At 44.3% G+C, this 532,668-nt stretch overlaps 5 protein-coding genes, 1 long non-coding RNA gene and 9 pseudogenes across 85 annotated transcripts, besides 35 other annotated features; 8 read left to right on the plus strand and 7 right to left on the minus strand.

Annotated features, from left to right (window-relative positions):
- Window positions 40,631-40,720: a silencer, noted in NCBI's record as "silent region_6257". NCBI's record gives its function as "represses an Ori minimal core promoter by ATAC-STARR-seq in GM12878 lymphoblastoid cells {active_cell/tissue: GM12878}" and the evidence as "EXISTENCE:reporter gene assay evidence [ECO:0000049][PMID:35858748]".
- On the plus strand, window positions 40,779-61,408 carry WHAMMP3 (WHAMM pseudogene 3; annotated as a pseudogene). Its single transcript, NR_003521.1, has 11 exons — window positions 40,779-41,374; window positions 43,938-44,094; window positions 47,497-47,647; window positions 48,347-48,505; window positions 48,730-48,899; window positions 50,461-50,626; window positions 52,845-52,974; window positions 54,237-54,423; window positions 57,216-57,302; window positions 57,557-57,645; window positions 59,712-61,408. The product of NR_003521.1 is annotated as a WHAMM pseudogene 3 (transcript).
- On the minus strand, window positions 65,854-67,191 carry LOC101269108 (zinc finger FYVE-type containing 9 pseudogene; annotated as a pseudogene).
- LOC100133165 (Dexi homolog (mouse) pseudogene) lies at window positions 90,509-92,081 on the plus strand (annotated as a pseudogene).
- PDCD6IPP1 (PDCD6IP pseudogene 1) lies at window positions 103,144-120,739 on the plus strand (annotated as a pseudogene).
- Window positions 132,553-132,769, minus strand: LOC100132817 (C-X9-C motif containing 2 pseudogene; annotated as a pseudogene).
- Window positions 133,897-154,777, plus strand: LOC283683 (uncharacterized). Its single transcript, NR_040057.1, has 5 exons — window positions 133,897-134,034; window positions 134,859-134,961; window positions 140,264-140,398; window positions 150,256-150,353; window positions 153,807-154,777. It is a non-coding gene; the product is annotated as an uncharacterized LOC283683 (long non-coding RNA).
- Window positions 133,919-134,148: a silencer, noted in NCBI's record as "silent region_6258". NCBI's record gives its function as "represses an Ori minimal core promoter by ATAC-STARR-seq in GM12878 lymphoblastoid cells {active_cell/tissue: GM12878}" and the evidence as "EXISTENCE:reporter gene assay evidence [ECO:0000049][PMID:35858748]".
- Window positions 141,940-142,440: an enhancer, noted in NCBI's record as "H3K4me1 hESC enhancer chr15:23106710-23107210 (GRCh37/hg19 assembly coordinates)". NCBI's record gives its function as "activates a minimal SCP1, AML or CMV promoter by ChIP-STARR-seq in primed H9 embryonic stem cells {active_cell/tissue: H9 hESC(primed)}" and the evidence as "EXISTENCE:reporter gene assay evidence [ECO:0000049][PMID:30033119]".
- On the minus strand, window positions 143,674-152,065 carry LOC729900 (golgin subfamily A member 6-like protein 7; annotated as a pseudogene).
- Window positions 152,065-152,359: an enhancer, noted in NCBI's record as "tiled region #3977; HepG2 Activating non-DNase unmatched - State 10:DNaseD, and K562 Activating DNase matched - State 1:Tss". NCBI's record gives its function as "activates a minimal TATA promoter and a strong SV40 promoter by Sharpr-MPRA in HepG2 and K562 cells {active_cell/tissue: HepG2 | K562}" and the evidence as "EXISTENCE:reporter gene assay evidence [ECO:0000049][PMID:27701403]".
- On the plus strand, window positions 162,265-205,829 carry NIPA1 (NIPA magnesium transporter 1). Of its 2 annotated transcripts, none has more exons than NM_001142275.1 (5): window positions 162,265-162,288; window positions 186,789-186,836; window positions 188,203-188,293; window positions 196,353-196,513; window positions 199,768-205,829. In NM_001142275.1, coding segments are annotated over exons 2-5 (765 nt in total). In that variant the 5' UTR covers window positions 162,265-162,288; window positions 186,789-186,835; the 3' UTR covers window positions 200,280-205,829. The 2 variants fall into 2 exon arrangements, with proteins under 2 accessions (NP_001135747.1, NP_653200.2); NM_144599.5 differs by lacking the exon at window positions 162,265-162,288 and adding an exon at window positions 162,684-162,874.
- Window positions 162,356-162,589: a silencer, noted in NCBI's record as "fragment chr15:23086519-23086752 (GRCh37/hg19 assembly coordinates)". NCBI's record gives its function as "represses an EF-1alpha promoter that drives an FKBP-Casp9 reporter gene in an ReSE screen in K562 erythroleukemia cells {active_cell/tissue: K562}" and the evidence as "EXISTENCE:reporter gene assay evidence [ECO:0000049][PMID:32094911]".
- Window positions 162,552-162,911: a silencer, noted in NCBI's record as "silent region_6259". NCBI's record gives its function as "represses an Ori minimal core promoter by ATAC-STARR-seq in GM12878 lymphoblastoid cells {active_cell/tissue: GM12878}" and the evidence as "EXISTENCE:reporter gene assay evidence [ECO:0000049][PMID:35858748]".
- Window positions 162,982-163,131: a silencer, noted in NCBI's record as "silent region_6260". NCBI's record gives its function as "represses an Ori minimal core promoter by ATAC-STARR-seq in GM12878 lymphoblastoid cells {active_cell/tissue: GM12878}" and the evidence as "EXISTENCE:reporter gene assay evidence [ECO:0000049][PMID:35858748]".
- Window positions 163,142-163,271: a silencer, noted in NCBI's record as "silent region_6261". NCBI's record gives its function as "represses an Ori minimal core promoter by ATAC-STARR-seq in GM12878 lymphoblastoid cells {active_cell/tissue: GM12878}" and the evidence as "EXISTENCE:reporter gene assay evidence [ECO:0000049][PMID:35858748]".
- Window positions 163,622-163,731: an enhancer, noted in NCBI's record as "active region_9154". NCBI's record gives its function as "activates an Ori minimal core promoter by ATAC-STARR-seq in GM12878 lymphoblastoid cells {active_cell/tissue: GM12878}" and the evidence as "EXISTENCE:reporter gene assay evidence [ECO:0000049][PMID:35858748]".
- Window positions 168,465-168,965: an enhancer, noted in NCBI's record as "H3K4me1 hESC enhancer chr15:23080143-23080643 (GRCh37/hg19 assembly coordinates)". NCBI's record gives its function as "activates a minimal SCP1, AML or CMV promoter by ChIP-STARR-seq in primed H9 embryonic stem cells {active_cell/tissue: H9 hESC(primed)}" and the evidence as "EXISTENCE:reporter gene assay evidence [ECO:0000049][PMID:30033119]".
- Window positions 172,825-173,104: an enhancer, noted in NCBI's record as "active region_9155". NCBI's record gives its function as "activates an Ori minimal core promoter by ATAC-STARR-seq in GM12878 lymphoblastoid cells {active_cell/tissue: GM12878}" and the evidence as "EXISTENCE:reporter gene assay evidence [ECO:0000049][PMID:35858748]".
- Window positions 202,929-203,681: an enhancer, noted in NCBI's record as "OCT4-NANOG-H3K27ac-H3K4me1 hESC enhancer chr15:23045427-23046179 (GRCh37/hg19 assembly coordinates)". NCBI's record gives its function as "activates a minimal SCP1, AML or CMV promoter by ChIP-STARR-seq in naive H9 embryonic stem cells {active_cell/tissue: H9 hESC(naive)}" and the evidence as "EXISTENCE:reporter gene assay evidence [ECO:0000049][PMID:30033119]".
- Window positions 214,603-214,832: an enhancer, noted in NCBI's record as "active region_9156". NCBI's record gives its function as "activates an Ori minimal core promoter by ATAC-STARR-seq in GM12878 lymphoblastoid cells {active_cell/tissue: GM12878}" and the evidence as "EXISTENCE:reporter gene assay evidence [ECO:0000049][PMID:35858748]".
- Window positions 214,706-244,424, plus strand: NIPA2 (NIPA magnesium transporter 2). Of its 51 annotated transcripts, none has more exons than XM_017022651.3 (10): window positions 214,706-215,214; window positions 215,695-215,830; window positions 219,142-219,329; window positions 221,186-221,307; window positions 226,980-227,273; window positions 227,679-227,910; window positions 229,252-229,308; window positions 234,580-234,670; window positions 236,669-236,829; window positions 242,253-244,424. In XM_017022651.3, exons 6-10 carry the CDS (start codon window positions 227,772-227,774, stop codon window positions 242,885-242,887), a joined length of 1,083 nt encoding a protein of 360 aa, XP_016878140.1. In that variant the 5' UTR covers window positions 214,706-215,214; window positions 215,695-215,830; window positions 219,142-219,329; window positions 221,186-221,307; window positions 226,980-227,273; window positions 227,679-227,771; the 3' UTR covers window positions 242,888-244,424. The 51 variants fall into 51 exon arrangements, with proteins under 51 accessions (XP_016878140.1, XP_047289106.1, XP_047289108.1 ...); XM_047433150.1 differs by lacking the exon at window positions 226,980-227,273 and adding an exon at window positions 222,989-223,086 and having other exon boundaries at window positions 219,142-219,268; XM_047433152.1 differs by having other exon boundaries at window positions 219,142-219,268.
- Window positions 220,702-220,811: an enhancer, noted in NCBI's record as "active region_9157". NCBI's record gives its function as "activates an Ori minimal core promoter by ATAC-STARR-seq in GM12878 lymphoblastoid cells {active_cell/tissue: GM12878}" and the evidence as "EXISTENCE:reporter gene assay evidence [ECO:0000049][PMID:35858748]".
- Window positions 221,366-221,475: an enhancer, noted in NCBI's record as "active region_9158". NCBI's record gives its function as "activates an Ori minimal core promoter by ATAC-STARR-seq in GM12878 lymphoblastoid cells {active_cell/tissue: GM12878}" and the evidence as "EXISTENCE:reporter gene assay evidence [ECO:0000049][PMID:35858748]".
- On the minus strand, window positions 243,092-356,938 carry CYFIP1 (cytoplasmic FMR1 interacting protein 1). Of its 10 annotated transcripts, none has more exons than NM_001324122.3 (32): window positions 356,327-356,408; window positions 323,209-323,331; window positions 323,043-323,132; window positions 320,902-320,979; window positions 320,598-320,699; window positions 319,213-319,394; window positions 315,451-315,547; window positions 315,232-315,360; window positions 313,144-313,248; window positions 309,842-309,933; window positions 308,263-308,380; window positions 303,946-304,068; window positions 302,022-302,147; window positions 294,732-294,898; window positions 293,828-293,975; window positions 292,922-293,069; window positions 292,517-292,670; window positions 290,766-290,922; window positions 288,219-288,315; window positions 286,777-286,853; window positions 286,560-286,668; window positions 285,234-285,353; window positions 279,746-279,945; window positions 268,930-269,017; window positions 258,908-259,051; window positions 257,886-257,976; window positions 255,953-256,083; window positions 251,239-251,311; window positions 250,590-250,684; window positions 249,531-249,769; window positions 248,865-249,012; window positions 243,092-246,232 (listed from the first exon to the last, which is right to left on the minus strand). In NM_001324122.3, the coding sequence occupies exons 17-32, from the start codon at window positions 292,662-292,664 to the stop codon at window positions 246,068-246,070; spliced, it is 2,082 nt and encodes a 693-aa protein (NP_001311051.1). In that variant the 5' UTR covers window positions 292,665-292,670; window positions 292,922-293,069; window positions 293,828-293,975; window positions 294,732-294,898; window positions 302,022-302,147; window positions 303,946-304,068; window positions 308,263-308,380; window positions 309,842-309,933; window positions 313,144-313,248; window positions 315,232-315,360; window positions 315,451-315,547; window positions 319,213-319,394; window positions 320,598-320,699; window positions 320,902-320,979; window positions 323,043-323,132; window positions 323,209-323,331; window positions 356,327-356,408; the 3' UTR covers window positions 243,092-246,067. The 10 variants fall into 10 exon arrangements, with proteins under 10 accessions (NP_001311051.1, NP_001274739.1, NP_001311048.1 ...); NM_001287810.4 differs by lacking the exon at window positions 292,922-293,069 and adding an exon at window positions 323,951-324,069; NM_001324119.2 differs by lacking the exons at window positions 292,922-293,069; window positions 356,327-356,408 and adding an exon at window positions 356,836-356,938.
- Window positions 249,284-249,959: an enhancer, noted in NCBI's record as "H3K27ac-H3K4me1 hESC enhancer chr15:22999149-22999824 (GRCh37/hg19 assembly coordinates)". NCBI's record gives its function as "activates a minimal SCP1, AML or CMV promoter by ChIP-STARR-seq in primed H9 embryonic stem cells {active_cell/tissue: H9 hESC(primed)}" and the evidence as "EXISTENCE:reporter gene assay evidence [ECO:0000049][PMID:30033119]".
- Window positions 249,285-249,579: an enhancer, noted in NCBI's record as "tiled region #8478; K562 Activating non-DNase unmatched - State 17:Gen3', and HepG2 Activating non-DNase unmatched - State 15:Elon". NCBI's record gives its function as "activates a minimal TATA promoter and a strong SV40 promoter by Sharpr-MPRA in K562 cells, with weaker activation in HepG2 cells {active_cell/tissue: HepG2 | K562}" and the evidence as "EXISTENCE:reporter gene assay evidence [ECO:0000049][PMID:27701403]".
- Window positions 257,707-258,906: an enhancer, noted in NCBI's record as "CDK7 strongly-dependent group 2 enhancer chr15:22990202-22991401 (GRCh37/hg19 assembly coordinates)". NCBI's record gives its function as "activates an origin of replication core promoter dependent on BRD2, BRD4, P300/CBP, MED14 and CDK7 cofactors, with strong dependence on CDK7, by STARR-seq in HCT116 cells {active_cell/tissue: HCT116}" and the evidence as "EXISTENCE:reporter gene assay evidence [ECO:0000049][PMID:35650434]".
- Window positions 267,446-267,945: an enhancer, noted in NCBI's record as "H3K4me1 hESC enhancer chr15:22981163-22981662 (GRCh37/hg19 assembly coordinates)". NCBI's record gives its function as "activates a minimal SCP1, AML or CMV promoter by ChIP-STARR-seq in primed H9 embryonic stem cells {active_cell/tissue: H9 hESC(primed)}" and the evidence as "EXISTENCE:reporter gene assay evidence [ECO:0000049][PMID:30033119]".
- Window positions 267,946-268,447: an enhancer, noted in NCBI's record as "H3K4me1 hESC enhancer chr15:22980661-22981162 (GRCh37/hg19 assembly coordinates)". NCBI's record gives its function as "activates a minimal SCP1, AML or CMV promoter by ChIP-STARR-seq in primed H9 embryonic stem cells {active_cell/tissue: H9 hESC(primed)}" and the evidence as "EXISTENCE:reporter gene assay evidence [ECO:0000049][PMID:30033119]".
- Window positions 271,512-271,601: an enhancer, noted in NCBI's record as "active region_9159". NCBI's record gives its function as "activates an Ori minimal core promoter by ATAC-STARR-seq in GM12878 lymphoblastoid cells {active_cell/tissue: GM12878}" and the evidence as "EXISTENCE:reporter gene assay evidence [ECO:0000049][PMID:35858748]".
- Window positions 271,792-271,901: an enhancer, noted in NCBI's record as "active region_9160". NCBI's record gives its function as "activates an Ori minimal core promoter by ATAC-STARR-seq in GM12878 lymphoblastoid cells {active_cell/tissue: GM12878}" and the evidence as "EXISTENCE:reporter gene assay evidence [ECO:0000049][PMID:35858748]".
- Window positions 323,168-323,852: an enhancer, noted in NCBI's record as "H3K4me1 hESC enhancer chr15:22925256-22925940 (GRCh37/hg19 assembly coordinates)". NCBI's record gives its function as "activates a minimal SCP1, AML or CMV promoter by ChIP-STARR-seq in naive H9 embryonic stem cells {active_cell/tissue: H9 hESC(naive)}" and the evidence as "EXISTENCE:reporter gene assay evidence [ECO:0000049][PMID:30033119]".
- Window positions 343,060-343,226: a silencer, noted in NCBI's record as "fragment chr15:22905882-22906048 (GRCh37/hg19 assembly coordinates)". NCBI's record gives its function as "represses an EF-1alpha promoter that drives an FKBP-Casp9 reporter gene in an ReSE screen in HepG2 liver carcinoma cells {active_cell/tissue: HepG2}" and the evidence as "EXISTENCE:reporter gene assay evidence [ECO:0000049][PMID:32094911]".
- Window positions 343,060-343,577: a biological region, named in NCBI's record as "H3K4me1 hESC enhancer GRCh37_chr15:22905531-22906030".
- Window positions 343,078-343,577: an enhancer, noted in NCBI's record as "H3K4me1 hESC enhancer chr15:22905531-22906030 (GRCh37/hg19 assembly coordinates)". NCBI's record gives its function as "activates a minimal SCP1, AML or CMV promoter by ChIP-STARR-seq in naive H9 embryonic stem cells {active_cell/tissue: H9 hESC(naive)}" and the evidence as "EXISTENCE:reporter gene assay evidence [ECO:0000049][PMID:30033119]".
- Window positions 352,606-353,105: an enhancer, noted in NCBI's record as "H3K4me1 hESC enhancer chr15:22896003-22896502 (GRCh37/hg19 assembly coordinates)". NCBI's record gives its function as "activates a minimal SCP1, AML or CMV promoter by ChIP-STARR-seq in primed H9 embryonic stem cells {active_cell/tissue: H9 hESC(primed)}" and the evidence as "EXISTENCE:reporter gene assay evidence [ECO:0000049][PMID:30033119]".
- Window positions 353,106-353,607: an enhancer, noted in NCBI's record as "H3K4me1 hESC enhancer chr15:22895501-22896002 (GRCh37/hg19 assembly coordinates)". NCBI's record gives its function as "activates a minimal SCP1, AML or CMV promoter by ChIP-STARR-seq in primed H9 embryonic stem cells {active_cell/tissue: H9 hESC(primed)}" and the evidence as "EXISTENCE:reporter gene assay evidence [ECO:0000049][PMID:30033119]".
- Window positions 354,737-355,704: an enhancer, noted in NCBI's record as "H3K27ac-H3K4me1 hESC enhancer chr15:22893404-22894371 (GRCh37/hg19 assembly coordinates)". NCBI's record gives its function as "activates a minimal SCP1, AML or CMV promoter by ChIP-STARR-seq in primed H9 embryonic stem cells {active_cell/tissue: H9 hESC(primed)}" and the evidence as "EXISTENCE:reporter gene assay evidence [ECO:0000049][PMID:30033119]".
- Window positions 355,705-356,673: an enhancer, noted in NCBI's record as "H3K27ac-H3K4me1 hESC enhancer chr15:22892435-22893403 (GRCh37/hg19 assembly coordinates)". NCBI's record gives its function as "activates a minimal SCP1, AML or CMV promoter by ChIP-STARR-seq in primed H9 embryonic stem cells {active_cell/tissue: H9 hESC(primed)}" and the evidence as "EXISTENCE:reporter gene assay evidence [ECO:0000049][PMID:30033119]".
- On the minus strand, window positions 359,065-415,609 carry TUBGCP5 (tubulin gamma complex component 5). Of its 19 annotated transcripts, none has more exons than NR_148875.2 (24): window positions 415,438-415,609; window positions 413,139-413,192; window positions 412,937-413,045; window positions 408,768-408,864; window positions 407,990-408,069; window positions 406,925-407,060; window positions 403,232-403,346; window positions 402,156-402,245; window positions 400,777-400,870; window positions 399,987-400,233; window positions 397,999-398,201; window positions 395,259-395,374; window positions 393,813-394,081; window positions 387,173-387,371; window positions 385,985-386,173; window positions 384,739-384,921; window positions 382,308-382,392; window positions 382,092-382,212; window positions 381,472-381,650; window positions 380,142-380,267; window positions 379,105-379,193; window positions 376,609-376,709; window positions 371,139-371,280; window positions 367,717-368,422 (listed from the first exon to the last, which is right to left on the minus strand). NR_148875.2 is itself a non-coding variant. In NM_001354374.2 (23 exons), the coding sequence occupies exons 1-23, from the start codon at window positions 415,581-415,583 to the stop codon at window positions 359,497-359,499; spliced, it is 3,141 nt and encodes a 1,046-aa protein (NP_001341303.1). In that variant the 5' UTR covers window positions 415,584-415,609; the 3' UTR covers window positions 359,065-359,496. The 19 variants fall into 19 exon arrangements, 17 of the variants coding, with proteins under 17 accessions (NP_001341303.1, NP_001341302.1, NP_001341301.1 ...); XR_007064420.1 differs by having other exon boundaries at window positions 403,232-403,349; NM_001354374.2 differs by lacking the exons at window positions 367,717-368,422; window positions 371,139-371,280 and adding an exon at window positions 359,065-359,651 and having other exon boundaries at window positions 400,819-400,870.
- Window positions 389,103-390,013: an enhancer, noted in NCBI's record as "H3K4me1 hESC enhancer chr15:22859095-22860005 (GRCh37/hg19 assembly coordinates)". NCBI's record gives its function as "activates a minimal SCP1, AML or CMV promoter by ChIP-STARR-seq in primed H9 embryonic stem cells {active_cell/tissue: H9 hESC(primed)}" and the evidence as "EXISTENCE:reporter gene assay evidence [ECO:0000049][PMID:30033119]".
- Window positions 445,465-445,966: an enhancer, noted in NCBI's record as "NANOG hESC enhancer chr15:22803142-22803643 (GRCh37/hg19 assembly coordinates)". NCBI's record gives its function as "activates a minimal SCP1, AML or CMV promoter by ChIP-STARR-seq in primed H9 embryonic stem cells {active_cell/tissue: H9 hESC(primed)}" and the evidence as "EXISTENCE:reporter gene assay evidence [ECO:0000049][PMID:30033119]".
- Window positions 450,163-450,673: an enhancer, noted in NCBI's record as "H3K4me1 hESC enhancer chr15:22798435-22798945 (GRCh37/hg19 assembly coordinates)". NCBI's record gives its function as "activates a minimal SCP1, AML or CMV promoter by ChIP-STARR-seq in primed H9 embryonic stem cells {active_cell/tissue: H9 hESC(primed)}" and the evidence as "EXISTENCE:reporter gene assay evidence [ECO:0000049][PMID:30033119]".
- Window positions 459,053-471,425, plus strand: ELMO2P1 (engulfment and cell motility 2 pseudogene 1; annotated as a pseudogene).
- On the plus strand, window positions 499,783-500,935 carry LOC101060118 (WAS/WASL-interacting protein family member 3-like; annotated as a pseudogene).
- Window positions 500,936-503,105: 2,170 nt separating this feature from the next.
- On the minus strand, window positions 503,106-512,862 carry GOLGA6L1 (golgin A6 family like 1). The gene is made up of 9 exons (NM_001001413.3): window positions 512,574-512,862; window positions 510,799-510,927; window positions 509,663-509,713; window positions 509,481-509,574; window positions 509,279-509,385; window positions 507,842-507,900; window positions 507,370-507,511; window positions 505,510-506,712; window positions 503,106-504,853 (listed from the first exon to the last, which is right to left on the minus strand). Exons 1-9 carry the CDS (start codon window positions 512,769-512,771, stop codon window positions 504,830-504,832), a joined length of 2,007 nt encoding a protein of 668 aa, NP_001001413.3. The 5' UTR covers window positions 512,772-512,862; the 3' UTR covers window positions 503,106-504,829.
- Window positions 504,601-505,101: an enhancer, noted in NCBI's record as "H3K4me1 hESC enhancer chr15:22744007-22744507 (GRCh37/hg19 assembly coordinates)". NCBI's record gives its function as "activates a minimal SCP1, AML or CMV promoter by ChIP-STARR-seq in primed H9 embryonic stem cells {active_cell/tissue: H9 hESC(primed)}" and the evidence as "EXISTENCE:reporter gene assay evidence [ECO:0000049][PMID:30033119]".
- Window positions 508,255-508,775: an enhancer, noted in NCBI's record as "NANOG hESC enhancer chr15:22740333-22740853 (GRCh37/hg19 assembly coordinates)". NCBI's record gives its function as "activates a minimal SCP1, AML or CMV promoter by ChIP-STARR-seq in naive H9 embryonic stem cells {active_cell/tissue: H9 hESC(naive)}" and the evidence as "EXISTENCE:reporter gene assay evidence [ECO:0000049][PMID:30033119]".
- On the minus strand, window positions 517,518-518,706 carry MPHOSPH10P5 (MPHOSPH10 pseudogene 5; annotated as a pseudogene).

The following is a 532,668-nucleotide window of genomic DNA, read 5'->3' on the forward strand; positions in this document are numbered from 1 at the left end:
TTTATTCACAGATAGACAGACAATACTTGACTCCCTGCTAATCTGAAATACTTCGTGGGGAGGGCCAGGGAAATCAAAACAAAATTTCAGAAGTAGAATGAGCTATTTGGTGTATGTCTCCAAGGCCAATAAATAACAAGAAGGAAAAATAAATTTCTTTGCTAACAACAAGAAGGAGAAATAAACTTTTTTGCTCTAAAACATTTTCCAATTATCTCCATGACACTGGAGGGAAGGACTAACAAAAAAAAAAAAAGAAAGAAAGAAAGAAAAAAGAAAGAAAAGGAAAAAAAAAGGTGGGGCATGGTAGCTCATGCCTGTAATCCCAGCACTTTGGGAGGCCAAGGCGGGTGGATCACAAGGTCAGGAGATCGAGACCATCCTGGCCAACATGGTGAAACCTGGCTCTACTAAAAAATACACAAAATTAGCCGCAGGCACCTGTACTCCCAGCTACTTGGGAGGCTGAGGCAGGAGAATGGCATGAACCCGGGAGGCAGAGCTTGCAGTGAGCCGAGATGGCGCCACTGCACTCCAGCCTGGGGGACAGAGCGAGACTCCATCTCAAAAAAAAAAAAAAAAAAAAAAAAAAATTAACCATCACAGAGGAGCAGAGAAAAACCTTCTCAAAGACAGAAGTCATTGATTTATTTCCATCCCGGCACAAGCTCCTTAATTCTGTAACTTGTCCAGAACGGTTTCCTGTCACTGTAGATTCTGCATCAGAACATCCTCTTATGCAAAGCTAAAAAACTCCAAACCACCTCTGTTAACTGTGCAGTGCTCCATGGTTTCACACAGTCCAGAGCTGCTTGTGTTTATCAAAAATGAAGCTGAAAACAAAATTCTTCCTTCACACAACCACTACATTCCATTGCACGTTTACCAAAGACATTTACCACGTTGGCATTATTTGTGCATCCATCAAGAAGTGCTGAAAAGCATTCCCCTCACACGCTGCATGTGTCCTGTGAGTGGATCTTCCATTTTACTTGCCAGCTCTGGAAAACTTTGAATTTGTGTGTCGATGGAAAATTAAAGTTTAGTGGCATCTTTGCCCCACATTCACCCAACTTTTCTACGGAACTATTTCAATGCTATTTTTCACTAGTGTCACTTTTCAGTCTTAGCCTCCTGGAGTACAACTTTATTAGAAGCCCGCAAAGCACTAGTGTTAAAATGAGAAATAGTAAACATCTGATTCTGTTGTGTTTTAACTCCATGCTTTTCTCTAATGTTTCATTGTTTTGAATTTAATTCTTTGTGCTTCCCACGTGAATGCAACTTACAGTTTGAATGTCTTCTTTCTTCACTAGCCGATGCACCTGTGCCAGTAACACACGGTGATTCTGTCCTTTCACCTTCAGTTATGCCTGTAAAACCAAATTCAAGACAGATGATCCTCAACTCACAAAGGAGTTATAGCTCATCATCAGTTGAAAATACAAGCCAAAAATGCATTTAAGGCCGGATGCAGTGGCTCAGCCTGTAATCCCAACTCTGGGAGGCTGAGGCGGGTGGATCACCTGAGGTCGGGAGTTCGAGACCAGCCTGGCCAACATGGTGAAACCCTGTCTCTACTAAAAATACAAAAATTAGCCAGGCATGTTGGTGCGCACCTGTAATCCCAGCTACTGGGAAGGCTGAGGCAAGAAAATCGCTTGAACCCAAGAGGCAGAGGTTGCAGTGAGCCGAGATCATGCCATTGCACTCCAGCCTGGGTGACAAGAACAAAACACACTGTCTCAAAACATAAAATTAAATTAAATTAAATTAAAATGCATTTAATACACCTAAACTAACATCATAGCTTAGCCTAGCTTACCTTAAACATTCTCAGAAAATTTACATTCACCTTCCATTGGGCAAAAATTATCTCTCACAAACCCACTTTAAAGTGTTGAATATCTCATGTAATTTATTGAATACTGAAGTATGGTTTCTGCTGAATGCATATCACTTTCACACCATCATAAAGTCAAAAAATTATAAGTCAAACCATTGTATGTCAGGGATCATCTGTCCATTAGAAATAGTACTTCTGAGTAAAACGAGGACAAACTCCTTTGGTCTTCATGTCCTCAGAATCACTTTCATAATCATCTCTTGGTTTACAAGGTGCATCTTTTATTGGTTAAAAAAATTAATACAATTTATTTCACTCTCAAATTAGGTTTAATAATAAATAATACAACTTTCTTTTGTTTTCACTAATAATGCTAACATTGGCTTGATTTAAAATTAAAATTATTGCAAATATAAGACTTTATAGAATAGATGTTCCTATTTTTCAGATGTGTGAGATTATACTATAGTTGATAAACTAACCTTAAAGAACGCAGCTTGCAATGTGGTCCTTGTGCATGTGACTCGTTTGCAGCTCACAGCCTCTGCATCTTTCCATTGAGTCTGACAAAACCTCAGTTGGTCTGTAACTGCTCATTGAGACAAGTCCCCTGATGTCACATACAGATGCTGGGAGAATGTCAAGTTTCTATAGAAATTTCTAAACATTTACCCTGAATTTCTATGTTTCTATCATTACGTAGAGATGACAGAGTGTTGACAGACTTTGAGTGGTCTTTAGTAACCAATTGTTGAAAGTCTGGTTTAGCTAAACTAGTTTGTAAATACCTCGGCAGGTGCCTTTGCTGTAGGAATTCTCAGAGTCTCTATAAACTAATGAGCATTGGAAATCTGCAGGGGGGAAACAGAGTATGCAGTATCCCCCATGATGATTCAACCCCAGATTTTATTTTTCACTGAGGATCTCACACTTAGTAGTGTATCTTTTCTATGCATTGGGCACTGGGAGACGACGTGTAGTCATCTCAACAGAGACCTGGCCTTCAGATGCCACCACTCACTGCCGCTCTGTCCAGGCGAGCATCAACTTGCACTGTTTCAGAAGCAAAAGGAAAATGAACCGCAGCCACTGAAGTCCCTCAGAACTGAGGAAAAGTTACTGACTTTCCTGATTTGTGTTCAATCTGGCTGGCCATGGGTACAGACACAGCTGGTTTCCCCATTTGTGAGTTGGACGGATTTAATTCCTGGCTGTTTGAATGATGTATCCCCTCATCAGTGAAACCAACAGAGTAGCTCAACTTAATTTTCTCTTTCTATGGCATGCCATTTATACCCATTCAATTATGCCTGTGTCAATTAAGTCAAACATTCTTACTGTCTCTATTTCTAATAAAAAGTGGTAAACACTCAAAAACCCCTTTCATAAATAGGCATGTATAAAAGCAATGATCTTAATAAAAATGTTGGACTTAATAAAAGTATTTTAAAAAACAGTAGGAACCGTAATATAATAAAGGCCTTGGCCGGGCGTGATGGCTCACACCTGTAATCCTAGCACTTTGGGAGGCTGAGGCGGGCAGATCACGAGATCAGGAGATCGAGACCATCCTGGCTAACACGGTGAAACCCCATCTCTACTAAAAACACAAAAAATTAGCTGGGCGTGGTGGCAGGTGCCTGTGGTCCCAGCTACTCGGGAGGCTGAGGCAGGAGAATGGTGTGAACCCAGGAGGGGGAGTTTGCAGTGAACAGAGATTGTACCACTGAACTCCAGCCTGGGCGACAGAGCGAGACTCCGTCTCAAAAAAAAAAAAAAAAAAAAAAAAAAAAAAAAATATATATATATATATATATATATATATATATATATATATATATATAAAGGCCTCATTTTGCAGGTGAGGACACTGAAGATTATAGAAGAAAGAAGGGCTTCATGCAAAACCACGTTCCTGATTGTTGGCGGAACCAAGCCCACAACCTGGAACTCAAGTTTCTCTACTTATAGTAGACGCTCAAAGAATTATAATACTTTATAACAACGTCATAATCATTTGACGTTTCTAAGCTGGTCATGTTTTTTTCCTGTGTACTTCTCCCCTCTCAACAATTACCGTGCCCTTGGCAATTTAATAAAGCAGGCTAATATTCAACTCAGTGACCTACAGCTTGACAAGCATCTCCTGCTCCCAGAAAACAGAAGGTGTTGCTGTCAAACTAATACTAAATAATAATTTTCTGTAGTCCTAGAACCTCTGGACTTCCCAATTACATGACCAATAAACCCCCTCATTGTCTGAGCCAGTCTGAGCTGGGCAGCCTGACTAAAGTCTGGAACATCCTAACTGGCACAAAGGCCCTTAAGATGACCCCAAGCCACCTGTCTGGCTTTCTCTCGTCACTTCCTTCTACATCCTCTCTGCAACAACCAAATTAGATTACTCACCATTCCCCACACTGCCTTGTGATTTTCTTTCTTTCTTTTTTTTTTTTTTGATGAAGTTTTACTCTTGTTGCCCAGGCTGGAGTGCAGTGGTGTGATCTCAGCTCACTGCAATCTCTGCCTCCTGGGTTCAAGTGATTCTCCTGCCTCAGCCTCCCGAGTAGCTGGAATTACAGGTGCCCACCATCATGCCCAGCTAATTTTTGTATTTTTATGAGAGACAGGGTTTCACCATGTGGGCCAGGCTAGTCTCCAACTCCTGCCTCGGCCTCCCAAAGTGGATTTTCTTTTTTTACCCATGCACTTGCCCAAGCCGACTTTCTGGCTCAAACCTTTCCCCTGGCCTTGCATCCTCTCTATCCATCTGCCCAAACCTCCCTCACTCTCCAAAGTCTCATTTCAAGTGTTGCTTTTCCCTGAAGCTTCTCCTGGAATGACCCATCTCTCCCTCCTCATTCTGATCATTTCCTCTTTGAATTCCCATAGCATTAGGTATGCCCTCCTCTTCCAGCACTGAATCCAGCCTTGCCTCGCATTAGAGTCATTTGTACACCTGACCTTAATCCCCCTGAGGGCAGGGATAGTTTGTGTTTATCCCAAAGTCCTGAAACAACTAGTACAGAACCTGAGACACAGGAAGGCCCCAGAATTGCCTGCTGAATAGAACAGTGATAGTGCTGAATTTGGTTCCTCCTTTAACCTGTGTGACCCCAGACGTTTGTTTTCTATGAAGCCTCAAAACATGGTTATGTTTCCTAATTTACAACTAACACATGGAAACCCATGTTTTGAAAATGGGGGTGGGGAGGATGAACTGAAGGCAGCCTCTTCAGCCAAGTTCCAAAGGCCAGGTGGCCCACTGTGAACCTTGTTTAACCACACAGAACATATGAATAGCTACAACAAGGGATCTAACAGTTACCAGAATGTTTTCAGAAAGGTGACTTCAGAAGTGCCAAGCTTCAGGAAGACCTGGACTGAGAAGGGATCAGACAACTTTAGGAAAGCAGGTACCAAACAGCCCTTTTACAGTTTACACACAGGCCTTGGTGTCAGAAAAATACTGGTTTGAGTACTGGTTATGCATCAGAGATGCCACTCTGGACAAGCTCCTTATGCTCTCTGGGACTCTGCTTTCTCATCTAAAAAATGGGGATCACCTGAGGTCAGGAGTTTGAGACCAGCCTGGCCAACATGGCAAAACCCCACCCCTGCTAAAAATACAAAATTAGATGGGTGTGGTGGCTCGCACCTGTACTTGCAGCTACTTGGGAAGCGGAGGCAGGAGAATTGCTTGAACCTGGGAGGCAGAGGTTGCAGTGAGCTGAGATCGCACCACTGCACTCCAGCCTGGGCAACAGAGTGAGACTCTGTCTCAAAAAACGGGGCGGGGTGGGGTGGATAATAATAGTGCCTACCTCAAGAGGTTGCTGTGAACACCAGAAGAAGCAATACACACCAAGTGCCTACAGATAGTAAGCACTTGGTAAAAATGTAACTGCCATTAACAATAAATATGATGCTCACAGGGTCAGTGGAAAAAGTAGTGGAAAGTAGGAGTGGTGGGAACAGAATAGGAGGGAACAAAGCACCTCTGAGTAGACCTTTCTGTATAGCTCCGACCCTTATTATGTTTCACACTAATAATTCATTAAAACTAGGATAGGAAGGCTGAGGGTGTTTTTGGAATACAAACACTAATGAACCAAACTGCATTATAAATAGTGGCCACACTGAAAGGGATGAAGAAGAAAATAACTACTTTTTTTTTTTTTTTAGACAGAGTCTCCCTTTGTTGCCCAGGCTGGAGTGCAGCGGGGCTATCTCAGCTCACTGCAATCTCTGCCTCCTGGGTTCACGCCATTCTCCTGCCTCAGCCTCCCGCAGTAACTGGGACTACAGGCGCCCGCCACCACACCCAGCTAATTTTTTGTATTTTTAGTAGAGACGGGGTTTTACCATGTTAGCCAGGATGGTCTCGATTTCCTGACCTCGTGATCTGCCTGCTTCGGCCTCCCAAAGTGCTGGGATTACAGGCGTGAGCCACCGCGCCCGGCCCCCCCAGCTCCATTTTTTTTTTTTTTTGAGACGGAGTCCCGCTCTGTTCCCCAGGCTGGAGTGCAGTGGCACAATCTCAGCTCACTGCAAGCTCCGCCTCCCTGGTTCAAGCCATTCTCCTGCCTCAGCCTCCCAAGTTGCTGGGACTACAGGCACCCGCCACCACGCCCTGCTAATATTTTTTGTATTTTTAGTAGAAACGGGGTTTCACCGTGTAAGCCAAGATGGTCTCGGTCTCCTGACCTTGTGATCCACCCACTTTGGCCTCCCAAAGTGCTGGGATTACAGGCGTGAGCCACCGCGCCTGGCCTCCCCCTGCTTTACTTGTATTAACCAAATATTTATGAGTCTATCTATCAAGCGTTCAAATTATTTTACATGTAATCGCCAATCTCCAGAAAATAAATGGGACCACAACAAATTTACCCTAATTTCTGCAGCGAGCATAAATAATTGCTTTCAAGGGATGCTTGAATGAAATTACTATCCTGACTGTAGGGGCAGGGGCTTGGTGAAGATTTGTCCTTTGTGAGTAATGAGAAGAGTATACTTGGATATAAAAATAGTGAAGAAATAAGTAGTTTTTAAAAAAACCCTAAATTCCATGTTTAGCAAAGTTAATGAGCCCTAAATTCCTAAAGCTGAGTATTAGTGTGTAAATGAGTACTCCAAACCAACAGAGAATAACCTTGTAATTCATGGATATTTAGCTAAAACTTCATATGTTCTTATCATTCTGTGTCTCCTAGTTTTAGTTCAAACAGATGTTTTCACTCTTAAAAGACTCAAAATTTCTGACAATGCCCTTTATTAATGTTACTTTTTGAGAAATCACTTATTAAGTAAAAATTAAATTTACATTTTTCAAAATTGCATGTTGGGTTAATTTACCAAATCTTTTATCTGTTTTGTGTTTCCAGTTAGCCATTTTTGTTTCTGATTTGTAAATATTCAAAAATATTTGTTGAAATTACAAATTTTATTAATTGATTTTTGAGGGGAGTAGGGTGCGTTAGTTACTTTTCATTTAAATTCTGTGGTGTTTTTGCATATTCAAATTATTGTATTGTGAATAACCTGAAAGACAGTAGCTGTATGATCGTTTGAGGTAATGGTAACAATACTCAAGGGTTGAAAAGATATGATTTTAAGTATGAGCTAAGGAGACTGCCCTTTATGTAACTACGGGATGATGTGAAAATCTGTTTTAACAGCATGATTAAATTTGGAATTCTTTTTTTTTGAAGTTTTGTAAAAGGGAGGCAGAAGTTTAAGGGAAAAAGTTGGCCAGGTAAACTTGGATAGTTTTAGATCTGTTAGTGACAGAATACTCAAGCTCTTGAAAATAGGAAAAGTTGTTCTTGCCATGTTAAAGGACAAGGGCTGCCATATGCTAATCACTGTATCTTTACTCAGATCCTATAAAATGATTTGTACAGAGAAGGGATTTAGTAAATCTTTACTAAATTAATGTTAGATGATGGAATGGATCATTGCGGCTGAAGGAGAGAGTAGTGAAAATGAGGATATTAGGAAAGGAAGGGGATGATTTGCTCAGATGTTGTTAAATTAGGTTTTGATAGAAAAAACCTGGAAGAAAAAAACCGACAACAGCCTGCATGACTTCTTAAAGCCCCCACCTCTTAATACTGTTTCAATGGCAATTACATTTCACATGAGTTTGAAGGGGACCTTAAAACCATAGCAAAGAGCACATTATATTCGTTGTTTCTGTGTAGTGCTGCTTCTTTACCAGGCTAATAAATCCTGGTAGACATGCAAGAGCTTGCTCCTAATCCAAAATAAACAAAATGTGTTTTACTGAGAAAATTGCAGACATATCAAAGGGTAGTTTGACAGCACGGGTACAGAATACTATCAAGACATTTTCTTCTGTTTTACATACATGGGTAATTCTTGCTTGAATGCAAGAGGGCTGAATACCAGCCTTATTTAATATATTTTGTGTCAACTTCTGTATACAGATTTTTTTTTCTTGAGGTGAGAGAAGAGGAAAGAGGAGAACGTTAATTCCAGATAGCTTTAAGCAAATGTTAGAAAGGCGAACATTTATAGGTTTCCAAATATCTTTTGGCTAGCTGACATTTACAAACACGGAGCTAGGTAAGCTTTTCCCCCTAGCAATATTAAGGCTCTAGCAGCAAGTAAAGGATATGTGAAGTGAAATATGCCATTCAAACATAGTAAAGAAGAAGACTGTTTGTAACCACCGTTGGTGAAAATCACGAGAACCAAGTCTTTCTTGTTATTTTAAACATCCTATAAAAGCATTGCAAAAGTTTATATTGCTGGTTAAAATATTTGGGACTATTTTGTCCATTTCCACACCTTACTTTAAGGTCCAGGCATTTGTTGAGAGGGAAATTGCCTATTTAACTGAAGGAACAATATGTTTTAAATTACTGAGAGTACTCTGTTGAAACTTAATGAGAACAGAAAGCAGCGTTAATAAGAAAAATAGTATTTACAAAGATTGCTTAAGGATGCAAGCTGGGTACCAACTAATTGTAATTCTTTAATTTCGGTATGCATGCAACATCTCATGTGTATGAAAACAAAATGTGTATTTCCAAGCAGTATGTTTTAGGATCAGAGAATTTCAACCAAATATTAAATTCTCAAATAGTATGCAAACAAGTGTCAATCATGGCTTTAACATGACAGCTGGAGGAAAAAATTTAAGCAACATGTGTAGATAATTGTGGTTAATGTTTATCTGTACATAGGAAGATACTTCAGATGTGTAAGTATGCAAATAACTCTCGGATTTCTAATTACTGTATTTATCAAGTTCTATATGCTGTCTAAATTCAGAAATGAAAGCAATTTTAAAATAGCATGCATATTATAATTACAATATTAAATTGAGCTCAACTTTCCTAGCTATTCTCTGCCTTTCTGTCTGCCTCTGCCTATGTCTCTATCTCACACATGTATGTGTGTATGTGTATATATACCCTCACTTGTGAACATATATTCATAACCACATGTATAAACACACAGTATAAAAGGATATTAGGAAAGGAAGTGGATGATTTGCTCAGATTTTGTTAAATTAGGTTTTGATAGAACAAACCTGAAAAAATACACTAAAACATATGAGGACATATACCAAAATATTATCAGTAGTTAATTTTAAGACAAGCCTGATGGGTCATTTTAATTTTCTACTTTTTACCTGTCTGTTTTGATTGCAACTTTAAAAATAAGCCTGTGTTACTTTTTAAAGAGAAAGAGAGAGGGAGAGAGCAAGATTTGCCTGTTTTGGAAAATTGTTTTAAAGGAACACCACAGGAAATTAAGTCATTCTTAGGTGCCTGCCATTTATATCTAAAAATGGTTTTCAATAATGGGATAGCTCTAATATCAGTAGAGAGATCCATTATCACATGCAGATTTAACCTTGTTGTTGCAGGCCAGAAATATTTAAAACCATTTAACTGACTTGAAGAATTCTTCAATTTTTGAAAATATATTTAAAAAGAAAAACTTTCCAGTTAATTTTATGAAGTTAACAAAATATTGATTCTAAATGATATATTTATAAAATTTTATTTTGTAATTGGTTATTGGTAGTGTAAGGAAATAAAATAGACTTTTATGTGCTCATATTGTAACCAGTGATCCTGATAGCTATATTTAGTTATTCGTTCTAATATTTTATTTTAGATATTCTACATATACAATAATGTCCTTAGCAAATAATGACCTGTGTATTTCTTTCTTGCTAATTCTTACTTTTTTTTTCTTATTGAACTGACTAGGGAATTTTTTTTCTGATCCCATAAGGAAAGCTTTCCATATTTCCTTATTAATTATAATATTTTTGTAAGATTTTATGATTATCTTTCACCAGATTAAATACATTCCATTCTATTGTTTGCAATATTAAAAAATATATTCTGCATCCATTGAGATGAGATTTTCTTCCATATTGTTAATATAGTGATATTAAAATAATATTTTATTATTGAAACACAATTGGTTTTTACTTTACTGTACTTTTTAAAATTAAGATATAATTCATACACCATAATATTTGTCCTTAACAAGGATGCAGCTCAGTGATTAGTATATTCAGAAGGTTATGGTATAATCATTGCAAATTCCAGAATAATTTCATCACTGAACAACAACAAAAAAATCCTGTGTCTCTTATTAGCCAGTCCTTGTTTGCTCTTCTCTCTAGCCCCTGGCAATCACTGATCTACCTTCTGTCTCTATAGATTTGCTTTTTCTGGGCATTTCATATAAGTAGGATTATAGAATATGTGACATTTTGTGTCTGGCATTTTTCACTTAATGTTTTCATGATTCATACCTGTATCATGTATCAGTAGTTCATTCCTTTTATGGCTAAATTATATTCCATTGTATGGATATACCACTTTTTGATTATCCATTCATCAATTGATGGACATTTGCATTGTCTTTATGGCCATTACAAATAATGTTGCTATAAACATTTGTGTCCAGGTTCTTTGTAGACATGTTTTTCATTCTTTGGGAGATATTCCTAAGGAGTAGAATTGTCCAGTCATTTGATAACACTGTTTAACTTTTTTTTCTTTTCTTTCTTTCTTTTTCTTTTTTTTTCTGAGACAGAGTCTCACTCTGTCGCCCAGGCTGGAGTGCAGTGGCGTGGTCTCAGCTCACTGCAACCTCCGCCTCCTAGGTTCGAGCAATTCTCCTGCCTCAGCCTCATGAGTAGCTGGAATTACAGGTGCCTGCCACCACGCCTGGGTAATTTTTGTGTTTTTAGTAGAGATGGGTTTTCACTGTGTTGGCCAGGCTGGACTCAAACTCTTGACCTCAGGTGATCCTCCCACCTTGGCCTCCCAAAGTGCAACTGCAAAATTGTTCCTACCATGGCTGCATCGTTTTGCGTTCCCACCAGCAATTTATGTGGGATTGTTTCCACATTCTCAAACATATTTGTTATTTTCTTTTTGATCATAGTATGAAATGGTATCTCCTGGTGGTTTTGATTCACATTTCTCAAATGACCAATAATGTTGAGTATCTTTTCATGTGCTTCTTGCCTATTGTGTATCTTTTTTGGAGAATTTTCTACTCAAATCATTTCTCCATTTTAAAAATAGGTTATATGTTTTTTTATTATTGAGTTGTAAGATACATATTCTGAATACAAGTCTTTTAGAAGATGTATGATTTGCAAAATTGTTCTCCCATTCTGTAGGTTGTCTTTTCACTTCCTTGGCTTTTTCTTTTGAAGAAAAAATTTAGTTTTAATTAAGCATAATATAGCCCCCTTTTTTTTCTTTTGTTGCTTGTAATTTGGTGCTATATCTAAGAAACCATTGTTTAATCTAAGGTCATGAAGATTTTGCTTATGTTTTCTTCTATGAGTTTTTTACTTCTAGGTCTTACATTTAGGTTTTGATCAACTTTGTGTGTAAGGTAAGGTCAGAATCCAACTTCGTTTGTTTGCATGCATATGTACAGTTGTCCCAACACTATTTGTTGACAAGACTACTATTTCCCCTTTGAATTTTCTTGGCATCCTTTTAAAAATCAATTGCTCATAAATATAAGGTTTATTGATTAATGCTCAATATTATTTCATTAAATTTATATGTCTATCTTTATGCTAATGCAACACCGAATTAATACAGTTTGGTAGAAAATTTTCTGTTTCAAGACTATTTAGACCATTCTGGGTGCTTTGCTATAGTAGTTTCCTGTTCCTGATGTAACATCTTACTACAAAGTTATGCCTAAAAATATCACAGCTTTATCATCTTAATGTGTGCATGTGTGCGTGCGTGTGTGCGTGCGTGTGTGGATTCCTTAGGATTTCCTGTATGCATAAATATTTTTCCATGTATATCTATATACAAATTCTTTATACCTCATGGCATCTCCATATAGAGATAGTTATATTTCTTTCTTTTTAATCTTCACCCCAGGCTACTATCCAATTGAATAAAAGGTGGTGCTACTATTGAACGTGCCATAGAATATTAACTTTGTAAACTGACTTGAAGTCTCCCTGGGTGAATGCTAACCCTCTCATATATAATAATGGCTTCATTTACAAAATGTATAACATGATGACTACCAAATTATTTCTTCAGCCTTGACTTTTATCAAGAACTGCCAAATCTGAATCTAATTCCCATTTAGGATTGCCACAGGTATGTTCAAAATAGTACTTTCTTTTTCTCATAAGATTCTGCCTTATGTCTTGAATTTATACTCTAGGTAAATGTTGTAAGCAGAATAAAAACCCCCAAAGATGCTCACACTTTAATCCTTGAGACCTGAATATTCTGTATTACCTGACAAAAGAGACTTTGCAGTTAGAATTATGAATATTAAAATGAGGACCGTATATGAGTCCAATCTAATCACTATGAGCCCTTAAAAGCTGAGACCATGTGCAGTTGATTTCTGAGAGACGGGGCAGGAGGGAAAGGCAGAGATATTTGAAATGTTCGTGCTGCTGGAAAGGCCCATGAAAAAAGCATAAGAAGGAACAGGGACAGTCTCTAGGAGGAAAGGCTGGTCCCAGCTGACGGCCAGCAAGGAAATGGGGACTGCAATAATACCCACTCAAGGAACTAAGTGTGTATAACAATCTGAACACACGTGGAAGCAGACCTTTCCTCAGAGCCTACAATAAAAAATGCAAGAGTGTGGCCGGGCGCGGGGGCTCACGCCTGTAATCCCAGCACTTTGGGAGGCCGAGGCGGGCAGATCACGAAGTCAGGAGATCAAGACCATCCTGGCTAACACGGTGAAACCCCGTCTCTACTAAGAAAAATACAAAAAAATTAGCCAGGCGTGGTGGCGGGCGCCTGTAGTCCCAGCTACTCTGGAGGCTGAGGCAGGAGAATGGCGTGAACCCGGGAGGCGGAGCTTGCAGTGAGCCGAGATCGCGCCACTGCACTCCAGTCTGGGCGACAGGGCGAGACTCCGCCTCAAAACAAACAAACAAAATGCAAGAGTGATGGAGTCAGTGCATTACTACCTGAATACAACACACTTTTCAAGCTATATAAACTTCATGCTTTCCTCGTTTTATAAAAGTCATCTCCTCTGCCTTGAAAACTCTCCCCATTGTTATTAATCTGCCTGAAAATTTATCTTCATCCTCAAGTGTCTACGCAAATGGTCTGTTAAATGAGTTCTTCCCAGATGATCCCAGATAATGAGTACCACTTTTTAAAATTAGATTTCTAGATACTTTCATTATTGTAATCCACTTTTATAGGAAATTTTTGTTGTTGTGTATCTCCTTACTAAAGGAACTTTTTTTTGTTTTTGAATCTGCATCAATTGTTGAACACATATAGAATATATTAAATACATACAAGCTAATGAAGTAACACATGAATGCATCTCAGACCACTGATCCTAAAACAACCATTTTTTTCTTTCATTCTGTCAAATACTTTTTCTCTAATATCCTATACTTTTGTTACTATTCATGGATTTTATCTATTTATAGTTATTTTCTTACTGATATGCAAGAATTTTCTATGTATAGTGTATCACATATCTTGCAAAATTTTGTTTGGTTTGCATAATATCTTTTTATTTTATTGTGAATGACATTATAGAACTTTACAGATGAAATAAAGTCTGTCGGCCGGCTGCGGTGGCTCGTGCCTGTAATCCCAGCACTTTGAGAGGCAGAGGCGGGCAGATGACGAAGTCAGATCAAGACCATCCTAGGCCAACATGGTGAAACCCTGTCTCTATTAAAAATACAAAAATTAGACAGGCGTAGTGGTGCGTGCCTGTAGTCCCAGCTACTTAGGAGGCCGAGGCAGGAGAATTGCTTGAACCCGGGAGGCGGAGGCTGCAGTGAGCCGAGATCGCGCCACTACACTCCAGCTTGGGCTACAGAGGGAGCCTCTGAAAAAAAAAAAAAATCTGGCTAGGCGCGGTGGCTCACGCCTGTAATCCCAGCAATTTTGGAGGCCGACGCGGGCGGATCACGAGGTCAGGAGATTAAGACCATCCTGGGTAACACTGTGAAATCCCATCTCTACTAAAAAAATACAAAAAATCAGCCGGTGGGCACCTGTAGTACCAGCCAGTCCGGAGGCTGAGGCAGAAGAATGAGGTGAACCCGGGAGGCGGAGCTTACAGTGAGCATAGATAGCACCTCTGCACTCCAGCCTGGGCGACACAGCGAAGACTCCGTCTCAAAAAAAAAAAAAAAAGGCATTTATATGTCCATTCTTCCACTTATGCAGCCCTACTTAATTATTGTCATTACAAAATGATGCTTATCCTTCTGCTAAATTTCTCTGAGTATTTCTAATATTTATGCTGACAGATAAAATTGAATTATTTTTAATCAAAGTCCAAAAATACATCATTAAATTTATATTTTTTTCAAAAGAAAAGACAAAAAAAATTTTTAATTTATCCAATGCTCCTTTTAAATCCCTAATGGAAAAATACGTTTTATTCATTCATTATATATAATGAATTCATTTTATTGAATGATTAATAAAGTGATTTTATTAATGAATGAATAAAATGTATATAAAATGAATGAATAAAATGTATATATAAATATATTTATATTTATTTTTAAAGAATTTTTGGCTAATTTTTTGCTAATTTTATTTTTATTATTATTATTTTTTTTGTAACGGACTCTCTGTCTGTGCCCAGGCTGGAGTGCAGTGGTGCGATCTCGGCTCACTGCAACCTCCGTCTCCTGGGTTCGAGCGAGTCTTCTGCCTCAGTTTCCCAAGTATCTGGGACTACAGGCATTCACCACCATGCCCAGCTAATTTTTGTATTTTTAGTAGTGATGGGGTTTCACCATATTGGCCAGGCTGGTCTTGAACTCCTGACCTTGTGATCCACCCATTTCAGCCTCCCAGAGTGCTGAGATTACAGACATAAGCCACCATGCTCGGCCACTAATTTTTTTTTTTTTTGAGACAGTCTCCCCCTGTTGCCCAGGCTGTGGTGATGTCATTGCAACCCCCACCTCCCACGCTTAAGTGATTCTCGTGCCTCAGCCTCCTGAGTAGTTGGGATTACAGGCATGTGCCACCATAGCCGACTAATTTTTTTTATTTTGTAGTAGACAGGGTTCCTCTATGTTGGCCAGACTGGTCTTGAATTCCTGGCCTCAAGCGATCTGCCCACCTCGGCCTCCCAAAGTGCTGGGATTACAGGCATGAACCACTATGCCCAACCAAGAGTTAATGTTACTTTTAAAATAAATCAAAAGAGCAAAACTTATCTGACAGCAATTGACAAAAGAAAACAGCAGTCTACTATTAAACATAATAAAATTTAAGGCAAAATTATTTTATTTGGGATTTTGGATTTCCTTGTGTTTTCTCTTCTTACTTAAACCTGCTTCCTTTCTATGCCTGCATTTCTCACCATCACTTTTCCCACTACAAGCTTACTGCTCCAGTTTTTTAAAAAGTCATGGCTCTTCTGTCTTTTTTAGTGTAAAAAGGGGAAATTTTCTAATTTTCAGATTTCTTGTGTTACATTCTTTTCATAAGTACATTCTTTTTGAATCCTAAATATTTCGTTGTTAGATGATTGTTCAACATCAGTTTGCTCATTCATGACTATAGAAAGATGTAGATTTAAGCCCTGGTTTTTGCAACAGAAAAGCCAGATGGCCCACAGCTTATCCCAGTTTCTACTTGAACACAATAAGCTTTCTTTTTCTCTCAACTTTATCCAGGAAGAACCATTTTATATACAGATTTCTGATCCAGTCTCCAGGGTTTCCAAGGCATTAATCAAGCATGGCTTTACTGGACAAATGTAGGGCCTTCTGTGTCTTTAATACTGGACTTTCTATGCCAGACAGTATCTTTGTTCTAGTTCTTCTTTGCACTGTTCATATCTCACTGGTTTAGATATAATTGCCTGCTGCAGGGTGGTGACTTCCCTCCGTGAATCTTCCTCAGTTTCATTATTGATGGTATACCATGTACGTGAGACAAAGATTTCTTTACTCTTCTTGAGGTCTCTCTATGCTGTTTGGTTCAGATAATATGGAGTTACCCATTGTAAACTCATTTACAGTGAAGTCAGTTGCAGCACTGATCTAGTTTGGCTGTGTCCCCACCCTAATCACATCTTGAATTGTAGTTACCGTAATCCCCATGTGTCGTGGGAGGGACCCAGTGGGAGGTAACTGAATCATGGGGGCTGTTACCCCCATGCTGCTGCTCTCGTGATAGTGAGTTCTCGTGAGATCTGATGGTTTTATATGGGTCTTTTCTCTCTTTGCTCTGTATTTCTCCTTCTGCCATCATGTGAAGAAGGATGTTGTTTGCTTCCCCTTCTGTTCCCCTTTTTTCCTGTATTTATTGATTCGAGTGTCATTCAGTTCAACATAAATTTTGTGAACAGCTGGTGTATGGTCAGCCCAAGGCTAAAACATTGTAAATGAATACATGGAGGACAGAAGTTTTGTGAACAGTGGGAGCAGAAGGCAAATCGCTGTAGACAGAGGAGAGAGCAAGAATGGACAACTTGCAAGAAGTTGAGCTATGTAGACAATGGGGTAAGAAAGCCAGGGGTGTTAGAGGAAGAGAAGTGAAAGTCGGATACCATAGCTTATAATGAGAACAGGAATTGGTAAAAATGTCAAGACAGGAGAAATCATATATGTTTAGAGGTTTAGTAGAGGAGCCATTTGACTTCTCTGTTCTTTTTGAGAAAGACGTGAATTGACAGAGATATAGGGAAAGTGTATTTGAAGTACAAGCAACAGCATGTATCTGGAAAACCAAAACACGGAGGGCATAAGTATGGGGGAACTGTGAATATTCCAACTTTGGCCACAACATTGGGTAGATATCATAGTTGCCCAGTAATGAAAACTTGTCTGAAAATGTATGTTTATGTCACACTGTGATAAAGAAGTATGTAATTAATTGGTTTATTTTAATCCCAATTATTGATTTTCCTGAATTATTGAGTATCACGAGACAATGGCCCATCTTAAGAAGTTCTAAGGAAGGTAGACTAATATGCAGGAAGGTATTTGTAACCCTCGAAACCCATTGGAGACACCTCACTAATGTATGGTAACCAGAATAATAGGAGGGTAGGAACTACGCCAATAATCAAAGTGATCCCTCCGCACGCCACTACCTAACTTCTTCAGCTTTGCTTAAACTCTGCCATCTGCTTGTGTGGCAGCAACGTCCTCCTAATAGTGTATGTTTACACTGAGTATTGGCACATAGTTTCTGCATCGTATAGAATTAAATTTCCTGTTTATTTTTTATTTTTGCTTTGTATTGTGTTGTACTTCGGTTCACTTATTTGTGTTTAGTCCAGATCATGATTCTAACAGGTTATAAAAATTTTGTGCATATGCCTCTTTTGAAATTTGTTTCTTGTTTGTATATCCACAGAATCCTTGAAAGATTCCTTTACCCAATGCCAAAAGAAATCCACTTAATACATTCCGCTGAGGCCTTTATATTAGTACACGTTAACTTTAAGTGGGAATATGCCACCGTGTGACATACTTTATGTGACAAGAAAAATGTTCTTAGATAAGATTCTCATCTCAAGCAAACTTTATACTGGAGACATTGCTTGCAATATCAGACTTCACTATTTTCAGCTCACAGTTTACTAAAGAGGATAATTGGAGAGGCATTCTAACATTAGTGGAGAAAAAGGCACTTGATGTTCATGACACTTGATAACAGAACCTCTGTATTTCTTAGTCTCTAGCACCATTTCATAGAATGAACTAAGTTATCAGAGGAGAGGAGATACACATTCGACCCAATTCTAAAAATTTAATATAATCAATATTTACTTATAAGGTACATTAATTATATTAATACATGTCAAGTCTCAAGATAAATTCTGAATAAAAATTTTTCAGTTAAATGTTGCAAATAATTTTTATCATTCAATTTTAAATACACAGATTATCTGTGTAACATATTAAAATGTATGTCATATAATGACAAAGGATTTCTCTATTGGAACATCTTTTATTTCACTGGCTTATTATTTCTGGTTGGTAAGTTTAAAAGACTACAATCTTTAATTTTATTTAGTTAAATGATTTGTTGTATTTTAAAATCAGTAGATAGTATATGTATCATCTTAGTCTTAATTTATAAATATATGACATTTCAATAAAATTCTTGAAGCCAATCAATAAAATTGATTAAGCTTTAAATTCTAGGCTATCTGAGTCTAATTGATTATATTTCTTTATGATTCTTTAAGGGGAAAGCAGACACTTTCTTTTGTTTCAAGATGCCAATTTTCTTTTCTTCTTTTTTTTTTTTTTGAGACAGAATCTCGCTCTGTTGCCCAGGCTGGAGTGCAGTAGCACGATCTCCGCTCACTGCAAGCTCCGCCTCCTGGGTTCACGCCATTCTCCTGCCTCAGCCTCCCTAGTAGCTGGGACTACAGGCGCCCACCACCACGCCTGGCTAATTTTTTGTATTTTTAGTAGAGATAGGGTTTCACCGCGTTAGCCAGGATGGTCTTGATCTCCTGATCTCGTGATCCGCCTGCCTTGGCCTCCCATAGTGCTGGGATTACAGGTGTGAGCCACTGCGCCCGGCCTCAAGATGCCAATTTTCTAAAGTGAGAAAAATTAATTTTAAAAATTAAATCGTATGTCCAATATCTATGTGAGATCAGATAAACCCTGTGTCTTAGATAGGGAAAGGTTTGAAAGTATAATTTTTATAGTTTCTTATTTATCTATCTTTTCCTATATGATTGTTGTTGAAATATCTTAAATTTATTTCACATTAAAATTGTCAAATATGTGAATTCATGAGCCACCTGTTGAAGACCACTGAAAGAATATAAATAAATAAAATTGGTAACTCATTGTTTTTCAATAACTTGTGAAGACTAAGCTCTGATTTTTTTATTTTGCCCAAATTCCTATCTAAGGGGTCTGGGGAGTCATCCCCTACTAACCATAAATTCTCATCAGATGGATTTTATTTAACCCTATATATCATGGCTTACTTTGCAATCTGACTCTGGCATAACATTATGTGACAAAGAAGAAAGTAAAAAAAATTTTATCCCAAAAGCAAGTTTCTTTGCCATATTTTGAAATGGTCCTGCAAAACTGCCCTTTGTTGGGGGACATATGCATCTGTAAAGAATCTCTATTGACATAACTAGATCTTTTCCTTCCAAGCCCTCCCAATCCTGAAGAAATTAGTAAAAGTCAAGCACCTTTTAAAGGTCTGAATAGGAAATATTTGTCATCTATTATCTCTAAGGGCAGCCACTATAAGACTTCAGAAGAACCTTGGTATCCACAATCTTTTAGCTTAACCTGAACATATCCTTTCCTTTGATCCCAGGTTTTTAGACAAACTAAACCAATTGTCAATTGGAAAATACTAAACCAATTGTCAATTGGAAAATGTTTAAATTTACCTATAGCCTGAAAGCCCCCCCCAATCCCTGCTTTAAATTGTTCCGCCTTTCTGAACCAAACCAATGTGTTTCTTAAATGTATTTGATTGATGTCTCATGTCTCCCTAAAATGTATAAAACTAACCTGCACCCTGACCACCTTGGGCACGTGTTCTCAGGATCTCCTTAGGGCTGTGTCATGTGCCATGGTCACTCATATTTGGCTCAGAATAAGTCTCTTAAAATATTTTACCGAGTTTGACTCTTCATCGACACTTGTTTTATTGAACAAACTGGATTTCCATTGTTAATATTACCCTAATAATGTAAAGAGCAGTGAAGTAACAGACTTTTTGTCAGCCTTTTACTTACAGAATAGATGACCCCATGATCTGAGCCCTAATTCCTAAGAGGGGATGCTTTGGAATGAGCAAATCAAGAGGTGCCTTGAACTGGAGATTGGTCCTGCTTCATGGTAGCATTTTCCCAGAAAACATGTCTCCATAATAAAAAAGAGTGACTGAATGGCAGATGAAGATATCCAGTTATAAAGCCAAGAGATAAGCCACCCATTCCAGAATTGCTACTTCCTCCTTTATCTGCAATGATCAAGTGGCAACTGTGACAGTGTCAACAGGTTGTACAGTGCACAAAAGGGATGTTCTGGCTGAGAACAGAAAGTGTGCAAATGATAAGAGAGCAAAAGGAAGAAGTCCTAAATTGAGGAGAAACTGTCCTTTAGGGACAGGAAAAGGAAAATGAGCAAGAAGAATAAAAGATTTTAAAAAGAAATGAAGCTGGAAATCTATCATCATCGCCTAATCCCTAAATACCCCGCAGAGGTTAGAAGAATGCCAAGCATTCCTGAAGTTGATAGACACAGATATAGATAGGTAGGTAGATACATAGAGATAGATTAATAGATAGGCAGATACATACATACATTCATGCATACATAGGTAGCTACATAGACACATAGATGTATTGAATTGTACACATACACGTGTATATATCATATATACCTATGTATGAGAGAGACAAATGAGATATTAAATTATAATTAGCTAAAGACCATTTACAATACCCTATACAAAGAGAAATATCTAAAGTGTTTTTGGATAATTAATTCCATATTCTTTAGCAACTCATCCAATTTCCCACTGGCAGAGATTCAGGGCAAAGACATTTCAAGCCATTTTACAATGAGTCTCAAAAAGCAGTAAAATACCTTTATTCTGAGCACCATTTTAAACTTTTTAGCAAGTTGATGCTACTGCGACTCTTATTCCTGTCACCAGAGAAGCAATTCAGAAGAATTGTTAATATTTCAGAAGTTGCTTAAACTTCCTGTAAAGTGATAGGCCTGACCTCCTGGGGTTAATGTGAGCATCATAACAGTTAACACACGTAAATGCTTGACATAAGATAAATGCTATGTAAGTGTTAGCCATGATTAGTATTTTCATCACTCAAAAATGCGTCTTTTCCGTCTCATACCATATTTCCCTAAAGTGCCCTGCCGTTTCTTTATCTTTAACCATACTTCCCACTCTTGCTCCAATATTTCTCTCTTTTATATTTTTATTCCTTCATATACTGCTTCCAATACCTTCCTACTCAAACAGAAAGCTGCCTCTGTCCTTTAAGAATACCCACTAGTAGTCCCTAGAAAGATTATTCTTCAGACACTTACCATAAGGTGGGGTGGGGTTAGCATTCACCTTTTTTCATGCTGCCATTTTTAAAACTACACTATCTTAGTCTCCTTATGTTCAGGATAACACCATTCATAATCTACCCCTTCTTCATTGGGCCTCATGCCATCATGTCCACATTTTTGGAATACACAAACACCTGTCATTTTCCTTGAGACCTCAGAGCCCTGTGCAGGTGTCATCCAGTTACCCGGCCTCACTCTTTCGTAACTGGTGCACCAATGACTACCATCATCATTTATGCATTTCTCACCTTAATTAATGGGGAGGGGCCGGGCACGGTGGCTCACGCCTGTAATCCCAGCACTCTGGGAGGCCAAGGCGGGCGGATCACGAGGTCAGGAGATCGAGACCATCCTGGCTTACACGGTGAAACCCTGTCTCTACTAAAAATACAAAAAATTAGCCGGGCGTGGTGGCGGGCGCCTGTAGTCCCAGCTACTCAGGAGACTGAGGCAGGACAATGGCGTGAACCCAGGTGGTGGAGCTTGCAGTGAGCCAGGATGGTGCCACTGCACTCCAGCCTGGGCAATAGAGCAAGACTCCGTCTCAAAAAAAAAAAAAAAAAATTAAGGGGGAGCTTGCCTGAAGGAAATCATTTCCTAGTACTGAATTATGACATAAGTGCATTTGCTGAGACATTTTATATATATGGGCCATTGAATTATGATACTCTTCAACAATATTTTTGTATTAGGCAACAAAATGGATTTCATATGACTATTTGTTGTATTGTTCTTTTATTAAAAGGAGTAGAGCATGGCCCGAAAACTTAATTCAAGGAAAGAAACTGTTGGAGACTAAGGCAGTGTAGTTCAAGTTTGTAGCCTCCTGGTGATTTGATTTGACCAAGGCTAAAATTTATAATACCCAGAGGAGTGACAGCCTTCAAATGATTTTCTGTAAGTATTAAAGTTGAGGTGTTTATTAAATGTCCACTTCTGTTTGGTAACACTTTAAGATTTTCTAGTTATTTTGAAGACTCATAAAATTCTAAAAAAAAAACAAAATCCTTAGTAAAAAATAGTTTCCTCAAAATAAATACATTGCTCACAATTTTAATGATTCAGCATTAAAGCTAACAAGGAAAGGGGTATTATCTGTCTTAAACTATTTGTAATTGATAAATAAGAGGTTAAATTTTTCCCTACAGAGTTTTACTATTGAGCCATTATTCAATTATGAGAAAGAGTAAACTGAAATATTTGCCAAGTACTTATGATATAACAGATATAGTGCCAGGTTGTTTTACATATTGTATATCACTAAATGTCAGAATTAAACTTCTGAAAATCAAAGCTGGCTAAAAGTAGGTATTTAACTTTTGTGGACTTGTTGAAACCCAATACAGAGATGTGTCTACTTGGGATCATGAAATCAAATATTCAGAAGAAATATATTTTTCATGCATATTCTGAAATCAGTGGCTGAAACCACAAGACATAAGTGAACAGAGCTTATAAATATTGATTTATTGAGTTTATTCCCTTAGGTTCATATCACGGAGATGCTTAAAATACTTAAGCTAGAGTTATATTTAAAGTACTGCTATGTACAGATGTAATACAACTTATTTTACAGAGCTTCCCTTTGCGGGGCAAGAATTATTAATGTATGTGGTTATCCTGAGCTCCCTCTTTCTGTTTGCTAATGGGGATTCTGGCTTTGTCTGCTCAATTTCTTCCCCATTGCTCTTCTCTGAAAAGGCACTGCTGGTGGCTGACAGTGATATTCTCTTTCGTATCTCCACATCAGTACAATGATAAGAGGAAACTGGAACAAAAAGGCAGGAGGGGTGGTAGGTAAAGATTGAGAACATGCATTTGAGTAAGGCCTAGGTGAGCTTTCTTCCAGAAAAGAAAAAATATATACATAGTCAGGAGGCAATGACAAATTTTAACCAGAAGGATTTAAAGAAAGAGAGATATGGATAAAACGATATAAAGATGTGTGCATTATATTTTATGTCTTATTCAGATATTACCAAAATACAAATACACTCGAGGTATTTTTACATTATGTTTCATTATAATAGAATGATTTATATTCCTATGAGTATATACCCAGAAATGAGATTGCTGGGTGAAATGGCAATTCTGGTTCTAGGTCTTTTAGGAATTGCCACACTGTCTTCCACAATGGTTGAACTAATTTACATTCCCACCAACAGTGTAAAAGCATTCCTATTGCATCTGTTTTTTGCTTCACTATTCACAATAGCACAGACATGGAATCAACCCAAATGCCCATCAATGATAGACTAGAAAAAGAAAATGTGGTACCTATACACCATGGAATACTATGCAGTCATAGAAAGGAGCAAGATCATATCCTTTGCAGGGACATAGATGGAGCTGGAAGCCATTGTCCTTAGCAAACTAACACAGGAACAGAAAACCAAACACCGCATGTTCTCACTTCTAAGTGGAAGCTGAATAATGAGAACACAAGCACACAGGGAGGGGAACAAAACACACTGGGACCTACTGGGGGGCTGGGGGGAAGGAGAGCATCAGGATAAATAGCTAGTGCATGGGGGCCTTAAAACCTAGGTGATAGGTTGATAGGGGTAGCAAACCACCATGACACACGTTTACCTATGTAACAAACCTGCACGTCCTGCACATGTATCCCAGAACTTAAAATTAAAAAAAAAAATTACATTTCACCTTTTTTAAACCAGAGTGTTGTCATGCTATATCATTTGGATCCCATCATTATAGGCATTATGTATTCTAATAAGATGGCAAGAGAAAAAATGTTTAAGCTGTTCAGGCTGGAGGTAAAATGGAAGAGTTGAGGCTGGTCTTGGCTGAGAGTCAGTTGAGTCTGGACTCTGGCCCTACCTGGCCATGTCTATGGATAAGTTTCTGAACTTCTTTTCTTCAAAATATAACCAGGCTAAGAGCAGCCTGATGGGAGTCCGACTGAGCAGGGTTTGAATCCCAGCTTTGCCATTTAGCATGATGAGATGTGAGGTAAGTTACTTAATTCAAGCCCCACGTCCTCATCTTTAAATGCAGACAACAGTATCTACCTTCAGGTTGTTTTCAGGATTAATATAATTTATGTAAAGTATTTTACCCAACATTTGGCATATATTTGTATACAGTAATTGGCATATCTTTGGTATAAAATAAATGTTACAAAACATGAGTATTTTCCTTGTTATTGGTGTGGTACCTTGCATTTTCAAGTTGTCTTAGTCCATTCACATTACTATAAAAAAACACCTTAGACAGGATAATTTAGACAACTATAAAACAGAAATTTATTGCTCACAGTTCTGGAGGGTGGGAGTTTAAGACTGAAGTGTCAGCAGATTTGGTATCTGGCGAGAGCTTGCTCTCTACTTCATAGATGGTGACTTCTGTGCGTCCTTACTTGGTGGAAGGGGCTAGGGAGATTTTGGAGGCCTCTTTTATGAAGGCACCAATCCCATTCATGAGGGCTCTGCCAGTCACATTCCAAAGCCTTCATCTCTTAATACTATTGCATTGGAGATTAAGTTTCAACACATGAATTTTAGAGACACAAACATTTAGACCATAGCACAAGTCAATATGTTTCTCTTTTGTTTAGATTTGCTGAGAGAGAGAAATTGAGAGACAGATTGAGATTCAGTAAAGGGTAAAGTTACTGAAGTTGTAAAAGTATATTCAAGAGCATTATATGGGAAATGTATAGGGCATTGCAGCAAATAAAATATAATATGGATACTGTGAATGATTTCTAAAAACTCAAGTTTACAAAAAACATATTTTGAAGACTTGAACTGTTTGAAACATTTAATCCTTGTAGATCATGAGTGGAAGAACAGATTCTCTAAGCAGTGAAGAGAAATAGAGCAGTGGTCCCCAACCTTTTTGGCATCAAGGACTGGTTTTGTGGAAGACAATTTTTTTCACAGAGCTGGTGGTGGTGGGGATGGTTTCAGAATGATTCAAGCCCATTACATTTATTGTGCACTTTATTTCTATTAGTATTACTTTGTAACATATAATGAAATAGTTATACGACTGACCATAATGTAGAATCCCTGGGAGCCCTGAGCTTGTTTTCCTGCAACTAGATGTTCCCAGCTGGGGGCAATGGGAGACAGTGACAGATCATCAGTCATTAGATTCTCATAAGGAGCACACAACCTAGATCCCTTGCATGCTTAGTTCACAATAGGGTTCATGCTCCTGTGAGAATCTAACGCTGCTGCTGATCTGACAGGAGGAGGAGCTCAGGGGGTAACATGAGCCATGAGGAGCAGCTGTAAATACAGATGAAGCTTCGCTCACTCAGCCGCCACTCACCTCCTGCTGTGGAGCCCAGTTCCTAACAGCCATGGACTAGTATGGGTTTGGAGAGCCCTGAAATAGAGGATATCCAGCAAGCCTTTCAAATGAGTGAATTATTCCATTCCAACCTCTGGAATATAAAAGATAGTCTCTCACGAATTCACACTGTGTGGCCTTTTGCATTAAAGCAATCACCTAAGTTATCTGGAGCTTCATGTACATGGGTCAGATGTTGCTGGCATTGTCCTAACTCTGCGTGGCTGCTCTCAAATCAGTCCTTCACCATCTCCATGAGAGTCATGCTGTGAGACCCTAATTTCCTTCATTTTTTCAAAGATGTCTGTTTTCCAGGAGGACACGTCTGCGTTTTTAAGGAAAACTCTGGCTACAGGCCATCAGATGTTTTTCCCCCTGCCAACATTCTGGGTAACGTTAGCGCATTTGTGCAAAATACATTCAACACCCTGGCCTTACACCTTTTGATCTCCTTATCTTCAATAACATGTATTTCTACTCTAATTTAGGCACCCACATTCATTGCCTCATCAGGAATGATGACATCTTCTGTAGTTATTCACATTGTATTTTTGAATTTCAGTGGCCCTCTCACCTTTGACTTCAATACCTGATTCTTTTAGTTCTTTAAAATTTTTATTTTCTCTTCACACATTATTTCACCTCCTGTAGAACACTATTTTCTTCCACCTTTGCCTCAGTTATTTACCAAATATCTCTCCTTCTTTTTTTTTTTCTTTTGAGACGGAGTCTTGCTCTGTTCCCTAGGCTGGAGTGCAGTGGTGCAATCTTGGCTCACTGCAACCTCTGCCTCCCAGGTTCAAACAATTATCCCGCCTCAGCCTCCCAAGTAGCTGGGATTACAGGCACCTGCCAACATGCCCAGCTAAGTTTTGTATTTTAAGTAGAGACAGAGTTTCACCATGTTGGCCAGGCTGGTCTCGAACTCCTGACCTCAGGTGATCCAACCACCTCGGCCACTGCACCCGGCCAACCAAATATCTCTTAAGCACCTCAAGTGCTTTACAACATGGAATGCCAGAATATACCAATTCCAAGCAAAATCCACACAGGAGTGAAAAATTCTGTTTAGATAAATGCAACTATTCAAAAACATGCTTTCAAATAACACTTCTTCCTTAGTGCTGAGGGCCATCTTGATACTTTGTTAAAAGGATTCCATGGAAAGACAGAATAGAGAGATTGAGGGAGAGTGTGATGCTTTCTTAAATGCCCTGATCCTGAGTTAGATGTGTCAGCAATGTGTCCTGGAGCTTTTTCTAAACCTCCTGTTTCCACATCTACCACCTTCTATCACACTGGATTCTTTACATAGTTTCCACCACGACACTGTAAATGTTAAGGATGTCAAATCAAGACTGAATCTTGGTTTTTCCATTGCCTTTATATTATAGCAAAGTACCTGGTACACAGTTTATAGTTAATAAGTATTTATCATCTAAGTGGATTAGTTACCCTACATTATCTTCCCAAATAAATGCCGATTTCAAATAAATACCAAATTTTGCCAACTCTCTATTCACACCCACATCTTTCATTTTCAGGAAATGACATATTCTCTTTAATGAAAATAAGGACATAAAGTATCATCTACCTTTATGTAGCCAGTCCCACCCTCCTATAAACTTACCTATAATTGGGTGATGAGTCATCCTTCCTCTCACCTTGTAATTTTTTCACTTGCATAATTTTTCACTTGTAGAATTGATCTAGCTCATGCCTTTCATTGTATCTTGTATCTTTCCCCATTTGTTATTGTGTCTCGTATCTCTGCCTTCAGCCCTTTCCACTTCTCTATCTCTTATTTTGCCTGTAAACATGATTGAGGCAAAATGATTGAGGTAGAATGACATAACCAAAAAGAGGGTAATTTCAGAATTTCACTCCAATGTGAGAGAGCTCCAGTGGGCCCTTTTGTCTTCTAAAATCACCCTCTTTTTTGTTATGCTATTCTCTAGCTTCCAACTACATTTTTTTAAAGAGATGGGGTCTCGCTACATTGACCAGGCTGGTCTTGAAATCCTGACCTCAAGTGATCCTCCCATCTTAGCCTCCCAAAGTGCTGGGATTACAGGCGTGATCCATCACAGCCAGGCCCCAATTACTATCTTGCTGACCCTTTTCTAACTCTCTTCTTTCGAAAGGAGTTTTCAATTTGCTACTTTACTTCCTAATATCCCATTCATGCATCAACCCAATGTAGAGTAGCTTCTATTCTAACTACTCTACCAAAGCTGTTCTTCTATACCGTTCCACTCCTTTCACTCAAAGTACCCCATATTTTTGAAGAATGGTATCATTCATGATACAATGTTCTCTAGTAAGCAGACTTGGACATGGAGATATATACTAGGGAGTGCCCTTGAATCCAAGGCACTGTGAAAAGGAGAAGAAGGAAGCTGGATTGAGGGAAAGGGAAAAAGCTGGGCTGAAAAGAAGTCCTGGACCACAGCTTTGGCTCATCTCACAGGGGACTTTGAAGATAAAATGGCCCACTGGCATCCTTTCACATTGCAATGACATGACTGAGTCTTTATAGGCCCCAAGTCCCCTCCCCACCTCTTTCACCTGCCTCCTTGCCTCACCTCAATCAGTCATTGCATATGCACCACAACTGGGAACCTCAGGACCTTAGGCAGGGGGAAGCTCTGCAGCTGAGGTGACGTCTGAAGGGGCTCACAGCTGAGTCCTGTCTACTGACACAGCTCTCAGGGAGGACCTAGGTGATGCATCTCTGTGTATATCATATATATGAGTAATGATATTAGAGGTTTTATAATTTAACCTTTTTTCTCCTTTTTATCTTTAATCTTCACTGTATTTCAGTCATGGTCTTGAGGTTTCAAAGTGACCTTTAAGATTCAGCAAAGAATATACAGCTTTTTAAACATGGGGAATAAAACAAGAACAATGTGATAGCATAGTGTAATGGTGCCATAGAAATAAACAATAAAAAGAATTTAAAGAGAGAACCAGGAGTCAATTTCATAAATGCCACCATTACATTACTTAGGTTAAGCTTTTGAATTTATCTAGAAAAATGTCATTGGCTAAGACATTAACATTTATAGAGGAATGCAAAAGTGCAAAATTAAAGTTCCTAAGAATCAAGTCCAGAAAAATAGAAAATGTGTAAAGGCTGTTGTTCTCAGTTTGGCAAATAAAATAAAAAAAAAAAATAAGCAAACCCAGAATTGGTTAATTTCAAATAACATTTCTAGTATTTCCCACACATTTTTTTTACATATTTTAAAATCACTAATACAGCATTACATTTTAAAAAGGCATATTTGAATACCTTACCTTGAAATCATAAGATGCATTTGTTCAATGAAATCTTACAGTAAAGCAGCATAAAAAATATAAATTGTACAGTGTGATATAAATGCAAACTATTTGATGTTCAATTTAACCATTTTTTTCAGGAACCTAAATGTTAGTTATTTATTATTACTTTAACGACTTAATATTAATTACAATGAAAAGAATATTGCCTTTGAGATCTTTCATTAATGATTCAGTTCCCAGGCCCTGATTTCTTTATAAACTTATAAATTCTTAAGAGAGAAATGTACTTGGCTCAAATTTAATCATGTTAGAATACAGGTTCTGTATCAACTTAGTTTTTGTAGACACTATATGGTATAAGGAGACAATGTTTAATTTTATGTCAATTTCTTGCATAAACTTGTTCAAGTAATTCATTCAATAAATAGTCATTGAGTTCATATCATGTCCCAGGTACTTTTTTTTTTTTTTTTTTTTTTTTTTTTTGAGATGGAGTCTTGCTCTGTCGCCCTGGCTGGAGTGCAGTGGCACGATGTCCGCTCACTGCAAGCTCCGCCTCCCGGGTTCACGCCTTTCTCCGGCCTCAGCCTCCGGAGTAGCTGGGACTACAGGCGCCCGCCACCACGCCCGGCTAATTTTTTTGTTATTTTTAGTAGAGACGGAGTTTCACCGTATTAGGCAGGATGGTTTCGATCTCCTGACCTCGTGATCCTCCCTCCTCGGCCTTCCAAAGTGCTGGGATTACGGCGTAAGCCACCACGCCCAGCCATCCCAGGTACTATTAAAAACACTGATATTATATGGTGAAAAAGACTGACGGGGTCCCAGTACATGCTTTATATGGAACATACTGATGTCTTTTCTAAAACCTCAAGTATAGTCTCTGATTTGCCTATATAAAGAGTGACAAGTTTTATTTTTACTTTCTGCAAAAATTCAGTTTCTTGTTGTTTTATCATCATACATACAACTTTTATTCAAATATTCATCTAGGGGCCAGGTGCGGTGATCTCTACTAAAAATACAAAAAATATTAGCCGGGCGTGGTAGCGGGCGCCTGTAGTCCCAGCTACTCCAGAGGCTGAGGCAGGAGAATGGCGTGAACCCGGGAGGCGGAGCTTGCAGTGAGCCGAGATCACACAACTGCACTCCAGCCTGGGTGAGAGAGCGAGACTCCATCTCAAAAATAAAATAAAATAAAAAGAAAACCCGATATTAGGGATTTCACAGTGCTGTACGCTGAATGATGGTGCCCCCCACAATTCAGCTGTTGAAAAGTAACACCCATATGATGATATTTGCAGGTGGGGCCTTAGAGGGAGGGGATTAGATCATGACGGTAGAGCCCTCATGAATGGGATTAGTGCACTTATAAAAGAGTCCCGAGAGACTCCTGCCCCTTTCACCAAGTGAGGATGCAGGGAAGAGATGGCAATTCATGAATCAAGAAGCAGGTCCTCACCAAATCTTACGGCACTTTGATCTAGGACTTCCCGCCCTCCAGAACTGTGAACAACAAATTTCTATTACCTATAATCTACCAATTTATGGTATTTTGTTATAGCTGTTCAAATAGATTAAGACACCTAGGATGGGAAACCCGTTATACTGTAATACAGAGATGAGCTTTCTCTTCCTCTAACTACTTTTAAAGTCTAAGATAATTAGGAAATGGTGTTTTGTGTAGCTATATTTTGATTTAAAATTATCTGCCTCAATTACTGATGAACTAACTTGATTTTGTGCCTGAGTTTTAATAACTGTGATATTTTGAATCAATGTGAGTTATTTGATCAGTTCAAAATATCCAAAAAAAATTTATCTGGTTAAGATCATGTGCATCTCCATGATGGGATTAGTGTTCTTATAGGAAGAGAAACTGAGACCACAGCTCTCTGTCTTTCTCTATTTTGTGCCATGTGAAGACATTGTCAGAAGGCAGGAGCCTGTAGTCTAGGAAGGGGGCTTTCACCAGGGACTGAATCTGCCGGCACCTTGTGGAGGATTTCCCAGCCTCCAAAACTGTGAGAAATAAATGTCTGCTTAAGACACCAGTCTCTGGTATTCTGTTACGGCAGCTTGAGCTGCCTAAGACACCATGACAATATAAAAATATTAACAAGATTAGCCTGGGCACCATAAGAAGACCCCATCTTTAAAAATAATACAAATAATAATAATAATAACAACAAACTAAAACATTTTGAATTTTTAAGTGATAATTTTCTCATTAGATACTGAATCACCTACTTAGAAAGATACAGATCCCAGGGCAGGGCGCGGTGGCTCAGCCTGTAATCCCAGCACTCTGGGAAGCCGAGGCGGGCAGATCACAAGGTCAGGACATTGAGACCATCCTGGCTAACACGGTGAAACCCCGTCTCTACTAAAAATACGAAAAATTAGCCGGGCGTGGTGGCGGGCGCCTGTAGTCCCTCCCACCTACCCGGGAGGCTGAGGCAGGAGAATGGCGTGAACCCGGCAGGCGGAGCTTGCAGTGAGCTGACATCGTGCCACTGCACTCCAGCCTGGGCGACAGAGCGAGACTCCGTCTCAAAAAAACAGAAAAAGAGAGCATGATACAGATCCCAAACTCATTATTCTTAGTATTTCTTCTAAAATGTTCATCATTTTGAAGATTAAGATTTCTTAATGCATCTGTACACACATGCATATATTCATACAAATAACTACAGTCATTTTATCAGTTTTATTTTGACTTTTATTTATTTAAAAATATTAAATGTATTTTATAAATGAAGAATGCATGTGTGTATTTATTTATTTATATTTTTATTTTGAGACGGAGTCTTGCTCTTTCGCCCAGGATGGAGTGCAGTGGCGGGATCTCCACTCACTGCAGGCTCCGCCTCCGGGGTTCATGCCATTATCCTGCCTCAGCCTCCCGAGTAGCTGGGACTACAGGCGCCTGCCACCAAGCCCGGCTAATTTTTTTGTATTTTTAGTAGAGACGGGGTTTCACTGTGTTAGCCAGGATGATCTCGATCTCCTGACCTCCTGATCCGCCCGCCTCGGCCTCCAAAAGTGCTGGGATTACAGGCGTGAGCCACTGCTCTGGGCCTCATTCAAGTATATTTATATAGGAATGTCTGAAATACTGCCACCTAATGTTCAGCAATTATTTTCATTTCTGAGCAGTAGAATTTGAGTGATTTTTATTACTTTTGATTCTGCAATGTGATGTATTCTTTAATTTTTTCATAATGTCTTTCGTATTTATTAAAAGGTTAATTAAATCATCCTAAGAATATTTTATGCATATTTTTGTTAAAATGGGATGTTTAATAGTCAAAATTCTCCATTTACTAAATCTTTCTCAGTCAATGCTTCAGACTTTCCTTTTCTACATTTACTAAAAATTTAATTTCAATGTTATATACTAGAATAACATAAAGTATCTATTTTAAATTTTACCTTCACAAACATCTTTAACCAGAAAATGAAATAAGCATTTAAAATATCAAATAAAATACTAGTTTTCAGGTCTGTTGCTTTGAAAATGTGCTTCCTCGTTGAGCAGTATCTGAATTTTTATTACTATACCAGGGTATAGATGAAATATCTAACTAGTATACTTTTAAATTGAAACTGCAAAAAATATATACAGAATTCAGTAGTGCATATTCAGCATGTAAAACATTTTGCCTATTACATTCTTCATGTTGATGGTAGCTATGGCTAAAGTTTGTAGATACTTGGTTTCGTTAGCTTTTAGAGTTGCTTAGGTTAAATATGCTATAATATACCAGTCCCTGCTGGCTTTGAACTACTTGGAATTCTAAGAAGTGGAGCAACATAGTACAAACCTATAGAAAATATGATAAATGTACCACGAATGACACAAAATATTTTCTGCATGTCACATAAGGAGTCATTCTCTATCCAGGCACAGTGGCTCAGGCAGGCGCACACCTGTAATCCCAGCACTTTGGAAGGCCAAGGCAGGTGGATCACAGGGTCAGGAGGTTGAGACCATCCTGGCCATCCTGGCTAACACGGTGAAACCCCGTCTCTACTAAAAATACAAAAAATTTGCCAGGCGTGGTGGCGCCCGCTTGTAGTCCCAGCTACTTGGGAGGCTGAGGCAGGAGGATGGTGTGAACCCAGAAGGTGGAGTTTGCAGTGAGCCGAGATCCCGCCACTGCACTCCAGCCTTGGCTACAAAGCGAGACTCTGTCTCCAAAAAAAAAAAAAAAGTTCCCAATGCACAAATCAATCAAGAATTTCACCCCCAACAGTGAAAAAAAAATGTGAAAGCAGTCAGGTTTTAGTCACTGTAAATCACAATTTCAATTCCACCCCGTCCAAAGAAAGCTATGTACGTCCTTCTCATTCCAAACACATACAGGCCATGAGTTAATAATCTTTCATTCTTCTAAAATACCAACAGGTTTGCTTTTTTACTTTCATTTGTAGTTTATAGCACTCACAATTAAATTGATCCAAATGTATTTGAGGTATATTTTATATATATATATATATGGATCAAAGGTCAATGCTATTGTCTATGCATTAGCCACTCCCATTTATGAGAATTTTCTGAACTTGTTGCTATATATCTCTTAAATGGTGTCCGTTGGCCACATTTCTTTCCTGAGAAACAACTGAGCAGCTGACAATGAAAATGAAGCTCTCTGCATTCCTGTTAGGCATACTGCATACATCTTAGGCTCTCTGCATGCCTCTTAGGCACTTACATTTACATATATTTGTATCTCATTACATAGTGATACAGTCCTAAAATAAAGTAAATAATGAGTTATTTTCTAGACAAATTTGATGAGGCTTTTATTTGATAACAAATTAAAATTATGCCACCAGATGCCTATACCTTGACTTATAAAATGTGTTATGTTCTGCATGGGCAAATAGAAAGTGCAGAAATTGAACGGCTGCCTGGTAAAATTACCTAAATCCACAATGCCACTGGACAACATTGAACTAGATATTTAAATAAGTGAAAGTAATCAAGTAGTTGAGTTCACTGATAAAATTATACTTGGAACCTTACATCATTCCCAGATTAATATATACAATGTATATCAAATGTCATTGCTATGGGAATGGAAACTGTTACACATGAGGTTAAATTTTTATAAGGAATTTTTTTTCCTCTAGAACTGACATTGAGAAACTTGATATCCTCTGTTTATGGCATGTCTTAAGAAAATGTCAACCCAATGTCAAAGGATAATTAATTTTTTTAAAGAAAAGAAAAATAATGGTTCTCATACAAATGTAAAATGAATATATGTTCATGATTTTATTTAACTGATTAATAAATAAGAGTGCCACAGGATGTTTTAACGGGTTCAAAGGAGAATACAAAGAGCAGAGAATATATAGGCAGACATTCAGGCTGAAATGAATTTGCTTAATAAAGGCAAAACTAGCCAATATCCATAGGGTGATGGTCAAATATATCTACACTGGATAATTTGCATTTTCATGGACAGGAATTATTGGCAATTTACACAGTTGTGAAATAGGTAAAACAAACAAAAAGTGAAAGGTTCAGAAACCCCATACAATCAGCTAAACTAACATTTAGTTTTCCATTGAAAATATTTAGCAATTTTTTGAGACCATTTCAAAGTTTTTCTTAATTTTTCTCTGCTCTAAACAAGTATATAAATTATTTCCAATGAAAATTAGAGCTTTTTCTTTGTTGAATTAGTATTTTGAAAAATTTATGGAAGGAGACAGAACATAAAAGCAGTTGCCAAGTTTATCAATTAAGTTGGTACGATTACAAATCCCAATTAAGAAATATTTTTAAGTATATTTTTCTTTCCAAGACAAATAGACATTAAACAGTCCTAATGTTCATATCCTTTATGTTACATATATATGTATAGATGTGTAAGTATATGTATATCTACATGTATATAAAAAGACACAAACTCACATAGTTATTTCAGAGAATTATTTATGGAAATGTGTTGGGTTTTCTTTTTGTAAAGCTACGTTATCAAGAAGTTATTCTTAGTTTTACAGAAAATAAAACAGCTCTAGCTCTTTGTATCATAAGATAAATATCTGTTTATAAATATCAGTATTTTCTAATACTTCTGATGTACTCTTTTGGAGGTAATGGTATATGAAACCCTATAAGAGCAATTCTACTTCATTAATTAATTCGGAAGAAACACAAGTTTTTAAGACCCAGTGTATGCCAACAATTGACAAAGTCATTAAGGTAGACAAAGATGGGTAGAGCCTGGGCTTTGGCTATGAATGTTAGAAAATGAATCACTGAAAGTAAAACATGTTTAAAAGATTAAAATAACAAAAAATGGTTTGAAATTAATTTCAGTTATTGGCCATCAATTGGTTAGAAAGAGTAATTAAGAATGAGTCAAAGCTTTTTTCTCTTCATTTAGGTCAAATATGTCATAAAAATAGTCAATTTTAGATTATTATAAGTCAATTATGTCAAAATGGTTGAATGACATGTCATTGAAATTAATCTTTAGCTTGTAATGCTATCATTTCAGTTTTAATTAATATTGGGGCCAAAATGTTCATTAGATACTGTTTTTAATGATCAGTTTTTATGCAAATGATTTATATAAGTCAGAACTTCAATTCAATGTTTGGTAGCTGTTTGATTTTTAGGACATTATATATTGAAATGTACACTGATTATCCTAAAGTTGTAAATATTTAAGAAACTTTACAGCAAAAAGTCTAAAATAAAGATATATTTATATTATTTCCAAAACAGAAAATTTAAATTGATTCCCTAGTCAAAGAAACTGTTTGTAAATAAAATGTAACAAACTATATATTCCTTGGCCCCCAGACATTTTAAAGTCACTTTTCCTTTTTATATACATGTTCTAATATTATAAACAGTGAGCTCAGGAATACCCTAATTTGTCTTTTGTATATTTTCAGCAGATTGTGCTGTTTCAAATTCTATTATTTTACTCCAATTCTTTTGTTTACATATTGCTTTTTTTGCTAGCGTTTTTTGTATTTTAAAATATATTACTATATTGTATATAGTAATATTGTGTTTCTATTTCTCTTTCTTCATGTTTTATTTTGTTCCATAACCTTTGGCTTGTCCTTTTTATTCCATATTCCCATTTGTAGATGTAGTTTTCAAAGGTGCTTATTTACACAAACTTAAGACTCTTGGGCCAGGCGTGGTGGCTCACACCTGTAACCCCAGCACTGTGGGAGGCCGAGACGGGCGGATCACAAGATCAGGAGATTTGAGACCATCCTGGCTAACATGGTGGAACCCTGTCTCTACTAAAAATACAAAAAAAAATTAGCCGGGCGTGGTGGCAGACGCCTGCAGTCCCAGCTACTAGGGAGGCTGATGCAGGAGAATGGCGTGAACCCGGGAGGCGGAGCTTGCAGTGAGCCGAGATCGCGCCATTGCACTCCAGCCTGGGCGACAAAGCGAGACTCCGTCTCAAAAAAAACAAAAAAACAAAAAACTTTTGAACCAAAATATTCTGAATGAGATCAAAGTCAAAGCTCAAACGTTTCTTAAAAATGAGGTTTTTCTGAGTTGGGAACCAGAGTCATCTATTGCCCAATGCAATAGGCATTGAGAATAGAACTTGCGACAACTCTCTGTTAACAATAGAAAAAATGGGATAAGATAGAGGCAAGGAACATACATTCACGGAGCAAGAGGAAACACTGAAGAACTAATAGAAATTGGGCTTATTAAAATAAACTTACCAAGGTATGGTACCAATTCTCCTTTTTTTGTTCAGTCCATAATAGAGTTCTTAATGCTTTCAATTTTTTTCTTATAATAGTTTTCCTAAATATATTTCATTTATTGGTTTGTTTGTTTTTTACATGGTGTCTCGCTTCATCGCCCAGGCTGGAGTGCAGTGGCGTGATCTCGGCCTACTGCAACCTCCGCCTTGTGGGTTCAAGCAATTCTCCTGTCTCACCCTCCTGAGTAGCTGGGACTACAGGTGCCCGCCACCACACCTGGCTAATTTTTGTATTTTTAGTAGAGACGGTATTTCACCTTGTTGGTCAGGCTGGTCTTAAACTCCTGACCTCAGGTGATCCACCCGCTTCGGCCTCCCAAAGTGATGGTATTACAGGTGTGAGTCACTGCGCCCGGCCCTAAATCTATTATTTAAAAATCCACCTGTACAATTGGTATTCACAGAAATTGCCCATATATGTTATTATTTTATTCTCATAACTCTCTATGCCAAGTATAGATACATTATTGATGTGGAAAATTAGATCACAGAGATAAAGTGACTTTCCCAAGGTCAGTGCAGAAAGGGAAAGGTGAAAATTTGAAATTGTACCTGAAGAGTAAGAGCAAAGGGGTTAAGGAGTTACTCATAGATCTTTGTGCCTCAGAGGTCCTTACTGAGAGTTTTAATCCAAATGGTTTGGTAAATTTGGGGCGACAGCTATAACATGGCTTATGTGATGCTTAGTGTTTTGGAACCATCAAGATCTTTGCAATGGCATCACAGATAACAACCCCATCATCTTGTACAACATGGACATGTTGGGAAATAATGTTTTAGTTCAGTCATTGAACTGACCCAAACTTCTGTGTTCATATTTTTATAGACCTCATGATTGTTAAGATATAAAGAAGCATCAGAAGTTTTGTTTTTTTTTTTTTAATTACAAAGGAGTTAGGATATTCCTAACATCCAAAGTGAATTAAAATAATTCACTTTGATGTGAGAAAGAGCTTCTTGTCTTAGGGACACTGGTGAGGTGAATTCACAACTATGGGTTGTTTTAATTGAATTACATCCTCAGAGGGTTAGTTTTGAGCTCTGAATCTACAATCTGTATTTTGCAAGTAATCAATGGTATTTATTTAAGTGCTCTTGGTAAAGATAATGTGAATAGGGAAATCTGCTTATTTCTAGCATAAAATTGTTTATTAAGCAAAATAATAGAGCACTGCAAATTAACTAGTAAAAAATTGAAATCTTTAACTTTCACACCTTCATTTGATATTTACTGAATATTCTGGGGACTAGCTTATATGTAATTTAGCTCAACTTTTGTTTAAAATAGGAAACTGAACTTTGAAAATAAGTACTTTTAAAAATATTTTAGAATGCAAGATAGTTTTCATGGAAACTTTCATGGAATAATATTCTTTATATTTTAGAATCAAGGTATGTTCCTACTTGGTATTTAATCAAGGAAATACCTAAATCAAGAACAATTCCAAATGGCTGTTTATTAAGTGTGATGGTTTACTAATGTCAACAAAAGTGAAAAAAATTATATTGAAGTATAAATAGTAATCTTGTTTAACATATTTATAAATACATTTTTGTACATATTTGTGTTTTGTACCTATTTATATAAAAAAATTATTATCTTTTGTACAAATATTTTTAAGATCTGGCACTTTTTTAGCACCCCAGAAAAATATTTTTCAGGCTCTCAGCTGATGCTGAGAAAAAGAAGTCAGTCTCATATGTTACCATAGATTAATATTGCCTATCTTTGTCTTCATATAAATGGAAGCATACGGTATTTATTTTTTTCTGGCTTATTTCACTCAAAATTACATTTGTGAAATCTGTTTATGTTATGGACCAGTGATTCATTCCTTTTTGTTTTGTGTAGCACCCTGTTGAATGAATATGGAGCTTTCCAATCCGTTCTATCCTGATGAATATCCAGGTGTTTCTGTTGAAACTGCTGGTCATATATTATGTGTTTAAATGTAGTAGATAATGATAATTATTTTTCCAAAATGGTTGTATCAACTTAATAACTCATTCAAATACGTGAAGACCTTCTAACAATCTAAAAAGATGGACCTCCAATTTCAAATAATAAATAAAAAGATTAAGTACTTGAACAGGCAGTATATGCACATTTTTTAAAATAAAAGATTGAGTTAAATTTTGTAAAATGTAGGCCGGGCGTGGTGGCTCACGCCTGTAATCCCAGCACTTTGGGAGGCAGAGACAAGCGGATCACGAGGTCAGGAGATCGAGACCATCCTGGCTAACACTGTGAAACCCCGTCTCTACTAAAAATACAAAAAATTAGCCGGGCGTGGTGGCGGGCACCTGTAGTCCCAGCTACTTGGGAGGCTGAAACAGGAGAATGGCATGAACCCAGGAGGCAGAGCTTGCAGTGAGCTGAGATTGCGCCACTGCACTCCAGCCTGGGCAACAGAGCGAGACTCCATCTCAAAAAAAAAAAAAAAAAGAGAGAGAAATGTTAAGTAAGAATCTCATTTGAGCTACATGTGTGAAAATATGTCTTTTACATTATTATATAACACAGATTTTGGATATGACGAGTGCTGAACTGAGGCTTTTCACTTGATATGCATTACAAATTAGAATTTTTCACTCACAAAACATGCTTATGACAATTTTATATGTGAATAGAATTGTAAAAATTGCCTTAAGAGTTATTGAATAAAATGTTTAAAGTGCCTCATAGGATGAGGAAAAAATGGAAGAGTTAATTAACAAGGATACAAAGCGTAAAAGATAGAGAAGAATAAGAGTTCAAATAAAATCGAATGAAAAGACACCATCTTGTGTAACTCTGTAGTTAATTGTGCATGTGTGCTATTTTTCATGACTTGGAGCACGTTATTTTTTGGCGAAGAGCTTCCATTCTATCTATGGATATGCCAAAATTTTCCTATTTTAGATCTTCTAGTCTCCAACTCTCAAGATAAAAAACAAAAATCATTAAAACCTCTGACTGATATTGAATGCCTGCAAAAATATCTCCTCCCATCACCTTGCAACAGATGACTTGCTCGTACACCTTTTTGACTACCACTCCCCATCAAGGGTTCTCTCCTTCGAGACGGCAGTAATTCTCTATGTATTTCATGTTATGTGCAAACTTTACTTTCAAAGAGTTGTTACCTATATTAATGTATTTACATCATTCACTTAATATATTTTCTCTATCAGTAAAATTGGTTTAGATATATTGGATTAGGATAGAACACGTCACAATTTTTCTCACCTTTATGATTTTTTTTTTAGTTGGACCGTTTTTCAGTTGGTGACAGTGTCAGAAATGAATTAAAGTTGTTAAGAATAGGTAAGGGTAAAGAGAAGGGTGTCCTTATGTATCAATTTTGCTTATTTAGTTTTTTCAAGTTCAATAAGACCCTCCTCTCCCTTCAAGGAAGATGATTCCTAGGCACGTCTGTTATTTCTATCAAAACACCTGAGGTTTTTTTTTTCATTCATATTGTTAAAATACCAATTGTGGAGCGAAAAATGCTTCACCTGGGACTGTCCCCTGACAGGCGGTGCGACGAGGTCAGGCCCGCGCCCGCCAAGCCCTAGGGCCGCTGCCGCCGACGGCCATGGAGGACGAGCAGCCCGACAGCCTGGAGGGCTGGGCGCCGCTCCGGGAGGGCCTCTTCGCCGATCCCCAGGGGCACCGGTTGCGCTTCCTGGTGGCTTGGAACGGCGCGGAGGGCAAGTTTGCTGTGACTTGTCACGACCGCACCGCGCAGCAGCCGCAGCGGCGCGAGGGGCCCGGCTGGGGCTGGAGCACAAGCCCGAGGCCGCCGTGTCCCCGCCCAGCTGGGCCGGCCGGCTCTCGGCCGCGGGGTTCCGCGGCGCGCGCCGGCAGCTAGCGGCGCTGTGGCCGCCTCTGGAACACTGCTTCCCACGGCTGCCGCCGGAGCTGGACGTGGGCGGCGGCGGGGCCTGAGGTCTGGGGCTCGGGCGGTGGGCGCTGCTGTGGCCGGCGCGCGTGGGCCCCGGCGAGGCGGCACTGCAGGAGCTTTGCGGGCAGCTGGAGCGCTACCTGGGCGCGGCGGCCCACGGCTGTGGCTGCGCCACCGTGCGCGACGCTCTCTTCGCGGCTAACGGCCGCGCGGCCGACTGCGAGAGCCCGCGCGAGTTTCGGGAGCGGGCCCTGCGCGCCTGATGGGTCGAGGCGGACGCGCGGCTGCGTCAGGTAAGCGAGGCCGGGCCGCCGGCGTTTGACCGCGCTTGGGTGGCCTGGGACCCGGTGGGAGGCTTCCCCGGCGCCGAGAGCCCTGGCTGACGGCTGATGGGGAGGAGCCGGCGGGCGGAGAAGGCCACGGGCTCCCCAGTACCCTCACCTGCGCGGGATCGCTGCGGGAAACCAGCGGGAGCTTCGGCAGGGCCTGCAGAGAGGACAAGCGAAGTTAGAGCCTAGTGTACTTGCCGCTGGGAGCTGGGCTAGGCCCCCAACCTTTGCCCTGAAGATGCTGGCAGAGCAGGATGTTGTAACGGGAAATGCCAGAAATACTGCAAGCAAAACTGAAAACAACCCATCCATGTAGGAAAGAATAACACGGACTACACGTAAGCAATTCCAAGTCTGTGTCTGCGGGGACGTCGCAAGTGGGATAAAATGGTTTAAAGGAAGAAATGGCTTTTAGGAGTTAGGGTGTTTTGTTTTAAGTAATACAGACTTGGTCAAATGGAAAGCCGGTAGAAAGTGAGCTTTATTCATCAGTTTAGAATAACCGCATTAGTGCCCTTTTAAGCTTGAAAGAGGTAGTTTGAGAGAGTAATTATTTGAGTGGTAAACTTACTGAACTTAAGGGGACGGGGAAGTACATGTTCATAGAAGGGTTTAGGAGAAAGTATGCCTTCTAAATCCACACCTACAGTTTACTAAGCAGAGCCAGGCTGGAGTCTCGGCTCACTGCTCTTATTAACCTGAATGATATTTTTCTGTGCATTCTTTTGAGGAAGGGGAGGTGAAGAGAAGAATTCAGCCTAAGCTAAATATAGAATAAGCTTTCTAAATTAAAATGGTTTTATAAAAGGAGCTTGTTAGTGGGGTCATTTTTGTACTGTGAGCTTTATGTGTAAATGTCTACACACCCACTTAACGTGTTGATTTCACTTTAGAATATGAGGAAACCACAGGGGAGTTTCAGGCCAGTCAGCTTTTCATCTTCAACTTTATAACTTTCACCTTAGGATATGAGGAACCCACAGGGGAGTTTCAAAAATGGTATCATTTTGTATCAGACTTGTTTTTTAAACACTTGGTTTCTCACAGAGATAGGTGGTTTCTCCTTAAAATCGAACATTTATATGGTGTATTTTACTGTAGTTGCTATCAGAAAAGTTAGTTTTCCCAAATTTAAGTTCACTCTGGGGTACTATAGCATGAATGTAGTTCATTCTGTTGAGCTAGCTGTTCACGTTAGTGTAGTTCACATATTTATCTGGAACTCAAAAATGAGGGGTTGAGAGGGGAAGCTAAAATTCACAACATGTCCAAATATATAATTTTAATATTTACTTTATATTTAGAATAGAAAAGCAATTGATTCTAGAATTAGACCAATTGCTAGCATTGCTAGGATATATAAAATGAAGCTGAATGTTTTAACTCTGGAATTTTTCTGAATAGTCTAAGAAAGAAGGCTGAAATGTACCACTTGCCTTTTGACTTTTGCTTGTGTGTTTTAATTTTGTTCAGTGAGGCTTTCACTTAAAAAAAATGATAATATTATTACCTGGATAAAAAATACAGCTGAAAGTAGATCACTTTAGCCTTAAGCAGAAGGATGGAAATAGAAGACTTTAAGAATGTATTGGTTGAAAAAAATCTATATTATTTGATTTTATTTCTCTTCTTGTGGGAGTAAAATAATTTCCAACCAAATCAGTCCACCTAGATTATACACTGTTCAGTTTGTTTTCTGCCCTGCAGCACAAGCAATAACCAGCAGAGACCGGAACCACAGCTGAGGCTCTGTAAATGAGTTGACTGCTAAGGACTTCATGGGAATATTAACCTGGGGCATTAAGAGAATCAACATGCTAAAGTACTTGGAGACAGCTCTGTAATGTTTTATGAGATTTTGTTTAGTTGAGTTTTGTTTTGTTTTTTGAGAGAGTCTTGTACTGTCGCCCAGGCTGGAGTGCAGTGGTGCCATCTTGGCTCACTGCAAGCTCTGCCTCCCGGGTTCACGCCATTTTCCTGCCTCAGCCTCCCCAGTAGCTGGGAGTGCAGGCGCCCGCCACCACGCCCGGCTAATTTTTTGTATTGTTAGTATAGACAGGTTTCACCGTGTTAGCCAGGATGGTCTCGTTCTCCTGACCTCGTGATGCGCCTGCTGTGGCCTCCCAAAGTGCTGGGGTTACAGGCGTGAGCCACCACGCCTGGCCCTTATGAGCTTTTAAAAAGGAATACAGCCTCACAAAACCTTTACAGTCAGAAAAGTCAAATGAAAAAATATCCACAACCTCAAACCTTCTTTTGGGTCCTTTTCGCTGCATACTTAGTGCACAGTTGAGATTAAATTTTATACTCTGCCTCTCCATTTAATTATAAAAGTCTCTTTTTTTTTTTGAAACGGAGTTTCATTCTTGTTGCCCAGGCTGGAATGCAATGGCACTGTCTCGGCTCACCGCAACCTCCGCCTCCCGGGTTCAAGCGATTCTCCTGCCTCAGCCTCCCCAGTAGCTGGGATTACAGGCGTGCGCCACCACGCCCAACTAATTTTGTATTTTTAGTACAGACAGTGTTTCTCTATGTTGGTCAGGCTGGTCTCGAAGTCCTGACCTCAAGTGATCCACCCGCCTTGGCCTCCCAAAGTGCTGGAATTACCGGCATGAGCCACCGTGCCTGGCCAAAAGTCTCCATATTATTAAACAATCTTCAGAAGCACAGTGCTGAATGACTACACTAATAATATTCTGCCATGGATATATCATAATTTTCTTAACAATTCTTGTTTTATTGGGCATTTTTGATGGAGGATGATAACATTTTCGTATTTAATCAATATTTTAAATTGATGTATTGAAAGTTGAGAACATGAAGGTTTCTTTTGTTTAGCTTTGTTTGTTGGGTATGTATTACACTGTCCTGACTTGAGCTTTATTCACATTTGCTCTCTAGGTTATTCAAGGACACCGAAAAGCCAACACCATGGTAGCATTAATGAAAGTTTACCAAGAGGAAGATGAAGCCTACCAGGAATTAGTTACCGTGGCAACCACGTTCTTCCAGTACTTACTGCAGCCATTTAGGGCTATGCGAGAAGTTGCAACTTTATGTAAGCTTGATATTTTGGTATTTTTTTAAAATTTTTATTTTATCACATTTACTATTTGTCATATATTATTTCTTTATTTACACTTAATCTTCAATCTCTGTACTTTGTTTGGGTTTGTTTGGGTTTACTCTTATGTTTATTTACTTATTTATTGATAGAGATGAGGTTTTGCCATGTTGCTCAAGCTCGTTTCTAACTCCTGAGCTCAAGCAGTCTGCCCACCTCGGCCTCCCAAAGCGTAGCATTACAGGCGTAAGCCACTATGCCTAGTTCACCCTCGTGTTTAAATATTGAATTTATATTTAAAATTGATAGAAAATGAAGACATTTATGTTGGTCATCTTAATAGCTTAAGATTCCTACAGATTTTAAAGAGTTAAATGTTTTTTCTGGCGATGAATTTTTTTTTTGTTTTTTGAGATAGGGTCTCTCTTTGTCAGCTAGGCTAGAGTGCAGTGGCACAATCTTGGCTCACTGCAACCTCCTCCAGGTTCAAGTGACTCTTCTGCCTCAGCCTCCTGAGTAGCTGGGATTACAGGTGTGCACTACCATGCCCAGCTAACTTTTTTTGTATTTTTAGTAGAGACGGGGTTTCACCATGTTGGCCAGACTGGTCTCGAACTCCTGGCCTCAAGTGAGCCACCCGTCTCAGCCTCCCAAAGTGCTGGGATTACAAGCGTGAGCCACTGCGCCCAGCCTGATGAATTGTTTTTGATGTGATGTTTATTTGCTTCAGTTGTTTTCCTCTAAGGACTCATGCAGATTTCTTAAAATAGGATGAAAATTTAAATAGCAGGACCCTAGATTGTAATTCAGTAACTTAAATTTTAGTAAATACAGTTATCGCTCTTGCTTCATTGAGCCATCAAACATCCTTGTGACACCATTCAGGAAAGGCATTCTTATTCCAGTGTTACAAATGAATCTAGAGTCCAGAGTTGTTAAATAGCTTGCCTTGGGTCTCAACAACGGGAATCAGAAGACACCTAAGAGATCTCTTGATTTCTGCCCCCTGCACTGGGCCATCTTTCCACATATAATCTCATGCCCCTGCCAGATGATTGTACTATAAAAATAGTATCACATTTAGATGAAACTCATGCCACTCTAACCTGTGGATAAAGTTGTTCTGTTCATTATTTTGAAAGTCTATTATTTGGAGAGTCTACTTCTTGCATATATTTTGCTTTCTTCTTTTTTTTTTTTTTTTTTTGAGATGGAGTTTCGCTCTTGTTGCCCAGGCTGGAGTGCAATGGCGTGATCTTGGCTCACGGCAACCTCCACCTCCTGGATTCAAGCGATTCTTCTGCCTCAGCCTCCCGAGTAGCTGGGATTACAGGCATGTGCCACCATGTCCAGCCCGGCTAATTTTGTATTTTTTTAGTAGAGACGGGGTTTCTTCATGTTGGTCAGGCTGGTCTCGAACTCCTGACCTCAGGTGATCTGCCTGCCTCAGGCTCCCATTGTGCTGGGATTACAGGCATGAGCCACCGCACCCAGTCTATAATTTTCCTTTCTTTAAGTAACAGCTGTTTTAAAATACCATTCACAGACTATATATATATATATATAATCTGTATATATATATGTATACATATATATGTATGTATGTATGCATGTATATGTACATACATATATGTATATATGTATGTGTATATATGTATACATATATATAATCTGTATAATATATGTATATATGTATATGTGTATATGTGTATATATACGTATATATATATGTATATATGTGTATATGTATATGTACACATATATACATATATATATACGTATATACGTATATATATGCATATATATATATAAAATATATCTACATATATAAAAAGATGTACAATTCAGTGATTTTTAGTATATTGAAAGTTGCACAATGATCATTACTATGTAATTTCAGGACATTTTCACCCCCAAAAGAAACCCTGTACCCATTAGTCACTGCCAGCCCTGGGCAACCACCAATCTACTTTCTGTCTCTGTGGATTTCCCTACTCTGGACATAGCAACAGCATTATTGAATATGTGGTCCTTTCACTCAGCACAATGTTTGCAAGGCTAATCCATGTTGTAGCAAATACCAGGATTTCATTTCTTTTTATTGCTCAGTGATATTCATTGTATGGATATATTGCATTTTTTTCATCAGTTGATGGACATTTGGGTTGTTTCCACTTTTTGGCTATCATGAATAATTCTGCTATGAATGCTTGTGTGTGAGTTTTTGTGTAGACATATCTTTTCATTGCTCTTGTGTACGTACTGAGGAGTAGGATTGCTGGGTCCTGTGATTACCCAGTGTTTAACCTTTTGAAAGACGCCAGATGGTTTTCCAAAGTGGGTGCATCATTTATATTCCCAGAAGAAGTAAATGAGGGTTCCAATTTGTCCACATTATCACCAACACTTGTAATTGTGTGTCTCTTTGGTTACAGCCATCCTAGTGGGTGTGAAGTGGTATCTCGTTATGGTTTTGATTTGTAATTCCTTGTCGGCTAACTTGTACATATTTCTTATGCTTTGTAGAAGAAAAATTGCATATTGGATGACATAGCTGTACATGTCTTAGTTCAGGCTGTTGTAACAAAGTACTGTAGATTAGTGGCTTATAAACAACAAAACTTTTTTTCTCACAGTTCTGGAGGCTGGGTAGTCTAAGATCAAGGTGCTGGCAGATCCAGTGTCTTGTGAGGGCCAGTTTCTTAATTTGTAGATGACTGTCTTGCTGTGTCTTCACATGGTGAAGAGCAGAGAGAGAGATCCTGTGTCTCCTCTTCTTTTTATAAGGGCATTAATCCCAATTTTCTTGAGGTCTCCACCCTCATGACCTAATTACCTCCCAAAGGCCCCATCTTCAAATCCCATCACACTGGGGATTTAGGCTTCAACATATGCATTTTGGGGGGACCCAAACATTCAGTCCAATACCAGTACATGTTATAAGCATGAATATACAGATACTGTCTTTTAGGTGATAATATTACATATCCCTAAAAGAAATGATAACAACAGCTAACACTTAAGTGCTGTTTTCCAGGCCCTGTGCTGAGTGTTTGACAACACAGATCACTCATTTAAACAATTGTGTATTATTATTAATAGAGAGAAGCATAAGTTGACAACATTCCTCTCTAGAAAAAGTTATTCTAGGCATGTGAAGTGAAAGTAGTTTTTTTTCCCCCCACTTTATGCCCCAGAGGGTCCTTTTGTCTTCCAGGTGGTGCTCAGCTTAGAGCCTTATTCATGTGCAGTAAGGGACTGCTGAATGAATGAAAATTTAACTGACTGAGTAGTAGTGTAGTTAAATTAATCCATGTGACCAATTTCCTTTCAATTTCCTAATGGTTCTACATAACTATTAGCTCTTACTAAGATAATTTTCCCTTCTGTCTGTAGAAGTCCTTGGATGAGGATGACCTAGGTCCTAGAAGGGTAGTTGCCCTGGAGAAAGAAGCTGAAGAATGGACCAGACGGGCTGGAGAAGCTGTCGTCTCTATTCAAGATATCACAGTGAATTATTTTAAGGAGACAGTAAAAGCATTAGCAGGTGATAATCTAAAAAATGCTATACGCAGATACGTGTAATTGATTGTCATTTTATTCAAATACCATTTGAGTCCCTCTTACGCACTAGGCACTGTGTTTTCTAGGTGGCGAGAATTCAGTGTCAAACATTAAGAGACATTGTACAGTCTGGTGAAGGGAGAGAAATCTTAATTATCTATTCACTGAAGCACACAGAAAATGGCAGTGACAATAAATGGCACAAAGAAGAGAGACATGGGGCTCTGAGGGTCTGTGAGAGAGAAATTGGGCTTGATCAGGGTGGTCACTGAAGGCCTCTGAGAAGTGGCGCTTGCCCCAATATCTGAAGGGTAAATGGAAATTGAGAGAATAGAAAAAGTGAGGAGTGTTCTGGGCGGAAGGAATAGCACTGGCGAAGGTCCCCTGGCTTGAGGGAAGTTGGCAAATAGGAGCTTACAGAAAACCTGCGGGGCTGGATCGCAGAGAGTGCAGGACAATGTGGTATGAGGGAGAATGCTGGCAAGACAGGCAGGGATCAGACCGTGCAGGGGCTTGCGGGCTGGGTGAAGGACTTTTTTTCAGTCTTAAATAATTGTTGATAAAAACACCAAATAGGAAACAACTTAATGTCTGTCAGTTTGTTAAGTTATGGTACATTCATAAAAGAGAAAACTACATAGCTATTAAGCATGATTCTTGATTTTTTTTTTATAAATGGCAGGAGTTTCTGATATATTGCACAGAATCAACAAGATATAAAGCAGAATGATGATCCTGGTTTTTTGGTCAAACTATCCATATGAGCCTGTCTGTCTAGCTAGTCATAGAAACAATATGGAAGCAAGTGTGCCAAAATATAAGAAGCACTTGCCTCAACTAGGTGAGATCATGACTTATTATTGTCCTTTTAAAAATTGAATACCTAAAATTGTATATTAATGACCATGTATTATTTTTATAATAATAAAAAATTAATAAAACAAAATTTCTTTTAAAAAAGATGTTCTGCAGGTAGTATGGAGGCAATAAAAAAAGAATTAGCTCATGATCAATGTTTCCCTTTTTAATGAGGTGTAATTATATTTTATTTTTATAATCTAACAGGAATGCAGAAAGAAATGGAACAGGATGTGAAGAGATTTGGCCAGGCTGCCTGGGCCACAGCAATTCCCAGGTTGGAAAAACTTAAGCTAATGCTAGCTCAAGAGACTCTGCAACTCATGAGAGCGAAAGAGTTATGTTTAAATCACAAAAGAGCTGAAATTCAGGGAAAGGTAAGACAAAGATAAACATAACTTTGTTTTAAAAATACACTTGTATTTATTTTTTATTTTATTTTATTTTTTTTGAGACAGAGTCTCGCTCTTTTGCCTAGGCCGGACTGCAGTGGCACGATCTCGGCTCATTGCAAGCTCCGCCTCCTGGGTTCATGCCATTCTCCTGCCTCAGCCTCCCAAGTAGCTGGGGCTACAGGTGCCCGCCACCGCGCCCAGCTAATTTTTTGTATTTTTAGTAGAGACGGGGTTTCACCGTGTTAGCCAGGATGGTCTCGATCTCCTGACCTCGTGATCCGCCCACCTTGGCCTCCGAAAGTGCTGGGATTACAGGCGTGAGCCACCGTGCCCCGCGCCACTTTTATTTTTTAAAAATTTTGTATAAATAAAGGATACAAGTGCAGTTTTGTTCCATGGATATATTGTGTAGTGGTGAAGTTTGGGCTTTTAGCGTAATCATCACCTACATAATGTAATTGTACCCATTAAATATTTCTCATCCCCCCTCCCACCCTCTTACTCTTCTGAGTCTCCAGTGTCTGTTATTCCACACTGTCTGTGTATACACTACTTAGCTCCCACTTATAAGTGAGACCATGTGGTAAAGCACACTTGTATTTTTAGATAGCACTTTTCTTTCCAGGCATTGTTAAAGAGCTGCTTTTCTTCACTTATTCCAACACCATCTCCTATGGAAGGTTAGACATAAAGTTTTCCTTTGGTTAAGATGTTTCAAAATACCACACTGTAGGATTCACTTTATAGTAACACCAAGCCCAGTATTGAAGTGGGTACTGTACTTGAAAATCAATCCAGCAATGTTTTCAGTACAGCTTTAAAATAATCAAAGAGATACTTCCCTGAAGGATCTTAGACACTTAAGTTTTTTCCTATAATCTTATGACTTTAAAGCAGAAAACACTGTAAACACCTGTCTTAGTTGGCTAAGGCTGCTGTAACAATATTAAATGTCACAGATTGGGTGGCTTCAACAATGGACATGTATTTCTCACAGTTCTGGAGGCTGGGAAGTCCAAGATCAAGGTGCCTGCAGATTCACTGTCTGGTGCGGATCCTCTTCCTGTCTAGTAGACAGCTGCCTTCTTAACTGAGTGCTCACATAGCCTTTCTTCTGTGTGTATGTTTGGAGAGAAAGAAAGTGATCCCTGTCTTTCTCTTCTAATAAGGGCACTAATCCCATGATGGGGGTGCTATCCTTTTGACATAATCTGAACCTAATTACTTCCAAAGGACCCACCTCCAAATAACATCACATTGGGAGTTACAGTGTCAACATATGAATTTTGGGGGGACACCGATATGCAATACATAATAATACCTCATTGCCATTTATGTTTCTCAAAACCTAAATGTTTTTCTCTGTTTCAAGGATGGGATAAAGTATTAGCATCACTAGATGAAATGAAAAAGTGTTTCTTTCCTATTTGCTCTTTTATATTTAGTACGGAACAAGGAATAGAAAATAGCTAGAATGCTTCTAAAGTTTGTTTTTAATATACTATTTGTTTTAACTTATTTTTCTTTTTTCTATGAAAATAAGATGGAAGATCTTCCAGAACAAGAAAAAAATATAAATGTTGTAGATGAATTAGCAATACAATTTTATGAAATTCAGTTAGAACTATATGAAGTTAAATTTGAGATATTAAAAAACAAAGAAATACTGCTTACTACACAGTTGGACTCTCTTGAAAGACTTATAAAAGGTAAAGTTTTTATTTAAGTATATAGATTACAATGTTTATAAATTTAAGGAAATACAGACCATATTATCAATTACTTTTTGTAAACTGTAACATCTGAAAATTTCCTAAAGTTTTCCTTCAGTGGTTTATTATTCAAATAATATATTCATTGTTAGCACATAGCAAAACAAAGAAAGAAAAATGATTATTACCCCAATCCCATCATCTAGAGATGCTCAATGGTTGGCTGGGCACAGTGGCTCAGGCCTATAATCCCAGCACTTTGGGAGGCTGAGGCGGGCAGATCACTTGAGGTCAGGAGTTCCAGACCAGTCTGACCAACATGGTGAAACCCCGTCTCTACTAAAAATACAAAAATACTAAACCCTGTTTCTACTAAAAATACAAAGTCCAATGTGGTGGCACGTGCCTGTAATCCCAGCTACTTGGGAGGCTGAGGCAGGAGAATGGCTTGAACCCATGAGGTGGAAGTTTCAGTGAGCCAAGATCGTGCCACTGCACTCCAGCCTAGAAGACAGAGCGAGACTCCATCTAAAAAAGAAAAAAAAAAAGACAGATACTTAGTGGTAACAATTTGCTGTATAACTTTGTAGATTTCAAAATATGCTGATATGTAAAAATATAAATTTTTAACCAAAACTACATAACCAGTTCAGTAACATCTTTTTTAAAATTTTTTAATGTTTAGGGGTGCATAGCAGATATATATATTTATGGGTTACATGAGATATTTTGACACAGGCATACAATGCATAATAGTCTCTTTTTCATTTAATACATAATAATTGTCTTTCTGTTTCAGAAATAATAAAAGTATCAAAATTTTAATGGCTGCATAGTATTCCATTATATGGATATACCGTGATTTCCAAATTTCCGCTGTTTTGAACAGTAGTGTAGTGAACTTTCCTTTACACATGTCTTTGAGTATAGGACAGATTATCTCCTTGGAATAAATATCTAAGGATGGAATTATTGGGTCAAGGGCAATGTATATTTTACATTTTGCTATGTAACAATACAGCAGTCATCTGAGATACATTTTTCCTCACCTCTGTATTATTTTCTGATTTCTAAATTTCATACTATGTAGTGGCCCTCTAGATAGGTCGTACATTTAAAATGACGCTCCCAGGCTGGGCGTGGTGGCTCACGCCTGTAATCTCAGCACTTTGGGAGGCTGAGTGGGGGCAGATCACTTGAGGTCAGGAGTTCAAGACCAGCTTGGCCAACGTGGTGAAACCCTGTCTCTACTAAAAATACAAAAATTAGCCGGGCGTGGTGGTGGGTGCCTGCAATCCCAGCTACCTGGGAGACTGAGGCGGGAGAATCGCTTGAACCTGGGAGGTTGAGATTGCAGTGAGCTGAGATGGCACCACTGCACTCCAGCCTGGGCGACAGAGTAAGACTCTGTCTCAAAAAAAAAAGAAAAGAAAAAAGACGCTCCCATCAGCAGAATATGAGTGTGTATGTTTCCCAGACTCATGCCATTCTTTTGCATTTTTGCTTACTTGACAGAGAAAATGGCAGTCTTCCAATTTTCATTTATTTAATTATGAGTGATTATTGAACAAAATTTTGTATGTTTACAAGCCATTTGTACTTATTTTATGAAATGCCTATTCATAGTCTTTGTCCATTTTTCTTTGGAATATTTCCTTTCAACATTAAGAATAATGTCCTCTATTGTCTGTCATATGTTGCAAATAATCTCTCCTTGTCATTTGCGTTTTCTTGCCTTTCAGAAATATTTAAGTTTTATGAAGTCGTGTTTATCGATTTTTTTCCCCTATGGCTTCTGCTTTTAGTATTATGTCTGGCAATAGTCTCCTATCCCAAAATTATGTCAATATATACTTATGTTTTCTTTCAGTATGTTTATGATGTTATTTTTTAAAACATTTAATTCTTTAGTCCAGGTGGAATTTATTTTGATTGTGGTAGGAATTGAACCTTTCCCTCAAATTGTTAAACAGTCCCAATCACTGATTTTAAAAACATTTTCCCTAAATGTTTAACATTTCTCCAGTTAAACATTAGATTGACTTTGGTCTGTTTCTGAGTTGTTCTCCTCCATTGGTTCGTGAGTGGCTTCTGCTACTGGCTCCATACTGTTCCCACAACTGTCTTGGAGGCACATTTTAGGGTCTGGTAAGGCAAGTACCCCCCACATTACTTCACAAGTTTTCTGACTATTTTCACTCCTTTATTCTTTCAGATGAAATTTAGAATCAAGTTCAAAACAAAAAACTCTTTGGAATTTTGATTGTGATTTTGCTTAAAATTAGAGATTACTTTGGGGAGAATAGTGGTCTTTGCAATTTTGAATCTTCCTACCCAAGAACATGGTATGTCTCTCTCCATTTATTTAAATCTTTTTTCCTAAAGTTCCTCCAAGTTTAATAAATTTCTTCACATAGATCCTGAACTTTTAGTTTAATCCTGAGTATTCAGAATTTTTTTCAGTAGTTTCAGGTTATAAGCATTTTACATATTTAGGAAAAAAATTACATTAAAAAAGAAGTTAATCTGGAAGGATGCATGCCAAATTGTTCATAATGTTTTTCCTCTGAGAATGACTCAGAAGGTTTGGGGAAGGAGCAATAGAATTTCACTGTTTATTTGATGTACTTCGGGTGGGTTTGAATTTGTTACAGTAAGCATGACTTTTAAAAAATCAATATGTAATCAAGATTAAATATCACTAAGGCATCTTAATAATATATTGCTGGTAGAATATAAGTTGCCTTTCTGGAGGGCAGTGTGGCAATGGGTATCAAGATCCTTAAACACTTATCTGCTAAGGAAGTGATAAAAAGCATACACAAAGATTTATACAGAGATGTTCATCACAGTGAAATGAATAATAATGGAACATTGGAACAGCCTAACAACATGGATTGCTTAAATTAGAGAATACTATGCTGCCATTAAAATTTATCTTTTTTAAATTTTTTTTTGTTTTTGGAGATGGAGTCTTGCTCTGTTGCCCAGGCTGGAGTGCAGTGGCACGATCTCGGCTCACTGCAACTTCTGCCTCCCAGGTTCATGCTGTTCTCCTGCCTCAGCCTCCTGAGTAGCTGGGATTACAGGCACACGCCACTGTGCCCAACTAGTTTTGTATTTTTAGTAGAGATGGGGTTTTGCCATGTTGGCCAGGCTGGTCTTGAACTCCTGACCTCAGGTGTGCAGCCTGCCTTGGCCTCCCAAAGTGCTGGGATTACAGGCGTGAGCCACCGCACCTGGCCTAAAAATTTATTTCCATCCCATGGAAAGTGTTCTTTTAGAACTCCATTGATACGTGTAGCTATGTAAGTAGTATGTGTGTGTGTGTGCATGTGTATATATACATATGTCTATACAGGTATATATACATGCATATACTACTTACATGTATATACACACATGCTACTTACATACATGTGTATAGTCATGTATATATACACATGTGTATATGTATATTACATTTATACACAGATTTTTTATATGTTAATAGTGATTCTCAGTGGTGGGATTACAAGTGATCTTTATTTTCCTTACATTTAAAAAAATTCAATGTATTTTTACAAATAATAAAATATGTTTTAAACAATCATTAATACCTTTTTAGAAAAACAGGATGAAGTTGTCTATTACGATCCATGTGAAAGTCCAGAGGAACTTAGTCATTGACTGTGGTGGGGCTGCAGGACGATAAGAATTCGGAAGTGAAAGAACTCAGAAGGCAGTGCCAGCAGCTGGAGTCTATTAAACGGGGCAGGATCTGTGTCAAAAGAGCTTCTCTCCAGAGTAGAAAGGTGGGTACGCTCAGAGCGGCTTTCTTTTCTTTTCTCTTCCAGAGATTTATTCTTGTATGAAGGATAAAGAGGTATTGAAATAAGGTTTTTACCAACACAGTGATTAATTTTTTGTGTGCTTATGAACTTATCCATGGCTATAGTTAAAATGATTTTTAATATTTTTCTTAAAAATATTATTTTTTTCTTTTGGGTTTTAAGCATTTAGCAAATCTCAAGGTTTTAATTTATTCATTCAACAACTATTTGTTGAATTCCCACTGCATACACAGGCACTTTATTTTTATTTTTTTTGAGACAGAGTCTTGCTCTGTCACCCAGGCTGGAGTGCGGAGGCATGATCTTGGCTCACTACAACTTCTGCCTCCTAGGTTCAAGCAATTCTCGTGCCTTAGCCTGCCAAGTAGCTGGGTTTACAGGCACGTGCCACCACGCCCAGCTAATTTTTGTATATTTTGTAGAGACGGGGTTTCGCCATGTCGGCTAGGCTCGTCTTGAACTCCTGACCTCAAGTGATCCGCCCACCTTGGCCTCCCAAAGTCCTGGGATTACAGGTGTGAGCCACCACCCCCGGACCACAGGTACTTTAAAAACCACAATAGGTAGAAACTCTATTTCTAATAACCAGCTATAATAATTCTAAATATATTTTAGTACACAAAACAATTACAGATAACAATATTCAGCTCACCTCAGACCTTGTATTTGGTGATTTTTTTCTTAATTTTTAAAAATCCATGAATACATAAAAAGATAACACTAAGAAATTTAATTTTTTCTGACAGAAAAGGAAGCTTCTATATATCATTTTTATACAGACTTTTATGTGTATTTACTCATATTTACTATACTTTTCTCCCTTTTTTTTTTTTGATGCGCAGTCTTGCTCTGTCTCCCAGGCTGGAGTGCAGTGGCGTGATCTCGGTTCACTGCAACCTCCACCTCCCAGGTTCAAGTGAATCTGCTGCCTCAGCCTCCTGCGTAGCTGGGATTACAGGTGCCTGCCACCAAGCCTGGCTAATTTTTGTATTTTTAGTAGAGATGGGGTTTCACCATGTTGGTCAGACTAGCCTTGAATTCCTGACCTCGAGCAATCCACCTGCCTCAGCCTCCCAAAGTGCTGGGATTACAGGCGTGAGCCACTGTGCCGAGCCTACTATACTTTTCTTGTTAGAATTAAGAAAACATGAAAATTGTGACTTTCGTAGCTTACAAAAATGTTAATTACTCTTCCATGTAAATACAAATACTTAAAAAAAACTTGGCTAGGTGCTGTGGCTTATGCCTGTAATCCCAGCACTTTGGGAGGTTGAGGTGGGAGAATCACTTAAGGCCAGAAGTTCGAGACCAGGGACAACACAGGGAGACCTCATCTCTGTGGTGCGCATGTATAGTCCCAGCTACTCAAGAGGCTGAGGCAGGAGGATTGCTTGAGGCCAGGAGGTTGAGGCCTCAGTGAGCTGTGATTGTACCACTGCACTCCAGCTAGGGTGATAGAACAAAACCCTGTCTCTAATAAAAATTAAAAATAAAAAAATTTGTTAGAAGAGTATATTCTTTGCATGTTCATGTTTAAGAATTGTACTTCTGGATTTAGGAACTGTTATTCAGAGGATTTGAAGATCTACAGGCATTTGCCCTTTGCTCCACATTTCAGAAAACCCATGAGCCCCAAGAGGAGTCTCCTTTGGCACTCCCATGGTGCTGTGGATGAACAGATGCCTCCACCTCCTTGGCAGTGTTATATGTATATGTATATAAAATGCTCCTGTGCCTTCTCTTATCCAGACTTGGAGCATTAACCTTCACTCTCAAGATATAATCACTCCCCCTACCCCATTTAGAGGAGCTCTTTCCACTGATTCTGGAAATGTTGGAATTTGGAAGGCACTCGGTTAATAGAATGGTAGTTGAGGTGAGCTCTCAACTTGGGTTCAGATCGCAGTCTGGCCACTTAGGTAGTAGTCATGTGACATTAGGCAAATTACTTAAATCTCTTTTGGGCTCACAGTTTTCTCCTCTGTTAAAAGAGGATGATAGATCAGGCACGGCACCCGTAATCCCAGCTACTTGGGAGGCTGAGGCAGGAGAATCGCTTGAACCCAGGAGGCGGAAGTTGCAGTGAGCCGAGATCATGCCATTACACTCCTCCAGCCTGGGCAACAAGAGCAAAACTCAGTCTCAAAAAAAAAAGATAGTGGTAATAATACAAATTTCATGTGACGATAGAGTAGCATAAGGCATGAAAAGTACTTATCATTGAAGCTAAAACCTACTCAATAAATGTTAGTATTATCTGTGAGTATTACTGTATTATTTTTTACATAGATTAAGGATTTTATGTACATATAGCATATTATATATTGGTATAGTGAGTGGTTAAGCACAGGTGAAACACAGTTATAACAATTTTTCAGTTGCTCTGCGTTTGTAGGTATGCTTGGAAATGTAATTAGTATTTATAATGTTATGGGGAAATGTGTTTAAAACAATCACATTAAAACATTGTTGGGACACATCCCATTTAAGAATGGGGGCTGCCTGTGTGTCCTCTCATGGTTGGCGGATTGTTTTCACCTCTTAAAGCACTCTGCTGGGAATAAATTATTTCCATAAGCAGCCAGGCAACTCTCATCATAGACTGTGGAGGAGAGTACCATTGGGCCGCACCAGAACTAATATTAATGAATGCCTTACACTACGCCCAAATGCAGTGCTTTCTTCTTTTAACCTTTTATGCTATACCAGGGTAACACTAAAAACCATGTAGGTGATTTGTATTATTCCACCAGGATCAGTGCGAAGAAAATCATTGGCTCAGATTGCAACAGGCTGAAGAAAGCATAAGATATTCTCGTCAGCATCACAGTATTCAGATGGTGAGTGTCCTCCGAAGGAAAATGTTCTATGTTTGTGTAGCGTGACATGCAGGCCTAGACTTGTGGAAACTGGAGTTGCGCTGCCCTGGACCTGCAGCTGTCAGCCAATTCACCTCCAGGCCTGCAGTCTGGTTGCAGTCTTGGGGTGGTAATGTTGGGGTACAGCCTCTTTCTTTGTCAAGACATTTTTATTGTATGCCACGACATTTTTGTAATGTTGAGCAATTTACAAATATACATCTGCTTAAATATAGAAAAGAGACAAGATAAAAAGGAGCAAAAGAAAAAAGAATGGATCAACCAAGAACGTCAAACACTCCAACAATTGAGAGCATTTAAAGATGTAAGTTTTATAAACAATCACCTCATCTACACTTCTGGGGAAATAAATGAAGACCGCTCTAAAGAGGAAAGTATTAAGAACAGGTCATTCAGAACATGTAACATTTAAAAAATAACATTATTTCTGGTATATCAATAAAAAGCAACAACAAAAATAGAATATCAGTGATTCAAAACCCATGATATAAAATAACTGCTGTTTTTGACATCACAACACGCTTGGGTTCCTGCTCTGCACTCTTCACTGAGTAGTCCTTACTGGCACTGGTGGTTTAGATTGGCAGGGAAAACTGAAAACTGTTCAACTCCCTTGACTTTAGCTGGCATTTCCTCTCATTTGTAATAAACAATTCTTTAAAATGTTATCCAGGCAGCATTGTGATATAAGTGTAGTGAAAGTGCCCAGTTAAAAGTAAAATGTGTTGTTTTTTTTTTTGATATCTACAACTTTCTTTTTTCTTTTAAAGTATATACTTAAGAGGATGATGTTATTTTTTTATGCCCTCTGTTCCAGGCCTACATTTGTATTTCCTCCACAAAATGATCCTCAGTCTGTAATTTTTGTTCTATTTGACTTTATTATTAGAGATAAATTCCTTTAATTAAAAAAAAGCTACTATGAAGGTTGAAAAAATAATTTTTTGGTTTTTTTTAATTGACACATAATTGTACATATTTATGAGGTATAGTGTGATATTTTGAGGTGTATAATATGGAATGATCAAATCAGGGTAATTAGCGTATCTATCACCTCAAACATTTATCTAAAGGTAAATAGGTTTTTTAAAATAATGTAAATAGGGAGTCCGGCACAGTGGCTCATGCCTATAATCCCAGCACTTTGGGAGGCTGAGGCGGGTGGATTGCTTGAGACCATGAATTTGAGACCAGGCTGGGCAACATGGTGAAACCCCAGCTCTCCTAAAAATACAAAAATTAGCTGGACATGGTGGTGCATGCCTGTAGTCCCAGCTACTTGGGAGGAAAAATACCAATTGTGCACATATTTTTGTAAAATTATACATAAACGCTTTATTTTTTATGTCATTCTAAATAATTTTTTGTATGTTTCTATTTCCAAACGTTGTTTGGTAATATATAGAAATATGATTGATTTTGTTTATTGAGTTTGCATATAACCACATTACTAAACTCGCATATTGAGAATTTTAATAGGTTATTTTGAATACTTTTACATAGACTGTTGTCTGAAAATAGAAACAGGTTTATTTCTTCCTTTCTGATGTGGATGTCACTGATTTTTTTCCCTACATTACTGATCTGGCTAGGACTATCAGTATAAAGTTGAATATAAGTGGTAAAAGAGCTGACTTCTTGCCTTGGACCCAGTTTTTAAATCAGTTGGAGAGTCACCATTAAGTGTAATTTAGTGGTAGTTTTGTTTGTTTTTTTTTTTGTTTGTTTTGTAGATGCCCTCTATCAGGATAAGTTCCCTTTTCTCATTTTGTTGAGAGTTTTTATAAAGAATAGCTATTGAATTTTGTCAAATGCTTTTTTTTTTTTTTTTTTTTTTTTTTTTTGAGACGGAGTCTCGTTCTGTCGCCCAGGCGGGAGTGCTGTGGCGCGATCTCCGCTCACTGCAAGCTCCGCCTTCCGGGTTCACGCCATTCTCCTGCCTCAGCCTCCCGAGTAGCTGGGACTACAGGCGCCCGCCACTGCGCCCGGCTAATTTTTTGTATTTTTAGTAGAGATGGGGTTTCACCGTGGTCTCGATCTCCTGACCTCGTGATCCGCCCGCCTCGGCCTCCCAAAGTGCTGGGATTACAGGCGTGAGCCACCGCGCCCGGCCGAATTTTGTCAAATGCTTTTGCTGCATCTGCTGAAATGACACGTTTATTCTTCATCTACCTAATAATGTTGCAATTTATATCTGTTGAGCTTTGAATGTTGAACCAGCCTTGCATTCATGGTATAAATCACTTGTTTGTAAAGTATTGTTTTTAAATATTGCCAGATTTGATATCTTAGTATTGTATTTTTATATTTGTCTTCATGTGTTTTTGTTTTCTCATAAGTGTCTGTACCCCCCTTTTTTTTTCTTTAAAGAGAAATAATGAGAGAGATTGTCTGTCTTGAAGTTCTCAGTGCCTGTGCATTGCTGCCACTACACAGCTAGTATCATGACAGCAGCTTCAGAACCAGAGCTGGCTTCCAGGCAAGGCTGGGTGGGGAAGAAAGAGAAAAACAAAAGAATTATTTCTCTATGCCGAGACCAGCTCGGTCAGGGAGACCCTAACCTAGCGGTGCTAGAGGAATTAAAGACATAGACACAGAAATATAGAGGTGTGAAGTGGGAAATCAGGGGTCTCACAGCCTTCAGAGCTCAGCCACGAACAGAGATTTACCCACGTATTTATTAACAGCAAGCCAGTCATTAGCATTGTTTCTATAGATATTAAATTAACTAAACGTATCCCTTATGGGAAACGAAGGGAGGGGCCGAATTAAAGGAATAGGTTGGGCTAGTTAACTGCAGCAGGAGCATGTCCTTAAGGCACAGATCGCTCATGCTATTGTTTGTGGCTTAAGAATGCCTTTAAGCGGTTTTCCACCCCGGGCAGGCCAGGTGTTCCTTGCCCTCATTCCAGTAAACCCACAACCTTCCAGCATGGGTGTTAGGGCCATTATGAACATGTTACAGTGCTGCAGAGATTTTATTTATGGCCAGTTTATGGCCAGATTTTGGGGGGCCTGCTCCCAACACTCTACATATGCTCCATCTTGCAGAGGCTTCATTCTTGGTTCTCTAGCTAAAAACAGTAGAAATTTTGCACACCTGGGTTAGAAAAAAAAATAGCCATTAAACCCACCCCTGTTACAGGTCACTATTGGTATTTTGATTTTGCCTTCAATCCATCTGTTATTGTTTACTTTTAAGAGTCCTTGATAGTTGCTTTTTATGTCCAGAGTTTTAATTTCAGTCAGAAAGAGAAATAGGCCTTGGTGAGCATGCTTTGTCTTGGCTGGTGCCAGAAGTCTGTACTCAAATATTTTTAAAATAATTTTTAGTTGAATAACAAGTTAGACCTGTGTTTAGCTTTCTCATTGTTTTCCTAAAAATAGAAGAAAAGGTTTTAAATACTTTAACCACGAAATACTTTAAAGCAGGTTTAAAATAAACTCCTTCATTTTGCCTGTTCTATTACTCTGTTCTCACACTGCTAATAAAGACATACCCAAGACTGGTAATTTATAAAGTAAAGAGGTTTAATTGACTCACAGTTCCACATGGCTGGGGAGGCCTCCCAATCATGGCAGAAGGTGAATGAGGAGCAAAGTCACATCTTTGTGGCAGGCAAGAGAGAGAGCATGTGTGCAGGGGAATTCCCCTTTATAAAACCGTCCAATCTCATGAGACTTATGCACTCTCATGGGAGCAGCATGAGAAAGACTCACCTCCGTGATTCAGTTACCTCCCACTGTGTCCCTGCCACAACATGTGGGAATTGTGGGAGCTAAAAATCAAGATGAGATTTGGGTAGGAACACAGTCAAACCATATCTCCTGTATACATTCACACTAGCATTTTAGTTTTAGAACTAGTTCTATGTTACTATCTGAATTAATTTTTCCACAATTTTGTAAGGAAAAATAATGCGTTCTTTGAATTTCATGTGTAAATGATATTTTTAGTTTTGTGTCATTTTGTCCAATAAATTCTGAAAATCTTTGTATTGACAGTGTGTTATCTCTGCATAACCATATATGTATAAGAGCGCTCAATAAAAAGAATAAAGAGGAAAAAGCACTGGATCTATACCTATACAAAACAAGCTACCAGCAGAGCCCACTGGGAGTGGTCATGATATAATCAGGAATGTTATATTCACACGTTGTAGATCTGCATATGAGAGGAGGGTTTGCAGATAGCAGATTCTAGAAAAGTTGTCTAATCAGACAGTAAATGAAGGTGTTGAAGCACTGAACAAAAATAAGTTGCTTTAATTACTCATAAGAGGGAAGTACAAGTCATTATTCCATCTGCCAATTTACAGACTGTAAGATACCCTTTAAAAGTAGCAGTAAGTAAACTCTTCATAAAAGTTAGACTGTATGACAAATCCACTGCCTTTCTTCTTTTGCAGCAGGGCCTTTCTTTTTAATTACTATTTTTTGTTTTTGGAGATGAAGTCTCTGTCACCCAGGCTGGAGTTCAGTGGCCTGATTGATCACTGCAGCCTCGACCTCCAGCTCACATAATCCTCCTGCTTCAGCCTCCTGAGTAGCTGGGACTACGGGTGTGTGCCACCATGCCTGGCTTTTTTAAAAAAAAATTTTGTGGAGTTGGTGTCTCGCTATGTTGCCCAAGCTGATGTCAAACTTCTGGATTCAAGCACTTCTGCCCAAAGTGCTAGGATTATAGGTGTGAGCCACTGTGCCCAAGCTAGTGACTATTTTTGAAAAAAAAAGCACATTACCCTCCCTTGTTAATCACTTATGTACAAAAATGCATGTTTTGCTGTTGATCTGTTTTAACTCTTTCTACATAAATAACACATTTGTACATGTATATGTGCAGATATATTTATAATGTTAAAATTGTGTTTAAGTGATGTTTACTAAACAGGATAAAATTTTGTTTGGAAAATTGCGATGTGAAATTTTATCTAGTTAATCTATAGTCCTTTCCCTTATGGTGTCCAGCTCTATGCAGGCTCTGCCTCACTCCAGATTATGTAAATATCAATTCATATTCAAATGAATTTGAAATTTAGCTTTCAACATTTGCCTTTTTAATTCATCTTGAAATCATTGTGGTAATATTATTTCCTGTCCACTAGCATACTTTTTAATCCCAACAGTAAAGTTTCTGAAAAGACCACTAGTTCTTCTATTGAGCAGTTACTGATACCTTGCCATTGAAGGGGAGGATAGATGCCCACAGCCCCTCTCCTTCAACCACATATGTCCAAGTAAAACTAGTATTTCTTCTTTTTAAAAAGATAGACATAATTATTTTCCGTATTATTGAATACATTTCTGTTGTAACCTCAGTTCTACTCTTCAGAATCCTTTGTTCGATTTTCTTGTAGTTGATTTGATGATCCCACTCACACTTTCCTACCAGTTGTTCCAGAGACGATGGGCTTAGTCACACAGTGGGGAGACACGTTTGTGGGGGTTGGGTGGAAGTTCTGGTTCAGGTCTGCATCTGTTCACCATCATTTATGATGATGCTGTAACTCACATCTGCTCTTTGATGAGAAGTCACACAAGTAATTGCTAAATTAACCCGTCAAATCTAACTATCATTCAGCTATGTCTCACTGAGCCTTTTCTGGACAAATCGTGTTGTTCTCAAGAATGTTTATGTGACTTTATCCTTTGTGCAAAGGCTATAGGCAACGGAAGCGATAGGGGAAGTATGTGGAAGGTTGACCCACATAGCTGTTGCCATATGCAACTTTTCAATCTTCTTGAATTCTGCTTCTCTTCCCAGTTCTTATCATCCATAGTGATTTTTGGAAAAACTGCCACTACATTGGCATTGTGAGTACTCAGAGTGGTGTGTCTCTTCTCCTTAGCTAGACTGTCAGGACAATTCTATTCGCTTTCAGACTTCCAAATGTCATCACATCTTATTCGTGCCTGACCTCCTTTTCTCTCATTCGCAAGATATTCATGGCTCCTTTTAAATAGGATAGTGGCCAAATGGAAAGTGTGTTATTTTCTGAAAAAATTGCTGAAAGGTCAGGAAAGTGGCAAATGTATTTGCTTATAAAATTTTTAAGGAAAAAATTAAGGTTGAAATGAAAGTAAGGATATTTTCATCCAATTACCTCATTCAATTATCATAATCAAGGTCAGAGAAGAAAGAAACTTCAGTTCAGCCTTTGCTAGAAGTAACTTGCAACAAATCACACATCTACGGACTCTGACATTCGCCCAGTGATAGCAGCAATGTTCCACATGTCACATGCTATACTGAAATATAGCAATTAAAATAGTTTTCAATGCAGATCAAGCAGTAATTACTTTTGCCCAGAAATCTTAAAAAATAAATTGTATGTGGAGAACAGGAAGCTTAGGAAATGAGGGTGCCTTTTATCTTTGCAGTGACAATTTACCTTGCGCTCGCAGTGACATTTTCTAGATTTTAAAAATCAACGTTTTTTATTTTTATTTATTTATTTATTTATTTAAATCTGCTGGCCCTTTTGCTTTTAGCAGCCACAGACTTCTTGGCCTCTCAAATGCCCGGATGCCTGAAACTTCTGAAGAGATACCGCCTTCAACTTCTTCTCAGTCACAGCACGGTGTGAACACATAGCTCCAATGATGCCTCTGCTTGCTTCAGCCTGCTGGTGCTTAATTAGGTGCTTATCCTAACACATTAGAACATACTTTCTGTAGATGGTTTAATTCCAACCATCATATATGCTTTTTCTCAGATTTTCTCCAGCTTCTCAAAACTTCCCTGTAAATGAGGCCTTGTAGGCAGCTTTCTTGCTATGACCTCACCTTCCATTCAGCACAGAAACAGCATCCATTGCTGTTATGCAATGGATAAAATTGTATAACAAAGGTTATGGTTTCATATCTTTAATGTTACTGGCAGACTTTACTCCTGGCCTTCTCCTAATCAATAGGCCAGTCTTCCCCTCCCCAATCCCCCATTTTTAGCCATCTAATTTTATTCCTTACATTCGTTCTTACAAAGGCAAAAACCTGGCCGGGCACGGTGGCTAATTCCTGTAAGCCCAGCGCTTTGGGAGGCCAAGGAGGGTGGATCATGAGGTCAGGAGATCGAGACCATCCTGGCTAACACAGTGAAACCCCGCCTCTACTAAAAATATAAAAAAATTAGCGTGGCAGCGGGCACCTGTAGTCCCAGCTACTCGGGAGGCTGAGGCAGGAGAATGGCGTGAACCCGGGAGGCAGAGCTTGCAGTGATCCAAGATCGCGCCACTGCACTCCATCCTGGGTGACAGAGCGAGACTCAATCTCAAAAAAAAACGCAAAAATCTTTTTTAGCCTTCTCTTCAGAATGGTTAAAATATATTGGCAACAAAAAAAATTTTTACAAATGATTTAAAACACAAATTATTTGCTTATTATTTTTCACAGTAATAACAAAGAATATAGACACTATATATGTTCCAATCACATTGATCATGCAGAAAATAAATATTCTTTGGTACTGGTTTTCCTTTGATCACAAACAGATATGAGGGCAAAATGTCTTATCACTTATTTACAAATAACTGATGGCCAAAATGGATAATTGTCATGATAGAAGTTATTGACACTGGCTGGGTGGGGTGGCTCATGCTTGTAATCCTAGCACTTTGGGAGACCGAGAAAGGTGGGATCACCTGAGGTCAGGAGTTTGAGACCAGCCTGGTCAACATGTAGAAACCCTGTCTCTACATAAAAAAAAATAAAAAATAAATAAACACTCTTTGGTTTTGGTGGTGGGCACCTGTAATTCCAGTTACTTTGGGAGGCTGAGGCAGGAAAGAAGTTATTGATACAAATATTTGCAAAAATAAAAAGTTATTTGATACCCACAAACAATTCCAAAGTATGTCCATGTGCTAATTTGTAAATAGGAAGGAAGTTCTTATTTTGAAACTTGCAGCCTGGAAAATATTTATAAGGTTGTTATGACATTGATAACTGGAGTACTTCCTATATCAACTTACTGGAATTTTGGAGACTGACTTTAAAATATAATAAAAAGGGAAAGACAGGGAATTGAACTTCCTTCTCATGTTTTTTACAAATTTTACAGGGAGCCAGAGTCTCATTTATGTAATCACAGATTTATTTTACAAGTTTGGACTTGCAAAAATACGCCAAAATTTGAATGTCTTACCCATTTTTTTGGGAAGCAGCTAAAATATGTAATGCACTGACCTTTTAATGTTCACTTTGATTGGTTAATGGTTACACCTTTACAGCTCAGTCAGATTGTAAACAAGGGGACAAAACTGAATATATAAGGTCAGAGAAGTATACTGACAACATTTATGAACCCCTATACATTTCCTATGAATAAAAAATGATTAAAATTCATACGTTTGCTTTTTAAATATATACATAAGAAACATCAAAAATTAATTCAAAGCATATATTAGCAAATATATTCTTAATTTTGTCTTGAATAACCTTCTTTAGGTGTGCCTTTTTCTACAAAGTTATGTCTTCATTAAACATTTTTCAAATTATTAGTATTATTATTTTTAACTGATGCTTCATATTTTATTTCCCCTCTGCTCTCCCATCCCACCCTTGGTGATGGTTGTGCCCATCTGAGCATTTCGGGGCACATGACCGTAAGTAAATCTTGAGAGAGGAGCGGAATTATTGTCTAAACAGTAACAGAAGGGGATTACCTGTAAGGATAGCATAACTGTTGTGCAGGAACAGAAGCTGCCCAGATCTTCTTGGTGGAGAGTGCATAGAAAAAAGACTTAGAATTATGGAACATCTGTCCCCCCAACCACCCTTTCCCACCCATCCCCCAAACCCCCACTCCAACCCTATTCCCCGCCCAATTAATAGTGTTAACAAAAGGTTAATCTAACTTTTTTTTTTTTTTTTTTGACGGAGTCTTGCTCAGTCGCCCAGGCTGGAGTGCAGTGGCGCGATCTCAGCTCACTGCAAGCTCCACCTCCCGGGTTCACGCCATTCTCCTGCCTCAGCCTCCCAAGTAGCTGAGACTGCAGGCGCCCGCCACGACGCCCAACTAATTTTTTGTATTTTTTAGTACAGACGGGGTTTCACCGTGTTAGCCAGGATGGTCTCCATCTCCTGACCTTGTGATCCGCCCGCCTCGGCCTCCCAAAGTGCTGGGATTACAGGCGTGAGCCACCGCGCCCGGCTTCCAGAATATAAAAAATGAGTTCCATGACGACAGGGCTGAGCTGGCAGGCCCCTCCATGGATCACCGGCACCAAGGCGCTGTCCAAATCATTCATGGACTGCGAGGGAAGGGGCTGGCCGCTGCTCCCTGCTTGATAGCCAGCCTGATCTGAGTCAAGTGTTACACGTAGTCCCAGTTTGGTCATTCCATCCTCCTTCAGAAGCTTCAGGAGCAAGGCAAAAAGCCTTGGCAACATGCTCAGTCAATCTACTGTGATCTGTAGGATCACTGAGGCAATTGTGCCGGTCATCGTTTCCTTGTAATCCCAGCACTAGGATTTCTAGGAAATCCTGGGAATCGTTTTCTAGAAAAAACGCCTCTGTCCATATGATGACTTTTCCATTTGCTTTGTATTCTGATCCGTGGAATATCTTCACATTTGTTATAGTCTCCATGGACTTCCCGTCTATAGGACTTACGACACCCTTGCTAACGTTCTTGTCATCATCCACTCACTGGATGTGCATGCGCTCCTGGGGATCCTCCGCGTCTGCCTTCCCACAGGTGATGCTGAAGTCCCTCGTCTCTAGCAGTGCCTGCCTCAAGGAATCCATGTTCTCTGCAGTGATCTGGACCATAACGCCATCTTCCACAATACTGGACTTGGCAAGATATCCAGAAGAGGATTTCAGAGCGCCACCGAACACAAAAAAACTGCTTTGAGTTTGCATATAGTTACAGTAGTACTGAAAAATCCTCGCAATTTAGGTTTTTGTTTTCAGTTTTGTTTCTCTGTTTTCTAGTGCATAATGACTTAATAAATATTCATTTAACAAAAATTGAAATCTCAAAGGTACATATAAATAAACAATATAAATAACCATCCTTATTACAGTTAACTTTGTGCTTTAAAAAAAAAAAGGCATCCAAAGAAAGACAGACGTATTCATGCAATAAAATCTTAGCAATCCCTGCAATAGTTTTCCAGAATTATCAGCCCTCCCATCTTAGTCTGGACAGAATGAAAAAAAAATTAGTTCTCTCGTGTTATTCTTTGAGCTCCAACTAGGAAAAATTACTGAAAACAGCTGGACGTTACAACTGTTTTGGGCAGAGAAGTCACACTGTTCAGGAGGACCCCACGGTAGAAACTGTTTTAAAAAAGTTCTTTTTACTTGAAATTACACAAGAAAGCAGAAAATGACATTGCAAAAAGGAAAAAAGTATAGGCAGGAACATTGTTACAGAAGCCAGGTGACAATGAGAAGTAGAGAGTAGAAAGCAATCAACCCTTTTGACCACTGAGAATGAGGATAGTAGAAATTCAATGGCTCATGGATAGCAACAGTCACTCACATGTCAATAACAGGGATTCTGAAGAGTCAGACTTATGCATACACAGAGCATCTCTACCACATGCATGAATTGTGTGTGAGTTTGGTGATAATGAAGAGAGACAAACTGCTGCATCAACTAATATACTCTGGGAGTGAAGAGCAGGATAAAAAAAAAACTGTAGAGACCACTACTCTAGGTCATTTAAGTATTTTAAGGGGAAAAAAATAACATAATAGAAGAAAGTGATAACTATCTGGAGTGGTGGGATGGGTGGCTTCTGACACAGCTCCCATGTTTCTGATTCCACCTCCCGATATCTTGTATTATCTCCCCTTCTTGAGTATGAGCTGGACCTGGTGCCTTGCTGCTAAGAAACAGAATTCAACAAAAGTAATGCGGTGTTACTTCCTTGGTTAGCTAACAAGGAACTATGTCTTGCCCCTTGCTAGCCACCCCCAACTCTTGCTGGCATTTCCTCTTGCCCTCTCGCTTGCTTGCTTTGATAAAGAGAGTTGCCATGTTGTGTGATGCTTTGTGGAGAGACCCACGTGACAAGGAACCAAGGGAGTTTACAGCACAACACCTGGCACAAAACTAAAGCCAACAACTATGTGAGTGAGTCTGCAAATAAATCATTCCCTGTCCAGCCTTAAGATGACTGCAGACTTTTAAAAGAGTGAGAGTCAGAGGCCACAGCTAATCCACATGTGGATTCCCACCAACAAAAATTGAAATAATGTGTATTTTAAAATGCTAAGTTTGGGGGTGATATGTTACATATAAATAGATAAATAATAAAGATGGTTTGGCATGGAGATAATGACAGAAAGGAATTCGACTATTTTAATAGTCCAATGAAGAGGTATGAAAGATCTGAATTTGGATGGTAGCAGTGTGAATGATGTAAAAGAATGTGAGATTCTATAAGGTAAGATTTTATAGGACCTACCAATAATAGGGGTGAGAGGAGGATAGAGAGATGGGAGAGAGAAAGGGAGGGGGAAAGAGAGAAAAGGAGAGGGAGAAGTGGTAAATGAACAAGATTTTTAGTTCAAGTCAGTAGGAAAACCACTGGCAGAGTTGTTTTATTTAAGCATTAACAATTACTTTCCGAGCAACTGTGATGTGTAAGACATTATGTTATCTGTACTAGACACTGAGATGAACCCTCAAAATGGTGACGCCCTCAAAATGGTATAGTGCAAAGTAGAATGTTGTGAAATTTTTCCTAATGGAGAAATTCATCCAATTAGCATTTGAGGAAAGGTATATGTGAGTTGGACTTTGGATAGTAACATACAGAGATTAGCATTAGAAAGGAAGCAAAATATTTCATTAGACATATAAAGAAGTCAATAGTTTATTTTCACTAGATTGCAAGCATATGAAAAAGACAACGGGAAAATGTGTCTCAATGTCAGCCTAAATTTAACATCTTATTCTGTAGTGAAATCACAGGACAAGTAAATAGATGTCTTGCACTTAGGACAAATTATTTAAGTTTGTTGAAGAAATGAGATGATTGATTTTATTTTTAAGTAATAAGTAATGTGAGAAAATCTGCAATCAGTAAGATTTATGTAGATCCAGGCTCAACAAACTACTGCCGATGGGCCAAATCTAGTCTGCAGCTCATTCATGTAAACAAAGTTTCATTGGAATATAGCCGTCCTCATTCATTACGTAATGTCTATGGCTTTGACAGAGACTGTGCCACCTGCAAAGTCAAAAATATTTACTATCTGTCCCTGGACAGGAAACGCTTCTCAATCCCTGGTCTACATCATAAAATGGATTTGAGTAGAGAGAAAGAAAAAAAACTCATTAAAACATATGGGGTGTTACTGCCTTAAACAAGTAGTATACTAACAATAGAAATGGAAAGGAAAAGTTGGAGTGTGCATGTGGGTATGCATCTGTGTGCATTTGTGTGTATGTGATGAAAACTGTTTAAATGCAGGGTACAATATAGAAGAGGAGGCCATCGTGGTGCTTAGATGGCTCTGAATTGACAGTCTCCTCCGTTAATATTTAAGTGCAATTTTGGAGAAATAAGTCTTTCCACTCAACTCTTAAGTGGTTTAATCAACTGGCCATAATTTTTTCCTAATGGTTAGAAAGGATAAGTTACTCAGAAGGAAAAGTAGTATTGATTGAGAAAGAATTATAATGGAAGGGGGGGGTGATTGCATACTTCTAGGAAAGCTGGAGGGAACAGCTAAAAAACAGTATGATACTGAACACTTGGATGAAAGCATGAGTGAAAGCAGGTGAGAGCAGCCCTAAAAGGAAGCCAGTTTGCACCAAAAGTAAACACTGGTTTTCATGCTGCCTCTTGTATATATGTATCAAAAGATACTGGTACTTAACGTATAAATTAGAATATTAACTTTTAAAATATGAATTGAACTTATATGGGGTTTAAAAAAATCAATTATTTAAAAACATCACCAGGTTCCTTTTGTTGTTTAAATTCTCTCCTGATAGAACTAAATAGGGGTCTCTTAAACAGGGTTCAAGAAGCAGAAACATACATAATGGTACTCAGGATTCAATGCATTAAAGATTAATATTCCTTGAATTAGAAGAGCCGAACTAAGCATCCAAACACCAGATATAGGTCTAGAATAGCAGATACATCTAAGTAGGTTTCAACTGTCTAAGGGCACATGCCTGGTGCAGGGACATGAACAAATTGTGAGTAAACAGGGATAAAAGCCCTATGAGGGATGTTTAACATTGAAATGTATAAAGTTTTTATTTAATCACAAAGTTTTCTATATTGGCTAAAATTTTATAATGATAATGAATTATTCATGTGGAAATTAAAAACTGTTTTTTTGTATTTTTAAAGAAAAAAGCACAAATACACCCATAGAACACTGTGAAATATTATCTTTCACAATGTACACCAGGCCAGGAAATTATTGGGCTAATTTGAGTCTTCAACAAAATTTTACTTTGTGAAGAAAGAAATAAGACAATGCTGGAGGGACCAAGGTTTTCATTTGCCTGTGCTCCTTCTGATGCCATCTTTACTCTCCAGGTGAAAGGATGTTTCTGAGATCAATATTCCTCTCCTTTGATAGTTACCTTCTTTTAAAACCTACTGAACACTGACTTACTCAGCTCTTCTCTATTCTTCCCCGTTTCCTCTGGGTCCTTTGATAATAGATGCTGGTATCCCTGTCTGTCATTCACTCCTATATGGTTCTCAGGATTTGTTTGCTGTTCCTCCCTCTGTTAACCTGAACCTTATGGGCCAAAGTAAATTACTCTCCCAGCACCTTTTATACAGAGTGGTCCATAGTAGTTTTCCTGACACCTATGTTATTACACATTTCTCTCCAAGAACATCTCTAAAGCTTTATGATTTATACATTTGAGTTACCTTAGACCAATTGACCTAAACACAAGATATGCTGTCACATTTTAAGCTGCTTCCTCAGAATATGTTGGTTGAAATCTACTGCCTCTCCCTTGTCCAGGGTTTCTAAATACCCGTAGGGTAGCTTCTCAATAATATATATTACTAATAGCTCAGAATGATTATTATACTAACAAGAACTTTTTACTTTCATTACTGTGTCAGAGGACTCGGAATATCATTAGCAAAACCTGTTTAGAACAGCCATCTTAAATCCTTGTTGAACCAATTCCAGCATGCTTTTAATCTAAGTAATCCTGGCGCCGTGGCTCATGCCTGTAATCCAATCACTTTGGGAGGCCGAGGCAGGCAGATCACGAGGTCAGGAGATCCAGACCTTCCTGGCCAACATGGTGAAACCCCATCTCTACTAAAAATACAAAAATAGTTGGGCGTGGTGGCATGTGCCTGTAATCCCAGCTACTCAAGAGGCTGAGGCAGGTGAATCTCTTGAACCCAGGAGGCAGAGGTTGCAGTGAGCTGAGATCGCGCCACTGCACTCCAGCCTGGTGACAGAGTGAGACCCCATCTCAAAAAAAAAAAAAAAAAAAAAGAAATCTTGAGTAGTACATTCCTTCCCAAGATGAGCATGCAAACAAAGATAACATGACTTTTTATTCTATATGTACGTTTGAAAGATCTCTTTAGTCCTTTAAAAACTTCATGAGATGTATAATTTTATAAATATTGAGATGCTTTGGGAAAAATATTGAAGAAAGGCCATTTGATTAGGCATAAAGCACTTAAAGTGAATGACAAGAAAGTTGCATAGGTCAAAATAGGTCCACAAAAATGTATAGATTAATGAACCTTCCAATGTGAACTGACTGTTTCTCTGAGTGTCTTTTATAATTATGGGTGAAGGCTGAGGATTGGGCCTGGCCCAGATATGGATTAGGGGTAAAATAAGCAGTGGCACACAAAAGATATTTTCCCTGAGGCATATTGACTGAATTATTGTGATATATGCAAGAATGAGGAGTTATTCCAGAAGATTTCAAGAGACAGAATAAAATCTTCAAGAGTATCACAGCAACTGGGAGACAAACTCATTGCAAAGAAGAGAGCCTGCCCCAAAAGCATGGCCAACTCCCTTGTTCAACACATTTCTAAGATTTTGAAGCTGAATAGGGTGAAATGCTAAAGAGCTAAGCCCAATACCCCTGAAATTAAAATTTAATCTCCAACAACATTTTTTGAGACTAATGAGAAGTAGTTCCAACCAGCTCTCAATCAAAAGCTCAAAAGGAACAAACTTCAGAAACAGAGATAAGCCAAAGATGCCAGTCTTACTGAAACTAAAACTGAATCCTGACTGCTCCAATATCTGATTGTATTGGTAATGACTTTCTCCCAACACTATCTGCTTAATAGAGAAAAGTGGGAATACATTCTAAAACTACTATTATCAGAATACTTTATTATTCTTTTATACACAATGTCCAGCATGATACAAAAAACGTCTAGATATGTGAAGTGGCAAAAATTGTATTAATCAAAACACATGTGCACAATAAGCACAGCTCACTGATTCACAGTTCAGAATTTAGCAGACAAATTTAGAATGACCGTTGCTAATATAATAAAAGTAGGCAAACTGGATGAAATGATGGAGAGTGCAGCGAAGATTTAAATATCTGTAAAAAGTCACACAGATATTCTAAAACAGAAACATAATAATTGAACTTATGTCACTGAATAGGTTTGCTTTAGAATAAATGTAGTAAAACAAGTTAACCTGAAAAGAGATTCATAGAAATAATATAAATTGATCTATAGAAATAATCTCAACTGAAGAGATTTAATAAAGCAGAACAAAAAAGACATAAGGCACTGTCACAACATCTACTATAACTAAACTGGACATAAAGACAAGTGAGAGAGAATGGAGAAGCAGCAATATCGGAAGAGCCGTTGGTCAAAAATTTTGTAAAATTGATAAAGAATATCAACCTACTTGCAAGAAACTTAACAAAACCTAAGGAATATAATACAAATAAAACTTTACCTATCCAGATTATAAGCTGCTGAACCAAAACAAAACTCTCAAAAGTAAGTAAAAGAGCACAAATAAGTATTCCAACAAAAACAATAGAAGCTGGAGACAATGAAATGGCATTTTAACATGCTGAGGGGCAAATTTGCCAGTCTAAAATTTAATAACCAGTGAAAAAACACATAAAAGTGAAGCGCAGTAAAATATATTCAGACAAGTAATTGTTGAGAGAATGTTTGCCTAGGAGAACTGAACTACAGAAATACTAAGGAAAGTTCTTCAGACTAAGAAAAAATTATCCCAGAGAGAAGCATACAATTAGAGGAAGCAATGAAATTAACTGAAATAAAAGCCTTAAAATATTGGCACAAGAAGTTCTAAAGATCTGAGTAAGTTCTGTATGTATTATAGAAACTATATTTATGATTAACACATTTTACACACACACACACACACACACACACACAATTCCAACCACATGTGGATTACCTGGTGAATCCTTACCAAAACTTAAGGAACTAATTGAACTAGTCTTACACAAGCATTTTCAGGAAATAATACAAAAGAAAGAACACTTTAATTTTTTTGTGGGAAGCCAGTAATCATTGACACAAAAATCCGAAAGATATTAAAGAAAAGTAATTTATAAAGAATATTCACCATGAAAATAAACCTGAGAAGTAAGGATAAATATAATTAACTTGTCTTTTACAAAGTTTAAATGTTGAATAAAATATATGACAAAGAGTGGGAGTAGCTAAATAGTGTTCAACTGCTCTAAGGTCCTTACATTGTTGGAGAAGTGGAAAAAGTACGAACATACTTCAGAAATAGTAGTCCACAATAGTTGAGAATAAATATTATATCCTCTAGGATAACTAAGGTACTTAAGGTAGTCCACAATAGTCTAGAATAAATATTCTGTAGGATAACTAAAAGTACTAAAAAGGAATTACAAGTATTTTAATAAAATGAAAAATAAATAATTATTCTAAAAATGGAAAAAAGGCCGGGCGAAGTGGCTCCTGCCTGTAATCCCAGCACTTTGGGAGTCCGAGGCGGGTGGATCACAAGGTCAGGAGTTCCAGACCAGCCTGACCAACATGGTGAAACCCCATCTCTACTAAAAAATACAAAAATTAGCCAGGCGTGGTGGCGCATGCCTGTAATCTCAGCTACTCAGGAGGCTGAGGCAGGAGAATCACTTGAACCCAAGAGGCGGAGGCTGCAGTGAGCTGAGATGGCACCACTGCACTCCAGCAGGGGCAACAGAGCGATTAAAAAAAAAAAGCCAAAAAAGGAAATAAGAATAAAAAAAGATAGTACAAATATAAAAATATTAAATCCAGAATTTTAAAGATTAAATCCAGAATTTTAATACAGAAGATTGTTTCAGAAGATTGTTTCAGAAGATGTGGAATAACTACCACTCTTATAGACTGTTGTGTGAATGTGAATCTGAACAACCATCTTGAAAATTCTTTTGGCGAGATCTACTGAAGTTAAATGTTTGCATACCCTTTGACCCAGCAATTCCACTCCTGGGTATATATACTCAAGATCAATGAGTACTTCAGTCTAACAAAAGATATATATAACATATTCAATTAGCATTATTTATAGTAGCCCAAAATTAGAAACAGATGAATCATCCAATAGCACAGTTATATATTCATAAAATGGAATACCCCTATTAAAATTATAAAGTATGAACTATAGGTATATACAAGAATCTCATAAATTTTGAAAACCTAATATTGAATAAAATCAGCCATATGCAGGAGCATATATACTGCATGATACTATTTTTATGAAGCTCATTAACAGCCTATTAACATTAATTCATTAATGGAATGAATCTATATAAATAGAGGTCAGTATAGGAGTTATCTTTTTTTGGGTTGTAGTTGACTGAGATGGCAAGAAGAAGGTTTATGGGGTATTTGTAAGATTTTTTTTTTTTTTTGGAGGTGGAGTCTCTCTCTTGTCACCCAGGCTGGAGTGCAGTGGCACAATCTGGGTTCACTGCAACCTCCGTCTCCTGGGTTCAAGCAATTCTTCTATCTCAGCCTCCCGAGTAGCTGGGATTACAGGTGCCTGCCACCACACCCAGCTAATTTTTGCATTTTTAGTAGAGACGGGGTTTCATCAGGCTGGCCAGGCTGCTCTTGAACTCCTAAACTCAGGTGATCCACCCGCCTCGGCCTCCCAAAGTGCTGGAATTACAGGCATGAGCCACCGCGCCCGGCCTGTAAGATATTTTTTATCTGAGTTGTTCCATGTATGAAGCTATGTGAAAATTCAATGAGGTGTATACTTAAGATCTGTACACTCTGTTATGTGTAAATTATACATTAATATTTAAAAGAAAAATGAGTAGATTAATAAAACACAGTTTGGTTTTACAGATACCTATCTATGACCCAACCATTCTACATTTAAGTATATACCCAACAGATAAGACTGGGAATTTTTTACACCAAAAGACTTTCATTATAATATTATTTTTATATGCAGACACTCAAAACAGTTCAATTGTCCACCAACAGCAGAATGTAAAAATATTTTATGGATCATTGATAGAGTGGAATAAAATACAGCAATTAAAGAACTGCTGCTACATCTGTGGTGTCACAAATATGCCTGCATTCATAGAAATTTCCTCAGGAAAAATGAATCTATTGTAGAGGAAGTCAGAAAAGTGTTCTATTCGGTAGAAGAAAATCAATGAGGCATGAAAGAGGCTTCTGAGGTGCTCTTGTTTATGGTGGTCACATGACTGAGTCCATATTGAAAGATTATAAAAATTGTACACTTATGATTGATGCACTTTTTAGTCTATAACAATGTATTCATTTGTAGGAGCTGCTCTCCAAGGTACCACAAACCGGGTGGCTTAAAACAACTCACATTTATTGTGTCACGGTTTGGGAAGCTAGAAGTCTGAAAACAAGATGTAGTCAAGGTAGTTTCCTCCAGAAGGATATGAGGGAGGCTGTCTGTGTCTCTTGCATCTCTCCCAGGATCTGGTGGTTTGTTGGAAATCACTGGTGTTTCTGAGTTTACAGATGTGTCAGCCCAGTCTTCCATATAGTGTCTGCATATAGTCTTCCCTCTGTGCATGTTCCCCTTGTGTTCAATTTTCCCCTTTTTATAAGAACACTAGTAATATTGGATTAGTACCCACCCTAATGACCCCATTTTAACTAGACAACCTCTGTAAAGACTCTGTTTCTATATAAGGTCACATTCTAAAGTATTGGGGGTTAGGGCATTAGCATATATTTTCGGGAAAAACACAGTTCAACCCATAACAACATATAATTCCATTTTTAAAATCCCAAAATTACATCTAGCCTAAAAAGGAATGAAATTGAAATAAAGATCGCAGAGGCCTGCAGTAAGCCTTGATGATGTAATACCTGTTTATAAACCAAATGTTAGAATGGCTTGAAACAGAATTGAACATTTTTGCGCTATAAGACACATAGGAGAAATTTTAAGTACTTTTTTTGGATGAGACATTAGTCTCAACAAGACTGAATGATTTTCTTTTAAGGTCACACATTTAAATAGTTATCAGGAGAAATAGCGACCAGAATCATAGTCAAATACCCACCTACCCCCTTTCCAAGACAACTAAGGTCTCAAATTGTGCCCATTTTTCTCAAATTATTTCTAGAATGTTTAGCAAAAGAGGCTTTTAATTTGGCATATCTTTGTCTACAATTTTGTAGTTTATGTAAAGAAAGGTAGACTAAGGGAATTTCATTTTAAAGGTGAGAATCAGAATGACATTTGTGAAGCTATGATGCCTGTGCCATCTGGCATACACGAGGGTGTAGTACTAAATGGGATCAGAATGAGCTCCTTTTGGAAGGAAACCTTTAATAGACTGGGAAACATTAAGGGAATCTTCCCTTTTTTATTTTTATTTTATTTTCTTTCTTTCTTTTTCTTTTCTTTTTTTTTTTGAGATGGAGTCTCGCTCTGTCACCCAGGCTGGAGTGCAGTGGCGTGATCTCGACTCACTGCAAGCTCCGCCTCCTGGGTTCACGCCTTTCTCCTGTCTCAGCCTCCAGAGTAGCTGGGGCTACAGGCGCCCACCACCACGCCCGGCTAATTTTTTGTATTTTTAGTAGAGACGGGGTTTTACAGTGTTAGCCAGGATGGTCTCGATCTCCTGACCTTGTGATCCGCCCGCCTCAGCCTCCCAAAGTGCTGGGATTACAAGCGAGAGCCACCATGCCCGGCCTTTTATTTTTAATAGAGCATTGGAAAATGAATTCTGCATAGCTGGCTAATGAAGGAAATCCAGAGTCATTGCCAAAACCAAGTTTTAAAGGAATTTGCAATCCTTCACAGTTCATTCAAGGAGGCAATGGAAATTTTGAAGAAGAAATTTTTTAAAATCTTTCTTAAAAGGAGCCCTTACATTGGCATTGTATCATGACTAAAGTCTTGCTCCCTCCCTCTCTCCCTTCTATGCTTTTTGTTTCTCTTTTCTATCTTTCAATGACATCAGTTTCATGGAGATAAATGGTTAAAAGATAATGATTACAACACATACAGTTGAGTGACACAAATCTTGTTGTAGTGTTAGAAATACATCAATACATTGGGATCATAAAGAGAAATGGCAAGAAAAAAATCTAAGTTAATAACAGAAAATGCTGATTCCCACAGTCCGTGTGGAAAATACACGTTTTTTTTTATGTCAGTGGAGATAACTGAGACCAGTTAATATTGTCAATTCTGTTCCTTCTGACTGAGCCAGGTGAGGCAAAATTTAGCAGATGACTTGAGGGACAAAACTATGACCTTGGCAACATAAAAATTAATACTGTCTACATTGTTTACTAGGAAATGCATGCAAAATTAATACACTCTTGGTAGTACAGGTTGGTTTCACTTCTATAGTGTGTGGTTACTAGAAAGCTGATTCAACAGATGATAGATTCAACAGACGACATAGAATTGTCTAAAATCCAGCCGGGCGCAGGGCCTCACGCCTGTACTCCCAGCACTTTGGGAGGCTGAGGAGGGCAGATCACAATGTTAGGAGATCGAGACCATCCTGGCTAACATGGTGAAACCCCGTCTCTACTAAAAATACGAAAAAATTAGCCGGGAGTGGTGGTGGGTGCCTGTAGCCCCAGCCACTCGGAAGGCTGAGGCAGAAGAATGGCGTGAACCCGGGAGGCGGAGCTTGCAGTGAGCGGAGATCGCGCCACTGCACTCCCGCCTGGGCGACAGTGCGAGACTCCATCTAAAAAAAAAAAAAAAAGAATTGTCTGAAATTCATCTTCAATTAGTCCATGGCATGTTTTGGAATTTATTCACTTGTTTGCCTCAGGAACAGTAGCCGTTCAGATTTGTTCTTTGATTTTGGAAATGAGGTTACCGTGCTCTGTAGTGTCAGGAAGATGACGTGGCATAATCAGGCAAACGGCTAGGCATTTTCTCAGCAGTAAATTACCAGTGCCCTTGCTTGCCATAATACCCACAAAAGGCAGAGGCAGTTTCCTGAGGCAATCCAGGCCACAAAGAACTGTACATTTGGGGAAAACGTATCTTCAAATATATATGTTAAAATCTAAAAAATTGGTTAGTATGTATTACTTTTGTGGATATTTAAACATTCCCTATGCATAAAGACCTAGTTAAAGAGGTGCAGGCATTTGGCATGTTAAATAACTCCTTGATGAGAAACCACACTACGAATAATAAATATGACTTCATAAAAATGAAAAATAATGAGATTAGTTTCTATTGAACTATTCTTGCTTAGAATGCCCCTGAATTTCAGTCATAGAAATTCACTTGTACCTGGGTAAGTTACAAGTTCTTATTTGTGCTGGTTTCTGTGTCATTGGCAATTAAAATTTTGGTAAGTTGAATAAAAGATCTTTCTAAAAAGGGAGTTCTTTTTTTTTCTTTTTTGAGGGGGACGGAGTCTCGCTCTGTCGCCCAGGCTGGAGTGCAGTGGCGCGATCTCGGCTCACCGCAAACTCCACCTCCCGGGTCCATGCCATTCTCCTGCCTCAGCCTCCCGAGTAGCTGGGACTACCGGCGCCCGCCACCACGCCCGGCTAATTTTTTTTGTATTTTTAGTAGAGACTGGGTTTCACCGTGTTAGCCAGGATGGTCTCCATCTCCTGACCTCGTGATCCGCCCTCCTCCGCCTCCCAACGTGCTGGGATTACAGGTGTGAGCCACCGCGCCCGGCCAAAAGGGAGTTCTTACACTGGCAATGTATCATGATTAACGTTTTCCTCCCTCTTTCTCTCCCTCCCACATATGTATTTTCGTGTCAGTATATGTATATGTGATTTGTGCCATTTGTGTGTGTGTAGGTAAATGAAAGTGGCATCAAGAAAATCTCACATTAAAAAAATTTGAGATAGTACAATTCTTATGCATCATATGTTGCATAATGTTTGACTATTAAGAAGTTTGCATCACACGTCTACTTATTTCATTAAACATGTTACAGGCAATTAATTTACTTACACCCTCCGTTTCTTTTTTCCCCCTCTCTGGGTCTCCTGCTACAGGGTCATTATATGTTCCACTCACAAAATGTCCTTGTTTTTCCCTTACTCCTGTCATTGATCTTCTGAATCTTTCCGGTGAATTTAGCATGGATGTTTTGATAGAAAGCTCTGGCATTAACTCTGGAGTTGTTTTGCAAGGAAGATTGTTCGCTTTTTCACCATTTTTTTTTTTAGGTCCTTGAAGTGTTTTCACATAGATATTTCACAAGAGCCATTTCAGAACTGAGAACATTCGGCGTGCACTTTTCCTCTTTTGGTCCCACAGTTTTTATGAGTCCTACTTGAAATTATGTTTGCTCCCGTTTCAATTGTAATATTGCACTTACTCATTAGTTTTTAGTTTGAACTCTCCTGGGAGGTCTAATGTAGAGTTTGGACAAGGACACAGATTCATAATAAACCTACCCAGTCAATTTGGTATAAAGGCTTAGAAGGTGGAACTGGCCACATTTTGAATTGGAGGTAAGGATCAGGAATGGTAATGGAGAGACATACAGGATTTTCTTATGGGAACAAGAAACAACCTCTGGGCAGTATTAGAGCCCAGAGAGTGAAAAGCCTCTTCTAACTTCAATATTCTATGTACAAATTTACAAGACTTTTTTTTTTTTCTTTTTTTTTGAGACGGAGTCTCACTCAGTATCCCAGGCCGGAGTGCAATGGTGCGATCTCAGCTCACTGCAAGCTCCGCCTCCCGGGTTCACGCCATTCTCCTGCCTCAGCCTCGCGAGTAGCTGGGACTACAGGCGCCTGCCACACCCGGCTAATTTTTGTATTTTTAGTAGAGACTGGGTTTCACCGTGTTAGCCAGGATGGTCTCCATCTCCTGACCTCGTGATCCGGCCGCCTCGGCCTCCCAAAGTGCTGGGATTACAGGCGTGAGCCACCGCGCCCGGCTGAGACTTTTAATTGACAGACTGCATTGCATAAGCCAAAGGCCAACAGAGAGGTGACCTTTCAAATTACTGGCACAACAGGAGCCGAGATCAGAAAGCTCCAACTTAATGCAAACATCGACAAGAAATCCGACAGAAATGACTTCTGTGTCTGGTCAACTTAACATAACATGACATATTGTCAAGCGCATTTTGCTTTTTAGGTAGAATTGTCTATAACGATTTAACTGCTTTAGAAAATATAAATGTGAAGATTTGTGGTATTCGGGTTTATATATAAGATATTTCTACATTTAAAAGAGACAGAGTGGAAAAGCTTGATATAAGATTTGTAAAATATGTTTGTAATAATGCTAATGGAAGAGGTGAGAGTTGGGTGGGGTGCGGTGTAGATGGGAACATGGTTTGGGGATTGGGGAAAGGGAAGTCATGCTGTAAATAAAATAGTGAGGCATGTTGTATAAAGTGTGTTTTATGTCTCAATTGAAATGTTATAGGGAGAAATTTAAAATAGATCATGATTGGTTTTGAATCTGATTTCTAATTTTAAAATGTTATGAGCTTTTGTTGCTTTCCTATTTCATACACATTTCTTTATGGGTTTCACTTAGACTGCATGAAATTGCAGATGCCAATTACCTTTCAATAAAATTAAATTCACATATATGTATAATTTGCATGTATATATTCACGGAATTTTTTATTCTATACGTGACATTATTTTTAAATGGTTTATCAATGACATAACGTATAATTTTTCTATACTTTCAGTTTTCTGGTTTGGATTTTTTCTGGCAACACTAATTTTCACCTACCTATACTCATTGATAGTATAAAGTTGTACAAGTGCATATTTTACCATGATTACAGTTGAATAGATGACTGGAGGTACATCTATGATGACTAATACTTTCTAAACACATATTTACCTCTCATATATCTGTGTAAATGATTGTAAGAGGAAGGGGAAAATAGAGATGTATCATTAGGTATACTGTCTTAAAGCACATTCAGCTGCTCTCATGTTTGGAGAATTTTGAATGTGATGAATGTTTCTCTTTCACCACTAACAGATTGTGTGTGTGAGCCAGATTTTATTGCAAGTGTTTGAAAGACTATTGCAAATATCGGATATTGCCAGACAGTTGGTAAAAAGCAAATTGAGTCTATTGAGAAATTAATTCACCAGCTGAAGGAAGTACATTTGCCTTACAGTCATCAGATATTCTACCCACCAGACTCATCTCCGAGATAGCATCCTAATGAGCTTCCTAAACCAACTAAACATAAGCAGGAAGCATCAGTCGTCAAAACTGACTCTTTTCAGCCAATCAGCTGACTGCACAAACTGCATGGCATTGAGGAAAGGAAGAACATTCTGGAAGTTTTTTTTTTCATTCTGCCCTCACTTTGTTGGTTTCTGTTTTACAGATGCAGTGTCATGCGCAGAACCCTGTAAATGAGCATAGTTCATTCAAGTATATAAAGTGCTTTCGTGTATTATTATTCAGTGGAATAAAATGAATGTTAACAGGCTTAAGTGATTTTCCTAAAGGCACACAATTAATGTATGGCTGGAATTCAAAATCGGGTCTTTTCCTCTGTTCTGATTGTTCTATAAATAGGGGTGTAGTGATTGATTTTCTACCCACCATGACAGGGAATAGGTTCAAAACTTAAAACCCTGTTCATTTTATAATTAGGTAGACTCAAATGACAGGTCAAGGCAGGGAGGGGAGCCGGTCATTTTTATTTCCATATGGGTTTGCTCCTTCAAAGACAGGATTGGGGTAGCAGGGTCAGTTCCTACAGGTTATAACGATCTTAATGATAAAGTTAACTAACCATAACTGAATACTCATAATGTGCTAGCACTTTTCATAATGTATCCCAAATAATACTCACAAAACCTTCCAAATAAATATTACCTTTTTGTTATCTTTGTTTTATTTTGTTTTGTTTTGTTTGAGACAGGGTTTCAGTCTGCTGCCCAGGCTTTAGTGCAGTGATGCAATCATGGTTCACTGCAGCGTCAAACTCCTGGGCTCAAGCAATCCTCCCACCTCAGCCTCCCAAGAAGCTGAGACTACAGGCATGCACCACCACTCCCAGCTCCAAATAAATATTCTTATCCCATTTTACTGATGCAGAAAAACGTATGGCCCAGAGAAGTAATGTTAAGTTTATTGGGGGATTTAAGTTGTAAAAAATTATTTTATCGAACCCTAATGTAAACTATGGACTCTAGGTGATAGTGATGCGTCAGTGTAGGTTCATCGATTATAACAAATGCATCATTCTGGTGCAGGATGTTGACAGTGGGGGAAGCTGTGTGTGTATGGGAGTAGGGAGTCTATGGGAACTCTTCTACTTTCCACTCAGTTTTGCTGTGAGTCTAAAACTACTCTAAAAAATGAAGTTTATTAATCAAGAAAAAAATTCTTATATTTTATGAATATATGGGACAGCTATTCATGTATGTGGTAAAAATGAAGAGATTTGTTACAGTACTCGGCAGGAGTGTGTCTAATATGACTGATATTCATGTGTCACATAAAAACTGGCTTCATAACCAATCTGTAGATTCATTTCATTTGTGTATGTTCACTTAAGGGCGCACACATGGAAACCCTTTGGTGTTATTAGAGGTCTGTTGGGAGGGCTCCTCTTTGGTGGAAGCTATGTCTATTTCTTAAAAGTGATTTAAGAGTAAGATGTGAAATAGCACTCGCCCCCGAGGATGGAGCCAACAGAGGATAGGGGAGTTATTTGATGCTGTCTCTGAGAGACTGGAGAGAGGAATATAAAAAGTTTATTCCTTAAGAAAGAATAGGGGAGGACTTCCTTACCTGATATCTCAGATTATGAAGCTACAGTTCTCTCCCTGCTTTAGGGAAAAATAATAATAACAGACTTTTGCAAAAATCAATTACTGAACATATTCCTATATTCTAGATTTATAATGAAGCATTTTTGTACATATTCATTAAAAAGAGTAATTAAAATATTTTTCTCTGGTTTATAGTAACTAGGATGGCAACACAGATATATCTTGGAAGTATTTCGTGGTATGATTCTTCAACATAAAACTATTCTTAAAAACTTCTTAGAAGTCTCCAGGTACTCAGGAATAAGGTCATTATAAATTATTCCTTATTGACCATAAGAAAAATAATTAGGCAAGACCACAAAACTAAATGTTTAGACTGTTTCTCCTGTTTCCTGATTTTCAGGTTATTTTTTATCCCAATTTTATTTTGCTGTATGGTCATACATTTCATCTTTGAAATAAAGTATATAATAATCACTTTTTTTTTTTTTGAGACAGAGTCTCGCTCTGTCGCCCAGGCTGGAGTGCAGTGGCACGATCTCCGCTCACTGCAAGCTCCGCCTCCTGGGTTCACGCCATTCTCCTGCCTCAGCCTCTCCAGTAGCTGGGACTACAGGCGCCTGCCACCATGTCCGGCTAATTTTTTGTATTTTTTTTTTTTTTTTTAGTAGAGACGGGGTTTCACCGTGTTAGCCAGGATGGCCTCGATCTCCTGACCTCGTGATTTTCAAAGCTGTTTGAGGGCATTTATCAGGCTTTTAACTCTAGGTACTCTTTCCCGCAGTGTGAAGGCCAAGAGAAGGGATCCTGGGCTCTCTTCCCTGGCCCGAGGACGGGAATTCAGGGGGAAAATTCTTATCTACTCTTATCCCACAAAAGAAAACTTATTCATCAGTTGTCAAGCTAAGGAGCTTCAGAGTCCATAAAGAAGGAAATTGCTAAGAGGTTATCAGTAGTGTCCACCCCCCATCCCCACCTGGGGTCACGTGGAGAATGATGGTGGGGGCGCCGATCTTGTCCTACTTCAGGTGAAAAGCAGGGGTGTGGGGGGGTTTCATTGTGAAGGGCTCCTTTGTTAAAATTCCTTCCAATTCCAGGAAAAACATGCACTCCAAAACCATTATCTCTTTTACTTTGTACTAGGGGACTTCCAGGAAAGAGAGAGAGGAGAAAGAAGAGGGCAAAACAACTGCAGTGAATGTAGTCACCTCTCCAATTGCCTTTCTTGTTGCAGAATATTTCACATTCCAGGAGTTTCCTTCTTGACCTCTGGACTGTTGATACACCCAAGATCTTAATATGCTTTCAATCACAGGTTAAAGACATCAAGCGCCAGATCGCTTGGGCCTAGGAGTTCCAGACCGGCCTGGACAGAATAGTGAAACCCAGTCACATTTTTTTTTTTTAAGGGGGAGATTTGCTCTTGTTGCCCAGGCTGGAGTGCAGTGGCGAGGTCTCGGCTTGCGGGACCTCCGTCTCCCGGGTTTGGATGGTTCTCCTGCCACAGCCTCCCGAGTGGCTGGGATTGCGGTGTGAGCCACCATGCCCGACTAATTCCCTAACTGTGCAACTGCAAGGTCACTAAATAAACTCAAGTCACAAAACATATTTTTCCTTAAATAGTAAAAAATAATATAATGTATGTTTCAATTAAATAAGTATCTTTGTTTCTCGCTTCTATAATATGCTTCTCCCTGCACAGATCTCCCCCTTCGCCCCACATAATGCTTGAAAGGTAACTCTTGGTTCAGTACTCAATCCTTTAAATGTTAATCCGACTGGGCGGGTGCACCTAAATAATTAATAAATGTTCTCCTAAATCCCATGAGTCTATCTAATTCCTTAAAAATCCCGCTACAGGATTGCAGGTGTGAGCCACCGCAGCCCAGGCCAATTTATTAATCAGAGAGGAATAGATGGGCCTGGCTTGGTGGCTCGCGCTTGTGATCCAAGGACTTTGGATGGCAGAGCACTGGGGATCATTTGAGCCTAGGAGATCCAGACAGGCCTGGGCAACATGGTGAAACTCGGTCTCTCTCGTTTTTTTTGTTTTTTTTGTTTTTGAGGCGCAGTTTCGCTCTTGTTGCCCAGGCTGGAGTGCAGTTGTGCAGTCTCGGCTCCCCGCCGCCTCCGCCTCTTGGGTTTGGATGGTTCTTCTGCCTCAACCTCCCTAATGGCTGAGATTGCAGGTGTGAGCCACCATGCCTGGCTAATTTTCTTTTTTCTTTTTTTTTTTGGTACACACAGGGTTTCCACCTGTTGGTCAGGCTGGTCTCAAACTCAGGACCTCAGGTTATCCGCCCGCCTTGGCTTCCGGGGGTGCTGGGATTGCAGGCGTGAGCCAGCACACAAAGCCCAACTGATTAATCAGAAAGGAATAGATCGGCCTGGCGTGGTGGCTCACGCTTGTGGTCCCAGGACGTCGGACGGCCGAGCGCGGGGGATCGATCACTTGAGCCTAGGAGTTCCACACCGGCCTGGGCAACATGGTGAAACCCGGTCTCTCTTCTCTTTTTTTTTTTGGTACAGACAGGGTTTCTCCATGTTCATCAGGCTGGTCTCAAACTCCCGACCTCAGGTTATCCACCCGCCTCCTCGGCCTCTGGGGGTGCTGGGATTGCAGGCGTGAGCCAGCGCGCCCAGCCCAGTTTATTAATCAGAAAGGAATAGATCGGCCTTGCATGGTGGCTCACGCTTATGATCCCAGGAATTTGGACGGCTGAGCGCGGCGGATCGCTTGAGCCTAGGAGTTCGTTCCATACTTGCCTGGGCAACATGGTGAAACCCGATCACTTTTTGTTTTGAGGCGGAGATTGGCTCTTGTTGCCCAGGCTGGAGTGCAGTGGTGAGGTCTTGGCTCAACGGGCCTCCGCCTCCCGGGTTTGGGTGGTTCTCCTGCCACAGCCTCCCGAGTGGCTGGGATTGCAGCGTGAGCCACCATGCCCAGCTCATTTTGTTTTTTGTTTGTTTGTTTTTGTTGTTGGAGATGGGGTTTCTCCATGTTCATAAGGCTGGTCTCAAACTCCAACCTCAGGTTATCCGACCGCCTTGGCCTCCCTGGGTGTTAGGATCGCAGGCGTTAACCACCACGCCCGGCCCAATTTTTAATCAGACAGGAATAGATCGGCCTGGTGTCATGGCTCACGCTTGTGATCCCAGGACTTTGGACGGCTGAGCGCGGTGAATTGCTTGAGCCTAGGAGATCCAGACCCGCCTGGGCAACATGGTGAAACCTGTTTTTTTGTTTTGTTTTGTTTTCGAGGCGGAGTTTCCCTCTTGTTGCCCAGGCTGGAGTGCAGTGGCGTGGTCTCGGCTCCCCGGGCCTCCGCCTCCCGGGTTTGGGTGATTCTCCTGCTTCAGCCTCTTGAGTGGCTGGGATTGCAGGTGTGAGCCACCATGCCCGGCTACTTATTTATTTATTTATTTATTTTGGTTGAGATGGGGTTTCTCCATGTTGGTCGGGCTGGTCTCCAGCTCCTAACCTCGGGTGACCCGCCGGCCTCGGCCTTCCGGGGTGCTGCGATTGCAGGCCTGAGTCACCGCGCCTGGCCCGAAACCCAGTCCCTTAACTGAAAAACAAAACAAAAACCACAAAGATTAGCGGGGCCTGGTGGGCCCGGCGGGTAGTCCCAGCTACTCTGAAGGCTGATGTAGGAGGATTGCTTGAGCCGGAGAGGGGTGGGGGTGAGGTGGCAGTGAGCCATCATGGCGCTGCTGCAGTCCAAACTGGGCGATAGAGCGGGACTATGTCTCAGGAAAACAGAAAGGAAAAAAAAAATAAAAGTACATAAAATTGCTAAATCAAGGAACAGAGCTTGACAGTATATTATTGAGAGAAATAGAGGCAAAGGTGAGCAGACACCAATGTTCACTTAGTGGAACTGCAGGTGTCCCCAGACAGGAGGCTGCTACTTTTCGAAAAGAAATCTATTATTGACAACAACAACAACAAAAAAGGTGGTTTGTTAAAATATACAAATAGCTAAACTTTATATAGCCACGACCCTCTTCTAGCACTGCTCTAAGCCTTTTCCTGCTCTGGAATAGCTACTATTGTTACCTCCATTGTAGAGAAAACAGATGCCAGAGGTTGTTGTGGAAGGACCAGGGAAACTGACTAGGAAATCGACTTGTAAGTTTAGGACTTAAAGGTTCTTCCTGTTTTGCTCCTTACATTGCCACATTTTAGTTAACATACCTCTTAAAATACTGGTCCTTTCTATATTTGGAGGGATTCGTGTTGCAGTTTGAAGTTTTTTCTTGCACTAAGCATTTGGTCAGAAGATCCTGTGCGTTTTATGTCAGTTTTAAGTTAAACATTGTTCAGTAAGGAATGTAAATATGAGCAAACAGTTACCTGATTAAATAGAAAACCTAGAAGAAAAATCACCTATGAGAAAGTCAAGAAAATGTGAACTCTGGATTTGTGGCTATTTTCAGAATATTAATTTTTTGGTATTTAATGGCATTGTGAATATATTTATTTTTAAAAATTCCTTGTCTTCTACAGATACATATACGGTAATTAAAAAATGATATGATGTGTAGATTTTACTTCAAAATAATTCAGAGGAAGAAGGAATGTATATAAATGAAGTGGGAGTATAAGTGAAACAAAACTGGCTGTGGCCAGGTGTGGTGGCTCATGCCTGTAATCCCAGCACTTTGGGAGACGGAGGCAGGTGGATCACCTGAGGTCAGGAGTTCAAGACCAGCCTGGCCAACGTGGTGAAACATCATCTCTACTAAAAATACAACAGTTAGCCGGATGTGGTGCTGGGTGCCTGTAATCCCAGCTACTTGGGAGGCTGAGGCAGGAGAATCGCTTGAACCTGAGAGGCAGAATTTGCAGTGAGCCAAGATCATGCCACTGCACTCCAGCCTGGGCGACCACAGCAAAATCCCACCTTTAAAAACAAACAACAACAAAAAAACAACAAAAACCAAAAAACTGTCCATGCCATGAATGAAAAATTGTTGATGATGTGTATATGTAGGGCAATTATAATTTTTCTCAACTTTTTTTACATCTGAAACTTTTTATTGAACTCATGCACACGTCCCTTGATAAGTGGGGCTGCTTCCCCATTACTCTCTCAAAAGAAAACCTTAATTTACTATGTGACCTCTAAGTATCTCAGCTGAAAATTGTGAAGATAGAAAGGTAAATCAAAAGATGCAGATAATCATGCACTTAATGAAGCGCTAAATCAAAGTATTTTTGGCACATGTGAAAGAGTTTCATTTTATCACATTTTTTACTGGTACTATAGCTATTTGCAAGTACATATAAAACTACAGTGTTACATATAAACTACCAAAAAGCAACTTTTTTTAAAAATTTTATTATTATTATACTTTAAGTTTTAGGGTACATGTGCACAAAGTGCAGGTTAGTTACATATGTATACATGTGCCATGTTGGTGTGCTGCACCCATTCACTAGTCATTTAGCATTAGGTATATCTCCTAATGCTATCCCTCCCCCTCCCCCCCACCCCACAACAGGCCCCGGTGTGTGATGTTCCCCTTCCTGTGTCCATGTGTTCTCATTCTTCAATTCCCACCTATGAGTGAGAACATGCGGTGTTTGTTTTTTTGTCCTTGTGATAGTTTGCTGAGAATGATGGTTTCCAGTTTCATCCATGTCCCTACAAAGGACATGAACTCATCATTTTTTATGGCTGCATAGTATTCCCTGGTGTATATGTGCCACATTTTCTTAATCCAGTCTATCATTGTTAGACATTTGAGTTGGTTCCAAGTCTTTGCTATTGTGAATAGTGCTACAATAAACATATGTGTGCATGTGTCTTTATAGCAGCATGATTTATAGTCCTTTGGGTATATACCCAGTAATGGGATGGCTGGGTCAAATGGTATTTCTAGTTCTAGATCCCTGAGGATTTAGACACACTGACTTCCACAATGGTTGAACTAGTTTACAGTCCCACCAACAGTGTAAAAGTGTTCCTCTTTCTCCACATCCTCTCCAGCACCTGTTGTTTCCTGACTTTTTAATGATCGCCATTCTAACTGGTGTGAGATGGTATCTCATTGTGGTTTTGATTTGCATTTCTCTGATGGCCAGTGATGAGCATTTTTTCATGTGCTTTTTGGCTGCATAAATGTCTTCTTTTGAGAAGTGTCTGTTCATATCCTTTGCCCACTTTTTGATGGGGTTGCTTGTATTTTTCTTGTAAATTTGTTGGAGTTCATTGTAGATTCTGGATATTAGCCCTTTGTGAGATGAGTAGGTTGCGAAAATTTTCTCCCATTTTGTCAAAAAACAGCTTTTTAAGAAATGAGACTAATCTAGCAACTTTATTGAGAGGACGTGAAGTGTTTGCTTAGGAATGGTGCAATTGGTGGTGGTTGTGGACATGTGAGATGTAAGATGCCTCAACTTCCAATGTTGTTCAGAAGCAATCCAGCTTTCTGAATTATTCTTATGAATTCTGGATTTGAAACAGTAACTTCCCAAATGGCAGGGGCTTTCAGCAGAGAGGAACCTGGAGGGACCCTGTCCCTGACACCTTCTGGGTTGTCAGCTCCAGATCAAAAGAACTCCTGATTTGGAAAAAAGCTTCTTGAAAAGAAGAGGGGAGGTGACCTTGGTGAAGCCTCTGGGGACATGAGCTATTTTTAGGGCTTTTGGCAGGAAAAGAGCTTTTGAAAACGGAGATAAGGCATGGTATTAAAAAGGCTTACATTGGAGAAAGAAGTCATAAAACTCCATACAGTTAGGGCAATAGTTTTGTTTTTTACTAGGACAGCATCAGTTTATTGGAGTATTTATATAACATAAGCAAGGTCTCTTGATACTTTAACAATTAACAACTGGATTTTATTTTCTACTATAGGTGCAGTTTATCATTCTGAATCCAAAGCCAAGGAATATAAACATGTATGCAAACGAGCTTGTCAGAGGGTATCAACGCAATGTGTATGATCTATGCGTTTCAGTTTTGAACATAAAGCAGTGGCTCTGAGCGCGACCCGGAGGACGACGCCGCGGCCGCAGCCATGGGTGCTGGGCCTGCAGGGGCGCGGGGGGGAGGGGGACGCTAGGACCTGCGGAGCCGGGCGGGAGAGAGGGCTGCCGGGACCGGCCCTAGACACTGAGCCGCGGTGGGATCCCCGCCGGCTCTGCGAGGCCCCTGCGAGCGCCAGGGAGGCGCCTCGAGGGAGCCGGGCAGCCGCCGGCCACTTCAAGGGGGCCCGCCACTTCACGGCGGTCGAAAGAGCCTTGGGGGCACATCTCGGGGTGCGGTGACCCGCCCGGCGCATTTCGGGGGTCGGGGCGCATTTGCCAGGAGACATCTGGAGCCCGGCCCTGCTTCTGTCGGGCTCCAGGGTACCCCTGGATGGCTGCGCTGTGCCCTCGCCGGCCGCCCGGGCGCCACAGCGGCTGAGTTCGCCGGGATCGCCGGGCCGCCGCCGCCCTTGCCACCGGCTGCATGCTCGGCGCCCGGGTCGCGGCCCACCTGGACGCACTGGGCCCCCTGGTCCCCTACGTGCCGCCGCCGCTGCTGCCCTCTATGTTCTACGTGGGCCTGTTCTTCGTCAATGTGCTGATCCTGTACTACGCCTTCCTCATGGAGTACATCGTCCTCAACGTGGGCCTCGTCTTCCTGTTCGAGGACATGGACCAGGCGCTCGTGGACCTCGGCGTGCTCTCCGACCCCGGCTCGGGCCTTTACGATGCTGACTCGGAGCTCGACGTCTTTGATGGGTACTTGGAGTAGGGTCTCGACTGCCGTTCCCCTCTTCCCTCCACGATCCGCAACCCACGCCCTGGACCAGCCGCCCAGATCATGGCGCCACAGCTGGTTGGGGGCACCATCTGGACGGGGATGGTTCCCCAGGAGGAGACCCTCCCCTGCCTCCGAGGCCTGCCTGCTCCCCTCAAAAGCTTCGTGCCAACAGAGAGGTTCCTGTTTGGACCCAGGAGAGTGGAAGAGAGATTGGGACTGAGTGCTGAGGTTGGGAAGGCACCTGCTCCCACAGAAGGGGGAACGCAAGGGGCGTCCCAAGACCTCATCTGCCTGCAGCGTCACACCGATGGCCTGGCCTTGTCTTCTGATTATTTGCAACTGCCATGGATGTTTACAGGAACCCAGCCAGAGTTTGCCTCCCTGCACTTCATCCCAGAGCGCACCTGCTTCCCCCACTTCACCTTCGGAGAGGACACTTCAAACTGCGGACACACGCAAAAGTAACTCCCAGCTCTGTTTGATGTGAGTTGAGCCTTCAGGCCAGCTGGGTTTAGCCCGAGGCTGGTCTTAGATGCAGCGACTGTTTCAGAGTGACTCAGAAGAAAAAGAAGCTGAGGAAGCTGTTGGGGGGCTGAGGATGGGATTCTCGCTTCTTCATTTCAGGTTACTCGTTCCTCAGCAAGTTGGCAAAACAGATATCATGCTGGTGAGTGCCACGTTACTCCCCTGGCTGGAAATGCTTTTCTGAAAGTATGAGTGTCGTGCCTACTTAATTCTGATAAACCTGTTTAAGCAATACTTAGGAGGCTGACTTCTTTGGATTAAAAAAATGTATGCAACTCCAAAAAAAAAAAGAAATTCAACATTTAAAAGTTTCATTTCTAGGGCAGTCTTCCGGTTTGGACTACAAAATTATTTTGCTTGTTTTTGTAGGGGATCGTTTTGTGTTGTTTTGTGTCTTTCTCCACATGATGCTTAGCTCTTTCCCCACTTCCCAGATTAAAGTCTGTATTTTTGTAATTGTGGGCACACAATCATATCTCTTTTAATCTTTGCAACGATGTTGAACTTCTGTAGACAGAAGGATAGAGAAAACAGCTTGAAGGCAGTCAGTGTGTTTTTCCATGAAAGGAAAAAAATAAATAAAAAAATTAAAATGGGTGCTTTTTTAAGAGAGATTGTCCTATACTTTTTCATTCTGTTTTTCATCACGTAGTTTGTATCATAGCAAGTTCATTGTCATTGCAGAGTTCAGCTTTGCCCTTGTACTCAGTTGTGCTTTTTTCCCATTGGTTTTTGAGGTTTTGCTAAATTGTTGAATATTTAATGTGGGGACAGGAATGGACTCAGAAGAAATGTTTTTTATTTTGATTCTTACTAGTCTTGTAGGCAAACCTTCCATTACTTTTTATGCAAATAGAATCTAGTTGAATATTGTATATCAAGTAAATATGCGTTTCTCTCTGCTCTTTTCATTGATATTTACATAACATTAAAAAGATTATACTTTATCAGAGATTCAAGCTTTTTCTTATGAATGAAGCCCTATAAATAAGAATATTTTGTTACAGGGATTTTGTTCTTTTGAAATTTATAATAATAAAGCTAAAAGTTCTCTAAGCTGTTTTATATTTTTTCTTATTTTTCAAAGTGTGAAATTTTTCTGTCATCTGAAAATAAATTTTATATAACTATAGTCCTAGAAATCTAATACATTTGAATTGTGTATTTAGCCTCTTTAATATTTCCAATGAATACACTTCTTAAAAGTTTAATTAGGAATACAGTTCTTAGTTTTTGAGCTTTCTCTTTGTTGACTAAATTGAAATGTTAATAATTCATTTATAAATGACTTTTCCTTCTCTCTCTTTTCCTCTCCTAATTTATGCTCAAGGCCAGGTGATTTTATAGACCTTTATTCTGTGTAGTTTATATTACAAAATAATATGTTACATCTTGATTTAGAATTTACATTATAGTATCCAAAATGTTTTTGTCAAATGTGTGCTTTTATCCTCAGATTCTGGCGCCCCGTGACTCAGAGTCACTTCTTTTTAGGTATGGAGAGTACTAACGGGGAGGAGAAATGATTCGTTTGAGATTTAGTTATCTATATAAAATACGAATTCTCAGGATATTTGAACCAAACTGGGTCATACGATTTCTGTGGCTATTTTGAATAGCCTTACAATGAATTAAGCTAACTAAATTCCTTGTACTTTTCATTTAATAGCTAGATGTTATTGTTTTAATTTGAAGAATATTAAGTGAGCCATATTACCAATTAACCTGAATATAAACACTTGCTTGTTTTTACTCTGAGTAGTTTATGTCTTAAAGTATGGAATGGAACTAGTGGTCAATTTTTATTAATCTAAGCGTCTCCCATACTTCTTTAAGCTTTTGGAAAGTTTGAGAAGTTGTGATTTTGCAATGAATAATCTCTCCCCTTGGTTTCATAGGCAATTGAAAAGCTGCAGGCCGGTGCTCTTGCAACTGACGCAGTCACTGCAGCACTGGTGGAACTTGAGGTATTTCTTTTCTCTGTTTTATTGAAAATATTAGTGAGTTTATCTTTGTTGTTCTTAAATGACATGAAACTGTTGAGTTAGTCAACCATAAATTATATGACCAGTGTTGCCCACCAGTATTAGCACAGTTATGAAGAAGCCTATGATATTGTTATTTTCATTGGTGACTTTTCTGAGTAATATAAAAGTTGGTTAAATTCCTTTCTTTTCTTGATTTTTTTTTTTGTGAGATTCGTGAATACAAAAGTTAGTGATTGGATACTGAAGTTTCTCATTTTCAGTAGGAAAATCCTTGAAGTTAACCCCCAAAAAATGATGTATGTTCTGTTGTTTAAAAATAAATTCCAACTGTCCAAAGTGCCTAAAGTAGAAGGGGAAGATTCTTCACGAACCTAACGGTTAGATGTATGTCCTGAAATTGTGTGCTGTGAAGTGTGCCTTGTCCCAGTGTTACGGTTAGGTTTGTCCCCAGTTTACTGTGGACATCGAATAATTGAGTGGGGAGGCTCTCACGTTTGCTATAATTTTTTATACTCTAGAGTGAGGTCCTCTTAGTTCTCTTGATTTGGACCCTTGATGAATTCGTGCAGGGGATGTTGAGGTCTTCAGAAGATTGACTTGCTGCTCAAACTTGGAGAAGATAGGTTTGTATCTATCAGTTGAGAGGATTATCGTGAAAAATATTTTTCTGGTTGAGAATACTCCTTAGGGAATCAAGTAAGACATGATGACGAAACAATGATGAGTTTGAGGGAGGAGATGATAGTTAAAGGCGACATTTCCAGGTTGACTGGGTTGTGGCCCTTGTATTCAGGCTCTCATACCAGGGCACGCACCCTTTCATGCCTTTCCTTGTGAAAATTGCCCAGGTGTTTACCAAAAGTCCTAGCTGTGTTTTCTGTATATTCTCATGCTTAATTGTGGACCTGAGCTTTTGATCATGCTTTGTAGATTTTAATTTCTCTTGGTAATGTCAGATTGGTCCTAATGTAGTCAAGGAAGGTGAAAGTATATGGTGGGCACCTAGTTCTATTGAATCTTACATGGGGATGTGTGATGCCCTCCTAATATGACTGATACATTTCATGCCAGCTCTACCAGTCATTAGCCATGTGTCCATGGGTGTGGCACAGTCTGTCCTTGACTCAGTTTCCCTATTTATGAGGATAATAATTCCCACTTCACAGAGTTGTGAAGATTAACTGAGTTCATATATGACTAATACAGGACAGTCTCTTAGAACAGTGTGTGGTACGTAGTAAGCACCCATAACTGTTAGCAATTATTACAGTTATGAGGTGCTTTGGAAGTGGTATGTATGAGATGAATATTTATGGTAACTATTAATGACAAGTTTTACAGCATCAAAGAAAGGTTAATTATATGTTGAGGATCAGAGGAGAAAAATGACATAAGAAAGAAGATAGATGTATTTACCACCAAATGTTACCTTTACTCCAAACAGACACACAAAGAGGGCTTCATCTAACTTAACTAATTCAATTGTTAGTTGAAAATTACTTGCATGGAGTCAGCATAGGTTTGGGAAAGAAGGTTATTGAGTAGCTGGAGAATATACTAGAATGGCAACCATGAATGCAAAACTGAATAAAATTAAGTTTCTCTTTTTATCTTAGAATAACTTTAATTTTCCTAAGTCATACTTATATATCATGTTTAATATTTCATTCTATTTTCCCCTAGTGTTGAATCTGACTTTTAAGGGGTTTACTTATTTATACTTAAAGATGATAAGAATACATTTTGAAATAATGAGTTTCTCCTGAGTAAGTGGACTTATAGTTTTGGATAACTTGTGTTTTTTTAAGAGTGTGGATATGAATTTAAAGGAAAACAATTTCTTGTTCTATTATTTTTGATTGGAATAAGTCATAAGGATAATGGTAGCATAGAATTCTTCCCCAAGTGACTTTAGTGCATCCCACACCTCAACTTTCAATTATTTTATTTTACATATATGTATATTTTTGAGATGGATTCTCACTCTGTAGCCCAAGCTGGAGTGCAGTGGTGCGATCTTGGCTCACTGCAACCTCTGCCTCCCAGGCTGAAGTGATTCTTGTGCCTCAGCTTCCCGTGTAGCTGGGACTACAGGCATGCACCACCACACCCAGCTAATTTTTGTATTTTTTTTTTTTTTTAGTAGAGATGGGGTTTCACCATGTTGACCAGGGTGGTCTTGAACTCCTGAGCTCAGGTGATCCACCTACCTCGGCCTCCCAAAGTGCTGCAATTACAGGTGTGAGCCACTGTGCCTGGCCTCAACTTTTGATTATTAAATCTGTGGAAGAATTTCAATTATCTTTAACAATTAACTTTTCTATGGACTCTTTGATTGAAATATATGTTAATAGTTTAAGGTTAAGCTTACACTAACAGGAAGAATTTTCCTAAATCTTAAGAATTATGTTGCAAATCATGCTTATACTGCCCCCTGCAGTTTCTCTCACCTTGAATAATTGTGATTCATTACCTTAAAACAGGATAGGTTTTCAGATGGACTTCAGTTGGGGAAGTATTGTAATAGCTTGGGTCAATGGAAAGATGTAAGAAGATTGGATTCTAATATTTGCCGTACTTAGAGAAATATAAGTAGCAGTATTGAGTCCTTTCAGAATACTGAAAAGTGCTGAGAAAAATTCTGGAGAGCCTTATTAATAATGCATTATGTTTAATTTGAGAATAAACACTTATCTTAGTTTTGGTCAGTCTATTCAGTTAAGTCATGTCTGGATTATTGAACAGATGCAAACAGTCATTGTTCTTTTCTCTTTAGACTTTGGGATATACTTTTTGATTTAAAAAATGATGTTCTTGCCACTGAGCTTAAGGAAACAATACATAAACATATTTTTAAAACTTGCCCGTTATATTATTACTTAGGCAGATATTGAAATTGATATGAATTCCTTAAATAGTAATTGTGGATTGAAATGACTGAAATGTTTTAATGGTCTTTATTGCCTAGAAAGAGTATCTGGCCGTATATTTTAAAAATGTGATAATTTGTATTTTCCCAAATATTGAAAAGTATACTGATCTTAACTCCATGCAGTGGAGGAGGAAGAGACAAGGCAAAAGAAATGTGTGTGTGTGTGTGTGTGTGTGTGTGTGTGTATAGTAGTGTGTTCCACACACACTAAAGGGAACTATGCAGACATATCATTTTTTAGCTTTTCTTAGAGACTGATAATTTTGTGTGGTTTTATTTTTCTTTACCACCACTACAGACAAGTGATGTCATCTTAAGACTGTCACTTCTGGACAACAGAATGAGGTGTTTTCTTCATTTAAGTAAAGGAGGGGCAGGTGCAAAAGTTCCTATCTATTAAATTGACCACCTTCTCCCTTTAGAATTTTGGGAGGGAAGGTGGCTGCTTCTGTATGAGAGGTTTTCTGCAGTGTGGAAATGCAAATGATATTACTCCAAAGTATATTTTGTTTATCTTCAAAATGTAGGGAAGGAAATGGAAAGGTCAGTTTATAGATCATATTTTAATGATTTATTGGTAAGTTGATTCATTCCTGTTGTTTCATATAGCTTTTTTGAGATTATCTTAATAACTGATGAGAAAGTGAATTCTGTTCACTGGATGGTACAACTCTGGTTTCACTCACAGCAGAGAAGATTAATATTGTGAAAGAATTTGGTCTTCATATTTGGGACTATACATTTGAATGCCAGTTGCTTTTTTGGCTGCTTTTGAAATAGTTTTGGATCAAGTAGTGACAGTGGATTTAAGATTCCAGACCATAATTTTGCATATTTCACATGGTAAAACTTCTAATGTGAATTTCTTTTTTGAGAAAATTGGATATAGAACTGGGTGAGTCATGATGCTACCATTTTCTTAGGATTGTTTCTGAAGTAGAAAGTGTTTCATGGATTCTGATAGAAAATGAACTATTTATAAAATACTGCCTGAAGCTCCTTTTGCACAATGGTGTTTTTCTTAAAAAGTACAAAGACCTGGTTTAAAAAAGTCTAATGAGTAATAATAGGTGAAATATGAATGACAGACTTTTGGAAGGTAATTTATAATCTTTTGTGAGAAAACTGATGAATTTCGCAGAGGTTTTGAAGATCTTGTTGTAACCTTTGAGAAATTTTGGTTAATTCATTCTGAAAACTGATTATTTTGGTAGGTAGAATACCGTGTATTAAGAATAGTGATGGGGCCGGGCACAGTGGCTCACGCCTGTAATCCCAGCACTTTGGGAGGCCGAAGTGGACGCATCACGAGGTCAGGAGATCAAGACCAGCCTGGCCAATATGGTGAAACCCCATCTCTAATAAAAATACAAAAATTAGCTGGGCGTGGTGGCGTGTTCCTGTAATCCCAGCTAGTTGGGAGGCTGAGGCAGAAGAATTGCTTGAACTGGGACCCAGGAGGCAGAGGTTGCAGTGAGCTGAGACTGCACTGAGACTGCGCCACTGCACTCCAGCCTGGGCTACGGACTGAGACTCCGTCTAAAAGAAAAAAAAAAAAGAATAGTGATAGGAATAGCTTTTACGTTTTATGTAGTAAAAGGCAAATTATACAGGTTCCTTTGTTAAAAATCTTTTGTTGAACTTCTGTTATTAAAAATGGACTGTGAAGTTTTTTACTCACTTAATTCATGCTTTAAAGCTCCCTATGGTCAGGGGAGATGCTAATTCATGGTTAAAACTCGTTTCTTGTCCAAATGCTTTAGCGTTTATAGGGCAGATTATATTGGGCCAAGTTTTTAGTCATTCTGTTAAAAACAGTTCATCGTCTTTGGATCTCTGTGTAATACAAATATTGCTTGCTTGTAAACTCTAGGGAAGTCCTTTAAGAATAACTTGTTCAGATGACTGATATTTTGGTATGTAAGAGAAAGAAAGTAGGTATTTTCATTATATATTTATATTATTATATATAATACTGTTATACATTTGTCTGTATCTTTGTTGTTGTTGTTGAGACAGATTCTCGCTCTGTCGCCCAGGCTGGAGTGCAGTGGTATGATCTCGGCTCACTGCAATCTCTACCTCCCAGGTTCAAACGATTTTCATGCCTCAGCCTCCTGAGTAGTTGGGACTACAGGTGTGCGCCACCACACCTGGCTAATTTTTTTGTGTTTTTAGTAGAGACGGGGTTTTGCCACGTTGCCCAGGCTGTCCTCAAGCTCCTGGCCTCAAGTGATCCATCTGCCTTGGCCTCCCAAAGTGCTGGGATGACAGGTGTGAGCCACCGTGCCCAGCCAGGTCTGCATTTCTTTAAGTCAGGGATCTCCAGAATGGGAATGTTGGTCACACTTGAGTAGTTTATTGTGAGGGGACCCCAGCGCAGGCCTCTTGCGCAGCTGCAGGAATAGGCCATATTCTCTTCCCTGGGCTTTATACTTCTGGCTGGAATTGTCTGTGTGCCTCAGGGGGATAGAAGAAACTTCTAAGGCCTGCCAGTCCTTGAAATGCCTAGTGGTCATGGAGATGGTGTGGCTTCCTGATGGCATATGGGCATACCTAGGATGGAAGGGGACATTGGAAAGAGCTGATACATTTCCCTTTTCCCTCACCAAACTTATAACAAGTTTTCTTGTGAGCAGATGCTTAACCACACCCTGCTCCCTACCCTACTTCAGTCATTTGGTTTTTATTGCAAAAAAGGAGGGGCATCTACTTTAAGGTCGTTTCTGTGATTTGGGAAGTTTAAAATTATTTAAATAAACGAGCATCTCGTTTCCTGTACATTTTTATTTTTGTAGAAATTATGTTTTCATAAGCAGAGTGGTCCCTTGCTCTTTCCCCAGCACCCCCTGCCCCCCAGTACAGCTGACCACACTGGAAAGACAGCTTGATGCATTTAGCTCACATTTATGTAAGTGCTCATTAACTATAATGTGGCTGGTGAGTCTAATTTTAGACCTACCACCCTTGAAAATCTCATTTTTCTCTTCCATTGATAATATATTTTATTCTCTGTAAGGGGAGTGGGATGTGTTTCTACGTATGTAAAGTAGAAGATTTACCTTTTTTCTTTTGTAGTACTTACAATGTTTTCATTGCATGAAATTTGAGTTTTGACCTTAGGTGCTCTTTTTTCCTTTTTTTTTTCTTAACTTGGTATTATTGATGATTTCAAAGACCCTATTTTGCCTGTCTGTTTAGCAGTATTCCCAGCGGTGCTTCAGTATTTCTGTGTATTCCAGCTGTTTATGGAGTCTTTATGTTTCTCTGCATTTTTTATTTTTTGAGGTGTACACACACAGTTATGCTTCATGGAGTTGCATCCAACCAAGTATCCATGTTCTTCTTGTGAAGAGGCAGAGAAAATCACCTCTCCCAAGAATTTCCACCTTCTGAACAAGGGAAATGTATCCTGAAGAGCTGTACGTAGATGGGAGGCAACTTGTTTGCTTGTTCTGCTGCTGGAGCATTGATTTAATTAGAAGACAGGCTGTGGGTGGCCATGTGCAGACAAAGAAGCACCAGACAGAGCCCGTTTAGCCTGGGTCAGTAAGAGTAAGTTACACTCTTTTTAAAACACTTTTTTGAGTACTGATGCTGATTCTTGCCTTCAGTACTAAGGGGCAACTTGTAACTTACTGTTTGTGTTTACACATAGATACATCTGTTCTTTTTCTGAGACCCTGGAAATGACACATGCTCTCTAGCACAAAGTACCTGCGCAATGGAAAAGCAGTGATTTCTTCCCCAACCACCTTTTTTTTTTTAAGAATAAAAAGAAAATGGAATCAATGATTACATTCTAGATTAATTTTACACTGTAGCAAACCCGGTGTTAGCGTTTGACCAAGTCAAAACACTTAAGTATAGAGCTTGTCATGCTTTTACTTTGTAGTAATGGGAACATGAGAAACGATTTTAGCCTTTTCCAGCCATTTCTTGATAAGGTATGTGGGTCTCATCAGATATATTCATCCTGGCCGAACCTAGTAGAAGAGAGGGTCCAAGATCAGACCTAGCAGTTCCTGAGGAGCATGGAACTCTATATGTGTGCCCTTGTTTTTCTCTGGGAGTTGTTACTCTCAAAAATATACTTCATTTTGGAAATCAGTTTTGAGCTACCTAAAGCCACATATGGTAGTGTGGTGGAGTTAGTGGAAATCCTGTGTTGTTGACTATGTGGAAGCCATTTAGACTTTTGGATTTTTGAGTATAAAATGTCTTCTAGTCCTATATTAATAGGGATATTACACAAAAGGGATTTAATTAGATTCATTGGTCCTAGGATTTATAGTGTTGTGATTTTTGAATCTGTGTGTGTGTGTGTATATATTTGTGTTTGTTTGGATCTGTATCATTTGTGGCATCAGGTTTATACCTTAGCATCTACTGTTTTGGTTTGTTTTGCTCTTGGTAATGAAGGAAGTAGGCTAAAAAGATTTTTCTATGTTTGGAAAATCACAGGCTGGTATGATGGTGTTTAATTTCAAAGACTACCTTTTGATTTTAAGTTTTTTTCCATCTCTCAAACCCACCCCTTTATTCAGAATCTGGAAAAGAATGAGGAAGAAACTTAAGTTACATAATTTTTAAGATTCTCGGCCTGGCACGGTGGCTCACACCTGTAATCCTAGCACTTCGGGAGGCCGAGACGGGCAGATCACGAGGTCAGGAGATCGAGACCATCCTGGCTAACACGGTGAAACCCCGTCTCTACTAAAAATACAAAAAATTAGCCAGGTGTGGTGGTGGGTGCCTGTAGTCCCAGCTACTTGGGAGGCTGAGGCAGGAGAATGGCGTGAACCCGGGAGGTGGAGCTTGCAGTGAGCCGAGATAGCGCCACTGCATTCCAGCCTGGGTAACAGAGCGAGACTCCTTCTCAAAACAAAACAAAACAAAACAAACAAAAAACCAGATTCTCATCAAGATTCTAAATCTTGCTCTCCTCTCTCTCTCTTTCATGTGTTCATTACCTAAGTGTTAGAATAATGAAGGATTGTACCTCACTATAGAAATCAGCTTAAAGTTGAATCTTAGACATACCAATTGACAAAAGTTCTTTGGCCATTCCCATTGCCAGGCAGTTTTTACAGGCAGTCATTCTCACTCAGGGTCCAGCCTCCTGCATGGTGTACACATTTCCTGACAGCTCATGACACGCATGTACTGTAACACAGGACATCAACACTATAACACATTCATAGTGGGGAATTTATTTTAATGTTTCCTTTTTCTGGAGTATGTGCAAATGTAAGCATATTTTCTAGTGGGTTGGAAGTCTTTTTATTAAAAAAACCTTAGTAGAGGACTTAAAAGTTACTAGTATCCCTCTTTCCTCTCCAGTTCTGACCATGTCATTTGATAAAAGGATGGTTTAAATTATTATAATTCCATGGTCTGTTAGGTTCTTCTTGAGTGATATTTCCATATTATTGTCAATATGGTTAAAAGGTATAATTATTTAGGTTGAAGGGAAGTAGAAGTAGATGTATACAACAGATGGTAGCCTCTAGCTGAGATCCCAAGGAGAATATTCTGTTACTGGGAAAGGGTGATTATGTGTTTATTTAGCAAACACAAAGTGTTTACCATGTGCCAGGCACTCTTTAAGCACTTTACAAATATTGCCTCATTAGTTTTCACAAGTGCCCTGAGATGGGTACTGTTGTTAGCCCTATTTGATGAGGATACTGATGCACAGAGTGGTTAAGTAATTTCCTCAAGGTCACATAGCTAGGAAGTGTTGGAGCCAGAAATGGAATCCTGCTGCCGTGACCCACTCAGTCAATTTTTTTTTTTTTTTGAGACCGAGTCTTGCTCTGTTGCCCAGGCTGCAGTGCAGTGGTGCAATCTCGGCTCACTGCAACCTCCGCCTCCTGGGTTCAGACGATTCTTCTGCCTCAGCCTCCCCAGTAGCTGGGACTACAGGCTCCTACCATTACACTGGCTAATTTTTGTATTTTTAGTAGGGATGGGGTTTCTCCAAGTTGGCCAGACTGGTCTTGAACTCCTGACCTCAGGTGAGCCGCCTGCCTCGGCCTCCCAAAGTGCTGGGATTACAGGCCTTAGCCACTGCTCCCGGCCCCTCATTCAGTTTAATCAACAAATGAACAGCGTCACTGAAGATCCCTCAAACTCAGTGATGAACACATCTGAAAAAGTTAAAGAAAATTAAGTTCAAAGTAGAAACTTTTCATTGTCACCATTGTCCGTGAATGTAGTGATCTAAAAATTCTCTTTATCATTGTGCTTTAAATAGTGATTTAGTTTTGATCTTTAAATGTCAATAGACTATTGATACTTTGATCTTTAAATATCAAATATGTATAGATGTGTGAATATTGGAAAGAAAACATGAATAGTCACTTTTACAGTTCGGGTTTTTGTCTTAAAATTTTGTTGTAATTTCTCTTCCTAATCTTAGATCTGCTTGAGAAGATGGTGCCTGTGTCAGTGCGGCAGTCTTTGGCTGCCTGTGATCAGAGGAAAGCCGATTTGTTAACAGATCAATTGCTCAGATGAGAGAAGCCACCACTTTGGCAAATGGGTAGGTAGAGCTTAATTTTAGAGCCTAAAGTTTTCCGTTTGGTTGTTCTTTAGTTTATGAACATTTTAGTTTCTGAGCTTAGAGCTAAATGCCAAGAGTATATAAAATGGAAAATGTAGACACACACTTACAACTATTTTTGGTGGACACTGTATTTATGAAGCTCTAGCAAATATAGTTGGAAGAAATTATAGAAACAAGGTGAGGATATTTGACTAAAAATTTGTATTTTAAGAGATATTTATTTGGGGGAAATGAGAAGTAGAAATGAACTCAGATACATGGTACGTTTAGTGTTCTGAACCAATTTTTGTTTCTGATGGATTGAATACTAAGAAAATAATTCATTGGTTTAAAAAAATTTTAGGTATATTTTGCACACACGAAATACACCTATTCTAAGTACACAGTTCAATTATTATATGTATATATGTGTGTATGTGTGTGTATATATATATTTTTTTGTTTGTTTTGTTTTGTTTTTTGGGACAGGGTCTTACTGTCACCAGGCTGGAGTGCAGTGGTGTAAACATTAAACATGGCTCACTGCAGTCTCAACCTTCTGGGCTCAGGTGATCCTCCTGCCTCAGCCTCCTGTGTAGCTGAGGCCACAGGTGCAAGCCACCGCACCTGGCTAATTTTTTCATTTTTTTATAGAGATGAGATCTCGCTTTGTTGCCCAGGCTGGTCTTGAACTCCTGGGCTCCTGGTCTTGAACTCCTGGGCTCAAGTGATCCTCTTGCCTTGACCTCCCAAAGTGCTGGGATTACAGGCATGAGCCACCATGCCTGGCTATTTAGTTAGTTTTGATAAATGTATGTACCCATGTAACCGGCACTATGATTAAGATAGAGAACATTACTGTTACCCTAAAAAAATTCTCTCATGCCCCTTTCCCAGTCCTTCTTCTCCTGGCCCCTGGCCACTATTGATCTACTCCCTGTCTTAAGTTTAGTTTTACTTTTTATACAATTTAAAATACATGTAATCATTCTAGCATATACATATACAGTACTTACAGTATGTACAATATATACTTAGAATGTGTTTTGCTTTTTTTCACTTAGTTACTGTTTTTGAGATTCATCTATATTATGTGTATCAGTTTGAGTCTTTTCTATGGCTGAGCAGTATTCCATTTTATGGTTATGGAGTAGTATTCCATTTTATGGTTATAGAGCAGTTTGTTAACTCTTTCACCTGTTAATGGACATTTCAGTTTCTATGAACATTTGTGTATAAATCTTCATGTGGACATATTTTAGTTCTCTTGGGTAAATACTTAGGAGTGGAATTGTTAGGTTGTGTGGTTAGCATATTTAATTTTACATGAAATTGCCAGGTTGTTTTCCAAAGTGGTTGTTCCATTTTATATCCTATCTGCACTGTTTGAGAAATACAGTTGTTTGGCATCCTCACCAATACTTGGTGCCGTCAGTCTTTTTAGTTTTAGCTGCTTTAGTGTGTGTGTAGCAGAATCTCACTGTGATTTAATTTACATTCTCCTAATTACTAATGATACTGAACAGCTTTTCATGTGCTTACTAGCCATTCATATCTTTTCTGTAAAGTGTCTATTGAAATCTTTTTCTCAGTTTTTAAAACTGAGTTTTCTTAATATTTAAAGAGTTCTTTACATATTTTGGAGGCAAGTCCTTTGTCAGATACATACAATTGAGAATATAGTTGACCCTGAACAACATAGGGGTAATGGGTGCTGACCCCCCTGCACAGTCAAATCTGCATATAACTTCTGAGTCCCCAAAACTTAACTACTAATAGCCTGCTGTTGACCAGAAGCCTTACCGATAACATAAACAGTCAATTAACACATATTTTGTATATGTATTATATAGTATATTCTTATAATAAATAAGCTAGAGAAAAAATGCTATTAAGAAAATCATAAGGAAGAGAAAATATATTTACTATGATTAAATGGAAGTGGATCATCATAAAGGTCTTCGTCCTTGTCTATTTCATGTTTGAGTAGGCTGAGGAAGAGGAGGAAGGAGGGTTGGTCTTGCTGTCTTAGAGGTGGCAAAGGTGAAAGAGGTGGAAGTCCACATATACATGGACTCACGTAGTTCAAATCTGTGTTGTTCAGGGGCCAGCTGTATTTCTCTCGTAGTTGGCTTGCCTTTTCATGTGTTTAGTTTTGATTAATGCATGGATTTTACCATCATTTTTCTTGAACAAGAAAGGAATGTAAGTTTACTCTAGCATATGATAAACAGGCAGTCTGAGATTTTACAGAGCTTCTTTTCTGAGGAGTTCATTGTATTCCATCATTTCATTTGCCTTTTTTCTTTACATAGTAGGTAGGGATATGTACCTCCCTTCCCCATCATGTAAATGAAATAACTGAGGAATTGTTAGTGTGCTACAAAACCGAGAACAGATGAAGATTCTGTAATGAAGACTTAGATCATCTATCTTCTGTTGACATTTTGCCTAGATGATGTGAAATTATAATTATTGATTCTGTTGAAAGAGAGCAAAAAAGAAAAAAATAACTATTTTGTGTATTGTTTCTGACTCGTTACAGATGCTGTAACAATCAAAAGTATAAAAGACTGCTTTTTTAGGATAGAATTTTTGACTTTTAATTACTTAGACTGAAAGAAGTTTGAACTGTAAGCCAACGATACCTAATATATTTTAATGCGGTCATAATTTTTCGGCTTTTTTTTTTTTTTTCCAGACGGAGTCTTACTCTGTCGCCCAGGCTGGAGTGCAGTGGTGAGATCTCGGCTCACTGCAACCTTCGTCTCCTGGCTTCAGGTGATTCTTGTGCCTCAGCCTCCCAAGTAGCTGGGATTATAGGTGCTCACCACTACGCCTGACTAATTTTTGTATTTTTAGTAGAGATGGGGTTTCACCATGTTGGCCAGGCTGGTCTCGAATTCCTGACCTCAGGTGATCCGCCCGCCTTGGCCTCCCAAGTGCTGGGATTACAGGTGTGAGCCACTGCACCAGCCTATTTTTTGGCTTTTAATTCTGAATTGTGAACTTAATTTTTTAATGATTTTGGTTTAATTGTATCAATCACTGATTTTTTTGTTTTTCTGTTAATCTTTGCTTTGTTTTTCATTGATAGGGCTTATCCAGTTTTTCTGGGTGCTAACTCCATTGCTGTTGATTTGGTTATAGAAGATTAAATTAAATAAAATAAATATTGATGAGTTAAATTGTTTTAGACTTCAATATAACATAGTATCTCATTTTTTCAGGGTGCTAGCTTCCCTTAATCTTCCAGCAGCAATTGAAGATGTGTCTGGAGACACTGTACCTCAGTCTATATTGACTAAATCCAGATCTGTGATTGAACAGGGAGGCATCCAGACTGTTGATCAGTTGATTAAAGAACTGCCTGAATTGCTGCAATGAAATAGAGAAATCCTAGATGAGGTATGTTTTATAAGATTTGCTTTTCAAGTATAAACACTGTGATCCCTTGATGTCCAGCAGGGATTGGGACTGGAGACTTCCTCATGCTAGTGCTCACAGTGTAGTTAGTATTCATCACTTTGGTGAATTTACTGTGGCCCAGAGCCTTCTCTTTAGCATAAGAGAAATTCTGGTTGAGTGAGAATGGGTTTCATTTTTATCTTAAGGGTAAGTAAGTACACATTAATGAAACTCAAATGACCACTGTGTAAAACTAGTATACTGTGAGAAATCAACTATCATACAAACTGTTCAGTCTTTGTAATTATTGATTTATTTTATACATAGCGTGTAGCAAGATTTTTCTTTTTAGTTTGTCTTAACCTGGAAGGTTAAACCCTTTAATTTATCCCTAATTTCTTGAAATATATTAAATATATTTATTTTATATTATTTATCTTATAATTCCAATGTCTGTAGTTTCTGTGGGTTTGATTCTATGATTTGTGATTTTTGCTGATTCTTGCTTATGGTGGCTTGTTTTCTCTTGTGTTCAGTTTTTTTGTTACTGTTTTTTAAAACTTTAAAAAATAGTTTCAGATTTACAGAGACTTTGCAAATTTAGTGTAGAAAGTTCCTGTATATTTTTCACCTAGCTTCCCTGAAAGTTAAAATCTTACGTGGTCATGGCACATTTGTTAAAACTAGGAAATTGACATTGGTACAGTATTATTACTCCGATTTTACCAGTTATTCCACCAATGTTCCTCCTTCTGTTCCAAGATCCAGTACAGAATACTGAATTGCATTTAGTGTTCAGTGAGTTTTGATTGTGCATTCATATTTCCTGTAATTTATTTGTGGGAATTCATTGAGATCTGGGTTTAAGGTGAATTCTAGAAAGAATTTGTGTTTGCTTCTGCCATAAAAAGGCATTATATACCTGGCACCTCCTCAAACTTAAGAGGTTTTTTCTTTTCTTTTATAATCTTTTAATTATAGTAGTAATTTATCTTAGGACTTTGTGTCACACAAATAGTGTGGTTTCTAGTCCCAAGTTCAGGCTTTTGATCAGGAATCTCAGATAATACTTCTTTTTTTTTTTCTTTTTTCTTTAGAGCCAAGGTCCAGACAGGCATGTTTTCTTCTGTAGGGCAGTTTTCTGTTTTAAAAATTCATCCACTGAGAATCATCTATTTGGAAGTATACCAGTTTGAGTGTGGAGAGTGCTTTTGATCTGACCTCTCACCTTTTATTGTCCCTACCTATGTTTCTTGTTGACTTTTCATGTTCTAAATTCACAATGCAAGTCAATGGTGAACTACACAGCTGGTGAACTATGGATGGTGGGCCAGTGCAGGCTTGTGGCCTACTTTTGTGTGGTTCACTAGTTAAGGATAATTTTTATCTTTTTTAGAGCATTGTCAAAAAAGAAGAATTCTATGTGCCATAGACTGTGGCCCACAAAGCCTAAAATATTTACTCTGTGGTGTTTGACAGAAGTTTGCTATTCTTTGTCCTAAGCTATCGGGGATTGTCATAAATTGTTGGTGCTAGCACTGTGTCTACTGGTAGATTAGTATTTTCTTGTGTTTCTGGCCCCCTACTATCCTGTCATCTTATCTACACATTAAAAGGCATTTAAAAATATATTAAACATAATTTTCTGTTTGTTGTATTGGAATGAAAGTCTAAATCTTTTATTTTTTAATGTAATTGATCAGTTTTTCCCCTTTGTTTATGGCTTCTATTTATCTATTTTAATCTTAAAACTTTCTTTAAATTGATATATGGATGTAAATAGTCTCTTATGTATTCTTCCTTTTTTTTTTTTACTGAGAAAGGTGATAGCTAATTCAGCCTTAAATTTATAAGACTTTTTGTTAAATGCATTATAACTTAGATGTCTGCAAGAAAAAAGTCGATTTATATTCTAACCTAGTATTCCCATCTCACCAAATTCTCCCTTATATTGTGTATGAACAATTTATTAAATGCATTAAATTTTTTAATCCAGAAATGACATTTCAGGGTTCTTTTTGCTTCCTTTTAAAGTCATTAAGGTTGTTGGATGAAGAAGAAGCAACCGATAATGATTTATGAGCAAAATTTAAGGAACGCTGGCAAAGGACATCATCCAATGAACCGTATAAGCCTTTAAGAGCAGGTAAAAATGTGTATAAATGACCTTCATTTGAATAAATTCCCAATTTGGACCCACATTTTTACTTGATTAAATTAGGCTCAGTTGTAAATTTGTTTTTACCGAAACTGTTTTTCCTCAGTTTTAGTATAAAGATTAAAAAAGTTCACAAAAGTGATCTGCCAATTGTCAGAAGTACAGATTCTTAAGAACGGTATAAAGGGAAAAGTTAAAATGGTCCTCCAACTTTCATTTTCTGTTCCAAGCTCTGTGCATATTTTATTTTATTTTATTTTATTTTTTGAGACAAGGTCTCGCTCTGTCACTTAGGCTGGAGTGCAGTGGCAGGATCACAGCTCGCTGCAGCCCCAACCTCCAGGGCTCAGGCAATCCTTCTACTTCAGCCTCCTGAGTAGCTGACACCGTAGACATGTGCTACCACGCCTGGCTAATTTTTGTATTTTTTGCAGAGACGAGGTTTTACCGTGTTGCCCTGGCTTGTCTTGAACTCCTGGGCTCAAGTGATCCACCTGCCTCCACTTCCCAAAGTGATGAGATTACAGGCTTGAATCACCATGCCTGGCCCCTGCGCATATTTTAAAAACATAAATGAGAGCATATTACATTTATGGCTTTGTAATTTTTTTTTCATTTAGTAGTGAATCCTGGGTGGTAAAAAAAAATGAGCTTTAAGTTATTTTGAGGCCAAATTTATGCTTCTTAAGACTTTGATTATGAAGATTTTGTGCTTGCTGAGATAAATGCTGTCTTCGTGGTGGCTGGAGATTAGTTTTATTTGTCTTTGTAAAAAGTTTGTATATTATTGAGATTTTTCTAAAAATCTTTTTTTTTTAAGTCACATTGCTCTTTTGAGAGAGGAATACTTTTAAAATAAATGGACCAATTTTTGGAGAGAATGATTTCTTCCTACATTCATGAGTTGTAGGAAAAGATTAATATTAATTAGGTTTTATTTGGCAGATAGTAACCTCCAAATGTATTTTAAGGTATAGCTATGCTTTTGATTTTATAAGTGATTTTGTCATCTTTCCAAAAACGAGAACGCAAAGACTGTTAGGAGGTGTTTTTATGATTAAGTGAATTGGGGTCTAGAGAAGGGGAAGATAAGTAAAGTTGGAGACTAGAACTCAACATATAACCAGGCCATATACGTTGCTGTTAGAATCACTTCTGTGCTCTGCAAACCTATTTTCTCCCAGAGGGAACCAGCTTCAGAACAGTTTTAGATAAAGCTGTGCAAGCAGATGGACACGTGAAAGAATGTTACCCGTCTCATCATGACCCCATCGTGCTTTTGTGTAAGCCAGAGCCTGAGCTGAATGCTGCCATCCCTTCTGCTAATCCAGCAAAGACCATGCAGGGCAGTGAGGTGAGAAGGGCACTTTGATGTGGGTTGTCATCTGCTTAAGAAAACCACATTCAAGCCATTTTATATAATGCACTGCCAATTCCTTATTGTCATCTTTAAAAAAATGCAGAAATAAATTGGGGTTGTTATATTTCAAGTAGTATATGGACTGTGTAATAGGAAATTATACTAATACTAACTATCCTGTAATAGTCACTTCCATTTATTGAATGCCCCTTTTTGAACTAAATTTTAGATACTTCATAGGTCAACAGTATTTAATTTGGGTTTTATAAAAGAGAGAAGCTTGGAAGTATAGAAATTTCCTGAAATGAAAGGACTGGGTATGGCCAGATACACAAATTCTTTATTTCTTCCATTGTTCTCTACTCCCTTCCACCTTGTTTCCCCGGGACTACCTTTGAAGGGAAGATTGGCAAGGTGTGCGTGTTAATAAATGGATAGCTCCGTCATGGTGTTTCTACTGATGACAGGAAAGAGAGAATTGAATAGTAGGGCATCTGATTTGGAAAGTCCTAAGAGAAAGTGCAAGTATAATTTAATGGCCTATCACGGGGAGGTAGGGTAAGTTAGTAGGAAAAGATAGAGGTCCCAAATCTCTGCACAGGAAAACAAGCCAAAGGGCAAGAAATACTGCTGAAAACTTCTTGAAAAAAGTGAATTTCCTGGGATAGTAAGTTCTGAAAAGTATGAGTTTTGTTTCTTATTTGTCATTCCGCAGAAGCATTTTATATATTTCATATATGTATTCCAAGACCTACTGGATATCTGCTCTGTGTAAGGCACTATGGTAGGTACATTGGAAAATTAACATACAAATTATACACAGGCTTTACCCTCAATTTATGATCCTTTGTGGAATATTAGTCATGTACAGGGATGACTGTGATATAGGGAAGAAGTTTAAAAATGTCACAGGGAAAGTATAGGAAGTATGTTATGAGGATTTAGATGAAGTACTTAAAATTTCAGTAATTTGGAGTAGTTCTCTTCAGAGGCTTCTTAAGAGATTGGCACATTATGAGAACAGAGTGGATAGGCAGAAAAAGTAAACGTGTAGGATCGGAGAAGGGCTGAGTAGTGGCTGTGTCTAGAGAGTTATCCGAGGTTCAGAGGATCTGCAAACACAGCTTTTACTCCTGATTTCTCGTGACAGAAGGTTTATAGACATGTTGAGAATGGCTGGAATCTGTTTATTTATTTATTCACCAAGTGTTTGAAGGCCTGCTATTCCAGAGCAGTGCTGAGCACCTTGGTCCCTAACATAAAGAGACAAAAAACTGCTCTGGGTTACCTTTAGTGTAGGGTAAATGCACAGGTACCGGGCACCTCTCAAAGGGAAGAGAAGGCTACGTAGTTGAATGTGCATTGAACCTGAATCTAACGGGGGAACCCAGTGGAACAGGGAATGTGAGTTGTTGCTTTGAGGACATAGCGGAGAAAAGGGAGGTGGTCAGAAGATTAACCTGCGAGCAACAAAGAACCCGAAGAAGAAACTGTAGACCCTTGGAAGAGCAATACATTCTGGTACCTTTTTTATTTTAGAAAAAGATCTCTGTTTAGTACTCTCTTTGTATTCTTTTTGGTGTCTTGTACATGACTCAGAATTATGTGGCTTTTGTCCTTTGATTCTTCTGCTTTCAGTAGAAAAGTAAAAATGGTTTGTGCTAAGCAAAATCTGCATTGGTATGCACTGATTTGTTGATATTTTATTCAGTTGTATCAGTTTTATTAGTCCTTACTTGTGTTACACAGGAGAAAGGAACTTTTATAGTCAATATGAAGTAATTTTTTGGAAGCTAGATTTCTTGATGGGGTAACCACAAAAATTTCAGTACTCTCTATATATTCGTTTGTCTTGTGCCTTATTCAAATAAGGCAAGCATCAGGTTTATCAGAGCTATTTCAGATGGTTGTCGTAATAGTTGATGACGCATTTTAGCCAGAATTTTTATGTTAAAACTCAGTTTTTTGATTGCTGATTAGAGTGATGCAATGTACATGTTTTATTAAAAAGTCCAAGTTTGATGGTAGGGCTGTTTTTTCTTTTATTGTGAAGTAGCCTACTTTCTAGTTACTTATTTTCAGTCTCTTTGGGCATCTGGTTTTAGATATTGAGATACTCTGAAAAATTTTGCAGACTAGTGGTCATTTGTATTTCAAGATTTTTGTATTAAATACCTAGGATCACTGCTTGTGATTGGTTGCCTGTGATCTACTGTGGCCTGAAGTCTGGTCTGTGGTTGGCTGGCCAAGCCTTGGCCCTAATGTATATGGGGCTGAGTCTAGCCAGAGGAAGGAACATCTATTTTTTTGCACAAGGATGATGTTCAATTATACTCAAAGTGTTACATCTGCTGGGAGTAGTGGAGGGGGTACCTTTGAAAAAAAAAACCCTTTATCTCCTTAGAGGTAGAGCATAAAGAGAACTGTTTAAAACTGTGTGCCCTCCCAGAGGAGTGCCTTTTTTGGATTCACAGACTAGTGGAGGATCTGCAAACACAGCTTTTACTCCTGATTTCTCGTGACAGAAAGTTTATAGACATGTTGAGAATGGCTGGAATCTGTTTGTTTATTTACTCACCAAGTGTTTTTTGAAGGCCTACTATTCCAGAACTGTGCTGAGTACCTTGGTTCCTAACATAAAGAGACAAAAAACTCCCCTAGGTTACCTTTAGTGTAGGGTAAATGTATCAAGTTTCTGCATTCCTTGCTGTAGACATTGTTGCTTATTTGCCTTTTCTGAAAATAAAATGACAAGGTTATAAAAGTAAAATAGAAGATTTCGTTGAGGGCATTTCTTTCTTTCTTTCTTTTTTTTGAGACGGAGTCTCGCTCTGTCACCCAGGCTGGAGTGCAGTGGCGCAGTCTTGGCTCACTGCAATCTCTGCCTCCTGGGTTCAAGCAATTCTCCTGCCTCAGCCTCCCGAGTAGCTGGGACTGTAGGCATGCGCTACCATGCCCAGCTAATTTTTGTATGTTTAGTAGAGACAGGGTTTCACCATGTTGGCCAGGATGGTCTCGATCTCTTGACCTCGTGATCCGCCTGCCTTGGCCTCCCAAAGTGCTGGGATTACAGGCATGAGCCACCGCGCCCGGCCCATTGAGGGCATTTCTTATGTCTCATATTGTACTTGGTGCTGTTAAATGCCACAGAGGGTTTTAAATCTAAAACTCAGGTCAGGAACCTGTGGCTTGTGGGCCGAATCCTCTGCCTCTTCTCTTTGTATGGCCTGGGAGCCAGGAATGAGTTTTACATTTTTTAAATATAAAACTCTACTTTCTACTTCATTTTTTAAATGGCTAAAAAAAAGTCAAACAAATGTTTTAATATGTGGGCATTATATAAAATTCAGATTTCAGTGTTAATACATTTTTGTTGAAACATAGCTGCGCTCATTCATTTACACATTGTCTTTCACACTGCAAAGCAGAGTTAAAGAGTTGCAACAGAGACTGTGGCCTACTGAGGCAAAAATATTTTCTGTTTGGTCCTTTACCAAAAAAGTTTGTAAGTTCCTGATCTGAAAGACAAAGTATTGACAGCCTAGGTGATGCCATTCCTGCCATTCTGTTTGACCTCATCTCCTGTTCTGCCTTTTGTTTACTATGCTTCAGCCAGAGTGGCCTTTTTTTCTTTCCTTTGATCCTGCCAAGCTTGTGCCTGCCACAGGACTGTTACATTTGCGTTTCCTTCTGTGCAGGGCTTTCTTCCCATTTCCATGGCTATTACCTCTTTTTCATTAGTCTCAGATGTCACCTCTTCTCCATCTTTGTCATTGTCTACCCACATTATTCTATTTTTGTGTATTTGTTTAATCCTCCCCTTTCCATATTTATTTAATCCTCTCTGGTCTGCGAATGAAGGAAAAGACTGTTTTTGTTAGTAGTTGTGTCCATAGCATCTAGAATGGTCCCAAAACAAAAAGCATTTGTTTGAATGATCATCGCTGGCAGCTTTAACTTAATAAAGGGACACATTTAATTGCAGTTGAAAGATAGCTGGAGCTGTGTATAAGAAATAAATACGCTAGGATTCTAATTATTTATATACTTTGATAACATGTTAAACCTCAAATTTGAATTTATAAGAAAATTTAGGCAGTGGTTTTCTTATTATCATGGTCATTCATTTGTGGAAGCAGTTTAATTCATTTTCTACTTCATTTACTCTGTTAAAATGAGGCGAGTGTCATATAATCTGAAATATGTTAAACTAGTGCACTGCATATGAATTTTTTTAAAAAGATGTTCGTAATATAAGGGATCTCTATCTTTGTGTGGTAGTCCACAAGTTTGTTCATAAATTCGTTGTTTGAAATGGCATTTTTTCCCCAGAAAGTTAGAATTATTGCATTTTTGAATATCACAGGATTTGTTAACTATTTGGCCCTCTGTATCAGTCTGGTTAGAAAGCTTCTGTATCAGTCTGGTTGGATACCATGGAAGTTGCGGTTAGCTTTTCTTCCTAATCTAGGTAATATGATTGAATACTTACCCTTTGTTAGAAGTTATGTTGAGCACTTTATATAGATTATCTCAGTCTTCACAACAGTCCTGAAATAGGTACTACTATGCCCATTTTGCAGCTGCGAAAATTGAGTTTTCTACGTAGTAACCTGTCCTTGATTGCACAGTCACTAAGCCCATTATGGTCTCTAAGGGAGTATAGTCCGAGTTGAAGTGTTTTTAATTTTCTATGTAATTACGTTTTTTCTGTGTAATTACGTTTCACTTTGATAGACCATTAGTTCATTTGTTTCCATATTCAAGTTTTGACTTAATCTTGTTTTCTGAGTGTGTAAAAAATGTTCATGATTCAAAAGGTACATGCAGAGTAAGCCTCATTCCTTTTCCTTCTACTTCTTTCCTGTATACTTCCTGTAAGTAACCATATCCGTTAGTTTCTGGTTTGTCCTTACTGATTTTCTTTTTGCAAGAACAACAACAAACAAAAAACCCAACCTCCCCCAAAATTATGCATACATATGTATACATATGTACATATTATGTATGTGTATATTTATTTTCTGATTTTCCTTCTGTCTTACTCAAATTGCAGCACACTATATATGCTTGTGTACCCTTTTTTTCTCATTTAATAATATGTCCTGGAAGTCACTTGGAAGGAAACTTTTATTCACATCGTCTGATATCAAGTTCTACTAGGTCTTTAAACAGACTTTGTCATATCCACCCACGTATGATTCTTTCTCCTCCTCCTTCCTTTTAGAGTTTCTGTGGTTTGATGCTTTCTAGACTCTAGGAATCATATTTCTTTCTCTTTCCACAGCCTTCTCCCCTGTACCCTCTTCTTTCTCTCCCTCCCTTTCTCCTTCCCTTCCCCCTTCCTTCCTCTCTTCTCCCCCTCCCCCTTCTCTTCCTTTCCTTTCCTTCCATTTTAAAATTAGGATGTTTAGAAGATACGGATGTAAACGAGGCCAAAAAGGAAATTCGCCTACATTTAGCAGAAACCTCGAGTCTCTGGTCTTCACAAAGGGATGTTACTTTGGATGTTCCTATCAAGGAGTTAACTAAGACTGTGGAAGAAAGAGTAGGGTAGGAATTTTTAGAAACAGGCAGTTGGTAGGGGGATCATGGGAATTGGACTTGCTGCTGGTAATGAGAAAGACAGGGGTGGAGACAGGGCTCATGATGTCCTCTTCTTCCTTTGTCTTTCCCCCGGTTTTCTTTCTATGAGCATCATTGGGGCAAGCAGAATAGGGAGATTGGGTTGATGTTCTTGGTGGTCCTAGCAAAGTATGAAGAGATGAGTGAAAGGGCAGCTTGAAAGTGCTCATTAGAAGGCACTTGAACACTATGAATATAAAGGGGTATTTATGAATCAGGTGGGTATAAGTCAGAGAGTGTCTTGACTGAATACAAGAGATAAATCTCTGTTTTGTTTTTGTGTTTTGTTTTGACACAGGGTTTCTCTCTGTCACCCAGGCTGGAGTGCAGTGGCGTGATCATCGCTCACTGCAGCCTTGACCCCCTGGGCTGAAGCAATCCTCCTGCCTCAGCCTCTGAAGTAGCTGTGACTGCAGGTGCACACCATTGCACCCAACTAATTTTTTTTTAATGTAGAAATGGGGGTCTCACTTTGTTGCCTGGGCTGGTCTCGAACTCCTAGGCTCAGGTGATCCTCCTAAAGTGCTGGGATTGCAGGTATGAACCTCTACATCTGGCCTAAAACTCTTAATGCTATGAAGAGAGGCACAAGAACCCTCTTTCCCTTTCCTCTCCTGGTGTATAAAATAAATGCGGTATATACCTTTATATCTGTGTCTTTCTCTATTTCTTTCTCCATCTACCGTGCTTGCTTCATAACTATCTCTATTTCTATCTTCACCTCTATTTCTCTATATCTCTATCTCTCAGTCTCTCTAGGCAAAATAGGATATCTACTTATCTAACAAACTCATACCTTCCCCTGCTTCACAGCCATGATTGGGAGGGAGTAGAGTGTAGAGTGGCTAAGAGATTGGTTTTGGAACTAGTCAGACTTAGGTCTCAAATTTCACCTCTGCCCCTTAGTAGCTGTATAACCATGTCACTTAATTTTTCTGAGACTCGTTATCCCTATCTTTGGAATAGAGGTCATAAATATATATACCCCATGGGGTATTGTAAGGAATACATAAAATTATATTTCTGAAGTGTTTAGCATGGTGCCTAACACATAGGAGTTCAGTAAATTGTAGCTGTTGGCTATTGTTATTAATGCTGCTTTTGTTTTAGTATGAGTCAACTGAACGTACAGTGTCTATCTATATAAACCTGATGTTCAATTTATATTTGGCTCTCTGAGAAATCATCTCTCTCTCAGCCTGAATGAACCTTTATATATTATTTCCTTCTTGAAATTGGCTTTTTTTTTTCAGTTAAAGTGTCTTTTTTATTGTTTAGGTTGTAAATGTCTTAAAATCCTTATTGTCAAATCTTGATGAAGTAAAGAAGGAAAGAGAGGGTCTGGAGAATGACTTGAAATCTGTGAATTTTGACATGACAAGCAAGTTTTTGACAGCCCTGGCTCAAGATGGTGTGATAAATGAAGAAGCTCTTTCTGTTACTGAACTAGATCGAGTCTATGGAGGTCTTACAACTAAAGTCCAAGAATCTCTAAAGACACAGGAGGGACTTCTTAAAAATATTCAGGTGAAATTTATGTATTTAATAACATCTATGTTTTAAAAATTACAGAAAAGATATGTCTGGACTAAACCTATATTCAATTAGAAAAATGACATGGAGAATATCTATAGTTGAGAGTAGAACTTAATACATGTATGTTTTGTAAAATTAAACTTGGCACATCAGTTTTATTTGTATCTATGAAACCAAGTCACTCCTTTTTTTTTTTTTTTTTTTTTTTGAGATGGAGTCTCGTTCTGTCGCCCAGGCTGGAGTGCAGTGGTGCGATCTTGGCTCACTGCAAGCTCCACCTCCCGGGTTCACACCATTCTCCCGCCTCAGCCTCCCGAGTAGCTGGGACTACAGGCGCCCGCCACCACACCCTGCTAATTTTTTGTATTTTTAGTAGAGACGGGATTTCACCGTGTTAGCCAGGATGGTCTCCATCTCCTGACCTCCTGATCCTCCCTCCTTGGCCTCCCAAAGTGCTGGGATTACAGACGTGAGCCACCACGCCCGGCAGAAACAAAGTCATTTCTATGGCTAAAATGTTGCATATTACTTAGGAGTGCTTGATACTTCTGATATTTTTCATGGTTTCAAGTTTTTAATAGCTTTGTTTTTTTTTCCATACGGGAGGAAAATCGAAATTAGTTGGAATTACTGATACCTTTAATTATACGGCTAACATACATACAGACTTCAGTCATTTTTTAAAAAAATAATGCAAACTAAATATGTTGAGAAGTTTGAAGTTAGTTTTCGTGTTTACAGATAGGTAGTTTGGACTAACAAAGACTTGAAAGTTTGCCCTTTTCATAGTTAATGTGCAAAATTAAACATATATTTCTACTCCTAAACATTGTATCTATATATGATATAAAATATTCCAAAAGGTAAAATAATTTTCATGTTATATTTTTTGCAAGTGTTATATACTAATAGAAATCTGTGATCATTATTGGTTGTTTTGACTCCTATTGGATTTTTGAAATTTTTACTTAAGAAAGATTTAAAGCATAATGAGGCTTCAAAAGAGTATACTAGGTATTTCTAGTAATTTTGCATATGTATTTAATTACATATAATTTTCATAATTGGAAAAGATCAATAAAAATGTTATAAGCCATATTAATTTTATAAGTAAATGTAAATACATAAATCTTTCTTTTAACAAGGTCTCACATCAGGAATTTTCGAAAATGAAGCAATCTAATAATGAAGCTAACTTAAGAAAAGAAGTTTTGAAGAATTTAGCTACTGCATATGACAACTTTGTTGAACTTGTAGCTAATTCGAAGGAAGACACAAAGGTATGAAGTACATGCAAAAGGAACCATAGCTAGCAAGTACAGATGTGAACGTATAGGTTGGAAGTTAAATGGTATTTCCAGTTGAACCAAATTACTCTTTGCCTGGAATGTTAGCTTTAATGCCATTGCCTCTGCGAAGTTTGTTATAGGAGGGAGAAAGCTTAATGAAGGTGGCAACATTTCATGGGAACTTTGAAGAATGAATTGCATATTTCAACTGGCAGAAAAGGGGTACAAATATTCCAGGTAGCAGGAATTAGCAGAGATGTCAATGACACCTTTTTAAGGGATAGGAAGTTGATTAATTTGATGAATTTTGAGGGGACAGGAGTAGTCAAAGCTGATTTGTGATGGAAAAGCTGGGGGACATGACTTTTATATTCTGTGTGGTGGTTTGCTGAGGACAGACTTGTGGCCTGCCCAAGTGTCAGAAGGCTTACTGAATATGTAAGTACTTTCTTGCCTTGTCCTTTAAAAAGTTTAGGTAATTCACTTATATTTCTTTTTACCAATTTGTTTTTGAGGGAACAGTGATTTTTAAGGTTTTTCAGATGCATAATTCCTTTTGGTACTTAACTCCATAATAATCACTGAATAAAGTTACCTTGATATAAATACAGTAGGTAAAATGTAAAACCCTCTGAAGAGAGGGTGAAAATACTGCAAAGCCTTCCAAATAGAGAGGATAGTAAAATGCCATTTTAACTTGGTTTAAAATGCTTTCTTTAAATAGGTAAGCTGAGAAAACCCTCCAGAGAGCCTTTAGAAATTCTTTTAAGGGTTTCTGAAGTGTGCTTGCATTTCTTTTTTTTTTTATATACTTTTAGGGTACATGTGCACAACGTGCAGTTTTGTTACATATGTATACATGTGCCATGTTGGTGTGCTGCACCCATTAACTCATCATTTAGCATTAGGTATATCTCCTAATGCTATCCCTCCCCTCTCCCCCCATCCCACAACAGTCCCCGGTGTGTGATGTTCCCCTTCCTGTGTCCATGTGTTCTCATTGTTCAGTTCCCACCTATGAGTGAGAACGTGCGGTGTTTGGTTTTTTGTCCTTGCGATAGTTTGCTGAGAATGATGGTTTCCAGCTTCATCCATGTCCCTACAAAGGACATGAACTCATCCTTTTTTATGGCTGCATAGTATTCCATGGTGTATATGTGCCACATTTTCTTTATCCAGTCTATCGTTGTTGGACATTTGGGTTGGTTCCAAGTCTTTGCTATTGTGAATAGTGCCGCAGTAAACATATGAGTGCATGTGTCTTTATAGCAGCATGATCTATAATCCTTTGGGTATATACCCAGTAATGGGATGGCTGGGTCAAATGGTATTTCTAGTTCTAGATCCCTGAGGAATCACCACACCGACTTCCACAATGGTTGAACTAGTTTACAGTCCCACCAACAGTGTAAAAGTGTTCCTATTTCTCCACATCCTCTCCAGCACCTGTTGTTTCCTGACTTTTTAATGATCGCCATTCTAACTGGTGTGAGATGGTATCTCATTGTGGTTTTGATTTGCATTTCTCTGATGGCCAGTGACGATGAGCATTTTTTCATGTGTTTTTTGGCTGCATAAATGTCTTCTTTTGAGAAGTGTCTGTTCATATCCTTTGCCCACTTTTTGATGGGGAGTATGCTTGCATTTCTGTAGTGAATTTGAAAACCTAATCCTTCCACTTAAATAGGTTTCATGTTATTAAGCAATTGACTTTTCTCTAGGAATTAGGAAGATTTTCATGATCATGAAACTTTTAACTTGTTACATTTTTGATGATAATGTTCTGTAAAAATGATTTTATTATTTTTATTTTCTTTAGGAATCTTAGATCATATTTAATATTAAGTTGTTGGGCCTAGTAAATTGTACGGATGTATCTCATGCAGATCTCAGTTCTTCGGCTTTAACTGTCATTGACAAATTAGCTTTAGATCACATTACTCTCTGGATTAAAAAATTGTTCTTGTTCATTACTTGTATTTGTTCTTTGCTTATAGTTTTACAATGAGTTGACTGAAATCCTGGTCAGGTTCCAGAACAAATGCAGCGATATAGTTTTGGCATGGAAGACAGAAAGAGATGAACTCTTAAAGTAAGTCTGTTTTGTGTATCAAATTGTACTTAAAGAATTTTCTTTTAAAAAATCATGTGGAGACTTTTGGTGTGGTCACAGAAATGATAAAACAGTTCAGGTGGCAGATCTCAGGAAGTGCCAGTAAATACAAGCAATTTATTTTGAAGTGGCAAATAGGTTTCTTACATAAAACTAGAGCTATAGAACATGGAGGAGACAGCGTGAATAGCTCAGAGAATACCAGCAAAATCACTTTCAGAGGAGGCTGCTGAGAAAGCAGGGCCAGTTAACATACGACTCCTTTCCTGCTGAGTAATCAATACGGAGTAGCACAGCGCTGATAAAAGGTGAAAAACATTAACAAAATTTAATAAAACTTCATAGATGAAGAACATTTACCAAAATAATATTGTCACAGAATAGGTGAAAATTATGAGCAAACGTCTGACCATGAACTAAACAAAAAGAACAACAACAACAAATGTAAGAAGGCAGTCATTCTAAGGCCGGGGTCCCCAGTCCTGGGGCCATGGACTGGTACTGGTTCGTGGCCTGTTAGGAACTGGGCTGCACAGCAGGAGGTGGGTGGCAGACAGGCCGGCGGCTGGGCGAGTATTACTGCCTGAGCCCCACCTCCTGTCAGGTCAGCCTCAGCATTAGATTCTCATAGGAGCGCAAACCCTATTGTGAACTGCCCGTGTAAGGGATCTAGGTTGTGCGTTGCTTATGAGACTCTGACTAATGCCTGATGATCTGAGGTGGAACAGTTTCATCCTGAAATCATCTTCCGCTCCCCTGTGGAAAAATTGTCTTGCATGAGACCGGTCCCTGATGCCATAAAGGTTTGGGGACTGCTCCTCTAAGGAACACTTGGAGCAGAAATTCCAGAACTGCAGGAATATGGTAAGAAAACAGGAAGTGGTAAGATGTGAGGTGTCAGAATTCAGGAAAGAAGTAGAAGGGAAGAATCAAACCACGACATGGGAAAGAGCACAAAGGGCGAGTAAACACTGAAGAACACACAGGAACACAGAGTAGAAATGAGGAAATTAAAATGAAACCAAAGTCAAGAAAGAATGAGAAAGGATTAGAGAGAAGATGGGCACAGAAGATCTAATATAGGCAAAACTGAATTTCTCTCAAAGAAGAAAAACCAGACAGAACAGTTATTTAACGTTCTGTAAACAGAGCACTTATTTCATGATACTCAAGAACATTTTCTTAAAACAAGTGAAGGTTGTTGAAAGAGGATATCACATGGTAGGGGAAATTGATCAAGAACTGTCAGCATCAAGGCATATAAATTATTGGCCTTAAAAGGTAATGGCAGAATCCTTTAGGCACTCAGGCAAAACAATCAAACCAGTATATAAAAAGGTGAAAAAAATTAGGCTGGCAGCTCTGTATGCCAGAAGAGAGTGGAGTGATTGCTGTAATCTCAAGGATAGTAAATATGAGCTAAAGATTTTATATCATATAGTAAATACATGCTAAAGATTTTATATCCAAACTGTCCTTCGGGTACATAAAAAGCCATATATTCATTAGTAATAAATATAAAGAGCTGAAAGAGTCTTATACCGATGACCCTTTCAGCCAACTAGATCTTTATTCATCTCTCTGTTCATGTTCATGTTCATTCACCTCTCTGCTCATGTTCATGAGAGAAGTTATTTTCTTCTACCTCTAAGAAAGAGCAGGTTAGTTGTTTTTAGAATATTTCTACTAAACCTATAAAAAGCAAATAATTAGAATGTTTTAAAAATGGTTCTAAATGTTTTAAAAAAGGTGATTTTTTTTAGATAGAGTTTTGCTCTGTCGCCCAGGCTGGAGTGCAATGGTGCAATCTTGGCTCACTGCAACCTCCGCCTCCCGGGTTCAAGCAATTCTTCTGCCTCAGCTTCCCAAGTAGCTGGCATTACAGGTGTGCGCCACCACGCCTGGCTAATTTTTGTATTTTTAGTAGAGACAGGGTTTTGCCATGTTGGCCAGGCTGGTCTCGAACTCCTGACCTCAGGTGATTGGAATTACAGGTGTGAGCCACCCCCCCAGCCTAAAAAAAGATGAGTATTCTCCATATTATTCTTAAAGATAAAAAAAACCTAACAAAGATTAATACAAAACAGTCTACAGACCAGTTTCAGTTATGAATATGGATGCAAAAGTCCTAAATAAAGTATTTGCCAGTAATAGTCACCAGGACGTTAAAAAATAATTATTGACCAAGGGGAGGGGGGCATTTATTCCAGTATTCAGTATTCAGTGTTTTCACGTCAAAGGAAAGATCACAGGCTTGTCTTAATAGATGAGGCAGAAGCATTTAAGAAAATGAGTGTTCTGATACTCAGTAAAATAAGAATAGATAGAAGATAGATGCTTCCGTAACATGAAAAAATATATGTGTATGTGTGTGTATATATTTCTGCCCAAAACTCAGTATAGTGATTAATGGAGAAGCACTATAAACAGTCCCCTCTGAAGTCAAGAACAGACAACAAATGTCACTGTCAGCACTATTTTTAAATACTATACTGCAGTACCAGCCAAGACAATCACATGAGAGAGAAATTAAAAAATAGGAAAGGAAGAAGTAAAACTAGCACTATTTACAGACATTATGATTGTACAACTACTTGAAAACCCAAGAGAACCCCAAAACTCTGCAAATAATAAAATAATTATTACTGAAGTTGTTGATCATAAAAATAATTTGTAGAAATCAGTGGCTTTCATGTAAATAAACCTATAGAGGATAAGATGAAGAGACCCACTTACGGTAGCAACAAAAAGGATAAAATATAAAATATAAGTTTGTCATATATGAGACCTATGTGAAGAAAACACTATTTCAAGGACACAAAAGAAGGCTTGAGCAAGTTAAAAAGCATGTTCTTGGGTAGGATGACTCAACTTCATCAAGATGTCAACTCTCAGTTAACTTATGTATCAACTGGGCGTGACGGCATGCACTGCGAGTCCCAGCTACTTGGGAGATTGAAGTGGGAGGATGGTTTGAGCCCTGGAACTCTAGGTTGTAGTGCGCTATGATTGTACCTATAAATAGCCACGGTACTCCAGTCTGGGCAGCAGTGAGACCCTATCTCTAATAACAAACATAAATAAAGAAATAAACATATACGGCCGGGCGCGGTGGCTCACGCCTGTAATCCCAGCACTTTGGGAGGCCGAGGCAGGTGGATCACGAGGTCAGGAGATCAAGACCATCCTGGCTAACACGGTGAAACCCCGTCTCTACTAAAAATAAAAAAAATTAGCCGGGCGTGGTGGTGGGCGCCTGTAGTTCCAGCTACTCGGGAGGCTGAGACAGGAGAATGGTGTGAACCCGGGAGGCAGAGCTTGCAGTGAGCCGAGATCGTGCCACTGTACTCCAGCCTGGGCGACAGAGTGAGACTCCGTCTCAAAAAAAAAAAAAAAAAAAAAGAAAGAAACATATGCATTCAACATGCTTTTGATTAAAAAAAATCAGCTTTTCATTTGGAATTAGACAAGTTGATCCTAAAGTTCAAGTAGAAAAAGGAACAAGGTCAGCCAGGAAAACAATAAAAAGAGTAGTGAAGGGATACTAGTTCTACCAGATATTAAGGTATATAATACCATCTTTAATTAAAACACAGTGGTACTGGTACATGATTAGACAAAGACAGAATAGAAAATAGAAATAGATTCAAATACATATGTGAATTTAGTGTAAAAGATCTTCAACCAACCAGAAGAGGTTGTGGACAACTGCCCAGCCATTTAGAAAATAAAAGTTATCTTTATACCAGAGTAAGTTCTGAGTGGACCAAACTTGAAATTTGTAAATGAAATATAAAGTGTAAAATAGAATGGAGGAGAATTCCTTAATAAAGCTGGGATGGGCAGGATCTAATAACTCCTACTTAAAATCCAGAAGCCATTAAAAAAAAGAAAATAATAAGTTTCTCATAGAAATATGATAAACAGAGTCAGGATATGACAAATTGGGGATCCAATATTTGAAACTTATTCAGAGGCAAAAGGCTAATTTACTTTATTTAGAAAAGAACTCCTAGAAATGAACAAGAAGAAAACCCAGTAGACAACTGAGGAAAAGATGCAAACAGAATTTTGCAGACAAGGAAATACAAATAGCTCTTAAATAAATGAAAAAAAAATGAATACCCTCATTCATTATAAAATACAAATCAAAATTAGTCTGAAGTAATATTTTTCAGATTGGCAAGAATCTGAAAGTTTGTTTAAAGTCTGTTCTGGGTCTTCCACATTCATTATTCTCTACGGTCAATCACATTCCAAGGATTGTTGCCTCCAATGCATGCCTTTTTCTCAATTTTATTTTCTCCCATCAGAGTCATGCACAGATTAGCTCCCAAGTGAGCTATTATAATGGCCTCCTAGCATCTAAACTCTCCTTTTTTCCAATTGATAGTTCTGCCAGAGTTGTCTTCTTAAAGCAGAGGTTAGACCGCATTTCTCTAAGTAAATTCCAATGACACCAAAACAGTGATTCTTAATAAGAATTACAAGTAGGGAAATACAGATGGGAGAGTTTGCTTAGTAAATAAGTTCATAAAATCTAGGTTAAACAAAGTTAAATGGGGTTTGCTTTTCGCTGTTGCTTTGTTAATGTGCATTTGAAATTTCTAAAGTGGCATTACATATCCGTAATTTCCCTTATCTATTTGACAAAGGAATCTGGTTTGTTTAGAAGCATTTTTTCAGAGCTGTGATAGGTCAACCTTTCAGAAATTCCTCATTATCAACAGTCAAATCCAGATGTATTTTCTTTGGCTCTCACAACAGGCTTAGAGGAATTTCTAGTCTGTTCTCCTGATGTTTCATTATGTGCATCTTTTGCTTAGGCCTGTTAAACCTTCTCAATGTGTGTATCTTCTACTCCATGTCTTTATTCCTACTGTTGTCTTAACAGGAAATCCTTGCAACCCAATTCATAGTTTTTGTTCTTTGGAAAAATCCAAATCATGTATCATGAATACATATTTTTTCTCTATTGAGATTTGCCTGTTTTTATGTATCACAGCCAGAAGTAATCACTGCATAGTGTATTTCTGTAGAAAGATAGAAGAGTTCTATTTTAACACAATATTTACTATACACCCAGCAAAGGTCTAGGTATTTATACATACTATTTTATTTATTCATCTCATCAACGCAATGAAGAAATATTAATAAATCCATTATATATGTTAAAAGGTAGCGACACATATATGCTACATGTGCAGGTTTTCTCAGGTATTATTAGCTAGGGAAGCTGTGTTGTAACAATCTTCAAAAACTTCTTTCTGTTGTTTACATGCTATTCCACATCATTTTGTTTTCATTTCTTTTGTAGTATCTAATGTATTCTACTAAAAAAAAAAGTAGAGTAGTTGGAAAACTTGTGAAAAAAACATGTATTACATATATACCATTCTTCATGATTCTCAAAATTTTCATCATTATTAATGTTTTGTATATATATATTGTGTGTGTATGTATGCATGTTAGATATATAATTTAAAAGAAAACAATAAGTTGGTGGCTTATGGCAAATTGTTCCTTAAGTCCTGCATTTGAAACATAGACACTGAGTGAATCAGCACATTTGATCATCTTTTAACTACAATAGATGATTATACATTAAAAATACATTAACCATCCAAATACATCTTTTTTCTTATTTATTTATGTATGTATGTATGTATTTATTTATTTTTATTTTTTTGAGATGGAGTCTCTTTCTGTTGCCCAGGCTGGAGTGCAGTGGCGCGATCTCAGCTCACTGCAAGCTCCACCTCCCAGGTTCCCGCCATTCTCCTGCCTCAGCCTCCCGAATAGCTGGGACTACAAGCGCCCGCCACCATGCCTAGCTAATTTTTTTGTACTTTTAGTAGAGACGGGTTTTCACCATGTTAGCCAGGATGGTCTCGATCTCCTGACCTCGTGATCCGCCTGCCTTGGCCTTCCAAAGTGCTGGGATTACAGGCCTGAACCTCGGCGCCCGGCCCAAATGCATCTTTAGGAAAATTATATTTAAGCTCTTCATGGAGACATTAAAAAACCAAGCTTCATTAATGATAAATAATTATATCATTCATTAGTAAGGAGTAAATAGCTGTTTTCTATTTGAGAAGTATTAATTGGATTGTCCATCTGTATGCAGGAACATCTGTTTTCTGACATGCTTTAATCACCATTTGTTTTGTACTTGTACCATAATTACACTTGTTTGTAATATTGAACCGAGACAATGATTAAAATCAATTTATGAATACGATTCTTTTATGCTTTTGTATTTCATTAGAAAATGTGTAATTCTGGTATGACATTTATAAGTATATATAAAAGAAAGTATTTGATTAACAAAATGCCTCAACAGATGATGTCAGTAAAATGAGTGTTATATCATGCAGTCTATGTTACTATTTTGGCATTTTTAAGGAAAGTTTATTGCTTCACGGAAGCTTTTTTAACTGACCATCTATGAATTTTCTGTATTCTTTATTTCAGTGTGATCACATGGTCATAGAAGAGACATTTTTAGATCATCAGAAGTTGACAGTTTTCAGTGTAGTGTATGTGCTTAGTATAAGATGGAATTAAGTTTGTTGTATGGGTGATTGATGAATTTTTACTGAATCATGGATAACTGCTGTTCTATTAATGACATTTCATCAATCAACTCTTTTGGATATGGTTTATCACAAAATGTTGCTGATTTAATGTTTGTGGATTAACTGAGGTGAAAGTGATACCTGGTAGAAGTTTCATTAATACAAATTTTCCTCTCTTAGGAGTAGGATGGATTATATTATTTGTCGAAATGCCTTTGCATGTAAGTTCTTAACTGTCAGCTTTCTTGTCCTGTGAATCATATCTTTTCTGTATTTGCTGAAATAGAGACTTAACATTGTTAAATGATTTTTCCATGTCATGGAAAATGTATGCCTCTAAATCTGCGTTCCTTCCTACAAATTACAAGTTCAAAATGACTTTTTTTAAGAAACAAAAAAAAAGATGGATTTCTGGTATTTTGTGGCAGGATAAGCTCCCTGTAGCCTATCTTACATGTTGATTACAACTAAAACTATGAAAAGTACAATAAGCAACTAACTGAGGAATCTGAAAAGTAAATAAAAGTAGAATTATGAGTGATAGGCAAAATCTGGAGAAGCACCTTGCAGTAGTGTGAGCTTCCATTGTTGTATTTCTTTCAATCAAAACCAAAACAAACAAACAAAACAAATAAAAACCAGAAAAGAACACCACCAACAAGAAAACACTCAAGGAAAATAGATATTGTGATAGAAACAGCAGAAATGTCGAGAAACAAAACCAGGAGGTTAGAATTATTAGAGAAAATAATATAAAAAGTAATTTTAAAGTATCTAAACAAAATTTTAAAAAGGAATTTAAAAAATAAGCAAGGAGAAGACAATAAAAATAGGTTGATAATTCATTTGTTAGCATTTGTCTGTTTGGTATTTGTTGACCATTTTATTTTTAAAACATTTGGCTATATTTGATTTTGGTGTATTTCTTGTATATGTATTGTAAAATTTAGTATTAAATATTTTATATTGTTAAATGATAATTTATTTTTATTGATAAGAAAGATGTAGTTTTCTGGTTGTTATTTTTGTAATTTTACCTGCATTTATATTTTTCTCCATTTATTTAGATAATACCTAATGGTTCCCCACAATGAGTGGCAATTAAATTAGACTCTTTGCTATTTTCACTTTCTCAACTTCTCCTGAACTATTTGATTTTTGTGGCAGGATATTTCTTAATATTTGCCTTTGTGCCACTTAATGTTTTCATACTATTATGGGCAAATTTTGAGATTTAAAATGAACCCATTACTCTCAGCTATTATAGACGAGGCAATCAGGGAGCTAATTCCTACTTTCCCCTTTCTTTTACTCTGTCCTCCTAGTTGTTACAGTTGAATCATTTGTACATTATCAGAATCATCAGTAAAATATCTTTTTACATTTTCTACACCATGTATCCCTTAAATCTATATATGATGCATTGAATGCTTACCTCTTGCCTTACTGGTAGTATTTTACCTACTCAGAACTAGGTTGATTGAACTTTGTCCTGTGGTAAATCTCTTAATAAGAACTTTCTGTAAACAGTGTTCCCTGCAATTATGGGTGCTTATAACTGTACACTTTATAGCTGATAGATATCTTGCAAGGATAAGGATAACCATTTGCTTCTCCCTTCTCTTCTTTCTCAATATTTCCCCCCATTTTCTGGTGTTAACTTTTGCTGTGGAAAACTCTGATGCCAAAATGATTTTCTTTTTCTCTAAGTTGACTATTTTTGCTTAAGCCCCCACATAATGCTTTCTTAATCTTTAAAGTCCTAGTCCCATACACAGATATATCTTGGTGTTGAACATTCTAATAACATATATAAGCATATACTACACAGTAATGTAAATATATGTGCTTATGATGATCTATCTTGGCTTAATATAGGCAATAACTTTTTTCTAATTCTATCCTATGTTTTACAGTTTTTGGATTTTTGGACGGGGAGAGGACTTATTACATATTCTTCTCTCACTTACACCCTTTACGACCCTTACATTATTTGGGGTTCAGTCTCCCTTGTTCTCTTTACAATTTAGTTTTTTTTTTTTTCCTACAATGATTTTGTTTTTAAATCCTATTTCTTTCATGGATTCTGCCAGTTGCTATTGCACTTTCTGGCTATCTCTTCCCCATGCTCTTGCATTTCACTTCATGGTCTCTTTATGTTTTATTACACCCTTAAAATTTATGTTGGAATGTATAAATGTTCATTCCTTTTTTCATCTGTTTTGTAGCAACATGTTTCTAGTTATTACAAGAGTTGATATATTCCTTTTTTATCTTTATTCTTAGAGTATTTTTATGTGAATGCTGAGAAAATTCCTTTAGTATTTCTCATATGTGAAAGTTGAATTTCCTACAGGACAAAGGAAAGGGGTTGTAGAATGTGCCCCAGCCTGCTAGCTCAAGGGCCCTCTCATCATTTGCTACAGTGACAGACTGTTGCCTCATTTTGGGGACATTATGGAGTCACCGCTCGTTCTCCATAAGAGCATAAATGATTACCAGGTAGTTGTTACTGTCTTCTCTCCTTGATACTCATACATAACTCATAGCACATATGGAAGCAACCTTCTAAATACCCATGTTTTATCTTTAAAATGTTCTTTGTGTGTAGCTGCCCATTTGTTTTGTGCTAACTGACTGCCCCTATTACCTTCAGTTGTAACAACCCATTTAAGGTAGAAACGAAGGACACTCATCTCCATGTGTTTTCAGAATTTAAATGAAAAAATAAAAAGAGGCTGATGTCACGTCCCAGTTTAACGTAGGGGTTTTATTTATTTATGTACACTCAATCAAACTATGACTATTACAAATGGTTTTACCGCTACAATAAAGATAGTTAATTCATAGCTCAATAAAAATGAAGAGTGAAAGATTAAAAAAGGAAAGCAACAATTCTAAACTATAAAATCTACTTCAAAAAGCTACATACAGCAAAGCTCAATAAATAAATTATGAAAAAAAAAATATGGGATAAGTTTTATGGTTTAGGAGATACCTTCCTATAAGCCAAAAACCTAAAAAAAATGCTAAAGGTATAGCTTGCTATAGTACGTCGTAGGAGAAATTAACATGTATAAAATCAATAACATTCACATTATGTGATAGTCTACAGCCAAACAATAATAGAAAGCAAGTGAAATGCTTAGCATAGCTATTTAGTCTACTAAATTAGGTTTGTGAAAATGGGAATGCCAAATGCCTTAAGGCTTACAGCAGGTGCAAAAGCAAAACATCAGAGGTCAACCTAAGGATATTTTTAATATAAAATTAATGTACCTGCATTGTAAGCATTTTTTTTTGTATGGTAGAAAGGAAAAAATTCTTGTATTATTCTACTATAAATGTGTATTCTTTGCTCTACTAAATTTGCATGTCATTGTCAGCCTTTCACTTTGTCTTCAGCTAACAAGAACCTCTTGGGTTCATCCTTTGGAGAACCTGATATCATGGAAAATGGACTGAACTAGGAGAAGAGCCTTTGTTTAGACCACATGCTGAGGTCTAGTGGCTTCAATTAAAAATATATAAATGTGGCCGGGCACAGTGGCTCACGCCTGTTAACTCCAGCACTTTGGGATTCTGAGGCGGGCAGATCACGAGGTCAGGAGTTCAAGACCAGCCTGACCAACGTGATGAAATCCCGTCTCTACTAAAAATACAAAAATTAGCTAGGCATGGTGGCACGTGCCTGTAATCCCAGCTACTCAGGAGGCTGACGCAGGAGAATCGCTTGAATCCCGGAGGCGGAAGCTGTAGTGAGCCAAGATCATGCCATTGCACTCTAGCCTGGGACGACAGAGTGAGACTCCATCTCAAAAAAAAAAAAAACAATTATGTGTGTGTGTGTATATATATATATATATATATATATATATGCTTAATCTCTAAGCTTTGGAAGGAACAGCCTATCTACAGAAAAATTTAAAACTTGGTCATGGCAGGTACAGAGCTGGGCCCCATGAATTTTGTTGACATTGGGGTCAGCAGATTCTGTAAATTTTCACTATACCTCTCATATGATCTGCCGCCACACCATTCATACTCTTTTAACTTTATTTCTCCTCATACCAGTAAATTACTAAAACTGCCAAGTTTTTTTTTCACAAATTAGTATTTTTAGCATTCTCTTCCTTCAGTCTGCAATGAAATTCTCTACTCCCCTCCCTCCTCCTTCCTCCTTGACTCCCACTAATGCACATTTGTGTTTTGGTTTCCACACCAAATGAGCTACCTTCAATAAGCATCCCACAACTCCACAGGGAACTTTTGTTTCTCTACCTTCTGTGCTGTGGAAGCACTTGGCTCAGAATGAGAGATCTGTCTGCATTTCAGATCTACAAATTACTCATTGTGTGACCTTGGACATATCCCTAATATTTTTGAGCCTCAGTTTCTCAAAAATTAGAATAAAGATACCAAACTCCTGGGGTTTTGTGAGAGTAAAATGAGACGATGTGTGTAAGAGACTCAGTGCAGTGTCAGTATCTACCATGTGCTATGCACTCTGCGTTTTCTTTTTTTTTTTTTTTTTTTTTTGAGACGGAGTCTCGCTCTGTCACCCAGGCTGGAGTGCAGTGGCGTGATCTTGGCTCATTGCAAACTCTGCCTCCTGGGTTCAAGAGATTCTCCTGTCTCAGCCTTCGAGTAGCTGGGACTACAGGCCCTTGCCACCACGCCTGGCTAATTTTTGTATTTTTAGTAAAGACAGCGTTTCACCATATTGGTCAGGCTGGTCTTGAACTCCTGACCTCAGGTCATCCACCCACCTCGGCATCCGAAAGTGCTGGGATTACAGGTGTGAGCCACCATGCCCGGGCCAACCCATAGCCTTTTGGTCTTCTCTCAGCCAAGGCATCCAGTGAAAATGCAATTTATTTTTCAGATTCCTCTGGAGAATTAAAAAGTCTCTTTTGCGGCTGGACACAGCAACTCCTGTAATCCCAGCACTCTGGGAGGCTGAGGCAGGCAGATCACAAGGTCAGGAGATCGAGACCATCCTGGCCATGGCCAAAATGGTGAAACCTGTCTCTACTAAAAATACAGAAATTAGCTGGGTGTGGTGGCACAGGCCTGTTGTCCCAGCTACGTGGGAGGCTGAGGCAGGAGAATTGCTTGAACCCAGGAGACGGAGGTTGCAGTGGGCCAAGATTGAGCCACTGCACTTGCTCTGGTGAAAGAGCAAGACTCCGTCTCAAAAAAAAAAAAAAAAAAAAAAAAGTCTCTTTTGCATCAAATTGCCATACTCTCTGCTCTTGGTCCTCTTTTCCATGTACTCATTCTTCAAGCATTTATTTTCTCATTGCCTGATCCAGATCATTGCAATGACCAAAAAATGTTCGGATGCTATGATTTTTGTGATATTCTTTTAGCAAGTTAATCACGATGTTGCATTCTTGAGTGTGCAAGTGTGGAGGTAAGTCAGGATGCATCTTTAAGACAAAAAGATGGGTCACGGCAGTGCCACACCACTCACGGCCACACCAGGAGAGCTGAAAGTCACCAACGAAGATGCCTGACCCAGAAGCTGGCTGCTAGGGAGCCAAGCCAGGTCACTCCACATGTGGCCAATGCCCGGGGATGGCCCTCCACCGCCCAAGCTTATTATTATTACTATTATTATTATTTTGAGATGGAGTCTGGCTCTGCCTCCCAGGCTGGAGTGCAGTAGCACGATCTCGGCTCACTGCAACCTCCGCCTCTGGGGTTCAAGCGATTCTCCTGCCTCAGCCTCCCGAGTAGCTGGGACCACAGGCACGTGCCACCTCACCTGGCTAATTTTATTTTTTGAATAGACAGGGTCTTGTTATGTTGCCCAGGCTGGTCTTGAACTCCCGGGCTCAAGCGATCCTCCCACTTCAGCCTCCCAAAGTGCCAAGACTACAGGTGTGAGCCACCACACCTGGCCAAGTTCTACTTTTCTAATATTTAAAATATGAAATAGGCCGGGCACGGTGGCTCACACCTGTAATCCCAGAACTTTGGGAGGCTGAGGCGGGCAGATCACCAGAGGTCAGGAGTTCGTGACCAGCCTGGCCAACATGATGAAACCCCGTCACTACTGAAAATACAAAAATTAGCCAGGTGTGGTAGCAGATGCCTGTAATCCCAGCTACTCGGAAGGCTGAGGCACCTAAACCGGGGAGGTGGAGGTTGTAGTGAGCCGCTACCATGCCACTGCACTCCAGTCTCGGCGACGCAATGAGACTCTGTCTCAAAAAAAAAAAAAATAGATGATGTCAGTGATTTCTATTACATGAGGTCTGGAAGCACTCTGTACGTGATTGCTCCACGTTTAGTGGTGCTAAGTTCAAATAATTCAGGTGGTGAGAAACTGACTTCCGTAGGAGTGCGGGTGTGCGTGCGTGCCGCGGAAATCCCGCCTTCTGGCACCTGCGGTTGCCCCCTGGCCTCAGCCGGTGGGCTCCCAAGTAGGAAGATAAACCGCATTGCAGGAAGCGGGAGAGTCCGGAGGAGCGGCGAAGCGCTCCTCTTCCCCATTGGCTGCGCCCACGGAGCCGCCTTGCGATTGGCCCTAAGCGCGGGTGGCGGGGGTCGGGAGAGGCGTCAGGATCCCTGGCGCCGCCTGAGCCAGCGGCTGCTAGGAGGCTGTGTCCGCAAGCCAGCGGGGCGAGGCGGCTGGGCCCTGCGCGTCAGGTCCCGGCCTGGGGCACCGGGGCTGCCAGCGTCGGAGGAGGTGCGGGCGCTGGGTTGACGGGCGGCCGAACGGGGGGCCTGCGCGGACCGCCCGCGGCGCAGCCTTGGGTCTGTCTCCATGTCTAAGTGGTGGTGGCTGTGGGTTTTTCTGCAGGTGATCCTTTTGAGTAATTTGTTTCACGCAGGCGCCCTGCTGTAGGGTAAAGCGGCAGATTCGTGCTGCTGTCATTTGTCGTTCAAACTGTGGGCTTCTTGACCAGGCGCGGTGGCTCAAGCCTGTAATCCCAGCACTTTGGGAGGCCGAGGCGGGCGGATCACGAGGTCAGGAGATGGAGATCATCCTGGCTAACACGGCGAAACCCTGTCTCTACTAAAAATACAAAAAATTAGCTGGGCGTGGTGGCGGGCGCCTGCAGTCCCAGCTACTCGGGAGGCTGAGGCAGGACAATGGTGTGAACCCGGGAGGTGGAGCTTGCAGTGAGCTGAGATTCCGCCACTGCACTCAAGACTGGGTGACAGAGGGAGACTCCATCTCAAAACAAAACAAAAAACGATGGGCTTTCTGTCATGTGTGTGTGTACCTTTTGGATTTGAGGGCAGGGGGATGACATTGTGATCTGGCCTCCTGAGAAACCAGGCACACCCTGCCTACCTTGGAAGGAGGCTTTCCCTTCCCCACCTCCCTCTCCCTCCATCTGTTCCCTCTTTCCCTCTCTGCACTTCACTCCGGTCCCCCAGCTCTTCTCTCCCATCTTTTTGTTCTCTGTCTCTCTCTTTTGTTTTTTTTCTGCATTAAACCTTTCCGGAGTGTCTTTGTAAAATAGTAAAAAGCGTTAGGTCTTCAACATGTATGTTTACTTGCAGGCCTGAGAACTGGGAGGAAGCTGGAGAAAAGATGCCCTCTGAATCTTTGTGTTTGGCTGCCCAGGCTCGCCTTGACACCGAATGGTTGAAAACAGATATACAGGTGGGGTTTGACATGTGTTTTTCTTGGTGTATTTCTGCTTCCATGTTTAAATTTCTCGTGTAAGGCTTTTTTTTAGGGTATGTAAGGGGAAGTCAGTTGTATCTTGCTATATTAGAGGATCAGGTTTGTTTCCTGTAACTTAAAATGTAACAGTCTTCATGGCTGTTTTTGTAGATCGTGCAGGGCTGCCTTTTAATTAGTTTCTTGCAAGTGCAGGAAACGAGATTTATTAATAGGCAAAATTTTTTTCTTAATTATTATTACTGGTTGAGAAATCTGCTACACTCCTAACCATATCATGGTGACTGTTGTTTGTTACTGATAGTTTTTGAGCTGTTGAGTTAACTGTGGAGGGCAAAATTGGAGAAGTAAGTTGCAGTAATTATGGCCGCTAGAAACTCACTCCTTTTATGAGGTCTTTTGTTTGTGTTTCTGGAGAGAAAAGAGTTAGTTCAGTTGAGCTGTTTGTTTTGTATTTGTAACCAATACAAGGACTGAGGACAATTATGTTGAAACTGAGGTCATAATGTTGGGATCTTAAGGGCTGAAGGTTCCAAATAAATGGTATGTATAGAATTCTCTCTGACTTGAAATTTTCCCTTTCCGGACCTCCAGATGCTGAGGCTAGGAGTGTCCATATGACAGTGCCTTCCATGACTGGAGTCAGCAACCTTTTTTTTTTTTTTTTTACACGTATCAGTAATTCATTCTCTATATTTTGAAAAGTTTTAACCTCTTCTTCCTAGCCCTCCAGTATTTGTTAATAAATTAAAACGTTTCCCAAAGTGTTTTTTGTGAAACAATAATTCTAAAAGATGCTCTAGAAAAGCTAAGTACATGGAAAAATCCAAAGTGTATATTTTATTTATTACATTTCATGAATTTTTGTTTTTGTTTTTTCCTCTTGAGAGGGAGTCTTGCTCTGTCTCTCAGGCTGGAGTGCAGTGGCATGATCTTGGCTCACTGCAACCTCCGCCTCCTGGGTTCAAGCAGTTCTCTGCCTTAGCCTCCAGAGTAGCTAGGATTACAGGTGCCCTCCACCACGGCCAGCTAATTTTTGTGTTTTTAGTAGAGACAGAGTTTCACCATATTGGCCAGGCTGGTCTTGAACTCCTGACCTCATGATCCACCCTCCTTGGCCTCCCAAAGTGCTGGGATTACAGGTGTGAGCCACTGTGCCTGGACCACATTTGATGACTTTTTTTGTCCTTTGTTCTTTTAAAAATCATGGTTAGAAAGCAGAGCATAATTGTTCTTTACGTAGAACCCAACTGATTGGGGTTTTTAGGGAGACGTTTTGACATTCAGTAAATGTTTTTGTTTTCCATTATTAAGACTATGAATTTTTTATTTTACTTTCTGAGACAGGGTCTTGCTCTGTTGCCCAGGCTGGAGTGCAGTGGCGTGATCTTGGCTCACTGCAACCTCTGCCTCCCGGGTTCAAGCAGTTCTCCTGCCTCAGCCTCCCGAGTAGCTGGCATTACAGGTGCCCGCCACCACTACCCTCCCCCTTTCAGGTTCAAGCGATCCTCTGCCTCAGCCTCCTGAGTAGCTGGGATTACAGGTGCACGCCAGCATGCCCGGCTAATTTTTGAATTTTTAGTAGAGACGAGGTTTCACCGTGTTGGTTAGATTGGTCTCGAATTCCTGACCTTGTGATCCACCCGCCTCGGTCTCCCAAAGTGCTGGGATTACAGGCCTGAGCCACATTTTTAGTAGAGATGGGGTATCACTATGTTGGCCAGGCTGCTCTGGAACTCCTGACCTCAAGTGATCCCCTCACCTCGGCTTCCCAAAGTGCTAGGATTACAGATGTAAGCTACCACGCCTAGCCGTATTTTGTATTTTTAGTAGAGATGGGGTTTTGCTGTGTTGGCCAGGCTGGTCTTGATCTCCTGGGTGCAAGTGATCATCCCACATTGGCCTCTCAAAGTGCTGGGATTACAGGCATGAGCCACCACACCTGGCCAATGGGAGGTCTCGCTTCCCTTCTCTCCAGCATTCCATAAGCAATGTGTTTCGGTAGTATGTGTTCGATTTTCTCTATGTATACTTTGAACCCTACAGTAGTGAAAGGAAGAGTAGACAACTTTGAAGTTGTTGTGGTGTGGTCTTTGAGCTGGTGGTGCTAATTACTCTTGGTTGTTTTCGTGGCCTCCAGTGACTTCATCCTGCTTTTGCTGTTGTAAAGTGTTGTAATTTATGCTCCTGAGAATAACTCTTGAGGTGTACTTAGGGTTCTTGTCTGCTTCCCGGTGACTGTCGAAGCTTTTCATCTTGAAGAAGGGAGATGAGCAGTGTTCCAGTACACTGAGTTTAAAATTAAGAATGTTGCATTTTTTTAATGTGTAAAATTTATAGCCAGCTGTAGGGTAGGGGTGGCCTACTTTCTCTAAAGGGCCAGAAAGTAAATATTTTAAGGTCTCAATGGACCCTATGGTCTCTGTCATAGCCATGAGACCTTGCAGATTTAGTGCCAAAGTAGCCACAGACAATACCACGTCAGCGGGCAGGGGACGTTCATTCTGTAAAGTGTATTTATGGACACCAAAAGATGAAGTCCACCGAATGTTTGCAAGTCACAAAATACTGTTTTTCTTTTGAATGTTTTTCAATTATTAAAAAATATAAAATACAGTGGCCGGGCATGGTGGCTCACACCTGTAATCCCAGCACTTTTAGAGGCTGAGGCAGGCGGATCACCTGAGGTCAGGAGTTCGAGACCAGCCTGGCCAGCATGGTGAAACCCCATCTCTACTAAAAACAAAAAATTAGCGGGGCATGGTGATGCACGCCTGTAATCCCAGCTCCTCGGAGGCTGAGGCAGGAGAATCACTTGAACCTGGGAGAATCGCTTGAGCCTGGGAGGCAGAGGTTGTGATGAGCCAAGACTCTGTCTCAAAAGAACAACAAAAATAAAATACTTTCTCTGCGTTCAGACCATACACAAAGAGGCTGTGGGCTGGGTTTGGCCCCTGGGCTGTGGTTAGTGACCCCAAACACACACACACATACACACACGTAGGGCAGAGTCTGGCATTTAGAGCCAGCACCTGTGTTCTCACCTGAGCTGTGTTCCTGGCTGGGTTCTGCTGTGTATTCTGTGACCCAAGATGTCTGTCTACCTTGGTAAACTGGAGACAACAAAGCCTGCCTCCTTCAAGGTTGTTTGTAAAGATTTAAAAGGGTAATGTATTGTTGTTAGGCCAGATGCTTTGCATAGTACATGTTAGGTTATTTTCACTTTTTTTTTTTTTTTTTGAGACAGAGTCCTACTCTGTTGTACAGGCTGGAGTCCAGTGGCGAGATTCCAGCTCACTGCAACCTCTGCCTCCCAGGTTCAAGCAATTCTCCTGCCTCAGCCTCTCGAGCTGCTGGGATTACAGGTGGCTGCCACCATGCCAGGCCAATTTTGATATTTTTAGTAGAGATCGGGTTTCACCATGTTGGCCAGGCCGGTCTCAAACTCCTGACCTCAAGTGATCCACCCACCTCGGCCTCCCAACGTGGTGGGATTACAGGCGTGAGCCACCGCATCTGGCCCATTTTCACTTTCCATTAGCTGCTTTTTTCCCCCATTCATTTCCTACCTTTCTGTGTATGATTTCTGAATTAAATGTATTTCATGTCTTAACCTTCTGAATTGTTTGTCCTCTCATTTTCCATGTTGTTAAGGAAAATAAGAGGCTAAGTGAGACGTATTAAATTTGTATGTAGTTTCTCAGATCAGGATAAATGCTCACCTGTTGCAGAACGGGACTCTGCTCTTGCTTCACCCAGGATGCCTTTCCTAGTTCCTTCCTAGAGTGGGGCTGCACCCTACTCCAGCCCTCCAGACCCAGCTCCCTGCTCTGACATGATTCCACCAGACCGTATTCCAGCTGTTCTCCCTGGACCTAGATATTTTCCTTCTTTTTTTTTTTTTTTTTTTCCTGAGATGAAGTCTCACTCGGTGGTCCAGGCTGGAGTGCAATGGTGTGATCTCGGCTCACTGCAACCTCCGCCTTCCAGGTTCAAGCCATTCTCCTGCCTCAGGCTCCCAAGTAGCTGGGATTACAGGCACGTGCCACCAAGCCTGGGTAATTTTTGTATTTTTAGTAGAGACAGGGTTTCACCATGTTGGCCAGGCTGGTGTCGAACTCCTGACCTTGTGATCCACCCGCCTCGGCCTCCCAAAGTGCTGGGATTACAGGTGTGAGCCACCACACCCACCCAGCCAACATATTTTTATTAAAAAACTTATATGAAATTTATTTTATTGTGGTATGTAGTTCAGTAAATTTTGACCTCTATAGATTCGTGTAACCCCCATCATCATCAGGGTGGAGAATTTTCTTCACCCCGAAAGCTCCCTTGTGCTGCTCCTTTTTATCACGTGTTCCCTGGTCTCATACCCTGGCAACCACTGATCTGTTCTCCATCAGTATAGGGTATTCTTTTTGAGAATGTCATGTGAGTGGAACCATATTTTAAGTAACGTTTTGAAACCATCTTCATTTACTCCCAGTTATATGTTTGAGATTTATCTGCTGTTCTATGTATTAATAGTTGTTTTTATTGCTGATTAGTATTTCATCATTTGGATGTACCACATGGTGTTTATCCATTCTGCCATTGTAGGACCTTGTGGTTGTTTCCATTTTTCTTTCCCAATTGTAATCCTACTGTGAGCATTTCTCTACAGATTTTATGTGAATATAGTTTCCATTTCCCTAGGATAAAGACCTAGTAGTGTGAAAGTTGGGTCATGTGCTGAACTGTTTTCCGAAGTGGCTGTTTTAGTTTGCATTCCCACTGGCAATCTGTCACGTTTCTGTTGCTCTGTGTCTTTGTTAGCACTTGGTGTTATCAGTGTTTTTTAGTTGAGCCATTCTAACAAGTCTAGTGGGATCTCATTGTGGTTTTAATTTGCACTTCCGTAATGGCTAAGAATGCTGAATATCGTGTTCTTCTTTGCCACTCTTGTATCCTCTGTGAAGTTTCTGTTCAGATCTTTTGCACAGAAAAAGCTGTATCATGGAACCAGTAAAATAACCAAGGAGAGGTTGATTAAAGTTCTGTTTATAACCCTAGAAGATTCCTGCCCTAGGGATATGGGATGGCTGAACGTAGGACACCGACACTGGACAGATGAAATAGCAGTTTATTAGTCACGCATGCTCACAGCCCTGGGGTGGGGGATACCGCATGCCATTCAGTTAATGATGTGTGTTGTAACTTTTCGGGGAGGGACATTTGCAGAGACTAATGGTATGACATTCTGAAAAGCGGTGACAGATTAAAAAATTTTTTAATTCTGCAGATGATAGTGTCGAACCAAGTGGAACAAAGAAAGAAGATCTGAATGACAAAGAGAAAAAAGATGAAGACGAAACTCCTGCACCTGTATATAGGGCCAAGTCAATTCTGGAGACCTGGGTGTGGGTCAAGCAACCAGGTAATCTTCTGAGTTTTGGCATTTTGGAAAGCTTGATCTGACGCTCCTTTTCTAAATAACTTGGATGGATTATTCGTATTTTTTGGTAACAATTTAAAAAAATGTAATTAAAAAAATTTAAATATTGTGGTAAAATATACATACCTTAAAACTTGCCATTTTAATCATTTTTATGTGTACAGTTCATTGGCATTAAGTATATTCACATTATTGCCCAGCCATCACCACCATCCATCTCTACAACTTTTGCCCTTTCTCCAACTGAAACTCCGTATCCATGAAACACTAACTCCTTCTGTCCCCAGGCAACCACCATTCTACTTTTGTCTCAGAATTTGACTACTCAAGGTGTCTCCTATAAGGGGAATCATACAGTATTTGTCCTTTTGTGACTGGGTTATTGAACTTCCTAGGTGTTTGGGGTTCATCCGCATGTGTCAAAATTTTCTTTTAAAGGCTCAATGCTATTCCATTATATATGTAAGCCACATGTTATCCCTTCAGTGGGCAATCAGGTTGCTTTCATCTCTTGACTGTTGTGAGTAATGCTGCTATGAACACTGGTTTACGAGTGTCTTGAGTGTCTGCTTTTAATTCTTTGTGGCTATACCTAGGAGTGGAATTGGTCAATAATGTGGAATGCTTACATATTTATTTTTTTTGAGATGGCATCTCGCTCTGTCGCCCAGGCTGGGGTGCAGTGGCGCCATCTCAGCTCACAGCAAGCTCCGCCTCTCGGGTTCACGCAATTCTCCTGCCTCAGCTTCCTGAGTAGCTGGGACTACAGGCGCCCGCCACCATGCCTGGCTAATTTTTTTGTATTTTTAGTAGAGACTGGGTTTCACCGTGTTAGCCATGATGGTCTCCATCTCCTGACCTCGTGATCCACCCGCCTCAGCCTCCCAAATTGCTGGGATTACAGGTGTGAGCCACCGCACCTGGCCAATAATGTGGTAGTTAGATTTATGTTTAACTTATTATTGTTGTTTTTGAGATTGGGTCTCACTCTGTCACTCAGGCTGGAATGCGTTGATGTAATCATAGCTCACTGCAGCCTTGAGCTCCTGGGCTCCAGTGACCTTCTTGCCTCAGCCTCTCAAGTAGCTAGGACTAGAGGCGCAGGGAATTTCTCATCTTCTCTCTACTGCCTCTGAGTTGGAGATGTCAGAGGGAGCCATGGCCCACTGTAAAGTAACACAATGTCCCCACCCACAGGGTTAGAACCCCTCTTCTGGTGGCAGCTCTGAGGGGAGCAGTCACATGTGGAGAGTACAGGGCTCTGTGTCCAGCTGGGGGAAGGAGGTTACCAAGGGGGTTGACCCCCCTCTGGCCAGGTGGCTGCCTTCTGACACACCAGTCTCTCTCTCTAGCACGGTGGCCCCTACACACCCAGCCTGTCAAACCTTCAGCCCTCAGGAAGGCTTTGGCCAAATCCATGAGCGGCTCCCTCTGTTAAGAAGGAAGCACAGCTGAAGCATGAGGAGGGCAGTAGAGTGTGTATGCTCTGCCGCGTCTCCCCACAGTCTGACCAGAAGGAAGGGGCCTTTCAGCCAGGCTCACCCAGGCTGGGGTTGGAGTGTCAGCATCAAGCCAATGTCTTCTTGCTTAATGAGTGAGCCCAGCTGCTCCCGTGCAGCTGCCACCATAGTGAGGGTGAACCAGCAGGAGGCTCCACGGCACTTTCAGGCTCAGGCTGCCTGGTGAGATCTACTCTGTGGGCTCTGTAGGCTGGTAGAGGCTTCCAGGAGGAGGAGGGGATGCAGCCACCAGTCCCCACTCCTGGGAGTCGTATTTCTGAAAGCTTGGGTATACAGTAAATATTAGGCTGTGGGCTGGTTTATCTATGGATTTGATGTGGGAGGGTTATAGGTACAAGCAGTTTAAAGATGGAAATTTTGAGAGAACAGGAAGGGATTTAGTGCTGGGTAAGGCAAGCAGGCTTGTCAAAGCAGCTCTTTTGGGGAGGCCAGAATCCTGTACAAATGTCCTCAGCATGTTCATCAGCTGCTGGGGGAGTGCCGGACAGGATGAAAGCACAGGAGAACTTTCTGGATGATAAATGTTCCATATCTTCAAAGGAGGTGGGTTACATGGGTAATGCATTTGTTAAAAGTCATCAAAATGTAAACCAGATCTGTGCATTTCACGGAATAGGAATTATACCTCAAATTAGAAACATTTATAAAAAGACAGATGGGCTGGATGCAGTGGCACACGCCTGTAATCCCAGCACTTGGGGAGGCCGAGGCGGGTAGATCACATGAGTCAGGAGCTCGAGACCAGCCTGGACAACATGGTGAAATCCCGTCTCTACTAAAAATATAAAAATTAGCCAGGGGTGGTGGCATACGCGTGTAATCCCAGCTACTTGGGAGGCTGAGGCAGGAGAATTGCTTGAACCCAGGAGGTGGAGGTTACAGTGAGCAGAGATTGTACCACTGCACTAGAGCCTGGGCAACAGAGTGAGACTCCATCTCAAAAAAAAAAAAAAAGGGTTTTCAACATTCATTAAAGGCAGAGTAGCTTGTTATAGACTAGCCTCCCCACAGGAACAGTTAGAAAAACTGGACAAAAATGTGTCCCCCCTTCCCCCCACCATCAAAAACAATTGTTGGAAGGTAATTGGGGACCTCAGCCAGGACTTGAGTGACCAGGCCTAGGAGGTGATCCTGACAGTCCTTAGTGCTTTTCCCACATTTGGTGATTGGTCAACAGTAGAGGGCTAAGAGGCTAAGAAACTGAGTATGAAGTGATAGTTAAGAGGCTGGAGAGCCTAGCTGAATGTTTGGCACTCTCACAGGGCTGAAATGACATAATGAGAATTTGGGTCCCAGTAAGGAGATGAGACCTTGGTGGGGATCCTGGAAGGGCCACCCCTAAGAGTCCAAAAGAATAAAAAATAGACCAGCTGTCACAAAAACTAAAACCTGCTTTGAGCCAGCTTAGTCCCAAACTAGATGAAAGCGATCTGCTTGAACGCCAATTGTGTGCCATAAAGTCAAAGTCAATACTCTCTGGAGACACATAAAACTTTACTAGGCATGCCATAAGACAAGACAACACAAGACGAAAGGAGAAAACAAACAAAAAAAACAATAGAAACATACATAGATATTAGAGTCCTCAGGTAGAAAAATTTTTTTTTTTTTTTGAAATGGGAGTTTCACTCTGTCACCCAGACTGGAGTGCAGTGGTGTGATCTCGGCTCACTGCAACCTCAACCTCCCACGTAGCTGGGATTGGTGATCCACCTGCCTAGGCCTCCCAAAGTGGTGTGATTACAGGTGCAGGCCACCGTGCCCGGCCAGTATTTTGCCACAATTTAAAATACATTTTCTTTTTTTCAAGTTTGTTCTCAGACTATATTCACAAGGTCACATGGCGGCTTACACTTCTGTAGGCCTTGTTGACCGTTCTTTTTAGATATTGATGATCTTGATCTTTTTCTTGTCTCCTCGGTAGAAGAATGGGATGCAGGAGGTGCTGCCTAAGCCTGGGCGCTCCTGGGCGTTCTTCATTCCAGGGGGCAGCTGCATGATCTGCTGTGCAGTGTGGTGGTCATGGGAATAACCCTTCCCGGCTTCTCGTGCAGGCTCCAGGCTGCCAGGGTGGCTCATATCACAAGGATATTTGGAGGGAGGGAGGCAGGGCTCTGAGCACCGCTCCTCCTGCATCTTCTCCTCCTGCTCTCCCATCCTCTCCTTCTTCTCCCCCATCTTCTCCACCTGCCCCCGGATCTTCTCCTCCTCCTCCTGCATCTTCTCATACTCATCCCACAGCCTCTCCTCCTTGAATCGCAGCCTCTCGACCTGCTTCCGCATCTGCTCCTCCTGCTCCCCCATCTGCTCCTCCTGCTTCCTCATCTGCTCCTCCTGCTCCCCCATCTGCTCCTCCTGCTTCCGCATCTGCTCCTCCTCCTCCCCCATCTGCTCCTCCTGATTCCTCATCTGCTCCTCCTGCTCCCCCATCTGCTCCTCCTGCTTCCGCATCTGCTCCTCCTGCTCCCACATCTGCTCCTCCTGCTCCCCCATCTGCTCCTCCTGCTCCCCCATCTGCTCCTCCTGCTTCCCCATCTGCTCCTCCTGCTCCCCCATCTGCTCCTCCTGCTTCCTCATCTGCTCCTCCTGCTCCCCCATCTGCTCCTCCTGCTTCCGCATCTGCTCCTCCTGCTCCCGCATCTGCTCCTCCTGCTCCCCCACCTGCTCCTCCTGCTTCCGCATCTGCTCCTCCTGCTTCCGCATCTGCTCCTCCTGCTTCAGCATCTGCTCCTCCTGCTCCCCCATCTGCTCCTCCTGCTTCCGCATCTGCTCCTCCTGCTCCCCCATCTGCTCCTCCTGCTCCCCCATCTGCTCCTCCTGCTTCCGCATCTGCTCCTCCTGCTTCCGCATCTGCTCCTCCTGCTTCAGCATCTGCTCCTCCTGCTTCAGCATCTGCTCCTCCTGCTCCCCCATCTGCTCCTCCTGCTTCCGCATCTGCTCCTCCTGCTCCCCCATCTGCTCCTCCTGCTCCCCCATCTGCTCCTCCTTCTCCCCCATCTGCTCCTCCTGCTTCTGCATCTGCTCCTCCTGCTCCCCCATCTGCTCCTCCTGCTCCCTCATCTGCTCCTCCTGCTCCCCCACCTGCTCCTCTTGCTCCCGCACCTGCTCCTCCTGCTCCATCTGCTCCTCCTGCTTCCGCATCTGCTCCTCCTGCTTTTGCACCTGCTCCTCCTGCTTCCGCATCTGCTCCTCCTGCTCCCCCATTTGCTCCTCCTGCTCCCCCATTTGCTCCTCCTGCTTCCGCATCTGCTCCTTCTGCTCCCCCATTTGCTCCTCCTGCTTCTGCATCTGCTCCTCCTGCTTCCGCATCTGCTCCTCCTGCTCCCCCATCTGCTCCTCCTGCTCCCCCATCTGCTCCTTCTGCTTCAGCATCTGCTTCTCCTGCTTCCGCATCTGCTCCTCCTGCTCCCCCATCTGCTCCTCCTGCTCCCGCACCTGCTCCTCCTGCTCCCCCATCTGCTCCTCCTGCTTCCGCATCTGCTCCTCCTGCTTCCGCATCTGCTCCTCCTGCTTCCGCATCTGCTCCTCCTGCTTCCGCATCTGCTCCTCCTGCTTCCGCATCTGCTCCTTCTGCTCCCCCATCTGCTCCTCTTGCTTCCGCATCTGCTCCTTCTGCTCCCCCATTTGCTCCTCCTGCTCCCCCATTTGCTCCTCCTGCTCCCCCATTTGCTCCTCCTGCTTCCGCATCTGCTCCTCCTGCTTCCGCATCTGCTCCTCCTGCTTCCGCATCTGCTCCTCCTGCTTCCGCATCTGCTCCTCCTGCTTTCGCACCTGCTCCTCCTGCTTTCGCACCTGCTCCTCCTGCTTCTGCATCTGCTCCTCCTGCTCCCCCATTTGCTCCTCCTGCTTCCGCATCTGCTCCTTCTGCTCCCACATTTGCTCCTTCTGCTCCCACATCTGTTCCTCCTGCTTCCCCATCTGCTCCTCCTGCTCCCGCATCTGCTCCTCCTGCTCCCGCATCTGCTCCTCCTGCTCCCGCATCTGCTCCTCCTGCTCCCCCGTCTGCTCCTCCTGCTCTGTCTGCTCCTTCTGCTTCAGCATCTGCTCCTCCTGCTCCCGCATCTGCTCCTCCTGCTCCCGCATCTGCTCCTCCTGCTTCCGCATCTGCTCCTCCTGCTTTTGCACCTGCTCCTCCTGCTTCTGCACCTGCTCCTCCTGCTCCCCCATTTGCTCCTCCTGCTTCCGCATCTGCTCCTTCTGCTCCCCCATCTGCTCCTCCTGCTCCTGCATCTGCTCCTCCTGCTCCCCCATCTGCTCCTCCTGCTCCCCCATCTGCCCCTCCTGCTCCCCCATCTGCCCCTCCTGCTCCCGCACCTGCCCCTCCTGCTCCCGCACCTGCCCCTCCTGCTCCCGCACCTGCCCCTCCTGCTCCCGCACCTGCCCCTCCTGCTCCCGCACCTGCCCCTCCTGCTCCCGCACCTGCCCCTCCTGCTCCCGCACCTGCCCCTCCTGCTCCCGCACCTGCCCCTCCTGCTCCCGCACCTGCCCCTCCTGCTCCCGCACCTGCCCCTCCTGCTCCCGCACCTGCCCCTCCTGCTCCCGCACCTGCCCCTCCTGCTCCCGCACCTGCCCCTCCTGCTCCCGCACCTGCCCCTCCTGCTCCCGCACCTGCCCCTCCTGCTCCCGCACCTGCCCCTCCTGCTCCCGCACCTGCCCCTCCTGCTCCCGCACCTGCCCCTCCTGCTCCCGCACCTGCCCCTCCTGCTCCCGCACCTGCCCCTCCTGCTCCCGCACCTGCCCCTCCTGCTCCCGCACCTGCCCCTCCTGCTCCCGCACCTGCCCCTCCTGCTCCCGCACCTGCCCCTCCTGCTCCCGCACCTGCCCCTCCTGCTCCCGCATCTGCTCCTCCTGCTCCCGCATCTGCTGCTCCTGCTCCTGCATTTGCTGCTCCTGCTCCCACAGCTCCTTCTCCTGGTCCCGCAGCCTCTGCTCCTGTCACCACATCTTCTCCTTGTGCTTCCGTAGCTTCTCCTGATCCTGTAGCTCCTCCTTCTGCCTCCACATCTTCTCCTGCAAAGTGTTGGTTTGAACCTCAAAAGGAAATAGAGTCATAAGCTAGGTATATAAATGTAATCTATAAAATAACGGTTTTCGTCTATGATTCTTTAAAAAGAAATTTTAAGCCCTAACCCTGAGGTTCTGATTTCCCAGGCATGGTCCCAAATTGTAGATTTTTAGCACACTCTAGAGGATTCTATGGTGGGACCAGAACAAGGACTCAAATTTTCCAGCTCTTGGCTGGAGCCTCCCCACACCCTGCATGATCCCTAGACCATGTCCCAGCCGGATGCGGCTCCCACACCCCCGGGGCTGCAGCCGCTCACCTGTGGCAGCGGGATTTTGTCCGTCTCCAGTTTCCTTTTTAGCTCCTTGATGTGGAGCTGGATCTCAGACTTTTCAGTTTCTACCAGTTGAAGTTCTTCTTGTAGTTCGGCATTTTTCTCCTTCAGCTCCTCATTGGTTATGCTATGGCCGGAGGCAGTAGAGAAAGGAATGAACGAAGAACAGAAAGGACCGCTTTGGTGATCGACCCTCTACCCTCGCCCCACAACCACAGAACCGTGGCATTGGAAGGGACCCCAGGAATTAAAAGTCCCAGGTGGCAGGCCAGAGAGAAGACATGAGTTGCCTGAGGCTACCCCATGAGTCAGTGGCACAGCCGTCACTGGAGCTTCCCTGCACACACATGTAAACCTGTATGACCCCCTACCATGCTCACCTGTACCCCCCACCTCCCAGCACACCACCCACGCTAAGGGCCCCCAGACCTCCCATCCCACCTTCCCCCATCCTACGTGTTCCTGTACAGTTCCAGACTCATGGCTTCCCTCTCCTTTGTTAACTCCTCGATGTACTGCAAATAGAGAAAGGTCAAGTCAGGATACAGCAGGCAGAGGAGCAGCTGGACGACCAGTAACGACAGCTACACTGATACTCCACAGTAACACTTGCTCCCTCTCAGTCACACCCGACATGTTCTCAAGGCGTTTCCAAACCCATGGTCTCATTTGTTTTTCCTTTCTTTTTTTTTTTTTTTTTTTGAGATGGAGTTTCGCTCTTGTTGCCCAGGCTGGAGTGCAATGGCGCGATCTCACCCCACCGCAACCTCCGCCTCCCGGCTTCAAGCGATTCTTCTGCCTCAGCCTCCTAAGTAGCTGGGATTACAGGCATGTGCCACTGCACCTGGCTCTCACTTGTTTTTCAGAGAACTCAGTAAGGGTGGAAGGCACAGGGAAAGAGACTGAATTGATAGCTGGCTAACGGGCCCAGAGCGATCAGATAATATTGCTATTGTTATTACTGTTATTACTACCACTGTTGGAACCTTTCTTGAGTGCTTCACCAGGCACTATGCTAACAATCCCATTTAATCCTCACAGCCACCACAGGAGACAGTTATCATTATCACCTCTATTGTGTAGATGAAGAACATGGGGTATTAAAGGTTAAGTGCTTGCCTAAGATCACTTAGAGCTGGGATTTCAACACCCAGGTATATCTGATTCTCTAAACCCATTCTTTTGGTTGGGGGTAGGGGCACAGATAAGGAGGAGGAAATTAATCCTTTGTTGATTTTTGAAAGAATGATACATTGGCATAGTCCAAACCTCAGAAGGTACAGAAGGGAAATATCTTCCCCCAACACTGTTCCTCTCTCCTGAGTTTTTTATGAATCCTTACAAACATGTTTTATGTATATTACCATAATACGTACGTACACACACACACACACACACACACCCACGTACATGTGTTCCCTCTCTCTACACAAATGGTAACATACTAAAGATACTCTTCTGTACCTTCATGGTACAAGTACCCTCAACTCCACCTAGGATTTGACCAAGGCCACAGCCAAGTATGGGTGGGGTGGGCACTTGGCCTCCGAGCTCTGTGTCCAGTGCTCGCTCCCCACAGCGCCCCGCAACTCACCCACAGCAGCTGACTCAGCCCCAACCTGCCTCTAACAACCACGCACAAAAGCAGCAAGAAATGGCCCATGCTGTCTTCTGGGCAGGACACTGCATTCTGCAGAAGGGACCTTTAGGCTCATTCCTCCATCTGCGAAGCTGGGCTCCCAGGGGACCCGGTAAGTGGTTGGACTCACCCTGTCCGCCCTCTTGTGCTCTGCGGACATAGCAGAGAGAGCCCGCTGTAACTCTCCTGCAAAGTGCCAGGAATGATGCAGGCAGCCTGCCAGATCCTTGGAATCTTCTGGAATGAGAGAGGTTGAGCTGCAGCCCAAAGGCCTGTGAAAGTGCCAGGTTGAAGGGTGACGGGGTGCCCAGATTCCCACCTTCAAATTTCCTGGCAGCATCCTGGCTGTCATGGAGCGCTGTCTCCAGTTCAGTTTTCTGACACATAAGGATTCGTATGGTATGATCCTGGGCCTTTGGGAGACAAGAAAAGCAAGTGCTGAAAGAGAAGCAAAGAAACCTTCTCCAGAGGACAGGAGGGAACTTCACACCCTCCACTCACCTCTAGCTGCCTCCTTAGGGCTTGCTGATGTTGGTGGCTTGCCTTCTTTTCCTATAGAAAAGAAGAGGAAGACAGAGCTCTTACTAGAGGGAGGCAGAGATGGCACAGCAAGAGACATGCCCCCAGCATGGCACCACTGTCCCAGGACAGGCCCACCCATGGGACCAGGTTATCAGGGACCCTGTGGGGATGGGGTGGAAGCTGGGAGGTGAGCCTTCCTCCCCAGGCTGGGAGTAGGCGAGACGAGACTGGGGCCTCTACATCTGAGTGCCCCCCAAACCCAGCGGTCATGTCGTGAGCAAAGAAAGAAACCATGTTACCTCTTTCAGCTGAGCTCCGTTCTGTTGTTTCTGTGGGGAGAGTCAAAGGAAGGTGACTGAGGGTGGCCCCTCGACTCTATTGCCCAGGCCAGGAAGCGGTACGCAGGGGTCAGGAATGGATTTTAAGGGCAAAGTTCTCAGACCCAATGGGAACACAAACTGGTCAACTTGCCTTAACGCCCAAAGAAAAAGGATTTGGGTCTTTGTTGGTTTTTGCCCACAGCCACAGAACTGAAAGTCTGAAACTAGATTCTCTGGAAAAGACAGTAACATAAACCTTCCGACATAAGAGTGTGAGAAAAGCCCACCCTTCTGCCAGCTTGTGATGGAGAAAGATGTGTTCATTCAACAAGCATTGAGCAAGCACATAGGGGCCGGGGACAGTTCTTCACAGCTGGGATATAGGACGGAAAAGGCAGACAGGAGCCCTTGGCCCCAAGGTTTCCATTCTAGTGAATCTTTAAATCTCAGACTCTCAGAGCAAACAGAACCCTCTGATACTCTAACTCTACCTCCTCAGGAAACGGAAGCCCAAAGAGGAGGGGAGCTTACAGCAGGCCCTGGACTAGGGATTAACACAAAAACAACAGCAACAAATCTGATTTAAGCTTCACACATGTAAGTAAAACATTACCATCCCCATTTTACAGGTGTGAAAAGAGAGGCCCAAAGAACTCGAGCAATTTTCCCTAAACCGTGTCCCTCGCAGATGGAGAGAGAAGTAGGACTCAAACCCAGAATTCTTAGCCAGTACCCGGCAGTTCTTCCTTCCACAATCTTAACAGTTACCCTCGACCTCCCCCTTGTGCCCCTTGTCCTCAGGAGACCGGCCAGCCAAGACTCACATCCTCAGGCGAGTGGCAGCCCCCCGAAGTGGTTGTCTCAGGGTTAGTGCCATGATTTATTTTCTTCTTTTTGGTGTCGGTTGCTCCGGTACCAACACCAGCAATGTTCCACTGACGATAGTCTGTGAACTGTGGAAAAGAGGAGCAGTGATACTCATGAGAACTACAAGCTCCTACAGTCACTTTACAGTTTATACAAAATACTCTCATAGACGATCTGATTTAATGCCACCAACGACTGTACGAGGTGTTGTCGCAATCACTTAGTGACTGAGAGGGATTGATACCATGGCTAAAAGAAAGGCAATAATGGAACTGAAACTCAGTCTTCTGACTCTGAGCTCTGGGGTGTTGCCACAAATCAGCAGCTGCCAGAGACCAAAACCAGAGGCAGAGGTAGGAAAGTAAAAAGTAGGCAGGAAGGTGTACACTGTGTGGTTTACAGTCGTACATCCTCTTAGAGTTATGTATCCTCAGGGCAGAAGGCAGCCTTTCTGTTAAATGTGGGAATTAAACAGAAAGAGGACAACCCAAGCTGCATTTCAGAGAGAAGTCTTGTATACTCTTTGAAATCTATGTGCCTATCATCCCTAAGAACATTAATGTTTTGTCTCTCCCACGAGAATCAAGGGAAACTGATGCTTCAGAAAGATGCCCCATCTGTATCCTGTGGCACTCAAAGTACCCCAGGTTGAGATGAGATGAGGAAGATTCAAGTTGTCAAGTCCAGTTTCCCAAGATCTCTTGCACAGAAGATGAGCAAATCTCACTTCAAAGATCACTGACTGATGGGCACTCTGGTCCCAGAACCATGGAGAATTCAAATATGAGGTGGATAACTTAGAAAAAACTGTTAAAGTCTCTCTGGAGAGTAGAAGCCTGGGAGAAAACCAAACCAAACCCATTCTCCCATCAGTGCTGCGCCCAAGTTGCCTCTTTGAGATTGGCGTGGGGTCACAGGGTTGGGACCCAGGTACTTGGAGACGTGAGCCCAAAGAGCCCAGGGAAGTCAGGCTTGGGGCAGTGGTAGGTGAGGGCTGAGTATGGAGTGGGGAGCCCCAGGAGTCACCTGCCCAAAGTCACCCTGGGGTGACTGGTGAGGGCAGGTGCTGGGGCATCCAGTTCCTTGGAAACGTGAGCCCGAAGGGCCCAGGGAGATCCGTTTTTGGACAATAGGAGGTGAGGGCAGAGTACCAAGCAGGGAGCCCCACGAGTCACCGGCTGAAAGTCACCCTGGGGTGACCGGTGAGGGCAGCGGCCGGACTGCTGAGGGGTTGGGGCTGACACAAGATTTTGGTTGGGGGAGCCCAGAGGCACTGGGGGGGCCCAGCCCTGTGTGCCTCTGGAGTGACACGGATTCTGGCAGCTGTTCTGCCATCAGAGGGGACCTGGGGCTGGGTTGGGGTTGGGGTGCTGCAATCCGATGCATTTTACCTTTCTCTTGGCCCCAGCCAATTTTCTGTGTCAGGTTTTTTCTGACATCATGGGGTGGGGAGGGAGGTGGGGTTGGGGCCACATTGGCGTGATCCAGGCGAGGACAGTGATATGCCTCCAGTCACGTACCACGCAGCTATGTGACTGAGCCACAGGAGGTGTCACCAGGGTCTCACTAGAATGCAGAAAAGGGGCGTGGCCTTAATGATCCAAGCCCATTGGTCAATGAGAAAGATGAAAGGGAAAGGAGGCGGGGCCAGGCAGCTGCGTGTCATGAAGGTCCTGTGATGTCACAAGGAAAGCTGCCCATGCAACTGCTGTCCCCGCCCACTCTGGGAGAGAGGCGGGGCTGGCTTTCACTTTCTAAACTTTAAAACTTTATCACCTTAATTGAGGTACAAATCCTGTTGTAATGGAAAATTTACAGCGTGTTTAATGATTAGTAAAGCAGATTATATTATCCAACATTCCAATAAGATAAAATAATCACAGTGATTTCTCTTTTTTGGAAAAAGTTTCTCTTATTCTCCTACATTATTGTTAAGTTTTTTTTTTTTAAACTAGAGACATGTCTAATATATTTAAAAACACAAAGCTTTTGAGGTGGGCGTGGTGGCTCATGCCTGTAATCCCAGCACGTTGGTAGGCTGAGATGGGCATATCACCTGAGATCAGGAGTCAAGACCAAAATTTTAGTATTTTAGTGTGTATTTTAGTATTTATTTTAGTATTTAATACATCATTTAGGGCTACATGTAGCCACAGAAAGAATAAATCTGATTCAGTGACTTAAAGAAATATAGATTTCATTTTTGTCACTTAAAATGTTCAGAGGAAGGCAGTCCAGGGTTCTTTTCAGTTTCCTGATACTTTCTTAGCCAGGTTTTTATTCTTGTGGTTAAAATATGGCTGCTGTTTTTCCAGGCCTTGGATTGCCTTCCAAGGAGGGAAAGAAGAAAGGTCAGAAGGCTGAGTTTCTCTCTTTTTAGCTGAAAAACATAGATTTCTCAAAAGTTGTAAGATTATACTGCAATTCAATTTTCATTCCTTTTTTTTTTTTTTTTTTGAAACGCAGTCTTGCTCTGTTGCCAGGCTGGAGTACAGTGGCACAATCTCGGCTCACTGTCACAATGTCCGCCTCCATGGTTCAAGCGATTCTCCTGCCTCAGCCTCCCTAATAGCTAGGAATACAGGCGCATGACACCACGCCCGGCTCATTTCTTTTTGTATTTTTAGTAGAGACGAGATTTCACCATGTTGGCCAGGCTGGTTTTGAACTCCAGACCTTGTGATCCGCCCGCCTCTGCCTCCCAAAGTGCTAGGATTAGAGGCGTGAGCCACCGCGCCTGGCCTGCAATTTTCATCTTTTGGCTGCAAATAAGTTATGTCACTATTCTCAGCTGGGGGAGTGTTTAACTCACATGTTGCTTCCTCTCTGTTAGACAGGTTTTAAGATTTATGAATAGGTACTGAATTGTATCAATTGCTTTTTTCTTTCTTGATTGAGCAATGTTTTTTCTTATCTTTTTATGTTGATAAGGTAACTTAACAGTGATTGGCTTTTGAATGTTGAACATTGCATTTCTGGAATTAAATCAACTTTGTTGTGATAAATGATTAATACCATATTATGTATGGTTGAGATGGGCTTGCTCCTAGTTCATTTGGTAGTTTTGTACTTATGTTCACAAGAGAAAGTGGAGTCTAATTTTTTTTTTTCTGGTGATTTTTGTTCGTTTGTTTGTTTGTTTGTTTGTTTGTTTTTGCCATGGAGTCTGGCTCTGTTATCCAGGCTGGAATGCAGTGGCGTGATCTCAACTCATTGCAAGCTCCACCTTCTGGGTTCATGCCATTCTCCTGCTTCAGCCTCCTGAGTAGCTGGGACTACAGGCGCCCAACACCACACCTGGCTAATTTATTGTATTTTTTAGTAGAGACGGGGTTTCACCTTGTTAGCCAGGATGGTCTCGATCTCCTGACCTCGTGATCCACCCGCCTCGGCCTCCCAAAGTGCTGGGATTACAGGCTTGAGCCACCACGCCCAGACTTGTGAGGTTTTAATATGAAGTATTAAAGCTATGCTGGTTAGACAATTTGGAAAATGTTTCTTCTCCTATTTCTGACAGAGTTTATGTAAGATGTGTGCTATTTCTTCCTTAAGCATTTGGAAAGAATTCACTTATTAAGCCATGTGAGACTGTAGTTTTCTTTATAAGGTGTTTAACTACAGGTTCAATTACATATATATAAATATTCATTTTGGTAACCTGTGTTTGCTGAATCAATTTGTTCATTTTATCGAAAATTTCAAAGTTATTCTATTATTCATTTATCTTTTTAATACTTATAAAGTCTCCGGTTAGAGTTTGTGCCTTTTGTCTGTTTTGTTAATCAATCTTGCTGGAGGCCATCAATTTTATTAGTGTTTCAAAAAAGCAAACTTTGATTTTATTCATCCCTTTACCATACTGAAAATGTTTTGCTTAATTTCCAAACTTATAGTTCCACTGTGATTAAATATTTGTATAACTAAAACTCTGTGGAATTTGTGTCTTCTCAATGATTGAAAATATGATTAATTTTTATAAATATTGCTTCTGCACTTGAAAAGGATATGTATTCTGCATGTTGAGCGTAGTGTACCACGTATCTCAGTTAGGTCCAGTGTGTTAAATGCATCCTTTAAAGATTCTATGTGCTTACTGATGTTTGTTTATTTTTCAGTGGCTGAGACACAGATATTAAAGTTTCCCACAATGATCATCAACTTATTTCTTTTTTTTCATTTGTTAAGCTTGTTCTGTGTGTTTTAAGGTTAAGTTACCAGGCATAAACACATTTAGAATTCCTTTTTCTCCCTTCTGGTTGCACCCTTTTATCATGAGGAAATACCCACTTTATCTCTCACATAGCTCTTTCGTTAAGAGTTTTTTTTAATATGTAAGAGAAAATAAAGTCTTGGAACCACCAAACCTGTTATGCTAAGGGAGACGTTAAGTTTGGGAGCTGAGTCATGCAACACTACCATTCTTTCTCCCCAAAGAGATAGCTGCCATTTCACAACCCTGTGTGATGGCATTAGACATAAGCCAGGTCCCCACTACCACAAAAGGCCACGTACCTCTCCATATGGCCTCCCTCACAAATCGCTCACAGGGATGTTCTTTACTGGCCCCTGAATCTTTCAGGATCCATGTCCCCCTATAAAATAAGCATATGCCCATTGTAACCGTGGCTCTGCAACCTCAGTTCAAGATGTAAAACTGAGTTCTATTCAATCTGACACTGACAATGTTGATTACAGGCCTATCTTCCCAGGTACAGAACAAGAACATGAGATCAATCACTCTTCCACCTACCCTGAGATGGCTGCATAATTGACTCTTTCCTTCCTCTTTTCAGATGTTTACCTTATCTTATGTAAAATGAAGATTTACTGAGCACTAATTAGAGCTTCCTAAGAATGTAACCACCGCTTCACTGCCTGCTCCCCCTCCCTTTCTTCTCTCCTGCACGCCTTCTCCCCTTATGTACTGAGTTCCCAAAACCCTCTTTGGAAAGCACAGGTCACAGGCGTTTCTCTGGCTTGTGTTTTTTCTGGGGGTATCATCAAATTTTGGCTGAACAAAGCTCTGTTGATGGAGGCACTTGCCTCAGTCAGTCACTCATTTTTTGATTAACAGATATAAATATAGTTACCCCTGTTTTTATTTACTTAGTCTTTGCTTTGTCAGTTCTTTGACTCTCAATTTTTCTTTTTTAAAAATAAATCTTATTGTGTATATTTAAGGCTTACAACATGATGCTAAGAGTTATATATAGATTGTAAAAAGATTCCTATACTGAAAGAAATTAACACACCAATCATTTCACATAGTTCCCCATTTCCTTGTTGCTTTTGTGGCAAGAGCAGTTGAAATCTACTCATTTAGCATGAATTTCACATGCATAACAATTTTGTTCCCTGCAGTCCTCATGTCATACATTACATCTCTAGACTTGTTCATCCTTCATACCTGCTACTTTGTGTCCTTTGGCCTCCATGTCCCCAATTCCTCCCCTCTCCCACCTCCCCTGGTAAACAATGTTTTGCTCTCTATCTCTGTAGATTTATTTATTTACATTTTTACATCCCACATATAAATGGGTTTATGCAATATTTGTTTTTCTGTGTATGCTTTATTTCACTTAGCATGACGTCCTCCAGCCTCATCCATCTTGCAGCAAATGGCAAGACCTTGTTTGTTTTAGGGCTGAATAATATTCCATTGTGTGTGTGTGCCACAGTCTCTTTATCCATTTATCCATTGATGGACACTTAGATTGTTTCCATATCTTGGCTATTATGGTTAGGACTGCAATGAACATGAGAATACAGGTAACTTTACATAGTAATGATTTCATTTCCTTTGGGTGTATGCTCAGAAGAGGGATTGCTGAGTCATATGGTAGTTCTATTTTTAATTTCTCTAGAAATCTTCATACTCTTTTCCAGAATGACTGTATCAATGTACATTCTCATCAACAGTATGCAAAAGTTCCTATTTCGCCACACCCTTGCCAACATTTATCTTTTGACTTTTTGATAATAGTCATAAGGGGTGTGAGGTGGCATCTCAATGGGTTTGATTTGCATTTCCCTAATGATTTACAATGCAAAACGCCTTTCAGATACCCACTTGCTATTTTCATGTTTTGTTTAAAGAAATGTCTATTCAAGTTTTTTAAAAACATTTTAAAAATTAGGTTATTTGTTTTGAGTTGTATTAATTCTTTATACATTTTGGATTTTTTTTTTTTTTTTTTTTTGGAGACAGGGTCTTGCTCTGTTACACAGACTGGAGTACAGTGGCACAATCACAGCTTACTTGACCTTCTGGGTTCAAACACTCCTCCATCTCAGCCTCCCAAGTAGTTGTGACTACAGGCGCACACCACCATGCCTGGCTAAGTTCTAAATTTTTTGTTAAGACAAGGTCTCACTATGTTGCCAGACCTGGACTCAAACTCCTGGGCTCAAGTGATCCTCCTACCTCAGCTTCTGAAAGTGCTGGGATTAAGGAGTGAGCCACTGCACCGGGCTAAATGTTGGATATTTACCCCTAATTGGCTGGGTATAGTGGCTCACACTTGTAATCTCAGCACTTTGGAGGCCGAGGTGCTTGGATCACTTGTGGTCAGGGGTTCGAGACCAGCCTGGCCAATATGGTGAAACCCCATAATGGAGTTTCGGCTTGTTTAACTGGGAAATGAGGATCATGACCATCCCTGTCAAGCAGGAGAGGAGATGGGCTGATGTGTATTGTGAGGCCCAACATGGTGAAACCCCATTTCTACTAAAAATACAAAAATTAGCCAGGCATGGTGGTGGGCACCTGATATCCCAGCTACTCGGGAGGCTGAGGCAGGAGAATTGCTTGAACCCAGGAGGTGGAGGTTGCAGTGAGCCAAGATTGCACCATTGCACTCCTGTGTGGGCAACAGAGTAAGACTTCGTCTCATTAAAAAAAAAAAAAAAAGAATATTCACTTCAATAAATGGTGAGACCAGCTTTGCAAAGATGACAGTGAGAGAAGTTTAGCATGGCTGACTCCATCTTGCTTCCAGTCTCACGGGCCTGCTGTCTTTGCTCATTCCTGGGCATAGGCCAAATCAGCCATGGGAGAAATGTAGTTCATAGTCTAACGTTGCCATTTCCAGTCCTCGGGGGTCACCTCTTTCCACTCCACGCTTAGTTATCAATTTGTTACTCTGCTTTAAAATGTACCTTTTTTTTTTTGTAATCTCAGCTACTCAGGAGACTGAGGCAGGAGAATCGGTTGAACCTGGGATGCGGAGGTTGCAGTGAGCTGAGATCGCACCATTGCACTCCAGCCTGGGCAACAGAATGAAACTGTCTCATAAAACAAATATAACATGAAATGGTAACGTCTTTCTTTAAAACCAAAGAAAATATGCAAGGCGGATGTCTTCCTGTCACTTCGCACAGTCTACTCCCATAGCGCCTGAGCCCCAGACCCCAAACTCACTGTCCTGCTCGGGGACCCCCAGACCACAGTGAACATTACGGGTACCCCAAGTACTCTCCTATCCTCACCTCGCTCCTGCAGTAAATGGCTAAATGAATAACTCAGAAGTGAAGCCAAAAAGAAAAAGAAAATGCACATGGGGAACAGGAGAGGAGAGCAGAGGCCACAGTGTGGAGGCCTGGGCTGATACACTGCAAAGAGATCTTTGGGGCTCCGAAGAGATCTTTGAGGCTCCAGGTCTCATGAGTGGGGGCCAGGCTCCCTAGAGAAACCCTTCTTGTCTAGGGCTGGGGAGCCCACCAGAGTGACCCAATCAGTTCTCAGGGCCTGTGATGGGGCCACATGGTTTTGAGAAGCCGGTGTTCAGCTCCATCCTAAAGAGCACTCATGCACGTTGGGGAGGAGGGCCGGGGTGCACAGCTCTGACCTGAGTCAGACCCACCTCAGGACTGAGCCCAGCAGAAGGAGGCCCAGAGTCACTGACCATAAAAGGAGCAGATGCCCTCCCCCGTGTTGGTTGAGATGAGTCTTGGGCATTAACTCTAATAATTTCTAACTGCACCCAGAAATACTGATTCACACAGCAACTAGTAAATAATAGCCTTTTAGAGCTAAAAAAAAAAAAGCCTTGTATGGTTTATTATGAATTAACATATGCATTTTACACAAACTAGAGGCACCGTGGTGGGCCAGCAGCAGCCTGTTAGGGGCCACAGCAAGGAGACTGGATTTCCTCAAGTGCAATGGGAGTTACTGGCTAGGCTTTAAGGTTTTAGCCACAGGAAAGATGAATGTATTTCAGAGCAACGTGGGTGGATTCAAAATGAGGTTTAGAACTAGATCCATTAAATTTTTTTTTTTTTTTAGACGGAGTCTGACTCTTATTGCCCAGGCTGGAGTGCAGTGGTGCTATCTCGGCTCACTGCAACCTCTGCCACCCAGGTTCAAGGGATTCTCCTACCTCAGCCTCCCGAGTAGCTGGGATTACAGGCACCTGCCATTGTGTCTGGCTAATTTTTGTATTTTTAGTAGAGACGGGGTTTCACCATCTTGGCCAGGCTGGTCTTCAACTCCTGACCTCATGATCCACCCACCTTGGCCTCCCAAACTGCTGAATTTTTTATCTGAAAAATCTCCCACCGGGCGCGGTGGCTCACGCCTGTAATCCCAGCACTTTGGGAGGCCAAGGCGGGCACATCATGAGGTCAGGAGATCGAGACCATCCTGGCAAACGCAGTGAAACCCCATCTCTACTAAAAACATAAAAAATTAGCCAGGCATGGTGGCGGGTGCTTGTAGTCCCAGCTACTTGGGAGGCTGAGGCAGGAGAATGGCGTGAATCCGGGAGGTGGAGCTTGCAGTGAGCCAAGATCGCGCCACTGCACTCCAGCCTGGGCAACAGAGCGAGACTCCATCTCAAAAAAAAAAAAAAAGAAAAGAAAAGAAAAGAAAAAAAAGAAAAATCTCCCCTCTCCAAAAATCTCCCGGCATTTCTACAGAAGTCTCTACCTAGGTAAGGAGAAGAAACAATTCTTGGCCGGGTACAGTGGCTCACGCCTGTAATCCCAGCACTTTGGGAGGCCGAAGCTGGTGGATCACGAAGTCAGTAGTTCAAGACCAGCCTGGCCGAGATGGTGAAACCCTGTCTCTACTAAAAATACAAAAAAATTCGCCAGGCGTGGTGGCAGGCGTCTGTAATCCCAGCTACTTGGGAGGCTGAAGCAGAGAATTGGTTGAACCCATGAAGCGTAGGTTGCAGTGAGCCAAGATCACGCCACTGCACTCCAGCCTGGGTGACAGAGCAAGACTCCATCTCAAAACATAAGACGAAAAAAAAATTTTTTAGGGAGCTGAAAAGTGAACTGATTTCCTCATTTCTCCTTGCAAGGAATCAATTGATAGCCCAAAATTGAAACCCAGAGTTAAAATAAACGTAACTCCCACCCTCTTAGTGTTTCTCACTTTTTTTTTTTTTTTTTTGAGACAGGGTCTCACTTCTGTTGCCCAGGCTGGAGTGCAGTGGCGTGATCATGGCTCACTGTAGCCTCAACTTCTGGGGTCAAGTGATCCTCCCATAGCCTCCTGAGTAGCTGGGACTACAAGCACATGTCACCATGCCTGGCTAATTTTTGTATTTTTTTGCAGAGATGGGGTTTCATCATGTTGCCCAGGCTGATCTCAAACTCCTGGGCTCAAGTGATCTGCTGGCCTTGGCCTCCCAAAGTACTGGGATTATAGGCATGAGCCACTGTACCTGGCCTACTAACTTTAATTTTAGGTGTATCTTTTAGGAAGTAATATCTCATGGCAAAATAATGTTTGTCATTCAGTAGTTACTGTAGTTTCATTTCAGTTTTTCTTTTGTTAAATTCAAGCAAAATATAGTTTTATGTTTTTAATTAAAATCCCATATGTGTTTCCCCATCAGATAAAATATGCCTGTCATTTAACCTATGTACTCACATGGAAAAATGTCTGGGGTGGAGTTCTTTTTTTTTTCTTTTTTTTTTTGAGACGGAGTCTCACTCCGTCGCCCAGGCTGGAGTGCAGTGGTGCCATCTCGGCTCACTGCAAGCTCCGCCTCCCGGGTTCACGCCATTCTCCTGCCTCAGCCTCCTGAGTAGCTGGGACTACAGGCGCCCTCCACCATGCCCGGCTAATTTTTTGTATTTTTAGTAGAGACCGGGTTTCATCGTGTTAGCTAGGATGGTCTCGATCTCTTGACCTCCTGATCCATCCACCTGACCTCCGGATCCGTCCGCCTCCGCCTCCCAAAGTGCTGGGATTACAGTCATGAGCCACCTCCCCGGCCCTATTTTATATTTCTTCACAAAATAATAATGCTGTATGCAAAGCTGCCAAAAGGTTTATACTTTTCGTTTGTTTTTGAGACAATCTTGCTCTGTTGCCCAGGCTGGAGTGCAGTGGTGCAATAACAGCTCACTGCAACCTCCACCTCAAGCCATCCTCCCACCTCTGCCTCCAGAGTATCTGGGGTTGGAGGTAAAAGCCACCACGCCCCGCTAATTAATTTTTTTCTTTTTTTGGTAGAGACGGGTCTCGCTACGTTGCCCAGGCTGGTCTTGAACGTCTGAGCTCAAGCGAGCCTCCCACCTCGGTCCCCAAAGTGCTGGGATTATAGGTGTGAGCCACTGTGCCCAGCTTGTAGCATCGTTTATAGACAACAAAACCTGGCAGCAACCGGCCAGGCGCGGTGGTTCACGCCTGTAATCCCAGCACTTTGGGAGGTAGAGCGGACGGATCACCTGAGGTCAGGAGTTCAAGACCAGCCTTGCCAAGATGGTGAAACCGCGTCTCTACTCAAAATACAAAAATTAACCCGGGCGTGGTGGCGGACGCCTGTAATTCTAGATACTCGGAGGCTGAGGCCGAGAATCGCTTGAATCCGGGAGGCGGAAGGTTGCAGTGAGCCGAGATCGCGCCATTGCACTCCAGCCTGGGCGACAGAGCGAGACTCTGTCTCAAAAAAACAAACCAACCTGGTAGCTACCTAACACCCAACAATGGCTGAATGGTTAGACAAATTATTATACTGTCATTAGAATAATCATATTTATGTACCGATACAGAAACTGATATATATTAAATAAAAAGGAAATTTCGTATATTGTAATTGGAAACATGTAAAAGTATGTATACATTATGGGAAAACACCTAAAATACTAATAATTAGGTGAGGGTTGTGGAATTGAGTCACTTTAAAAAATATTTTTTTCCAAAAAAAATAAAATAACTTTTTCCTATTTTTCAAGCTTGTAATTTTGTTGTTGTTTCTTTTTTTTTTTTTTTTTGAGACGGAGTCTCGCTCTGTCGCCCAGGCTCGAGTGCAGTTGTGTGATCTCCGCTCACTGCAAGCTCTGCCTCCCGGGTTCACACCCTTCTCCTGGCTCAGCCTCCCGAGTAGCTGGGACTACAGGCCTCCGCCACGACGCCCAGCTAATTTTTTGTATTTTTAGTAGAGACGGGGTTTCACTGTGTTAGCCAGGATGGTCTCGATCTCCTGACCTTGTGATCCACCCGCCTCGGCCTCCCGAAGTGCTGGGATTACAGGCGTGAGCCACCGCGCCCGGCTTGTTGTAGTTTATTAAAACGAGGAAACTAGACTATGGGATCACAAGCCCAGAGCCCCATGTAGCTGACTCTAGCGCCAAGGGCGGAAGAGAAACGCCCAGCGCCAGGGCTCTCCTTCGATCTCTGCAGCGGCGCGCCGGGCTTCGCGCTCCGGTGAGTTGGGCCGGCCTCCGCTGGAGGCTCTTCGGGGACCGCTGCCCGCCGGTGCGTCCTGCCGCGCTCCGCTGCCCGGATATTGCAGAGGACACCACTCAGAAAGTATGCGTGTTTCTCCGCGCTGGAAACTTAACCAGGAGTCCTGCATTTCCATTTGCGAAATCCGGGAACCCCCGCCCCACCCAGCGCCTCACCGGCCCCTCACTGCCGCCGCGTCCGGCGCCACTGCTGTCCCCGCAGCCTAAGGCGCCGGTCCCTGGCACCCCCGTCCCGCCCCCGCCCCTCTTCCTGCTCCTCCCCCACCCGTCCCCCTCCCCTCCCCCGCCCGCGCCTCCCGGTCACCCCCCATCCCGCCCCGCGGGGCGCGGCGCGCAGGCGCAGGCTCGGAGGGCGGGCGCGGGCGGAATGGGGACTGCAGCTGCGGCAGCGGCGGCGGCGGCGGCGGCGGCGGCCGGGGAGGGGGCGCGTAGCCCGAGCCCCGCCGCCGTGTCGCTCGGCCTGGGCGTGGCCGTCGTGTCGAGCCTGGTGAACGGGTCCACGTTCGTGCTACAGAAGAAGGGCATCGTGCGTGCCAAGCGGCGAGGTAGGGCGGGCGGCAGGCGGCAGGCGGCGGGCGGGTGGGGGAGGCGGGCGGCGGAGAAGGCGGTCGCAGGTGGGGGCGCCCGGGTCGGGGCAGGGGACGGGGTCGGGGCCCGGGCCCAGGTTGGGGGAAGGCTGCGCGGGCGGGTGCTCCCCGCGGCGTGCCCAGGCTGCCGCCGCGTCCTGGCGCTCGGGCCCGGGAGCGGCCCAGGAATCACAGGTGCGTCCTGAGCGTCCGGCGCTTCGCCGACGCCACGGCTTTTCTCCGTTCTCAGCGGCTGGAGCGGCTTGCTTTGGTGTGCGGGCTTCCCCGGCTGACTTTTTCCCTCGGTCCAAGACCTGCCCCGCGCCGCCCGGCAGCCCTCGCCGTGGCCCGCAACCCGCGGCCGGGAGCCTCCTGCGGACGCGGTGCTGGGGTGCTCGAGCCCAGCGCCCGCCTGGAAGCGCCGCTTCAGCCGATGCGCGGCCCGCTCCTAGGGTACGCTCGGTAGAGCAAGACCTGGGATTTCCAGTCCCCCGCAGGGGCCTCGCTGGTGCAAAAGGAAGACCCGGGCGGGCTCTCAGGGCTGTGCGTTCCTGGGGTGCTCTTACGGAGCCCGCTGCGCCTTAGACCTGCACCAAATGAATACAAGTGATCTTCAGTTTGGAGAACACGCGCGGCAGATCCAAAACCAAGCCCTGGACGGGCCAAGGCCACTTCCCAGGTGGATGTGCCGCAGCACCGCACTCCGTAGTGCTCTGCGGGGTAGAGCTCTCTGTCAGTGTCGTTTGTGCTGGGAGGCCCCGGACGGGACCGGTTTGCCAATGCAGGATATGGCAGGCTGTGAAACAGTCCGTTTCCATTGCTTCCAGAGGGACTGAGAAAGTCTTGTGGTTCTTGGCCATACTCTTAGAAGAAGAATATTAAGAGCTCTCTGGGAAGGATGTGGCCCCCGACTCTTGGGTTGTGAGAGAAAGTGAACTCGTAATTTACATGGCGGAATGCAGGTGAAACTTTCTCTGAGTGAGCCAGGCGTTGGCTTCAGAGAAGAGATAAAGGGCCCGACAGTCTCGAATGAAAATATAAAATCATGGATAATTTAAGGAATTTAGCTTTAAAGTGAAAGCATAGTGGTCTCCCATACAATTTAAATAGAATTAAATAAAACCAAGTATGATTTTCCAAGGATGCAGATGTGTCTGTCTCTAAGGCACACAGATACACACACACCGCAGCCACACTTCAGGGAGCATCTGTCCGTGTGACAGGCCCCAGGACTGGGTGAGATGGTCAACGCGCGTGACCTTATAAATAGGATGGCCTGAGAAAGCACCTCACCTCCCCAATCCACGGCCCTAGCGTAAGCATGAGGAAAACACCACACAAACCGGAGTAGAAGAACATCTTGCGGCCGGGCGCGGTGGCTGGTGCCTGTAGTCCCAGCACTTTGGGAGGCCGAGGCGGGCGGGTCACAAGGTCAGGAGATCTAGACCATCCTGGCTAACACGACGAAACCCCATCTCTACTAAAAATACAAAAAATTATCCCGGTGTGGTGGCACGCACCTGTAGTACCAGCTACTCGAGAGGCTGAGGCAGGAGAGTCTCTTGAACCCGGGAGACAGAGGTTGCAGTGAGCCGGGATCCGCCACTGCACTCAGCCTGGGCGGCAGAGCAAGACTCCATCTCAAAAAAAAAAAAAAAAATCTTGCAGTACACCTGACCAGTCCTCTGTGAAGGTCATGGAATCTGAAAGCACGTCACAACCAGGAGGAGCCTAAGAACACGTGAACACCAGATGTAAGACATTAGGGAAAAACGAAGGAAAGCTGAATACCAGCTTTAGTTAGTTTTCTAAAAAGTTGAGGAAAACTGTGTTATTTCAACCCAGGTCATGTGGCTCAAAGGAATTGGTGAATAGGAAAATAAACAAGCGAGTAGCCTTTTAAAAAAAACATGATAAGCTGGGTGCAGTGGCTCACACCTGTAATCCCAGCTACTCGGGAGGCTGAGGCAGGAGAATTGCTTGAACCCAGGAGGGGGAGGTTGCAGTGAGCCAAAATTGTGCCATTGCACTCCAGCCCGAGCGAGAAGAACAAGGCTCTGTCTTAAAAAAAAAAAAAAAAAAGATAAATGCTGTTTCTTATACCTATATACTATGCTTTCATTCATTTATTTATTTTTTATTATGATTTTTTTTTGAGACGGAGTTTCGCTCTTGTTGCCCAGGCTGGAGTGCAATGGCGCGATCTTGGCTCACTGAACCTCTGCCTCCCGGGTTCAAGCGATTCGCCTGCCACAGCCTCCCGAGCTGGGATTACAGGCGCGTGCCACCATATCTGGCTAATTTTGTGCTTTTACTGGAGATGGGGTTTCATCATGTTGGCCAGGATGGTCCCGAACTCCAGACCTCAGGTGATCTGCCCACCTCAGTCTCCCAAAATGCTGGGATTACAGGCGTGAGCCACCAACACTCGGCCTATATTATGGTTTTAAATTGATCAAAGTGAACTTGTGATTTTCATTATTTATTTTAAGCCCCAGACATTGCATGGTGTTAGGCTTTAGCTCTATGACTCTTCAGAGCCTCCCGTCCAGGAGGCCATTAGCACCTCAGTTCTTCCCGGTCTGGACCCAAGGTCCTTTCCATCCCTGTGAGCCACCCATCAAGGTGAGCTGAGAGACCAGCCGGCGGGGCAGAGTCACTTACGGCTGAGAGGAATTGTTTTGGGATTTGGTTAGTAAGTAGGAGAGAAAAGGAGAAGAAAACTTGTATGGGGGTTGAGCACCTCCCGCCGAAGAAGGCGAGGGAGGCATGGAGGTGTCTTACACTAGGGAACATTTCCGAGTCATGTGGCACCAAAGTATGTTACCAGTGGGGAATCCATGTGGGACTGCAACAACCTCAATTCTTGCTTCCTCAGAAGAAAGAATTTGGCTGAGGGGCACAAAGCAGAAGGAGACCTAGGCAAGGTTTAGAGCAGGAATGAAAGTTTTTTTTTGGAGATGGAGTCTAGCTCTGTCACCCAGGCTGGAGTGCAGTGGCGCGATCTTGGCTCATTGCAGCCCCCGCCTCCTAGGCTCAAGCAATTCTCCTGTCTTAGGCTCCTGAGTAGCTGGGATTACAGGTACACGCTACCATGTCCAGCTAATTTTTGTATTTTAGCAGAGACGGGGTTTCACCATGTTGGCCAGGCTGGTATTGAACTCCTGACCTCAGATGATCTGCCCACCTTGGCCTCCCAAAGTGGTGGGATTACAGGTCTGAGCCACCATGCCCTGTCAAAAGTTTATTTAAAAGCTTTAGAACAGGAATGAAAGGAAGTAAAGTAGACTTTGAAGAGGGCCAAGCTGGCAACTTGAGAGATCAGAGGCCTTCATTAATTTCATACTTCCCCAGTGACCACCCAGTGCCACTGATTCAGGCTAGCTGTGTTACTCATGGTGGTAGAAGATAGACATAGAGTCTTGTTTCAATGTCTGCTTTGATTTGTTCAACAGATACTGATGAAGCTTTTTTTGTTTTTGTTTTGTTTTTGAGATGGAGTCTTGCTCTGTCACCAGTCTCGATCTCCTGACCTTGTGATCCTCCCGCCTCGGCCTCCCAAAGTGCTTTTTTTTTTTTTTTTGAGACGGAGTTTTGCTTTTGTTGCCCAGGCTGGAGTGCAATGGTGCAATCTCACTGCAACTTCCACCTCCCGGGTTCAAGCGATTCTCCTGCCTCAGCCTCCCGAGTAGTTGGGTTATAGGCATGCACCACCACGCCTGGCTAATTTTGTGTTTTTAGTAGAGACAGGTTTCTCCATATTGGTCAGGCTGGTCTCGAACTTCCAAACTCAGGTGATCCACCCACCTTGACCTCCCAAAGTGCTGGGATTACAGGCGTGAGCCACCATGCTTGGCCTTGATGAAGCTCTTGTAATGCACCAGGCATTGTGTAGGTGTTGAGAATACAGCAGTTTTAAAATCTACTCGCCATAAAATCCTTTCCTACATCTGTTGCAAGCAGCAGAATTGACCAGTATGAAATGACAGAAATAGAGGATGAGGGAGGAGAGGGGAGATACGCAAGCACCAGAGAATGAAGTTCTTGCTTTAAGGGAGACCTAGCGTGACGTTCCTTATGCTGGAAAAAGTTGTGTCTTACTGAAATTTTAAGCTTTAAAAATTTTTTAAATTTTTGGATGGATTTAGGGGTACAAATGCAGTTATGTTATATGGTTATATTGCACAGTGGTGAAGTCTGGGCTTTTAATGTAACATCACCTGAATATAATATTTCATCGCTCCCACCCTTCCCTTCAGGTTAACCCAGCTAGCCTGTATCAGTGGCACTGGGTGGTCACTGGCGAAGTATGAAATTAATGAAGGCACTTGATCTCTCAAGTTGCCCGCTTGGCCCTCTTCCAAGTCTACTTTACTTCCTTTCATTCCTGTTCATTTGGAGTTTCCAATGTCTGTTATTCCACTCTGTATGTCTGAAAGTCAAAAACCGCATGTTCTCACTTACAAGTGGAAGCTAAACAATGAAAGTTTAAACTCTAAATGAATTGCCAGGTGGTAGCATTTCTAGATTTGAGATTCTAGATAGTCTCATCTTCAGGGGAGTCAAGTTCTGGTGACAGTCCTTCTACTGAGGGATTTGAGGCATGGCTTCCTCTTTCACTTTTTTTTTTTTTTTTTTTTTTTTGTGAGACGGAGTGTTGCTCTGTTGCCCAGGCTGGAGTGCAGTGGTGCCATCTCGGCTCACTGTAATCTCTGCTTCCCAGGTTCAAGCGATTCTCCTGCCTCAGCCTCCCCAGTAGCTGGCATTACAGGCGTCCGCCACCACACCTGGCTAATTTTTGTATTTTGAGTAGAGGCAGGGTTTCACCATATTGGCCAGGCTGGTCTTCATCCACCCGCCTCGACCTCCCAAAGTGCTGGGATTACAGATGTGAGCCACCGCACCTGGCCCTCTTTCACTTTTAAAGGAACTTCCCAGAGAATCAGCCAGATACACAGTACAACTCCCAGTAGTCCAGGGAGCGTCGTCTACAGCATAGGCTCGGATGGGACAGCCTGCCTTCTTTGCCATGCTTTTGGATGACATAGTCCAGGGAGCGTCCTCTACAGCATAGGCTCGGATGGGGCCGCCTGCCTTCTTTGCCATGCTTTTGGAAGACATAGTCCAGGGAGCGTGCTCTACAGCATAGGCTCAGATGGGGCTGCCTACAAACTTCTTTGCCATGCTTTTGGATGACATGCTGTGGGAAGCAGGCAGGGAGGCAGGTGGGTCATGTTCAGTGTCAGAGCCCCATTGAAGCAGGGCTTATGGAAGAGAAACATTCACAGGATGTGAATGTTTGTGGAAAGCCCATGGCAACATTAGAATAGCAGTGCCTTCACTCAGCAGGTGCAGCAGAGGCTGAGTGTGCCTGGGTGGGTGAGGATGGGCCCAAAGTCAGGCTGCGCAGGAGAGCTGCCATTGAGGGGTTCGCATGGCTGCCCTGGGACAGGCTTCCTGGGGACAGTCTCAGGAAAGCTGTGTGTTTAGAATTTGTTGGAGGCTTTTTTCTTTTTTTTTTGAGACGGAGTCTCGCTCTGTTGCCCAGGCTGGAGTGCAGTGGCATGATCTCCACTCACTGCAAGCTCCGCCTCCCAGGTTCACGCCATTTTTCTGCCTCAGCCTCCCAAATAGCTGGGACTACAGATGCCCGCCACCACACCCGGCTAATTTTTTGTATTTTTAGTAGAGACGGGGTTTCACCATGTTAGCCAGAATGGTCTCGATCTCCTGACCTCGTGATCTGCCTTCTTCGGCCTCCCAATGTGCTGGGCTCCCACTGTGCCCAGCTTGGAGGCTTTTAAGAATTGGGTGGGGGCTGGGCATGGTGGCTCACACCTGTAATCCCAGCACTTTAGGAGGCCGAGGCAGGTGGATCGCCTGAGGTCAGGTGTTTGAGACCAGCCTGGCCAGCGTGGTGAAACCCCGTCTGTACTAAAAATACAGAAATTGTCCGGGTGTGGTGGTGGGCACCTGTAATCCAAGCTACTTGGGAGGCTGAGGCAGGAGAATTGCTTGAACCTGGGAGGCGGAAGTTTCAGTGAGGCTAGATTGCGCCATTGCGCTCCAGCCTCGGCAACAAGAGCAAAAACTCCATCTAAAAAAAGAACAAAAAGAATTGGGTTGGTAGCGGGAGGCACAGGTTACAGTGGCCAAGATCACACCACTGCACTCCAGCCTGGGCAACGGAGTGAGACTCTGTCTCAAAAATCCCGGGCGTGCGGTGGCTCATGCCTATAATCACAGCACTTTGGGACACCAAGGTGGGCAGATCACCTGAGGTCAGGAGTTCAAGATCAGCCTGGCCAACATGATGAAACCCCATCTCTACAAAAATACAAAAATTAGCCGGGCGTGGTGGCACATGCCTGTAGTCCCAGCCACTTGGGAGGCTGAGGCATGAAAATTGCCTGAACCTGGGCTGCAGAGGTTGCAGTGAGCTGAGATCGCACCACTGCACTCCACTTCACGCCAGCCAGGCTACGGAGTGAGACTGTGTCTCAAAAAAAAAAAAAAAAAAAAAGAGAATACATGGTATTGTTGCTAAGTATAGTCATTCTGCCCTGCTGTCAAACATTAGAGCTTCTTTTTTTTTATTTTTTTGAGAGGGAGTCTTGCTCCATCTCCCAGGCTGGAGTGCAATGGCGTGATCTTGGCTCACTGCAACCTCCACCTGCCAGGTTCAAGGGATCCTCCTGCCTCAGCCTCCCGAGTAGCTGGGACTACAGGTGTCCGCCACCATGCCCGGCTAATTTTCCTATCTTTAGTAGAGACAGGGTTTCACCATGTTGGCCAGCCTGGTCTCGAACTCCTGACCTCAAGTGTTCTGCCTGTTTTCAGCCTTCCAACTTATGTTTAAGTCTTTAGTCTATCTTGAGTTGACTTTTGTGTATGGTGACACATAGAGGTCCGGTTTTATTTTTCTGCACATGGCTATTAAGTTTTCCTAGCTACATTTATTGAAAAGTATATCCTTTCCCCAGTGTATGTTCTTGCTGGCTTTGTTGAGGATCAATGGGAGTAAATATGTAGATTTATTTCTGGGTTCTTTATTCTGTCCCATTGGTCTGTGTGTCTTTTTATACAAATGCCAGGCTATTTTGGTTACTCTAGGCTTATAATTTGTTTTGAAGTCAGGAGGTGTGTTGCCTTCAGCATTGTTCTTTTTGCTCAGGATTGCTTTGGATATTTGGGCTCTTTTTTGGCTTCATATGAATTTTTTTTTTCTATTTCCCTGAAAAATATTGCTGTTATATTGACAGGGATTGCATTGAATCTCGTAGCATTATCTGCAACAACCTAGCAACCAGGTGTCATCAACTGAAGGATGATAGCAAAAGTCAGTTCTCACACATGCTGCAACATGGAGGACATTGTGCTGAGCGAAACAAGCCAATCACAAATGACAAAGCCGGTGATTCCGCTTATGTGAGGCACCCACTGCAGTGACATTCATAGAGACAGGAAGTAGAATGGTGGTTCCAGGGGTGGGGGGAGGGGAAATATGGGAGTTGGTGTTTATGGGTACAAAGCTTCAGTGTGTGAAGATGGAGTGTGGAGATGGATGGTGGTGATGGCTGCACAGCAATGTCAGTGTACTTCACAGGACTGAGCTGAACACTTCAAAATGGTTAAGATGATAAAGTTTATGTTATGTATATTTTACCAAAATAAAACATGCTTTTCGGATTTTGTAGACTCCTCCTTGAGAGGAGTGCTGCCTGCAGTGCAGCCATGCTGTGGAGATGTGGAGGGGAAGGGAGTTGTCTCGTGAGAGTGTAAACTGAGATCCAGGCGTCCCATTTCGAGTCCCCAAGCCTTCCACACTTGCACTGGCTCTGGGGTGGATGTATTCTTTCTCATTGCCTTTCCTGTCATACCCACGCTCCTCATACCTGGGCACGCTCCCGTCCCTAGGTGGAGACGGAACGAGGTTAGTTCTGCTGCTTCTGGGGACCCTCCGGACCCTGACATGAGGTCATTGCCCCTTGTGTGTCTCCCTGGTGCATGTCCTCAGCACCCCCGGCCCTCTCCTGTCCCCTGACCCTGAGGGATGATGGCCTATTCACTCATTTGCATTCCCCCCCATCCCAGCTCTTCCAGGGCTGTCACGTGTCCACTGGGAGGAATGGGCTGGACACGGAGCAGAGGCATCTAACTGGCCACAGGGAGCCGCAGAGTGAGGATGGCGAACCTGAGCCTTTTATTTTATGAAAGGATTTCGGAGCTGTCTTCAGGTGCCTCGGAGCTGACCTTACTTACGTCCTACTAAGCAACAGAATCTAGAGTTACTGCCAGCTCTGATCTTTATCTGACCCTGAGAGGAGATCACTGATATAGGCATGGTGAGAAGGGCGTGAGAGTCGGGAGTCTTTGAATGGCTCGCAGCCTGTGCTTGGTTTCCTTAATGCTGTTTCCATCAGAAAAGGAGATAAAGGAGGGCTGCTGCGTACCGAAGCCCCATGGTGTCCCAGACTCATGCCATGTTGTGATTCTGTGGTGGACTGGGCTCCGCTGGGCGACTCTCCAGCAGCTGCAAGCAGATGGTGGCTGGGGCTGGAGTCAACTCAGTGCCGGACAGGACTGGGCAGCCATGCAGATGGCATCTTCACTCGAGTCTGGGGTAGCTGGACAGCTGAGGGCTTGCTGAGCATTGCTGTCTCTGCTCTCCCTTCCTCTATCCCTGTGGCTTCTTCACACAGGGCTCCCTTGGACGCCCTTACAGCGTGCTGGTCTCTGGGAAGCCAGACCCCTTCCATGGTGTGTGGCTTTCCCTTGGCAAAGCCTCCTAAGGACCACGGTGGAAGCTTGGTGGATCCTTGTAGTGCTGCTTCTGCCACATCTCTTGGCTTGCTCGGGCTGCTCAAGTGCAGTGTGGGAGGGAATGTATAAGGATGTGAATGCCAGGGGCAAGATACAGAAGAGGAGGTTCAGATTTGCAGAGATCCTCACACGTGCCTGGTCACACAACTGGTGGTGCCGGAATGTGAACACAGCTGGGGCTGATTTTGGTATTGTTCTCTCACCCTGCCCCCTGTAGGGTGGTTAGGGGGAAGATAGATAAATCCACCTACAGATAAGGCATTTTTTTTTTAAGACAGGGTCTTTTTCCGTCGCCCAGGCTGGAGTACATTGGCGTGATCTTGGCTCACTGCAGCTTCGACCTCCTGGGCTCAAGTGATCCTCCTACCCCAGCCTCCCGAGTAGCACCACCTCTGCATCTAGCTAATTTTTATATATTTTTTTTTTAGAGACAAGATCTTGCTATGTTGTCCAGGCTGGTCTTGAACTCCTAGGGCTCAAGTGGTCCTCCACCTCAGCCTCCCAAAGTGCTGGGATTACATGTGTGAGCCACCATGCATGGCCCCAGATAAGGCTTTTCTAGGAGGGACTTAACTCTTTATTTAGAAAAAGGCTGTACTCTGATGCTGGGCAAACAGAAATTCATTTTCATTTTCTTATGATAGAAGCAGGAAGACATCACCAATGTAAATTTCTACATGAAACCAACAATCCTTGGTCTTACTGAATTGCTGTTGGACAGAATATATTTTGCCCTCAAAAATATTTATAGTATAAATGTAATTTATATTTATATTTTCAGTTCTTTTTTTTTCTTTTTTCTTTTTTTAGAGATAGGGTCTTGTTATGTTGATCAGGCTGGTCTCCCACTCCTGGCCTCAAGTGATCCTCCCATCTTAGCCTTCCAAATTACTAGGATTCCAGGCGTGAGCCACTACACCCAGCTATTTTCAGTTCTTTAATTAAGCCCTTAATGAATACCAATTTCTTTTTTGTTTTAACCATGAGGGACTAGAAAAGATCACTTTCAGAAAGGAAATGTTCAGTCTCACACTCCTACTCTGCAGCCAGGAGCCTGTGAATGTAAACGGTCCCTTTTAGATGCTGCCAGGGCTGGTCTGAGAGGCCATGTCCCCGACCCATGCAGGGACAGGGTTGCCTGACTCGTGCCCAGCCGGGGCTCTTTACTGTGATATAATTATTCAGCAGAGTATATCTTGAGTTTCCAGAACCTAGGCTTAGTCATATTTTTAAAAAGCATTTTTTCCTGATTGTAGAATACATAGTCATTGTTTAAAATCTGGAAAGTACAGAAAATGGTGGTTCGGAAAGTGGAACTTACTCATCTCTCCACCTGGAGGTGGCTGCTATTACAATTGAGGTTTCTTTTTTTTTTTTTTTAGATAAAGTCTCGCTCTGTCACCCAGGCTGGAGTGCAGTGGCGCGATCTCAGCTCACTGCAACTTCCGCCTCCCAGGTTCAAGCGATTCTTGTGCCTCAGCCTCCCGAGTAGCTGGGATTACATGTGAACACCACCATGCCCGGCTAATATATTTGGGTTTTTTTTTTTTGGACGGAGTCTCGCTCTGTTGCCCAGGCTGGAGTGCAGTGGTGTGATCTCTGCTCACTGCAAGCTCTGTCTCCCGGGTTCACACCATTCTCCTGCCTCAGCCTCCCAAGTAGCTGGGACTACAGGCGCCCGCCATCACACCCAGCTAATTGTTTTTTGTACATTGAGTAGAGACGGGGTTTCACCATGTTAGCCAGGATGGTCTCGATCTCCTGACCTCGTGATCCACCCGCCTCGGCCTCCCAAAGTGCTGGGATTACAGGCGTGAGTCACCGCGCCTGGCTTTTTTTTTTTTTTGAGATGGAGTTTTGCTCGTTTCCCAGGCCAGAGTGCAATGGTGCAATCTCGGCACACTGCAACTTCCACCTCCCGTTCAAGCAGTTCTCCTGCCTCAGCCTCCCAAGTAGCTGGGATTATAGGCATGCGCCACCACGCCTGGCTAATTTTGTATTTTTAGTAGAGTTGAGTTTTCACTATATTGGCTAGGCTGGTCTTGAACTCCTGACCTCACGTGATCCGCCCACCTCGGCCTCCCAAAGTATTGGGATTACAGCAGGCGTGAGCCACCGCTCCTGGCCATATATTTCTAGTCACATTCAGTAATTATATTTCAAAACCGATTTTTTTTTTTTTTTGAGACGGAGTCTTGCTCTGTCACCCAGGCTGGAGTGCCGTGGCACAATCTCGGCTCACTGCAAGCTCCGCCTCCTGGGTTCATGCCATTCTCCTTCCTCAGCCTCCCCAGCAGCTGGGACCACAGGCACCTGCCACTACGCCCGGCTAATTTCTTTTTGTATTTTTAGTAGAGACGGGGTTTCACCATGTTAGCCAGGATGGTCTTGATCTCCTTACCTTGTGATCCCCCCGCCTCAGCCTCCTAAAATGCCGGGATTACAGGCGTGAGCCACCGCGCCCGGCCTCAAAACTGATTCTTAATGAAAAAATCCTATGCACAAAACATATGTTAACACCACCTATCAGATGTTCTAAGAAACATATATGCTAAAAATCTTTTTTTTTTTTTTTTTTGGAGACAGAATCTCGCTCTGTCGCCCAGGCTGGAGTGCAGTGGCGCGATCTCAGCTCACTGCAGGCTCCGCTTCCCGGGTTCACACCATTCTCCTGCCTCAGCCTCCCGAGTAGCTGGGACTACAGGCGCCCGCCACCATGCCCAGCTAATTTTTTGTATTTTAAGTAGAGACGGGGTTTCACCGTGTTGGCCAGGATGGTCTTGATCTCCTGACCTTGTGATCTGCCTGCCTCGGCCTCCCTAAGTGCTGGGATTACAGGCATGAGCCACTGTGCCTGGCCTATCCTAAAAATCTTAAAAAAAAAAACCGGCAGGGTGCACTGGCTCATGTCTGTAATCCCAGCACCTTGGGAGGCTGAGACGGGTGGATCACGAGGTCAGGAGATCGAGACCATCCTGGCCAACACGGTGAATCCCCGTCTCTACTAAAAATACAAAAAATTAGTCGGGTGCCTGTAGTCCCAGCTACTCGGGAGTCTGAGGCAGGAGAATGGCGTGAACCCGGGAGGCGGAACTTGCAGTGAGCCGAGATCGCGCCACTGCACTCCAGCCTGGGCGACAGAGCGAGACTCCGTCTCAAAAAAAAAAAAAAAAAAAAAAAAAAACCTCTTTATTGTGGTAAATATCAAATATGTTCAAAGTAGAGGAAGTAGTTAATGAATCCCATGTACATATCACCCTTGGTTAACAATGATCATTTCTCACCCATACACTGTGGGTGGCAATGTAAATTAGTTCAACCCCTGTGGAAAACAGGATGGAGATTTTTCAAAGAACTAAAAGTAGATCTACCATTCAACCCAGCAATCCCAGTACTGGGTGTCTACTCAAAGGAAAATAAATAGTTTTATCAAAAAGACACATGCACTTGTATGTTTACTGTGGCACTACTTACAATAGCAGTGTCATGGAATTAACCTAAGTGTTCACCGACAGTTGACCAGATAAAGAAAATGTGACACATATACACATATGGAATACTATGCAGCCATAAAAAGAACAAGATCACGTCCTTCACAGCAACATGGATGGAGCTGGAGGCCATTATCCTAACTCACAGAAAATCAAATACCACATGTTCTTACTTATATGTGGGAGCTAAACACATAGACATAAAGATGAATATAATAGTTTGTAATCCCAGTAATCTGCCGAGGTGGGCAGATCACTTCAGCCCAGGAGTTCAAGACCAGCCTGGGCAACATGGCGAAACCTCATCTCTAAAAAAAATACAAAAATTGGCCGGCCAGCGCAGTGGCTCACACCTGTAATCCCAGCACTTTGGGAGGCCAAGGTGGGCAGATCACGAGGTCAGGAGATCGAGACCATCCTGGCTAACACGGTGAAACCCCATCTCTACTAAAAATACAAAAAATTAGCCAGGTGTGGCGGCAGGCGCCTGTAGTCCCAGCTACTCGGGAGGCTGAGTCAGGAGAATGGCGTGAACCCAGGAGGCGGAGGTTGCAGTGAGCCGAGATCGCACCATTGCACTCCAGCCTGGGCGACAGAGCAAGACTCTGTCTCAAAAAAAAAAAAAAATTAGGCGAGTGTTGTGGTGCACCTGTAGTCTCAGCTACTGGGGAGGCTGAGATAGGAGGATGGCTTGAACCCAGGAGGTTGAGGCTTCAGGGAGCCAAGATCGCACCACTGCACTCCAGCCTGGGAGACAGAATGAGACCCTGTCTCAAAAAAAAAAAAAAAAAAAAAAAAAAAAGGGAAAGAAAAGATGATGTAATAGACACTGGGGACTGCTAGAGGGGAAGGGTAGAAGACTGGGGTGAGGGTTGAAAAATTACCTGTTGGGTACTATGTGCACTATTTGGGTGATGAGTTCACTAGAAGCCCAAACCCCAGCATTGCACAATATACGCAAAGAACAAACCTGCCCATGGTCCCCTGAATTACTCAACCACAACAACAACAAATCATCCTTCCTCAGCAATTTCGCTTTATCTATACCCCAGTGCCAACCCCACCCACACCCCTGTAGGATTTTTTTGAAATAGATCCCAAGCAAATTACCATTTCATCTGCATATTGCCACGAGTCTTTCTTTGTTAAACATAATACCTTTATTGCACCAGAAAATTAAGAATAATTTTTTAATGTTCTCACATGTCTGGTTAGTGTTTAAATTTCTGTGATTATCTTGCAAGTTTTGCCCAGTTCATCTTTTAGAATCAGGATGCAGTTAAGACCTACACGTTGGGTGGTACAGCTCTTTATCATGTAATTTAAAAAATGAGGCAGTGGGCTGGGCGTGGTGGCTGACGTCTATAATCCCAACACTTTTGGGAGGCTGAGGTGAGCGGATCACCTGAGGTCAGGAGCTCGAGACCAGCCTGACCAACATGGTGAAGCCCCGTCTCTACTAAAAATACAAAATTGGCACCGGGCATCGTGGCTCACGCCTGTAATCCCAGCACTTTGGGAGGCCGAGGTGGGCATATCACAAGGTCAGGAGATTGAGACCATCCTGGCTAACACGGTAAAACCCCATCTCTACTAAAAATACAAAAAAAATTTAGCCGGACGTGGTGGCAGGCACCTGTAGTCCCAGCTACTTGGGAGGCTGAGGCAGGAGAATGGCGTGAACCCGGGAGGTGGAGCTTGCAGTGAGCTGAGATCACGCCACTGCACTCCAGCCTGGGCGACAGTGCGAGACTCCGTCTCAAAAAAAAAAAAAGAAAAAAAAAAAATTAGCCTGGTGTGATGTCGCATGCCTGTAGTCCCAGCTACTCGGGAGGCTGAGGTTGCAGGGAGCCGAGATCATGCCACTGCACTCCAGCTTGGGTGACAAGAGTAAAACTCCAGCTCAAGAAAAAAAAAAAAAGAGGCAGTATACACTGAGCCCACCCCATGTATGTCAGTTTATGTCCTGTGGTTGTGTTCAGTCTGTCGTGAGCTTGTCCCCCTGTTAGATGTTCTTTGCAAACATATTCAGGGCTGCATGAATGTTACCGTTCTACTTTTACAGGGCATGGACATTTCCAGTTCCTTACCAGTGCACATGACAGAGCTCATTATCCTAGATTTTTCTGTTCACATCAGCAGAGCACGCTAGTACAGGTATAATACTTGACATCTACCCGTCATGTATCAAGGAGTCGGCCAGCTTGGCTTCTCAGGCCTCAGGGTGCGTGGGGGCAGTGTTGATCACTGTGGTGGGGGAAAGGATGAGAGAGATTGCCTTTAGTTAAGGCAGAGAGGAAGAGGGTGCTCTGTAGGGGCAGACAACACTTCTAGCGACTTTTTTTTTTTTTTTTTTTTTTTTGAGAGACAGAGTCTTGCTCTGTCACCCAGGCTGGAGTGCAGTGGCATGATCTCGGCTCACTGCAACTTCCACCTCCCGGGGTTCAAGCAGTTCTCCTGCCTCAGCCTCCCGAGTAGCTAGGACTACAGGCACCCGCCACCGCGCCCAGCTAATTTTTGTATTTTTAGTAGAGACGGGGTTTCACCATATTGGCCAGGCTGGTCTCGAACTCCTGACCTTGTGATCCATATGCCTTGGCCTCCCAAAGTGTTAGGATTACAGGCGTGAGCCACTGCGCCTGGCTGTGACTTTTTATGTGTTTGTATTCACTGAGGACTGTGTACACTGATGATTCTCAGTAAATATTTGATAGATGGAATAAAGAAATAGAATAGAGATACTGCACTGAGCTTCCCTGGAGGGAGGATGGAGAGGAAGAAGCATGTGTTAATATGTGCTGTACTCTTAATTTCCATCTGAAACAGGGAATGACATTTCCCATAGAAACTGCAAGAAACTTTATTACAGTGGTTAGTTGTATTAGGGTCAGCATTGTGTGGGCTAACCCAGAAACTTAACTTTTTAAATTAAAAAAATTAAGGGTCGGGCACGGTGGCTCACGCCCGTAATCCCAGCACTTTGGGAGGCCGAGGCAGGCAGATCACGAGGTCAGGAGTTCGAGACCAGCCTGACCAACATGGTGAAACCCTGTCTCTACTAAAAATACAAAAATTAGCCAGGCGTGGTGGCACATGCCTGTAATCACAGCTACTTGAGAGACTAAGGCAGGAAAAGCACTTGAACCCGGGAAGTGGAGGTTGTGGTGAGCCGAGATCACGCCACTGCCCTTCAACCTGGGCGACAGAGTGAGACTCTGTCTCAAAAAAAAAAAAAAAAAATTTAAACCACTTTATTGGGGTATGATTAATATATAAAAAGCTGTGCATGTTTAATGTACACACCTCCATGAGTGCACGAATAAGTGTGCTACCTGTGAAATCCTCACCACCAAGAAATTTAACTGTCATTTATCAACTATTTCTTGTTTAAGTATTGGGGTATAATTGCATAGAATAAGCTGCACAGATCTTAAAGGTACAGTTTGATGAGTTTTGACAAATGAATATGCCTGTGTAACCAACAGCCCAGTGAAGAAATTGATTGTTGCTGCCACCCTAGAAAGTTCCCTGGTGCCTCATCCCCCATACCAAGGTGCCTACTCTTCTGATGCCCATCTGCATAGGTTGAATTAATTTTGCCTGTTCCCATGCTTCATATAAATGGAATTATATAGTATGTATTCTCTTACGTCTGCTTTTGCTGGACATAGTTTGAAGATTCATCGTGATGTGGGTATCAGCAATATGTTCCTTATTATTGCTGAGTAGTGTTGTGTTGTTTGAGTATACCAGTTTACATATCCATTCTCCTGTTGATGAACTTTTTTTTTTTTGGGTGGGTGGTGACAGAGACTCTTGCTCTGTCGCCCATGCTGGAGTGCAGTGGTGCGATCTTGGCTCACTGTAACCTCTGCCTACCGGGTTCAAGCGATTCTCCTGCCTCAGCCTCTCCAGTAGCTGGGATTATAGGCAGCTGTCACCATGCCTGGCTAAGTTTTGTATTTTTAGTAGAGATGGGATTTCACTATGTTGGCCAGGCTGGTCTCAAACTCCTGACCGCGGGTGATCCACTCACCTCGGCCTCCCAAAGTGCTGGGATTATAGGCATGAGCCACCACATCTGGCTGGGTTCCCAAAGTGCTGGGATTATAGGCATGAGCCACCACGCCTGGCTGGGTTCTACCGTATTATTGACTGGTAAGAGTGTGTGTGTGTATATGTATATATTACGTATGTATATATATACTCACACATATATACGCATATATTAACCATACAGATATATGTTATATATCTGGATACAAGTTTTTGTCAGATACAGGGATTGGAAATATTTTCTCTGTGGCTTGCCTTTTCATTTTCTTAAAAGTGCCTTTTTTTTTTTTTTTTTTTTTTTGAGACGGAGTCTCACTCTGTTGCGTAGGCTGGAGTGCAGTGGCGTGATCTTGGCTCACTGCAACCTCTGCCCCCCTGGTTCAAGTGATTCTCCTGCCTCAGCCTCCTGAGTAGCTGGGATTACAGGCACCTGCTACCGGGCCCGGCTAATTTTTTTTTTTTTTTTTTTTTTGAGACAGAGTCTTGCTCTGTCGCCCAGGCTGGAGTGTAGTGGCGTGATCTCAGCTCACTGCAGACTCTGCCTCCCAAGTTCATGCCATTCTCCTGCCTCACGCTCCCGAGTAGCTGGGACTACAGGCACCCGCCACCACGCCCGGCTAATTTTTTGTATTTTTAGTAGAGACGGGGTTTCACTGTGTTAGCCAGAATGATCTCGAGCTCCTGACCTTGTGATCTGCCCGCCTCGGCCTCCGAAAGTGCTGGGATCACAGGCGTGAGCCACCGTGCCCGGCCTTGTTTTTGTTTTTTTGAGACAGGGTCTCACTCTGTTGCCCAGGCTGGAATGCAGTGGCGTGATCTTGGCTCACTGCAACCTCTGCCTCCCTAGTTCGAGCGATTCTCCTGCGTCAGCGTCCTGAGTAGCTGGGATTACAGGCATGAACCACCACATCCAGCTAATTTTTTAAATTTTTAGTAGAGACGGGGTTTCATCATGTTGGCCAGGCTGGTGTCGAACCCCTGACCCCAGGTGATTCACCCACCTCAGCCTCCCAAAGTGCAAGGATTACAGGTGTGAGCCACCGCACCCAGCTGGGCCCGGCTAATTTTTGTATTTTTAGTAGAGAAAGGGTTTCACCATCTTGGCCAGGCTGGTCTTGAACTCCTGACCTCGTGATCCACCCGCCCCGGCCTCCTAAAGTGCTAGGATTACAGTCATGAGCCACTGCGCCTGGCCTAAAAGTTCCTCTTGAGGAGCACGAATGTTTAGTTTTGTTGAAGTCTAATTTGTCTGTTTTTTTCCTATCTGGTCGGTGCTTTTGATTTCTGCCTGAGAAATCTTTGTCTCTCCTCAGGTCACAATGGCATCTTCTTGTGTGTTCTTAGAGCTTCACAGCTTTAGTGTTTAGCGTTAGGTCCGTAAGCCACGTTGAGTTACAGGATGGTCTGAGGCATGAATTAAACTTCAACGTTTTCTCTACAACATCCAGTTGGTCCAGCACCATTTGTTGGAGACTTTTCCATTGAATTGTACTGGTGCTTCATTCAGTCTGTGATCTGGCTGTACATGTATGGACCGATTTCTGAACTCTATTCCGTTGTGTTTGTCTATCCTTATGCCAGTACCATACTGTCTTGATTATATAGTTTTATAGTAAATTTTTTTTTTTTTAAGACGGAGTCCGCTCTGTCGCCCAGGCTGGAGTGCAGTGGCGCAATCTTGGCTCACTGCAAGCTCCGCCTCCTGGGTTCACACCATTCTCCTGCCTCAGCCTCCCGAGTGAGTAGCTGGGACTACAGGCACCTGCCACCATGCCTGGCTAATTTTTTGCATTTTTAGTAGAGATAGGATTTCACTGTGTTAGCCAGGATGGTCTCAATCTCCTGACCTCATGATCCACCTGCCTCAGCCTCCCAAAGTGCTGGGATTACAGGCGTGAGCCACCATGCCCAGCCTATGGTAAATCTTAAAATTAGATAGTATATGTCATAAAACTTTGTCTTTTTTCCATAATTGCCAAACTATTTCTTAGGAAAAATAAGTTCTGCATATCTAATAACCAACAGGCAAAAGAACTTCAAATATTAAGTCCATGAGTTAAGTTGGTGCACAGCAGTGCTCAGTTAATGTTTCAGAAGGCAGTTAATGCCTTCCTCTGGCTGTGCCGGTGTCAGGAAAGAATATTTATTTATTCTTAGTCCTTCTTAGAGAACTCTGTAGGACCGGGCGCGGTGGCTCACGCCTGTAATCCCAGCACTTTGGGAGGCCGAGGTGAGCGGATCACCTGAGGTCAGGAGTACAAGACCATCCTGACCAATATGGTGAAACCCTGTCTCTACTAAAAATACAAAAATTAGCTGGGTGTGGTGGCGCAGCCTGTAATGCCAGCTACTCAGGAGGCTGAGGCAGGAGAACTGTTTGAACCCAGGAGTCAGAGGTTGCAGTGAGCAGAGATCACACCAGTGCACTCCAGCCTGGGCAAGAGAGTGAGACTCTGTCTCAAAAAGAAAAAGAAAAAGAAAAATCTGTAAAAACTATGTTACATCTTTTTTATACATTAATTTACAAAGAACTAGTTATCCACTCTTGCTTGGCTTTTATCAGCAACTTCTGTTGTTGATGTTAGAAGCACACATAAGTGGAAGCAATCTTTTTGTGGAATAATTAGAAGGTAAATACATTGGATGCCCATCTATATTTTTATACTATAAAGCTGTATTTTATTTATTTTTTTTTACTTATTTATTTATTTATTTTGGGATGGAGTCTCACTCTGTCGCCCAGGCTGGAGTGCAGTGGCGCGATCTCGGCTCACTGCAAGCTCCGCCTTCTGGGTTCACACCATTCTCCTGCCTCAGCCTCCCGAATAGCTGGGACTACAGGCGCCCGCCACCACGCCCAGCTAATTTTTTGTATTTTTAGCAGAGACGGGGTTTCACCGTGTTAGCCAGGATGGTCTTGATCTCCTGACCTTGTGATCCGCCCGCCTCGGCCTCCCAAAGTGCCGGGATTACAGGCGTGAGCCACCGCGCCCGGCCTAAAGCTGTATTTTAAGGACATTTCCGACACATTTATAACTAAATGGAAGGTCTAAAGCCACATGCCCCTGGTTGGACAGCATCACTGTCAGTTGATACTGTCATCCTGGCAAGGCTCTTTTGTGTTTGCACAAACACTTCTTTGTTTTATAGTTTAGCTGTTATAAACAGCTATGCAACTCTCAGCACCCAGGGTTTCCAATGAGAGGAAAACCAATGGAACTTAGCGATCATATCCTCTGCAGCCCACACCTAGGAGTGGGGGAGGAGACGTGAGTGTGGCAAGACAAACAGCATCCTCTGCATCCTTCAGTGCTGCAGCTCCCTGTTGTTGCTGAGGCCGGAGGACCTGCAGATTAATAGAGGACCGTCATCAACTGGGAAGAGGAGAAGCTTGGGCATAGATACCTACTGAGAGTGCTGGCTAATGAGCTTTCGGAACAACAGTGCTTAGGGGCAGCAATGCTTAGGGTGAAACTGTGAAGAAACCCAGTTGTTTTAGATATCCTCACAGATATCTGTATGACGGGCCAAGGGCTAATATGGAATGCAGACTCCTAGGAGCTCCTGGCAAAAGAAGGAGGAGGGAAAATGGAGCAGCCAACTCAGTGAGGAAGCTGGGCACACAGCCATGCACTTCCTGCAGGGCAGAACAGGGGACACCCCTGGACCGAGGCTCTCAGGGACCATGTGCAGGAGCTTCACTTTTGTTTATGGGTAGGGGTATGGGACAGGTACCTGGATGGAGAAAAACCTGACTTGCTTAATGTCTGTGGATGCAGAAAAATTTTGCCTAATACTGGTTTAAAAGGTGAGGGTGACCTATACACCTTTTGATTTGTGCAAATCCAGGCTCTTGATGGAGAGTACAAGTTGCAGGGCCTGAAATGCTTGGAACTGAACTGGACCCTTTGGGAAAAGAACAAAAACCATTTTGTTCACTTTGCCATTCCTGTGTACCTGGTATTCCAGGTTCCTCCTCATTTTGTGACTTTTGACATTTTATAAACTGCCAAAAACATATACTATGTGATGATCAATGTTGGGATAACCATAGCAGTGAAAGGGGGGTGCCTATGGGCCTCATTGCACTGGTCACTGTCATCCTTGACCAGCTTTCACTGTAGGAGGGTCACACAGTCCAGCTGCTGTAGCAGGAATCCCATGACTTCACAAAACGTCCTGACCAAACCATGTTCATTACAATAAAAGGACAGCTGGATGTGGTGGCCCACGCCTGTAATCCCAGCTACTTGGGAGGCTGAGGCAGGAGAATCACTTGAACCTGGGAGATGGAGGTTGCAGTGAACTGAGAGACCATGCCACTACACCCCAGCCTGGGCAACAGAGTGAGACCCTGTCTCAAAAAGAAAAAAAAAATCTAAAAACCCAATAAAAACAAAATCAAAAGTTGGTTCTTTGAAAAGAACAATGAAATTGACAAACCTTTAGCTAGACTGACCAAGCAAAAAAGAAGAATCAAATTACTAAAATCAGGAATGAAAAAGGAGATATTTTCTGTATGCCCTTAGGATAATTTCCACAGAGTTTAAATTCACTTGTGTGTGTGTGTGTGTGTGTGATGGAGTCTCTCTCTGTTGCCCAGGCTGGAGTGCAGTGGCACAATCTCGGCTTACTGCAAGCTCTGCCTCCCAGGTTCATGCCATTTTCCTGCCTCAGCCTCCCAAATAGCTGGGACTACAGGCGCCCACCACCATGCCCAGCTAATTTTTTTTTGTATTTTTTTTAGTAGAGACGGGGTTTCACTGTGTTAGCCGGGATGGTCTCGGTCTCCTGACCTTGTGATCCACCAACTTCGGCCTCGCAAAGTGCTGGGATTACAGGCATGAGCCACTGCACCCGGCCCACTTTGTTAAGTACTTTATTTATTAGTTATGGTGGTTTTGTTGGGAAACTGGTCCACAGACTTTTCACACTAGTATTCTGGACCTGATGACCTTTCACTCAAGTATTCGGCATGCATTTTGGGATAGCCACTTTGATTAGCACATTTAGAAATCTAACATTGATTCTGTATTAATAGCTGACTCTCCTACAGTGCCCACCATGGGACATTCTTAAGCTTCGCTAAACTTTCTGCTTCATAGGACACCCTGGGTCCTGTTTGTATTAGATACACTGAGAGGGACACCAGACAGGAGCCCCAGTGGTGCCAGGCTGTCTTCTCCAGTGGAGCCTGGCAGCAGAGGTAGGGCGTGGCTCAGGGCTGGGAGACAGCCACAGCAGGCAGGTGGCACAACTGATGCTGGGGACTTTGACCACTTGGCTAAGCCAGTGTCCATCAGGCTTATCTATAAAGATAACTTTTTCTGTTCATAATTAATAAGAAAAACCCATGGAGGTGACTCAGTAAATTTTCATTCGCTTGTTTTAGTATCCGTTAATGATTCTTGCCTAAATCAGTTTTTACTGTGATGTGATCAAATAGCAATATTCTTTTTTTTGAGACAGTGTCTCACTCTATCACCCAGGCTGGAATGAAGTGGCATGATCATGGCTAACTGCAGCCTCATCCTCCTGGGCTCAAGCGATTCTTCTGTCTCAGCCTCCTGAATAGCTGGGACCACAGGCATGCACCACCACACCCAGCTAATTTTTAAATTTTTTGTAGAGATAGAGTCTTGCTATGTTGCCCAGGCTGACCTTGAACTCCTAGGCTCAAGTGATCATCCTGCCTCAGGCTTCCAAAATGCTGGCATTACAGGTGTGAGCCGCCGGGCCCAGCCCCCATTTCATTTTGTAAGTACTTTTTCTAATACTTGTAGCTCTGCTGCTCCATTAAGCAGGCTAGCAGGCTATGTGTCTTATACCAAATTGTGGTTTTCCTACTGAGAATAAAAACAATTAGAATTAGTTACTGTGGCTGGGCACGGTGATTCACTCCTGTAATCACAGCACTTTGGGAGGCTGAGGTGGGTGGATCACTTGGAGCCAGGAATTGAAGACCAGCCTGGCCAATATAGCAAAACCCCCTCTCTACTAAAAATACAAAAATTAGCCGCACGTGGTGGTGCACGCCTGTAATCCCAGCTACTTGGGAGGCTGAAGCATGAGAATTGCTTGAACCCAGGAGGCAGAGGTTGTAGTCAGCTGAGATCGTGCCACTGCACTCCAGCCTCAGCGACAGAGTGATACTCCATCTCAAAAAAAGGAAAAGGAAAAAAGAATTCATTACTGTAATCTGTGGTTAACAACAAAAAATCTCCTCAAAAAATGCTTAGCAGGCCAGGCGTGCTGCACACCTGTAATCCAGCAGTTTGGGAGTCTGAGGCAGGCGGATCACCTGAGGTCAGGAGTTCGAGACCAGCCTGACCAATTTGGTGAAACCCCGTCTCTACTAAAAATTCAAAAATTAGCCAGGTGTGGTGGCATGCTCCTGTAGTCTCAGCTACTCGGGAGGCTGAGACGGGAGAATTGTTTGAACCCGGAAAGTGGAGGTTTCAGTGAGTCAACATCGCACCAGTGCATTCCAGCCTGGGTGACAGAGTGAGACTCTGTCTGAAAAAAAAAAAAAGGCCAGGCGCGGTGGCTCACACCTGTAATCCCAGCATTTTGGGAGGCCGAGGTGGGCGGATCACCTGAGATCGGGAGTTCAAGATCAGCCTGACCAACGTGGAGAAACCTCGTCTCTACTAAAAAAAAATACAAAATTAGCTGGGCATGGTGGCACATGCCTGTAATCCCAGCTACTAGGGAGGGTGAGGCAGGAGAATCGCTTGAACCTGGGAGGAGGCGGAGGTTGCGGTGAGCCGACATCGCGCCATTGCACTCCAGCCTGGGCAACAAGAGTGAAACTCTGCCTCAAAAAAAAAAGTGCTTAGGAGCATTTTGCCATATCTGAAGGACAAACCTGTCTCAAAGGTTGGGAGACCTCTCACCATACACACCTGTCAAGAGGCAGGGGGAGGGAGGAAGGTGCTGGGGCTCCGCCTGCCCTGCGTGGGATGGGTGGGGTAACCTGAGAGGATGCCGGCAAGTCTCAGGTCAAATGTCAGAGCATCAGGTGAGTGTAAGGATGTGGTTCCCGCATGGCTGAAAGAAGAGTCGTATCAGAAGAGTTATAAATAATGAAAATTGAGTGACTTGTTTAAGCAGGAAGTCAAACCCTATGATAATAAAATTCTTATATAAATGGACTACAGTAAATGCATGAGAGAGTTGGACTTTAAAGACTCAAACCCTTTTGAGATAAAAATAAAACTCCATCAAAGGAATATCTTTGTGGTAGCTTGTTGGGTGAAAGAAAACTGATGTATAAAGATCTCATTTCCTTATTTGGGTCAGCCTGTGTTGGTTGCAAAAAATATCTTGACTTTGCCACTTTCGGTGGTCTCTAATGCTGCCATTTATAGATGAAAGATTCTCTTTAGGGTGAATAAACAGTATGACATTCATTCTTTTCAATTTTAGTTTTCATGTCAAAAGTTTCTCGCTTGTAAACCTCTTCCTGATATACGTAGCTGGTAAACCCACTTTTCTGACATTTTTTATCTCATTTTTTATAGGTACTTCCTATTTAACAGACATTGTGTGGTGGGCTGGCACAATCGCAAGTAAGTAGCCTGTGTGGCGAAGTCTGGTCTTTTCCTTTCTTAGAATCCATCACTGGTCTGGGCAGGGCTGGAGTGGCTGGGCTAGGGTGGCTCTGTTCTTTGGAAGAGGGTGTCGCGTGGCCTCTCCCCAGGCCCTAAGCGTGCCTTTCAGTTCGGATGTCCCTGCCTCCCCAGGGCACTCTCCCTGCTCCCCTTCCTCCCAGGATGAGAGTGCAGAAGGACAAGTTAGGAGCTGGTGGAGGCCCCTGCTGCCCACGATTAGCCGTGAATTCAGTCCAGGCTGATCTGTCCTGGGCCCGAAGAAATTAAAACAGCTCCTGCTTACTCATGTAGTCGGGCTGTTGGCATTTGGTGAAATTCCATGTTAGGCTGCCTTGTTTTTCTCAGCACAGTTGGTTTAACAGAGAATTTCATGAGTCAAAGATCAGGTCATGTGCTATAATGTAAAGATAAATAATAATATTAGAGTTCAGAACTCTAAATGTATTATAAAGGACAATTGTCTTTGAAATTCAGAAATATTATGTTTGGCCAGGCATGGTGGCTCACGCCTGTAATCCCAGCACTTTGGGAGGCTGAGACAGGTGGATTGTTTGAGCCCAGGAGTTCAAGACCAGCCTGGGAAACATGGCAAAACCCTGTCTGTACAAAAACAAAAATTACCTGGGCATGGTGGGATGCACCTGTTTTCAAAGCTATTTGGAGGCTGAGGTGGGAGGATTGCTTGAGCCTGGGAGGTGGAGGCTGCAGTGAGCCAAGATCACGCCAGTGCACTCCAGCCTGGCTGACAGAGTGAGACTCTGTCTCAAAAGAAAAAAAAGAAACATCATGTACTTTGTTTGTCACATTTGTCTTTTAATACGACATTACGTGGCAATACCAATTCTGTTCCTTGAAGAGCTCCTCTTTAAGCTCCATCTGGGTGATGTCCCTGCTGCAGTCTTGTGCGGCAGTACTGTATCCTCTTGCTATGCCAGTGGCCTGTCACCGTGGCCAGCTGCCTATGCCAGAGTAGGTCCCAGGCCACTAGAGGGTGCACAGGAAGTTCTGCCTGATTTGTGTGAAAACAAGGATGTGTTAAGAGAGCGGAGATATGCCCAGTGCTGCGCCCATTTCAGTCACTGCTGGTTAGGTTCGGCATTTCCATGGAGGGCTGAACCTACTCACCCGACTGATGGGACCAGTGAAGGTGTGGTTCCTGACCCCTGACCCCTTAAATGTGCAGATGACACCCCAGATGTGATTCTTCACAAGTAATGTGAATGAAGTAGCCCTTTCAGGGCAGAGCCTAGCGTAATTCAACTGTGATCAGTGCTGGAAGAGAGCTCTGTAATTGCAAGTAGTATCCTTGTGATTTTCTTGACAGTGGCTGTTGGCCAGATTGGAAACTTCCTGGCTTACACGGCGGTCCCCACGGTCCTGGTAACCCCCCTGGGCGCCCTTGGAGTACCGTTCGGGTGAGAGCCAAGATTGTGTTTGGTATTTAATGTGTAGTGTAGATATAACAACTTTTCATTTTAAATGTTTCTGTTAAAGTAATAAGAGCAAAATTGTAATAGAAGATAGATCTTCAGGCCGGGCATGGTGGCTTACGCCTGTAATCCCAGCACTTTGGGAGGCCAAGGAGGGTGAATTATTTGAGGTCACGAGTTCAAGACCAGCCTGGCCAACATGGTGAAACCCTGTCTCTACTAACAATATGAAAAATTAGCTGGACATGGTGGCGACCACCTGTAGTCCTAGCTACTCGGGAGGGTGAGACACAAGAATTGCTTGAACCTGGGGGGCAGAGGTTGCAGTGAGTTGAGATGGCACCACAGCACTCCAGCCTGGGAGACAGAGCGAGACTCTGCCTTAAAAAAAAAAAAGAAGATAGATCTTCAGTATTCTACTCTATATCGTTTAATTTTATCCCTTCAAATGTAGTTCTGGGTAGTATTAACCCTTTTCTTAGATATTTAGTATATTTGAAACTGTCACTCATTTTTCCTGCTTATCAGTGAATCTGATGCTCTCATTCTCCTGGTCGTTGTCCTGGAGTACATCTTAGAGACTAGAGAGTCTTCTGACACCTTGGCAAGTTATTCTGAGAACTCATTAAGCAAAATGACTGAGTTGGTGTTTTATTGGGGTGCTTAGCATTCCTTGCTGGATGCCGGACAGTCCCCACCTCAGCCCAGGAAATTACAGAGGTTGGGATGAATAATACACGGCATCAATGGATGTGAAATAGGATTTATGACTGACGCAGTCAATAGCACATGGATTTTCTTAGGAGAAGGTCCCGGGTTTGGTTCTGAGTGAGACGAGTGAGGGGGACCTTTGGATTTTTATTGTAGTTAGGTGGTGGGGTGGGCTGGGGGGCGGTTTGCATGCTTAGGCCGGGCTGGCATGGAGTGAAGTTTTTGCCCATGCCAAGGGACTGAGGACTCTGGGAACTGAGGACTCCAGGGACCCAGTGTGTGCGCAGGCTTCTTTTTAAATTTTAATTTCATTTTATTTATTTTTTTAATTTTATTTCTCCATTTTAAATCATCTTTTTAATTGATACACATGAGTAAGCTTCCTATAAGGTTGCCCAGTTGTGGGGCAAAGGGGAAAGGGGGGAAATGGGAACTGGAGGGCTGCAAGCCATCAAACATTGCAGCTGGACTCTCTGTTTACTTACTGCGAAAATGATTGATGAGATACTTATTAAATAACATATATCCTCGTGTGAACCTATTTATATTCTGATTTGTCTTTGAAGAAATCATTAGAAATAAAAATAGGGTAGAAGAGAAATAAAATCCAAGTTTCTAACTCATGGATACATTGGTTTTCTGCTGTATTCCAGACAGATGCCCAAATCCTTGCAGAGAAGTGTGTCCATGATGGGTGTATTGAAGTTTACACCTTAGAGTCACGTAGGCATTAAGGTTCTGTGACCTAAATACCATGTTTTTCACATGCGACGCCTTGAGAATGTGTGTGTGGCACATTTTTCTCGTGAACACATACACTGCTATCATGTGTGGCTTGGTGTCCCTTTGTGTTTCGGATGGCTCTGAGGCGCTGGGAGGGCAAGAGTGTTCTCACTTTGGGAAACACTCCTCCAGCTTCTGTGACCCGTCCCCCTGAAAGATAATCAGGCAGATAAACAACCTGACCTGGTGATCTTGGCACGTGGCACATTGAATGCACATATACTAAAATGTTTTGCTCAGTTAATTTCCTTAGAACTGTTCTCATGCACTTTGATGATTAAGTCACTTCACCAGAAATGTTCACTGCTCCACATCTGCAGGTGTTACTCACTGTAGGAACCATGTCAGATGGTGTTCTGGATAAAAAGCCTGTCTTCAACTTGGAATCCCAGTAAGACCTTTTCTTTTAAACAGAATAAAACTAAAATTAATTTGGAAAAAAACAATCAAAGATGATTATCAAAGTGTGCATATATGTATGTATATATGAGTTTTTTTTTTGTTTTTTTTTTTGAGACGGAGTCTCGCTCTGTCGCCCAGGCTGGAGTGCAGTGGCACGATCTCGGCTCACTGCAAGCTCTACCTGCTGGGTTCATGCCCGGCTAATTTTTTTTGTATTTTTAGTAGAGACGGGGTTTGACCGTGTTGGCTGGGATGGTCTTGATCTCCTGACCTCGTGATCCGCCCGCCGTCCTCCCAGAGTGCTGGGATTACAGGCCTGAGCCACCACGCCTGGCCAATATGTATGTATATATGTATATTTTAAAAGCAGTTCTGTTCTTGATAATGGGATGGGGTTGCTGGAATTACATAGAAACAGAAATGAAAAGAATGTGGCACTGGAAAAATAAGTCTGTGTAGCAGTGAATAGAATAGAGAGCCCCCAAATAGGTTCATTTCTTTCTGTAATAGTGTAATGTATGATAAAGTAATCATCTGTACATGCTGTGTTTAGAAAGAGGTTTAAAAAACTTTTGGGAAATATTTTCAAATTACAGAAAGGAAACAGGATTAAGTATAACCAAAGCAATGTCCATCTCCCCTTACCCAGACACACCTGCTGCTAACATCTTACCCACTTGCCTCATCATACACTTTCTCTGTATCTGGGTATCTCAGTCTCAGCACTGTTGATGCTTGAAGCCAGATAACTCTTTGTTGAGGGAGCCATTCTGTGCATTGTGAGGTGTTTAGCAGCATCCTGGCCTTCACCTCCCAGATGCCAGTAGCACTCAACCTCCCCAAAATGTCTCCAGACACTGGCAGATGTCCCCTGCGGGGCAAACCACCCCTGGTCAAGAAGCACTGTTCTATATGAATATGATGTGATTTTTTTTTCCTGTTTTTAAAAAAAAATCCATTTTAGCATAAGTTATGATTCTTTACCCCTGAACACATCAATTAGTATTTTCTAAGAGTAGAGATATTCAGATTCTCTCCAAATAACCACAGTACAGTGATCAATTTCGATAAATTTAACCTTGTTATGATACATGTATCAAATCAACCTCCATATTCCAATTCTGACAATTGACCTGTTATGCCATTATTTTATGTCATTATCTTTTATACCGTTATTTTTCTTCTAGTACAAGATCTAGGCCAGGTGCAGTGTGATTCATGCTTGTAATCCCAGCACTTTGGGAGGCCAAGGCAGGTGGATCATTTGAACCCAGGGAGACCAGCCTGGCCAGCATGGCAAAACCCTGTCTCTACTAAAAATACAAAAATTATCCAGGTGTGGTGGCACACACCTGTAATCCCAGCTACTTGGGTGGCTGAGGGGCAGAGATTGCAGTGAATTGACATTGAACCACTGCTCCAGCCTGGGTGACAGAGCAAAACTCTGTCCCTCCCCCGCCCCCCAAAAAAACAAAGAAAAGATAAAGCTCATTAAAAAAACAACTATGAACTAATTCTCTTATGAATATAGATGGAGAAATTTTGAACAAAATACTAACCAGTTGGATCCAGCAATATATAAAAAGGATTATACAAGTGGGATTTATCCCAGAAATGCAAAGTAGATTTAGCATTGAAAATAAATTAGTGTAATATACCACAGCAATAGAATAATCACCATGTGATCATCTCAAAAGACACACAAAAATTATGTGGTACAATTCAATACTCTTTCATGACGAAAACTCTCAATATGCTAGGCATAGAAAATAACTTCCTAAACTGACAAAGGGCCTCTGTCAAAGTACCCCAGCTAACATCATACTTAATGGCACAAGGGTTGATGTTTTCCCCTTAAGATCAGGAAGAAAATAAGCTGCCTACTTTCACCTCATCTATTCATCATTGTACTGGATGTTATAGCCACAGCAATTAGGTAAGCAAACAAATTAAAAGGCATCCATATTGGAAAGGAAAGGAAGAATTTAATTGCCTTTATTGGCAGAAGACCTGATTTTTTTTTTTTTTTTTTTTTTTTTTTTTGAGACAGAGTCTCACTCTGTCACCAGGCTAGAGTTCAGTTGTGTGATCTTGGCTCACTGCAACCTCCACCTCCCGGGTTCAAGTGATTCTCCTTCCTCAGCCTCCCGAGTAGCTGGGACTACAGGCGCGTACCACCATGCCCAGCTAATTTTTGTATTTTTAGTAGAGACGGGGTTTCACCATGTTAGCCAGGATGGTCTTGATTTCCTGACCTTGTGGTCTGCCTGCCTCGGCCTCCCAAAGTGCTGGGATTACAGGTGTGAGCCACCGCACCCAGCCTTTTTTTTTTTTTTTTTTTTTTTCAGATGGAGTCTCACTCTGTCACCCAGGCTGGAGTGCAGTGGTGTGCTGTCGGCTCACTGCAACCTCGGCCTCCTGGGTTCAAGTGATTCTCCTGCCTCAGCCTCCGAGGAGCTTGGATTACAGGTGCCCACCACCACGCCCAGCTAATTTTTGTATTTTTAGTAGAGATGGGGTTTTGCCATGTTGGCTAGGCTAGTCTTGAACTCCTGACTTTAGGTGATCCACCCACTTTGGCCTCCCAAAGTGCTGGGATTACAGGCATGAGCCACCACACCCAGCAGAGGACCTGATCTTATATAGAGAGTCCTAAAGAATCACTAAGAAATTATTAGAACTAATAAGTTTAGCAAGGTCGATGGACACAAGATCACTATATAAAAATTACATCTGAGGCCGGGCGTAGTGGCTCACTCCTGTAATCCCAGCACTCTGGGAGGCTGAGACGGGAAGATCACCTGAGGTCAGGAGTTAGAGACCAGCCTGGCCAACATGGTGAAACCCCATCTCTACAAAAATACAAAAAAAAATCAGCCAGGTGTGGTGGCACATGCCTGTAGTCCCAGCTACTCAGGAGGCTGAGGCAGGAGAATTGCTTAAACCCAGGAGGTAGAGGTTACAGTGAGCCGAGATTGTGCCACTGCACTCCAGCCCAGGCAACAGAGTGAGACTCTGTCTCAAAAAAAAAAAAAAAAAAAAAAAATTACATCTGCCAGGCGCAGTGGCTCAGGCCTGTAATCCCAGCACTTTGGGAGGCTGAGGTGGGTGGATCACCTGAGGTAAGGAGTTCGAGATCAGCCTGACCAACGTGGTGAAACCCCGTCTCTCATAAAAATACAAAATTAGCCAAGCATGGTGGCGCATGCCTGTAATCCCAGCCACTCGGGAGGCTGAGGCAGGAGAATCGCTTGAACCCAGTAGGCAGAGGTTGCAGTGAGCCGAGATCGGGCCATTGCACTCCAGCCTGGGCAACAAAAGCGAAACTCCGTCTCAAAAAAAAAAAAAAAAATTACGGCTGGGCACAGTGGCTGATGCCTGTAATCCCAGCACTTTGGGAGGCTGAGGTGGGTGGATCACGAGGTCAGGAGATCAAGACCATCCTGGCTAACACGGTGAAACCCCATCTCTACTAAAAGAAATACAAAAAATTAGCCGGGCGTAGTGGCAGGCACCTGTAGTCCCAGCTACTCGGGAGGCTGAGGCAGGAGAATGGCGTGAACCCGGGAGGCGGAGCTTGCAGTGAGCTGAGATCGTGCCACTGCACTTCAGCCTGAGTGACAGAGCGAGACTGTGTCTCAAAGAAAAAAAAAAAAAATTGCATCTATATACAGTAGCAGTGAGCAAACCAAAAATGAAATTAAGAAAGCAATTTCATATGCAGTAGCACCAAAATGATGAAATACTTAAGAATAAATTTAACTGGCCAGGCACAGTGGCTTATGCCTTCAATTCCCACACTTTGGGAGGCCCAGGCAGGTGGATCACGAAGGGCACAAACAACAGAAGGAAAATAGATAAATTCGATGTCATCAAAATTAAAAACCTTTCTGCTTAAAAGGATGCCATCAATGAATTGAAAACTCGTGGGAGAAAAAATTTCAAAGTATATATCTGATAAGGGACTTGTAGTTAGAACACATAAAAACTCTTGCCGGTCGTGGTGGCTCACGCCTGTAATCCCAGCACTTTGGGAGGCCGAGGCGGGTGGATCATGAGATCAGGAGTTCGAGACCAGCCTGGCCAACATGGTAAAACTCCGTCTCTACTAAATACAAAAAATTAGCCTGGTGTGGTGGCACATGCCTGTAATCCCAGCTACTTGGGAGGCTGAGGCAGGAGAATTGTTTGACCTCAGGAGGTGGAGGTTCCATTGAGCCGAGATTGCGCCATTGCACTCCAGCCTGGGCACCAAGAGGGAAACTCTGTCTCAACAAAAGAAAACGAAACAGAAACTCTTACAGTGCATCAGTAAAAAGTCAGATAACCCAATTTAAAAATGGCACTGTCAGCCAGGCGCAGTGGCTCATGCCTATAATCCCAGCACTTTGGGAGGCGAGGCGGGTGAATCACTTGAGGTCAGGAGTTTGAGACCAGCCTGGCCAACATGGTGAAACCCCGTCCTTACTAAAAATACAAAAATCCCCCAGGGCATGGTGGCGGGCATCTGTAATCCCAGCTACTCGGGAGGCTGAGGCAGGAGAATTGCTTGAACCCGGGAGGCAGAGGTTGCAGTGAGTCGAGACTGCTCCACTGCACTCCAGCCTGGGTCACAGAGTGAGACTCTGTCTCAATAAATGAATGAATGAATGAATGAAAATGGCACTGTCCTCTGGTATTCCACAATGGAATAAGAGATGATTTGGCCTCGTGGCTCATACTGTCCACTTTCGTGCATGGCAACCCTTTCCCATCTTGGCATAGTCCACCCGTTGTCCGAGGCCAGTTCCAGGCCCACTTTTTGCCCTGTGAGCCCCCTGCATTTCTGGTTTCTCCTTTTCCAGGCAGCTACTCGGTGGAGCTTCTCTATTTAACATCTAGTTGTGTATTCATGTCTTTTGTTGTTTCTTTCAGTGATGTTGCTTATTTCCCCAATGACACTGTTGGGAGCTTCTTAAGAACAGGCTGTCTAGGGACAAGGATGTGAAGTGGTACAAGGGAAAAGTAGGCCGTTTAGGACCTGTGGGTGTGTCATGACCGTGCTTGTATCTCTTGTTAGCTTTGTGGCCTTAGGTTCAATGCTGACCCTTTCTGAGGCTCAAGTTTCCTTATCTTTAAAATAGGTATTAAAGGAAGTAATCCGGTCCATACCTGAGCCTGGTATGCCCTCCTCCCGGACGTTCCTGTTTTCTGATCGTCTTCAGCACAGACATGAGTAAAGTGACAATGACCAGTCCTGTGACTTACTGAGGGCAAGGTGTTCCAATTCAGATTGTATACTGATAATTACACAGGGAAATAAGAGAAGAAACAAGTTAGAAGCCTGGAGATTATAGATGTTTTTGAAGAATACATTTTTTTGCATTAATAATGTGACCAGTTTTTAAAAGTTTTCAGTATTAGAGGAAATAGCCACCCCATACTACTTCTACTACTGCAATTACTATTAGCATTTTTATTTTTTCTTTTGTTTGTGCATTTTTCACTTAATTTATTTTGTTTTTATCATGCATTACTTATAATTATTTTGACAGTTTTTGTACCCTACTTTTCCATGTAGCATAGATATTAGTATTTTTGATTGGTTCCTTTTATAAGAAAGGAAGCATTACTTTTATTTTTGGTCAGTCATAAAACTTTTTATACTCTGGTGTATTTTATATGTGCTGACATAGTAATATAGTGGTGTAAATTATGTGTATCATTAACTACGTAGTGGTTATACATGGAATTGGTGTGAAAATCCTGGCCAGGCATGGTGGCTCACACCTATAATTCCAGCACTTTGGGAGTCCAAGGCAAGAGGATCGTTTGAGCCCAGGAGTTTGAGACTTGCCTGGGCAATCTAGTGAGACCCAGTCTCTACACAAAATTTTTAAAAAATTAGCTGGGTGTGGTGGCATGCACCTGTAGTCCCAGCTACTCCGGTGGCTGAGGTAGGAGGATCACTTGAGCCCAGGAGTTCAAGCTTGTGGTGAGCTGTGATTGCACCACTGCACTCCAGCCTGGGCAACAGAGTGGGAGGTGGTCTCTTAAAGGGAAAAAAAGAAGAAAAAGAAAATGGTTTTTCTAGATAAAATATCTGCTGTTAGAAGAAAGGTCAGGTAGTTTGGTTTAAACTTTAATGATTTCTCTTTTTTCAATAAAGGTCCATTTTAGCTTCCTATCTCCTGAAGGAAAAGCTCAACATCTTGGGCAAGTTGGGGTGCCTGCTAAGCTGTGCAGGCTCCGTCGTGCTGATTATCCACTCCCCAAAGTCTGAGAGTGTGACAACTCAGGCTGAGCTGGAGGAAAAGCTGACCAATCCAGGTAATTCCTTTCTAGCAGCACTGCCAAGAAAGTTTGCAGTAGGAGTGCCAACTTTTTTAACCACGTCTTCAAATTGGATGCTTCCTGGCAGGGCAGAGGAACCGTGTGTCCACCCTGATCTGTTACTGTAGATCTGTGTTCTCTGGGAACGTGCATCAGTGGGCTGTGCTCGCAGGCTAGCCCTCTGCCCTCACCCTCCCGCCTGATCCTCAGGCCCTGCGGGGAGCCTCCGTGGCCTGGTATTCCTTCGGGTTCTCTTCTGGGGCCTTGTGCATGGGCGCCTTCCCTTCCCACAGTGGCTCCCCTTGGGCCACCCTCCCAAGTCTGACTGCCACCCGCCCCTCCCCACATACCTTTCCTGGTGTACCCTGCCCACTCTATCTCCACCTCAGCACTTCACTCCCTCCAGCGTGAAGCTCTGTGAGAACAAAGACCTGGCATCTCTTAAGTTTAGATTCCTCATATAGCCCTGTTTATATATCTTTTGACATAATTTCTTTTCTTTTCTTTTTTTTTTTTTTGGAGACGGAGTCTCGCTCTGTCACCCAGGCTGGAGTGCAGTGGCGCGATCTCAGCTCACTGCGAGCTCCGCCATTCTTCTGCCTCAGCCTCCTGAGTAGCCGGGGACTACAGGCGCCTGCCACCATGCCCGGCTAATTTTTTTTGTATTTTTAGTAGAGATGGGATTTCATCATGTTAGCCAGGATGGTCTTGATCTCCTGACCTCGTGATCCGCCCACCTCGCCCTTCCAAAGTGCTGGGATTACAGGCGTGAGCCACCATGCCCGTCCTTTTTTTATTTTGATAAATACACTAAAAACTACTATCTACGTGATTACAACAGACTTAAAGTATAGATTTCACTTTAAGTAGACCACCCTGTGTTGCTTACCAACAAGTTTAGGCAGGTTCCAGCACAAAACTGCCTCCACATCAGTTTGCTGGTTTACATGTCCACACTCGCTGGTTTGCATGTCCATACTCGCTGGTTTGCATGTCCACACTCCCTGGTTTTCATATCCACACTCGCTGGTTTTCTCGTCCACACTCACTGGTTTTGTCCACACTCGGTGGTCTGCATGTCCACACTCGCTGGTTTTCTTGTCCACACTCACTGGTTTTCTTGTCCACACTGGCTGGTTTGCATGTCCACACCCTGGTTTGCATGTCCACACCCTGGTTTGCAAGTCCACACTCGCTGGTTTGCATGTTAACACCTAGTTTGCATGTCCACACTCACTGGTTTTCTTGTCCACACTCGCTGGTTTTCTTGTCCACACTCTCTGGTTTGCATGTCCACACTTGCTGGTTTGCATAGCCAGCAGTTCCCAGCCCTCTCAGGTCCATTTGTGATGTTGGAATGGATTTCATGGAAAACACAACCTCCTTATACACACAAGTTCAAACCATCAATTTAATGCCCTAACTGTAATATAAAGGAGAAATACCAGGACAATACTTTAAAACAAAACATCCCTTTCAATATGTAAATGCTCAGGTCCCACTATAAGAGAAGACCTATTGAAGCTGGCCGACCCCACACCTTGTGAGGAGTGGTTGAGAATCTGGTAGCTGCAGATATAGACTGACGTGGGGGTGTAATGTTATTGACTGGGACACTTGAGGTCTTGCTATCAACAAAATGATCCTCAGATGGAGCATAACTCTTAATGAAGTTTTGATCAAAGAACAATCCTCCCTCAATTTACATGGAAGTGACATGTCTGAAGAATTCAGCATATATTAAATCCATGCAAAAATTACTTTGTTTCATACATAAAATAGTTTCTAGGCTCTGATTATTATAGGCATATTTTTCAGTTACAAGTCCGAGGAGACATTCAGCAGTTGTGACGAGAATGGGATGATTTTTGATGGGGGTGGGGGTTGCTGTCTGCACATGCCTCTGCCCACTGGATGCAGCCCCCAATCATTGCAAAACCCACAAACACCCCCACAGCTTAAAGTCCTCCCTCCTGTCCCCTGCCTTACCCCTGCCCCCTGGATTCCCAGGTGCTTTTTTGAAACCTCGGAGCATCTCCATTCACTTGTATTGTTAAGAGAATGTTTCTAGGCCGGGCACAGTGGCTCACGCCTGTAATCCCAACACTTTGGGAGGCCGAGGACGGCGGATCACCTAAGGTCAGGAGTTCGAGACCAGCCTGGCCAACATGGCGAAACCCCGTCTCTGCTAAAAATATAATAGCCAGGCGTGGTGGCGGGTGCTTATGTATTCCCAGCTACTCAGGAGGCTGAAGCAGGAGAATCGCTTGAACCTGGGAGGTGGAGGTTGCAGTGAGCAGAGATCGTGCTATTGCAATCCAGCCTGGGCAACAAAGAGCAAAACTCCATCTCAAAAAAACAAAACAAACAACAAGAAAAAAAGAGAATGGTTCCAATAGAGGACCATGTAAACATTTAGGAGCTGTAAATGGTTTTTTTTTTTTTTTTTTTTTTTTTTTTGAGACGGACTCTTGCTCTGTCGCCCAGGCTGGAGTGCAGTGGTGTGATCTCGGCTCACTGCAACCTCTGCCTCCCGGGTTCAAGCGATTCTCCTGCCTCAGCCTCCTGAGTAGCTGGGATTACTGGTGCATGCCACCACGCCTAGCTAATTTTTTGTATTTTTAGTGGAGAACAGGGTTTCACCAAGTTAGCCAGGATGGTATTGATCTCCTGATCGGCCCACCTCGGCCTCCCAAAGTGCTGGGATTACAGGTGTGAGCCATTGTGCCCTTCTGTAAATTTTTTTTTTTTTTTCTGAGATGGAGTCTTGCTCTGTCACCCAGGCTGGAGTACAGTGGTTTGATCTCGGCTCACTGCAACCTCCACCCCCTAGGTTCAAGTGATTCTCCTGCCTCAGCCTCCCAAGTAGCTGGGATTACAGGCGCGCTGTAATTTTTGTACTTTTAGTAGAGACGGGGTTTCACCATCTTGGCCAGGCTGGTCTTGAACTCCTGACCTCATGATCCACCTGCCTTGGCCCCCCAAAGTGCTGGGATTACAGGCATGAGCCACCGCGTCTGGCTAACCCGGCTGTAAATGTTTTAACAGTGAAAATGATGGGAATACTTTTGTGGAATGAAATCAGTGGGTCTGGTAAATTCAAGCCAGAGCCCACATGCTCCCCAGGGCTGTGCCGCAGTAGAGGCCGGTGGCGGGTGGCGGGTGGGGGCCCGGGTGCTGCCCCAGTCCACCTCCTGGGTTGCGGCTGCTAGGCGGTGGCTCCGGGTGACTGTGTGCTGTCTGTGTTCCAGTGTTTGTGGGCTACCTGTGCATCGTGCTGCTCATGCTGCTGCTGCTCATCTTCTGGATCGCGCCGGCCCATGGGCCCACCAACATCATGGTCTACATCAGCATCTGCTCCTTGCTGGGCAGTTTCACCGTGCCTTCCACCAAGGGCATCGGGCTGGCGGCCCAAGACATCTTGCATAACAACCCGTCCAGTCAGAGAGCCCTCTGCCTGTGCCTGGTACTCCTGGCCGTGCTCGGCTGCAGCATCATCGTCCAGTTCAGGTACATCAACAAGGCGCTGGAGTGCTTCGACTCCTCGGTGTTCGGGGCCATCTACTACGTCGTGTTTACCACGCTGGTCCTGCTGGCCTCAGCCATCCTCTTCCGGGAGTGGAGCAACGTGGGCCTGGTGGACTTCTTGGGGATGGCCTGTGGATTCACGACCGTCTCCGTGGGGATTGTCCTTATACAGGTGTTCAAAGAGTTCAATTTCAACCTTGGGGAGATGAACAAATCTAATATGAAAACAGACTAGATTGCAATAGGAGCTTGGATGGTTCGAGGAATAGGCATTGGAGGTGGTTTCTGGCCGTGATTGGATGTGAAGTAGAAGAGGTCCTCGATCATGGTGTTAGAATTGACTGGATAGTAACAGGTGGTCTGGTGGATAGCGGGGAGCATGGCTCAGCACCAGAGCAGAGGCCCAGCCAGCCCTCTGCAGCCCAAACGTCCCCAACGGTTGCCTGGCACCATCTCTCTCTGATGAGACGAATCTCATTTTCATTTCCATTAACCTGGAAGCTTTCATGAATATTCTCTTCTTTTAAAACATTTTAACATTATTTAAACAGAAAAAGATGGGCTCTTTCTGGTTAGTTGTTACATGATAGCAGAGATATTTTTACTTAGATTACTTTGGGAATGAGAGATTGTTGTCTTGAACTCTGGCACTGTACAGTGAATGTGTCTGTAGTTGTGTTAGTTTGCATTAAGCATGTATAACATTCAAGTATGTCATCCAAATAAGAGGCATATACATTGAATTGTTTTTAATCCTCTGACAAGTTGACTCTTCGACCCCCACCCCCACCCAAGACATTTTAATAGTAAATAGAGAGAGAGAGAAGAGTTAATGAACATGAGGTAGTGTTCCACTGGCAGGATGACTTTTCAATAGCTCAAATCAATTTCAGTGCCTTTATCACTTGAATTATTAACTTAATTTGACTCTTAATGTGTATATGTTCTTAGATTAGAATAATGCAACTTCGAGTATGCTTTAATATTTCAATATTCAAGTTACAAATGTATAAGGCAGTTAGAAATAATACAGTCACATGTCACTTAATGATAGGGAAACATTCTGAGAAATGCATTGTAAGGTGACTTTATTGTGTGAACATCATGGAGTGCACTTATACAAACCTAGATGGGACACCTATGACCCACCCAGGCCAGATGGTACAGCCTGTTGCTCCTGGGCCACACACCTGTACAGCATGTGACCGCACTGAATACCGCAGGCAATTGTAACACAGTGGTGAGTATTTGTGTTTACAAACATAGGAAAGGTACAGTAAAACTATGGTATTACAATGTTATGGGACCACCGTCATGTAAGTGGTATGTCTTTGACAGAAACATGGTTACGTGGTTCATGACTGTATATTCACTGGAAGATAGTCAAGACTAAAGACACATTAGAGCAAATTGACCCCTTTAACATGTGATTATTGTCCAATTAAAGACAGTTGATTTAAGTAGCATGAGGTATTATTTTATTTGTATTCGATCTGTGTTACCTGGGATCCAGTATCAAATATATCCACATTCTTTATCAGCAAGCATTCATGGCCATTCAGAAGAAATAAATTAGGTAACTTGATAATAAGGCTAAGTGGGAGAGTACCTGTTCAATAGCTCATATATCGAGTACCCTGTCATACAGGAACAAGTTAAAGGACACAATTGAGGTTAGGCTAGCTTCTACAAATTGCAATATGCAGTTTTTGAAAGATTTTCTAACAAAAAGCCAATAAATGTAGCCATCTCCTTGTTGTTTGCAATGGCAGAGCATCCTAGAGTTCCTCAGCTAACCTCTCATTATGTGTCTTAAATGCAAAAGAGCCATTAATTATGCCAGTATTTGAATCAAAGAGGTCATTCTCTGTCTATAGTGTTCCCATCCATGTGTTCCAAATGGGAGCATAGCATGAAGTGATGCACATATTTCACCACGGTATCATGTACTTCATGGCCAGTGTTTTATCTCAGCAGGGAACTACGCCAAGTTGAAAGATGGGGTTGGGTAAAGTAGATTAGGTGAAGTAGAACATAAAATTGAATAGTACCCAATTAAAGTTCCTCAGTAAGAAAAAAAATGTGTTTTTGTAGGCAAAAAGAACATTTCTAAAGTCTCAAGGAATAGCTTCCTAAAGTGTTGAGTAAAGAGGCTAAATAAAATGAGACTAGTTTAATATAGAGAGAAAAATACCTTTATGGAGTAAACGTGTACATGATGATCATGGGTTGTCAGTGATTTGTGAACTGAGAGCAGCAACAACATTATTTTTTAAAAATCTTAAATCCTCTCAATGGATGGTTAACAAATGCTCAAAGTCCATTACTCTTTTTATTGGCTCTTGCAGGTTTTGTGTTTTATCATCAGTGCTTTTAGAAATGCAGGCCTTAACTTACTGAACTGAACTTTCTGAAAACGTAATGTAGCAGTATCAATATACTTTTGGGCATAAAAATAGTTTCCTAGGTAAGGGGTGTGAGATATTCAAAGAATACATGTGGCTAACAAGTGTAATGAGAAAGTTCATGTGTCACATGAAAATGATCATGTTTGTGTTGCTACAGCTTTTGTGGGAAATTTAGTTTAAAGGCAGCTCTTGGTGTACCTTAGTATATTTTAATCCACAATTATACCATTGATACTGAGAGGTGATACCCGATGATCTTCTCTATAATATTCTTAGAGTAAAACAAAATCTCAAAAGTATTAATAGCTCTTCTACCCTTGAAGGTGACTGGTCCTGGGACAGTTAGAATCTTTCAGGTTTACCTCTGTTCAGCAGATACTTCAGTAGGATACATAGCTTTTCTTCCAGTGAAACAAAGTTCATATCATCCATTGTTTTTCAAGCACGTGACACCAGCCTCAAAGTAAATGACATGACCAGTGGTTGAACAGTCTAATTTTCAAATTTAATATAGAGCATATAACTTCTGATTTGATAGTATTTATTTTAAAAAATTATGTTTTCATCATTCATTTGAAAATGAAAAAGCCCCAAAGTGAGAACTTTGGGGGAGGGCCTAGAACATGGATAGATCTCTTAGTGGTCTTTCCAAAAGTACATGTACTTGAAATATTTTCATTATCATACTATTCTTTGAAAAAAAAGATGCTTACTGTATACTTGTTTTCAAGCATCCTCTAAAATCAAAGGTTTTGATCACAATATGCAGATTTCTCTTGATAGATACTTAAATAGGCTATTTCTCTCCTCTTCTTGGGCAATGCCTTGTTTTCTCCTCTGAATATTTGCATTTGAAAGGATTGCTTCCTGTTCTGCTCATTGATCAAAGGTAGGGCCAATTAAGGATTCTAACCCTAACCCAGCACCACAAAGCCCCCCTGGAGCATCTTCCCGGCTGGCAGGACCATGCCATCTCTGTGGAGAAGGTGCTGGGGAGGGAAGTCCTTCCAGTGCCACATGGAGTGAGGCCCTGCCCATGCTGGGGACTTTGGGGAGGAATTTGGTATTCTGGTGGCCTTGCTCAGCTCTCATTGAGATCTTTTCCTATCAGAATGTTAGTGAATATACTTCGCAGCTCTTTGTTCAGCAATAAGGAATATTCTTTCAATTCCTGCTCTTCAAGCCAATTTACTACACCCAGTTGTCTTTCCAGAAGTTCATCCCAGCGGTAATATGTTGGTGTTTGTTCTTCTTTGGATTTCACATCTGTTTTCTGGTAGAAGTGAGCACTGTTCACTTGTGCAGTCGTCTTATTTTCCTTCTTCCTAGATGACTCAGCTCTTTGTAAATGTTGTGCTCAACTTCTAGGGGCCAGTTCTAGACTTTGGAGATGCAGTGTCTCCCAGGTGTGCACGGACACCTGGTCCGTGGAAACAGGTGTGATGGGCACAGGCTGCTGCCCTTCTGTCTGGTCGGGGGATTCCTCTTCTTCAAGCTGCTCAGCTAACCCAGAAGAGGGGAGAGAGTACTCCGGTGGTTCCCAGAGCCCCTCCCGTTGTGCCGCTTCGACCTGACACCTGCTCGATGCTGACTTAGGCTTCCTGCCACCAAGCAGGAAACTAGAAAGAGAACATTTCAGTGTAAGGTCTGTTCCCGACAGCATGGATTAGCTTCCGTGTTCTGAAGTTGTTCTTTTCATGGTGTCTGACACCGAGGGCGTTGTTCGTCCATCAGGCGGGATTGGATGGAGTCTTGGTGTTTTGCCTTCTCAGGGACCAAAAATGTATCATTGACTCCTTAACAGTGACCTTCCTCCCAAGGACATATCCGTGTTCATTTTTCATAGGTTTTACTCATATTCATAGGTAGATTCTGTTAATGTGAGTTGGAAAGAAAAGACCAATTTGTACACCAGTCACACCACAAGACAGTTTATCATATAAAATACCTCAATTTTTTGTATTCCTCATTTCCACCTCACAATTGTACTGGTGATGAATTTTAAGGGTCTGTCCTTTAGCTTATAGGTGATGTTTCACATCTGGCCAGATTCTTATACCTCCATTGTATACTTGAAAAGGTTCAGAATTACAGGAACAGCAGTGAGAATTTGGCCCACTACCACGACTCATTTGTTTCATTCACATTCCTCACGTGCAACAACATAATTATATTTTAAGAAAATGTAACTTTGTTACATCAAAATATGTTGTCTAGTAAAAAGTTGATATTCAGTAGAACAAGGATCATGTAAATAAACATCTATTTCACATGTACCCAAAAGCATTTAAAAAGCAGAATCCAGGGCCCAGAGCATGAGCCAGGGAGGAGGATGTTTTTCTTCTTTTCTCTATTTTTCCCTAAATTGTGCAAACATAGGTGAGTCTCTTAACCTTTCTGTGCCTCAGTTTTTCTACCTCTAAAGGGGTGGGATGGTTCTTCAAATTGTTTCTAAAACACCGGCACTTTCAGCAGTGTTCTGGTGGCCTGAGATGAGAGCACCGTGTTCAGAAGTGCCTGGGAGTGGCACAGTGGAAACTCCGCTTGCACGGACCATGGAGTCTGCTCAGGACCATGCTGTAGGACACACAGCCTCATGCGCTGAGAAAGCAAAGGAAGTGCTGGGTGTAAAGTTTGCATGATTCCATGAAGCTTTAGTTTTCCTTTTTTTGTTTTAAAAGAAAGGGTTTTATATGTTCTATTGTAAAATATGGAAATTAAACAGGGACTTCAGAAAGCCGCACAGAAAGATCACCTTCCGATGGTGTGATGTGCTCCTGACATTCGGCCGAGGTCTGTATTCTGAAAAAGATTTAATGGCCTGTGAAACACGTGGATTCTGTTGCACTGGATTTGTAATAAATGACGCTGAACTTCCTGCTTCCAAGCAGCTCAACCCTGATGCTGAACTGACACCAGGCGAATGTCAGGGCTCCCAAACCACTAGTGCCAAAGGGTCATGTTGAAAAGTTCAGAATATTTATTTGTCAGAATATAATAATTGCCCCCCACCTTAGTATTTTTGCACTTTACAGAAATTTAGATACTGTTTTTCAGTGGCTTGAGCGTTTTGCCTTTTCAAAGGATAACTATTATTTTCTTGAAAATGGAATATAATCATGAGAGGAAGAAGATGTAAAAAATGTCAAATGTTGATTGGTTGTGTAAAAGTTTTGTCATAGACATGTATTGGGGAGCTTCCAATTAGCATACATAGACACATGTGTCAGTGGCCAAGACCTGCTTATATTTTGCTTTATAGATGTAGTCATAGCATGTTGTTATTGCCTCATGTAAATAAAAAGGCTATTAAGTTTTCCAGTAATATTTATTAATCTGTATGTGTTTTAAAATAAAATAACTTATTTCTAGCTGAACATTTGTTGATTTTTTTTTTTCCCTTTACTTGAAATGCTTATGTAGTCTCAGGTTCCAGATCATCCCAGTTCCTCCCATTTTTCCTATTCTCTTTTTAGAAATGAGTAGCCTAGGCTGGGTGCAGTGGCTCATGCCTGTAATCGCAGCACTTTAGGGGGCTGAGGCGGGTGGGACACTTGAGGCCAGGAGTTTGAGACCAGCCTGGTCAACATGGTAAAACCCCATCTCTACTAAAAAATAACAAAAATTAGACAGGCATGGTGGTGCACATCTGTAGTCCCAGGTACTCAGCAGGCTGAAGCAGGAGAATCACTTGAACTTGGGAGGCAGAGGTTGCAGTGACCGAGATCACAGCACTGCACTCCAGCCTGGACAACAGAGCGAGACTCCATCTCAAAAAAAAAAAAGACAGAAATGACTAGCCTCTAGATCTCTATAACAATGTAGAAAATGTCTACCTGTGGGCCAGGTGTGGTGGCTCACACCTGTAATCCCAGTGCTTTGGGAGGCTGAGGCGGGCGGATCACCTGAGGTCGGGAGTTTGAGAGTAGCCTGACCAACATGGAGAAACCCTGTCTCTGCTAAAAATACAAAATTAGCCAGAGGTGGTGGTGCATGCCTGTAATCCCAGCTACTCAGGAGGCCGAGGCAGGAGAATCACTTGAACCTGAGAGGCAGAGGTTGCAGTGAGCCGAGATCACACCATTGCACTCCAGCCTGGGCAACAAGAGCAAAACTCCGTCTCAAAAACAAAACAAAACAAAACAAAAAAGGCCAGGTGCGGTGGCTCACGCCTATAATCCCAGCACTTCAGGAGGCCAAGGCAGGCAGATCACGAGGTCAGGAGTTCGAGACCAGCCTGGCCAACATGGTGAAACCCCGTCTCTACTAAAAATACAAAAATTAGTTGTGCGTGGTGGTGTGTGCCTGTAATCCCAGCTACTCCAGAGGCTGAGGCAGGAGAATCACTTAAACCCGGGAGGTGGAGGTTGCAGGGAGCCGAGATCGTGCCACTGCACTCTAGCCTGGACGACAAGAGCGAAACTCCGTCTTGGAAAAAAAAAGAAAAAGAAAAAGAAACCGTCTACCTGTGCATCTACCTTAGGGAGCAAATCCATGATGTATGCAGAAATTCCCTGTCCTGCGACTGTCTCTTGATCCAATGAAGTGATAGTATTAAATAAAACCAGCTCTATTTTAATATGTTAGTACCTTTGACATGTTTTTGAGTTGTATAACATATCATTTTACATTTTTAGCCCATAGAAAATGAGACAATTATAACGCATTTTCATACTTCAAGCATCATTAGAAATCTTGTTGCTGATCTTCTTTAGTGTCCTATAATTTTCTTTGTTTTGGTTTTTTTTTTTTTTTTTGAGAGACAGGGTCTCACTCTCTTACAGTCATAGCTCACTGCAGCCTCAAACTGCTGGGCTCAAGCGACCCTCCTGCGTCAGCCTCCCCGGTAGCTAGGACTACAGGCCTGTGCCTCCACACCTGGGTAATTTTTTAATTTTTTTGTAGAGACAGGGTCTAGTTATGTTGCTCAGACTGGTGTCCTATAAGTTATTTTATCAAATGAGAAAAAATGAGTAAGATTTTTTTCTTAGTCTCTATCCCAAAAGATTTAATTATTCACATTTTGATCAAAGTATACTTATACAGAAAACAAGAACAAACATTTTATGAAATCACCAAATGCATCTATGGATAACTCCAGATAGGTTTTTGGGGCTGTGAAGTGTATTAATGCCAAATTCTGCTGTCATTGAACAAAAGCTTGCATTGGTTGGTTACTACTATAGAGTAGTTTGTGCTGGCTGCTAGCCAAGCCTTCCCTGCAAGGGACTTGTTCTAGAATTTCTGTGTTGCTTAGTTACATCCATCCCATCCATCTGATGACCCTTCGTTTTGACATTGTCAGCATGTTTGTTGTAGTATTAGTCACACTTACTTGTTCACCATTAGTTTGAATCTCACATGATAGTTTTAAAAAGGTTTTTAGTTGGAGAGGTGAGACACAGACAAGAAACAGATATAAAAGATCTAGGTACCTCTGCAGCCAGGCACAGTGGCTCACGCCTGTAATCCCAGCACTTTCGGAGGCCAAGGCCGGTGGATTACCTGAGGTCAGGGGTTTGAGACCAGCCTGACCAACATGGAGAAACCCCCGTCTCTACTAAAAATACATAATTAGCTGAGCGTGGTGGTGCACGCCTGTAATCCCAGCTATTCGGGAGGCTGAGGCAGGAGAATTGCTTGAACCCGGGAGGCAGAGGTTGCGGTGAGCTGAGATCACGCCACTGCACTCCAGCCTGGGCAGCAAGAGCGAAACTCCGTCTAAAAAAAAAAAGATCTAGGTACCTCTCTATTACCAGTCCAAAGAGGACAGGATTCATTCCAGCCGAGCACATGAGAAAGAGGTGTGGAACTGGATGGTGGCAAGCAGGACAGCGGTGGTGGTGACCAAGTAAACATAATGAGTGTGAAAATCACTGAGATGATGGACCAGAGGGTGGAGAGAAGGTCAGACCAGGTTGCTCATCTATAACACTGAATCTGTTTTATTTTTGACAAAGACATTGGGGGGATCCCAGCATCTTCTCCTTCCCTTAATTTGGCATACTTATTGTGTTAGTTTTTTATTACGGCTCTTCACAAGTTACATACCTTGTAGCTTAAAACAACACACGCGTATCATCTTACAATTCTGGAGGTTAGAAGTTCCACACAAGCTTTGCTGGGCTAAAATCAAGGTGCAGACAGGATTACTTCCCTCTGGAGGCTCCTGGGAAGAGTCTCATCCCTGCTCTTTTGGTTTCTAGAGGCCGCCTTTGTATCTTGCCTCGTGGCTCCTTCCTCCATCTTTGAAGCCAGCAATGTCATCTCTCTCGCCACTCATCCATCATCATAGCTTACTCTCTGACTCTGACACTCCTGTCACCCTCTTGGAAGGACCTTCATGACTGCTTTGGGCCCACATGGACAATCCAGGGTCAGCTCCCTCTCTCAAGATCCTTAGTTGCCTCTGCAGAGCCCCTTTTGCCATGGAAGGTGGCACAGTCACAGGTTACAAGGTGAGGACGTGGATATCTTTGGGCTTTCTGCTTACCACATCCACTTACCATTTTACCAAGTGAGGCAGTTCACAAAAGCCAACTCCTGGCTTTTAATCACTATCCCACTGTTCTACCTCAATTCACCTTGAGTTATTCCTATATTTTTCAGAAAGTTTCTCCCTGCTCACCCCCAACAAATGTTTTGGAAAATGCCCTACTACATTTGTAGGTCATTGATGGCCTTGAATAAACCAAATAATATTAATTGAAAAGTATTCATATAATAGAAATGCTTTAAAATGGCAGGGAATTATTGGGGAACCTGCCCCGATAGTCACGTAGGTTCTTTTCTATTTTCCCTAAGCATCAGCCGGTTTGAGAAATAAAGGGACAGAGTACAAAAGGGAGAAATTTTAAAGCTGGGCGTCCGGGGGAGACATCACATGTTAGTAGGTTTTGTGATGCCCCCCAAGCCACAAAACCAGCAAGTTTTTATTAGGGACTTTCAAAAGGGGAGGGAGTGTGCGAATAGGTGTGGGTCACAGACATCAAGTACTTTACAAGGTAATAGAATATCACAAGGCAAATGGAGGCAGGGTGAGATCACAGGACCACAGGACGGGGCAAAATTAAAATTGCTAATGAAGTTTCGGGCACCATTGTCATTGATAACATCAGGAGACAGGGTTTTGAGAGCAACCGGTCTGACCAAAATTTATTAGGCAGGAATTTCTTCTTCCTAATAAGCCTGGGAGCACTATGGGAGACTGGGGTCTGTTTCACCCCTGCAGTCTACAGACCATAAAAGACGGCCATGCCCAGGGGGGCCAGTTTAGAGACCCACCCCCAGGCATGTATTCTCTTTCCCAGGGATGTTCCTTGCTGAGAAAAAGAATTCAGCGATATTTCTCCCATTTGCTTTTGAAAGAAGAGAAATATGGCTCTGTTCTGCCGGGCTCACTGGTGGTCAGAGTTTAAGGTTAGCTCTCTTATTCCCTGAACAATTGCTGTTATCCTGTTCTTTTTTCAAGGTGCCCAGATTTCATATTGTTCAAACACACATGCTCTACAATTTGTGCAGTTAACTCAATTATCACATGGTCCTGAGGCGACATACGTCCTCCTCGGCTTACGAGATGACAGGATTAAGAGATTAAAGTAAAGACAGGCATAGGAAATCACAAGAATATTGATTGGGGAAGTGATAAGTGTCCATGAAATCTTCACAATTTATGTTTAGAGATTGCAGTAAAGACAAGCATAAGAAATTATAAAAGTATTAATTTGGGGAACTAATAAATGTCCATGAAATCTTCACAATCCACGTTCTTCTGCCATGGCTTCAGTCGGTCCCTCCCTTTGGGGGTCCCTGACTTCCCGCAACAGGGAATGCCACTATTCATTTTGGAAGGACAAAGGGCAATTTTAACTAGTGATAGGGGTTGAGGTAAAGAAAAAATGATCATCTGCTTTGCTGTTTTGATGCTTCTGTTGTAACAAAACCAAAACATACAAGAGTAATTGGGGAACAATTTATACATAAGAAAACTATTTGATTTCCTAATACATGATTTTTAAAAATACTGTTTTAAAGCTGTTGAAGTCTTGTCATTGTTACAGAAGCACAGGCCAGACTTCTTGCTTCTGTGCCTCTGTAACAATGACAAGATTTCAACAGCTTTATTGGGGTATAATTGACATATAATAAACTGCACATATATAAAATGTGTGATTTGGTAAGTTTTGACAAGTGTCTTATGATGAAAACATTGCCATAAACAAAACACCGAACATCCCCATCACACCAAAGTTTCTTTTTGACCCACTGTAATCCCTTCACCCTCCTTGCCTCCTCTACTCCTAGGGGCCCACTCATCTGCTTTCTGTAACTATACATGGGCTTCCATTTCCTAGGCTTTTATATAAATGTGATCGTTGAGTACACACTGTTTTTTTGGTCTGCTTGTTTCACTTACTAATTATTTTGAGACTCAGCTATGTTAAGGCATGTATCAATAGTTCATCCCCCTGCCTTTTTTTTTTTTTTTGAGGCTTTTTTTTTAGGAGTTTTGCTCTTGTTCCCCAGGCTGGAGTGCAATGGTGCGATCTCAGCTCACTGCAAGCTCCGCCTCCCGGGTTCCCGCTGTTCTCCTGTCTCAGCCTCCCGAGTAGCTGTTACTATAGGTGCCGCCACCACCACACCCAGCTAATTTTTGTAATTTTAGTAGAGACGGGGTTTCACCGTGTTAGCCGGGATGGTCTCAATCTCCTAACCTCGTGATCCGCCCATCTCGGCCTCCCAAAGGGCTGGGATTACAGGTGTGAGCCACCGCACCCGGCCTGCAAGTATTTTTATGGATACATTTCTGTTGAGTAAATACTCAGGAGTAGAACTGCCAGGTCATTTGGTCGGTGTATGTTTAACTTTTTAAGAAACTGTCAACCAATTTTCCAAGGAAATTGTCCCATTTTACAATTCCACCAGTAGTGTATGAGAAGGAGTTAGAGTTTTAAAACCTTAAAAATATCTCATGACAACTGCTTGAACACTCAGAGTATACAAGATGTACAACATCACGGGCTGGAGAAGTGATGTGGGCATGTAAGAAGCCTGCAGCATATTAGCAAGGTATATATAGACTTATAAAGACAATGCACTGTGCAGTGTCGGGGGAGGTGTCCGGTGGGAGGTCCAAATAATGACAGAAAGCTGATTAGATGAGGTGGAGCTCCAGCTGGCAGAAAGGAGTGACAAGCAAATTTGTTCGTTAGGTTAAATTAACATATCGACACCTAAGCATTCCTGTTCATGTGAACAAACCACTACTTTATTACTCATCTGCCTCCTAGAGCAGCAGTCCCCAACCCTTTTGGTACCAAGGACTGATTTCATAGAAGACAATTTTTCCACAGACGCTGGGGAAGGGGGGCGCGGGGAGGATGTTTTCGGGATGAAAGTGTCCCACCTCAGATCATCAGGCATTATTTAGATTCTCATAAGGAGCGTGCAACCTAGATCCCTCGCATGCACAATTCACAATAAGGTTCGCACTCTTGGGGACCTCTGTCCTAGAGGTATTTGTTGGCATCTGTATCAGTTAGTTATTGCTACATACCAATCTACCCCAAAATAAGTGGCTCAGACAATAGTAATTTATCCTTCCTCATGTGTTTATGGGTTAATGGGGCAGTTTTGGTCAGTGGCTGGTCTCAATGGTAGTCAGCCAGCATTTACCTAGGTGGATTTGCTGCTTGCCTTGCCCCATGTGGTCCCCTCCTCCAGCAGGCTAGTCCAGGCATCATAATTTAGTCTGGAACTGCCACATGTTCTTGGCCAAAGCCCAAGGCCAGTACAGATTCAGGAAATAGAGGGGAGCTGCAAAGTCACTGCAAAATGTGTGGGAAATTGGAGCCATTTTTCATCAATCTACCACATCACCTGAGACCAACTTGTCAACCGTCTTTCAATATTCAATGGAATTCCTTATCTGAGAGTGTCAACTAGCCAAAACATGGCTGAGACCAAAGAAAGTAATAGATCCTCTGAGCCAGTTCTGAGATGCAAGTAATAGGTCCTCTGAGCCAGTTTTAAGATGATTGCTAGGCTCACGGCAGATTAAAAGCTTTAAAATTAGAAGCTGCATAGTGACCTAAACCAAAACCAGAGTGGTCAGGGGCTGTGTATACAGTCTAGAACACAACAGTCCAATAGGATTAGAGCCTGAAAAGGACAAATGATATTTGGTGTTTTGTTTCAAAAAGTGCATAATTCATTTTATAAAGATCCTCCCCCCACATGATTTGAATTTCATATAATAGTGTTTTTGTGTCTAGTCACAACCTGGAACAACATTCCTAAGGGACTCTACACCTGCAACCAAGGAATCATTGATTTACTAGGAGATCTAACTCTAGCTGGCTACTCTTTGCTTCTTACAAATGAGCTCTGTCTTTGACTACTTTTGCAGAAACCACGTTGGTGGATCCCAAGGAATTTCTCCTTTCCAGGAGGAGCCAAGGCAGGATAGCCTAACAGTTAGTTTCCTATACATCTCATGAAAAATAAATCTGCGCTTTGGGAGGCTGAGGCGGGTGAATCACGAGGTCAAGAGATCGAGACCATCCTGGCCAACATGGTGAAACCCTGTCTCTAATAAAAATGCAAAAATTGGCTGGGTGTGGTGGCTCACACCTGTAATCCCAGCACTTTGGGAGGCCGAGGCGGGCGGATCACGAGGTCAGGAGTTCGAAACCAGCCTGGCCAACATGGTGAAACCCCATCTCTACTAAAAATACAAAAATTAGCTGGGCGTGGTGGTGTGCACCTGTAATCCCAGCTACTGGGGAGGCTGAGGCAGGAGAATGGCTTCATTGAACCCAGGAGGCAGAGGTTGCAGTGAGCCGAGATCGTGTCACTGCGCTCCAGCCTGGGTGACAAGAAAGACTCCGTCTTAAAAAAAAAAAAAAATTAGCCGGGCGTGGCGGCGCGCGCCTACAGTCCCAGCTATTCGGGAGGCTGAGGCAGGAGAATCGCTTGAACCGGGGAGGCGGAGTTTGCAGTGAGCCGAGATCGTGCCACTGCACTCCAGTCTGGCGACAGAGCGAGACTCTGTCTCAAAATCAATCATTCAATCAATCTGCTCTCAGTGTCTCGAGGCGGGCTTTCACCAAACGTCAACCTCACATCTATTCCGCGACCGGGTCAGTAAGGAAGGGCCCAGCGGTCGTCGAACTACCACAGCTATTTCGGCCCCGCCCCGTCCCGCCCCCAGCTTTGGACCCACCCTTTCCCCCGCTTCTTGCCCTCTTGGGAGCTCTGTTCCCCTTTGGCATCGCCCGGGGACACCAATTAAATGCAGCTTCACACTGTGACTGCCCCTGGGAACCCTCATTTTATTTTATTTATTTATTTATTTTTGAGAAGGAGTCTCGCTCTGTCGCCCAGGTGGAGTGCAGTGGCTGATCTCGGCTCACTGCAACCTCCGCCTCCCGAGTTCAAGCGATTCCCCTGCCTCAGCCTCTGGAGTAGCTGAGATTACTGGCGCGCACCAACACGTCCAGCTAATTTTTGTATTTTTAGTAGAGATGCGGTTTCCCCATGTTGGTCACGTTGGTCTCGAACTCCTGACCTCGTGATCTGCCCGCCTCGGCCTCCCAAAGTGCTGTGATTACAGGTGTGAGCCACCGCGCCCGGCCGGAACCCTCATTTATTCTATTTTTTTTTGAGACGGAGTCTCGCTCTGTCGCCCAGGCTGGAGTGCAGTGGCGGGATCTCCGATCACTGCAAGCTCCGCCTCCCGGGTTCGCGCCCTTCTCCTGCCTCAGTGTCCCGAGTAGCTGGGACTACAAGCACCCGCCACCACGCCCGGCTAATTTTTTGTATTTTTAGTAGGGGCGGGGTTTCACCGTGTTAGCCAGGATGGTCTCGATCTGCTGACCTCGGGATCCGCCCGCCTTGGTCTCCCAAAGTGCTGGGATTACAGGCGTGAGCCACAGCGCCGGGCCCGGAATCCTCGTTTTAAATAAGGGCCACGCCGGAGTTTGATTTTGAACTGATCGGCCAACGCCACCTGGCAGCATACTGTACTGCTTAACTACGCTTCCAGCTTCGTCCCTCGCCAGGTCCCGCCTGGATCCTGCGCCCCGCCCCCGTCCCCACACTCTACGCGCCCCGCCCTCCGCGCTCAGCCGACTGGGGCCTTGTAAAGGAACCGGAACCCGGCGGGAGAGAGCCCCGGGGGCGGGGTGTACGTGGTGCGGCACTGCGCGTGCGCGCGAGGCCTCTTGCGTCATTTAGCCGCGCCTAGGTTTTCCGGCGCCGGCCCTAGGTCCCGGCAGCGGTGGTGACGGCGGTGCCGGAGGTTGTCCTTGGCAGGTTTTCCTCGGCGCTTCTCCATGGAGGAGGCGGTGCGAACGGCTTCAGCCCCGAATGCTCGCATCTCCCACTGGACGGCGACGAAGGCGGTGGCCGTGCGAGCGCAGGACTGGGCGGCCTGTGTGGGGGTGTGAGCCGCGGTGCCCAAGGCTGCGCCGGCGAGGGGAAGCCGCGCGGCCGGCCGGCCGACTAGGGTGAGGTCGCCACTCCTTCCTTTCAGGCAAGCGCGAAGGGGCTGACTTGGTGGCGAGCCAGCCCGCCTTGTGTCGGAGAAGGGTTCTTCGGGCAACTTTCCTTTCCGGGTGTTCTGAAGCGGTTTTCCTGTAATCCTCAGTGAGGAAACCCACCGTGAATCGGATTGCCGTTCAGTCCCACGGAAGCCTGGCTCGTTGGCCATGTCGGGGACGCATGTTCATTAAGTTCATTAAAATAATTTCATTTGTCTTGGTGAGTTTTAGAAGGTGGCTTCAGCTGCTGCGGGGATCATAACTGACAGTTAAACAAGCCTTAGAAGTCTGCTGTGACGTTTTGAGCCTGACTGTTTTAATTTCCTTTTATAAAATCACGGAATCCTATTTCCCTCTCTATACAATTGCTCAAAACTGTGTGTTTAGTTTGGTGTTTGTGCCTCCTTAATTTCTTTTCTAGGTTGTTAGTTCATTTAATACAGGACTGCATGTTAAGTTCTGTTTCTAGAAATCCTGTGTATAGCCATGTGCCCGGTTAATACTTTTTTTAGTAAGAGGAAATATCAGAGTCGAGAGTTTCCATTCCAGTAAGCTGCCTGTCGAAGCAGTAGTTGTGCTCGATTGAGTAGGTTTTATGTTGATTGGTTGGCAAAATGAGTATGAAGGCTAGTAACCAAATTATAAAACGTACTTAGTAACTTTAAGTCTTTTGCCTACTTCTGTGTTTTCTTCTTTCTAGGCTGGAGCTACTCGGCCAGGGTTTAAGACTTTAAATGAGAATAAAGGGTGGTATTTACGAGGAAATGAGAGTGAATAAGTCATCTCTAACCTCTCCCAGCCTTTTTTTCATAAGAGAGACCATATTAAACTTACATGTAAGTTAAAATTGTAATTTATAACTAATATTGTTGCATAGTTAGGGTTGGAGATTTAGGTTCTGTAATATTTATAAGTACAGTACTGCTTTGAAAAATTATTAGCCAAGTGAGAGGTTGGAAAAAATTAAATCTAACATGTATTTAATTTTTCTGAGCCAAGGTCTTGCTCTGTCCCCAGGCTAGACGGTGCAATCTGGGCTCACTGCAACTTCCGCCTCCCGGGCTCAAGTGCTCCTCCCACCTCAGCCTCCCCAGCAGCTGGGACCACAGACGTGCGGCACCATGCCTGGCTAATTTTTGTATTTTTTTTAGAACCGGGGTTTCACCATGTTACACCGGCTGGTCTCCTAATTCTGGACTTAAGCGATCCAACCACCTTGGCCTCCAAAGTGCGGGGATTACAGGTGTGAGCCACCGAGCCGGGCCTAAGCTAACTTAGATAGCAGTGGAAACCAGGTAGTAAAGATTTCGTAGAAAACTAAGAGCTCTATATATAGTTTTTTTTTTTGTTTTTTTTTTTTTGAGATGGAATCTTGCTCTGTCACTCGGGCTGGAGTGCAGTGGCACGATCTCTGCTCACTGCAACCTCCGCCTCCTGGGTTCAAGCGGTTCTCCTGCCTCAGCCTCCGGAGTAGCTGGGGTTACAGGCGCCGGCGACCACGCCCAGCTAATTTTTGTATTTTTAGTAGAGACGGGGGTTTCACCTTGTTGGCCAGGCTGGTCTCTTAACTCCTGACCTCAGGTGATCCGCCCGCCTCGACCCCCCAAAGTGCTGGGATTACAGGCGTGAGCCACCGCGCCCGACCTAAGAGCTCTAAAGTGTTAATGTAATGTGGGCAGCCGGGTGTAGAAGTAAAGTCCCTTTCTGTGTGGTCCTCTGCATGTGACTCTTTTTTACCCCTGGGAGGTTTCCTTAGCTGTAAAGTGATACCTTCATCTTATTGCGTAGAAGAGAAATGAGTAGAAATGATGCATGGAATAGTGCCTGGGGAGGTGTTCAGTAAGTGGTAGCTATTGTTAGGGAGAGATAATAAAAAGAATTTCACATATTTTCAGAATGTTTTTAATAGGTAAATATGGTTTACTCATATTTAAAACACATGACTTTGAATATTACATTTTTTTATAGATGGTGTAAGCTTCATTTAAACTGATTTATTTGATTGCTATACATTGTGATATTGAACAGAAAGATAAGACTTCTGCAGAGAATAAAAGGTGGGGTGGGGGTGGGAGAGGAAATGGGAGATTTAGGTCACAGGATACAAAGTAGCAGATATTCAGGATGTACAACTTGAGAACTACAGCTAATGAAATTGTATTAGAGATTTTCCTTCAATGAGTAGATTTTAGCTGCTTTTGTCATAAAAAAGTAACTACATGAGATGATAGATATGTTGATTTGCTCTACTGTGGTAACTGTGTTAGTATCTGTATGTTTCCCATAACATAAATCTCAAATATACACAATTTGCAAAGATTTATCTGTGTTGTAGAATTAAATACACCCCTCAGACTAGATTAGAGCATCCTTAAACATTTCTGCATATCTATTTGTTTTATGTAAATGAAGTTGAAACAGAACTACTTAAATAGTTCTGTAATGGCTCCAGATGAAAATAAATTATGATCTGGCCAAATAAATGGGTTGCAGATCTGTTCCTTGCCTTTTGGGTTTGTGTATGGCCCATAGGGCCCCACGTGATCTGACACTCACCTTTTTTTTTCTTCTGAGATGCAGTTTTGCTCTTGTTGCCCAGGCTAGAGTGCAGCTGTGCGATCTCGGCTCACTGCAACCTCCGCCCTCCAGTTTCTAGCGATTCTCCTGCCTCAGCCTCCCGAGTAGCTGGGATTACAGGCGCCCGCCACCATGCCTGGCTGATTTTTGTATTTTTAGTAGAGTCGGGGTTTCACCATGTTGGTCAGGCTGGTCTCGAACTCCTGACCTCATGATCCACCCGCCTCGACCTCCCAAAGTGCTGGGATTATAGGCGTGAGCCACCGCGCCCGGCCGGACACTCGCTTTTTCACGCTAATGTATCTCACCTGCCCTCACTCAAGGTCAGCCACAGTGGCCTTTGTTTAGGAAACTGCACACCCGCTCATACCTCAGAGCCCCTGCACTTGCTTCTCTCTCCTTTGTTCTTTTCAAAAAGCTCTTTGAAGCTTCTACTCAAGTGTTACTGCTCAGCAAGGCCTCCTAACTATGGTCATTAGAATCCCCCAACTCAACTCCCCAGTGCCCTTCACATGTTTTATTTTTTACCATAACATTTGCCACTTTTCCAGAATAATGTCTTTATTTCGTTTATTATTTCGCCCTACCTCTAGCAGGAGATAACCCCATGTGGGCTGTTGTACCCCTGCTCCTAGAATATTGTACATGCTCAGTAAACGTTGGTTGGTTGAGTAAATGATATAAGCAAGCCACATGTTCACTGGGAGCCACAGTGAAGGCAATACTAGTTAAGTACCAAAGTAACCGTAACAGAGGGGTAGTTAGTGTCAACCAAATATGGAGGAGGAAAGGTAGGAGCAGGTTAGAATAGCAGCAGAGTGCTGACCGGGGTAGAACACAGGATGTGTGAAATATGGTATGGGGAAATAAGATCTAGGCTGGGCGCGGTGGCTTACGCCTGTAATCCCAGCACTTTGGGAGGCTGAGGTGGGTGGATCACAAGGTCAGGAGATCGAGACCATCCTGGCTAACATGGTGAAACCCCATCTCTACTAAAAAAAAAACCCAAAATATTGGCCGGGCACGGTAACTCACGCCTGTAATCCCAGCACTTTGGGAGGCCGAGGCAGAAGGATCACCCGAGGTCAGGAGTTCAAGACCAGCCTGACCAACATGGCGAAACCCCATCTCTACTAAAAATACAAAAATTAGCTGGGCGTGGTTGCAGGCACCTGTAATCCCAGATACTCAGGAGGCTGAGGCAGGAGAATCACTTGAACCTGGGAGGCAGAGGTTGCAGTGAGCCAAGATTGCGCCAGCGCACTCCAGCCTGGGGGATAGAGCGAGACTCTGCATCCAAAAAAATTAAAAAATGCAAAAAATTTGCCTAGTGTAGTGGTGGGCGCCTGTAGTCCCAGCTACTCGGGAGGCAGAGGCAGGAGAATGGCATGAACCCAGGAGGCGGAGCTTGCAGTGAGCAGAGATTGCGTCACTGCACTCCAGCCTGGGCAACAGAGTGAGACTCTGTCTCAAAAAAAAAAAAAAGAGAGATCTAAAAGGTAGGTTTGGAACAAATGATGCAGGGTCTTTGTTACTAGTTTACACAATTTGGTCTTCTTGCTACAAACAGGGGTCGTGATTCCAAATTCTTCAGCAGAAGGCTGAGATTGGCAGAGATGAGGAGGCCTGGATTATAGTTCTGCTTCTGCTACCTCAGCTGTGTGACGTGTTACTTAACATCTCTGGACTTGGGCCAGGTGCGGTGGCTCACGCCTGTAATCCCAGCACTTTAGGAGGCCAAGGCTGTTGGATCACGAGGTCAGGAGATCGAGACCATCCTGGCTAACATGGTGAAACCCCCGTCTCTACTAAAAATACAAAAAAATTAGCCATGCATGGTGGTGGGTGCCTGTAGTCCCAGCTACTCAGGAGGCTGAGACAGGAGAATGGCGTGAACCCGGGAGGCAGAGCTTGCAGTGAGCCGAGATAGCGCCACTGCACTCCAGCCTGGGGGACAGAGCGAGACTCCATCTAAAAAAAAAAAAAAAATCTCTGGACCTGGTTCCTCATTGTGGGCCCTTACCACATATCTTTTTAATTAAGGCTTTGTTGAAATGTCAAAAGTGCTGTGAAAAGTTTAAGGCTGTCTATGCACTTCATTTGGTGTAATTTTTTCAATTTTTTCCTTTTTTTTTTTGAGACGGAGTCTCGCCCTGTGGCCCAGGCTGGAGTGCAGTGGTGCAATCTTGGCTCACTGCAACCTCCACCTCCCAGGTTCAATAGATTCTCCTTCCTTAGCCTCACCAGTAGCTGGGATTACAGGCACCCGCCCTCATGGCAAATACAAAAAAATAATTTTTATGTTTTTGTAGAGATGGGGTTTCACCAGGTTGGCCAGGTATGTTTTGTAGAGATGGGGTTTCACCATGTTGGCCAGGCTGGTCTCGAACTCCTGGCCTCAGGTGATCTCCCACCTCGGCCTCCCAAGGTGCTGGGGTTACAGATGTGAGCCGCCGTGCTCGGCCCAGTTGGTGTAATTTTTAAAGTTTGCTAACTTTGGTGATTGTGTTGCCTACTGATAATCATTTTGCAAAGCAGGTCCTAGTTTAGGTTTTCCTTATTAGAATACTAGTCCATTTTTGCCTGTTTCTTAAATCATGTGTTTTCCACATTTTTTAAGAAAGTGGACTAATTTCATAATTTTCTTTTATTTGAGATGTATTTATTCCATTTTTGACATGCTTTATGTTTAATGAAAGTTCACATTACAAATATTAGTAAAATCAATTGTGAAAATTGAACTTGTTGGCCGGGAGTGGTGGTTCACTCCTGTAATCCCAGCACTTTGGGAGGCCAAGGTGGGCGGATCACAAAGTCAGGAGTTCGAGACCAGCCTGGCCAACATAGTGAAACCCCGTCTCTACTACAAAAAATTAGCCGGGTGTGGCAGTACACGTCTGTAATCCCAGCTATGCGGGAGGCTGAGGCAGGAGACTTGCTTGAACCCGGGAGACGGAGGTTGCAGTGAGCCGAGATGGCGCCATCGCACTCCAGCCCGGGCGACAGTGCAAGACTGTGACTCAAAAAAAAAAAGAGTTTGTTAAAATGTAGAGAGAACAAGCAGAACAAAAAAATTAGCTAGGTGTCGTGGTATACGCCTGTGGTCCTGTTGATTTGAGCAGCTGAGGTCAGAGATCACTGCAACCCAGGCATTTGAGACAGCAGTGAGCGATGATCGCGCCACTGCACTCCAGCCTGGGAAACAGAGTGAGACACTGTCAAAAACCACAACAACAACAACAACAACAAAAAAGCCCTTCCCCTCCCACACACAGAATAAGCAGAAAATCATAAGACTCTTTAAAAGTGTTTAAAACGTCAGTAGGTTATTTTTGGAATTTTTAATTCTCTTAGTCGTGGAGTCCTTGAGGATAGGCCCTTTGATCATCTTTACAACTTCAGTGCCTGGCAGATAATAGCTGCTCAGTGTTTGTTGAGCAATGGTCACAGTTCGGATTACTCCCGAGTCCCCCTAAGTAAACTGGGCAGGTGAACCACATGGAGCTTGGGAACCTAGTTGAAGTGAAATTTAGAAAATTTTACTGTTTATCTGTCTTTAATACTGGCCCTGCCTCATGGCTAATTCTTAAGAAGAAAAAATATCTCTGTTGCAGGCTCTCCCGGCTGTGATAGACCTTCAGTTACAGAGAGAGGGAGCAGAGTGGGACCAGGTCTGAGAATAGTGAAGCAACTCATTCCTTTCAGGACATTCCCTCTGATGTCCTATTTTCAAACTGTAAGTCAGAATGAGATCACTTATTTTCTTGGTGGCAGAAGGCTGCTTTATAATTTGAAGGCTTGCAAATTGTATGCTGCTTGTCATCCCCCAGCCCTCCACACATACACCCTGGTACAGTTCCATGCATGAAGAAACAACCAGATCACCTTATTTGGTGATATGCCTCATTCTAGAAAGATTTGTAAATCAAATTTGCTACCGTAAATGAGTGCCTTTTGTGGGGAAACCACCACAGAAAACCTAAGTAATTGTTTTTAAGGAACTTAAAGAGTTTACCTTGAAGATAGAACAGTAGTTGAGAATTAAATAGTAAAGAAGAGAAAATGCCTGTGGGCTGGAGTTAATTGCAGAAGTCTTTGTAGCACAGCTTAAGGTGTACCCTGGCCTTGAGTGGAGAGCAGGCTTTGGGTTGCAGGAGGAGGAGGAGGGGAGGGCCTGTCTGAGGGTGTCAGGTTTCTGTGTTAGGAAATGAAGTGGGCAGGAGAGGGGTGCCTGGCCAGGGGGACTCTCGAAAGCCATATGCACATGATGGACCCAGCTGGTCAGAAAAGGCCTTCTCTCTGCTTTTTGTGTTTGAAATTTCCCATAACACATAAATTAAAATAAAAGGGAAAGGGGAAAATAGATTTTAAATAGCATCATGAAACTTTATGTAAAATAAATATGGAGAAAATCTCATATGATAGCCTTAGTAAGGTTAGGAATAATGTTCATTGGCCTTAGGATTAAATGAGTAAAATTCCATTATATGTATTGTTTTAATCACCTCTTCACCTTGTCAGTGAGAGAGGGATTTCCATCCCACAGTACTGACACTGGACAGACGAGATGGACGGAAGTTTCTTAGTCTTTCGCTTAGGATAGAACGGAGAACCAGGGGCTGCGGGAGGCAAGGCTTTGTGGTAACGAGAGTGGCTGTGGTTCCTGCAGAAAGACTAATAATTGCTTTCAGAATTCCTTGGGCTGGCAGGGCAGTGGGGCCTACTCCTCAGGCATAAGCAGCAACTGTACCTGTGCCTGGTCACTGTGATGAGAATTGTTTGGCATCTTGGGGAGGGAAGCTTGCCCTGAGGCCATTAAAAGCTCCTGGTTTTTACCAGATGTCAAGGCAACATGTAATACTGGCTCTTAATGTTAGACCTTACACCACATGTATGTAACTTGCATTTAGTGAAAGTTAACATTAAGTGTTAGTAAATATTAGTAAATTAAGTAGTTACAAATCAGTTATTTGAAAGGTTCATGATACAAGTAAAATCTGGGCAGGATGCAGTGGGTGACACTTGTAATCTACCACTTTGGGAGGCCGAGGCAGGCAGATCGCTTGAGCTCAGGAGTTTGGGACCAGCCTGGACAACATGGTGAAACTCTGTATCGACAAAAAATACCAAAATTAGCCAGGTGGTGTAGTGTTGCACACTTATGGTCCCAGCTACTTGAGAGGCTGAGGTGGGAGGATCACTTGAGCCTGGGAAGTCGAGGTTGCAGTGAACCATGATTGTGCCACTGCACTCCAGCCTGGGTGACAGAATGAGACCCTGTCTCCAAAATAATAATAATAATAATAATAATTATTATTATTATTATTTAAATTTGGATTTGTGAGTCTGTTGTTTTTTGTTTTTGTTGTTGTTTTTTTTTTGTTTGTTTGAGACCGAGTTTCGCTCTTGTTGCCCAGGCTGGAGTGCAATGGTGTAATCTTGGCTCACCACAACCTCTGCCTCCCGGGTTCAAGCGATTCTCCTGCCTCAGCCTCCCGAGTAGCTAAGATTACAGGTATGTGCCACCATGCCCTGCTAATTTTTTTGTATTTTTAGTAGAGACAGGGTTTCTCCATGTTGGTCAGGCTGGTCTCGAACTCCCGACCTCAGGTGATCTGCCCGCTTCTTCCTCCCAAAGTGCTGGGATTACAGGCCTGAGCCACCGCGCCCGGCCTTGTGAGTCTATTGTTATACTGGGATTAGAACTGTAGATAAACCTGACTTTTTTCTGGATATCATCTTTATTGGTAAGAAGGTTCAATTTTATTGCTTACAGAATATTCAGACTATAAATTTGATTTGTTCCATTACCATAGAACTTAAAGTATATAGTGAGCAATACAGCTGTCAAGTAGTCACTTCCACAGCAGTAGAACTTGCATGATAATTAAGAACATTGCTTCATGAAGACAAAGATTAAAGGAGGATGATGATTCTTTTTTTTTTTTTCCGAGACGGAGTCTTGCTCTGTCACCTAGGGTGGAATGCAGTGGGGTGATCTCGGCTTACTGAAACCTCCGCCTTCTGGCTTCAAGCAGTTCTCCTGCCTCAGCCTCCCAAGTAGCTATGATTACAGGAACCCGCCACTGCGCCAGCTAATTTTTGTATTTTTAGTAGAGATGGGGTTTCACCATGTTGGCAAGGATGGTCTCGAAATCCTGACCTCGTGATCTGCCCACCTCGGCCTCCCAAAGTGTTGGGATTACAGGCATGAGCCACCGTGCCCGGCCGATGATTTTTATGTCAGATGATCTTTTTTATTTTATCTTATTTTTATTTTTTTGAGACAGAGTTTCTATCTTGTTGCCCAGGCTGGAATGCAATGGCACTATCTCAACTCACCACAACCTCTGCCTCCCTGGTTGAGGCAATTCTCCTGCCTCAGCCTCCCAGGTAGCTGGGATTACAGGCATGTGCCACCACGCCCAGCTAATTTTTGTATTTTTAGTAGAGACGGGGTTTCTCCATGTTGGTCAGGCTGGTCTCGAACTCCCGACCTCAGGTGATCCGCCCACCTCGGCCTCCCAAAGTGCTGGGATTACAGGCGTGAGCCACCACGCCTGGTCGATGATTTTTATGTTGGATGATCTTAAGGAATGCTTTCATTGAAGTGAGGTGACCCTGACTCATGAGAAGGATATACCTGCCAGGAGGGCTGAAGCGTTTGGGTAGCTCGGTTTCTCACTCCCATTTTCGTAGTCCGTATAACCATTTTCCTTGCATTTTCACTTCCATCTAGTACTGCCACTTGCTAGCATATTGGATAAATGATTATGGTTCTCAAGTTTAAAAGCTATAAAACATCGGTTACATTTTAGGATGCCAATCTAAATGATGCAGTAGTTTTCTGTGTATTAATGGCTGCTTTGTTTGTTTGTTTGAGACCAGGCATAACTATGTTGCCCAGGCTAAACTTGAACTCCTGGTTTCAAGCAATCCTTCTGCCTCAGCCTCCTGGTGTGTACCACTGTATCTGGCTGTTTTTAAGGGCTAATTATGAATTATTCCATTTGGCTGGGGTGGTGGCTCATGGCTGTAATCCTAGCACTTTTTGAAGGCTGAGATGGGCGGATCACTCGAGGTCAGGAGTTCCAGACCAGCCTGGCCAACATAGTGAAACTCCATCTCTACTAAAAATACAAAAACTAGCTGGGCATGGCAGCATGTGCCTGTAGTCCCAGCTACTCAGAGGCTGAGGCAGGAGAATCACTTGAACCTGGGCAGTAGAGGTTGCAGTGAGCCGAGATCATGCTACTGCACTCTAGCCTGGGTGACAGAGCAAGACTCTTGTCTCAAAAAAAAAAAAAAAAAAAAAAAAAAGAATTACTCCATTCATCCATATTCACCCAGAAAACACACATTAAGACCTATTTTGAGACTACCAGATAGCTATGTGCATAGGCTAAAAGGGCGAATATCATGCAGGAGCCCAGGAGCTTACAGTCTGATGCAGGAGACTGGCTGATAAACACAGATCAACAAGCCATGCAGGATGCAGTGGGAACAGTGTAAGCACACCTGCTTTTTGTTGCAATCTTACAGCGTGTAGAAATGATGATTGTCCCTGACATCTTGTTTCAAGTTCTCCTACCTTGTCTTTAAATGTGTTTACATCTCTGTAATTTATTTTTACTGTCAATGAGACTCACCTATCTAGAATTATTCCATAGATATGCTGAAGTTAACTTGAGGCTTGAGATGACCAGTATTTGGCACATAAAGTGGGTAATACCTTAGATTGTTCAGCTTCTTTCTTTTTATGTATATATCTGTTAATGTGGTGACTCATCCAAGATCACACCTCCAGCTGGAAGCAAGACGGGGTCTCCAAACTCCCCACCTAAGACTTTTCTCATGGAATCTTGCCTTATGAATGGCACAGAGGGACTAGGGGTACTTTTCCAAATCTGTTAAGGGAGAGGTCAGTTCTGGAAGGCTTTCGGGTAGACAGTCTCATCCATGAGATTATGACTGATACTTAGAAGAACTCAGCACCTTTTTGACTTGAGTGTTTTCTTTCAATGTTTCAGTATTTTTTTTTTTTTTGAGATAGAGTCTCGCTCTGTCGCCCAGGCTGGAGTGCAGTGGCGCGATCTCGGCTCACTGCAAGCTCCCCGTCCCAGGTTCATGCCATTCTCCCGCCTCAGCCTCCCAAGTAGCTGGAACTACAGGCGCCTGCCACCACTTCCGGCTAATTTTGTTTTTGTATTTTTAGTAGAGATGGGGTTTCACCGTGTTAGCCAGGATGACTCGATCTCCTGACCTTGTGATCCACCAGCCTCAGCCTCCCAAAGTGCTGGGATTACATGTGTGAGCCACCGCGCCCGACCCAGTGTTTCAGTATTATTTTGTCTTAGGTTGTGGGGTGACCTGGCTTTTGGGACTTGCTGGTGGTTTCTACCTTGGCATCCTTGTACCTTTTGAGCACTAAAGGTTGTATTTTAAAAACGTTAATATGGAAATGTTCAGAAATACACAAAAGCAGATATAGTAATACAATGAGTCCCTGTGTACCCATCACCCAGCTTTTACCCATCACTGAATCCCCATTTTCTACAGAAAATTTTTGGTTTTTCAAAAATCAGGGTGGAAACTTCATACTTGCAGTAAGCCTGTTTGTGTGTGTGAGTTAGCTATCTCAGTGGCATAGAGGAATGAGCACTTAGATCATGCTCACAGTTCTGTGAGTCACTGGGACGATTTTGTTCTGTACCCTTCACTCTGTTGTGATCAGGACATGCACTTCCTGTGGCTATGGCAGGGTGCGAAGGGGCAAGCAGAAGTAAGAGAGGCCTCTAGGTGTAGACTCAGAACTGGCACTCTGTTCCTTACACCTCCCTCCCATTGGCCAAAGCAAGCTTGATGGCCAAGCGGCAAATCAGGGGTGAGGGAGAATAGTCTTCTCATTGAATCATACAGGAACGATAATGCACCTTAATGGGCAAATCAAAAACATTGGACTTTTTCATTTCTTGGGAGTAATATCAACTCAGTGTGATAATGTCGTGTTTACCATTATTGCAGTCTCCCTGCAGTAATGTTATCACTCCTTATTTAACTATCTCTTGTCTGTCTTCCTTGTGAAGCTAGAGAGCTTAGCATAATAAACGCTTAGCACATAATATCCAGTAAATACTGTTTGAATGGATGGATAAAGTAATTGAGGGGCTAGGTGGACAGGGAGTTTAAGTTGCTTTGGTTAAAAGCCAGTGTCTCATAACTTGAAGAACGGAAAAACATGGCTAGTTAGGGTCCTGACTGAATTGCAGATTAGTTTTGGAACTCCGAAGTTAAATTGTGGGACTAAAAATCCCAAGATGTGCTAGAAAGCTGATCTGGCAGTTAGAACCAATCATAAACCTTGTTGCTAAAAACTATTTTTTCTCTGCTATCCACACTGTGCTTTAGTTCATCTGTCAACTGAGTTTATGAGTTGGCCATTTGGAAAAACAATTGCAGTCTTGGTAAGCCTCTGCTTCCTGTCTGGCCTCGAGGATTGAGCCCTCCAGATACCATGGTCCTCATGTTCTCCAAAGGCCACCGGTACCATACTGCACGCCCCAGCAGACACCTCTCTGCAAGAATTGTTACCCTCTGATAAATAATGTGAAATCTGCCTTCTCTCAGCACATCCCTGAATAGGCTAAATAAATAAATTAGCATATGCTTATGTGCACCTATTGCTAAGAAGAAAATGTATGGGTGAGAAAATTTTGAGTTTCTTTGTATAGATTATTCAAAAGGACACATTTGAGAACCTGATAAATGTATTTCCAAACTAGATTTGTATATTATGCCTAATTTTTTCTGCAGAATTTTTTTTTCTTATCAGAAAGTTTTATTAAGGCTAGAAACATTTTTTTTTAAAATATGGGATCAGAGTTTATGAAATCAGTTTAAACTTGGTTTTATAGCATGATCCTATCTTTTGCCATAATTTGAAGAAATATACAGGTTGGTGCTAAATTTAAATAATAAATATTATCAATATTAGTAATGAAGGAGCTATTTTTTCTTTAGGGGAAGAGAAATGGAGTAAAATTTTGAATTGCATGTGAGCTGTCATGAGCATTCTGTGAAAACCACATTTCATTTTTTATTGTTTAGGTTTGAAGACTGCTTCATTCTGCCTCTAGTACCAGCGGTTTCTCTGTTCTGTGATCAATGTGATTCACAGGAACTCCTTAAGTAACAAACGAAATGAGCCAGGGGCGTGGAAAATATGACTTCTATATTGGTCTGGGATTGGCTATGAGCTCCAGCATTTTCATTGGAGGAAGTTTCATTTTGAAAAAAAAGGGCCTCCTTCGACTTGCCAGGAAAGGCTCTATGAGAGCAGGTAGGTTATGCCTTATGTGACTTTGAAGTGACCTCAGTGTCTACCTACATGCACAGGTTCTTTGTACAAGACCACATCTTCATTCCTCGTGAGTGTATTTGAAACTTTGAATTGTTCAAGAGTTCTAAATGTTTACAAAGTTGATGTTTGGTTATTTATATTGAGAAAAGAAGTGAGAAGATGTCATAATTAGTTAACTACTCAGTCCTGCAGTTATCATCAAAATGGAAACAGGGACCAATGCCCAAGTAATATCCAACCTTTTCTTTAAATTTTGATATGTCTGCAGGGAAGGAAATAAGAGTCCATGGTTAGGCTGGGCGTGGTGGCTCATGCCTGTAATCCCAGCACTTTGGGAGGCTGAGGCGGGTGGATCACCTGAGGTCAGGAGTTCGAGACCAGCCTGGCAAACATGGTGAAACCCCATCTCTACTGAAAATACAAAAATTAGCCGGGCATGGTGGCCTGGCCTATAGTCCCAGCTACTCAGGAGGATGAGGCAGCAGAATCGCTTGAACCCGGGAGGCAGAAACCTCTGCAGTGAGCCAAAATGGCACCACTGCACTCCAGCCTGGGTGACAGAGTGAGACTCCGTCTAAAAAAAAAAAAAAGCCATGGTTAAAATCAGAATTTATTAAAGGCTGGGATCTTTTGTCCATGATAGTAGACGTTCTGACTTTGAACTTCGACATTTTGGCAGGAAGGAAAGACTGGGCTTCCCCAGCTTGAAGAGTATCCAGTTTAGTGAACTTCGGCTGGTGTAGGTTGTTTCTCTAGAAATCACTGACAAGTCACAAGACCCTGCGGGGTAATCAGGATGATTGGCCCTGCCCTGACTCCTCTATCAGGGACACTCGTGGTAGCTCCCGGTGTTAAGTGGCGTTATGGTCACATTCCATCATTCTATCCTGGCTTCATTTTTAGACCTGATTGGACCTTATGAGGAGAGCTGCCTTGGCAGGAAACAGTACCACCCTTCTGTCTTCCCTGTGCCATCTCTGTGGCTAAACCTAATTCAGCAGTCAGAAAAACATGAAATGATAGCCTCTATGGGGTTCAGTGGACAGAGGAGAAACTGTCAGCATCTACTGCTTGTTCCCCTAGTCCCTGATGCTTGGTCCTAAGAGGTGCTCTCACTGTTCATGACGGGTATGCTTGTAAAGGATTCATTCACCTTGGCAAGATAATCATTAAGAAATTGTCAGAGAAATCCCGAGTCATGCAGAAACCTTTATTTAAAGGAGTAACTGAGATATTTAAAAATCTGTCATTACTAATAGTTATAATTTATACAAGAGTCTTACAGTCTTCCAAAGATGTGAAATATTTCTTCATTCACAGGTCAAGGTGGCCATGCATATCTTAAGGAATGGTTGTGGTGGGCTGGACTGCTGTCAAGTATGTATAAAGAACATTGCAAGAAAAATATGATAGCTATATATTAAAATATTTGCATATGGTATTATAGCCTCATTACTAGCAAGTTTTAAAGGTTTAAATAATCTTTTTTTTTTTTTTTTTGAGACAGAGTCTCACTCTGTCACCCAGGCTGGAGTGCAGTGGCGTGATCTTGGCTCAGTGCAACCTCCACCTCCTGGATTCAAGCGATTCTCCTGCCTCAGCCTCCCAAGTAGTTGGGATTACAGGCGTGCCACCACCACGCCCAGCTAATTTTTTGTATTTTTAGTAGAGACGGGGTTTCACTGTGTTGGTCAGGCTGGTCTCAAACTCCTGACCTCAGGTGATTCACCTGCCTTGCCCTCGCAAAGTGCTGGGATTACAGGCGTGAGCCACCGCACCCGGCCTACTTTTTTCATTTTTGTGAGTACTTAGTAGGTACTTATAGGGTACATGAGATACTTTAATAAAGGCATGCAATTCATAATAATTGCATTATGGTATCCATGGGTTATCCATCCCCTCAACAATTTATCCTTTGCAGGACAAACAATCCAGTTAGTCCTTTTTTTTGTTTTTGAGATGGAATCTTGCTCTGTCGCCAGGCTGTAATGCAGTGGCCCATCTCGGCTCACTGCAGCCTTCGCCTCCCGGGTTCAAGCGATTATCCTGCCTCATCCTCCTGAGTAGCTGAGACTACTGGTGCGCACCACTATGCCCAGCTAATTTTTGTATTTTTAGTAGAGACAGGGATTCACACGTTGGCCAGGCTGGTCTCGATCTCTTGACCTCGTGATCCGCCCACCTTGGCCTCCCAAAGTGCTGGGATTACAGGCGTGAGCCACCATGCCCAGCCGTTACTTATTTATTTATTTTTTGAGACACAGTCTTGCTCTGTTGCCAGGCTGGAGTGTAGTGGCACCATCTTGGCTCACTGCAACCTCTGCCTCCTGGGTTCAAGCGATTCTCCTGCCTCATCCTCCTGAGTAGCTGGACTACAGGTGTGCGCCACCAAGCCCAGCTAATTTTTGTATTTTTAGTAGGGAAGGGGTTTCACCATGTTGCCCAGGATGGTCTCGATCTCCTGACCTTGTGATCTGTCTGCCTCAGCCTCCCAAAGTGCTGGGATTACAGGTGTGAGCCACCGTGCCTGGCCTCTTAGTTATTTTTAAATGTACAATTAAATTATTATTGGGCCGGGCGCGGTGGCTCACACCTGTAATCCCAGCACTTTGGGAGGCCAAGGCGGGTGGATCACTTGAGGTCAAGAGTTCAAGACCAGCCTGGCCAACATGGTGAAACCCCGTCTCTACTAAAAATAGCAAAAATTAGCCGGGCGTGGTGGCAGGCGCCTGTAATCACAGCTACTCGGGAGGCTGAGGCCCGAGAATCGCTTGAAACTGGGAGGTGGAGGTTGCAGTGAGCTGATAACTGCACCACTGCACTCCAGCCTGGGTGATAGAGTGAGACTCAGTCTCAAAAAACAAAACAAAAAAAATTATTATTGACTGTAGTCACCCTGTTGTGCTATCAAATACTTGATGTTATTCACCAGGTATTCAAGTCTTTCTATTTGTCGTACCCTCATAGTGCATTTAAATGGAACGACAAGGCTTTTTTTTACCCATCTGATTAAAACATGTTTGATAGGCCTGTGCATTTTTAAAATTTCTGCTCAATTTAAGGTAATTTTGAAAGTTAAGAGGAGAATTCTGTTTTAATTTGTTGCCCCTCCATTTGTTCTCATTCCAAATTAAAAAGAGGTATGTATTTGATAAGACTTACCAAATAAAAATACAAAAAATCACCATGCCTATTTTGGTAATAACTTTTAAAAAGGCACGTGGAAAAAAATTATTCTGGGCCGGGCGTGGTGGCTCATGCCTGTAATCCCAGCACTTTGGGAGCCCGAGGTGGGTGGATCACCTGAGGTCAGGAGTGAGACCAGCCTGACCAACATGGAGAAACCTCGTCTCTAGTAAAAAAAAAAACAAAAGAATTAGCTGGGCATGGTGGTGCATGCCTGTAATCCCAGCTACTCGGGAGGCTGAGGCAGGAGAATCGCTTGGACCTGAAAGGCAGAGGTTACAGTGAGCTGAGATTGTGCCGTTGCACTCCAGCCTGGGCAACAAGAGTGAAACTGTCTCAAAAAAAAAAAAATATTCTGAAGACACTGAGCCTTGACTGACTGTTCAGTCAACAAATACTTATTGATCATGTCTTGTATGCCAGGCATTGTTCTAGGTGCTGGAGATACATCAGTGAGAGGAAAAGACTGAAAAATCTCCACCCACATGAAGCTTACATTCTAGGTGGGAGACATTAAACAAGATAAAGAAGTTATGTGTTTATGTGCCTGTGCGTGATGATAAATGGGAAGGAGAAGGAGTGAAGTCGGAAGGAGTGTTGTGAAATGGAGGATAGATAGGTTTATTAGGATGTTAGATCTGCAGCCAGGGCCAGCCTCGCTGAAAGGTATTTGGGTAGAAGATGTAAAGGAAGCGAGTGATCTGCCCATATGATATTTGGGGGAGAAACCCTTGAAGCAGGAGGAAACTGTAACTGTGAAGGCCACGAGTGGGGAGCATGCCAGGCCAATTAACGTGTGATACATAGCCCTCAGTGACTCCCCTCCTGGTATTCACACCTTTCTCTAATCCCCTTTCACAGTGAATTAGTGCAGTTCAAAACGGTGTGATCCAAGAATACCACAGAAGTGATGATGTGTGTCTTCCGAGGTGAAGCAGAGAGAGGCATTGCAGCTTTTTCCTGATTCCTTGGATTGCTCACTTTGAGAGAAGCCAGCTGCTGTGCTCTGAGGACACTCAGGCAGCCATGGAGAGCTCCCCAGGCTCTCACTGTGCCAGGACCTACTTGCCAGTCCTGTGAGTGAGCTACCTTGGCTCACCTGTTGTGTATTAAAAAATACACAACAATAGTCAGTTGGAAGGGAAAAAATGGATGAAGAGTTCTAAGGTTCTGGCATTATCCAGAAGGAAATAAAGCTAAATATTAATATTAGACTTCACAGGTTAAGCATACACGTAATTTCTAGAGTATTCAGTTAAAAAAAATAGAAGATTGTGTATAATTTCCTAATTAGTTAAAAAGCTTTCTCCAAGCTTTTTTTTTTTCTTTTTGAGAAGTCAGTCATACATAAATGGAAATTAGATAGTAGAGAGTATCCTGGATAAAAAGATATTTGAGACATTGCAGCCAAATTCCTTGATTGAATTTTAACAGTAACCATATTTAAAAGACATTTTGGGAATTAAAGAAGAAAGAGTTTAACAAGAGAAGAAAAAGGCAAATTGTAGAGTGTAAATGAAGATAATTGTAATATGTTTAACCAATAAAAGATTTACATCTGAAATATATAAAGAATTACCTTAAATCAATTAGAGAAAACAGGATAAACTTTAACAGCTACTTCCCTAAAAGATTTCATAGGGTTAATAAACAAATGAAAATGGGAAATGCAAATTGAAGGCATAACAGAATCATCCCATACTCCTAACAAAGATCAGCAGGGAGAATGTGGAGCAAAGGGAGCTCTCATACGCTGCTAAATGAAAATTGGCATAACTTTTGGAAAAAGCAGTAGCCAAGAGGGATCCTTTTGTGAGATCATGCCTCTGCCCTGTGTAGGATTCCTCAGTAGCTTTTCAATTTAGATAATTCCTTAGTGGGACTTAATTTCCCAGTGTTCTAAAATTTCTTATCTGACAGCCCATATCTAATGCCATGACACATAGTAGGATACCTTCTTTCATCACCAGCACTTTATTCTTTTCCCTCACTGTTTTTCTTCATAACACTTTTAACCTCTTGGCACATGTGCTTGGTTTGTCTGTCTTCCCTCACTAAAAGTTTTATGAGAGGCTGGGCGTGGTGGCTCACGCCTGTAATCCCAGCACTTTGGGAGGCTGAGGCGGGTGGATCACCTTAGGTCAGGAGTTCAAGACCAGCCTGACCAACATGGTGAAACCCTGTCTCTACTAAAAATACAAAAATCAGCCGGGTGTGGTGGCGGGTATGTGGGCCTGTAATCCCAGCTACTTGGGAGGCTGAGGCAGGAGAATCGCTTTAACTTGGGAGGTGGAGGTTGTAGTGAGCCAAGATCACGCACGCCATTGCAGTGCAGACTGGGCGACAGAGCGAGACTCTGTCTCAAAAAAAAAAAAAAAGTTTTATCAGAGCAATGTCTTTGTTTTGCACCCTGCTGTATATCCTGATTCTAGAACAGGACCTGGTGTATAGCATGATTTGCATTTTTAAAAAGAGCAAGCTGGGCACGGTGGCTCACGCCTATAATCCCAGCACTTTGGGAGGCTGAGGTGGGTGGATCATTTGAGGTCAGGAGTTCAAGACCAGCCTGGTCAACATGGTGAAACCCCGTCTCTACTAAAAATATAAAAATTACCTGGGCATGGTGGCGCCCGCCTGTAGTCCCAGCTACTCGGGAGGCCGAGGCAGGAGAATTGCTTGAACCCGGGAGGTGGAGGTTGCAGTGAGCTGAGATCGTGCCACTGCATTCCAGCCTGGGCGATAGAGCAAGACTCCATCTCAAAAAAAAAAAAAAAAAAAAAAGGACCAAATGAAAAGGACTTGGGGGAAGAGTACCTTTACCTTCATGTCGGCTTCTTCTCAGTGATTTTTATTTACTGTCCTGGGATATAAGTATCTATTTAAAATTTTTATTAAAATGCCTTATGTCAGCATGAGCTAGATTTCTTCCGTTAGATTTACAGATATGTGTTGTTTCTAGAATGTTTCTAATTGACTTGGACTCTTACTGTAATAGAAATTTACAGACCCATAACCCTTATTAATAAATTGGAGAGGCTGGGCGCAGTGGCTCACGCCTGTAATCCCAGCACTTTGGGAGGCCGAGGCGGGCAGATCACGAGGTCAGGAGATCAAGACCATCCTGGCTAACACGGTGAAACTCCGTCTCTACTAAAAATACAAAAAAATTAGCTGGGCATAGTGGCGAGTGCCTGCGGTCCCAGCTACTTGGGAGGCTGAGGCAGGAGAATGGCGTGAACCCGGGAGGCGGAGCTCGCAGTGAGTTGAGATCACACCACTGCACTGCAGCCTGGGCGACAGAGTGAGACTCCGTCTCAAAAAAATAAAAATAATAAATTGGAAAAATATGGAGGTTACTAAATACAGTTGAAATAATATATAGATAGTGCATAAAATGCCGGCATTTCCAAGTTGAGTACATACATTCTTACCTGAGTTTTTCTTTTGTTGTCTGTCTCTAAGTGGGAGCTGGTGAGGTGGCCAACTTCGCTGCGTATGCGTTTGCACCAGCCACTCTAGTGACTCCACTAGGAGCTCTCAGCGTGCTAGTAAGGTAAGGACACGTTTTTCATGTAGAAACAGTAGTCGGTATCTTAGTTTCTAAAATATTCAGTACCATCTAATTAAATATGTTCAACACAATTTACATTTCAACAACCTGGAGAACTTCGCTTTTTACACTACGTAGTAATTGCTTTTAAAAAGTTACTTCTGTGCATAGGCAGGCTATTGATTTGTGGGAGAAAATGCTTTGTCTTGCTTGTATTCAGAGCCAGTACTAGTTCTACTTCGATTTCAGTTTTTTAATATTCAAAGTTGGCTGGGAACAGTGGCTCATGCCTGTAATCCCAGCATTTTGGGAGGCCAAGACGGGTGGATCACCTGAGGTCAGAAGTTTGAGACCAGCCTAACATGGTAAAACCCTGTCTCTACTAAAAATACAAAAATTAGCTGGGCGTGGTGGCGGGCACCTGTAGTCCCAGCTACTCAGGAGGCTGAGACAGGAGAATGGCTTGAACGCAGGAAGAGGAGGTTGCAATGACCCGAGATAGCACCACTGCACTCCACCCTGGGCTATAGAGCGAGACTCTGTCTCAAAAAATAAATAAATAAAAAATAAGTAAAATTCAAAGTTACACTCATCCCAGTATTTATCATTCAGTGCATGTGCACTTTGGTAGGGTCTGGTTGGTAATGAGTAGATTTCTTTTTCTTTTTTTTTTTTTTTTTTTTGAGGCGGAGTCTTGCTCTGTCGCCCACGCTGGAGTGCAGTGGCACGATCTCGGCTCCCTGCAAGCTCCACCTCCCGGGTTCACACCATTCTCCTGCCACAGCCTCCCGAGTAGCTGGGACTACAGGCACCCGCCACCACACCTGGCTAATGTTTTGTATTTTTAGTAGAGATGTGGTTTCACCATGTTAGCCAGGATGGTCTCGATGTCCTGACCTCGTGATCCACCCGCCTTGGCCTCCCAAAGTGTTGGGATTACAGGCGTGAGCCACTGTGCCCGGCCAATGAGTAGATTTGCATGCCTGGCCTGGAGTGCTTGTTTTGAATGAGTGATCTGAGATTTGTCCCATTTCTGCTTTGTAATGATTAGCCCAAACAACTAAGCCCATATTGATGTCTGGATCTTGGTTACTATTCCCAAAGTAGATTGACTGATTTTTATCTGTTTTTTTTTCCCCAAAAAACTATATGTAAAACAGGGTTATGGTATAAGTCATTGCCCTTTACCCTTAATTTTCTTTGTAGTATTTTGTTACTGTATTTATTGGTTTATGCTGTATTTTCTTTTTAGGTCTAGATAAAACTAGCTACAAGTTATTAAAACCTGATAATGTAATAGGCAAATTATATACAATTAACAACATAAGAGGGGTGCATGCATCAACCAATAGGAATAAGTTGAGTAAATTTTAAGCACTGGTGGTTTGGATAGAGATTCTTTTTTTTTTTTTTTTCCTTTGGAGATGGAGTTTCACTGTGTCACCCAGGCTGGAGTGCAGTGGCGCGATGTCAGCTCGCTGCAACCTCTGCCTTCTAGGTCCTGCCCCAGCCTCCCGAGTAGCTGGGATTACAGGATGCCCGCCACCATGCCTGACTGATTTTTGTATTTTTAGTAGAGATGGGGTTTCACCATGTTGGCCAGGCTGGGCTTGAACTCCTGACCTGAGGTGACCCGCGCACCTTGGCCTCCCAAAGTGCTGGGATTACAGGCGTGAGGCACTCTGCCTGGCCTGGATATAGGTTCTTAATTAGGATATAAATGTATACAAATTTGTTCTTTATTATAAATTTCATACTGACTTCTTGCAGTGGAAAGATGGTAAGTATACAGGTGTAGTGTATGATGAAGCAGATGATTCCCTAGAAATGTTTACATTTTATGATGAAATGTATACTTTTTTTCCTTGGCGAAAGCCAGAATCTTCATAAGTTCACAGTGTTTTAGTTTGATTTCAGTGATTTAAATTACGAGTTTTATTGATATTTGAAAAAGGAAAGTAGCTGATTAAAGTTCTCAATTTTTTTTCCTCCCCATTTTAGTGCCATTCTTTCTTCATACTTTCTCAATGAAAGACTTAATCTTCATGGGAAAATTGGGTGTTTGCTAAGTATTCTAGGATCTACAGTTATGGTCATTCATGCTCCAAAGGAAGAGGAGATTGAGACTTTAAATGAAATGTCTCACAAGCTAGGTGATCCAGGTAAGAAAAAAGTCTTATTAGTCTTACTGTATTTTACTTTTTAACTTAGTTTTTACTTTAATCGAAATTTGATGAGCACATAAGGAAAGAAATTGTTCCACCTGGTAGAAGAACAAATTGTCGTCATGTTCCCTGCTCCCTCCTATCAATCCCAAGCCTGTGTTTCTACTGTTCTTTAACTCTGTGTTTGTAAGTAGTGTGCGTATATTGCTACTACTTACTTCCTTAGCTTTAGGCATTATCTGTTTTACCTTTTATTTACTGTACCTATATAGTTTTCTTGAGATTGTTTACATTATCATTGATACATAACTTTTATTGTCATCTTAGTCTTTATTATGGTTGTTGTTCCTTCCCTGTATAATTTGTTTTTCCAGAAGTAATAATTATCTTGTTTGTGTAGTTTTTTATGAATCGATCAATGTATCATGAAACTCTTCCCCAGTTGACTAATTCTACTCTCAGTAATTTCAAACAAAGAGGTATTCTTTGTTTCATCTCTTTTGGAAATTTCTCTCAGTGCCTTCTGTGTGGCCTCAATCTAGGCGGGTGTCTCCAGGCTGCCAGCACAGCTGTTATCTGCATTTCTCTTCAGCAGCATCCTGGGGATTCCCTTCAGTTTGCTTTTTCTTGGATCCCTTATTTCCAGAATCCTGGGTTTGTGCCTTCATTTTGGTGGTGTCACTCTAGAGGAGACAAGAAAGGGCATGAAGAGATGAGATTTTTTGAGACCTTGTTTATCTCAAAATGTTTTTAACCTATTGTGACCACCGTCTTCTCATTTCTGATGTTGCTGTTGAGAAATTGAACAGTTTATCCCTTATCTTTTATATGCGACCAATTTTTTGTTTTTGGAAGCATGTAGGATGTTCTCTTTCCCCACAGTGTCTGAAATTTCCCACTGACATGCCTAGAGATGGGTCCATTTTTGTCCATTGTGCTGGGTGCCTGATGGTTCATTTTATTTTGAGACAGGGCCGTGTTGCCCAGGCTGGAATGCAGTGATGTGATCTCAGCTCACTGCAACCTCCTCCTCCCCAGCCCAAGCGATTCTCCCATCTCAGCCTTCCAAGTAGCTGGGACTGCAGGCGTGTGCCACCATGCCTGGCTAATTTTTTTTGTTTGTTTGGTAGAAACAAGGTTTTACCATGTTGGCCAGGTTGGTGTCGAACTCCTGATCACAAGTGATCCACCCACCTTGCCTCCCAAAGTGTTGGGATTACAGGTGTGAGCCACCATGCCTCGCCTGATGGGTCTCTCTTTTTTTTTTTTTTTGAGACAGAGTTTTGTTCTTCTTGCTCAGGCTGGAGTGCAATGGCGTGATCTCGGCTCACTGCATCCTCCGCCTCTTGGGTTCAAGTTATTCTCCTGCCTCAGCCTCCCAAGTAGCTGGGATTACAGGCGCCCACCACCACGCCCAGCTAATTTTTGTATTTTTAGTAGAGACAGGGTTTCACCAGGTTGGCCAGGCTGGTCTCGAATTCCTGACCTCAGGTGATCCACCTGCCTCGGCCTCCCAAAGTGCTGGGATTACAGGTGTGAGCTACTGTGCCTGGCCTGATCTGAAAATTTATGTCTGACTCTTGGGAACTGAATTGAATACTCCTTTGATATTCTTGTTTGCTCTTTGTGAGATTCTTATTCATCTGTTTATTGCAGTTCCTGACCTAGATCATTAATTTTCTTATCTTTTCTTTCCCTCATTTTACCATTTTGTCTTTTTGCTCTGCCTTTGGGGAGATTTTCTGTTTTTTCTTCCAGCCCTTCTGAGTTTTTATTTCTGCGGTTATATTGTTAATTTCTAAGAGTTTCTTGCCTCTGTTCTTTGATTCCTAGTTATTTTAAAGTCTTTGTCTGCTAACTTTAGTTTTAGAATTCTTTGTGGGCCTCCTGTGGTGGTGTTTCTCTTTTGGCTTTTAGGCATTTTTTAATTGAATGCTGGATGTAGGATATTAGAAGGTGTAGAGGTTTTAAGTGATGTTTTTTCTTCCTTCAGAGAGAATGTAAATTTCTTCTGGTAGGCAGAAAAGAATACAGTAGCTCACCTTCACCCTGAAGGTATTGTTTTAAGCTTTGTTGGGCCTAGTTTCTTTCAGTTTGCCTTTATTCTTTTTTTTTTTTTTTTTTTTGGAGACAGTATCTCACTCTGTTGCCCAGGCTGGAGTGCAGTGGTGTGATCATGGCTCACTGCATCCTCTGCCTCTCGGGCTCAAGCGATCCTCCCACCTCAGCCTCCTGTGTAGCTGGGACTACAGGTGTGTGCCACCACATCTGGCTAATTTTTGTATTTTCTTTGTTTTTTTTTTTTTGAGATGGAGTCTCGCCGTCACCCAGGCTGGAGCACAGTGGTGCAGTCTCGGCTCATTGCTCCCTCTGCCTCCTGGGTTCAAGTGATTCTCCTGCTTTAGCCTCCCAAGTAGTTGCGATGACAGGCATGCGCCACTGTGCCTGGCCTAATTTTTGTATCTTTTTTTGGTAGAGACAGGGTTTTGTCATGTTGGCTGGGCTGGTCTCAACCTACTGGGCTCAAGTGATCCACCTCCCTCGGCCTCCCAAAGGGCTGGGATTACAGGCATGAGCCACCACACCTGGCTCAGTTTGCCTTTATTCTTATTCATAGCCCTTTGGCTCTCAACTGATAGCTTCAGATGTTGGTTTGGGCCCCTCCACCTGAGAAACTGAGAGCTCCAGGATCTGCTCCTCAGTAACTTGAGACACTAAAATCCCTGCTTAGTCCTGTGGCCTCCTGGCCGGGCTTTCCATTTGGCTCCTCTGACCTTGGCTGTGCAGCTTGTGTGCCAAGAAACACCGTAAGGGGAAATGCACACAGAAATTTGGGCTCACTACTCTATAGTTCCCTCCTTTCTGGGTCTTGTTCCATTCAGTTCCAGCTGCTTAGGCAGCCCCAAATTCCAACTTGTTTTTACCTAGTCCCCTTAAGCTTAGGCCGGTGTTGATTGGCCTTTATGCCATCTCACCCCTTGCATTAGTAGTTGCCCCAAGGGAGAAGGCAGAGGTGAGTGTTGGGCTGATTCTTCTCTTTTCTCTGGATTTTGGCCCTTTAAGTCCTGGCTACTTTGATGGCTCTTTGATGCCCTCAAATAAATGTTTCTTTTTTATTTGTTTGGGGTTTTTTGTTGTTGTAGATCCATCGTTTGTAGGTATTTGGGGTGCCAGGTCAGTCTGTTTCATTGTGTCTCTGAGGATATTAATAATAGTTTTTCTTGCTTTTCTGAGGATATTAGTAATTTTTTTGTTTTTTGAGGGACAGTTGTTTATTTTGAAGTTTTCCTCTGTCTACATGGGAGAAAGAGGCTTTGCACTTTTCTGTTTGTTTTGGCTTCTCTCCTGGTGGTCTTTGGCTATCTTTCTTTTTATTTTTTTGAGACAGAGTCTTGCTCTGTTGCCCAGGCTGGAGTGCAGTGGCGTGATCTTGGCTCACTGCAAGCTCCCCTCCCGGGTTCACGCCATTCTCCTGCCTCAGCCTCCCGAGTAGCTGGGACTACAGGCACCCACCACCAGGCCTGGCTAATTTTTTGTATTTTTAGTAGAGACGGGGTTTCACCATGTTAGCCAGGATGGTCTCGATCTTCTGACCTCATGATCCGCCCACCTCGGCCGCCCAAAGTGCTGGGATTACAGGCGTGAGCCACCACGCCCGGCCTGCTGTCCTCTGTTATGTAAAAGTTGGGCTGGTCAGATCCCCAGCAAAAAAAGCTTCCAGTTTCATGGCTGGCTGTGGGCATCCTGGGAATTGACTGGGGGGAAGGATTAATGCCTGGAGGCATGGTTGACCTCAGCTTCCTGGAACTCTGTGGCACGGGAGGGACAGTCTCCCAGAACTGGGCAGGAGTCTCCTTGTTTCTTGAATGGACTTTTCAGCCAGGCCTCACTTTCAATCTTGCCTTTACTCCACTTCAGAGGCACTTTGTATCTTTTGAGCATTCTGTGCCACAAACTAAATTGCTTTTTCATCTTTTATCACAGCGGATGTGTAGGATTCCGCTTTCTTGGATCTCTGTACCAGTTATTAGTTAGCCTTTGCTTTCTGACTTACGAAGGATTGTTATCTTCGGTCCTCTCTTTTTTCTTGAGACAGTCTCACTCTATTGCCCAGGCTGGAGTGCAGTGGCATGATCTCAGCTCATTGCAACCTCCACCTCCCAGATTCAAGCGATTCTCCTGTTTCAGCCTCCCAAGTAGCTGGCATTACAGGTGTCTGCCACCACGCCTGGCTAATTTTTGTATTTTTAGAAGAGATGAGGTTTCACCATGTTGGCTAGGCTGGTCTCGAACTCCTGACCTCAGGTGATCTGCCATCCTCGGCCTCCCAGTGCTGGGATTACAGGCGTGAGCCACCACACCTGGCTTCTTGTTCTTAATTTTGTGTATTTGTGTCTTTAATAATCTATTACTGCTGGGTGCGGTGGCTCACGCCTGTAATCCCAGCACTTTGGGAGGCCAGAGCGGGTGGATCACGAGGTCAGGAGATGGAGACCATCCTGACTAACATGGTGAAACCCCGTCTCTACTAAGAATACAAAAAATTAGCTGGGCGTGTTGGCGGGCACCTGTAGTCCCAGCTACTCAGGAGGCTGAGGCAGGAGAATGGCGTGAACCCGGGAGGCGGAGCTTGCAGTGAGCCGAGATCGCACCACTGCACTCCAGCCTGGGCGACAGAGCAAGACTCTGTCTCAAAAAAAAAAAATCCTATTACTGTGTATTTTATTAGTGGAATTTGAGGAAGGAAGAGTAAATTCATGTGACTTATCTGGGCCTCAGTTTCCTCATCCGAAAATGCAGGTGGTAGTATCCGTGATAACAGGGTAGTTGAGTGCGAATTGCTGAGAAAAATGCCTGGCCCACAGTGCTACACAGTTGTTGGCTATTATCATGCTGGATTTAATTCTCCGTATTCAACCAGAACCCCAGTAGTATCTTTCAAGTTCTCCAGTTGACTTGCTCGTTACTCCAGCAGTTGTCCACAAATTTTAAAAGTTTCCCCTTTTAGGGAAAACTTGATGAAGAACTCTTGTTTTTGTGTTTTTTGTTTTTTTTAGCATCTATAAATTGTTGAACATTCAAGGCCACCTCATGGTTTCTCCTCCCTAGTTTCTGTGTCTGTTCTGTTCCCACTGTCCCTCTTGCCTGGTGAGCTAGAGCACTTAAGTCGGCATAAAGTGCTGCTGCAAAAATGTTAGGGGTATAACAATTTGTGAATATGAAGCTCGCATTAATCTTCCAGTGTGTCCATCTAAGTAAATTTTTGTGGTTGCATTTCTGCTTGGGCTGCAAAATAAAGCTGATTTTTATTTCCAGGCCATACCTTTTCTCCCTATCAAGTTTATTATATTTTGTTTTGCATTCTGTGTTTAAGAACAACCAACCATTTGACTCATGTAACTTTTCTTTGCCTCCTCCAGGTTTTGTGGTCTTTGCAACCCTTGTGGTCATTGTGGCCTTGATATTAATCTTCGTGGTGGGTCCTCGCCATGGACAGACAAACATTCTTGTGTACATAACAATCTGCTCTGTAATCGGCGCGTTTTCAGTCTCCTGTGTGAAGGGCCTGGGCATTGCTATCAAGGAGCTGTTTGCAGGGAAGCCTGTGCTGCGGCATCCCCTGGCTTGGATTCTGCTGCTGAGCCTCATCGTCTGTGTGAGCACACAGATTAATTACCTAAATAGGGCCCTGGATATATTCAACACTTCCATTGTGACTCCAATATATTATGTATTCTTTACAACATCAGTTTTAACTTGTTCAGCTATTCTTTTTAAGGAGTGGCAAGATATGCCTGTTGACGATGTCATTGGTACTTTGAGTGGCTTCTTTACAATCATTGTGGGGATATTCTTGTTGCATGCCTTTAAAGACGTCAGCTTTAGTCTAGCAAGTCTGCCTGTGTCTTTTCGAAAAGACGAGAAAGCAATGAATGGCAATCTCTCTAATATGTATGAAGTTCTTAATAATAATGAAGAAAGCTTAACCTGTGGAATCGAACAACACACTGGTGAAAATGTCTCCCGAAGAAATGGAAATCTGACAGCTTTTTAAGAAAGGTGTAATTAAAGGTTAATCTGTGATTGTTATGAAGTGAATTTGAATATCATCAGAATGTGTCTGAAAAAACATTGTCCTCAAATAATGTTCTTTAAAGGCAATCTTTTTAAAGATTTCACTAATTTGGACCAAGAAATTACTTTTCTTGTATTTAAACAAACAATGGTAGCTCACTAAAATGACCTCAGCACATGACGATTTCTATTAACATTTTATTGTTGTAGAAGTATTTTACATTTTCATCCCTTCTCCAAAAGCCGAATGCACTAATGACAGTTTTAAGTCTATGAAAATGCTTTATTTTTTCATTGGTGATGAAAGTCTGAAATGTGCATTTGTCATCCCCACTCCATCAATCCCTGACCATGTAAGGCTTTTTTATTTTAAAAAAACAGAGTTATCCCAATACATTATCCTGTGATTTACCTTACCTACAAAAGTGGCTCCTGTTTGTTTGATGATGATTGGTTTTATTTTTGAAATATTTATTAAGGGAAAACTAAGTTACTGAATGAAGGAACCTCTTTCTTACAAAACAAAAAAAAGGGCAGAAATCACCCCAAGGAACGATTTCTCAGGTTGAGATGATCACCGTGAATCCGGCTTCCTCTGAGCATTCGATGGCCTTAGCACCTCATCAAGCCAGCACATCCTGCCTGCTGTTGCAGCCTGGCTGGGTTTATTCTTCAGTTACCCTAATCCCATGATGCCTGGAACCTTGATTACCGTTTTACATCAGCTCTTGTACTTTTCAGTATATTTTCATAATGAGTTATATTGTCATTTAGACTTTGAACAGCTCTGGGAAATAGAAGACTAGGGTTGTTTCTTAAATTTAGCTCATGTTATAATAAAAAGTTGAAATGAAGTTCTTATTCTAAAAGTCTGAATGCTTAGAACAAACTTAACATGTTTATAGAATATGGTCTCTTTGTACCAAGTACTTTGCTTAAGAGCTCCTTTGGGCCACTACATATTTTGGTTTCTAGAAAATGTTTGTTTATGAAGAAGTCGATGGAAAACTGCAAACATATGCAGAAAAGGTAGAATAATAAAAAAGGTCTAATGAACTCCATTCAGCTTTGAACCTATCCACTCATAACCATTGACTGGCCTTTAAAAAAAAGTATTGGCAGAATTAATTTCCACCTAGGTGATGGGAAGAAAGTGTTCGCCTGTTCCAGCCTGTGGCTCCTGCCTGGAGGTTACCCAGTGGTGCGCCAGCGCCAAGCCATCACTCCCCGAGGGCCTCCCCTGCCAATGGTGCTGGTATCCCATGCAGCTCACCACTGGCTGCGTGGAAACTCCCTTTTTTCCAACTTTATTATTGGCCTTCTAAGGAGCTGTTTTAGATGTTTTTTCTAACTGCCTCCTCCCATGCCATTTTAATACTACAGATGTACTACGTATCTGTTTATATACTGTACCTACATCTGTGCTTTGTACATAAAAGAACCAGTTTTCTCCCCCTTGAGGACAGAGACTCATTTGAACATGCATAGGTTAATAAATAATAAATTCTTATTTAACATTTTGTAGCACTTGAGATTGTCTTATACCTAAGGTATTACATATTTGGTATATAATTAAGCCTTATAAAACTTGGTAATTGATTAAGTTTTACCATAATTTTTCATCCTATTCTGTAGTTTCTAAGATAAGCACAGCTACCACCTCTAAATCTGCAGCAGAATGCTGGCCCCAGGGTTATTAATTCACATTACCAAAAGCATTTTTAGGGAACTTTTTATAAAGAAAGAATAATTGTTTGTTAGGCTTCATGTCACTTGAGTGAGTTTGGCAGTGTAACAGGATGGTTCGTACACTTACTACTTTTCTGTGCCGTGCATCATATGCTTCTGGACAGTTTCCAAAGGCCTCCGGAAAAGTAGGCGAGGCCTGCTTTTTATGGCAACTTGGCATCCATAGAAAATTTTAAAATTGGTGAAGGTTGCAATACTCCAAATAATGTAAAATGACTGCCAGGCTACAATATAAAGTGAGTTCAGTTAATCATGCTGGACTTGTGTTTATCTGTAGTATTCATCTACAATAAACAGGCATAGCATCTTTTTCCATTCAGTTAGTTAGGATTTTCAGAACCTCATTGCCTTAGTACTTTTTAAAATATGGCTTTAGTTTCTCAAACATGTTCGTGACTCTACTGGTAGTCTAGACCGATTGTTTTTCATTCTGACAGATCATGTGAACCAGCTCCAGCCATGTGAGCCCTGTGGATCGGGGACAGCTGAAGGCTGGACTCGGTGCTCCCGGTCCCTTTGTGCAGCACCCACTGGGCCTGACTGATCTCCTCCCACATTGCTGGCTTCCTCCAGGTCATGGGCACAGGTAACAGAGAGGCACTGAGTAGCCTCTTCATATCCAGATTGGAGCAGCCAACACGGCCGTTTTACACCTCATTTGCCTGCGGAACCCTAAATATAAAGCTAAACCTGTGCTGAGGTGAGCGGTATATGGGATGGTGTCACGGTCCCATCCCACCTCAGCCTTAGAGGTGACCTCCATCCCAGCTGGCCTGGTATGTGAGTTCAGGTTAGAGTTCCTTGCCAAGCCAGGCAGCACAGGGTTAGAGTAAATAAATGAACACAAATAGATCTCATTAGTTTTATTTCTATAACCTTTCGATCTGATGTCACGTTAGATTTTGTCACAACTGGATTTAGTGGAAGCAGGGGAATCAAGTTCACTATTTTCTGAAACACACAAAAAAGGGATGGGAACAATGACTTAGAACTAAGATTGCTCATAAAAGACCATCAGAAAGATCCCTAAACAAAAGCTAAATAGTTACAGTTAATGGTAACTGGCAAGGGATTTAATGCATTTGCTGGTATTAAGTTTCTTATGGAATGAATGAATGAACCCAGCAGCATTTTATGACACAGCTGCCAGAACATCCCATAGAAAAACAATTTTGTAGGAACGTGATGGCAACAATCAGCAGCCAATATTCTCAAGAGTTCCTAATTACCAAAAGCATATACAATTTTAGTCTAGAAAAATAAGTCAATTTTATAAAATTAAGTTTTTAGATCGAAAAGCACCCCCTTTAACAGGTACAGAGATACTGAAAAATAGTCCCTAAAAATCTCACTAAATAGTTTACGGAGAGAAAGGCATGCCATGTTGAGTTACGGAGTGCAGCGCGTGCCCTCAGCTGCTGGCGAGGGACTGGTGGATGGGCGGCTGGAAGCAGCGCACATGCTCCACTGGCGTGCCCTCCCCGTCGCCTGACTTCAGGTACTTATCCAGGATGGTGATGATCTCATCATTGAGAATCTGGAACTTGCGAATTCTCTCCACCATCTTCTTCAAAGGCTACAACCATCAAAGTGAGGATGTTTTACTATTAACACTTCAACATTTATTCTTCATGTTTCAAAATGTCAGGATTCTTATATTTTCTCAGAAAAATAATAGCAAACGGAATTGACACACATACTGTTCTTTTTGGGTTTTTTTTTGTAAGATAGGGTCTCACTCTGACGCCCAGGCTGGAGTGCAGTGGCATGATCACGGCTCACTGTAGCCTCAAGACATCCTCCCACCTCAGCCTCCTGAGTAGCTGGGACCACAGGCGTGTACCACCACACGCAGCTAATTTTTAAATTTAATTTTGTAAAGACAAGGTCTTATTATGCTGTCCAGGATGGTCTTGAACTCCTGAGCTCAAGCAATCCTCCTCTGCCTCAGCCTCCCAAACTGTTGGGATTACAGGTATGAGCCAGCACTCCCAGCCACATACCATCTCTTTAATGCAACAGTTGGAAGGATGAATATATTTTGAATTTAGAATCCCTCTGTTGGCTTCATGCTGCTGTAGATTCATTCATGCGCACAATTGATAGGCCTATTCCTTCCACATTGGCAATTAAGAACCTACTGTCTGCTCAAAGCTGGGGATCTCCAGATGAAGATGATGTGGTCAGTGGAGAAAGGCCAGTCAACTAACACAAGTTTTAGACTTCCAGTTTGGAAATACTGTGACGGGATACTCTGACAGACCCTCCTGCTACCACAGGAATAAAGAACACGAATTAAGAACATACACGCAAACAAAACGCTTTGAAAAGCTGGTTCTACCTATGCAGGTGGTAAGGGGGAAGCCAGGGCCTCCTCAGGGGCAGATGCCAACAGCGGCGGTGGGGTGAGGAGCAGCCCGGGCGTAAGCAAGCGGGACCACACCGAAGACTCCCCAGTGAAGCCAGGACCTCCAATTCGGCTAAAGCGGCCCTGAGTTGGTAGCACCCCATAGAGATGGGCAGATACAAATGCACATCTTGGGGGAAAGCAATCTAAATTAACTCCAGTTAAATAAAGACTCCCAAATAACCCAACACACAAGGAAACAGCAAAGTTTTAAATACCTCCAAGGCCTTCAGATACTAGAAGGAAAACACACAGAATATAGAATACATGAATTGGATAAAGAAATAAGAGATGGAAAAAGTTCAGTTAAGACAATAAAACTGTCAGTTACCAAGAAGATTTGAAGAACCTAATTGAACTTTAAAAAGTGAACTAATAATATTTTCAGAGTAAAAGCTCAGCAGATTAGAGCTGAAGTAAACAAGTTAACTAAGACACATGAATACAGTATCTGGACACAGCTCTGGGAGCCCCGGAAATGGAGGAGTGGGAGGCAGAAGGGCCCCTGAGAGAGGCCCATGACCTGGAGCCTGTGACTGCATTGCCTCCACTCCACGGGGCCTGGGCAGGTGTGGCTAAGACTGGACTGTAGAACAGGGAGAGTATCTGGGGTTGTCCAGTGGGCTCAATATAGTCACAGTCAGGGAATGTTCTCTGGCCGGAGGCAGGAGAGACATGGCAGAAGACTAGAGGCTGAGACTGCCCAACCCACCATTGCTGGAGGGGGCCACTTGGAAAGCATGAGAAGGAAGGGGGACCCAGTCCTACAGCTGCAAGGAATAATTGAGCCAACTGTGCATAAGCTTGAAGGCCTCCAGGGTGAACCCAGCACCTCAGACACTGGCCCCATGAGACTGAGCAGAGGACCCAGCTGGGCCTGGCTGAACTCAGGCATCTGACTTAGAGAATTGTGAGATAATCAGTGGTATTTAAACTGCCAAGCCTGTGGTGATTTGTTGTCATGGAAGCAATAGAAAACTAATACAACAGGGCTGGGCGCGCCTGTAATCCTAGCACTTTGGGAGGTGGGCGGATCACCTTATGTCAGGAGTTCAAGATCAGCCTGGCCAACATGGTGAAACCTAGTCTCTACTAAAAATACAAAATTACAAAATACAAAAATCAGCCGGGCGTGGTGGCAGGTGCCTATAATCCCAGCTACTCGGGAGGCTGAGGCAGGAGAATCACTTGAACCTGGGCAGCAGAGATTGCAGTGAGCCAAGATCGTGGCATTGCACCCCAGCCTGAGCAACAAGAGCGAAACTGTCTCAAAAAAAAAAAAAAAAAGAAAGAAAAAAGAAAACTGATACAACAAAGAGATGTGGAGAATAGAATGAGAAGGTCTAACATATGTTTAACTGAAGTCCTGAATGGCAAGAATAGGGAGAATGGAAAGGAGGCTGAAATATTTCAAAGATAATGGCTGAGTATTTTCCAGAATTCAACTATGAGGGATCCATAAAGCAACAAAGACAAAAGGCCTTTAAAGCAGCCAAGAAAGCACAGACTTCCAGGGGCCCGAAGACTATAGTTGCCAATATTCTGACAATGCAGATCCTGTAAGACTGGAAGTAAATCTAAGTACCTTGAGAAGGAAAACGGAACAATGAGTATTTTCTCTGCCAGACTGCTTTACTGGCCAATTATATTTAGATTCATTTTGGGAACGAAAAGAAAGTTTCTGTTGGTGGCACCTTACGTACTAGGATGAAAAACATTGCCAGAAACAAGAACTTATAACACAAAGAAAGTATGCTTTTGCAAAAGGTCCATAGATGGTGCGAGATTTTCATCCACATACCACATTTTTAATAATCTCATCTTTGCCATCATGTTTCTGGACTTTAAGTAGATGGTAGCAGAAATCCAGCACAGCAAAACGCCGCTGCTGCCCAAGAAGTACGATGATCATACAGCCAGCCCAGTGTAGCCCATCACCAAAGCACTGCCTAGGAACAAGAAGCAGAAACAGAATGGGAGATGAGTGATACGTTATGAAGTCTTTTCTCAGTCTGTCTCCAGATGTCAGTGACCAAGCCATCTGCATTACTGTCTGTGCCTACACAGTCACCTTCCACAGCCAGGAAGAGAATGCCGGGCAGCCAGGTGGCTGTTCCCTGGTTTTGATAAATAACTTTTTTGGGCTCTTCTGGTGTGCTGCTTCCTGTCCCTTTTTAGATCATATCCCCTCTGTGATGAATGACTCTATGGACCTCCCACCTAGAAAAATGCACGCCCAACGTGCATACAATTGCCGTGGGTTCAGAGACTCCCTGAATACTAGAGTCCTGAGTCAGCTCTTTGGCATCAAGTAAGAATCCCCACTACAGGAGGCTTAAAAGCCGCTCAGTGAGTTTCTGGTCCACTTCCTGAGCATGGCTGGCTGCTTGTTAGCCTAACACGCCTCCCCTCCCCCACAGCTCCTCCCCTCCTCTGGGGCTTTGTCCTGCTCTCAGCACACACTTACTCGACTGTGAACTCGTGTGTCCCCACGGGAATGCAGTAGACAAACTGCATGGCACTCCACAGTCTGTGAAACTCCACACACTCGTCCACATGCATGACCCCATTGCTGGGCAGAGGCCCGCGCCAGATGGGGTCATCCAGAAAGCTCCGGATCCGTGTCAGGATGACCTCAAACATGGACAGGCCGCAGCAGAGGCGCTCCTTTGTCAGCAGGTCCCCCTCTCTTGCGATGGCAATTTGCTGCAGAAAGGACAAGCCGTGGAATGCCGTGGGCCTCCAGGCATCCAGCTACTCCACATCCTCTATGTCTCTTTTCTCTTGAGACAGGGTCTTGCTCTGCTGCCTAGGCTGGAGTGCAGTGGCACAATCACAGCTCGCTGCAGCCTTGACTTCCCAGGCTCAAGCGACCAGGTGCATGCCACCACACCCGGATAATTTTTGTATTTTTTGTAGAGATGGGGTTTCGCCATGTTGCCCAGGCTGGTCTCAAACTCCTGTCTTGGCCTCCCAAAGTGCTGGGATGACAGGAATGAACCCCGGTGCCCGGCCCTGGAAAAATGTTTTGGGTGGAGCGGGTCTACTGGCAGCTAGTGTGGAGGCCAGGGATGCTGCTAACCATCCTACGATGCACAGGGCGCCCCAGCCCCCACCATAGAGTTATCTGGTCCAAAATGGCTGAGAAACCCTGACTTAGCATAAGCAGCTGGATCACTGTAGAACTCTACCCTGACACCTTGCCTCCTGGCCTAATTTCTTCTGTTCTTAAACACCTATGGGAAAGCCTTCTTCATGAAGGGCTGGACAGTGAAAGTGATGTCTTCTGTGTAAGCCTTACGTGCCAGGTGATGTGCTAAGCTCTTTCCAGGTGTTAGCTCATCTGAATCCTCCCACCACCCAGGGAAGCAGTCCTGGTGCACACCCCACTTGCAACACTTGAGGCCTGAGCAGCCACGCAGCCGCTGGACTTCACGATGCCTTCCAGTCTGGCTCCCAACCAGGCCACCTGGCCTGGCATGGATGCCCAGCTTGCAACAGCCACAGCCATCACGGTACACGTTACCTGAGGGGTCCCCAGTCTTTCAATCAGTGGGACAAGATGCAGCGGGGCGTACTTTGATTCTAGTCTTTTCATTTTGGCATCAAGTCTCTCCCCCTCTGCAGTAGAAAAAATATTTTACTATATTCTGCTCCTTTGTATGAAACGGTAATTGCAAAGGTTTACATTTGTTTAAAAAACAAAAGATTTTTAAGTTAACATTATGGATACAGATTCTCTTTGAAAATTATTTTACAGAACTGGCTCATTTAATATTTTAATTCAAACCGGCAGAACCAATTTTCTGCTCAATATTCACTTTTCATTTATTGAATATTCCAAATGTAATCGAAAGCAGAAAATGGCACAATGAGCCTGTACCCATCATCTGCTATAATTATCAACTCATGGCCACTCTGCTTCTTATATACCCAACTCCCCCTGCTCCCATGCTATTGATATTTGGAAGCAATTCTAAGACATCATATCATTGCAGCTCTATTTCTCAATCTTCATTTAACTAGGTTCTGTACACTCCTCATTACCCCTGGGTATGACTGAACAGGCGCCAAACCCACAATCTGCACTGGTCCTTAGCTCTCCGGTTGCATACAGTGGGCACCACCCCCACAGAGGGCAGTCTGGACTCCCTGGTGGGGGTCAGCAGGCTCACCTTTCACATGGACTCGCGGCAAGATGTTCTGGAAAGGAGCCGCGTGCAGCAGGTCACACACTTCTTCTAAAGACTAGAGCAGAGAAAGAGAGGGTCAAGCTAGGAAGGGTATCTCGCCAGAGAGCAATCTGGTGCTGAAAACCAAGAACTTCTTTGCCTTTTAGCATAAAATAAACTCTGTAAGTTTATTTTATCTCTGTCAAGAGATTTCTGGGATGATGGAAATGCTTCCGTCTGTCCTGTCCATTCCGGCAGCCGCCAGCCATGCATGCCTAGTAAGTACTTGGAATGTGGCTTGGCACTTGAGGAACTGAATTTTATTTTTAGTTACATTTAATTAATGTAAATATAGACACAGGTAAGACCCAGTGTTGAATGTGTGCTCTGTTTTCCAGGATTTACCTGTCTAAAAGCTCTCGCCCCATCCTTCCCTGCTAATTTGCCACCAGGCTCTTAAGAACCACAGTTTATGACAAGATCCCACCACACTGACAGAAGGAAGGGGCGTCTCCTGCAAACAACACAGGAGATGGAAGGAGTAGGGGTGGCCTACCCTGGTGTCCACATCCACTCATTCCCTACAGAGCCCAAAACAAAGTTCTAGGCCATCATGCCGAACTGCTCTTGGGTCACAAGCTCCTTTACAGAGGTAATAAAAACCACACAAGGTCCGTTCTCCAGAATAACATATATATATATAAAGAAAATGTACCTCCAGGATCATGAGGACAGCAGAACACCCCAAATCCACCAAGAACCCAAAGATGGTCAAAAATTGAGCAACTGCTGTTCATCTTTAGAGGTGAGGGCTCTTAGGCCACCAGGAAGGGCCTCTTCAGACCACAGTGCGCTCACCACCCCCACGGAGCAGGCAGAAGGTGATGGAGCCTTCAGTGCCTCCGACCCCACAGCCATGCTGAAATCTTAAAGTCCCATAGGAGTAAAAGAAATGATTAAACAAAGAAACAGCTATCAGAAAATCAAGAAATACCGACAATGAGATTTTAACTTCTGAGGACCTCCCAGAGATGATGGCAAAACTAAGACCAAGAGGAAGAAAGGCAGACTTTTCCGTACTCATCAACGTCAATCCAGTGCCAGACGCCGGCCAGACACCATCTGCTCCGCTTCTCTTTCCCTGTTTCTAATGCAGCATCACACTCCATCCAGAAGCCAACAGAGGGCCAACTGTTGCCATGACAATGCACAGAAACCGTGCCTTTAAGCTAAGAGATTATCCTAGTAAATTCCATTCTGCCTGCTTCAAACTCTTGTGGTTCTATAATTATTTATGTCCATGAGTCCTGGGATGGACATAAATAATTATAGAACCACAAGAGTTTGTTTATGTGAAGAATGTCAGGCCAGGTGCAGTGGCTCACGCCTGTAATCCCAGCACTTTGGGAGGGCGAGGCGGGAGGTCGGGAGTTCAAGACCAGCCTGACCAACATGGAGAAACCCCATCTCTACTAAAAACACAAAATTAGCCGGGTGTGGTGGCACATGCCTGTAATCCCAGCTACTCGGGAGACTGAGGCAGGAGAATCACTTGAACCCAGGAGGTAGAAGTTGTGGTGAGTCAAGATTGTGCCACTGCACTCCAGCCTGGGCAACAAGCGTGAAACTCCAGTCTAAAAAAAAAAAGAAATGATGTAAAGAAAAGCTTTTGACACTTTATCTTATTTCCAAAAAGGGCAGCTGGACAGAAGAGAAACCAGCCCTAAGGGGTCTCTGACACTATCTCTATCAATTCCACAAGGCTGTCTCCCCATTAAGAAAGCTCGGGTCTCACCTCCCTGACCTGAGGCCAATGACCAGACAGGCATCCTCAGGCTTGGACATACACAGAGGCTATGGTTTGGATGTGGTTTGTCCCTGCCAAAACTCATGGTGAAATTTAATTGCCAATGTAGCAGTGTTGGAAGGTGGTCCGAGAGGTGATGGATTTCTTACAGGGCTGGGTCAGTTCTCCCACAATTGGGTTAGTTTTTGTGGGAATGGATAAGCTCCTGCGAGAGCAGGTTGTTGTAAGCAAGGCTGCCTCTCATGTTTGTTCTCTTGGCAACACCCGCTTCCCCTTCTCTGTTCCCCCAGAGCTGAAGCAGCATGAGACCCTGACAGATGGGCTGCCTGATCTTGGACTTCCCAGCCTCCAGAGTCATGAGCCAAATAAACTCCTTTTCTTTATAAATTACTCAGTCTCAGGCACTGCCACAGCAACACAAAATGGACTAAGATAGCAGATGAGATAGGGCGCGCCTTATGCTGTAAGTTCAGGAAAAGTCACCCATGAAAGGAATATTCCTGTATTAAATATTTAAAATTCATAATGAGAGATTATACTTAAAGAGATGCTTCCTAACATCTGGTTTTTAACAATTCACAATTATTTGGGGAACATGTCCTTAGAGCAGGGCCACCCTGGACACTGGCTTCTTGCTGGTCTGAGACACTGGTGGGTTCTCCATCTTGTACCCCTCACACTCACAGTGGTGAGGGGAGCATGGGAGGAGATGCTACTTGGGGTCCCCACCGAGCCTGTGGGTGGCCAGGACAATGAAGGCCTGGGGCTGCTGCAGTCCCTCTTTGAAACCACCAGGAGAGGGTCTGCCTAGGCGTGCAGGCATAGAGGGAGCCGAAGATGCAGGTCTGATGGAGGCTGTCAGCTCCCAGGCGTGTCACGCCTGACCTCGGACTCCCCTGACATGTGAGCCAACACATTCTCTTTCACCGCACAGGCTGGTGTGAGGCGGCTGGTCCAGAGGCTCAGTCCCCAGAGGCCTGGCAGTCTGACAGCAATGCCCTGAGCTGTGTACAGACCACCCTCTCCCTGTTCTTCCCAAACACAACTCTGCCTTTGCAAAGCTACCAGAGACCTAAAGACAAGAGACTGCTTTGGGAAACAACATAGGAAAGGCCTCCCCAGGCAGCTCTGGAGACGAAGTGCCATTCCCATGCACAAGCCAATACGCTTCGCCAGGGTATGTGGTGAACCAATCCCCAAACAGGGCAGAGCAGAGAGCCCTGGGGAGGGAACATGCTGAAGAAGAAGGAGCAAGGCAGGGAACGCGGCAAGTGGGGACTCGAGAGTCATGTTAGAGCAACGATGAGCAAGACAATGTGCTATGATGTCAGAGACAGATGCCTGGACCAGCGAGATGTGGCAGAAAGCCAGGAGACAGGCCGGTGTGCCCATGAAAAGCTGGCAGATGGCAGGGGACACCACTGGTCAGCAACGGGAGGAGGAGCCCTTCAGCCACTAGAGGAGGGACAAATGGGTCTCCACAGAGAGAAAGAAGCTTCCTCTGCCTCTCACATTATACACAAAGACCAACTCCAGAAGGATTACAAACTTCCATGCAGAAGGCAAAGCTTCAAATCTTTAGATGACAATGTAAAGGAATGTCTTCATGACCCCAAGGCAGGGAAAACATCTTCAAAAAGATACTGAAAGTTCCATGTGCAGATGGTAGATTAAAAAAAAAAAAAAGTGCTAATCATTAAAAAAAAAAAGGCTACATCCAAATTAAGAGCATTTTATCAAAAATCACCACTATCAGAGTGAAAAGGTAAGCCACAAATGGGAGAAGAATTTACGATATGTGCAGCACATAAAGAGTCTACACAGAATGAGCTGTAGAAAAATAGGCAAAAGAGGCCGGGCGCAGTGGCTCACGCCTGTAATCCCAGCACTTTGGGAGACCAAGGCGGGTGGATCACAAAGTCAGGAGTTGGAGACCAGCCTGGCTAACACGGTGAAACCCCGTCTCTACTAAAAATACAAAAAATTAGCTGGGCGTGGTGGTGGGCGCCTGTAGTCCCAGCTACTTCTGAGGCGGAGGCAGGAGAATGGCGTGAACCCGGGAGGCGGAGCTTGCAGTGAGCCAACATCACGCCACTGCACTCCAGCCGGGGTGACAGAGCAAGACTCCGTCTCAAAAAAAAAAAAAAAGAAAAAGAAAATAGGCCGAAGAACTCAATGGGGCATTTCACAGGAAAAGAAACAAGAAGACGCAACGAACGAAGAGATGCCCACCTCGTTAGTCACGATGGAAGGCAGGAGAGGGCTACCTGAGATTCCATTTCCCACTGGCTTTCCCAGCCCAGGAGGTTATAAACTGAGCTGCTGTGATGTACAGGACAGAGGGACAGCCAGACAGCACCACAAAAAGGCGGCCAGTCGAAAACACGAGGCGTCCACTGTGCCACGTCCTAAGAGGGGGTGGGCTCCCGGGGGCTCCCCTTTCATGCTGGCCACTCGTGCTGTCCACCATGGGGCACGTGCAGCCATTCAGATTTAAATCAGTGATAATTCAGTAACATTTAGCACTCAGTTCCTCAGTCACACTGAGCCACACTTCAACTGCTCAGCGGCCTCAGGCATACAGAGGGCCCTCCTGCGCAGCAATGCCTTATACCTTACAGGCACACCAAATATGTTCATTTAGATGTTGAAAACATCACATAATATAACAGTTTTATGACGTTAACACAGAAAAACATTCTTGAGACAGTGAACTACAGTACATTTTTGTTTTTCAATTGAAGGGAACAAATTCAAACTAAAGTCTCAACAGCCACAAAAAAAAAAAAATGATGCACAGCTGTTGCCACACCCCCACTAAAGAACCCGCCAAAGAAAGCCCTCCCCTGGCCGGTGGGGTGGGGTGGGGTGGGCTGGGGCGGGGAGGGGCGGCGTTGGGGGGCCACTCACCAGGCTCTGCTCGATGAGCAGGCAGAAGAGGATGGCGTTCCCCACCTCCCGCAGGTTCTGGAAGCACACCGTCTTCAGCTCTGCGTACTCCACGATGTCCTTCAGCTGGTGGTGGAAGAACTCCAGGATACCTACGGTGGCGGGAGTGAGGTGGGGTTGGGGGACTGGAGGGGGCCGGGCCCTAGCAGCCTGGGTCCACAGCCAGGAGCACCTGCCGTTCTGACACCGCCATCAAGCCTGGCTATAAGGACAGCCACAACGTCCCATCCCCAGCATCTTCCCTGCAGCGGTGGTTTATTCGCCACCTGGGCACGTTCTCCACACACCATGTGACCCCGGGCCTTGGCTCTGAAGCCTCTTTTCAACTCAACCTCATATCTTTAGGGAAGGCTATGATGATAGGAAACGTCACCACATGACAAGAACAAAGACTGCACCACATCCCCAGTGGGGGCAGACAAGGTATTTGACAAAATGCAATCTCTCTTCGCAGGCATGGAAGGGGCCGCACCTAATCTGAGAAAGGGCATCTAGGAAGCCTGCAGCTAACTAACAGCACGCCCAACGGGAGGCCGCACACCAGGCCAGCTCCAGAGCAAGGCAGGCGTCTCAACGGCATCCCGGACAGCGGAATAAGGCACAAAAAGACGCAAGGTGCAAATATGGGACAGAAGGCCAACGTTTCCCAGCCAATCTACAGCTTCAACTCCAGCCCAGACAGAAACCGGCAGCTGACCGCACAATGAACGTGGCATCAGGAGGGGCCTAAACTACCCTGGGAAGAGCAAAGCGGGAGGCTCAGCAGACCTTAAACCCTTGTCCCAGCAGGTCTTGCCCGAGTGCCCCTTCCCCAAGGACCAGCGGCCCGACACGGCCCCTCTGCTCCTCCCAGCTCTCAGCACCGCTGCAGGGACTCAGCCCCACTTGGCGGGGGTGGGGGCGGGGACGCTCATGCACCTGTGTCATTCCCAGCAAGCTTTCCCTGTACCACACTGGGAAATGGCTCCCTCCTCAACATCTGAAATTTCCATCTCTAGTCACGACATAAGCATTGGTTTTAATCATCCCAGCATTCCTCCTCTACTTTCTGACAATAAACTGAAAACAGATTCTCTTGAGCCAGGGCCGTGCTGATGGCTACTTCCCCATGGTGGCTGAGGGGGACACCTTATCGTCTCCTCAAACACCAGCAACAGCCCTGGGGAGTTGCCAAAAAGCAAAAAGTCCTGAGCCACGTGTTCAAGAGCTCAGCCACGCTGACTGACTGCCCATCAGGACAGTGCCTCGTCGGTCACCCACGTGCAGGCTCAAGTCGCTTTACAACACAAGGCTAGTGTTCAACTGTCCAGCTTTCAAGAAAACTCGGCCAGGTAAGAGACTAAAAGCAGTTTTGTTACGTGACAAAGGTCCCTGTCATACAATTTTATGAGACAATGCTTTCTGAGATCACTAAAGCTATTTATTTGCATTGCCCCAAACCAACCCACAGCAAGTCACGTGGGCCTGTCCCTAAGAGCACACCTGCCTGAGGGCCCTGCAGCTGGACCTGCAGATGGATGGGACGGCCTGGGGGCAGGGGCAGGCCTTGCACCATCTCGGTGGGCCTGTCTCTGAGCCTCAAGTCCCTATAGGCCCAGCAGGGCAGCAGGACCCAGCAGTCGGCTCTCTCGCCTCATTGGGTGGCAATTCTTTCGTAGGGGTGCCCGAGAGCGTGGTGTTCAGGGGTCTCTTGTCTCAACTCTTGCAGGCTGACCTCTGCTTCCTCGCCTGCAGACAGTGACCCCAACACACCTCTTCCTGGTTGTAAGGTGCATTTGTCTGTCTACTGCCTCTTCCCACATGGCAAATCTAATCCTTCTCAAGAATTTCTGACTTGAATTCCTTTCTGACCTCTCCACAGACAGCACTGTGAGCTCCACACGCCCGCACTCACCAGGAGAGCCGTACTCGTGCCGGGGCAGGCGGCAGATCTTGGGCATCACCTCCATCAGCGTCTTCACGTACTGCAGGATTGTGCCTTGCAGCTGCCGGGGAGATGAGACGGGCTGCGTCAGCCACCCCACTCCGCTCTGCTAACGCCTGTGGCCGGCGCATACCCTGAAACAAGTCTGTTAGCAAAGAGCTCGGTAACCAGCAAGGCTGCAGGATCGTCTGGCTGGGGAATAAAATCCACCCCGGGAGAGAGAGCAACCATCACCAGGTGGCTTCCCATGACTGAATTCATGTTCTGAAACTGGACTCCTCTTTCAAGATGAAAGTGGTCCCGGGGTGCCACAATGAGGGGAGAGCTTTGTCGCCAGGTGTCTCCTATGGGGATGCACCCCAGCATCGTGAGCACTGCCAGCTCCAGGGTCCCCCAGGACGCTGTCTGTGCTCCTGGGTGCGGCCCCAGGCTCAGCTGTGGTGAGGTCAGCAATCCTAACACCCTCCAAGCTGCCACATGTTTTGGGACAGAGTCCCCAGCGGGTCCTGGAAGGACCTGTTTGGGTCACGGGCTGATGGCTGTGCCAAGTGACCAAACTCTTACATGGTCTCAAGTCACAGAAGATTAAAATAATAAAAAGGATGAAAAATTATAAAAAGTAAGTTATGTCTAGAAAACTAAATCCAGGCTGGCCAAGGTGGCTCACGCCTGTAACCCCAGCACTTTGGGAGGCCAAGATGGGCAGATCTCTGGAGCCCAGGAGTTCAAGGACAGCCTGAGCAACATAGCAAGACCCCCTCTCTACACATACAAATAAAAACTCTGCGTATCAGTTAAAATAACCTGGACCCATTCTCTTGAGTTTGAAAAGATGAGGGAAGTATCAAACTATATATGGTCAGAAATGTTTGAAGCCTAATTGAACGAATCCAGCTGTTGGAGAATCACAGTCCAGGCAGAGAAGACCCTCTGGCATGGGTGCCCCAGGGAATCCAGGCTGTGTGAAAGAAGCATGTCCAGGGAACACTCACCAGGCTCTTGACGACCTTCAGCAGCTCCTCCATGACCACGGCGATACCCTGGTAGCCGAGAAGCCGGCAGATGACTTGAAAGTGTGGAGGTCCCACGAAGTTCCGGTAGCTGCCGTAAATGCTGGAGTAGGCCAAGTTCAAAGCCTGGAAAACAGGGCACAGAGCTCTCAGCATGGTCCCCGCACACATGTGCAGATGAAGAACTGTGTGAGAAGATCACTCAACACACACAGGCTCAGGTGAGCGGGTCTGAGTCTACTGACTTGTAAAATCTACTGCCCTTAACTGGTACAGTTACAAAACCTACTTAGCCTGCCACCAAAAAGAAACCTGCTAAAATAGAAAAGAAAAGAAAACCATTTGGTGTTTCAACATTTGTTGAATAGCCGACTCGCTAGAAGCCATTTTGAAGTCTAGAATGAGAAATGAATACGACCCAGAGTTTCCCCCTGCCTCCCAGTCTCCCAGCAGGATGCCCAAGGTCGGACCCTGAAGGGGCCGGGGGAGCTGCCTTCTCAGGATGCACAGGGCACCCCCGGAGCCGGGAGAGAGACCCCTGTGGAGTGGGAAGGCGAGGAAGGTAGTTAGGGTGTGTATTAGTCCGTTTTCACACTGCTATAGAGAAATACCCAAGACTGCATAATTTATTTTAAAAAAAAGCAGGTTTAGGCCAGGCGCGGCGACTCACACCTGTAATCCCAGCCCTTTGGGAGGCCGAGGTGGGCAGATCACAAGGTCAGGAGATGGAGACCATCCTGGCTAACACGGTGAAACCCCGTCTCTACTAAATATACAAAAAATTAGCCGGGCGTGGTGGCAGGTGCCTGTAGTCCCAGCTACTCGGGAGGCTGAGGCAGGAGAATGGCATGAACCTGGGATGTGGAGCTTGCAGTGAGCCGAGATCGCGCCACTGCACTCCAGCCCGGGTGACAGAACGAGACTTCATCTCAAAAAAAAAAAAAAAAAAAAAGGCAGGTTTAACTGACTCACAGTTCCACATGGCTGGGGAGGCCTCAGAAAACTTACAGTTATGCAGAAGGTAAAGGGGAAGCAAGCACCTTCTTCACAAGAAGGCAGGAAAGATAAGAGAGAACAAAAGGCGAAGCCCCTTATAAAACCATCAGATCTCGTGAGAACTCACTCACTATCACAAGAACAGCATGTGGAAAACTGCCCCCATGAACCAGTCAACTCCCACCAGCTCCCACCCTTGACATGTGGGCATAATGGGGATTACAAGTGGAGATGAGATTTGGGTGGGGGACACAGCCAAACCTTATCATTCTGCCCCTGGCCCCTCCCAAATCTCAATCATGCTTTCCCAACAGTGCCCCAAAGTCTTAACTCATTCCAGCATTAATTCAAAAGTCCAAGTCCAAAGTCTCATCTGAGACAAGTCAAGTCCCTTCCACCTATGAGCCTATATAATAAAAAACAAGTTAGTTACTTCCTAGATACAATAGGGGTACAGGCATTGGATAAATGCTCCCATTGCAAATGGGAGAGACTGGCCAAAACAAAGGGGCTCCAGGCCCCATGGAAGCCCAAAGTCCAGTGGGGCAGTCATTAAATCTTAAAGCTTTAAAATAATCTCCTTTGACTCCGTGTCTCTCATCCAGGTCACACTGATGTAAGATGTGGGCTCCCACAGTCTTGGGCAGCTCCACCCTGTGGCTTTGCAGGGTACAGTCCCCCTCCTGGCTGTTTTCACAGGCTGGCATTGAGTGTCTGTGGCTTTTCCAGGTACACAGTACAAGCTGACTGGGGTCTGGAGGAGGGTGGCCCTCTTTTTACAGCTCCACTAGGCAGTATTCCAGTGGGGACTCTGTGTGTGGGGCTCCAACCCCCCATTTCCCTTCCTCACTGCCCTAGCAGAGGTTCTCCATGATGGCTCCACCCCCACAGCAAACCTCTGCATGGACATTCAGGCATTTCCACATGTCCTTTGAAATCTAGGTGGTCCAACACCACGCGGAAGCCACCAAGGCTTGGGGCTTGCACCCTCTGAAGCAACAGCCTGAGCTGTATGTTGGCCCCTTTTAGCGACCAGGAAGCAGGGATGCAGGGCACCAAGTCCTGAAGCTGCACGGGGATGGGGGGTGGGGTGGGGAGGTGGGGGAGGGGGAACCATAGGGGCAGGGCAGGCCCTGGGCCCAGCCAAGAAAACCATTTTTCCCTCCTAGGCCTCTGGGTTTATGATGGGAGGGGCTGCCTCGTACATGTCCTGGAGACATTTTCCCCATTGTCTTGGTGATTGACATTCAAAATTTCTGCAGCCAGCTTGAATTCCTCTCCAGAAAATGGGTTTTTCTTTTCCATCACATCCTCAGGCTGCAAATTTTCCAAACTTTTATACTCTGCTTCCCTTTTAAACAAACTCCAATTTCAGATCTCTCTCAAGTTCAATGTACCACGTATCTCTAGGGCGGGGCAAAATGCTGCTAGTCTCTTGGCTAAAGTGTAGTAAAAGTGACCTTTGCTCCAGTTCCCAACAAGCTCCTCAATTCCATCTGAGACCACCTTAGTTAGCCTGCACTTTATTGTCCATAGCACCATCAGCATTTTGGTCAAAACCATTCAACAGGCAGGGCGTGGTGGCTCACGCCTGTAATCCTAGCACGTTGGGAGGCCGAGGTGGGTGGATCACAAGGTCAGGAGTTTGAGAACAGCCTGGCCAACACGGTGAAACTCTGTCTCTACTAAAAATACAAAAAAATTAACTGGGCATGGTGGTGGGCACCTGTAATCCCAGCTACTTGGGAGGCTGAGGCAGGAGAATTATTTGAACCTGGGAGGCGGAGGTTGCAGTGAGCTGAGATTGCGCCATTGCACTCCAGCCTGGGCAACAGGGTGAGACTCCATTTCAAAAAACAAACAAACAAACAAAAAACATTCAACAAGTCTCTAGAGAGTTCCAAACTTTCCCACATCTTCCCGCCTTCTTTGGAGCCCTCCGAACTGTTCCAACCTCTGCCTGTTACCCAGTTCCAAAGTCACTTCCACATTTTCAGGTATCTTTATAGCAGTACTCCACTCTACCAGTACCAATTTACTGTATTAGTCCATTTTCACCCTGCTAAAAATAAATACCTGAGACTGGATAATTTATAAAGGAAAGAGGTTTAACTGACTCATAGTTCCACATGGCTGGGGAGGCCTCAGAAAACTTCAATCATGGCGGAAGGTGAAGGGGGAGCAGGCACCTTCTTCACAAGGTGGCAGGAATGAGAAGAGAGAGCAAGGGGGAAGAACCCCTTATAAAACCATCAGATCTCGTGAGAACTCACTATCATGAGAACATCGTCACCCCCATGATCCAATCACCTCCCACCAGGTCCCTCCCTTGACTCATGGGGGTTATGAGGATTACAATTTCAGATGAGATTTGGGTGTGGACATAGAGCCAAAACATATCAAGGTGGTTCCTGCAGAAGGACACCCCTCAGCTTGTCTAAGGACACGGGTGCAGATAGCAGGAGACCCCTACTGTGAGTATTCAGTGCTATAAATTTCCCTCTCAGCACTTTAGCTGTATACCAAATAAATCAAATAAATAAATCGAATAATCAAATCAAATAAATCACTTCTTTAGCTGTATATATCAAATCTTGATATATTTACATTTCATTCAATTCAATGTATTTTTAAATTTCTCTTGAGATTTCCTCTTCAACCCAAGGATTATTTAAAAGTGTGCTAATTTCCGAGCATATAGAGATTTTCTGGTTATCTTTTTATTATTGGTTTCTGGTTTGAGTTCATTGTAGTTGGAGAACACTCTCCATAGGATTTCAGTTCTTTAAATTTTGTTGAGGTGAGTTTTATGGCCCAGCGTATGGTCTATCTTGGTGAATGTTTCATGGGAATCTGAAAAACGTATATATTCTGCTGTTGTGGGGTAGAGGAACCTACACACGTCAGTTAGATCCTGTTGGTCGATGGTGGTGTTCAGTTCTTTTCTACTGTTGCTGATTTTGTGTCTACTTGTTCTGTCAATTACTAAAATGAGAGTTGAAGTCCCCAACTGTAACTGTGGGATTGTTCACTTCTCCTTTACTTCTATTAGTCTTTCCTTCAAGTACAGAAGCCTTGTTGTTTGACGCATAAACATCTAGCATTGCTATGTTTTCTTCGTGGTGGTTTGACTTATTATTATGTAATCTCCCTGGCAATATTCTTTGCTCTGAAGTTGATTTTATCTTATATTAATACAGCCACTCCTGCTTTCTTCAGCCTCCGCCTGATCTGTCTGCTTCCATTACTGATCCTGCTTTGTACCCCTTTGCTGGAATAAACTGCAGCTGTAAGACTCTGAGTTATGTGAGTCCTTCTAGTGAATTATCAGATGTGTAGAGGGTCATGAGACCCCCCAAAACAAAGAGCCAAAACTGATTACAGTGACGAGATTAGACAACACTGAAGGACAGAAACCCCACCCAGTGTCTGTCCCAGGCCCAAGCCCTGCGGCCCGCTGCAACCTTGAAGAAACCATCTACACATCTTCGCCCACACCCCCTCCTCCCAGCCTCTCCTCAGAGCAGCACCCTGGGCTTTATGTGCTGGGATTCTGTGTAATATTTTTGGTTGATAACAGGTTCAATGTTTGAAAAGAAGAACACGAAAGTCATCAGTGAAATCTAATGACCTCATGTTACAAGTGAGAGAATTCATTCTCAGACCCGCCCTGACTGGCTCAGGATGACAGCTGTCAGAGGAGGCATCACTCAATGAACACATGGTCCCAGGCCTCTGGCCCCCTGCCCAGTGTCCGGTTTCCCAGTAGACTAAGCTCACCCCAAAGATGACACATCCGAGAGACAACACAGCTAGGGTAACAAACAGCAGATGTGACTTAACTACTCAGGGGAGTGGGAGGAGGCACTACTTCTGGGGAAGGGCACCGTCACAAACACTGTGCTGTAAAAGACTTAAGCTCAGAAGAGGAAGCACTCTGGATGTCCAGTCACACAGCTCAGTTCAAGACAGACTCTGCTGCCCGTGCCTGATACAGTCTCCAGCCTTGTTCGACAAGCAGAGAAGGTGGGTCACAGCACACAGAGCCGGCTCTGGACTCGCCAGTCGTGCAACTTGGGTGCTCTAACTTTCACGACACTCTGAGCCTTCATCTGTGAAATGGGGACAATCTTACTTATGAGATAAAGAATACTAGTTAATGTGCTCAAAAGGGTGTCTTACTGAGAAGCAGGCATGCTGTAAGTGGTGACATGACCAAGAACGAAAAAGATAACATTGCATAAATGGGTCCCTCATCTAAGTTTATTTTATTCCTGCAAGATACCAGCCCTAGTTCACTATTCATAAAAAAAGCACTAATCTGTTTTTTGAGTGGATTCCTGTGTATTCCATAATCACACAGATATACACTGTGACTCATACTGCAGCAGAAGCAAGTGCACGTGGCATATGTGAGTGCTTGTGAGTACAAGGGCTGTCTGCTGTGAGCACATGACTCAGCTCAGACATCATCTCTTTTAGTATCCAGCCTCTTCTTGAGTGGGTGGTGGTCAACATCAGTGTCACTTGTATATGTCTAAATAATCTAATAGAAAATTACTGGTTTAGGACTAGGCACGGTGGCTCACGGCTACATCCCAGCACTTTGGGAGGCCCAGGCAGGAGATCTGATTGAGCTCAGGAGTTCGCGACCAGCCTGTGCAACATGGTGAAATCCCATCTCTACAAAAAACACAAAAATTAGCCAGATGTGGTGGTGCATGCCTGTAGTCCCAGCCACTTGGGAGGCTGAGGCAGGAGGATTGCTTGAGCCTGGGAGGCGGAGGTTTCAGTGAACTGTGATTGCGCCACTGCAATCCAGCAATGGGTGACAAAGCAAAAACCCTGTCTCAAAAAAAAAAAAAATTACTGGTTTATGGCCAGGCACAGTGGCTCACGCCTTTATCCCAGCACTTTGGGAGGCTGAAGCAGGTGGATCATTTGAGGTCAGGAGTTCGAGACCAGCCTGGCTAACATGGTGAAACCCTGTCTCGACTAAAAATACAAAAATTGGCCAGGCGTGGTGGCACACTCCTGTAATCCCAGCTACTCGGGAGGCTGAGGCACACGAATCACTGGAATCACAATAATCACTGGAGGTTGCAGTGAGGCAAGATCACACCACTGTACTCCAGCCTAGGGGACAGACTCTGTCTCAAAAAAAAAAAACACACAAAAAAAACAAAAAACAAAAAGAAAAACCATGTACTAGCTTAGGTTTTAACAAAAACGACACAAACAGTTTCTGAAACGGAGGCAGAAATCTCTTACAGTGAGGTTCAAGTTCAGTTGCAAATAGTTGAATTTAAAAAAAAATCAAATTCACATCATCAAATCTTTCTTTCTCTCCAAAAGAGCATCAGCTTTGCAAATGCCTCCAAGTGCCCATTCCCTGGAGCCATCCCTGAGGTGGTGCCCATGCACACAGGGCAGCAGGGTGCTCTGGCAGTGTAGGGGCTGACTCAAGGCAAATGTGCACCCCGCACCACCACCCTGGAACAGCGCGCTCATGTTGGCATCTTAATGGAAGCAACAGTGCCTCCCTGCACTCCTGGGAGAAAATCCTGGAGAATAAAAACGTGTGTCAAGAGCCTTTAACACCACAAAGGGCACACAGACACACTGGGCAGCAAAGATGTCACCACAGTGCTATCCTGGGATCTCAAAAACCAACCCCACGAGGCCCCTTCCAGGACTCGATCCATCAGAACCGCAGGTGCACGGCCCCACGCAGTCGGGTCGCCTGCCTACCCCCCGCCTGCCTCCCTCGCTTCCACAGCCATCCTCTCCAGATGGGGGTGACAGAGGAGCCTCTCTGCCCAGTGCCCTCTGCGCACAAATGCCTCTCTATCAGGGAGTGACAAAAACCTACTTTATTGTTATGCCTAAAACAGGGATTAAAAATTTCAAAGTCAAGAGAAGCCCAGAGCAAATCTTTTAGTTCACAGAGACCCAAGAAATTATTCTCACTCGCCAAACTTTCTAGTCCTATCTTCTAAAATAACATTTCCTTCAGTTCTAAAGGTAAAACACTACATTTTACTTTCAGAAGCAGAAGCCTCAGAACACTTACTCTAATCCTTTAAAGAAACATCCTTTTGAGTATAACTAATTATTGCATAAAAGTCAGCTTCAACTGGGCACCACCATTGGCTCATGCCTGTAATTCCAACACTTCGGGAGGCCAAGGTGGGCGGATCATTTGAGGTCAGGAGTTCAAAACCAACCTGGCCAACATGGTGAAACCCCATCTCTACTAAAAAAAAAAAAAATACAAAAAATTGTCCGGGCATGGTGGCAGGCGCCTTTAATCCCAGCTATTTGGGAGGCTGAGGCAGGAGAATTGTTTGAACCCAGGAGGTGGAGGTTGCAGTAAGCCGAGATTGTGCCCTGCACTCCATCCTAGGTGATAGAGGAGACTCCATCTCAAAAAAAAAAAAAAAAAGAAAAGTCAACTTCAATCCTTGCTAGAAAGAACATGGGAGTATCACATGGAGCAGAATGGAGGTGAATTCTTAACCACTCACAGGGCTTCGGGAAGTGAGGGGGAGCCCCGTAACAGCTGTGGCGCACCCCTGCCCAGGCGTGCACCCCACCCTGCCCCACAGAGGAGAGGCCCGGTCACTGCATTCTTGGCGCCTGGGTACCTGTCTGGATGCCCTCCTGGGGCACCAACACAGCCACATGAAGCCCAGAATCACACGAACTGTGTGTCCACTCACAGTTCCACAGCCATTAGGAGTTGCTAAGAACAGAGACAGGGTGGAGGGGCACAGCGGAGGCCGCACCTGCCAACAGCCTCGAGAACACGAACAGAGACAGGGTGGAGGGGCACAGCGGAGGCCGCACCTGCCAACAGCCTCGAGAACACGAACAGAGACAGGGTGGAGGGGCACAGCGGAGGCCGCACCTGCCAACAGCCTCGAGAACACGAACAGAGACAGGGTGGAGGGGCACAGCGGAGGCCGCACCTGCCAACAGCCTCGAGAACGCGGAGTGTGGAATGATGGAATGAGCCTGTCCCATGTTCTCCAGGCATTGGCGACCCTGGCCCTCATGTGTCAGCGAGGCTCCCAGCCCTGACATTTTTCTCCCCAAGGCAGGCAATGCCACCTCCCACCCCCACCTTTAACCTTGTCTTTGTGAAAGGCAAGAACCCACTTCCTTCAAACATCTGCACCCTAGAGAGGATCTGAATTGTATTTTTTTCAATTGCCATCATAACATTGCTAAAAAAAATAACCCCTAAAACACTAAAGATGGCCAGGCGCAGTGGCTCACACCTGTAATCCGAGCACTTTGGGAGGCCGATGCGGGCAGATCACCTGAGGTCAGGAGTTGGAGACCAGCCTGGCCAACATGGTGAAACCCCGTCTCTACCAAAAATACAAAAATTAGCCAGGCATGGTGTTGCACACCTGTAATCCCAGCTACTCGGGAGGTTGAGGCAGGAGGATCACTTGAACCCAGGAGGCGGAGGCTGCAGTGAGCCGAGATCATGCCACTGCCCTCCAGCCTGGGCGACAAAGTGAGACTCCATCTCAAAAAAATAAAAAATAAAAAGAACATATTTTCAAGGACATAATGTTTACACAGTCACCCTTGGTCCACGTGGGCCCCGTTTCCCGAAGAGGAATCTCACATCCCCTTCATCACTGCACACAGTTCAGACGACCTGTCTCTCCTGCTCAGAGATGCTCTGAGTGCCGTAAAAAGGCCGCCCCCGGCCCACACTCGCTCTTTTCAGGGGCGGGAGAGACGGGCAGCGTATGCCGAGGCTTGGGCCCTCCAAAAACCAATGCCCTGATTTGGGTGTTTGCCGTTTCCCAGGTGCAAACACTTGCGCTCCTGCCAGGTCCAAGGCACTGCCCTGTAAGGAGAAGGAAGACGCCCAAAGGACTGGAGTGAGAAGATCTCGCTCTGAAGAACAGAGGGTTAGAAAGGAATGAGTGGAAAACATTGTTTCCGCCACTCAGAGCCAGCTGGTGCGTTAGAAAGCGTCCAGGTGCAGGCAGCGTGTGAGCGGCAGGGCCTGGGCCCTCTCCATCCCAGCTCCAGGCATTGGGCAGATGGGGCAGACAATGTCCTGTGATTGTCCCCGCTTCCTACAAGCGAGGACACTTAAATACTGATGAGTGCTGGCAGCCTGCCCCCACCGCAGAGCCCGGGGACACCGCAGCTCGCAGAGGGAAGACGCTTTCGCTCTTCACAGGCGAGCCGGATCCTCTGGCCTCATCCTGGGGGCCTGCTGGCTCTTGCCGCCATCATTGTTCCTTCCCCAGCTCCGCTGAGGCTGGGGATCTGCTTGTATTTGCTCTGCTCTATTTTTGTGGGGTATCTGCTCATTTCATCTCTCTTCGTTGCTACAATGTTTATATTTTCCTTACTAAATCACACGGGTGCTTGAAACGTGAAGAAACTAGCCCTTAATAATACTCAGACTTGTGACAAGCCAAGCCACCCCCAGCGTGGACATCATCCTATCTCACACATGGTAGACCCGGGTGCTCCGGGTTTCCACCCTCCAGGCACAGGCGGACATCCTTGTTTCTGGATGTCAGACCTTCCCTGGGCTCACCTTTCCAGCTCCGCTCCTCCGGTCAGGCCTTACAGCCACCCTGGGCCTCCTTATCTCAGGAATGCACCTGAGCCTCTTCCACTTGTCTTCTCAGCTTGATGTTTTTAAACCTGTAATCTTCCAACAATCTCACTTGTGTTTGTGCTGGGAAAGAGACCAGGCCCAGCCTGACACCTATCACAAGGCCAGAGCTGTCCCAACACTACGTACGCGCTAGTTCTAGATAAGCACTGTTTTGGGTTGGTTGGCTAGTTTTTGTTTTAAATTACTGCTACTTTTCAGGAAGATGTTAACAGAATGGAAAAAAAAAATAACATTTTATACACAGCGTGATACATTTAGGTCACTGCAACCAAACCAATTAAACTACACTTCAAAACATGCTTCATTATGAGCTTCAAGCTCGTAACACGAACACATTGGAGCCTACCTTGGATCCATGCAGATACTGAGGCTGTGCATTAGGCTGCTTATCTCTTTGAAATTCCTGAGAAAATGGTAACACTGTCCGAACAAACCTAAACAAGAAAGATTTAAAAAAGAAAAAGAAACCAAATTTAACAATAGTTCTTTAAAATTCAGAAGTCCTCCATAATCCATCTACTAAATCTTCCTCCCAGTCAACTGATACAATCATCAAATAGGAAAATTCTAGTGAATCGAAAACCATAGAACGAATGAGATCTCAATACTCAAATATAATAAATGCACCCAAAGCTCAGGGGCCACAGCAGGAACACCCGGGGTCTGGTCTGCTGTACCAGAGCCGCCTCGAGCCCAACGCAATCCTCAGGTAGCTCGTGGGCTCTGCTGCGCTTCCAGACACGGCGAGGACGGTGGGGCAGCTGCCTGTGACGAGAACGGCGACGCCCCGGTGGTTCAGATCACAAGTTACACACCAGCAGGGAAGGACAGGGACACTTAGGTATTTGTAACCCACTCAATTAGTCAAGAGATTGTGTCTTGATAATGGATTAGGGGACACTTAAAATCGAATGTGTCCATTTTCATGCAGAAACATCAAACTCAGCTAAGCCTTTCAAATTGGAAGGGTTCGTTTAAACACATAAAACTTTTGCAAAGAAGTATAAGAAAGACAATTTTGTGGATTTGCTAATTATGTAATTCCAAGCACTTGATTAACTCATATTCCACTTCAGGAAATGGAAACAGATGTAATTGTGAAAATACTGCTGTCCCACACAATGTGTGCATCTGAGAGGACGTGCTGCACAGAGGAGCAGCCACTAGGCCCCCTGACCACCTACCGCAGTACTTCTGGGTATGCCTTTCCAAACGGATCCTAAATCCCTGTGCTGTCAGTATGCCAATATCCCTGGGTGCCACAGTCCTCAGTGCTTGGCATGCATGTCTGTCTGCATGTCTCTGTGCACCTGCATCTGCGTGAGTCCATGTATGGAGATGTGTTATCTGCAGATGTGTCTGCAACAGGATGTGTGCATGTCTGTGTGTCCCTGCGCCTGTGTTCTTAACACCCGTTCCAGGAAGTACATTCCATCAGGAGGCGCTACGGTCAGGGTGATGCTCAGAAAAGGGAACCCCATTTCCCAGAGATTCCTGGGCACTGCTCACACCCTTGACAGCAGCACACCTGCAAAGCCACGGCACACTCATCAACCTCTGTCCACCTCCGATGGTGACACACCTGCAAAGCTACGGCACACACGTCAGCCTCCGTCCACCTACAATGGTGACGGCGGGGTGCGGGAGAAGACAACAAATGGAAAATCAGAGTAAAAATCCATGCAGGGAGCCAAGCGCCAGGATATGATGCCACTTATATTACAGCAGACTTTTCTTTTTTTTTTTTTTTTTTTTTTTTTTCTGAGATGGAGTTTTGCTCTTGATGCCCAGGCTGGAGTGCTGTGGTGTGATCTTGGCTCACCACAACCTCCGCCTTCCGGATTCAAACGATTCTCCTGCCTCAGCCTCCCGAGTAGCTGGGATTACAGGCATGTGCCACCAACGCTTGGCTAATTTTGTATTTTTAGTAGAGACAGGGTTTCTCCATTTTGGTCAGGCTGGTCTTGAACTCCTGACTTCAAGTGATCCGCCCACCTTGGCCTCCCGAAGTGCTGGGATTACAGGCATGAGCCACCACGCCCGGCCTAGAGGAGGCTTTACTACTATGTCTGCTTAGAACACAATGTTTTCCCTGCTTAGAATGTTTAAAATGATGGTTAAATTTAGAAAGCAGGCCTTAATTTATTTTGTCTATGATATAACTCAGATACAGAACTGTTGAAGTAATGCAATTACTCTTTATAATATTATTTAAAATTTTAATCAAAATACATATATATGATACATAACATAATACATGTATTTATTCTATATAATTATATATATACATTTATAGTCTATATGTATATATTATATATTTTATATATATATATATTTTTTTTTTTTTTGTCACCCACACTGGAGTGCAGTGGTGTGATCTTGACTAACTGCAGCCTCAACCTCCTGGACTCAAGTCATCCTCCCACCTCAGCCTCATGAGTATCTGGGACTACAGGTCACCATGCCTGGCTAATTTTTTTTTTTTTTTTTAGACAGAGTCTTGCTCTGTCGCCCAGGCTGGAGTGCAGTGGCGTGATCTTGGCTCACTGTAAGCTCCGCCTCCCAGGTTCAGGCCATTCTCCTGCCTCAGCCTCCCAAGTAGCTGGGACTACAGGCGCCCGCCACCAAGCCCAGCTAACTTTTTGTATTTTTAGTAGAGATGGGGTTTCACTGTGTTAGCCAGGATGGTCTCGATCTCCTGACCTCGTGATCTGTCTGCCTCGGCCTCCCAAAGTGCTGGGATTACAGGCGTAAGCCATTGTGCTTGGCCTTAATTTTTGTATTTTTTGTAGAGACAGGGTCTTGCCACGTTGGCCAGGCTGGTCTCGAACTCCTGGGCTCAAACAATCTGCCTGCCTTGGCCTCCCAAAGTGCCGGTATTACAGGTGTGAGCCACTACGCTCGGCCTCTATATTTCTAAATAATACATTTCTACAACTTCTTCTTGATTTATCAAGTTTAGATACTGATTGACTCCTGGGTAGGATTTGGTGGCCTCTGGCCCAGTTCTAGGAGGCAGTCTCTACACCCTCATTTCTGAGTGACAGGAATGACTGGTATCACGGGGCCACACCTGACTTTATGCTAGCAAGATGACTCAACATGGGGCTGGCCACACCAGAAAGACAGCATGGGGTTAGAGGCCTGGGGCTGTGTGCCTGGTGAACTCAGCTGACTTCCTGGGAGGTGAAGGGCTGGAGGCTGAGCTCAGCTACGTGGCCAGTGATTCAGTCAACTGTGCCCATGCAACGAAGCCCCAATAAAAACTGAACACCACAGCCCAAGTGAGCGCCCCTGGCTGGCAGTACCCTGAGGAGCGTCCCACCTCAGAGCTCGGAGGGTGATGCGTCCCTGAGGACAGGGAAAGCTTTGCACATGGAAACCTCCCAGACTTTGCCCTGCACATCCTTCCAACAAGCATCCTTTCCTCCAATTGACTATAATCGTATTAGGGCACGCCCAGTGAGTACTGCGAATGTGTCACCTGAAGAGCTGGGGAGGGTGGATCCTGAACTGTAACCTGCTGGTTAGAAGTGAGGGTGGCCCCAGGGACCCCAAATGTGTGGCTGGTGTCTGCAGCAAAGGCAGTCTTGTGGAGGACTGTGCCCTCAGACTCTGCAGTTTGACAATGTCACTGCAATCCCCTAAGAGGAAAACTAAGTTTCAGCACCAATATCCTAAGCCCCCACTGCACGTTGCCTCGGGTACACTGAGGTTCAGCTCCAGCCTTATTTTGACCTGGTCAGTGCTAGGCCCAACAGTGGCTCTTTTCCTTTGTGTCGATCCTGCTTGAGGTTTATTGAGCTTCTTGTATCTGTGGGTTTATCGTTTTCATCAAATCTGGGAAATTCAAGGGCATTAATTTTGAAATCTTTTCTGCCCCCCGACAACCTCTTACTAGGATTCCAATCACAGGCATATTAGAATCGCTGATGTTTGTCTCAGTTTGCTGAGGCCCTTCTCGTTTTTTTCATCATTTTTTTCTTTTGGTGCTTCAGTTCAGCTAGTTTCCACTGTTATAATCTCAAACTCACTCAACTCCCGCAAAGTCTACTCTGATATTCGGCCCAACAAGTAATTTTTCATTCTAGATACTGCATTTCAGCTTTAATTCACTGGATTATTTATATAACACCCATTTATCTCTGCATTGTTTTCCCTGAATCCTTGAGCACATGCATAGTCGCTGCCTTAACATCCTTGTCTGCGAATTCCATCATCTCTGTCATTTCTGCGTCTGTTTTGTACAGAGTGATTTTTCTCTGGGCTATGGGTCACATTTTCCTGGTTCTTGGCATATCTAGTAATTCTTGATTGGGCACTGGGCATTTCAGTGCCATGTTGCATGTCTTGACTTTGTTACTGTCTTTTAAAGAGTGTTGGCCGGGCGAGGTGGCTCACGGCTGTAATCCCAGCACTTTGGGAGGCCGAGGCAGGTGGATCACCTGAACCTGAGGTCAGGAGTTTGAGACCAGCCTGGCCAACATGGTGAAACCCCATGTCTACTAAAAATACAAAAGTTAGCCAGGCGTGGTGGCACATGCCTGTAATCTCAGGTACTCGGGAGGCTGAGGCAGGAGAATCACTTGAACCCAGGAGGCAGAAGTTGCAGTGAGCCGAGATCACACTGTTACACTCTAGCCTGGGCAACAAGAGCAAAACTCTGTCCCCGCAAAAAAAGGAAAACTAGTACAACAAAGGGACGTGGAGAATAAAATGAGAAGGTCTAACTAACATATATCTAACTGAAATCCAGAATGGCAAGAATAGGGAGAAAAAAAAAAGAGAGAGTGTTGAATGTCTTGGGGGGCAGGCAGTTGACTTACTTGTCAATCTGCTGGATCTTGTCATGATGAATTTTTGGCACTTGTAGGGATGGGCATAATTCAGTACCTCTGGCACCTCTAGTGAACATCTGGGTGTTCAACAGGGTTGTTTTTTTTTTTTGTTTGTGTTGTTTTTTAAAGATAGTCTCTGTCACCCAGGCTGGAGTGCAGTCGCGCATTCTTGGCTCACTGCAGCCTTGACGTCCCGGGTTCAAGTGATCCTCCCGCCTCAGCCTCCTGAGTAGCTGGGACTACAGTCGCCTGCCACCACGCCTGGCTAATTTTTGTATTTTTAGTAGAGGTGGAGTTTCACCATGTTGGCCAGGCTGGTCTCGAACTCCTGACCTCAAGTGATTTGCCTGTCTTGGCCTCCCAAAGTGCTGGGATTACAGGCGTGAGCCACTGTGCCCAGCCTCAACAGAGTTCCATTCTTCTTGCTAGTAGGAACTCAGAAGCCTCCTGGCCTTGTGTGAACGCTGAGAATCATTCAGCTAGCAGCTCCCTGGCACACGCACAGTTTAGTATTCAAGCAAAGGCTATGGGATGCCCATGTGGTTTCAGGAGCTGTTTCTGTTAAGGTCCCTGCTCTCTCATATGCCACCCTGCAAATTCCAGCTGCCTCAGCTTCCCCAAGTTCCAGTTTGTCCCCTCTACCAATCAGGAACTTCCAAGCTGTACTTGGACTGTTCCTCTCTGAACTTGGTCCAGAAAGTGCTTTCAGATGGAAGTCAGGGAGATCACAGGGCTCACCTCACTTGCTTCCGTCCCCTCAGCAAAAGGTCCGAGTCTGAAAACAGCTGATCCATACGTCCTGTCCAGTTTTTCACTTAAGGAGTAAGAATAAATCTAAACCCTGTTACTCTATCATTCCAAATAATTTAATTTAATTTTATTTATTTATTTATTTTGAGACAGAGTCTCACTCTGTCACCCAGGGGAGTGCAGTGGCACAATCTCAGCTCACTGCAACCTCCATGTCCTGGGTTCAAGCAATTCTCCTGCCTGGGCCTCCTGAGTAGCTGGGACTACAGATGTGTGCCACCATGCTCGGCTAATGAATTTTAAACATAATATTTTACTATATATTCTCAATCTAAAGATAAAAATTTGATAACAAATATTGAACTAGAGTTGGCAGGTTTGTGTTTTACGGTGGTAAAAATGAGCAATTCTTTCTTATTTTGAGACAAGGTCTTGCTTTGTCACTCAGGCGGGCGTGCAGCGGCATGATCACAGCTCACTACAGCCTAGACCTCCCCAGGCTCAAGTGATCCTCCCATGTCAGCCTTCCAAGTAGCTGAGACTACAGGGGTGTGCTACCATACCCAGCTAATTTTAAAAACCTTTTTGTAGACCAGGCACGGTGGCTCATGCCTGTAATCCCAGCACTTTGGGAGGCTGAGGTGGGCGGATTATGAGGTCAGGAGATCAAGACCATCCTGGCTAAAATGGTGAAACCCCGTCTCTACTAAAAATACAAAAAATTAGCCGGGCGTGGTGGCGGGCGACTATAGTCCAGCTAATCGGGAGGCTAAGGCAGGGGAATTGCTTGAATCCGGGAGGCAGAGGTTGCAGTGAGCCGAGACTGTGCCACTGCACTCCAGCCTGGGTGACAGCATGAGACTCTGTCTAAAAAAAAAAAAAAATTTGTAGAGACGAGGTCTCCTTATGTTGCCTAGGCTGGTCTTGAACTCCTGGACTCAAGAGATCTTCCTGCCTTGGCCTCTCAAAGTGCTAGGATTACAGGTGTGAGCCACTGCACCCAGCCAGGATTAGCAATTCTGAAACTACTTTCTGTGTTTTTTTGGAAATGAGCAAATGAGTAATATACTAAGAATAATGAAGCAAGGATCCTCAGTGTTTAATGAAGTCAGAAAAAGGGAAAGAGAGAAGACTAGAATGAACTCTGCAGTGCTGAAATGGAATTGGAAATATCAGTATAAACTTATAGTTTTAATACGTAGGTAACTATATAGAAATAAACATGCACATTGATATGGTTTGGCTGTGTCCCCACCCAAATCTCATCTTGAATTATAACTCCCATAATTCCCACGTCTCATGAGTGGGACTCGTTAGGAGGTAACTGAATAATGGGGGCAGGTCTTTCCCATGCTTTTTTCATGATTGTGAGTGAGTCTCATGACATCTCATGGTTTTAAAAGGTGAGTTTCCCTGCACAAGCTCTCTCTCGTCTGCTGCCATGTGAGACATCCCTCTCACCTTCCGCCATGATTGTGAGGCCTCGCCAGCTATGTAGAACCATAAGTCCATTAAACCTCTTTCTTTTGTAAATCGCCCAGCCTCAGGTATGTCTTTATCGGCAGTGTGAAAATGGACTAATACACATGCACATGTGGGCTATGGGTTGTACTGTCTCTGAAAACAGTATGTTCGTCCAGGTGCAGTGGCTCATGCGTGTAATCCCAGCACTTTGGAAGGCTGAGGCAGGTGGATCACCTGAGGTTGGGAATTCAAGACCAGCCTGGCTAACATGGTGAAACCCCATTTCTACTAAAAATACAAAAATTAGCCGGGCATGGTGGCAGGCACCTGTAATCCCAGCTGCTCAGGAGGCTGTGGCAGGAGAATCGCTTGAACCTACTGGAGGTTGCAGTGAGCCGAGACTGTACAACTGCACTCCAGCCTGGGTGGCAGAACGAGACTCCGTCGAAAAAGATATGTTCAATCCTCACTCCTAGTACCTCAGAATGTGAAGTCTGCTGGAAAGAGGGTCACCACATATGTGTCTGGCTAAGACAAGGTCATACTGGAGTAGCAGGGTAGGTCCTTGACCCAATATGACTGAAGTCCTTGCGAGAAGAGAAGAGACAGAGACACACAGGGACAGTGGCAAGTGAAGACAGAGAGGAGACTGGAGTGATGCCACTGCAAGCCAAGAACACCCAGAACTGAGGTCACCGCCAGAAGTAACAGCTCTACCCAGTGTCTCAGAGGGGGCGTGGTCCTGCTGACACCTTGATTCCAGACTTCTGGACTCCAGAACCGTAAGAGAATAAATTTCTGTTCTTTTTTTTTTTTTTTTTGAGACGGAGTCTCACTCTGTCGCCCAGGGTGGAGTGCAGTGGTGCAATCTCGGCTCACTGCAACCTCCGCTGCCCGGGTTCACGCCATTCTCCTGCCTCAGCCTCCCAAGTAGCTGGGACTGCAGGCGCCCGCCACCACACCCAGCTAATTTTTTTGTATTGTTTTAGTAGAGACAGGGTTTCACCGTGTTAGCCAGAATGGTCTTGGTCTCCTACCTCAGGATCTGCCCGCCTCGGCCTCCCAAAGTGCTGGGATTACAGGCATGAGCCACCGTGCCTGGCCGAGCCTGGAACATCTTGTGGTGCAGAAAGAATGGTGGAGACGGCCCCAGGAGACTGAAACCAAGCAGGCAGCTCCCACTGCCCAAACCGCACCCACCCCAGCCTCAAAACTCCACAGTAATGGATAATCCTTAGTACAAATAAGCAAATAATAAACAAATGCTACCACGTACAGCAGAATTCCAGCTAGTACCTGCAGAGGGAATGAAGGAGTTAAAACTCAGCTGGGCACGGTGGCTCATACCTGTAATCCCAGCACTTTGGGTAGCCGAGGCGGGCAGATCATCTCAGGTCAGGAGTTTGAGATCAGCCTGGCCAACATAGTGAAACCCTGTCTCTATTAAAATTATAAAAATTAGCCAGGCATGGTGGCATGCATCTGTAATCCCAGCTACTCCGGAGGCTGAGGCAGGAGAATCGCTTGAACTCGGAAGGCAGAGGCTGCAATGAGCCAAGATCACACCACTGCACTCCAGCCTGGGCAACAGAGTAAGACTCTGTCACAAAAAAACAAAAAAAAAAACCAAAAAAACAACTCACTGCTGTTCAACCACCAGTGTGAAGATAACTGATTCGGACAGGAATCGTCGACAGATGTTAAAACGACCGGGACAAATTTTAATGAGGGAGTTTGTTTACATCATCTCAAATTATCTCCCTACAAATTATAACTTTTAAACAGAAAAATGGTAACATGACAGTGGGAACACCTGGCAGCCACCACCTCACCCCAGGGACAGAAGTCACCATGAGCAGTGAGGGGACAGTTGCCGCCTTGGGCTCCAGGTGCGCCCCGCTGAGGACACGCCCTCCATCTATGGTCTTCTGGAAAAGAGGCCTAACTCTGGACTGAGGAAATACCCTTCTGCCAGCTTCTTTCCAGAGCTGCAGCACTGTCACACATTTACCCACTGTACAGGTTAAATTCCAGTCGCAGACCACCTAGGTCACCTCCTAGAGCCACCACACGTAGCTCACTAACCGGAAGTTAGGCCAGGCAACGAGCAAAGTCCTGGCTTGTGCCATGTAGCTCTCAGAAAACCCTCAGGCATGGGACTAAAATTCCGGGTAGCATGGTTTATGTGTCTTCTCAGGATTCGACACAGAACTTGGATACGCAAAATCCTGTTTTAAAATGCCTTTCCCAGATAACACAGCTCTCCTGATTCCACCAAAGACTTGTGGGAAATGCAGACACAATGGCTTCTACCAACACTCACGGAAGGTGGAGGTTGCTGAGTAAACCGGAGCTCTTCTGCAGAAAATGCCCCTGTGACAAGCTAGGGTTCCCTGTGAATCACACCTCAAGTGTCCCCAGGCACCAGGAGGCTGAGGTCACTGCATGCTGACCTCTGCCCAACAGGTATGGCCCGAGGCAGCAGCTCTGGGTCTCTTGGGGAAACAGGTGACACACATGAAATTGGTTTCCAGATAAGATGGAACCAGCCTGCCTGTGTCCAGGGTCCCCCATGGGTCCAGGGGCCTCCTGCCGCCCACAGTGGGGACGAGTGCAGCTACCTGGGTGTAAGGCCCCAGCAGATGGCTCTGAGCAGCTGCACGCATGGCACTGGGTGCACCGTGCTGATCTGCACACAGAAGTGTTCACGTCACCTCCCGGGGTGTGGGGAAGGAGGCGCCTGGCCATCCCCTCCCTGCTGCTGTGATGTATGTGGTACTGCAGGGGTGCAGACTCGGGATGGAGAGGCCGAGGGCCGCCCATGCCTCACTTTAGAGGACAAATACATTTTTACCAAGGAAACCTCTGGGGAGTTCACTCATTTTTCTCTCCTATGTATCCATGATTTCCCATTTTTCTATAATTTTGATATATTACTTGTGTAAGAATATTTTTGCAATTAATTCCAAGCATAAACATCTTTTAAAAATGTTGAGGAAAATGGACACCATAAAGGTGAGTTAAACAGAGACGGTGGTCTTCACGGTTTGGTTTCCATGGACCACTCCCAGCCCGGCCTGGAGGCCCCCTGAGCTGAAAAGCCAAGCCAGGTGCTGCCACCTGCAGCCCAGAGCGCGTGGCCATGACCCTGGAGAATGGCCTCAGTGATGCAACACACCTGGGCCTGACCCACGGCCCCACAGGAAACGCGGTCCTGCACCCAGGGGTCCTGAACAGACGACAGCCACAGCAGGCAGGACTGGGCCGTGGGGCAGCTGCGCCTCTCCTCTCTCTCATCAGAGCTCTCATCAGAGCTCGGCATCCTGTCTCCTGAGACACAAAACTCTGGGCCTACAAGTCAGTAAGAATTCAGCCACATGTGGGTGGGACGCGGAGATCAGAGGCAAGCACAAGCACTTATTTGTAAAAGTGCTCCTAACACTCGCATGTGCACACACCTGCACTCCTCTACGTCTGGATGGAGCTCAGTGGCCAGGCACCTTGCTTGGTGCCCTGGTCATCCCCCCAGGCTGTTGGTGTCTATGGGAAGGCATGGTGGGTGACACAGACATGTCCCTGGCACGCGCTGACACTGTATAGATGCTGAGCTCAGTGAGCAGAGAAGGAACCTCAGCCAGAATGACCGCCACCCGGTGTGCGGAGCCCAGGGCAGGGCTGTCCCAGGACTCAGGCCCTACTATGAGGCTGAACCTCAGGATACTGCCAGCATCCACCGTTTCACCACCAATCACATCACTTCATGCTGTCCATGGGCGGTGGGTGGGAGGGTGGCTTCCCCACACTCCAACATGCCAGCACGGAAGCATAAGAAGCAGACTCACCCCACTTCCACCATCAGGCAAACAGAAAGCCAGGAGATGCAGCCCCACGCAAGCCCCACGTGCAAAGCCATGACCATCCACCCGAGGGTAGACCCGAGGCTGCCTGTGCACACAGAAGACACTGGAGGGCCTGCGTGCTCTTCATGTGAGAAGTGATGGGGAGCAGCAAGAGCAGGGAGACAGGGACCTGGTGACATGGAGGAAGCCTGCGGGGACATGGGTCCCTGAGCGCCTCGCCTGTGGGCGCCTGTGTGGCGGGCACGCTCACCGGTTGGTAGAGCCGTTGTAGCAGTAGTTGGGCAGGAAGTCATAGTTGAGCTCCCAGAAGACGTGCAGGGTGATCCTCCCGTAGGGCGCTGACACGTTGTGGTTGGCCTCCCGGAACATGGCGTCGAAGCCGTCCAGCGTCAGGTACCGGCTCAGCAGCTTGTGGGTCATGCGGTTGATTTCCAACAGGCCATCCAGCTCCTGTGGCACCAAAGACAGGGGTGGGTGACAGAGCTGGTCCAGGCAGGAAGGAGGCGCCGAGTGGCCTCTGATCCCACCCAGGCCTCACAGTCCCTGGCAGGGCTGCACGGAGGCAGCCCCCAGTGAGCGTAGGCTCTGACAGGTGACATGAGCTTGCTTCTTGGCACCCCACCTTTTCAGTCACCCCCACTGGGTCATGCCTTTCTCCACTGCAGTCACCTCCACGCCACCTACCCCTGCTGTCCAGCACCCTGTGGGGCAGCGTGCACGTGTGGCCTGCTACTGCCACCCTTCCCCCCATGTGCCCGCTGAGCCCCGGCCCTGCCCTGCAGTATAACCCAGCCGGCGGCTGCATCTCCCTGGGCGTTGGAGCTGAGCCAGCTTTCTCTGAGGTGCCTGAAGTCACTGAAAGGCACGTGTGGGTGGCAGGGCAGGTGCACTTGTTCCCACAGGCCTTGCAAGCCCTCACGTGCGCTGCTCTGGAGCTCGCCCAGGCTGCACTGTCCGATGTGGCAGCCGGGGCCGGAGCACAGCTGCTCCCACCTGAGGCGCACTACATGAGACACCAGATTTCAAAGACTGAGTAGGACAAAACAGACTAGCAAATACCCACCTCAACTATACTGCCATAGGAATGACGTGGTGAATTAATATGGGGATACAGTGGATTAAGTATGTTATTAAAAATAACTTCACCTATTTCCTTTTCTAATGAGACTATGGGAAAATTTCAAATTACGGATCTGACTTGTGTTCTATTTCTATTGGACAGTAATGGCCTCGATCAAAGCCTCGACCAATGATTTTACTCAAAATCATATTTGGCCAATGCCAACAGAAACACCATGGCCTGTACCAAATTACGCTCGTAGAAAAAGGCCGCCACAGGTCTGTCTCTGAGTCCCAGCCTGTTTGACTCTAAGGATGAATACGCAGGGCCCTGCTCTGAAGTGCAGAGATGCTCACAGGGACACGCACTGTGCCCGCCAGCGCCCAGTGTCTGCCAGCCAAGGTCTGTTCTCCAGGAATGAACAATCCTCTGGAGCCCTGGCACGTTCATTACCATCTGTCTGCAGCCTTTATTCTCAGAAGATCAATTTGGCTGGCGACCAAACCCTCGATTCACAGTTCCTTTCCTTGGCTCTGGTGAAGGTCTGAGGACAATCGGATTTTCCTTCCCTGCCTGCCCTGCTCAGACAGCCCAAGGACTTCTTCCTCACCTGGAAAGTCCAAAACTTTCACTGCAATACCGTTTTTAAATGTATTATTATTATTTTTTCTAATCTTCAACCAGCCTAAGATGCAGTATTTCTAAGTGTTGACAAGCTTGGGTCGGTTTTACCAAATACATGATGTATGCTTTTAATAGACACTTTCAAGGTGTCTTCTATTTTATCAATATTTTCTTGAAATAGATGCCAGTCGGCCCTGTTCCGTTGCTTTGGTTTTCTTCTTGAGGAAGCTGTATGACAGGTACACTGAATCTTCATCATCCATGATGATGATCATCTGAGAACATCATTTCCTCTCAAATCCTTTTTCTGCTTTAATTTCTTTTTGATTTTAAAAATGTTCCCTCTTTTCATTCCTTTTTTTTTTTTTTGAGACAGAGCCTCAAAAACTCCTGGGTTCAAGCGATTCCCCTGCCTCAGCATCCCGAGTAGCTGGGACTACAAGCGTGTGCCACCATGCCTGGTTAATTTATTGTATTTTTTAGTAGAGACGGGGTTTACCATGGTGGCCAGGATGGTCTCGATCTCCTGACCTCGTGATCCATCCACCTTGGCCTCCCAAAGTGCTGGAATTATAGGAGCGAGCCACCGAGTGCCCAGCCTTCATTCTTATTTCTGTTTTTTTTTTTGTTTTTGTTTTGAGACGGAGTCTCGCTCTGTCACCCAGGCTGTAGTACAGTGGAACGATCTCGGCTCACTGCAACCTCTGTCTCCCGGGTTCCTGCCATTCTCCTGCCTCAGCCTCCCGAGTAAGCTGGGACTACAGGTGCCCGCCACCACACCCGGCTAATTTTTTTATTTTTAGTAGAGACGGGGTTTCACCATGTTAGCCAGGATGGTCTTGATCTCCTGACCTCGTGATCTGCCTGCCTCAGTCTCCCAAAGTGCTGGGATTACAGGCATGAGCCACTGTGCCCGGCCTTTTCTCTTTTCAAAACTTTCTTTTTTCCAATAACCTTATTTCTCGATTTATTTTTTTTTTTCTTTGAGACAGAGTCTTGCTCTGTTGCCTAGGCTGGAGTGCAATGGTACAATCTTGGCTCACTGCAACCTCTGCCTCCTGGGTTCAAGCAATTCTCCTGCCCCAGCCTCCCAAGTAGCTGAGATTACAGGCATGTGCCACCACGCCCGGCTAATTTTTTGTATTTTTAGTAGAGATGGGGTTTCACCACGTTGGCCAGCCTGGTCTTGAACTCCTGACCTCAGGCAATCCACCCACCTCAGCCTCCAAAAGTGCTGGGATTACAGGTGTGAGCCACCGTGCCCAGCCTATTTCTGGATTTCTAAAAATTCTCATTTATATTATTCTTTCACAGCAACTACTATTTTTTTTTTTTTTTTTTTTTGAGACGGAGTCTCGCTCTGTTGCCCAGGCTGGAGTGCAGTGGCACAATCTCGGCTCACTGCAACCTCCGCCTCCCGGGTTCACGCCATTCTCCTGCCTCAGCCTCCTGAGTAGCTGGGACTACAGGCGTCCGCCATCAAGCCTGGCTAATTTTTTGTATTTTTAGTAGAGACGGGGTTTCACCATGTTAGCCAGGATGGTCTCGATCTCCTGACCTCGTGATCCGCCCGCCTCGTCCTCCCAAAGTGCTGGGATTACAGCCGTGAGCCACAGCGCCCGGCCAGCAACTACTACTTTCTTCATTTCTTTTAGCTCACTGTGAAAGATGAAGTTACAGTTTCCATGGTCCGTGGGTGTCTGTCTGACGTGCCTCCACTGTCTGTAGGGACACTGCTGTGCACTTACATTTTCTTTTTTAGTGTAATACGTCTAAAGGGGATTGGACCATGATCTTTACCTGTGGCTCGACTGGAAGTGAAATAAGCTCTCTCATGCTTCTGAAGAGGAAGAGGGGTTGGTCAGGGCCAAGAGTAACAGCACTGGCTCAAGCCTTCTGAGACCTGCCTCTCATGCTCCCCTCCGCCATGATCCTAACCCTTACCAGCTTACATGCTATTCCCAGCAGCTTCTCCCATGGGCAGCTTTGTCTTAGGAGGGAATTTTGATTTATTCAATTCCAGAGTCAGCAGGGCCTACTGTTTTAGCTCCCTGAAACCTGTTCTCATCTCAGGCATCTTTGAAGAGCTCTGTCTAAATTATTCTCTGTAGGCCACCAGCCTGGGCTCCTTGACTCCAATGGTGCCAGGTGGCGGGCAGCACAACTCATGTGTACTCAAATTGCCTGACTCACAGGGGTGCCAGCGTTGGCACAGGGGTGCCAGTGTTGACTAAAGGACTGTGGTATCCCCAGGGCTGGCACAAACGATCGGCCTTCGGAAGTCTCATTGATCTGGATAAAGGGAAAAGCCCTAGGCCGACCAATACCAGCCTAACTTGAATCATCATAAAAGAAATTCATGGCTCCTCAACCAGTTCTCAGACCCAGAGCTCCTTGGGTGAAGGGGAGAAAGGACCTTGTGCATTTTGTTAGAAAATGCACACTGTAAACCCTCCCCCTGCTCCCACAGTGGAAACGGACGTGTGGCCATGCACCAATGACCACGCACTGGAGAAGGGAAGACAACCAGCCCATTCAGGCTTACTGCCTACTAGCTCTGATTAAATCCTAAAGATTCAAAGGCACCACAGGCCGAGGGTCAGAGTTGGGGGGTGGTCAGGTGATCCACAGAGCTGTGGTTCGGGGGCCCGCTCACTGAGGTCCCCCTGTGGCTCCGGCCCTGGCTCCAGCATGTGTAGTTGGGTGGCACACCTGAGTGGCAGGCCGGTGTCTTCTGTCCACGTTAAGGTCTTTCTGCCATCTTCTCTTCAGACAAGTCTTCCGTGACACCACTCTCTCTCTCATCTCCTCTAACACTCCAGTTACACGTTAGGTCTTTCCACTGTTTTCTACATTTCTTATGCTCTTTTCTGTCTCATTCATTTTTATTTTTCTCTGTTCCCCAGTTCAGATGTTTTTAACCTCTGTTTTCCTGTTCCTTAGTCTTGCCTCTTCCTGTGTTCAAATTGTGATAGAGACACAGGGAAAAATGGCAGACAGAAGGTAGGACTAACTGGCAGCTCCCATTCAGACGAACACAGCAGTGTGTGAAGACTCACACTGCAAATTTTTGCTTCAAGAAATACCACAGGAACATACCAGGAAAGCAGAGAATCCAAAGACCCTCTGAAGGAAGCGGCTTGCCTCTGTAGGCTCCGTGAGACAGCCGAAAAATGGGTGAGCGCCCAAAGAGGGTGAGCGGGGAACGTTGGCCCCGAACACACATCCTCACTGGGAAACCTGAAGGTCCAGATAACAGGAGAAGGATTAGACCTTACCTGGAGATGAGATGAATTCAGACAGCCAAGCGAAATGTAGGGGTAGAAGAATTAGCAGGAAGACCCTTGTGGGCTCTCTTGGTCCCTAAAGAAGATATTTCTTTTTTTTTTTTTTTTTTTTTTTTTTTTTGAGACAGAGTCTTGCTCTGTCGCCCAGGCTGGAGTGCAGTGGCGCGATCTGGGCTCACTGCAACCCTGCCTCCTGGATTCAAGCGATTCTCCTGCCTCAGCTTCCGGAGTAGCTCGGACTACAGGTGCCTGCCACCACGCCCGCCTAATTTTTGTAGTTTTAGTGGAGATGGGGTTTCACTATGTTGGCCAGGCTGGTCTCAAACTCCTGACCTCAAATGATCCACCCCCGCAGGCCTCCCAAAGTGCTGGGATTACAGGCATGAGCCACCGTGCCAGCCAAAGTTAAACATTTTTATCTCCTAGCTCGTTCATACTAAAATGTAAACACGTTATTAAGTGGTGTGCTACCTTTTGCCATAGTTGGCGATTTTTTCAAGATTGGGGTTATGTGTTTGTTAAGTCAATTTAGCATTGTGAACACTGAGTGTAGGCTTGGTATAGGCCACGCCCGATGAGTGCATCTCTTTTATTATCTATACAAGAGGCTTGGTATAGGCCACGCCCAGTGAGTGCATCTCTTTTATTATCTATACAAGAGGCTTGGTATAGGCCACGCCCGATGAGTGCATCTCTTTTATCATCTATACAAGAACTGGACCTACCCTTAGTCCAATTTATCAATAGGGCAAAGTGAAATTACTTACAACTATGGAGGTCAAATCTTCACTTTCAAATCGTCCAATCGCCAGTTCTAGGGACTTATACATGGCTGCTGAGACGCGCTGGGTGATCAGACGATTGAGGTCTATTGATCTGCCGAGGAGCTGGCGTACACAGGGAAGGATGGCAGGTAAAGAGTGGACATGAGCAGCTCGAAAACAACAAACGCCTCACCAGAGACCCTGGAGAAGCTGGTCTGTCAATAACGACACCCTTTACAACCACGTTCAAGACCCATCTCCCCACATACATGGCAGCCTGTGTGTGTCTTTTTACAGGTGTTATGACGATAAATAAAATTACTCCATCTCTATTTTGGCCTACTAGGAACATATCCATACTTCAGTGTTGTTCTAACTACATAAAAATATGACAAAGCCCTGGTGAAAATGTCCAAAAATGTGCATGATGATTATTCGTGTATAGAGAGTAGAATTAAATGCAATTTTTTTTAGTTTTCCATATTTTACTAACTAGTTTTGTGTGTGTAATGTAACATCACTTTTAATTTTTAATTTTTTTTCTTTTTTTAATGTTTGTGGGTACGCAGTAAGTGTACATATTTATGGGGTACATGAGATGTTTTAATACAGGCATGCAATGTGAATCTTTTTTTAAAAGCTGTAAAAAATAAGCACTGTATATCTTTAAATTCTTCCTGCTGGCCAGGAGAAAGTTTTCTCTGATACTCTGAGCTGATGAGTGCTTCTCACCTTCATTCTTTTTAAGCTCTGGCTTTTGGGCTCCTGGAGAAGGGCTGACCCCTCCGGGCTATGCCTGCCCCCAGGAGCCGCAGGGCAGATACAGAATGCTGCAGGTGTTCCCTGTGTGTGAGGTGACCCAATAGAAACGGTGTGTCTTTCAATGCCTAACAATTTATAAGGACGTTCACAGTCACAAGGCATGCTGATATCTAAACCTAGCTAGCTATAAGAAATCTCAATCATTTTTTTTTTCTTTTTTTTGAGACGGAGTCTTGCTCACTCTGTCACCCAGGCTGGAGTGCAGTGGTGCAATCTCAGCTCACTGCAAGCTCCACTTCCCAGGTTCAGGCGATTCTCTTGCCTCAGCATCCCAGAGCGGCTGGGACTACAGGAACCCACCAGCACGCCCAGCTAATTTTTGTATTTTTAGTAGAGATGGGGTTTTGCTATGTTGGCCAGGCTGGTCTTGAACTCCTAACCTCAGGTGATCCGCCCACCTTGGCCTCCCAGTGTTGGGATTACAGGCGTGAGCCACCGCACCCAGCCGAAAACCCAGTCTTTTCAATGCACACTCTACGTCCCCACCACAGCCCGGCCCCAGCTCACCTGCACATGCCTCTGCTTCAGCAGCGTCTCGTAGCGGTTAGACGGCGGGAGGTGGATCGTGGCTCCCTGATTCTTGCATTCTGATCGTAACCGTTTATCAAGAAGCAAACTAGTGTAGAAGGAAGACAGAAAGTTTTTCATACGCCATAAATTGTAATGGGAATGTCAGATCAAATTATGAAACGTTTTGTATCAAAATCACACACCAGATACTCACCTTCCTGCCATAACCTTATAATAGGCAAATATCTGGTCTGCTAGCTTGTAAACAAATTGGTCAAAACATAGATTCACCTGAAGAAAAAGAAAGCACACGTTACAGTTTGATTCCCTAAAGCAAGATCAAATAACAAGGTGAAAAACAAAATGTTTCGTTAAGGCAACTAACTGAGGCTCTTTTATTTTTTTGAGACGGAGTCTTGCTCTGTTGCCCAGGCTGGAGCGCAGTAGTGCGATCTTGGCTCACTGCAATCTCTGCCTCAAGTGATTCTCCTGCCTCAGCCTCCTGAGTAGCTGGGATTATAGGTGCCCACCACCATTAGCCTGGTGTGGTGGCACGTGCCCGTGGTCCTGGCTACTCGGGAGGCTAAGCACAAGAATCGCTTGAACTCACACCACTGCACTCCAGCCTCGGCGACAGAGCAAGACTCCACCTCAAAAAAGAAAAATAAACTAAAGAAACTAGCAATAATCTTACTGTCCAACAACAGCACACTAAATAAACTGCAGTGTGGCCAGGAGTGACTACCACACTGCCACAGAAAACTAGGCTAGAACCAATCTTACTGAGGGAGAAAAATATTCCTATTCTCTGAAATGCAAGAGAGAATCAACAAGGCTCTCTTCACTGTGTGCAGTGACCACGAGGAGCTACTGTGCATTGCAGGTGGGTTCCTGCCCTGGGGCAGCTCCGCCTACTGTGCACTCCAGGAGGCACCACCGAGGGCCTTCCCTGGAGCAAAGCGGCTGTTCTGGGTGTGAGATTGGTCAGGAGGTACCCTCAAAAGACCCTTACTTGCAGATGGGATTCGCACTATCTCCTGGAACTGTGAGGAGAATACCTGTGCTTCGTGGCAAGTGGGACCCAGGACCCATCTGCCCAGCAGACAGGGCCAAGAAGGGCGTCTCTGCCCTCCTCCCATCCTGCAGGGCCGGGGACCTGTGACATCTCCCTGAAGCACCATTTTCAGGTGGTCTTTGTGAGAAGGCAGAGGAGATGATGTGTAGAATAAGGTTCATCTCCTTAAATGTGCATACACTAACCTGAGAATTCCACCTGTGGGAATTTGTCCTATAGAAGTCATGCGATGCAAATAAAAAACATGCCAGGGAGTGCAGCAGAGTGCTATTTATAAAATCCAAAACCAAAAAAATAGAGAAATAAAACAGGAGTTGCTTCAGTTGAACATCAAAGATCATGCTCATAACCAAAAATAGATGAGGACACAGACACCGCAGTGACACACGGTCAAGTGAAAAAGCGCATCCTGCACTCATCGTGGAAGCATATCCACAGAGGAAGGGCTTGCTCCCACATGCTTGCTTCGTGGTTTATACTGTCTTATATTTTAAAGAAAGTTGAATACTTGGGAGAAAACAAAAAGAGAAAGGAGATTTAATTGAAGGAAATGAACAGAAATGGAGCTGCAGGGGCCTCACCTCGGCCTCAATTTCGTCGTACAGGAACTGCTTGTTGAACCTGGTGAGCGCGTAGTGGGCGCTGTCATTGTACAGGTCCAGGGAGTAGAGCACGTACCTGCAGAGGACAGCAGCAGTGTGACCAGCAGCCTCTGCCACTCACTCGCAGCTCCGACAGCCTCGCCCCACCTCAGAAACTCAACTCCATTTTCCACCTCTCACGTAAGGAAAAACAACTTTCACTTCAAACACCAGTCCTCCTGTGAAAGCACGTGGTGGCTGCGCCTGAGGCGGCCGCCACACCCACCAGGCTGCGAGGATGCTTGGGGACAGCAGACGCTCACTGAAGGCCACACACGGACAAGGGCCTCCACCTGCCTGCATCTTCTCACTTAGCAGACTTTAAAATATTTCACTACAAGTACATAGGATTTTTAACAAAAGAAAATTATTTTCTTATTTCCAGAATGAACTCCAAGGACCAGGCTTGGTGGTTCATGCCTGTAATCCCAGCACTTTGTGGGGCTGAGGTGGGCAGATCACTTGATTGAGGTGAGGAGTTCAAGACCAGCCTGGGCAATACGGCAATACTGTCTCTAACAAAACTACAAAAAACTATCTGGGCGTGGTGGCGCACGCCTGAGTCCCAGCTACTTGGGAGGCTGAGGTAGAAGGATCACTTGAGCCTGAGAGGTTGAGGCTGCAGTGAGCTGAGATCGTGCCACTACACTCTAGCCTGTGTGACAGAGTGAGACCCTGTCCAAAAAAAATGATAGAGAATGAACTCCAGCACTTTAGGTGGATGAGGCAGGAAGATAACATGAGGCCAGGAGTTTGAGACCAGGTTGGACAACATAGCAAGACCCCGTCTCCATGAAACACAAAACAATTAGCCAGGTGTGGTGGCGCATGCCTGTAGTCCCAGCTACTCAGGAGGCTGAGGCAGGAGGATCACCTGAGCCTGGGAGGTTGAAGCTGCAGTGAGCTGTCTTTGCACCACTGCACTCCAGCCTGGGCAATAGAGCAAGACCTTGTCTCTGTTGGGGGGAAAAAAAAAAAGAATGAACTGACTGGAAAAGAACAAAGGTGGACTGGGCGCGGTGACTCATGCCTGTAATCCCAGCACTTTGGGAGGCCGAGGTGGGCGGATCACTTGAGGTCAGGAGTTCGAGACCAGCCTGGCTAACATGATGAAACTCATCTCTACTAAAAATACAAAAATTAGCCGGGCGTGGTGGTGGGTGCCTGTAGTCCCAGCTACTTGGGATGCTGAGGCCGGAGAATTGCTTGAACCCGGGAGGCATAGGTTGCAATGAGCTGAGATTGTGCCACTGCACTCCAGCCTGGGTAACAGAGCAAGGCTCTGTCTCAAAAAAAAAAAAAAAAAAAAAAAAGAAAGAAAGAAAAAAAAGAAAAAATTACACCAACGGAAGTACATAGACAGCATTAAAAAAAAAAAAAAAAAAAAAAGAACAAAGGTGAAGGTCCTGGATCCCACAGCTCACCAGGAGCATGTCCAGCATGGCCCATGGTTGAAGGCCCGTCTCCCACTACCTCATATCTGGACAAAGGCCATGGCCAGGGGCAAGGAGGCCCATGCCTGAAGGAGGCCTCCAAGCTGGTTCCAGCTCCTCACGCCACCCCAATGCTGTGCAACGAGCCATCAGAGGCTCTGCCCACACAAATGGCATGGCCATGCCACAGCCACAGAGAGTGGAAGGTGACTGCCCTTACCATCTCCTGGGCACCACAAGGGATGTGTGAGGACTGACGCACAAGGAACTCAGGGGCTTCCCACTCACGGTGCTCAGAAGACAGACCGGCTGGGCGGCTCCCCAGTCGCTCACCATGAGACACACCCTTTTCCAAACACTTTCCCTTCCATGAACTTTATATTTTGAAAGACTGCCCTTCCATCTAGGTCCACAGTCCTGATCCCCAGAACAAAGCTGTTCAATCAATACTTCCTTTCCCCACTTCATCTGGGTCAGAGGCTGTGTCACACAAAAGGCCAGGCCACAGGGCTCCCGCAAGGCAGCTCACGGGCATGGCCACCTCACAGGGCCTGCACTACGAAGGCCTGGGGAAGGTCCAGGTTCATCCATCTCCCTGGTCCAGGCTGAGTCCCCGGGTCCCAGCCAGCACCCATGCAAAGTAGGAACGTGACTGGTTCTAGTGCCTGAGCTCTCAATTCCAGTCTGACACCAAGAAACTGGTTAGTTACTTGTATTAATCTCTAAAGCTTTACCCCAGGAAACATGATTTCTCTTTTTTTTTTTTTTATTTGGAGACAGGGTCTTGCTACGTGGCCAGGCTGGAATGCAGTGGTGCAATCCATAGCTCAATGCAGCCACAAATTTCTGTGGTAAAGCAATCCTCCCGCATCAGCCACCACACCAGGCTAAGTTTTCTCATTTTTGTAGAGACTGGGGTCTTGCTATTTTGCCCAGGCCCAGAAACTTGATTTCAAATACAATACTAAAAACAGTCCCGGCCTCTCCGCCACCTCCTCTGAGGACCCCCGGTCACCACACACAAAGGCTGGAGACAGGCCCGCAGGACACGCACTCCATCATCGATGCCTCCTTGGTCTCCAGGATGTGGTCCGTCAGGATCCAGGGCATCGACATCTCAATGGGGAACTGGATCCTCCTGCCCATGGTCAGCTCCAGGAAGAACTCTCGGAACCACAGCTGCGAAAGGTCACAGCACTGCTGCAGCGTTTCTGGGAGGGTTCAAACAACTCCATGTTATCTCCCGCAAGCAAAAAAAAACCTTTAGCAGAGATGACACAAGGGCTGTGTGCTGGGTGCCTGCTCCTCCTCGCTCAGCCCCAAGCCATGCAGCATGGACATGAGTGGGGAGGGGTCACCGGGGCCTTGCACTAGGGACAGGACCAGCTGGGCATAGCTGCAGGTAAAGCCACCTCATCAACCCTGTGAGCCCTTCAGTGGGATCCAGGGGGAAAGTGTCTTTTTTTTTTTTTTGAGACAGAGTCTATCTCACTCTGTCACCCAGGCTGGAGGTGAGTGGCGCGATCATAGCTTACTGCAGCCTTCAACTCCTGGGCTCAAGCGATCCTCCTGCCTCAGCCTCCCAAGTAGCTGAGAACACAGGCACGTGCCACCAACTGATTTTGTATTTTTTATAGAGATGGGGGTCTCGCCATGTTGCCCAGGCTGGTCTCAAACTCCCGAATTCAAGTGATTCTCCTGCCTTGGCTTCCCAAAGTGTTAGGATTAACAGGTATGAGCCACTGTGTCTTACCTAAAAATGTTCTTCTCAAAAGGAGACATAAAAACAGGACTTCTGGCTGGGCACAGTGGCTCACGCCTGTAATCCTAGCACTTTGGGAGGCCGAGGCGGGTGGATCACAAGGTCAGGAGTTTGAGACCAGCCTGGCCAACATGGTAAAACCCCATCTCTACTAAAAATACAAAAATTAGCCAGGCGCAGTGGTGAGCACCTATAATCCCAGCTACTTGGGAGGCTGAGGGAGGAGAATCTCTTGAACCTGGGAGGCGGAGCTTGCAGTGAGCTGAGATCGCCCCACTGTACTCTAGCCTGGGTGACAGAGCAAGACTTCGTCTCAACAAAAAACAAAACAAAAAAACAGGACTTCTTCACTTTCACTTAGGATAAAAACCAATGTCCAGGCTGCAGCATTAGAGGCACACTCAGGGAGGTCTGTCTAACGCAAAAATGAGACAGATTAAAAGAGCCCACACTCGAACTCCATCCTTTCATGGAGTTAACAGCAAAAGTGGTACTATTTCCTCCAATACCTCGCAGCACCCCAGCCAAGACAGCAGGGATCCTGTTCTGAGCAAGAGGTGGACAACGGAGGACTTGATGAGAACACGGGACAGACACACGGAGGGCAGAGAGCGCACCCACCGGTGGCCGGTCAAGGTGGCCGGGTGTCACCCAGGATGGGCTTGCCTGGCACAGGGCACCCGCCACCTTCCCCCCACGTCATGGTCTGCAAGGGCCATTTCTAGTATTTATCAATGCCTGTGTCTCAACTCAGGCACCAGATTACATTCGCCTGTTTCCAACCCCGCATGGGTTGAAAAGATTTTCTGTTCATGTCTCAGGGCCAGCCCGGGCTCCTCAGTTTATACCCTTGTAGGGACCACGCCCTGTGGAGCGAGCTCAGGCCAGGGACGTACAGCCACCGCCACAGAGGGCAGGACGAGTCACCGTCTGGGTGCACCAAGGGACGGGGTAGGGGGTGGTCAGGCGGGCGGAAGCATTCTAGACGGTGTTAGTGGTGTTAGGACATGCCAGGCCGGATGCTGCTCAGCAGTATCTCTTACCACTGAAATTTATCAAGTGAGTGTAGAAGAATGACTCTCGATGAAATTTTTCTATGTCCAATATGGTGGGCCCCTCAAGGCTACTTCTCAAGGTTTTCTTGGAACCACTTTTGTCTGCAATGAGGGACTCTAGCATGGTTCTCACCATGTAAAGCTGGATTATCCAAGGAAACATTTGTGGGGGAGAAAATATACATGGTACATTAGTTATGCCAAACTCAAAAAGCCCATGAGAGAAGGACTGCTCCGCTACGCCCTGGTCGGGAGGGCCCCGCACCAGCTCCCCGAGGGGTCCGGGTGCCTGTCTACGCGGCCACGTTGCTGCTGCTTTGGGGAAAGAACAACTTGTAGCGGAGCAGTTCGCCTCCGTGCCATAAACGTCAAGAGAAACAAATGATGTCTTACCACCAAAGGTTAAAAGGGGTAGGTAGGTGCACGACTGCCTCAGAAACGTGTTAACCGCATGCAAGAGCCTCTCCATGCCCAGAGACTTGAGCTGCCTGAGCAGCTCGGCAGAGCCCAAGGACTCGGCCATGGTGCGCACCAGGTAGAGCTAGACACGGACAGACAGGAGGGAGAGGCAGGAGAGAGACGTTAGTCACTCGACACACACACCCCAGGCAGGGACACGGGACGCACGCAGAGGGAGGCAGGGAGGGTGGCTGGCACCACGCACAGGCCGAGGGCCGTCCCCCTGACCCTCCTGCAGAGCCAGCAGCGTGCATTGCTGGTGACTTTCCAGAAGAGTGGCAGAAGAGATTAAAAGCCTCCGGCAGAGATGAGGGAGAAGACCAGCCCCAGGACGGAGGACAGACGCAGCGGTGTGGATTAAACCGGGTGTGAAAGTCGTGAGAAGCACCTCGGGGAGGCCTGAACACACCAGGAGAGAGGACAGTGGGCAGCTTAGGACCATGACACACGCAAGCAGCACCTCACAGTTTCCCACGCCCCATCTACAGTCATTTGCAGACCCAACGTAAAAATTATACAGACATTCAAACACCCATCAAGAAACACAGAATGAATACAGACACGTGGACTTGTGCCCACATTTTTGGGATGGGAGTTGAAATGGAGTCAGACTCCTTTTTAGTGCACATGACACATCTGACAATCAAGGCACGTCTCCTCACGCTCCCAACTCACTTGGGTGGGAAACAGAGGAGCAGCAGAAACCACAGGCGCCACTTTCTCTGCCTGAGCAGGCAGCGAGGACCTCATTTAACCCGGGCCTCACCAGCCCCACCCGCTCACAGCTCAGGGTGGGTCCCCCCAGGGAGAGGGTGCAGGCGGGGCTCAAGGGACGAGAACCTGAGTGCTGGAGGGTCCCACGGCGCGGCGTGGTACTTTTATGTCGAAGCCGCTCTTGGGGTCCTTCTCGCCCCGCAAGGCTGGGTCATTGAAGGGCTCATGCCCCGTCTCCCAGTCACACACGGTCTTCCTGATGGCCTGCAGGACACTGAACACCCCACCAAGTGATCAGCAAGGCCCAGAGGCCGAGACCTCCAGCCTCACAATCACACCATCTCCTCACCCAACTACAAGGCTCTCAGAACAGCCCCCATGAAAATACAAATTACTCTGGGGGCCATGGAGGGATGTGGTAATGGACCAGCTCAACAGGAAAGTTAAAAAGGAGTCTGCCTTCTGGAGAGTATTACTACCCCCAGAAGACTGCCCTGAGCTCCAGTTCGCATCTGTTAGCCCAGGGCAGCAGTGAGGTGGCTCTGAGTCATGCTGTGGGCAGGGAGAGGGCAGAACACAGCCTCCGCACGGAGCAGAGCTGGGCCCCGCCTGCCCGCAGCTGGCTGTCCCCAGTAACCAACAGGAATGTGAAGTCACCCACATGACCAGAGCCTGGCCATGTCTCTCGACTGGTTTGGAACACAGCCTCATCACCAACAGGGCTCCACCGTGCAGAGACCCCCATAAGGCACCATGCATGAACCACAGGCACCGCGAGCCTGGGATAAATGCACCTTGTCCCGGGGTCCTCAGACTCCCTAGACACTCGGCAGCTGACTTACTGTCCATTGTTTGGGTTAATAATTGGACCCATGCATTACTTTTAGAGGTAATTCACCAAGAGGGCATCTGAAGGTTGAAGATAAATATATTGAAATCATTTTTGAGAATTTAACGCTCCTGTTGTTTGAATCCAAGTTCATCCGAGGACGTGTGGGCACAGCGGGCACAGGGCGTGGGGAAGGCTGACCTCTGGATGACGTTCTTCTTCTTCTTGATGGCCTGCCGCAGCGGCTCCCTAAGGGTCACCTGGGAGAAGTCCTGCAGTGCGGCATAGACGGTGTGCCGGATGGCGTGGTTGAACACGCTCTCCATCCTGCCCATCAGCACCTGCAGGCCTTTGATCATGGCGATCACCTGCGGGGGACACAGCAACAGGGACGGCCCTTCTTAGGGATGGCACCAAGCCTCCTCTGCCTGGCACATGCCGGGGGCTGCTCCTCCTCGCCCACAGCACCTTACGCCCTCCCGCGTTCGTGCCCTGCAGCTGCCCTGCCCCAAAACGTCTTCTCCAAAGCCATAGTCAATGGAACTGTGCCCGCATCTGACTCCCCATCAGACCATGAGCACCTGGAGGACAGGGATGCATCTGACTCGAAACACACATGCATCCACCCCAGCACACCCTCCTGTGATGGAATTCAAATAGGAAAGAAGAAAAAGACTCAGGAAAGCAGGCATGATATTACTAGAAAAAGAAGTTACAAGAGGTTGTAGTCCAAATCCCATATTGTTCACAACAAAGGCGCAGTGAACTACCATTCACAGAAAAAGCCTGGAAGACTCTGATGGAACATAATTACATGACAAAGAGCTTCCAAAGGAATTCCTGGGACAGAAAAATGGTGCCAGGGCTCATTATTTCCCTGTTTCCAGACAGTAATTTTGTCATGACAGTGTGCTTTATTACTTTCTGAATAAACAATTGAAGGTCACAAACCAAGTATGACCTTTACAATTGCATGAGCTTTCTTACGGCTTTTGCCGTTTATAAATATTTCTACAGCCAACTTCATGATAGCTATGTGAGGCCTAGAAATCTCTCTGAAAGCAGCAAGTGAGGCAGAGCAAGACACACTTACCCCAAGTCCACCCTGCCGTGTGGATGTCTGACATATAAGACACCAAAGTGGAACATTTAATAGCACCAGTGAAACATAATTCACTTCTTTTTATCTTTTAACTAGAACGCTGTACCTAAGACTAATACATTTGGGAAAATCTTAACAACCCTTCTTTGGCCAGGCACAGTGGCTCACACCCATAATCCTGGCACTTTGGGAGGCTGAGGCGGGAGAATCACTTGAGACCAGAGTTCAAGATCAGCCCGAACAAAATGGCCAGACCCCATCTCTACAAAAAATTTAAAAATTAGCCAGGTGTGGTGGCATGAGCCTATAGTCCCAGCTACTCGGGAGGCTAAGCCAGGAGGATCACTTGAGCCTAGGAGTTCGAGGCTGCAGTGAGCCATGACTATGCCACTGCTCTCCAGCCTGGGTGACAGAGCGAGACCCTGTCTCAAAACAAAACAAAACAAAAACCCTACTTCAACATCTGAAAATGGTCTTCAGTCCACAGTAATAAAAAAAAACAAAAAACAAACAAACAAAAAAAACCTTTTGAAATTAAGTATTTGACAGATTCAAAATTAAGGCAGCTTTTTTTTTTTTTTTTTTTTTTTGAGACAGGGTCTCACTCTGTTGCCCAGACTGGAGTGCAGTGGCATGATCATAGCTCACTGCAGCCTTGAACTCCCAGGGTCAATCGATCCTCCTGCCTCAGCCTCCTGGGTAACTAGTTCTATAAGCATGCACTACCATGCTTGGCTAGGCATCTTCCTACTTTTATTAAATCTGTTGGTTTGAAGTTCACTTAGCAAGAACACAAATGTGTTTCCCCAAGGCTTCACACAGTCTCCCTCTATCACTTTCTGGTTTTATTCACACCTTTTGAGTTCCTCATTATGGCTTTATAAACAGCCTGATTCATGGGTAAATGAAGACGTGTCTGACAAGTACTTGAAACATGGCTTATATGATTTTGGTGCTTTTCTTTTTCATGAAATTTTCAGGTGGAAAAGTTGACAGTCTGCTTTTAATTCATCCTTCTATAACGTAAAGAATTTCCAAATAGACTGCTTTCATGTAAGACTCATGGTCTATATGCAATTAAAATAATGAAAATTTTAGAAAGGAAAAAGTCTGGAAGAAAACGCACCCAGCTGCTCAGCGCCATCTCTGTGATGGCGCCGCAGGCACTGTGCCTTCCTAATGCCATGCTTGTGTTTTCAGCATGCTTACTTTGGAAAACTGATGATTTTATATTGTTTTTCCAATCAACAAAAAAGAAAAGTTCTATTTAAAAAACCAAACGAGGAAAAACCCATTTAAGTGAACATAACAATCCTACATATTCACACTTACAGGAAGAAGGAAAAGGCAAGTTAACAGCAAACTGAGAGCTTTAGATGCACGCATTAGAAAACTAAAAAGGATAAAAATCATAATACTTATCAAACATTCATCACTAATTTATAGAAAACAGCAAAATAAACCCCCCCAAAATCGAAGAAAAATAACTAAAAGCACCCGGGCGCAGTGGCTCATGCCTGTAATCCCAGTATTTTGGGAGGCCGAGGCAGGCGGATCACAAGGTCAGGAGTTCGAGACCAGCCTGGCCAATATGGTGAAACCCCGTCTCTACTAAAAATACAAAAATTAGCCTGGTGTGGTGGTGCACACCTGTAGTCCCAGCTACTTGGGAGGCTAAGGCAGGAGAACTGCTTGAAACTGGGAGGTGGAGGTTGCAGTGAGCTGAGATGGCGTCACTACACTCCAGCCTAGGTGACACAGCGAGACTCTGTCTCAAAAATAAATAAATAAATAAATAAATAAATAAATAAATGTAACAATGAAACAGAAAACAAGTGTATAATCAAGGGTGATCAACAAAGACAAAGCTGTTCAGTAAATAAACAGTAAAACTGACAAATGCTTAGCAAGAATAACAAAGAAAAAAAAGACAGAGAAGCAGGCCAGGCACAGTAGCTCACGCCTGTAATCCCAGCACTTTGGGAGGTCAAGGAGGGTGGATCACTTGAGGTCAGGAGTTCAAGACCAGCCAGGCCAACATTGGTGAAACCCTGTATCTACTAAAAATACAAAAATTGGCCAGAAGTAGCTTGAACCCGGGAGGTGAAGGTTGCAGTAAGCTGAGATTGTGCCACTGCACTCTAGCCTGGGCAACACGCGAGACTCTGTCTCAAAAAAAAAAAAAAAAAAAAAGAAGCACGAGTTACCAGCATTAAGAATGAAAAAGGGGACATTAGCAGTTTATAGACAGATTAAGAGATTATGAAAAAATACTGTCATAGGATAGACAGAGGTCAATGGGATAGGATTAAGAGTCCAGAAGTTAACTTACAATTGATTTTCAACAGGGTACCAAAACAATTTGATGGGGAAAGATCATCTTTTCAACAAATAGTACTGACAACTGTATCTGCACATGCGAGAGAATCAAGGTGGACCCTTGTGCAGGAAAGGGTTAACTCAGCAGGCTGGGGAGAATGAAACTCCGCACATCCCCAAGAAAGGCCCATCTTCAGGACTGGCTGAAGTCATCCCAGGAACCAGCTCTGAACCTTGGGAGTGTCCTGCCTAGAGATTATGTTTTTGTGTGCCTGGGGCCCCGGGCCTACTGCTGTACCAGTCTGATCAGTCTCTGCTAACAAGGTGACTAATAGTGACCTCCTGTGTGTGTTTTGAGGACCTAGAGTCTGAGTAGCCAAGGTCAGCCACGTGACTGGCCCCCAGTAAAAACCCAGGACCCCAAGGCTCTGGGGAGCTGCCCTGGTGAGCCACAATTTGTGTGTGCTGTCACACATCATCGCTGGGAGAAATAAGCACGTCCCGTGCAATTCCACTAGCAGGCACAGCTGGAAGTTTACACCTGTCTTCTCTGGACTCCACTCCTGTGCCTTTTCCCTTTGCTGATCTGACTCTGTCTTTTGGCTGCAAGGAGTCATAACCTTCAGTGCAACAACTACCAAGCCCTGTGAGTCCTCCCAGCCAGTCAGGGGGATGGAGGGTGGTCTGGAGGGCCCCTCACACAACCTTGTCAAACGCTGTATAAAAATCCACTCAAAATGGATCATATATTTAAATTAGGTTTAAGTTAGGAGCTAAAACTATAAAACTTTTAGAAGAGGCTGGGCGTGGCGGCTCATGCCTGTAATCCTACCACTTTGGGAGGCAAAGGCGGGTAGATCACCTGAGGTGAGGGGTTCAGGACCAGCCTGGCCAACATGGTGAAACCCTGTCTCTACTAAAAATGCAAAAATTAGCTGGGTGTGGTGGCGCACACCTGTAATCCCAGCTACTTGGGAGGCTGAAGCAGGAGAATTGCTTGAACCTGGGAGGCAGAAGTTGCAGTGAGCTGAGATCATGCCACTGCACTCCAGCCTGGGTGACAGAGCAAGACTCTGTCTCAAAAAAGAAAAAAAAAAAAGACTTTTAGAAGGAAACACAGGAGTAAATCATCATGACCTGGGTTACACAATGATTTCTTATATATGACACCAAAAGCATAAGCAACGAAAGAAAAACAGATAAATCAAACATAATCAAAATTCAAACACTTTGTGTCTCAAAAGACTCCATTAAGAAACTAAAAGGACAATCATAGAATGGGAGAAGATACTGAAAATCCTATGGCTGTAAGGAACTGATATTTAGAATGTATAAGGAACTGTTACAACTCAATAATAAAAAAGATAACCTAATTAAAAATGGGCAAAGGATCTGAAGAGACATTTCTCCAAATAATGCACACAAATGGCCAACAAGCACATAAGAAGACGTTTAACATCCTTAGTTGTTAGAAAACCGCAAATCAAAAGCGCAATGAAATGAGATACCACCTCACACCCACTAGGATAGCTAGAATCAAAAAGACATACAATAACAAGTTTGGTGTGGATGTGGGGAAACTGGAGCCCTCACTTACTGCTGGTAAGAAGGAGAAATGGTGCTGCCACTATCTGGTAGTTCCTCAAAAGCTAAATGTGCTGTTATGATCCAGTAATTGCATTTCTAGCTATACAATCAAAAGAAATGAAAACCAGCATCTACACAAAAACCCGCACATGAAAGCTCATAGAGGCTGGGCATGGTGGCTCACCTCTAATCCCAGTGCTTTGGGAAGTCAAAGCAGGAGGATCACTTGAGCTCAGGAGTTCAAGACCAGACTAGGCAACACAGTGAGACCCCATCTCTACAAAAAATTTAAAAATTAGTCAGGCATGGTGGTTTGTGCCTGTGGTCCTAGCTACTTGGGAGGCTGGGGAGGGAGGATTGTCTGAGCCCAGAAGATTGAGGCTGCAATAAGCCATAATCCTGCCACTGCACTCCAGTTGGGTGACAGAGTGAGACCTTGTCTCCAAAAAAAAAAAAAAAAAAAAAAACAAGAAAAAGAAGTTCTCAGCAACTTCATAGTAGTGAAAAGGTAGAAATAACCCAAATGTCTATCATCTGATGGATGGATAAATACAATGTAACATATCCATGTAATGCAATATTATTCAGCAATAAACAGAACAAAACAGTGATACCTGTGTGAATCTTGAAAATTATGCTAAGTGGCCTGGCACGGTAGCTCACGCCTGTAATCCTGGCACTTTGGAAGCCCAAGGCAGGCGGATTACCTGAGGTCAGGAGTTTGAGACCAGCCCGGCCAACATGGTGAAACCTTGTCTCTACTATAAATACAAAAATTAGCCGGGCGTGGTGGTGGGTGCCTGTAATCCCAGCTACTCTGGAGACTGAGGCACAAGAATTGCTTGAACCCGGGAGGGAGAAGTTGCAGTAAGCTGAGATCACGCCACTGCCCTCTAGCCTGGGTGACAGAGCAAGGCTCCATCTTAAGAAAAATAAAAGGAAAATTATGCTAAGTGAAAATTATGCTTTGTGAAAGCCAGTCACAAAGGGCCACATATGGTATGATCTACTCATATGAAATGCCCAGAGCAGGCAAATCTACAGGGTCAGAAAGCAGAGTGGTGGCTGCATACGGTTGAGGGAGGGAAGAATGAAGGGTGGCTGATAATGGGCTGGCATTTATATTTGTTCTAAATTTGATTGTGACTGTACAACTCTGTGAATGTGCTGAAAGCATTGACTTTTACACTTCAAATGGGTGAACTGTATGGTTATGTGAAAAAAAAGCTTCTACCAAAATAAGATGAGAATTTACTATGAAAAACCTTATGTCAAAAAATCAGAAAATTTTGGCTGGGCGCAGTGGCTCACACCTGCAATCCCAGCACTTTCGGAGGCTGAGGCGGGTGGATTGCTTGAGCTCAGGAGTTTGAGACGAACCCGGGCAACTTGGTGACACCCCATCTCTACCAAAAATATAAAAATTAGCCAGGTGTGGTGGCATGCACCTATAGTTTCAGCTAATGGGGAGGCTGAGGTGGGAGGATTGCTTGAGTCCAGGAGGCTGAGGCCAAAACAGTGGTTTTTAACATTTTTATTACTTTTCACTGTTGTAGTGTTATTTTTTCTTTCTGAACATTTTTGACCCAAGGTTGGTTCATGGAGGTGGAACCCAAGAACACTGAGGGCCAACTGTATGAGACTTCTGTCAATTCTCCTGTCATGATCCATAGGATTGTTCATATCCTGATTAAAATCCTCACTGTGGGATGGGAAAAGCTGATTCTAAAATGAATATGAAACTACAGTGGGGAAGAATAGCCAAGGAAGTCTAGGAGACAGAAAGACGTGCTTTCTCATACACGGTAGATGACTACAAAGCTACAGAGTGGTGCTGGGATACCGACAGCAACTGACACTGGGTTAGAGCAGAGCAGAAACACAGCCACACATGCATTGTCACGTGACCAGCTACAAAGGTGGCAGCGTGAGGGTTGGACGGAATTGTTTCAAAAATGAATTTCAGGTGAATTTCGCATCTCAGTGTGAAAGCAGAGTGAAGTATCCAGAAAGCAATGCAGAATACCTTCACGACCTGAGAGTATGCAAAGATTTCTCAAACAGCACAGGAAAAGCACAGCTATGAAAGAAAAGATACCAGTTGATGCTGGAATGAAGAGCTGCCCATGGAAAGGCTCACGAGGGGAGTGCAGCGCCTGCCTCACAGGAGAGCAAGACAGCTCTTCTCTCTCAGCAGGGGCCACATCTCTTTCACCTCCCTTCCCCGCACCCGACACTGCTCTCCATCCAGACGCAGGTCCAGGAGTCCAGATTCGCACCCAGGGAGCTTCAGTGCAGACCCAGGACCGACAACCACTGTTTCTCTAATGCGTTCTACTCTGACTACTCTGCCAGATGGAAAGGGGTGCCCACACAGAAGCAATGAGTAAACAGGCAGTTTTGTTCATGTTTTTGCTTTTGACAGAGAAGATGGTGTGAAGCTAGAGCGACATGAGGAAGAGCGAGCGGCCGAGCATCCTCACCTCCACTAGGGCAAACTTCTCCTCGCTGGTGTAGTTGTAGCGCGTGGCACGCTCGTACTCTTCAGCGCTGTCGGGGCAGTCCTTGTTGGAGTACTTGTCGGTGGGGTGCACAAGCTTCCAGGAATACTGTGGTGGCCGAAAGAGCAGAGGTGTTCCATATTGCATGCAAAACGCCTGGCTTCTGGTCTGACTCACACGATGGTGGCCAAAGCCAGGCCAGCCTTCAAACCTTTGCTGCATTCTGAAAGTCACACATGAGGGCGCACACACCGTCCATCTCCACAGATGGGCAAAAGACCCTGGCCCTGTAACCTCTCGTTTAAAAAATCTACCCGGCAAAATGGCCTGGATAGTGAGTGCTGAGTATCTAAGACTCTGGCATTTCATCATCATTTTAAAAAGGATTCTGGGCCAGGCACAGTGGCTCATGCCTATGACCCCAGCACTTGGGAGGTTGAGGCAGGAGGATCACTTGAGCCCAAGAGTTCAAGATCAGCCTGAGCAATATAGTGAGGCCTCATCTCTACAAAAAATAAAATAATAAGTAAGTAAATAAAGATTTTGCCTTTCAAATGACCATGTACTCTTCCAATTTGATAATTTTTATGTGATCAAAATAAATCACAAAAGGGAAAATCTTTCATTGCTTACAGGTATCCAAATCTTTATATGGCACCAGAAATAATTTACTAATGTTCAACAAAAGACATTGATGGCTGGAGCTCCAAAGAGAAAATGTTATCTTAAAAATGCAGGGCGTGAAGCGACATTAATGGGTACAAATGTACAGTCTGATATTAGAAATAAGACAGTGTTAGATAGATCAGTTAGGGTGACTATTAATTAAAATAATTTATGGTACATTTCAGAATAGATAGGGAAGAACTCGAATTTTTCTGGCATAAGGACAAATATTTATGGCGATGGACATCCCAAGCACACCAATTAGATCTTTGCAAACTGTATGACTGTATTAAATTATCACATGTATCCTGAAACTATGTACCCCTATTATGCATCAATACAAGTAAATATTTAAAGCAAAATAAAATTTAAATGAAAAAATGAGACTTGGCCAGGTACAGTGGCTCACGCCTGTAATCCCAGCACTTTGGAAGGCCCAGGCAGGCAGATGGCTTGAGGCCAGGAGTTTGAGACCAGCCTGGCCCACACGGCGAGACTGTCTGTACAAAAAAAACCAAAAAACAAAAAACTAGGCCAGGTGCGGTGGCTCAAGCCTGTAATCCTAGCACTTTGGGAGACTGAGGCGGGTAGTTCACCTGAGGTCAGGAGTTCAAGACCAGTGTGGCCAACATGGTGAAATACCATCTCTACTAAAAACACAAAAAAATTAGCCAGAAGTGGTGGTGGGCGCCTGTAATCCCAGCTAACTCAGGAGGCTGAGGCAGGAGAATCGCTTGAACCCAGGAGGCAGAGGTTGCAGTGAGCCGAGATCACGCCATTGCACTCCAGCCTGGGCAACAAGAGCGAAACTCCGTCTCAAAAAAAAAAAAAAAAAAAAAAAATTAGCCGGGAGCCGTGGTGCACACCTGTGGTCCCAGCAACTTGGGAGGCTGAGGCAGAAGGATCGCTTGGGGTGGGGAGTCAAGGCTGTAGGGACTTATGTTTGCACCACCGCACTCCAGCCTAAGCGACAGGGTGAGACTATCTCAAAAAAAGAACGACTTAAAGAAAATCACAATGGTACAAATTTAATTCTATCAAGATTTTTTTTAAAAAGGAGGCCCTTCATTTATTACACACATAAATGAGATGTACTTAAAATCACCTTGGAAACATATCTACTGATAGATATTCTCGTCTTTCTAGGGCCAAAGATAAAAAGCCCAAAGACCAAAAGTTAATGTGAATAAAGTGCCCGAGGCAGCTTTGGAGCGGGGCTGGGGTCGGGGACGGGGCCTACCACTTCCATCACGTGCGCGCTCCACTGCGACAACAGCTGCAGGCCCTGCAGCGCCAGGTCGAAGAGCTTGCGGTACTCCGCGTCCGTCTTCTGGGCCTCCTGGCGGCCCGAGCCCGTGACCACCTGCACAAGGCGGGCACGGCCCCGTGAGAAACCAGCGCCCCCACCCAGCTCCCCCCATCCCGGGATCCACCATGAGAATCCACCCCAAAGTCACACGTGTGAAAATAAGAAATGCAGGAGGCCAAGGCGGGCGGATCACAAGGTCGGGAGATCCAGACCATCCTAAAACGGTGAAACCCCGTCTCTACTGAAAAATACAAAAAAATTAGCTGGGCATGGTGGCGGGCACCTGTAGTCCCAGCTACTTCAGAGGCTGAGGCAGGAGAATGGCGTGAGCCCGGGAGGCGGAGCTTGCAGTGAGCCGACACTGCGCCACTGCACTCCAGCCTGGGCGACAGAGCGAGACTCCGTCTCAAAAAATAATAAATAAATAAATAAATAAATAAATAAATAAATAAATAAATAAAAAGAAAATAAGAAATGCTGTGGGTGCTGGACCCTCCTCCCGGGAAAATGGCGGCCAAGGGCGTGCTGCAGAGCACAGAGCAAGGGACAGGCCGCTGCCACAGCCACCGCCTGGGGGACCGCGGGCTGGGCGCGGGGCTGTTACACGCGTGGGCTTGGCGCACTTCCACTAGGCCGGGGAAGGGCAACACACAAGTCACGTGGGTTTGCTTCTATCAAATAACCACCCCCTAAATTTAAACATGTGACCTATGGGGAGGAAGGGGCACCGTGGAGAAGGCAGGCTTCTTTGAATATACCTTTTTATAGATGTGATATTAGAACCACACAAATATTTTATATATTTAGGACACAGAATTAAATGAGATCGGAAATGCAATGCCTAGAAGTCAAAAGCAAAATGAAACAATGGCGGGAACCTGCATGGAGCTCACAGCATGACCACTGAGAGGACCCTGAGCAGCTCTAAACACCACGGTGTGACTTAAAATCCTCTGAGTGAGGGGCCCGGTGCGATGGCTCATGCTGTAATCCCAGCACTTTGGGAGGCCGGGGCAGGTGGATTGCCTGAGGTCAGGAGTTCGAGATCAGCCTGGCCAACATAGTGAAACCCCATCTCTACCAAAAATATAAAAAAGTAGCTGGGCGTGGTGCTGCATGCCTGTAATCTCAGCTACTCGGGAAGCTGAGGCAGGAGAATTGCTAGAACCCAGGAGGCGAAGATTGCAGTGAGCCAAGATCCCGCCATCACACGCCATCCAGCCTGGGCAACAAGAGCGAAACTCCATCTCAAAAAAAAAAAAAAAAGTACCCTGAGTAAGAAGCTCAAGGGCAAAATCACCTGCAAAACAAATCATAAAACAATTTCTAGTCACTGTAATTAGTAGTGCTGGCATTGCTCTTTTAAGACTAGATTATGACCGGGTGCAATGGCTCATGCCTGTAATCCCAAAACTCTGGGAGGCTGAGGTGGGCGAATCACAAGGTCAAGAGATGGAGATCATCCTGGCCAACATGGTGAAACCCCGTCTCTACTAAAAATACAAAAATTAGCTAAGCATGGTGGCGTGCGCCTGTAGTCCCAGCTACTTGGGAGGCTGAGGCAGGAGAATTGCTTGAATCCGGGAGGTGGAAGTTGCAATGAGCCAAGATCACACCATTGCACTCCAGCCTGGGCAACAGAGAGAGACTCTGTCTCAAAAAAAAAAAAAAAAAAAAAAGGCCAGGCACGGTGGCTCACGCCTGTAATCCCAGCACTTTGGGAGGCCGAGACGGGCGGATCACGAGGTCAGGAGATCAAGACCATCCTGGCTAACACAGTGAAACCCCATCTCTACTAAAAATACAAAAAAATTAGCCGGGCGTGGTGGCGGGCGCCTGTAGTCCCAGCTACTCAGAAGGCTGAGGCAGGAGAATGGCGTGAACCTGGGAGGCGGAGCTTGCAGTGAGCCGAGATCGCGCCACTGCACTCCAGCCTGGGCAACAGAGCAAGACTCCACCTCAAAAACAAACAAAAAAAAGACTAGATTATGACATAATGACATAAATCAAATTATGCTGGCGTCATTCACCAGGATGTTCAGCTTTCAGAAAAAAGAAAATCAACAAACCTAAAGTCGAATCACTTTAAAATTGTACTCAGAGGCCGGGTGCGGTGGCTCATGCCTGTAATCCCAGCACTTTGGGAGGCCGAGACGGGTGGATCACCAGGTCAGGAGATTGAGACCATCCTGGCTAGAACAGTGTCTCTACTAAAAAAACACACAAAAAACACACACAAAAAAAAACACAAAAAAACACACACACAAAAATTAGCCGGGCGTAGTGGTGGGTGCCTGTAGTCCCAGCTACTCGGGAGGCTGAGGAAGGAGAATGGTGTGAACCTTGGCTTGCAGTGAGCCGAGATTGCACCACTGCACTCCAGCCTGGGCGACACAGCAAGACTCCGTCTCACCCAAAAAAAAAAAAAAAAAAAAAAACTGTACTCCGAAAAAAACTGATTTGTTACCTTAGACAATGCCAGAGAAACAATTACAGTCAGATGCCACCTAAGGATGCTCCAGTCAACAAGACCACACACATGATGGTGCTCCCATAAAATCTTAACGTAGTGGAAAAATTCCTACTGCCTAGTGATGTCCTGATGATCCTGACCCCGTGTAGGCCTAGGCTAATGTGTGTGTTTGGGTCTTCATTTTTAACGAAAAAGCTCAAAAGGAAAAAAACAAAAACTTTTTGGTAGAAAAATAATTTACAGAATAAGGAGATAAAGAAAAAATATTTTTGCACAGGTATAGAGTGTGTTTGTGTTTTAAGCAAAGTGTTGTTACAAAAGCCAAAAAGCTCTTTTTAAAAGTAAAAAGTTTATAAAGTAAAAAAGTTACAGTAAGCTAAGGCTAATTCGTTATTAAAGAAAGAAAAAGCCTTTTAAAAAATTTAGCACAGCCTAAGCACACAGTGTTCATAAAGGCCACAGCAGTGCACAGTACTGTCCTAGGCCTCCCACTCGCTCGCCACTCACTCACTGACTCACCCAGGACAGCCTCCTTGTCTGACATGCCCAAACGCTTGCCAGGGGTCTGTGTTAGAAGCAGCAGGTGCCCCAACATACCTGGACTACTGGGTTGTCAGTCAGTTTGGTTACATGATGATGACTGGTAACCATGGGGGGTGGGGGACAGGGTGCTCATCGTCCTGCAGTGGGTGGGGCCAACATCCACAGAGTTGTCCCCGCTAAGGTTAATGGTCCTCCTGAGACCCTTGAGGGACTAACCAGTTCAGCAAAGCAGCCTGCGTATATGCCCTAAAACCCGCAGTCCCTGCCAGCAATTTGCAGCACAGACATGCCAGCAGTGCTGGCTCGGAGTCAACCTGGGTGAGTGAGGAGAATGGGAGTGGCCAAAATGACAACATGGCAAACCCAGCTGCAAAGCTGGAAGGAACTAAAGAGAAAGCACCTGTTCTCTGCACCCAACTCCAGGCCCACCTCCTGGACACATGGACCCAATGCCCCTGGGACGTCTTCTGACAGCCACCCAGAGGCTCCTGCTCACCTCTGGCCTCAGGACTTCTTCCCTTCTAGGCTTACAGGGGCCCCAGGTCAGAATCACCCTTTCCTTTCCCAGTGTCCTCCCTTCTCTCCAACCATCTTTCGAGTTGCTTGGAATCACAGTACTAGACTAGGAAATGCCACTTAATCAATTAATTATCTCATCTCTGTCCTTTCTCTTGGGATCCCTATAATGTTTTTCTGAAAAAAAAAAAAAAAAAAAAAAAAGCTTTTTGTACAGCTGAACAGAGAGAACACTAGTTTCACTGCCTTGTCAATTATAATGGGTGCTTTTGAAGTACAGTCATGCACCACATTTGGTCAATGACAGCATATACAACGGTGGTCCCATAAGATTATAATACCATCTTTTCACTGTACCTTTTCTATGTTTAGATATGTTTAGATACACAAATACATACCATTGTGTTACAACTATCCAGAGTCTTCAGCACAGCAACGTGCTCCATAGGTGTGTGGCCTAGGAGCCATCCGCTGTACCCTGCAGCCTAGCTGTGCCACAGGCTGTACCATCCAGGCTAGCATGAGGACACGATGACGTTCCCACAATGATGAAACTGCCTAATGACACATTTGTCAGAACCTGTCCCTGTCATTATGTGACATATGATCGTATCTGGTAGTAAACTGTTTTTCAAAGCAATTAAACCTAAGATTTGGGTGCAAACACACACAGGCGACCCTCGGGTGCCTGTGCAGCTCCAGGTCGCGGGGCGCACCTCGCTGTTGCTGTAGCGCGCCAGCTCCGAAATGAAGCGCATGTGGTCCTCGCGGATCTGGATCATCTGCTCGCAGATGTTGTACTGAGGGCTGCTGCCGGAGGATGTGCACGTCCATCTGTGCAGAGAGAAAGCACCCGCGTTACCTGCGGAGGCGCCGGCAGGCCACAGCACTGGGGCAGCTCAGGACGCCTGTTTGGCACCAGAGCCACACAAATGGCTTTTATGTTTTTAAAGGGTTGTTTAAAAAAACAACACAGAAGCATATCCGAAGGAGACCACCTGTGGCCTGTAAAGCCTAAAATACTTGTTATGTGTCCTTTACTGAAAAGGTTTCTTGACCCCTGAGACTGAGATGCAACTTCGTTTGTCAAAATCATGGCTGAATGGTGACTGCAGGTTGGCTACGGGCACAGTGCTTGGCAAAAGTCAATGAAAGCCTCCCCTGAGGCTCAGATGGCTCTGTAGAGTCTGCAGTGGGGAGGAGTGCCTGCCAGCATCTGGAACTGTGCTGAGGATCTTTATAGTTCTTCACAGAGTAAGATGGTACACAGTTTAGGATTTAGGGCCACATTGTCTGCAGATGTCACATCTGACACACTGTCAGTCTCTTCTTTTTTTCTTTGAGGTAGGGTCTTGCTCTCTTGCCCAGGCTGGACTGCAGTGGTGCAATCTTGGTTCACTGCAACCTCCACCTCCTAGACTACTCAAGTGATCCTCCCACCTCAGCCTCCTGAGTAGCTGGGACTACAGGCGTGTGCCACCATGCCCGGCTAATTTTTGTATTTTTTCATACAGTCAAGGTCTCACTGTGTTGCCCAGGCTGGTCTCAAACTCCTGAGTTCAAGAGATCCATCCACCTCGGCCTCCCAAAGTGCTGGGATTACAGGCATGAGCCACCGCGCCCCACCCTCTTCTTTTTTTTTAAGACAACCTTTTTAAACATAAAGACTATCACCCAGCACTGTCCAATAGGAATCCCTAGGATGATGAAAGTGTTCTGTATCTGTGCTGTCCAACACAGTAGCCACTAACTATTGAACATTTCAAACGTGGCTGTCGTAAGGAAATTAAAATTTCAATTGTATTTTTCTTTCTTTTTTTTTTTTTGAGACGGAGTCTTGCTCTGTCGCCCAGGTTGGAGTGCAGTGGCGCGATCTCTGCTCACTGCAAGCTCCGCCTCCCAGGTTCATGCCATTCTCCTACCTCAGCCTCCCAAGTAGCTGGGACTACAGGCGCCCACCACCACGCCCGGCTAATTTTTTCTATTTTTAGTAGAGACGGGGTTTCACCGTGTTAGCTAGGATGGTCTCGATCTCCTGACCTCGTGATCCGCCCGCCTCGGCCTCCCAAAGTGCTGGGATTACAGGCGTGAGCCACCGCGCCCGGCCTCAATTGTATTTTTCAATAAACTTAAATGTAAATAGCCGCATGTGGCAAAGGCTGCAATACTGGACATTTAATTCCAGGCTGAGAATGTTAACAGTGTTATCTCTAGACAAATAAGCAGGATGTTTGAAAACCGCACAATGAGGACACTGCCGAAAGCTCAAACCAGGCAGCTTTCCTCTCCTCCTACCGAGATTTATTTTCCTCGTAGTGGGCGCTGGTCTTGATATATCTTGCCAGTTCTATTTGCATGTCCCCAAATAGCGGAACCACCTGGAGTTGCTGTATTCAAAGAACAAAAAAATAGAGTCATTATGTATATTTAGTCACCAAATACATAAGCACAAGGAAACTGACTAATGCTAATAATTACTTCGGCTTGAATGCTACCTCTGCAAATGATTCATTACAAAAAAAAAACTATAAGTAACTTCTACATTCGCTTTGAGAGGAACAAAATACAATTTAAAAACCAACATCTATAAAAACTATTCAAATGTTAAAATTAACCTACCATGTTGCTAGATCCACAGTCATAAAAAAAAAAAAATCACTGCATTTCTTTCTTTTTTTTTTTTTTTTTTTTTTTTTTTGAGACAGAGTCTCGCTCTGTCGCCCAGGCTGGAGTGCAGTGGCGTGATCTCGGCTCACTGCAAGCTCCACCTCCCAGGTTCACATCATTCTCCTGCCTCAGGCTCCCGAGTAGCTGGGACTACAGGCGCCCGCCACCACACCCAGCTAATTTTTTGTATTTTTAGTAGAGATGGGATTCACTGTGTTAGCCAGGATGGTCTCAATCTCCTGACCTCGTGATCTACCCACCTCAGCCTCCCAAAGTGCTGGGATTACAGGCGTGAACCACCGCACCCAGCCCTTTTTTTTTTTTTTTTTTTTTTTTTTTTGAGACAGTCTCACTCTGTTACTAGGCTGCGCTGCAGTGCAGTGGCGTGATCTTGGGTCACTGCAACCTCTACCTCCAGGGTTCAAGAGATTCTCCTGCCTCAGCCTCCCGAGGAGCTGGGACTACAGGCAACTGCCACCATGCCCAGCTAATTTTTTTGTATTTTTAGTAGAGACGGGTTTTCACCGTGTTAGCCAGGATGGTCTCGATCTCCTGACCTCGTGATCCACCCGCCTCGGCCTCCCAAAGTGCTGGGATTACAGGCATAAGCCACCGTGCCCAGCCAACTGCATTTCTATATACTAGCAACAATCAGAATACAAAAACTTAAAGAGAAATACTTTGCAACAGCATCCAAAAAAAAATGCATCAGTAAATCTAACAAAAAATGTGCAAGACCTCTAAACAAAAGTACTACCCCGAAAATTCTAGAAAAAGTTCTCAGTAAATGGAGAAATGATCATGTTTGTGCCTAGGAAGGCTTCAAATTTTTTAAATGTCCATTCTCTCAAAATAGATCTATAATCAATCCCAGTCAATATTCCAGAAGAAAAAAAATGGTTTTGGGGGGATAGTGTGTATAAATCAGGAAATCAATTCTAACGTGCATCTCCAAAGGTGAAGGGATGATATCTGAGACTATCCTGAAGGACAAAACTGGAAGACACACCCTTCCAGATTAGGAGTCTTGTTAGAAAGCTCCAACAATTAAGGCAGTGTGGCCCTGGAGCAGGGATGGAGGCTTGTGGACAGGACAGAGAACCTGGACAGAGCCACAGACAGATTCATGACCTTAGCAGCACTGCAGAACAATGGGCTTTGCAATAAATGGGCAGGCCCAACTGGGAAGCCATACTGGGAAAGATCCAAGGACACGAAACCCCTACCTCCTACCACGCGCAGAAGTCAGTTCCAGGGGGATTAGATCTAGGTGAAAAAGGAGACAGAATGCTTCTAGAAGCTAACACAGCAGAAACGTCTCATGAGCTGGATGGCTGCAAAGATTTATTTAGGTGGACATTAATGAAAAGATTCATATATGAGACTACATGAAAATGACAAACTTCTGTTCAGCAAATGACACCATCGAGAACGCGAAAAGGCTACTGGAGGCAGGAGGAGGAAGGGAATATACTGGTCAAAGCGTATAAAGTTTCAATTCCGCAGCATAGTTAAGTTCTGAAGACCTCATCTATGGCACAGTAGCTATGGTTAATAACAATGCATTGAATGCTTAAAATATGCTAAAAGAGTAGATCTTAAGTGTTCTCATCACAAAATAAAAAAAATGGTGTGTTAGGTAATGGACATGTTAAATTAGCTTGAATTCATCATTTCACAATGTGTATGTGTATCAAAACATCACATCATATACCATAAACATACAATTTTTACTTGTCAATTACACCTTGATAAAGCTGGGAAAAAGTGAAAGGGTAGGCCTCTTAGGGGAGAATACATGTATATTAAAATGTAAGGCCAGGTGCAGTGGCTCAGGCCTGTAATCTTGGCACTTTGAGAGGCCAGGGCTGGAGGACTGCTTGAGGCCAGGAGTTCGAGACCAGCCTGGGCAACATAGGGAGATCTCGTTGCTACTAAAAGTTTAAAAACTAGCCAAGCATGATGGTAAGCACCTGTAGTCCCAGCTACTTGAGAGGCTGGGGTGGGAGAAATCACCAAGGCCTGCTACACTCCAGCCTGGATGACAGAGCGAGGGCCTGTCTCAAAAACAAAACAAAACAAACAAACAAAAAAACTCACTTGTGTCCAACAAAGGACATGTATCCAGAATATATAAAGAACTGTAAATCAATAGGGAAAAAAGAGCAAAACACTTGAAGTGGCACATCACGAAGGGAACACGCTAATAACATGGAAAGCCATTAGGGAAACATGAACGAAACACTAGCCAATACAATGAAACACTAGCCAATACAATCTCAATGCTGTACGCATCCTCAGGATATCCCCCCACCCCAAAAAGGCAGTGCTAAGTACTGATGTGGCACCAGCGGCGCATTCTCTCACTGCTGATGGGAACGGAGATCAGGACAGCTGTGCTGGAGCGTCATCAGGCTGCAGGTAACTACTGACACTGAAAACAGATCAGGCCTGTGACCCCCGGTCCCTCTCCTGGGTATGCACCCAACAGAGGACAGTCGACCAGAGCTGCACTGTTTGGACGCGCCAAAACTTGGGAACATCCGAGAGCCCGCCAACATTGGAACGGATAAGTTACGGTGTAGTCATCAGATAGAAAACTACACCACAACCGAAAGCTACAAGCTGTAGCTACGGGCTTCCTCCAGGATGCACCTCACAAACAAGAGGCTGGTGACAGCAGCTGGACGCAGAAGAGTACAAATAGCACAATTCCATCTGTATAAAGCTCCACCCAGGCAAAACCAGCACAGGGCAAAAGGAAAGAGAAAGCGCGGTCACCTCTGCAGACGGGAGAACGTGCATGCCCCAGACTCCACCCAGCCCCAGCGTTTCCTGATATAGATCACAGTCACACAGGGGCTCACTTCCCCAAAATTCAAAGTGCACACAAATCAATAAAAACATTGATCTAAAAACATGTAACTCACCTTGAAGTACTTGTCGATTTTGGATAAGTTTATTCTTTTCTTGGCATCCAACTTATAGATGTTACTGACACTCCCATCCATCAGGTACAGACCAAATCCCATGACCTGAAAAGCCACAAAATGAATGATGCGACAAAGCTCAGAACTGAGAATTTCACTACCCATAAGGACTTACACTGTTACAGCTGATGACTTTGAAGGCACAATTTGAAATAGATCACAAAGATCTATCTTTAGGCTGCTTGTCTGGTGCTTGAAATGCATCATTTTATCCTCAGTGAAACTGGGATACAAAGCGGGGCTGGGCTTCCAGGTCAGTCGCTAAAAGCGGAAAAAACAAATCCTCTCCCCTAGCCTAACCCAAGCGGTAGGGATATTCTAGAGCTACTAAGCTGGTGCAAAAGTAATTGCGTTTTTTTTGCCATTAAAAGTAATGTCCAATATGCAGCCACATGTAACCAGTTAAGTTTCGGTGTATGCAAACTAAAAATTCTTTTTTTGTTTTTTTTTTTTGAGATGGAGTCTGGCTCTGTCACCCGGGCTGGAGTGCAGTGGTGCCATCTCAGCTCACTGCAACCTCTGCCTCCCAGGTTCAAGCGATTCTCCTGCCTCAGCCTCCCAAGTAGCTGGGATTACAGGCGCCCATGACCACCACGCCTGGCTAATTTTTTTTGTATTTTTAGTAGAGATGGGGTTTCACCATGTTGGTCAGGCTGGTGTAAAACTCCTGACCTCAAGTGATCCACCCACCTCAACTCCCAAAGTGCTGGGATTACAGGCATGAGCCACCGTGCCCAGTCACAAACTAAAAATTCTTAACGTGGACTAGCCACCTGCATGCTCCAGTGCTCCGCAGGGGCTCATGGCCAGGGCTCCCACACCAGCCGGTGCAGACACAACGTTTCTGCTGTCACAAAGCACTCCGTGGACAGTGCTCCCCTGCTCAGGAGGAGTCTGGGGGCTGGGCTGGTGGGACACCCAGCAAAGGGTCCCCCAAGGCCACCCTGCAGAGGTGGAGAAGAGAGCAAAGGGAACAGCCGAACTGCCGCCCATCTTTCCCATGAGAAACACAGATGGAAAGCTTCCTAATTTGAACAGAATAATAAAGAATATGGTGAACCAACAAAAGGCTACTTTAATTATGTGACACAAGGTATCAAAGTCCTAGGAATCACATGCTTGACAAGTAGAATCTTGGATAACTTCTGTCACAAAGCTGGCGGGGCATGGTGGCTTATGCCTGTAATCCTAGCACTTTGCGGGGGACAAGGCAAGAAGATTGCTTGAGCCCAGGAGTTCAAGGTCAGCCAGGGCAACAAAGTGAGATCTCATATCTACAAAAATTCAAAAACTTAGCTGGGCATTGGTGCAAGTGCCTGTGGTCCCAGTTACTCAGGAGCCTGAGGCAGAAAGATCACTTGAGCCAAGGAGGTCAAGGCTATAGTGAGCTGTGTCCGCACCATTGCACTGGAGCCTGGGTGAAAGAGCAAAGCCCTGTCTCAAAAATAAAAAAAAAATAAAAAGGGCAGTGGCTCAAGCTTGTATTCACAGAGCTTTGGGAGGCTGAGGCAGGAGGGTCCCTTGAGCCCAGGAGTTTGAGAACAGCCTGTACAACATGGCAAGATTCTCTCTCTACAAAAAATTTAAAAATTAGCGAGGCATGGTGGCGTGCACCTGTAGTCCCAGCTACTTAGGAGGCTGAGGTGGGAGGATCACTTGAGCCCAGGAGGTTGAGGCTATATTGGGCTGTGATTGTGCCACTGCACTCCAGCCTGGGCAAGAGCAACACCCTGCCTTGAGAATAAAACGAAAAGCAGCTTAAAAAAAAAAAAAAAAAAAAAAAAAGCTGAGAATCCTTGACCCGGACCTCCTGGCCAGCACCTTCTCCCAGGGTCAGTGTGTGACACACTCATGGGGTGTGTTGAGAGCCTGTTGTGCAGGCTGTGTGCAAGGGCAGGACGCTGTTCACACATGACAGCATGCAAATAAGACACAGCTGTCAAAAGGATTCTAGATAAAGCACAGCCTATTGACAAGAGTAAGGCTGTCCCTCGGCAGTGCCACGGGCTAGCGTCCCCACACACGTACTTTGAGAAGCATGTGTTTCTCACTGGGCGTCAAATACATCCTGTTCTCGTAGTAATCCACACACAGATTCACAATATCTGCCAGGAGCTCTTCGTAGCCAGAAATCACTTCGAGCTGCTGCTGCAGAGACTGAAACACAGAGCAAGAGACTCATGCATGGGCCCGGCGCCCGGCCGGCTGCTTGGCCCATCAACCTGAGTGTGCAAACACCAGCCTTACCTGTGTGATCTTGTTATGATTGGCCAGGAACATGGACAGATTCTGCGATTCCTGGATGGACTGTGGATCTGCCATTTTACGTAAAAACTGAGCGGCCCTTTGAAAACAAAAAGAATTCATCCCAAAATGCACCAACGTGCCACATTTAAAAAAAAAAAAAAAAAAAAAAAAGCCTGGTTCGAGTGGGATCCCTTTCCCCTACAGTCATCTGCAGAAATGTGGGTCAATCTCAGAAGCCACCTATGATTTCAGCCTTTTCAGGCGTCTCTGGCCCTGCACTCCAGGTCAGTCTTCTGCCAACTTAGACGTGTCTTGCACAGGCTGGGACAGCTCTCCACCCGGCTGGTCACAGCTGACGGCTCCCTGCAGGGTCCCTGCACACTGGTCTCTGCCCTATACTGGTGGACGCCCACCTCATCTAGGGGGCACAGGGCTCCTGGACCCCGAGTCTGAGAAGGGCCACTGCCATCTCCGTGACTCCCACAAGCCCTGCCATGAAGCCGGCCAGCACTGCTGAGGTTCTCTGCTGGGAACCCTCTGGACCACACCTCCCCAGGCCACCTCAGGGACCACTGGTGTCCAAGGTCCTGAGACAGAGCCCTGGCCTGCCACCAATTTGTAGCTACACCCGTACGTGAGGCCCAACAATACAATACTGCAAGGCCATGCTAAGCCTGCGAGGTCTGGCAGGGCAGGGTGAAGGTGGGGGTGTGAGGATTCTGATCATCTAGGACTGTCCCGCAAGAAAGTTCAGTGGAAACGGCCCACATAAGGATAGGTCTGTGCAACCCAGAACCTTGGGGGTTTAGTTTTAAGAGTTACCAAGGCAAAGGCTGATAACCTACACCAACATTCACTTCCTCCCCTTCCTCCTTAGGAACGAGCCCTGCATTTCTGTGGAACACACATTCCAGGGAGCCCCACACATTCCGTGTGCCTCGCCCACCCTGCAGCTAGCTGTGGCCAAGTGACCAAGGACTAGGCCATGAGATATAATGCAAGATACTGACAAGCACTCAAAGTTTACTCATGAGGAAGCATGGAGCCCATCTTTCCCCACTTTCTGCCTGCTGACTGGAATGGAGAAATGACAGCTGGAGCTTAAGCAACCATTTAGGACCAGGAGGCAACACCTGAAGCGGAGCCGCAGGACCACAGGAGCCCTGGGTCCCGTAGAGCCTCGATCAGCTGCAGACCACCCAATTCAGGACTTTTCAGGAGACAGAGAAATAAACTGCAATCTTTTTAAAGCCACTGTTATTTATCTGGGCTTTAAATAATTGCATACAGTTAAACGTAATATTAACTGATACAGTAACATTCCTTGCCTTTTTAAACATGTTTCCAGGGCGGGGCATGGTGGCTCATGCCAGTAATCCCAGCATTTTGGGAGAAGGAGGCAGGCAAATCACTTGAGTCAGGCGTTCAACACCAGCCTGGCCAACATGGTGAAACCCCATCTCTACTAAAAATATAAAAATTAGCCCGGTGTGGTGGCTCACACCTGTAATCCCAACTACTCGGGAGGCTGAGACAGGAGAATTGCTTGAATCCAGGAGACGCAGAGGTTGCAGTGAGCCAAGATCGTGCCACCGCACTCCAGCCTGGGCCAGTGAGACTCTGTCTCAAAAAGAAAAAACCATGTTTCCTTTTTTTTTAAATAGACACAGGGTCTCACTCTGTCACCCAGGCTGGAATACAGTGGTACAATCACAGCTCACTGCAGCCTCTACCTCCTGGGCTCAAGTGATTCTCCAACCTCAGCGTCCCAAGTAGCTGGGACCACAGGTGCATGCCACCACACCCAGCTAGTTTTTTTTGCTCTTGTTTTTTTAGAGATGGGGTCTTGCTATGTTACCCAGACTGGTCTCAAATTCCTGGGCTCAAGTGATCCTTCTGCCTCAGCCTCTCAAGGTGCTGGGATTACAGGTGTGAGCCATCGCACCTGGCCATGTTTGCTTTATTGATTTGAGTAGCTGCTGAGGTGGCGGGTGGGGAGACTAAGGAAAGGGTCAAGGATACTGTTTTCTATTTTCCTCAAGCCTCACCATAACCATATGAGTTATCTTGGCATTGACACTTAAAAGAGGTTATACTAGTAGCCACGAGCAGGTGCCAAAAGAGCTAGATGCGTGTGTGTGTGGTGGGGGTCTTGGGAGGGGTGGGGGTGATGGTCTGGGAAGGTTAACCAACAGGGGTCCCAGATAGAGGTCAGAGGAAGAGGCAGCAGTAAGAGCTACGGAACTGCCCCAGGCCCACTCTTTGGTGCTCAGGGGAACCTGGAGGTGGTGAAGACGCTAGAGGGGAAACCCTCCTTCCCCCAGCTTTGCACACAGCAGCCCCATCTGTAAACTGTTTTACAGACTAGGCTTTAGAATAAAGGTGCTAGTGCTAAAAGGAAAAAAAAAACAACAACACACACACACAACTTTTAAATACTTTTAAATATTGAAAACCACCTCCCCCATTTCCCTGACAAAGCCAAAACGGCGGCTGAGAAGGCTGCTTAAAATCACACAGCTACTGGATTGGGCGGCTGGGACCAGGAGCCCACTCCGACCAGTGAGTCTCGATGCTAGATTCCCACAGATGCTGTTATCAAACAGGGACCCTTCAGACTTCTGCCCCAAGAGGGGCTCACAGGTCAACTCCAGAGACCTTTCTCTAGTTCTGAAGATCTAGACTTCTGTGCAGAGCTGATGATTTTAGGTGATAAATGGAACACTGCATTATTTCACATGAATGAGGCTTAAAATTCTGCCTGACCTAGCTTGACTCCTACTGCTGCCTCATTTTGTCCCAAGTGGGTTTTTAAAATAAAGACATAGCAACAGTTGTATGATTTAAAATGCAACATAACTAGAGCATATTCAGATGCAAAGTAAGGTCTCTTCGAATTTAATTTTAGAGCTAAGATGCCTTACTTAGCAGAGGAAATTGAAATTAGCATCTCATTCCAGCAAAACATGTCTTCAAAAGCACTGAGCACAGATGAAGCAGAGCAAGAGCATCAGGAGACAGCGTGCCAAGTGTCACCAAACGCCGGTCGGCAGCGTGCCAAGTGTCACCGAACGCCGGTCGGCAGCGCGCCGAGTGTCACCAAATGCCCATCGGCCACCCACTGCCCCACACTGCTCCAGAAGCACACACTGGGCCATGCCTGCCTCTTCCGCTCGTCTTGCCAGCCTCTCCAGAGGCTAGCTTCTCCAGAAGCTCTCTACATCCAGAAAGAAAACCACCAGGGAGAGGATCTGGAAGCGCAGTGTGACCACGAGACACCCTGTGACTGTGCACGGGCCACGTCTGCACATTGCTGGGATGGTGCTCATGTGCTGGGGACCCCCGCTGGCGAGTGACCGGCACCGAGGACTGCAGCCCCAACGCCCAAGGTAGGCTGCAGAGGCCACCTGCCCCCTTGCCAAGATGCTCCCTGAGCCAGATGCCTGTGCTCTGTGAGCTAGGCCTACATCTTGTGCATGTCTGTCTTCCCAGGGGCTCGAAGGTCCTCTGTGACATCTGAGGACAGCCAGGGCACGAAGAGCCTGCTCTAGCTGTGCAAAGCCACGATATGCACTTATCTGCTGGCTCCCCTCACCTTATCCCTCGAAGCAGGTGCTCACACAGCCCTGACACTGAGACGTAGCTGCTGCCTACCAGAAGTGACGACTTCAGCAAACAAAGACGCACACCTGCTGTGCACAAGGCAGGCCACTGAGCTGGGTGCTCTCGGGAGGGCCCGCAGTGCGCGAGGTGGGTGCTCACCTCTTGTACGCTGAGTGGTCGTTCTTCACACTGCACTTCATGTTCTTCAGCTCGTCCAGCACAGCGAACATGTTGATGAATTTGCCCAGTGTGATCAGGTAGGCTTCTGACACGAAGTCCTTCCTCCTCTCGGCATGGCACAGGCGCCTCACTTCCCCGCAGAAACGCTCAATGGCATTTCTCTGTGCAGAGGAAGCAGGAGGGCAGAAAGCTGCAGGTCAGTGAGGAGCCAAGCCCATGTCCCTCCTTCAAGCACCTGCAGTCACTGCTCCTCGATGAGAAACGATCTGCCCAGTGAGGCTCCAGGCCGAAGTGTTTACAATGTGGGCAACCAGACCCCTTCCTGAAAGCAGCTCCCACTGCCTGCTCTGCACCATCATTACTTGACTTGCACTTTACCAACTACATCACTAAAGTAACAAAATCTTGCTGATTATTCCAGCAAAATTACTGAGCAAAATGCTCCAATAAAACGCCTGTAAAATTCAGATGTTCTAACTTTCAGAAGTGAAAACTGGGAGAGATTTTTTTCCTCTTGGTAACTTTCAAGGTAAAACAAAAATTCATCTCCCAGTTAGTTCCATCTCCTCCCTTTGCTGAAGGACATCATCATAAAAAATCTGGATGTTTCCAAAATACTTCTTTAAAAAGCAGCAAGCCCCTTCCATGTGGCTACTTCTTGCCTAACCAAGGCCAGGGCGAGGACCACCAGGAATGGACAGTCAGGGTGAGGCTAACAGCAAGAAAATACCTGAAAGAGCAGACGAAAACAAAAGTACAAATTGGCCAGGCGTGGTGGCTCACACCTGTAATCTCAGCATTTTGGGAGGCCAAGATGGGCAGATCATCTGAGGTCAGGAGTTCAAAACCAGCTTGGCCAACATGGTGAAACCCTGTCTCCACTAAAAATACAAAAATTAGCTGGGCGTGGTGGCGGGCACCTGTAATCCCAGCTACTCAGGAAGCTGAGGCAGGAGAATCGCTTGAACCTGGGAGGCAGAGGTTGCAGTGAGCCGAGATCATGCCATTGCACTCTAGCCAGGGCGACAAAGCAAGACTCTGTCTCAAAAAAAAAAAAAAAAAAAAAAAGTACAAACTGGCAAAAAGTCAAAGCATTGTACTTGAAACTGACAGAAAGCAGGCTCCATGAAGGAAACATAAAATCACTCTCAGAGAAGAGAAGTGAACCACAAAAGGAGCGTTGATTCCGAAAGGGCATGAGGAACTTTAGACTGTCAAAGGCTTGGTCCCTTTTGTCTCAGAAACTGGTTGCTTTAATTTGCAGGCACTCTGTTCAGGGTGTTCACAGTGACAGTGATGGGTAGGAAGGGGTCAGCAACCCACCCCTCGGTGTTACACCCCCCCCAGATTATTTGCCATTTTACCTGGAAGTACATGAAATTCATCAGTTTTGTGACCTCAGGCTCCAGAACCTCCACGGTTTTCTCGTAGATTTCCACTCTGTTAGGCTGCTCGTTACATTTCACCTGGGAATAAAGGAACAAGGATGACATAAGAGGCTTTGATCCAGCCAGAAGCAGCCGCTGGGCTTCTAGAGCTAGTGATCCCGCCCTGCTGTGGGGTGAGAACTGGGAGGAGAGTGGGCCAGGCATGGCAGGGGCAGGGGTGTGGTGTGGCAGGGGCCTGGCAGGGTGTGGCTGGAGGGGAAGAGCCAGGCGAGCGTGGCACCTGTGGGATGGCCCGGGAGCAGCTCCTCCAGGTGTACAGCATGACAGCATATTCTTGGCCCTCCTCCAGCATCTCGTTCTGCAATGGAACACAGGGCAAATCAAAGGCAGGCGGGGGAACTAGCATGAAAAGCAGATGCCAGTTGCTAAAATCCAGACAAAGCGCCACAAACTATCCTAAGCACTGTGGCCTGTGTGCCAAGAGACGGCTGCCAGAAGCTAGTGACACTGAGGTGCGGCGCTGGGGGCCACAATGACCACCCAAAACACCCCATGGCTTCTGCAGGCGAGAGGGGTGTCAGTGACACGCAGGCATCTCTGAGGGGTGCCACAGGCGTTACACCTTGGCTCCACCCAGCCCTCAACAACCTGCTGGCCATGAGACCTGCAGTTAGGAACACAGAGGAAGGGCTCAGGGCAGACGCCCTGCCCGGTGTGAGCACACACAGGATCCCCATGGCCTCCTCACTGGCTCACAGGGCCTCCCGGTCCCAGAGAGGACTAGAGGCAGGGCTGCCAGCCCCGGGTGTGCAGGAGGAAAAGTTAGGAGCACGCCCACAGCACTTAAAATCTAGGTAGAGAGTCCATGGGAAGAGGACTGTCATCACTGCTGTAAAACTGCTTTTGCTTTCCACTCTTTAACATCGTTTCCTTTGGAAAAAATCAAATAGATGCTCTTAAATCTAGCCTTTATTTAGTGAGACGTTCATCACAGTATTTTTTTTTTTTTTTGAGACGAGTCTTGCTCTGTCCCCCAGGCTGGAGTGCAGTGGCACGATCTCAGCTCACTGCAACCTCTGCCTCCCGGGTTCAAGCAATTCTCTTGCCTCAGCCTCCTGAGTAGCTGGGATTACAGGTGTGCGCACCACCATGCCTGGTTAATTTTTGTATTTTTTTTTTTTTGTAGAGACAGGGTTTCACCATGTTGGCCAGGCTGGTCTCGAACTCCTGACCCTAGGTGATCCGCCCACTTTGGCCTCCCAAAATGCTGGGATTACAGGCGTGGGCCACTGCGCCCAGCCTACAGCATTTTTTTATTACACGACATAAAAGAGGAAGTCAATGCGCAAAAATAGTTGAATTGTGGACATTTACAAAATGGTTTACGTAGCCATTAAGGATTGCTTTCTCTAGCACATTTTCATGGCATGAAAATATTCTTGTCCAGGTGCAGTGGCTCAGGCTGTAATCCCAGTACTTTGGGAGGCTGGGCAGGCGGATTCCTTGAGTCCAGGAATTCAAGACCAACCTGGGCAACATGGTGAGACCTCGCCTCTACAAAAAACACAAAAAAGTAGATGGGCATGGTGGTGTGTGCCTGTAGTCCCAGCTACTCAGGAGGCAGAGGTGGGAGGATTGCTTGAACCCGGGAGGTTGAGGCTGCAGTGAGCCCTAATCACACCACTGCACTCTAGCCTGGGCAACCTGAGTGAGACCATCTCAAAAAAAAAAAAGAAAGAAAGAAAACCTGTTGATGAGACCATTAAAATGCAGAACTAGCTAGGTGTGGTGGCTCATGCCTGTAATCCCAGCACTTTGGGAGGCTAAGGTGGGCAGATCACTTGAGGTCAGGAATTCGAGACCAGCCCGACCAACATGGTGAAACCCTGTCTCTACTAAAAATGCACAAATTAGCTGGGCGTAGTGGTGGGCGCCAGTAGTCCCAGCTACTCGGGAGGCTGAGGCACAAGAACTGCTTGAACCTGGGAGGCGGAGGTTGCAGTGAACCAAGATCGCGCCACTGTACTCCAGCCTGGGTGGCAGAGCAAGACTCTGTCTCAAAAAAAAAGCAGAACTATAATAACAATGCAATTCATTTATAAATCTAAATCTCATATGGGCACATACCTGGTGTGTGTGGGTGCAGATCTGGAGAGGGAATGAGCATTAACAGGGCAGGTGCACCCTTGAAACGCTGACAAAGGTTTTCTCTGGGCCAGAGACATTGAATTTTCAGAACCAGCATGTATTGTTTTTACACTAAGAAAAGCAAAGACTGTCTTAAAAATATAAGGCATTTCATTCATTTTCTTCTCTTTTTCCTCACTGCATAGTCTATTGGGATAATACCAAAAAGTATACATCTGTCCTTCAAACACGCCCTTCTCTGCAGAGAGAAACAAAGACACACCGCAACATTACCATGCTAGAGTGGACGGTGGCTTGTTCAATGTATCTTGCGATGCCAGTAACAAATGCATTTCTGTCTTCAAAGTTAGTGTTGAAATTTGGCTGAAGGAAAGGAAGAGAAAAACATCATGTGGGGTCGGAGCACAGGCTGTACGCCCTGCAGCTGCTGGGCACCCACCTGGTAGAGCAGCGAGGATGGCGGGGGCTCGATGCAGGGCTGCTGGTCGGGCAGGGGCAGCTCCTCCAGGAGGTCCACGTTGGACAGCGCGTCCTCCAGAGTCACCTGGGCCGCCATCCTGGGCTGGAACAACACATAAGGACCCCTGTTCTGTGAGGAGAAGGAGGGGACACCCAACAAGCTTCGAGGTTGGGTACCCAGGCCTCTAACCCCTTCCCGCTCTCCCGAGGGCACCGGACATGGCTGACAGGGGCATGATCAGTCCTTGGGAGTTGCGTGTCTCTCTCAGGGCACGTGGGCCAGCAGGCTGGGAGGCCCTGTGCAGCTTATCCTTCCACACTCGCTGAGAACAGGCTCTCCTGGCCTCCAGGAGGGTCACAGTATGGGGCACATGGTTCCTGCCATCCTTCCCACCATGGGGGCCGCCGTCCTGAGTTGCTGGTGCTGAGGACTCTCTCGAGGGTCTGACGACCCCCTCAAAGTGCTGGAGGGGCAGCACCTCTCCAATGCCACATCTGCCCAGCAGAGCCTCCCTAAATGCAGCCACCTCCCAGGTGGTGCCTCCAAACACACTAGGGCCTGACATGGAAAAGACGAGCGCCCTGCCGCCCAACACCAGCTGTCTAGCTGCACAGACAGGCTGAGATTGCAAGGAGTATGGGGCTGCCGCAGGGGACAGAAAGTGCCACACCGCAGCTGGAGCAGAGGTGCAGAAATGAAGGCAGACATCGTCTAAACACACCTTCAGAGCCAGCTCCAGGGAGAGGGGGCAATCTGCCTTCTGCTGAATCTGCTCCAGTCTCAAGGGTACTCAGGAGGAGCTCTGCCCTGGGATGGGACCAGGGGCAGCTGAGCCACATTCTATGAAGGAAAGAGCAGCAGGTGGCCTGGAGGAGACACTGAACAGAAGGAGCCCCAAATCCCTCCTCCAGCACTGGCGCAGGCATGGAGGTGCACAGTGGAACGGGTAGTCAGTCCCACTGCACTGGCTGAGGGTGGAGAAGGGAAGCTCTCCAGGGACCCAGGAAGCCCCAGTGGCAGTGTGGAGAGGAAGCAGCTCAGAAGAGCCAGCCGACAAAATTGCTCATGAGCTTCAAGCCCATCCTCAAGCTGCAGGGGTGTGGATCTGATCCTCTTCACACCCCAAACCCTGAGACCACAGCCAGACAGCCACCAGCGGCACACAGGGGGCAGGTCCAAGTGGCAGTGCAGGAGGCTGTGAAGCCAGAATTGACATGGAGCTGCCACCCACTGAAGGCAAGTCAGAACCACAGCCCAAGTCTCCTCAGGGTGTTTGCTTTCTAAAATAAAAATATCAACATCCTCCTAGGATTTTAACAAGACCCAGATCTCATATCATAACATCCAACCATCCACTTACAGCCCAGATTACTCAGCACACAAAGAACGAGGAACGTATGGGCTCCTACAGGAAAAGAGAATCAACAGATGCCAAAATAACACAGGTGCTGCAATTATCCACCCGACTTTAAAGCAACTACTGTGCTATGAAATGCTCTAACGATTGTAACACTCCCAAACTGAATGAAAAAATGGAAATCAGCAAAAGGCAAACAAAACAAGATATAAAGAAGAACCAAATGGAAATTTCAAAACTAAAAGACACACTACTGAAATGTAAAAAAAAAAAAAAACCTCAGGAAAGATTCAGTGAACTTGAAGATAGAGCAATGTTAAGTTTTCTAATCTGAATACCAGAGAGAAAAAAAGATTGAAAAAATTTTGGGGATCTTCAGGACAAGAGAGAAGGTCTAACATCTGTGCCATGAGAGTGCAAAAGGAAAAGGGGAAACCAAGCAGTGATGAAAAACAGCTGAAAAAAATGACAGAAAACACCCTAAATTTGGAGAAAGTCTTTTGTCTACAGATTCAAGAAGCTCTATGGATCCCAAACAAGACAAACAAGAAATCCACACCCAGACACATCACGGTCAAACTGCTGAACACTAAAGATAAAGGAAAACAGATCTTGAAAACAGCAGGAGAAATGACGCTCAGCAGAGCACAGAGCAACAGTGGGAGGGCCGCGGATTCCCCCCGGGGACCAGGCAGGCCGGAGGGCGGGCACAATGTGCCTAAGCCTAAAGCGGGGACCAGGCGGGCCGGAAGGCGGGCACAATGCGCCTAAGCCTAAAGCGGGGAGGTGCCAACTTGGGATCCTCCCTCAAGATGGGAACGTGTCTTCCAGGAAGGAAGGTGAAGCCAGGACGTGGGCAGAGGAGGAAAACAAAGAGCATGCTGGCCAGCGGTACAGGCTGACAGGAAGGGAGGTGGAAGGAGGCATGGGCTACGAACCACAAAGCAGAGGCAGTAGGCAGGCTAAGCGGCGAGGGCGCAGGACACACAACGACCCCACAGCTCTTCCAAAGTGCTTGGCGGTTAAAAGCAAAAATCAAAGTACTGTCTAATGGGCCTTTCAGTGTACATAAATGTAAATTACACAAATACATAACAAGTAAATTATAAAATATTTCTAGGTATATAATTGTATAAATCATATAAACAAGACAACTGTAATCTAAAAGGGGGAGGGGAAACCTGGATGGGGTAAGATTTCTATGTCCCACTAGAAGTAGTAAAAAGCAGACTTTTCAGATCCTCAGCAGAATATGAAATGTTAATAAGCATGGACTTCGAAATCCTTAGAGCAACCACCGAAGAAAGCTGTACAGCCAGGCGCTGCAGTCCCAGCTACTTGGGAGGCTGAGAAGGGAGGATCACTTGAGTCCAGGAGTTCAAGGCCTGTCTGGGCAACACAGTGAAATCCTGCCTCTTTTAAAAAAAGAAAAATTAACATACTTTTTAAAAAAGCTATCCAAAGCAAAATAGATAACATATAATTTAGAATAAATTAAAACAGAATACTATGTTTTTAAAAACCTAAAAGGAAATAGAGCAATGATAAAGATAGTGATCTAACAGAAGTCAGATAATAAAATGGTAGACCTGAATCGAAACACATTGATAATTACACTATCATAATAATCTAAAAACACCAATTAGAAGAGGTTGTCAGAACAGATAAATAAAATCCTAACCCAACCATATGCCATCTACAAGAAACTTACTTCAAATATACTGATACAGGTAGGTAAGTCGAAAGCAAAAGGGGAAAAAGGTGAACCAGGCAAGCGCTGGCCAAAAGGAAGCTGGGGTGGCTTTGTCAGCACCAGACCCAGCCAGCCTCCGAGCAAGGAACTCATCAGAGAGAGAGAAGGAAGGGGTCAGCTCCCCAAGGAGCCAGAACAACCCTCAATGTGAATGCACCCGGCCAAAAAGCTTCCTTCACGTTACACTAGGCAAAAGCTGACAGAGCTGGAAGAAGAAATGCCATAGCCACCCCCGAATCTCAGTTTCACTTTCCACGATTTCAATGACCAGAGGTCAACTGCACTCCAAAAATATTAAACGGAAAACTCCATTCACAAACACTCCGTAAGTTTTAAACTGTGCGCTGTTCTGAGTAGGATGATAAACTCTCAGACCGTCCTGCTCCTCCCACCCAGGACACAAACCATCCCCTTGTCCAGCGTGTCCAAGCTGTATGTGCGACCCGCCTGTGAGCCACACAGTAGCCGGCTGGGTCGCCAGCATGGGACTGCAGCGGTATGGCCAGGCTGGTCAAGGTCAGCAGCGGCCTAAGGCTGCATTGCAATGCCTGCGCCGCCCATCTCACCGCCATCTCACGGCGGGCACCAAAGGGCAAGAGAGAGAGAGAGAGACCACGTTCACATAACTTTTATGACAGTATATTGTTACAACTGTTCTATTATTATTGTAATCTCTTACCGTGCCTAATTTACCAATTAAAGTTCGTCACTGGTATGCAAGTACGGAAAAACATAGACTACGCAGGGTTCAGTACAGTCTCCAGGCTCAGGCATCCACGCGGGGTGTTGGGCCGGTTCCACAGATACATGGAAACAATTGCAGGCCAATCCCCAATGGCGGCTGGAGACGCCACCCATTTTCTCAGGAACTGACTGGAAATGAGGGAGAACAGAGGCACCGGCCGCACCGCCAGCCACCTGGACCTCCCCGACACGTAAGGGAACGCCCCCGACCGCAGCCGGTCACTGCTGCATGTTCCTCACTAGAAATCTACATGTAGCAGAAACTCTCGTCCACTTCCCTCCACATCACAGCTTCCTGTTCCACACACCTCAGAAAGGAGCAGTGCAGGGCAGCCCCGGCCGGGTGGGTGCAGGGTCCAGCCCCAGCGCTGCCTGCAGAGCCAGCATGGGGGGCCTGCCCTTGGTGTCCACGCAGGCACCTCAGGGTGATGCCGCTCGGAGGGGCCAGGCTGCCTGAGGACGTGCTTCGGCCCCATAGGGGCTGCCCGTGTCCTGCGACTCCAGCCCAGAGTCCCGCAGTCTGCCCTTTCTGCGGCCTGAACCCAGATAGTGCCAGGAGAGGCCTGGGGGCGTGTCCAGTCATGCCCGGGCCCCACGCGGGTCAACAAGAAGACAGGTCGGACCGAGCACCCTGGGAAGCCACAGATCCCACATGGCAACAGCCCCTGACCCCGCGCAGCACCCACAGGGACTCGCCTTCCTCCCCGGCCTCTGCCCAGGAGAGGCCAAGATGACCCCATGGTGGAGGAAGGTGGGGAGGGGCGCCACAGACAGGCTCGGGGGAGAACTGCTCGTGCGTCAGCTGTGATCCACAGCAGGGACCACTGATGTCGAACCCACGGAAAAACGCCAGATGCGCAGCTTGTTGAACCCACGGAAAAACACCAGATAACGCAGCTTGTTGAACCCATGGAAAAACGCCAGATGCGCAGCTTGTTCCAAGCCAGTGCTTGCAGACTTCTTTCTTTGTATAAAAATAACAGTATTTATGTGGTCAGTGGAATGTTAGCCTTAAAAGAAAGGAAATTCTGACAAGTTACAACATGGTTGAACCTTAACGACCTTAGGCTAAGTGAAATACGCCAGTCACAAAAGAAAAAACGCCGCATGATTCCACTCATATAAATTACCTAAAGTGGTCAAACTCAGAGACAGAAAGGAGAACAGTGGTGACAGGGGCTGCGTGCTGGGCTGGGGAGTTGGTGTTTAGTGGATACAGAGTTTCGGCTTGGAAAGATGAAACGCTCTAGCTGGACAGTGGTGGTGGTTGCAGAATAAGGTGAAATGTACTTAACGCCACTGAGCTGTACACTTAAAATGGTGAAGATGGGGGAGGACGCGGTGGCTCCAGCCTATAATCCTGGCACTTCAGGAGGCCGAGGCGGGCGAATCACGAGGTCAGGAGTTCGAGACCAGCCTGGACAATATGGTGAAACGCCATCTCTACTAAAAATACAAAAAATTAGCTGGGCATAGTGACAGGTGCCTGTAATCCCAGCTACTCAGGAGGCTGAGGCAGGAGAATCACTTGAACCCAGGAGGCGGAGGTTGCAGTGAGCTGAGATCGCACCACTGCACTCCAACCCCAGCGACAGAGTGAGGTGAGACTCCATCTCAAAAAAAAAAAAAAAAGGTAAACATGGGGGTAAAGTTTATGTTATGCATGCATATTTTACTACAATCAAAAATAGCAATGTTTGATGCTGATTAATCAGAAAACATGGAAAAGGAAAAAGAAAACCTATCATCAATCATCCCACTGTCCCTTACAAAAACAAGATACTGTCATACAAACTGCTTTGTAAGCTCTTTCTTTCTCCCAGCTTCCACAAAATTTCTCAAGTCATCAGAGCACCGTGCGGAGTGCTGGCCAGGGCCCTGCTGTGGCAAACTGCTGTTCTCTCCTATTCTTCACATTTTCATATTTCAGGTTTTTCATGATCATAGGCAGCCCTCCCACATCCGCCTTGGTGTGTGATGCCAAGCAGCTGTCACCGCACGCACACGGCCTGGGCCCGGCCCGCTTCCAAGGGCTCTCCGTCCGTGCATCTTCCATAGATGCGAATCTGCACAGCTTCTGCCTCACCCTGTTAGGCGGACTTGGAGTAATCAGCTCTAAATCCAAGTCTCCAAGGTCTCAGCCCTGGCAGCGTGGGTGCAGGGTCTGGCCTGGGTGCCACCTACAGAGCCAGCGTGGGGGCCCTGGCGGTGTCCACTCCACACAGGCACATCAGAGCTCATGTCTCATCCCATCTTGTTCTCTGACTCCTCACAGTTCCACCTCCCAAAGCTCTTTCAAGTGCATTTACTTTGCTCCGTCTCTAACTGCCACCAGCGGACCCTGCACCCCACTGCTAGAGAACAAAGGCAATGCGTGACTCCAGCCGCCTGCACCCTGGGATTTTTTCCGGCCCTCCTTTTGTCCTCCCATGAATGCCACGTCCCACAGGGATTTTCCCCCAGCACCAGCATCCAGCACAGCCTCTAGTCTCCTTCTGTGTCTAAGAAGCCCCCATTCCCAGGCAGCAGCACCAGGTCTGGCCTGGTCACTGCAAAGCCAGTGTCCACTGCCCTTGGAATGGAGCCTCAGTTGTATCTGACCAGCCTTTATAAGTGGCTGCCACAGTGCAAATATCCAACAGCATAATTAAAGTCACGTATTTGGAACGGCATACAAACTGTTCTGCCGGTGCTACTAGCCAGCACTTTAGAGTTTAACAATAGGATCAGGGCCTGGTGCAGTGGCTCACGCCTGTAATCCCAGCACTTTGGGAGGCCGAGGCGGGTGGATCACGAAGTCAGGAGATCGAGACCATCCTGGCTAATACAGTGAAACTCCGTCTCTATTAAAAATACAAAAAAATTAGCCAGGCGTGGTGGCGGGCGCCTGTAGTCCCAGCTACTCGGGAGGCTGAGGCAGGAAAATGGCGTGAACCCGGGAGGCGGAGCTTGCAGTGAGCCAAGATCGCGCCACTGCACTCCAGCCTGGGTGACAGAGCGAAGACTGTCTCAAAAAAACAAAAACAAAAACAAAAACAATAGGATCGCATTTCTGTCTCTGCTCCTTCAGCTCGTGTGGACAGGTACATTGATGTCCACTGCTTGGGGCCTGATCAGAGCAGGGCAATGCGTGACCAGGCACAGAGGGAAGACCACGAGAGGACACAGAGAGAAGGTGGCCATTCACAAGAGAGGCCAACCCTGCTGGCCCCCTGATCTCAGACTCCCAGCTCCAGAACTGAGAGAAAGAAATTCCTGCCTGATCTGTGGTGTTTTGTTAATGGTAGCCCTGGCAAATGAACACAGAGCCAAGAACAGGTAGGACGGAGTCACCCAGGTGGGACGCAGATTCCCTGCGCTGTCTGCCAGGTAAGAACCCACACGAGCTGGTATTTTGCTGATCATGAAAATAATACGTGCTCCATGCAGAAAGAGCACACTGCTGGGAACAAAACAAGCCAGCCAGACCTGCATGAGCTCGGTCACAAGGCGCTACCATGCCACAGTTCCAGCTGCCTGTGCCCCCGGCCTCCCCAGGCGGCGAACCGACCCAAAAATAACATGCCCACCCTCGGTTTATGTCATTGAACAACATAAAGAGATGTTTTTTCCTTCCCTGACTGATTTTCTATCAGCAGCAGTTCTCAACCCTCATGTTTGATTCCAAATCCTATAGCTTGTCAAGATATAAAAATGAATTTAAATATGGTAGGGGAACTGCTGTTTTAATAAGCCATCAGTTCGTTTATTTTGTAAATTTAAGAGTTTTTAAAAATAAAGATTTCAAAGGAGGACATCATCATACTTGGCTGCTCTTCCAGTGATGTCCTCAGAGTCCCGGGTCAATCTCTGAGTGTCTCATGGGTCGGGATGCACCTCTGCTCTAGGCAGCTGCAGGGCAGTTTACAGAGTGAGCAACATCCACCGGGCGGTGGCAGACTGGCTCCGTGTCTGAGCTCACATCATGCTGCACACCTCACTCACCTGCTGGATCGTGGAACCCCAGATGGGCTTCAAGGGACCCACGGTGGGCAGGAGGCAAAGGTTCCCAGTGCCACCCACTTGAAGGGCAGTGCCTACAGGGCATGCTGGGGGCTCCATGGGTCCACCTCCTTTCTTCCACATGTCACTGGCTGCCCCTCAGCCTCAGATCCACACAGATGCAGTCTCAAGAAGTGGTCCTCACAGCTGCCTTAAGGTGGAGGCCACCCTGACACATTGGCAAATGAGTGGAGGGAGGCTGGATGGGGTCGCCAGCTGCCCCAGGGCCCACAGCCACAGAGCAAGGTTGAGAACCGCCCTGACCCAGTGCCGGGTGCCCACCCAGGGGGTCAAGGCCAGAGGCACAGAGGTACAGATGGCCACTTTCCAAGTGCGAGTGAGGTGCTGGAGACCGATTTAGGCCTGAGGGGCAGGACAGAGGCAGCATGGAGCTGGAGCCACAGACAGAGTTGCCCCGGCGTGGGCAGGCAGCAGGGGCTGGGGAGGCAGGGGAGCAGGGTCAAGGACCCTGCTGGCCCCAGCAGAGCCCTGAAGATGCTGGAGAAAGTTGGAGACAGCAGGCCAAGGGGCAAAGGCAAAGGAGGCATGCACCAGTGCTTCCACCAACTAGAAAACGGGCAGATCCGCCCAGGCTCCTGGTCTTTAACCCATCTAGATGTGGCCAGCCCTCGCCACACTCCCCCTGCAAGCTCACGGGCTCAGGGCATCAGCCAGTGCCTCCCCATGCTGCCCTTGGGGAACCCAGTTCCCAGAGAGACCCTGGACCTCACTTCTCCACACAGCAGACATCCCAGGAGATGGGAGGGTGATTTTTGTAAAACCTCACAATCATCACATGCTTCAAAACAAAGAACAGTGAATCAACAGAATTTTTTTTAAATGTGATTTGGGGCTGGGCACAGTGGCTCACTTCTCTAATCCCAGCACTTTGGGAGACCGAGGCTTGAGGTCAGGAGTTTGAGACCAGCCTGGCTAACATGGCGAAATACTTCCTCTACTAAAAATACAAAAATCAGCTGGGCATGGTGGTAGGTGCCTGTAATCCCAGCTACTTGGGAAACTGAGGCATGAGAATCACTTGAACCCAGGAGGCGGAGGTTGTAGTGAGCTGAGATCGCGCCACTGCACTCCAGCCTGGGCGACAGAGTGAGACTCTGTCTCAAAAAAAATAAATAAATATGATTTGGTCCTTTTCCCTGTGTCTGAGCAGCATGAGGGCAGGTGGCTGGGAAGAAAGAGATGTCTCTCGTGCTCAGCAGGCAGCTCAGTCAGTAGGTCATAACCCTGAGTCCTGGCATAACTCAACAGTCTTGAAAATGAAAAAAGACACTACTAGGCTGCAAAAACAAATGGAAATTAAAGCAGCCAAGACTAACTTTAACCTGGAAGCAGAGGTGGTGCCAAGAGATTAAAAGGGAAAAGGAAAAAAAAAGTTTGTATGTGTGAGTGTGTATGTGTGTGAGTGTGTGTGTCTTCAATAAGCCAGCATCCCTGGGAGAACACAGGCCCCGTGGGAAACCGGCCTTGGACACCAGACAAAACAAAGGAGTCAAACAAGTCAGGGGCTCTGGAGACGGGGCATCTCAGGGGAGGCTCGGGGCAGGTGGCCAGGAAGGGTGGGGGCTGGTAAAGGGGGAACGGGTGGCCACACCATCCAGATGGCCCCACGGCCCCACTGCCGCCCCGAGACAGCAGTGTGCATGCGGCCACTCTGGCCGGGCCCAGGCTCCCAAGATGCCAGCGAGCACACAGCAGAATGGTGGCTGCACACACAGGGACAACGTGCACTGCCCGCTCCAGCCAGCCCCTGGCCACGGAGGGACCTTGTATTTTACCACATTAGAGGATAAACTTTTGAGATGTATTTACTTCTCTTTCCACCCTAGGTCAAGAGGGAGCTTTTCACAGGGACCGAACAGTCATCTCTTTAGGTGTTAAAATAGAAACTGCCAAGACAGCTCAACACCAAGGTTGCAAAATGTGGAGAAGCCACAATCCAGAAAATGCAGAAGCGAAGGCGTCGGTGCCACGCAGGCGGCAGTGCTGTGGCAGGCGGCACGCCGACGCTAACTCCCGCCACTGCAGCCCGCACTGAGACAGGTGGAGAGATGCTTTGCTAGAAAGAGGGTCTTCCCAGCATTTCTAAACCAGTCATTTAAAAATTTTACAACTTGTGGCCGGGCACGGTGGCTCACGCCTGTAATCCCAGCACTCTGGGAGGCCGAGGCAGGCGGATCACGAGGTCAGGAGATCTAGACAATCCTGGCTAACACGGTGAAACCTCATCTCTACTAAAAATACAAAAAATTGGCCGGGCGCAGTGGCTCACACCTGTAATCCCAGCACTTTGGGAGGCCGAGGCAGGTGGATCACGAGGTCAGGAGATCAAGACCATCCTAGCTAACACGGTGAAACCCCACCTCTACTAAAAATACAAAAAATTAGCCAGGCATGGTGGCGGGCGCCTGTAGTGCCAGCTACTAGGGAGGCTGAGGCAGGAGAATGGCGTGAACCCAGGAGGCGGAGCTTGCAGTGAGCCGAGATCGTGTCACTGCACTCCAGCCTGGGCGACAGAGCAAGACTCCATCTCAAAAAACAAAAAATGTTACAACTTGTAAGCATTCCACTTGTCCAGCTAAACAGCATAATCAAACAAAGACAAACTATGAAATGTTTCTGCAAACGTGCACAAGGCATGAGCTGATTTTCTTCCTCTTCTATATGCAAAATGATGGCACTTCCCAGAAAAGTAGAAACTTCCAATATTTTTGTGCAAGCTGTTCATGTAAAATAGGCATAAAATAAATCATCTGAAGAAGAAAAGCATACTTTGCTGTCCCTTTCTCTCCCAGGTGTAGAAAGAATGTGCTCTTCTGTATTTGGAAGCAGGGGACCGCGCCAGCATGGCTGCAGCTGGTTTTCCCCAGGTTAAACGGCCTGACCGCACGGCTGCAGCACAGAAACAGGCTGTCATGACCAGCAAGGCAAACAGTGCATAGTTAAAAACCAATATAACATCTTCTAGACTAGCTTTATTACTGAAGTAATTTGCTTTTTTTTTTTTTTTGAAATGGAGTCTCGTTCTTGTCACCCGGGCTGGCGCAATCTCGGCTCACTGCAACCTCTGCCTCCCAGGTTCAAGCAATTTTCCTGCCTCAGCCTCTCAAGTAGCTGGGATTACAGGCACCCGCCACCACACCTGGCTAATTTTTGTATTTCTAATAGAGACGGGGTTTCACCATGTTGGTCAGGCTGGTTTTGAACTCCTGACCTCAGGTGATCTGCCTGCCTCGGCCTCTCCAAGTGCTGGGATTACAGGTGTGAGGTAATCTGCTTTCTTTAATGCACAAAAACTTCAAATTCCATCCTCAAAAGCGGCCACTCAAAACCAGCTCAAAAGAACAGCCTCATCAACAGAGAAACAGAAATCAAGTTTGAAAATCACAATGAGGTGCTGACATCTAAAACAGTGTGCCAAGGAACCCTGAAAGAGAGCACGTCTCCACGCCACATGGCCTCCGCCCCCCACCTTGGGGCTGCAGCCCCTTCGGCCAGGGTCAGGCTGCCTCTGGGAGGGGTCTCCCAAGACCAAGTGGTCTCACAACCTCCTAACATCGCCCTCCCCCAGGCTTCCCTCTGATCCCCCAGGCACCGCCAAACCTGCACTCACCTCTGCTTCTCTTCCTGTCACTCTCCTGCTCACGCTTTCACTGGCTCTCTCTGCCTACAGCTGTGGTTTTCAAACCATGCGCCATGAAACCCCAGAGTGCCCCAGGAGGGCAAGGGAGAGCAGTTCTGTCTTTATCTGTCAAATTTGTATGAAAAAAACTATTCGGATGCTAAAATAATTAATAAAAGGCAGAGATGGGGCCCAGTATTCCACAGAATAAAGTCTCAATCGCTCATAGAACACCCAAGGGCCTCCCTCCATCTCCCACACCCCTGGGCCATGGAGGACCCGCTGTGCCATCCACCAGTCCCACTGCCCCAGGTGGGGCCCTCAGGACAATGAGAACATGCACCTCAGCCCAGGGCTGGGCTACCAGGCACACAGATGAGCTCGGGGAAGCTCCATCAGCCCACCTGGCAGATGCCTGGGTTGGGTAGGGATCAGGCTGGTGGGAGGGGCTGTTTCTTTCCCACCTGTGTGCACCTGGGCAACACACAGACAGCATAAACAATTAAGGAGTGCTCCTCGACGACGGCCATTCCTTCATCTTTCACCCGAATCCAGTGCATGTTTAAAAGGCACAAAGGGAAGAAGACAGCGTTTCCCGCTCCACCTACTCTTTCTGTTAGGGCAGACCCACCATGGCGGTCTCCGGGAGGACAGTCACACCACAGAGGGGGCGCTCCCACGCTCAGGAGAAGAGTGGGGGTCCCCATTCACAGATGCCGACACTGAGCCCAGAGGGACAGGGAGCTGCCGCAGCCCCGTGGCTTGCCTCACGTGCCTCAGTGGCGTGGCCCGCATGGCCGGGCAGTCCCGCCTGCTCAGGAGGCCATGGGCTCGGCTGGGCACCAAGCATGACCTCGGGCGCTTGACAAAGCAATTCCACCGCTGGCCATTCTGGCTGGGGGCTCTCAGCCTGCTCTGATTCCTGCGGCTTGAAGGAAAGGGAACTGGCTGCCACCCACCTTGTCCCCCACCTTATCACTGTGCCCAACAGACCGTGTATCTGCTGGGTCCTGCGGCGCCCGGCTGAGGAACAGGCGCCACGGGCGATCGAGCCCCGTGCTCCCCCTCCCCACCAGCCTCTCAGGTTCTCCTCTCAGGGCCCAGGAGGGTGCAGGTTGATGACCAAAGGCTACACGGCAGCCACCAGATCATCTTCACCCAGCATCCACACCTCCTGATGTGCCTGTTCTTTTCCTGTCTCTCCCTCCCCTGTAAGGACCTGAATCCCCGAATCCCCACGTGGCTGGCCTGGATGTGGCCTGGCCCTGCCAGGGTCTGGCATAGCCCAGTAGCAGCCCAGCCCTTCTCCTGCACCAAGTGCACCCACGAGGAGCTGCAGGCTCCCCTACTGCGCCTGGCCTGTGGGCCGAGTGTCTCCCGGGCTCCACCACTGTGCCCAGCCCGTGGGCAGAGTGTCTCCTGGGATCCCCTACTGCCTCCAGCCTGAGGTCAAGCCCATGACCTTAGCTACCACCTACACTACACCTCACTCGCCAATCTCTATCAAGGGTCCTGCTGTCAAGACACTTGGGCTGGAAACACCAGCATCAACCTCACCAGCTTCCTCCACATGCACCAAGACACCTCACAGGTCCCACGCAGTGGGGTGGTCTGTGCCTTCGGGTGCCCCATTTCAGCGGGCTCGTGCTCTGGGATGTCCCAGGCACCTTGCCGGAGACGTCCTGCAGAGACAGGAGCTCCATAAGCAGGCGGTGCCACAGAACATCCCCAGTGACTGTGAACCGAGCAGGGACCTAACGGGGAGCTTCTCAGGTAAACCAGAATCCTGATCTTAAAGCTCCGGGTCTTCACGAAAACTGTGGGAAAGGTATCCAGGCCATTTAGCTGTCCATCAAAGGAACAAAAGCAGAAAGCAGCTCTTTCACTGAGGTCATATAAATCTTTTCCACCATTACAGCAACACCTGCACATCCAGAACATGTGAAGGAAACACCACTGGCCCATGCATGAACCGCAGCCTGCTTCAGGGCGGCCCGCCCTCCTCCTGCTTAGGCATGAGACAAGCCTGACAATACCACATCTGGGCGGAAAAGCCTGGAGTGTGTTTGCAGATGACTTTCCTAGCAGCACATCCCAGGAGGTTTCTTAGGTCACACAATGTCTCTAAAGCTGCAGGTGGCTTTGGGCCAGGTGCCCTCCTACGGGGGCCCACGAACAAGGTGGAGCCGGACAGTAGCATGGCGCTTCCCAACAGAATCCAGGGGTCACTTCTGTTTTTATAATTTAATCTGAATGTTCTTTTAATTTGTATTTCATTTATTTATTTATTTATTTATTTATATTTTATTTATTTTTAAGATGGAGTCTCACTGTCACCCAGGCTGGAGTGCAAGTGGCATGATCTCGACTCACTGCAACCTCCGCCTCCTGTCTTCAAGTGATTCTCCTGCCTCAGCCTCCCGAGAAGCTGGGATTACAGGGGCTCGCCACCATGCCGGGCTAATGTTTGTATTTTTAGTAGAGACGGGGTTTCACCATGTTGGCCAGGCTGGTCTCGAACTCCTGACCTCAAGTGATCCGCCGGCTTTGGCCTTCCAAAGCGCTGAGATTGCAGGCATGAGCCACTGTGCCTGGCCTTAATTTTCATTTCTTGTATTATCACTGAGATGAAACATATTTCTATGCATTAACCAGTTTGTTTTTCTTCTTTTTTGAGACAGGGTCTCACTGTCAACCAGGCTGAAGTGCAGTGGTGTGATAACAGCTTACTGCAGCCTCAACTTCTCAGGCTCAAGTGATCCTCCCACCTCAGCCCCCCAGGTAGCTGGGACTACAGGTGTGCACCACCACGTCTGGCTAATTTTTTTGATTTTTTGTAGAGACAGAGTCTTGCCTTGTTGCACAGGCTGGTCTTGAACTCCTAAGCTCAAGAGATCCTCCAGCCTCAGCCTCCCAAAGATGCTGAAATTACAGGAACGAGCCACTTCCCCCTGCCTGTTTTTCTTCATTTGTAACTTGCCAGCTTGGGTTGTTTGCCTGTTTGTTTTTTTAAAATCCTTGGAATCTTGGTATTTTCCTCAGCAACTGACAGATGGACTTACTATACTAACAACGTTAAAGATATTAAAGCTTTGTGAGAATTGCTACAAAACTTTTTCCAGGTCAAGCTACTTTCTTTTTCATTTCACTTACTATTTTCTTTGAAACTAAGTTTTAACTTTTTATCATATTAGCTTTTCCCTTTGGAATTTCCTGTTTCACTTCTAAATTTACCAAGGAGGAAGAAGTCTGCCAGCCCAGGCCCAGGGAAGGAAGCAGTTTCTAATCATAGCCCCAGTTTCTGCAAATTGCTGTGGCCACTATGGGAAGCCAAACAGCTGCTCAGGTGAGAAACAGTGTCAAGGCAGCACTACTATAGGTAATCTCAGATAATTCATTTAAAAGTAATCTTGAGATCAATAAAAATTTCAGCAAACTGATTGGTAGTAGGATTTTTAAAACTGGGACTCAGATACATAATAATTCTTGGACTCTGACCTGCTCTCACCATAATTAGTAATGTTTAATGATGTCAAAGACGTGCGAACTCACTGCCCACACCGAAAGGCAGAGTCCTGCTTGTGATCCACAGTGAGCCCCTGCTCTGCACCCCCAGGCATCGATCCCCTGCTTTCTTCTGCATAAACTGTATCTCATCTATATTCTTCTTTTTTTTCTTTTTTTTTTTCTTGAGACGGAGTTTTGCTCTTGTTGCCCACGCTGGAATACAATGGTACAATCTCAGCTCACCACCACCTCCGCCTCCCTGGTTCAAGCTATTCTCGTGCCTAAGCCTCCCGAGTAGCTGGGATTACAGGTGTGCGCCACCATGCCCGGCTAAATTTTGTTATTTTTTTTTAGTAGAGACAGGATTTCTCCATGTTGGTCAAGCTGGTCTCGAACTCCCGACCTCAGGTGATCCACCAGCCTCGGCCTCCCAAAGTGCTGAGATTACAGACGTGAGCCACCACGCCCGGCCATAGCTCATCTATATTCTTAAAAAGCACCTTTCAGTTGAGTTGTTATAAAAGGGATATCATCTATATATAGTCACCTGACCTATTCATACTGTGCCCACTGCTATTACGAGACGCATGCACGCTGCCAGGCGGTGCTCCTGAAGCACCATGTTGACGTGTGCGTGCTATTCCACCCAACCAACAAACCAGGCTACATGTCCTGTCTCCTGCTGCTCAGAACCAATGCCATTTGCAGACACTTGGCTGTCATGACCTCTGAGGAACATTCTTACACATGAATACCTGGGCAACACATGCTCCAGCACAGGGCTCGGCAAGCATTTTCTAAACAGGGCCAGTAGTGGACAAGTGTCCTGTGGCACACAAGAGAACATCCTCATTCTTAGGAAATAGACACTGATGTGTCTAGAGGTAAAGGGCCTCAAGTGGAGAGAGAAGTGTTTGAATTGTGTTCTTTGTCCTATTTTTATTTTTGCAATGTTTTGTATAAGTTTGAAGTTATTTAAAATGAGTAAGAAAGGCCAGACGCGGTGGCTCACACCTGTAATCTCAGCACTTTGGGAGGCAGAGGCGGGCGATCACCTGAGGTCAGCCTGACCAATATGGAGAAACCCCGTCCCTACTAAAAATACAGAATTAGATGGGCGTGGTGGCAGATGCCTGTAGTCCCAGCTACTCAAGAGGCTGAGGCAGGAGAATCGCTTCAATCCAGGAGGTGGAGGTTGCAGTGAGCCAAGACTGTGCCATTGCACTCCAGCCTGGGCAACAAGAGCAAAACTCTGTTTCAAAAATAACATAACATAACATAACATAACATAACATAACATAACATAACATAACATAACATAACATAAGAAAGAATGAAATATCCCCCTGAAAACTTTTTGTGAACATAAGGGAAAGGAATGGGAAATGTCTCAAACAGACTTGCCCCGACTCTTCAAGCGGAAGTGTGTTTTGGTCGCCCCTCACTCCTATGGCCCCGGGCAGGCTGGACGCTGGCACGTATCGCAGGCTGAACCCATCTCACCAGCCAGAGCACGGCCACAACATGCCCGCGTCTGCCTAGAGGAAGGTTTTGCCCAGAGTCACGCACTCCTGGGCAGAAAGCTTTTAACCCCCAGTTGTGAGAGATGCCTGGACACCATGCCTTCATGAGGACGGCTTGTAGAAAGGACCTTCCAGGCCCAGTCAGCCCCGGGAATAAACATCAGTGTTATAATCAGAATGCTTCAGATCATTGCAAAAGAGCTGGGTTTTGTTTTTTGTGGATGGGCCAAACTAATTTATTATGAGACAGAAACTATGGATTCACATGTTTTTATATAAATTAAGGTATTGTTGACAAATAAAAATTGTATATATTTACTGCATACAATCAGAGGTTTACATATATGTGTACCTTGTGGAATGGTTAAATCGAGCTATTACGCATATGTATCACTTCACATACTTTTTTTTTTTTTTTCCCTTTCTGGAGCAAGAGCAGCTACTTTCCCAGCCAGATGATGAGCTTAAAATATGTGAACCCTACCCCACCCCCATGCAGAGTGAGTCCACTCCTCCTCACCACACACACACACACACACACACACACACACACACACACAACTGGCGGCCCCACCAGCAGACTCCGCAACCTCATCACTCACACACACACACACACACACACACACACACACACACACACACACACACACACACCCGGCAGCCCTGCCAGCAGACTCCGCAGCCTGGAAGGCAGGAAGCAGCCTCCAGCCCCAGCAAGAAGGCAGGTCTTGGCCTTTGGCTGACCTCGGCCACGGTGCCCCAGGCCAGCAGGGCAGTTTCCCCTGCCCGGCAGCTCCCCGGGGAGTCGGGAACCAAGTGCAGCCGGCGAAGATGCCACGGGCACCTGAGACACAGGGCTCCATGTTCCCTCTGGGAAAAAGGGACCCCACCCTGTCCTCAATCACCTTCAACACCAGCACATCTCAGCCGCTTGCACTTCGTGAAGCCTTGGGCTGTCTGAGCTCATTCAACCCCTTCTTTAGAGACGGCGAAATTGAGGGCCAGAGAAAGTGATTTGTCCAAATTCACAGAGCCGAGAAACGGCAGGAGATGGATGCCAACCCCAGCCCCGTCTGCCTGCCCAGATGGGTTATTTGCAGCGACCCTCATTCTACTCTCTGCTTCTATGAGCTCAAATTTTCTAGATTCCACATAGAAATCAGGTCATGCAGTATCTGTCTTTCTGGGCCTGGCTTATTTTACTAAGCGTAATGTCTTCCAGGTTTATCCTTGTCACAAATGACAGGATTTCCTTCTTTTTAAAGGCTGAATAGTATTCCATTGTGTGTGTGTGTGTGTGTGTGTGTGTGTGTGTGTACACATATATTAATAAACATATCAACATACAGGTAACCAAAAAGTGCTAGATTTTACGTAAAAATACTCTAAACTTAAAATTACTTAAAAACATCCTAAATTACTGTCTGGGTGTGGTGGCTCACGCCTATAGTCCCAACACTTTGAGAGGCCAAGGCAGGCGGATCACCTGAGGTCAGGAGTTCGAGACCAGCCCAGCCAACGTGGTGAAACCTCGTCTCTACTAAAAATACAAAAATTAGCCAGGTGTGGTGGCGTACGCCTGTAATCCCAGCTACTTGGGAGGCTGAGGCAGGAGAATTGCTTGAACCTGGAAGGCAGAGGTTGTGGTGAGCTGAGATGGTGTCACTGTACCATTTCTATGTTTACGTAAACTTGGATACACAAATACTCTTAACCACAGTGTTCACTGCAGTAACACACTGCACAGGCGTGTGGCCTGGGAGCAACAGGCTCTAGCGTGGAGCCTAGGCGTGCAGCAGGCAGTACCATCTGGGTGTGTGTAAGTGCCCTTTATGATGCCCACACAATGACAAAAGTGCCTAACAATGCATTTCTCAGAACATATCCCTGTTGGTAAGTGATGCATGACTGTGATTCCTTGGAATGACAGAAGCAAATACTAGAGCACCTGTATTTTTATCTAACAGGGATAACGAATTAGGCTTCCCTAGTAGCGGACACACCAGGCCCCAGCCCCTTCCCGCTGCCCTGGTGTCCCCAGAGCAGCAGGAGTCCATGGCTCTGAGAGTTCAGGGGCGCCCCATCAACAAGGGCTTGGCCCAGGGGATCAAAGGCGATAATGAAGAGCCCACGTTTTAACAAAACAAACTGTTATGGGCTGAACTGTGTGCTCTCAAAATTCGTGTGTTGAAGCCTTAACCCCCAGGACCTCAGAATGCTTCCGTTCTTTACAGAGATAATTAAGTTAAAATGAATCCATCAGGGTGGGCCCTCATCCAATAGGACTGGGTCCTTATAAGACAAGGAGATTAGGTCGGGTGCAGTGGATCACACCTGTAATCCCAACACTTTGGGAGGCCGAGGCGGGTGGATCACCTGAGGTCAGGAGTTCGAGACCAGCCTGACCAACATGGAGAAACCCCGTCTCTACTAAAAAAAAAAATACAAAATTAGCCAGGCGTGGTGGCGTGGGCCTGTAATCCCAGCTACACACTGAAATCCCAGCTACTCAGAAGGCTGAGGCAGGAGAATCGCTCGAACCCGGGAGGCAGAGGTTGCGGTGGGCCCAGATCACGCCACTGCACTCCAGCCTGGGCAACAAAAGCAAAACTCCGTCTCAAAAAAAAAAAAAAAAGACAAGATTAGGACACAGATGCACACAGAGAGAAGACCACGCAAGGACGCAGGGAGAGGACGGCCATCTGCAAGCCAAGGAGACAGGCCACAGAGGGAACCAACCTGCCCACACTGTGATCTTGGATGTCCAGCCTCCAGAACTGTGAGCAAATACTATGTCTGTGGTGAGGCCACCCAGTCGCTGGTACTGTGTTTTGGCAGCCTTAGCAGATAAATACACAAAAGCTTAGGAGGGGTTTGTTCCTGCCGGGGATGAAGAAGGACCTGAGTTGTGGCCAACAACAGGCTGCAGAAAGGCAATGCCATCCTGAAGATTTCTCAACTAAGAGTCTGCACCCATGACAGCCCACCGAGACCCTCGCTCCAAGTTTGTGGAGAAAGGGAACCCGCTTGGCAGCATGTGGAAAGACCCCACGATGAGCAGCAGACACAGCAACGCTGCCTCCTACATCTCGACAGCATCTGTGTAAGACTCGCTAGCATCTGGTGCACACACTGTATGAGACAGCAACAGCCAGAACAGACAGCTTTACGTTGATGAACACACAGACGGTGGCGCATGTTCAGAGATGCCGAGGGGACGCCGCAGTTCCCAAAATCACCTCTGCCTTTTTTTTTTTCTGCAGGGGAGCCAATAAAAAAAGCTGATAAAAGATGAAAAGAGAATACTTAATAAGTAAGCATAATTTATTTAAACTTTTCCAAGCAACCTGAGGTACCTGAATACCTGAAGCACTGGCTCTAGCATCGGTTGGGACACGGGACAAGGAGGCAGTGCTCTCCTATCGCCCCTTCCCAGGAGCTGCTGGCAGCAACAGGTTATGGACTACAATGGGCAGGTCACCCACCACCTGTTTATAAATCTTGGAGAGTCTTCCTCAAAAGTGACAATGGCCTGGACGGGGCCCGACTAAGCCCTGCTGGCTGAGGGGCTCAGGACAGGTGACTTCAGAGCACGCTCCCAGATCTCACTAAATGAAATCACAAAGTTCCTGAAGCACAGAGTTCCAATCGCACTTTCCACCATGTAGTCTTGGCTAAGTCTACAGGAGTGCGGCCGACATATGTGAAGAGGAAGAACTCGGGGCACCTGAACCTTTCCTGCTCACAGTGTGTGGGAAGACATGTGCCGGCCTGTGTCTTCACACACACTTCCAGGGCCCGGCCCCACCACAGCCCGCAGCTACAACATAGCACCCCACCACAGCCCGCAGCTACAACACAGCACATCTGCCCTCCACCTGGGCCTGGGATAGAATCAGGGCAACCAAGAGCTCCAGAGGCTTCTCAGGTGCCCATCACAGGTCACAGTCAATTCCATGTGACCAGTGAGGTCAGCCTGAAATGTGTGACTGAAATACAAGAAGGCCGGGCATGGTGGCTCCTGTAATCCCAGCACTTTGGGAGGTTGAGGTGGGAGGATCACTTGAGCCCAGGAGTTCATGACCAGCCTGGGCTACACAGTGAGACCCCATCTCAAAAAGAAAAGAAGTCAGCACTCTGGGAGGCTGACACAGGCAGATCACTTGAGGTCAGGAGTTTGAGAACAGCCTGACCAATATGGTGAAACCCCGTCTCTACTAAAAACACAAAAATTAGCCAGGCGTGGTGGCACACGCCTGTAATCCCAGCTACTCAAGAGGCTGAGGCAGGAGAATCGCTTGAACCAGGGAGGTGGAGGTTGCAGTGAGCCAAGATAGCGCCACTGCACTCCAGCTTGGGCGACACAGCGAGACTCCATCTCAAAAAATAAATAAATAAATAAAAATAAAACGCAAATTATTTAAATACAAAATAAAAATCAATCCCTGTGATGGTTGCTTTTATGTGTCAACTTGGCCAGGCCATGGTACCCAGTTTTTGGTCCAACTCCAATCTAAACATTGCTATGAAAGTACTTTTTAGATGAGATTAACATCTATACCAGTAGACTCTGAATGAAACAAATTACCCTCCATAATTTGGGTGGGCCTCATCCAACCAGTGCAGGCCTTGAAAGAAAAAAGACTGACCTCTCCTAAGAAAGAGGGAATCTTGCCTTCAGGCTGCCTTCAACATCAGCTTTTCCCCGGGTCTTTAGCCTATGGGCCTGCCTTGCAAACGCTGGACTTGCCAGCCTCTACAATTGTGAGTCAGATCCTTAAAATAAATCTCTCTAGACGCACATCCACACGTATCCTGCTGCTTCTGTTTCTCTGGAGAACCCTGACTAATACATCACCTCTACCACCTCCACACCCTGTCATCACGACAAACAAGAAAACACAACTTGTGCATATGAAAACCTTATCCCTGTGGTCTCCTTGACAGGAACAAGGCTACCTCTCAAGAGTCAGTGAAGTTTTTGTTCATATGCACAAGTCTACTCAATTTAACACATACAGTTATTCAATGATCTCTGGGGGCAGCTGGCCCCACTGAGCCATGAGTCCAGGTGGTGTTAAGGCTCACTGGTTTCGTGGAGACTGGTCCTTCTAGGAACAGCTTGAGAAGTTGAGCTTTGGACAGGGATTCAAATGTAATGCAGAACTTCACCACTTCAGCTGTGGGGCTATGTGGTTCTTCAGAGCAAGCACATCTCCTTCTGTGAGTATCTTCAAGGACAAATCAACACTCATCCCCACTGTCCTGGCCAGGAAAACATGACTGCAAGGAGTGACCACACAGGCTCTGAGCATCAAATTTTGGCTATGGAATCAGGTTTCAAGATGAAACCCACTGCTTTCAGAGTGTTTTGGGCTTTTTTCCCCCTCCCCTGTGATGCAAATGTGAATGTGAAGGGGAAAGCAAAGAACAGGGCATGACAAGGTCACAGCGGCTATCACTGTACATCTGTCTTATTCCCATCTAAAAAACCTGGGAGCCACAGTTCAACAGACATCACCTCTGCCCCCATGGAGGGCCAAGCCACAGCCCACGGCATGGGCTGTGCGTGAAGGAAATGCAGTCGTAATAAAGTTGGAGGGGGAGCGACCAGGAAAACAAATGCCCAGTGAGCTTGTGCTGAATAGCACAGATGCACATCAGGCTTAAACCAACACGATGGTGAAAAACACATCCCTAATTTCTTGAGACCATGTTCTAAGAGGCTTTTAACACAAAAAAATTCATACAAATGCAAATCTTGTCCCTGGAATGCTCTGAAATCCTTCTATTAGATAACCCTCCTATTAGAAATCAGGCCGGAGCTGCTGTGGCCATCAGCTCTCTGGATATAAGACATAAAGAGAACAAATAACAAAATGACAGATGTAAATCCCACTACATACATATTTGCATTAAATGTAAATGAACAAGATACTCAAATCAAAAGGCAGAGATTTACAGAGTAAACAGAAAACATGAACCAACTATATGCTATCCACTAGAAACAAATTTTAAATATAAAAATACAAGTACGGTGAAACTAAAAGAACGCAAAAGGACATACCATGCAAAGAGTAACCAAAAGAGAGGGAAGTGGCAATACTAACATTAGACAAGTATTAGACAAAACAGACCTGCGGACAAAAATTACTACAAACATTATGATAAAAAGGTAGTCCCTCTGTGCCTCATAACACATGAAACTCTGGATGACATGATTTTATATGTAGTAAATCCCAAAGATTCCATAATAATTATTAGTTAGAGCTAATAAACGAATTCAGGGAAGTTGCAGGATACAAAAGCAACATGTAAAAATCAGTTGCATTTCTATATTTTAGCAATGAACAATCCCAAAAGGAAATTAATTCCATGTACAACAGCATCCAAAAGATGAAGAATGTAGTGTAAATGAATTTTACTTATTCAAGATATTAGTCTCAAAATGGCTAAATACAAGTTTCAATTTAAAAAAATATAATCAAGGAGGTGAAAGACTTACACACTAAAAAATATAAAACACTGCTGAAAGAAATTAAATACAAACAAATGGAAAGACATCTTTGTTAATGGATTGGAAGACATAATATTGTTAAGATGACAATACAATCCAAAGCCTTCTAAAGACTCAATGCAATCCCTTTGAAAATTCCAACAGCACTTTGTTTTTGCAAAAATAACCCATTTTAAAATTCATAGGAATCTCCAAGGACCCAGAATAGCCAAAGCAATCTTGAAAAAGATGAACAAAGTTGGAGACTTCACTCCTTTTTATTTCAAAACTTACCATAAAGCTACAGTAATTGAAACAGTGTGGCACTGGCATAAAGAAAGGCATACTGGCCAATTAAACAGAACAAAGAACCCAGACATAAACCTTCACATATGTGGCCAAACAATTTTCAACAATGATGTCAAGATCATTCAATGGAAAAAGAATAGTCTTTTCAACAAATTGTGTTAGGAAAACTGAATATCCACACATACATGAATTATGTTGGACCATTACCTTATATAATATACAGAAAAGTTAATTTGGCCTGGCGTGGTGGCTCACTCCTGTAATCCCAGCACTTTGGGAGGCCGAGTCGGGCAGATCACAAGGTCAAGAGATCGAGACCATCCTGGCTAACACGGTGAAATCCCGTCTCTACTAAAAATACAAAAAATTAGCTGGGTGTGGTGGCGGGGGCCTGTAATCCCAGCTCCTAGAGAGGCTGAGGCAGGAGAATCGCTTGAACCCGGGAGGCGGAGCTTGCAGTGAGCCGAGATTGCGCCACCGCACTCCAGCCTGGGCGACAGAGCAAGGATCTGTCTCGAAAAAAAACCAAACACACACACAAAAAAGAAAAGTTAATTCAAAACAGATCAACGCCTAAACATCGGATCTAAAACTATAAAACTCTTAGAAGAAAACAGGAGAAATGCTTCATGACATCAGATTTGGCAATGATTTCTTGGATATGACACCAAAAACACTGGCAACAACAGAATTAATAGACCAGGTGCTGTTGCTCACATCTGTAATCCCAACACTTTGTGAGGATGAGGTGGGAGGATCACTTGAGCTCAAGAGTTCAAGACTAGCCTGGGCAACACAGCTAGACCTTGTCTCTACTAAAAAATAAAATAAGGCTGGGCGTGATGGCTCATGCCTGTAATCCCAGCACTTTGGGAGGCCAAGGCAGGCAGATCGCTTGAGGTCAGGAGTTCCAGACCAGCCTGACCACCATGCAGAAACCCTATCTCTGCTAAAAATACAAAATTAGCCAGGCGTGGTAGTGGGCGCCTGTAATCCCAGCTTGAGTAGCTTGAGGCTGAGGCAGGAGAACTGCTTGAACACGGGAGGCAGAGGTTGCGGTGAGCCAAGATTGCGCCATTGCACTCTAGCCTGAGCAACAAGACCAAAACTCTGTCTCAAAAAAAAAAAGAAAAAAGAAAAAGAAAAGAAATAAAATAAAAAGTAGCTGCACGTGGTGGCTCACACCTGTAGTCCCAGACACTCAGGAGGCTGAAGTGGGAGGATCGCTTGAGCCCAGGATATCAAAGCTGCAGTGAGCCATGACTGCACCACTGAACTCCAGCCTGGGTAACAGCCTAGGTAACTCATCTCAAAAAATAAATAAACAATAGATAGTACCCAAAGCAATCTACAAATTCAATGCAATCTACAGGTTCAATGCAATCTACAGATTCAAAGCAATCTACAGATTCAATGCAATCTACAGATTCAATGCAGTCTCTATCAAAATACCTACCATATTCTTCATGCAAATAGAAAAAGAAATCCTAAAATTTGTGTGGAACCACAAAAGACTTGGAATAGCAAAAGCTATCCTGAGCAAAAGAACAAGGCTGGAGGCATCACACTACCTGACTTCAGAATATACTACAGAGGCTGGGCATGGTGGCTCCCGCCTGTAATCCCAGCACTTTGGGAGGCTGAGGTGGGCGGATCACCTGAGGGCAGGAGTTCGAGACCAGCCTGGCCAACATGGTGAAACACCGTCTCTGCTAAAAACAAAAAAATTAGCTGGGTGTGGTGGCGCACGCCTGTAATCCCCAGCTACTCAGGAGGCTGAGGCAGGAGAATCGCTTGAACCCGGGAGGCGGAGGTTGCAGTGATCCAAGATTGCGCCATTGCACTCCAGCCTGGGTGACAGAGTGAGACTCCGTCTCAAAAACAAAACAAAACAAAAAAAACTACAGAGATATAGTAACCCAAACAGCACACTATTGTCATAAACACAGACACATAAACCAATGGAACAGAATAGAGCCTGGAAATAAATGCATGCATTTGCAGCCAACTGATTTTTAACAAAGGTGCCAAGAACACACAATGAGAAAAGGATAGGTTCTTCAATAAACGGTGTTGAGAAAACTAGATACACACATACAGAAAAATAATATCAGACCTTGGCTTCTCAACATAGACAAAAATCAACCCGAAATGAATTAAAGACTTAAATGTGGCCAGGTGCGGTGGCTTAGCCTATAATCCCTGCGAAGCCCAGGCAGGGGGATCACCTGAGCTCAGGAGTTTGAGACCAGTCTGAGCAACATGGTGAAACCTTATTTCTACAAAAAAACACAAAAATTAGGCGGTGGCTCACACCTGTAATCCCAACACTTTGGGAGGCTGAGGCAGGAGGATCACTTGAGGTAAGGAGTTTGAGACTAGCCTGGCCAACATGGTGAAACCCTGCCTCCACTAAAAATACAAAAATTAGCCGGGCATGGTGGTGCACACCTGTAATCCCAGCTACTCAGGAGGCTGAGACAGGAGAATCGTTTGAACCTGGGAGACAGAGGTTGCAGTGAGCCAAGATCGCGCCACTGCTCTCCAACCTGGGCGACAGAGTGAGACTCCGTCTCAAAAAAACAAAACAACAACCAACCAAAATTTAGCCAGGCATGATGGTGCACACCTGTAGTGCCAGGTACTGGAGAGGCTGAGGTGGGAGAATTGCTTAAGCCCAAAAGGGCAAGGCTGCAGTAAGCCATGATTGCCCCACTGCATTCCAGCCTGGGTGACAGAACGAGACCTTGTCAAAAAAAAAAAAAAAAAAAAAAAAGGGAGAAGAAACTCCCTAACCATTAGCAGTTATTCTCACTTTTTCTACCCGTTCTTCACTGATCCTCTCTCCCCTGCTTTCTGGCCCCAGGCAATCACCTGTCTACTCTCTGTCTCTGTATATTTGCCTATTCTGGACTTTCCCCCTTGTATCTAACTGTAAATGTGTATCCTTTGACCAACATCTTCCTCTCTCCCCTTCCGCCAGCCACCCCAGCCTCTGGTAACCACCATTCTGCTCTGTTCTTCTGTGGCATCAGCGTTTTCAGATTCCACATGTGAGTGAGATCGTGCAGTACTTGTCTTTCTGTGCCTGGCTTATTTTGAGGAAATAAAGCCTCAAAAGCAAAGGCCACAAAAGAAAAAATAGACAAATGGGATTACATCAAACTAAAAATGTTCTGCACAGCAAAGGAATCAATCAACAAAGTGACAATCTACAGAATGCAGGAAAATATCTGCAAACCATATAACTAATAAGGGATTAATAATGAAAATATACAAAGAATTCAAACAACTCAATTGTAAAAGATCTGAATGGATATTTCTCAAAAGAAGGTGTACAAGTGGCCAACAGGTGTATGAAAAAATGCTCAACATCGCTAATCATCAGGGAATCCAAATCAAAACCACAATGAGCTATCACCTCACACCTGTCAGACTGGCTCTTGTCAAAAAGGCAAAAGATAACAAGTGTTGTCCAGGGTGTGGAGAAAGGGAAACCCTTGTACACTGTTGGTGGAGATGTAAATCAGTATAGCCATTGTAGAAAACAGTGCCGGGGGTTCCTCAAAATATTAAAAATAGAACTACCATATGACCCAGCAACACCACTGTTGGGTATATATCTAAAAGAAATGAAATCCGTATGTCCAAGAGATCGCTGTACCCCATGTTTATTGCAGCACCTTTCACAACAGCCAAGACATGGAATCAACCTAACTGTCCATCAACAGATGAGCAAGGCCGGGCCTGGTGGCTCACATCTGTAATCCTAGCACTTTCAGGAGGAAAGGAGGATTGCTCCAGCCCAGAAGTTCAAGACCAGCCTGGGCAACATAGTGATACCCCATCTCCATTTAAAAAATAATTAAAATTAAAAAAACAAAAACAGGCCGGACACGATGGCTCATGCCTATAATCCCAGTACTGGGAGGCCGAGGCAGATGAATCACTTGAGGCCAGGAGTTCGAGACCAGCCTGGCCAACACGGTGAAACCCCTTCCTCTACTAAAAATGCAAAAAAATTAGTCAGGCTTGGTGGCACCTCCTGTAATCCCAGGTACTTGGGAAGCTGAGGCATGAGAATCACTGGAACCCAGGAGGCGGAGGTTGCAGTAAGCTGAGATCACACCACTGCACTCCAGCCTGGGTGACAGAGTGAGACCCTGTCTCAAAACAAACAAACAAAAACTGGATTATGGTGATGGTTGTTGCACAGCTCCAGAAATCTTCTAAAAATTATTGTATAGTTGTCCCTGAAACAACACGTGTTTGAACCATGCGGGTCCACTTATTTGCAGACTTTTTCCAGTAAAAGTTACACGGTGTATGCCTGCCTCTCTAGCCCCTCCTTCCACCTCCCTCCACTTCTGCCTTTGCCACCCCCAAGACAGCAAAACCAACCCATCCACTTCCTCCTCCTTGGCCTGCTCACTGTGAGCTTTTTGAGGATGGAGACCTTTCTGATGATCCACTTCCACGTGATGAGTAGTCAGTTTATTTCCTCTTCCTCATGATTTTCTTAACAACATTTTCTTTTCTCTAGCTTACTTTATTATGAGAACACAGTATGTAATACATATAACTTACAAAATCTCTGTTAATCAACTGTTTATGTTATCAGTAAGGTTTCTGGTCAATAGCAGGCTATTCGTAGTTTTAACTTTTGGGAAGTCACGTAGTTTTAACTTTTGAGAAGTCAAAAGTTATACTTGTCCAGCCTGGCCAACATGGTGAAATCCCATCTCTACTAAAAATATAAAATTAGCCAGGCATGGTGGCGGGTGCCTGTAATCTCAGCTACTCAGGAGGCCGAGGCAGGAGAATCGCTTGAACCCGGGAGGCAGAGCTTGCAGTGAGCCGAGACAGAGCGAGACTCCGTCTCAAAAAAAAAAAAAAAAAAAAAAAAGGTTAAAGGCCAGGCTCGGTGGCTAACGCCTGTAATCCCAGCACTCTGGGAGGCAGAGGCAGAGGCGGGCAGATCACCTGAGGTCAGGAGGTCGAGATCAGCCTGACCAACACAGTGAAACCCCCTCTCTACTAAAAATACAAAATTAGTGGGAGTGGTGGCGCATGCCTGTAATCCAAGCTACTTGGGAGGCTGAGGCAGGAGAATGGCTTAAACCCAGGAGGCAGAGGTTGCAGTGTGCCAAGATCGTGCCATTGCACTCTATCCTGGGCAATAAGAGCGAAACTCCATCTCAAAAAAAGTTACACTCGGATTTTCAACTGCACAGGGGGTTGGAATCCCTAACCCCCTCGTTCACAGGCCAGCCAAACGTATACTTAAAAGTAGGTGAATTTTATAAAGTAGGTATATTATACCTCAATAAACAAAATTTTTGTTTAAAATTTTTGTTTTTAAAGCATGCTAATATTTTTAAATTGGAATTGGGTTAAATTTATAGATCAATATGAAGAGAACTGATGTCTTTACTATGTTGAGTGTTCCAACCACTGACCATGGTATGTTCCCCCATTTACTTAAATGATCTTTGATTTCTCTCATCTTCAGCATACAGATCCTGTAAGTCTTATTCAATGTATACCTAAGTATTTGATTCCTTTGAAGCAAACGAAATGTTGTGTTTTTAAATTTAATTTTCTTTTTTTTTTTTTGAGACGGAGTCTCGCTCTGTTGCCCAGGCTGGACTGCAGTGGCGCGATCTCGGCTCACCACAACCTCCGCCTCCCGGGTTCAGGCGATTCTCCTGCTTCAGCCTCCTGAGTAGCTGGGACTACAGGCGCACGCCACCATGCCCAACTAATTTTTGTATTTTTAGTAGAGACAGGGTTTCACTATGTTGGCCAGGCTGGTCTCGAACTCCTGCCCTTGTGATCCGCCCGCCTCGGCCTCCCAAAGTGCTGGGATTACAGGCGTGAGCAACCACGCCCAGCCAAATTTAACTTTCTAATTGTACATTGCTAGTACAGTAGTCCCCACTTACCTGTAGTTTCATTATCTGCAATTTCTGTTTCCCCAGTTATAGCTGCCTACAGTCAACTGCCCTCCAAAAATAGGTGAGTGCATACAAAAAGATATTTTGAAAGAGAGAACACATTTATATAACTTTTATTCAGTATATAATTATTCTATATTATGAACAGTTATTGTTGGTAATCTCTTACTGCGCCTAATTTGTAAATTAAGCTTTATCATAGGCATAGATGTATAGGGAAAAAAACCACAGTACACGGAGGGTTCTGTCTTATCTCAGGTTTCAGGCTTCCATTGGAACGTATCGTCCATGGATAACAAGGACTGTTGTAAACAGAAATAAGGTCAGCTTGTATAGTGTTGACTTTGCATGTATCTCCCCATGGATAAGGGGCACTGCTGTATGCAGAAATAAGGTCGCCAGGCCGGGCCCGGTGGCTCACGCCTATAATCCTAGCACTTTGGGAGGCCGAGGCAGGCGGATCACCTGAGGTTGGGAGTTCCAGACCAGCCTGACCAACACGGAGAAACCCCATCTCTACTAAAAACACAAAATTAGCCAGACATGGTGGCACATGCCTGTAATCCCAGCTACTCGGGAGGCTGAGGCAGGAGAATCGCTTGAACCCGGGAGGCAGAGGTTGCGGTGGGCCGAGATCGCACCATTGCACTCTAGCCTGGGCAACAAGAATGAAACTCTGTCTCAAAAAAAAAAAAGAAAAATAAGGTCGCCTTCTGTGTGTTGACTTTGTATCTTGTGACCTTGCTAACCTCATTAATTAGTTCTAGTAGCTTTTTCATAGATTCCCTGGATTTTCTATGTAGATAATCATGTTGTCAGCAAATAGGGACAATTTTCCCTTTCCAATTTGTATGCCTTTTCTTTCTTTGTCTGATACTATTGCACTGGCTAAAATAAGGTTTTTAAATTATGTCAGTGTAATTAATCCATGCTTTATCAATGGCCTCTAAGGGTTGGCTAAATTTTAATAGGAAAAACAATGAGAATAGCTTGGACATGTTAGTTAAAACTTCACACTATAAAATATGTTTTGGGTGGGCGCGGTGGTTCACGCCTGTAATCCCAGCACGTTGGGAGGCCGAGGTGGGTGGATCACCTGAGGTCAGGAGTTTGAGACCAGCCTGGCCAACATGGCAAAACCCTGTCTCTACTAAAAATACAAAAATTAGCTGGGTGTGGTGGCAGGCGCCTGTAATCCCAGCTACTCGGAAGGCTGGGGCAGGAGAATTGCTTGAACCCAGGAGGTGGAAGTTGCAGTGAGCCGAGATCACACCATTGCACTCCAGCCTGGGCAACAAGAGCAAAACCCTGTCTCACAAAAAATAAAATAAAATAACATAACATAAAAGAAAAGAAAACAAAGGAGGGAGGGAGATGTTAGCTATTATTTAAACCCAAAGTCACCTTTAGCATTATAAACTTGAGTATGTGCACAAAGATACAGACACAAGCATTGACTGTAGTGGTGAAAAACAGTAAATAACTATAATGTCAATCAACAGGAGGCTGATAAAATTATGAAACATCCACACTACAGAATACTATAGTGATTTGGCCGGGCACAGTGGCTCATGCCTGTAATACCAGCACTTTGGGAGGCTGAGGCGGGCAGATCACTTGAGGTCAGGAGTTCAAGACCAGCCTGGGCAACATGGCAAAACCCCGTCTCTACTAAAAAGACAAAAATTAGCCGGGTGTGGTGGTGCGTGCCTGTAATCCCAGCTACTCAGGGGGCTGAGGTGGGAGAACCACCTGAACCCAGGAGGCATAGGTTGTGGCGAGCCGAGTTTGCGTCACTGCACTCCAGTCTGGGCCACAGAGTTAAGACTCTGTCACAAAAAAAAAAAAAAAAAAAAAAAAAAAAAAGGAATACTATACGGTTATTTAAAAGATTGAGGGAAATCTGTGTGTACAGACTATATATATCAACATGTAAAGATTGCTAAGATCTTTAAGTAACCAAACATCATTAAGTGAAAAATGTATGACGATAATATATGCAATATGATCTCACTATGTTATTTAAAAAATTACTTATGCACAGAAAAGACTATTATACTACTTAGAAGTACCGAGGGAATTTCACTTTTAGTATACACGGTTCTATGCTGTTTAATGTTTTTAATGAACTATAGTTTTGTAATTTTTCTCATCACTTTATCATTTTAGTCTCTCTCTCAGGCTGTATCCGAGAGCCACACTTTTCAGACCCTTGTATCTTTACTCTTCAGGGACAAACCAGAGCATAGCTGAATCTCCAACGCCTTATGCTAAGCGAAACAAGCCAGACTCCAAGCCCACATGTGACATTCTGGAATGGGCAAAGCAGGAGGACTGAGGAACAGACAGGCGGCTGCAAGAGCGGGGAGGAGAGAGGCTGCCTTCCTGAGTATCCTGACTGCGGTGGAAGTCACTACAGTCCATGCACCTGCTACAGCTCACTGAACTGAACACCAAAAAGTGAATCTTACTAAAAGTTTAAAATAAATTTAAACACACACACAAACTTAGGGGGTACATTTTCTTTGAGCGCAGCACAGACACCTGTCTTAACGCAGGAAACGTCCTCCGCCACGACTCCAGGGCGCCTCGGTCGCAGTGAGGGCACCGGCACTATATCCCTACTGGCCCTACGAGTGCACACCTGCTACGGCCCGCGCCCACTCACAGCGTGACTCGTTCTTCCAGGCTCCGTGCCTGCAGATCTAGACATCACTTGGAAAACCGCTGGCCACCCGCAGGGAAAAGGCAGCATGCGTGGGGCCCCCGCGGGTCCCGGCCTGGCCGGGACTCTGCCGCCAAGCTGTCAAGCATAGCAATGTGCGCACTGCACCAGGCATCACCGCGGCTCCGACCACGCCTCATTCCGGAGTCCGACGGACGACTGCAAGAAACACCACCGCTCCCGGCGCAGCCACGGTGCCCTCCGCCGCCAGAAAACAAACGCTCCCGAGCCTCAGTCCCCAGCGGCGACCACGCGGCGCTGGGCTCAATCAGCAGCCGCTCCCTGACTGGACTTAATAGCGGAGCTGACACCGTCCAGACGCCCCTCTCAGCTTAAAACACGTTCCATCAACCCCGTTTCCCGATTATTCTTGCACCCTTCTTGTCACACCCACAATGTGCTGCAAATTAAGCTCACGCATTTCAGCCTTAAAATACACAATTCAGATGCTTGTGCGAAACAGTGCTGCCTCCGTAACGATCGCGCCTCCTTAACAAAGCCCAAAACTCCTCTCTCCAAGAATGCCCGGAATGGCTCCGCGGACCAGGCTCCCTCCGCTCCTCACAGGGGCACGAAACAAAAACGGGTTCAGATCTTGCTGCGCGACCTTAGTGCAACATTAACAATCTGCCTGCTCCTTACTTTCCAACAAAAACGTCAAACACTAAGGTATTCCTTCGCCACTGGAGCTGTGCCATGTGCCGGGGCGCGGAATCCGGGATCCGGGGGCGCGAGGCGGTGAACGCGGGGGCGGGGAGCTCGGGGCCGAGGCCGAAAGGCCGGGGGCGCAGGGACCGGGAAGCCAGTGCAGGGAGTGCGGGGACCTGGAGCCCGGGAGGCGCGGGAGCCCGGGGCCGGGACCTGGGGGACGCGGGGACCAGGACGATCCCGGAGGCCGCGCCGCCGGGGAGGCCGCGCCGCCGGGGTTGGGGGGGAGGGGGGGGTCCGTCCCGGCCCCGCCGCCGCCCTGGCCGGCCCAGGTTCCGAGGGGGACCCGGACCCCGCGGAGGCCGCAGGGCAGGCGCGGGCGAGCGGGGTTCCTCACCTGCGTCCGCGGCGGCTTGGGGGTCCTGGGCGGGCCCTGGGAGTTTCCTTGGCCGAGTGAGTCACTCGGGCTGGCCGGGAATGCGCCAGGAAACACTCGGCCTCCTCCCCTTCCTCCCGGGGCGGGGGCTCTCCCGGCTCGGCCTCTTCCTCCCGGCGCTCCTCCCTCCCGGCCGCGGCCCCGGCCGCTCCCTCCTCCTGGCGGGGCATCCCCGGCCGGGCGGCCCCTTTCCCCACGCCAGCCGCCGAAGGTGTCCTCCCAGGCAGAGAGCCCCTGGCTACCTGCCGGCCTGGGTCACCGCAGCCTGCGCGGGACGGCGGGGTCGGAGCGGAGCGGGCGTGGGGTCCTCCTGCGGGTCCGTCCGGTTCGGAGCGCGAAGGAACGGGGTCCGCACCCTGTCCCGGGGCTCCACCGGGTCAGGGCGGGGGTTGGCCTGAGCTGCGGAAGGAGCTCAGGGGGACACCCAGGACGCCCGTGTGGCGCCGCCCCACTTGGCAGGAGGCGCTCACCTGCGCTCGTCGGGAGGGTTCCAGGCGCGGGTCCCAGCTGCAGGTCGGCGCGCAGAGCCCGCTGGGGACCCCCCCGGCCGGCCCCTGCGGCCCCATTGCCTGCGGGAACCAGGGACAAATCCGTGCGCAGACCTGCGGGAACGGCGGACGGAAGAAAACCTGATTTGAGCTCGTGCCAAAAAACAATCTTGAAAGGCCGGTGAAGAAACATACCTCACACGGAAACGCTGAGTGGAGTCAGCTGGTCACAGGCGTGTTTAGGAAAACTGCCCTAAACGCCCCGCTCAGCCGCAGCAACCTCACTCCCCATTCATCCGCGACCCCTGGTTCTTACGGAGAACAGTAAGGATGGGCATCAGATATTCTAGTCTGGTCTCTAGATTATGAAGGTTTGGTTACCCCCGCTTGTGCTCTGCGGTAAGGCAAAAAGCAGCAAATGAATCCTGACCAGCGGATTGAGACAATCTACCAGTTGACTCAATATTCGGATATCACTTTCTCACATTCCTGCAAAACAGGGGCTTTGGATAACATTCTGGTTCCCAGTCCACACATTTTCAAATCAGCAGATTACTCCTTTTCTGTGCCTAGGGTGGAGTCTCAAAATTAGATTCCAAAGGTTTTTACATTGTAGATGACATGATAGAACCCAAATTCAAGTTATACTGTGATAATTTAAAATATTGTAATCCCGGCCGAGCGCAGTGGCTCACGCCTGTAATCGCAGCATTTTGGGAGTCCGAGGCGGGCGGATCACCTGAGGTCAGGCGTTCGAGACCACACTGGCCAACATGGTGAAGACCCCGTCTCTACTAAAAATACAAAAATTAGTCGGGCATGGTGGTGTGGGCTTGTAATCCCAGCTACTCGGGAGGCCGAGGCAGGAGAATCGCTTGAACCCAGGAAGTGGAGGTTGCAGTGAGCCAAGATCGTGTCGCTGCACTCCGGCCTGGGCGACAGAGCAAGACTCCGTCTTAAAATAATAAAATATTGTAATCCCTAGAGCAATTAATAAAAAATAATACAGCTAAAAATCCAAGAAAAGAGATAAAATAGAATACAAAAATATGCTTGATCCAAAAGAAAGCAGGAAGGAAGGAGCAAAAAGCACATAAGGCAAAGACAAAGAGCAAGCAGTTAGACTTCAACCACATTAGTAATCACATTGAATGTAAATGGACTAAACATGTAATCCGTTTACTAACTGTAAATGGATTAAAACACAGAAATTGTCACATTGGATTAAAAACGAGACCCAAATATATTCTGTTTTAAGAAGACATAATTTTGGCCGGGCACAGTGACTCATGCCTGTTAATCCCAGCACTTTCGGAGGCCAACGCGGGTGGATCAACTGAGGTCAGGAGTTCAAGACGAGCCTGACCCACATGGCAAAACCCCGTCTTTACTAAAAATACAAAATTAGCTGGGTGTGGTGGCACATGCCTATAATCCCAGCTACTCAGGAGACTGAGGCAGGAGAATCGCTTGAACCCGGGAGGCAGAGGTTGCAGTTAGCTGAGATTGCGCCATTGAACTCCAGCCTAAGCAACAAGAGTGAAACCTGGTCTCAAAAAAAAAAAAAAAAAAAGACATAATTTAAATATAAGGACACAAAGAGGCTGAAATTAAAAAGATGCAAAAGGACATGCTAATCAGAAAGGTGGAGTGATTATATTAATATCAAAGTAGAATTCAACTCAAGGGGCACTATCAGTGATAAAAAGGACATTTGATAAAAATAAATGGGTCAATTAAGTATGAAAAAATAGGCCGGGCATGGTGGCTCACGCCTGTAATTCCAACACTTTGGGAGGCTGAGGCGGGCAGGTCATCTGAGGTCAGGAGTTCGAGACCAGCCTGGCTAACATACCCTGTTTCTACCAAAAATACAAAAAATTAGCCAGGTCTGGTGGCACATGCCTGTAATCCCAGCTACTCGGGAGGTTGAGGCAGGAGAATCGCTTCAACCTGGGAGGCGAAGGTTGCAGTAATCCCAGCTACTTGGGAGGTTGAGGCAGGAGAATCACTTGAACCCGGGAGGCGGAGGTTACAGTGAGCCAAGGTCGTGCCATTGCACTCTAGCTTGGGCAACAAGAGTGAAACTCCGTCTCAAAAGAAAAGGAAGAAAAAATAACTTTTAGTGCATATATACATCAAATAAGTTTTGAAATATTTAGACAAAGATGGATAGAATCAAAAGAAGAAATAGGCGAATACACACTCATAGAGATTTGAACTTCTCTCTATTAGTAATTGATAGGACAGGCAGACACAAAAAGAAGTAAAGATACAAAATTTTTTTTAAGTAATTAACGTATTATACCTAAATGGCACCTCCACAAAACAGAATACAGAATGCATTGTACGGAATGAAAGATGTTCAGACGCTTTGTACTGAAGACTTCAAGCTGTTACTGACAGGAATTAAAGTTTTCAAATAAACACGTAACATTCACAAAATATACCATATGTTAGGAAGTAAAACAAGTCTCATCAGATTTCAAAGGGTCAAAATTATTTACAGTAGTTCCCACCTCATCTTCTGGGGGATAAGCTTCAAGACCCCTGGTGGATGTCTGAAAGGACAGATAGTAGCACACTCTACACTGTATAGACTATATATTTTTCTATATATGCAGGCCTATGATAAAGTTTAATTTATAAAGTACACACAGGTCGGTAATCCCAGCATTTTGGGAGGTCAAGGTGGGCGGATTGCTTGAGCTCTGGAGGCAGAGGTTGCAGTGAGCTGAGATTGTGCCACTGCACTCCAGCCTGGGCGATAGAGTGAGACTCACAGAGTGAGATTCCATCTAAAAATAAATAAATAAATAAATTAGACACAGTAAGACATTAACAATAATAAAAATAGAACAATTGTAGTGGTATACTATAATAAAAGTGATGTAGTTCGTCTCTCTCTCAAAATATCTCATTATACTGTACTAGTAGTCCCCCTCCTCTGAGTTCCAGTTACTCATGGTCAACCATAGTCTGAAAATAGGTGAGTATAGTACAGTGCTTATTTAAAAACAACCATTAGGCCAGGTGCGGTGGCTCATGCCTGTAATCCCAGCACTTTGGGAGGCCGAGGCAGTGGATTGCTTGAGCTCAGGGGTTCGAGACCAGCCTGGCCAACAGGACAAAACCCCCTCTCTACAAAATACAAAAATTAGCTGGGCATAGTAGGCGGTGCCTGTGGTCCCAGCTACCACTGAGGCTGAGGCAGGAGAATCACTTGAACCCGAGAGTTGGAGGTTGTAGTGAGCTGACATCGTGCCACTGCACTCCAGGCTGGGCGACAGAGCATGACCCTGTCTCAAAAAAATAGAACGAAATAAAATAAAATAAAATAAATAACCATTTAAAGCCTCTGGAAATGGGCCTAAGGGCAAACAGCCAATGAAGAATTATCTATAGAAATGAGACTACTATACAGCAATGGAACAGAATAGTGAAAATTAAGTACACATTATTTGGTCAATTGGTTTTCAATTAAGATGCTAAAGGACTTCCATGGAGAAAGAAAACTCTTTTTTGGCTGGGCACAGTGGCTCACACCTGTAATCCCAGCACTTTGGGAGGCCAAGACGTGCAGATCATCTGAGGTCAGGAGTTCGAGACCAGCCTGGCCAACGTGGCGAAACCCTGTCTCTACTGAAAATACCAAAATTAGCTGGGTGTGGTGGCGAGTGCCTGTAATCCCAGCTACCCCGGGGGCTGAGGCAGGAGAATCACTTGAATCCAGGAGACAGAGGTTGCAGTGAGCTGAGATCATGCCACTGCACTCCAACCTGGCAACAGAGAGAGACTCCGTGTTAAAAAAAAAATAAAAGAAACTTTTTTTAAAAATGGTGCTAGAATAACTGCATAACGATGTACAAAAACTGAAACTCAACTTCCTCCCCAACACCATGTACAAAAAGTAACTGGCTGTGTATGGATCATAGACCTAAATTTGAAAGCTAAAGATACAAAGCTTCTAGAAGAAAACATAAGAGAATAATTTTATAACGGTAGAGTAGAGGAAGGCAAGATTTCTCAAAAATGTAGGGTTAGTACCTTTAGGAAAAAAATGATAAATTGATTTGATCGAAATTTAAAACTTCTCATCAAAAGAATGTTAAAAGAGTGAAAAGACATAGACAATATTGCAAGACAATACTGCAATACATATAACAGACAGAGAGTTTGTGTCCAGAATATGTAAAGAACCCAAACAACAATAAAATGACAATGCAGGAAAAATAGGGCAAAAGACTTTAACTCACACTTCAGAAAGAAACCACATTGGAAGTCTTTTATAAAATTCAACATATATATCTCCTATGATGGTAATTCTACTTCTAAGTATTTACCTAATAGAAATACAAATTAATCTCTGCACAAAAACTTGTATAATTAATAGTCTTTTGTTTTTTCTTTTTTGTTTTTTTTGAGATGGAGTTTCACTCTTGTTGCCCAGGCTGGAGTACAATGGCGTGATCTCTGCTCACCACAACCTCCACCTCCCGAGTTAAAGCGATTGTCCTGCCTCAGCCTTCCGAGTAGCTGGGATTACAGGCATGCGCCACCACTCCTGGCTAATTTTGTATTTTTAGTAGAGATGGGGTTTCTCCATGTTGATCAGGCTGGTCTCAAACTCCCGACCTCAGGTGATCCGCCTGCCTCGGCCTCCCAAAGTGCTAGGATTACAGGCATGAGCCACCACACCTGGCTGTATAATGAATATTCTTACCAGCTTATTTATAATCGCAAAAAACTAGAAACAACCCAAAGTGCACAAATAGGAGAATGGATAAACAAATACTGTTCATATAATGGAATATTACTCAGCAATAAAAAGGAAAGAACAAATCAAAAGGATTTGTTCTTGTGTTTTTCTATTTCACACTCATTAGGATGCCTACTATCAACAAACAGCTACTTGGGAGGCTGAGGCAGGAGAATCGCTTGAACCCAGGAGGCGGAGGTTGCAGTGAGCCAAGATCCTGCCACTGCACTCCAGCCTGGGCGACAGAGTGAGACTCCATCTCAAAAAAAAGAAATAATAGGCCGGGCACGGTGGCTCATGCCTGTAATTCCAGCACTTTGGAAGGCCGAGATGGGCGGATCACAAGGTCAGGAGATCGAGACCATCCTGGCTAACACGGTGAAACCTTGTCTCTATCAAAAATACAAAAAAATTAGCTGGGTGTGGTGGCGAGTGCCTGTAGTCCCAGCTACTCAGGAGGCTGAGACAGGAGAATGGTGTGAACCCGGGAGGCAGAGCTTGCAGTGAGCCGAGGTCACGCCACTGCACTCCAGCCTGGGCGACAGAGCAAGACTCTGTCTCAAAAAAAAAAAAAAAATAATAATAATAATAAAATAAAAATAAACAAAATAACAAGTATTGGCAAGGATATGATGAAATTGGAACTCTGTGTACTCTTAGTGGGCATGTAAAATGGTGCCACTATGGAAAACAATATGATGAAAAAAGTTTTTAAAAGGGGAAGAAAATGGATATACAAGTAGTATTATAAAATAGATGAACCTCAAAACTATTCTGTAATTTTCCACACACAAAAGACCATGTACATATTGTGGGATTTCATCTATATGAACTTCCATGACAGATAGCACCACTACTCACTGGTGACAGAAGTCAGAAATTGGCCGGGCGTGGTGGTTCACCCCTGTAATCCCAGCACTTTGGGAGGCCAAGGCGGGTGGATCACTCGAGGTCAGGAGTTCGAGACCAGCCTGACCAACATGGCGAAACCCCATCTCTACTAAAAATACAAAAAATTAGCCGGGTGTGGTGGTGGGTGCCTGTAATCCTAGCTACTCAGGGGGCTGAGGCAGAAGAATCACTTGAACCCAGGAGGTGGAGGCTGCAGTGAGCTGAGATTGCGCCACCGCACTCCAACCTGGGCAACAGAATGAGACTCTGTCTCAAAAAAAAAAAAAGAAAGAAAAGGAAGTCAGAAATCGTTAAATCGTTTGCTTGGGTGAGGTGGTCTGCAGGGAATAGGATGGACTGAAAAGAGGCGTGTAGGAAACTTCTGGGGACTTGGAAATATTCTGCATCTTTGTCAGGCTGATATTGACACAAGCATATTATGTCAGTCAGGGTTCAACCAGAAAAGCAGAATCAGTAGGAGATACATATTAGGAGATTTACTGCAAGGAATTGGCTTATGCACTATGGGGGCTGGCTCAGCTAGGATGAAATCTGGAGGGCAGGCCATCAGAAAGTTACTGTCCTGTGGCTGGGGGCGGTGGCTCACGCCTGTAATCCCAGCACTTTGGGAGGCTGAGGCAGGCGGACCACCTGAGGTCAGGAGTTCAAGACCAGCCTGACCAACATGGAGAAACCCCATCTCTACTAAAAATACAAGAAATTAACCGGGCGTGGTGGAACATGCCTGCAATTCCAGCTACTTGGGAGGCTGAGGCAGGAGAATCACTTGAATGGGGGAGGCGGAGGTTGTGGTGAGCCAAGATCACTCCATTGTGCACTCCAGCCTGGGCAACAAGAGCAAAACTCCATCTCAAAAAAAAAAAAAAAGAAAAGAAAGTTACTGTCCTGTTTTTAGGTTTCTGTCACGGTCACAACAAATTACTACAAATTTTTGGCTCTGGTAAACTGAAAAAGCATCCCCCAGCAAATACCTGTGTCAAATCCCTGGAACCTGTGGCTGTTACTACTATGTTGAAACCCCATCACCAAGATGATGGCATTAGGAGGTGGGGCCTTTGGGAGCTGACAGGTCACAAAAGTAGAGTCCTCATGAGTGGGATTTGTGCCCTTATAAAAGACACCCCAGAGGGGGCCAGGCGCGGTGGCTCACGCCTGTAATCCCAGCACTTTGGGAGGCTGAGGTGGGTGGATCATGAGGTCAGGAGATGGAGACCATCCTGGCTAACACGGTGAAACCCCGTCTCTACTAAAAATACAAAAAATTAGCCGGGCGTGGTGGCGGGTGCCTGTAGTCCCAGCTACTCGGGAAGCTGAGGTGGGAGAATGGCATGAACCCGGGAGGCAGAGTTTGCAGTGAGCCGAGATTGCGCCACCACACTCCAGCCTGGGTGACAGAGCGAGACTCCATCTCAAAAAAAAAAAAAAAAAAAAAAAAAAAAGACACCCCAGAGAACAGCCTTGTCCTTTCTGCCATGTGAAGACACAGCCAGACAACAGCCACTGAGAACCAGACAGTGGGACCTCACCAGACACCCACTCTGTGGTGCCTTGATGTTGGGCACTCAGCTTCCAGAACTATGAGTAATACATTTCTCCTGTTTATAGCCACCCAGTCTATGGTGCTTTGTTATAGGAGTCCTGACGGACTAAGACAGTACCTTATATGAAGAAAGAGTCTTAGCGGATCTAAGTTCTTGAGATGGGATCATCTTAGATTATCTGAAGGGGCCCTAAATCCAATAAGCAGTGTGCTTACATGAGACACTGAGAGCAGACCCAGAAAAAGAGGCAGTGTGAACACAGAGGCAGAGATGGGAGTGAAGCAGCCACACAGCCACAAGTCATAGAATGCTGGCAGCCCCCGAAACTGAGCAGGTAAAGAATGGTGGAGGCAAGGCCCTATTGCTGCCTTGAATTTTGGCCTTCCAGCCCCCAGAACTTGAAGATAATTAATATCTGGTTTTTTTGGCCGGTTGCGGTGGCTGAAGCCTGTAATCCCAGCACTTTGGGAGGCCAAGGCGGGCGTATCACGAGGTCAGGAGATCGAGACCATCCTGGCTAACACAGTGAAACCCCGTCTCTACTAGAAAATACAAAAAAAATTAGCCGGGCGTGGTGGTGGGTGCCTGTAGTCCCAGCTACTCGGGAGGCTGAGGCAGGAGAATGGCGTGAACCTAGGAGGCAGAGCTTGCAGTGAGCCGAGATCGCGTGACTGCACTCCAGCCTGGACGACAGAGCGAGACTCCGTCTCAAAAAAAAAAAAAATCTGTTTTTTTGTTGTTTGTTGTTTGTTTGTTTTTTGAGACGGAGTCTTGTTCTGTTGCCAGGCTGGAGTGCAGTGGCGTGATCTCAGCTCACTGCAACCTCCGATTCCCTGGTTCAAGCGATTCAGGCATGCACCACCAGGCCCAGCTAGTTTTTGTGTTTTTAGTACAGACAGGATTTCTCCATATTGGTGTAGAGGCCACTCACATTCCCGGATCCTGCTCCTTCCCTTGACTTTTTCTGTCCTCAAAGCCCTCAGCTGGCTCTGCCCTCAGGCTGCCCTGGCCTCACACCTTTCTCTGACACTGTGCTTCTGTCCCCTCTTCCACCTTTAGGAGCCGTGTGACGACATCCCCAGATAATGCAGGGTAACGTCTCTATCTCAAGTCAGTGGACTAGCAACCCTAATTCCATCTGCAATTTTAATTCTCCTCTTGCCATGTAAACTAACATAGTCACACGGCCCAGGGATTAGGAAGCAGACAGCTTTGGGGCTACCATTCCGCCTTGTCTCAGGAAGCTGGAGCTCTGCCTCAGTGTCCTCTAACCCATTGAATCCGGCCCAGCTGGACTGCCTGGGATCATCTCCTTTACTTAAAGTCAACTGATATGAAATTTAATCACATCCAGTAAATACCTTCTAGCAACACGAGGTGTGTGTTTGATAGAACAGCTGGGACAGCCTCACTAGGTTGACACAATAAAAAGACCACCACAACCCACCCCCTGTTAACTTGGCACCCATACATATCCCCTTAAATCATACTTGTCTTGGTCTGTCTTTTTAAATTTATGATTTATTTATTTATCTAGAGACAGGGTCTCACTTTGTTGTCCAGGTTGGCCTTGAACTCCTGGCCTCCAGGGATCCTCCCACCTGGCCTCCCAAAGTGCTGGGATTACAGGTGCAAGTCATGTGCCTGGCCAACCAGGAGGAACTTTAATTCCTTCTTAACTGATCCCTCCATTCCACAATAGCATGATCTCAGCTGCTATATTTGTACAACCTGATCTCTTATTTCTTGCCACACCTTGTTCAAGCTGGAGTGGGCACCTGACCCAAGTTGACTCGCTGTGGGAACCTTGGTTGGGAGCTTAGAGTTGGAACTTTCTCACTCACATCACAGCCTCCTAACTTCAGGACTTTTATTTCTTCTGCAGTGAAAACATGTGGACTCCAACCAAGAACCCAACCACACGTCTCCCTGGTGCCCGCCTGGATCTCTCACCTCCTGCCCTGGGGCTTCCCTGTCACCAGGAGGCATCAGAGTCCTCTGAGATCACACATGAACCATGCAGCTGTGCACAGAGTTAACATTCCCTGCACCTTTGACTAATGAGAGGCACTCACAGGCAGATTCCTCTCTTTCCTTCCTGATGCAGTCCACATGGCTTCTAGGGACATCCCGAGAGGTGGGGCAGGCACACTTAGCAATGCCATCTTACTGAGATGGCCCCATATCCATCAGCACTCCCCCTCCTTCTCCCACTCCTCCCCCTCCTCTTCCCCTCCTCTTCCATCTCTCTCCTCCTCCTGCTAGGGCACTCTCTGACTCCCACTACGGGCACTGCACCCCATCTCAGAGTAGAGGCACCTACGGCTTTGTCTCAGGTTGTATTTCTGGGGAACCCAGGCCAAGGCTGGAGCCAAGAACTGGTCACGTGCATTTGGGATCTGTGAGCATCCACCTTCCAACCACTACAGGAAAAGCACAGCAAGGAAAGGTGAGAAAGCAGAAGTAACAGGTAGAAAAACAAATACCAGCAGAACAGGGAGACAGCTCTCCCCGAGCAGGAAACACAGCATGCATTTTTGGATTAAAATTCCTCCATTCCCTCACCAGACACCAACTCTGTGGTGCCATGATCTTGGGCGCTCAGCTTCCAGAACTGTAATAAATTTCTCCTGTTTAGAGCCACCCAGTCTATGCTGCTTTGTTATAGCAGCCTTAACAGACTAAGACAGTTACCTTATGTGAAGAAAAAGAGTCTTAGCAGATCTAAGTTCTTGAGATGGGATCATCTTAGATTATCTGAAGGGGCCCTAAATCCAATAAGCAGTGTGCTTACAAGAGACACGCAGAGAACAGACCCAGAAAGAGGCAGTGTGAACACAGAGGCAGGGATGGGAGTGAAGCAGCCACACAGCCACAGTCATAGAATGCTGGCAGCCCCCAGAAACTGGGGAGGCAAAGAATGGCGCGGCCATGGCCCTATTGCTCCCTTGAATTTTGGCCTTCTGTCCTCCAGAACTTCAAGAGAATGAATATCTGTTGTTTTAAGCCACCAGGTTTATGGTAATGTGTTACAGCAGCCACAGGCAACAGTATAAGGACTTCCTTATAATAAATTACTTTTTTTTTTTTTGAGACGGAGTCTCGCGCGCTCACCAGGCTGGAGTGCAGTGGCGCGATGTCAGCTCACTGCAACCTCTGCCTCCCAGGCTCAAGTGATTCTACTGCCTCAGCCTCTTGAGTAGCTGGGATTACAGGCGCACACCACCACACCCGGCTAATTTTCTATATTAGTAGAGACGGGGTTTCACCATGTTGGCCAGGCTGGTCTCGAACTCATGACCTCAGGTGATCCGCCTGCCTCGGCCTCCCAAAGTGCTGGGATTACAGGTGTGAGCCACCATGCCCAGCCAAATTACTCTTTCTTAACTTAATGATGCCATGAATTGATGTGGTGGCTTTGCAGCATGTGGAGCTGGCTAAGCTGACCCAGGTTTACTAGAGTTCTTCCTGTGTTTCTGCAAGACCATGAGGGAGGCGCTGGCGGAGGCTTGGGGAGAGGCAGGGAGCTGCCACTGTGTTGTGGCTCACACGTGTTGTGGGTCTGACAGCTTACACTGTTAACACCACCATGGCCAGGACTGCCACTACTGCCTTCTTCTTGTCAACCTAAAATAATCAAAAGGAACAGAATCTAGTTTAGAGAGTTTATTCAAGCAAAAAGTTTGAGGATGGGCCACCTGGGAAGCACCCATCTCAAAGAACAGAAGTCAGTGTTCCAAAGTGTAGATGTTTGGGAATGCTTATTTAGACAAAGGTTAGGGAAGTGTAACAAAATTTCATCATCTTTCTGTGGAAGACTTCATGCATAGTTATGATGATCTGATTAGTCAAGTTGGTCTTTTTCTTCCAGGCAAGGCATATTTAACATTCCACACTGAGGTTGTACTAGTGATAGGGTCTTGAGCACCGTCTGGTCCACATTAGGTACCGGACAGCAAAGGAGGCAGTTCATCTACAACAAAACCAGTGATTGGAAGTGGGGAGGTCTGGTCTCTGGTCTCTCTTAGTCATTTACAGAACAAGAACAATGAGGAAGAGAGTGAATCTGAGAAGAATTGCAGTCGTACGACCTGACAGTCTCCAGGGCTCAACTTCCTCCCTGGCGTAATAAATCCAGACAGTCCTGAAGTTTTACTTTCATTGACTCTCTGGATCCTGTGGCTCCCGAAGGAGGCATCTGGCTCATCTTCATGATGAGAGGCCCTAGCTTCTGCAGCACCTCCACACCACCAAGGCCAGAAGCAGCAAGAACTGACGCAGGTTTAGGTCCCTCCCAAACCTCCTGTGGACAGTAGGCTCCAGCGTCGGATGCAGACAACAGGCAGCCCTATGGAAACTGACGAATCAGTTTACACAATTAACTGTGTAAGAGCAAAGCCCTGCAGCAAGTCCACGATTATCCACAGGTATGGGTGTATGGGTAATATATATATACACACATATATATGTATGTATATGTGTGTCACACACACACATGTATATTAATGGCTCTGCTCTTGGACTGATACAGATTTTGGTACAGAGAGAGGATGCTGCTGTAGCAAAACCTAACAGGTGGGCATGGCTCTGGGACCAGGGTTTGAGGAGAGTGTTGATGACACTAAAGTGCTTTGAACACACTGTTCTTAGACTTTGGACTTTGAGGACATTGCTGAAGAGGGCTTAAAAGAAAGTGAGAAGAATGTTGTTATTGGAAATTGAAGGAAGACTTTCACTAAGTAGCAGCAGAAAGTTTAGCCCTGCTGTTACCTGACGTTACATGGATAGGACAGAATATACATAATAAACGGGTGACCTAGCTAATGAGATTTTCCAAACAAAGTATTCAAGATGCTGCCTGGTTTCTTCCTGCTGGGTATAGTAAAATGTGAGAGGAGAGCATTAACTGAGAGAAAGATTTAAAAAAAAAAGGAGACAGAATTAATGGTTTTGAAATGTTTTAGCCTCCCCATACGGCAAATGATGCTAAAATAAGAAAATGACTATCGAGCAAGGATAAACTATATGGCACTGCCAAGAAAATGTGCTCTAGAGACGATGCTCAGGATGTGATTGGAAACTCTTTATTTTTGAGATTGAGTCTCGCTCTGTCGCCCAGGCTGGAGTGTAGCGGTGTGATCTCAGCTCACTGCAACCTCCACCTCCCGGCTTCAAGCGATTCCCCTGCCTCAGCCTCCTAAGTAGCTGGGATCACAGGCATGCGCCACCATGCCCGGCTAACTTTTGTATTTTTAGTAGAGACAGGGTTTCACCATGTTGGTCAGGCTGGTCTCGAACTCCTGACCTCGTGATTCGCCTGCCTCTGCCTCCCAAAGTGCTGAGATTACAGGTGTGAGCCACCGCGCCCAGCTGGAAACTCTTTTTTATTTTGAGACATGAACTTACTCTGCCGCCCAGGCTGGAGTGCAGTGGCACGATCAAGCTCACTAGACCCTCGACCTCCTGGGCTCAAATAATCCTCCCACCTCAGCCCCCGAAGTTTTTTTTTTTTTTTTTTTTTTTTTTTTTTTTAATATGAGACGGAGTCTCGCTCTGTCGCCCAGGCTGGAGTGTAATGGTGCGATCTCGGCTCACTGCAACCTCCGCCTCCTGGGTTCAAGCGGTTCTCCTGTCTCAGCCTCCTGAGTAGCTGGGATTACAGGTATGCACCACCATGCCCAGCTAGTTCTTGTATTTTCAGTAGAGATGGGGTTTCACCATGTTGGCCAGGCTGGTCTCGAACTCCTGACCTCAGATGATCCACCTGCCTCGGCCTCCCAAAGTGTTGGGATTACAGGCGTGAGCCACCGTGCCCAGACTAATTTTTGTATTTTTTGTAGAGATGCGGTTTCACCACGTTGGCCAGGCTAGTCTTGAACTCCTGGGCTCAAGCGATTCGCCTGCCTCGGCCTCCCAAAATGCTGGGATTACAGGTGTGAGCCACTGAGCTTCTGATGTCAAAAAGATTAATAAATGTTGCCTCAGAGTACCCTTTAGTGACACTAAAGGCTCTGTGAATAGATTAAGGGTGTGTCTCACAGAATCTCTCCAACAATAGGGTCTTTTTTCCCTTCTTTTTTAGGATGAAGTTTTGCTCTTGTTGCCCAGGCTGCAGTGCAATGGTGCAGTCTCGGCTCACTGCAACTCTGCCTCCTGGGTTCAAGAGATTCTCCTGCCTCAGCCTCCCAGGTAGCTGGGATTAGAGGTGCCCACCACCACGCCTGGCTAATTGTTTTGTATTTTTAGTAGAGACGGGGTTTCACCATATTGGCCAGGTTGGTCTTGAACTCGTGACCTCCAATAATCCGCCTGCCTTGGCCTCCCAAAATGCTGGGATTACAGGCGTGAGCCACCGTGCCTGGTCCCAGTCCATTTTACAGATAGGATAGGGCGATGTGCAGCACGGCCTTAGCTTTTCCACACACATGAGCAAAGGAACAGCTCTTAGATTCAGTGTAAAGATGTCTTTTCATTCAGAAAACTCAAGCAGTTTGAGACTCATCCAAGTTGTTACAAAGTCATGTTTTCCTTTCTGTGCAGTATTCCATTGGGTAAATTGAAGCTGTTTATTCATTCACCAGTTGATGGTCATGTGGACTGTTTCTAGTTTTTGGCACTTATTCGTAAAGCCACTATAAACATTTGTGTACAGGTTTTTGTGTGAATATACATTTCATTTCTCTTGGGTAAACACCTAGGAGTGGGATTGCTGGGTGATAAGTTGTTTAACATTGTAAAAATATGTTTAATAAAGATATGTTTAACAGTGTAAAAGACTGAAAAACTCTTCCAAATTGGCTGTACCAAGGCTGGGCACGGTGGCTCACGCCTGTAATCCCAGCACTTTGGGAGGCCAGTGCAGGATTGTGCTTGAGCTCCAAAGTTTGAGACCACCCTGGGCAACATAGCGAGACCCCATCTATATTTTAAAAATAAGGCCGGGGGCAGTGGCTCATGCCTGTAATCCCATCACTTTGGGAGGCCCAGGTGGACGGATCACTCGAGGTCGGGAGTTCAAGAACAGCCTGGCTAACACGGTGAGACCCCATCTCTATTAAAAATACAAAAATTACCTGGGCATGATGGTGTGCGTCTGTGGTCCCAGCCACTCAGGAGACTAAGGCAGGAGAATCACTTGAACCTGGGAGGCAGAGGTTGAGGTGAGCTGAGATCACACCATTGCACTCCAGCCTGGGGGACAGAGCGAGAATCTGTCTAAAATAAATAAATAAATAAAAATAAAAATAAAAGAATAAATAAAAGAAATACAAATTAAAAGATCACTCAGATGCTGTTTTACTCATTCAATTATAAAAACAGAAGTGACCCCTGGATTCTGTTGGGAAGCACCATACTGGTGTCCGGCTCCACCTTGTTCGTGGTCCCCCATAGGAGGGCACCTGGCCCAAAGCCACCTGCAGCTTTAAAGACATTGTGTAACCTAAGAAACCTCCTGGGATGTGCTGCTAGGAAAGTCATCTGCAAACACACACCAGGTGAGATCGCACCACTGCAATCCAGCCTAGGTGACAAAGCAAGGCTCCGTCTCAAAAAAAAAAAAAAACAAAACAAAAACCAAAAAAACCCAAATTGGCTGTACCATCTGCATTTCCACCAGTAATGTAAGAAATTCCCAGTTGCTCCACACCCAGCCCCACACTTGATACAATTCAATGAGTTTTGTCACATGCATGTACCTGTGGGACCAATGAAGACACAGAACACACCCATCACCCCCAGAAATTTCCCCCAACCCCCTTTCAGGTAACATGTCATGGCCAGAGGCAACCACTGTTGCAATTTCTATCACTGGAGACTAGTTTTACCAGTTCATTAACTTCATGTAAATGGAATAATAACGGATCCTTTTAAGTCTGGCTTTTTTTTCGACATAAAGTTCCTGGAATTCTCTTATGTCGTTATGTGGATGAGCTGTGTTTTCACAGCTGAACTGCATTCCACTGCGTGCATATACTTCAGTGTTGATCCATCTACCTCTTCACCGTCATCAGGATGTTTCTAGCTTTTAGCTCTTATGAATATTCAGATACAAATCTCTGCGTGGACGCATTTAAAAATTCCTCTTGGATAAATACCTAAGGGTGAACTGCTGCTTCTCAGGGGTAGATACATGTTAACCTTTGTAAGAAAATGCCATATAGTTTCCCCAAGTGCTTGTACCATCTTGTAATTTCCAGTTGCTCTAAATCCTTGAAAATTATTTGACATGCCGGTCTTTTTATTTTAGCCATGCCAGAGGCTGTGGTGCTCGTGCGGTTTAATTGGCCATTTTTGTGCCTTCCTTGCCTCTTTGTGCTCATTAAAAAAAATGTCTTGGGCTGGGTGCAATGGCGCACACCTGTAATCCCAGCACTTTGGGAGGCTGAGGCCAGAGGACTACTTGGGCCCAGGAATTCACATCAGCCGGGGAACATAGTTAAGACTTCATCTTTTTAATTTTTATTTTCTTTAATTTTTGAATCAGAGTCTTGCTCTGTCACCCAGGCCGAAGGGCTGTGGTGTGATCTTGGCTCACTGCCACTTCCAACTCCCAGGTTTAAGCAATTCTCATGCCTCAGCCTTCCCAGAGTAGGTGGGACTACAGGTGTCTGTCACCACACCCAGCTATTTTTTGTATTTTTAGTAGAGATGGAGTTTCACCATGTTGGCCAGGCGGGTCTCAAACTCCTGGCCTCAAGTGATCGGTCTGCCTAGGCCTTCCAAAGTGCTGGGATTATAGGCATGAGCCACTGCACCTGGCTGAAAACCCAACTCTTCCAAAAAAACACAAAAGATTAGCCGCATATGGTGGTGCATACCTGTAGTCTCAGCTACTCAGGAGGCTGAGGGAGGAGTGCTTGCTCCCCGGAGGTTGAGGCTTCAGTGAGCCAAGACTGTGCCAATGCGCTCCAGCATGGGCAACAAAGCAAGACCTTGCATCAATGAAAAAAAAAAAAGCTTGTCTTACTAATTTAAAATGCCTTCATACACTCTGAACATAGTTACTTCTGGACACCCTGGGCAACAGTGGTTGCCTCTGGGCATGACATGGTTCCTGAAAGGGGCTAAGGGGAAATGTTCTCTCCCAGTCTGTGGCCTGTATTACCATTTTCCTAGCAATGTTTTTTGGTGATGTCCAATTCACCAATAATTCCTTTTTTTTTTTCCTTTTGAGACGGAGTCTTGCTCTGTCACCCAGGCTGGAGTGCAGTGGTGTGATCTCGGCTCACTGCAACCTCTGCCTCCCAGGTTCAAGCGATTCTCCTGTCTCAGCCTCCTGAGTAGCTGGGACTACAGGTGTGCGCCACCACGCCCGGCTGATTTTTGTATTTTTAGTAGAGACGGGGTTTCCCCATATTGGTCAGGCTGGTCTGGAACTCTTGACCTCAGGTGATCCACCCACCTTGACCTCCCAAAGTGCTGGGACTGCAGGCATGAGCCACCGTGCTCGGCCCCTTTTTTGATTTTATGTAAGAAATCTTTGTCTACCCCAAGTTTGTAGTGTTAATTTCCCATGTTTGCTTCTAGAAGCTTTCTAGTCCTAACTTCCACATTTTGTTGTTTCCAGTTCTAGCTTTCATATTTTTTTTCTTTTTCTTATTTTTTTCTGAGACAGAGTCTCGCTCTGTCGCCCAGGCTGGAGTGCAGTGGCATGATCTCAGCTCACTGCAACCTCCGGCCACCCAGGTTCAAGCAATTCTCTGGCCTCAGCCTCCTGAGTAGCTAGGATTACAGGTGTGTGCCACCACGCCCAGCTAATTTTTGTATTTTTAGTAGAGACAAGGTTTCACCACATTGGTCAGGCTGGTCTCGAACTCCTGACCTCATGATCCACCCACCTTGGCTTCCCAAAGTGCTGGGATTGCAGGCATGAGTCACTATGTGTGGCCTTTTTTTTTTTTAAAGATAGTCTCACTCTATAAAAAGAAAATATGGAAAAATTTAATAGTAAGCATAATTCTATTCAAAATATAACTGGTTAGCTCACAAAAATTGCTCAGAAATATTGCCAGGCACAGTGGCTCACGCCTGTAATCCCAGCACTTTGGGAGGCTAAGGCGGGTGGATCACCTGAGGCCAGGAGTTCGACACCAGTCTGGCCAACAAGGTGAAACCCTGTCTCTACTAAAAATACAAAAATTAGCTGGGCGTGGTGGTGCACGCCTGAGATCCCAGCTACTCGGGAGGCTGAGGCAGGAGAATCACTTGAATCCAGGAGGCAGAGGTTGTAGTGAGCCGAGATCGTGCTACTGCACTGCAGCCTAGGTAACAGAGTGAGCCTCCACATTTCAAAAAACAAGGAAATACCAAACAATAGTATGTACCAACAGTTGGCCCTAAGTGAAGTTGGCCTTTTACATTTATCGCTATCAGTTGAAGCTATTTTCCATGTAGAACTTCTCAGGCACAACAAAACATATATACATTTCTTTCTTTCTTTTTTTTTGTTGGAGACAAGGTCTTGCTCTGTTGTCCAGGCTGGAGTGCAGTGATGCAATCATGGTTCACTGCAGCCTTGACCTCCCGGTCTCAATCGATCCTCCCACCTCAGCCTCCCAAGTAGCTGGGACCACAGGCATGTGCCACCATGCTTGGCTAATTTTTTTTTTTCGGAGTCTTGCTCTGTCACCCAGGATGGAGTGCAGTGGTACAATCTAGGCTCACCGCAACCTCTGCCTCCTGGGTTCAAGTGATTCTCCTGCCTCAGCCTCCCAAGTAGCTGGGATTACAGATGTGGGCCACCACACCTGGCTAATTTTTTTGTATTTTTAGTAGAGACGGGGTTTCACCACATTGGCCAGGCTGGTCTTGAACTCCTGACCTCAGATGATCCGCCCACCTCGGCCTCCCAAAGTGCTGGGATTACAGGGGTGAGCCACCGTGCCCAGCCCTTGGCTAATTTTTAAGTTGTTTTTGGAGAGATGGGGTCTCATATGTTGCCTAGGCAGGTCTTAAACTGCTGGCCTCAAGGAATCCTCTCACCTCAGTCTTTCAAAGTGCCAGGATTACAAGCTTGAGAAACTACACCCAGCCAAAATATAAACATTTCTAGGACAGCTACATCTAAGACAACTTTTAGGGAAGACAACATGTAAAACTCTATATAAAAAGCTTCTGTGACTGTAGGACAGCAGCAAAAGGATAATAAAATGATTTTAAGTCCTTTAATTTATTTTGAATATCAGTAATTACATTTTCAAAATATGATATAATTTAAAGGTATCAGTACCATAAATCTGTATCTTACAGTAGGAAATGTAAGAGTAAACAGCCTATATACACTTTGTACTACTGACACAATTTTATGTATACAACTCTATACAGTATCTACTAATCTCCAGAAAACCCACCTACAATCCATCTGTCTGGACTGTGGGCAAGTGGTTCTTTCTGAGTCAGGGTCTCACTCTGTCACCCAGGTTGCACTGCAGTAGTGCAATCATGGCTCACTGTAGCCTTGACCTCCTGGGCTCAAGTAATCCTCCCATCTTTGCCTCCTGAGTAGCTGGGACTACAGGTACACACCACCATGTCTGGATACATTTTGTATTTTTGGTAGACACCGGGTTTCACCATGTTGCCCAGGCTGGCCTCAAACTCCTGGGCTCAAGTGATCTGCCTGTCTTGGCCTCCCATCGTGCTGGGATTAGAGGCATGAGCGACTGTGCCAGGCTGACTGTGGACAAGTTTTACAAATAAACCAAAATAAAAATATTTTCACTTTTCAGCTGCACATGGTGGAAATGTACATGTATGATGACAAAGTCGGAGATATTTATTACGCTGAAGACATTTAACTTTGTTCCATGCCAGCCATGAGTGACAACGCTAGAGATTCCACTGTGGGAAGAATAAAAATAAGGTTAAAACAATAGGTTTAAATGTTGAAAAAAAATTTTTTTTGAAGACGGAGTCCCACTGTCACCCAGGCTGGAGTGCAATGGTACAATCTCAGCTCACTGCAACCTCTGCCTCCCGGGTTCAAGCAATTTTCCTGCCTCAGCCTGCTGTGTAGCTGGGATTTCAGGCATGTGCCACCATGCCTAGCTCATTTTTGTATTTTTAGCAGAGACAGGGTTTTGCCATGTAGGCCAGGCTGGTCTTCCAACTCCTGACCTTAAGTGATTCACTCAACCTCCCAAAGGGCTGGGATTAGAGGCATGAGCCACCGCGCCAGGCCAGGAGCTTTAAATTCCTAAAAAAATTTTTAAAAAGACTAGATTTTGAAAAGAAATAGTTACAAAAACTACACGATAGTGAAGTGTGACAGAAATCTATTCTGCCATCAACTTTATTTAATAGGAGTTTTAGAAATCTGTTGTAATAAATGGTATACCAGAAAGTAAGATCCTCAGGCTTACACTCACCTCACCGTAATGCTTAAAAAGCAATTCAAAGCATGGGACAACTGCTAAGGGACTTTTCAGTTTTGAAAATGGTGAGAATTTCTAATTCTTCATGGGATCAGTAACAAAACAATGACACATACACTTAGTTACAAGGAAATACAGAGGTAGAAATATTTTAACATGATATACTCACAATGGGGAAAGGATCCTCTACAGACGGCTTTGTTTAAAATGGTTACAAGAAACATATGGCAGTTTTTAAAATCAGATTCCATTTTCTCTATAGATTCCATTCTAGGAATAAAAGTAAATTTCAATTAAGTAAGTGCATTGCGGGTATATAGGTAGGCTTCAAGATATCTGTGGAGTAATTTCAAATGTATTTTGGTTTAATTATTTAAAATCCTAAATCTAAAGATTATAAAATAAAACACATAACGTCCTACCCTACTTTAAAATAAAAAATGTCAAAGTGTTTCAAAGGAAGTTTCATTAGGATATAAAACTGTGCTGTTTCCAGATAGTATCTAGTTCTGGAACTAGGAGGACCAAAGATACTCCCTTTTCCTTTATACAGTCTTGTTTTTATTGTTTACAAGCATACATTCTCTTTGAAATAAAGAACACATTAAGGATATAAAACTTAAAATCTGAAATTATTTTTAAAAAGGTTTTTTTTCTTTTTGAGATGGAGTCTTGCTCTGTCGCCCATGCTGGAGAGCAGTGGCACGATCTCGGCTCACTGTAACCTCCGCCTCCTGGGTTCAAGTGATTCTCCTGCCTCAGCCTCCTGAGTAGCTGGGATTACAGATGCCCACCACCATGTCTGGCTAATTTTTGTATTTTTTGTAGAGATGGGGTTTCGCCATGTTGGTCAGGCTGGTCTCGAACTCCTGACCTCAGCTGATCTGCCCCCACTGGCCTCCCAAAGTGCTGGGATTGCAGTTGTGAGCCATGGAGCCTGGCTGCCTTTTTTTTTTTTAGACAGAGTTTCGCTCTTGTTGCCCAGGCTGGAGTGCAATGTAGCGATCTCGGCTCACCACACCACAACCTCTGCCTCCTGGGTTCAGCAATTCTCCTGCCTCAGCCTCCCAAGTAGCTGGGATTACAGGCATGCACCACCACGCCTGGCTAATTTTGTATTTTTAGTAGAGATGGAGTTTCTCCATGTTGGTCAGGCTGGTCTCGAACTCCTGACCTCAGGAGATCCGCCCACCTCAGCCTCTCAAAGCACTGGGATTACAGGCGTAAGCCACTGTGCTCGGCTTTCTTTCTTTCTTTTTTTTTTTTTTAAAGAAATATCAAACACTTTGTAAGAGAGAACTTCAGAAGGGGTTTCCATGGCCCACTGCCCAGCCATGGCAGGTGCCACATGCCAAGCTTACACCTCCACAGCCCCACCACAATATTCAGAAGCAAACAGGAGACATCAGAGCACCACAGTCATGAATATTTCATAAGTATAAATGTATACTTTAAAGATAAAGACTCCTTTCAAAACACAGCCACAACACCATTTGCTCAAAAATATCATCTAATAGCATTCAAGCAAATTTCACATTGCTTCTACAATTTTTCACTTTTCGGCTTTAAGTCTCAATCAGGAACAATTAACTTATCCATAAACTGCGATGGTTGATAGACTTCTTAAGTTCCTCACCCCCTGTATTTTTCTCACATTTATTTGTAAAAAAAACCTGAAAGAGTTGAATTTCAGCAAAGCATATGCAGCAGTGTTATTTCTCCTCCACCCCAAAGTGAGACAAAAAAAAAAGAAAAAAAAAAAGCAAAATATATTTTGCACACTTTGAGCCAGCAATATAAAGCGAGGAAGACTTCTATTTCCATCCCTGCAGCTATGGCTTCATCTACTACCTTAGTTTCTTGATTCCGAGTACAGCCAATGGGAGATTTCGAATTATACTAGCACTCAAATGAATTCTTACTTCCTTACTGACATGGAGTAAGTACAGTCAACCAAACATGCACTTTTATTTCATGGAAGTAACAGCAGAATTACTGTTGCACTGACTTTATAAACAGGACAGGTAACAAAATATTGAGCTGTACACTGGAGTTAACAGTAGAGGATGGCAGTGCTAGAGGGAGCTGCTCCCGGGCCACTTCCCCTGATTCAGTGCACTTGCCTATGTGATGTGTGTGAATAACAAACACTCTCAAAACACAGCATCTTTTAGAGCTCATCCAAAATACAACTTTGGAGAATAGTCTAGCATGATGTCCAGAATTTGATTTAAAATAATTCAGCAAGTGTGACTGGGGAGGTGGGCACAGACATGACAGAGCTGTCCTCACTGGCACAGCTGAAGCAGGTGCCATCACGGTGTTCACAACACTGTCTTTGCCACTTCAGTTTGAAGGTGTCCATGATAAAAATTTAACAAAACGTACACAATATAACATGAGTATAATCTAAAAATGTTTGCTTGTTTAAATCAGAAGACCTCAGATTTTTAAAAATGTTTTACTTCTCAAAAAATACTTGCACTTTTTTTTTTTTTTAAAGACTGGGTTTTGCTATGTTGCCCAGGCTAGTCTTGAACTCCTGGGGTCAAGCAATCCTCTCCTCTCAGCCTCCTGAATGGCTGGGAAGACCCTGTCTCTAAAAAAAAGGGAAGCTGAAGCTGAAATGGTCACAGTGCAGATGCTGCAGAAATCACATACTTACCGCCAAGTGCCCAGGCCTGCCTGCCAACCGTCTGCAAACATGAGAGCCAAGTTCAACACCTTCATGATAGCTTCTTTCACAAAGCTGACCTGCAGACCAAAGTCACAGAACACAAACTGTGTAACTAGGTTTGGACACTGATACCAACACTTTTACCTATTTTAAATGAATCACAGAAAAAGTTCATCACCACAGTGACTGCCTTCTGTGTATATGGAAGGGTACTAGGCTCTGAACCATGCCCATTTGGGACCAGGCACATGCATTCACTGAATGTAAGATACAAGTGATATTAGCAGTACAGTCAAACCAACAAAACAAACTATTAAGACCTTTTCCTGGGATGGCCATTTAAATTCACCAATGAAACTAGGACAAATAATTGCAATGGTTTTAACATTACTGAATTCTATCTATTCACATGAAGTGGACATGCTATTGCTCCGCAACTGCAGACACAATTTTCCAAATGAATCCAAGAGTAACGCAGAGTGAGTGTTGACTATCACACATAGTTCTCATGTTGCTCTTAGATACAATTTCTACGAATAGGGCACTCCTCCTTCTGTTTTTTTTTTTTTTTTTTTTTTTTTTTTTAAGAGACAAGGTCTTGCTCTGTTACCCAAGCTGGAGTGGAGTGCAGTGGTGTCAGATCATAGTTCACTGCAGCCTCAAACTCCTGGCCTCAAACAATGCTCCCACCTCAGCCTCCCAAGTAGCTGGGCCTCCAGGTATGCACCACCATGTCTGCTAATCTTTTTAACTTTTTGTAAAGACAGAGTCTTGCTATGTTGCCCAGGGTGGTCTTGAACTCTTGGCCTCATAAGATCTGCCTGCCTCAGTTTCCCAATGTGCTGGGATTACAGGCATGAGCCATTGTGGCCGGCCTGGGGCATTTGTTTGTAACCTCATTTCATCTGGTTCTTCCTTAAAGAATATTCTACAGGACAGAAGCTTAATCATCATAAAATTCCAAAGCACGCAGACAGCGCCACTCGCCCAGCAGTGGCCACATCTGCAGGAGACATCTCATGTACCTTTTCTCTCAGCAGACACCGGTCATGGATGGTTGACAGATACCTATAGTGAATTTTAATCAATTGATCTAAATCCTTGGCTTCCTCGACTTGATGTTGAAACTCCAGCCCTGTACTGTGTAGAATCTTGGAAGAGAAAGATAAAAAGCTTCATCAGCAGCCTTCTTTGAGGACTTGTGTGCTGCACACAAATCTTTTTTACTAAGCTCTTCTACTCCTCTCAAATTCTTCCTTCAATAAGCACATCTAGACAGTTTCATAAAGTACCATTCTTCAAAGGCTGGCTGGATACTCTGGCGTTCTGATCCTAAGAGGACGGCGGGGGCAATCCTGTAGGACGCCCACTTGCACAGTGAATGAATGAACGCCAAACTCTGGACTAACAGACTTCCTGGCAGGAAGGGGCAAGCACATTAAGCTGTATATAAGACACATCGATAAAAAAAAAATCAAGTAAATGTGTTACTTTTATACAAATAATTACAGTGAATTTATGTTTCTTAAGTTCCTTTTCTCATACATTGATCTTTCTCTAAAATGAGTATAAGTATACCTCAAATAAAAAACAAACTAAGAAAAAACTTAAACTCTTATCATTTACTCTTAACAATTAGGGGCTTAATGAAGGCCAACCTTGTGAAGGCAGTAATGCAGTCAGGGGAAACGTGGAGCCCCTCTGCCATAGCCTTCCCATCCAAAACACAGGCTTCAGTGGCTCACTTCACCCAAGCAAGTTGGGTTTCAGAACTCACAGACCAGGTATAAACAGGTCTAAACAACAATTCAAACCCCAAATGCATACTGTCCTCTAATAATACTGCTCTTGTTCCAATTTCTGAACGCTTCTTTTAGAACTTCCCCTAGAACTGGCTTTTAGATGTATCAGAAAAATAATTTCATTTACTTTGTAGTGAGTTCTTGTTTTTAAGAAAAAAGTCTATAACCTGGCTGCATCTTCCTCCCACACACCGTAGTGGATTTTGGCTGTTATTAAACATTGGAGCCATTTTTTAGGGACAGCTGTCACCACTATTGAAACCTAAAGGACTATGCGGCACATTCTGAAGGCAATTCCAGAAGACGAGCTGTGGCTGTGCCTGTCCCCAGGGGCTGCTGGACTGGAGGGACAACAGCCTCTGGATACACATATTCCGGTATATTTACAAAAACATTCCTCCCACTGCCATGTTATTTTATGATCAAATTTGCTACATGTCCCGTTTTCACAGTCTGTAGGTATTTTTTACTTATAAACATAGTATGAGTAATTCTCTACGAACAACTGTATAGATACGACGATAGAACTGAAGCAGATGGGAGAGGCACAAACCCTGGTCATGATGTAGTTGTGCAAGCTGTTCACGAAATGCATGAGCTTCACTCTTAAGAGGAACATGCGATGAATCTGCTGTCTTACTGGTTCTTTTTGTGGTCCGAACTGAGCAACTGTGTCTTGTTCATGTATAAGGCCTTCTTTAAGTCGTGGTTTTTCTGCAGTACTAACCAGTTCTATAAAACATTGGAAGAGCAAAGTGGACAGAAAGAGCATCAACTCAAACCCCACTGCACCATGACGCCTGGCAGAAACACTGACGGATGTGGTCCTGGCACCACAGAAAGCACTGGCAGGGGTGGCAGGAACCGAACCTCAGTGCCTCTGGAAGGTGCAGTGGGAAAAGTTTCCTGTATCACTTTTCCTAATCAAGTTGTTGCATTTCAGATCAACTGTACATACAACTTCCTGATCTTTCTTTCAGGCATTTGATGTCCATAAAACTACTGCTAGAATACGCACCATTTTGGCATTTGTGTACACATAAAAAATGATCAACAACCACCAACTTTTTTTTTTTTTCCAGATCCCCGTATGCTTCCCTTTCCCATTAACCTCTTTTATTAAGGGCTAAAATTAAATAAAATTACAATTTATCTGCTGAAAACAAATCTTACCACCAAAAAGTAAAACATCCAGACTATATTTTGCCCACTTTATTTGCAATAAGAGAAGAAACACTTGATTATAAATTTTTTGACATTCCAAACTTATAACAATGTCCACGGGCCATGGGACCTATGAAACAAAAACAAAATTAGAAAGTAACCAATTACTTGCATGTTTTAATGTTAGCAGAAAACACGGTTCATACAAGGAATATCAGCATATACCTTGTAGCTGAGGGTCAGACCATCTAAGATATGAACAGGCAGCTTCTTCTTAGCTGTGTCAACATTTTCAAAAGATATAGATAGACTAAAGAAAGAAATTCCAGTTTTAGTTTGTGAAAGCACTATGTCACACAAAAATGCTCTTTTAAAATAATTGGTATTTCATTTACATAATATTCCCCAAAAGATACTGCATTTCATAAAAGAAATGCAAACATTCCAACAAATGTATCTCTTCTAACATATATTCCAGAGCAGAAATTTGGATTTAGAAACAGAGAGGGAGAAAACTTTTAAACAATGAGTTTAGTTAAAGAGACACTTAACAATGGTAGTAATTAGAAAAAGGATGAAGCTGAGGAAGACAGTAAACTTCAGGCAATGGCTGGGAAGATGAAGCCTCTGCTGAGGTTGGGGGTGGGCAGGAGAGGACGAGCAGAGCAGCTCGACGGAGCCGAGCATGTGGTGAGAGTACTGCTTCGAGAGCCCCATCGAGATGGGATGGGGTCTGCTTCTACACCAGAGGCACTGTGCAGTGCTTCATCCACAAGTTCCTGAGACAGGTTTGAATGTGACTCACAGAGGAAAGCAAGCATCTAACATGGACATGAAAATGTCCAAGTGCCAGGCACTATTATGTGTCCTTAGCTCATTTAATCCTCAAAATACTCCCATCAGTGGTTCCTGAGAAATGATGTCCTCTTCCACAGTCACAGAGGCACTAAGAGGGGATGCCTGGATGCATATGAAGAAGGTTTAAAGTGGGGAGTTAACTTCCAAATCAGAGATGTCACAGGGCAGTGTGTGATTATGAACTGGCTGATCCATGACACAGGCACTAGTCAGAATTTTTAGCTCTTTGCCGGGTGCGGTGGCTCACACCTGTAATCCCAGCACTTTGGCATCCTCGAGGATCACGAGGTCAGGAGATCGAGACCATCCTGGCTAACCCAGTGAAACCCCGTCTCTATAAAAATACAAAAAATTAGCTGGGCGCCTGTAGTCCCAGCAACTCGGGAGGCTGAGGCAGGAAAATGGCATGAACCCGGGAGGCGGAGCTTGCAGTGAGTCGAGATTGTGCCACTGCACTCCAGCCTGGGTGACAGAGCAAGACTCTGTCTCAAAAAAAAGAATTTTTAGCTCTTAATGGCCTGATATGTATGCATTCACTCAGTGCTTAGTAGGCATCTACCAAATACTAATACTAAGTTAGGTGCTGCACTGAGCAGGCAATAGAAAGCCAATCTCTCTTCCCTCCAGGGACTCCCAGCCCAGTGCAGCACACGAAGACAAGGGGGATGTAGGAATGAGCAGACCTCTGCCGGGCCCATGAACTGGAGACTATGTCACAGGGGGGCGGGAGGACAGCACTAGCAGACACCAGAAATATTCTGAAATCCCTGAAACGCGAAGGAAGACAGGAAAGAGAACATGGTGTGTATGTGTGCAAGACATGAGGCTGGGAAAATGGAGCCAGACAGTAAATAGCTTTCTCCCTTCTAAGACAAAGCTTAGTCCATCTGTTTAGGAGGCACCCACGGGGAGCATAGGGATGAGTGGTGGAAGTCACTGCTGGTGGTCTGAGGTCACCCTGGTGAGGGTCAAGTCCGTTTTGGTGGAAGGGAGTGAGGCTGAGAGACACAGAGGTCATTGGGGAGTTCTGAGCCAGTTCTGAGAGGTCAGGGGCATTCTCTAGGAGGCAGGACTGAAAAACCTCATGTGTGGGAGCTCAGGGAGAGGAAGCACTGACTCCAGCCATGTGAAGGAGGCCATCAGACCCTGACAGGTCGTATGGTGGCAACTTTTTTCTTTTTTTATAGGGACGAGGTCCCACTATGTTGCCCAGGCTGGTTGCAAACTCCTAAGCTCAAGCAATCCTCCCACCTTGGCCTCCCAAAGTGCTAGGATTACTGGCATGAGCCACTGCATCTGGCCATATGGTGGCATCTCAACGTCTTTTGTTGTTTAGCAGGAGAGTCACATAGCTAGCCTCTGCCTCAATTTTTTCTTTTTTTTTAAATGGAGTCTCGTTCTTGTCGCCCAGGCTGGAGTGCAGTGGCATGATCTTGGCTCACTGCAACCTCTGCCTCCCAGGTTCAAGCGATTCTCCTGCTTCAGCCTCCCAAATAGCCAGGATTACAGGCGCCTGCCACCATGCTTTTTGTATTTTTAGTAGAGACAGAGTTTCACCATGTTGGCCAGGCTGGTCTCGAACTCCTGACCTCAGGTGATCCACCGCCTCTGCCTCCCAAAGTGCTGGCATTACAGGTGTGAGCCACCGTGCCTGGCCTCCATTTTCTAATAAGTAAAATAATATTAGTAAAACTCATAGGAATAGTGAGGATAAAATAATATGTGTAATTCATAGAAGACTTACTGGCACATAGTTCATGTTACACTAATTTAAATAAAGGTGGCGTCCATATTTTACCGTGAACTATCTTCAGGATAACGCTGTCCTACTGCTTCTTGGAGTTGGACATTAAGAAAAGACACATTCTGCCATGTTTCCTTTTCTCTTATTTTATCAAAAATTGACGTGTAGAAGTCATACATGGTATCTCCTCCTTCCATTAAGAAAAAATTCCTCATAGCTTGCAAGTATTCTACCAACCTGAATGGAGAGAAAATGAGTGACACTAAGATCTCTGGCATTCGTAAGGCAGGATTCTGGATCAACAACAGGTTTTGTAACCTGTTTTTAGTGGAACAAGTTTACATTCTACATTTACTAAAATTAGAAATATTAACACCTCTTAAACTTGTTCCAATAATAAAAACAGCATAGGTTTTCCTTTCATCATCAGAAAGGTTATCTTCTATAACATTATAGAAAATTGGGCAGTCACAAAAATGTAACAAAAAAAAATCCAAATCCCATCATTTATGGTGGATTTCCATCATTAATATTTAATATCTGGAATGTTTCTTTCCTGTCTTCTCTTCTATGTGTTAAGAAAACCTAGTTCCTACCGTATTATATCTCCTGCTTTTTAATTGCCATAATTTTTTTTTTTTTGAGATGGAGTCTTGCTCTGTCGCCCAGGCTGGAGTGCAGTGGCCCGATCTCAGCTCACTGCAAGCTCTGCCTCCTGGGTTCACGCCATTCTCCTGCCCCAGCCTCCAGAGTAACTGGGACTACAGGCGCCCGGCACCACGCCCGGCGAATTTTTTGTATTTTTAGTAGAGACGGGGTTTCACCGTGTTAGCCAGGATGCTCTCGATCTCCTGATCTCGTGATCCTCCCACCTCAGCCTCCCAAAGTGCTGGGATTACAGGTGTGAGCCACCGTGCTCGGCCTAATTGCCATAATTTTTATGAACTTTACAAAGTTCATATGTGGGTATGTATATGCCATATTTATGGATATGCATAGTTTAAAAAACTAGTCATCTATCACTAAGTAATTTAGTGTTTTTCATTCTGATAACAAACTTTGTAATTTTTCTACAAGCTTTTTCTGTATTTCTTTTGGGAAAGATTCTCAGAAATAAAGAATTAAGTTTCAAAACATAGTTAAGAAAATATTGATGGTCAATTGATTTCTCTTAGAAAATTGTTTACTGTATATCCATTTCCTACTCTAATAAAAATTGAAATAGGTTTTAAAATAATCTCAACTGTTCTTCAAGTACAATCAACTATTTACTACTTCCAAAATTAAATTACTCTTTTACCTGTAATCTTTTTTTAGAGTTTGCATGAGATTTCCACAGCAATCTAGATACTGCTTGTCAATATGAGGATAGAGGCAGGATCTCAGCGTTAATTCAAAAGTCTGGCATGTCACAGATTCCGATGATCTATCCACACATACATCACCACCAGCAAACTTCTCGTGAAAGTCACTCTGCTCCAAATACATCCTTCAAGATAAAAATGTGAGTCTTCTTTTTATGAGCTGCTGTCAACAGAACTCTCTTAAATCAAAACCCTGAAGTTCCATTTTTACCTTTAGTCTTGAAGTTACCAACTATTACAGAAAGAGAAAAATCTTTCTCCCAAAAATATCCTTTGAGTGAACCAGTCTCTTGAAGTTGCCACTGACTTAGGGTCAGGTACTAGAGCTGGTCTTTCTAGTGATTAGGGCTGGACACAGCAAATGCTGGCCATTAGACAACCGGGAACTGTGTGGGTATTAATGACTTACTCTAATGGACTAAGTGCCTAAAAGCAGCTTAAGCCCAGGACATATTATATGCCAGTGGGGACCCTGACTCAATGGGTGTCCAGGGCCCACTCATGGCCCAGAGTTTCAGCATCTTCTGGGTAAATGATGACATTTCCAGGGGCCCGAGGGCACAGACAAAAGTTGTACCACATGGTGGCAGGGCCAAGTCTGCAGACTTCCACAAACGACATGGAATCCAAACTATACACCTGAAGTAGGTGAGCACAACATCTTGTATTCTGCTTGTTATAAAGGATAGGCATGGCATGGTGGCTCACACCTGTAATCCCAGCACTTTGGGAGGCCGAGGTGGGCAGATCACCTGAGGTCAGGAGTTCGAGGCAAGCCTGGCCAACAGGAGGAAACCCCGTCTCTACAAAAAATACAAAAATTAGCGGGGCATGGTGGCACATGCCTCTAGTCCCAGGTAGCTGGGAGGCTGAGGTAGGAAAATTGCTTAACCTGGGAGGCAGAGGTTGCAGCAGTCAGCCAAGATCACACCACTACACTCCAGCCTGGGTGACAGACTGAGGCTCCATCTCAAACAAACAAAAAAAAAAAAGGAAAAAGAAAAAAGAAAGGATAGCCTACAAGAGTTTTTGTTTTTAGCCCTACCTGCCAGAAATAAACAGTTAGCAAACATTGCACAAATGATGCCATTTCAATTACTGATAACCTTGCAGGTGTGTCTCACCTTGCAAAGTTAATGGCAAGCAGTGGATCATGAACATCATCCAGTTCAAGATGGCTTTCAGCAATGGACTGCATCTTCATCAGGTTCTCCTTGGTTGCCTGTTGCTCAGTAAGAACCTGTGGAGTGGAATCTTCTCCATGTCGAAGACGGGACTGTACAGATTCCAGAAAGAGAGTGTATAAACTTTTTCTTTCTGCATCTGAAACATAAAGAAATATGTAAGGTGAACTAAGTTCTGTTTAATCATATTAAGTAACATTCTGTTTAATCATATTAACATTAACAATATATTAAGTAACAAAATCTATATATTTATATATAAATATTAAATATATGTAAATATTAAATATATATATTTATATATAGTAACAAAATAATATATATTTTTTGAGATGGAGTTTTGCTCTTGTTGCCCAGGCTGGAGCGCAATGGCGCCATCTTGGCTCACTGCAACCTCCGCCTCCCGGGTTCAAACAATTCTCCTGCCTCAGCCTCCCAAGTAGCTGGGATTACAGGCATGTGCCACCACGCCCGGCTAATTTTATATATTTGTTTTTTAGTACAGACGGGGTTTCACCATGTTGGTCAGGCTGGTCTCAAACTCCTGAGCTTAAGTGATCCACCCGCCTCAGCCTCCCAAAGTGCTGGGATTACAGGCGTGAGCCACTGTGCCTGGCCCAAGAAATATTAAATAATATCATGTCCGGGTGCAGTGGCTCATGCCTGTAATCCCAGCACTTTGGGAGGCTGAGGCGGGTGGATCACTTAAGCTCAGGAGTTTGAGACCAGCCTGGGCAACATGGTGAAACCTCAGCTCTACAAAAAAATTAGCTGAGTGCAGTGGAATGTGCCTGTGGTCCCAAGCTACTTGGGAGGCTGAGGCACGAGAACTGCGTGAGCACTGGCAGGTGAAGGTTGCAATGCGCTGAGATCACGCCACTGCACTCCAGTCCAGTTTGGGCAATAGGAGTGAAACCTGACTCAAAAAAAAAAAAAAAAAAAGAGTAAGATCCTAATCAGCACACTTGAAATTTATTACAATACTGCATAACACTATGGTAACCCTGATAGGAGTCGCAGTCTCATTGGAAAAAACACTTCTGACAGTGGCCCTGGGAAGCTCACTACATAAGAAGGAAATATTCCACAAAGTGAAAATAAGTATTGCATCTACTTATTTCAAGTAGATACAATAATATAATTAACATAACATTGAGATGATTGAGATGTATAAATAAGGTCACATCTTTATCTTCCAAGCCTTTTTAGTCAGTTGATAAAACTTTTTTTTTTGACATGGAGTCTCACTCTGTCACCAGGCTGGAGTGCAGTGGCATGATCTCGGCTCACTGCAATCTCTGACTCCCTGGTTGAAGCGATTATCTTGCCTCAGCCTCCTGAGTAGTGGGGAATTACAGGCCCATGCCATCATGCCCAGCTAATTTTTGTATTTTTAGTAGAGATGGGGTTTTACCACGTTGACCAGGATGGTATCGATCTCCTGACCTCGTGATCTGCCTGCCTCAGCCTCCCAAAGTGCTGGGATTACAGCATAAAACTTTGAATATATTAAATTGCATCATTTTCTTGAAATTTATGATCGAGTCTGAACTGCTCATAAGAAATTCTTATCAGCCATGGTTCACGGCCCTCAAGGGCTAAACGCTGCATTGCATTAAGAAATGCCAGAAGGGCTGGTTGTGGTGGCTCACGCTTGTAATCCCAGCACTTTAAGAGGCGGGTGGATCAGCTGAGGTCAGGAGTTCAAGACCAGCTTGGCCAACATGGTGAAACCCCATCTCTACTAAAAACACAAAAAATTAGCCGGGCGTAGTGGCTCACATCTATAGTCCCAGCTACTTGGGAAGCTGAGGCATGAGAAATCACTTGAACCTGTGAGGCAGAAGTTGCAGTGAGCCGAGATCATGCCACTGCACTCCAGTCGCCAGCAAGGTGGCTGCCTGGAGACGTCTGGTGTTCCTCTCCCAACAGCAAGAGAGGACCAAAGCAACGAATCAACAGTTAAGATCCGACTGGAGGCTGGGGGTGGTGACTCACACCTGTAATCCCAACACTTCAGGAGGCCGAGGCGGGCGGATCATGAGGTCAGGGGATCGAGACCATACTGGCTAGTATGGTAAAACCCCGTCTCTACTAAAAATACAAAAAAATTAGCCGGGCACGGTGGTGTGCGCCTGTAGTCCCAGCTGCTGGGGAGGCTGAGGCAGGAGAGAACCCAGGAGGCGAAGTTCGCAGTGAGCCGAGATCGCGCCGCTGCACTCCAGCCTGGGCGACAGGGAAAGACTCCGTCTCAAAAAAAAAAGATCCGACTGGAGTTGAAGGGCGAGTGCTGGAGTGCAGAGGGGGAATGTGACACAGTGTTGGTGACTGGAGGCCCAGGAGGGCAGTGTGGAGGCTTCCAGCCTCTGCAGCTTCGCAGAACAGGCTGGTCTGGAGTCAAGAAGGACTTCCCATTGTAGGGTAAGGGTAAGCAGAAGAAACCCACCAGCCCCCACAAACACCTACAGTCATTACTACAGGAGGATTCCACAGTTCCCACGAGCTCTGAGCCCAGTTTGGAGAGCTGCTGGGAATTCACGCAGCTGCCTTGCCCCGGGTTAGGGGCACAAGGTGTGCCTTCCCCACCCACCCCTTTGAGCCAAGCTGTTGCAGCATGGCACCATCTTCAGACCAGAGCCACCTCTGGAGCACGCCCTCCTCTGGGCCAGTAGCTGCTGCACCTCTCCTGCACCCCAGCCACTGGGGCTCCATCCTCATTCCACCAAGGCCACAGGGATGGCTGAACACCACAACCCCAGCTATGTGGAGCCTGGGCCCAGGATCGACTGGTGATTCTGGTCCTGCACAGCAGAAAAACCAGCCCCTGCCACTGCACTTTCAGACAGAGGAACAGTCTGGCAGCCCCAACAGACCAAACCCATCTTTGAGCTGGCCAAATTGCTGTGCCATCTCTAGAGGGTGGGAACAGACCCCTGAGCTTCCTACCAGCTGACATGCCTCCAGGCTGGTGAAGCAGTTACAGACCTTTGCCCAGGAACTGAGAAACAGCCCCACAGCATCAACCCCTTGCAGACAGGCCCGTGGCCTACCCAGTGGCCCTGGGTCAGCATTCAGGGTCTGAGAAACAGTTTCAGAGGCTGCCCTGGCAGGCATGTACCTAGGCTTCTTGAGCGGCCTTGCACGGCATCTTTGGTTGGAGAAGAAGCCCCATAGGCAGCGCCTGGGAGTCACAGGCCAACAGAGCGGCCACAGGCCTGCATACTGGGCCTGCCAAACAGCCCTGTGGTCTGCCCTTGGTGGGCATGTTCTGAGCCAGCTGGCACCCATATCCCAAACCTGAGAAAGAGCCTTGAAGACCACCCCCAGTAATCACACCCTCATGCCAGCCAAGCAGCCTTCCACCCACATGCTGGGCCTCAGAAGCAGCCTCATGGGCTGCCACTGGCAGATACATACCTAGGACGGCCAACAAGCCATGTGACCATGTCCCAGGACTGAGAAAGAGCCCCTTGAACTGTGCAGGCAGACATGCACCCAGGCTAGCAAAGCAGCCTTGTACCCACATCCTGGGCCTAAGAAACAGCCTTATAGGTTACCCCCAGCAAACATACTCCCAGGCGAGCAAAGAAGCCTGTGCTCATGTCCAAGGCTTGAGAAATGACCCTGAGGGCTGTTCTCATGGAGCCCCTGGCCAGAAAACCAGTTTTGTGCCTACATCCTAGGCCTGAGAAACAGCCCCTTGGGCCATTGCTGGCAGGCAAATAAACCTATAGGCTGGCCAAGCAACCACATGCTCATGTTCCTGGCCAGAGTAACAGCCTGTGGTCCCAAACCCTGAGCCAGACCCCACCTTGGCCAAACCACTGTGTACATGCATGTACCCCTAATCTGAGAAACAGTCCAGCAAGCCCATCCCAGCAAAGCTGTGCTACTGTTTGTTTTTTGTTTTGGGACAGAGTCTTGCTTTGTTGCCCAGGTTGGAGTACAGTGGTATAATCTTGGCTCACTGCAAACCTCCGCCTTCCGGGTTCCAGTGATTCTTGTGCCTCAGCCTCCCAAGCAGCTGGGATTATAGGCATGCGCCACCACATCTAGCTAATTTTTATATTTTGGGTAGAGACAGGGTTTCACCATGTTGGCCAGGCTGGTCTCAAACTCCTGGCCTCAAGTAATCCACCTGCCTTGGCCTCCGAAAGTGCTGGGATTGGCTGGGCGTGATGGCTCACGCCTGCAATCCCAATACTTTGGGAGGCCGAGGCGGGTGGATTGCTTGAGGCTAGGAGTTTGAGATCAGCCTCACCAACATGGTAAAACCCGATCGCTACTAAAAATACAAAAATTAGCCAGGCGTGGTGGCACATGCCTGTAATCCCATCTACTTGAGAGACTGAGGCAAGAGAATGACTTGAACCCAGGAGGCAGAGTTTGCAGTGAGCCGAGATCATGCCACTGCACTCCAGCCTAGGTAATAGAGCAAGACTGTCTCAAAAAAGAAAGTGCTGGGATTATAGGCGTGAGCCACCACGCCCAGCCAACTGTGCCACTGTTGCCACAAACCCCCTCACTGTAGGCCACTGAGGCACTTGCAAACATCACTAAAGTGGATTACAACTGAAGAAAGTACATGGAGACTATACTACTGCATTTGTCCAGAACCAAGGTGAATGCATCCCACTGAACCCACACTCCAAGACCCATTCATATGAATAACTCTTTACAAAACGTACTCCATAAAATTGGAAAAGGTGACTTTCCCACCAGATGTGTAGAAATCAATGTAGAAATACATCAAACATGAAAAAGCAAAGAAACATGACACCTCCCAAGAAAACCAATAATTCTCTAGCAAGAGACTACAATGATATAGGAAATGCCGGAAAAATAATTCAGAATTAAAATCTTAAGGAAACTCGGTGAGATACAAGAGAACTCGGTGAGATACAAGACAGTACAAATAAACACTCAACAAAATCAGGAAAAGAATGATTTGAATGAGAAATTCAACAGAAACAGATGTTTAACAAACAAATTTTACAGTGAAAGAATTCAATGAATGAGGCCAGGCACGGTGGCTCACGCCTGTAATCCCAGCACTCTGGGAGGCCAAGGCGGGCAGATCACTTGAGGTCAGGAGTTCGAGATCAGCCTGGCCAACATGGTGAAACCTCGTCTCTACTAAAAACACAAAAAATCAGCCGGGTGTGGTGGCGGGTGCCTATAATCCCAGCTGCTCAGGAGGCTGAAGCAGGAGAATCACTTGAGCCAGGGAGGCAGAGCTTGCAGTGAGCCCAGATTGCACCACTGCACTCCAGCCTGGGTGATGGGAGTAAAACTCTGTCTCAGGAAAAAAAAAAAAAAAAGGCAAATGATCTGAACAGACATTTCTCCAAAGAAGTAATACAAATGGCCAAGAAATAGATGAAAAAATGCTCAGCATCACTAATTATTAGGGAAAATGCAAATCAAAACCACAATGAGGTATCATTTCACCCCAGTCAGGATGGTTATTTATCACGAAGACAAAAAATAAATGCTGGTGAGGATGTGGAGAAAAGGAAACTCTTACACAATGTTGGTGGGAACATAAACTAGTACAGACACCATGGAGAACAGTTTGGCGGTTCCTCAAAAAACTACAAATAGAACTACTATATGATATAGCAATCCCACTGGTGGGCATTTATCCAAAGGAAAGGAAATCAGGATATCAAAGAGACATCCGCACCCCCATGTTTACTGCAGCACTATTCACACAGCCAAGACATGGAATCAACCTAGGTGCCCAACAACAGATGAATGGGTAAAAAAATTGTGAGATATATATATATATATATGTATATATCTTGAAGATAAAAGAGTGAATCCTGTTGTTTGCAGCAACACTGATGGAAATGGTGGACATTAAGTGAAATAAGCCAGGAACAGAAAGTTAAACACTGCATGTTCTCACTCATCTGGTAGCTAAAAAATGTTGATCTCGTATTAGTAAAAAGTAGAACAGGATACCAGATGCTGGATTTTGTAGGGGGAAGGGAGAAAGAGGAAGATATTTGTTAAAGGATACAAATAGCTAGCTGGAAGGAATAAGTTCTAGTGCTCTGTATCACTATGGGATGACTATAGTTAATAATGTATTATAGAGTTGCACATAGCAAAGAAGAGGATACTGAATGTCCCCAACATAAAGAAGTAGTAAATGTTTGAGATGATGGAAGTGCTAATTATCCTGATCTGATCACTATATATGTATCAAAACATCACTATGTACCCCATGAATATGTACAATTATTATGTCAATTTATAAAAATAATAAAAGAAAAGAAATGGCAGGGGATTACTTTTTAAAGTTCCAGTCCTAAGGAATCCAGAGTGAGGAAAATGCATGTGGAACTTATCGTCACTGCCTTTTCAAACACAGCACTAAAAGTTTTCAATGAAGACAATCTTTTAAAAAATCAAGAGCAGCATGGTTACTAATTCAACCATGACGATAATTGCCACCGAAATAAGAGGGTTTGATGACTTGCAAACTACAAAATAATTAGGTATCAGGATGACAAGAGCGAGTAGGGTCAGGTGTCCCAACACCAAGAGAGACACAGGAAGACGGAACAAGTACCTCTGGCTCCTGCCTGGCAGGTGGTGCTCTCCGCACACTGCAGGTTCTTCAGCAGCTGCATCGACTTGCCAGCCATTATGATCTGCTTCAGGACAGGTTTGAGGAAGGACACCATGGTGTGCTGCCTGCTGGAGGGCCCCTGGTCACTGCCGGAACTCGCACTAGCGTTATCACTCATTTTTTCTTCATTTTCTGTCTTTTCTGATACGCTATATAACGTGTAAGTTGCATACCAGAAGTCTCTGTGATTAACTGGAACATTTTTGTTTCTAAAGAGATTCAAAAGAATTTTAAACTCTTATTTCTCTTTCTTAAAAACAGCATACTTGTTCTAGTTTGTTGTCCAGACATTATAAAACATAGTATTAATTATTAGTAAACTGAAGCAAACTTTAGGCAAAATGGGACAGTTTTAATCTCATCTCAGTTTAAAGAGAAAAGTGAATAAATACTTTGAATAGTGTAAGTAAAATTTAAGTAGAAATAGTTTCCTGAATTGGAATTATTTAAAATATGACTAATTTGGTCCTCTTTAGAAGAAGAATAAAAGTTTATCCATTTACCATCTGCTGTGAAACTAATTTGCAGACTTCTCTATCATTTTCCCTACAAAGATTCTTAACTGGACTACTTTTAACAATAAAATGATGGTCAATCATCACCCTAGAAGAACAGTCAGAGTCCTATTTTTCACAAAAATTCTCATGTGAGATTGATGAATCAGAACACAGTGACAGATATGAGATTGAGTTGAAGGAAGGGTCAGTTCACTTATGTGAGCATTGCATACATATTGCTACCCTTCCAGAACACTAAAGACTTAAAGTTATCCTTCCTGATGAGCTCAATGGATAGCTATCAATAGAAACCATATATCTAAATATACCGCATAATTTAAAATTGGGCTAAAAGAGTACAAATAGCTCTACATTGTTTATATGATTCTATTCAGAAAAATCAATTAACTGAAGGGAAATTGTCATAAATGGATTAAGATTTTCCTTGTTTTGTAAAATATACTAAGGTAAAAGAAATCAGTAGATAATTCAGAGAAATAAATATATTAGAGGCATACTCTGTAATATTTCTGTATCTCTTTACTGATAATTTACAATGGAAATAGCTGAAACCATATGATATCATCTAAACTCATTTTATGGGAAGCAGTGTGTACTAGCTAGCCATAAATATACTACCATCCAAAAATATAATTTGCTTAAGAAAAGTTGCGGACTGACAAAACTTGGACAAAGATATTTCTAATCAGCTGGTATTACTGATGCCTTCCGTAAAAATGAGATAGAACTTGCCTATGATGACGACAAGTTCTGTGATGTGAACTGTGCTTTCTCAGTACTGTCTGAAACTAACGAAAGCATTTGATTTTCATGGGGAGGAAACTGGTGATGCCAGCCCCCAGTGACCTTGTGCTCTGCTGCAGCTCACCTCTGGATGATGAACTCCCTGGCGCCATCCCACAGGTGCCCGTGCACGATCCACTCGTCCACCGTCTGCAGGTAAGGCCGCACCGTTTCCACCCAGAGAGAGAAAAGGAGGGAGACCTGAGGCAGAGAGTGTGCACGGTCAGCTCTCAGGGTTCCCTGGTCACTAGGATAAAAGGAGGTTTAAACATTTCTGAAATGCCTTTAAAAAAGTGATCGGATTTCTATGTTTTTTGGGGCACAAAGAAATTAAAAATCCAAAAACATACACTATAAAATCCTTATGAAAAACTCACCTAAATGCCGGGCGTGGTGGCTCACGCCTGTGATCCCAGCACTTTGGGAGACCGAGGTGGGCGGATCACCTGAGGTAAGAAATCGAGACCATCCTGGCCAACATGGTGAAACCCCCTCTCTACTAAAAATACAAAAATTAGCTGGGCATGGTGACACGCGCCTGTAGTCCTGGCTACTTGGGAGGCTGAGGGAGGAGAATTGCTTGAATCTGGCAGGTGGAGGCTGCAATGAGCCAAGATCGTGCCACTACACTCCAGCCTGGCAACAGAGTGACACTGTCTCAAAACAAAAAGAAAAAAAAAAGAAAAAAGAAAAACTCACCTAAATATGGGATGATCATATTGTTTGTAGTCCAGACTGGGAAACTTGAGAGTGAAAGTGACACAGAGGCAGCAGGTGTATCCTGAGATAGCCCAGGCAAGCGAACAAGGTTTCCCTATCTAAATCCTATTACTAGCAAAGCATCCATTAAGGATGAGGAAATTGGCTGGGCATGGTGGCTCACGCCTGTAACCCCAGCACTTTGGGAGGCTGAGGTGGGCAGATCACAAGGGCAGGAGTTTGAGACCAGCCTGGCCAATATGGTGAAACCCCATCTCTATTAAAAAAAAATACAGCTGGGTGTGGTGGCTCATGCCTGTAATCCCAGCACTTTGGAAGGCCGAGGTAGGCGGATCAGGAGGTCAGGAGCTCGAGACCAGCCTGGCCAACATGGTGAAACCCCATCTCTATTAAAAATACAAAAATTAGATGGGCATGGTGGTGGGCGCCTGTAATCCCAGGTACTCAGGAGGCTAAGGCAGGAGAATAGTTTGAACCCAGGAGGCAGAGGTTGCAGTGAGCCAAGATCATGACACTGCACTCCAGCCTGGGCGACAGGGCGAGACTCCATCTCAAACAAAAAACAAAAAAAAACCCCAAAAAATTAGCCGGGCATGGTGATGTGCGCCTGTAGTCCCAGCTACTCAGGGGGCTGAGGCAGAAGAATCACTTGAACCTGGGAGGTGGAGGTTGCAGTGAGCCAAGATCGTGCGACTGCACTCCAGCCTGGCAACAGAGCAAGACTACGTCTCAAAAAAAAAAAAAAAAAAAAAAGAAAAAAAGAAATATGGTATTAAATTGGTGTGAAAAAAAGTTATACCAACAAACTAGAAAATACACCTAATGTACATACCCAACTAAGACTGTAGCATTCTAAATTACAGCCTCTAGTTAGATTTTTATTTTTAAATCTATATATTGTTTGAGACAGGGTCTTGCTCTGTTACCCAAGCTGGAGTGCAGTGGCACAAACATGGCTCACTGCAGCCTTGACCTTCCACACTCAAGCCATCTTCCTGCCTTAGCCTCTCGAGTACCTGGGACCATAGGCATGTGCCTCCAGAGCTGGCTACCTTTTTTGAGACAGAGTCTTGCTCTGTTGCCCAGGCTGGAGTGTAGTGGTGCGATCTCGGCTCACTGCATCCTCCCGGGTTCAAGCAATTCTCCTGCCTCAGCCTCCTGAGTAGCTGGGATGACAGGTGTTCGCCACCACACTAGGCTAATGTTTGTATTTTTAGTAGAGACGGGGTTTCACCATGTTGGCCAGGCTGGTCTCGAATTCCTGGTGTCAGCACACCTGGCTACTTTAAAAATTTTTTGTAGAGACAGGGTCTCAGTATGTTGCCCGGGCTGGTCTCAAATTCCTGGGCTCAAGTGATCCTCTCACCTCAGACTCATATGTAGCTGGGACTACAGGCGTGAGCCACTATGCATGGCCTAGATTTGTATTTTTTAAAATACAATATAAAATATATAACATAAAATTTATCTTAACTGTATATTTTAAAAAATTTTAATTTAACTAATTTTTTAAAGACAGAGTCTTACTATGTTGCCCAGGCAAGTCTCAAACTCCTGGGCTCAATCAATCCTCCTGCCTCGGCCTCCCAAAGTGTTGGGATTACAGGCACGAGCCACTGTGCCTGACCCTCAGCATTTTTAAGTTCAGAGGTTTTAAGTACATTCATATCGTTGTGACAAATCTCCAGAACTTTTTCATGTTATAAAACTGAAACTCTGTACCCATTAAACAACAGCTCCCCATTCCCCAGCCCTTGGTAACCAGCATTCCACTTTGTTTCTGTGGATGTGTCTACTTCAGCTATCTCATGTCATGTTAGTTACATGTTAGTGTTTATGTAAGAAAGCGTTATTGTAAATATCTATACACATCAGGTAGGTACTTCTCACAGCTTGCCTTGTCCTTGCCTCATCCTTCTGAGGATCTTGGCAATTAGAGCTGAAAAGCCAGTTTCCTACAGCCTTAAATTTGGAAGTTAATTTAAAAACTCTGAACTGTCTGACGAGTCATCATTCAAGTATCAACAAAGAACTACCATCAGCTGTCTATCACTCCTCTGCTGTGCAGCATGGAGTCACACACTTTAGGCAGAAGTCTCACTTACGGTTTGCTCAGAGGCTTCTCCAACATTGTCATATTCAAGAATGGCCTTGTACAGGGTGTTAAGCAGGTGAGAGGCCCGGACGACATTTCGAGTATCAGGTGGAACTTCTGCTACTCCAGTACTAAACACTTTGTGCAGAACCTTGAGCTGAGACAATCGAGGTGCCAACTTGTCCACCACTATTGCAAGAGTTATTGTAGTATCTGCAAATATCAATAAATCAAACTCAACAGCAAGGAAAAATACATGCATCTAAAATGTGACATAAATGCTGGCAAATCATCAGGCTTATGGACAGGCAGGGCAAAATGGAGGACGGTGGATTTTAATCTCATACCACAAGGACCTAATTTCCCTAAGGAAGAACTCCTGCAAGTCACAGAGAAAAAGACAACTCAGCAGAAAAATAATGTATAAAGGAACTGACAGTTCATAAAAAAGGAATGATGAGTGATTCTAAAACATACAGAAAGTCACTTGACCTTACTTATAATAAAAGAACGCAAATTAAAATTACACTAGGTAAAACAAAACACCTCCCAATGGGCTAATGTTACAGAGAGGGGTGAGGGAGGCTGTGCCTACAAAGGGCTGCACAAGCAAGCTCCTGGGAGGCGATGGCACAGCTGTGATCTGAACATGGAAGTGGCTATGTGGAGCTAGACATGTGATAAACTATACATGAATATACCACACCCACCCCTGTTCAAAGCAAGTTCCTGCGACACTGGTGAAACCATGTCAGGTCTGCAGTTTGGCTAATGTGCTGTGTCAATGTCAGTTTCCCAGTTTTGACCATGTACTGTCACTATGTAAGGTTTTACCACTGGGGGAAGCAAGGTCATGGGAACACAGGGCCTCTCTGTACTATTTTTTGTGGTAGTTCAAAATGAAATTTAAGGGGAAAAAAGCTACATGGGTTACCATTTTACAGCTGTCATACTGGTGAAGACCAAAACGTCTGGTAACACACAGATGGCAAGAAGTGTGAGGAAACAGGTATTCATCTACTTGGTTCACAACAGTAAAAATGTATTTACCTATACCTCCCCATAAAGTGGCAAAACTTAGGAAAATCACACATGACCCAGCAATTCCATTTATAAGAACCTACCCCACATGGTCAGATGCAGTATAATCCCAGCTTATGCCCGTAATCCCAGCATTTTGGGAGGCCAAGGTGGTCAACATGGTGAAAGCCTGTCTCTATTGAAAATACAAAAATTAGCTGGGGATGGTGGCAGGTGCCTGTAATCAGTTACTCGGGAGGCTGAGGCAGGAGGATGGCGTGAACCCGGGAGGCGGAGCTTGCAGTAAGCAGAGATTGAGCCACTGCACTCCAGCCTAGGTAACAGAGCGAGACTCCGTCTCAAATGAAAAAAAAAAAAAAAGAACCTACCCTACAGATAACTCACTGCCTGTGTACGATAACGGATATGTAGAAGTGATTATCACTGCAGCACTACTGGCAATAGCAAAAGCCTGGGAACAACCTAAATCCATTAAGGGGACTGGGCTATGACACGACCATATGATGAAACACTCAATTTGTAAAAAGGAAAACAGAAGCTCTTCATATATGTATGGTATTATCCTCAAAATTTAAACTGGAAAAATTTGAAGAGAGCAGTGTAATGACTGCTAGGTATGCGTATATGTATATGCACTGCTCATGTATGTTGAAACTCTTTCTGGAAGGATGCGTAAGAAGCCAAGGACCTGGCTGTCTCTGGAGAGGAGAACTGACTGGCTGGGGTACTGGTGCAGGAAGAATAATTTAGATTTTTCATTCTAAATCTTCTGTAGTTTTTTGATTTTTAGAGATATGAATGGCTTAAAAATATAAATTTAAAATAATTTTAAAAGAAGCATTCACGAGAACTACTTATCTGCTAGGCAACTTTCAAATCTTATATAATAAAAACTCTAAGTGGCATTCAAATTATGAGTTACGTGTAGTATGAGTAAAGATGAAGAACATTTAATACCATTATTGATGATGCACTTCTCAATTTCTGCAAGTTCCTCTTTGAAACTAATGAAATATTTGTACAGGGCCCACATGAAAGCCTGGTAGGTTCTAAAGGGAGCTTCAGTTGACTTCTTAGGAACAGACCCACTTCCAGGCAGCATGCTCTCAGAACTGTGTCCCATGACTTCATCAATGAACTCCTGGAGTCGAAACACAACCTGGCCATATGCTGCTATTTGTTCCAGCACAGATCGTAAACAGCTCTACAACACAAGCAAACTGCAATTATTCAAAGGTGGTCTTCTGTAAACATTCAAATTCATTTCCCTCTCGCTGTAAAATACTTCTTTTGCAATTGTTTTAAACAGTATGTTTAGTAGAAGACAAAGTAATAATATGATTAATATTTATAATTTTATACACAAAGGAAAAAGTGAACAATAATTTCAACAGACTAGAGAATTATGGCTTATATTTTTAAAAACATACATAAGTAAATGTACTTAAAGCAAAACAAAATTACAGTATATAACTTTCACAATACAGAATGACAAATAAAAAGCAGAAAATGCAAATTGAAATTAAATATGTTCCAAACAATATTAAGGAATCCTCTACGTACTATAAAGATGCACAACTCAATTTTTCTTTTTGGATATTAAATATTTTTAAGTTAGCTTTTTTTTGCATGTGAGGAAGCAAGAACGAGTTCAATAGCAATTTTAATATTGTAAAATGTTCTAAAATTATATTACTAGTTTACATAAATCCTATTTCTTAAATTACCATAAATACAAATAACTTACATGTGTTAAATGAGTTACTATAATATTGTTTCTCACAGTTACCTTCCCATCTATCAACTGAAATATAAAGAGCTTTTTCACTCCTGAAAGTAACCTGAAATGAGATTAAAAAAAGACGAGTGTACTTTAAGTCTAGAAAAATATTCATGACAGTATGCCCAGGACATTTTTTTTTTTTTTTGACAGGGACTCACTTTGTCACCCACCCAGGCTGGAGTGCAGCAGCATGATCACAGCTCACTGGAGCCACAACCTCCTGGGTTCAAGTGATTCTGCAGCCTCAGCCTCTCCAGCAGTTGGGACTACAGGTGCATGTCACCATGCCTGGCTAATTTTTGCATTTTTTGTAGATACGGGGTTTCACCATGTTGCCCAGGCTGGTCTCGAACTCCTGAGCTCAAGTGATCCACCTGCCTTGGCCTCCCACAGCACTGGGATTACAGGTGTGAACCACCATGCCCCACCTCAGGAAATTTTTATTAAATATTCAGAATTAGGGGCAAAAAGGTCAGATAATAAGAAAATGGAAGACATCAATCTTTTCATCTGATTACCCTAAGACTCAAGATATTTCAACATCATCTTAGAGAAGTCTAAAACATGTTGTCAAAGCATCTCCCCTATATACTTGACGACCCAAAGAGATCTTCCTATTTCTAAGAATGCGAGCATGTCAATATCATACTTTATGGTGAGAGCACCAGGACTTGGAATTTCAGTAGTAACAGCACCATGTGCCGCATTAGATTCCTGGCTTCCAGGTACGGGCACAGGCCCTCATTGATATACTCCACCTATTAAGAATAGTCAGTAGCTACCGGCGCGGTGGCTCACGCCTGTAATCCCAGCACTTTGGGAGGCCAAGGTGGGTGGATCATGAGGTCAGGAGATCTAGACCATCCTGGCTAACATGGTGAAACCCCGTCTCTACTAAAAAAGTAAAAATTAGCCGGGCTTGGTGGTGGGTTCCTGTAGTCCCAGCTACTCGGGAGGCTGAGGCAGGAGAATGGCGTGAACCCAGGAGGTGAAGCTTGCAGTGAGCTGAGATAGAGCTACTGCACTCCAGCCTGAGCAACAGAGTGAGACTCCGTCTCAAAAAAAAAAAAAAAAAATCAGTAGCAAATCTTGCTTTGAACTCAGGTGTTAAAGAAGAGATGGGCTAACCTAAGTAAATCATATGCTAAATTATTTAAAATGAAAATGAAGTAATTATATCAAACTCTCTCAATCTCCACAGTCAAATCTGGTCCGAACTTCACACCTAATGGACCTTTTCTAGTTTGCATGTGAAAATGCTTGAAAAGTTTCCTTTAATAAAAGTTTTTGCTTCTCAGTAATCAAGTCTCATAAAGACTATTAATTAAATGAACATTTCTTACCATAGGGTTTCCCGAATAACCTGAGTCTCAGTAACCAAAACCCTGTCATCTGGAACATACAATGGATCACTGCTGTACAAGTGTTGGTCCCTATGAGACAGCAAACATAAATGTCAATAGAAAGGTTTCTAAGTAAGTAAATAACTTATCTCAAAGAATATCTGCAATTTAGTGCTAACTTAAGTAGCAATCAACTAACAAGTATACATAATAAATGGCTTAAATGCCCCCTATATTTTCATGTCAATCAGAATACTCTGAGAAACACTTTCAGAACAATTACAATTGTTACGTTTATTGCTGATTTAGGCAAATGTTTACAACTATGTAATGTTGTTTTCTGGAAAACAAGATGTGTATTTTTGCAGTAAGTATACCAAAACAGAAATCAAATAATGCCCTAATATATACCAATCCATTTACACTGAAATTAACAACAAAAAATGGAAACAGAGACTATAATTAAATAATACTATAATTTAATGATTTTCAATAACAAATAATTAAAAACTATTCAACTAAAATTTTCAACACCAGCCAGGTGTGCTGGCTCACGCCTGTAATTCCAGCACTTTGGGAGGCCGAGGCAGGTGGATCACTTGAGGACAGGAGTTCAAGACCAGCCTGGCCAACATGGTAAAACCCCATCTCCGCTAAAAATATAAAAATTAGCTGGGCATGGTGGCATGCACCTATAATCTCAGCTACTTGGGAGGCTGAAGGACGACAATTGCTGGAACCCGGGAGGCAGATGTTACAGTGAGCCATGATTACGCCACTGCACTCCAGCCAGGGTGACAGAGCGAGACTTTGTCTCCCCCTGCAAAAAAAAGTAAAATAAAATAAAAAATAAAAAATTAGTTGAGTGAGGTCTAGACTGCAGTGAGCTGAGATCTGACCACTGCACTGCAGTCTGGGCAACGAAGAGTGAGAATCTGTCTCCAAAAAAAAAAGAATTGTCAAAACAAAAACAAGTTTAAATTTCAGGGAAGAACTTAAGTCACAAATCAAAGCCAAACGTTTAAACATCAAAGTTTCTTCTATCATCACATTAAATGAAAACTTTAGCTTCTTACCAGACAGCAGCTAAATTAGAGTGCAAATGTAAACTATGAGGAAACTGGGAGGGCCTGGCTGTCCAGTACTGATGGACCACATGATGTTCCAGCCAGCTTCGGTCATCTGGCTCATCTGCTTGAAAGAAATGTAATCAGTTTGAGTTAACAACAACAAAATACTGGGTCACAATACCTGGACTTACAGCTCCATTCAAACGTATAGTTGAAAATGGCTTTTTAAAAATAACAGCTACCTAACATTTATGTATATATGATTATTTTAAACCACATATATCTGCTGGGTTCTATGGCTCACACATATAATCCCAGCCCTTTGGGAAGCCAGGGTGGGATGACCACTTGAATCCAGGAGTTCAAGACCAGCCTGGGCAACAAAGTATGACCCCCCATCTCCACAAAAAATACAAAAAAATTAGCCAGGGATGGTGGCATGTGCTTGTTCTCGGGAGGCTGACACGAGAGGGGACTGGTTGAGCCAAGAGGTTGAGGCTGCAGTGATCTGAGATCATGCCACTACGCTCCAGCCTGGGTGACACAGTAAGACCCTATCTCAAAAAACAAAGTAAAATAAAATAAAACCACACATATAGAAACGCATACTAAATTTAATTAAATGTAACTGACTAGAAAGTAAAAAAAAAAAAAATTGCCACATACATAAAAAGATATAAATGGTATATGTTAATTGTCCAGTAACCATTAAGGAAACTGAAATGGTAACTGAAGACCTTCCCAACCACTACGGAAGTCTCAGGACTGGTGCTAAATTTTGAAGGATTAGATAACCTCTATCTTATACAAGTTGTTTGAAAAAGCAGAAAAAGAGAAAGCCACCTAACATTTTATGAGGCTAATGTAACAGTGATGCTTTAAACTAGACAAAGACAGGATACATGTAATTCATCAAAGAATAAAGATGAAAAATCCTACATTAAAAAAGAGCTAACCTGTTGGGCTCGGTGGCTCACACCTGCAATCCCAGCCTGGGCTGGTCTCAAACATAGTGAGACCTCATCTCTACAAAAAAGTAACAAACTTAGCTGGGTGTGGTGGCATGCACTGGAAGCCCCAGCTTCTTAGGAGGCTGAGGTGGGAGGATACTTTGAGCCCAGGAGGTTGAGGCTGGAGTGAGCTGTGATCACGCTACTGCACTCCAGCCTGGGTGACAGAGCAGGGCCCGGTCTTAAAAAAAAAAAAAAAAAAAAAGCAAATCCAAAATTGAATCCGATCTAAAAATGTACTAAAAAATAACATGATCAAGCAAGTTTAGGTGAAGAATTCAAGGATAATTCAACATCAGAAAATCTATCGATGCATTATTAGGATAAAAGAGAAAAGTTATGAGATTATCTCACGGATAAATAGTAGCATTTAATAAAAATTCAACATTTATTCATAATTAAAGACTTCTAGAAAAAAAAAGTAATAGAAGGAAATTGTCTTAATTTGATAAAGGCCACATACCCTGAACTGATACCAAACAACCATCACACTTAACGGAGGAGTTTCAGGTATAACCCCCCTTAGGATGAGACCTAGTCATCCAGGAAGCCCACTCCCATGAGCTGTTGCTTCTGCTACGGACTAGAGGGTTGGGCTGCTGGGCCAGAAAAGAGATTTGATCATGTCACAGAGAAGATACAGGCATAAGAACTAGCAGGAAGAATAAAACCATCAATATTCGCAGATGATACTAATCATCTATATAAGAAACCAAATGAATCAACAAACTATTATGAGAATTCAGTAAAAATGCTGCATATACGGACAACTTACAGAAAGCAATATTATTTCTTCTACATCAGGAATAAACAAAAGAGGCAACATTCACAAAAATAAAAACTATAACATATGTAGAAATTAACAAATGAACACTCAAGATGTTTAAAAAAAATTTCCAAACTCTAGTAAAAGATAAAAAATTACGATAAATGTAGCTATTATTATGTTAAGGCAATCAAGCCTCCCCAAATTAGATCTATAAATTCTCTGCAATCCCAATAAAAACTCCAGCTGGATTATTTTTTATTTATTTATTTTTTTTGAGATAAAGTTTTGCTCTTGTTGCCCAGGCTGGAGTGCAATGGTGTGATCTTGGCTCTCTGCAACCTCTACCTGCTGGGTTCAAGCGATTCTTCTGCTTCAGCCTCCCAGGTAGCTGGGATTACAGGCATGCGCCACTATGCCCAGCTAATTTTGTATTTTTAGTAGACGTGGGGTTTCACCATGTTGGTCAGGCTGGTCTTGAACTCCTGACCTCAAGTGATCCACCCAGCTCGGCCTCCCAAAGTGCTGCGATTACAGGCGTAAGCCACTGCACCTGGCCTTTTTTTTCTTTAAAGTTTACCACCCTGCTTCCAAAATGTCTATAGAAGAATAAAAGTTCACAAATAGCTAAGCCAATTTTGAAAAAGAGCAGTGATTCACATCTGTAATCCCCGCACGTTGGGAGGCAGAGGCAGGTGGACGAGTTGAGGTCAGGAATTTGAGACCAGCCTGGCCAACATGGTGAAACCCTGTCTCTACTAAAAATACAAAAATTAGCTGAGTGTGGTACACGCCTGTAACCCCAGCTACTCGGGAAACTGAGGCAGGAGAATTGTTTGAACCTGGGAGATGGAGTTTGCAGTGAGGTGAGATCATGCTACTGTACCATAGCCTGGGCGACAGAGTGAGACTCCGTCTCAAAAAAAGGGGGTGGGGGGGAAGAGCAAAGTGGGCTGGGCATGGTGGCTCACATCTGTAATCCCAGCACTTTGGGACGCAGAGGCGGAGTAATTGCTTGAGTCTAGGAGTTTGAGACTAGCCTGGGCAACATGGTGAAACCCTGTGTCTACAAAAAATACAAAAATTAACTGGGTATGGTGGCACTCACCTGTAGTTCCAGCTACTCAGGAGGCTGAGGTGGGAGGATCGCTTGAGGCCAGGAGGCAGAGGTTGCAGTGAGCTAAGATTGTGCCACTGCACTCTAGCCTGGGAAACAGAGTGAGACCCTTGTCTCCAAAAAAAAAGAAAAGGAGCCAAGTGATTTTCCTGCCTCAGCCTCCCAAGTAGCTGAAAGGAAACTTGCCATCTATGTATTAAGACATAATACTACAAAGCCACACAAATAAAAAAGTCTGTCTGTTTCTGGGTCACACTGACACCAAGTGCACAGATTAGAAAGTCCGGAATAAATGCAGCTGTCCCTCAGTATCCAATGGGGACTGGTTGCAGGAATGCTGCAGACGCCAAAATCTGCAGGTGCTCAAGTCCCTGATATAAAATGGCATAGTATTTGCATATAACCTATGCATATCCTCCCTTATACTTTTTTATTTTAATTTTTTTTTGAGACAGGGTCTCGCTCTGTTGCCAGAGCTGGAGTGCAGTGGCACAATCTTAGCAAAATCAGTCCTTCTCCAATTAAAAAAAAAAAAAAAAAAGGAAACATTTACAGCTGAGAAAGTTCTCAGAAGTATAGGAAAAAAATTACAAAATTACACTCTACATGTATGAATTCAACATTAATTCTATAGTACTACTACTTAAGCATCATAGAAAACATTACTAATGGTTTTAAAAATTGGTTTTATAAGGATGGTAGAGCTTAGCCAATACCTTGATTACATGGAACTGATCTCAAAGTTTGCCTTTCCTTCTAGGGAATTTGTCTATTAGAAAATGCGAGCACCTCATAACACATAATACCTTTCCAACTGATACAAGGATCCAGTTTTCTGTTTTGATCTTGTTCTTCTAACGGTGTCCTGTCTACCTGAATTCCAGAGTCCTCTCTGCTTAAGGGCTGTTGATCATTTTCCTCTTCACTTTCTTCAGACCAATTCTGATTTAAAAAAGAGATACACTTTAGCTTTACAGAGTATAACACTTAAAGCTATTTACATTAAAAGACTAAGAAAACTTTGAAGAAAAGCAAAAACTTTGAAGCAACATGGAACAGAAAAACAAATTTTTTTTTCCTAAATCTCTTGGAAGTGCCTATTATAGGAATGGAAATATGATTACTACTTTTTCTTTTTTTCTATAATGTTGAAATAATAAGGAATGGAATTATTTTTTGTGGCAAAAAGTCCCAAGATCACAGGTCCTTAAGGGATACTTGTACTCACCCCTTTTAACTTCTTTTTTTTTTTTTGAGACAGAGTCTCTCGCTTTGTCATCCAGGTTGGAGTGCAATAGCACGATCTCAGCTCATTGCAACCTCCACCTCCTGTGTTCAAGAGATTCTCGTGCCTGAGCCTCCTGAGTAGCTGGGATTACAGGCGTGTACCACCACACCCAGCTAATTTTTTGTATTCTTAGTTGACGGGGTTTCACTATGTTGCCCAGGCTGCTCTCGAACTCCTCTGGCCTCAAGTGATCCGCCTACCTCAGCCTCCCACAATGCTGGGATTACAGTTGTGAGCCACCAAGCCCAGACAACTTTTTTAGAATTTATTTTTTAAAAATAGACACAGGATCTCGCTATGTTGCCCAGGCTGGTCTCAAATTCCTAGGCTCAAGCAATCCTCCTGCCTCTCGAAAGTGAGCAGGAGATTACAGATGTGAGCCACCATGCCCGGCCCCTTTTAACTTCTTACCACTAATGATTTGGTGCGAAATCCTAATCAGTCTTCCATAATAAATGACTCTAGCTTAGTGAAGAGTGTTCCTGTTTTAGCTAAGTTGACCTAGGGTGGAAAGACCCATGAAAATCATCTATATCACCTGGCGTGTATTTCAATTTTCAATAGCAAAACTACTACCACTTACTGGTGTGTCCATGTACGGACCAATGTCCATTTCTTCATCTTCCATCAAGTATTTTCCCCAGTCGAAATCATCTTTCTTTTCTAAAATGTAACAGAAGAACTTCATTGGCTTTATTATATCTATCTTTGAAAAAAAACCTCAAAACTAAGGAAAAAAGACTAACAAGACTCAAAATACTCAGGAAATAAAAATTTAAAAATATTGAAACATTTAATAAATTGATATCCTAAAACATTTTACATTTTAATTAACTCATTCTCAAAGGTGAGTGTTCTCTTTCTACAGCTGAAGGTAGTTTGTAAAGTTAGAACGAATACAGTCATCCCTCAATATCTGAGGGGAATTGGTTCCAGGAGGTACACCACCCTCCGCAATGCTCAAGGCTGACAGAAAATGGTGTAGTATGTGCACATAACCTAAATACATCCTGCTGTATACTTTAAATAATCTCTAGATTACTTATAATACCTAATATCATGTAAATGCTATGTAAATAGTTTTTTAAAAGATTGTATTATTTTAGACTGTTGTATTATTATTTATTTATTTTGAATATTTTTGATCTGTAGTTGATTGAATCTGTGGGTCTGGAACCTGAGAATATAGAGGGCTGACAGCATTTTAAATAAAATTTTACAATTGTGATAGCATCTAAAGCAATAGAAATACTTTAGTTTCACAGATTTTTAGAAGTTTCAATAAAACTCAGTGTTTAGCAACTAAGTAATCAAACAATTTCTCTTTTACTTCTCATATGTTAAGGAATCTAGTAACATACCCACTTCTTTATTTCTTGGTGTCTCCACATAACTGCTGTTTGAAGGAGAGTCTGACAGACACAGAAGAAGTGACAGTATGGAATAATGTGCATCTGTCTTTAAAACAAAAAAAAGAACATAAATCTCTGAGGTTGGGAAATGCTTTCTACACCAGATTGAGTAAAGATAACTCCATGACAGTTATGTCCCCAATTTTTTTCCTGGTTTGAGAAAACATGAGTTATACCTAAATAATCCTTAACCTTCAAACTTCTTCATAGCTCAAATGCATACACATAAGGAACCTCAAAGCCATCTGAAATCTGAGTTCTATATTTCTAACAAGTATAAGATCTGAGTGGATGACAGCTTTTTATTTCTAAAACGACGGAAATGTCTTTAGAGTATAACATTATGGTTAAAAATTATTCTCCTGTGGCAATATGTATCATGAAGGTTAAACATGCCTGATAGTTTAACTAAGATGTATCATATTTTATTTAACCAGTCCCCTATTAATGAAATTTAGATTTTTTCCCAATCTTTTGCTATCACAAACTTATGTTGTTTCATATTTTTTTTCCCCCCGAGATGGATTTTCGCTCTGTCGCCCAGGCTGGAGTGCAATAGTGCAATCTCAGCTCACCGCAACCTCAGCCTCCCCTGGTTCAAGTGATTCTCCTGTCTCAGCCTCCCGAGTAGCTGGGATTACAGGTACGCACCACCACGCCCGGGTAACTTTTGTATTTTTAGTAGAGATGGGGTTTCACCATGTTGGCCAGGATGGTCTCCAACTCCTGACCTCATGATCCGCCCACCTTGGCCTCCCAAAGTACTGGGATTACAGGCATGGGCCACCACACTTGGCTGTTGTTTCATAATTATAAGAGTTTATCTGTATAATAAATTCCTAAAAAGTGAAACACTAAGTCAAAGAGTGTTTGCATTTGGAATTTTGAGAAATAATGCCAAAATATATTCCATACAGGTAATACAAATATACATACGCATAGAATTACCTGTTTCCCACACCTTTTATTAATCAGATCGGTGAAAAACATTCTCTCAGTGTTGCTTTAATTTGCATTTATCTTATCTTATGAAATGGTAGGCACTTTTCCATAAGCTTAAAATTACTGATTTTCCTTTATTGGGTATTACTCTCCTCTGTTCAAGTTTCTATTTGATTGCCAGTCTTTTCTTATTTATATGATTGATTTTTAAATTGGGATATTAGCTGTGTGGGAATGCATTAACTCAGCAAGCCTGAATTGCCAAAGCCTTCAGCATCCCCCAAAAGGGCTTATTTTCATGAATAAGCCTTGGCCAGCTTGTGGTAACTGAGCTCTTGAAATATCTGAACTGGCAAATGTGTTCTGTATGCTCAGATCTTGAACCATGTTGTACTAGTCTGTTTAGATAGTTTGCGCAAACAGTGTGACTGAAGGTGAACACCTGCTTTCCTTTGAAGGCTCTGGAACTTCAGTAATTGTGGTCAGTCACACAGGTCCTATGCCTAAGAGATAAGCCCCCAATAAAAGCCCCAGAGTCCTGGGCTCAGGTGTCCAGGTAGACAACACTGGCCACCTGACAGTATGTCAGAAGAGACAGAGCAAGCATCCAAACCAGACTCAAATATGGCAGGGATGTTGGAATTATCAGCCCGGGAATTGAAAACAACTATGATTAATATGCTAAGAGTGCTAATGAAAAATGTGGATAACAAGGAAGAACAGATCAGAAATATAAGTGGTGAGATGGAAACTCAAAGAATCGAAGTGTTCCAATGAAAAATAAAGTGTCAGAAATGAAGAATGCTTTTGATGGGCTCACCCAGTAGACTGGCATGAGCTTGAAAATATATCAACAGAGCAGGCCGGGGTGGCTCACGCCTGTAATCCCAGCACTTTTGGAACCAAGGTGGGCAGATCACTTGAGGTCAGGAGTTCGACACTACCCTGGCCAACATGGCGAAACCTCATCTCTACTAAAAATACAAAAATTAGCCGGGCGGGGTGGTGTACGCTTGTAATCCCAGTTACTTGGGAGGCTGAGGCTGCAGTGAGCTGAGATTGCACCATTGCATTCCAGCCTGGGCAACAGAGCAAGATTCCGTCTCAAAAAACAAAAAAACAAACAAACAAAAAGACATTGAAAACAGGAACAATAATAAAAATGGCAAAACCAAAAACTGATTCGCTGAAGAGATTAATAACATTAATAAATCTCTAGACATACTAACCACAAAAAAAAAGAGAGTATACATACATTACTAAAATCAGAAAATAAAGAGGGGTCATCACTACTGATCCCACAGACATTAAAAGGATAATAAAGAAGCTCGGCATGGTGGCTCATGCCTGTAATCCCAGCACTTTGGGAGGCCAAGGCAGGTGGATTGCTTGAGGTCAAGAGTTCGGGACCAGCCTGGCCAACATGGTGAAACCCTGTCTCTACTAAAAATACAAAAAATTAGCTGGGCATGGTGGTGGGCACCTGTAATCCCAGCTACTCGGGAGGCTGAGGCAGGAGAATCACTTGAATCTGGGAAGTGGGGGTTGCAATGAGTCGAGACTGCACCACTGCACTCCAAGCCTGGGTGACAAAGTGACACTCAGTCTTAAAAAAAAAAAAGAAAAAAAGTGTGAAGTTATTGCTACACCACACAGCAATCCCCAACCGTTTTGGCACCAGGGACTGGTTTTGTGGAAGACAATTTTTCCATGGACTGTTGGGTGGGGGTTGGTTTCAAGGATGAAACTGTTCCACCTCAGATCATTAGGCATTAGATTGTCATAAGGAGCATGCAACCTAGATCCCTCAAATGTGCAGTTCACAATGGGGTTTGCTCTCCTATGAGAATCTAATGCCACCGCTGATCTGACAGGAGGTGGAGCTCAGGCAGTCATCCTCACTCACCCCACTGCACCTCCTGCCATGGAGCCCTGTTCCTAGCAGGCACATATTGGTACTCGTCCACCATGTGGGGGTTGGGGACCTCTGCCATAACAAACACATCCAAGATGCCACACAGCAAGAGAAAAGGATAACCAATCCCACCTTGTGTAAGTGGGTGGGGGCTGTGGACACAGAGGGGATAGTGAAGCAGACAAGACTGCACAGCCTTACTGATTCCCTCAACAAACATGCACTGTCCACTGTGCTCTAGGTGTCCGGGAACAAATCAGACACAGAGCCCTATGCCTGTAAAATGTGCCTTTTAAAGGGGGAGACAAGAAAGGAACTATAAAGAATTGAAATACATAGCATGTGTGGAGACAGTGCCTGAGTTTAATATTAAAACGTGAGCTTCCTCAGGCAGGAGAAAGGGAAAGAACTATGTAGGCACAAGATGTGTCACAGCAGAGCTAGGGAATGTGGTCCCACCGTGTTCAGGGAACCCACAGCTGTTTCCATACGCTTGCCATCCTTGGTTTGACCTCTAGGGGGCTACAGACTCAGCAGCTAAGGTCAGCCATGTGGGCTCTGCTTGCTTATGTGACCCACCCCCAATAAAAATGCTGGTCACCAAGGCTCAGCCGAGTGGCCCTGGGGGGAGTGGAGGGTAATACTTTGCACATGTTGTCATATACTGTTACTGAGAGAATTAACTGCATCCCCAGGTGACTCCACTAGGAAGGAACATTTGGACATGCGTGCCTAGCTTCTCCTAGACTTTGCTCTAAGCACCTTTTCCCTTTGGTGATTTTAATCTGTATCCTTTCACTGTAATAAACTATTAACAGTGAGGATAACAGCTTTTTTTTTTTAAGTTCTGTGAATCCTTTGAGCAAATCATTATGCCAAAAGGTGGTCTTGGGGAATCCCCCAAACAATATGAAAGTATACCAGGCATCTAGTAAGCATCTACAGACAGTCACTGCCAAGTGCTGAGAAACCATTTGAAAGTTTTGAGATACCCAAACAATGCTACTATTTGTATCAATCTCTGATCTCTCTTTCCTTAGTAGGACTGAGGTGAAAAAATGATTAAAAACAAGCTCTTTCTTTCATCACAAACTGAGGCATATCTGGTTTGATGGCAATATTTAAGTAAATTTCCAAGAGATCCCGTTAGCCAGTAGATAATACTAAAATAGAATGTTTAAACAGTAACTGAAACAAATTGACGATAATCAGATAGGAAACAGTAAAATACACAGTGGAGATCTCATAATTGAAGGCATACCTTTATTTCCTTTATACTGGGAAGTGGTGCATTTAGAAATTCCTCCGTTAATCTCTTCCAACTAGCAGCTTTGCTTAGATCAGAATGAATGACAAATTTTTCATAAATTCTAAAATATAAGAAAAGATTATAAAGCTATCTTAAAAAGATCTATAAGAAAATACATATATTTCTGGATGCGTATATATACACACTGACTTACCCTTCGATTGTTTTTTCTATTTTGTGGCTGTTGACATCCAAGAAACGATGAAATCTATTAAAGACAAAATGCAATTCTTATGCCAACTCTGTCACACAGGTAAGTGAACTCATCTCATGGCCCTCCATATCCCCCATATGCTCTGTACTCAGCTACACATTTCCAGAATGGAGTGTACCTTGTCCTCCGTTACCTCCACCATCAGGCAGGCAAATAATCACCGTGTCCGAGACTGTGCAAGCATCCTTTCTCCAGCACACAGGTTCTTCCTGACCCTCCCAACCTTGTCCTCTGGCTCCTCTGTCTTCCCATAAGCCCCTGTACCTAAGTCCAGCTGAACACATTCTACATCAGGTGGTCCCAACCTTTTTATGCCATAGTGAGGCCCGGTGAAGCCTAAGGACCCCTTCTCTGAATAACATTTTTAAAGCCAAAAAATAAATACAAAGGAATCCCATTATACTGAGATACAGTTGTCAAATATTTAAAGAAGTTTAAGATATGGCAAGAAATGTTATTTATGAAAGTATTAAATAACAAGATTTAGCAGTAGGTCCAATTAACTACCATTAAAGTAACAGTAAACAACATTTACAAATATCTACAACTCTGATGTGAAAACAGTATGCGATTTCTACTGGTGATAAAGTCATAGGTAGGCTAATACTGCTATGGTTTGCTGCCTTCATTCATAATAGAAGGAGATGCTACTTTTCAGTTAGAGAAAAGTGAGCTTGCTCAGTGCAAGCTCCGCCTCCTGGGTTCGCGCCATTCTCCTGCCTCAGCCTCCCAAGTAGCTGGGACTACAGGCGCCTGCCACCACGCCCGGCTAATTTTTTGTACTTTTAGTAGAGACCGGGTTTCACCGTGTTAGCCAGGATAGTCTCGATCTCCTGACCTCGTGATCCACCCACCTCGGCCTCCTAAAGTGCTGGGATTACAGGCGTGAGCCACCGCGCCCAGTCCACAATTTTCAAGAATGTAAACATGAACTATTCATTTTTCTGATGGTTTAAAGCATCATAAAATTACAGCACAGCCTATGCAACTAATGTATATGTACATAGCATAGCCTATGCAAAAAATGTTTTCCATTTTTTAGTATCAAAGCGAGCAATCTGTACTTAAATAAAATTACACTACTGAAAAACACATGATTCTAGGCCAGTAAATGGGTGAATGGAACACCACTTTACCTATTATAATTTAGTTCCTGAAATCTGTGAATGAAAATAGTAACCTCCAACGTCTCTCCCAGCTCTAAAATGATGACAATCTGCCTACTGTCATTTAGAAATATTAGTAGAAAAATAACTTGGATTTCAGCATTTAAGTTTCTGTATTGTATAACCTATTTCACACATTGTTTATTTTTATAAGTTACACTTAAGAATTCAGTTTATTACTTCAGAAACTTGGCATGGTTTAAAAGAATCTGAAAGCCCCGTATTCCTATTATAAGCCAACTAGACACTTTATGGCTATGATCATTAAGGTAACTAAGATTACGGATTTTGAAAAACTGTTCATTATTCAAGAAGATTTTTACTGAAATTAAACAGGTAGAATATTAACATTAACATTTTTTTAGTAATAATTTCATTATGGGTAATGACTCTAAAAGTATTAATTTACATCTCCCATAAAGAAAAATAGGAGATCTCACTTTACGTAAATATCTAAATTCTGTAAGTCTTTAAAAATTAGTTACAAGAGAAACTGCATTAGAAATTGTATTAGGTGACTCAGCGTGCTACGTGCCAGGAGCTGTGCAGAGATGCAGCATTCTAGCTGGAGTGGAAGTGGAGGAGACAGTAATGACAGGTTAAATCAGTGTCATGACACGCGTTTTGGAAAAAGGAGAGCAGGGTGAGAGATCTTACACTGGGCTGACCAGGGAGCAGGAGTCAGTGAGAATACAATCTCTTTAATTTAAAAAAAAAAAAAATTATAAACATGGAGTTGCTACGTTGCCCAAGCTGGCCTGGAGTCCCGCCTGGGCCTCCCAGAGCGCTGGGGTTGCAGGCGCGCGCGCCGGCCGGCAAGAAACCCAGTTCACGCTTTCCCCGTGACGATCAGGACGCGTCCCGGGTAACACGCCCTGTGGTGCGCAGGGCACCGCGCCGAGAGCGCTGGCCGGCGGGGAGCAGGCGGTGGCAGGGCCTGCGAAGGCTCCCTGAGGCCGCGCCCGCCTCCGCCCCATGCCCTGCCCCAGCGCGCCCCGACCCCGGGCTGTGCGGGACCCACGCGCGGGCTCCGGGCTGTGGCCGGGAACCCGCCCGCGCGCCGTGCCCCACACCTGAAGTTGGACCAGGCGAAGTTTAGGGCGAGCTGGAAGTTGGGGTCTGCCTCGTCCTGGAGGCCGGCGACACCCCGGACGAGCTCCCGCACGTCGCGCTCCTGCTGCGCGTCCAACCGACTCCACGGTGGCCCGTGCCGCGCCATGTTCCGCGCTCCTGCAGCGCGCGTCTAACGAATTGGTGCCTGTCGCGCGAGAGCTCGGGCTCCTGCCGCAGTCGCCTCCGGAGCTGGCGGCATTCTCGCGAGAGTTCGCGCTCCCGCGCCGGGCGACTTCCAAGCCGACCGCTATTCTCGCGACAGTTCGAGCTCCGGCTGTGGAGGGTACTGCCTGGCGCTGTCCCGTGGTGGGGACTGGAGTGCGCATTTTCTGGTTGCCCGACGGTACGTTTTCTACTGTACTCAGAGTTAGCTGGTGTCATCGTGAATCAGATACATAAGGGTCTCTGGCCGGCCTCGGTGACAGTCAGTGATTTTGAGAGCAGCCCGTTAGGTGCCCGGTCAGCAAATGCATTGGGACCCGCCTTTCCAGGAACCCTGAACTGCTTACCTGCTGAACCCTCCCGGCCCTGCAGCTTCTCCCTCCAGTGATGGTCTCTGCGGATTTCCGTGCCCCATCCACACAACACAGTCACGCTACACACATCCATGCTACACAACCAGCATCAGCGAAGCAGCTGTCCCGACCCGCTAGTAGTGCCTGCTGGCCCTTGCCTCGCCTGTTCCTCAGGGGCGGCTTGGGGGACTTCATGACCCCACCTGGCCAGAGGTGCTGAGGGGGGGAACTTCATAAATGTCACCTGGCCAGAGGTGGTGGGGGAGATTTCATAACCCCACCTAGCCAGAGGTGCTGGGGGGACTTCATAACCACACCTAGCCAGAGGTGCCGGGAGGACTTCATAACCACACCTGGACAGAGGTGCTGGGGGGACATCATAACCTCACCTGCTCAGAGGTGCTAGGGGGTATCATAATCCCACCTGGCCAGAGGTGCTGTGGGGCCATCATAACCCAACCTGGCCAGAGGTGCTGGGGGGACATCTTAACCTCACCTGGCCAGAGGTGCTAGGGGGATATCATAATCCCACCTGGCCAGAGATTCTGGGGGGACATCATAACCCCAGCTGGCCGGAGGTGCCGGGGGGCGGGGGGAACTTCATAACCCCACCTGGCCAGAGGTGCTGGGGGGACATCATAACCTCACCTGGCCAGAGGTGCTAGGGGGTATCATAATCCCACCTGGCCAGAGATGCTGGGGGGCCATCATAACCCCACCTGGCCAGAGGTGCTGTGGGGCCATCATAACCCCACCTGGCCGGAGGTGCTGGGGGGCGGGGGGAACTTCGTAACCCCACCTGGCCAGAGGTGCTGGGGGTGACTTCATAAATGTCACCTGGCCAGAGGTGCTGGGGGGGATTTCATAACCCCACCTGACCAGGGGTGCTGGGGGGACATCATAACCTCACCTGGCCAGAGGTGCTGGGGGGTATCATAATCTGACCTGGCCAGAGATGCTGGGGGGACATCATAACCCCACCTGGCCAGAGGTGTTGTGGGGCCATCATAACCCCAGCTGGCCGGAGGTGCTGGGGGGCGGGGGGAACTTCTTAACCCCACCTGGCCAGAGGTGCTGGGGGTGACTTCATAAATGTCACCTGGCCAGAGGTGCTGGGGGGGATTTCATAACCCCACCTGGCCAGAGGTGCTGGGGGGACATCATAACCTCACCTGGCCAGAGGTGCTGGGGGGTATCATAATCCCACCTGGCCAGAGATGCTGGGGGGACATCATAACCCCACTTGGCCAGAGGTGCTGTGGGGCCATCATAACCCCAGCTGGCCGGAGGTGCTGGGGAGCGGGGGGAACTTCATAACCCCACCCGGCCAGAGGTGCTGGGGGTGACTTCATAAATGTCACCTGGCCAGAGGTGCTGGGGGGATTTCATAACCCAACCTGGCCAGAGGTGCTGGGGGGACATCTTAACCTCACCTGGCCAGAGGTGCTAGGGGGATATCATAATCCCACCTGGCCAGAGATGCTGGGGGGACATCATAACCCCACCTGGCCGGAGGTGCTGGGGGGCGGGGGGAACTTCATAACCCCACCTGGCCAGAGGTGCTGGTGGTGACTTCATAAATGTCACCTGGCCAGAGGTGCTGGGGGGGATTTCATAACCACAGCTGGCCATAGGTGCTGGGGGAGATTTCATAACCCCACCTGGCCAGAGGTGCTGGGGGGACTTCATAACCACACCTGGCCAGAGGTGCCAGGAGGACTTCATAACCACACCTGGCCAGAGGTGCTGGGGGGACATCATAACCTCACCTGGCCAGAGGTGCTGTGGGGGGGTATTATAACCCCACCTGGCCAGAGGTGCTGGGGGGTATCATAATCCTACCTCGACAGAGGTGCTGTGGGGCCATCATAACCCCAGCTGGCAGGAGGTCCTGGTGGGCCATCATAACCCCACCTGGCCAGAGGTGCTGGGCGGCGGGGGGAACTTCTTAACCCCACCTGGCCAGAGGTGCTGGGGGTGACTTCAAAATGTCACCTGGCGAGAGGTGCTGGGGGGGATTTCATAACCCCACCTGGCCAGAGGTGCCGGGGGGACTTCATAACCCCACCTGGCCAGAGGTGCCGGGAGGACTTCATAACCACACCTGGCCAGAGGTGCCGGGGGGGCATCATAACCACACCTGGCCAGAGGTGCCGGTGGGACTTCATAACCCCACCTGGCCAGAGGTGCCGGGGGGACTTCATAACCACACCTGGCCAGAGGTACCGGGGGGACATCATAACCACACCTGGCCAGAGGTGCCGGGGGGACATCATAACCTCACCTGGCCAGAGGTGCTGGGGGTGGGTATTATATCCCCACCTGGCCAGAGGTGCTGGGGGGGACGTCATAACCACACTTGGCCAGAGGTGCCGGTGGGACTTCATAACCCCACCTGGCCAGAGGTGCTGGGGGACATCATAACCCCACCTGGCCAGAGGTGCCAGGGGGGACATCATAACCCCACCTGGCCAGAGGTGCTGGGGGACATCATAATCCCACCTGGCCAGAGGTGCTCTGGGGCCATCATAACCCCACTTGGCCGGAGGTGCTGGGGGGCGGGGGGAACTTCATAACCCCACCTGGCCAGAGGTGCTGGGGGTGACTTCATAACTGTCACCTGGCCAGAGGTGCTGGGGGGGATTTCATAACCCCACCTGGCCAGAGGTGCTGCGGGGGACTTCATAACCACACCTGGCCAGAGGTGCCGGGAGGACTTCATAACCCCACCTGGCCAGAGGTGCTGGGGGACATCATAACCTCACCTGGCCAGAGGTGCTGGGGGGTATCATAATCCCACCTGGCCAGAGATGCTGGGGGGACATCATAACCCCACCTGGCCAGAGGTGCTGTGGGGCCATCATAACCCCAGCTGGCCGGAGGTGCTGGGGGCAGGGGGAATTTCATAACCCTACCCGGACAGAGGTGCTAGGGGTGACTTCATAAATGTCACCTGGCCAGAGGTGCTGGAGGGGATTTCATAACCCCACCTGGCCAGAGGTGCTGGGGGGGACTTCATAACCCCACCTGGCCAGAGGTCCTGGGGGACTTCATAACCCCACCTGGCCAGAGGTGCTGGGGGGACATCATAACTTCACCTGGCCAGAGGTGCTGGGGGGTATCATAATCCCACCTGGCCAGAGATGCTGGGGGGACATCATAACCCCACCTGCCAGAGGTGCTGGGGGGCGGGGGGAACTTCATAACCCCACCTGGCCAGAGGTGCTGGGGGTGACTTCATAAATGTCACCTGGCCAGAGGTGCTGGGGGGATTTCATAACCCAACCTGGCCAGAGGTGCTGGGGGGACATCATAACCTCACCTGGCCAGAGGTGCTAGGGGGATATCATAATCCCACCTGGCCAGAGATGCTGGGGGGACATCATAACCCCACCTGGCCGGAGGTGCTGGGGGGCGGGGGGAACTTCCTAACCCTACCTGGCCGGAGGTGCTGGGGGTGACTTCATAAATGTCACCAGGCCAGAGGTGCTGGGGGGGATTTCATAACCACAGCTGGCCAGAGGTGCTGGGGGAGATTTCATAACCCCACCTGGCCAGAGGTGCTAGTGGGACTTCATAATCACACCTGGCCAGAGGTGCCAGGAGGACTTCATAACCACACCTGGCCAGAGGTGCTGGGGGGACATCATAACCTCACCTGGCCAGAGGTGCTGTGGGGGGGTATTATAACCCCACCTGGCCAGAGGTGCTGGGGGGGTCATAATCCCACTTGGCCAGAGGTGCTGTGGGGCCATCATAACCCCAGCTGGCCGGAGGTGCCGGGGGGCGGGGGGAACTTCATAACCCCACCTGGCCAGAGTTGCTGGGGGTGACTTCATAAATGTCACCTGGCCAGAGGTGCTGCGGGGGATTTCATAACCCCACCTGGCCAGAGGTGCTGGGGGGACATCATAACCTCACCTGGCCAGAGGTGCTAGGGGATATCATAATCACACCTGGCCAGAGATGCTGGGGGGCCATCATAACCCCACCTGGCCAGCGGTGCTGTGGGGCCATCATAACCCCACCTGGCCAGAGGTGCTGGGGGTGACTTCATAAATGTCACCTGGCCAGAGGTGCTGGGGGGGATTTCATAACCCCACCTGGCCAGGGGTGCTGGGGGGACATCATAACCTCACCTGGCCAGAGGTGCTGGGGGGTCATCATAACCCCACCTGGCCAGAGGTGCTGTGGGGCCATCATAACCCCAGCTGGCCGGAAGTGCTGGGGGCTGGGGGAGCTTCTTAACCCCACCTGGCCAGAGGTGCTGGGGGTGACTTCATAAATGTCACCTGGCCAGAGGTGCTGGGGGGGATTTCATAACCCCACCTGGCCAGAGGTGCTAGGGGGACATCATAACCTCACCTGGCCAGAGGTGCTGGGGGGTATCATAATCCGACCTGGCCAGAGATGCTGGGGGGACATCATAACCCCACTTGGCCAGAGGTGCTGTGGGGCCATCATAACCCCAGCTGGCCGGAGGTGCTGGGGGGCGGGGGGAACTTCATAACCCCACCCGGCCAGAGGTGCTGGGGGTGACTTCATAAATGTCACCTGGCCAGAGGTGCTGGGGGGATTTCATAACCTAACCTGGCCAGAGGTGCTGGGGGGATATCTTAACCTCACCTGGCCAGAGGCGCTAGGGGGATATCATAATCCCACCTGGCCAGAGATGCTGGGGGGACATCATAACCACACCTGGCCAGAGGTGCCGGGGGGACATCATAACCTCACCTGGCCAGAGGTGCTGGGGGTGGGTATTATATCCCCACCTGGCCAGAGGTGCTGGGGGGGACGTCATAACCACACTTGGCCAGAGGTGCCTGTGGGACTTCATAACCCCACCTGGTCAGAGGTGCCGGGGGGACTTCATAACCACACCTGGCCAGAGGTGCCGGGGGGACATCATAACAACACCTGGCCAGAGGTGCCGGGGGACAACATAACCACACCTGGCCAGAGGTGCCCAGAGGACTTCATAACCACACCTGGCCAGAGGTGCCCGGAGGACTTCATAACCCCACCTGTCCAGAGGTGCCGGGAGGACTTCATAACCACACCTGGCCAGAGGTGCTGGGCGGACTTCATAACCACACCTGGCCAGAGGTGCTGGGGGACATCATAACCTCACCTGGCCAGAGGTGCTGGGGGGTATTATAATCCCACCTGGCCAGAGATGCTGGGGGGACATCATAACCCCACCTGGCCAGAGGTGCTGTGGGGCCATCATAACCCCAGCTGGCCGGAGGTGCTGGGGGCAGGGGGAATTTCATAACCCCACCCGGCCAGAGGTGCTGGGTGTGACTTCATAAATGTCACCTGGCCAGAGGTGCTGGAGGGGATTTCATAACCCCACCTGGCCAGAGGTGCTGGGGGGGATTTCATAACCACACCCGGCCAGAGGTGCCGGGAGGACTTCATAACCCCACCTGGCCAGAGGTGCTGGGGGGACATCATAACTTCACCTGGCCAGAGGTGCTGGGGGGTATCATAATCCCACCTGGCCAGAGATGCTGGGGGGACATCATAACCCCACCTGGCCAGAGGTGCTGGGGGGCGGGGGGAACTTCATAACCCCACCTGGCCAGAGGTGCTGGGGGTGACTTCATAAATGTCACCTGGCCAGAGGTGCTGGGGGGATTTCATAACCCCACCTGGCCAGAGGTGCTGGGGGGACATCATAACCTCAGCTGGCCAGAGGTGCTAGAGGGATATCATAATCCCACCTGGCCAGAGATGCTGGGGGGACATCATAACCCCACCTGGCCGGAGGTGCTGGGGGGCGGGGGGAACTTCCTAACCCTACCTGGCCGGAGGTGCTGGGGGTGACTTCATAAATGTCACCAGGCCAGAGGTGCTGGGGGTGGATTTCATAACCACAGTTGGCCAGAGGTGCTGGGGGAGATTTCATAACCCCACCTGGCCAGAGGTGCTAGTGGGACTTCATAATCACACCTGGCCAGAGGTGCCAGGAGGACTTCATAACCACACCTGGCCAGAGGTGCTGGGGGGACATCATAACCTCACCTGGCCAGAGGTGCTGTGGGGGGGTATTATAACCCCACCTGGCCAGAGGTGCTGGGGGAGTCATAATCCCACCTGGCCAGAGGTGCCGGGAGGACTTCATAACCACACCTGGCTAGAGGTGCCGGGCGGACTTCATAACCACACCTGGCCAGAGGTGCTGGGGGACATCATAACCCCACCTGGCCAGAGGTGCCAGGGGGGACATCATAACCCCACCTGGCCAGAGGTGCTGGGGGTGACTTCATAAATGTCACCTGGCCAGAGGTGCTGGGGGGGATTTCATAACCCCACCTGGCCAGAGGTGCTGCGGGGGACTTCATAACCACACCTGGCCAGAGGTGCCGGGAGGACTTCATAACCCCACCTGGCCAGAGGTGCTGGGGGACATCATAACCTCACCTGGCCAGAGGTGCTGGGGGGTATCATAATCCCACCTGGCCAGAGATGCTGGGGGTACATCATAACCCCACCTGGCCAGAGGTGCTGTGGGGCCATCATAACCCCAGCTGGCCGGAGGTGCTGGGGGCAGGGGGAATTTCGTAACCCCACCCGGCCAGAGGTGCTGGGGGTAACTTCATAAATGTCACCTGGCCAGAGGTGCTGGAGGGGATTTCATAACCCCACCTGGCCAGAGGTGCTGGGGGGGACTTCATAACCACACCCGGCCAGAGGTGCCAGGAGGACTTCATAACCCCACCTGGCCAGAGGTGCTGAGGGGACATCATAACTTCACCTGGCCAGAGGTGCTGGGGGGTATCATAATCCCACCTGGCCAGAGATGCTGGGGGGACATCATAACCCCACCTGGCCGGAGGTGCCGAGGGGCGGGGGGAACTTCATAACCCCACCTGGCCAGAGGTGCTGGGGGTGACTTCATAAATGTCACCTGGCCAGAGGTGCTTCGGGGGATTTCATAACCCCACCTGGCCAGAGGTGCTGGGGGGACATCATAACCTCACCTGGCCAGAGGTGCTAGGGGGTATCATAATCCCACCTGGCCAGAGATGCTGGGGGGCCATCATAACTCCACCTGGCCAGAGGTGCTGTGGGGCCATCATAACCCCACCCGGCCAGAGGTGCTGGAGGTGACTTCATAAATGTCACCTGGCCAGAGGTGCTGGGGGGGATTTCATAACCCCACCTGGCCAGGGGTGCTGGGGGGACATCATAACCTCACCTGGCCAGAGGTGCTGGGGGGTATCATAATCTGACCTGGCCAGAGATGCTGGGGGGACATCATAACCCCACCTGGCCAGAGGTGCTGTGTGGCCATCATAACCCCAGCTGGCCGGAGGTGCTGGGGGGCGGGGGGAACTTCATAACCCCACCCGGCCAGAGGTGCTGGGGGTGACTTCCTAAATGTCATCTGGCCAGAGGTGCTGGGGGGATTTCATAACCTAACCTGGCCAGAGGTGCTGGGGGGACATCTTAACCTCACCTGGCCAGAGGCGCTAGGGGGATATCACAATCCCACCTGGCCAGAGATGCTGGGGGGACATCATAACCCCACCTGGCCGGAGGTGCTGGGAGGCGGGGGGAAATTCATAACCCCACCTGGCCAGAGGTGCTGGTGGTGACTTCATAAATGTCACCTGGCCAGAGGTGCTGGGGGGGATTTCATAACCACAGCTGGCCATAGGTGCTGGGGGAGATTTCATAACCCCACCTGGCCAGAGGTGCTGGGGGGACATCATAACCTCACCTGGCCAGAGGTGGTAGGGGGTATCATAATCCCACCTGGCCAGAGATGCTGGGGGGCCATCATAACCCCACCTGGCCAGAGGTGCTGTGGGGCCATCATAACCCCACCTGGCCAGAGGTGCTGGGGTTGACTTCATAAATGTCACCTGGCCAGAGGTGCTTGGGGGGATTTCATAACCCCACCTGGCCAGGGGTGCTGGGGGGACATCATAACCTCACCTGGCCAGAGGTGCTGGGGGGTATCATAATCTGACCTGGCCAGAGATGCTGGGGGGACATCATAACCCCACCTGGCCAGAGGTGCTGTGGGGCCATCATAACCCCAGCTGGCCGGAGGTGCTGGGGGTTGGGGGGAACTTCTTAACCCCACCTGGCCAGAGGTGCTGGGTGTGACTTCATAAATGTCACCTGGCCAGAGGTGCTGGGGGAGATTTCATAACCCCACCTGGCCAGAGGTGCTGGGGGGATATCATAACCTCACCTGGCCAGAGGTGCTGGGGGGTATCATAATCCCACCTGGCCAGAGATGCTGGGGGGACATCATAACCCCACCTAGCCAGTGGTGCTGTGGGGCCATCATAACCCCAGCTGGCCGGAGGTGCTGGGGGGCGGGGGGAACTTCATAACCCCACCCGGCCAGAGGTGCTGGGGGTGACTTCATAAATGTCACCTGGCCAGAGGTGCTGGGGGGATTTCATAACCTAACCTGGCCAGAGGTGCTGGGGGGACATCTTAACCTCACCTGGCCAGAGGTGCTAGGGGGATATCATAATCCCACCTGGCCAGAGATGTTGGGGGGACATCATAACCCCACCTGGCCGGAGGTGCTGGGAGGCGGGGGGAACTTCATAACCCCACCTGGCCAGAGGTGCTGGTGGTGACTTCATAAATGTCACCTGGCCAGAGGTGCTGGGGGGGATTTCATAACCACAGCTGGCCATAGGTGCTGGGGGAGATTTCATAACCCCACCTGGCCAGAGGTGCTGGGGGGACATCATAACCTCACCTGGCTAGAGGTGCTGTGGGGGTGTATTATAACCCCACCTGGCCAGAGGTGCTGGGGGGTATCATAATCCCACCTGGCCAGAGGTGCTGTGGGGCCATCATAACCCAATCTGGCCGGAGGTCCTGGGGGGCCATCATAACCCCACCTGGCCAGAGGTGCTGGGGGGCGGGGGGAACTTCTTAACCCCACCTGGCCAGAGGTGCTGGGGGTGACTTCATAAATGTCACCTGGCCAGAGGTGCTGCGGGGGATTTCATAACCCCACCTGGCCAGAGGTGCTGGGGGGACATCATAACCTCACCTGGCCAGAGGTGCTAGGGGATATCATAATCCCACCTGGCCAGAGATGCTGGGGGGCCATAATAACCCCACCCGGCCGGAGGTGCTGGGGGGCGGGGGGAACTTCATAACCCCACCTGAGCAGAGGTGCTGGGGGTGACTTCATAAATGTCACCTGGCCAGAGGTGCCGGGGGGACTTCATAACCCCACCTGGCCAGAGGTGCCGGGAGGACTTCATAACCACACCTGGCCAGAGGTGCTGCGGGGACATCATAACCTCACCTGGCCAGAGGTGCTGGGGGTGGGTATTATATCCCCACCTGGCCAGAGGTGCTGGTGGGGGGACTTCATAACCACACCTGGCCAGACTTGCCGGGGGGACATCATAACCACACCTGGCCAGAGGTGCCAGTGGGACTTCATAACCCTACCTGGCCAGAGGTGCCGGGGGTACTTCATAACCCCACCTGGCCAGAGGTGCTGGGGGGACATCATAACCACACCTGGCCAGAGGTGCCGGGGGGACATCATAACCACACCTGGCCAGAGGTGCCGGGGGGACATCATAACCACACCTGGCCAGAGGTGCCCGGAGGACTTCATAACCACACCTGGCCAGAGGTGCCGGGGGGACATCATAACCACACCTGGCCAGAGGTGCTGGGGGTGGGTATTATATCCCCACCTGGCCAGAGGTGCTGGGAGGGGACTTCATAACCACACCTGGCCAGAGGTGCCGGGGGGACATCATAACCACACCTGGCCAGAGGTGCCGGTGGGACTTCATAACCCCACCTGGCCAGAGGTGCCAGGGGACTTCATAACTACACCTGGCCAGAGGTGCCGGTGGGACATCATAACCACACCTGGGCAGAGGTGCCGGGGGGACATCATAACCACACCTGGCCAGAGGTGCCAGGAGGACTTCATAAACACACCTGGCCAGAGGTGCCCGGAGGACTTCATAACCACACCTGTCCAGAGGTGCCAGGAGGACTTCATAACCACACCTGGCCAGAGGTGCTGGGCGGACTTCATAACCACACCTGGCCAGAGGTGCTGGGGGACATCATAACCCCACCTGGCCAGAGGTGCTGGGGGACATCATAACCACACCTGGCCAGAGGTGCTGGGGGACATCATAACCCCACCTGGCCAGAGGTGCTTGGGGACTTCATAACCACACCTGGCCAGAGGTCCCGGGGGGGCCATCATAACCCCACCTGGCCGGAGGTGCCGGGGGGGGCCATCATAACCCCACCTGGCCAGAGGTGCCGGGGGGACTTCATAACCACGCCTGGCCAGAGGTGCCGGGGGGACTTCATAACCACGCCTGGCCATAGGTGCCGGGGGGACTTCATAACCGCGCCTGGCCAGAGGTGCTGGGGGACTTCATAACTGCACCTGGCCAGAGGTGCTGGGGGATATCATAACCGCACCTGGCCAGTGGTGCTCGGGGACATCATAACCCCACCTGGCCAGAGGTGCTGGGGGAGTTCATAACCCCACCTGGCCAGAGGTGCTGGAGGCCATCACAACCCCACCTGGCCATAGGTGCTGGGGGACTTCATAACCACACCTGGTGTGTACCACCACGCCACCCTAATTTTTGAATTTTTAGTAGAGACGGGGTTTCGCCATGTTGGCAAGGCTGGTCTCTACTCCTTACCTCTAGTGATCCATCCACCTCAGCCTCCGAAAATGCTGGGATTACAGGCATGAGCCACCGCGCCCGGCCGTATCCTGGAACTTTACTGAATTCATTTATGAATTCTGACAGTTGTTTGGAAGAATCTTTAGGTTTGTTTAAATATAAGGTCACATCATCTACTAACAATGACAATTTGACTTTCCATTATTCATGCTGTTTGTTTCTTTCTGTTGTCTAATTGCTCTGGTTAAAACTTTGAGTACTATGTTGAATAAGTGGGGAAAATGAGTATCCTTGTTTTGTTCCAGATCAGAGAAAAGGCTTTCGGTTTTTTTTCCCATTTAGTATAATACTAGCTGTGAGTTTATTTTATATGACATTTATTATGTTCTTCCTATACACAGTTTGTTCAGGGTTTTTCTCATGACAGGATGTGGAATTTTATTGAATGTTTAAAAGCATCTATTGAAATAATTTATGGTTTTTGTCCTGCATTCTTTTGATGCATTGTGCCACGTTTATTGATTTGCATATGCTGAACCATCTTTGCATCCCGGGGATGCATCCCACTTGATCAAAATGAATGATCTTTTTAATGTGTTCTTGAATTTGGGATGCTAGTATTTCACTGAGGATTTTTGTATCTACATTCATCAGAAATATTGGCCTGTAGTTTTCTTTTTTGTTTGTCTGGTTTTTGTATCAGGATAATGCTGGACTTGTAGAATGAGTTTAGGTGTATTTCCTTCTTTTATATTTTTTGGGGTAGTTTGAGTAGAATTGGTATTAGTTGTTCTTTAGATATTTGGCAAATTCAGCAGTGAAGCCATGAGGTACTTAGCTTTTCTTTGATGGGAGACTTTTCAGCACTGCCCCTATCTCACTGTATGTTATTGGTGTATTCATGCTTTCCATTTCTTCATGTTTAAATCCTGGTAGGTGGTATGTGTCTAGGAATTTATCAATTTCCTCTGCCTTTTCCAATTTTTTGGCATGTATAATAGTTGCTCATAGTAGTCTCTAAAGATATTTTGAATTTCAGTGATATCAGTTGTAATGTCATCTCTCTGATTTAATTTATTTGAGTCTTCTCTTTTTTCTTAGTCTGTCAAAAGAGTTTGTCAATTTTGTTTATCTTTCCAAAAACCGACTTTTTGTTTTGTGATCTTTTGTATTTTTTGTTTCAATTTGATTTCTGCTCTGATCTTTATTATTTATTGTCTTCTCTTAATTTTAGGTTTGATTTGCTATTGCTTTTCTAATTCTTTAAGGTGGTGCATCATTTGGTTGTCTGAAGTCTTTTTACTCTCTCTCTCTCTTTTTTTTTTTTTTTTGAGACAGGGTCTGGCTCTGTCACTCAGGCTGGAGTGTAGTGGCGTGATCTCGGCTTACTGCAACCTCTGCCTCCCAAGCTCATGCCATCCTCCCACCTCAGCCTCCTGCGTAGTTGGGACTCTAGGCATGTGCCACCACACTCAGCTTTTTTTTTTTTTTTTTTTTTTTTTTGGATTTTTGGTAGAAACGGGGTTTCATCATGTTGCTCAGGCTTGTCTCAAACTCCTGAGCTCAAGCAATCCACCTGCTTTGGCTTCCCGAAGTGCTGGGATTACAGGCATGAGCCACTGTGCCTAGCCTTTACTCTTCTAACATAGGCATTTATTAGTATAAGCTTCCTTCTTAGTACTGCTTTTGATATACTTCATAGGTTTTGGTACGTTGTATTTCAATTTTTTACAGTTTCAAGAAACTTTAAAATTTCTGTCTTAGTTGCTTCATTGAGCAATGGTATTCAGGAGCATGTTATTTAATTTCTATGTATTTGAATAGTTTCCCAAGTTCCTCTTGTTGTTGATTTCTAGTTTTATTCTATTGTGGTCACAGAAGACAACTGATATAATTTTGATTTTTTCAAATTTTCTGAGACTTTTTTTGTGGCCTAAGGTATGGTCTGTTCTGGAGAATGTTCCATGTGCTAATAAGAATGTGTATTCTGCAGCTGTTAGATGAAATGTTCTGTAAATATCTGTTAGATCCATTTGGTCTCTAGCGCAGATTAAGTCAGATGTTTCTATGTTGATTTTCTGCCTGGAAGTTCTGTCCAGTGCTGAAAGTAGGTTGTTGAAGTCTCCAGCTATTATGGTACTGAGGACTATCTCTCTCTTTAGCTGTAATAATATTTGCTTTATACATCTGGCTGCTCCAGTGTTGGGCCCATATATGTTTACCATTGTTATATCCTCTTGCTGAGTTAACCACTTCATCCTCATATAATAACCGTTTTTGTCTTTTTTTTTTACTGTTTTGTCTTGAAACGTCTTATATCAGAAACTTTATCTGATATAAATACAGTGACTCTTGCTTTTTTGTTTCCATTTGCATGGAATATCTATTTTCATCCCTTCCTTTTCAGTCTGTGTGTATCTTTATGGGTGAAGTGAGTTTCTTTCCTTTTTTTTTTTTTTTTGACAGAATTTCTTTCTCATTGCCCAGGCTGGAGTGTAATGACACGGTCTTGGCTCACTACAACCTCCACTTCCTGGGTTCAAGCGATTCTCCTGCCTCAGTCTCCCAAGTAGCTGGGATTACAGGCACCTGCACCACTCATGGCTAATTTTTTTGTATTTTTAGTAGAGACGCAGTTTCACCATGTTGGCCAGGGTGGTCTTGAACTCCTGAACTCAAGTGATCTGCCTGCCTCAGCCTCCCAAAAGTGCTGGGATTACAGGCGTGAGCCATTGTGCCCAGCCGAAATGAGTTTCTTATAGGCAACATATAGTGAGTCTTGTTTTTAAAATACATTCAGCCACTCTACGTCTTTTTATTGGAGAATATAGCCTATTTAAATTCAATGTTATTATTGATAGGTTATTAATGCCATTTTGTTACTTGTTTTCTGGTTGTTTTATTAGTCCTTCCTTTCTCCTGGTCTTCCTTTTTGTAGAAGTGATATTCTCTGGTAGCATATTTTGATTTCTTGCTTTTTAATTTTTGTGTATCTATTATAGGTTTTTCCTTGGTGATTACCATGAGGTTTGCAAAAAACATCATCAGTTCTTTTAAACTGATGACAACTCAACTCTGATCACATAGAAAAGAAAAAAGAAAGAAAAATTAACTTTGTCACTGCTGCTTGTTGACTTTTTCTTGTTTCTATTTTTATATTTTTTGTATCTTCACAATTGTTTTACTTATGATTATTTTTGATGGGTTTGTCTTTTAGTCTTCACACTAACGATATGAGTGATTTTTTTTTTTTTTTTGAGACAGAGTCTTGCTCTGTCACCCAGGCTGGAATGCAGTGGTGCAATCTCGGCTCACTGCCAGCTCCGCCTCCCGGGTTCACACCATTCTCCTGCCTCAGCCTCCCGAGTAGCTGGGACTACAGGTCCCCACCACCATGCTTGGATAATTTTTTGTATTTTTAGTAGAGACAGGGTTTCACCGTGTTAGCCAGGATGGTCTCGATCTCCTGACCTTGTGATCCACCCGCTTCGGCCTCCCAAAGTGTTGGGATTACATGTGTGAGCCACCACGCCTGGCCAAGTGATTTTTTTTTTTTTCTGAGACAGAGTCTGGCTTTGTCATCCAGGTTGGAGCACAGTGGTGTGATCTTGATTCACTGCAACCTCCACCTCCAGGATTCAAGTGATCTTGTGCCTCAGGCACCTGAGTAGCTGGGATTACAGGCACGCACCACCATACCCAGCTACTTTTTGTATTTTTAGTAAAGATGGGGTTTTGCCATGTTGGCCAGCTGGTCTTGAACTCCTGAGTTCAAGTGATTCACCCACCTCAGCCTCCCAACGTGACATGAGTGATTTATACTCTCCAATTACAATATTAGAGTATTAGGTATACTCACTTTCATCAGCAGGTTTTGTTCTTTCTGATGATTTCTTGTTGCATATTAGCATCCTTTACTTTCAGAATGAAGTACCTTTAGCATTTCTTGTAAAATTGATCTAGCATTGATGAATTTCCTTAGCTTTTGTTTGTCTGGAAAAGCTTTTATTTCTCCTTGGTGTTTGAAGGATAACTTCGTTGGATACAGTATTTTATGTTAGAAGTTGTTCCACTCAGGACTTTGTATATGTCATTCCACTCTCTCCGGGCTTGTACAGTTTCCACTGAGCAGTCTACAACCAGATACATTGGAGCTTCTTTATATGTTATTTGCTTCTTTCTGTTACTGTTTTTAGGATCCTTTTTTTGTCCTTGACCTTTGAGAGTTTGATTATTATAGGCCTTGAGGGAGTCTTATTTAGCTTGAATCTTTTTGGTGTGTGCTTTTTTTTTTTAACCTTCTTCTATGTGGATATTACTATCTTTTTCTAGGTTTGAAAAGTTACATGTTATTTGCCTGAATAAACCTTCTACCCAAATCTCTTTCTCCATCCTCTTTAAGGTTAATAACTCTTATATTTGTCCTTTTAAGGCTGTTTTCTAGATAGCCTTAAAAGGGCAAATATAAGAGTAAGCATACTTTATTCTTTTATTTTCTGCTCTGTGTATTTTCAAATAGCCTATCTTTGAGCTCAATAATTTATTCCTTTGCTTGATCAATTCTGGAGGCATTCTGATGCATTTTTCAGTTTGCTAATTGAATTTTTAGTCTCTGGGATCATACCACTGCACTCCGGCCTGGGTGACAGAGTGGGACTCTGTCTCAAAGAAAACAACAACAACAACAACAAAACAACAAACAAAAAAACTTGTCTCTGGAATTTGATTTTTTAAAAATTATTTTCATTTCTCTTTTTTTGATAGAATTCTAAGTTTCTTCTTTGTGTTATCTTGAAATTCATTGAGCTTCCTCAAGACAGTTATTTGAATTCCTCATCAAATTATCTTGGGGCAGACATCTTTCCGGCCAGAGGGGGGTTATCTCGAGGCTGGCATCTTCCTGGCGGAGGGGGGTTATCTTGGGGCTAGCATGTCTCTGGTCGGGGAGGAGTTTGGAATGTTTCTGGTTGGAGATGTTATTTGTGGTTTATGGTCGTGCTGACCTTAGCCATTAGGCTGATGCCCTTTGGACTGAGGCAGTTTTTTACCAAGGTAGAAATCAGAATAAAAATTAGAATCAGGAGCTTGTCCAAGATGGCAATGCTCCTGCTCTGTCAGTACCCACTTGGAAGGCACAGTCTTCTTTACTCTTCCCTCTCCTTCCCCCAAGATGAAGGAGTCTCTCCATGACAAACTGCCTGCAGTTGGGCAAGGGGTTATGCGAGCATTCCCATGGCTGCTGTAGCTGGTGTTATGCTGGGTCACACCACAAGTTCACAGCCTCTGAAATGAGTGCAGCACATCTGCTTGGCCAAGGATGCAGTCACTGTGGGCTGGCAGTCACTCAAATTTACTCAGTACCCAGGCCATTTTAGCCAGGCTGTGGTGAAGCAAGCTGGGACTTGGGTTCCTCCTATTGGAGTGGAGGATTCCTCTCTGGCCTGGGGCTGGTTTAAGTGTTCCCTCTGTGGGCATCAGGGGTTTCTGTCCAGTGTTGTGCTCCATTGCGACAGAAAAGCACTGATTTCCAATGTGAAGTTCCATGCTCATTTCACTCTGTCTCCCACAAACACACAGATTGTTTCTCCATACTGTGATGCCTGGGGTTGTTGGTGGTGGTAGTGGTGTAGGCAATGTAACATTGTCCTTCCTACCCTCTTCAATGTGCCTTTATGTTATATTATGTTCAAACCAGGTACTGTTGTCACTCATTTAATTTTTTGATTCTTACGAAGTTGCTTTCTTGGGTAGATAGTTGTTGAATTTGGTGTCCCTGTTGGGGAGATAGCAACTGGAGGGTTCCATTTACCACCTGGTTCCACCTCCCTCCTCTAAGCAAGCTTCTTCAGAAATGCATTATTTGCTGTTTTCTTTCAGAAAATGGAACTTTTAACAGAGAACTCCAATCTAATGTTGAGAATTTAATATTGTTAAACATTGTTCAATAGCAACACTATCTTACTTTTGTTCATAAGAGCTTGTTATGCCAACTTTACATATACTTGTTTAAAAGGTAAATGTAAGCAAGCTTCTTTAGAGATGGATTATGTGGGCCGGGTGTGGTGGCTCACGCCTGTAATCCCAGCACTTTGGGAGGCCAAGGCGGGTGGATCACAAGGTCAGGAGATCGAGACCATCCTGGCTAACACGGTGAAACCCTGTCTCTACTAAAAATACAAAAAAATTAGCCGGGCGTGGTGGCGGGCGCCTGTAGTCGCAGCTACTCAGGAGGCTGAGGCAGGAGAATGGCGTGAACCTGGGAGGCGGAGCTTGCAGTGAGCAGAGATCACGCCACTGCACTCCAGCCTGGGCAACAGAGTGAGACTACATCTCAAAAAAAAAAAAAAAAAAAAAAAAAGAGAGATGGATTATGTGGTATATTCTTTCAGAAATTGGAACTGTTTAACAAATACAGAATTCTGTAATCTAGTGTGGAGAAAATGCTATTGAATGATAGTTCTTACCTTTGTTCACAATGGCTTATGATGATGGGTTTACATAAACACGGTTAAGAGGTAAATCTTCACAAGCTTCTTTAGAGAGGCATTTTGTGCTGTTTTCTTTCAGAAATTGGAACTGTTTAACAAATACAGAACTCTGTAACCTAGTGTTGGGAACATGCTATTGAATGATATTTCTAGTATTTGTTCCCTAAATCTTATAATGAAATGATTACAAACGCTTGTTTGGGAGGCAAATCTAAGCAGCCTTCTTCAGAGCTGCTCATTTGCAGTTTTCTTTCAGAGAATGAAAGTGCTTAATTGCTAAAAACTCTGTAATCTAGTGTTAACAACATGCTATTGAGTGATATATCACACCTTTGTTTCTACAATAAGAGGTTATTGTAAGGTATTTACATATACTCATTTAAAATGTAAATTTAACCAAGCTGCTTAAGAGATGCATCCTATGGTGTTTTCTATCAGAGAATGGAATTGCTTAACACATAAAGACTATGTAGTCTAGTGTTGAAACATGTTATTGAATAATATTTCTCATTTGAGTTGCTACAGGCTTATTAAGTGGTGTTTATGTATACATGTTTAAACGGTAAGCTAAGCAAACTTCATCAGAGATGTATTGTGCCCTGTTTTGTTTTAGAGAACAGATTTGGTATTACATGGACAACTCTGAAATGTAGTCTCAACAACATGTTCTTGAATGATATTATCATTATTCTGAAAATGTTATTGTGAGGTGTTTACATATGTGCATTTAAAAGCTAAATCTAAGGAAGCTTCTTCAAAGATGCATAATTTATTTTTTCCCCCAGAGAAGTATTTATTACACAGAGAACTGGGAATCTAGTGTTGACAACATGCTATTTTATGGTGTTTGTGATCCTTGCTCCACAGAAGTTACTGGGAGGTATTTACATATACTTGTTTAAAGGGAAATATAAATGAGTTTCTCCAAAAATGCATTATGCTGCTTTTGTTCAGAGAATTAAATTGATTAACATATAAAAAACTCTTTTTTTTTTCTGAGACGGTGTCTCATCCTGTCACCCAGGCTGGAGTGCAATGGCGCGATCTCGGCTCACTGCAACCTCTGCCCCCCGGATTCAAGTGATTCTCCTGCCTCAGCCTCCTGAGTAGCTGGGATTACAGGCACGCACCACCATGCCCGGCTAATTTTTATATTTTTAATAGAGATGGGGCTTCACCATGTAGGCCAAGCTGGTCTCGAACTCCTGACCTCAAGTGATCTGCTTACTTCAGCCTCCCAAAGTGCTGGGATTACAGCCACTGCGCCCAGCCAAAGAGCTCTTAAATATAGTGTTAATAACATGCTACTGAATGATATTTCTTATCTTTGTTCCAAATGAGTTATTACAAATTTACATATACATGTTTAAAAGGTAAATCTAAGTAAACTTATTTAGGGATGCATTACATGCTATTTTTTTTTCAGAATATGAAAGTCTTTATTACATAGAGAACTCTGTAATGTAGTGTTGGCAACATTCTATTGAAAGATATTTCTTACACTGAAATACTTTTCCTGAGGGCTTATAATGAGGTGTTAACATATACACATTTAAAAGGTATATGGCAGAAAGGCACCATGGGCTGGTTTCTTTCAGGAAATGAACTATTTATCACAAAGAGATATCTGAAATTTAGTGGTTTTTTTTTTTTTTTTTTGGCAAAGTCTTACTCTGTCACCCAGACTGAATTACAGTGGCACTATCTTGGCTTACTGTAGCGCCTGCCTCCCAGGCTCCCAGCTCAGCCTCCCATGTAGCTGGGATCATAGACATGTACCACCACATTGGGCTAATGTTTTTATATTTTATTTTTTATTTTTAGTAGAGTTGAGGTCTTGCTACATTGCCCAGGCTAGTCTTGAACTCCTGGGATCAAGTGATCCACCTTCCTCGGTCTCCCAAAGTGCTGGGATTACAGGCCTGAGCCACCGCGCCTGGCCTGAAATTTAATTTTGATAACATGCTGTTAAATAATATTTCTTATTTGTTCCAAAGGAGTTATTATGAGGTGTTTACATATAAATACTTAAAATATAAATATAAGCAAGCTTCTTCAGAGATGCGTCATGTGCTGTTTTGTTTCAGAGAATGGAATTGTTTATAACATATAAAATTTAAAAGTCTCTTTTTGACAACATGCTAATGAATGATTTTCTTTTTTACGTTTGTTCCTAAGGATTTATTATGAGGTATTACAAGGCGTGTTTAAAAGGTAAGTCTGGCTGGGCATGGTGGCTCATGCCTGTAATCCCAGCACATTGGGAGGCCAAGGTGGGTGGACTGCTTGAGCCCAGGAGTTCAAACATGGACAACATGGCAAAATCCCACCTCTACAAAAAATGCAAAAAAATTATCCAGGCATGGTGGCATGTGCCTGTAATTCCAGCTATTCAGGAGGCTGAGGTGAGAGGATCACCTGAGCCCAGGAGGTTGAGGCTGCAGTGAGCCACGATTGCACCACTGCACTCAAGCCTGGGTGACAGAGCGAGACTATGTCTCAAAAAACAAACAAAAAACAAAAACAAAACAAAAAAAGGTAAATCTAAGCAAGCTTTGGCGAAGTACATCATGTGCTGTTTTCTTTCAGAGAATGAGAATGTTTAGCACTTAAAGAACTCTGTGATCTACTGTTGATTAACATGCTATTGATGATAATTCTTACATTTGTTCCTATGGCTTATTATAAAGTGTTTACATAAAATATTTAAGGTAAATCGAAACAAGTTTCTTTAGAGATGCACCATATGTTTTTTTTTTTGTTTCAGAGAGTGGAATTATTTATTATTATTTCAGAGAATTCTGAAATTTAGTGTTGACAACATGCTCTTGAATGATATTTCTTATTATTGTTCCAAAGAGGTTATTATGAGGTATTTACATAAGCACATTTAAAAGGTAAATCTAGGCCAGGCACGGTGGCTCATGCCAGTAATTACAGCACTTTGGAAGGCTGAGGTGGATGGATCGCTTGAGGCAAGGAGTTCGAGACCAGCCTGGCCAACATGGTGAAACTCTGTCTCTACTAAAAATACAAAAAGTAGCTGGGTGTGGTGGTGCATACCTGTAGTCCCAGCTACTCTGGAGGGTGAGGAAGGAGAATTGCTTGAACCCAGGAAGTGGAGGCTGCAGTGAGCTGAGATTGCACCACTGCAGTCCAGCCTGGACAACTGAGTGAGACTCATCTCAAAAAAAAAAAGAAAAAAAGGTAAATCTAAACAATTTTTTTCAGAGGTGCATCATGTGCTCATTACTTTCAGAGAATGGAAATGGTTAACACGTAGAGCACTCTGTAATCTAGTGTTGACAACATGCTATTGGAATGAAATTTCTCACATTTGTTCTTAATTTCTTTTTATGTATTTTCTATCTGAGTCTGTTTTTGTTTTGCTCTAAAGGAATACCTGAGGCTGGGTAATTGATAAAGAAAAGAGGTTTATTTAGCTTACAGTTGTGCAGCTTGCCTGAGAAGCAAGTCCCCTGCATCTGCATCTGGTGAGTCTCCTGGGGGGCTTTCACCCCTGGTGGAAGGTGAAGGGGTGCCGTGTGTGCAGAATCACATGATGAGACCGCAGAAGCAAGAGAGCAAGGAGGGGAGTTCCAGGCTCTTTTAAACATTCAGTTCTCATAGGAATTAAGAGTGAGAATTCACTCATTACAGAGAGGATGGCATCAAACATTCATGAGGGGTTTGTCCTCATGACACAAATACCTCCTATTAGGTCCCACCTCCACATTGGGTACAAATTTCAACATGATATTTGGAGGGGATGAATATCCAAACTTTATCATTTCGCCTCAGACCGTCCAAATCATATGTACTTCTCACATTGCAAAATATAATCACCCTTTCCTAATAGTCCCCAAAGGCTTAACTTGTTCCAATCATCAACTCATAAGTCCAAAGTCTAAAGTCTGATTTGAGACTCAAGGTCAAGTTTTTACACCTGTAAGCCTGTACAACTAAAAACAAGTTGTTTGCTTTTAAGATAGAATGGTAAGACATATACTGGGTAAGCGTTCTTATTTCAAAAGTGAGAAATTGGCCAAAAGAAAGGGTTATTGCAAGACTGAAATTGGCCATGCAAGACTGAAACCTATTGGCGAAGGCATTAAACCTTTAAGCTCCAAAATAATATTTGGGTCCATGTACTGTATCCTGGGCACCATGGTGCAAGAGGTGGTCCCCCCAAGGCCTTGGGCATTCCCACCCCCATGGCTTTGCTGGGTGCAGCCCACCTGGCTACTCTCACAGGTTGGAGTTCAATGGCTTTGGCTTTTCCAGGCTGAGGGTGCACACTGCTGGTGGCTCTACTGTTCTTGGGTCTGGAAGGTGGCATCCCTGTTCCCACAGCTCCATTAGCCATTGCCCTAATATAGGCTTTTTTTTGTGGGGCCCTCAACCGCACTATCCACTCAGGATTGCCTGAGTAGAGTCTCTCTTTGGGGGTTCTGCCCTGCAGCAGCCTTCTGCCTGGGCACCCTGGATTCCTGGCACATCCTCTGACACCTAGGTGGAAGCTTCCAAGCCTCCCCCACACTTGCATTTTGCAGACTTAACACATGTGGAAACTGCCAAGGCTTATGACTTTCACCCTTTGGAGCAGCAGCCCAAGCTGTACTTGAGGCTATTTGGGCTATGGCTACAGCCAGAATGGCTTGGATATGGGAGCAGCATTCCAAGGTGCCACAAAGCTGTGGCACCTGGGGCCTGGCACCCAAAAACATACTGTCCCCCTAGACCTCTGGGCCTGTGATGAGAGAGGTGTCCTTGAAGATTTCTAAAATGCCTCTAGGGCTTTCCTGCATTGTCTTGACTATTAGCACCTGGCTCCCTTTTGTCTCTGCCTATGTCTCTAGCAAGAGATTGCTCCACTGCCCCCTTGAATTCCTTGTCTGAAAATGCTCTTTCCTTTCCTACCACATAGCAAGGCTGGAAATTTTCCAAATTTTAATGGTTTATTTCCTTTTTAATTATAAATTCCACCTTTAAGTCATTCTCTTACTGTCAAATCTGGTCATAGGCTGTTAAAAAGCAGCCCTGCTGACTGGGCACAGTGGCTCATGCCTGTAATCCCAGCACTTTGGGAGGCCAAGGTGGGCAGATCACTTGAGGCCAGGAGTTCAAGGCCAGCCTGGCCAACATAGCGAAAACTCATCACTACTAAAAATACAAAAATTAGCCAGGCCTGGTGATGTGCACCTGCAGTCCCAGCTACTCAGGAGGCTAAGGTCAGAGAATCACTTGAATCCAGGAGGCGGAGGTTGCAGGGAGCTGAAATGGTGTCACTGCATTCCAGCCTGGGTGACAGAGTGAGACTCTGTCTCAACCCCCCCCCCAAAACAAAACAAAACAAAACAAAAAACAAACAAACAAAAAAACCCAGCCATGCCACTTCTTGAACACTTTGCTGCTTAAAAATTTCTTTCGACAGATACCCTAGGTCATCACTCTTGTTTGTCCTTCCATGAATCCTTGGGGTATGGACACAATGCAGTCATGTTCTTTGCTATGGTGTCACAAGTGTGACCTTTGCTCCATTTCCCAATAACTTCCTCATTTCCATCTGAGACCTCATCAGACTGGACTTCACTGTCCATATCATTATGAGCATTTTGGTCACAACCATTCAACCAGTCTCTAGGAAGTTCCAAACTTTCCCTCATCTTCCTCTCTTCTTCTGTGCCCTCCACACTCTCCTAACCTCTGCCCATTACCCAGTTCCAGAGCTGCTTCCACATTTTCAGGTATCTTTGTAGCAATGTTCCACTTCTAGGTATCAATTTTCTGTATTAGTCCATTCATGCATTGCTATAAAGAAATATCTGAGACTGGGTAATTTATGAAGAAAAGAGGTTTAATTGGCTCACAGTTCCACAGGCTGTACAGGAAGCATGATGCTGGCATCTGCTTGGCTTCTGGGAAGCCCTCAGGAAGCTTCCATTCATGGCGGAAGGCAGAGGTAGAGCATGTACTTCACATGGCCAGAGTAGGAGCAAGAGACAGTGAGGGGAGCGGTGCTATACACTTTTAACCAGAGTTTATGAGAATTCACTTACTATTGAGAGCACAGTACCAAGATAGATGGTGCTAAACCATTCATGAGAAAGTGCTCCCATGATCAAATCACCTTCCCATCAGGACCCACCTCCAACATTAGGGATTACGATTCAACATGAGATTCAAGGACACAGATCCAAACCATATCATGCTCTGTAATTCTTTCTTTAGCTTGGCCTATTCTGCTGCTAATGCTTTTGATTGTATTATGAAATTCTTGAGGAGGAGCCAAGATGGCTGAGTAGATGCAGCCAGGAGGAATATTCTCCCACAAAGATACTGGGATATTGAGAGAGACTGGCACACTCTGAGCAGCTCTTCAGAACAAAAGTGTTGAGAGTGGACAGAGGGAGGACACAGATGCTGGACTGAAGGGGGAGTATGCTGGGAGCCCTACACGGGGTTTCTGAGCACCAGGACTTGTTGCTTGCTCCTAGCATCTCCTGGGGAAGGAGTAAACTGAACAGGTGAGGAGTGGCCTACTCTCACCATGAACCTCCAGAATCCTAGCTGCAGGAGACCCCACAACCCCCATAGACATCTGAGCTGACAGGAAGAGCTGCCTAGACAGGTAGTAGGGGCAGGACTCCAGCCTGTGCAGAGCCCAGAGGGTTTTGGCATGGGAATGGCTACAGTGGAGCATGGCCAGTGACATCCATCCCCCAAGGTTCGCCATGCTCCTCTGGGAGATTTTAGCCTTAGCATGACTGTTGGACCTGGACAGAGCAGGATGGTCTTGCCCTTGGTCTTGCTCAGTCTGATCTGAGTGCCCCCTTGTCTGCTGGCCTCTCCTGAGGTCCCAGCCTGGCCATGCCTGCTTGCAGCACAGCCTTGGATGCCCAATCAGCGTGCTTCCCAGGGACCCTCATCACAGCTCCCTTGCTGGTGGACTGCACCTAACCTTTTGGAAGCTCCAGCAGACTGACCTCTGCTGATGCACACCAGTGTACCCACGGCCTCTTCCCCCACTGCTTTGTCAGCACACTCGCATGGGCAGATCTTGCCTACCATGCTGGTGCATGTGTGTGCAGGTATTACACCATGCCACTGCTACTGGCATGAGTGCACCCTGCTGCTCTCCACCCCTGCGGATGTGTGGTCACTCTGCCATGTCACCAGTGCCAGTATGAACATGTGCACAGACACTGACAACCCTGCCCCTTCCACACCACTGCAATCACCAGTGCAAACGCATGCACGGACACTGGCAATCCTGCCCGCATCATGCCACTGCTGTTGCTGGTATGAATGCACACGTGGACACCAGCAACCCTGCCCCCACAAGTTCCCTGTCCCTGCCATGCTGCTGCCAGTGTGAGAGCATGTGCAGGAATGCTGCTGCCCTGCTCTCACCAGTGCCCCTCCCCAGCCAATGTGCATGCACCCCACTGTGCTGCTGCAGCTGCTGACATGCATGAGTGAGCATAAATCCCACTGCCATTGCCCCAATGAAACACTTTGGCTGACACCCCCCATTGGAGTGTTGGGGGTCAGTGGACCAGAAACACCTTGGCCCCTCTAGTCCGGCAAATTCCTAAATCAAGGGGCCAGAGAAGAAAGCTGGGAGCCCAAAACCAGTGCCCCAGAGTTAGAGCAGTTAGCCCAGGAGTGCTGAGCTAAGCCTTAGCCCCCCTAAAATGATCCAGAAACAAAATCAGTCAAATGAACCCACCTTACATCACAATCAAACCCCAAAGGGCATCACATATACAAGCAAAAAAACCCATCCAAAGGAAATAACTTCAAAGATTAAAGGAACATCAGCCCCACACATAAGGGAAAGAATCAGCGTAAAAACTATGGTAATTCAAAAAGCCAGAGTGTCTTCCTACCTCCAAATGACTGCACTAGTTCCCCAGCAATATTCTTAACCAAGCTGAAATGGCTGAAATGACAGACACACAATTCAGAATAGGAATAGGAATGAGGATTATCGAGATTCAAGAGAAAGTTGAAACCCAACCCAAGGAATTTAAGGAATACAATAAAATAATACAGGAACCAAAAGATGAAATGGCCGTTTTAAGAAGGAACCCAAATTGATCTGATGTAGCTAAAAAATTTATTTCAATAATTTCTAAATACAATCACAATTATTACTATTATTATTATTATTATTATTATTGAGACAGAGCTCTGCTACCCAGGCTGGAGTGCAGTCAGGGGATCCCGGCTCACTGCAACCTCTGCTTCCTGGGTTCAAGTGATTCCCCTGCCTCAGCCTCCTGAGTAGCTGGGACTACAGGCACAGTACACCACACCTGGCTAATTTTTGTATTTTTAGTAGAGATGAGCCTTCACAAACTCCTGACCTCAGGTGGTCCACCTGCCTTGGCCTCCCAAAGTGCTGGGATTACAGGAGTGATGGGTCTGGCATGGTGGCTCACACTTTTGATCCCAGGACTTTGGACGGCCGAGCGCGGAGGATCGCTTGAGCACAGAAGATTGCTTGAGCCTAGGAGTTCCAGACCAGCCTGGGCAACATGGTGAAACCCGGTCTCTTTTTAATTTTTTTGAGACTGGGAGTTTCGCTCTTGTTGCCCAGGCTGGAGCGCAGTGGCATGGTTTTTGCTGGCTGTGGCCTCCGCCTCCCAATTTTGGGTGGTTTTCCCTCAGCCTCCGGAGTGGCAGGGATTGCAGGCATGAGCCACCATGCCCGGCTCATTTGTTTTTTATTTTTTTATATTTTTAATTTTTATTTTTTGGTACAGACGGGTTTCTCCCTGTTGGTTAGGCTGGTCTCAAACTCCTGACCTCAGGTTATCTGCCTGCCTCGGCCTCCCGGGTTGCAGGCGTGAGCCACCGGGGTGCTGGGATTGCAGGGGTGATCCACCACGCCTGGCCCACTTTATTAATCGGAAAGGAATAGATCGGCCTGGCACGGTGGCTCACGCTTGTGATCCCAGGACTTCGGACGGCCGAGGGCGCGCGGATCTCATGAGCCTAGGTGTTCCAGACTGGCCTGGGCAACATGGTGAAACCCGGTCTTTTTTTTTTCGAGGTGGAGTTTCGCTCTTGTTGCCCGGCTTGGAGTGCAGTGGCCCGGTCTCAGCTCCCAGCGGCCTCCGCCTCTGGGTTTGGGTGGTTCTCCAGTCTCAGCCTCTGGAGTGGCTGGGATTGCACGCGTGAGCCACAATGCCCGGCTCATTTTGTAGTTTTTTTGTATTTTTTGTTTTTGTTCTTTGTTGGTACAGACGAGGTTTCTCCATGTTTGTCAGGCTGGTCTCAGACTCCCGACCTCAGGTTACCCGCCAGCCTTGGTCTCCCGGGGTGCTGGGATTGCAGGTGTGAGCCACCGCTCCCGGCCCAATTTATTAATCAGAAAGGAATAGATCGGCCTGGCGTAGTGGCTCACGCTTGTGATCCCAAGAATTTGGACGGCCGAGCGCGGCGGATCGTTTGAGCCAGGAGTTCCAGATCCGCCTGGGCAACGCGGTGAAACCTGGTCTCTCTTTTTTTTTTTTTTTTTTTTTGAGACAGCGTCTTGCTCTCTTGCCCAGGCTGGAATGCAGTGGCACGATCTCAGCTCACTGCAAGCTCCGCCTCCCGGGTTCACGCCATTCTCCTGCCTCAGCCTCCCGAGAAGCTGGGACTACAGGCGCCCGCCACTACGCCTAATTTTTTTGTATTTTTTTTAGTAGAGTCGGGGTTTCACCGTGTTAGCCAGCATGGTCTCGATCTCCTGACCTCGTGATCCGCCAGCCTCAGCCTCTCAAAATGCTGGGATTACAGGCGTGAGCCACCGCGCCCGGCTTGTTTTTTTTTGTTTGTTTGTTTTGAGACGGAGATTCACTCTTGTTGCCCAGGGTGGAGTGCAGTGGCGCAGTCTCGGCTCGCCGGGCCTCCGCCTCCCAGGTTTGGTTGGTTCTCCTGCCACAGCCTCCCGAGTGGCTGGGATTGCACACTTGAGCCATCATGCCCGGGTCATTTTTTTTTTTTTTTTTTTTTTTGGTGGAGATGGGGTTTCTCCATGTTCCTCAGGCTGGTCTCAAACTCCCGACCTCAGGTTATCTGCCCGCCTCGGCCTCCCGAGTGGCTGGGATTGCAGGCGTGAGCCATCGTGCCCGGCTAATTCCCTAACTGTGCAATTGCAAGGTCACTAAACAAACTCAACAAAACGTATTTTTCCTTAAATAGTAAAAAATAATATAATGCATATTTCAATTAATTATCTTTGTTTCTCGCTTCTGTATTATGCTTCCCCCTGCACAGATCTACCCCCGCCCCACAAAATGCTTAAAAGATAGCCCTTGGTTCCAGAACTCAATGCTTTAAATGTTAAGCTGACTGGGCCAGTGCACCTAAATAATATCCTCCTAAACCCCATCAGTCTCTCTAATTCCTTAAAAATCCCGCTACAGAATTGCAAGCCTGAGACACCGCGCCCGGCCCAATTTATTTATCAGAAAGGAATAGATAGGCCTGGCGTGGTGGCTCACGCTTGTGATCCCAGGACATTCAACGGCCAAGCCCGGCAGATCCCATGAGCCTAGGAGTTCCAGACCGGCCTGGACAACATGGTGAAACCTGGTCTATTTATTATTATTATTATTAATTTTTTTCTTTTTTGAGGCGGAATTTCGTTCTTCTAGCCCAGCTGGAGAGCAGTGGCGTGGTCTTGGCTCCCCGTGGCCTCCGCCTCCGGGTTTGGGTGGTTCTCCAGCCTCAGCCTCCCTAGTGGCTGGGATTGCAGGCGTGAGCCACAATGCCCAGCTCATTTTTTTTTTTTCTTTTTGGTACAGATGGGGTTTCTCCATGTTGGTTAGGCTGGTCTCAAACTGCCGACCTCAGGTTAACTGCCCGCCTCAGCCTCCAGGGATGCTGAGATTGCAGGCGTGAGCCACCGCGCCTGGCCCAATTTATTAATCAGAAAGGAATAGATCAGCCTGGCGTGGTGGCTCACGTTTGTGATCCTAGGACTTTGGATGGCCGAGCACGGCGGATCTCTTGAGCCTAGGAGTTCCAGACCCTCCTGGGCAACATGGTGAAACCTGGTCTTTTTTTTTTTGGGTGGGGGGCGGAGTTTCGCTCTTGTTGCCCAGGCTGGACAGCGGTGGCAAGGTCTCGGTTCGCTAGGCCTCTGCCTCCGGGTTTAGTTGGTTCTCCTGCCTCAGCCTCCAAGTGGCTGGGATTGCACGCATGAGCTACCATGCCCGGCTGATTTATTTATTTATTTATTTATTTTTTGGTACAGACGGGGGTTTCTCCCTGTTGGTCAGGCTGGTCTCAAACTCCCGACCTCAGGTTACCCGCCCTCCTCGGCCTCCGGGGGTGCTGCGATTGCAGGCATGAGCCAGGGCGCACGGCCCAATTTATTATTTTTATTATTTTTTTTCGAGACGGAGTCTCTGTCACCCAGGCTGGAGTGCAGTTGCGCTATCCCGGCTCACTGCAACCTCCACCTGCAAGGTTCAACCGATTCTCCTGCCTCAGCCTTCTGAGTAGCTGGGATTACAGGCGCCCGCCACACACTCGGCTGATTTTTTTGTATTTTTGGTAGAGACGGGGTTTCATCATATTGGCCAGGCTGGTCTCGAACTCCTGAACTCAGCTGATCCACCCACCTCAGCCTCCCAAAGTGCTGGGATTACAGGCGTGATCGGCCTGGCTTGGTGGCTCACGCTTTTGATCTCAGGACTTGGGATGGCTGAGCGTGGCAGATCACTTGAGCCTAGGAGTTCAGACCGGCCTGGGCAACATGGTGAAACCAGGTCTCTTTTTTGCTTGTTTTTTTTGAGAGGGAGTTTCGCTCTTGTTGCCCAGGCTGGAGTGCAGTGGCGCAGTCTCGGCTCCCCGCGGCCTCCGCCTCCCGGGTTTGGGTGGTCCTCATGCCTCAGCCTCCCGAGTGGCCGGGATTCCAGGCATGAACCACCATACCCGGCTAATTTTTTTTTTTTTTTTTTGGTCCAGACGAGGTTTCTCCATATTGGTCAGGATGGTCTCAAACTCCCGACTTCACGTTACCCAACCGCCTCGGCCTCCCGGGGTGCTGGGATTGCAGGTTTGAGCCACCGCGCCCGGCCCAATTTATTAATCAGAAAGGAATAGATCGGCCCGGAGTGGTGGCTCACGCTTTTGATCCCAGGACTTTGGACGGCCGAGTGCGGCAGATCGCTTGAGCCTAGGAGTTCCAGACCTGCCTGGGCAATATGGTGGAACCTGATCTCTTTTTTTTTTCTTGAAGCGGAGTCTCGCTCCTTTGCCCAGGTTGGAGGGCAGTGGCGCGGTCTCGGCTCGCCTAGGCCTCCGCCTCCCAGGTTTGGGTGATTCTTCTGCCTCAGCCTCCTGAGTGGCTGGGATTGCGGGCGTCAGCCACCATGCCCGGTTAGTTTTTTATTTTTTATTTTTTTGGTAGAGATGCGGTTTCTCCATGTTGGTCGGGCTGGTCTCCAGCTCCTCACCTCGGGTGATCCGCCGGCCTCGGCCTCCCGGGCTGCTGGAATTGCAGTCGTGAGTCACTGCGCCTGGCCCGAAACCCGGTCTCTTAACGGAAAAACAAAACAAAAGCCACAAAGATTAGCCGGGCGTGGTGGGCCCCGCGGGTAGTCCCAGCTACTCCAAAGGCTGATGCAGGAGGATTGCTTGAGCCCGGGGGGTGTGGGGGGGTGTGGTGGGGGGTGGAGGTGGCAGTGAGCCATGATGGCCCTGCTGTAGTCCAGACTGGAGGACAGAGCGGGACTGTGTCTCAGGAAAAGGGAAAGGAAAAAAAAAAAAAGAAAGTATATAAAATTGTTAAATCAAGGAGCAGCTGGACAGTGTATTACTGAGAGAAGTAGAGGCAAAGGTTAGCGGACACCAGTGGTCACTTAGTGGAACTGCAGGTGCTCCCCGACAGGAGGCTGCTACTCTTCCCAAAGAACTCTATTATTGACTTAAAAAAAAAAAGTTGTAGGTTTGTTACAATATACAAATAGCTAAACTTTATATAGCCTCAACCCTCTTCTAGCACTGCTCTAAGCCTTTTCCTGCTCTGAAATAGCTACTATTGTTACCTTCATTGTAGGTATGCCAGAGGTTGTTGTGGAAGGACCAGGGAAACTGACTATGAAATTGACTTGCAAGTTTCAGACTTAAAGGTTCTTCCTGCTCTGCTTCTTACATTGCCACATTTTAGTTAACATATCTCTTAAAATACTGGTCTTTTCTATATTTGGAGGGACTCCTCTTGCAATTTGAAGTTTTTTCTTGCACTAAGCATTTGGTCATAAGATCGTCTGTGTTTTATGTCAGTTTAAGTTTAGACATTGTTCAGTTAGGAATGTAAATATGAGCAAACAGGTATCTGATTGAAATAGATAACCTAGAAAAAATCACTTATGAAAAAGTCAAGAAAATGTGAACTCTGGATTTGCGGCTATTTTCAGAATGTATTAATTTTTTGGTATTTAATGGCATTGTGAATATATTTTTAAAAATTCTTTGTCTTCTACAGATACATATAAGGTAATTAAAAAATGATATGATGTATAGTTTTCACTTCAAAATAATTCAGAGGAAGAAGGAATGTATATAAATGAAGTGGGAATATAAATGAAACAAAACTGGCTGTGGCCAGGTGCGGTGGCTCACGCCTGTAATCTCAGCACTTTGGGAGGCCAAGGTAGGCGGATCACTTGAGGTCAGGAGTTCGAGACGAGCCTGGCCAACATGGTGAAGCCCTGTCTCTAATAAAAATATAAATAAATAAATGAATTAGCTGGGCGTGGCAGCAGGTGTCTGCAATCCTAGCTACTCGGGAGGCTGAGGCTGGAGAATTGGTTGAATCTGGTGGGGCGGGGGGGAAGTTGCAGTGAGCCAAGATAGCGCCACTGCACTTCAGCCTAGGCGGCAGAGCAAGGCTCCATCTCAAAAAAATTAAAATAGCCTTTTGGTGTGGTGGCAGGGGTTGTACTTGACAATAATTCTATGTGAGAAGGGCCATGATTAATCTGTAAGTGTTTAGAATGATTTAAGTATAAGTCAAGTTCATAGAGACCTTCCATTTACTCATAGGTCATTTTTGTTTTATTCAGTGATGCAACCATTATTTTACATGGTCAAAAAAGATATTGACCCCATATCATGTATTATAATAGATATGTTCTAGGTAGCAGAGATACAGCTATGAACAAGACAGTCAACATCTCTGCTGTCATGGAGTTAGCTTACAACTAATGTGGAAGTTAGAAACAAAAAAAGTTAATATGACATGCAATGCTAGGGAGAAGATTAGAGCAGGTTAAGGGAAGAAGAGGGGTGGAGGCCCTGGATGATAGGAGATAGAGTTGTCAGGAAAGACTTGGAGGAGGAGATAACAGAGCATGGCCTGAATAAAGTGAAGATGGAAGCCATGTGATGAGCTGGGGGAAAAGCATTCCAAGAGAGGGAACAGCAAGTCCAAAGGCACAGAGATGAGAAGAAACTGTTCACAGAATGAGAAATTAGTATGTGAGACTCAAACAGTAAGTTGGGGGAGAGTAGGAATAGATTAAGTCTGAGAAGTAAAGTGCGAGATCATCTAGGGTCTTGTAGACCATGGTAAAGATTTTGTGGCCTGGCACAGTGTCTTACGCCTGTAATCCCAGCACTTTGGGAGGCCGAGGCGGGTGGATCACGAGGTAAGGAGTTCAAGACCAGCCTGGCAAAGATGGCGAAACCCTGTCTCTACTAAAAATACAAAAAAAAATTAGCCAGGTGTGGTGGCACGCGCCTGTAATCCCATGTACTCCAAAGGCTGAGGCAGAGAATTGCTTAAACCTGGAGGGGCGGAGGTTGCAGTGAGCCGAGATCGCGCCACTGCACCCCAGCCTGGGCGACAGAGCAAGACTCTGTCTCAAAAAAAAAAAAAAATTCATCTCTAAGCTCCCCACCACTCTAAAGATGGGCCATATTGGCCGGGTGCGGTGGCTTATGCGTATAATCCCAGCACTTTGGGAGGCTGAGGCAGGCAGATCACTTGAGATCAGGAGTTTGGGACCTGCCTGGCCAACATGGTGAAACTCTGTCTCTACTAAAAATACAAAAATTAGCCGGGTGTTGTGGTGCACACCTGTAGTCCCAGCTACTTGGGAGGCTGAGGCAGGAGAATCTCTTGAATCTGGGAGGCGAAGGTTGCAGTGAACCAAGATCGTGCCACTGCATTCCAGCCTGAGTGACAGAGGGAGATTCTGTCTCAAAAACAAGAAACAAACAAAAGTCAAATGGATTAGAGAAATGAGAGGGGTAGATAATTCACTCACACAATAAGTAGTTATGGAAGGCCTACTATAATGTTACTATTTTATAACTTACAATTTATTGAGCACTTATATGCAGACATTCTGCTAAGTGTTGTACATTTGCAGTGATCTCACTTCTCACAACAATCCATTAAGGCTGGTACTGTTATTCTCCCCATTGTACACACAAGGAGACAGGCTCAGAGAGATCTAGTAACTTACCCAGGGACAAACAGCTGGTAAATAGCACAAAGGTCTATAAGGTTACAAAGCTCAGGATATCTGCTATGCTCTCCCACATGCCAGACACAATTGCATTTGTGTAATCATGACATTCCACTGCAGGAACTCCTCCTATTTGATCCCAGCCTGAAAACAGGGCACCTGAACTTAGTTGCCCACTGGGAGCAGCTGAGGTGGAGGAAGAGGGATCTGCAACTTTGCACTCCTGTGCAGTCTTGGTGGAGCTGTCCATCAAGGTGCCTGCCCTCCTTAGCTAAAGTGTGGACATGTTACCTGAGCTCAGCCAATTGAACCCTTGCTCCAGGGACTTTGACTCATCAAAGAAAGCTCTGGTCAAGAAAGGGAAAAAAAACATGGAATTGATTCACTTGCCTGCCTAAACTCTCAAAACATCTCCGCTTTCTAACCTTTTCTAAGCCTGATTCTCCAGCTTCGTGTTACCTCTGTGAGTTAGACACTAGCCTGCCAATAAAATCCTTTTCAGGTAAAGTTAGCCAGAATTGATTCTTAAGACTTGCAATCAAAGAACTTGCACTGGCAATATCAGCAAAAGAAATTACACAGTCTTGTAAAGCTTAAGTGAGTGACTCATTCCTTGGATAAATGTGTATTAAGCAGGGTCAGGACTAGAATGAAGCAAAGTGAGGCACCCAGGGTACAAAATTTAAGGCTTTCTTCCTCAGTGTTGTGTGAGTGCAGGGTTGGCTCTAACAGCCCTCCCTGCTATCAAAATTAGTAATAAAAAGAACGGAGAAGATCATTTCTTTTTCACATAAGAGTATGAAGTGAGTGTCCCAAGTCGGCAGGTAGCATTCGGCACCTTCTGTGCTGTGGCTCTGTCCCCTAGCACGTCATCATCATCATCACAAGGTCAAGGCTGGGCCAGCCAGTGAGAAGGAGAAAGAGTAACTCCTGCCAGAGCTTTAGCAATGTTAGCTATGGCTAAGCCTCAACCTCCCCAAGCCTCACTTTATTCACCTGTAAAATAGGACTAAGAAAAATCATCTTTAATTCCAAGATGTTTTGAGGATCAAATGAAACAACATGTAAAACTGCTTTGCAGACTGTGCAGTGCCCTATAAGCGGTAGTCACTATGTAGTCTCTTTGCTGAGTATCAGTTTATCTGCAAAGTGACAACTGAATACACACCTCCCAGGATTGTTGTAAGAATCTGCTAGACGAACGATTAAAGTATAAACTTTGGAATCCAACAGGAATAGGTTGGCGTTTTGCTCTGCCCCTCACCAGCTGTAAGATCTCGGACCCTCTGTGAGCCTGTGTCCTCATCTGCAGCGAAGGGATCAGGGTGCTCCTCCATCACAGGGCTGCTGTGAGCATGAAGAGAGACAGCAGGAGTGAGTCCTTGGCGCGGTGCCCAGCCTTGTTCCGATCCGCAGGTGCAGTGACGAATGCCACCTCCGGGATCCCTTCCAAAAAGCACAGCCGGGTTGTACCCTTCTGCCTCTGCTCAGCGCCCACGGTCAGCCCCACTCGGTGTGAGCAGAGCGGCTGCTCACAGCCTCTGACACGAAAGTCACTCCCACTCAGTTCCCCAAACCACAGCTATCCCCACTGTTGAGTGTGCGGTAAGTGCCCGCTGGGCACAGGGCGGAGTGCCACCAGACGACCGCTTAGAGCTCACAACCTATGATTTAACGCAGGGAACCAAAGCCTTTTCCTTCATTCTAAGACTGCATACCAAAAAGAAAAAAAAAGTTTGGGGGAAAAATAAAGCTGCCTCTTGCATTTGGAAGGAAATCACGTTCCTTCAGACCCCGTGCTGGCGGGGTCCTTACTAATAGAAGGAGATCATCTTTCACTTCCTTCCTTGAGATGGATTTTCCAACCCTGCTGTCAGACTCCAGCTCCGTGAAGCAGCAGTCACTGTACGGGTGATTGATAAAGCTCCATGGGGTCTTCTGTAACAGTGCTGATTTTATAAGCACACCTTCTAGAAGCCACTTAGAGACTGCTCTATTGGAGACACTAATGTTCCTATTTTTCTATACTTTTCCCAGCTCTATATTTGAGAAACTGGCCTTTTATTCTTAATGACTTACAGTAAAATTGTCTTCAGGTCAGTGTGTGCCTCTCCTGTTTTGTAGCATTTTGATTTTCCAAATCATCCTTATATCTGTAATGCTTAAAGAGGGGTGGAAGGGAGAAGGGTGGAGAGTTGTTTAATCTGGAAGGGGCCCTCTGGGCCTTGATGTGGAACTAGAGCTCCTTTATTCTGGTGGTTTGCGGTTGAGCTACAGTACTGCTGAGTGGTGGAGCAAGAGGCCATTTATAACCCTGAGAATTTTGCAATGTTATTGAATTCCTTCTACCTAATTTCCACTTCCTTTCTGGAATGAAAATGAAGAGAGTAAGCAAACATGTGCTGGGAGGGTTCCCTACAAGGATATATTTTATCCTGGGAATCTTATCTGGAGAATAGAATTACTTCTAGTCTCCTATCTCCTGATGTTTCTATTCCATAGGGAGAAAAGCAGAGAGATGTTTTCCTCTTTAACTAGAGTTAGGTGTGCTAACCCTGATTTTTCAGTAAGAATTATTCTAATGTTTGATATGAAAACAACAGTTCTTTAATTTAATTTTTATTTTTTAATAGAGACAGGATCTTGCTCTGTCACCCAGGCTAGAGTTCAGTGACATGATCATAGTTCACTGCTGCCTCGAACTTCTGGGCTGAAGCGACTCTCCTGCCTCAGCCTCCTAAGTAGCTAGGGACTACAGGAACATGCCACCATGCCCAGCTAATGTTTTATTTTTTTTGTAGAAACAGGTCTCTAACTCCTGGCCTGAAGTGATCCTCCTGCCTTCACCTCCCAAAGCATTGGGATTACAGGTGTGAGCCACTGCGCCCAGCCAAAACAAACTGTTAAACAATGAAAATACTTTGTAGTGAAAGGGTATTGGGACACAGAGGGAACACCAGACAACCTGCGCAATTCATGCCCATCCCTGTCCATTTGGAGCCAGCTTGGTTCCAGCTTGGAAGAAGTCAGAGTCATCGGGTTTAAGCAGACACAGGTGCTTACTGAGCCTTCGCTGGACACCAAGTGTTGTGCTAGGTTGACACTGCAGAGTTATACCTGTCCTGGAGGAGGAGCTAGTGGAGATATGTAAATATGTAACTATAATAGAGTATGACAAGATCACACTCGCTAATGGAAGTATGAACAGGATGCTGTGAGAACACAGAGGCCCCTGTCCTATTTAGTTTTGCCAGGAAAAGTTAGAGAAAGCTAAGACTAGTACAGGGAAGAGGTAGCATCTGATCTGAACTAGGCTTTGATGCTTGAATAGGAGCTGTTCTGACAGTCAGTAGGAGGAAGAGAATATGCAAAGGTACAGAAGAATTGAAAGAACACGGCCTTATAGAAATAGCAGGTAGTCCAGGGAAGAGTCTGGCTAGATTGTAAAGGACCAAATAGCACACAAGGGACCGTGGCCCACCTGTAGACAGTGGAGTGCTATCTTTTGATACAATGGTGAGTTCTTGTGAAAGTTTCTTAGCCTCAGTGTGCTTTGGTTTCGGATACACAAACCAGAAATTGCCACAAAGCACCTGCTGCGGGTCAAGTGCAGAGCCACCTGCTTTCTCATGGCTTTCCAGCAATACCAGATAACCTGGGATCAAATTCTGGCTGTGCCACTTCCTAGCTGTGTGACACTGAGCCTGCTACTTAACTCTTCTGTGCCTCTATTTTCTTGTCTCTAAAGTGGGGATAATAACATACCACACAGCGTTGCTGTGCAGATTAAATTAATTAGTATATATAGAGCCTTTAAAATAGTGCCCTAGCATTATGTAATTGTTAGCTAATGTCATCATGTAAGGAAGTATTATGTAGAGGGATCAGTCCTAAGACCTTGGCTTCAGACCCAGTTCTGAAGTGTTGGGTTGACTTACTGTTCTTTTCCCTCCCTTCTTTTTTTTTCTTCCTTCATTTGGGAGGGAGGTGTAGAAAGAGGTACATGGAGAACAAGTTTGTCGATCCATCTGAACTTCAGTTGCCTTACCTGTAAGATAGGAATGTTTTTCAGAGTTCTTATGAGCATCAACTAAAATAATGCTATAGAAGTGAGCAATCAACTATAAAGAGGCTACCTGGGCTGGGCATAGTGGCTCACGCCTATAATCCCAGCACTTTGGGAGGCTGAGGCAGGTGGATCACCTGAGGTCAGGAGTTCAAGAGCAGCCTGGCCAACATGGTGAAACCCCGTCTCTATTAAAAATACAAAAATTAGCTGGGTGTGGTGGCGAGCACTTGTAATCCCAGCTACTCGGGAGGCTGAGGCAGGAGAATCGCTTGAACCCAGGAGGTGGAGGTTGCAGTGAGTGGAGATCGCGCCATTGCACTCCAGCCTGGGAGACAGCGAGACTCCATCTCAAAAAAAAAAAAAAAAAAAGGCTGGGCGCGGTGGCTCACGCCTGTAATCCCAGCACTTTGGGAGGCCAAGGCAGGCTGATCACGAGGTCAGCAGATCGAGACCATCCTGGCGAACACAGTGAAACCCCATCTCTACTAAAAATACACACACACACACACACACACACACACACACACACACACTACACACACTAGCCGGGCGTGGTGGCGGGTGCCTGTAGTCCCAGCTACTCAGGAGGCTGAGGCAGGAGAATGGCGAGAACCCGGGGGGCGGAGCTTGCAGTGAGCAGAGATCGCGCCACTGCACTCCAGCCTGGGAGACAGCGAGACTCCGTCTCAAAAAAATAAATAAATAAAAATAAAATAAAAATAAAGACGCTACCTGTACGTTACTATTAGATATACGATTACTACGAAGTTACTGTATAACTGATCTGTTGCAAACAAATCAGACTTACCTAGTGGATAAGAGCAAACCTGTGGATTTTGCTGTCATTAATTCAGCCATTGTTAATTAAGTGCTTACCCAGAACCATCATCTTATGCCAGTGATGCTGCTGTCTGCTCAGACCTCCATTTTAGAGTTCCTGCAGAACTTGGGGGCAGTTTTGGTCTTAGGCTTATTAGTTGCAATGAGTAGATACATAGACTAGCTTAATTTATAGGAGTTTTATTGGCAGGATACAGTGGACTTTCAGGTACCCCAAGCATAGGAAGTGTAGCCACGTAATCGGGAAAGTTACCAGGTAATGGCTTTTCTCATCTTTCTGATTTCTGGCCTCAGCTCATTTATATATTTCTGGATTCCTCTTGCAGAATCACTTCCTCTGAAAGGCTCTTGGTTTTTTATTCTCCGTATTTTTGGCTTATGCGAATCTTTGGCTTGCCATGGTAACTGCTCTGAAGCTTACTATGATCTTACTTCTCCAGGGCCCGTTATCACCCAGTTCCCTTAGTCTGTGTCTTTTGTTTGTTTGTATGTATGTATGTATGTATTTATGATGGAGTGTCACTCTGTCGCCCAGGCTGGAGTGTAATGGTGCAATCTAGGCTCACTGCAACCTCTGCCTCCCAGGTTCAAGCGATCCTCCCTGCCTCAGCCTCCTGAGTAGTTGGGATTACAGGCGCCTGCCATCACGCCCAGCTAATTTTTGTATTTGTAGTACAGACGGGGTTTCGCCATGTTGGCCAGGCTGGTCTTGAACTCCTGACCTCAGGTGATCCACCTGCCTCAGCCTCCCAAAGTGCTGGGATTACAGGCGTGAGTCACCACGCCTGGCCAATCTGTGTATTTTAAATTCAAGAGAAAGAATTGGAATAATTCAGCTAAAGTTGGGTATTCACTTTGGTCCCATCAGCTATGGCAGGGTTGTGGAGAGTGTCATTCAGTTCAGATAGGCTGCCTGGGCTTTGTGGGAAGGACAGAGTCACTGAGAATGGGGGCTTATTAATATCTTTCAAATAGTTCAGTAGTTGCAAATCTCCATGCTTTAAAATGTATATGAACTTTTGAACAGCTGAGAATCATTCAGTGCTAACTTTAATAAACAGAGCATCAACCTAGGATATGTCATATGGGGTCAAGAGAAAATAATAGGTATAACATAATGAGCTTTGGCTTAATTATCTCCAAAGATGGTTTTCAGAAAGGAGTTAAAAATAATGTGGTTTGTTTCTTAGCAGCACCATCGAAATTAAGGAAGGGTGTAACTTCATTTGGTGAGGACTTTAAAATGGGCATCCTCACTTGGATTTTTAAAATTCCACTTAAGAATCATGGACTTTTAGACTTAGAAGTCACCTGAGACATGCTTTAGTTCTACACTCACGTCTTTCTTTCTTTCTTTTTTTTTTTTCGAGACGGAGTCTTGCTCTTTCGCCCAGGCCGGACTGCCGTGGTGCGATCTCTATCTCGGCTCACTGCAAGCTCCGCCTCCCGGGTTCACGCCATTCTCCTGCCTCAGCCTCCCGAGTAGCTGGGACTACAGGCGCCCGCCACTGTGTCTGGCTAATTTTTTGTATTTTTAGTAGAGACAGGGTTTCACCATGTTAGCCAGGATGGTCTCGATGTCCTGGCCTCATGATCCGCCTGCCTCGGCCTCCCAAAGTGCTGGGATTACAAGCATGAGCCACCGCACCTGGCCTACACTCACATCTTTCAATAGAAGAAAACTGAGATTTGGTTAAAGGGGCATGTATACATCGTGAAAGACCTAGGATTGGGTCCTGAGGCCTTTGGCTCTAAATACAGTCACTTTTTTCAGCAGGGACAATTATCCATCCCTCAATAGAAGAAAACTGAGATTTGGTTAAAGGGGCATGTATACATCGTGAAAGACCTAGGATTGGGTCCTGAGGCCTTTGGCTCTAAATCCAGTCACTTTTTTCAGCAGGGACAATTATCCATCCCTCAATAGAAGAAAACTGAGATTTGGTTAAAGGGGCATGTATACATCATGAAAGAGCTAGGATTGGGTCTTGAGGCCTTTGGCTCTAAATCCAGTCACTTTTTTCACCAGGGACAATTATCCTAGCCCAGTGCTCTTTCTGTTGTGCCTTTTGTACCTGCTTATTTTAAAAATAAGAAGAAGCCAAATTGAAAAACAAATGATCTAAAAAGTCATATTGTATAGTTCCGTTTATATGGAGTACAAAAACAGGCAAAACTCATGGATGATGATAAGAAGTCAGAAATTCCCCTTTAAAGGACTGAAAGGATTGACAGGAAGAGGAAGTATGAAGTAATTTTCTAGGGTGATGAAAATGTTCAGTGTCCCGTTTTGAGTGGCGGTTACAGGGAGATGCATGTGTTTATGTCTATTATGTATATGCATACAAACATATGTACACTTAAGCCCTCTGCATTTTATTGTATGTAAATTATATCTCAGTTTTTAAAATTGACCTCACAACCATGCAGTCCTAGTCTACTAATTGCAGCCGCTTTGCCGATAAGGATAAGGACGCATCTCTAGGCATCCAGAGATTGATGGCGCCACCCCTGGAACGAGAACTCCCTGCCCTGCTGTAACTGCAACAGAGCAGTCTCCCCAGAAATTATGCTGATAGGGCCAGTTTCTTTTCTGAGGTTTGTTGTGTGTCTAGGCATGTAAAAATTACTGTGAAAAATTCTGCCACAAGCCACAGAAGTTATGGAAGCTTTGGGGGCCATAAGGCCAACCCACTTCAATCCCTTTAGGCTGCGTTTAATTGCAGTGGACAGAAGTTGAAGCTGGCTCAGAGGAAAAGGGGAAAGCACTGGCTGAAGCCAGTCCGAGTTCTGTCCCCTATTATGACTTACTAGCTGGGTGACCTTGGGCACTTGACAAAACACTGAGCTTTAGTTGTGCCATCTTCAAATGCAGGTGATAATCCTCTTCTGCCTAATTCATGGTGCTGCTGGGAGGACACAATAAAGTAAGTGAAAGCACTTTGAAAACTAGTTCCTTTACATTGTCATGGTCTGGAAATGCTGGTTTTTTATGACAGTAGACTTCTGAAGCATCCCATCCTGACTAGGAAATGGTCATGAAAGCATCCCTCTTTCTGAGGCCGGGGGGCTTGTGGGGGACAGGACTTTTACTCCTTTTCATCAAAGAGGTTTATACTTATCAGGCTGTGAGAACTGGCATCTGTGTTTAGGCTGAAAAATTGATAGCATACGTGCATAATAGCCTCACAACAGCTATGCTTTGTATGCCAGGAGAGGCAGGTGGTCCCCATAAGCGAGACATGAATTGTGGGTGAATGGCTAAATCTGGAAGATGCAGAAAGGTCTTTTTCATTAAGAGAGAGCCCTCTCCTGGCCAGGAGCGGTGGCTCACGCCTGTAATCCCAGCACTTTGGGAGGCCGAGGCAGGCAGATCATGAGGTCAGGAGATCAAGACCATCCTGGCTAACACGGTGAAACCCCGTCTCAACTAAAAATACAAAAAAATTAGCCGGGCGTGGTGGCGGGTGCCTGTAGTCCCAGCTACTTGGGAGGCCGAGGCAGGAGAATGGCGTGAACCCGGGAGGCGGAGCTTGCAGTGAGCCAAGATCGCAGCCACTGCACTCCAGCCTGGGGCGACAGAGCGAGACTCCGTCTCAAAAAAAAAAAAAAAAAAAAAAGCCCTCTCCTGAACCTGTAGGCAAGGAGTGTAAATATACATCGAAATAATCCATCAGCCAAGTGACTTCCCTTCGTCAGACCTTGGAGAGAGAATGCTTTAGTTACTGCTTGGAATACCAGTAAGCTATCAGAGTTGCCTAGGATACCAGTCACTTGGGCCCATCTTCCAGACTTGCTCAAGATAATTTATTTTCCTTTATTTTGGAGAGAAGTGGGGGAGGTGGTCAGAGGTACTTGCAAAGCCTTGTCCTTATAAGACGGGCCCTTGTGTGAAGATATCTTTATCTCCCTCCACTTGAGTTGTCAGCTGCTATTGCCCTTGGCAATAGGGATGAAAATAGCATTTCCTGTCCCAGTTCTCTTCCCCATTTTCTGATGTCATCCCACACAGAGGTGGCTTTGCATAGTGTCCTTTGAGGGGAAAGCAGTGGCATTGATGAGTGCGAGGGAAGCAAGAGAGCATGTAGCTGTGCCCCGCTGATGCTGGGATCTTCCTAGGATGACTGCAGAACAGAAGGAGCCTGGCTCCTCCAGCTAACCACTCAACCAAGAAAAGCCTGGCTATTCTTATCTGTTTCGGAGCATATGCTTCTCTCCTAAAGGGGGCCAGCGCCTCCACACCTGTGGGTATTTCTTGTCAGGTGGGATGAGAGACTGAGAAAAGAAATAAGACACAGAGACAAAGTATAGAGAAAGAACAGTGGCCCAGGGGACCGGCGCTCAGCATACGGAGGACCCGCACCGGCACTGGTCTCTTGAGTTGCCTCAGTATTTGTTGAGCACTATCTCTACCATCTTGGAGAGGGGGATGTGGCAGGACTATAGGGTAATAGTGGGGAGAGGGTCAGCAGGAAAACATGTGAGCAAAGGTCTCTGGGTCATAAATAAGTTTAAGGAAAGGTGCTGTGCCTCGATGTGCATGTAGGCCAGATTTATGTTTGACTCTACACAAACATCTCAGTGTAGTAAAGAGCAGTATTGCCGCCAGCATGTCTCACCTCCAGCCACAAGGTGGTTTTCTCCTATCTTAGTAAATAGAATGTATGATCAGGTTTTACACCGAGACATTCCATTCCCAGGGACGAGCAGGAGACAGATGCCTTCCTCTTATCTCAACTGCAAAGAGGCCTTCCTCTTTCGCTAGTCCTCCTCAGCATAGACCCTTTATGGGTGTCGGGCTGGGGGATGGTCAGGTCTTTCCCTTCCCACAGGGCCATATCTCAGGCTGTCTCAGTGGGGAGAAACCTTGGACAATACCCAGGCTTTCTTGGGCAGAGGTCCCTGCATCCTTCTGCAGTGCATTGTGTCCCTGGGTACTCGAGATTAGAGAATGGTGATGACTTTTACCAAGCATACTGCCTTCAAACACATTTTTAACAAAGCACATCCTGCACAGCCCTAAATCCATTAAACCTTGAGTCAACACAGCACATGTCTCTGTGGGCACAGTGTTGGGGCTAGGGTTACAGATTAACCGCATCTCAGGGCAGAATAATTTTTCTTAGTACAGAACAAAATGGAGTTTCTTATGTCTACTTCTTTCTACATAGACACAGTAACAGTCTGATCTCTCTTTCCCCCACACTCTCCTCCCAAGGTCTCAAGACAGGAATTTGCAGTAAATACGTTCTTCTACCACTGAGTCCTCTCGACTCTTAAACTGAAGTGCCACATTGGCACATGTTGCTGCTGGCTGATCTATGGATGATAGACAGTTTGTCCCATTTTTTCTTGCTGATTTAATGTCAAAAAACAAAACCCCAAGGAGAGGTTTTGGTATGATCTAGAAAAATTCAAACCAAGTAGTTTCATGTGTTACTTTATGCAGTGTCTGTCTGTAGACTCTTCAAAACATGTAACAAGAGTGAAAAATGAAGAGGTACTCTGACTTTTTCTGTCTTTCAGATTCTTTCTCCCCAGGCAGTCGTGTCTGTGTTCTTGTCTTGCAGAATTAGAGCCCACTGGTTGGGAAAAATGCCACCACCATCAGACATTGTCAAAGTGGCCATTGAGTGTCCAGATGCTAATGCCCAGCTCCTTGAAATCAACCAGGTACACTCCTGAAGTGAGGAAAGGCACCTGGGGAGTGCATGGCAGAGGATATCTTGAGGGATGGGGACTACTGGCATCAAGAGTAAGAACCATCAACAGGAAGGCTAAGCTTTGGGCCTGGCCCACCCTAGGGAAGGTCTGTCACCATGGCTTGGGAGAGGCTTCCTCTTTAACAAAAGCTGTTAGGAAAGAAGTACATTCTCATGCCCCGGCTTGACCCTGCTTGGCAGGCTCTCTTGTCTGAACCTTGGCTTGGGTAGGATGTTGCTGCTATTGAAGGCTCTTTCTCTCTTTTTCAGAAATGGCCCCTGGCATCCATTATCAAGGAAGTTTGTGATGGGTAGGTTGAAATGGACCTCGTTTTTGACAGTGGCAGCTCTGACTGAAGGAGCACTGCCACACCTTGAGGGGAGTTCTGGGAAGGATCTCCAGTTAGGCAGGTCCCCAGAAAGGGGCTCTTGGGAATCATTGTCTTGGGAAGGAGGTACAGTTGACAACAATACCCCTAAGACGTTTATACTTCTTAATTTTTTCCTGTAAGTCTAGCATTGCCCTGCTTGAGGTCATGGTAGGATCTGAGACCCCTCCTCAGTTCCGCACACCTCCTTTTGTGGTGCTTGTCTTTACAAAAGGCTGAGGCTGTGATTTTTTCAACATGACAACCTAAAGCTTTGTTTTTTTCCACTGTATTCCAAATAGGCCACCTGATCCCTTGAGCAACTCTACTGAAAATGACTTATGAGAAGCTTCTGGACAAGAGAGTGGCCAAGTGGGATATACTGTTTTTCTCTTGCGTAGGTGGTCGTTGCCAAACCCAGAGTATTACACCCTCCGTCATGCAGATGATCCTCAGCTGTACATCACTGAACAGGTTAATATAGGGAAAGGCAAAATCAATGTGGGCCTTGCTTGGAAGTAAATGACCCAAGGAGACAGCACTATTTATCTTCACTCAGCATCCAGGTAGCTTCCATGTGTTGGGTAAAGAGTCGCTCCCTGGGCAGACTGGGAAGTACCAGCCCTTGTTCCTCCCTAGTGGCTGGAAAAAGGTGGCTTTTACTTCCTGAGGGCCCAGGGTGCTAGAAGAGGATCTTAGAAGCTCTTTGCCAAGGAATAAGCAGGAGAAGAGGGCCCGACTGAAGAGCCTGTTACATCTACTGTAAAAAAGACAAAACATTATGTTGATTCAACTTGCTTGTACCACTTTAACATTTTATCTTAGTTACCTTTGTTGTTTCTTTGCTTTTCACTACCCAGACTCGCAGTGACGTTAAGAATGGGACAATCGGGCCAGGCGTGGTGGCCCACGCCTGTAATCCTGCACTTTGGGAGGCCGAGGCAGGCGGATCATGAGGTCAGGAGATCAAGACCATCCTGGCTAACACAGTGAAACCCCGTCTCTACTAAAAATACAAAAAAAAAAAAAATTAGCTGGACGTGGTGGCGGGTGCCTGTAGTCCCAGCTACTCGGGAGGCTGAGGCAGGAGAATGGCGTGAACCCGGGAGGTGGAGCTTGCAGTGAGCCGAGATCATGCCACTGCACTCCAGCCTGGGCAACAAAGCGAGACTCCGTCTCAGAAAAAAAAAAAAAAATGAGACAATCTTACAACTGGCTATCTCCCCAGTAGGTATTCTTCCTTCCTTAGGAGTTTATTCATGTCACAAACAAATAAGAGCACCTACCATGGGCCAGGCTCTGTTCTAGAAACAAGGACTCTGGAGATTAAAAAGTCAGTCCTTTTGTATCAGGACATAATATAGGAAGATAAGAGTGTCTTGGTTCTCACCACCTAGTGGGGAGTAAACACATGCAATTGAAGGCCTGTCTCAAGGATCTTGAGAGAAAGTTGCTTAGAGAGCTGTGAGAACTCACAAAGGGGACCACCTAACTCAGCCTGGAGATTTCCAGAAAGCCTTGCCAGAGAAAGGGTCACTTAGCTCAGATGTTAAAGGATGAGCAAGAATTAGCTGGAGAAATAAGAAAAGGAAAAGTATTCTAGTCAGAGAAATCAGCATATGCCAAGGCACAGAGGTTTGCTGTGTTTGGGAAAAGCAGAAGTGCTGGGTGGCTGGAGGCTTGTAGCAATCATTGAAAAGCCAGGTATTCAATGTTCCTTGATGGCCTGCTCATAGGTTTGAACTCTGTCCAGAAGGAAACTAGGGATATTGAAGGATTTTAAGCAGGAAGATATGTTATGTTTAGATTTTAAGTTTTAGAAAGATGACTTTAGTGACCGTGTGGAAGATGGGCCTTAAGAAGTAGGTTGGTGGTAGTAGGAACCTTTTAAGAGGCAAATGAGGAATGTTAACAGCCCAGGGAAGGCAAATGGTAATGGAGATGAAAGGATATGAAGAGTATCTAGGAGGTAACCTTTATGAGTATGGTGATACGCTGGATGTGGAAGGAAAGGGGAGAATGGAGAATGACTCTGGTTTTTGCAAGAGCAGCCCTTAAAGGTCACCAAGGAAGCAACCAGAAGGGTAGAAAGAACACCAAGAATGTGAAGTGACAGGAGCTTTGGGCAGGGAGAGTGTCAGGATTGGGGAAAACATGGTCTGCAATTTTTAATGAGCAGAGAAATTTAGCAAACTGAGAACAGAGAAGCTGTCTCAAGACTTGGGAGGTGAAGAGGACCTTGGTGATCTTCACAAAAAAGTTATGGTGGGGAGGCCAGGTGGCCAGACTGAACTGAGTCAAGTAAAAGAAAGGTAAAAAAGTAAGGACTTTGAGTCTACTGCTGTATCAAGAAGCTTGGTTTTAAAAGAAAACACAGAGAAGGTGATAACGTGAAGAGGATGTAGAGTCAAAAAGATGCGCTTTTTAAAAGCCCGTAAAGCATTCATGTGTTTCACAAATCAAAAATTTTCACAGAGATGTAGCAAAAGGTCTCCCTGCAACTCCTGTCCCCATCTGCCCAGTTCCCCACATTTCTGACCCTTCCTGGTTGTTGTTTCTGTTGCAATTTTTTATGTGCCCTTAAGAATGTGTTAAGATGGAAGAGAGGAAGGTTGAAGGTGCAGGAAAGCAGGTAATCAATAGAACAGGATCTTAGTGGACCAGGAGAGGAAGGACTCAAAGCCCAGGTAGAGGGAATCACCTTGACTGCTAAGCCCATGAGGAAGACAGCCAATATGATTGCACCTTTGGTTACATTCGTAGAAGCGCAGCTAGCAAAATAAGGGCGTGATGGCACCTCTTTTCTTGGTGCAGAGAGAGAGACTGGTTCATCTGAGAGGAGGGGAGGTATGAAGTGATATCAGCCAACCTTTACTGAATGCCTGTATTTTGCTAAATACTTTGTGTAATTAAATCATCTAATCTTTACAAACGTCCCATGAGATAGGTACTCTTAATAGCCACATTCTGTAGACAAGGAAACCAAGGCTTAGAGAGGTTAAATTACTTGCCACTTGTCACACAGCTAATAAAGTAGCCAAGCCTGCTCTCAGACCCAGGTCTGCCTGACTCTAGGCCCATATTCCTCCCATCATGTTCTTCTGCCTCCCCCTCTTCTCCTGAACTCTTCTCATTTTAAGGACTTCATTCTTCCCTCCTAAGCTCTGGTAATTTAATATGACAGCCTGGGAGTTACACACTTTTATGGAAGTGCTGACACATTTCCGACCTCTTGCACAGTGCAGTTGCCTTTCCCAGAAGCACATCTCTCTGGAGCGGGAGGCAGCAGCCCAGAAATGCTGTATCAGGAGGAAAATTGACAGAGTTGGAAGTTTCTAAGTGGGATGCAGACCAGTGCTCTTCAGATTGTTCTGTGCTGTGACCTTTTCCTGTGGCGCACGTTTTGTCCACTGTAGACAGAGTGAGGGCTTCTCTATCACAGAGAGCATTGTGCTGTGAAGGGCCAGCTTTGTAATAGTAAAAGAGGAGAGGCAAAGGGGAGAGGGACAACAGGCCTGACTCCGTGGTGGCCGCAGGAATTGGGCTCCAGTCACTTGCTTAACACTGAGAAAAAGAAGACAGGAGTGTTTTTGCTCTTAAGGCTCTTCCTTTCTAGTGGAGAACATTAAATTAACACCCAAAAAACAGAGTATGATGAAACAGTAAATTGTGAGGTACTATGTACTAACAAGCTCAGCAGAAGGAAAGCCCAGTGAATGCTAGAGGAGGGATTTTAGCCACAGTTTGCAGAAAAGGAGGCAGGCATCCTGCTAGAAAAAGTTCATGTGCTAGGAGGAGGTTTTGTCTTCATCAGCCTTCATTTTCAAAAAATGATTGGGAAATTGTTTCTGGCTCCTTGATATTCTTAAAATTTCTCCAGAACTGTTACTTTGAGGAATAATCATATGGATTTTGAGAGAAAGTTTTTAAAAAATTATCAAGCTTTTCACATTTTAGGATTAAAAGGGAGCTTAGAGAACATTAGATTAAATTCTTCACCCAATGCAAGAATCCCTTCTACAGCATCTTTGACAGATAGTTGTCCACATTCTCCTTGATTGCTTCTGGTGACAGGGAGCTTAATACCCCAAGAGAAACCTCTTCTGCTGTCTAACAGTTTTATAAATTTTATTTTATTTTATTTATTTTTTTTGAGATGGAGTCTTGCTCTGTCGCCCAGGCTGGAGTGCAGTGGCATGATCTCGGCTCACTGCAACCTCCGCCTCCTGGGTTCAAGTGATTCTCCTGCCTTAGCCTCCTGAGTAGCTGGGATTACAGGTGCATGCCACCATGCCCGGCTAATTTTTGCATTTTTAGTAGAGACGGGATTTCACCATGTTGGTCAGGTTGGTCTCGAACTCCCGACCTTGTGATCTGCCTGCCTCAGCCTCCCAAAGTGCTGGGATTACGGGCGTGAGCCACTGCGCCCGGCCAGTTTTATTTAATTTATTTTTTTTATTTTTGAGAGACAGTCTTGCTCTATGACCCAGGCTGCAACGCAGTGGCACAGTCCTAGCTTACTGCAACCTTGAACTCCTGGGCTCAAGCAATCTTCCCACCTCAGCCTCCTGAGTAGCTAGGACTACAGGTGTGCACCACCACACCTGGCTCATTTTTAAAAATTTTTTGTGGAGACGGGGTGTCACTCTGTTGCCCAAGCTGGTGTCTAACTTCTGGTCTCAAGCAATCCTCCTGCCTTGGCCTTTCAAAGCCTTGGGATTATAGGCATGAGCCACTGCACCCAGCCAGACAGCTTTAATTAATAGACAACCTTCCTCTATTAAACCAATATCTGTTTCTCTGTGACTCATTAGTGGGCCTCCCAGATGTCTCTGGTATTCCCTTGGTAGGAATTTTTTTAATCCATAGACCAGAGTGGTACAGAAAAGATACAGATAAATACAGATTTGTTTTGGTATGCTAATAACTCCCTGATTGATCCCACAATTTAGCAACTCCTAAGCAGTGTTAAAAAAGCTAGTTCTGCCTCAGGTTTGGATGTCCACAAAAGAGCCTCTGTGAGCTATCCACAGAGTAGTAACCTGCTCCAAGGAGCAGATGGCACATGTCTTGTCCCTGGTTTCCTAGTCCCAGGCTGCACGCCCAGCTGATGGAGAGGACCCAGTCATCCAACATGGAGACCCGGCTGGATACCATGAAGGTGCTGGCCAAGCTCTGCTGACGTGACTTTTGCTACTGAGTTCATCAACATGGATGGCATCATTGTGCTGACGAGGCTTGTGGAAAATGGAACCAAACTCCTGTCCCAGTGAGTATGACTAAGGTCTCATTCCAGAGACTTCAGTGATTTACTACATCCCACAGGGCATCCTAGTCTCATTTCCATCAAGTCACATAAGGAGTTTATTGAATACCACCTATGTACAGAGCAGTGTGCAAAGCACTAGAGTCCATACCGAGACATATAATTCCGTGTTGTTCTTCTAAATCTTGTAGTATAGTTGGGCTCTCACAAATTAAATAATAGTACAAAACAATACTGTGCCAAGTGAGCAGTGAAAATAGGGGCTAGAGAAGTCAGTAGGAGAGCGGTCAGGTTGTGACAGACCTGTTAATTGCTGGAAATGCTTGGTCTGATGAGGGTTACTGAGCACATGGTCCAATATGTCCCAGGTGTGTGTCCATCTGTAACCACCCCCTGCTCCCTCTCTCTCAAGTCACCTTCCACCACACACACAACACACACACACACACACACACACAGCTTCGTTTGTGTTTACCACAGGTTACAACCTACCAAGTCACCATCTCCCTGCCACACTTTTGCACAGGGAGGAGGAGACCAGAACTTTATGATACCCACAAACATTTTCATCATACCCCAGAGTTGACATGCATGAGGTGGGCAGCTGTGCCTTGTGAAGAGCAGTCAGTAAACAGGTGCTTGGAGCCTACGCTGCCAAAGAGGGAATCAGAAATCTTCTCAGCCCGTAGATGAACTATGGAAATTTTCAGCCAAATCAAGTAACTAATCATAGATATTTGTTTTACATCTTGGATCTTCCAGCTGTACTCAAGTCCTGAAGCCTTCAGCTGCCATCAGCACTGACACAGTTCTACAGTCTCCCGAGAGTGCAGGGTTAGACTGGCCTTAGTTTCCCTCTCTTTAGCCTGAGGATAATAATAGCTACCTTGCAGTATTATTGTGAGAAGTATTGTTAATGAGACTGTGTCTGAACATGCTTTGTAAATGGGAATATCATCTGTTAATTCTAGAGCACTGTACAGATATATAAAGGAGAAGAGAGAAAAGAGAAAACATTTTAATCCTTATTCTCTATCAGCACTAGAATAAGTGCTTTGCATACATCATCATCTTGCCCTCTCCACAATCCTGTGAGGTTAACGCTGTGAGACTAACTTGATTTTACAGAGGAAGACATTGAGTTTTGAAAAGATAAAATTTGCTTGGTTAGTAAGGTGGACAAGAACTGAGCCCATCTCTTGCACTCTACTGCCTCTTGGCCCAAAGGTTAACATGGCACTTATGCCTCCTTAGGTTCCCCCAATAGGTGCTGGAGTTTGACAAGGGTCCGATGTCTTCTTTGGTCTTGAGAAATAGATAAGTGATTCTGTGTCCCTAGGATGAAGCACATAGAGAAGAAAGGTCTGATCAGCCAGCAGCATTTTTTTTGGCAGTGATAGATACCTGGGCTGAACCTGCTCTACTTGCTAGGTGTGCGCACAGGCACTTACAGTTACAGTTGCATCGACTGATTTCCCATGGGGTGTTCACATTAAAATTCATCATTTTTTTTTTTTTTTTTTTTTTTTTTTTTTTTTTAGACGGAGTCTGGCTCTGTCACCCAGGCTGGAGTGCAGTGGCCCAATCTCGGCTCACTGCCAGCTCTGCCTCCCAGGTTCATGCCATTCTCCTGCCTCAGCCTCCGGAGTAGCTGGGACTACAGGTGCCCGCCACCACACTTGGCTAAGTTTTTTGTATTTTTTAGTACAGACGGGGTTTCACCATGTTAGCCAGGATAGTCTCGATCTCCTGATCTCATCCACCCGCCTCAGCCTCCCAAAGTGCTGAGATTACAGGCATGAGCCACCACACCCAGCCTAAAATTCATCTTTTTTGTGGCTGCCCTCACACCTGTGTTTCCCAGTCTGCATCTTTGTCCATTTTGTGTGTGTCTCAGCTACAGTGATATGCTGGCATTCACCCTGACTGCCTTCCTAGAGCTCATGGACCATGGCATTGTCTCCTGGGACATGGTTTCAATCACCTTTATTAAGCAGGTGAGGCATCCAACATTCTGTCTTTCTCTCCTCCCTCAGCTGCCAGTTCACAGGGTTTAAGGGGAGATACAAGCAATATCGCTATTTTGGTGATATCAGCTTTATATTCCCTGGGGCCAGATTTTTCATCCTCAAGTTCTGGTCTTTTGTGGCTTCTGAAAGATGTGGATTTTGTTATACTCTCAGGGCCTGCACTGAGATGGAACTGGACCGTCAGAACTAAATATGATCAAAGTAGAGTTAGGTTGTCAGTGAGACTGGGGATAAAGCCAGCCAGTCAACCAGGACTATCCCTGAGTCTTTTGACTGACTTCCTGAGCTCTCTCTTCTCTTTGGATTAAAAAAAAATGTGCATTTCATTTGCAAATCTGCCTTCTATTTACAAATCTGCAAGGTAGCCTGTTTGTATTGTCAGACTAAGCTCAGTGGGTAGGAGAGGGTACTTCTGGTTTTACCTTCCTTTCTTTTATACAAAGGAGCAGTGTCAATTCAGAAAACTGAATTAAAACCATTGAATAATACTCTCTCTGCTGCCCTAGAACTTCACTTATCATTGGCTTAGGACATTGGGACTCCCCGACCCTGGACACAAGTGAAATGACCATGTGTCAGGTATATTATAATGGGGATTGAGAAGAAGGATTAGAGTAAAAGGCTTCAAGGTCCTTTCTACCTCTCAAAGTCTTAAGTGTGTTTAGGGAGAATGTGTGTCAGGGGAGGAATACATGGAGATAAAATGAGATCCCAGTATGAGTAAAATCCTCTGCTGTTTTTTTTTCTTTTGATGGAGCCTCACTCTGTCACCCAGGCTGGAGTGCAGTGGCGCGATCTCAGCTCACTGCAAGCTCTGCCTCCTGGGTTCACACCATTCTCCTGCCTCAGCCTCCCGAGTAGCTGGGACTACAGGCACCCGCCACCACACCCGGCTAATTTTTTGTATTTTTAGTAGAGATGGGGTTTCATAGTGCTAGCCAGGATGGTCTCGATCTCCTGACCTCATGATCGTCCGCCTCGGCCTCCCAAAGTGCTGGGATTACAGGTGTGAGCCACCGTGCCTGGCAATCTTCTGCTTTTTTATACCCCACTTTCTCATGCTGGAACTCTTATTTTGATAAAAAGAATTAAGCTTTTAGATTTTGAGGAAACACAATTAAGTGGATACTATAATCTGAAATTAAGGTATCCATGCCAAGGGAATCCCTGGCACATTGGCCAGGGTAGCCGTAAACCAGGTACCACTGTCCACCTAGCAATAGCTGCCCAAATGTGAAGCAGAGAGAGCTCCAAGGGCTAGCATCAGATGCTAAGCTTCTATCTTTCTTAGGCCCTGAGCTTCTCAATTGATGTGCCATCTCTGGGCCTAGATTGCAGGGTATGTGAGCGAGCCCACGGTGGATGTTTCAGTCCTTCAGAGGTCCCTGGCCATCCTGGAGAGCATAGTCCACACCAGAAGATACCAGAGTCTGTACCAGAAGATAGCTGAGGAAATCACCATGGGACAGCTCATCTCACACTTCCAGGTGTGAGTAAAAGACCCTACACCCCTACACCTCCCTCCCTTCACTTGTCTGTCCTCGTCTCTCCTCTTATTTGAAGTCTTCCAATCCTACTCTGCTTTGCTTATATTCCAAGCTGCTGGTTGGCTTCTTCATTCATCGCCTCTTCCACACTCCTGCCAGAATTTCTACCATCATTCAGACCTCATCATGTCATGCTCCTGCCTAAAATCCTCTGTAACTCTCTCTGCCCCTTAGGTTAAAATGAAGATTTTCCCAGTCTTCCCATACTGCCCTAGTACCAGGCAAAATTAGATGCTTCCTCCCCACATGAGCCCAGTAGTCTGTTTGTACCTATGATAATTATATAAAATACTGGATTTTTATTATCTGTTGCCCATTTTGAACATAGAGCCCCCTAGAAACAGAGATCAATCATTGTCATATCCCCTGTTTTATTAGTACTTGTTGAATGAATGCTTACTGAACTGATGATGCGCTGTGGGTGATTGTAAGAAGTATCACACAGGGCGTGAGTTTGGAATATCAATTCAAATCCAGGCTCTTCTGCATACTGGGTCTCTGCTATCAGCAAGTAACCTAGTCTCTTCTGGCCTCAGTTTCTTCATCTCTAGACTAGGTTAATCATCTTCACTTCTCACGTGAGGATCAAAGGAGATTTTAAAAAAGTCTAGCATAGTGGCCAGCACAGGTTAAGTATTCAGTAAATTCAGGGGCTTTTTGCTTTTGTTTGTTAAGACTCTCATCACATCCTAAAACATTTTACCAGTAATGAAACCATATGACAAATGAACCCATTGGAGTTATGTTTCTCCTGTCTTCATTGTTTTTACTTCCTGTCCAACCAACCTACACCAGGTAAGGAAGCTGGACTTTGCAGAACAGCGGTGGCACTACTGATGATTCTGTTCTGACTGTTGTTCACTTCTGTCTTTTTGGATATTGTCAGAATGTTGCCAGAATCCCCCCACCAGTTTGAGGGGAAGTCATAGCTCCCAGATTTGGGAGGTTATAGTGACCCTGTTTTCACTCAGCTATGTTCCCAACTTGTTTCTCCCCACTAATCCAAGTAAAAAGGAAGCACAATTATTTCTTTGCAACTCTGATTTCTCCTTGTCACTTTTAAGAAATTTTCAGCCTCAGCTTTCTTTGCCTTTCTTTTTTGAAACAATCTGTCACCCAGGCTGGAGTGCAGTGGCATGATCATAACTCACTGCAGGTTCAAGCAGTCCTCCTCATCTCAGCCTCCTGAGTAGCTGGAATCATAGGCACACTCCACCACACCTGGCTAGTTTTTTTTTTTGTTTTTTAATTATTTATTTATTTATTTTTTTGAGACAGAGTCTCGCTCTGTTGCCCAGGCTGGAGTGCAGTGGTGCCATCTCGGCTCACTGCAAGCTCCGCCTCCCAGGTTCATGCCATTTTCCTGCCTCAGCCTCCCAAGTAGCTGGGACTACAGGTGCCTGCCACCATGCCTGGCTAATTTTTTGTATTTTTAGTAGAGATGGGGTTTCACTGTGTTAGTCAGGATGGTCTCGATCTGACCTCGTGATCTGCCCGCCTCGGCCTCCCAAAGTGCTGGGATTACAGGCCTGAGCCACCACACCTGGCCAATTTTTTTTTTTATTTTTGTAGAGATAGGGTCTCGCTGTGTTGTCCAGGCTGGTCTCAAACTGTTGGGCTCAAGCAGTCCTCCCACTCCAGCCTCCTTAGTAGCTGGGACTACAGGTGTGAGCCACCATGCCTGGTCTAGCCTCAGCTTTCATACCCAGTGAGCCACCAAGGTTGATGAAGATGAGAGGGATATTATAAACTCCAGATAGAGAATTCTGATTTTCCCGTAACCTCACGTCTACCTCTGTTTTTTTGTCTCTGAATTCGGAGTGGCCCTAGTTGCCTCCCTAGGGTCGATACGGGAACATGGCATTTCACAGGGGCCAATCGTGAATACTTTCAGCCCACAGCTGTCGCCAGAACCTATATGCTTTCCTATTTGGGCTGAGGGACACTTCGTGCCCTCTGGTAGACTCTCTGGGTACCCTGTGACTAACCAGGAAGCCCATCAGCCCCTCTGGAAAGACAGCCACAGAATGCTCCCAAGACATGGCAGGTGGAGATGTCAAGTACTGAGATTGTAAGATTCCAGGGAATGATTGTAGTTATTTTGTTTGTTCATAATAAAATAAGTTTATAGTCAAGACTTTAAAAATACAGAAAAACCCAAAAATAAATTATTTGCCCATTATCTCACCTCCAGACATACCCACTGTTAAACATTAAATATCCCTTCAGTATTTTTTATGCATATTTTTAACAAAATTGGGATCTTATTATATATACTATGTGTACCTTGATTTTTTTTAACTGAATAATATATCTTGAACATTTCTCCATGTCAAAGATTTTTCTAAAAGGTAGTTCTAAGTCTTTTTTGCAACCTAGACACCTTTGAAAATCTGGTTAACAAGTATGTACTCTCACCAGTTTGGAGAAAATACCACTTCGTCAGCAAACTACATAGAATAATTTCTGTATCATTCCTGGGGTTCACAGATACTCTAAGCCCATCCCTGAATCCCAGGTTAAGAATGTTTATTTACCCTAAAACATGACTTTTAATAACTACTTAAGATTCTCATATATATAAACAGTTGGCTACTGTGATCATTTGGATTACTTTCCATTCTTTTTTAAGTTGTACTTTAGTGAAATGCCTTGTCAGTAAATCTTGCATAGCTCTCTGATTACTGTCTTAGGATAAGTTTCTATTAGTGAAATTGCTGGGTCAAGAGCATGTCCACTTTGGATGCTTTTGAGACTTAGCTCCAGGTCATTATTTGCTTATAATCTGTAAATGATTGTTTTAAACTATCTCTAAGCATCATCTTGCTGTTCAGTCTTCTAATCTCCCTGTGCCGTCTTTCTCCATTGACATAGCTCCAGACAGGAGATTCAGACCTACGCCATTGCACTGATTAATGCACTTTTTCTGAAGCCTCCCGAGGACTAGAGACAGATCTGTGGCTGCCTTTTCACATTCTTCATCTGGGCTCTTCTGAGAGAAGAATTCTCACCCCACGTACTCTTTGCTGTTCAGAGAGCACAAATCCAGGCATTTTCCCAAGAGTCCTTCCTCCTAGCCCTCTGGTCTAGAGCCCAGCAGGGTGGCTTTGCTAAGGAAGACCCAGGGAAGAACTATGAGGAGAAACCAGCTGGATCTTAGATGAGATTAGGGCCCTTCAAACTTTTTCCTCTAAAGGGCCAGAGAATAAACATGTTTGACTTTATGGGCCATATGGCCTATGTGATAGCTACTCAACCTTGCCATTGTAGCCAGAAGCAGCCTCAGACAGTAGGTAAATGAATGGGTATGGCTGTCTTCCAATAAAATCTTATTTACAAAAACAGGCAACAAGCCTAATATGGCCATAGTTTGCCAACTCCTGGGTTAGAGGATCAAGAATAAGGAAGAAGAGACCCTGTGGGTACCCTGAGTCCAAGGGCTCCAATATAAATGGGACTTCACACTAAGTTTTATGTTTAAAGGTTCTCTGATGCAGATTCTAAACATCTTCTTTCGCCTGTTCATTAACTGTGACATTATGCAAATAGCTCTGCCTCTGTGAACCTTAGTTTCCTCACCTGTCACATGGCAGCAACAACATCTGCCTTGTTTAGCTCACAAGGGTGTCTGAGGAAAAACAAGCTCCCTGTTTCACAGATGAGGAAACTAAGAATCAGCTGGGTGGTGGAACAAGCCCTGACCTAAGAGCCAAGGGGCCTGGAACTAAGTACTCTCCCTGCTGCTGGCTGGGCAAGTGCTTGTAACCTCTTTGGGTCTCAGTTTCTCTTTTTGTAAAATGAAAGGGCCAGTTTAAATGATCTCTGACAGCCCTTCCAACACTAACATTCTAGATTTCTCTGAGAAAAGCCCAAGTGGTGTTAAAAGTAAGACGTTTTAGTTCTCTGACAATCTCATGGGCTCAGTAAGATGAAATCTAAGTGGGATCATGTATGTACCCAGCTCTTGGTAGATTCTAGAGGGAAGACCAAAAGCATCTGTGGTTCTTTCTGTCCTTGTCTTTGGTGGATGGCTTGGCTCTGTTAATCTTCCTTCCTGGTCCTTGTTTGAATGTAAGCTGAAAGCTCATTCCGTCTGCTTCTCTCTATGCTTTTGCTTTCTGCCGGCAGGACAAGCACCTTAATCCTCTAGACCTGCCTGTCACTGTAAGTAACACCATTATGTGGAAAGGGCCCTGGCTCTTCCAGGTGGGGAAGTCAAACCTGGGCAAAAATCTCATGGTCTGATCTAGATGTTCAGGGCATGCCAAGACCCAGGGAAAGTTTGTGTGCTGTGAATCTCCTTTGTCAGGACACTTAGGGAAGTACTGCAGATGAGAGTCACAGAAAGGATTAAGGGGGTACATGCCCCAGGGAGTATGGCCCCAGCCTTCCTTTGAAACTTGCCTTTGCATGGGTCTGTGGTTCAACTAGGGAAGACCAGACTCAGAAACAGCTGTGACTCAGCACATCAAGAAGCTTATCCACCATGATCAAGTGGGCTTCATCCCTGGGATGCAAGGCTGGTTCAACATATGCAAATCAATAAAAGTAATCCAGCATATAAACAGAACCAAAGACAAAAACCACATGATTATCTCAATAGATGCAGAAAAGGCCTTTGACAAAATTCAACAACCTTCATGCTAAAAACTCTCAATAAATTAGGTATTGATGGGACGTATCTCAAAATAATAAGAGCTATCTATGACAAACCCACAGCCAATATCATACTGAATGGACAAAAACTGGAAGTATTCCCTTTGAAAACTGGCACAAGACAGGGATGCCCTCTCTCACCACTCCTGTTCAACATAGTGTTGGAAGTTCTCGCCAGGGCAATCAGGCAGGAGAAATAAATAAAGGGCATTCAATTAGGAAAAGAGGAAGTCAAATTGTCCCTGTTTGCAGATGACATGATTGGATATTTAGAAAACCCCATCATCTCAGCCCCAAATCTCCTTAAGCTGATAAGCAACTTCAGCAAAGTCTCAGGATACAAAATCAGTGTGCAAAAATCACAAGCATTCTTATACACAAATAACAGACAAACAGAGAGCCAAATCATGAGTGAACTCCCATTCACAATTGCTTCAAAGAGAATACAATACCTAGGAATCCAACTTACAAGGGATGTGAAGGACCTCTTCAAGGAGAACTACAAACCACTGTTCAATGAAATAAAAGAGGATACAAACAAATGGAAGAACATTCCATGCTCATGGATAGGAAGAATCAATATCATGAAAATGGACATACTGCCCAACGTAATTTATAGATTAAATGGCATCCCCATCAAGCTACCAATGACTTTCTTCACAGAATTGGAAAAAACTACTTTAAAGTTCATATGGAACCAAAAAAGAGCCTGCATTTCCAAGACAATCCTAAGCCAAAAGAACAAAGCTGGAGGCATCATGCCACCTGACTTCAAACTATACTACAAGGCTACAGTAACCAAAACAGCATGGTACTGGTACCAAAACAGAGAAATAGACCAATGGAACAGAACAGAGCCCTCAGAAATAATGCCACACATCTACAACCATCTGATCTTTGACAAACCTGACAAAAACAAGAAATGGGGAAAGGATTCCGTATTTAGTAAATGGTGCTGGGAAAACTGGCTAGCCATATGTAGAAAGCTGAAACCGGATCCCTTCCTTACACCTTATACAAAAATTAATTCAAGATGGATTAAAGACTTACATGTTAGACCTAAAACCATAAAAACCCTAGAAGAAAACCTAGGCAATACCATTCAGGATGTAGGCATGGGCAAGGACTTCATTTCTAAAACACCAAAAGCGATGGCAACAAAAGCCAAAATTGACAAATGGGATCTAATGAAACTAAAGAGCTTCTGCACAGCAAAAGAAACTACCATCAGAGTGAACAGGCAACCTACAGAATGGGAGAAAATTTTCACAACCTACTCATCTGACAAAGGGCTAATATCCAGAATCTACAATGAACTCAAACAAATTTACAAGAAAAAAACAAACAACCCCATCAACAAGTGGGCGAAGGATATGAACAGACACTTCTCAAAAGAAGACATTTATGCAGCCAAAAAACACATGAAAAAATGCTCATCGTCACTGGCCATCAGAGAAATGCAAATCAAAACCACAATGAGATACCATCTCACACCAGTTAGAATGGTGATCATTAAAAAGTCAGGAAACAACAGGTGCTGGAGAGGATGTGGAGAAATAGGAACACTTTTACACTGTTGGTGGGACTGTAAACTAGTTCAACCATTGTGGAAGACAGTGTGGCGATTCCTCAGGGATCTAGAACTAGAAATACCATTTGACCCAGCCATCCCATTACTGGGTATATACCCAAAGGATTATAAATCATGCTGCTATAAAGACACATGCACACGTATGTTTATTGCAGCACTATTCACAATAGCAAAGACTTGGAACCAACCCAAATGTCCACCAATTATAGATTGGATTAAGAAAATATGGCACGTATACACCATGGAATACTATGCAGCCATAAAAAATGATGAGTTCATGTCGTTTGTAGGGACATGGATGAAGCTGGAAACCATCATTCTCAGCAAACTATTGCAAGAACAAAAAACCAAACACCGCATGTTCTCACTCATAGATGGGAATTGAACAATTAGAACACTTGGACACAGGAAGGGGAACATCACACACCGGGGCCTGTTGTGGGGTGGGGGAAGGGAGGAGGGATAGCATTAGGAGATATACCTAATGTAAATGATGAGTTAATGGGTGCAGCACACCAACATGGCACATGTATACGTATGTAACCTGTATGTAACATTGTGTATATGTACCCTAGAACTTAAAGTATAATTAAAAAAAAAAAAACAGCTGTGACTTTGATCTAGACAATACCATGGATGCGTCACCTTCTTACTTGCTTTAGCGGAGTAAAGCAAGCTTTTGCTTTACAAAAGCTTTACAGAGAAGCTTTTGGTCTTAAGACCTTTGTATTCTGGCTGCAGACCACTGTCAATTACACATTTTGTGAGTTGTCCATAGCAAGATTTAATCTCAGTTGACCTCCTAGGGTTAACCAAAGAAGTTTCTAGGCCACTATCCTCCTCTGCCAGCCAGTATGTATTCATTGAATGCGAAGTAAAATTTAATGTTCCTGGCAGCATCAGCCATTTGGAAAGTGGCTAGAAATCCAGAAGTGAGAGAGAGGGGCCTTTCAGCTCTGAGAAGAATGACACAGAGCTCACAGATACTACTCCGTAGGAGAGGTGTGACAGCTCCCTCAGGCCCATTGATTTAGGATTCTCTATAAAATTAAATGAAGGCAGCAGTTTAGGAAATGAAGTCATAGTAATTAACATTAGTAAGAAGTGATGGGCAACATTGGAAGGAGGAGACAGAAGAATTATGAAAAGCTGTCAGAAGAATTAAAGGCATTGTAATCTGGGACCATTTTGTTTATGGGAAAAGAGCTTCACATCTCAATAGCTCCTCAGGGTATCACAGTGTCACAACACAGAATAATCACTGATGTTCTTTTTGATGAAGCCGACTCCTTAGCACTGACTAAATTATAATCACTGTAGTCACTTCAGAAATAAAGAAATGTATATATCTTTAAAAGATTTGCATAAGAATGGTCAAAATAATGGTTCTGAGAGAACCCTTAAAGCTTTGCTCCCTGGAAGATTGATTTATGTAGGATACTTGATTTCCTGGGTGGGCTAAATAAATAAAGCATAACTGTCAAAATCTGGATCAAATATTATAAAAAAGGTGAGCCTGTTATAAAAAATTACCCAAAGCGCCTGACCCATTGTTCTCTAAGCCAGTTAGAACTGAATCCTAGACTACTTACTGTTGTAGAGCGTCCAGGCCCCAGCCCGTCTGCTGTAGGGTGGGACGGGGTTGCTGGACCAAAGTCCCTCTTTGTTTGGAGTCAGTGCTTCACCAGAGTTCCTTCTAGCCTTAGCGGTGGGGTCTGCCTGGCATGATGCGTGTGGCTTGGAAACCATCATGCTGCTCTGTGTCCATGTGCAATGTCCTTGTGACACAAGCGTCTCATTTTCAAGCAGTCCACATCTCTTTTTGAAGACAGTGCAGTTGATTGTGCCGTTAGGAAGGGAAATCCTATTTGAATTAATTTGCACTCACAAAAATGGGGAATGTTTCAGAGTGTAAAATACATTTGATGGTCAGTGGATTTTCATTCATTCACCCACTTTTCATTTGGGAGGAAAAAAATTTAAGAAAGTGAAAAAGGACCGGAGTTACGACATCAGCTTCCTCTCGATAGTACCGACGCACAGAGGAACCTAATCAATAGGTAAATACCTCTCGAACTGAAGAGCTTTTTCCTGTGATCCTCTGTGAGCAAAGTTGCCTTGAGGCAGCCATCTCGCCAGCAATTGAAGCGCCTCCAGGGAGGGACCAAAGACAGCTCTACTGTTTGTAGCCCTGCAAATCTAGAATTTTTATCCAGAGGGAATATGTTAAAATAGGCATGAAAAGGGAAAGTAACTCATCCAGCTGACACTGATTAAAAACCTGAATTGTTTAGGGCACTGACAGAACTAAGTAATCAAATGTATTTGCTCTCAAAGACCTTCTGGGCCGGTAGGAAAGACTAGTGATCATAGTGCGGTGTGATCCAGGTTTGTGGTCTGGGAAAGGATGGAGGAGGAACAGTAAGTTCTGTCTTGAAGTGTTTCTGGAAACATTTAGAGGAATGTCTTCAGACGAGCCTTGGAGGATGAGTAGGCAGACTAGGAATAACAGGAATTTCAGCCAGAGGGTGGCTAGAACCCAGAAGGAGTGTGTCGATTAGGCACAGGGCAAGGAGCAAGTGGGTGAGGAGGCTGGAGAGGTAGCGAGGACCAGATCAGGAAAGGCCTTAGTCTCATTCCTAAGGACAGCTGAGGGCATTTAATTAAGTTGGTGAAATATCTAGATTTGCATTTTAGAAAGAGCACAGGAAAGACCTGTGTAGCTAATGGGTCCCTGAGGGAGGAGAGCAGAGCAGGAGTTGGCAGGTGGATCTGGAAAGAGGTGTAAATCCCTGTTACCGCCTGTGGGGTGGAGTAGGGCCAATGTTGGGAGGTGGGGCCAGTGGGAGTGGAGGAGGAGAGCCAAGGATCTGAATTAAAAGGAGGCAACTTTGGCCAGGCGCAGTGGCTCACGCCTGTAATCCCAGCACTTTGGGAGGCCGAGGCAGGAGGATTGCCTGAGGTCAGGAGTTTGAGACCAGCCCGACTGACATGGTGAAACCTCGTCTCTAATAAAAATGCAAAAATTAGCTAGGTGTGGTGGCAGACACCTGTAATCTCAGCTACTCAGGAGGCTGAGGTGGGAGAATTGCTTGAACCCTGGAGGCAGAGGTTGCAGTGAGCCGAGACTGGGCCATTGCACTCTAGCCTAGACAACAAGAGTGAAACTCCATTTCAAAGAAAAAAGAGGCAAGTTTATCAATTGTCAGAAACAAGGGAAACCTGTGAGACCACAGTGAAGGGAATAAAATGAAAAATTAGAAGATTAGAAGTCAAGTGTAAGATTTAAGCTAAAGATGGACTTAGGAGTCAGCAAGCCCCTCCTCTGCCATTTTCCAATCTTTGATCTTGAGCAATTCACGTAACTTCTCTAGACTTCAATTTGCTCATCTGGATATGAGGACTAAGTGAGCCAGTGTATATACCACGCTTAGCAGGGTGCCTGGCACTCAGTAAGCCACTTTTTCCATTTTTTTCCCCTAAACACTTAATAGGAAACTTTTTTTTTTTTTTGAGACGGAGTTTCGCTCGTTGCCCAGGCTGGAGTGCAATGGTGTGATCTTGGCTTACTGCAACCTCCACCTCACAGGTTCAAGCCGTTCTTCTGCCTCAGCCTCCCGAGTAGCTGGGGGTTATAGGCATGCGCCACCACTCCGGGCTAATTTTGTATTTTTAGTAGAGACGGGGTTTCACTGTGTTAGTCAGAAGATCTCTATCTCCTGACCTCGTGATCCACCTGCCTCTGCCTCCCAAAGTGCTGGGATTACAGGCATGAGCCACTGCGCCCGGCCCAAATATTTCATTTTCAAGGCTGGAGGAGTTTGAGGGCTCATGGATATTTCCTGCTGTTTACTGGGGAGAAATATATTGGATGAGCTCATTACAAATTTCTATAATTATAATCTCTAAAAACTTAAAGTAGTTAATGCTAATTTACTTTAATCGTTATCAGACTGTATTTATAGCGACAGATTTTAGGATTCACAGATTTTAGTATAGACAATTCAAGCTGGGCACAATTGTATGCGCCTGTAGCCCCAGTTACTTGGGAGGCTGTGGCTGGAGGATTGCATGAATCTAGGAGTTCAAGGCCAGCCTGGGCAACATGGTGGGACCCCATATCTCTCTCTCTCTTTTTTTTTTTTTTGAGATGGAGTCTGTCTGTTGCCCAGGCTGGAGTGCAGTGGTGCGATCTTGACTCACTGCAACCTCTGCCTCCTGGTTCAAGCAATTCTCATGCCTCAGCCTCCCGAGTAACTGGGGTTACAGGCATGAGCCACTGCAGCTGGCTAATTTTTGTAGAAAGATACAGAACAATTCCAGTTTCCCAAAAAATGACCTTGTGCTGCTTTTTTCTTAGGCAAACCACCCTCCATCCCAGTCCCTGGCAATCACTGATGTCTTCTCTGCCCCTATAGCTTTAGCTTTTCCAGAATGTCATATAAATGTGATCATACTGCATATAATCTTTGCAGCTGGTTTCTTTCACTTAATACAGTGCAGTTGAGGTTCATCCATGTCACTGCATGTATCAGTAGTTCATTACTGCAGAGTACTGTTTCATTATGTAGATGTACCACAGTTTCTTTATTCATGTACACATTGAAGGACATGTGAACTGTTTTCGGTTTTTGACTATAGGTTAAATATCCCTTATCCAAGATGCTTGAGACCAGAAGTGTTTCAGATTTCAGTGTTTTAGGATCTTGCAATATTTGTATATACATAATGAGATAGCTTGGGGATGGGACCCAAGTCTAAGCACAAAATTTATTTATGTTTCATATACACCTTGTATAAAATAAGGCGAAGGTAATTTCATACAATATTTTAAATATTTTCAGTGCATGAAACAAAGTTTGTGTTAAGTACTTACGTGTGGAATTTTCCACTTGCATCATGTCAGTGCTCAAAAAGTTTTGGATTTGGGAGCATTACAGATTTCAGATTTTTGGATTTGGGATACTCAATCTGTATTATAACTAAATATTGCTATCAATTTTTGTGTACAAGATTCTCTGTGAACTTAAGTTTTTATTTCATTAGGATACTTAGAAGTAGGATGGTTGAGGCATATATGATAGGTATGTATTGAACATTTTAATGAAACTGCCAAACTGTTTTCCAGGATTCCTGTGCCATTTCTGCATTTCCACTAGCAATGTATGAAAAACTTCAATTGCTTCACATACTCACCATTTTTCATGCTAGTCATTCTAATAAGTTCATAGTTATAGTCAGTATGATTTTAATTTGCACTACTGTAATGATTATGATATTGAGCATCCTTGCATTTATTTATTTGACAGATACTTTTTTTGGTGAAATGTCTGTTTAAATATTTTGTTCATTAAAATTTTTTTTCTTAATTTTGAGTTTTGAGAGTTCTTTATATATTCTGGGTACAAATATTTTCTCTGAGTATGTGGCTTGTCTTTTCTTACAGTGTCCTTCACAGAGGAGAAATTTTAATTTTGATGAAGTTTACTGATATTCAGTTGTATAATACATTTTGGGTTAATTTTTGCATATGGAGTGAGGAATGAGTGTAAGTTAACATTTTTGCATGCGGATATTCAGTTGTTCCAGCATCATTTGGTGATATGATTATCCTTTTTCCAATGTTGCCTTTGCACCTTTATCGTAAACTAATTGACTATATTTCTGAACTCTAGTTTGTTTCCTCATTCTGTGTGTCTCATTTTGTCAATACTACATTGTTTTGATCACTGTAGTTTTTGTATGTCTTAAAATTATTGTGTGATTCTTGCATATCCCCCCAAAATTGTTTTGCATTTTCTAGTTTTTTTTTTTTTACCTTTCCATAGAAATTTTAAACTTAGTTTATATCTACAAAATATCCTGTTGGGATTTTGATTGAAGTTGCATTGAGTCTATAGATCAATTTGGGGAGAATTGATGACTAACTTGAGTCTTACTACATGAACATGGAATGTCTCTTCATTATATGTTTAAAAAGTTTTATTTTATCACTATTTTAGAGTGTTAATGTACAGATTCTGTAGATGTTTTGTTAGGGTGAAAGCAATACTTCTTTGTTGTTGTTATGGTTGGAGCTATTGAAAAGTAGTACTTTAAAAAGGATTTATTTTCCATTTGTTCATTATTGGTATATTGAAATATACTAGATCTTGCTAAACTCACTTATAAGTTATAGAAACTTTTTTTTGTAAATTCCTTGGGATTTTCTACATAGATCATCATGCCATCTGCAAATATTTCTCTCATTCAAATCTAAATGTCATTTATTTATTTTTCTTATACTGGCTACAGCTTTCAGTAAAATATTGAATCATGGGTGATAAGAGTGGACATCCTTGCTTTCTTCCCAGTTTCTGGGGAAACACCTAGTCTTTCATCATTAAGTATGATGCTAGCTGTAGGTTTTTTTCTGCTTGCCTTTTTTCAGATTGAGGACGTCTCTTTTATTCCTAGGTTGCTGAGAGTTTTTATTATGAATGTATGTTGAATTTTGTAAAATGCTTTTTTATTAGTAATTGATATGGTTATGTGATTTTTCTTGTTTCATCCGTTAATTATGATGAATTACACTGATTGCTTTTCAAATGTTGAATCAGCCTTGAATTCCTGGGGTAAACCTCACTTGGTCATAATGTTTTATTCCTTTAATATATTCTGGATCAATGTGCTTATATTTTGTTGAGGAGTCTTTGCATCTGTATTCCTAAGGTATATTGTCTATACCTCCTTGTCTTGTATAACTAAGTGACTTGGACCTTTTTGATGTCTATAAATGCTTACTTAATGATAGTTCCTTCAAATTGAGCGGTTACAGTACAGCTTACCTCTCCCTTAATTTTGCCTTGTTTTGTTTTTTGTTTTGGTTGAGTGGTATCTTAGTATGTTTGGGCTGCTATAACAAGGTACCTTAGACTGGGTAATGTATAAATAATGGAAATTTATTGCTCACCATTCTGGAGGCTGGGAAGTCCAAGATCAAGGCACTAGAAGATTTGGTGTCTAGTGTGGGCCCATTTGTCACAGATAGTGTCTTCTTTGTGTCCTTACATGTTGGAAAGGGTAAATAAACTCACTCAGGCCTCTTTTATAAGGGTACTAACCTCATTCATGAGGGTGTAGTCCTTATGACCTACTTACCTCCCAAAGGCTCCACCTCTTAACATTATTACATTGGAGATTAAATTTAACATATGATTGGGGGCAAGCAAAAACATTCAGACCATAGCAGGTAAAATCAGAGCATTTCAACCCGGCATGGTGGCTCACACCTGTAATCCCAGCACTTTGGGAGGCCAAGGCGGGCAGATCACGAGGTCAGGAGATCGAGACCATCCTGGCTAACACGGTAAAAATCCATCTCTACTAAAAATACAAAAAACTAGCCGGGCATGGTGGCACGAGCCTGTAGTCCCAGTTACTTGAGAGGCTGAAGCAGGATAATTGCTTGAACCCAGGAAGCGGAGGTTGCAGTAAGGCGAGATTGCACCACTGTACTCTAGCCTGGGCACAGAGTGAGACTCGGTCTCCAAAAAAAGTTTTTATCAGCTGAAATGTTTTTGATTTTCCTTTTTTGTTGTCTTTATATATGAAATAGGTTTGTATGGATAGCTTTATATGAAACTTGCCTCCTATTTTCTGTATTTTTTGAAATACTTTAAATTATCCTTGGTTAATGTGATATTCCATATGGAAGAGATCAGAGGTTTCAGTTGTTTCTAGAACTCTTACTTTCTTAGTTCTTTAGTTCTTTTCTTAGTTATTGATATTTATATATCAAGAGAATCACCACTTTATTCAAAAAATGTGCTGCAAATACATTCTCTAGTTTATGTGTTTTTCTATATAGTGTTTTATTTCTATGTGGCATTTAATGTTTTTTGTATTTACATTTCTCACGCTTATTTTGTTCTTTCTGATAAATTATTTATGAACATTTTCCCCAGTCTGAGATTGAAATATGTATATATGTACGTATATATGTTTGTATTCCTACCTGCCATGGCCTATTCTAGATCTTAAATCTTAGATTTGTTTGGTGTTTATTTTGAAGTAGGACATGAGATAGGCTCCAACATGCATATGTACTCGGTCTGTTAATTTTGTGTGGATCAATATCTAGTGGACCTTTCTTTGTTTACATCACTTTGTGTTTCAAATTACACTCAGGTGCTTCAGATAGTCTGTCAGTTTTTTCTCCTGAGTTCTCTCTGGGGGTCTCTGACCAGCTTCCACACAGATGGGCTGCTCTCTGTCTGGTGAAGGCTGTCACCTTGGAATCATCCTGGGATTCCCTTTGCCACTTTCCTTTTTTCAATATTCTCAATTTCCTTTTTTTATTTCCTCATGGTGAGTGTTGAGGGTATTCAGTGGAGTTGATGGTATGATACATGATTTTGGAAAGATAACGAAAAGCCAGACCATGAAGAACCTCATATGCCACGAGTTTTAGCTTCTTTTTAATGGTAGTGTAACTATTGAGAATATTTTATAGGTGAGTTATATTTGCTCTTATAGAGGATCCACTGTGGCTAAAATTTGTAGAATAGATGGAATAAAGGAAAATTAGGTAAAGCCTGTTGTAGTAATTCAGGAAAGATATAATAGTACATAGAAATAAGACAGCCATAGTGGGGGTGTCATTTTCACAGAGCTTGGGGTTAATTGGGCATGGGACAAAGGAAAGAAGGGTCAAGGATGGTACCCAGGCTTCTGAGTTTGGCTAGTAGACTGATCCTCAGAGTAGGAGTATCATGTTTAGAGTAGGCACTGAGTGTAATTTTGGACATACAGTGTAAATGATTGCAATAGATCCTTTGCCCACATTCACCAAATGTTAACATTCTACTATGTTTACTTTATGATTTATCTGTCTCTCTGTCTTTATCTCTTTCACTTTGTGTGCACATGTGTGTGAGTGTGTGTATGTTTTCTGACCCATTTGAGAAGTTTGTGGACATGATGCTTTTCTAAATCTAATTACTTCACTGAATGTTTCCTTGAAACAAGCCGTGATTGTCAAAATCAAGAAATTAACATTCAGTGTTGTTAGCTAATCTACAGACCTTATTCAGATTTTGCCAGTTGTCCCAATAGTGTTCTTTATGGGGAACAGAACTTCCAGATCTTGAATTGAAGTCAGTTATCATGTCTTTTTAATCTCATATAATCTGGAAGAGTTTTTCAGTCTATGATTGCTGGAAATTTGAATGGCTTTGGAATTATGTGTGTATATGTTGGGGGTGGTGTTGATATGGGAAACAGACTTGTGATTGTGGTCCTTAGACCACAGAGTATAAATTAGAATCAGGAATGCATCTGGGGAGATGGATTTTCTACTGTCTGTTGCTGGAAAGGTAGAAAACAGATCTTCTACTCAAGGATGACTGCATTGATTTGTTTTTTACCCGAGATGAATAATTTGGCTTTGATAATTTGGTTCAGGAACTAGGTGAGACTGATGCTTAGATATGTTTGTATCCTTAAGTAGTATAGAGTTTACATGGCATATACATGACTATGTAAATTCTTCCTACCTGGAAACATACCAGTGAATAGAAAAGGATTGGAGTGTGGCCAAAAAAAATCGAGCTTCTTAAATCTATCTTGGACACACAGTGTTACTGTTAGGTGCTGGCCTCTGTTAAGCTCTCTTGGGAACTTATATATTCCTGTTCTCTGTAGTCACCTTGCTGATATTATGATTCCATATTTCTGACTATTTACATTCATTAACCATGTGTGTGCATGTGTGTCTGTTTTCTGTTTGCATATTGATATAAATTATTTATAGTCTGTTTTTTAAAAGGGAAAGTAGCAGTATTCCTTGTCAATACTTAGTCCTCTGTGTTGAATTATACCTTTAATTGAAGAGTGGTATAGGAGTATATGTTTCTTTGTGTCATGTATTGAGTATTGTCTTCATTTTCTGTTAAGCCCTCAGATGTGTAGACCAGAGATATGATCTCTCTGTATGCAGCTCTTCTCAGAGATTTATATCTACATGCAGTTGTGACTGACAGTTGTATTATTTGCTGCCACATTTCCAGTTGTGTGATTGAGTAGTGAACAGGCAGGCTTTGTCATTCAACTGGCGTGGATTTTATACAAGGCCAGTTGAATTTTATCTGAATTTGGGTAAATTGCTTATTATCTGAATTTGGGTAATTGCTTAACTTTTCAATATTCATTTTTCTCTTTCAAGTGGGGACAATATTGTCAACTTTTTTTTTTTTTTTTTGAGATGGAGTCTTGCTCAGTCGCCTAGGCTGGAGTTCAGTAGCGCAATCTCGGCTCACTGCAAGCTCTGCCTCCTGGGTTCATGCCATTCTTCTGCCTCAGCCTCCCGATAGCTGGGACCACAGGCGCGTGCCACCACGCCTGGCTAATTTTTTTGTATTTTTAGTAGAGACGGGGTTTCACTGTGTTAGCCAGGATGGTCTCAATCTCCTGACCTCATGATCCGCCCGCCTTGGCCTCCCAAAGTGCTTGGATTACAGGTGTGAGCCACCATGCCCGGCCAATATTGTCAACTTTTTATGACTTTCAGATTTAAATGAGATAATATTAAAATTTAGTTATGGGATCTGGCACAAATTGAGAATGCGAAAACAGTAGTTGATATTATTTTACTTCCTGCCATCTGCTTGATTATTATAGGCTGTTCACCCTGAGAATTGAGACTGCCCTATTTTTTTATGTTCTCTCAAAAAATTTTTTAAATGTCTTCCACAAGATTTTGTCTCCACAGTTATCCATTTACTTGACAGCCTCTCAGCATACGTTAGAGCAAAAGCCTTCCTGGTTCTTCTATATATTTTGATTTATAACCGTGAAATGTTGCTGTTCAATTGCCAAGCAAGGTAAGATTTTCTCTGATGTTTTCTTCAGTAGCTTCAATTTAGTGCCTCTTGTATTAGTAGTTTTAGGGTATTTTTTGGCTTCTGTGTATCTGGTATATATTTTTTAAGAGTTTTTCCAGGGGCTTAATATTTCTTCTGTAATCTCAGTTTGGAAGTACTGAGGACCCCGAGAAGACCTCTGAAACTGTAGCAGGGTGAGAAATGCCTGGTGTGTCCTTGATATGATTTGGCTGTTTGTCCCCACCTGAATCTCACTTTGAATTATAATCCCCATAATCCCCATGTGTCAAGGGTGGGACCAAGTGAGGGTCATTGGATCATGGGAGTGGTTTTCCGCATTCTGTTCTTGTGATTATGAGTGAGTCTCACCACATCTGATTTTTATAAGGAGCTGGCGTTTCCCCTGCTGGCATTCACTCTATCCTGCCGGCTGTGAAGAAGGTGCCTGTTTTTCCTTTACCTTCTGCCGTCATTGTAAGTTTCCTGAGGCCTCCCCAGCAATGTGGATCAATTAAACCTCTTTCCTTTATAAATTACCCAGTCTCAGATATGTCTTCATAGCAGTGTGAGAATGAGCTAATACAGCCCTAGATCTGAGAACAGTCCAAAGCAGGGTGTTGAGAAGGTTCTGGTTTGTACCTTTGGGAGTCAATATTGGACCAGTGGTTTGGTTGTAATTTTGCTTATTGTAAGATTCTGGAATAAGTAGCTGAAGGCTCAGAAGGAGGAGCAGGGCAGGGGGCAAGAGTTTATGGACTGGTCCTAGGAAGGGCAGGTCTTTCTCCTGGCTTGTAACTCTTTCCTCTAAAAGGAGGAGCTATTCTAGATGCTCCTCAAGTTTTCTTCATGTTCTGGTGCTTTCTGATTAACATCTTCTGAACCATCTCATCCATGCTGTATTGAAGCCCAGAGAAGCCCTGGCAATTTGGTTTAATGCCTGTTTCTAGATCCAGATTTTTACTTGTTCTAGAGTACTGAGCAGAGCCTGGTATTGCTGAGATTGATCTAGATTAGGGGTTGACAATTTTTTTTTTTTCCTGGTAACAGTGAGAGGGTAGGCTTTGTAGGTCAAGAGGCAAAATTGGGCCTATTATATACCTTCCTATATAACAAACAAGGACACAAATTTCCATGTGTACTTTTGGAGACAGGGTCTTACTCTGTTGCCCGGGCTGGAGTGCAGTGGTGTAATCACAGCTCACTGGAGCCTTGAGCCCCACACCAGGCTCAAGCGATCCTCTCGCCTCAGCTCCCAGAGTAGCTGGCACTACAGGTGCATATCATCATGCCCAGATAATTTTTAAAATATTTTGATGGAGACAGGGTCTCACTGTGTTGTCCATGCTGGTCTTGAACTCCTAGGCTTGAGTGATTCTCTTGCCTCAGCTTCCTAAAGTGCTAGGATTATAGGCATGAGCCACCATGCCCAGACCATGTTTTTTATTGACATAAAAATATACCAATCATAATTGAATGAAATTTTTCTTTTGTAATACAGGTCTGTTAATGAGAAGAGAATTTTTTCAGGGGAAGGGGGAGATGACATTTTGCTTAATTGGGCATCAAAGTTAGTGTCTTTATCATTAAATCAATGGCAAATGTTCTCTTAGTGCTGATTTTTAATGTGATTTAATGTGTTTTGTCTTTGAAAATGTCTTCACACAGGTAGATACTGCCAAATAACAATATCAACTCATGAGCATATGATTTTAATTGAGCATATTTGTCACTGGGAAGGCATTTGTAGAATTCTATTAGATTCTTCTCTTGATTTCTGTGTTTCAGGATGTCATTACATTATAGATCAATCACTTCCAATTGAGGGGTGTGGAATTTCCTAACAAACCTCCTTGTTTCTCATCATTTAGGGATCACTATTTTTCCTTGTCCAGTGTCTTGAAGTTTGATGTTTCATGTATTTTGTCTATTTTTTGGTTGTTTTAGATGGGAGGGCGAATCCTGTTTCTGTTAGTCTATTATGGCCAGAAGTGGAAGTCACTCTTGTCTATTTATTTTTAATGGCCTCACCACTGGCTTCGCTACCTCTGATCTGTCTTTGCATTTACTGTCATTTTTCACTAGAACAACTAATATTGTTTCTCAACAGTTCTACCATATAGAGTTAGGGCAAGAAAAGAGAAAAAAAAGGAGAAAATAAAACAATAAAAGAGAAAGAACAAGTAAAAAACTTTTTCAATGGATGCTCCTACATCATTTCTTGTACTCACAGTCTGGTTTCTATATAGCAGCTTAGAGTACCTACATACCGTGAATCAGCTTTTGTTTCTTCCCTTCTCGGACTCCTCCAGTAACATGCAGTCACTCTGAAATAATACCCCTGCCCCTCACCATGTCCTGCCTGTCCTGCCTTGTCTAATTCTTGCCCTTGTGTTAGCCCTTGTCTTCTTTGGGCACACTCCATTCCAGCCCCATGGCTTGCCTGTTGCTTTTTGAATGCACTAAGCCTGTTGTGCTCACCTCAGGGCTTTTCTTGGTTGCTGTTTCCTGTGCCTATGATCTCTTCTTTCAGATGCTTGCATGGCTGGCTTCCTCAGATCATTCAAGTCTCTGTCCAAGGGTTACTTCTTCTGAGAGCCACCCTGATGACGTTATCTAAAATACCCGTAACCTCAACTTCAGAAACTCTTTAACTGGAAGCAACTAAACCACTTACACCTTCAGAGCTTGGGTATGACATATGTGATCCCTCCTCCCTGGAAATTGCTGTGACTTGTCTCTGAATGAATGTTTAGAAGCTGGAGCAGTGGTGGGAACGTGGTGGTTTGAAGGCATGCCCCTGACACTGACCTCCACTCTTCTCACTCTCTGGAGCAACACAACAAGCAGGGTGATTGTAGAGAGAGGGTCTGGCAGATGACCTTAGCCTTGCTGGGGAGGTAAGGTAGGCTCCATTTCTCCTGCACTGTGTGGCAGAGATGGTGCCCCTGTCCTTGGGTTCCTAAGCTCAGCATGAATAGTAGAACTTGGTGCTTCTGTAGGGTCTAAAATGCAGATGCTTTCTACATGTGGTGGTTTGGGCTTGCAGTCTTATTCCCAGGAGATCTTGAGCAGAACTGAAATGGTGGGCCAATCTGTCCCCGTCTGTAAGGTTCGAGAAAGACCACATCACCTTCCTGCCCTTGAAAAGAACAGCTCCCTCTTACTACCTGCTTCTTTGCCACACCTGTCCTGATTGGGTGCTGAGTAGCTTAAGAAGTCAGTAGGCAGAGATTTGTCCCAGCCCAGTTAGGGAAACATAGTACTTGAAAGAGAAAGAACAGGCACACCAGGCATTTTTTTTTTTTTTTTTTTTGAGACCAAGTCTCACTGTGTGACCCAGGCTGGAGTACAGTGGCCTGATCTCGGCTCACTGCAACCTCTGCCTCCTGGGTTTGAGTGATTCTTCTGCTTCAGCCTCCTGAATAGCTGAGACTACAGCTGCTCACCACCACGCCCAGCTAATTTTTGTATTTTTAGTAGAGACAGGGTTTCACCATGTTGGCCAGGCTGGTCTCAAACTCCTGACCTTGATGATCCGCCTGCCTTGACCTCCCAAAGTGCTGGGATTACAGGCATGAGCTGCCACACGCGGCCAGATCAGGCATTTCTTATGGAGGCAAAACAAATGGAAGAGACAGAAAAGAATTTTAACAAATATCGAAAACTCTATGGAGAAGGCAGTGGCTTTTTTGTTTGTTTGTTTGTTTGTTTGTTTGTTTGTTTCTGAAAGTCTAAAACTGAAGAGAATGGCCTCTGCTGGGGATAGCATTGGTGCTTTGAAAGGCAGTATGAAAGGGCACATTGAACCATTCAGAGCTGATGACAAAGACATGGAAACTTGAGAGGAAACAATAAGAAAGTACGAGTGGAGATCCAGGAGACCTCACATGCCAAGTGCTAAGAATTTTAGGAGGAGTAAAGAACAGATGGAGGAGGATTTCCAGTCGAGGAAATCATAGCGGTCATCTTCTGGTTGAACATGCTCTTTTCTGATACTGTACTCAAATGAGAATAAAAGAATTAAAAGACGTGAAACCACAAGGGCAGAAGCAAAGGGAAAGATGGCTAAAGCAGATGAATGTTGTTACCTTGTCTTTGTGTTTTGGAAGCTGAAAATTACCACGGACTCCGTGATTTAAGGCAGTGCTTGTTTATTAATCTGACAGTTTCCATGGGTCAGGAGTCTGGGCTTGTTATAACTGAATCCTCTGCTCACAACTCACATACTTGATGTCAAGGTGTTGGCTGGTGCTGAGATTCTCATTTGAGGCTTGAGGTTCTCTTCCAAGCTCGCTGATTCTTGACAGAATTCATTTTCTTGCAGTCTTTGACATCCTCACTTTCTTGCTGATATTTGGCTGGGGTTCACTCTCAGCTTCAGGAATCTGTCCTTTTTCTTCGTTGACAGTTTACTGCATACCTGTTTACTTTCTCTTGGTGGCCAGCAAGATTGCTTCTCATGTCCTGAGAAGCAGGGACTCATTCCCCTCATGCTTCAAACATCTTTGACTTCCTTCCTCTGCCATCAGTCAGAGAAAATGAGTTTTAAATGTCTCACTTGATTAGCTTAGGCTCACTCAGATAATCTATCTTTTTTTTTTTTTTTTTTTTTTTTTTGAGACGGAGTCTCGCTCTGTCGCCCAGGCTGGAGTGCAGTGGCGGGATCTTGGCTCACTGCAAGCTCCGCCTCCCGGGTTCACGCCATTCTCCTGCCTCAGCCTCCCAAGTAGCTGGGACTACAGGCGCCCGCCACTACGCCCGGCTAATTTTTTGTATTTTTAGTAGAGACGGGGTTTCACCGTTTTAGCCAGGATGGTCTCAATCTCCTGACCTCGTGATCCGCCCGCCTCGGCCTCCCAAAGTGGATAATCTATCTTAAGATTAATGGAATTGGGACTTTAATTATGTCTTCAAACTCACTTCCCAATACAGATGCTCCTTGATTTACAGTGAAGTTGCATTTCAGTAAACCCATCGTAAGTTGAAAATATCATGTCAAAAATGCATTTAATACCTCTAACCTACTGAACATCATAGCTTAGCCCAACCTACCTTACATGTGCTCAGAACACTTACATTAGCCTATAGTTGGGCAAAATCATCTAATGCAAAGCCAACTTTTTTTTTTTTGAGATGGAGTCTCGCTTTGTCGTGCAGGCTGGAGTGCAGTGGCGTGATCTTGGCTCACTGCAGCCTCTGTCTCCCAGATTCAAGTGATTCTCCTGCCTCAGCTTCCCGAGTAGCTGGGATTACAGGTGTGTGCTGCCATGCCTGACTACTGTTTGTATTTTTAGTAGAGATGGGGTTTCACCATGTTGGCCAGGCTGATCTCAAACTCCTGACCTCAAGTGATCCACCTGCCTTGGCCTCCCAAAGTGCTGGGATTACAGGTGTGAGCCACTGCACCCTGCCCACAAAGCCTGTTTTTATAATAAAGTGTGGAATATCTCATGTAATTTATTGAATACCACCCTGAAAGTGAAAACCAGAATGGTTGTACGAGTATTCCATATATGGTTTCTACTGAATATTGTTTTTGTACCATCGCAAACTAAAATATCATAAAATTGCAAGTTGAATTAATGTAAGTTGGGGACCAGCGGAAGTATCTAGATTGGTGTTTGAATGGCCAGGATGGTGGGGCTTTGGGGGCAGGGGGATCTTTAGCATTCTGCCAACCATCACAGTCCCCAGAATGGAGGGCTACACAGTTGTGGAAAGGCACAAGGAAGATGTCTGTACACAGCCATGGAGTCATCTACAAGACATTATTCTCCTGATAAGAGTCAGATGTAGAACAGTTATTCATAGCATACTATTAATACCTTTTGTCTAAGAAAGGGGGTGAAAACAGAGAAGATATGTGCCTTTACTAATATTTTACAAAAGACAGAATGGAAAGTTAAATAAATTAAAAAGAGTGATAGTTTACAGGATTAGAAACAGAATAAGGAAGGTGCAGGGCCAGGAATGAGCTATGCTTCTCTGAATGTACCTGCTTTATGGTCTAGACTTAAGAACCAGGCAAATGTTTTATATAATGTTAAAAATAAAAATGATAAAAATAAAGTGGTCTTTAAAAATTGAAAGCAATCTGTGTGTCAAGTTTGTGGTATGATTCCCCAGAGAAGAGATGTTTAAAGCGAATGCTTTTAAATTACAGTATTATGGCAGAATATTTCTATCATAATATATCTTAATCATAATATAATATATTTTAATCCCATTAAGAAACCTTAAACTGCATTCAGTGTTCTGGTTGTCAGTGTTAATATATGTATTGCCATTTGAAACTATTTTATATATATATATATATATATATGGTGTGTGTTTCTGTGTGTGTGTGTATATATGCTCTCTATGGTGTGTGTGTATATATATGCTCTCTCTATATATGGTGTATGTGTGTGTGTATATATATATATGTGGCCTGTATGGTATATATATGTCTCTATGGTGTGTTTGTATATATATCTATATATATATATATGGTCTCTCTCTATATATGGTGAGAAAACTAATAATCATGCTAATTCCAATAATAACCAGTATTAGTGTAAAATTAAATGTACAATTATAAAAATATAATTAAGTAAAATTCTCTCATCTTTAATTTGACTCAAAAGTGTTAGGATAAACTCATTTATTTTTCTATCTTTTTAAGGAAATTATATATTTCATGTATATATATATATATGCTCTATGGTGTGTGTGTGTATATATATGCTCTCTCTATATATGGTGTATGTGTGTGTGTGTATATATATATGTGGCCTCTATGGTATATATATGTCTCTCTGGTGTGTTTATATATATATCTATATATCTATATGTATATGGTCTCTATATATATGGTGAAGAAACTAATAATTATGCTAACTCCAATAATAACCAATATTATTAGTGTAAAATTAAATGTACAATTAGAAAAATATAATTAAGTAAAATTCTCTCTTCTTTAATTTGACTCAAAAGTGTTAGGATAAACTCATTTATTTTTCCATCTTTTTAAGGAAATTATATATTTCATAGTTTTATCTATGTGTATTAGTTTGCTTGGGCTGTCATAAGAGAGTACCACAGATCAGGCAACTTAAACAACATAAATTTATTTTCTCACAGTTCATCGGCTACAGATCCAAGATCAAGGTCCCGGCAGGTTTGGTTTCTGGTGAGGTCTTTCTTCTTGGCTTACATAGAGGGCTGTCTTCTGGATTAGACATCCCCCATATGACCTCATTTAGCCTTAATTACCCCCTTAAATCTCCAAATACAGCCCTATCTCCAAATACATACCTATCTTCAAATATAGTCACATTGAGGATTAGGGCTTCAACATGTGAATTTTGAGGGGAACAGAATTCAGTTTATAACACTAAGAAGCTAGTATTCAAGTTTTAATTTCTAAGTACCATTTTCTACTCAAATCATGGTCTGTTGTATAAATAGGTTCCAAGTCTCTGGCACAGCTTTACATTTAGGCCAGAAATGAACAAATTGAGGCTGGGACATGTCTTTCCTGAAAGCAAGGAAGTTATCAGAGACTTCTAAGGTCATGTTAAAAAGAATGCAGGAGCCAATGTGAAGGAGCTTCTACTGGCCAAAAGTGGAATTTTGAGAGTTCTTTATATATTTTAGACATGAGCCCACTGTCAGATATATGGTTTGCAAATTTTTTCTCTCTGTGTGTAGCTTGTCATCTTTTCTTAACAGGATATTTTACAGAACCAAAGTTTTGAATTTTAATGGGTTCACTTTATCAGTTTTTCCTTTGATGGTTTGTATTTTTGATGTCAAGTATAAGAACCCTGTCTAGAGTCCAAAGATTTTCTCTCTTGTTTTAAAAAATATTTTTTATGGTTATACACTTTTTTAAAAATTATACTTTAAGTTTTAGGGTACATGTGCACAACGTGCAGGTTTGTTACATATGTATACATGTGCCATGTTGGTGTGCTGCACCCATTAACTTGTCATTTAACATTAGGTATATCTCTTAATGCTATCCCTCCCCCCTCCCCCCACCCCACAACAGGCCCCGGTGTGTGATGTTCCCCTTCCTGTGTCCATGTGTTCTCATTGTTGAATTCCTACCTATGAGTGAGAATATGTGGTGTTTGGTTTTTTGTCCTTGCGATAGTTTGCTGAGAATGATGGTTTCCAGCTTCATCAATGTCCCTACAGAGGACATGAACTCATCATTTTTTATGGCTGCATAGTATTCCATGGTTATATGTTTATATTTAAGTTTGTGATCCATTTTGAGTTAATTTCCATATAAAATATAAGGTTTAGTTAGAGGTTTTCTTTTGGTTTTGGTTTTTGCCTGTGGATATTTAATTGCTCTGGTGTTACTTGTTGAAAAGGCTATCTTTCCTGCGTTGAATTACTTTTGTGTCTTGTCAAAAATCATTTGGACATACATGTGTGGGGCTACTTATGGGTTCTCTAAACTTTTCCATTGATCTGTGTGTCTGTCCCTTTATCAATACAACATTGTGTTGATTACTGTAATTAAGACTACTTGATCATAATAAGGCTTAATATTGGACAGAGTGAGTCCTCTCCTTTTATTCTTCTTTGTTAAGATTGTTTTAGCTGTTCTGGGACCTATATGCTTTTCCAGATAAGTTTTGGAATGAGCTTGTTCATATTTTCCAAAACCTTGCTGGGCTTGCATTAAACTAATGCATCAGTACAGGGATAGTTGATATATTTACTGTATGGTCTACTGATCCTTAAACGTGGTGTCTCCCTCCATTTATTTAGCTTTTTTAAAAACCTTCTTTCATTAGCATTCTATAATTTCATAATGTTTTGTTAAGTATATACCTAGTATTTCTTTTTGGAGGGGAGCAATTGTAAATGGTATTGCATCATTAATTTCAGTTTCCACATTTAACTGATGTGATTTTTGTGTTTCTTGATTTTATCTTCTACAACCTTACTAAACTCACTTATCAATTCTAGGTGTTTTTTGTTGTTGTTGTTTTTTGTTTTTGTTTTTGTTTTTTTTGCAGGTTCCAGGAGATTTTCTATATAGCCAATCATGTCATCTGTAAATGTGGACAGTTGTATTTTTTTCTCTCTTGTTTGTGTGCCCTTTATTTTTATTGCCTTATTTTAGTATCTAGAATTTCCAGTACTATGTTGAATAAGAGCAGTGAGAGCAGATGTTCTTGCTTTGTTTCTGGCCTTGTAGGGAAAGCATTTTTAGGCTTCCATGTTAAGGATAATGTTAACTCTAGATTTTTTGTAGATGTTCTTTATCAGTGGAGGAAGGTCACTCTGATTCCTATTCTTTATCTCCAATTTTCTTAGAGTTTTTTTTTCTTTCATCATGAATGGGTATTGGATTTTGTCAAATGCTTTTTCTCTATCAATTAATATGACATTATGATTTTTGTAGCTGTTGCTATAATACATTGCATTAATTGTTTTTCAAATTCTACAGCATTTGCATACCTGGAGTAATCTCACGTGGTCATAGTGTGATAAAGATAAGAGATTAGGAAAACTGCTGGGAGCAGTGGTTCACACCTGTAATCCCAGCACTTTGGGAGTTCAGGAGCTCCCAGCACTTGAGCTCAGGAGTTTGAGACCAGCCTGGGCAACATGGTGAGACCTCATCTCTGCAAAAAATACAAAATTAGCTGGGCGTGGTTACATGCACCTGTGATCCCATCTACTTGGGAGTCTGAGGTGAGAGGACTGCTTGAGCCTGGGAGGCAGAGGGGTTGCAATGAGCTGAGGTCATCCAACTGTACTCCAGCCTGGGCAACAGAGCAAGACTCTGTCTCAAAAAAAAAAAAAAAGATTAAGGATACTAAAATAAAAACATGAGTGTTTGGAGAGAAGACCAAATGGATAAACTGAATTGATATAGGAAAATAAGAGAATTCTGTAAGGTAGCTGAAAAAGCTGGCATTTTATACACTGAAGTCATAATTGCTGTCTTTTAGAAGTTAGAGATAATAAGAATTTGAGTTTAGAGTCAAAAGGGTCAGTCTCCATCAAATACTAATATCCTAATCAAATAATTACTTGGCTGAGTGTAGTGGCTCATGCCTGTAATCCCAGCACTTTGGGAGGCCAAGGTGGATGGATGACAAGGTCAGGAGATTGAGACCATCCTGGCTAACATGGTGAAACCACTGTCTCTACTAAAAATACAAAAAATTAGCCGGGCATGGTGGCGGGCTCCTGTAGTCCCAGCTACTTGGGAGGCCGAGGCAGGAGAATGGCATGAACCCAGGAGGTGGAGCTTGCAGTGAGCCGAGACCACGCCACTGCACTCCAGACTGGGCAACAGAGCGAGAGACTCCATCTCAAAATAATAATAATAATTATTATTATTTAACTTAACTTTACGATGCTCTAATAATCAAAATTGATAGTGGCTTGTGAACAGATAGATCACTTGAACAGATAGATCACTTGAATAGAATAGAGCCCAGAAATAAACCCAAATGCTTCTGGGGGAGTTTAGTATATTATAAACATGACATTTTAAATCAATGAGGAAAAGAAATCATTTGCAGCTCACCCTACCATACGCAGCAGGAATAGGAAGTCATTGGCAGAATAAAAAGATGGTAAGAACAGAACAGAATTATAGAACAGTACGTTTCTTCCTTCCCCACTTTTCAAAGTATTTTTTGCTTTTACACAAGTATAAGTGTAATTTTATTTTCTAAATGTATACTAATTGTTTTGTCTCTTTCTTAGATGAATGAAAAAAATTACACCTTTAGAAAAAGAGTTGTTAGAAAAAAGCCTTGGCTGCATGTAGGGGAAGTGACAGCACAGAAGAGACCAGAGAAGAGCCTCCTGGAGGAGAGCCTACGCTTTGACCATGCTGTCCGGATGGGTACGGTGCCCTCTTCTGCAGAGTGTTCATTTCTATGCTTTTTCTATGGTTCCATTTCATAGAAAGATTTGGGGTGATGTTTCTTTTCCCTCAACTTTTTATTTTAAAACTTGCAAACACAGAAAAGTTGATAAAATAATACAGTGAACATCGGTATGCTATTCAACTGGATTCACCAATTAAGGTTTTGTCATACTTGTTTTCTCTCCTCCGCATATGGAAGATTGTATATGTGCCCTTTTTCCCCCTGAATCATTTCAAAGTAAGTTACCAGTATCGTGGCATTTCACTGTTAAGTACTTTCACAGATATCTTCTAGGAACCAGGACATTCTCCTATATAATCACAATACCGTTAATCCACCCCAAAAATTTAACATCAATACACTAATGATACCTACTGTATAGATTATAATCAGCTTCCTTGCAGAATCTGTTTAGAAGGCTTGCATCCTGTCACTGTCCACTGATTAAATTTTGAACTCTAACTTGAAACCCTGGTCATCTCATTGCCTTCTTTCTTATACCCATTAAGTCAAAAGGAGCTCTCATTTTATTTCAATGGAAAACAGAATGGAAAAGAGGGGAAGAGTCCGTAGGTACCTTGGATAAAGTATGAGCACTTACTACCATATGTATTCTAGTTCTGTAGTTTTCAAACTTCAGGGAGCATTTCAAGGCTTATTAAAGCACAGATAGTTGTCCTTCTTCCCCACTTTCTGATTCAGGAGGTGTGGGGCTGGCCCAGGAATTTGCATGTCTAACAAGTTCCCACGTGTTTCTGATGCTGAGGGTCTAAGGACTACAATGCGTGAATCCGTGGTTTAGTGGATATCCACCTAATGAATACATGTTGTATTTCCTTTAGCACCTGTGATTACAGAGGAAACACCTTTCAACTGGAAGATATCATTAAGCAGAGGATAAGAGATCAGGACAGTAAGAATTAAATTTCACTTAATTGAAATGTCACTGAAATTTTTAGAAATAATATGATAGGCCTGGCACGGTGGCTCATGCCTGTAATCCCAGCACTTTGGGAGGCCAAGGCGGATGGATCACTTGAGGTCGGGAGTTCAAGACCAGGCTGTCCAAGATGGTAAAACCTCCTCTCTACTAAAAATACAAAAATTAGCTGGGCATGGTGGTGCATGCCTATAGTCCCAGCTACTTGGGAGGCTGAGGCAGGGGAATCGCTTGATCTCGGGAGATGGAGGTTGCAGTGAGCTGAGATGCACCACTGCACTCCAGCCTGGGTAACAGAGTGAGACTCCATCTCAAAATAAATAAATAAATAAATAAATAAATAAATAAATAAATAAATAAGATAAAAATAAAAATAAAGGGAAGATGGGGCAGCTTTGTGTACTGCATGTCCCGAAAATGGGCTGATTTCTCTCAAGAGGCAGGGATTTAAGCTCTCTAGCCTACATGGAATACATGGAGTAGAAAAAAGAAGAAAAAGAAAAGAAATGTAAATATAAATAAATGAAAATAACACTTCTCCCCGATTATAAAGGAAATCACTCTTTTTGTAATAATTTAGATGACAAAATATAAAGAAAAATCTTTAATTTTGCCACTGAAAACATTTTGGTTTGTTGCTTTTTACACTTTTTATGCATATAAACATTTTAAAAAGTAGAATCATAATATATGGTCTTTTGTCACTTACTATATTTTAAGCATGTTTCTATGGCAGAAATATATCCTGGCATCATCACTTTCAATAGCTGGATGTATGTTAAGTGAATCATTGCCACCCCAGAGGTGGATTTCCTTCTATATATATTTTAATGAACTCGAGTCAGGATTTTTGCACTGAATTCATACAAGTAGAATTTCTAGAGGAAAGTAATATAAAACAGTTTTAGGATTTTTAAAAGAAATGTTCAAATCATCCTATAGGAAAATTGGTTGAGTTTATACTCCCACCAACAGGGACAGAGCTCCAGGTTCCCCCTTCCATTTGTCATCTTCGCTGGTCTTTAAGCAGAAAATCTCATTGTTTTCATTATATTTCTTTGATTTCTAGTGCTTTTGAATCTTTTTCATATGCTCATTGGCTATTTTTATTCTTGTGGGAAGTGCCGGTTTCTCTACTGCCCATTTTCTGCTGGAAATCATTCATTTTTTTTTTCTGAGTAATTTTAAATTTTTCTTTATAGGCTAAGGATACAAACCTTTAATGTCATTGAGGTTACAAAGACTTTCTCCTCATAAGTAATTTGTCATTTCGCTTTATTTATTTATATTTTGCTAGCCAAGCACCAAAGTCACATTTCACTTAATTTTTATGTTGCTGAATGAAAACATTTTAACTTAATGATTTTACTGGAAAGAGGAGCAGGACAGAATGTAATATCTAGATCTTGCTCTGTCACCCCAACTGGAGTGGAGTGGCATGATCATAGCTACTGCAGCCTCAAACTTCTGGGCTCAAGTGATTTTCCCACCTCAGTCTCCCAAGTAGCTAGGACTACAGGTGTGTGACGCCATGCCCAGCTAATGTTTAATTTTTTTTTGTAGAGCTGTGAATTCGCTATGCTGCCCAGGCTGGTCTTGAACTCCTAACTTACTCCACCTTGGCTTGCCAATATGCTGGGAGTACAGGTGTGAACTACTGCTCGTGACTGAGAGCTTACTTTTGTTTGCTAGTGGTGTTCTTGGTATCTTTTTATATTTGAGGCTTTTGTGCTAGTGCTGAAGTATTATACTCACCATCTGAGGTTCACAGGACTTTTGTTTTTATTATATTTTTATTTTTTATTATTATGCTTTAGGTTTTAGGGTACATGTGCACAACGTGCAGGTTTGTTACATATGTATACATGTGCCATGTTGGTGTGCTGCACCCATTAACGGGTCATTTAGCATTGGGTATATCTCCTAATGCTATCCCTCCCCCCTCCCCCAACACCACAACAGTCCCCGGTGTGTGATGTTCCCCTTCCTGTGTCCATGTGTTCTCATTGTTGAATTCCCACCTATGAGAGAGAACATGCGGTGTTTGTTTTTTTTTTCCCTGCGATAGTTTGCTGAGAATGGTGGTTTCCAGCTTCATCCATGTCCCTACAAAGGACATGAACTCATCCTTTTTTATGGCTGCATAGTATTCCATGGTGTATGTGTGCCACATTTTCTTAATCCAGTCTATCATTGTTGGACATTTGGATTGGGTCCAAGTCTTTGCTATTGTGAATAGTGCCGCAATAAACATACGTGTGCATGTGTCTTTATAGCAGCACGATTTATAATCCTTTGGGTATATACCCAGTAATGGGATGGCTGGGTCAAATGGTATTTGTAGTTCTAGATCCCTGAGAAATCAGAGCCCGTAGCTGGTGGTCAAGATGAGGGAGAGGCCCTCAGGGTCAGCCGAATGCCTGAGAGGCCGGACAGGCCCAAAGGTGAGCAACGTGAGCACATCAGGTGGGCTCAGAGCTGGCGCATGAGCCCCACAGCCTGCAGAGCAGCCCTGTACTCGGGAGCCCGCTCGCACCAACCCAGCGGGACTTCAGAGATGTGGGGTCCAGCCTTTCCTACTATTGCTGGGCTGAGGGCTGGGAGCTGCAGATTCTGACCCCACAGCTGCCTTAGACATGCCAGATGGTCTGGGGCAAGACACACCCCTCTCTATGAAATGAGCAGCCAGTCCAAATAGGTACATTAGAGAAGGGCTGTGGGATGGACCCAGCTGTAGCCTGGGGCTACAGGCTGGCTTCCGGGGTACTCAAGCAGCTGGCCTCTGGGGTAGCAGCCCCAGGTATGAGAGGCAGGACTCAGAATCTAGGCCAAGCCTCCATAGGAATCCCCTCTGGAGAGCCCGGGCACTCTGCAGGAGGGGCAGCAGGCAGCAGGTGCACCAGGAGCATGTTTCACAAGGTGCCCAATATCGCATCTGCTCAGATAGGCAGCGAGTTGGAAAGTGGATGCAATAGGCAGGGTGGCGGCTGCTCCCCACAGCCAGGAGTCCGGCCCAGCACCCACCTGAGTCCGCCTCAGTCCTGCTCAATTGGGTTATCCGTGCTCTTGGCCCTCTGATCCCACCCACAGAGGGAGGTCTTTGGGGCGACCAGGTGAGCTGGCCCTTGTGGGAGGATGTAACTGACTCCTGAGCCTGGCGAGCCAGGCAGCCCCTCGCCAACGTCCCCACCCCTACCTCTCCAGCCCCCCCGCATTCCCTGATCCTCCCATCCGCTCCCCTGACCCAGCAGTTGCCTCTGCTCACTCTCTTTTCCTGCTCCCAGGCTCGCCTGGTCATGTGTCCTTCACTCTCCTCTGAGTCTCCCTCTTTCCAAGCCGCCTCCACTCTACTTGACACACTCTCCCTTAAGACACCAGAGTACACAAGCGCAAGTCCCTGCACCTCACCTTTACTCCCAGACATGGGAGGGAGATGACATGAAGACCCAAACGCCACTTAGCAGGAGATCTGGGGTATGCAGAGGGGCAGAACGGAGGCTGTGGAAGCTCCAGGGGCTCCCTGCAGGAGGCCACATGTAAGCTGGCTATTGAATGTGGCTCTGAGCTGAGACCTCTCCTTGAAGCTCCAGACCAGGAGCCAGCTGCTAGCTGGACCCCTCCATTTGGTGCCTCAGAGAAACTTTGCACTCTCTAGGTCTAACTTTGAACCCAGAAAATTCCCCCATGTCGGCCCTGTCTCTTCACAGGGAAAGCACCACCTCAGACCCAGTTCTGCACCAAACCCACATTTGAGTCACGAGGCTCCTGCCCTGCACTGTGAGCACTCTGGATAAGCCAGTGCTGAGGGGGAAAGAGCTCTGAATGCCAAGCCAAAACATGAGCTTCAACTCCACCTCCAGCTCTGAGAGCTGTGGGTAGGGAAGGGCCCTCGTCCAGTTTGCTGTAGAAAGATCAGTCTGCCACTGTATGGCACATGGATGGCAGGGGCAGAGTGCAGGTGGAGAGAATAGAAGGTGGGCAGGGCAGGGGAGGCAGGGACATGGCTGTAGCCGTGGAGATGGGAGGACAGACAGGACTTGGTGGCCACTTGGGTGAACCAAGGGAGGAGTCAGGAAGAGACACCCAGTTTTGTATCAGATGTGTAGAGCGTGGGATGCTGTTCATTGACGGAGGGAGGAGGAGGAGGAAGAGGTATGGCATGGGGAGGAGGTAGCTGAGCTCTGTCGTGAATGTCATTTGAAGTCCCCAGGGAGAGCCAGGCCGGCCAGCCCCTTCACTGCTTCAGCCAGCTCTCAGGGTGTCTGTGCTCCCTGGCCCTCTCAGCTCCTGCTTCATAGCTGTCAGCTGCAGTGGGAGACAGCTGCACAAGGGCCCAGCATGTCTGTGTGTTTACCCAGGGGACTGCCGCATGGCCCATGCCGAGCAGAAACTGATGGACGACCTTCTGAACAAAACCTGTTACAACAACCTGATCCGCCCAGCCACCAGCTCCTCACAGCTCATCTCCATCCAGACGGCGCTCTCCCTGGCCCAGTGCATCAGCGTGGTAGGTGCAGAGGGTACCTGTGGCTCAGGCTCAGGTGAAGAGGCAGCTCATGCCCAAGCCCTAAGCAGTCAATGTCCAGAGGAATGAAATGACTAGAGTTGACTTAGACTCACCGGTACACGGTGGGGAGGCTGGAGGAGGGTCCATGAGGTTTATAGGTGTCCAGTATTTAATGAGGTCATGGTTTTGTTAACAAAGAAGAAATGAGGGTGGGAGCGAGATCACCACTGGCTAGGCAGCCAATGGGCCTGCAGAGACTCTGCTCAGCTGAGTCTCCAGCACGACCATGAGCTTCTCATCCTGATCCTCCCATCCCCACCCTACTTTTCTCCCCCAGCTTGCTCAACAGGTGACCTTACAGGCTCCCTACTCTTTGCAGGGAATAAGAACCAGACTGGGGGAACTGACGGGTACAGAGGCCCAGGTGTAGGCGCAGGACCACAGGCAGTGAAGCGTCTACTGACCCAGGCGGGTGAGGGTCTGGAGAGTGGGCATGGCTGCTGCAGGCATGGAAAGCAGGCACAGATGGCGGCACTCCCAGGGCCCATTGTCAGGGTCTCCACATGTGGACGTGTGCAGAGGTGGGGGTGCTGAGGGAGGAGGGGCAGGGAATTTCTCATCTTCTCTCTACTGCCTCTGAGTTGGAGATGTCAGAGGGAGCCATGGCCCACTGTAAAGTAACACAATGTCCCCACCCACAGGATTAGAACCCCTCCCCTGGAAGCAGCTCTGAGGGGAACAGTCACATGTAGAGAGTGCAGGGCACTGTGTCCAGCCGGGGGAAGGAGGTCACCAAGGGGGTTGACCCCCCTCTGGCCAGGTGGCTGCCTTCTGACACACCAGCCTCTGTCTCTAGCACGGTGGCCCCCACACACCCAGCCTGTGAAACCTACAGCCCTCAAGAAGGCTTTGGCCAAATTAAGGAGCGGCTCCCTCTCCCAGGAGGAAGCACAGGTGAAGGATGTGGAGGGCAGTAGAGTTGTGTGTGCTCCGCCCCCTTTCTCCACAGTCGGATGGAAAGAAGGGGGCTTTCAGCCAGGCTCGCCCAGGCTGGGGTCTGAGTGTCACTGTCCAGCTATTGGCTTCTTGCTTAATGGGTGAGCCCAGCTGCTCCCGTGCAGCTGCCGCCCTAGTGAGGGTGAACCGGCAGGCGAGTTACATTTCTGAAAGCCTGGGAATACAGTAAATATTAGGCTGTGGGCTGCTGGGCCAGGAAGAGTTGTTTATTTTTCAGGGTTTGTTTATCTATTGACTTGATGAGGGAGGGTTATAGGTACAACCAGTTTAAAGATGGAAATTTTGAGAGAGCAGGCAGGGATTTAGTGCTGGGTAAGCCTGGTCAAAGCGGCTCTTTTGGGGCGGCCAGAATCCAGTACCAATGTCCTCAGCATGTTCATCAGCTGCTGGGGGAGTGCGGGACAGCATGAAAGCACAGGAGAACTTTCTGGATGATAGAAATACTCTGTATCTTCAAAGGAGGTGGGTTCCATAGTAATGTTAAATGAGTTAAAACTCATCAAAATGTAAACCAGACCTGTGCATTTCACTAATAGAAATTATACCTCCAATTAAAAACATGTTTTAAAAGACAGATGGGCCGGATGCAGTGGCTCATACTTGTAATCCCAGCACTTTGGGAGGCTGAGGCAGGTAGATCACCTGAGTCAGGAGCTCGAGACCAGCCTGGAAAACATGGTGACATCCTGCCTCTATTAAAGGTATAAAAAAAAATTAGCCAGGCATGGTGGCACACGCTACGCGGGAAGCTGAGGCAGGAGAATTGCTTGAACCCAGGAGGCAGAGGTTACAGTGAGCAGAGATCGTGCCATTGCACTAGAGCCTGGGCAACAGCGCAAGACTCCATCTCAACAACAACAAAAAAAGGACAGATGAAGGTTTTCAACTTTCAGTAAAGGCAGAGGAGCTTGTTACAGATTCGCCTCCCCACAAGAGCAGTTAGAAAAACTGGATAAAAATGTGCCCCGCCCCCAATCAAAAACAATTGTTGGAAGGTAATTGGAGACCTCAGTCAGGACTTGAGTGACCAGGCCTAGGAGGTGATCCTGACAGTCTGTAGTGCTTTCCCACATTTGGTGATTGGTCAACAGTAGAGGGCTAAGAGGCTAAGAAACTGAGTATGAAGTGGTAGTTAAGAGGCTGGAGAGCCTAGCTGAATGTTTGGCACTCTCACAGGGCTGAAATGACCTAATGAGAATTTGGGTCCCAGGAAGGAGATGGGACCTTGGTGGGGACCCTGGAAGGGCCACCCCTGGGAGTCCAAATGAATAAAACATAGACCAGCCATCAGAAAACCTAAAACCTGCTTTGAACCAGCTTAGTCCCAAAGTAGATGAAGGCGATCTGCCCTTACTCCAATTGTGTGCCATAAACTCAAAGTCAATACTCTCTGGAGGCAGATAAAAGTTTACTATGAATGTCAAAAGACAACACAAGACTAAATGAGAAAGACCAAGAAGAAAACTAATAGAAACATACATGTAAGGAAGAAACTTTTTTTTTTGAGACGGAGTTTCGCTCTGTCACCCAGGCTTGAGTGCAGTGGCACGATCTCAGCTCACTGCAACCTCTGCCTCCCAGGTTCAAGCGATTCTCCTGCCTCAGCCTCCCAAGTAGCTGGGATTACAGGCATGCGCCACCATGCCCGGCTAATTTTTGTATTGGCCAGGCTGGTCTTGAACTCTTGACCTCAGGTCATCCATTTACCTCGGCCTCCCAAATTGCTAGGATTACAGGCGTGAGCTACCATGCCTGGCCAGTATTTTGCCACAATTTAAAATAAATAAAATTTTTTTTTCAGGTTTGTGCTCAGACTATATTCTAAACAGTCACATGGCGGCTTACTCTTCTCCAGGCCTTGCTGCCGGCTTTTACATGTTTATTGTCTTTGCCTTCTTGTCATGTGCTCATTAGATGGCAGCTTCCAGGTGCTCCTAAGGGGCCAGGAAAGAGAGTGAGAAGGCACGGAGGTTGCCAGATCATCCCCCTTGGGGCCCCGCCCTCATCAACTCCCTCAACCGGGTCTCCTGCAACTATTGGTGGGCCATCTCGGCCACCGCTTCGCCCTGAGCTTCCTGCTGCTGCAGCTGGGCAGTGCCTCCTTCTCAGAGGCCAGCTGCTGATAGGCGGCCACGTACTGCTGCAGGTGACCCAGGTAATGGTCTCGCTGCTGCTGCAGACTCAGCCTCTTGGCTCTTCAGCTCCACCTGCAGGATAGGCGTCAGGGTAGGTAGTGGCTGGCTTCCAGATTCTGGGCCCATAAACAGGGTAGTGAGGGCACTGCGGGGCTCTGTCGCCTACCCAGGCCCCTGGCCCTGGCCCCTTCCTCCAGGCCTAAATGACTGCCTCCCTTGCCTAGAGGCCCATGCCTCCCTCCCCAGCCTCAAATCTCACACCCTTCTTCCCACCATTTAAACTGTAGGCCACAGACTGGTGGAAAAGCAGAGGGAGCCAACCACCATCTGCTAAGTTGTGGTGAGGTCGTTCTGTATGATCTCCAGGGTTTGCACACACCTCCGCCTGCTCCCCCCAAGAGCTCGGCCTTCTGCCCCAGCTTCCCCAGCCTCTCCTCCAGCTCCTGCAGCCTCACCTGGTGTTCCTGCATCTTCTCCTCCTGCTGCCGCAGCCTCACTTCCTGCTCCCACATCTTCTCCTCCTGCCTCCGCATCTTCTCCTCCTGTTCTTGCATCTTCTCTTCCTGCTCACACATCTTCTCCTCCTGCTCCCACATCTTCTCTTCCTGTTCCTGCATCATCTCCTCCTGCTCTCGTATCTTCTCCTCCTGCTCCCATATCTTCTCCTCCTGCTCTCGTATCTTCTCCTTCTGCTCCCGTATCTTCTCCTCCTGCTCCCTTATCTTCTCCTCCTGCCTCCGCATCTTCTCCTGTTCTTGCATCTTCTCTTCCTGCTCCCCCATCTTCTCTTCCTGTTCCTGCATCATCTCCTCCTGCTCTCGTATCTTCTCCTCCTGCTCCCGTATCTTCTCCTCCTGCTCCCTTATCTTCTCCTCCTGCCTCCACATCTTCTCCTCCTGCTCCCGTATCTTCTCCTCCTGGTCGTGCATCTTCTCCTCCTGCCTCCACACCTTCTCCTCCTGCTTCCGTATCTTCTCCTGCTCGTGCATCTTCTCCTTTTGCCTCCATATCTCCTCCTGCTCCCTTATCTTCTCCTCCTGCCTCCACATCTCCTCCTGCTCCTGCCTCTTCTCCTCCTCCCGTATCTTCTCCTGCTCGTGAATCTTCTCCTCCTGCCTCCACATCTTTTTCTCCTGCTCCCGTATCTTCTCTTCCTGCTCCCGTATCTTCTCCTCCTGCCTCCACATCTTCGCCTCCTGCTCCTGCCTCTTCTCCTGCTCGCGTATCTTCTCCTCCTCCTGCCTCTTCTCTTCCTGCTCCCGTATCTTCTCCTGCTCGTGCATCTTCTCTTCCAGCTCCCGTATCTTCTCCTCCTTCTCCCACATCATCTCCTCCAGCCTCCGCATCTTCTCCTCCTTCTCCCACATCATCTCCTCCTGCCTCCGCATCTTCTCCTCCTTCTCCCACATCATCTCCTCCTGCCTCCGCATCTTCTCCTCCTGCTCCCGTATCTTCTCCTCCTGCTCCCGTATCTTCTCCTCCTGCTCCTGTATCTTCTCCTCCCACTCCTGTATCTTCTCCTCCTGCCTCCACATCTTCTCCTCCTGTTGCTGGTTCAGGCGGTTCCACAACTCGTTCTCTTCCACCTGGGCTTGGAGCTTTGCTGACACACTCTGCAGCTCCTTACCCAGGTGGTCAGCCTCCGCCTGCAGCTGCTGCTGGAATAGTGAAAGTGTTTTTTTGAACCTCAGAAGGAAGCAGAATCATGAGCTAGCCACATAAATGTAATCTATAGGCTGGGAGCGGTGGCTCACGCCTGTAATCCCAGCACTTTGGGAGGCCGAGGTGGGCGGATCACGAGGTCAGGAGATCGAGACCATCCTGGTTAACACAGTGAAACCCCGTCTCTACTAAAAATACAAAAAAATTAGCCGGGTGTGGTGGTGGGCACCTGTAGTCCCAGCTACTTGGGAGGCTGAGGCAGGAGAATGGCGTGAAGCCGGGGGGTGGAGCTTGCAGTGAGCCGAGATTGCGCCACTGCACTCTGGCCTGGGTGACAGAGTGAGACTACTTCTCAAATAAATAAATAAATAAATAAATAAATAAATAAATAAATGTAATCTATAAAATAATGGTTTTCATCCATGATCCTTTAAAAAAATATTTTTAAGCCCTAACTCTTGAGATTCTGATTCCCCAGGCAGGGCCCCAATTTGTACATTTTTAGTACACTCTAGAGGATTCTATGGCGGGACCAGAACAAGGACCCAAATTTTCCAGCTCTTGGCTGGAGCCTCCCCATACCCTGCATGATCCCTAGACCATGGTCCCAGCTGGATGGGTCTCCCACAACCCCCGGGGCTGCAGCTGCTCACCTGTGGCAGCAGGAGCTTGGCCCTCTCCAGTTTCCTTTTTAGCTCCTTTACGTTGAGCTGGATCTCAGACTTTTCAGATTCTACAAGTTGAAGTTTTTCTTGTAGTTTGGCATTTTTCTCCTTCAGCTCCTCATCAGTTATGCTATGGCCAGAGGCAGTAGAGAAAGGAATGAATGAAGAACATAAAAGACCACTTTGGTGATTGACCCCCTACCCTCGCCCCACAACCACAGAACCGTGGCGCTGGAAGGGACCCCAGGAATTAAAAGTCCCAGGTGGCAGGCCAGAGAGAAGACATGAGTTGCCTGAGGCTACCCCATGAGTCAGTGGCACAGCCAGCACTAGAGCTTCCGTGTGCACACATGAAAACATGTATGAGCCTCTCCCCACACTCACCTGGACCCCCCACCTCCCAGCACACCACCCATGCTAAGGGCCCCCAGACCTCCCATTCCACCTTCCCCCATCCTACGTGTTCCTGTACAGTTCCAGACTCAGGGCGTCCCTCTCCTTTGTTAACTCCTCAATGTACTGCAAATAGAGAAAGGTTAAGTCAGGATAGAGCAGGCACAGCAGTAGCTGGACGACCAGGAACAACTGCTACAGTGACTACTCCACAGTAACACTTCCTCACTCTCAATCACACCTGACGTGTTCTCAAGGCATTTCCAAGCCCATGGTCTCATTTGTTTTTCTTTCTTTCTTTCTTTCTTTTTTTTTTTTTTTTTGGCAGAGTTTCATTCTTGTTGCCCTCACTGGAGTGCAATGGCACAATCTCAGCTCACCACAACCTACACCTCCTGGGTTCAAGCAATTCTCCTGCCTCAGCTTCCCGAGTAGTTGGGATTACAGGCATGTGCCACCACACCGGGCTAATTTTGTATTTTTAGTAGAGACGGGGTTTCTTCGTGTTGGTCAGTCTAGTCTTGAACTCCTGACCGCAGGTGATCCGCCCACCTCAGCCTCCCAAAGTGCTGGCATTACAGGCGTGAGCGAGAGCACCTGGCCCTCATTTGTTTTTCAAAGAACTCAGTGGATGTGGAAGGGACAGGGAAAGAGATTGAATTTAGAGCTGGCTAACAGGGGCCCAGAGCGATCAGATAATATTGTTATTGTTATTACTGTTAGTACTACCATTGTTCGAACCTTTCTTGAGTGCTTCACCAGGCACTATGCTAACAATCCCATTTAATCCTCACAACCTCCATAGGAGACGGTTACCATTATTACCTCTATTGTGTAGATGAAAAACATGCGGTATTAAAGGTTAAGTGCTGCCTAAGATCACTTGGAGCTGGGATTTCAACACCCAGGTATATCTGATTCTCTAAGCCCATTCTTCCGCTGGAGGTAGGGGCACAGTTAAGAAGGAGGAAATTAATCCTTTGTTGAATTTTTGAAAGGATGATACGTTCGCATAGTCCAAAACTCAGAAAGTCCAGAAGGGAAATATCTCCCCCCAACACTGTGCCTCTATCCTGAGTTTTTTAATGAATCCTTACAAACGTGTTTTATGTATGTTACCATAATACGTACACACACACACATATACACCTGCCCCCTCTCTCCACACAAATAATAACATACTCAAGATACTCTTCTGTACCTTTATGGTACAAGTACCCTAACCGCCACTTAGGACTTGGCCAAGGCCACAGCCAAATATGGGCAGGGCGGGCACTTGGCCTCTGAGCTCTATGTCCAGTGCTCGCTCCTCACAGTGCTCCCCAACTCACCCACAACAGCCGACTCAGCCCCAGTCTGCCTCTAACAACCACACACAAAAGCAGCAAGAAATGGCCATGCTGCCTTCTGGGCAGGACACTCCATCCTACAGAAGGGACCTTTAGGCTCACTCCTCCATCTGCGAAGCTGGGCTCCCAAGGGACGGGGCCGTGTTTGGACTCACCCTATCCGCCTTCTTCTTCTGTGTAGCGACAGCAGAGAGAGCCTGCTCTAACTCTCCTGCAAACTTCCATGAATCATGCAGGCGGCTGATCAGATCCCTGGCCTCTCCTGGAATGAGAGACATTCAGATGTGGCCCAAAGGACTCCCCCTAAAGGCCTGTCAAAGTGCCAGGTTGAAGGATGATGGGGTGCCAGATTCCCACCTTCCAACTGCTTGACAGCATGCTGGCTGTAGTAGAGTGCCATCTGAAGCTCAGTTTTCTGACATGTAAGGATTCGTATGGTATGAACCTGGGCCTTTGGGAGAAAAGACAAGCAAATGCTGAAAGAGAAGCAAAGAAACATTCTCCAGAGGGCAGGAGGGAACTTCACACCCTCCACTCACCTCTAGCTCCCTCCTTAGGGCTTCCTGATGTTGGTGGCTTGCCTTCTGTTCCTATAGAAAGAGGAAAACAGAGCTCTTACTAGGGGGAGGCAGAGATCCACAGCAAGAGACATGCCCCCAGAATGGCACCACTGCCCCAGAACAGGCCCACCCATGGGACCAGTTTATCAGGGACCCTGTGGGGATGGGGTGGAATCTTGGGGGTGAGCCTTCTTCCCCAGGCTGGGAGTGGGTGAGATGAGGCTGGGGCCTCTACATCTGAGTGCCCCCAAACCCAGCGGTCATGTCGTGAGCAAAGAAATCACACTACTTCTTCCAGCTGAGCTCGGTTCTATTGTTTCTGTGGGGAGAGTCAAAGGAAGGTGACTGAGGGTGGCCCCCTTGACTCTATTCCCCAGGCCAGGAAGCGATAGGCAGGGGCCAGGAATGGATTTAAAAGGCACAGTTCTCAGACCCAATGGGAACATGAACTGGTCAACTCTCCTCAACTCCCAAAGAAGAAGGATTTGGGTCTTTTTGGTTTTTGCCCACAGCCACAGAACTCAAAGTCTGAAACTAGATTCTCTTGAAAAGACAGTAACAGAAACCTTCAGAGGTGGAGTGCGAGAAAAGCCCACCCTTCCGCCAGCTTGTGATTTAGAAAGGTGCATTCACTCAGCAAACGTTGAGCACATACGGGCCAGGGACGGTTCTTCACAGCGGGAATAGAGGTCAGAAAAGGCAGACAGGAGCCCTTGGCCCCGAGGTTTCCATTCTAGTGGGCCTTTAACTCTCGGGCTCTCAGAGCTAACAGAAACCTCTGATACTCTCTAACTCTACCTCAGGAAACGCAAGCCCAAGAAGGAGAGTTTACAGCAGGTCCTGGACGAGGGATTAACATAAAAACACAATGACAAATCTCATTTAAACTTCACAAACGTAAGGAAAACAATACCACTCGTATTTTACGGATGTGAAAAGAGAGGCCCAAAGAGCTCAAGCAATTTGCGCTAAATCATGTCCCTAGCAGATGGAGGGGTAGGATTCAAACCCAGAATTCTTAGCCAGTACCTGGCAGTTCTTCCACAATCTTAACAATTACCCTCCACCACCCCTTGGGCCCTCTGTCCCCAGGAGCCCGGCCAGCCAAGACTCACATCCTCAGGCGAGTGGCAACCACCAGAAGTGGTTGTCTCAGGGTTAGTGCCATTATTTATTTTCTTCTTTTTGGTGTCGCTTGCTGCTGTACCAACACTAGGGTTGGTCTGGGGATGATGGTCTGTCAACTGTGGAAAGGAAGAGCAGTGATACTCATGAGAACTACAAGCTCCTACAGTCACATCCTGCTTTACAGTTTATACTAAATACTCTTATAGACCATCTGATTTAATGCCACCAACTGTAGGAAATGTTGTCACAATCACTTAGTGACTGAGAGAGATTGATACCATGGCTGAAAAAAAAGGCAGTAATGGAACTTAAACTCAGTCTTCTGACTCTGAGCTCTGGGATTTTGCCCTAAATCAGCAGCTGCCAGGGACCAAAACCAGAGGCAGAGGTAGAAAAGCAAATATTAAGTAGGCAGGAACTGTGCACTATGTGGTTTAGGGTTATTCACCCTCACACGTCTGTTAGTGTTAAAAAGTACACCAGTACCTCTCAAACCTTTACATCAATGTCTCCTCATGGCAGAAGGCAGCCTTTCTGCTAAATCTGGGAATTTAACAGAAAGAGGACAACCCAAGCCTCATTTCAGAGAGAAGTCTTGTATACGCTTATAAATCTACGTGACTTTCATCCCTAAGTACATTAATGTTTTGCCTCTCAATAGAATCAAGGGAAACTGATGCTTCAGAAAGATGCCCCATATTTATCCTGTGGCACTCAAAGTACCCCAGGTTGAGATGAGATGAGGAAGACTCAAGCTAAGTTCAGTTTCCCAAGATCTGTTCCACAGAAGATAAGCAGATCTCACTCCAGAACCAGTGACTGAGGGGCACTCTGGTCCCAGAACAATGGAGAATTCAAATCTGAGGTGCAGAACTGAGAAAAAATGTTAAAATCTCTCTGGAGAGTAGAAGCCTGGGAGAAAACCAAACCAAACCCGTTCTCCCATTGCCACCCAGAGACACTGTCAACGTGTTGAGCTCATGGGGGAGGTGTAGGCTTTTCACACTGTCAAGGTCTGTGGTAAGGAAGTCAGGCAGCCTGAAACCTCTCTCTTCTAGGTCCCACAGTCCCCATTCCCCTTCCAGCTGGAAACCTGTGCTGCAACCAGAGGAAACAGAAGTGGGCAAGAACACTTAGGGGACTGGGTCCTAAGACCAAAGGCCGGTCTTGTGGTAGTAATGACAGTTTGTAGCGGGACTGTGACATCACTACATTCTACTCCTCGGTGGAGTGGTTGGGGGGGACACATGAGTGCAATGCCCAAGTTGCCGCTTTGAGACTGGGGAGGGGGTCACAAAATTGGGAGCCAGGTCCTTGGAGACGTGACCCCAAAGAGCCCCGGGAGGTCAGGCTTGGGGCGGCAGGAGGTGAGGGCCAATTAAGGAGCAAGGAGCTCCAGGAGTCACATCCCCAAAGTCACCCTGTGGCAACTGGTGAGGGCAGGTTCTGGGGCACCCAGGTCCTTGGAGATGTGAGCTCAAGGAGCCCAGGGAGGTCGGGTTTGGGGTAGCAGGAGGTAAGGGCGGAGTATGGAGTTGGAAGCCCCAGGAGTCACCTGCTCAAAGTCACCCTGGTGTGCCGGGCAGAGCAGGGGCAGGACTTATGAGGGGGTTGGGCTGGCTGACAAGATTTTGGTGTGGGGAGCCCAGAGGCACTGGGGTGGGGGGCCCAGCCTGGTGTCCCTCAGGAGTGGCACAGACTCTGGCAGCAGTTCGGCTGTCAGAGGGGGCCTCGGGTTGGGTTGGGGTGTTGGTGCGTTTACCTGTTCCTTGGCCTCGGCCAATTTGCTCTGTCTGGTTTCTTTGGACATCATAGGATGGGTAGGGAGGTGGGGATGGGTAGGGAGGTGGGGATGGGTAGGGAGGTGGGGATGGGTAGGGAGGTGGGGATGGGTAGGGAGGTGGGGATGGGTAGGGAGGTGGGGATGGGTAGGGAGGTGGGGTTGGGGCCACATCAGCATGATCCAGGTGAGGACAAGTATATACCTCCAGTCACCTCTACGTCGCTGTGTGACTGAGCCAGAGGAGGCGTAACCAGGGCTGCACTAGAATGCAGAATAGGGGTGTGGCCTTCATGCTTGAAGCCCATTGGTCAATGAGAAAGATGAAAGGAAAAGGAGGTGTGGCCAGACAGCAGCGTGTCATCAAGGACCTGTGTTGTCACAAGGAAAGCTGCCTATGCAACCGCTGTCCCCGCCCACTCCAGGAGAGGGGCGGGGCTGGCTTTCACTTTAAAAACTTTAAAACTTTATTACCTCAATTGAGGTACAAGTCCTATTAAAATGGAAATTTTATAGTGTGCTTGATGATTGATAAAGCAGACTTTATTATCCAACATTCCAATAAGATAATCACAATGTTTTCTCTTTTTTGGAAAAACTTTCTCTTATTCTCCTACATTAGCGTTTAGTTTTTTTAAAAAAAACAAACAAACAAGAAACATGTCTAATATCTTTAAAAATACAAAGCTTTGAGCCAGGCGTGATGGCTCATGCCTGTAATCCCAGCACTTTGGGAGGCTGGGGCGGGTGGATCACCCGAATTCAGGAGTTCAAGACCAGCCTGGCCAACATGATGAAATCCTGTCTCTACTAAAAATACAAAAGTAGCTGGGCATGGTGGCAGGTGCCTGTAATCCTAGCTACTTGGGAGGCTGAGGCAGGAGAATCCCTTGAACCTGTGAGGCAGAGGTTGCAGTGAGCCAAAATCATGCCACTGCACTTCAGCCTGGGCTGCTACAGAATGTGACTCTGTCTCTAAATACACACACACACACACACACGCACAGACACACACACACACACACACACACACACACACAAGGCTTTCCATTTAATAAGCACTCAAAGTTCTTTACAAGGTTAAAGCAAATACAGGACCCTTCTAAAGTAAGGCTAAATGCTAAGTGATGGGGGAGAGAAAAAGGACATAAATAACTCCTACTCTCATGAGTTAATCACTAAATCCGATTTTTCTAGAATCACCTGGCCTCTAAGCCCTGAAAATGAAACTGAATTTCTCACTCGATACTTGGCTATGACTTGCAATCATGAAAACCAAGAATTGTGTTATGTCACTGTGTATTGCTTGTTACCTGGGATCAAGGGTTGACTTTTTCATGATTTGCTCCATTACCTGTGTGCTTCTTCTCCCAGTCCAAACTACGCTTTTTTCTAGAGTTCTACAATTTACAGTTAGTATGTAAGGGTGGCTCTCAAACATGTAGTCTCCGGACCAGGAGCACCTGGGAACTTCTTATAAATGTAAATTCTCAGGCCCCACCCTAGACACGAATGAATCAGAAACTCTGCAGTAGGGCCCAGCAATCCGTGCTGCAATAATCCCTCCAGGTGCTCAGGAACCTCTGCCATACAGCAGGTAGAAAAATGTGTTTCCTTCTGTAGGTCCAAAGCCAGGGATACTATATGTTCTGTCTCAATATGAAACAATGACATGCAATTAAAAGACATAAATCTCCTTCCTACTTCCACCCTCCAGCCAGTGTGTTTTATTTTTATGAGTTCAATAAGAAAACGTGTGGCAATCAGAGATTTCATCTAAAAAATATATCTACAGGTATCAGTTCTCATCCAGCCTGATCTCATCCAATATCATTTCTATCCTCTTACATCTAAAGTTTTAGAAAAGGATTTTCACAACGTAAGACTCAGGCGCACTAGGAGTTCTATGATAAAAGACCAAGTAGATCTGAATGTCCAAACTTACTAGAGAAGAAAAGTGGACTCATTGGCTATATTTTCAAATTGCATTCAACAGGAAATTAAAGTTTTGAATTTTTTCCACCTTCATCCTTCCAAGTTAATAGAATTAAACCAGAATACTCCATTCTTCCAAAGCCTGTAGCCAGGCAAACTTTTACTGTATTACTTCTTGCTTTTCAATGGATATAAAGCAGAGTCCTGGTAGGCACATTTTGTATACCTGCAAAGATGCAAAACTAAACAGTTCCCTCGGTTCAATATTAAAACAAAAGTCCTGTAAACCTCAGATGGTGAGTGTAATACTTCAGCACTAGCACGAAAGCCTCAAATATAAAAAGATACCAAGAACCTTGCTAGCAAACCAAAGTAAGCTCTTGGCCGGGAGCAGTAGTTCACGCCCGTACTCCCAGCATATTGGCAAGCTAAGGTGGGGTAAGTCAGGAGTTAAAGACCAGCCTGGGCAGCATAGCGAATTCATATCTCTACAAAGAAAATTTAAAAATTAGCTGGGCTTGGCGGCACACACCTGTAGTCCTAGAGCTACTTGGGAGGCTGAGGTGGGAAAATCACTTGAGCCCAGAAGTTTGAGGCTGCAGTAGCTATGATCATGCCACTGCACTCCAGTTGGGGTGACAGAGCGAGATCTAATTATTACATTCTGTCCTGCTCCTGTTTCCACTAAAATCACTAACTTAAAATGTGTTCATTCAGCAGGATAAAAATTAAGTGAAATTTGACTTTGGTGCTTTGCTAGCAAAAAATAAATAAATAAAGTGAAGTGACAAATTACTTACTGGGAGAAGATCTTTGTAACCTCAATGACAGATTAAAGGTTTGTAGCCTTAGCCTATAAAGAAATCTTTAAAATTACTCAGAAAAAAAAATGAATGATTTGCAGCAGAAAATGGGCAATGGAGAAACCAGCACTTCCCACAAGAATAAAAATGGCCAATGAGCAAATGAAAAAGATTCAAAAGCACTAGAAATCAAAGAAAGGTAATGAAAACAATGAGATTTTCTGCTTAAAGACCAGCGAAGATGACAAATGGAAGGGGGAACCTGGAGCTCTGTCCCTGTTGGTGGGAGCATAAACTCAACCAATTTTCCTGTAGGATGATTTGAACATTTCTTTTAAAAATCCTAAAACTGTTTTATATTACTTTCCTCTAGAAATTCTACTTCTATGAATTCAGTGCAAAAATCCTGACTCGAGTCCATTAAAATATATATAGAAGGAAATCCACCTCTGGGGTGGCAATGACTCACTTAACATACATCCAGTGATGATGCCAGGGTATATTTCTCCATAGAAACATGCTTAAAATATAGTAAGTGACAAAAGACCATGTATTGTGATTCTACTTTTTAAAATGTTTACAGCATAAAAAGTGTGAAAAGCAACAAACCGGAATGTTTTGAGTGGCAAAATTAAAGATTTTTCTTTACATTTTGTCATCCAAATTATTACAAAAACAATGTGATTTCCTTTATAATCATGGAAAAGTGTTATTTTCATTTATTTATATTTACATTTCTTTTCTTTTTCTTCTTTTTTCTCCTGTATGTATCCCACATAGGCTACAGAGCTTAAATCCCTGCCTCTTGAGAGAAATCAGCCCATTTTCAGGACATGCAATACACAAAGCTGCCCCATCTTCCCTTTATTTTTATTTTTATCTTATTTATTTATTTATTTATTTATTTATTTATTTATTTATTTATGTTGAGATGGAGTCTCACTCTGTTGCCCAGGCTGGAGTGCGGTGGCGCATCTCAGCTCACTGCAACCTCCATATCCCGAGATCAAGCGATTCCCCTGCCTCAGCCTCCCGAGTACCTGGGACTATAGGCATGCACCACCATGCCCAGCTAATTTTTGTATTTTTAGTAGAGAGGAAGTTTTACCATCTTGGACAGGCTGGTCTCGAACTCCTGACCTCAAGTGATCCGTCTGCCTTGGCCTCCCAAAGTGCTGGGATTACAGGCATGAGCCACTGTGCCTGGCCTGTCATATTATTTCTAAACATTTGAGTGACATTTCAATTAAGTGAAATTTAATTCTTACTGACCTGATCTCTTATCCTCTGTTTAATGATACCTTCCAGTTGAAAGGTGTTTCCTCTGTAATCACGGGTGCCAAAGGAAATACAACATGTATTCATTAGGTGGATCCACTAAACCACGGATTCACGCATTGTAGTCCTTACACCCTCAGCATCAGAAACACGTGGGAACTTGTTAGACATGCAAATTCCTGGGCCAGCCCCACACCTCCTGAATCAGAAAGTGGGGAAGGACAGCTATCTGTGCTTTAATAAGCCTTGAGATGCTCCCTGAAGTTTGAAAACTACAGAACTAGAATACATATGGTAGTAAGTGCTCATACTTTATCCAAGGTACTAGGGACTCTTCCCCTCTTTTCCATTCTCTTTTCTGTTGAAATAAAATGAGAGCTCCTTTTGACTTAATGGGTATAAGAAAGAAGGCAATGAGATGACCAGGGTTTCAAGTTAGAGTTCAAAATTTAATCAGTGGACAGTGACAGGATGCAAGCCTTCTAAACAGATTGCTGCAAGGAAGCTGATTATAATCTATACAGTAGGTATCATTAGTGTATTGATGTTAAATTTTGGGGGTGGATTAATGGTATTGTGATTATATAGGAGAAGTCCTGGTTCCTAGAAGATATCTGCGAAAGTACTTAACAGTGAAATGCTCTGATACTGCCAACTTACTTTGAAATGATTCAGGGGGAAAAAGGGCACATATACAATCTTCCATACGCAGAAGACAGAAAACAAGTGTGACAAAACATTAACTAGTGAATCCAGTTGAATAGCATACAGATGTTCACTGTATGATTTTATCAACTTTTCTGTGTTTGCAAGTTTTCAAAATAAAAGTTGAGGGAAAGAAACATCACCCCAAATCTTTCTATGAAATGGGACCACAGAAAAAGCAGAGAAGTGAACACTTTGCAGAAAAGAGCACTGCACCCATCCGGACAGCATGGTCAAAGTGCAGGCTCTCCTCCAGGAGGCTCTTCTCTGGTCTCTTCTGTGCTGTCACTTCCCCCACATGCAGCCAAGGCTTTTTTCTAACAACTCTTTTTCTAAAGATGTAATTTTTGTCATTCATCTAAGAAAGAGAAGAAAAGAATTAGTATACATTTAGAAAATAAAATTACACTTACATTTGTGAAAAAGCAAAAAATACTTTGAAAAGTGGGGAAGCGAGAAATGTACTGTTCTACAATTCTGTTCTGTTCTTACCATCTTTTTATTCTGCCAATGACTTCCTATTCCTGCTGTGTATGGTGGGGTGAGCTGCAAATGATTTCTTTTCCTCATTGATTTAAAATGTCATGTTTATAATGTACCAAACTCCCCCAGAAGCATTTGGGTTTATTTCTGGGCTCTATTCTATTCAAGTAATCTATCTGTTCACAAGCCACTATCAATTTTGATTATTGGAGCATCCTAAAGTTAAGTAATTGTTGTTTTTGTTTTTGAGATGCAGTCTCTCACTCTGCCGCCCAGCTGGACTGCAGTGGCGTGATCTAGGCTCACTGCAAGCTCCACCTCCCGGGTTCATGGCATTCTCCTGCCTCAGCCTCCCGAGTAGCTGGGACTACAGGCACCTGCCACCACGCCTGGCTAATTTTTTGTATGTTTAGTGGAGATGGGGTTTCACCTTGTTAGCCAGGATGGTCTCGATCTCCTGACCTCGTGATCCGCCTGCCTCGGCCTCCCAAAGTGCTGGGATTACAGGCGTGAGCCACCGCGCCTGGCCCTGAATTTGCTTGAGTTTTTAGCTCTCTCACCCATTTCAGGATTGTCACCACCCATATCTGACACGTCCTCCTCCTCCTCTAAATCTTCTAAGTCCTCCTGGCCATCAGCCTCTGTTTCTGAACCAGCCTCTTCATGCTCCTGTTCTTCACTCTCTGGGAGAAGACTGATATCTTCATCTTTCTTTCACTAACCGCATTCTGGAAGCACTGTAAAATTGCTTCATTTTGCAATTCCAGTTGTTGCAAAGTCTGCTCATCATCAAAACTTTCTATCACAAGTTTTTGTAAAGAGCTGCCATGGATTCTACCATTCTCTACTGTTTTATTAAAGTCATAAAGCACTTTCGTTAAAGAAGTGAACTTTGGTTCCAATCCAGCTTGAAACCTATTGGGAGGAATTAAATGAGATTTAGAATTATAGATAATAATTTCACAGCCCTCTTAATTAAAAGAAAAATAAAAACCTCAACTCTTCTGTAAAATCAAATTTGAATAAAGTGTAAGTATAGATTCTGGCCCCAACAATATATAAGCTGATGAGCCACAATGATATATAAAACCTGTCAACCAAGTATTTGTGAATCAGCTGTATAGATTGTTGGCAGGAAAAGCATTACAAATCTATTTGCTTGGAGATGTATAGAGAATTAGCCTTAAATTTTCTACTCTGCTACATTATATACCACTCCATTCATTCATTCCCTTATTCACTCAATGATCAACATTTGCTTTGGCTTACAGTGGTCAAGGAAAACCTCTCCTAGATGTGACATCTGAGGTGAAACTTACAGACAAGTATAGTCTTATAAAGATTGGGAAACATGTATTCCAGGCAGAAGAAACAGCAAGAACAAATTCTCTAAGATGCAATTGAGCTTGGTAAGCCTGAGGAATAAAAAAGTGAGCATGGCTATAGCGTGAAGGAGGCAGAAGGTGAAGTCGGAGAGACTGATGGGAGCCAAATTCTGCAGGGCTCAAGGGTAAGAGTTTGCCGTTTTAAGTGTAATAAGAAAATGTGAGAAGATTTTAAGCAGAAGGATGAAATGATGATTTATACGAAGGAAGAAGAAAGGGAGGAAGGAGGAGGAGGAAAGTAGAGTGATTAGAAGGTTGATGCAGCATTCCAGGCAAAGGATGATGGTGATTTAAGCTGGAGTTAGAGCAGTGAATATGCTGAGTACAGTTTGGAGGTAGAACTGACAGGATTGCTAAGGAATTAGATACAGAATAGAGAAAAGTGAAGACATCAAAATAGCAGCCTAGTTTTATGTGCGAGCAACTGGAGAGACAGAACTGCCATTTACTGCGATAGGCAAGGCTTGAGTGGTGGAGCAAGGGGAAAGGACTTCAGCGGATGGCAGAGTGTAGGTGGGTAGAAACAACATTCTACTGTATTTTGGACACGGTGAATTTGTGATGCTGAGAGGACCAAAATTTAAAAAATTGTTAAAAGCCGTACGGTGCGGATATCCCAGTTGTGCGCTACTGAATTCCAACTAAGCTCAGTCTGGAGTTGCTTGTGAGCAAGGAACTCAAGGGAGAGGTTGGAGTTTGAAACATAAATGAGTCATAATTTTATAGGTCATATTTGAAGTTCTTCAACAAAATACACATAAAACGTTTGTGTTGGGAAGAGACATGAAAGTTCTAATTCTCAAGAAGCTTAGTGGGGTAGACAGACAAGTGACAAGTTTGTGCTTTCAATAAAGTATGATGGCAGGTAAACACTGAGTGCTTTAGGAGCACAGGCGGAAGGAGAAACCAACACAGTTGTGTGTAGGGGGATGGGGGCCGTAATAAGCCTCAAGGGGAGCTTATAGGCGTGAATAACTGAGGTTAGGTTGATTTCAATAACATTCAACTGAGAGATCCATACTGTAAAAGTTTTAACAATTTTTAAAATTTTGATAGCCTAGGTCCTCTGAAATGTGGGGAAAAGTGATTTACATTTCCCCTTACCTTCCCCCAGCTCCACAATTTGCCAGGGGTCTGCAACCCGTGTCCACGTGCGACCGCAGTCGCACCCGAGCCCGGGATCTGTGCACTTACGTGAGGATGCACTCGGGCCAGCCAGTGGCTTTGCCCACCTCCCTCAGACACCGCTCCAGGGTCCGTCAGCGCCAGGCCCATGGGCCATGGCTGTCTGCAACTCCCGACACAAGCTGCAAGGCAAGAGAGCCGCTGGGAAACCGCACCGCAAGGATGCTGGGATTGGAACAGGAATTAAAAGAAATGAAAAAATGTGTAAGCAAAAACTCAGCTGTATGTAAAAAAAACCCAATTCCCCCTGAGAATGAGAAAGAGCCTTAGTCCTTTAAAAAAACTACCTGTTTTCCTATGGCTAGTGAGCCTTATCGCTCCCTTCCCAGGCATTATCAAAACCCTAATTCCCTAACTGTGCAACTGCAAGGTCACTAAACAAACAAATGCAAGTCACAAAACATATTTTTCCTAAAAACGTAAAAAAAAAAAAAACATAATGCGTGCTTCAATTAAATAACTCTCTGTTTCTCGCTTCTGTAATATGCTTCCCCCTGCACAGATCTACCCGGGCTCCACAAAATGCTAAAAGATAACTCTTTATTCAGCTCAACGCTTTGATCTGCCTGGCGTGGTGGCTCACTCTTGTGATCCCAGGACTTTGGACGGCCAAGTAGGGTGGATCGCTTGTGCCTTGGAGTTCCAGACAGGCCTGGGCAACATGGTGAAACCTGGTCTTTTTGTTTTGTCTTGTTTTGAGACGGAGTTTCGCTCTTGTTGCCCAGGCTGGAATGCAGTGGCTGGGTCTCTGCTTGCCGCGACTTCCGCCTCCCGGGTTTCGGTCGTTGTCCTGCATCAGCCTCCAGAGTGGCTGGGATTGCAGGCATAAGCCACCAAGCCCGGCTAATTTTGTATTTTTTTTTTATTTTTATTTTGGTACAGATGGGGTTTCTCCCTGTTGGTCAGGCTGGTCTCAAACTCCCGACCTCAGGTGATCCACCTGCCTAGGCCTCCCGAGGTGCTAGGATTGCAGGCTTGAGCCACCGCTCCCGGCCCAACTTATTAATCAGAAAGGAATAGATCGTCCTGGTGTGGTGGCTCACGCTTGTGATCCCAGTACTTCGGATGGCCCAGCGCGGGGTATCCCTTGAGCCTAGGAGTTCCAGACCTGCCTGGGCAACATGGTGAAACCCGGTCTCTCTCTCTCTCTCTCTCTCTTTTTTTTTTTGAGGCGGAGTTTCGCTCTTGTTGCCCAGGGTGGAGTGCAGTGGCTGGGTCTCCGCTCGCAGCGACTTCTGCCTCCAGGGTTTTAGTAGTTCTCCTGCCTCAGTCTCCGGAGTGGCTGGGATTGCAGGCCTGACCAACATTGCTCTGCTAATTTTTTTTTATTTGTTTTTGGTAGAGACGGGGTTTCTCCATGCTGGGCAAGCTGATCTCAAACTCCAGACCTCAGGTTATCCGCCCACCTCGGCCTCCGGGGATGCTGGAATTGCAGGCGTGAGCCAGCGCACACACCCAATTTATTTTTATTTCATTTTTTATTTTTATATATATATACTTTTGAGACGGAGTCTCACTTTGTCACCCAGGCTGGAGTGCAGTGGTGCGCTGTCTCGGCTCACTGCAACCTCTGCCTCCCAGGTTCAAGCGATTCTCCTGCCTCAGCCGCCTGAGTAGCTGAGATTACAGGCACCCGCTAGCACACCCATCTAATTTTTTTTTTTTTTTTTTTTTTTTTTTGGATTTTTAGTAGAGATGGGTTTTCATCATGTTGGCCAGGCTGGTCTCGAACTCCGGACCTCAGGTAAACCCACCTCGGCCTCCCAAAGTGCTGGGATGACAGGAAGGATCGGCCTGGCGTGGTGGCTCACGCTTTTGATCCCAGGAGTTTGGACCGGCCGAGCGTGGCGGATCCCTTGATCCTAGGAGTTCTAGACCAGCCTGGGCAACATGGTGAAAACCGGTCTCTCTCTCTCTCTCTTTTTTTTTTTTGAGGCGTAGTTTCCCTCTTGTTGCAGGGCTGGAGTGCAGTGGTGCGGTGTCGGCTCCCCGCGGCCTCTGCCTCTGGGTTTGGGTGGTTCTCCTGCCTCAGCCTCCGAGTGACTGGGATTGCAGGCGGGAGCCACCATGCCCGGCTCTTTTTTTTTTTTTTTTTTTTTTCTGGTAGAGACAGGTCTCTCCATGTTGGTCAGGCTGGTCTCAAACTCCCGACCTCAGGTGATCCGCCCGCCACGGCCTCCCGGGGTGCTGGGACTGCAGGCGTGAGCCACCGCTCCCGGCCCAATTTATTAATCAGAAAGAAATAGATCAGCCTGGCGTGGTGGCTCACGCTTTCGATCCCAGGACTTTGGACAACCGAGCGTGGGGAATTGCTTGAGCCTAAGAGTTCCAGACCTGCCTGGGCAACATGGTGAAAATCTGTCTCTTATTATTATTATTTTTTTTTTTTTTGAGGCGGAGTTTCCTTCTTGTTGCCCAGGCTGGAGTGCAGTGGCTGGGTCTCCGCTCGCGGCAAATTCTGCATCCCGGGTTTTGGTGGTTCTCCTGCCTCAGCCTCCTGAGTAGCTGGGATTACAGGCGCCTGCCGCCACACCCGGCTAATTTTTTTTTTTGTATTTTTAGTAGAGACGGGTTTTCATCATGTTGGCCAGGCTGGTCTCAAATTCCTGACCTCCGGTGATCCACCCACCTCCGCCTCCCCAAGTGCTGGGATGACAGGCGTGATCGGCCTGGCGTGGTGGTTCACGCTTTTGATTCCAGGACTTTGGACTGGCCAAGCGTGGGGGATTGCTTGAGCCTAGGAGTTCCAGACCGGCCTGGGCAACATGGTTAAACCCAGTCTTTTTTTAAATTCCTTTATTATTATTATTATTATTATTATTTTTTTGAGACGGAGTCTCTCTGTCGCCCAGGCTGGAGTGCAGTGGCGCTATCTCGGCTCACTGCAGCCTCTGCCTCCCAGGGTCAAGGGATTCTCCTGCCTCAGCCTCCTGAGTAGCTGGGATTACAGGCGCCCACCACCACTCCCGGCTAATTTTTTTTTATTTTTTAGTAGATCGTGGTAACTGCCTTAAAATGATGATTGTTCAGAAAGTCAGTTTAATTTAGATACTAAGGATATTGAGGTTATGTAACATTTGAGCAAGTTCTAAAAAAAAAGAGAAATAGTATATTTAATTGCTAATAAAGTATTGTCAACTCACAAATATATTCACATAGCATACATTTCAAGAGCAGAATAACCATGAATATAAAAGGAATTAGCAAAAACGAAACAAAAAAGACATGAAGAAATAAAAACAGATGGAACAAATAGCACAAAATACGATGAAAGTTATAAAAGAAACTATGCCAACAATCACAATAAATGTAAATAGACTGAATAATTAAGAGAAAATGACTATAAAACAGAATTAGGGCACGCGTGGTGGCTCATGCCTGTAATCCCAGCACTTTGGGAGGATGAGGCAGGCGGAGGGATCACAAGGTCAGGAGTTCGAGAGCAGCCTGACCAACATGGTGAAACCCCATCTCTGCTAATACAAAAATTAGCCGGCGTGGTGGTGAACATCTGTAATCCCAGTTACTCAGGAGGCTGAGGCAGGAGAATCGCTTGAATCCAGGAGGCAGAGGTTGCAGTGCCGAGATCACACCATTACACTCCAGCCTGGGCAACAGAGCAAGACTCCGTATCAAAAAAAAAAAACACACAAAAAAACACAAAAAACAGAAAATAAACAGTATGAAAAGACATCTAAAACATAAAGTCACAGAAAGACTGAGAGAGATTGAAAAAAGATACACCTGTCATATGTACCTAACCCAAAGAAGGGTTGGAAGCTATATTATTATCAGATAAAATAGGCTTTGGGCAAAAAGCAATATGGGAGATTTTTTAAGGCCACAATATAATGATAAAAATTCTAATAAACCAAGGGAGAAGGTAATCTAAAATGTTAATGTATCTAATAACTAGCACTCAAAATACATGAAAGCAAAATATGACAAAATTGCAACCCTCAGAGGGCAATTTAAATACATATCTCAGTGTCTGATAAAAGAGACAAAAAACAATCAGCATAGACATAGAAGATTTACATCTCTCTAGAAAATTAACAAGCTTGACTTAATGTACAGAAAAAACATATCTCTCCAAAGTGACAGCATTCACCCCCCCAAGTACATATGTACTGAGCCATAAGGAAAATCTCAACAAATTCCAAAGAAGCGGAATCATGCACCCATCTTTCTCTCTAACCATAATCTCATTAAACTAAAAACAATAATAAAAAGATAAAGTAAAAAGCCAGAAAGGCAGATGCTAAATGAGAAAGTGACAGAAAAGTTACAGATTTTGTTAAGCATACAAAGCTTCTATGGGGTAAAGCAGTCAAAGGGATATGCAAATTTACACAGAAATCCAACCGATATAAATCCTTGAAAGATACTACATACAGATATTTCATCAGTTCTCACATGCCAAACCCAGCAAAGCCAAACTTTGGAGCCTCCCCTGCGAGCAGACCTGCCACAGGAGGAGAGGCAGCACAAACCTCCCTTTGCAGTGAAAATGCCACATTGTGTGTGCTTCTTACCCCATCACCTCTTTGGAAGTGGCCCCACTCAGCGCTAGCTGAGAATCGCTTCCCTCATACCACTCTCAGTAGTTCACCCCAAGACACACGGGACAACTCTGTACCTGGTAAGTCATTGTGAATCCAATTAATAATGGCATTCAGAAAGTTAGGAATCTTTGAATTATTAGATTCATAGTGATATTCAAAAGAAAGAAAACGACATCATTTCTGTTCCACGCATGTTGCCCACATTCACTGCGTAAAAGGCAAAGGGAACTGTGAGTACCCACAAAGAACCTGATATTGACGGCACATACATTTCTTCATTAGGAAGAATAAATTTAGACTGTAACAATTTAAAAAACCAGAAAATACAACTGTACATTTTAGTTCTTATTAAAATCCAAGAGGTTTAACTTATTTGCTCCTTGTTTAGGTAATTAGTGTCTAAAACATTTCAAAGATAACATATATAGTGGCTACGATTTCTAGTACTTTTTAAAAATTCAAGCCCAGTCTCTTCTAATTAAATGTATAAATGATTTATCTCTGTCTTTCTTAAAAAGAACCAAGAGCCCCAATTAAAAAGTAAAACTTAAATTTCCTCTTAAAAAATTGTTACGTCAAAATTATCGAATAAACCATAGTTCAGAAAATAATTTCTGAATTAAGAAAATATGAATAATAAAACCAACAGTTTATGTGCTGAATTTCACATTTTTATTTTTTATTATTTTTAAAATTTTGTTTTAAGTTCTAGGGTACATGTGCAGGAGTGTTACGTAGGGAAACGTGTGCCATGGTGGTTTGGTCCACCTATCAACTCATCACCTCAGTGTTAAGCCCAGCACGCATTAGCTATTTTTCCTGATGCTCCTCCCCCACCCGCCCTGACAGGCCCCAGTATGTGTTGTTTCCCTTCCTGTGTCCATGTGTTCTCACTGAACCTCACATTTTTAAATACAGCATATGCCAGGTGTCATTTCAGTACCCATAATTATACATAGTATAATTATACATAGTATATGTATATGTGTAAATATATGTATATGTGTACATATATGTATGTAATATGTGTATGTAAATATTATGTAAATATGTATGTATGTAAATATATATGTAAATATGTATGTGAATGTATGTAAATATATACACATGTAAATATGTATGTAAAAATATGTACGTAAATATATGTATGTAAATATATGTATATATAAATGTAAAATATGTAAATATTTGTAAATGTAAAATATGTAAATGTAAAATAAATGTAGAATGTCAAATGTAAATGTAAAATGTAAAATAAATGTAAAATGTAAATGTAAAATATGTAAATATATGTATATGTGTAAATATATATGTGTAAATATATATGTATATGTGTAAATATATATGTGTAAATATATATGTATATGTGTAATATATATGTATATGTGTAAATATATATGTATATATAACAGAGCATACAGCATATGCCAGGTGTCATTTCAGTACCCATAATTATACATAGTATAATTATACATAGTATAATTAGACTACTATGTTACCTAAAAAATGTTGATTAGATACAAATGTATAAATTTATCTTCTCTAAACGTGGAAATTCTCTAGAGGCTATTTCCAGCTTCTGTGTGGATTGTAGAGCAGGCTGCTACCTGTACCCCAAAAATGAACACCTTAAAAAAAAGACAACTTTCTCAGCCTCCCTATTGCACACACATATGAAAAATATGTTAAATTCAACGCCAAATATTCCTGAGATCAACACAGCAGTGATCCCAAAGAGAAAATTTCTCTTTGCTAATGGGCACAAACTTGAAGGGCAAAGCAGTGGAAGGGTAAGTCTGCAGACTCGCGTGGGGCTCAAGTCAGAATCACGTGGAAGATCATTGCCACATGTTTTTGTTTTTTTAAATAGCAAACACCACCAAGTGGAGCCCGCCGGGTTTAGTAGATATTAAACCTCTAAGGAGTGGCACATCCGAGACTGAAATTCCCATCTTTTGATTCCCAGCTCAAGGTCTCTGAAATGCCAGCACCAGCTGTGAAATTGTTCTTCTGCATTTTCATGGAGACCTTTTCTTCTATACTGCCATACTCTTTTTTTTGGAACAGTTATACCTGATCTTCCTATTTTTGTGTGTGTTCCACCGAAACTTTTTCACTCTAAATACTTCCCTCTTTCCAACTGAGCATTTACATCTGTAACAAGGACAAAAACATCTAACATCTCTCTCACCCTTGGTTTGTGTTTTGTTTTGTTTGTTTTTGAGACAGGGTCTTGCTCTGTCACCCAGGCTGGAGTGCAGTGGCGTGATCACCGTTCACTGCAGCCTCGAGCTCCTGAGCTGAAGCAATTTTCCCACCTCAACCTCTGAGTAGCTGAGACTATAGGTGTGTGCCACCACGCCTGGCTAATATGTGTATTTTTTGTAGAGATGAGTTTTTGCCATGTTGCCCAGGCTGGTATTGAACTCCTGGCTTAAGTGATCCTCCTGCCTAGGCTTCCCAAAGTGCTGGGAGGAATTACAGGTATGAGCCACCGTGCCTGGCCTCACCATTGTTAAAATTATGGAAATCGTGTTTGCAAAGCAGGTTGGCCTGTTTGGAAAAGGGTGTCATAATTTCTCAGGTAACTCCAAAAAGAGAAAGCTACGAAAATTACCTTAATACATTCATTACAGTCTCAGTATAAGATTATAGCTTCCTCTCCCAAAGCGTAACCACAACCTGACGCAGGATGAGTTGGTTTGAAAATACCGCATACAATATCCTCTTGAGTAGAATCATAATTTAGAACTCTAAAAATGACCGGAAACAAAACTGTCCAAGTTTGTTTAACGTAATGTGTTTCAACTTATTTGACTAGAAAACCCTTCATTCGTGCAACACTTATAAATATCCCATGGCAAATCTAGTTTTCTATGAATAATGAACGAAACATTTATAATTTAAAACTAAAATTGTCTTCTAAGCAGAGATCTACGTATCAATAAAATGAAGAAATAAAATTTCCATACTGTTTTCTTCCCAATACAAGGATTAGAAGGAAAGGGAAAAGAGTAACAGCGAGAATCAATAGCCCATGTCTGGCCAGGCTCCATGGCTCAATCACACCTGTAATCCCAGCAATTTCAGAAGCTGAGGCGGGAGGATCACTGGCCTTTAGTGATCCTTGAATGAAACTCCATCTCTAAAAAATTAAAAATATTAGCTTAGAGAATCATTTGGGCCCAGGAGTTTGAGGCTGTATTGAACTATGACTATGCTACTGCATTCCAGCCTGGGCAACAGGCTGCTTAAACCTGGAGGGGCAGAGCTTGCAGTGAGCCGAGATCACGCCACTGCACTCCAGCCTGGGCAAAGGAGCCAGACTCCGTGGCAAAAAAAAAAAAAAAAAAAGAGATTCTATTCACAATAGCAACAAAACCCTGAGAATATATCTAGCAAAGTATACACAGGCCTTTCATGAAGAGTATTGCCATAGCCTGAATGTGTCTCCCAAAATTCATGTATTAAAACTTAATTCCCAAGATGATAGTACTAAGAAGTGGGGCCTTTAAGAAGTGATTAAGACATAAGGGTGAGCCCTCATGCATGAGATTAGTGCCTTCCTTATAAAAGGGCTTGTGGGTGGTGGTAAATCTGTCCCTTCTGCCTCATGAGAACATAGCATTTGCCTGCTCCAGAGGAAGCAGCATTCAACGTACCATCTTGGAAGCAGAGACCAGGCCCTCACTAGACACTGTGTCTGCTGGAGTCTTGATCTTGTTCTTCCCAACCTCCAGAACTGAGAAAATAAACTTCTGCTCTGTGTAAATTACCCAGTCTCAGGTGTTTTGTTATGGCACTATGAAGGGACTAAGACAAATATAAAAATTACCCAGGGACTTAAAGGGAGAACTGACTAAACTGAAATATATGCCATATATATTATGAATCGTAGGACTCAATGCTATAAACATACTACTTCTCAACAAATTAATCTATAAATTCAAGAAATTCCTACACAAATCCCAATAGAATTTTTTTGTGGAACTCGAGAGGCTGATCCTAAAATTCATACAGTCACTTGAGGGGCCAAGAATAGTGTAACAGGGCTGGCGGGGCTGGTGGCTCACACCTGTAGTCCCAGTACTTTGGGAAGTCAAGACTGGAGGATGGTTTGAACCCAGGAGTTCAAGACCAGCCTAGGCAACATAGCAAGATGTTGTCTCAAAATATTAAAAATAAATAAATAAATAAATAAAAAGAAGGTTAAGTATGCACATTTTGTTGTGAATTTCAATTTTATAGTGATTTTTTTTTTTTTGAGACAGGGTCTTGCTCTGTCACCCAGGCTGGAGTGCAGTGGTGCCATCTTGGTTCACTGCAACCTCTGCCTGGGCTCAAGCAATCCTCCCGCCTCACTCTCTGGAGTAGCTGGGACCACAGTTATGTGCCACCACACCTGACTAATTTTTATATATTTTTTTTGTAGAGACGGGGTTTTTCCATGTTGCCCAGGTTGTTCTCAAACTCATCCACCTGCCTTGGCCTCCGCAAGTGAGATCACAGACATGGGCCACTGTGCCCGGTCTAGTGCGCTTTTTTTTTTTTTTTTTTAACCAAACAAACGATGAAGTCTCAGGAGTAAAAGTTGATACACAAGTAAATTTTATTGGTAATGTTTTTGTGTGGTCTTTAAGCAGAGGGAAAATTAGTCTGCATTATGGTGTATCCAGACTAAATAACTGATATTAAAATGAAATTATCCTTAGGATTTGCAATCTTAGAGAAAACTTTTTCATTTTTTTTGAGTTACAAATTATCTTCACTTACATTTGAGAACAGTGAGTCACAGAGGGATTAAGTATCTTACTCAAGATCTTGCAAGTGTTTGGTTTGAACCCAATCTTTTCACTCTGCAGAACTCAGAGTCACTCTTATTTGGAAACTTTTTAACTGATGTGGATCCTCTAATATGGGCTTCCTATTATTCATTCCGTATTAGTCAGAAGTTTTGCAAGCAGGCAGAATTCATTTTGCCAATTACGGGATTTTCCCTCAGTTGCAGTCAAGGTTCATAAAACTATAACTATAAATTTTGTTTTTGAGACAAAGTCTTGCTCTGTTGCTCAGACTGGGATCCAGTGGCACAGTAACAGCCCATTGCAGCTTTGAACTCCTGGGCTCAAGGGATCCTCCGCCTCAGCCTCCCAAGTATCTGGGACTACAAGTGCATGCCATCATCCCTGGCTAATTTTGTTTAAAAAAAAAAATTGTAGAGATAGGGTCTTGCTTCGTTGCCCAGGCTGGTCTCAAACTCCTGGCCTCAAGCAAGCCTTCAGCCTTGGTCTCCCAAAGTGCTGAGATTACAGGTGTCAGCCATTGCACCTGGCCAAAACTGTAACTATATATACACACACACATAACTACATATATATGTGTGTGTGTATGTATGTGTGTGTGTATATATATTTTTATATATAAATAGATATATCTGAAAGGCATCAAAAGAAAAAAGCTGTAACTTTTAGTCTTGATCTTGATAGTGACTTGATTAGGCTATCTGTTTAACATCAAAGATGCAAATTAATGCTTTCTTTGGGTGAGCATATTAAAAATGCAGAAAATATTGGAGTAGTTTTTTATGTTAAATAAATTGTATTCTGTGTATTTAAGGTATACAACATGATTTTGTGGGATGCATATAGATGGTTAAAAAAATTACTACAGTGAAGCAAATTAACGTATCCTTCAACTCAGATAGTTACCCGTTTTCTTTTTGTTTGGTGGCAAGAGGAGCTTAAAATCTCATTTAGCGTGAATCCCAATACAGCACAATTTTATTACCTATATTTCTCGCGTTGTACATTATATTTCTAGGCTTGTTCATCCTACATATCTGCTACTGTGTAACCTCTAAGCTATGTCCACCCATTTTCTCTCTTGCCCCCCAAGTAATTTCCTAAAGTGTCTCATATAAAAAGGCAGTAGCTTTCAGCTTAAACTTTTTCTCTGTATATATTTAAGTCAATTTCTTTGAGGTATGTTTTTCTCTCCAGAATAGTTAGATGTAGGCATACCACTTTAATGTTGACACTAGTTCACCTAGAACTTATCTTCTGCAAATCTGTCTCTATGTCCATCTCTGTCTCCATCTTTGTCTCTATCTTTATCTCTGTCTATCTATCTATCCATCCATCCATCCATCCATCCATCTATCTATCTATCCATCTATCTGTCTATCTAACTAAAGCAAATTCATGCCCTTCTCCTATTTATGGAATCGAGACCATAAACAGAGGTGAGGGAAAGAATTTGGCAGGAATTGCGATGTGTATTACCTGTGGCATAAGGAAACTTTACAGAACTAGGGTCAAAAGTATACTTTCTAGTTCTTTCCCATGGCTTTTCACTTTGATGTAGTCCTTATCAGGCAACTGAGGTTTTATATAAGTCCCCTGATTCTTAGAACATGAAGGTGTAGTATTCAAGTTTGGTCCCTTGAAAGCACAATTTTTGTTAAAAAAATTTAAGAAAATTGTATGATTTCCTCAGCAAATACATATTGATCATCTGTTATACAGCCATGAGAAGTGGTTCTGTTGAACACGTTTATTTTATCAGATCCCAATTCTAAACCAGGCATAGAATGGAAACCATGAAGGTAGGATGAAATAACTTCTGAATGTTTGAAAATAGTGTACTTAAAAATAAATATCAGGTGTTTTTGTTTTGTTTTTTGTTTTTTGTTTTTGAGACAGGGTCTCACTCTGTCACCCAGGCTGGAGTGTGATGGTGCCATCTCACCTCATTGCAGCCTTGACCTCCCAGGCTCGGGTGATCTCCCACCTCAGCCTCCCAAGTAGCTGGGACTACAGGCACATGCCACCATGCCCAGCTAATTTTTTGTATTTTTTGTAGAGACAGGGTTTCACCATGTTGCCCAGGCTGGTCTAGAACTCCTGGGCTTAAGCGATCTTCCCACCTCAGCCTCCCAAAGTGCCAGGATTACAGGCATGAGCCACCATGCCTGGCTGAAAATACCAGGTTTTTAAGTATCAGCACTGCCTCTTCAATCTTTTCTATTACTATGTTGTGCTCAGTGGTATTTTTTATTGAATTAGAGCAGTGCTGTTCAATGGAACCTTCTTTGAGGATGGAAATCTTTTATGTCTCTGCTGTGTGGGTATGGTATTAGCTGGGTATGGGGCACCTGCCTATAGTCCCAGCTACTCAAGAGGCTGAGGTGGGAGGATCACTTGAGCCCAGGAGGCCGAGTCTGCAGGTTCGTACCACTGCAATTCAGCCTGTGTGACAGAATGAGACTCAGTCGCAGAATAAAATGAAATAAGGAAATAAAAATGTAATTGTTGAAATAAGAAACTAGTGGATGGATTAGACACGAGAAGAAAGAATTAATTGTTTAGGCGATTCTCTCCAAAAAGTAAGTCAGCATGTCACACAGAGAGACATGAGGATAGATGATAGGGCAGAAGTTGGTGGGCTTGGAGGGGAGAGGAAGATCAGAATGAGGTCCAAAATGTGTCTTAGTGAAATCCCAGGAGGAGATATTAAAATTATATTAGAAAGTGAAAGAAATAGAAGTTTTATTTATTTATTTATTTATTTATTTTGAGAAGGAGTCTCGCTCTGTAGCCCAGGCTCGAGTGCAGTGGCACGATCTGAGCTCACTGCAAGCTCCACCTCCTGGGTTCACGCCATTCTCCTGCCTCAGCTTCCCAAGTAGCTGGGACTACAGGCACCCACCACCACGCCTGGCTAATTTTTTGTATTTTTA

This window comes from Homo sapiens, chromosome 15 (assembly GCF_000001405.40).
Source record: "Homo sapiens chromosome 15, GRCh38.p14 Primary Assembly".
NCBI classification, from domain to species: domain Eukaryota; kingdom Metazoa; phylum Chordata; class Mammalia; order Primates; family Hominidae; genus Homo; species Homo sapiens.

Coding starts and splice junctions, on each gene's coding strand:
- NIPA1 (NM_144599.5), top strand. CDS start 162,697: ATGGGGACTGCAGCTGCGGCAGCGGCGGCGGCGGCGGCGGCGGCGGCC. Junction 188,294..196,352: donor GCCCTTGGAGTACCGTTCGG/GTGAGAGCCAAG, acceptor TTTTCAATAAAG/GTCCATTTTAGCTTCCTATC. Junction 196,514..199,767: donor GGAAAAGCTGACCAATCCAG/GTAATTCCTTTC, acceptor TCTGTGTTCCAG/TGTTTGTGGGCTACCTGTGC.
- NIPA2 (XM_017022651.3), top strand. CDS start 227,772: ATGAGCCAGGGGCGTGGAAAATATGACTTCTATATTGGTCTGGGATTG. Junction 229,309..234,579: donor GTGGGCTGGACTGCTGTCAA/GTATGTATAAAG, acceptor TCTGTCTCTAAG/TGGGAGCTGGTGAGGTGGCC. Junction 236,830..242,252: donor TCACAAGCTAGGTGATCCAG/GTAAGAAAAAAG, acceptor TGCCTCCTCCAG/GTTTTGTGGTCTTTGCAACC.
- CYFIP1 (NM_001324119.2), bottom strand. CDS start 356,931: ATGGGGCCGCAGGGGCCGGCCGGGGGGGTCCCCAGCGGGCTCTGCGCG. Junction 315,361..315,450: donor ATCATAACAAGATCACACAG/GTAAGGCTGGTG, acceptor TCTGTGTTTCAG/TCTCTGCAGCAGCAGCTCGA. Junction 286,854..288,218: donor ACGACGAAATTGAGGCCGAG/GTGAGGCCCCTG, acceptor CTTTTTCTTCAG/GTGAATCTATGTTTTGACCA.
- TUBGCP5 (NM_001354372.2), bottom strand. CDS start 415,583: ATGGCGCGGCACGGGCCACCGTGGAGTCGGTTGGACGCGCAGCAGGAG. Junction 403,350..406,924: donor TCCTTGTATCAGTTGGAAAG/GTATTATGTGTT, acceptor ATTTCTTTCAAG/CAGATGAGCCAGATGACCGA. Junction 384,922..385,984: donor ACTCTAAAAAAAGATTACAG/GTAAAAGAGTAA, acceptor CTCTCCATTCAG/GTTGGTAGAATACTTGCAAG.
- GOLGA6L1 (NM_001001413.3), bottom strand. CDS start 512,771: ATGCTGATGTGGCCCCAACCCCACCTCCCTACCCATCCCCACCTCCCT. Junction 509,386..509,480: donor TGCTGTCAAGCAGTTGGAAG/GTGGGAATCTGG, acceptor CTCTCATTCCAG/GAGAGGCCAGGGATCTGATC. Junction 504,854..505,509: donor AGAAGATGCAGGAACACCAG/GTGAGGCTGCAG, acceptor CTGGCCCCTTAG/GAGCACCTGGAAGCTGCCAT.